The sequence below is a fragment of the Pelodiscus sinensis genome, chromosome 2, assembly GCF_049634645.1.
Source record: "Pelodiscus sinensis isolate JC-2024 chromosome 2, ASM4963464v1, whole genome shotgun sequence".
Lineage (NCBI taxonomy): Eukaryota > Metazoa > Chordata > Testudines > Trionychidae > Pelodiscus > Pelodiscus sinensis.
In genome coordinates, this window is record NC_134712.1 from 183,787,659 (window position 1) to 184,344,211 (window position 556,553).

General features: G+C 43.1%; 5 protein-coding genes, 4 long non-coding RNA genes and 1 other non-coding gene across 20 annotated transcripts; 6 read left to right on the forward strand and 4 right to left on the reverse strand.

The window, feature by feature from the left end:
- Nucleotides 1–5,541: 5,541 nt before the first annotated feature.
- Nucleotides 5,542–43,493, reverse strand: CMTM7 (CKLF like MARVEL transmembrane domain containing 7). The gene is made up of 5 exons (XM_075921972.1): nucleotides 43,014–43,493; nucleotides 14,426–14,599; nucleotides 9,812–9,910; nucleotides 8,676–8,757; nucleotides 5,542–8,377 (listed from the first exon to the last, which is right to left on the reverse strand). Exons 1-5 carry the CDS (start codon nucleotides 43,161–43,163, stop codon nucleotides 8,364–8,366), a joined length of 519 nt encoding a protein of 172 aa, XP_075778087.1. The 5' UTR covers nucleotides 43,164–43,493; the 3' UTR covers nucleotides 5,542–8,363.
- Nucleotides 43,494–52,440: 8,947 nt separating this feature from the next.
- CMTM8 (CKLF like MARVEL transmembrane domain containing 8) lies at nucleotides 52,441–94,802 on the reverse strand. The gene is made up of 4 exons (XM_006134298.4): nucleotides 94,403–94,802; nucleotides 62,345–62,518; nucleotides 56,230–56,346; nucleotides 52,441–53,031 (listed from the first exon to the last, which is right to left on the reverse strand). Exons 1-4 carry the CDS (start codon nucleotides 94,547–94,549, stop codon nucleotides 52,948–52,950), a joined length of 522 nt encoding a protein of 173 aa, XP_006134360.1. The 5' UTR covers nucleotides 94,550–94,802; the 3' UTR covers nucleotides 52,441–52,947.
- LOC112547622 (uncharacterized) lies at nucleotides 94,791–181,848 on the forward strand. Its single transcript, XR_012901935.1, has 8 exons — nucleotides 94,791–95,015; nucleotides 106,524–110,194; nucleotides 115,789–115,931; nucleotides 117,342–117,410; nucleotides 120,382–120,561; nucleotides 122,276–122,345; nucleotides 123,781–123,848; nucleotides 181,081–181,848. It is a non-coding gene; the product is annotated as an uncharacterized LOC112547622 (long non-coding RNA).
- Nucleotides 96,196–102,052, forward strand: LOC142827293 (uncharacterized). The gene is made up of 2 exons (XR_012901934.1): nucleotides 96,196–97,632; nucleotides 97,681–102,052. It is a non-coding gene; the product is annotated as an uncharacterized LOC142827293 (long non-coding RNA).
- Nucleotides 124,391–162,950, reverse strand: GPD1L (glycerol-3-phosphate dehydrogenase 1 like). The gene is made up of 8 exons (XM_075921973.1): nucleotides 162,683–162,950; nucleotides 154,902–155,079; nucleotides 152,908–153,048; nucleotides 147,878–148,016; nucleotides 146,015–146,127; nucleotides 134,287–134,520; nucleotides 133,437–133,543; nucleotides 124,391–128,505 (listed from the first exon to the last, which is right to left on the reverse strand). Exons 1-8 carry the CDS (start codon nucleotides 162,733–162,735, stop codon nucleotides 128,409–128,411), a joined length of 1,062 nt encoding a protein of 353 aa, XP_075778088.1. The 5' UTR covers nucleotides 162,736–162,950; the 3' UTR covers nucleotides 124,391–128,408.
- A 6,294-nt stretch (nucleotides 181,849–188,142) lies between the features above and the next one.
- Nucleotides 188,143–382,952, forward strand: OSBPL10 (oxysterol binding protein like 10). 3 transcript variants are annotated; one of them, XR_012901936.1, is made up of 14 exons: nucleotides 188,143–188,718; nucleotides 250,309–250,484; nucleotides 253,916–253,995; nucleotides 271,790–271,981; nucleotides 303,116–303,326; nucleotides 312,910–313,061; nucleotides 340,825–340,971; nucleotides 348,176–348,659; nucleotides 363,780–363,966; nucleotides 366,483–366,665; nucleotides 368,378–368,531; nucleotides 373,506–375,430; nucleotides 376,539–376,595; nucleotides 382,067–382,952. XR_012901936.1 is itself a non-coding variant. In XM_075921975.1 (12 exons), exons 1-12 carry the CDS (start codon nucleotides 188,408–188,410, stop codon nucleotides 373,548–373,550), a joined length of 2,322 nt encoding a protein of 773 aa, XP_075778090.1. In that variant the 5' UTR covers nucleotides 188,143–188,407; the 3' UTR covers nucleotides 373,551–376,301. The 3 variants fall into 3 exon arrangements, 2 of the variants coding, with proteins under 2 accessions (XP_075778090.1, XP_075778091.1); XM_075921975.1 differs by lacking the exons at nucleotides 376,539–376,595; nucleotides 382,067–382,952 and having other exon boundaries at nucleotides 373,506–376,301; XM_075921976.1 differs by lacking the exons at nucleotides 188,143–188,718; nucleotides 376,539–376,595; nucleotides 382,067–382,952 and adding an exon at nucleotides 231,921–232,039 and having other exon boundaries at nucleotides 373,506–376,301.
- Nucleotides 324,976–326,830, forward strand: LOC142827294 (uncharacterized). The gene is made up of 2 exons (XR_012901946.1): nucleotides 324,976–326,548; nucleotides 326,672–326,830. It is a non-coding gene; the product is annotated as an uncharacterized LOC142827294 (long non-coding RNA).
- Nucleotides 382,336–463,480, reverse strand: STT3B (STT3 oligosaccharyltransferase complex catalytic subunit B). The gene is made up of 16 exons (XM_075921974.1): nucleotides 462,905–463,480; nucleotides 438,120–438,228; nucleotides 434,484–434,771; nucleotides 430,262–430,327; nucleotides 424,709–424,808; nucleotides 406,168–406,266; nucleotides 404,881–405,027; nucleotides 401,249–401,297; nucleotides 397,120–397,274; nucleotides 395,707–395,918; nucleotides 393,158–393,345; nucleotides 392,071–392,242; nucleotides 389,023–389,196; nucleotides 388,022–388,135; nucleotides 386,270–386,482; nucleotides 382,336–383,973 (listed from the first exon to the last, which is right to left on the reverse strand). The coding sequence occupies exons 1-16, from the start codon at nucleotides 463,180–463,182 to the stop codon at nucleotides 383,893–383,895; spliced, it is 2,445 nt and encodes an 814-aa protein (XP_075778089.1). The 5' UTR covers nucleotides 463,183–463,480; the 3' UTR covers nucleotides 382,336–383,892.
- Nucleotides 463,481–463,605: 125 nt separating this feature from the next.
- Nucleotides 463,606–472,040, forward strand: LOC106732759 (uncharacterized). 9 transcript variants are annotated; one of them, XR_012901941.1, is made up of 5 exons: nucleotides 464,061–464,119; nucleotides 465,584–465,678; nucleotides 465,802–469,154; nucleotides 470,268–470,389; nucleotides 471,233–472,040. It is a non-coding gene; the product is annotated as an uncharacterized LOC106732759 (long non-coding RNA). The 9 variants fall into 9 exon arrangements; XR_012901945.1 differs by lacking the exons at nucleotides 464,061–464,119; nucleotides 465,584–465,678 and adding an exon at nucleotides 463,606–463,876 and having other exon boundaries at nucleotides 466,286–469,154; XR_012901939.1 differs by lacking the exon at nucleotides 465,584–465,678 and having other exon boundaries at nucleotides 464,024–464,895; nucleotides 466,286–469,154.
- Nucleotides 472,041–519,060: 47,020 nt separating this feature from the next.
- Nucleotides 519,061–519,132, forward strand: TRNAE-UUC (transfer RNA glutamic acid (anticodon UUC)). Its single transcript has one exon. It is a non-coding gene; the product is annotated as a tRNA-Glu (tRNA).
- The last annotated feature ends 37,421 nt before the right edge of the window (nucleotides 519,133–556,553 follow it).

Genomic DNA, 556,553 nt, shown 5'->3' on the forward strand with positions numbered 1-556,553 from the left:
CTTCCTCTAACACCGACTGCTTTATTCCTAGTGAATTCAAAGAAGCAATTTCTCTTCATCTTTTAGACTCACCAGACACACACATAGGTTTGTGTATTAATCTGGCAACACTTCTCAGTTATATTCTAGTTACCTGTGGCTGCCTGCTTCCTGGTAACCTACCAATGTACCCTCCGTAGATGAGGCTGGGCATAGCATTAGGGTAAGCCCTAGATTTCTTTAGATCCTTTCTATATCCTTCTGTTGATTACCAATTCCTTTCACCTCTGCGAACTTGGCACATCCTATTTTTCCCTGTTCCTAGCTGTATGCAATCTCTCCCACTTAAGCAGCTGGGGCTATGCTTTATTTTCTCACCTTCCAGGCAAGACTTGGTATGAATCTATCGTGGCTATATATACAGGAGGCAAATCTGGCCAGGACGTGGGAGATGAAGAGCAGCTCCAGGCACCATCAGCTGAATCCTGCAGCTGTTGGAGTAGATCAGACCAAAGATGAAGAAATAATTATGGTGACCAAGGTTGGAGGGTAAAAGAGCTGGTGTGGCTGTGAAAAAGCAGTCAGCTGTTTGGATCAGAGAAGCCTAAAGCCCTCAATATAGTGTACCTATAAAATTACTACTCCTTTTGACTAAATCCATCTCTTGGAAGGCCTATAGCCTTTAATATTTTGTCTTCCATTAATTTTCAAAAAATGTGCTTAAGTGTTTTATGAAGGAGCCTATGGAAGCTAGCGGCACAAATCCCCATCCATAAGATGTGTACTTCTAACTCATGGGTCTTTGACGCTCTTCATATACTTGTCCCTCGAACAAGTTGGGCTTTCTCAGACCAGCTTATTCAGAATCCAGTCAACGTGCTACTAAGATTACTTTCTTCTTCCTCAAAAGAGCTGGGCAGTTGTGTGCATGCTCCAAGAACCACAGGAGTTTGGGCTCTCCCATTTGAAGAGCATGTCAGCTTTAGGTCCCTTTTTATGCAGCTGCCTCTATTTTGCTAATAAACATTAGCAATTAAAGCAATTGCCATTTGGTGTTGAGAAAGTGAGCTAGTTTTAAGTGCCCTGTATTCTGGAATGATTCTTTTTTGGTATAACAGAGCCTTCTGCTTTGTGTAACTACCCACCTTCCAAATGTTTGAGATTGCATGTGTGGTCTGTCTTGCCCTGGATGCTGTCAGCCCAGGCTATGGTTTGCATGGGGTGCATTAAAATAGCTTGAAAGCTGCAACAGAAAAGTTTGCCCACAAGAGGGCAAAAGAAATCCATCACTGGCAGTTGCTTGGTATTAACAATTTTCAAAGTTCTCCCATACCCCCTTCCAGTTTCATGTTCTGGTTTAACCTCCCTTCTTTTGGTGAGTGTTGCTAACTGAGAATACTGTATAGTTTATTGGTTGCAAACTGATTTCAAACCTGCTGCTAACTTCCCAATCTGGCACCTACGCCTTTTGAAAAAGAAAGGAATAGATCAATTATTTTCCAAGAAGGGTTTTCAGGCTTGGTGGCGATGAGGCTTTTCATAATCTGCTAGGTGAAAAAATTCATTTTTTTTTTTTGTTTTTGTTACATTCAATGGGATCAACTTGGAGATAGGATCTCCCATAACTGTTACTGCATCTTCAGTGGCTCCTGCAGTTGAAACACAAAGATTAGCAGAGATGCAATGCACTACCTGACTTCTGTTTTTGACAGTGATACAGCGTTTGCCCTTTTCGCCTTGTGACTCAGAAAAAATGCCATGACCATTCAGCAGCCCTAATCACAGGGACAACTAGGTCATATGAACTAGCTGCTGCAGACAGGAAACAGGGCTTGTTCTGCAACAGAACACCACTTTTTTTTTTTTAATATAAGTTCCAGTATGAAGACTGGGGGAGGGGAGGAGGAACTTCCTTTTTGACCTACAAGGCCCAGAACTATGACACTGTTAGAGTAAATAGAAAATCAAATCCAATTTTTAGGGTATTTGCCACCTGCAAAAGGTCATTACTTAGCAATGACTCCTGTATTGTATCAAAGGTGTGTTCTGTATTGTGCAGCATTGCTGCAACTGTGGGCTGCTTAATTGCTGTGAAACCCCTCTCTCAAATGTACCTTAGAGTACCCGATTTGTAAGAGGATCTTAGATGGCTCAGTAGTATAGACAGCAGGGTCTGGCAGTTGGGTGTTTCACCAAACATTTAATAACTGGCTAGTAAGCAACCAGAGTGTCTCACCAGTTTCCCATTGTTTTTGGCATATATGCATCTGCACTTGTGCTTATTTAAACAGTCCAGGAAAGCACAGGCAGGACAGGAAATTTGCCATCAGTGTCTATTGTGCAGACAGGACCCAGGTGTGCTTTACCCCTGTATTTTCTCGTGCCATTCAGAATAAGGGGTTGGTTGCTAAAAACACCTGCATCCTGTCTGCACTCCAGCCTGCACTGTTGCTTTCACCTGTACTAATGCAAGAGTAAGATGGTCCAAAATTCTCAGTGCAAATAGAGCTTTGGAGTGTGTTTGAGCTGCAATTAAGTACCTGCCTTCTTAATTGCTTCACTGAGCCAGTGATGTACCAGTGTATACAGGAACAGGTCTGCATATCCTAGTCTGTTTGGGTTTGTATGAGGTTGTAGGACAGCAGAGAGAACACTTGTACTGGCTACCAGTTCCTACAATTCCTGGCACAGTTCCCTGTTGCAGTGGCTTATGGGAGATTTTAGAAAGCCTTTGGGGATCCCAAAGAGGAGGGGGTTGATTTCCTAGGTAGCTTTACTGGTTTCAGGTCATAACCAGCACATGGAAGCCAGAAATTTATTTCCATTTTTGTTTATAGTAATACAGTAGCAGGGAAGCAGCTGGAATTATATACACAAGTTGGAAGACAATGCATGATTGAAATTCAGTTAGAGATCAGCCATCGACCCCATGCACAGGCAATATTAAATGTCATTGACAATGCCAGATTTTAATAAAGCTCTGAATAAGGGGATAAAGAGGACCCAGAGATTTGGCTTTAGGGCCTGTGAGATTCATGTGGCTGAGCAGAGGACATAACACTGTGATTAAAAACAGCATACTTGGCTAATTTTATCTTTATATTCTGAGCAGTAGGCGTCTTGTTTAGTGAGACTTGAGTCAACAAAATAATGCTCTTATTTTAAGAGGGGTTTGGAACTAACTGTAAAGCCTTGTTTTTGCCTGTTGTGTAAGGAATATGAGCATAACTATCATTATGCAAGTATGAACGGAGTTCTTGCCACCACCATGCACTTTATAGCTTTAATTGCCACAACTTCAGCACTGTGCTTCTTTTGGTCATGGTTCATGAAGAAAGCCGTGCATGAGTAGAGCAGAGGTCTGTGAGGCCGCCTGGGGGACACAAGCAGGTTTCGGCATTAGACTTGCTGGAGCCTGGGGCAGAAAGCGGACACCCTACCACCTGGGACTAAAGCTGAAGCCTGAGCAACTTTGCTTCACAGCATAGGGCTGTGGGCAGTGATGCTAATAGCTATCCCTTAGTGCTTGCTCTGGTGCTTTTTTAAAAAATATATAAAAGTTGTGGCATAGTTGGGCTATGGAATTTGAGGGGTGAGGGAAGGTGCAGAAAGAAAGACTGAGAACCCCTGGAGTTGAGGACCAAGGCTAGTCGACACAGGAAAACTTACGTTGGCATAGCTACCTCTTGGTGTGAAAAAATCACATGACTGAGATGTAGCTTCGCCAACCTACCCCGTGCTGTAGAAAGTAGTAGGTGGCCAGAAGAATTTCTCTGCCAACCTGGCTGCCACGTCACGGAGAGGTGGATTTACATGCTGTGCTGTAGTGAGTGCCTGCACTACTGTTGCCAGTGTAGATTAGTGAACTAAAATCCTGTTTAACCACTCAAACAGGATCTTGTGGCCTCCCCACCTGTGGCATTGGGCCCAGCTGGGTTGGAACTGTACCCTGCTCATGGCATAATGCAATCAGGCTGGAGTGGCCCCTCCCCCCCTGCCCATGGAGGGTAGGAGGTTGCTCCAGCCAGACCGGTTAACCACTGACCTCCCTAGTGTAGATATAGCCTTAGAATGTCCCTTTGCTGGTTGCCAGAGCCTTTAGGCACACAATCTCCAATTACTGTTTGGTATGCTAAGCTGGTCTTGATCACTGATCCAGTGCTGTCCCATGTTGGTGATTTGGGAATGCAAGGCTCAAATAGGCCCTGCCCTCTAACTCTACATGAAAAGCCTCCCGGTTTATCTGTTTCATTGGTGCCAGGCTGTGTTGTAAGGCAGATAAAGTGAGGAGGGGGAAGGAGAGACCAGTCTGCAGAGACTACAGGTCCCAGCATTAATTACTTCAACTTCAGATCTGGGATTCAGTTGTTTTTGTAGACACTTCTATATTGAGGGCTGTCAGGGGGTTGCAATGCAATGCAGGCCCCATTTGGCCCATAAGTGGCACTGTGTTCAAAGCTGCCTTCGAGAGTCCCACCATTGCAGGCACTTTAAAAATCAGGGCTTAAAACAAAATGAAACATGCTGTAAACTGATGCATCCTAATGCAAGCCTGAGGAAGGCAGCATAACATTTTCCCCTTGGCTTTAGCAGAATGTAAACTCAGAAGGAAAGAGGATGTGAAATATGAAAGTAATGGACAAGAGCGGCTAAAACGAAGCACCTCTCCAGCTCCATCTTGTTGCTCCTGGAGGCATGCAACAACTTTATGGCTGGCAATATTTGCTAGCAACTTCATGATGGTAGTTATGAGAGTTGACAGCTAAAATAAGCCACCCGTTCCATGCTTACATTAGAATTCTGCAGTGACCAATGTGTTTCTGCATCTCCCTGAAACAACTACTGGGCTACGTCTACACTGGCATGATTTTCCGGAAATGCTTTTAACGGAAAAGTTTTTAGTTAAAAGCATTTTCGGAAAAGCGCGTCCAGATTGGCAAGACGCTTTTCCGCAAAAGCACTTTTTGCAGAAAAGCATCCGTGGCTAATCTAGATGCGCTTTTCCGCAAAAAAGCCCCGATCATCATTTTCACGATTGGGGCTTTTTTGCAGAAAACAAATCTCTGCTGTCTACACTGGCCCTTTTGCGCAAAAGTTTTTCGGAAAAAGACTTTTGCCCGAACGGGAGCAGCATAGTATTTTGGCAAAAGCACTGACAATCTTACATGAGCTCGTCAGTGCTTTTGCGGAAATTCAAGTGGTCAGTGTAGACAGCTGGCAAGTTTTTCCGCAAAAGCAGATGATTTTGTGGAAAAACTTGCCAGTCTAGACACAGCCCTGTTGTTTTGGGAATCCTCTTTCGAGTGCTCCTAGCCTCCTTCCATGCCAAGTGTACTTCATCGTGCTTTGCTTTTCCGAGGGGCATGTTACACCGAGCAAGCTGCTCCTTCCCACCGCCCGTCTTTGAAAAATGTTTCTCCATTGCTTTTTCAGCACATATGCAGCCAACCATTTGAAAGGTGAGCAATGGAAAACTGAACAATTTGAAAGCAATTAAAAGGAGAATTAAGTTGTCAAACTGCATAAGCATCCTCTCGCCACAAAAAGCTCATTCTTAAGCCATTATCTTCTGTAAGACAAATGTATTGTTCATTTTTAAACACTTGTATTCAATATTATACAGCAAATTCACAGCATTTTGCCTGTTCTGCATCCAGAGGCAAGGCAAAGAGGGAATTTCCATGAATTCTCTAGAAAACATTTCAGGCCACCACAGAGCGAGACTGAAACACTTTGACCTTTAGAGTGCAATGAACTCCTTATGGGGGATTTTTCCAACATGTAGAAGTGGCAGTGCGGGGTGGAGGAAGGAGGCTGGTGTGGGAGCCCCACCAATGCCAGTGTAACACAAGGGGCAGTGGCACAAGTGCAGTATGGAAGAAAGCTGCCTAGGAAAGAGGGATGGATGGAGAGCTGTGCAAACCAGCTGCGTGGGGAGAGATCCCAGCTTCCTCTTAGAATTTTTGGCCAACCACCACCTTCCCTGTTTGACTACTGCGGTCAGCAAGCTGCAGGGGTAGTTGTGCAGTTGGCTTTTTGGCCAACCACCACCTTCCCTGTTTGACTACTGCGGTCAGCAAGCTGCAGGGGTAGTTGTGCAGTTGGCTTTTTGGCCAACCACCACCTTCCCTGTTTGACTACTGCGGTCAGCAAGCTGCAGGGGTAGTTGTGCAGTTGGCTTTGCTGTATCAGAAATCCATTTCCATGTGGCTGTGTATGGAAAAGGGCCTGGGGAATGTCCGAGTAACAGAGGAGCATTCCCCTCAGAGGAGGGGAAGAGCAGAAGTCTAACACTACAATTACATACTCACCTCTTTAGCCTTGCTATGAACTTCTAGTGCCCTCATCCAAACCATGGTCAGTCACCAAGTTAGGTAAAATTACTCAGAGGGGCTTAGTCAGTGAGTGTGTGTCATGGCTCACTGCAACAGCCTTAGTGCTGGCATTTCAGCAGAGCAGGCAATGAGGCACAGAGAATTAACTCTTCTCAAACCTGCCTGGTCAGCGCTGAGATGTACTGGCAGGGCACAGTAAGGAAACATGCACCCCTTACTGCCTCTGGACTGTAGCTAACTAGGGGACTATGTTCTCTTGAGGCAGCATGATTCCTGAGTACTAAATTCACACAACTAAAAAAAGACATCTTTGCCCACAGTGACTAGAACACACACCAGCTACAGCTGCAAGGCACAAAGGCTATATAAGACCCCAGAGTGGGAAGTTGGTAAAAATCTGTAACATTTAAGGCACATCTATCTCTGGCTGTTTCATGAGTCATTGTTACACTGGAATAATTTTCTAATACAAATGTCAAGGTTAGGTCAGTCACCATTGCAGTTACAGACTCAAGGAGGTTGAGCGCTCTGCCACACTTCCCCTTTTCTTGAAAAGGGCTCAGGGAGTTCCTGACTCTGTGGAGCTGGATTGGGGCTGTGGTTCTCAACTGGTGGTCCACGGTGACTTTTTCAGTGGTCCACAGGAACATTGTCCAAAATCACAGCGTGAGCAGGCGCCACCATTAGGCTGTTTTACGCTGTGTTCACAAGCACGCAGTGAGTCATCCATAGGACACAACCATGTTGTATGGCCAGTAACTTCTGTCTGAGGCTCTTCGCGTCAGTGTCGCTGCCGTGCTGAGTAGTTGCTGGGTCATTCATCCTGTGCTACATGTGCTGGAGGTGGTCCAGGAAAATTTTTTGATTGGCCTGGTGGTCGGTGGACTGAAACGAGTTGAGAACCACTGCATTGGGGGAAAGGCAGGGCAGAGAAGCTCTAGATTAGCTCATCTACAGAACTGTTGGGGGAGTGAGGGGACAGCAAGAGGAAGAAAGTGCAGCATTTGGTTGCCTTAACCAGCAGCTTACCTCTTCCTGCACCAACACCCCACTTTAGGAGGAATCCAGGAAACGTCACACCACAGAGCATCCCTGAAAGCAATGTTCTAGCAGGGCAGCAGAGGTAAGGGGCATCCATACAGACTGCAGGTTAAGGTAAGAGGAGCCAGATGGTTCTGCTCTAGGCAAAATGCACATGTGCTTGGGCCCACACAATCTCCCTCATCCTTCCTCCCCTACTCAAGAATAATTTCTGAGAAATCTGCAACTTTCCCTCTTCATGAAGTTTTTGCCGTGGAGGGGAGAATGGAAATACACAAATACATATATATGAGGAGCAACACTACTATACATATGTTCTTGCAAACCTATTGGATAGTACTGAGAAGAGTTTTCTGGGGTTATGAATGACTATTAAAATGTAGAAGCAGAATTAATTTGGCATCTAGAAAACTCAGTTTACAGTTGAGTGTAGAAGGCAGCATTCACAGTGAGTTGTGTAAGAGACAGTCATGGAAAAAGTATTTTCTGATGCTGGCCAAACAGATGTAAAAATATCAAAGACAACAAAAGAGAAAGAAAAAGAGGATTTAAGACAGGTTTTCTAGGCACACTGGTGTGCAAGAGTTGCATTGTCAAAGGAATTATCCTTGAAATTAGTAATCAGGTGAATTTGTAGAATTTCTTTTACAAATGCATGGAGAAAATCAGAATTAATCTTTTCATCTTTAAAATTATAGAGATCCTAATTAAACAACTCTCCACAGGAGGCTTGAATATTCCCTTTGCATGTAAGAGGGAGCCACAAAGTAGCTGCCAAGATGGACAGGGCACTTCTCTAAAGTTTAGAAAAACAGTTTATCAATTAAACTGTTTTGATCCCAACTTCTTTGGTTCCAATATTGGTTGTTTCTCTCTTTGCATAATACGTTCAAGTAAATCTTCAAATAACACTGTATATAATCCAGTCACAGAATCTCCTCATGGCACATAGTGGACCCTCTTCTTCAATATCCTTTTAGAAAGGCACAAACATCTTGCAGTGGCCAGTCATACAGCTGCATCTTTAAAAAGGAAGTCAGAGTCAGTCTGGTTTGCCACAAGCAAATTCATTTATTTGATTAAAAAATATGCAGGAAGCCAACTGCAAACTCATTTTGTTGGGGTAACAGGAGGTGGAATGCTCACTGATTATGATACATGGGTTATTTTGTTATTGTTAGCTTTTAATAAGTTACTGTTGTCAATATATTCAGCTACAAGATTCAGAATGTTAATAAATTCCTCCATACAAACTCTACCATGGAAAACAAATATTCCATTTGTGAAGTATTCTGCCTAGTATTAACATTTGATACTTACCTGTTGACTGAGTAACACATGAGATCTTGTAGGATAACCATATGCTCAAAGCGCAAAGGAATGTAGCTAAGAAACCAAATATCTGTTAAAAGAAAGGGTATATGTGAAAAGAAAGTATGTTCATTTGTCTACACCGTAGAAAGTCCCATGCATTCCAATTCCATAATTGTTTATTCATTGATGGGGAAACTCACCCACTGTGGCATATGAATCACTTAAAACCACAAATTAGGGTTTATACAGGCTTTCAATGATATATAGATATTATGCAAGATCTCAGTATAAGGTTGAATTTCATCCTGTGCACCTGAAAGTGTGCTGAGCATCAGGTATTTAAGAACAGAAACAAACATCTCCTCCCCCCCCCCCTTCTTGCCTGTAGCTTGATTCATTTTTAAGGTTTTTAATAAATATGGGCAAATGTAAATAATTCACTCCAGGAAAAGCCGAGTTCAAGAGATGAGTTGTATATTCAGGCCCAGAGCCTCAACACATTCAGGAATGTCAATAACTCTGAGCATTGGTGCTGAAGAGGGGAGGCGCCCCTGACTATTCTTTACTCTTGCAGGAGTGAGTTTCACAGTCTAAACCCTGTTCCCATCAAAATGCAGTTTCCCATATACAGGAGCCCCCCTCAATCAGTCTCTGTAGAAATTCATGCCTGAGGAAGCAGAGATGACTTCAGAGGTAGCTAGTGGACTTTAGTTCTCAGGACACAAACCCTGAACTGGACTCTGTTAAGTGGGGAACAAATGCAAAGGGCATTGGGATGCTGAGCTCATGATAAGTTTTGTGGCTAAACTGACAAACCGCCATGTTTTGTAGTGAAGTTACTTCATCCTTCACCAAAAACAATCGGTTCTTTGTGTTTTGCAAGCAGCTAGAGCCTTGTGTTTTACCTCTTTTGACATGTCTAATCTCCACCTAGGTAGGGAACTGGAATCCCCCAGTAATTGCTTTCCTTTTGTGCAGTTATGGTATGTTAACTGAAGTCAGAAGCCAGTGCACCCACCGAGGCCAAACAAGATAGGATTGTAAAGAAATAAAGCTTCAAACAAATGTTCTAAGACACAGTAAATAGGAGAGTAACAAAGTCTCAGGATTAGTAAACATTGTAATCCAACAAACAGCCTTACCGCTCCAGCTATGAGTCCTGATAAATTGTAGCTGTTTGACACTGCCACAATACAGGCAATAAGAAGCAGGAGTGTGCCAAGTAAATAATGGAGAAGTTCCTGAAAATATAAACGGAGCACATTTTAGAAGGGAATCTTTTAAGGAAAGCATTTCAGTGAACCAAAATGCAGACAGATAAAAGGAAGGATGGATGTGGTGGCATGTTTCAGAGCAGCTCAGCTCGGGGAAGGAAGCAGAATTAATAGATTTCAGAATGTGGTTGGTGAGGTGTGTGATATTAAACAGAAAAACATGCTTCACTCCCCATACAGTAGGGTCTTTAACAGAGCTAAATTTTGCTTCATTTACTAGCAACTTACAGCAAACACAATGGGAACAATAACAGGGGCAACAAAACAGAAAATCCCCCCTCCCCAAAAAACAAGTTTCCTCATAGCTAATGTCAAGCCTCCAAGAATCTCTACAGTAAAGTGCACATTATGTGTGGCAGAAGAACAAATAAATACTGGAGCTGGATGAACCATTTATGACCACCCCTAAAACTCAGTTTTGTCAGAACTGACGCAACTTATAGGAAAATTTCAATGACATTTTATAGTGGAAAAAGTTAAAACAAATTGTTTCCACTTTCTCACTATGAATAATGTAAAAACATTTCATTTTGATAAAGTACAATGGTTTGTTTTCACTCTACTGTTTCAATTTTGTTTGGGCTTTTATATTCAATATTAATTTTATGGGGTTTACATTATTTTTTGAAATCATCTAAAGAAATAGAAATTAACAAAAAAGCTGTGATAATTTTGAACCTATAATTATATTACAATTTTCTTTGTTGCAAAATTTCAGCTTTTTGTTCCAATTTTAGAACAACACATTTTTTAAACTTAAAATTTGCCATAAAATGGAAATTCCAATTTCTCTTTACACTTCTCTCAAGCCACGAATATATGTGAAATCTGATTCATTTTACAAACACAGACAAAACCCTCCTTCCAGTTTCCTTTCTGTGTCAGTACTGCAAATTGTCATGCTGCTATTTGTGCCTTTTCCCCCCTTCCGTTATACCTTAGCTTCTTTGAACTCTTGATCACTATTCTTTCTGGTGATTGGTACATGTGCAACTGTATTCTGGAGGGAAATTCTTCATGTTTAAGAGTCTTTCCCTTCCTGGCTGAATCAACTAAATCATACTCAGGAAACTCTTGCCAATAAAATCTAATATGCTTTTCCCTAACAAACAATTTTTTAAACTCTAAACAAAAAGCTAAGACATAAAAAAATCATGCAGTTTTCTAATCAGTGATCTATATGCAATAGAACATGAGGCCTCAAGATAAGACCAAGTGACAATATTTGGATCAGGATTTCAAGCACTTCCCATGATGAAGTTTTAATACAGGAGTATGAAAAACAGGGGCCACTTGCAAGATAAATGTCAGTTTGGATTTTAAATTCCCATGTCATTTGGGGCTTTACAAATCCAGCATTTAGGCTATGTCTAGACTATATGCCTCTGTCGCCAGAGGCATGTAAATTAGACTACCCGACATAGTCAATGAAGCGGGGATTTAAATATCCCCGGCTTCATTCAAATAATAATGGCTGCCACGCTTTGCCAGCTCTGCTGATCATTGGCACAGCGCGCAAGTCAAGACGCGGATCGGTCAACAAGGGAAGCCTTTTTCGACTGCTCCCTTATGCCTCGTGAAACCTAGAGAGGTGGTGGAATCTCCAACCCTAGAGGTTTTTAAGTCTTGGCTTAATAAAGCCCTACCTGGGATGATTTAGTTGGGATTGATCCTGCCTTGGACAGGGCTGGACTTGATGACCTCCTGAGGTCTCTTCCAGATCTATGATTGTATGAATTTCAAAGTTTCCCGGCAGGCCTTTCTCCCTTTTAATTCTTTCTGAGACAAATTAATATGTCATCAGGCAAAAAAGTGTGTTGTGACAAGACTTAGGAACTCACATAAGGATGCAGGACTCATCTGTTGATTGACCTGCTAGTGGGACGTAGAGCCCTTTATAAAGCTGCTAAGCAAGTTCTGCTGACTCGCTGCAGTTTGTACGGTGTGTTAATTCCATCAGGATCTAAGGAGTGGACATGACCCTCTGCTGAGGGAAACCAAGAGATGAGAGACAGGAGCATCCTACAGGAAATCCCAGGAATGCCCAGACGCTGGGGTGGAGTAGGAGTGGAAAATTAAGGGCTATATTTAACTTGATACAGTATGTGTCGAGTATTTGGAACAGGGCGGCGTACATGTATTCTAATTCAGTGATGAGATAGAATAATTAGTTCCTAGTTACTTCCCCAATTTTCCTTTACTCTGTATCTTCTCCAGCTGCCAACATATGTGCAAAGAGGATTGCAAATGCTACCATTCTGATCTGGTTGCATTTTGCACTGATTTTCACAATCAGAGCAGCAGTAAAGAATGAGGCCTGTAACTGTCCAATGCAATGAATACAAAAGGAAAGATGCAACTGCCAGATGTAGTATATCTTTGAAAGCTAAGTAAGTTATATCAAAGCAGAAATGGTCTAAATACTTTGAAAAAAATATTGGACTTTTCTTACCTAGACTTTCTCCAGAAATTAACATAATAAGGATGCAAGATTCGTTTGTAATACCTATTAGACAGAATCAAAGGGCCAAATTCTCATATGGGGGAGCAGTAGATATGCATTTGACTTAGTGTTTCAGTGGATACACAATCTTTCAGGAGCTTTGACAATATTTAACAATAGAGCTAAGAATTTTTAATGGGATTGTTTTCACATGAGTATTATGTTGTTGTATGTAGTCACTCAATAATCACAGCTCTGGTTTTTAGATTTTGTGTTTCATTTGCATTTATATTTAATGTAGACTCCACTATATAATAAATGAAATCCTGGCATTTCACCAGCAATTCACTGTCACCAGTATTTATAATACAAGCTTACATCTTTCTTCTGTTAACCAAGTACAATATATCAGGTTATAATCAGAGAGCCCCAGACTCCAAAGTTCGGATCTGAATTTTGGCTATCTTGTAATATTTGGTCAGTTATAAAGGAAAATTCAGATTCAGATTTTCAGAAAAATGAGGATTTGCAGACATGAGGTTTGGAGGTGGCTCATGATTGCTACATACTGGCAACCTGTTCATTTGTTCTGCTATGTTTCATAAACACAGAAATTCCAGATAAAACTACGCAACAATTATGAATCTGCACCAATAACCAACACTATATTACTTTGGAGGAGGAAAAGAGTATAACATAACTTATCAAAAGTATGGAGGACTCTGAAGGAAAAAGAATGGTTAGGGGGAAATAAAGCAAATAAGGAAAACAGAAGAAAATAGCTAGTGAAAGGGAATGATGGCATATGAAATAATCCCACACAGTAGCTATATTTCTGATGCGAAGCTTTCCTTTTCCCACAGCTGCAAGACATGGTAAGTAGAGCTGGCCAGCTATTGTCACAACTCACAAGGTCATGGAATTTTTCATAAATATTTCAAATTTGATGGAAAAAGTTGGAAGAGATTTTCCTGAAAACTCCGCTTCCCCCCTCCCTCCCCATTATCGAACAGCTCTGCAGAGGAGGAGTTGCTACCACTTTCAGAATAAGGTGAAAGAACAGAAGTGTTTTTGACTAGCATGCAATCTATGTGGCAGAATGGTCAGATATGGTAGTAATTTGTGTGTGACCTAGGACAAGTCACTTAACCAGTTGGGATCTCGGCTTTTCTTTCTTTATAGTAGAGATAAAGAGGCTCACCCACCTTTTCAGAGGTCTGTGAATGAAGACGGCTATAGAATTGTATTAGGACGATGACTGTGGTGCACTGCGAGTGTGATTGGTCCCTCCAGTGCTTTAGCCCAACAGCAGAAAAAGCAATGCAGCTCAGCAGTTGGAAGCACAAGTAACAGGCCAGTAGTGAGGGAAGCTGCTGAAATAAACCTTGCCATGGAACAGGGAAGAACTGGAGATCAGCTCCAAAGACAACTCACGGTCCAGAAGAAGTTTTAAAACCAGAAACAAAGGCACAATAAACAAACAAACAAAACAAAACAAAGCCTCCCTATACACACACAGACAAAAAGATTTTTTTCCAGGGTATTTTAAAATGGGTCGTCTGAAGCTTCTTCCCACTAGGAAGTAAAGTTTGTTTATTCCACGAGATGGGCTTTACAGCTTCTGTATACAAGACAGCAGTTATACACGTTGTTACCCTGAACTCATCCTTAACTGGTGCTTGCCTCAGGGTCAATCTGCTCAATGCTGGCTTAACAGGAACACTGGACATGGAGAACTCTAGTTTTCTTTCATCTGCATCAAAGTAACTTTAAAGCCGTCAAATAAGTTAGTTCCAGTTTATACTGCTGTAAGGGAGAGCAGAATCAGACTCAAGGAATGTGTGAAAGTGCCAGCATGCACCAGTTCAGTAAGCAGACAGTAGGGATGAAGTCACTGGTCAAAGCACTCATGAAGGAGAAGAAGAGAGTTCCTGAGAAACAGAGAAAAAAAGCAGTGGCACCACAAGTAACTAGACAGAGCAACCACAGAGATTAGTGAATGAGAGGCGCGGGGGAACGATCCCACCTATGGCACTTACCGCAAGTGGCCAGTTAATACAAGTGAGCATTCTGTACACTCTGAAAAGGTAGACAAAATAGAAGATGAGAATCATAATGAAGTCACACATGGTGACTATTTCAAAGTAGCTGTATGCACTATAATTTGTCCATGCTGAATTCCTCACACAGATGAATCCAATCAGTAGTGATATCTGAAAGACAGAATAATACATTTTATTTTGCAACCCACAGGTGTTGTACAGAACATGAAGGGAAAATTCAGATAAACAGATCCTTCAAAAAACCTAAAGAGCACCTCTTAAAAATCAAGGAGGCAAAAGATAACTTAGGGTACGTCTAAACTACACGGCTCCATCGACGGAGCCATGATGATTTGTTTGTTCGGCAAAGGGAAATGAAGCCGCGATTTAAATAATCGAGGCTTCATTTACATTTAAATGGCTACCGCGCTGGGCCGACAAACAGCTGATCAGCTGTTTGTCGGCTCAGTGCGCTAGTCTGGACGCTCCCCTGCCGACATGAAAGCCCTTTATCGACCTCCCCGGTAAACCTCATCCTACGAGGCATAATGGGGATGCCGATAAAGGGCTTTCAGGTTGGCGCGGGAGCTGATCAGCTGTTTGTCGGCTCAGTGCGGCAGCCATTTAAATTTAAATCGCGGCTTCATTTCCCTTTGACGATCAGCCTAATCTACATGGCTCCATCGATGGAGCCATGTAGTTTAGACACACCCTTAGATGGGCTCAGAACAGACAGAGATAGAAAGAAGAAGTAATGAGCACAACACTAAGGGTATGTCTAGACTACAAGCCTTTTTCGAAAGAGATCGTCTAGACCGCTCCAAGTCTTTCGAAAAAATGAGCCATTTTTTCAAAAGAGCACCCAGGCAATCTGGAAGCTCTCTTTCGAAAAAGCCCTGTTTACGGTCAAGAATGCCTTTTTTCGAAAGAGCTCTTTCAAAAAAAGGCATTCTTCCTCATAAAAGTAGGCTTACCATTGTTGAAAAAAAAAAAAGACGTACTTTTGATTTAATTTTTAAAGAACGTAATAGCAGTCTAGACACAGGTGAAGTTTTTTTTAAAAAAGGCCACTTTTTAAAAAAAAAAAATCTGTAGTCTAGACATACCTTAAATATCTTCAGATAATTTTTAAGAGCACAGAGAGACAACTTGCAGAAGCAAGCATGTTCCACACTGGAACGCTAGTAAGAGTACTGCCACCAGCCAACCTGAAATGCAAGTGGGATCCCTAAGAGGTGGAGAGGTCTCAGAGTGTAGTGACTAATCAGAAAGAGCTCTCTAACACAGATAGGGTTGCCAGGTAGACCCTGCCAAAAAGCTGGACACACTTGGTCGTGGGCGAGAGGGGGGGCGCGGGGGGGGGGGCGGAGGTGGGCGGGGTGGGAAGCAGAGCTGGCAGATGGCGGGGGGGTCCGGGGGCCATGAGACTAGACAGGAGATGGGGGGGCAGGAAGCAGAGCTGGCCGGGGGGGGCTGGCCGGGAGGAAGGGAGGGTGGGGGCCGCAAGGCTGGATGGGAGGAGAGGGGGGGCCCGGAGGAAAGGGGTCGGGAAGCAGACCTGGCAGACCCCGCCTGGCTTCTGTTCGCAACCAGAGGCTCCCTTCAGTTGTGAGAAGAAGCTGGGCGGGAGAGGGAGGGGGTGGCTCGGAGTCCTGGCCCCCGCCCCACCACACCCGCCCCGGCTTTTGCACACGACCACAGGCTCCTAGCGTCAATCGTGGCCCTGCCTCCCAGTCGCTCCCCTGCCAGCGCCAGGCTTCAGTCCGGCGCCCAGCAGGGAATTCAGAAAATACCGGACATTGCACATGTCCCGTATTTTCTGAATTTTTCTACTGGACAGACGGTGCAAATACCGGACTGTCTGGTAGAAAACCGGACACCTGGCAACCCTAATACACATACAGGCTGCAACATTTTCAAAAAGTTCTCAGTGACTGGAGTGCCTAAGTCCAATTAGCTTTCATTGGATTTTATGCACTTACGTGCTTATGAAAATGTTACTTAGGGCCTAAACTGTTAAAGGCTTGTAAAAAATCAAGGCCCTGAGCCTGCAAGTACTCATAAGTATACTCTTATTCATGTGACCGCTCTCAGTGGGACTTCTCAGGTACATAATCTGAGGATCTGCCTCTAATATGGACAACTTAAAATCAATTTGCCTCACTGTTACTAGCCAAAGGAAATAATGCAGTATGAGGGTAATATGAAAAAAATATATAAAACGTAGAGGAATTCTATACTTTGTCCCATCACCTGTGAACTTCATATAATTGTCACATTATGTTAAAAACAGCAAATAGCTTGTTCTCACTGTGGTTTAATGTCACATGGAGAATTAAAAAGAACTTGATTTAAAAACAAAAAGAAGCAGGTATGGTAACTTGCCCACCTACTCCTATGGCTGGTTCTAGCCAAAGCAGACAAAAATATATGAGTTAAAAATAAAATATTGTTTTTTTAATTTAAATACAGATTTATTGTAAAAAATGCATCTATTTATAATTAAATTTGAAATTGAAAGCACACGTTAAGGCTAGGGATATGAAAGTGTAAACATGTACATGGTTAACTGATAAGCCTGGGTTCATCTGTTAACCTTTACAGTTACACACAGCCCCTGTATGAGAGGCAGCAGTGTGGCGGCAGGCAGGAGCTGGTATACACTTAAAAACTAGCTATGGCTTTAAAGCTGATACTGAGGCAGTGGGGTGGGGGTGGGAAGGGCAGGAGCTCCATGGGAGCCGCCCTCACTCCCGTCCGTGTTTAGACTCATAGACTTTAAGGTCAGAAGGGACCATTATGATCATCTAGTCTGACCCCCTGCACAGTGCAGGCCACAAAATCTCACCCACCCCTCCTAGAATAATCCTTTCACCTATATCTCAGAAATTGAAGCCTTCAAATACTTTGAAGACCCCAAGATGCAGAGAGTCCTCTAGCTGTGATCTGTACCCCATGCTACAAAGGAAGGCGAAAAACCTCTAGGGCCTCTGCCAATCTACCCTGGAGGAAAATTCCTTCCCGACCCCAAATATGGTGATCAGCTAAACCCTGAGCATGTGGGCAAGACTCATCAGCCAGACACCCAGAAAGTTCTCTATAGACACCCAGAAAGTTCTCTATAGTAACTCCTATCATCCCTCCATTGACCTATTTCCCACTGATAATGAATGGTCAATTAGTTACCAAGATCATGTTATCTCATCAAACCATCCCCTTCATAAACCCATCTAGTTTAATCTTGAAACCAGATAGGTCTTTTGCCCCCACTACTTCCCTTGGAAGGCCGCTCCAGAACTTCACTCCTCTAATGGTTAGAAACCTTCGTCTAATCTCAAGTCTAAACTTCCTACTAGCCACCCTATATCCATTTGTTCTTGTGTCCACATTGGTATTAAACTTAAATAATTCCTCTCCCTCCCTGGTATTTATCCCTCTAATATATTTAAAAAGTGCAATCATGTCCCCCCTCAGCCTTCTTTTGGTTAAAGTAAACAAGCCAAGCTCCTTGAGTCTCCTTTCATAAGACAGGTTTTCCATTCCTCGGTGTGGAGGGTTAGCCCCGCCCCTCCCTAGAACCCCTGCGTCTCCACAGGGATGGGGAAGCGGGGCCGACACCCCGCCGGGGTGAAAAGCCGTGCGGAGCCCCGGGCGGGGAGCAGGGACGCTCCAGAGAGGCCGCAACGCGGGGGAACACACCTGCGGGGACGGGAGTCCGGCCGGGATGGCGTCGGCCGTGATGTCACCGGCGCGACGCCCGGGGGTGTCGCCTGGTGATGACACTAGGGGAAGCGTCATCCCCCCGCGGCCGGCGGGAAATTTAAAATGGAACTCCGGGCCAGAGGAGGGGACGGCTCCCCGAAGAGTGGGAGCATCACAGCCAGGACCGGACAGACCCGACTACTGGAGACCCGGGGTGAGTCTTAACCCAGGGGCCCCAGACAAGCAGCAGCTCACTGCCGGGGAAGAAGTGGCCCAGGGCGGGGGCGTGGACCCCGAGAGCGGGGGAGTTTAGGGGTTTTCAACCCCCTCCGCTAGGCAGGAATGCGTGTCCTGACCTTAGGGCCCTGGGTCAGGGTCCGGAGCGAGGGTGGGCCGGACCCTCTTCCCCAGCAAGCAGGGGGCAACCGGGCGCATCATGAAAATTGTAAAAGCGCATGATTTAATAAACTAGAAGGCACCCAATATGCCAAAAGGGGGAGTTGTTTGGCAGTTGGGGGACGCGGACGCGGGTGGTCCCCTACACTCGGATCATCCTAGTGGCCCTTCTTTGTACCTGTTCCAGTTTGAATTCATCCTTCTTAAACATGGGAGACCAGAACTGCACCCAAATGGGGTCTCACCAATGCCTTGTATAATGGCACTAACATCTCCTTATCCCTACTGGAAATACCTCGCCTAATACATCCCAAGATCGTATTAGCCTTTTTCACGGCCATGTCACAATGGCGGCTCATAGTCATTCTATAATCAACCAGGACTCCGAGGTCCTTCTCCTCCTCCGTTACTTCCAACTGATGTGTCCCCAGCTTATAACTAAAATTCTTGTTATTAATCCCTAAATGCATAACCTTACACTTCTCACTATTAAATTTCATCCTATTGCTATCACTCCAATTTACAAGATCATCCAGATCTTCCTGTATGATATCCCGATCCTTTTCTGAATTGGCAATAGCTCCCAACTTTGTGTCATCCGCAAATTTTATTAGAACACTTCCACTTTTGGTGCCAAGATCAGCAATAAAAAGATTAAATAAAATTGGCCCCAAAACTGATCCCTGAGGAACTCCGCAAGTAACCTTCCTCCAACCTGACAGTTCACCTTTCAGTATGACCCACTGTAGTCTCCCCTTTAACCAGTTGCTTATCCACCTCTCAACTTTCATATTAATCCCTATCTTTTCCAATTTAACCAATAATTCCCTATGTGGTACTGTATCAAATGCATTACTAAAGTCGAGGTAGATTAGATCCACTGCATTTCCTTTATCTAAAAAATCTGTTACTTTCTCAAAAAATCAGAGGGGTAGCCGTGTTAGTCTGAATCTGCAAAAGCGACGAGGAGTCCTGTGGCACCTTCTAGACTAACTGAAGTGTAGGAGCATAAGCTTTCGTGGGCAAAGACCCACTTCGTCAGATGCATGTAGTGGAAATTTCCAGAGGCAGGAATAAATATGCAGGCCAGGATCAGGCTGGAGATGATGAGGTGATCCAATCAAGGAGGATGAGGCCCACTTCTAGCAGCTGATCTGGAGGTGTGAAAAACCTGTAGGGGAACACTTCAATCTTCCTGGACACACAATTGCAGATCTAAAAGTAGCCATCCTGCAGCAAAAAAACTTCAGGACCAGACTTCAAAGAGAAACTGCTGAGCTACAGTTCATCTTTAAGTTTGACACAATCAACTCTGGATTAAACAAAGACTGTGAATGGCTTGCTAACTACAAAAGCAGCTTCTGTTCCCTTGGAATTCACACCTCCAGATCAGCTGCTAGAAGTGGGCCTCATCCTCCTTGATTGGATCACCTCATCATCTCCAGCCTGATCCTGGCCTGCATATTTATTCCTGCCTCTGGAAATTTCCACTACATGCATCTGACGAAGTGGGTCTTTGCCCACGAAAGCTTATGCTCCTACACTTCAGTTAGTCTATAAGGTGCCACAGGACTCCTCGTCGCTTTCTCAAAAAAGGAGATCAGGTTGGTTTGGCATGATCTACCTTTTGTAAAACCATGTTGTAATTTGTCCCAATTGCCATTAGCCTCAATGTCTCTAACTACTTTCTTCTTCAAAAATTTTTCCAGGATCTTACATACTACAGATGTCAAACTAACAGACCTATAGTTACCCGGGTCGCTTTTTTTCCCCTTTCTTAAAAATCGGAACTATATTAGCAATTCTCCAGTCAAATGGTACAACCCCTGAGTTTAGAGATTTATTAAAAAATTTTGCTAATGGACTTGCAAGTTCATGTGCCAGTTCCTTTAATATTCTTGGATGAAGATTATCTGGGCCCCCAGATTTACTCCCATTAAGCTGTGCAAGTTTGGCTTTTACCTCGGAAATGGTAATATCTAGCTCCTTATCCTTAGTCCCATTTGTTAACTTACCATTATCCCTAAGCTCTTCATTAGCCTCATTAAAGACTGAAGCAAAGTATTTGTTCAAATATTGGGCCATTCCTAGATTATCCTTAACCTCCACTCCATCCTTAGTAATTAGCGGTCCTACTTTTTTTTTGTTTTTTTTCCTATTTATATGGCTATAAAACCTTTTACTATTGGTTTTAATTCCCTTTGCAAGGTCCAACTCTACCTGACTTTTAGCCTCTCACTTTATCCCTACATGCTCTAACCTCAATAGGGTAGCTTTCTTTACTGATCCCTCCCATTTTCCACTCCTTATATGCTTTCTGCTTTTTCTTAATCACCTCTCTGAGATGCTTGCTCATCCAGCTTGGTCTAACACACCTGCCTATAATTTTTTTCCCTTTTCTAGGGATACAGGCTTCTGACAGCTTCTGCAACTTTAACTTAAAATAATTCCAGGCCTCCTCCACTTTAAGATCCATAATTTCTTTAGTCCAATCAACTTCCCTAACGAATTTCCTTAATTTACTAAAGTTAGCCCTTTTGAAATCAAAAACCCTAGTCTCAGATTTATTTTTGTTTATCCTTCCATTTAATTTAAACTGAATTAGCTCATGATCACTCGAGCCAAGGTTGTCTCCTACAACCATTTAATCTATGAGGTCCTCGCTATTCACCAAAATCAAATCTAAAATAGCATCCCCCCCTTGTTGGTTCAGCAACTACTTGATGCAGGAATTCATCAGCTATCACATCTAGGAAAATCTGAGCCCTATTATTATTACTAGCACTTGTTCTCCAGTCTATATCTGGAAAGTTGAAATCTCCCATGATTACACAGTTTCCATGAGTATTTACTTCATTAAAAACATTAAAGAGGTCTCTATCCATATCCAAATTGGATCCTGGTGGTCTATAACACACCCCAAGCACTATCCCAGGGGAGGATCTGATAGTTTTCTTCCCCAATGTGATTTTTGCCCAAACGGACTCTGTCTTCTCCCTTCCATCACTTTTTATTTCTTTACAATCTACCTCATCTTTGATATACAATGCGACTCCACCACCTTTACCCTTATTTCTGTCTTTCCTAAACAGCACATACCCTTCAATACCTGTACTCCAGTCATGCCTAGTATTCCACCATGTTTCTGTTATTCCTATAATATCTGGTTTCACTTCCTGGACCAATAGCTCTAGTTCCTCCTTTTTGTTACCTAGGCTCCTCGCATTGGTGTACAAACATCTTAATTTTTGCTGTTTGGCCTCATTCACATTCAAATTTTCAGCGGTTACACATTTACTTAAATAAATGCATTTTAATATCCCTAGTTAAGGCCTAAGCTTATTAGCGTCTATTAAATTATTTAATTTAAATGAAATATAAAATAACAGTGAGTACTGCATATTTGCTGCCACGTTTAAAAGAAAATCATGCCACTGAGCTGGTGGAAGTCACTGGCTAAGAATCTGGAACCAGCATTTGTCCAAGTGCTAAGCCAGCTTTTGACAGCAGTTGTCTCTTCTGCAGACAGAATATTTTCTTATTTCAGTTTATTCAACTAGTTCAGTTCAATGATCAGTCTATTCAAAGTTAAGAAACCAACTGGGAGCTGAAGAAGCAAGGCAACCTGTTTTCCTCTTTGTGTCTATGAATAAAAACTAGATGTGAGAAGATCAGATTTACTAGTTTTAAAATCTTGAAGGATACAGTGACCAGAAATAATCAGTACAATTGAATAACTTCAGCTAATTTTTGTTAAAAATAACGTCATTCATTTTTGTTCATTTTTTTTTAATTGTATCCTTTGGTATATATGGTTGTGACAATTTTCTTCCACTATTTGATCTGAGGAAGTGGGTCTGGCCCACGAAAGATCATCACTTGATAAACCATCTAGTTAGTCTTTAAAGTGCTACATAATCCTGTTTTTTGTTTCAGCTAATACTGCTTTTGTTTTGCACACTACCATCCACATCCTAATGACCTAACCAACCAACCAAACAATGGGTACTTACAGAGGTGCAAATTGTTCTTATCAGCCTTTTGTAACTTGAACAATCTAATTCATTACTCCCCCCCCCCCCCTCCTTTTCCATCCCGCTTTCCCTTATTTATTCTTGGATCTGGATTTTTAATACTCCAGGCATCTGGAGAAGTGGGATGGACCCACAAAAGCTCATGATACCATCTACATCAGTAGTCACTCACCAGTAGATCAGGATCTACTGGTAGATCTTAGAGCCTCTGACAGGTGATCCTAACTGGTTTGGCCCTGTAGCTATCAAGTGCCAGCACTTCAGATGGTCCTCCTCCCACTGCTGCGTATCTCCCACCCTTTGCCTTGGAGCTGTTCCTACTTGCTGTGCTACCTACTGATGTCAAAGTGCCCCTTTCTCCCACTCTGTATGCTATCTCCACAGAGCAGAGATGGGGCACAAGAGGACTAGGGATAAAGAAAGTCTGCTGGCTGCTTTTGGGAGTGGTGCAGGGTTAGGGTAGGGGTGAGCCTGCCTTAGCCTCACTGTCCCATCACCAAGGAGTCACCTGAGGAAAGCAGTGCCCAGCTGGAGTCCACATGCTGTACCCTATCCAAGACATGAACTGCCTCCTGTACCTCAAGCCCCTGCTCTAGCCCTGAGCCCCCATGCATCCAACACCCTCCCAGGGTCTGCATCTAGAACCCCCTCCTGCAACCCAACTGCTTGCCTCAAGCTCAGCTCAGATCCCCTCACACTCTAAACCCTTTAACCCAAGGTCAGAACCTTAACCCCAACCCTCTGCCCCACCCTGATGAAAGTGAGTGACGATAGGGGATGGAGTGAGCGGGGGGGGGGGGGAGAGGCTCAGAGAGAGGCGGGGCAAGGAGCACAAAGGAGGTGGAGCATGGATATTTGGGTTTGAGGTAGATCTTGGCTTGCACTTAAATTGAAAAAGTGATCTTGTGCTAAAAAAGGTTGTAGATCACTGATCTACGTTTTGTTAGTCTTTAAACTGCTGCTAGACTATTTGTTGTTGTTTAAGTTTTTCCAGTTACAGACTGACTCGGCTACCCTTCTGAAGTTCGTAATAAATCAGTTAGTTTTAAACGCAAAAGATGTTTTGATAATATTTTTATCAATTTTTCTTATGTATCCAGCACATTTAAAGCAGATTTATTTAATAATAAAATAGAGTAAAAGCACTGTTTAGTTGCAAATCAACATGTTTTAATAGTTACTAAGCAATGACAATCAAGCTTTCTTTATTTTCCTAAAGTATCAATGCAACAGTCAATTAAAATAAATTATTTCAAACAAGATTTTCTGCTTGCTAATTTAAATCGCAATTCAAATTGGTGATTTAAATTGCTTTGATTTAAATCAATCCGCACTGCTCCTAGCTGAAAACCAACTAGAAATACATTATTGTTTTCCAAAGACCAGAAGTGAGTTTAAAGAGATTAATACACAAGAATGCAATACCATTTAAAAAAATAGCACAGAAATAGAGGAGTATAAGAACATCTAATATAGATTCTCTCACCTAAATAATTTTTTGTTTTGTAATTAAAATTCTCGTGGAAAAAACAATACACACCTTGAGGTGGCAGATTAATGTATTAACTGTTCTTAAATGGAAATTTTCATTATGTTTTCTAAGAATATCTGTTAACCTGAGAAATCACAATCTTGATAGATAAAACAGCCTTAAAAATCCCTAAAGTTCAAACAGACTGAATTTATTAAATATGTATACTTAATGTGCAAAAATGTGCCCTCACTTGTACCCCCAGAATCCCACGGAGCAGCACAGGAAAGCAGAATTTAGACCAATTTGTCAAAACAATTCTAACCATGACCATAACTCAACATATTCTTATTATAAACTTTGTGAGGGTTCATTTTGTAAGGCATTTTTGCTTTTTCAGTTCCTCTTAAGTCCATTAAGCGCAGTAAAATACTGATTCTACAAAGCAGTCAAGAGTTTTCAATTTAACACTACCTATTATTCTTTTCACTGTTGCACTATAATCCTTCACATTTCTATTGAATGGGTTCCTTTATCAGAATAATTTAACATGCTCAGGAGAAAACTGTACTTCGAAGGAAAGAGGGCACTAAGACTTCAACTTCTCATGAGCTGTCACCAAAATCTACACACTCTGCTAGACTTTCAAACAGCCAATGCAACACAAGTGGCAAGGCTGACAGATTGCATTAGAAAAAAAAGGGGGGGGCTTATACTTAAACACAGATTTGCCTGAGGAATCTAGTAACATAGTGAGACGTAATAGACAGTGGCTTCATGAGAAATTCTGGTGGCACTAAGGCAAGGAAATCTGTGAACCCGACTCTTGCAACTAAAAGGATGTTTCTGTGACCAGCCAAAGCTGAAAAAGAAATCCTTTACTCAAGTGTCATACAATACTTCATCCTGAGGCTCCATCTTATTGTACAAATCCAGAAAGAAGAGCTTATCAGGATCAATGTGGAATCCGTGTTTTCTCATCTTATACTTAGAAGACTGTAAGCTCCTTGGGCAGTGACTGTCTTTTGTATGCATATACAGCGCCTAGTGTAAGAGAGCTGGGGGTCTTTTAATGCTACCACAATACAAATAATGAGAGGCCCTGGGAGACACTATTCATTTAGCAGCGCTCAACCCCTATGGAGTTGAGGGTCCAATGCAATAATTTTATCTCCAAAACAAGAGACATAAAAATTGATGAAGAACCAGAAAGAGAAGAGTGAGGATTCCAAAGACTAAGACAACAAAATCTGCTCCTGCATCTCCGCCTCTCCCCCCGCCCCCCCATCTCCTTGCATTGTTGCCTCTGTAACAGAGGCAACATTGCGGGGGGTAGGAGAGGCTGTGTGTAACAGAGAAGGTTAACCGATGAGCCCAAGCTCATTGGTTAACCGTATACACCATCACATCCCTACTTTAGCGTGGGTGGAACATGGGATATGAAGTTCTTGCTTACCCATGCGGTCCCAGATTAGAACAGAATATAAGAAACAATTCATGGAAATTCTTTCGTTCTGGAGATGCCTTGTACTGTCCCTGAGAGCTGGGAGACAGTTTCCCCACCTGCTATACCAGAAGTATAAGAGAAGGGATCAGCCACCTTACATAAAGCTATAGCTGTATGATACAATATGTCAGTGGTTCCCAAACTGTGGGTCATGACATTCAAATGGTGTTGCAAGATCAGCAGATGGGGTCACCGCAATCCATAGTGTGCAGAAGATGCCATTTGTTCCACACAGCAAAATGTTTCATGTATAGTGCATACACATTCACGCTGTGCAGCGATACCATTTTAAGTAAAGTGGCACCTTACAATGCTCTTCTGGGGGGTGATGCTGCTCCATACCACCCCAAGAAAGGACTGTACTTAACAGGAACTTCTGAGCTCTACGTTAGCTTTTGTATTAGCAGTTTGCCTAACTCTGGCATTAATCTGTTACATGTGCAGGACAAAATGTGCATTTGATTTTTATGCTACAAACTGAACATCTGTGGGTGGTCTTGAATTTCATTAGAGGATCTGGATTGTCATAGAACAAATCCCAAAGAACAGTAATTTCCCATGTAGTATTGGGCTGTAAAATTCATTGTTGAAAAATTAAAAAAAGCTTTTGTTCAGCTAGCAGTCCCATTTAACATTCTCTTACTGCCTGCTAAAGAATTATAATTATTTTAACCATAGTGAGAAACAATTTTATAACCCAAGACTAAATCTGTGTATGTGCTTCCAATGATCTTTTTTCAATGTCCTGCTGTATTTGACACAATAAAAAAAGCTATGGCTCAAGTAATAAAAAGCACTGACATTTTACTCTGTTAGAACATCTGGAGGGAATTCAGCGGTTCTGCAGATATAGCCACTTGCAGTAATACAAACCTTGCATGGCCTGAGTGTCACTAATACTTAGTGTTCTGCTCTAAAGACTGGTCCCACACCTAGTTTTTCAGAACTTTAGAAACTGGGTTTCATGAATTAACCATAATGGGTTAGTTTTGTGGTTGAGGCTACCGGATTTGCTTTTGTTAGATCTTCTTTCCCTTTCTGGCTTCACTCTACTTTTTCCTGCTTTTCTTTCCCAAAATAGATTATGGTCTATCTTTTCCTATGTTGTCTTCAATGTCCATTTCCTCTTTCCTCTTCCTCATTACATTCTTTCCCTGCCTGGTCTTCTGTACTCCCTCCTTTATATTGGCTCTCTCTCATTTCGTTCCTGTTCCAATATTTCTTATGCACACATACACTCAATATGTCTCTTTTTAACAATGTATCTCCATCAGTTTAAGCTTAGTTGGCTGCTAAAGTTTCCCATTGAGGTCTGAGCCTACTAGTCCAAGAATGATTTAAAAAGGTGTGTGGGGGAGCTGATGTGACACTATCCACGGGCAATCTCCAGGTGAGAAACCAACCACCCACTAACCAGGATATGTTACCATCAACAGGTCTGTGCCGAGGTGAAACCTACATAACAGTGCCTTTCCATGCTTTATACACCATTGGTATTTCTACATTGCAGCTGTGAGCATGTCTCCCATGTGGGATAGACATATAGGCATGTGGTCTAAAAATAGCAGTACAGGTATTGTCACATGCATTCTGGCTGCTTGGTTCCAAGCTTGACAACTCACTGGAGCCACTACCTGTACTACAACAGTGCTGCTGCTATTTTTAGTATGGAAGGTCAGCAAAGCTAGCCGGAGAGTGTCTGCCTGAGTCAGGAGGCTTGTTCCCAGTTACAGTATAACAACATATGGAGATATACCATCTCATAGAGCTGTAAGGGAACTTGTGAGGTCATCTAGTCCAGTTCCCTGCCCTCACAGCAGGACCAAGTACCATCCCTGACAGATTTGCCCCACATCCCTACTTGGCCCCCCTCAAGGACTGAACTCACAATCCTGGGTTTAGCAGGCCAATGCTCAAACCACTGAGCTATACCTCCGCCACTGTAAGGTCAGTATAGACAGACCTTACACAGCAAAGGTGACACTTGTACATTTTGAATCACACTGCGCTGGAAAGAATGACATTATTTGTTTGAATGGCTTTCCAAACCAGAAAAATGTGCAGGGCTGAAAGCCAAGGATACAAACGTGGGTTGTGAGAGACTGGTTCGGTTATTCTGAACAACAAAGCTGACTTCTGTGTGATCTGTTTTTCCTTTGACCACACTATAAAACCGGAAACTTGAGAGGTAACAGCTGAGCTCCTGTTAGAAAGAAAGATAAAGAGCTCAACACATTTAAAGCTTCAGGAATGAGGTCTGGAAATGTTTTTGCCCTGCAGTCTATGATTCTATGAAGTGGTAAGTCTTTATTTGCCTATTAAGCCCTCAATCATTTAATCTAACCAGATTTCCTTCTTTCCCACCTGCATTTCTAAAAGGAGAATATTGGGCTGTGGATAAGAGATTTGTGTGTCTCACCTCCATTCCAAAAGTATTTATTGATGATTAAAACTGTTAGGGGAAAAAACTGAATGGATCTTATTCATATCCTTTGAAATTCAGATAAGATGACAACTGTATGTACTAGAGAGCAGTAATGCATCAAGTAAAACATTCTGCAACTGGAGTGAGTGCACAGTTTTATTATTTCCCCATGAGTTTCAAAACACTAAATTGAAATACATTTGATTTTAAACTTTTGTATAAATGACAATCAATCAGAAAGAAAAGTCTATTATTACTTTTGTAAACTATGGCAAAGTCCAAGACTGTGCAGCTGGAATTTAACACAGAAAGCTAAGATTAATAGGGGAGTGAAAGCAGAAGCAAACCCTCGGGGGGATTTCTAATTTATTTACAGGCTTCTTGTTAAATAGAAACAAAATATAAATAAAATAGTGCCTTCTCTGTTCTGGCTCCAGCCAGCAACCTGTTTTCTCCCCAAAAGTAGTTCAGTTTCTAAGGTTTGTTCTATATTACTGACTTATATTGGTTAGGGACCTGAAAAATCTGTATCTCTGAGCAATTATATTGGCCTTAGCTCCCGTATAAACAGCGCTATGTTGGTGGGAGAGCTTTTTCCATTGACATAGCCATAGTGTCTTAGGGAGGTGGATTAATGTAGCCAATTGGAGAGTTATCTTGGCTTAAATAGTCTTCATTAAACTACTACAACTGTGCTGATGCGGCATTTTAATGTAGGCACCCTTAGATCATAAGCCTAAATAGTCTTATCATAGCCTAATTAATGAGGGTTATGTCTACACCAGAGTAAAGTTGACAAGTTATACAGATGATCATAAATGGCTATAATTACATCACTTGTGCAAGTTCACACAATACTCCTTGTATGGGTGGAGCACATCCACAGTTCATGCTGTGTAGACCAAAGCAAAGCAGTGTATTGTGAGTAGCTGTCCCTCTGTGCAACTCTCTCTCCACCTTCTGCATCTAGGAGTTCTGGGAATGGATCACAGTGTATCATGGGTGCAGGATCATGATGCAGTTTTCTCCATCTTATCCTTCCATGGGCTTCAGACCATGCTGTTTCATACCGTTTTTCAATAGACGCTGTAAACTGTGTACCTGCCACCTATGTCTGAAAGCATGGATTTTGTGCAGTGCTTTTCAATCTTGCGATAGGCATTATGAACACAATGCAGCTGATCCTGCAGTATTTCATAAGCTGCAAACATGAACAAGAATCGGTGGTGCCTGCTCAGCAGTGTGCTACTGAAAAAAACAACTCCAGATAGCATTCATGGAGCAGTTGCACAGGGTGAACCATTGCAATTGGGCTTGGGAAACCTGCCCATGGGAAACAAGCACTGAGTTGTGGGATCACATCATTATGCAGGTCTGGGATGAAGAGCAGTGGATTCAGAACTTTTCGACAGCCACCTTCCTGCAACTGTGCGCTGAGCTTGCCCCGTGGCACAATGATGCCCAAGTAAGAGCCGCCCTCATGGGTGGAGAAGTGAATAGAGATTGCTATGTGGAAGTTATCAATTCCAGATTGGTACCAGTCAGTCACAAATCGGTTTAGAGTTGGGAAGTCCATGAAGGAGGTGCTGTCATGCATTAAGCAACTTTTCTGCAGGGCCTCCACTGCGTAGCTGCATAAGAGAATGGGAAGTAAACACAAACAGTGCTAGGGCCAGGAGCAGGCGGGCTAGAGCTGTCCCTGCCTGTGGCAGGGTTAAAGAGTTAAACCAAAAAAATGGGATTTTACATCCCTACTTCTACAATACAGCAAAACAAATGAAAGTTCTACTGCATGGCACCGTGCAGTATCAAATCAACATGAGTACTTACCAGAGCTCCCCTCTCCTGCAACAGGCACCCAAGAGCCAGATAGCTATGACTAGACAGACCTCTCCAGAGTCAAAAGAAGGTCCTGGCTTGTCACACTACTAGGCAGTCCTCTCTCCTGCCCCACATCTTCCTCCAGCTCTTACTTCCTCCTCCATCTCTTGCTCCTCAGGGTTGACTCTGCTGGCCACTGCCTCCAGCCCTGCCAAAGTATCTACAGGGCTCTTAGCAGTGGTGGTGGGGTTGTCGCCAAGAATAATGTATAGCTCCTTGTAGAAGCATGTTTTCAATTCCACACCAGAGTGACAGTTTGTCTTTCTTGTCTTCTGATACAACTGCCTCAGCTCCATCATCTTAGCATGGCACTGCTGCATGTCCCTTCTCTAACATGCCATGAGCAACCTGCCCATGGGTATCAAGGTCCGACAGTTGGAGAGGAGCTGAGACTGCACAGACTCCCCGGCACACAGACCTAGCATCCCTGACATGCCCCATGTTTGTTGGGGGAACCAGCATGGTCAGCTGGGAAGATTCGATGTGGGCTGCCCACACTGAGCAAACGGGAAGAGGCATTTCAGAAATTCCCAGGCCATGAAAAGGGGAGGAGCAGATACCTGTGTACCTGGCTACAATACAGCAGTTCAAACTGCTGACCAGAGCAGTCACGATGGGCGTTACAGGACATCTCCTTGAGGCCACTTAGTAAGAGATAAGCAAGAGCAATGTCTACACTGGCATTGCATCACTAACTTTGTTGCAAAAAGCTCTTTGTCACTCATCCAAGTGATTATAGTATGTCGACATAACAGGAGAGTTAAATTGGGAGGAGGAACATTGCAGTGTGTACAGCTTCACTATTTTGTTGACAAATGCTGATTTTTGTTGACAAAACCTGTAGTTGACAAAAACAATGCCAAAGGAGAGTCTACCTGACCTACTCTGAAATCCCTTGCAGGAAAAATTAAAACCACCACTCATTTAGTTTGGCAAGACATTCCCATCTAAAGGTATTAGTGTAGCAGATGCACCATGACTGCAAGGGGGCTCCACAACATGTGTAACCATATCTTATAAACCACAATCTATTCTTAGGGGCTGTGTGTACTGTATTGGAAAATCTGATCACCACACGGATATGAACAGAAGCACGAGAGTACAGATGATTTGGTAGAGTATGGCAACGAGTAGAGCACATGAAGCTGGGTATTATACCATCTAGTTCTGGTAAAGGCCCATCAGATTCATAAGACCAGTGTTTAATCACAACTAGAGAATGGTAAATAGGATTTGTCTTGATCTATGCTATCCCAAAGCCCTGGTCAGCATCACATCATCAAACTTGAACGCTCTTAGTCATAGTCTGATTATTATTTTTTAAACACAGATAAGCCTTTAGTGGATATATTCTCATCTTGAAGTGTTGTGTGTTCACCTTCTCATGTGCCCTTCATGTAACTTAGTTTCTTCAGAAATTTTTCCTTTACATATAGGGAGGGTTACTTTACACTAAATTCCTGTTGAGTCACAATTAGACCTGTGGGCTATTTTCAAGAGCGCAGCAAGCATGAAACCCAGTAAAGGATGTATCTGACACAATGTGTTTTATTTTATAGAAAGGATACAGGCTGATAAAGAACACAATTACTGGGATATGATTTTTCTAATCTTGTCTGACCGAAAGTACTGCTGGAGTCACCGAAGAGTAGGGCGTCCACCGACTCACTATTGCATAGAGATTCATAAAGGTCAAGCTTGTGGACCATGTAGCTGCCCTGCAGATTTCTGGCAGCGAGACTCCTCTGACAAATGCTGTGGATGTTGCCACTGCCCTGGTGGAATGCACCCTAGGTATAGTCTGAAGGGGTCTGTTGCGCATCCAGTGACACATGGTAATGCAAGAGACTATGATGTTGGGCAGACGTTGGGAAGACTATGCATTGCCCTTGGAGCGGTCCACTATGGCTATTAGACAGCTGGTCTTACGCCAGGTCCGTGTTCTGTCTATATAGAATGCTAACGCTCGATGTACGTTGAGGGTATAGAGTAGTGTCTCTCAAGTCGAAGCATGCGGCTTCCGGTAAAAGACGGGTAAAATGACAGGTTTGTTGATATGAAATTGTGTTGCGACCTTAGGGATAAAAGCTGGATGGGTACGTAATGTGACTGAGTCCTTGGTGAAAACAGTGAAGGGTGGCATTGCCATAAATGCTGCCAGTTCACTCACCCTACTAGCAAATGTAATTGCCGATAAGAATACTACCTTCATGTTGAGCATCAATAATGATATGGTGGCTAGTGGCTCAAAGGGTGGATATATTAACATGTCGAGGACCAAATCCAAGCTCCAAGCGGAGGGGAGGGGGGAGGAGATGGGTCTTCATGAGGGTTTAAGGTTAACTATTCCTTAAGCAGTCTTTTGGTCATGGGATGAGCAAAGATGGAATGGCCTTTGGTGGTGGCATGAAGGTGGTGATTGAGGAGAGATGAACTCTCAGCGTAGAGATCAAAAGACCCGCCTGGTGTAGGGAAAGGATATAATCAAGAATCTCATGCATTGGTGCCGAGTGTGGTTGGATGCCAGTTTTCTCACACCAAGCTATGAACCGCCTCCATTTTGCCAGGTAAGTCCTTCTTGCAGTTTGTCTTCTACTGTTCAACAGTACTGTCTTCACAGCCTCTGAACATGGTTGCTCTTCTACCCTAAACCAGCTATGAGCCATGCTGTCAGGTGGAGGGTCTCTGGTCTGGGGTGTAGCAGAGACCCCTGGTTCTGGGAGAGGTGGTCTGGAAGGAATGGCAAGAGATGTGGTGGTAACACGGACATCCTGTGGAGGAATGGGTACCACGGTTGTCTTGCCCAGACAGGTGCTAGGAGAATGACCAGGGCTGAGTCGTCTTTGATTTTTTGGATTATTCTCGGGATAAGTACCATTGGTGGGAACGCATATAGCAGAGGCGCTCTCCAATGGATTAACAGTGCATTTCCAAGGGAGCCTTTGCCCATGCCATCTTTGGAGCAGTAAAAGTGACACTTCTTGTTCTCGTAAGTGGCGAAGAGGTCTATTTGCAGTGATCCCCAAGCTCAGATGATGTTGTCCAAGACATTGGGATGAATTTCCCACTTGTGATCCTGAGGGAAAAATCTGCTTAGAGCATCCACCATGACATTGCTTGTGCCTGGTAAGTAGGATGCTACCAGAATGGTGCGGTTTCCTATGCACCAGTTCCATAAGCAGACTGCCTGTGCGCAAAGTAATCGGGATCATGCTCCTCCTTGTCAACTGACGTAACACATAGTTTCTAAGTTGTCTATAAGCACTTGGACGGTTGTACCAGTGATGTGTGTGCGGAAGTGTTTGCAAGCAAGGAATATGGCTTTTAGTTCTAGGAGGTTGATATGGGAAAGTGCCTCCGCCGCCGACCATCTGCCTTGCACGGACATGCCATTGATGTGTGCACCCCAGCCCAAAAGGGAGGCGTCTGTAGTCAACTGAATCGATGGCTGTTGACATTTGAATGGAACCCCTGCCAGCAGATTTCTGGGGTTCAATCACAAACCCAGGGATCTGCGAACTAAAGTAGTTGGGGTTATCACCTTGTGTGTGGAGTGCTTCGTTGGACTATACACTGATGCCAACCAGTGCTAGAGACAGCAAAAATGAAGTCTTGCATGTTGAATGGCCTCCATATGCCCCATGAGGCGGAGACAGGTAAGTACGGTAACTGTAAGGGTGTGGATGACTATCGTGGCTAGGTCGTGTATAATTTGGAAGCGCTCTTGAGGTAAATACACATGGGCACGGAATCTAGACGTGCACCTATGAAATTTATACTCTGAGTAGGATCTGGAGATGACTTTTACTCGTTGATTATGAGCCCAAGCAATAGAAATGTCTGCCTGGTTAGTGTCACCATGCGTAGAATCTCTTGTCTCGACCTGCCTTTTATAAGGCAGTCATCTAAGTATGGAAATATGATCATGTCTCTGCATCGAAGGTGAGCCGCTACTACTGAAAACACCCTGGGAGCCGATGCAGGTCCAAACAGTAGCACCGGGTATTGGAAATGATCGTCTCTGACAGTGAAACAGAGAAAACGTCTGTGAGCTGGATGTATCACTATATGAAAATACACGTCTTGCAAGTCGAGGGCTGCAAACCAATCATCCTTCTCTAGTGATGGTATTATCTTGGAAAGGGTCACCATCTTGAACCTTTGATGGTGGAAGTATTTGTTTAACTTCCTGAGGTCGAGGATGGGCCTCCATCCTCCGGTCTTTTTCTCCATGAGAAAATACCATGAATAGAACTCCCTTCCTCTGAACTGAGGAGGAACAGGCTCTATGGCCCCTATAGAGAGCAAACGCTGGGCCTCTTCTTTCAACTGGGTCTCGTGAGCTGAGTCCCTGAAAAGGAACGGGGTTGGTGGATTGTGGGTGGTATGGCAGTGAAAGGGATGGTGAGCCCGGATACCACCAATTGTAATACAATTGGACTGCTGGGTAATAGCCATTGATCTTGAAAAGGATGAAGTCGATGGTGAAAAAGGTTGTTCTGTCACTGTAAGGACTTGTTGCATGCCCTCGACTGAACCATCAAACTTGCTGTTTGGAATTTTGTTGATTGGTCATACGGAATGTTTGGGGCCATCTGCATTGCAGGCGTTGTCTTGGATGTGACTGGTGTACGGTTTGCTGCTGTTGTTGCTGTCTTTGATAGGGATAGTTGTACCTCTTCTGGTATGGATAGTGTCTCTTGCACCGAAAAGGGGTGTGTACATCCCTAGGGTGCGGAGCGTTTCAGGAAGCTTTTCTGGAGTGGATGGACTTCATCCGTCTTTTCCTCGAACAGCTTGTGTTTGTCAAAAGGGAGGTCTTTCACTTGTGTGTGAAGCTCCTTTGGAACTGCTGCGGAAGCAAGCCAAGATGAGCACCTCATCATTATTGCAGTTGCAGTGGTACAAGCTGCTGTGTCTGCCACATCCAAAGAGATCTGCAGACTCGCTCTTGATGCTGTAAAATCCTCTTGCACTAGGGACTTTAAGAGGGGGCATTTGCTTTCTGGCAGGTATGGAAGAAGCTGCGATATCTTTTCATAACTGTTGAAGTTGTGGTTTGATAGTAAGGTGGCATAATTAGAAATATATAGGAGAAGGGTTGCCGAGGAGTAAACTTTCCTGCTGAATATGTCTAGCTTTTTGACATCTGGTGTTGTCTTGTACTGCGGTGTCTTGGCCCATTGTTGTGCTGCATCTACCATCAGCGAGTTCGGCTGCGGATGGTTAAAGAGGAATTCTAGATTCTTGGAAGGGACAAAGTATTTCTTGTCCGCTCTCCTGCAGGTTGGTGGCACTAAAGCTGGTGTCTGCCAAATGATGTCTGCCGCTTCCATAATGGCTTCATCAATAGGGATGGCAACTTTTGCGCTCTGCCTTGGATGCAAATTCTTCAGCAGTCAATGCTGTTTCATTTGTGCTTCTGTTATCTGGATTTCTTGGGACTGGGCCACGCGTTTGAAGAGGTCTTGGAACTTCTTGAAATCATCTGGCAGAGACGTGTCCGGTGGGAAAACCATCTCCAGTGTCGAAGAGGTTGAACGGTCCAGAATTTGATTTTCAGTCTGTTGGTCATCCGCTTCAGACAACTGTCCCTCTTCCAGGTCTGACTGTTGCGTTGTGGCCCCCAGAGTGCGTATTGGAGAAGTCAGGCAACAGTCATAGTGCTGCTGTGGCGGAGACTGCCCCACCGATGCTGGATTATCACTTGAGTGTTGTTGGTGCATATGGTGATGGGAATGTGATGAGTACGGAGAAGGATGGCGATAGTCATAATATCGATTCGATGAATGAGGTGACGAGCACCTGGATGATCTATTACTGGTATGTCGGCTCTCGTGACTGACACATGGAGAATAGTGATAACGTGGTGACCGGCTATATAGTGAAGAGTAGGATCAGTGCCTGTAGTAGTCGTTGTAATGCGGGTGCCCATACGAGGAGTACCGTCGGTAACAGAACTGGTGTCTTGGCCTGTGGTGCCAGCAGGTACAGTGCAGGGGTGAGGCATACAGAGAAGGAGAAGGACCTGGTGAAAATCTTGAAGAAGGGGAGTCCCCTGTCTCTGTGTTTTAAGTAACGCCTTTGCTGGAGGCTCTGCATGAATAAACACCGGCTCTGGCTCCAGCTCCTGCTCCTGCTCCTGGTCTGGTGCAGGTGTGTCAGTCAGCTGCGGCACTGCTGTATATGCCGGCGCCGGAGCTGTTTGGAATTGGGAAGTACCATGTGGCACTGGCAATTGTGCTTGTTGTGATGCCAGTGCCGAAAGAGTTCCCTCCGGTGCCGCAGCTATCCCTGCAGTTGTCTGCTGCTCTAGCACCACTTGCTGCGTTAAATGGAGCATTGCCGGTGCCTTTGTAGTATGCGTGCTGCTTGCTGGTACCGAGGCTGCCTTCGGCAATGGTGCTTGTTGTGTTGCCAGTGCCGGGAGAGTTCCCTCCGGTGCCACTGCTGCCTGCGCAGTTCTCTGCTGTTGCGGTGCCACTTGTGAAGTTAAATGGTGCGGTGCCGGTGCCTTTGTAACACGGGCGCTGCTTGTCGGCACCGAGGCTGCTTTTGGTGCCGAATAGTATCTATCAGACGCCACAACCTTTTTCCCTTTAGTACCCGACCCAGGTGCTGAGGGTTGCGGGACAGAGCCAGAGGATCCTGGTTTATCTCCCACCGTTCTCTCAGTTGGGAGGGATCTGGCAGGGGAGATCTTTATTCTTGTCCACAATCAGTTCAGGGGAAGAAATTCTTCTCTTCTGGGTCTCCCCCTGCTGTTCAGCATTGGGATCCAGCGCCTTGTCCAGGAGGAGCATTGTGAGACGCATTTCCCTGTCTCGACAAGTGTGGGCTGTCATCTCTGAGCAGTACCCGCGCTTATGGGGAATGTGGTTCTCCCCTAAGCAGCGTGTACACGCCAAATGCCCATCTGAAACTGGCATGGGCTTGCTGCATTGGGCACGCTTTTTAAACCCTAGAGATCCAGGCATGACTGAGCTAACCCTCTTCTTAAAGAAAAAAAGCTTGTTTGTTAAACCACTGCTGTTGAGTTGTTAGTCAGTGACAGGCAGGAAGCCACGGCTCCCACAAAATGCTAACAAGAGTCTTTCCTGCTTTTTTGTTTTGCTTTGTTTTGTAGATAAGAGAAGAACAGTGAACAAACAAAGGGCTAATTATTTACAATTAACTAATTATAGGTTCCTTGAGGAGAAGAAGAACTACTGAGGGGATGAGAGAATGGAAGCTCCGTCTGTGTTCAGGGACGGTTGAGAGGAACTGACAGTAAGCCGGGTGTGCACGAAGATCAAAGAGCGCGAATGGCATGTGCTGCACACTGTGCAGGCACAACCCGGCTGAAAACAGCTATGCAAAGCCACCGGGCTGCAGCGCCGGAATGAGCCCGACACCATGAGTGGAGCACCCACGGGGACCACTCAAAGAAGAACCCTTAATCCTTGTGGAACAAAGTTTACAGGGACATCAAAATAGTGAGCCCATTACTTTGAAAGCTATTTTTAAATAACAGGCTTGTTTAAAAGATGTGGAATAGCTATTTCGGGATAAAGGAAGTCTCCTGAAATTGCACCGCTGTATACATGCACCCTAACTGTAAAAAAAGAGTAGTCTTGTGGCACCTTAGAGACTAACAAAAATATATAGTATCTTGAGTTTTTGTGGGTAAAACACACTTCAGCAGATGAGTTTGAATGGAAATAACAGAAACCAAGATGTAACAGCAGAAGTACCTGTCAATTATAGGACTGTGTTAATTAGGCTAATTAAGTGGACTGGATGTGTCCCATTCATAGCTTTTATGTGGAAATGCAGATGTTAAAGGTGGGGAAAACTGGCTTAGTAATGCACAGACCGGTCAATATCTATTCAAGCCCAGGGGAATAGTGTCAAATTTGTAGATGAATTCCAGTTCTGCAGACTCTCTCTGTAATTGGTTAGTGAAATTCCTTTGTAGAAGAATGGCAAAGAAGTTTCAATACAAGGATGCATGTCGGGATTCTTATACAGCAGTCTATAGCAGATACACATGACAACACTGATGACCAGGTCAGACATTAAAAAGAAAACATGGCTTTTAGGAATTGTTTGGTTTTCATTACAAAATTTGTCATTTCTTCCTCAAGCCCTTCTGCACCCTCTGGATGTCCATCCCTGGAGGTGAGGGTATAAAGGCATGCAGGAACGTCTCAACATTAAGCTGGACTGTTGTCATTCAGCAGAGGCCTCTCAGGGTCCAACCAGCAGGTCTACTGCTGATGTACAAGCTGTGCTCTGGATGCCCATCCTGGGCCACAGTGAACATAACATTAGCTGGCTTTAAAAGGGCCTAGGTTTCAAGCAGGGTGAGGTATTTGGCTCTCCTTGACTAGCATAGTGGAGTATGGGAGTGGCCTCACTCAGCCTGGAACAGAACTAAAATCAGTTAGCTATTTCAAGATGTCTATTTAGTCTTAATCTGAAAATGTAATTGTATTGTTTCCAAACCAAATCATTCTCTCTTATTGTCAGGGCTAATGGTTTGTTATGCAGTCATGGGGTGAGGTCACCTGAACTTACTGGAATTTTCTTAAGTTTACTCTGTAAACTTGTGACTTTTGCCTCCTCCAACACCCGACTCAGACTCTTTATATATAGTTTACAATTTCAAACCTCTGACAGCCATTAGTTCTATAGTAAACATGTTCCAGCTAGATCAAAAAGTTCTTTTATTCAAAAGTTAACTTAATTTAAGCATAACGATGCATGTAAGGTACATAGTCTTTCTGGCAAAACCTGTGAACTTATTGGCTTGTAGAAGACCTATGGATGGACACAACAATACCATAAGCAAAGTTAGAACTGTAGTATACCAAGGTTAATACAAACCTTGTTTAATCAACACACTGGTTTAATATCTCAATATTTTTGCACACTTTTATATCCCCACCACCACCTTCCTGTAGGCTACAGAGTACTGAACAACTTGCTGTGTGGCAAAGTCACTTGTATTTTGTTGGAAAGAATTAGAAAATTAATTTGAATCACCTTCAAGAACAGAAAAAACATGCACACCTCAAGGCCAAGTTTAAAAAATGTATATTGACTAGCTCTAAGTAAATCATTCAATGTAGCAATGTTTACTTCTGTGTGATTAAATGACTGGGATTTCCTTTTACTACTCATATGGAAAAACAGTATTTCCTACTTTTGCAGGGAAAGGTATGTCTGACTACAGCTTAAGAATTCAGTAAGCCAAATCAAACTAAAACAGGAAGCGTCGGAAGTGCATGCAAATCTCCTGGAAAATTTTGTAATTAGTTTATCATTTTAGCAGTTCCACTTGTGAGAGTACATACAATACTATAGCTAATTACTTCAGAGGAGAGAAAGAAAGAAATCATCCCGGGAACAAAGACAGTAAGGGATTTGATGATGTTACAGTCAGCAGCAAAGGAGGGAGCAGAATCCAGATCTCCTGACATCCCAAATGCTATGTCTTAACCAAAAGGCCCTTCCTTTTTCACTCTTCATTTAGGTGTTTTTCCATCTGTTCTTACTAGCCTTCCCTTTGTGACTTCCCCATATAATCAGAAACAACAACAAAATCATAAACCATCCTGATGGAAAGAAGAAAGAAGAGCCTAATAGGAGTATCCAAAAAGAATTCTATAGTCCTCTATTTTGAACTTGTTCACCGTAAAAACAACAAAGTGCTCAGATACTATGCTCCTCACCATATTCCCAATTCTGACATCTCTTTTTATTACTACATGAATAAACACACTTGTTCTTTCACTCTCTCACACACATATCCTCTTCTGTGCCTACAAATGAATGGTCATTGGATTCAGATATAGAAGGTTTCCATACTGCACTGACAAAAATACAGACACAAGGTTTCTGTCCAGAGGAGCTTACAATCTAACTTAATTTTCACTTACTGAAAATGTTATGACTATTAAATCTGGAAGAAGAAGGAAATTTCAAATTGTATTATATCTTGCACCCAAAAGCAAAAGGCTTGATCCTGCATGATGCTTGATAATGAGAATGAGGCAGGTAACTGCAGAAACAGAAAGGATCGTCTTATGGATAACATAGTTGGATGCTACCAGGGGAACTGGATTCTATCCCTCCCTCTGCCACAAAGTTCCTATGCATTTCTGGGCAAGTTGCTTATGCCTAGCTTTTCACAGGTGGTCACTAACTGCAAGCATCTCATTTCCTGATTGACTTAAAAAAAATTAATGTTCTCAAATAAATTATACAACCCCCTACTATTTTCAGAACACTTTATTGTAAAGCTATAAACTAGATTACTTATTAGAATTAGAGCATGTTTTGTTCACATTTCAAACATCAAGTACTCAACTGCTTTTGTCAAAACACAAAACTTGCAAACAACATAGCTACACAAACAGAAAAGCTAAGGTTTTTTTATTGTATTACTGCTTTTCCTTGGAGTTAAAAGGGAAGCTGTCAGGACATATTTTTAATTGGTTTTATTATTTTTTACCTCAGGATTGCTTATAAAACTCTTCTAAAACCTTGCAAAGGTAATTGTGTTCCCTATTGATTTTGTTCTTTTTCATTTACTAAACATTGATTTTTTTTCCTGGTTCAGATTGATCTGAAAATATCACTGTTTTTAGCTGAAGCATAACTTCAGTTTACAGCTGCTTATTCTACAACAGGTTTTGTCTGTTCCGCAGCAACATCCCTATCATGTGAATAGTAGTCTTGATTCTGGGCTGGAAAGAGAGTGGGTAGAAGTACTTGTATCCCTTTGATGGTACATAGTACTTTCTCTCCACTCCCTTAGCTATTGGGGGAAATGGAGGCTGGAGTCTGCCATCTGGAGAGATTGTTCTTCTCAACAGTCTATATTAAGAATGGAGCTATTCCCGAAGGCTCTTTGGGGGCTAGGATAGGGGTGTTAAATTTAGATTAATTAATTAATTGAATAGTTGATGGGATTTCCATCAACTATTCGATTAGTCTATAAGGGCATCTCTGCCTTTGAACCCACAGTGTTCTTGCTACAGTTCAAAAGCAGAAGCCTGGTCCCACGCGCCCTGCACTCCCTGCAGAGCCTGAGCCTTTGAAATGTACAGGAGCCCTGGTAGGGCAATTGTACATTTAAAAAACAGAAGCCCCTTGGGGAGCGCAGGGCACTGGCCCCATGCTCCCTGCGGGGCCTCAGCCTTTGAAATGTACAAGAGCCCATTGGGGCTCTTGTACATTTCAAAAGGAAGCCCTGCAGGGAGCATGGGCCAGCAGGGGACTCCTGCTAGCCCCTCACTTGCTGCAGTGCCTCAGCCTTCGAAAGTACTAGAGCCCCGCTCTCTTGTACATTTCAAAAGCAGAATGGCAGCAGAAGTGGCACAAGCAGAGTCTGCTTCTATGCTTGCTCGCACCATTTCCCATTGTGCCTCTACCCACCTTGCCCTCCATGGAGATCGTCTGAAGGAAACCAGCTTTTAAGCCTGCTCCCCCCAGCACTGGCTCCTGCTCCCTCTAATAGAGGCAGCAAGGGGCGCCGGGAAGAGACTAGTCACATTACTAGTCAACTAGTCACTTACATCCCTAGGCTAAGGTCCTAACCTTGGCCACCTCCTCTGCTTGAATGCCCATGTTACAGAGAATTCTATGGAGAATATCCTGGTGGACCCTATGATCTATAGGAGAGGCCCAGATGTGGATATCCCTTGTCCCTGGGCTCAAGCATGTCCACTGGTGACTACCCAGCAAAGTTTGCTCTGTGGGCACCTGCAGCCAACTGTGGTGGATGAGGGTCTTTATGAGCCAACCAGCATTCCTTCTAAGCTGTGTGGCCGCACAGCTTCACGGGTGATTAATCAGCCCTGCCCAGTCAGAGGCTCAGGGGTCCATGCAAGGAACAGATAGACTGAGTGGGGCTGATTAATCACCTGTGAAGCTGTGCTGCCATGCAGCTTAGAGGGAATGCTGGATCTGACCTGTCACTCATGCTAGGTGGCTTGAAAAGTGAGGCCGCCTGGGGGCAAGGAGTGGATGTGGGGCCTCTGGTGACTTGGAATGGTGCAAGCAAGAAGCAACTGATCTGGAGGCCATGGAAGATGCTCCCTGGGCCTAATGGTATGCCCAGAATGGCCAATGTAGTCCAATGTAGTCCAAGTGGCAGCCACTGCATCTGGCGGTCCGTCATATGCCTAGAGGTCCACCTGGTTCCTGTGGAAACAGATGGACTCCCCCTCAGATAGGGATGATGCCAAAGGTGAAGACCAGGGAGAAGACAAGGAGCTCTGAACCAGGGGCAAGTACTGAGAAGAGTAAGAATCGGACCAGTGCAGGGGGGAATGTGGTGAGGACCCTTGTCCACTATGAGACCTTGACTTATGAGGATGCGATGTTGATGCTGGTGAATGGTGCCCAACCTGGCTGCTAGGGAAAGCTTTCCAACTTCGGTGCATGTGACATACACACTTCAGTTGGAAATGCTATAAACAAGCACTCAGAGAACTGTTGTGCCCTCCCTCAGGCTTCTCTCCTCCAGACTAAACACACCCGCAGGAATTTCAATCTTGGGTCACACAGGTCATGTTTTCTAGACCTTTCATCGTGTTTTGTTGACTTTTCTCTGGCCTTTCTCCATGCTGGTCTCAGCTTTCCTGAAATATGCCCGTCCCCCCACTCGCCCCATGGAGAAAAGCTGCCAGAGGAGGCACTGCCAGGCCGGCGTAGAGCAGAGGAATGACTGTGTCTTACTGAGCACACACTCCTCCTACGACATTTCAGAACCAGCTTGGCTTTTTCTGCAACAGTGTCACGCTGTTGACTCAGTCTCCTCCGTAGCGTGTGGCCCGCAGTGACCCCCGGCCGCCTCGCCTCACGGCTCTGCCCTAGGCAGTCACTTCCCACTTCGCATGTGCGCAGTGCGGGGTACTCCGCGCTCATCCCCAGTCCCCGCCACGGCGCAAACCAGCCCCCCTCCCGCCGGGCTCAAGAAGAAACTTCCCCAGCGGAGCCCAGCCAGAGCCGCGCCGCGGCCGCTGGGCTCCGCACAGGCAGCAGGGGCCGCCGCTGCTCGCGGGAGAGGAGGGGGAGGGAACATGGCGCCTCCCTCGGGATGCTCCGAGAGGGCCGAGCCCGCCAGCTGGGTCCCTCCCGGGGGCTGCTCCGGGCCCCGCCAGCCCCTCGCTCCTTACCATCTGGGCGACCTTCAGGACGGCCGAGCAGGAGCGGGCGTAGCCGCCGTCCAGCAGCCCGGGCTCCGGCCCCAGGGGCGGCGGGCAGGCGGAGCTGCAGGCGCCCCCGCTGCTGGCTCCCGTCTGGATCACCCGGACCCCGTGAGACATCGCGCCCCGCTCCGTGCTGCTGCTGCTGCGGCGGCTCCTGGCTCCTTCCTCCTCGCCGCTAACCCAGGCGCCGGGGCTGGCCAGCCCCACAGAGGGCGGGGCGGAGCTGGCGGGGTCAGGCCCTGCTGCAGCCCGGGCGGGACCGGAGGCAGAGCAGCGCGTCCAGCCCCGGGGAGAGGGGGCTTTGCGCTAAGGGGGCGGGCGCAGCAGCAGCGCAGAGCCCGGCGGGGCAGGACGCGCAGACGGGGGCTAGGGTGGGATTTTCCAGAGAGAAGTTCGAGCCCTAAACAGGAGACAGGCACGCGGGCCGGACACTTGCTTGGCTTTCAACCCCCCCCTATAGCGCACAGAAGGCGGCGGGGGGGGGGGGGGACCCTGCATGATGCCACTCCCCCCTCCCCTCCCCGCAGGCTGCTCCTGTGACAATTACCTCAGGAACCGCCCTGGCCCTGGGACACTCTGCTGGGGCCTGAGTCGCTTGGGAAAGGCTCATGGGTGTGCCCGCCTGAGATTCAATGGACTGACCCCCAGATCGATGAGTGTGTGTGTTTTTCTGGGGGGGGGGGTAGACAATCCCATACAGTAAACGAGAACTGACTCCTTGCTGCATCTTGCCCTAGGTGTCTTAAGAACCTCAGAGGGATCTATAGATGCCTCCTTCTTGAGACATACACACTTGGGGGTCAAGGAGGGGAAAGAGGTGGAGGATGGGGAATATGTGAGAGGTGCAGGGGTCCAGTTCTGCCTGTTTGAGATGACCCTGCAGTCCAGTCCATCAGGGTGGTTGACCAGGGATGCAAGGAAGGAGCCTTGAGTCATTGTGTAAATGTTTCCTACTACAGTTACTGACTTTTCATTAATGTACTTATATTGGAAAAAAGGTAGCAGTACAACAAGAAGTAGAGTTATTATATGCTTTTCACTCCCCTGTACGGTTGGGTGGTGGTGGTGCACACAGTGAAGTAGTTTGTTTATGTATACAGGGAAGTCCCTTGAATCCCCTTGAGAGATTTCAATGAAACTTTCATGGAGGTACACTGCAATGCTCTCCCAAAGCTTTCTAGGGATGGCAGCTTTGTTTCTTCCTGAGTGGTAAGACACTTTTCCATGCTAGTGGCAAGAACCTCATTAAATACCATTGCAGTAAACAGCTTTGAGTCATAATTTGGGCCCAGGCAGTCTCAGGACACCACCAGAGACAGCTGTGAGACATCAGCTGTGCTTTCTTGCACCTGTTACTCTCAGGAGCTAAAATCACCAATCACCTGTGGAAAATGGAAATTGCGATTTACTCATGGGCTATGTCTACAATGGCAAGATTTTGCGCGAATACTTTTAACACAAGGGTTTTTGCATTAAAGTATTTGCACAAGAGAACGTCTACCCTAGCATGTGCCTTTGCGCAAGAGATGTGCTTTTGCACAAAAGCATCCGTGCCAGTGTAGACGCTGTCTTGCACAAGAAAGCTCCGATGGCCATTTTAGCCATCAGGCTTTCTTGCGCAAGAAATTAACGTTGCCTGTCTATACTGGCTTCTTGCGCAAGAACAGTTGCGCAAGAGGGCTTATCCCTGAGTGGCAGCGGCAGAGTATTTGCACAAGAAGCACTCATTTTATACATTAGAACGTCAGTGTTCTTGCGCAAGTACTCGCAGCCAGCGTAGACAGGTGGCAACTGATTTTGCGCAAAAGCAATCTTGCCAATGTAGACATAGCCATAGTGTCATGCAAGCAAGCAGTTGCCTCCTAATTTCCCTCACCTCTGATGGGCCATATTCAGTAGGGCTGTGAGTGATGCCCTACTGAAGCAGAAGTTATCTTTAAGCATGTCTTGTTTAAAACTATATGGAAGCAGGGGAAAGGCGTTCTGAACCTTAACTTTCACTTCCTTTCAGTCCTTTAGTTTAAACCAGTGGTCTCCAACCTTTTTACACCCAAGATCACTTTTTAAATGACAGACCAAGCCAAGATCTACCTGCCCCGCCCCTTCCTTGAAGGCCCGCCCTCTCTATTCTCCTCCTCTCCATCACTTGCTATCCCCAATCCTTATACTGCTGCTTTTTTTAAAATTCTTCTTTAGGAAGAGGTTTTTCCAACATTTGGCCTGTCTAGACTGAACCAAATGTCAGGGAAAAAAAACCTCCTTTTGGAAGCCACCTTATTCCTTGTGGAAAGAGGAATATAGGGGTGACCAAAAGAGCCTGTTTGCTCTTCCACTAAAAAAGCGGAACAAACGCATCCCTGGATGCAGAAGAGTTTTTCTGGGATATCTCCAGAATCCCGAAAAACTCCTGCAGTCTAGCTGGACCCTTGCTGTGTTGAGACAGGATGGGGGTGGGAATGAGGGATTTGGGTGTGGGAAGGGGTGAGAGGTGCAAGCTCTGGGAGGAAATCTGGATGCAGGAGGAGGAGAAGAAGGGGACACTGGCTCGGGGAGGGGACTCCAGGCTGGGCAGTGTTGGGATACTAAGCAAGCCACAAGCTTGCAGATGTGAGGGTGCAGGAATTTGGGTTGGGGTATGTGAGGGGCTGAGGGCAGGAGGTTCCAGTGTTTAATAGGCTCAGATCTAGGGTTTGTGGAAGGGGGAATGCAGGAGTGGTTGTGGCCAGATGGGGGGTTGGCCCCAATTGGGGGTTTGTTGGCCAGGCTTCATTTTTAAATAAAATACTATGTTAAACACAAAAAGTTTCTGCATTGTCTTTATGAGAATGGCAGGAAACCTGCCTTGAGTCAGGGGTTACTGACCCATAGAAAAGTCATTTGGGAGCAGGGGACACAGTACTGGGAAGGGGTGCTAGTGTGTTCTGCATCAGGGGACAGGGTGCTGGGAGGGACAGGTTTCTGCAGAGGGGAGCAGGGGGATAGTTTTCTGTAGTAGGAGAAGGAACTGGTGCCAGAAGGAACTGGTTTCTGCAGGGGGGGCAGGGTGCCAGGGAACAAGTTTCTGCAGAGGGGGGACAGGTTTCTGCAGCGGGGTGGGGGGGCAAGGGAGAGGGAACAGGGGGCCAGGAGGGCGGGGGACAAGTTTAGGGCAGAGGAGAGGGAACGAGGTTGGGGGCAGGGAGTTCCCTACACCAGCCACGGAGGGAAGCCTCCGACCCATGCTCCCTCCGGACTGACCGCAGGGCAGCTGGGCTAGAGCGAAGAGAAGCGGCTGCCTGGCCAGCTGGCCATGGTGCTCAGCCAGGGTGCACCAAGCTCCATGTGGGCAGGCGCAGAGAAGCCGCCAATCAGCTGGAGCGCGGGGCAGCCTCTTTCAGCTGAAAGCCACAGTCAGCTGGCTGGGGTGTTTCAGCCTTCCCGACCTCCCAGCTCCCACCATTCCTCGCAGATACTCACCTGTGTTGTTGCTCGGTGAGTAGTTGCTCCTCAAATGAGGAAATCTAATGTAAATGTACTGCGCAGGCACGCAGTTCAGAGAGGGCTCGAGCTACTCTTAGAGCCCCTGAGATCTACTGGTAGCTCGAGATCTACAAAGATAGCTTCTCCAATTATCACCTCTAATATCATTAGCTCACAGACATTTACCTTCCCCTCTCCCCATTCCCCTTCTGTTCTGAAATTTGATTTGTCCTTATCATATGTGTTCATTTTTTTTAAATTGTATCCTTTGGTATATATGGTTGTGACAATTTTCTTCCACTATTTGATCTGAGGAAGTGGGTCTGGCCCACGAAAGCTCATCACCTAATAAACCATCTTGTTAGTCTTTAAAGTGCTACATAGTCCTGTATTTTGTTCCCCAAATGGGGCGACAGTAAGAACAAACATAGCTTTAATATACACGGACCTGTGCTGTATGCATCACTAAAACGGATATGAACATTCTTTCCTGTTGTTAAGTTCTGTTCTATCAATTCATTAAGTTTTAGTGTGTTTGCTTTTAACTTGCACAGAATTCTTCTTTGCCCTGGTTTTGTCACTCGATAAAATTATATTGTTTGGAAAATAATTATTAGTTCCCACCATATGCTGCAAGGTGCCTCGTGGTAGTGAAAGCACTCACTTACTTATTATTGCACAAGGACAAATAGTATAATAGTAGGCATGCCTCTTCCTGCAGCTCACATTGGCTGGGAACAGCAAACCACACCCCTAAGAGCTGTGGGGCAGCCATACCTGTAGGTGGTCAATGTCAGCAAAATATCTCACGGCCTGCTAGATTACGGTGATGGTACAAGAGCCAAATGTTGCAGACCTCTGCGCTAGGGCAAGGTGGTTTGGTGCCACAATAGAGTTGTGTGCACCATCTATTGCCCCACTACAGTTCAAGAACCCCATTGCTGCAAATCTATTCACTTTTTTCCTACCCATTGCCAAGAATCACAGTCCTAGATAGCAGGAAATGATCAATGATCCTGCATACATGGATGACCGTGGCCCCTCAGTGGATTTTTCAACTCCAAATTGATTTCCTGCTGACTGGTACCAAACCAGTGATGCAAGTTTCCATAATGTGATTCCCACTAGCTTTTCCACTGTCAGTGCATCTCTCAATTTGATGTTCTGACATAGAGAGCTGGGGCAAGCTCAGTACACAAATCACATCCATAAACTCTGCAGCCACTGCTTATTATCCCACATCAGCATTACAGTGTGATCCCACCGATCAGTGCTCATTTCTCAGGTTCTGAAGCCGTGCTGCACCCATTCTATTCCACCATCACCACCTTTGAATTGGTTTTTGCATTATCCCACAACCCTCTGTCCACAAAATCAGCAGGCTCCCTACTGATCTGGTTCTTTTTGCAGCTCTGCAAATACTGGAGAGCATGTCCTGTGCCAGTAACACTCTTGACATTAGTGCATAGCAGTACAGATTCCAAGCTTCTGTCAGAGATGGACGACAGCACAACAGGAGCTTGTAGGGTTTTTTTAAAGGTGCAAAAATGGACTATGAGTGACATTATGGGATGAAGATAGTTGCTTGCTTGGAAGTTGACACCCTTGCTTCCAATCTCTCCTTCATGACTCCTTTCAGTCTCACCATACATAGCCAAAATCCCCAAAAATGTGCTGGGCAGTAGCAAGATGCATGTTGGGGTAGCTACCCATAATGCATTGTACTGTGCTTCCACACAAACTTTTCCACACAGTACTGGTGCAAGAAGCCAAATATGCATGCATAGAAATGATCTAACTGTGGCAACTTTATGCTGACATAACTTGGGTTGTCCAAAGTTTGTAGTGTAGACATAGCCTGAGAGATTAAGGGCCAATTTTACAACAGGGGGGCCAGTGATTTTGGCTGCATTTTTGGGGGAGAAGGATCCTACTGTGATGTGTAATTTAAAATTTCTGTTGAAATTAACATTAATAACTACATTTAATAGTTTCTGATTAATCAAAGAAATTGCACATGACGAACTGTATTATGGTGAAATGGTGTTCTTGAAGAAGGGACGTGCTCAATATTTTCATTTGAAACTTAATTTTAGATAATACTGTTAACTTCTCGTGGAAGACTTGCATTAAAAAAACTGCACTTTCTGATTCATGTATTGTTATTTACTAAAAAAAGTTTGGAAATGGAAGCATAAGTGTTAAATGGTGACACAAACTAATAAAATACAATGATTTGAACATTATAACACCCACACAGCTGCAATGAATTCATGCAGAACGTCTAGCAAAGCTCAAGAGGAAACTATACATTTCCTCATATTTAAAAATATGTGCTGTTTTTCTTTTTTGAATACATTTTCAATGTGATTCGTCACAATATGTTATCTGGTTTGAAAAGACATATACCCACAGAAAAGGAAACAGCCTGTCTCTTTGCATAGCACCGTGGTCCCCAACCCGGTGCCCGCGGGCGCCATGGCGCCCGCTGGGACCTTTATATGCGCCCGCTGAGCAATCTGGGCTGGCCCCGCCCCCAGGCGTGCGGCAGGTGCCAGCCCCGGGCGCATGGCCGGCCCCAGCCCTGGGTGCGCCGCGCGTGCCGGTGCTGACCCTGGCCCCGGCCTCCACACGTGCCCTTGCCGGCCCTGGCGCCGGCCTTGGCCCCGCCCCTGGCCCTGGCCCCGGGGGTGCCGCGCCGGCCCCGGCCCCAGCCCCCGGGGCGCCGCGTGGAACCTGGGCAGCCCCTGCCTGGGATCGCGGCACATGCCGGTGCCGACCTCGGGCGTGCGGCACATGCTTGGCCACGCCCCCAGTCACGTGGCCTGTGAGCGGTCCCGCCCCCATACGCGCAGCGTGTGAGCGGCCCAGGCACCAGGCAGCCCCAAAACATTGGGGACCACTGGCATAGCATATGCTGTTAGAACTCATGGAAAGAATCACTATAACTAGTACACTGGCTCTCTTTTTCTCATGATGTAATAAAGCTCTCACTCAAGATACTTCCTTGATTAGTTGTAGAGGAGAGGTTTAAATGGTTGCAAGAAAAAAACTTCACCCCATTAATGGGGCTCCAACATGAATCACTGCTTAAAGTCAAGAGTTTACATAATAGAAAAATATCCCTTGCACTCTGCTGACTAGAAAGAAGGAAAAGAATTTCTGTGCTGTATCCTGGAGAGGCAATAAACTCCCTCTATTCTACTGGCTGGTGGAGTCTGTTCGTGCCATTACGGGGGTGCAGGAGATGGGAAAACCCCAACACGCCGTCACAGCGCTGCCCAAGCGGTTGGGGCTGGCGTGGCGAGCACACAGAGTCCAGAATCTACACCAGGGAGTTTATTTTGAAATAACAAGTAGAGCATCCACACTACCAACTCCATTATTTCAAAATAAGGGGCTGGTTATTTTGAAATAATCATGTTTGCTTTCCATGAGGAATAATGCTTATTTCAAAATAGTGATAGTGTGGATGCTCCACTGTTGCTATTTTGAAATAACTATTCCCCAGAGTCATTCAAAGTAATTACTCCCCAGTGCTTCCTGGGGCTCTAAGTCGAGGTAGTGCAACCACATTAAGGGAGCAATTTTGAGGCTTTCCCATATTGTGGACACACTATTTAGAACTAGTTATTTTGGGAGAACTTATTTCAAAATAATACATTTTGAAATTTCCTAGTATAGACATGCCCATACAGTTGGGCTTAGATCTTGTAAATCCAGTGACAGAGAGAATTTCTATTACACTTTTATAGCAATTACTATTGATGGAAAAATCACTGGCAAGGTTTTGATTTTAGCTACATTTGAATGCATGTCTACAGGTTTTATCACTGGGTTCTTGGACAATTTTTATATATTTGATATTTATTCCACCATCAGAAGACTGTATAAAATTTTAATGACAAAAATCTTTCATCTGTGTATAGGTCAGCAACTGTGCTTTCTTCTTCATATTGTGACCACAGGAGCTGTTCAGTATTTAATCTTTACGGTACAAGCGAACATGGAATAAATGCAAGTATTTAAATATCTTGGCTTCCCTTACGTTGATGGATTTTGCTGTTCAGATACAACAGCTGTGTGATCAAGAACAGGATTCTTAGGCTATGTCTACACTGGAGGGTTCTTGCGCAAGAATGGCCGTACTAGCGCAAGAACCTGGACAGCGTCCACACTGCCCTCCTGCTCTTGCACAAAAAGATTTACAGTATGGCGTCAGAAGACGGGGCTTCTTGCGCAAGAGCTACGCTCTTTTCTAACAAGTGTAAGCGTAAGTGCAGTGTGGATGCGCAGCAGGGGTTTCTTGCGCAAGAAAGCCCTATGGCTAAAATGGCCATCAGAGCTTTCTTGAGCAAGAGAGCGTCCACACTGCCATGGATGCTCTTGCTCAAAAGCAGATGGCAGTGTGGACATGTTCTTGCACAAGAACCCACCAGTGTAGACATAGCCTTAGAGTGCAGATACACAGTATCTTGAAACGTGAGAAGGCACAATATTCATTTTAGTTCAGGGGAGAAAGATGTACGTCAAGAAATCTGAGGGATAAAAGAACAGAACCTGCTTGAACACAAATTATAATGAGTTGGTCAAAGATTTCATGACTTTAATTATACCTCTATATCTTCATTGGCTGGTGATGCTGCCCAAGGATGAGGCTTACACCCCCATCTATAAGTCCTCCTCCCAACCATATTTTTAGTAAATCTCAGGGACAGCTTGCAGGCTTCTGCAAATTTTCGTTTACTACCTATGACCTGTCTTAATTTTTATAGTCATCTTTTCAGTTTATGATAGAAATATATACTTCAATCAGGTAGAGATTTTCAAAGGCTGGAAGGGTCCAAAATTTTTGAAGTACAGGAGGAAGGATTTACCCTTTATGGTAGAACTAGATGTACAGGAATGGGGTGAATCAAGATATAGGGTGTCTCTATATAATGAATACTGCACCCGCATAGCTATGTTGGCAGAGGTATTTCTGTTAGCATGGAAACACCACTTCCACGAACAGTGTTAGCTAAAGTAACAAAAAGCAATTGGGGGAGTATTTTAGCATACCTGTTAATAATGAATCACTCTTTTGTAATTCTGTTCATGAATACAAAAAGGTATGTGAAAATGAGAGAGAAAAAATAAAGTTAATTTACAAATTAACATCTTGCAGATGGTGCTGGTAGGCAGAGGAAGGTTGGAGGGAATTTGTCATACTTACTACCGCCACTCTGGCAATTACCCCAAAGATAAAACTTTTATATTACTTATCACCATGTAGATGACACTGTGGTAGGTAGAATAGATTTATGTTCTATTCAGTACCTCATATTTGCGAATAAATGGCATCTTCAGTAAGGCCACATCTTAATTATACGGAAGCTCAACACCACTGTGGTCGATCTTCTGGGATTTAATTTAGCAGGGTTAGTGAAGACCTGCTAAATCGAACTCAGAGAGCGCCCCCATCAGTGCTGGGACATCTGCTCCTTATGAGGAGTAAGAAAAGCCAAAGGGGTGTTTGCTCCCCTCAACCTCTCACTGAGTGGACAGCGCGGAAACATGATTTAAGATATGTTGACTCCAGCTACATAATTAACATAGCTGGAGTTGTGCATCTCAATTTGACCTTCCGATGTAGTGTAGATCAGACCTACATGTTCTATAATATACTCAATATATTTAACTTAATTCAAGTAAAACACAAGAGATCTAGGTCAGTTGTTGCTTCTTGTTCTTGGACCAGTCAGGCTCATCAGCAAGGTAATGGGCTCAAGTTCTGGAAGCAACAGTCCATCAGGAGAACTTACGAGTTCAGTTAATTGCAGCCCTCCTCACTGGAGAGCAGAAAGGCAGAAATGGAATATGTAAATTAGGAAGATCAGAGTTTTACATAGCATCTGAATGACCCTGAATGAAAAAAGTCTGCCCACCTCCTCAAAATGTTTAATACATTCAATTTATTTAAATGGACAAAATCAGGTCTTTTATTTCAAAGCATTCTTGTGCTTAATTTTTCACGCACAGAAAAAAAACAGACTATCAAAATCCCATTGTTTTCAATTTTGTGGCATTTAAATCAGAAATTACAGCTGTAACATTTAAAAATAGTTACATTTGGAAAATTGGCACATCTGAAGTTTCATTACCTGCTTAATTACAATAGCTATATAATTTCTAAGAAAATCCACGTTAATTTTAAAAGATAAAAAAGTATTAATTTTTGCTACTTGTAATACTTTATCATACAATGCTGAGAAAATCTGTTAGTCATCACTAAAAGCAATAGTATATTATAAATAAGTATTCCTTTTAATTACACCTTAAATAATTTTCTAGTAAATTCTAATGAAAAAATAGTATACAAAACCCCAGCCTTTTGGTTACATAATACAATCTTCCTGAGATTTTATATACACAGTTTTTTTTTTTTTTTTTAAGAAAATATTTACTGTGAGGTCCGTGATCTCCACGATATAAAACTAAAATAGGCATTTCCTGCATAGCAGAAGGTAACCATAAAGGCGAAAAACTGTAAGAGAGGAAAGGGGAAAAAATTAGAAAAAAAATTAGAATATTTTCAGAGCACTTTCTTTATTAGTCAAGCCTTTTCATAAAACAAAATTGTTATATTCATAAAAATGGTGCTTATTTAGGACCTGATCCTGCCAACTTAACTCACAAAGAGAAGGACCTTGTTTTGTTATTCCAATGGGATCATACTGATGGAGGAAGACACTATTCAGAGTGAATAATCATGACTGAGTCAAGCTTTTACTGTTCTTTTCCCAGTTTCTTTCCCCCTCCTATTTTCCTTATGTATTACTCAAACAGCTGTGCATTAGCTATTCAATATTATTTTAATACCTCACAGCACCAATGGTAAGGCTTTTGTTATCAACAGAAGTTACTTTAAATAGATAGCTTATGTTAAGCAATGATGAATTGGGTTGCAAATTTAGGACCAAAAAGGGTTAATACCAACAATATATCATGTTCAATATGATGTCACGGACCTGATTTTCTTACTCTTACTACTACTGGAGCAAAGCACCACTGAACACAAGGTTAGAAAAATTATGGCTCAGATTAGATACCTGTGTAAGGATGGCAACAAGTTCATGACATCTATTGGTGAGTTGTGTTTAAATCAGGACCAAATTGTAGGAACTACTATAAGTATGGTTAATATACAACACCGTGAGAGTGTTGTTGCATTCTTAGTTTTGAGTCTTTCCTGAACCGCTTATGAAAAAAAATTGGAAAGCTTTCTTTTAGTTGAGAGAGGATGTTGGGTGGAGATGACTGTGTTATTACTGAATTCTCAAAAATCTCTTTTTAAGGAATAAGCAGCAGAGAGAGGATCCTTTCACAAGTTCTCAGAGTAGTAATCCAGGGTTAATAGTTAATTAAAAAAAATAAACACGCACTCTGTGCAAGTAGTACTAAAAGTATCAGAAGTTGTCCCATGACATCTCAAATGATCTGATTGATCTGCTGAGCATTAATGAACTTTTTAAAAACCTGAATCAGCACAAAAAAATTTATCGAAGCAAACAAGTTCCTGCCAGAAGCAACACCCGTTGAATGACAGACCTACAGTTACAAGCAGGCACATGAGCATGTAGTCAAATACATAGTTAACTGATGAGCCTGGGCTCAATGGTTAACCCTCTCAATTACATGCAGCCGCTCACTCCCCTGCGGCCTCTGTATCAGAGGCTGCAGGGGAGGGGGTGGGAACTGGTTTAAAAGCTGGCTCCCTTCCAAGCACGAAGCACCTCTGGAGCTGCATGCCCCCCTATGCTACTAACTCTCATAAAGAGGCATCAGCGCAGGGAAAAGGGGGCTCAGTTGGAGCTGGTACACACAGGGAATCGGCCAACTCCTGCCGAGCTGACTGCTCCCTCCACCTCCGACACAGAGGCAGTGGAGAGGAGGTGGAATGGGATCTGGTGCTTGCGCCTCCCCACCCTCCCATGTGTAAACATGTGTCTGATGACAATTTCAGCAGATACATGTGTACACAAATAAATGCATTTTAATATCCCTAGTTAAGAGGTGCCTAGAGGGGGGAAAAAACCCCAAACAACACCCTATTAAACAGCAAGTAAGTGAGAGGAAAGAGGTCCTTCACATGGGCGATAGGTGACATTTCCCCTTGTGGACACTAGGCCCCTACCCTGCCTCTTCTAGTTGTGGCCCTGCCCCCCACTTGCTGCTCTCAGCTCCCTCTGTGGCCCTGGCTGTGGCAGGGAGACTGAGACTTCAGTCAGGGGCACAGGTGAGGGCTGACTGCATGACCTGTCTTGGGCCACAGCAGAACTCTTGAACCTGGCTGGAGCTCCAAGTCTGGAGCCCCTTCCCCATTCCACACATGGTCTCACCTCATCCCACTCTACCTTGTCTCCCTGAGGCTCTGTCCACTGCTTGCTCCTTTCTACCCCTTGCCCTCTGCTGTGACTCCAAGAATGGAAAAGCTCTGAGCCCTGGCAGGGGAAGATTTTTTCCAGGGGGTCCTGGGTACATGTGCTGTGCAGTAATCTGCCACTGCCTTTCCTTCCCAGTAGTGCGAGTTTTGGGGAGAACTCCACCAGCCCCCATTATGTGCTGCTTGTGGTCCTCCAGTTCCAAGAGAACAAGAGAACTGATGTCAAAGTCTCTATTTTGATCACTGCATTTAAAAAAACAAAGTACGCAGACACACAATTCACACAGAAGATAGGAATTGCAAAAGCAGAACAGATTAGAGAGGCACCTGAAGCTATACTAATAACCTGCAAAGTAAGTGTAATCTGCAGCTGCTCCATGTAAAAGAACAAATGGTCTGGTAGCACTTTATAGACTAACAAAACATGTAGAAGGTATCATGAGCTTTCGTGGGCATAGCCCACTTCTTCAGATGAAGTGGCCCAAGGAGTCTACACAAACTATGTCAGGAAGGATACTATCAATTGACTTTGATTCTTATCTGCTTCATTTTAACTACCCAGTCTTCAGATACTTACCGATTCCCTCTAGCTCCCTGTCGCCACCCCCCATCTCCTCTCCACTTCTCCCCTATTTATTTTGGGTCTGCACATCCTAATCTCAAAACTCCCATCATCTGAAGAAGTGGGCTGGGCCCATTAAAAAATCATGATACCATTTGCATGTTTTGTTAGTCTATAAAGTGCTACAAGACTATTTGTTGTTTCTTCTGTACAGACTAACTTGGCTACCCCCCTGAAGCTTCTGACCATGTAAAAGAATTATGGTTGGGAACAACGTTCCTTCTGTGTATGGAATAACTTTTTATGTGCATGAGACGTGCGAATGCATGAGACCTTCTAAATCAACGGTTTTGGATTGCAATGATACTTGCAAGGCAATGATCTACAGTTTCAGAAAATAGCTAGTGATTTTAGGCACCTGAGAAATCACCTCGAAGAGAACTGATTTTCTGGAAGTGCTCAACGCCCTTCTCTCTGAAAAACAAGCCACTCGAAGGTATTTTTAAGATGGGTACCCTAAAACTGACGCATTCAAAAATCACTAGTCACTTATGAAAATTTAGAGCATTAATTAAATTACATATTATCTTCCTCTGAATTATGGTATATTATGCACCATCACAATGCAGACATGATATTCCCATTTCAGGTCACATTTTTGAAAATTACACTCTTGATGTGACATTGTCATGCACAGAATATATTAGTTTTTAATTAATTTAAAAAAATTAACTCACTGAAGACGCTGCCCAGCTGTTGTAATTGTGACTGTTCTCCTCGTTGGTAACTGATGATGCATCTACAATGGCAGCAATGAGGTACAAAACAAAGGCACTTCCATTAAAGCAGAGACCCTAGACCAGAACAGGGGGGAAAATAAGATTAAAACATTTGATATAAAGTACGTACTTCTACTTGCCACTCTCTACTACTAGAGGGAAAAATTCTCCTCTCAGTTATATCTAAAAACCCTACTAAATTCAGTGGGAATGCATAGATGGAACTGTGTGTAGAAGTTGGCCTCTCATGTAAACACCTCCAAGCTATGTAGTTGAAAATAATTCCCAGTTATGCTTACTATTGCTGTGATTAAAATAATCCAACATTTTTAGCAATAGTGTTATAATGGCAAGTGCAACTCACAAAAATATAGAAGGCATTTGAATGTAATATTAGTGGTTTCTCCGAACTGATCCCGAGAATGCACCCTACTCCCTTTGCCTTTTTGGACGTACATTTACATTTTAAGAAATCATTATGAATATTCTGGCCCCACAACTACAGCCTCAGATGTTCCCAGATACACCAGAACTGGTGTGGGCTCCCATGGTTAAGTGTTTGTCTGAGCACAATATTGCAGGGACACCCTGCACACTGTGGAGCCCAACTGTGTAAGTGTAAGGATACAGCCTTTTTCTGTAGCCATATCGTAAGGCCTTAAGCCTACAGTCTTCATCTACAGCCAGACTGAAAGAGCAGCTAGGAAGCTGGAAGTTATATCCTCATTCCATCTAAATTACATTAAAAAAGTGTAATACCAGGCTATAAAGAAGGGGACCCTGTCCTAATGGCACCCAATATCACCAGATAAAGGAACAGATCTTAAGATAGTTAAAGAAAACTTCATTTGATAGTATTTTGTTGGACAGGAAACTACTTATCAACAGTTGGGGTTGTGAAACCTAATTTCTTTATTTTTCTATCATTATGGTCCTCACTTCCCTACTGTTTGCTTGCATGAGCTCTGTCTGGCTCTTTAATTGGTTGTCTGCTAAATAATTAATTTTGCCAGGTGTAAATTAATAAAGTTGGTAGAGTATGAGTGGGTAGGTGATTCTGCTACAGTACGTTAGGACTGGTTAGTAAAATAATTAGTTAAGGTGTAGCTAAGCAGGACTCAATTTTCACTATAAAAACTGGGGTCCAAAAGGAAGTTCTTTGTGAACCAATTCCAGGACACAGCTGCAAGATCAGAGCAGCCAGACTCGGGCCATTGTGGGAGGGGTGTGGGGAAAGCAGCTAGCAGCCAGCAGAACTGTGCAATCCAGGGTAACCACCCCAAGGCTCATGTTTTGGGGCCCCCCCAGGGGACTAGTAGGACATCTGGTGGCAGCAGTAGGGGCCAGGTCCACCCTCACACTCACCAGACACAGCTTGGGGGAGGGAGTTTAGGATGGAACGCCACACTCTTCTCAGTGGCAGGAAGCAGAACGACATGGTTGGGAGCCAGGAGAGCAGAGTGGGGCTTGATTGCTCATGTGGAGTTGGAGGAATGGTCACCTGGCCAGTGCCCCCGTGTCCCTCTCCGGCAGTCACCACTGGCCAGACCTCAACTCCGTGTCAATAACACCATGCAGAAACTGGAGCCCCCCAGATGGGCCTCGTCCTGACTAACCATCAAGAAAAGCTCATCTTGTCCTATTGGGAACGGTGAGCATTGTATGCTTAGCATGTGCATTCTGTTACGGGGATTGCTAATAAATAAAGGTTAAATAGGATATTACAGTACAAGGCTCTTTCACTGGTAAAAGACCCTGCAAACTGCAGAGTGTACGATGAGGCCTGAGCCCTAGGAATGGGTAAGAGTGGGTGCTGTAGAGTATGTGAATAATAGAGAATTTTGTGCGGATTAGGGATGTAAAATTCCATTTAATTGATTAACTGGTTAAATAATGTTTAACTGGTTAACTGATTAAAGGGCAGCAGGCGTGGGCGGTGGTGCCGCTGGGCTGGAGTGATACCCCCACTTACTGCGCCTGGGCTGGAGCCAGTGGTCCCTGTAAGCTGAGCGCTTGGGTGGCCTGCTCAGCAGAGAATCAGGTGCCACAGCTTCTCACAGAGGACAGTATGTGTTTCTATTGGTGGTGCACATCTGCACATTACTCAGTGCACTTAACAAAATGTATTCTGCCCAAAGACAGAGAAACTTAGAAGGAATCTTGGCTGGAGCACACACACACACCCCTCGACTGGAGCAGCGCCTGGTCCATGGTTGGTGGGGAGTTGCTCCAGCCCCCACTGATTGAGATGTAATGGAGTTGCTACCCATGCTAGGGATGTGAATGGTTAACAGGTAAGCCTCACCCTAAATAGGTGAGACTTATTGATTCTTGTTAGAGGCTACTGAATTCACCAGCCATTGATCCTTGCAGAATCATAAAAGCTATTGCAGTCTCAGAAGTGCTGTGTAAGTCACAGCTGTAGAGCATCTGCTGCCATTCCATGGTATGATGGGAAAGAAGCACTCATCCACACACACACAAGCACATAGCCCAGCCTGGCCATTCACGTGAAGCCCTGCAGCCCAAGATTTAGGATTCAAATGTAATTTGTCAAGACAAAATTAAAATGTGCAAAACATGTAATCTTCTTTGTTTTCGTGCTGGTCTTATTCAGAGGCTTTCAACCTGTACTAATAAAGTATCAAGGTACGAATTTAATGACTGGATCCTCTGAGTCATCAGGCTCAGGTGGAATTTCATGAAGAGGCCCTTTATTTCCAAGTCTTCAAAAGACGGTCTGTTAGTTTTTTGTTTTTCCTCCAAAGAAACCCAATTATCCTAGAAAGCTGCAAATCCTTGCGATATCTTGTCATGCACAAAGGAAGGAAGAACATTATTTTTGTAAAGTGTTGCTTTGGGAGATAACATTGTGAGGAAGAATGGAGCCAAATGCAAGTTTACTTTGCCCCTATTACCAATGTATTATTCAAAACAAAGGGTTCGTGTTAAATTACCATCTGCTTCTTAAATCCAAATGTACTAATTTAAAGCCTTCCATTCATTATTCTTAATGAAAAATGTGCACACACACACATACTCTAAGGGCAGACAATTTTGGGACAGGTGACGTTAGGTTAATTTGCAGTAAAGTAAGTACATCTTATATGCAATAATTTATGAAGTAGGATAATAATAAAGTTTGGATGCTGCATTGAATAAATGTGTGTTTGGGCTAACAATTTCTGGAGTATAGGGAAAAACAAAAACCCACCTAATTTGAGAGATGCTAGCATCTGGTCCTGCTAAAGGGAAGCAACAGCAATTTATACTGGAAGCAGATCCAGTATTCTTCCTAGTCAACCACAAATTGGATGGGTCCAATTCATTCATAGGTCATAACACAAAACTCTTCTAGAAGCACTGTGTAAAATAACCTGAAATCCAAGCATTTGCAGTTTGGCATTCCTTCCTCTCCCTCCTTCCCCCTCTATTCTCTAAAGTTCTTCTATCACGGAGGCTGCCCTTTCAGTCTGCATCTAAACAATCTTATCTGTTAAGCAAGTTGAAAAAATTTAAACACTTGGCTCTATAAACAGGTGGAGACCATTTCAGATTTGTCAGGTTGTCTACCACCAAGATCACTTCCTTTGATCTGCAAGCTGCTACCTTGTCTGATTCTGTTGCTAATAAATACAATGAATGAAGGCAGTCACCAAAACAATTCAAATTGATGTTAGCGATCTTATTTTTTGACTACACGTCAAAGGTAATTACAAACAAACAAACATACAATCTCTGAACTCATCAAGGTACAGTACTGCAGTAAAATAATTTAACTTTTTTGCTACCTATGCTTATCAGGTAGTTGACTAGTCAACTAGTCGCTTACCCTTACCAAAATTAGGGATGTGTTATAATTGTAAAGGCATTTGCTACTCCTGAAACTTGAAAGTATAAAAGCTATTTGAACATAACCCTAGTTGTACAGACCAATACTGCTACAACAAGCTACTTCGCATGGCAACAAACAAGATTTTTTGCCCTGGCTTTCTAAAGAGTCAGAGTATTAATTAAAATATTGTGTGTCATGACTGTTAAAGTAATAAGAAGTTGTCACATGAAAGTAAAATATCCTTTATATTACAAAAAATGCTTTAAAACTGTTTAATGATCTTTAACATAAGAATGGCCATACTGGGTCAGACCAAAGGTCCATCTAGCCCAGTATGTTGTTTGCCAACAGGGACCAATGCCAGATGCCCCAGAGGGAGGAAACACAGCAGGTAATCATCACGCTCTCCTGTCTTCCATTTCCAGACAAAAATCTTTACGTTTAGAACCCTCCAAAAGCTATATAAAAATCATATATTAGACACACACCACAATAGAATTATACTAGGTCATGGATGAGTCATGGTGAGTAATAGGCTGGCTGGGGTAGCAAAAAGCTTCTAGGTTTTTGTTTTTTCATTAAAATTTTGACTAACAAATATACTGCCATACTGTGACTAAGATAAACTACTAATAGAAAGTATTTCATAAGAAGCTGAACTGGCATGCAATTTAAAATGTCTCACAAATCACAGCCGCACTATGTCCCCCTCTATTGGCTAGGTCATATACAGATTTATAAATCTACTATTGCCTCTGAGTAACTTGGTCCTAACTCAAGGGCTACGTCTACACTGGCCCCTTTTCCGGAAGGGGCATGTAAATTTCACTAGTCGTCGTAGGGAAATCCGCGGGGGATTTAAATATCCCCCGCGGCATTTAAATAAAAATGTCCGCCGCTTTTTTCCGGCTTTTAAAAAAGCCGGAAAAGAGCGTCTAGACTGGCCCCGATCCTCCGGAAAAAGTGCCCTTTTCCGGAGGCTCTTATTCTTACTTCAAAGTAAGAATAAGAGCCTCCGGAAAAGGGCACTTTTTCCGGAGGATCGGGGCCAGTCTAGACGCTCTTTTCCGGCTTTTTTAAAAGCCGGAAAAAAGCGGCGGACATTTTTATTTAAATGCCGCGGGGGATATTTAAATCCCCCGCGGATTTCCCTACGACAACTCGTGAAATTTACATGCCCCTTCCGGAAGAGGGGCCAGGGTAGACGTAGCCAAGCAGTACAGGCTCAGGCTTTCAGATGCAGGTTTAATCCCTATAAAAGATCCAAGAAAGAGCCTTTATTGCTATCCTCCTAGGGTTGCCAATTTTGGGTGGGAGTATTCCTGGAGGTATCATTACATGACAATCTTTAATCACTGCAGCGGGACAAAGAGCTACACTGTATTAAAGCAAGGGTTCTCAAACGTCACTACATCACCTCTTCTGATAATGAAAACTGATGGGGGGGAGGGGGGGCGAAGCTTGAATCCTGCTGTGCCAGGCAGGAGGAGGGGCAAAGCTTAAAGGATTCAGCTGAAGATGTAACCTGAAACTCACCAGTCAGGGCTGAAGCCCTCAAGCTCCGGATTCAGCTCTGGGTGGTGGGGCTTAGGCACTGACTTTGGCCCCAGGACCCAGCAAATCTAACATCAGCCCTGGTGACCCCATTAAAATGGGGTCATGACCTACTTTAGGGTCCTGATCCATAGTTTGAGAATCACTTTATTAGAGCACATGCCATGTGTACACATTTCCATATTCATTGTTGGAAAAAAATAAAGCATTGATGAACCAATGACCCAAATAAAAGTACAAAGGAAATGAGTTGATGGAACTGTAATGGTTAGGCAAAGAAAGCCTGACATTGTACTAAACTATATTGATATTCTGGCTAGCTAGTCCACATAATAAGAGTAGCAATGACTTCAGAGTGAATGAGCTCTCTCGTCTTTTGAGTAAGCAAGTTGGTAGTGCAGCTTAGGTATGGTAAGAAATGAAAATTAAAGGAAAAGGATCTCAGACGTATGCCTTACCTAGTCTGGATTTAGGAAGAGGGGCTGTGCAGTAGATCATGTGTTAGACAAATTATGTGACGGATAGTGTCAGGAAAATGGATAGATGTTAAAATACAAAAGAAAAAGGAATGTGAAAGCACATAGTTCTTTAGCCACAATTATAGGGGACATCAATGCCTGTCTCCCTCTGGTACTCAGTAAACATACAAAAAAAAGCACAGCAACAAAGATTCTGCATGCTTACCACTGTGGTCCATGGCACCTGGGGAATCCTAGTATAGGTCATAGTCAAGTAGATGATTAAAAAGAACACCGTAAGAACCCAGTAAAATACAGCTACAAACATCACCCAGCCAAAGGCAGGATACCGGAAATACTCTGTTCCAGCGATCAGTGTCCATACCAGCAACCCTAGCACCTGTAAAAAAATGTAGAGAGAAAAAAAAAATGTCATACAGGTTTAGAACAGGAACACACTCCCCCATCCACTTTCAGAAATGTAATTTTCAAGCCAAGTCAACACTGCACAGTGAAGAAGGCACTGACCTTCTCTTTTATGCAACAATAAAAAGTTAATTAAGAGATGAATTGGACTGGATGTTGTATAGTAGAAATATGGGCAAGCACCCTTTAAAGAAAGCATAAATTAATGTGATTTTGTAGCTATTTAAGAGACGGTTCATTTCTTTCTGAATTGCTCCTTTCAGTAAAATTGAAACACGGTGGTGGTGAGAGAGTGGGGAGGCAGAGAAATTGAACATAACTTAAGTTATTCCTGGCAATAATTAAAATAATGGAAAGGAGTAAAATTCTCATGTATTCTATGGACATGAAGAGATTAAAACCTGAGTAGACTGATGTGGGATATTAGCCAGAAGAGGGAAAATGAGACAGACATTCCTGCACAGAAAAATGGGTGACAGCATTACTGTGAATGTTAGTAACTGCATTTGAATATTAAGATTTTTCCCATTTATGCATTTTTGCAAGTTGCCCATAAATTATAATCTTAATTAGAGAAGAACATAATTGAATTTCTTCATAATAGCAAAAAGCAAAAAATTTACACAATCTAAAGAGAAACCAGGGCCAGAATCTGGACCTAAATTTCTTAATATTTAAACGAATTTTGATTTCTTCCTTCTTCCACACCAATAGTGCAAGTCACCTAGCGAGGAGTAACAGAACAAGATAATGGTTCTCTTGCCCATTGCATACTTACACAGTCAGGGAAAAATGCAAAAGAATCAAATAGTTATGCTATAGCTTCACTTCCATCAGTTTTGTTCCAGCTCCAGTGCTACTCAGGGGCTATGTTCCCACAGACTTCAATGGTGCATGACTTAAGTCCATAAATCACTAGTATTAAAATCTTTCAACATCATGTAGGTCATAAGGTAAAAGGCTAAATTTAAAAAAAAAGCCACTATAATTTACACTGCCCTGTTGACTTTCCAAACAGAGTCTTGCTCTGCTAGTTCTGAAAACATTAGAGGACTTGAGTTTATCCTTCAAATTGTCATCCAAGCTCACCCCTTCAGTCTGCCATCTTGTTTCTTTGTACAGGTTGAACCTCTCTAATCCAGCACTCTTGGGACCTGACTGGTGCCGAACCAGAGAATTTGCCAGACCACAGGAGGTCAATACTGTCTAGCAGCATTACCAACACTTCCGTGGCTTACTGGGCTTTTAGGGGTAAATTAGAGCTAAACAACAGCACAGAACACTGAGAGCCAGGACTGGGGGCTGTAAACAAACTTTATAGGACCATAGGAAAATTGGCCACAGCCATAATAAGTGGACATACAGCTAACTGAAATCATACCGGATTACGGATGTTGCCGGACCAGAGAGGTTCAACCTGTACTGTATTCTAATGTATATACACTAGGAATGTGAATGGTTAACTGGTGGGGGCTGGAGCAGTTCCTTGCCCACTGTGGGCAGGAGGCTGCTTCTGCTGCAGGCAAGGGGCATTCTGGCCCCGCCCGAGTAGCCCCTGTTTGCAGCAGGCCTGACACAGGCATGCCACAGGCAGGGGTGCTCCAGCCCAACCAGAGCAGCTCCTACTCGCTGCAGTGGGGTGGCTCCAGCTCGGTCCCCATCTCCCCTCCCCCCACACCTGTCCCTGTTCAATAAGTTAACCAGTTAAATTTAACTGGTTAAACTGGTTAGCTAATTAAATGGGATTTTATATCCCCAATATGCACAGTGTATTCTTGTTTGTTTTATGTCAATTTTTGAACTTGCTATTTGAAGAGATAAAAAGAATCCTGCTTGATATCAGTTGATTTCTCATTGACACTTTTAGATAAGTAGTCAGTCCTGGAATGTATGTCCAAGGATCCAACAACCTGTGATTAGCTTCACCTACCACTGGAGGTCAGCAATGCCCAACAAACATTCCAAGCAACATTAAGAGAACAATTACAGTTCTGCATCTATCTCCTTTTATAAAGGTTATCAGCTGAGTGTAAAGGTTTCAGGTAGTTCATTATATTTCTAGTTCTGACAACATTCTACAAGCAACAGCAACTCAGTTATCTAATGCCTCATGTTGCACAAACTACTGGCTGATTACATTAATACCAACAATCAAATGCTAATACAGCAACCACGTTAATAAAAACTGTTTAGTCAATTAAATACCATTATAAGGGTATCATACTTGCAATAAAAAATATGTTTTATACCTAGTCATCACTTTATTCCAAATGTATTACCTATAAGTTATATCAATAATAATTGGGATACAGGTTTTACAAGTAATTGTCTGAACCCTATGGGCCTAATTATTGGCAAATGCCAAGAAAAAAAAAAAAAAGACAGAGGGAGAGACAAAAAAAAAATCCTGATAAGAATACTTGCCAAAATTATTATTAGCAGCTTTTTAAATAGGCACTTTGGCATCCAAGAACAATTATGGTTCATAATCTAAATCATTTTCAGACATCACTGTGATCTGCAAAATGCCTCCTTAGCTACTGCCAAACCATAGTAGATGCCTCTGCTTCTGGGCATGCACACTGCTACCTCTGTCTAGGCACCTGAGCATCTATCTATTGCCTAAGCCCCAAAGCAATCCACAAGCCCAGAAAGACAGGCATTTGGCTATCTAAATCATGCACGGGGCCTGATCAGTTAGATGGCCTCTGATCACATCTACTAGATTCAGGCCCCTAAGGTCAGTTCACAACAAACACAGGGATGGGGGGGAAAGAGGAAGCAAGAGGATAACCTCCCTTATGATCTTTAGCCTAGTGGTTAGGGTATTTACCCAGTTCCTGGGGAGGCCCCTTGGCTCAACTGCCCAGCTGTCAGAGGAGGAGGAGGAATCAGATGAGCAAGTGAACCACTAGGCTATGGAATAGTCTGATGGGCTTCCCCCCCAATCTCTCCTGTTGAAGTTGTTCTATTTAATTACATAATTGAACAAACCTCGTTCAGATATCCACCAAAAAAGAATACTTTTTTCTAACAATATTTTCATACATATTGCTCACTTATCTCAGGAGTATGTGCATTTTAATATTTGTCTGGCATGCATTTCAAATAATGTATTTTGAATTTTTATTATTATTTTTTGATTGAAAAATTGCTTTACCACTGATGTGGTCTAAGTAGTAATTAAGAAGCAGAACAGATATTGTTCCTGGAAACTTGTAAGATATACACTCTAAAAGGTTATTTGTTCATATTCATCATAACTATAACAATTAATGTATTAAGAGTATATTTGACATTCAGTTGGATTAGGATACTGTTACTGTATGTTACAGGAACTAACAGACAAACAGTACAGGCAGTCCCCGGGTTACGTACAAGATAGGGACTATAGGTTTGTTCTTAAGTTGTATTTGTATGTAAGTCGGAACTGGCTCCAGATTCAGCTGCTGCCACTGAAACTGACACGGGGCTGACTACAGGAAGCCACAGGCAGAGTTGCTCTGCTCCCAGCTTCCTGGAATCAGCCTGATCAGTTTCAACAGCTGCTGAATCTGGAGCCTAGGACAGAACAGCTGGGGCGCTGCCCGGTAGGTTCCCACAGGACCAACCCCGGCAGCACCCCAGCTGTTCTACCCGAGGCGTCCCGCAACAAAAGCCTGGTCTGCTGGGGGGGGGGGGTGCACTAGCTGCGCCCCCTCCCCCCCAGCAGACCAGGGAGACCCGAGCAAAGCCGCCCAGGCGGCGGGACCCCCGCCGCCTGGGCGGCTTTGCTCCAGTCCCCCTGGTCTGCTGGGGGGGGGGGGGGGTCCAGCGGCTTTGCTGGAACCCCCCCCAGAAGACCAGGGAGACCAGGAGAAGCTTTTCTCGCCCCGGAGGACACGGGTGGCGACCCGCCGCCCGTGAGCTCTGGGGCGAGAAAAGCCCTGTTCGTAAGTGCGGATCCGACATCATAAGTCGGATCCGCGTAAGTTGGGGACTGCCTGTATTTCAGATGTCTAGATTAGAACTGAAAAAGTCAGACCATTTCATGGTCACTGACTCTCACTGGGAACCACGACTGTATTTGGTGAAATAATACAGCAAATGGGTAAATTGGTACTGTAAATTAGTTGAGTTAATATAGCAGTCAGCATTTAGCAAAACATCAAAGAAGTCAAAGCAACATGGATATCTAGGATAGAGAACAGAACAATTGCTTTCACTGTAGGGTTATCTTCATGTTGGGCTTAGCATGCTAAATTGTTAAGAGTTTCCGCAATGATGCAAGCCTACCTCATAATATTCTGTTTGTCCCTTACATTGTGGCATTTGTTCTTTCAGTGGCTGGTTAGAAACTGGCTGCACTCATGCAGCTGCTAAAGCAAAGAATACTTTGTTTCGTACTTCCTCATGCTCGCTAGATAACAAATCTTCGCTGTGGAGAACTGCACCAGCCTCAAAACCACATTTCACATACGTCAAGAATACAGAATGTCAACAAAAACTGATAGGTGCTTAATACCATAAAGCAGAAGATAGCAATCAAGCTACTTAGGAAACCTTTTCACATTGCTTAATTTAGTGTGTATGCAATAATACGGGACAGTATGCACTGCTTTGAATGCACTGTGAGACAGGAAGCTGAATACATACACAAATGCTATACATGAAAAGGACACAGCAAATTATGATCAATATTGACTAAAATATTTGTTTTTAATTTAGAAGTAAATAAGAATACAGAAAGCCAGGCTTATTTATAATTATATGGTAAATCTGGAATCTTGCAGCAAAAAGAAATCAGATAAAAGTTAGCAAGAGAAGGACAGAAGAAATTGATGCATATGTGAGGTAGTATAGAGAGCTTCTGGGCTGCAAAGGGTAAACACATTTGTGAATTTGCTCTTGTTTTGCCACAGTACACAGTGTATTACAGAGCAAAACTGCTACATCATAAGGATTGGTAGTTTTTCCTTGAAGTATATTAAGGTCTAGGATTTTAATTAGGATCTCAATGCTGTAATAATCTGGCAGTTCCTTAATTAGGTACTTCCATTACTTGAACTGTCACCTCGATCAATTGGCCCATCAGCCCTCACAGAGAGCACCAATCACAACATATATTGTTCTAGCCAGTCCTTCAGCCACCCACTGGCCAGGCTATTAGTGGTATTGGACACCATGTGCCAAAACCACCTGAATTCAAGCAATCTGCTAGCCTTAGCCTCTCAAGTAGCTGTGAATACTGGCATGCACCGCCACACCCGACCGTACAATATTAAACGTATGTGCATTAGCACATAATATATATTAAGTAATAGGCAGACACTATGTGACAAAGCCAACATTTTTAAACTCTGGTCCCTAAAATTAGACAGCTACATATCTATCCCCAAATCAGTGCCCCCTTTTTTTTTTTGTATCTGCAATGCCCACTGAAGTCAAGAGCTGAGATGCTCAGAACCTCAGGCTAGTGAGTATGTACATTTGGATTCACTTTTTAAATGAAAAGTTTTGCAGCACTATTGGTGTAATCAGCAGCTCATCATATGTCACGGGTGCTATCAAAGACAAAACAAATTATGACTAATCCTTGCTCTTTACAGCTATTCCGGATATACGCAACTGTTCTTTCTCTCTTAGCTGGACAAATTAAATAAAACAGCAAACTGTTACTAAAAAGCAAGAAGTGAATGACGTGAACGTACCACCTTCAAACTGCACTATGACACCCACATTACAAATGCTGTGGTTCTCCATATTAAAATTCATAATTTCCATTGTTTGTAGCGTTGTAGACATGAGAAAGACAAGGTAGCAGATGTAATCTCTTCTATTGGACCATACTTATGCTGGTGGAAGAGTTTTCATGACAGCTCCTGTGAAGCTCAAAACTTTTCCTTTCCATCAGCAGAAGTTGGTCTCATCCACCTTGTCTCTTCCACGAAAACTGATGTTATTTTCTTTTTGCCGTCACTTGTTGGCTCAGCAATATAATTTAAAATTGCTATTCAAACAAACAAAACCCAAAAAAACCCTCATCATAGAAGAGTCAATGGGGAAAGAGTCCAGGTTTCATAAGGTTTCATAGAATAAATAAATTTAAAAAAAAAAAGCGTGGCCAGGAACCATTCTTTCGGATTTTTGTGGCCCTATGCAGTACTGTTAAACTGGTGTCCCTCTGCCTGATGTCAGCCAGAGGGAGGGGGATGATTTTTCAGAGATGTGATTTTATAATTTTCAGTAACGCACTAATGACAAATTTTTAAAAATTAATTTAAAACTAAGGTCCTGTATTAACACAGTACATTCAGAAACTAACCGTATAGATGTGGGGTTGGCAAATGCCTGTTAAATGGCTTCATTACCACTTGAATGGCTCTTTCAAAGGTTCAGTGTTCTGCTAATAGGTCTGGCAGGCTTTTTCCGCTTTAAAGTTAACTAGATCCTCTCTGAGCAAGTGAAACCATAGAACAGGGATAGGAAGAGGCGAATGGGTGGATTTTAGGACCCAGTGATGCCCCAAATTTTCAGTTGCACTATGCAGCTGCATATTCTGCTTTGGTACAAGGACAGCCCAGAGTGTGGCACATTTGCCAGAAATCCACCCACAAAAAAATCAAAATATCTTTGTCCTGTCTTTTTCAAACAAGAGTGACACTTGGGTGGTGAAGAGAGGCAGCTATATGTAGGGGGTGCTAGATACTGTACAACAGGTTTTTTTCCCCCCTGCAAAGCCAAAACATAAGAAATTGGATGTATTTTCTTGTCAGAAACATATCTGAATTGCGTCTCCAGAGAGAGTTTTTAATCCAATTAGCCTATTGCAGTGGTCTTCAACTTTTTACAATCAAGATCACTTTTTAAATGTCAGGACAAGCCTGGATCTACCCCATCCTTTCCCTAAGACCCCACCCCTTTCTTGAGGCCCTGCCCACTCCAAACCTTTCAGCAGACTACCTGTTGAAAACTCACCATTAATTACATAAGTACACCCGAGCCATTTTGCTAGTGCTGCAGCTGGGGAGAACGGTTTAATTTAAATTATTAAACAGATTCAGTGTTTTAACTTTCGCATGCTAGTTTAACAAACTTCATTTTAAATAAAGTAAAATATTACATCAAACTCAAAAGGTTTCAATGTTTTCTTTATTTATGGCAGGTGTGGGGAACCTTTTCTGGGTAGGGGGTCACTGACCCACTGAAAATCAGTTGGGGACCACACAAAAGAGAAACAAAAAAACCTCCTCCAAAACCCCCCAACCCTCATGGATATGGCCCCAAATGAGTCACCTCATCCTTCTGGTACTCCAGCCCCCACGGGGTGAGGGGAAGGGACAGGGAGAACTAAGATTCAGGGCTTCCCATAGGCCAGATTTACTTTTCTGGGGTTCCAGAGTTAGTGGATTTTGTGGACACCCCTTAGGATCTGGAGCGTGAACAAAAATGAGGGGCTCAATGTGCAAGACAGGACTGCCACTGAGTGGGATAGGGATGCAGGATCTGGGTGGGAGGTGAGGTACAGGACAGGATGAGAATGGCAGGGTCTTGAAGAGTGTTTGGTGGCAGGAGAAGGGGTGGGAGTACGAGAGGGAGTTTGGAAGTGGACGGGAGTTGGGGGAGTAATGCAGAAAAGGTGAAAGGGTGAGAATGCAGCCGAATAGCTAACTGGGGAGGGAGGCGAAGAAGTGGAGAGTAAAGGAAAGTGCAGCTTCTGCAAAGTAAAATTATATCCCCCCCCCCAATCTTCCCTCTGCTCCAGCCTCACTTCTCTCAGCCCCATGATCTCTGTGCCTGATCCCCTGCATCGCCCCATGCCCCTCAGTGCAACCTCTGCCCCCTCCCACTCTTCCCCCGCAGCCTGATCCCCCGCATCACCATATGCCCCTCAGTGCAACCACTGCCCCCACATCCTTGTGCCCCCAGTGCACCCACAGGTACGGCAGCAGCACTGGGATTTGCAGCCTCCCAGGAGCAGCGTTGCAGTGCGGGGTGGGATGGGGGCAGAGTTTCATCCCTGCCCAGCCCAGCCCTTTGCCTGCAGGTAGGGGCTCTGGAGTTAGGGGTGGGGTTGGGGCAGGCAGAGCCCAGGGCTAGCTCCAGCCCAGCTGGGCACAGTGGGGCACTGGGAAAGGGGCTCCCCAACACTGCACACGGCCCACGGGGAACAGCGCGGCATAGCCTGGCCCCCGGCACACCATGTGTGCCAGCTGCCCAGCCCTGGTTCTGTGGAGCAGGCCCAGCCCCGCCACCTCCCAGAGCAGGAGACGGTCTGGGGACGCATGCATTTGCACACGTGTGTCTCTCCCCTCGCCCCCTCCTTGCAGCCAGCAAGTTAACAAATAGGGGCAGCTGCCTGGGTGGCAGCCCCGTTATTCCAACCCAGCTGGAGCGTGGCCCAGCTTGGGCAGGCTGACCAAAGAGAGGCAGCCGCCCGGCCAGCTGGGTGCAGCGATTGACTTCTAGGGGCATGGTGATCGATCAGTTGGTGACCACTGGCCTATTGGTATCCTATGTAACTAAAACAACCCCTCGTACATCCACTCTATAGGGAGCACAATCACTTATTTCTTAACGTATTTTTGGAACATTTTGGCATAGGAGTGAAAATGACCGTTTTTCCACTGTTAAAAAGACATTTCTTTTGAACACTAGAATTATTTTTATAGGCAATTCAGAGCCAATTCTTAGAATGTCTGCAAGGTACAAGTGGCAGTTTACACATATATATGAATGACTCCTACTGTGTGTAGACCACAAAATAGACAACAGAATAAAGCCATCTTCCCCCATGGCTTAGGCACCTAAGCCACCTAACTCCAGGAGACAGGTTCCTGTCTACAGATCGTTAAGCAGGGACAAGCACCTCCTACAACCCTTAGGTGCTTCCATGAGAGGATTAAGACTTAGGATATACCCCTTGGGCTGGCTTCTCCCATTTTTTAGCCTAGATGGCTCCTCACCTACAGTGCTGTTTTTTGTGGAGTGCATTTTAAGGCATCCTATCTCACCCCTTCAGCATAGAGAGCCTAGGCACCTAACTCAAGCTTTGTTCCTGTGATGTTCTAGGTGCCTGGAAGGTGCTGTGGAGGGAACAGATGCCTGCAGTGTGGGTCTCTTGATCGGCTACTTAGTAAGTTGTTTGTCCTTTTGGTGGAACTACCCTATAGAGAAGAATTATTAAGCAGGAAGTTACTCTCAATCCTATAGAGTATTTTAAGCAACCACACAAAGGACCATAAAAAGTCACTTGCGCCTTAAGATAAGATTTTTGGGGAACAGGAAGCTTGTCTTCCTCATGAGGCTTGATGCTCAAGATCTGTCAGTGCATGACCGGTCCCATCTGCTTCAGAAAAGTCTTCTTGTACCTCTATACCAAGTGCCTCCTCCCCTCCCTGTACGTTCACCTGAATGTCCTTGTTAAGCCACCATCTCTCCTTCTGCAACAGGCTCAGAAGCGGAGGAGATGGTAGCCCAGAGTTCTGGGAAATGGAGAACTGAGTATGAGGGGAAGGAGAAGAGCTGCTGCCCCTTCTCTGACTGGTCACTGACCACTTCAATCATTGCTTTTGACCCTATCCAGGGGCATAGGCAGCGAGTCATATGGGCTCGTGGTGCCCATGCTCCACCAATATTCAGAGCCGGGGGGGGGGGGGGCTCTGCTCCACCAACATGGAGCGAGGTCTCTCCCCTGGCTCTGCCTGGAGCGTGCCTCAGCCCCCACGGCTCAGGAGGCTGGGACTAGTGGGACCAGATGGCCTCCGCGCTGCGGGGAGGCTCCTTTGCCTCCGGGGAGGCGGGGGGTCGAGCCGCCGTGTGTGTGAGCCGCCCATAGGCAGGTCCGCCCCAAGCCACATACCTGCATACCTGGTGCAGGGGAGCACGTTGATGGTGATGCTGGAGCAGACTGACCTCTCGACAAGCCATGACCCTAGTGATTTCCCAGCCGCTTGGGGTTATCTGCCGCCTCTCATCTCCAGAAGACTATCAGTTCCCGGTCCTTTCTCCCCCAGAGAGGTTAGTCCCCCCGCCTCCCATTGCTGCCTCCTTTTATCCCCCATCTGATCCCCCACAGCTCCTCAGAAGGGATTATTCCCGAGATGTCCCTGCTCTGTGTTCTTCCTTTCCCAAGGAATTATCACCCCTCCCATCCCTGTTGCAATCCCCATTGAGAGGGGGGAGGGGAGGGTGCTGGTAGAAGAGGGTGGGTTGTAATAGCCACAGGGCTGTCACCCCACTAGGTTTTATATTCATACTACAGGCTGGGGGAGGAGTAGGGGGATATATGGCAGAGGTAGGGCTGCAGTGTGTGTACCAGGAGGACCCCAGTGTATGTGTATGGACTGATGCTGCAGTAACACGAATAAAATAAGTTTGTTTAATAATGTAGGAACAGGACAATCCTGTATGCGTGGCTTCCACTTGAGTCTGAGCACACATCTCTAAGCCCAGTTGTTGCTGTACATGGTGATCTTTGGATAGGAATTCCACTTTCCTCTCAGTTGTGTGGTTTTAGGGTCCAGGATTACATCTGTTAAATTTCCCTTGACTTTCCTCTGGGGGGGGATGGAATTGGAGAGAGGCTGATAGGCTATAAATAGATGTCTAGAGAAGGCTTTGAACAAATCTTGGTGTGTTAGTTATGAACACACAGTGTCAAACTGCTTGGTTGTCAGTAGTGTAATAATGTTTCTTTTTATTTCCCCTGTAGTGGTTGGTTTTTAACACGGCTACCAAGCTCTGTTTAGAAATGCCATAGAGGAACTTGATATTTTTGGTACCTGGTTTATGAATACAGTGTGCGTGCCTCAGCTTCCCCTATGCATTTCTTAAGTATCTAGGTGCAGGGATAAGGCTGTCTGATTGTTGTAGAGAGAATGGCTCACACTCTGTCTCCTGGCAACTGATGGCCTGGGCCCCTCTCCTGCAAGGTGCCAACTGAAGGTGTTGAACAAAAAGATCAAGTGGCCTCCTTGTCCAGAAATGAGACAAAGGCCACAGGAGGGGCCGGAGACAGTGTCAGACTAGAGCTGGCTGGGGAAACAGGGAGAGGCCCAGAACTTGGGTCTGGGCTCCCCACCCCCAAAGATGGACCTGACTGATGGGTCCTGTTTTCTGTACCTACAACAAGCTCTGTTTTAGACTGTGTTCCTTCTGTTTTACCAGCTGGCTGAGAGTCATGTCTGACTGCAGAGTTGGAGTACAGGGTCCTCTGGCTTCCCCAGGAGTCCTGCCTGGGCGGACTTGTTGTGGGAAGTGCACAGTGTGGCAGACTGCATCACAGTGGCCCTCCGGGGCTCTACAGCAATCACATACCCTTATCCCACCACCTGAACAGTAATAGCCACAGGGCTGTCACCGCCCTAGGTTTTGTATTCGTACTACAGGCTGAGGGAAATCTGGGCCGGGGGGAAGTAGGGGTATACATGGCAGAGGTAGGGCTGCAGTGTGTGCGCGCCAGGAGGAACAATCTAGCATCACCAAAACCTTAATGCTCTTGGTGCTGCTGGTGAGAGAGGAGACAGTTGTCTGGCATTATGCTCCATATATGCACACACATACCTTCTTTTTGGGGAGTCTCCTCTTTCATCCTTTATTTTTGGTTAGTGGCTCTAGAGAAAATACCTAGTCTTCAGTTCATAAAAATACCTATCAAATCCTGGCTTCATTTGCACTTTCGAAGTGCTTCATTTACATCCCTCTGCTGACAGAGGGATATAGTCTAGACCAGGGGTGTCCAAACTTTTTTCAAAGAGGGCCAGATTTGAAGAAGTGAACATGCGTGAGGGCCGTCCCCCGCACTCTCAGCCCCAAGGCGGAGGGCCCGCAGGGTCGGAGGCGGGCGGAGAGCGCAGGGCACGCCGGCCTCACGGCGGCCTGGGGGCAGGGCGAACCTGCAGCCGAGAGGGGAAGCGGGGCTGCGGACGTGCCCTACAGGGCAGGCTCTAGGACCGTGGAGGCCATGGGCAGCGGCGGCGCGGCCGGAAGCAGCACGCTGGGCGCGCCAGTTCAAAAGAGCGCCGGGGAGCCAGGAGAGGGGGAGGAAGCGGGGGCCGTATTAAATCGGAACACGGGCCGGAATTGGCCCGCGGGCCGGACTTTGGACATACCTGGTCTAGACGTAGCCAAAATGTGTAATGCTCTTCTTGTATTGGTCCACAATAGGAATGTTAAATTTTGATTAATCAGCTAATTGAGTAATCGATGGAATTTCTATCACTCAATTAGTCAATTATGGAGGGTGGGGCACTTGTGCCTCCGTCTTTTAAATGTAATGAGAGCCACCCATGAGGTTCTTACTACATTTAAAAGGCAGAGGTGCAGCAGTTGGGACCTGGTGTGAATGAGGACTGCTTCAGTCCCAATTCTCACCATTTCCCCCCTGTTGTGCCTCTGCCTCCTCTCCCCACCCCCGTTCCGCAGAGAGCGTGCTGGGGGGAACCCCCTCTTGCTGCTTCTATATCAGAGGCAGCAACGAGGGGAGGGGGGAAGCGACTAATTGAATAGTGACTCAACTACTCGATAAATCTAGGCTTATCAGGTAGTCAACTATTGCTTACACCCCTCATCCATGGAGAAGATAGCTGGAGCATTATCAGGGTCTAAGGTCACGTGATAGAGACTGTACTTGTGGAGATGAAAACCAGGGTTCACACACAAATTCTATGCATGTGGCTGTAGCACAGATTCACAGAGTTTCCAAGAGGCTCTCAGAAGTGTGTTGGCAGCAAATGCCCCCAACACTTCCAATGGAAAAACTGGATGGTTTTAAAAACTTTGTTAAAATAAATTAAAAATTACTGGCAGCAAACTGTGTGCAAAGCAGGTTCTAAATTGAGGAAAAGTTACAACTACAACTTACTCTCCTTGAAGGAAACAGGATGATAATATGCTTTTGATTGCATGTGGCTTTTACTGAACTCTGAATATTAGAAGTATTCAATTCCTGTTTGTTGAAGGAATAGGACACATTTTAGTAAATGTGTATAACTGAAAATAACTAAGTTACTAGATATGAGTCTAGTCCTGCCTATTTAGGTACTTACATATGTTCTTAAAACTGAAATATCTGAGCATTTTCTAAATATTTATGGATCTATTCCCTTGTTCTTGCCCCTTCTAATTATATCTGGCAATTGGCACTCATCCCCACTCCCTTCCTTGCTATAAAACTTATCTTTCCTTTTTTCCTACATTCATATTCAAGATATTAAATTCCTATTGGGATGTAAATCAAATTGCATTCTTAATTAAGTGGTGGAAATTGGTGTAGATTTTTAAGATTTTGTATATACACTTCAAGAAAAGCCGGCTCTCCCTACTCCCCATAAATATTCTGATAAATTGAGAAACAAAAGCAATAATATTTCCTCTCTCCCCCATTCAAACCTCTCCCTCTCCCCTACTATATTCTCCCAGCAATAAGCTATTTTGGATCTCTCTCTCTCTCTCTCATAGTTTTGCTGTTAAGTGTATATACACATTAATAGGAAATCTTTTTAAAAGAATTCCTAACAATGGTTGTTTGTGACTGAAGGCCTGGGCTTTATTTATGCAATTAACTTTGTTTAAACAATATCTAAAATTTTCTTGAAGAGAACAATACTGTATACAGCTGCTTTCTTAATAAAGTCACTGACTCTTTGTTATTTTTAAATCTTCACCTTCCTGTTAGGCCATGTAAATAGAGATGCCTATATTTAGCGGATATCAGTATTGTTTCATGCATCTCAAATGTTCTTAATATAGCAAAAACTTTACAAATATTTTATGGGAAAAACTATTCTTTCTACCTCTAAAAGCTACATATAACAATGAAAAATTAAAGCGCATAAATGCTAATCCTAAACCTATCGTATTCTGACTTTAAAACATGATTTACTTAGAATAAATAATTTGTTAATTTGCTTTTTAAAATGTCAAAGATCTTTTCATTTCCAGATCACTTATCTCTCTATCCTGATCTCTAGATAGACTTGCTGTCTGAGCAAAAGGAAATCACGGGACTGACTCCCTCCACCCTTCCAAAAAAAAAAGGGGGGGGGAGGAAGGGAACCCCTCAAATATATTTCCCCTTGTAAAAATAAACTAGCTTTAGATATAAGGAAGAGAACAAATGGGAAAGTGAGTCCAGATACGAGTCTAGTCCTTCCTATTTAGGCACTTTCATATGCCCTTAAAACTGAAATATCTGAGCATTTTCTAAATATTTATGGATTTATTATACCACCCCATGAGGATGAGATTAGGACAAGCATTAAATGCTTCCACTCAAACGTGACACCTTGCTCTTGATGCTTCCAGCTCAGGATTATAAATCTTTACTGCTACCACTTACATGCTGCAATTCACATGCCATAAAAATACATCACTGAAAAATTATTTGTCACCACCTGTAAAGATAGTTTTCATGAAGGAAAATGTTATGAGTTATTAAATGACAACGTAGGAAGGGTAGGAAAGCTGAACGACGAGGGCACCCTCGTTGATGCCAGTACTCTTACTCTTCGCAAGGAGTAAGGGAAGTCGATGGGAGCACAGTGGGATGACACCAAAGTTCGAATTAAGGTATGTCAACTCCAGCTATGCAATTAACATAACTGGAGTTATGTATTTTAATTTGAAATTATCCTCTAGCCCTGGTCAAAGCCAGGGAGTTATTTCAAAATAATCCCTCTTAGGTTGAAATAATAAGCAGAGCATCCACACTACCGAGCCCATTATTTCAAAATAACGGGCTGGTTATTTTGAAATCTGTACTCCTGCTTTCCTTGGGGAACACTAATTTCAAAATAGCGCATTAGTGTGCACGTTCCAGTGCTGCTATTTTGAAATAACTAATCTCCAGAGTAATTAGAACTAATTATTCCCCAGTGCTTCCTGGGGCTCTAAGTAGAGGTACTGCATCCACATTAACAGAGCTTGCCTCAGACTAATTCTGAGGCTTCCCCATACTGGAGACAAGCTATTTCAATTTTGTAAAATTGGGAGTTAAGTCAAATTTAGTTATTTCGAAATAGTTTCCTAGTGTAGACCTGGCCTAAGACAACTAGATAGTAGATTACTTTATATCCCAGGCAACCCTGGCTAGAGCAGCTAACTAGATACAAATGGACTGGAACTGACAATATTTTTATTCATGTACGTACAGATGAGAGAGAGAGAAAATTTCATTAGTCTCTTCCCTCGTTTCATCAGAATTTTGAAAAATTAAAATAAAGAGTTCAGTCATTGAAAAAACGCTCAGTAATTCAAAAAGTTTTACAGAAACTCATTAATGGTTGAAAATCAGTCAAGTTTTGATTTTTGACCAGCTCTAAATCGACCTTTCACTTTCAAAGGGAGTGAAGCACAGAAATAGAACTAGCCTCACAAAACATGGATTCTATACCAAAATCTGTCACAGACTTCATACATGACCTTAATCAAATCACCTAATTTGTCCAAACCTTGGTTTGTCATTTGTAAAATAGGAGTAATAGTATTTTTGTTTTATTTGATAGTCTAACGCACCAAAAAAATCCATAGTATTAGTAAATAACTCCTAAAATAAGTATCCAGTCTTGTCTGAAGTAGCCCTATGATATTAATAATAGAGATAAACATTTTTCACATATGGCTTAACCAGTGTTAGAACTTAGCCTTATTTAGACTGGGGCAGAAACTTCTTTTCCTGTGTATAGCACCTACAAACTCAAAGTGCTATTAAATAGTATTCTAAAAGTTAATTACACCTCATTTTTCAAAGTCTCCTCTCTCAAACCTTTTCCCTCTCATTCACCTCAAGTTTTGACTAAAATAGGAGCTTACATTAGACCAATTTTCCCAATTTTATTTGGCCACGGAACCCTTTTAAACTCAAAAGAATTTTGTGGAACCCCTAACAGTCTTAGGGTACGTCTAGACTACAGGGTTTTGTCAACAGATACTGTCGACAAAGCTTCTGTCGACAAAGAGCGTCTATACTACATTCAGTTCTGTCGACAAAGCAAGCTGCTTTGTCGACATGGCAGTGTAGACGCAAGGACGGTTCACATGCAATAACGCTTTCTGTCGACAGAAGGCATTATGCCTCGTGAAATGAGGTTTACCAGCGTCGACAGAACTCAGCGGTTATGTCGACAGAACTCAGCGGTAGCGTGGATGCAGGTATAGTTTTGTCCACAAAAGTCTACTTTTGTCGACAAAACCCTGTGTCTAGACACACCCTTATATATGGAGCTGAAAGAGTACACCACAAATAAGGATAATAATAAACAAATGCTAAACAAGGTCATGAGATCAACATTCAGTTTAATTGCACATATTTAAAAACAAAAATCACATTTAATGTGTACAAAAAATAAAGCTCAAAGCCAATATGCATTATATTGGCAGTTTTCAATGCAAAGCCTGGTTTTTCTCGACAAATTCACAGTTAAATTTTTAAATTCAAGAAATCATATGACTATACTGAAGTAAAGTATTCGTGAGAGCACTGCCTGCGCACTCCCATCCAAGCAACTGGTTTGACAGCTGAAGTTTCGACTTTGTCCAACGCGGCGCTAGCATATTCCTATTCAGTCACCCACATGATCCATGCTCCCTAACAGTGAGTACGGGGATTTACAGTGCTATATAACAGGCGATCACACCACTGACTGACTAGACACGCAGCACTGAGTAGTGACATCATCCCCCCACTCTCTGGCTAAGCTGGCATTACAGAGACATTTATCATGGCAAACACAAATGAAAATTGTTTTTAATAAAATTCATAAATGCTTAATTTTTTTTAAATCATAAAATGTTATTGTAATGGAATTTTCTTGCAGAATCCTTTCACTTCACAGAACCCCTGTAGGCTCTCAACACATCTCAGGATTTGACACAAAGAATGTTATTTATTTTCTTTCTTGAAATAAAAGTTAAACAATTATATTAGTAATTGGTATTATAAGTCCCTCTCAACCCCCGTTTGAATATTTCAACTACTTCAGACTCATTCAGTGTTCACTCTTGAATTCTGGTGTTTCCACTCAATGGAAAGGAGACAATCAAATCCATTAGATGTCTAACCAGTATTGTTATACATTTTAACTCAAGAATATTATTACAGGTAGCTTATGTTTGTTTCTTGTAATCTATTATTAATACCAAACAATAAAAATGTTATCTGAGGTTAATTCACATTACTAAAATTTCCCTGAAGTGCAGTTTATATGCCTAAGGGAATTCTGCATCACTGAGCATGTGCAGAATTCCTGTCCAGCGCAGATTTTTTTTCCCTGCACAGAAAATACTTTCTGCCCAAGAAGTGCTGCAGTTTCCCCTTTCACACACTAGAGGTTGCTGTGGCACCAGGACAGCAGTGACCAACCAGCAGTAATAGCAAGCATCCAGAAGCGTTCATCACAGTACGGTGCCCAAGACAGAACCAGGTTAGGGGGTATGGGATACAGGAAGGGGTGGGAGGGAATAGACAGAGCTTCTGGGGTGCTACATAGTCCTGCATTTTGCTTCTGCTGGGGTGGGTCACAATGGGGTACAGAAGGACTAGTGGGCGGCAGACTGAGGCAGGGGCTCAAGAGCTAATGGAGTGACAACACTGCACCAGGGGTTAAATGGGGGTGGGTGGGGGAGGAGCCACACGTGCCTGACTGAATGGAAGAAATTAAGGGCCAAAGTTTACCTGGGGGAGGCTCCCCAGTTCTTCAATTACCTTTTCCCATTCCCCCCTCTATTTCATTTCCCCCCCCCCCCCACGCATACCCAGCAGCCTTCCAGGTTCACACCCAGACTCCTCTCCTCTCAGTTCCTCCGTTACTGCGTCTGAGGGGTGCAGGAAATATGCTTCTGTATTGTAATTTAAATGAAATAATACACAAATACAGAACTTTGAGTAAGAAATCCATTTGTCCAAAATAAAATTTCCTGAAGCTTTTTTGGTCCGTATTATTACACGATTATATTGTGTTACTTTGACAAATACAATATTTTAAAATTCTGCATATTTTCTGCAGAATTTTTTGGCACAGAATTCCATCAGGAGTAAGTTTAGCTCTGAATATAAAAATGGTAGTTACAGGGTTTGACACTGAGACTATGAACCACTGCCATATCAAGTGTGTTCTGCTTACAAACTATATTTTTCTAAACTCATTTTGAGTTATGATATTATTTGTGTGTAGTTGGTCACACCCAAAAACATGCAACATTCATTCCAACCATCGAAAACATTTCCTCACCATTTATGATCTCTCCTACCAAATGTATAGGGCAAACACATTCGAAACAACCGTTGGGGAGGATTGTATTGGGAAGAAACTGTTGATTCATAAAAGCCAGACAAACAAGACGAATACCGATCACTAAACAACTACTCTTTCATGTTCTTCTCTCAAAGTGCATTTTTTAAATTTTGTATACAGATTGTGGACAAATCTTGGTCCCACTTTAAAAAAAAAAAAAAAGGAGATTTATATGGATATCATGAGAATCAAGATCTGATCTGTTATAATATCTTTGTAATGAATGCAATGCACATATAATTTATTAGAATGGGATTGTTTTCAATAACTGATCTAGACACTATCTTTAGTTATTTGGTCAACTTGTTTGTATGCACCATTTGAATAATGTTATAATAAAGAAAAACACCAAAACACCATGTTAAAGGAGTATTCTCTCTCATGCTGATCTTATTTTCCATTTAAATAAGGATTTGTAAAACATTGCTTCTGGGCATCTACATTAAAGTTGACAACATCCCCCTAAATCAATGGAAAATGCAGGTTTCTAACCTTTAAAATGAAAGTTATTTATCTAGTCAGATCAACTCAGAGCTTGACATTCCATTATCTAGATTGATAAGAACGTGAAAAATAAATGTAACCAAGCTCAAAGAATTCTGTTTCATTTAATACTTGTGCGCTCTACTGAATTTAACTCAGTCTGATGGGAGGCTTTTTTTAAAATACGCTTCACCTTTAACAGATTCTCTTGCCCTGCTTTCCCAAGGCAAATATTTGCCAGAAAGGTCTCTGTTACTGCATGAAAAGGCAGACCAATGTGTCTGCCTGACCAGACATACTGTACAAAAGACCTGTCTGGTAATGTTTTATGATTACCAAATTCTGGAAAGAAATCTCTAAAGAGCTTATTAAAACATTATATAGAACATTCTAAATGAAGTCTGGATAGATTATTTTCGTATGTAGAGACTTAATGATTCTTTGAAACAACATTTTTTTAAAAGTGGAAAAAAATCAAAGTATGATGAATAAAGTTTCCTCCTGGTAAAACTACTTTAACTACTGAAGAGTAACTGGGCATAAGCATAATATCTCTATTAAGAATAAGGCCCTGAATCCTGCAGAAATTTATGTATGTATTTACCTGCGTGCACCTGAGTTGTCTAAATGAATTGACTGGTATAGCCCAGATGCACAAAGCTATGTGTTTACGACAGATTGCTGCCCAGCTTTAGCATATCATAGAGGGAGAGAAATTATCAGGAATGATTAATTTAACAAAAAAATATATTGGATACCTTCTGCCTTGTATTAACATAGATGAGTTAGCAATAGGACTTAAAAAAGCTGTTTTATTATTCCCATCTTATGACTCAATTATGGATTTTCATACATTCATGTAGCATGTTTAATACTAGTTTTACACAATCAAATTCACTGTTTCAGTTGTCTATAGTCACATTCTGGCTTTGTACATTAACTTATCAAGCATCAGTCAGCAAAACTTGAACAACATTCTTAATTGTCTTCACGTGCATAAATTAAACTGGGTCTTTTAAATCAAAGGATGACTTTAATCTCTTCCTAGCCATCACCTTCTTGAATCAAACCCTATCAATGCAAACAAAAACAACCACAAAAAAAAAATCAATGTATCAGAACAGTGGCAACAAAAATACATTGTGTAGCCTGATAACCTGTTCCTGAGAGGAAAATGTGGAGAATCTATTATGTGCTTATTTGTACCATAATCTATTTCCAATACAATCCCATAGAGAAGAGGAGGTATTTTTCTTGAAGGTCAACTGGTAGGGATGTAAGCGACTAGTCGACTATTTGATGAACGTAAGCTTATTGATAGTTGAGTAGTGACTTGACTAGTCACTTACCACCCCCCTGCCCTTGCTGCCTCTATTAGAGTCACAAAGGAGGAGGGGTGTAGGAGCTGGAGCTTAAAAGCCAGCTCCCTCCAGCACCATCTCTGGGGGTGGGAGGAGGGACAGGGGTGCAGCAGTGAAACGTTGTGAGCAGGGACTGAAGCTCACACCAGTTCCCACTGTGGTGGCTCCAGCCTTTGAAATGTACAAAAGCCCCATGGGCTGAAGCCGCCACAGTGGGAACCGACACAAACAGGGGGCTACTTGAGTCCCCGCTGGCCCTGTGCTCCCTGTGGCATGTTCACAGAGGCAACGGGGGGGAGCGGGAGGGGAGAACAGGAGCCGGTTCCGGGAGGAGCCGGCTTAAAATGCAAAGCCGCAACGCAGGCATCTCCCGGAGCCAGCATGAGCCAGAATTACTCAGTCCCTGCTTGAGCTGGCTCCAGGAGCTACCTCCACTACAGCACTGCAGAGCAATCCTATTGACTAATTGTATCGTCAATACAAATTGTATTGACTATACGATTAGCAGGATAACCACATTTTAACCATCCTTAGTGGTCAGTTTGTTCACTGACATAAAAAGATTGACATTTGTCATTCAAAACCCAACATTTTAAAATACCAGACTCTCTTGCTTCTGTAATGATAGATAACCACTATTCTACACCTGCACCTAGTGAATGCACTATACACCAGAATCACACAATATGTTTGGAATTCCATTTATAAAGAACCTGATGGTGATCAAGATGGCTAAGGACTTATTTGCCAAACAGAAGTTCTTTAATAGTATAACCTCACCACAGTTTGATTATTTTAGGAGCTTGGAGATAAGGAAGGAAGGAGCCTTTGTAACAAAACCACAGTCCCTGGCTGACTTCACTCCCAGTTAGTGGCAGATTTTACAAAATGAGCTTATCCGACCTGCCAAATACATCAAGACTTAGAATCACAGAAGTGTAGGACTGGAAACAACAACAGAGGATTTTGTGGAAAAAAAATTGTATGTGATCATATAAATGAATATTGCATCATAACATACATACAAGGATACTGAATAAAGGTTGTACAAATAACCCTTAATTTTGGCATCTCTTAACTTTTGAATCCTTGACCTTGCAACTTTAAAAATGTTCTTTATAAATAGATGCATGTAGATTAGAATATATACGATCTTGATGCAGTGATTGTTACTTGTAGTGAAATGGTTACATGACCTTCGAACATTCAACCAACAACAGAACTAAAATATATTGTATTCAGTAAAATATTTGAAACAAAAAATACTGATGTCTTTTAGCAGCTGAATATCAAGCATATTGAAGACAATAGTGCATTTGTTTTTATGTTCTGTTTCTACAGCCGTGGTCATGGGCATCCAAGCGTAGATTCACCCTCACCTCTCCTGACCCTTGCTAGCAACTATGCTACAGAAGCTCTCACTAGTCTGAGACAGTAATTCAGAAATCCAAGACCGATCAAACAGTATCAGGAGATTTAACCAGCTCCTTCATTTCTGGAAGCAACATTTTGCCCTGTCCATTCTCCACTATCTTGCCCATACTTAAGTCACAAATACTTTGCAGCATGACACACAGCTCAGAGTCTGCAGTTTACTTTTTGCAGCACTGCAGTCTTGGGAACATCACTCACAGTAAAGAAATCTAAAAGGGATTCATTATTGAAATGTTTGTACAATACATGCATACAAACACACCACCACCACCACATCCTCTATTCTCTGGCTGTCTAGCCTCATGACTAAACAAACATATATACAGATTCTGGGCTGCAGAAATCCTGGTCTGGACAAAGCAGTCATGGAAAGGGATGTTGACTAACAAGGTAAGTCCTGTGTTCAGACATTTGGTGTGAAGCTGAGGTCCTTGATAAGGGTCTTTTTAAGCAGAGCATGTCAAGTCATCAGCTGAAACACAAACAGCCTCAGTTATACTTGTAGATGCTATTCATCCCAAATACACATTTCACTCCCAATAGTTCTATAGGATTTTTCAATACATATATTGTATTCGGGATGTGTAAACAGTTTTTTAGTCTAGTCCCCACTAGGGATGCGACAGTGCAAACGTGTACATAGTTAATTCTTCACAGTTACATGCAGGCTCCCAATACGCACAGGCTCCTGGGAGCTGGTGCGCAAGGGGAGCTAACTGCCACCCCATGTGTACTGTGTAACCGCTGAAATTTAATAGTGATGGAGATGCAGCCGTGTTAGTCTTAAACACAGTTACTTAAACACATTTTAACATCCCTAGTTCCCACGATGGCATTTTGTTAGTTTTAATCATACCAAGTTTATTATATCTTAGTTCCTTTCACTCGTAGGGCCTGATCCAACTCCTGTTGAAAGCAATGACCTCATTCTCCCATCACTCTATCTATATAAACCAAGAGTCGCTCTCCTGAAACTGCATCAGTCTTACACCTGTGTCACTCTGTTAAGCAATAAAAGAATCAGGGCCAATGACTCCAACAGGAGTTGGCTTCTACCCTTACTGAACAGTGCTGTTCTTTAGAATACATGATAGGTTATAAAATTTATTTGTTGTTTGACCTTACAAAGAGGGCTTGGTGCTCCTTCAGAGGCAGTTTCAAATGCTTTATTGGAATTAGAATAGGAACGAGTGTGGAAGAATCACATTGTAACACTGTACCTTGTTTTTCTTATACTTTTGGATAAAGCTAAAAGAAAAAAAATCCACAATCCTGATAACTAGATTTATAACTGGGTTACTCCCAGTGTTGAATGAGAATGCATGCTCACCTGCAGGGAAAAACATGCCAAGTGACAGGTCAGGATAATGAGTAGCAGCTTTTCAGTTATGGAGGTCTGAGTTCCTGTGAAGAATCTGTGTTTGTTTTGAAACTCTAATCTTTAAGAAGGGTCCCTTATTATGCCAGTAGCAAGAGTTCTTGCATGCGCAGCTTACTACTCAACCTTTTGCTACCCTTGCATGTGAGCAATATGTGCAGATTATGACTTCAGGAGAGAAATGGAGAACTCCTTCCCACTCTCACAGTGCAGGAAGGGACGTTCAACATAGAATGTGGTTTGCATTCACTGCTTTGCCAGAGTTGTATGTGGCCTAAAGCAAACCATTTAACTTATCTGTGCCTTGGTTTCCCCAGATGAGGTAGAGTAATGATGCTTCTATACTTCACAAAGTGCTGTGAGATCAGGACCGTGGACGGGGAAGGGGGCAGGGAGGGGCAGGGTGCAGGAGAGGAATGAGGTAGTTGCCCTGGGGCTTACCAATTTAAAAGGCCCTGGGCCCTTTAAAAATCACTGCCAGAGCCCCCAGTGGCACAAGCTGGGAAGTGCTGAAGGACTGGCTGGGGATGACCAGCTCTACCGCTTTTGGGTGCCCAGAGCCACCTCACCTTGCCAGGAGCATGGCAGTTCTTTGGCAGCTCTGTATAATGTTAATTCATTCATATGCCCCTATAGATGTGCAAGGAACTTTTATTAACAGACTTCATTTTTTAATTTTGATAGGTGAAGAAGGAAACATTTACAGTGATAAAAGAGAAAGGAAGACAGAGCAGGAGATGATGAAAAGGAGAGAGAGAGGGGCATGGAAGAAGCTGGACCAATAGAAAAGGAAGTCCAGGACTTTGTACTATTGTCTTAGCCCTATATTTACGTAACAGCAGTGTAAGGTATCTGTATATTTGTGTTGTAATTCTACCAATAACACCTGTCTCTTCACTAGCAGTCTAGTTTCAGTGAAATTTAAAAAACCCAACTCCATTGGAAAAGCTTTCACATCAGAAGAGCAGCACTCTAAAATAGCCTCTGATGTCATTCTCTCATACACCCAGCCACTGCACTGAACCAGAGGTGCAGGGGACAGGACCTACTACACAGGAACTGCTGGGAGCCAGGGAGGGCTATATGCATTAATTGTTCCCTAGCAGAGCACCACACTGGTATCAGCACTCCAGAAATGAACTGGAGTCCATCTGCCCAGTCTGCACCATAGAGTCTTCTTTTGGCCTTCTGAATGGACTACAAAAGTCCCCATCTCCAATTCCATATTTTAATTAGAATTAAAGCATTCAAAGCTTACTGCAGTGATTTCATCGCTCATCTCTAAAATAAGAAACAACAAGAATAATCTCAAAATGAACACTAAGAGGCATAGGAATTTTTATTAGACTCACCTCCCATCCAATGACTGAATTTATGTTTTTAAATACAGTTCTCATAACAAAGTAACAACATTTGAGACAAATTCTACCTTAAATGTTACTGGGAATTTCTCACATTCCTGAACTTTTGTGAAGTGTCTCCATTCATTCAAGTTCTGTTAGAAACAATAGTGGGATTGATGGGAGGTGTTCTGTTTGTGCTTGGGGCACATTCCACACACCACTTTTCAAACTTTTGTATTTTACTCACACATTCCTCTTGTTCCAAAGAAATACACTGATCTAGTGCAGGAAACTACAGACGGTTCAGGAAGCAGAGCCTTTTTAAACAATTATGTGATCCCAAAGGAAGACAGAAATTATATGTACATAGTTGCTGAAGTGGTGGTTAGTGGGCTGATGGAGTAACAGCCTAAAATGCAGTAAGGGTTGAAACCTGACTTCAATGGGGGTTTTGCCTGTTTAAGGACTGTGGGACTGGGCATAGAAATCATGCCATGCATTTTCTCATTTAGTGTGTATAAAAAAGAAACTCTGAAGTTACCAACTTCTCCAGAGGTAATTCGTTACATTTAGTAATAAGTGATTCATCTTGAGCATATATAACTCCATCCCTATTCAGCAAAGCACTTGCTTAACTTTAAGAACGTGCTGAGCAGAGTGGATTGTTTTAAATCAAGATGATTTAAATCACAAAAAAATTGATATAAATCAAGTTACCAAAAAAAGCTAAGACTCACTGTACTCGGAGTGCACTTAGTTTTGGAGTAAGTCCCATTGAACTCATTAGCACTTTTGTTTTCTCAACAACAAAAAATAGACTAGGGTTCCCTTAGAAAAACTGAGTTATGGTGAAGAAAAATAGGAAAAAAGACTTATAGTATCACCATTATGGTCTGTGGCCATAATGTTCCAAAATAAAGGGGCATGTATTATGTAATAAAAAAATAAGAAAATGACACTCAGTGGTAACTGACAACTTAGATTTTTCTTACTACAGCTTTCTGTACTATATAGATTCTAAACCTAGTTAACTAACTAAACAAGCCCTGAGGATTAGCTAAGCTAAACTTTTTTTCTAGCAACATCCAACACAGTTAAATAGCTTGGGAATGTACTTGTTGAATCACATATATACTAAGAGAGAGAGAGAGAGAGAGAGAGAGTCTTGAAGGATGCATTGCCAAGTGAATTATTTAAGTTACTAACCAGTTGATCCACTAATTCATATCTAGGGATGTAAGATGGAGTGGAATTGCATATTTGTGTAACTGCATGAAATCTTATCAATTGCTCGACTATTCAATAGTTCCCGGGGGAGGGGCCCGCAGCTAGTGCGCTCCTGGCTCCACTCCCAGGAAGCCCACTGCCATACCGCGCTGATACAGAGGCCACAGCAGCCCCTCTCTGTGAGGGTCCAAGTTCCCCCTGTCACCATCTGGGGAAGAGAGCAGTGGAGGCTGTTGCAAAGCTGAGTCTGTCTGCAGCCAACCCGGGCTCCCACAGACAAGGGCTGGTCCAGCAGCAGCCCCCACCCACAGGAGGTCCAAACTCCCCACAGACAGAGGCTGGTTCCCAGCAGCTGCAATCCCCGTCTGTGGAGGGTCGAAGCAGCCTCCTCTGCCCCAGTCCAGGGATGGGGGAGGGACAGGTGGAATTGCAGAGCTGGTGCTGGGGGGGGGAGGGGGGGAGGGAGGAGAGCGAACAGGTTTTTAAGCCAGTTCTCCTCAACAGCAGCTCTGGCCTGTCCCTGCATGTATCAGCTCCAGCCTGCCCCCCTCACACTGCTGCCTAATAGAGGCAGCAGTGTGGGGTGGGGAGATATTGTCTTAAACTCTGATAATTTATCTGTGTGATATGCAAAGCATAGGGCGAATGAAGAAATGCTGTGCTCAACAAAACATTTTAAAAAATGGATTCAAACTTTTGTTTCCACACTTGCCCAAGTAAAGGCTCTCACCCAATCATTTATGCCCATAGCTATCACTATTTTATTTATTTATTTCATCCCTCTTAGTACAAGCTAATTCACCAGAACAGTGCTAGAATTTGGCAAGACAGTGGACCTTTAAAGATGAATTCTAGTCAACTGAAGAGATTCTGCAGGGGTCAGCGTTATATAAATGCTTTCCCACAGCTCTGGATTTTTTTGTTCTAGTACTGTGATTAACCTCCAGTTTATCAAGAGAACCATGTGATACCTACTGAATCTAAGATTCACTACTACACCATCAGAATCAAAGATAATTCACTGGGAATCTTTCTGGATGATACCCCAGAGTCAGACATCTTAAATTTGGACAGGGATAAAAATTACCTAGTGACATAATTGGGCCAAATCATCATTTGCCCAGAAATGTAATCTAGAAACAAAATCTTGCTGAAAAACTGTTAATGAAAAACTCAGAGTCAGGATGTAGCTTCATAAGCACTACATAAGCCTTAAGACTGTTTGGGCATGATATACATGTGAAAAAAGTGAACAATTATCTTGGTCACACTATTAAAATCTTATATAAAGAATACCAACTCATTCATCAATTTGCAGCAGCATAACAGTCTCCTACATGCTTTAAGCTGTACTGTATTTGTTTAAAATAAATAGCCATTGTAAAGACTAAATGCACTAACACATTAAAAAAAAAACTGTATCCAGCAACGTGTTTCTGAGCAGCAACAACCTGGAGGAATCACTCTCATCATTCAAAGTAAATATTTGTATAACAATATGCTTAGCAACCAGAAAATTCTCCACTCTTGCAAAGTGTTCCATAACAGTTGGCTTGATTTAATACTGAGGAGGTACCTCCAAGTCATTGTTTCACTGATCCATAAAATTGATGAGCAGACAAATATGTCTAAGCCACCTTCTTGTCTTTTGAGAGGATATTTCTGTTCTGGACAACTCTGTAAGTGGTTATTCCTGCTTCTTTGAAAATGCAGCATGACATCTTGTGGTGGGGTTACACCAAAGCAGGTCCATTCAACATGTGGCCCGTTTGCAGCCCGTCGTGTGGTTTGGATTTACGTGGGGCTCAATACATGGCCCACAGGTAGGAGCCAAAACAAAAAAGTAGTCAATATGATGGTCTTCTGTTGATATGTGTTTTAGTAGTTAAATTCATGGACTGTCATTGCTCATTAAAAGTGCTGTCATATGGGTGGAAATTGGGTAAATATAGCATCTTATTAATATCAGCAGAACTGACTTAAATGGGGCCTGCGTGTTGTGTAGTCTTGCCTTAACCTTTGTATTCATGCCCATCAGTGTGAAAGAAGCTATTGGCATATATATTTGCATGTATATGCAACTACACTTAAGTTACGGCCCTCAGCATGTGCTGCGAATATCATTGTGGCCCCTGGAGCTTCCAAAGTTGAGTAGCCCTGCACTAAAGGAATGTCTGCCACTACCTTCTACTAAGATCTGGCTTCACCACAGCATCTGCGTTTGAGCACTAGGTACAGTTTCTCTTGAGTGAGTAGCTGGATGACAAAGCCACACTGAAGTGATTCTTACCCTCACTGTGCTGTAGTAATCTGTGTGTCAGCTATGACTTCATGGCAGCTATCCCATAGTTCTTTACTCTCTAGTAAGCCAAGCTGCTCTACAATTCTTTCCCAGGGAATTGTAGGAGAACCTGTCTGTCCTTCTGGCCACAAACGAGAGAGTTATGGGGAAGGGACTAGAGAGCTATCATCACTGGAGGGATTTAGCCTGTATCCAGATCAGCTGAATTTTAGTTTACTCAACAATGCCAGTGAGCCAAGGTTTAAAGCACCACTAAACTCAAGAGGAGAAAGTTAGGTGTGCGAATGCGAGGCAGGGTTGGTATGTAGGATGAACAAGACCAGTAGAAGCGGACTTGTGATTTGATGCTGTTTTTTAAAATATGGATCCTGTATTTAAAAACAGTCATGCCCAGTTACAAGGTGTTTCTTCTTTGGAGGGGACAGAAAGATGGGGTTGACCAAAATCTGAGGACACTATTTAACGTTTAAACAGCAAGCTCTATTTTTTTAAAATCATCCTTATTTCAGTGGTTTGTCTTTTTTAAAGTTATTGAGAAAGCAAATAAACCAACCTAGAAGAATTTCTATTTCAGTAGCTTTGACATAATTGGTGGAGATAAAAACCAGCAGTACTAGCTACAGCTCAGAATCAGTGTTCCCTGTAAGCCTCTGCAATTGCTCAGGGGAGATTCAAATGCCACCTAGCTGTTTAGCAGAGTGTCCACAGCTAGTTTTTTTGTTTCTACTGGTGGTGCATATTTGGACATGCCTCAGTGCACATAAAAGATATTCTGCACATGGATGGGAAAAAAAGGGTACAAGGATGAAGAGATTAGAGGGTACATTGCTCAGAACTCATCTGTAGTGGTCTTTAGTGACTATTTTTCAGGACGATGCATAATTTCTTCCTTCAGCAGACATGACCACAATCATAGACTGATGCAGAATAGCATTTACGCACATGCTTAACTTGTATACCAAACATAATTTTAAAATGTACAAATTAAAAAAGTCACAGATGATAAAAGTGTCACTAAAATAGTTTTTTAAATTCTTTTCCAGATTGCCATCTTTAAGCTCAGGGCAAAAACAGGTGTCACTAGACTCTATACAGAAAGACTATGCAAACCATTCTCAGACTTTAAGCAAAGACTAAGAAGCATGCTGCCACCCAGAAGTCTACTCAAGGCCCTGCCTGGGTGGAGCGTTCACACAGCTAAGTTTAACTACAAGCTCAGTCTCCAATGGAATTCATGCCATTGTACCTGTGCTAGACACTCTTCATACAGTACTTCCACAGGTTGTGTATCACATTGTACTGAGATTCCAATTAACCTATTCAGACTTCTTTTATCAGAGAAAGCATGAGTGTGGGCTTGAGAACCTTGCTGCAATACATTAAAAGGCAATGGGAAGGAGTGTTGCATTTCTTCTGAACACAAATACAGTGAACAGTAACTTGATTTTTTTTTTAAATTACCCAAACATTGATACTGGAATAATCCCAATATTTTAAAAAACCTTAAATGTGTTTACATTTCAGGTGCCTAAGAATTCTGGATTGTTCATTCAATCTCTAATAATTACAGCTTCACCCATGCAAGTACTTTGGTTGGTAGTAGAAGTTACTTCCTACTAATTCCTCATAGTAGGTAGTATCATGTAACATAATTCCTCTCCAGCTGTTACTGCCAGAGGTCCACTAAGGATCTGCACTGCACATAAGCCTGGAGTTTCTTCGGACTGGTTTGCTTTGATGATAATGGAGAGGGTATTACCACATTGCTAAAGAATCTTCGGCTGGCTCCCTATAGATTACATTAAAGATCTAGAGAATTCCAACAAACGTACCTGAGGAGACTATTGGGCGTCATGTGGAAGGACAGACAGACCAACATTAGTGTCCTCACAAAGGCTGATTCTTGCAGTATTGAGGCAATAATTGCCCATAGGCAGCTACTATGGTCTGGTCACGTGGTCAGGATGCCTAATGCACACTTGCCTAAACAGATTTTCTATGTCCTGCTGAAGACTGGGATGAGGTCTCATGGTGGGCAGAGGAAGTGCTACAGGGACATTCTTACAAAAACCTTGGTCAAGTGTGACATTGACACTGATACCGACCCTGGAAGAGGCAGGTGAAGGATCACCGTCAAGAACGGTGCCCAACACTCTGAAATCAAGCAACATCTCCACAAAGACGATCAGAGAGCCCAACGTAAGGAGTGTGTCCAGGCCTGTATTGGCACCCACTAGTGTCAGCACCGCTGGAGATAGAGACCTCATATGTAGCCACTGCCAGAGCATGTTCCTTGCCAGAACTGGCCTAATTTCTCATGTACATACTCATCGGTTATTGGCATCCAAGGGGAAATCTTACTCACTTTGAAAGATCAGAGAGAGAGACAAAGAGAGAGAGAGAACATTGCTGATTCCAGCTACTTAAATAATGTAGCTGGAATTGTGTACCTTAAGCCAACCTTTCCCCACAGTATAGACCTGGGGTAAGTTTCTTATAAGGGTGTTATGAGAGTTAATTCATAAATATTACCAGTGCACTGTATAAACATGTAAAACAAAATATTTGAAAAATTGCTCCTGATCAGCCAAGACTGTTTTTCCTCTACTACAGTGGTTCTCAAACTTTTTGGGCTACGAAGCCCTTCACATGTGTAAAAATTTATGCGGAGCCCCAGCAGTCCACTGATTGTATATGTTGTACCTATCGACATTTCCAGTTTGTCAACCTCGCGGAGCCCCTGGAGATGTCTCAGGCTCCGCAGAGCACAGTTTGAGAAACACTGCTCTACTATAAGAGTTGTTGATATCACAAACATTAAAACAGACAAAAGAGCACAGCCCCTGTTCTGTATATATGTTTATGCCATCAAGTTTTATGGGTCTTTACAAGACAAGGACTTGGCATTTATCATTTAAAACTATATTAATTTTGTTACCCAAGTCAAGTGTGCTCTGTTACTATTGAGATTTCAAGTAAAATATAACAAGAAATGAACTAGCAAGCACTCAAACCATTAGCCTTGCAAGAATTTTGATTGTAGTATAGTACAGGAAACATTGCAATTGTTGCTATCAATACATTGGGGATAAAAGTTAGGTGGAGCCAAAATTATCTTGCCTATTATGATTCTAAAGAGTAGATTTTGGGGACTAAGCTCTTGACAGTCCTATGGAGTCTAAAAATGGGAAATGTAATATAACTTGATAGAAAAGTTATTGTTTTGCAATTACTTGATTTAGACCCCACCACCTGATCTGTGTGGCTAGACCTTCACACTTACATTGTACTAAAGGGACATTAAAGCTCTTTGGCGATTATTCAAATTTAATTAACGCTGGACAAAAAATGATGTATAAGCTCTGATGCTGACATCACAGTGCTGTTACATTTTAGTCCAATACTCACAGGATATTATAATACAATTTTAATTAAATAGTTAATTGCAAATATGATCCAGCATTCACAAATCTTCAATGCATGATGATAAATAAATATTTAACATTACACGGAGCAAAACAGATGTAGCTGACTTTTCTGTATTAAAAACTATTATTTTTTGCATTGGTCTGCAAAAATGATTCAATCTCCAAGTTCCCTGAACCTGAAAGTTAACATATTTGAACAGAAAAACATAACGTTGTTTTAAAAAAAACAAACTCATTTTTGTGCCGGGGGTGAAAAGGCAGCATAGGCCGGGCTCCTGGAAAGAGCTCCACTCAGGCACATCATTGGGACAGACTGCACGGGGCTACCCTACTGTCTGCATGCTGGAGGGAGGTTTGTGCAGAGCCTGCTTTGCGGGACGAGATACTGACCCAGCTGTAAGGCTGAACTACAGTGCAAGGGGCGGACTGGCGCTACTCCAGATCACCCCACACCCGAGCTCACAATGCAAACCGGGGCGACCGCGCTACTTAACCGACCCCTGGAACCGGTTCCACCCCAGCGCCAGCCAGGCCGGCGCGGGAACGTTCCTAGGGCAGTGCGGGCAAAGAAGCCGGTCCCCGCGCGCAGCCCCCGGGAGAGACGCCGCAGAGGGCGGCCGGGCAACTCACGATCTCGGCCAGCATGAGGCCGCCGGGCGCGGTTCTCAGGAACTCCCTGTCGTAGGCGAGGGTGCTGCTGGCGCCGGCCGGCGGGAAGCCGGCGGTGAAGGAGCTGCGCGTTGTGGTGACCGTCCGGGAGCCCGGCGCTTGCTCCATCTCCAGCCGCCGCCGGAGCCCGGGCTGGCAGCTCCCCCCGGGGCGCGCTCAGGGCTCAGCCTCTGGCGAGCGGCACGCGAGCGCGGCTCTGTGCCTGTGCCGCCCCTGCCCTGCCCGGCGCACCGCGCCGCAGCCCCCTGCCGAGCGGCGTGGGGCGGAGCTGCGCACTCGAGGAACGGGGGGGCAACCTCTGGCTCCACGCGCCCTTCACTTCAAGGCTCGTAACCTTGGGGGAGGCGGCCAATCCGCCCGCTCCTGCCCTAGGAGCCCGCCCTGGCCGTGTGGGGAGCCGGCCGGCTTTGTGCAGAGCAGGTGCCGCGGAAACGCGCCTCGGCCCGTGTAAACGCGCGCGTTGCGGCGGGGCGCAGGCCAGGTGTGCTCCCCTCTATAGCCCCGCTGGCGGGCAGCCCCCTCCGTCGCGTGGCTGGGGCGCGCCCCCGGCCGGGGGTCAGGCCCATTTGCACAGGTGAGCCCCAGCCCCTGGTGGGTCCCCACGCTGGTTGGCATCCGCTCCGCGGTTCCGCAGGGAGCCACGCGGCTGCCGAAGCACGTGCCCGGGGCGCTCTGGAGGCGAGAAGCGTTTAATCTGCGTAGCGGCTGCTGCTGGCTGCTAGCAACAAAAGAGAAGGGAGGGGGGCAAAGGGGCGTTGGTGGGAGATTGCAAAACTCAGGAAGGGCGACGTTGGGATTCATCTCGGGCTTCTACACAGCGGCACAGGATCCGCCCCCTCCCCCGCAGGCCTGGCTCTGCGACTGCCCGGACACCAAGCGCCCCGACCCCCGCTCCCCACCAGCAGCAGCAACGGGGGAAGCCCCACAGCTTGACCCCACGGCCAGTTCCCGCGCTCCTCGGCAGCAGCGCCGCGGGGGGGACACAGCACAGCGTGGCCTCCCTACTCCGGTCTAGGAGCCTCCTCCCAGGCTCCGCCAAATAGAAGATTCTGATGGGTGTGCAAAGTTATGTCGAAGTTACTACATGTTTGCGGTCTCGATCGCCCTCTGCGGCGTCTTTCCAGCTGTGAATGTCAGAGTGGAAACACTACTGGGAAATGTTAGGTCATTATAAAACAAAATACAGGACTATGTAGCACTTTAAAGACTAACAAGATGGTTTATTAGCTGATGAGCTTTCGTGGGCCAGACCCACTTCCTCAGATCAAATAGTGGAAGAAAATAGTCTCAACCATATATACCAAAGGATACAATTAAAAAAAATGAACACATATGAAAAGGACAAATCACATTACAGAACAGAGGGGGGTTACAGGGGGGAAAAGGAAGGTAAATGCCTGTGAGTTAATGATATTAGAGGTGGGGAAGCGGAGATGTCTGTGAGTTAATGGTATTAGAGGTGATAACTGGGGAAGCTATCTTTGTAATGGGTAAGGTAGTTGGAGTCTTTGTTCAGCCCCCTGCGGAGAGTGTCGAATTTTTGTGAGTGACTCTACAAGACAGTTCCCTGCTATCCACTATCTAGTATTTGGCCAGTCTCCTGTTATCCAATAGTAATAATTAATAAATGAGTAAACACTCATTACAAGTCAATCAAGAGCTTCCTAAGTACACTGTCCTATTCAGAAAAAGAATCAGCATGTTGTATTTTATTTCCACTTTCAAGGATTCTTCAGTCATGGAAACGGTTATAAATAGTGTCGAAGCAAAAACACGCTCCTCTGTGTTTAGGCAGCTAACAAACAGCTTTATTAATTAATAAAGCACAGCATGAGCCAAACGTGGTCACAGCAGAGCTAGACCCAGTAAGGCTACTAATACAATCAATCCTAGTATCTTTATACCCTTAACCAAACAGTCTGACGTCAGGGCATCCAATTACAGAAATCCTCAATTAAATTTGGAAAAACAAAGCCTTATCAACAAGATGGCGGACAGGTGCGAGGGAGTACATCTCCTGTCCCAACCAGCCCAATTAACACATACCAATAGCCCATCCTGTAGGCCTCTTCTCACGGGGTGACAGAAAGTTCACTCTGGTCTACGTGCTTGAGAGAAAAGCTGAAATGGTTTCTGATATACAAGATGGCTTCTAGCTAAATATGAAAATGGTTTCTACAGCTTCTACAACTCCCCCCTTTTAGCCTTTTAAAGGCTAACCTTGAAACCATTTTATACCTCCATTTTCCATTAAAGTATTTATGTACATTTCTTGTTCCTTTCTCTGCTCATCCTATTTTAACATCATGAGTTCCACATTCCCTTTGGTAAGGGTCTATCTTGTGTTTTCTAGAATACAAGAAATACAGCATTTGATTAACAAGAAACAGCAATAAGCACAAAAGAATATAGCCAATACTAAAACTACTCTTTGCAAAATCCAAGTTCCCACATGTCCAAACCAGCCTCCCAACCAATTCCAGAGGGTCCAGTCTTCCCCCTGCCTTAGGCGTTTCACAGTTCTTTTAATTTCTGAGGCATCTTCCTTTACTTCTTTGCTGGTGTCAGAAATATACCCACAGCATTTTCTTCTTACTAAGGCACAAACCCCGCTCTTACTAGCTAGGACATAGTCTAGGGCCATTCGGTTTTGGCTTTTTCTCACCCTGGCTCCTGAACCGTTACATGTCCAGCAGTACTTTCCAATTGGGGTCAAGGCTAGGCGGATATACCCTGGGTTAGTAAACCCTTTATCCTGCCAAGTATCATTTGGCTTAGTTTACTAAACAGTGTGCCGTTTATTTGAGTGTTGTTTAGTGGGACTGGAATCATTGGGATGCCTCCTTCTGAATATACCGGACTGTGAGCACATATCCAGCAACCTGTAGAATTAAATTCTTGGGAAACTTGGTTCATTAAAAGCATAAACACATTTGAACCATATAGGTTATAACTACTAAATATTAAAAACAAGATTAAGCATAAACTCAACATGAATTGTTTGTCCAGCCTCATGCTGGCTGTTCTTCAGGACTTCGTAGTTTGCTTCACCTATCGCTGGCAGGTTCTTCTGGGCCGCAGCTGGTACCTTAGCCTTGGTCTCTCAGGCTCGTCTGCTTCTGGGCCTGGATTGCCGGTACCAAGCCTGTGCTGATCCTCGTCTACTTCTGGACCTGGGTTTCTGGTACCAGGTCTGTGGTGATTCTCATCTGCTTCTGGACCTGGGTCTCCGGTACCAGGTCTGCGGTGCTCCTTGTTGGGGACAACTTCTGTAGGGACTGGAACGGGTTTGCAGTGGGATGCGTGAATCCAGGTGGGCAATCCTTCGCACTTTACAGCAGTATGGGTGGTCAGAAGGATTTGGTAGGGACACTTTCACCTGGGTTCCAGAGCAGTCTTCCGCTGGTGAACTTTCACGCAAACCCAGTTTCTTGGTTGTAGTTTAAGGCACAGCTCAGTTGGGGCCTCCTGGAAGGCGTCCTTAACCTGTAAATGATAAGACTGTACACACCTCATAAGTTCCTGTCAACACTTGACTATGCTTCCTTTAACAAGTGTGGCATCAGCCAGGTTAATTTCTGGGCTGCTTAACAGTCTCATAGGTTGGCCACATGCAATTTCATGTGGGCTGAGTCCAGTTTTCTGATTAGGAGTGGCTCTCATGCTCATTAGGGCAATCGGGAGTGCTTCTACCCATGTTAATCCAGAGTTCTCACATATTTTAGCAAGTTTGTTCTTTAAAATCCTGTTTCATCTTTCTACTGCTTCTGCGCTCTCCAGGTGTCGTGCACAGTGCAGTGCTTGTCTGGTAGAGTAGTACTTTTCTAGTTTTTTTTGAACAATTTGCCCAGTAAAGTGGGTACCTTTATCACCGGAGATCACAAGGTGTATTCCCCATGATGGGATGTAATAATTTAGAAGTTTCTTAGCTACTGTGATGTCATCATGTTTCCTTCAGGGATAAGCTTCTACCCATCCCAAAAACAAGCAAACAATAACCAGCACATTATTCAAAAGATTGACATTTAAGCAATTGAATAAAGTCCATTTGTAAATTCAGAAATGGTCCCAAAGGCGGAGGTCTGGTTGCCGGAACTGTCTTTACAGGTTTACCCACGTTGTGGGCTTGGCAGACAGGGCAAGCCAGACAGTAATCTTTGGCTGCTTGGGAGAATTTGGGAGCAAACCAATTTGGTTTTAGGATTGCTACCATCCCCCCCTTTGCCAACGTGCGACAATCCAGGGAGCACGGGGGCAAGGTGAGGTAGCAAGACCACTGGGGCAACAATGTGGCCATCAGAGCTGCACCACAAGTGGTCTGGGCGCAAGGTGCACCCTGCCAGTCTCCACTCCTGCTTTTCTGATTCTGGGGCTTGGTTTCGCAGGAGGGCCAGTTCTGAAAGAGACGGCGTAGGAGCTGGCGATGGTAGGACAGAAGGGAAAAACAGCAGGTAGAGGAGCAGATTTCACTACATTCCAGACAGTACAAACTGCATAGCCTGCTATTAAAACTCTACTAAAATTATAAAAGCAAAAACCATTTATATAAAGCACAATGTTAAGATTATTTAAGGGACTTAAATTATTCTTTCATTAAAACAACAATATTGTACACACAACGTTTGAAATACATATATCACAATTAAGACACACACAAGACAAATCTGGACAGAACACAGAACACAAACTTATTATGTCATGACACGGAACCATGTTTTTTTTTTTTTTTTCCTTCGGTTAATTTTCATATGATATTAGCGCTTCTTGATGATCTGAAAGACAAAGAAAACATTTCTACCCACATTGGGGTGGTGCATTATATTTTAGAACACTTTTTCTTTACAGATTTTTGCTACTTTTTGATCAGCCTGCTGTTACCCAATGGTATGCTTTTATTTTGAACACTAGCTTCAGAGGGTTTGAGTAAATTACTTCATTGTTTAATTATTAAGTTAAAGGTGGCATGCCTCAGTTTCCCTCTTGTACTGCAGACCAGGCTTTTTTTTTTTTTTTTAACTGCCACAGAAACTCTTAGAACAAGGTGCTTGTTAGTTACTATTCCAGCAAGCAAAAGGTTTTCCTTTCCTGAAAAGAATCACATGCAATGTTACAGACTTACTTATGGGGGACAGTGCTCCCCCCCTTCCAGAACAGACAGGCAGTTTGCAGACACACACAACCTTGGATCTGAAAGCAAGCCAAAAGTGCTATCAGCTCAGCCTTGACCAGAAACACTGTGAAGTTTCTGGGCTTGGATTTTTTTAAACAATAATTAGGTTCCTTGGAAGACACATTTAACCCTTAGGGTGCAGGTTTTACAAATTTACAATGTATAGATTCTATTCTTTTATGCGGTTAACCAATTAAGTTTCAATAAAATTCCTTATTTTATCTTTAATAGATTTAACAAAGTGTCTGTAGCCAAATGTTTAACTTGACTGTTTCATTGCTAAGATGATTAGAAGAGGCTGCAAGAAACGAGTCATTTCTTAAAGCAGGTTTTTTTTGTTTTTTGTTTTCCCTCCCCCTTAGGATTTGGAGGAACACTTTCCTTAAACTGTTAAACTTATTTTAAACTTTGTGTTTTGCTTTGGATCGGGCAAGTTTGTTACAGGAGCCCGTGTTTTTAAAGGGAAGAGCTAATTCTTTTCAGTTATTTTTCATGTTTCCTCTCTACCTGTGTATGCGTTATAAAGAGGGATAGAGGGGTGATGTTGTGCCAAATTTTCCCCCTAAGCTTGGTTGATATGGGTGTGCCAACTGAGAATTTTATTTTCTTTTTTTTTTTCCACTTCTTATGTATTATTCTGGCACAGAGGTGCTGCAGCAACTTTTAAGTTACCTATCTTACTGCAGGGTGGATTTTTGCTTTTCTGAGCTTTACTTTCATCTCTCAGGGCTTTAATTTTTCTTCTTTTCAAATTTGTTAAATGCTTACAGGTCCTTGGACCATTATGCATGTACAAGTAGTATACAGGGGTGCCTTTTGACAGTGTGGGGGGGATGTTTAGACTAACCCCCACCTAAACTAACTTTACACACTCCAAAGAAAGGGTCTGCCGGGTCTAGAGTGTCAGACCTTAGCAGCTCATGAAATAAGGGGAGTCGTCACTCCCTCACATATCCGCTGAGTCTCGAGGTTCAGCTGACCCCCCCCCTTGCGTTCAGAGCTCCCTCGTGGGAGAGCCCTGGTGCAGCTGGGATCAGCTCAAGTCTCAGACCTATGCAACGGCATTCATTCTTCACTCATTACATTCATACTCATTTTCCACACACATTTTTTTTCTCCTTTTTTCACATTTTTCCTACAGTTTCCACATTTAGATGCATCTTTATTTATTGTCCAGTTCCCATGGGTTTCTATTAAGTGACGCTGCCCTAAGACACCCGGCACTTAATATCAGACTTCATTAGGATCCTATACCAGAAAACACTTATCATAAAGGCACTGGAATTCCTGTAGACTGACCTACCCCCATTTTCTGCGCGCGCTTAATTCTGTAAGACACCGAACCAAAGTCCGCCTGCTTACACCATATTCTGCAAGTCACCGAATCAGGATCCGCCTGCTCGCTCTGCGAGTCACCGAATCAGGATCCGCCTGCTCGCTCTGCGAGTCACCGAATCAGAATCCGCCTGCTTGCTCTGCAAGTCACCGAAACAGGATTCGCCTGCTTGCTCTGCGAGTCACTGAATCAGGATCCGCCTGCTCGCTCTGCGAGTCACCGAATCAAGAATTCACCTGCTCGCACTGGTCCCCCCCCTTTTTGTTGCGAAGCACTGGACTCAAGGTCCACCTGCCTCGCAGGGGTTTCCGGCACCTGCCCCAGCCCGGCAGAACACCACGTCCTGGCGCCTGGAGACAGCCTGGCGGAATGGGGCACTATGGCCTGGGGTTAGCCTCAGAGGTCAGTACTACGCCCACAAATAACAGAGAGAGACAACAAAGCTTCCCCACAGTTCCGTGTGCCGAGAGAGAGTAATGGCACCACACCAGCTTTTAGCGTCCGAACACAGAGGGTCCAGTGCATGGCTGCCTCACTAGAGACACCGGTGTGCCCTTTTGGAACTGTGACACATAAGACAGGCCTAATAGACAAAGACAGACACAGACAGACAAAAATGTTAGCCGCTCCACAAAATTGAATTCCGTAGCTCCCCTTACCCCGATGGCCGGCCGTCACTCCAAATCCCAAGCCCTCAACCAGGAGATTTCGTAACAGGTATCCCCTTTACCTTCTCTTGAGCGCTCTGAGAGGTTTGGAAGTGGAGTGCCGGTCCGTCCATACGGGCAAGTGGCGCGTTAGGAATCTCGGTGGGACCTCCAAATTGTCGAAGCAAAAACACGCTCCTCTGTGTTTAGGCAGCTAACAAACAGCTTTATTAATTAATAAAGCACAGCATGAGCCAAACGTGGTCACAGCAGAGCTAGACCCAGTAAGGCTACTAATACAATCAATCCTAGTATCTTTATACCCTTAACCAAACAGTCTGACGTCAGGGCATCCAATTACAGAAATCCTCAATTAAATTTGGAAAAACAAAGCCTTATCAACAAGATGGCGGACAGGTGCGAGGGAGTACATCTCCTGTCCCAACCAGCCCAATTAACACATACCAATAGCCCATCCTGTAGGCCTCTTCTCACGGGGTGACAGAAAGTTCACTCTGGTCTACGTGCTTGAGAGAAAAGCTGAAATGGTTTCTGATATACAAGATGGCTTCTAGCTAAATATGAAAATGGTTTCTACAGCTTCTACAATAGCAACTGCATTTAAATTTTAATCACTCCCAAAAGTGTCTAACCCCTCCTAACTCTGCACACCCAAATTTAAAAAATAATGTTAATCCCCTCCAAAAAACGTAAAATTTCCCTTCTGCTGTTTACTGATGCTACCCTACTAAGCCCAGTGATTTGATTTTTCAATACTATCTTTTAGTGAGGAGTAGAATTGCAAGGGGCAAAAGATGGTGGCACTATTCCAAGCTTTGACTAGTGACCACAATATAAGATCCACCCATATGAGTAGAGCAGATCATGCAGGCACGCACAATAGACTGGGTTGATGTTTAAAATAGGATCGGAATGCTATCTGAGCCTCTCTGGGCTCCTAGGCTACATCTACACTGGCATGATCTTGCGCAAGAACTCTTTTGTGGAAGAGTTCTTATGCAAAAGCTGTTCCAGAAGAGAGCGTCTACACTGGCATGTGCGTTTGCGCAAGAGATGTGCTTTTGCGCAAGAGCATCAATGCCAGTGTAGACGCTCTCTTGCGCAAGAAAGCTCTGATGGACATTTTAACCTTAGGGCTTTCTTGCGCAAGAAATTAATGGTGCCCGTCTACACTGGCCTCTTGAGCAAGAACAGTTGTGCAAGAGGGCTTATTCCTGAGCGGGAGCACCAGAGTTCTGGCGCAAGAAGCACTGATTTCATATATTAGAACATCAGTGTTCTTGTGCAAGAACTCGCGGCCAGTGTAGACACAGCCCAAGAGTTTGGCTCCTCCTCCTTCTACTGGCTTTGCTGGGTTCCTTTTTAATGTGGGGGAGGGGTTAGGGTGGCATCTACCAAATGAAGAGTGACCATGATATAAAGTATATCCAGTATATTCCTTGAATACTGGACACCTGGTAAAATTATTCGTATTCAAGCGAGTTCAGTGGCAATCAATCAGAGCTACACAGTACAGATGTTCAAATTAACAGCAAGATGACTAACCCCACCCCTGTTAAGAAAGAAATACTGCATAGCGGTTGGGCACCAGAGTGGGGCAGAGAACAAATGCAATGAATGGGGAAGGAGGTGGCGATGGGATGCTCCAAAGGCTGTGCAGATAAGCCATTTCCTGTCCTTAAGAATACTATATGATGTACCTGAAATCACCTGGGAGATGGGGATGTTTCATCCCCACTGCACATTATGGAAGCAGTGGGATTAGTCATCCATTCCTAGAGGTTTTTAAGTCCTGGCTTGACAAAGTGCTGGCTGGGATGATTTAGTTGGGGTTGGTCCTGCTTTGGGCAGGGGGTTGGACTCAATGACCTCCTAAGGTTTCGTCCAACCTTATTATTCTATGATTCATGCAGGTAGTTTGGCAGAGTGGTGGATTGAGGCTAGATCTTGGGTTTGGAGGCTGACCTCCTTCCTTTGTCCAAGCACCGTAACAATAGGAGCACCCCAGTCCCTGAGTCCTTTTGAAGAGTTCACTTTAAGATTTTCATGGGGAGAGGTGGCACACGCACATTCCCTACATCTCTCTCACCTGGGAATGGAAATGACTGACCAGTGCTCTCCAACCTGCATGCCTGGCTGGGCCCCTGGGAATGCGGAACTCTGTGTGCAGCCTGGGGCCAGTGGGAAGTCCCCCTGATTCCAGGTTGCACGAGGGTGCCAGCTTTGAAATGCAGCGGGGGGCTCTTGTGCATTTCAAAGCAGTAGCACAGCATGGAGCCTGTGGTCAGCGGGGGACTCAGCTGCGTTGCTGCTTTGAAATGCTACGCAGAGCTGGGGTCTGCTGGGGACTCCCCAACTGATCCCGGGCTCCAGCGCAGCATTGCCGCGGAACCCAGGATTAGCTAACTCTGGGCTCCACACACAGCGCCACACAGCTGAGCTGGGATTAGCTGTGCAGACCTCCTGCTTTCAAATACCCCTCTCTTCCACCCCTTTGCTGCTTCTATCTGATAGAGGCAACAAGGGAGGGAATCAACTAGTCGACTTGTCAACTGTCTGATAAGCATTTGCTTATCAGATAGTTGACTAGTCTTTAACATCCCTAGCTCCCACAGCGATGCTGTGGAGAATATGGCTACAGCCATTATTAAACATATGAGCAGAGGAGTAAGTAGGGCAGGGAGGTGAAACAGCATCAGTGAGACTGAGATTGGACATTATACCCTGATTTAGGGGCCTCATTTTTAACAAGGTGTTGAAAAATTGGAGATGGAACAGCAAAGAGCTCTGTGTTTTGAGGGCTGAAGAAAAATGCCTTCTTATGAGCTATTGAAAGGAGCCCAATCTGTTTCGCTTCTACAAAGGAAGGCAGTGAGATGACTTCATTAGGGTGTCTAAGTGCCTTCCTAGAAAGAAAATGTCAGGTATTAAAGGGCCATTTAATGTCACTGAAAAAGGCAGAACAAGACCAGTGGCTAGGAGGTGAAGACACACAAATTCGTATGAGAAATGAGGCACAAATATTTCATAGTGAGGATGATTCACCATTGGAACAAACTACCAAAGCAAGTGACAGATTCTTCATTTCTTGATGTCTTCTAACAAAGACTAGATGCCTTTTTGATATCTGCTTCAATCAAAACTTAGCTACTATGATAGACAGGAGGTCACTTTGACCCCCCATTAGCCACACCCCTGACCCGTTAGACACACCTCTGACCCCTGTTAACCACGCCCCTGGAGGTAACCCTCTCCAGGCAAGATGGGCACATGACCAAAAGTAAAAAGTGTTATGTGACCCCTGACCCAAGGACTTTTCCCACCATCCTCCTACCAATAGGGATTAGCTTGCCCCCCCATGCAACTATCCTACAATTGCATTAATCCAATGTGTGTGACATTAATGCGGGGGTGGAGAGGCTGTGGGGCGGGGAGTGTTCCCTCTAAGAGTTGAATCAGTGCAAAGGTGCACCCCTGGACATCCCATGAGCAGAATCAATTTTGTGTTGTGCACCAGTACTGAATTCGTGTGGCTTGTTTAGATGTGCCATTGTGGCACCCAAGTTATTAATAAATATCTACCTTTCTCCTCTGCTGCCATGTCTCCTCCCCTTGCTCCATCAACTCCCCTGGTACCTGCTGCTCCCCAACCCCTCACCCTCCTCTGCTGTCCTGACTCCTGCCCTTCTCACTGCCCTCAGCCTTCCTGAGACCTGCCCCTCCTCCACCAGCCCTTCTCTCCCCCCTGTGCCCACTCCTCCAGTAGCCCCACTCTGATCATGTGAGCTACCCCTCCTCATCCCTTCATCTAACACCTCCCTCGCCTCTCTCTTCTGGTGCTGGTCCCGCCCCTCCAGGTGTCTGCCCTTCTGCTTCACCCCCAGAATCCCTTGGCACCTGCACCTTCCCTTACCCCTGCACCCTCCTAGTGCCTCCCCTTTCCCTCACTGCCCCTGCCCCCTTTGCCCTTTTTTCCCTGATGCCCATCCCCTCACCACCCTCATGCCCCTGTGCCCTCGCACATTACTTGCTCCAACCCCACCTTCCTCATGCCCACCCCTTCTGTCAAGCCTTCTCCCAGCACCTCCCCCTGCAATCCCCAATGCCCTTACCCTCTCCTCTTCCAGCATCACCCTGTCCCCCCTCCCACTGACACCTCCCCTCCTGCCCTTCTCCTCATTGTCTCCACTTCCCCCCTAGCATTTGTGTCTCCTCTACCCTGTCCCTTTGGTGCCTTCCCCTTTCTTCCTCCTCCCCCCTCCCCCCACCACAAAAGCCCCTTCCTCTTATTTCCCCCCCCCCCTTACCTTCATCTTCTGCCTTACAGCTTGCAGGGCTGGAGTCAGAGCCAGCCCAAGCTGCAGGGCTGGGGAGGGGCACCCTCAGGGCACCGCGCGATGCTGCAGGGCCAGGCGCCGCGCAGTGCTACCGGGCCAGGCAGGGGCGCTCCCAGGTGCCTCAAGGGTGCCACGCCGTATGGCCGTGCTGGGCGGGGGCGCTCCCGGGCACCTCAGAGGTGCTGCACGGTGCTGCCGTGCTGGGTGGGGGCACTCCCGGGCGCCTTAAGGGCACCGCGCCATGCTGGGCAGCAGCATTCCCAGGCACCTCAGGGGCGCCACGCCGTGCTGCTGGGCTGCATGGTGCTGCCGGGCCAGGTTGGGCCCAGGGCGCAAAAATGGCTTGAGTTAGCTGGCCCGAGACATTAGGGTGTGCCTGGGCACACCCGGCACACCCCGTGCGCATGCCTATGCTGATCCCCTCTGCTGGTGGTCTGGGACATCTGCTGAGACCTCTCAGCTGTCCACTTCCCAGAGTCTTGATATTGACTGGCCAAGCAGAGGATGATTTGACAAGCAGAAGTTTTCCAAATTTCCACACTGTGACCCATGACTGTTCCTTTCTTTGCAGGCTTTGGAGATGGACTTGTCTGACCTCAGGCATGCTGAGCTGGGGAACCTATGGTCAGAGTCCCCAGATACAAATAGTTTCCAACACATCATGGAGATGAACATGGTCAAGATGGATAGGGGGCAGTTGTACCTTAGCGCTGGAGAGAACTGGAACAGAGATCCTGGAAATCCATTTTCTAGTCTGTCGTCCTAGCCTGCACCCAAGTGAGCTGCCTTGGTCAGGACGGTGCCATGTTGGGGCCTTCCTCCTTCAGGGACAGAAGAAGGAGCTAGAACTTTATATCAGGCCCCTGGATGGTTTTGGCAGTGAGAGCCTCAAATCCTCTACCCCTCACCCCTGGCATGAGATTCAGGACATGGTGCTCACAGAAGAGTCAGAGACTCCTTCCTAGAGAACCAGGTGGGCCTGAAGGGAATCAGCTCTTCTCTCCTAACAGCACTGAGATTAGCGGGGAGGAGGGAAATTGTCTTCACAGTCATTCCCTTCTTCTGACCAAGGGCTTTCAAGCCAGTGAGTGGGGGAAGGGGTCCGTCTCCATCCCAATGAGCTGTTCATGAATCTGGAGTTCAGAAAGGATGGGACCAGCCCAGACACTGAATATTGTCCCAGTCTAGAGAAACAAATCCTGACAATTCCCTTTCCAAACGCCATGATCAACGGATCAGATATTCCATCCTGAGCACAATGTCTCAGCCCCAGGGATAAGTTCATTTGCACAGCATATGCACCAGTCGTCTATTGAACCGGATCTGCCTCCTTTCCTCGTAGTGTGTCAACTTCTGCGTCAGATACAGAATGGCCCAGAACAGACCCAAGGCCGCAAGGAGGAGTTCCAAAGGGAGCCTGTCATGGGGTGTGTGTTCCCTCACACTCAGAAACCAAAGGGTTAATCCAGGCACTGCCAACAACTGCTGATTGGCAGGCTAACAGCAGCTGGGGGGGATCAAAGGTCTGGGAAGCAGAGTGGCAGGGCTGCTAAAGAGGAGTGAGCAGGCAGGTGACAGGAACTCCTGTCAGCAGAGTGCTAGAGAGCCATCCAGGTACAGCTCCCTTCCCCCTCCTCCAGCAAGGGGCTAAGAGGCCAATAGACCAAACCCCATGACGAGCCTGAGAACGGAGTGAATTTCCAGATTCATGGACATGAGGAGTGGACTGACAGCCCCACTGAGCTGTGTAAGCCGGAGGCACATCCTCCCCACATTTGTCCAGGGGATGCACCTTTGCACTGATTCAACACTTCCCAGAGCCAGACAGCTCCAACTTGGGTTGATGCTGAAGAAGGGTGCAGCAGGAGTCCTGGCTGCAGGAGAGATTCTGCCAGTAACAGCTGCCCCAGGCCTGAGAGCAGGGCCAGCCTTTGCCGGAGACTACAGACCCCTTTGCTCTAGCATCTGGAGGATCCTGGGTGGGGCTTGTGGCCATATGCCTAGTGGAGGGGACCCAGACCCCTTTTCCCTCTATTGAGGAGAGGGTAAAGACATGATAAGCCCTGAGCTCCCTTGAGCCATTCACAAGAACCAGAGGTGGCTGCAAACCTTTTGTTTTGTGGGGATGTTGGACTGTACATTGTGTTGCACTCTGTTTATCTGGAACTCGGTGAACCAGCTGGAGGGCCAAAGCCTCAGATCCCCATCACCAGCCTGGTTGATCCTGTGCTTCCTCTTATCCCCATTGGAACTGCTAGATGGGAGGCAGCCCCACGGGATCCTAGAGCTCCTCCACAAGACATGGGATGAGCCAGGCCCAGGAACAATCAATGTGGTACAATGGATGCTCTGTCAGAAAATTTGGAGCCCTTGCAGGCTTTGTTGCAGGAGAACCTGCCATAGTCCCAGAATCAAATGGGATGTGTATGTGATGTTGGAATGACAGGGTGAAATGCTGTTGTCTGTATTATGCTGATGGTCAGACTAGGTTATCACAATGGCCCTTCATGGGTTAAAGTCTCTGAATCGTAAGAAAATGATAGGTAAATTCCAAGGGCTCAAGAGGAATTGCAATAGCAAGGAAGCTGTGGAGACAATTTTCTGAGGGAGAATCATCTTCTGCAATGTGTTGTCCCAGACTGCCCTCCATCTTGGAAGCACAAGGAAATTATAAAAATTATGTGATATTTGTTTCCCCTGCCAGTTCTTGAAAAAGTTTTTATGTACCCACAACCCCTCCCATCCTACTCTCATAATTTAAACAAATGGTTCATATTTCTGAGAAAGCTATTCCTTACACTCCAATTTTTCTTTAGCATAACTTTCTGGCTTGCTAACTGGCCCTTTTAGTTTGTTCATTCCCTAAAAAATAGTGTCTCTTTTCTCCTTTTGGCTTCTGAGCTTTCCTTGTAAATCAGGATTCAGCTCAGCATCCCCTTTCCTAAATGTTAACACAAAGTAATTGCTATGCAAACAGGTATCATTGTCAGAATATGGTCAATACTATTTAATATGTATGAATTAAATAGAACCAAATCAAAATAACACAACAGGCCAAATAAAGCTCTGATAGGTAACCTAGTGGATGAGGGACATGGAAACAGAATATTCAAATAAGGGATGGATATATGTCTGCAAACAGATCAGTATAAGAATACTTCCATGAACACAAAGAACAACATGACCCTGTGATTGTATTTGTAAGATGTCTTTCCACTTGAAAGGATGCATTAAATAAATAAGTCAAATGCATCTCTAGTTAAAATATACATTTAACTCAAGTTTGATCAAAAGAGGGACACAAGTGTACTCTCATAAAATATATAAATGATGAAGTGCTTAAATGGTTACTGCATACATCCAGCACGTAACTTTGCAAACACCTACATTCAAAAGCAACCTGGAAAGTTTTTGCTACCTGCTAATAAATACACTAGTCCTGCAAAAACATGTGACACCTGAAGTGGTTCAAGAGGTTGAATTCTGCACCCTGATTTAATTGTCCCATCAGTTCATGTGATATGATTCACACAGATTTTATTGATTTATGTATTGATTATAATGAATTAACAGGGTAAGAATGAATAAGGATAAGTGTGGATGTGGTATGATTGTGGAATGGGTAGAAGAGGCTGAAGGTAAAGTGGCAAAACATCAGGAAACCCGATTGCATAAAGAGACTATGGGGGCAAACAACATGAGAAAAGCACGACTAAGGAGAGTGACTCTGTGATACCCAGAGAAAAGTCTTATGCAGCAGTTTCTCAGTGAATCATTGACAGAGCTACTGATTAGAAGTGTATAAGGGTCTTCTGAGCCAGGGCATCAGTAGAAATGAATCAACAGACGCTGAGGCAGCGTGTGCACGGCCAGATCTCCAGCCTCTTCCCTCTACTAACTTAACATCTTTGTCTGTTGATATATGTAGAGAATAAAACAAATATAAGGATACTACCAGGGGTGGACTGGCCCGGCAGGATACCAGGAATTTCCCGGTGGGCCGTCCTCCGAAGGGCCGGCTGGCGGCTGCTGGAGGAGGAGTGGGATTGTGACGGGATACCTTAGCCCCGCACTTTAAATTCTCCGGCGCCGGCCATGTACCTCCCGGCCCAGAGTTGCACTGCACAACCCAGCTCCAGGCCCGACAAGTGGTCTGGAGCCCCCGAAGCAGCTGGAGCCAGGGCTGCGGGGACTTCTGGGGCCCGATCACAGACTCCAGCGCCGCAAACTGGAAGGCAGAAGGTAGGGGAGGGGAAGGGGGAAAGATAGGAGGAAGGGGTGGGAGAGGAAGGGGCTTGTGCTGAGGGGAGGGGGCAGGTCAGGAGAAGAAAGGGGAAGGCACCAAGGGACAGGGTGCAGGAGAGACAAATGCCAGGGGTCCAAGTGGAGACAATGAGGAAAAGGGCAGGAGGGGAGGTGTCAGTGAGAGGGGGGACAGGGTTATGCTGGGAGAGGAGAGGGTAAGGACATTGGGATCGGGGGGGGGGGTGCTGGGAGAAGGCTTGAAATAAGGAGTGGGCATGAGGAAGACAGGGTTGGAACAAGTCGTGTGAGGGCACAGGGGCATGAGGGAAACCGGGGCAGAGGGTGGTGAGGGGGTGGGCATCAGGGAAAAAGAGGGCAAAAGGGGCAGGAGCAGTGAGGGAAGGGGGGGCACCAGGAGGATGCAGGGGCAAGGGAAGGTGCAGGTGCCAGAGGATTCTGGGGGTGAAGCAGAAGGGAAGACACCTGCAGGGGAGGTACCAGCACCAGAGGAGGGAGGCAGGGCAGGTGTGTAGAGGGAGGTGTTAGGAGAGGGGATGAGGAGGGTTAGCTCACATGATCAGAGTGGGGCTACTGGAGGAGTGGGCACAGGGGGGAGAGAAGGGCTGGAAGAGGGGGGCAGGTTGCAGGAGGGCTGAGGGCAGTGAGAAGGGCAGGAGTCAGGACAGCAGAGGGTGAGGTGGTTGGGGGGCAGCAGGTTCCAGGGGAGTTGATGGAGTAAGGGGAGAAGACATGGTAGCAGAGGGAAAAGGTAGATGTTTATGAGATATTTTGCCACAGTGGCACATCCAAAAAAGCCACATGAACTCAGTACTGGTGCACAACACAAAATTCATTCTGCTCATGGGAGGAAACTCTTAGAGGGAACACTTCCCTCAGCCTCTCCGCCCCCGAGTTAATGTCACACCCATTGGGTTCATGCAGTTGAAGGATAGTTGCGGGGGGGGGGGGGGGTTGATGGGAGCCAAACTAATCCCTATTGGTAGGAGGATGTTGGGAAAAGTCCTTAGAGAGGGATCACATGACACTTTTCACTTCTGGTCATGTGTCCATCTTGCCCCAAGAGTGTTACCTCCAGAGGCCTGGCTAATGGGAGTCACAGGGTGTGACTAATGGGGGTCAGGGGCATGGTTAATGGGTCAGGGGTGTGGCTAATGGGGGTCAAAGAGAAAACTTTAAAAAAATTCTTTGTGAAAAAGTGGGCCGTTCTCAACCCATTTCCTGGGCCTATTTTGGTTGCCAGTCCGCCTCTGGATACTACTTTCATTGTGCCCTCAATCCTTCAACTCTCCTCTATAAGTTCCCAGGAGTGGTCTGATCACCCACACCCAGAGGAACAAATTTGTAACACATGCAGGGAGCACACGAAAACCTGAATTGGAGTCTTAAGGACAAATACAGAAGGAAATTATTTTAAAATATTTAAATTTACAGCTGTAAATTATGTATTTGTAGGTGTACCTAGATATTCTGTGATTCAGTCTCTTAGCTCCATTAGACTGCTTTGAAAATCCCAGAGTTTCACTGTATTGTTTGGATGTTTTAAGCCCTTAAAATGTAAAACAGAAATGGAGTCCTGAATGCAAATCATGTCTGACAACAGTTGAGAAATACAGTTTCTGGCATCAACTTACGCACTTGTGGGTTGGGTTTGTTGGGAATAGGAGTTTACTCAGTGAAAGACTATCCCATAATAACTTGTCTGACATTGGACAGATACCAAAGGAATTTATCATAGTCACCTCATCTGTTAACCCAGCTGACAGTTTATTGAACTACATAGTAAAAAGGTTTCTATGCTACTTTAATGGGAGTGGGAAAACAGATAAGGGGCATGTATATCTCAAGAGAAGTGACGGCTATTGACAGGATTATCCAGGACTTCACTGGAGCAATGTAGATTTGCACCAGCTGAGGATCAGATTCTAAGAATAAAGAGGAAAATTCCACCCTATCACTCTAATTTTTTATATATGGGGCAAATTTAGTCCATAGTAATTTATGTAATGTCTGACTTGGATACGTGCATTAATTCTTGGGCCAGACAGGATCACTTTCCAGCAGTGGTTGCACCAGTGCCAAATACAGAGGTAAAATAAGCTCTCTAGTCCTACTTCAGATTCCCCTGTTTATGCATTCCTAGATGATCACATCTGCTCTTTTGGCCACCAAGTTACAGTGGGAGCTCATATTCAGCTTATTATCCATCATCAACCCCAAATCTTTTTCAGAGTCAATGCTTTCTGTCAGTCCCCGTAATACTCGAGGTTCGAAGGGATGCCGGAAAGGATGAGACCACAACTGGGGGTTTTAAAAAGCACAAACTGATTTTATTTTGATGACGCTAGACAATCATCAGAACAAAAACTAAACAGATTGCCAGACAACACAAAACAATTCCCTGAGGCTTTTCTAAATCACAATAATTCCCAATAACTGCCCAGGGGTTAGGAACAGTTGAATTAACACTGGTATTGTCCATAGGGCTGATTATTTACACAACTTTATACAAGGAAACAGTAAAAAACCTAAACCACAACTATTTATAAACTAACTTAGTAACTTTTTAGCCACTGTCACTTGACAAGCAATAAGGACAACTAAGAAATCAATTAGGATAGGGATGATGGTGGGGGGGGTGTTATACCAGTTCTGGAGACAGCAGGAACACAAGTACCGGTCACATGCTCATAAACTGTCTCCACTCGGGTCGACCAACTCGGAGTACACTCAGTAAGACTCGAGAGCGGGGGGTGCAAGGCGTCTGGGTGATCAGGCCAGGCGTTCACTTGATGCGAATCCCCAGTGAGAGAGGGGCTGCCTGCCTGTTTTATTGCCTGTGAACTTATCACCCCATAGGTTGGTTTTTGCTGCAGTGGGTGGAGTAGCAGGCCTGAGCACAAGTGAGCCCATTGGCTGATCTTTCACTGCAATGGGTGGAGCGAGCAGGGGAAGATTATTAATTTACATGCCCTTATATGGAAAACACTCCACCTCACAGACAGAGCCCCCTATACCAGCCTTAGAGGTATTACAGGCTATGGCTCCCTGCGACGGGCAGCCATTTCTGATGTTCTGTCTCGGACACTTCCCAGGATAGAATCCTCCATCCTGCAACAATTGCTTACATTCTTTGTTCCTAGATGTAAGCAAAGCTGGGCCAACAGCCAACGTGGACCTTGGGACAAGGTGTGGGGAGCTTAGCTTTGCAGTTCTGGAAGGGGCAGGGCCTCAGGCAGGGGCTAAGGTCAGCAAGTTCTCAGTGCCTTCTGAACCTCGGTGCACACACATACTCCACTAGCCCTCAGACCTGCTCCAGCAGCAATTCAAAGGGGTGTACCAGAAGTAGGGGCAGCTGGGAACCCCAGGATCATTTGAATTGCCAGACCCTGGGGCAAGAGCCCCTTTCACCTCTCCATCTGTGGGCTTGCATATACATTTAGTTGTATTAAAACACATAGGCTACATCTACACTGGCATGATCTTGCACCAGAACTCTTTTGCGGAAGAATTCTAGTGCAAAAACTCTTCCAGAAGAGAGTGTCTACATTGGCATGTGTTTTTGCGCAAGAGCATCCATGCCAGTGTAGATGCTCTCTTGCACAAGAAAGCTCCGATGGCCATTTTCACTATAGGGATTTCTTGAGCAAGAAATTCATGTTGCCTGTCTACACTGGCCTCTTGCGCAAGAACAGTTGCGCAAGAGGGCTTATTCCTGAGCGAGAGCGTCAGAGTTCTTGTGCAAGAAACACTGATTTCGTACATGAGTGTACTTGCAGAAGAACTCGCAGCCAGTGTAAACAGGCAGCAAGTTTTGGCGCAAAAGTGCCCGCTTTTGCGCAAGATCGCACCAATGTAGACACAGCTATATTGTTTGCTTGCACCCAGTTTACCAACTTTTGAGATGTGATTTAAAAAAAAAATGCAAAATATTTTTTTAAAGTTAGCTATTGAAGCTGGGTGAACAATTTACAAACACCGTCAGTGAATAATGATGTATGTGGTGAATTTTGTTGTACTTCTCTGAGTACAAGATTAGATAAATAATGTTTTGTTGTTTACCCAATTCAGTCTGAACTATTAGTTTGTGGTTAGATGCAGGTCATCCACCAAACTGCTGTTCTTTTTTATAATTATTTTATACTATTCTTATTTTGGTAAAGTGGTAATCAGAAAGATTCTATTTCTCAGATTATTAGTCACAGAGCATCAAATAATAAGAGGAAAATCAACATTAGCAAGGCTAATTTAACAGTAAACAAATGCTTCTTTAATTAGGCCTTAAATTAGGTCTGGTAGTCAACTTACCTCCCAACCCAGAAGCCTGTTTTGGCAGTTTCTGCCTGCGAACTCAGGAATATATTGAGAGGATGATGGAGCAATTTGCAAATAGGGAAGGTGAAGCATTAAAAAAAAAAGTATAACCATTGCTAATGTTTACAAGAAAAAACCCACAAGCTTTAATAAGTGATCCTCATGTATAACAACAGAAAGAATCAGGATGTTTGGAGCTAATGTTGTTTGAATGTCTTATCAGAAGGTGAAATATAGTTAAAGAAATTATCTATAGGTCAAATCCTCCAGGAAGAAGAATGTGCTAAATAAATTTAAAGAGACAGAACCAGACATGAGTGAGCCAGGAAGAGGAAGGGGTATGCAGAGAGCCTGTGCAGGCCTTTTGCCATGGAGTTATATTTTTTAGCTTTTCTCCTCACACAATCACAGAACGGGAGGCTGTGGGTGTGCTGGATGGATATAGGAAGTAAATCAGTTTTGCAGAAAGAAAAGCTCCAGCAGGTATAGGCAGAGAACGACAGGACAACGGGCTATAGCAACACTAGTCCAGCTGCTTAGGATCTTCCCCACTTGCCTCTGAGTTTTGGGGTGGGAGGAGAGTGGAGGATTCTGTCCTCCAAACCCTCACACTGAGGTATTTCTTGGGTATGCTTGGCCAGCACAGGGAGATTAGGATTTCTCGCTACCTCAGCAGTAAGCTTCAACTGGATGAGAGTGACACTGAAACACAAACTATGCCAGAAAAAGCCTGGAATTCATTATCATGAACTAATAATTCTGAATCAAAGCAAACACAATAAATCCCTCTGTGTTAATTCATAAAGAGCAAAACAAAACAGAAATTTTAATGAAATACTTGAAGCTCAGCTATTTCATGGCATCTGCCTGTAGTATTTCAATACATATTTATGAATCACCACAAACACCACAACAAAGACTACCATGCTTTTTTCCATTTAAAACTAATCTTTCAAAAAGTCCCTCTTTTAGATTCAAGAACTGTGGCTGGTTAGTGAAAGCAGGAATCCTGTACTAGAGAGAGATAAATCAGACTCTGACAAGCCTCAAGTGTTCAACTTGAAAATTAAGTATTTTTGCTGTTAAAGTGAAGTATGTGTGTACACACATTTCAAAAACCAAGTAAGATTTAGTTTGTAGGAAAGTACAGCCCAGGAGAATGAAGTCACTGTTTTCCATAGAATAGGTTTGGCACAGTCAACAGCCCTGCAGACTTCCTTATGTAGCCTGACTAACACGCTTTTGCTCCTGACATGCAGGGAGTGTAGCGAGGATAGTTTGGAATCCGTGCTTCTTCAACTCATGACCTCTCTGAATTGGTTTTGTGATATGGACATCTATCCAGGAAGAACTGGTCTGAGATCAGCCTGTTTCTCATAGCACCTCCAGTAGCCATTCGCAGGTAATGTACTACCAATGTACTACCAATCAGATGGTTCTGATTTTTAACAGGGTTACCAGATGGTTGAAACAAAAATACCAACCCCATCCCCACCCCCCCAAAAAAACCAAAAACAAACCCAACACTGGGAAAAAATTCTGTTGAAGGAGAAAAAAAAGGACTCCAAGACTTATTAAGAAAAAATAAAAATAAAACAGCATGTCCCCTTTAAGAGCTAGGAACAGGGGAATGCTTCCCCTTGATCAGCAGCCATTTTGTGCCAGCAGCCTTGTGGAACCAGGTAAGCATGGGGGCTGGGGTGGGGGGCTTAGGGTTTGGGGAACCAGGGGGATGCCGGGTGCTGAGTGTTTGTAGGTTTGCCAGGTGCCCGGCATTTTCGCCTCCTGGCCGGGGAGGAGGTGTCTGGTATTCTCTGAATTTTTTTTTTACCGGACAGGAGGTGAAAATATGGGACTGCCCGGGTGAATACCGGACACCTGGCAACCCTACTTTTTAAAGCTATTACCAGTCTTAGCCAGATTTATGCCAGTTATCTAGGCAGTGATTCTCAAGCTTCTCTGTATCAGGACTCTCCTCGTCCCATCAAACCAGGATTTAGTTGGGACCGTCCTCCCAAATACCAGTATGGGAAAAGCAGTCTGGTTGGTTGCAACCCCCTGGCATCTATTCATGAATCTGCCTCATATTGAGAACCCATGACCTAGATGTGAAATGCTCAGTCCTATCTACTCTGATGATTAGTCCAACTGAAGGTCTTTCTCATACTCGCCTTTTCATGGTATGCAACAATGTAGAATTCACATTACATATGACTGAATGGGGGCTTGTTTTTTACTCCCTATCATCAATACAGTCCTTTTACTACAGCTGGGTGCAGTGGGGGTGAAAAGGTCACAAATGCTGGCTTGGCACTAGTCAAGAGCTTCCCTCACCGTAGGAGAATTCTCAGCTCCTAAGAACCAGTTGCTTCCCAGCTCATTTGTGGCGCCAGAGCTATAAACACCAGCTTCCCCCCTAGCCAGCAAGTGCTTGACATCCTACCTGCCCAAGCACCCAACGCCACTCCCTCTTCTCCCAAGCTAGTACCACCTCTTCCTGCCCCCCCCTTCTCCACCCACCCATTCCCAAGCTCCTGCCCTGCCTTTTCCTGTTCTTGCTCCACTCCAGGCCCTGCCCCCACTCCACCTCTTCCCCAAACTACAATCCTTATCCCGCCTCACTTCTTCCTCCTCCTCCTCCCTTCCGGAGCCTCCAAAATATCCTGAGACAGCTGATTGTAGCTGGTGGTAAGGGCTGGGAGGGAAGTGAAGGAGTTGATGAACAGGGCCGCTGGGGGGTGAGAGGTGATGGTGGGAGAGGGAGGAACTTGGCTGCTGAGCACCTGCTAATTTTTCTCCATGGGCACTTCAGCACTAGAGCCCCCATGAAGTCAACAACTATGACCAGAGCAGCTCCAAAAGCTTGGTCTACACTAATGAGGTAAGTCAAGCTAAGTTATGTTATATAATTTATATAACTTAAGTTATTTAAGTTAACATATTATATTGACTTATAGTGGTGTCTACACCATGCCATGTCAATGGGAGATGCTCTCCTATCAACATAGCTTCCACTTCTCAGGTAGTGGAGTACTGAAGTCAACGGGAGAAAACCTTCTCCCATCAATTTATGTCTTGCTAAATCCATGCCTGCTTTGATTGCAGCAACGCCAATTTAGTCCACAGTGAAGAAAAGCCCAAAGGAGCCAAATGCACATCAAGTACTCTGTTGCTTGACTAAACATTCTTACCATCTAATCTTGACCAGAGGCAGCAACCATAGGAGCATTAGTGTAGATTAGAATACTAGTGGCCACTAGTGCCTTATTCCTCGATCAGGGTTTAAATTGCTATGATTACTAGTGGTTTATTGACGATAAGGCTCTCATTGGCAGAATAGCCACAATGGAAAAGGGCTAGATGGTGTTAGGGATGAGTATCGTCCCCTAAATCACAAAACCTGCTTCCTAGCTTCCGCCTGAGGTCCCACCAGTAACTGACCAGATGATCCACTATTAGTTATCTTAGACTGTAATTTTTGTCAAATCCAAGTATGGCTATAGCCAGACATCTAACAAACATGTTTCATCCATGAGATTGAAACTTCACCTCCATCCCAGAGAGTTTACAATTGCCTATAATCATCAGTCCATCTGGATTTGTATGCATGTCCAGTGCGTATTTCTGTAATCCCACGATCATGCTCTATAAAGTGACTGGAATGCATATTTTATATATATAACCTTGCTGGAGTGCCCCCCATGCTCATTTCCTTAATCTTATCACTTTCCATTGGTTACTTGGACTAGGATATGATAGAAAAAAAATAATCCAAAGTTCTTTCACTACATTTTTGTCTATAAAGTTTTCATGAATATTCTCATTCATCTGTGAACATTAACTCCATCTCCTCTACTTGCACCTTTATCTTTGTTGAAGGATAGCTTTGGAGTATATATCCAGGATAGGCTGTTATTGCAAGGTAGCCTATGACATAAGGTCACAAACCATAAGAGGCTAGCTTCTACCACTTTTGGACATGCAAGTTTAGTCTGTGTTCTTTTTACTCACTCAGACTCTCTTGCCACTAGCCAGTCAAAGCAATATATTGAATTATTTTTCCCCAGCATAAAATATGTTATTTTAGTGCATGTGAAAAATGTCAGAAGCTAAAGTCCTATTTACTTACAGCACATACAAAAGCAGTTCAACCTTCTCCACACTGATTTACCTGACATGCAGAGATTGCCTCTAGAGATGAGGAAGTGCATCACAGCAGGATCTTTGATTATATGCTTGTGCAGGGCCAAGTATACTGGGGCTCTGATACTGGGAGAGAAAATGACAATGTAGATGGGAGACACATGCAAGTCAACCATGGAGATTCAAATTTCAGATAGTCTTAGATTCTACATGGTTACCATGCCTACCAGGTGAATCAGGGACAACATAATCACCCAGATGCGAATATTGATGTTAACCTTTTTTCAGCTGTACAAATTTATACACTGGTAGTAAACCAGCTGCTATTCTATAGAAGAACACAGCCTAGGCTAAGTTCGGGCTGAAGCAACTCAATACAGAAAAGTAACGATTGGTTTTATTGCTACAACCACCAAGTTTGAGGGTGCTGAGAAAAACAACAGTGCAAAGCAGATGAGAGTCATTATCAAAGCTGCAAAACAGATGGCAGGCCCAGTTTTAAAATGTGGGCATCCTTTTATCTCTTTTGGACTAGGGACGTGAAGGACTAGTCGACTATCTGATAAGCAAATGCTTATTGGATAGTTGACAAGCTTGTCAACTAGTCGCTTCCCCCCCTTTGCTGCCTCTATCAGAAAGAGGCACCAAGGCGGGAGGGGGGGAGGAAGGAGGAGGTACTTCAATGTGGCAGCACCATGTGGAGCCTGGGGCCAGACCCCAGGCTCCATGAAGCACTGCCGCTTTGAAACGCAGCTGTGGGAGCCCAGTATCAGGCTCCTTCTGGCATTTCAAAGCAGCAATGCTGCATGGAGCCTGGAGTCAGCTAGGGATTCCCCCACTGACCCCGGGGTCCGTGTGGCACTCCCACTTTGAAAGGCCACGGGGAACCCAGCATCAGGCTCCTCCCAGTATTTCAAAGTGGCAGCACCGTGTGGAGCCTGGGATCAGTAGGGAGTCCCCAGCTGACCCGAGGCTCCACGTGGCACTTTCAACTTTAAAGTGTAGCAACAGCCCTAGGGCTGTTTCTACATGTCAAAGGCAGAGGCGCCCTATCAATTAGGGTGATATGCATCTACTATTCTATTAGTCAATTACCCGCAATTTAACATCCCTATTTTGGACAGGAAATCCAAATGCAACTACATTAAATATACCTAAGTATCAACAAGAACATCCAAATATACTGAAGTACCTCTTATATGAAAATTAAGTGTGTTCAAAGACAAGACAAATTCAAAGATGGCTCCATTTATGTCTACAGTACATAGCAGCCTACTCTGAATAGTCCGTTATAATACTTCCAATTGTCTTAAGTGCTTTTAAAATCAAATGTAATAGTAGTATATGTTACTTCATCTTTCTTTGTAAAAGAATGGGGCTTCAACTAAGAAATAATTTGCTCAATAAGGAAATTAAGATGTGGCATTGGGAAATAGACTGTTAAGGACTGAGCTATGATCTGAGGACTTACATATTTGGTGTCTGTACTTTGTTTGCCCCTGCCTTATAAATATCTTCATGTAAAAGCTTACATAGCAGACAGTGGCAGAATTATTTGTCCAAATTAGATCGGACTTGCATTCTAGTTCCTTCCACGCTTAAAAAAAACTCGGTCGGTCTTCTCCAGCTGAACCTATGAATTGTTTATGCTTAACAGGCATTGCAGACATTTGTAAACTGTTACATTGTCACTTAACACCTATTCTTAGGAGATATGCTGCCAGCTTTTCACTGTATGATGTCAGATTGTTAAAGCCACCCGAATACAAAGTGATCTTCAAGAAGCCATCTATTACCCAGAAAGCCTTAGGGGCATCATGCTACAAGGAGAAGGAAGAGATCAGACAATTTTTTAAAGCTGTTGATCTGGTTTGTTTTGGCAAAAGAAGGTAAGAAAGCCCAAGAACGACTCCCTTTAAAAAAGAACCTTCACTTGGACTTGATATATTTTATTCCCAGAAGAGAATGTGGGGTTTTACAGAGTTGTGGTAGTAGGGTGTGTGTGCTGAAGGTAGGAAGTTGGCACAACAGTTACCTGATTCATCTATAATAGTAGCAACACCCCTAAACAGGGCAATGGGAAAACTTTGCATTACTGGGAGAGAATGAAGATTGGTGCTTTACTGGGGGTTATGTATGCGAGCTTTGCCCTGGAAGAAATATGAAAAACTTTAAATTAACTTTACAATATTGCTAGTAGTTAAAAGACAGAGATCCTCCTGCTGGCCTCTGTGCACACTCACAAGCACAAACTATAGAATTTCTCAGGCAAATTATTTGCACATGTATACTATTAGATTTACTGACAAACCTGTACACAGAAAAAGGACCTTAAGGTAAAGACATTTTTTCACAAGTAATAGTGTGGAAAACGACCCGTGTAAAAATAGCACACACAAGCACCTGATGTGTAAAAATAGAGCCAGGTTGGAGTTACTTTGAAGTGCAGTGGAGGATTTGAAATCATTCTGTAGTGATCACAGGAGATGAAAATGCCAAAGTCTAAAAAGACCAGCATGGCTAAAACTGAGGAATTTAATATGACCTATAACAAACAGGTGATTAGCGCAATTTGAAACTTATATGTCCAAAACCAGGCTGTTCCTGTGCAGCAATAGCTAAAATAGAAGGAATCAGTGTCTTGGTTTGAATAATGAATTTACAACATCAACACTCTCAAAGCATTTTTCCCTTCCATAACTATTGTTGGTTGTGGATCTCATCAAGGAGGTAGTTTAAGACATATTTTATTCAGGATAGCAGTTATACTATGCAGTTATGAACAAGTTTTAATAAACTACTACATTGAAATAACTGTTTATATTAAGAATGCACAACACAAAACAATTTATTCTATTTCCAGTCATTTGTGTATATAAAACATTTGAAGTATGAAATCTTATTTGAACAACACTCATGCAGCTCAGAATGCTTTTACAATTAATTTTCACAACATTCCTCTGACGCAGGTATTATTCCCAATTTTAGAAATGGGAACAGAGATGTTAAAGCAGGAATTTCAAACATGCTCACTATTGGATCAATTATGCTCCCACTGAAATCAACAGGAATTTTAGAATTGACTTAAATAGGAGCAGACTTAAGCCAACCAAAATTGAGAGTTAAAGGCTAAGTCGGACTACAAAGAAAAGTTGGAAAAAGATGCGATCTGCAATTTGTGTATCTTTTTCTGACTTTTCTTTCAAAAGAGGCTTTTCCGAAATTTGACGTGTCTACACAGCGCCAAATTTTGGAAAAAACTGCTCTTTCGAACCATCCCTTCTTCCTCATAAAATAAAGTTTACAGGGATGGCGAAAGAACGTGTCCGCTTTTTCGGAAATTTCTGAAAAAGTGGACGTGTTCTTTGGGCGTGGCATTGCTTTTCTGAGATACCTTTGATATCCCGGTAAAGTGCTGCAGTCTAAACGTAGCCTAATGACTTGTTCAGGGTCTGGACAGCGAGAAAAAGTGAACAGGAATATAATTTAGGGTCGAGTCATCTGACTTCTAGACTATACAGCTTCTCATTTGCTTTATATAGAATTGAAGGCAGATGCTCATCCGATACATTTCTAGTTTGAATAATGTATCTTTGTTCTCAGAGTTTGAATATTCCCTCAACTAATGGCAAACCGTATGAGAAATTAAATAGATGGTCAGAAGACATGCCAAGTAAGTTAATTTTTCAATTTCTTCCAGCAGAAAACAAATGCTATAATATGATGTAGAGAATTTTTTTTATTTTCCATTAAAGACAAGCTGCAATATCTACGGACTTGGTTCACGATTGCCAACTAGAAATAAAATCCAAGATAGATAAATAATTCCTATCTGGCATATGCAAAGATGGGAATGCTATGAATAAGCAGCAGAACAGGAAAACTGAGGCTATTTTATTTGTCACGTATATTTGCATGAATTTTAGATCTGTAATTTGCATGACATGTCCTTGAGTGAGCACGTGGATCATGTACAGTGAGACAAATAAAAAGGTACCTGAGCCAGTTTCCAAGGGCTGATAAAACAAGCAGCAAAACACCCCAGTAGCCTCCAACCATGGAACTTAGCATTTATCAGAAAGAGATTTTATTAGTCTAATTTTCTGCTGTGGTTTCTGCCTTCCTATGTACTTAGCCTCCCTTTAATTAGGATGTCCATTGTATTTGGATTACATTTCCTGGATACTGTATATGGAACTTGGTAAAAGCAATTAGTCTTGGCATCCTTTCAAAAAACAAAAAAGCCATCACATTATTCCGAAACTTTGATGACAGTGCTAGCTCAGCACAATTGGACAGAAAATGGCCAGTGGTTTGATAGCAATGGGGCACAGTGGATAGAGCTCTGAAGTAAGACTCAGAAAACCAAGATTATATTTTCAGCTCTACCACTGGCCTGTGGGTGACAGTGGGCAAGTCCCTTTCCTTCTCTTCCTTAGTCTCCTCTACCGCATTTATAAAATGAAGATAATGATACTCACCTCCTTTGTTAAAATGCTTTGAGATCTATGGAGGAAAGATGCTACAAGGCTAAGCTATTATTCTGTTTGTGGAATAAATCTACATTCCTGGTAATCACAGTGTTTCCATTCATCATAGTGTAAACTGTCACTCTGAGGCTGGATCCAGAAAACTCCCAGGAGGGGCAACATTAAGTAGGAAATTCCATGAGTTTGTAAGGTTTAGTTCCTGACTTATCCCATCAAATAGTAGGGGATTGTCAACGCCTATGGGACCCTGTATTACAGAGCTGTCTAGAGATCAAGGAAAGACCCTGTGCCTACTCCCCTCTCATCACACAGGTGAAGACAATTTCACTAGGAACCATGCCATCTCCCTGCCTATAAGTGAGCCATCTCCAAATGGGAGAGAAAGTTCACAATAAACTGTGTCACAGTTAATGTGGCCAGGATCAGCATAAATTCTAATAGGATCTTCTCTCCCCCATACTGCAAAGGATGGTCACGGGATGGCAGCATAAGTACAACTGCTTTCCTGGTCCAAACACTTTATGGTAAGAAGGCATCAGCCAAGTAGTGTTTACAGGAAGGGCCTTTGTCAAAATAATTGACATCCCACTATAACAGCTATTTTCTTTTCATCTCCAGTACATTCATCCATTTTATGCTGCATGAGATGGTGGTGACTGTGCATCTCCCAGGCCTCAAGTAACACGGTAATATAGAATAATTCATTTGCACAAGGCAGCAAAGCGCTTAAAAGAAATATTAAAGAGAAAACATACAATCTGAAGAAGTGGGTTGTGCCCACAAAAGCTCATACCATCATATACATTTTTTGTTAGTCTCTAAGGTGCTGTAGGACCATTCATTAAGTTTTTTTGGTTATAGACTAACATGACTACCCCTCTGAAACTTTTGAATCTGCAACAGATCATGTAAAATTTTGTGCCACAGCAACCTCTAGTGGATGACACAGTAATTATATGAACTAAATACGATAATGCCATTCGTATCACAGAGAATATCTTGTTTTAGCGGATTGACCCAATTCAAGACTGTGCTGGCAAAATAATTTATAAATGAAAACCCTGATCCTTAGACAACAATTAGTAAAATACCATAGACCCTATTATGGCAGTCTCAGATATCTTCACTGATTACATTTTTAGTGACATCAGTTGCAATACATCAAGTGCATGAAGTCAATGCAAGTAAAAGTTTGATGATAAAATAATTAAACGCTAAAAACAAGTGATTCCAAGACAAAATATTTATTGTACTAAGTTTCCAAAGAGGTATCCATTTTCAGTCCTTAAACAATACAGTAGATATGCAATGGGCTAGTTAGATACTATTAGAAAACTGCATGTACTTCCCCTAGTGATTTTTGTTCGTAAGTTAGTAAAGAACGATACAAATATAGGACCTGATCCTGAAAAAAAAAAAAAAAAAAAAACTTACTATTGGACAGAGTGTTTTCAATGAGATTACGCCCACTAGCAAGTAAAAGAGTGTTTATTGACTGGGTCCTAATCATTTAGTGCTGGTATATATATATATATCAAAGTATCATAATTAGTAGTAAATATTAATGAAAATAACAAGCCAAAAGTTGAAGCAACAATAAAATATCAAGTAGAAATGGTGTTATAATAAACATCTTCAGAAATAAAAACAAAATAAATTCCTTAATTGTAGAGGGTTTGCGTTTTATTGGGAGAAAAAAAGTGAGCAGAGTTATAGATATGAGAAAATAATTCAATAAACAAACCTTTCTCTGGCTCTGTCACTGACTGGGTTTACATCAAAATCAACTCCTTGGCTATGTCTAGACTGGCATGATTTTCCGGAAATGCTTTTAATGGAAAAGTTTTCTGTTAAAAGCATATTCGGAAAAGCATGTCTAGATTGGCACGGACGCTTTTCTGCAAAAGCACTTTTTGCGGAAAAGCGTCCATGGCCAATCTAGACGTGCTTTTGCGCAAAAAAGCGCTGATAGCCATTTTCGCGATCGGGGCTTTTTTGCGCAAAACAAATCTCAGCTGTCTACACTGGCCCTTTTGCACAAAAGTTGTGTGCAAAAGGACTTTTGCCCGAACAGGAGCAGCATAGTATTTCTGCAAAAAGCACTGATTTCTTACAGTAGGATGTCACTATTTTTGCAGAAATTCAAGTGGCCAGCGTAGACAGCTGGCAAGTTTTTCCGGAAAAGCGGCTGATTTTCCAGAAAAACTGGCCAGTCTAGATACAGCCCTTATGTAGAAGAAAGAGCATGAACACAAACAAATAATAACCCCTCAGTCCTATACTATATATAATTAATCACTTTTAGCTTATATAGCCCTTTATGTATCTTACAAAACTGTATTATTTTACATACTATATGTAAAAATAAAATATAAGGCAAATCCATCAAACCTGGTGTTTTAATAGTATAATTTAGCATAAGTAAACCCATTTCAAGTTATGCTGTAATGGAGTGTATGCGTCATGTGTGCATTAATATATTAATGTTTCCATTAATTGTATTAATGTACTTTACATGGTCTGAACATGAATAATTTCTCATAGATCAGTTCCATTAGAGACTTTAATTTTCCAAATCCCACTGACACATGCATTTGAAACTAACCCCTGGCTATTTCTATTATTCAGCATCACGTTCAGAAAAATAAGGCAAAACATTCCCAGTAAAATGACCTTTTGTAGACATTCACATGTTCTTTTAAATATAATTTAAAACATAATTGTTAGTTTGGCATATGCAAAATGCTTTCCCTGTTCTGAAATATTTTTCTGTTTACATGAAGCTGCTTTGCTGCTCTCTTATTCCACAATAAAAAAAAAAATATCCAGAGCTATATAATGTGCTTTAAAGCAAGGGTGACTGGTACTCCTAGGCCTACAGTTCGACATCTTAAAGCTTCTAATTCAAAGCTCTTGGCTAGTTAAGGGTAGTGGTCAGTCCCCATCTTGCTCAAAGATTAGGACTGTGAATTCCAAATAGCCAGATACTTTTCTTATTAGCTCAGTAGTGACCTCTATCAATCTCTATACTAGTAGTTAGTGTTTCCTCTAAGTTGTGGGGCAGCACAGTTTCACAGGTGATTAATCAAGCCTGCCTAGTCAGCAGCTCAGAGGTCCATGCTGACAGACTGGATGGGCCTGATTAATCAACTGTGAAGCTGTGCTGCCACACAGCTTAGAGGGAACACTGCCAGTGATGGGCAATCTGCAGCCCATATGCAGCCCATCAGGTTGTGTGTGTGGCCCGAGGACATTTTGTTTACCATTGCCCATGTGCAGGGTTGTTAGATTCCGCTGGTTTCCGTGTCCGCAGTTTTTCTCCTAAAGTGACATGCATGTAAAGCAAAGGCACATTAAGTGAGGTGCATGCTGATTGCACACAACATTGACTGAGAGAGCCATGTACTCCTTCTGCATCCAACAATTACGCTGATACGGTTCAAGCGGCACACCCTGCAAATTCTAGGTACACAAGTGTAGTTAGCATAACTACCCTATCCCAGGAGACCATCTTGGTTATAACAGTCTTGTGGCCACTGAGATAAGGAGGCCATTCATATGGCCCACTCACCAGCCTAGTTTGCCCATCACTGCTCCAATACGAACCTTATTCCCCAGGTCTCACCTATGGGTTGTGCCTTCATGTGCTTAGCTGTACACCTGATCTTTAAGGCTAGATTCAATTTTTTCCTTTAATAGAATAAAATCATGGGCCAGAAAGATACATCCATCTCCTCCCCAAAAAGGTTCATAAAATGGAGATGTGCAATAGCAGCCTCAAATTAACATCCCCCATAATCTCCTTTAATCCATCCTTCCTTAAGATATCAGGGGGAGCCGAGAGGCAGCATGATCTCTGAGAAGCTTTTAGGCAGATTGGTTAGAAAGAGCTTGATCCAATCCCCATAGAAGTCTTTCAAATTAAAAAAAATGGGAACATTTTCAGTAGAAGCTGGATCGAGTCAAGAGACCAGCTGACACATCAGTCACTGGTAGGCACTGAAACGAATGCAATTAGCATAAAGGAGTACATTTCATTGGATAACAGACAACACAAACTTGAAACACTGGGGACTCCCTCAATGTGTGGTATGGAGCTATAGCGTACACTAGAATTGCATGGCAGTTGTGTGGTGGCTACCACAAAAATGGGCCTAAAACAAAATGAATGGAATCACAGGTACAGCACATGGATGAACCACAGGGCCTCAGTGCTAGTTGTCTATGCTGGTAAAATCCTCCCTGGTTGTCTTTCCTAACAGAATTCTAGAACAGCTTAATACCTGGAAACAGTGGGAGAAAGATATAAAACCAGAAATATAAAAAAATCAAGCAGAAAGGGATAAAAATGGAGGGAGAGGTAATATACTCTTTTTACAGGTTAGACTTAAAGAATTAAACACCCTTTAAAATAGATTTGAACTAGTCTGATATTTTGAGATGGTCTAAACATCATATGATATTGTTAAATACAGTTAGTAAAAATGCCATTCCACTACTCCCCTTCTTGAATGGCTGCTACAACTAGTTTTTCACTAATAGTGCTTAAACTAACGAATATCACCAAAAAGCATGCAAACATGTAGAAATCTGTGATGTGTATTACAGAATAAAATCAACTTCTGACAGACACAGTTTATGCTACTGGGGCTAATCAGGGCTCAAGCCAATTCCCAGTGAAGCCAATGGGATTCCTTCCATTGTGTCTAGCATGGACAGTGGGTGAAGGTAGGGCTGGGGGAGGCAAGCAACACTCTGCCCCCAGTACACCTACATTAGGTGTTCTGGGGACGGGGCCATGCCTGGCAATTTGGCAATACCTTCCCCTGCCTATGAACCTGCCCACCCCTGGTCTCTAGTGTGCACTGGATTGGGTCTTTAATATGAGAGGAATTTTAGAATGAAAGATTACTAAATATTGTTTGTCTTGTACTGTAGAAACACAAACAGAATGCAAACGTAGATAGAGATAGATAGATACAGACAAAGATAGATAGTGCAAGTTTTGAATTGTGTATCTTAAAAACATCTGCATTTTAGCTAGTAAAATGACAGCCACCAATCCAACACTACACTACCACTAAGTTGTGTAAAAAAAAAAAAACAACCTGTAGAAATTCATATACATTCATGTTGCTAAGGTTGCCTAATGTACAGATTCTTATGAAGCTTATTGTTACATCCACTTGAACCCAAATATGAATTTGAAAGGCAGAAGCTGCATTAGTACAATTGCACAATTCATTTCACATATGCTCTGGATGACTCTGAAGGCAGGATATCATGTCTTGGACAGGTTTCCCTTCATAGCAGATTTGATACACGGCAGTAAACAGTGGAAACCTAGAAAAAAAAGGAAAAAGCAACATAAGATTAGTCAATGTTTTGTTAGGTGGAGGAAAGAGTACCTGAGAATTTTTGATCTGAGGAAGTGGGTCTGGCCCACGAAAGCTCATCATCTAATAAACCATCTTGTTAGTCTTTAAAGTGCTACATTGTCCTGCATTTTGCTTCAGCTACCCCAGACTAACACGGCTACATTTCTATCACTGAGAATCAGTGTTTCTTTTAGAATTTACGGGGCACTTATATATATTCTACATATATCACCACAATGTAATACCTACATACATTTGTGAACTAAGTCAGGCCCTCAAAAGCCTACTCATAGTAAAGACATAATGGATCTTGCAACATCTGTTATGCCTAACCTGATAATTCACTTATTTCAGAATTTTTAAAAAAAATGCTTGCTGTCATCTTTTTGGCAATCATCTTATCACATGCTCAGTTACAAATAGAAAAGATCATAATTCTTTTTGAATAATGATCCAGTGTAAAAAAAGTATCACAATTTTTAAGAGTGCCTATTAAAAATCAGAGATCAAGATTTTCAATAGAAGAGCCTATAAAGTTAAGTATGGGTTTTAGGATCCTTAAAATAAATAAGTAAATAAAGGCTAGCTTCCCCCCCCCCCCCCTTTTTTTTAAAGTTTCCCATGTTTTCAAAAATAAAACTTCCATGGATGTTACAGACAAAAATTAAAGACTATGAAAACAAAGATTTAAAAAAAAATCTAAATTGATGTTTTGGATTCCATTTAGCATGAACATTCAGCAGAGTCAATTTCACTTTCTAGTTCTCAAACACAAGGCTGCAATGTTTTTGTAGGAATATAAAATCTTAAGTTTGACCTAAAATTGACATCATATCATCTGTTTCTGTGTGACCATTATTAGAGATAGACACAAGACATACTGTACCCATATTAAATAAAAATGTGCTTCAAATGGGCACAGATATTGTAGTGCTGGTTATCAGGACATTCAGAGAAGTCAGTTGATTTAAGATGGGATCATTGCTCCAAACAACATTTTAATATTAATATTTCTGTCAGCACAACTCAGAAGCTTTTTACTGAAAAAATGGCAATGTTTAAGTTAATGGTGACAACAATATGCATACTCTTGTGTGGGATGTGCATCTGGAAACATTAAAGGGGTTAGTTCTGCAACTACCCTTCAGATGAAGAGTTTTATAGCCAAATGACACTGTAAATATACAGGCTGATCCTGAACAGTACACCTCCATTGAGTACCACTGACTTTTATGTGCCTCCACATGACAAAGAGCCATGCATCTGCACTGAAGTTTGTAAGACTGGCACCTAAATTTTACCGTTACTAGGCCTTCATCCCAATTTTAAAAATAATAATTTTGAAATAAGCATCAGAATATACTACTAATATATAATTTTAAAGCAAGTCTTGAATGTTAGATTAAAAAGACAATGCTCTTAAAAAAGGATCATTCAGCATCCAATAGGTATAATGGTGAGAATAAGAATGGGGTTCATGTATAACCTGCTGGAAATAGTTGATTAACAGGCACAGTCCAAGAATACTGACTATTTGACACACAAGTGTCCAAGAATGGCAGTGTCATCCAGCAAAAATTTGCATAAGTTTTAAGGTGAAGGATAAAGCAGAGGAGTAAACATCAGCCTACTTAATGTCAGCTCAATCCAAAAAACTGCTGTGTTCAGCTCTGTACTTGACAAATGGAAAGGCAGAAAAATAAAAAGTTACTGGAAGACGTTTAAGAGAGCAATACAAGCAATGAGTATTGCAAACAATTGTTCTAAACACTTTCCCCAACTGGCTTAATTACTACTGTGCGTATATTGCAGAGATAGGACCTGTGTTTTGTTTCTACAGCAAACACTGAAACATAAGAAAGCAGATTGTCAAGGGGAAAAAAACCCTATTTTAAAAACTGCCAACATTATTTTTAAGAGGGACTGCCAATCAAGAGACAAATCTGTTCATTTTTGTGATTTTGTCTCATTTAAAAAAAAGGAAGAGATGACGAAAACACATTTCAAGTCTTACTAACTACAGACTACATATGGCTTTAGGAATCATGCACATGTAGAACCTCCTGAATTAATGACATCAGGACAACCTTTGTTTTGTATCAGGAAATGCAAAGTTGGTTGGTTCTATTTTACAACAAACAAGGAAAGAGAACCACAATATCAAAGCTAAACATGCATGCTTTTGACCCTTCCATGTGATGAAAGCAATCACTACATACAGCTGATCCGTCAAACTGAATCTTAGTAACAAAGCTCCCTTTCTTTGGAGATAAACAACAAATGTCACCAGCAAGAAAGTTGATGGATGGTCTGTTAACAGAGTTTATTAAGAAGTTCAGCTTTTTATATTTTATTTTATTGTTTAGTTCCAATTCTGCAGTAAGTGCTCATTTAGATCTAAGTTATACATGAAACAAGCTGATGCAACAGGCTTGACAAATAAGTCTCTTGTTTATTAGCTTTGCTGTAAGAATTATAATCTTAGACAGATGGAAATATTTCTTTTTTGCATTAGGGAGTTCATTCTTCATTACACTCTAATAACATATCAGTGAGAATTAATGTGTCATGTACTGAAGAGAACGTGAAACAAAGTCCCTAAACTGCTCCAGAAGTACATTAACCAATTTTGCAGATAGGCTGCCAAGGTAGTTGTGAATATGGATTCAATGGTGGAATTTTGCCTCAGAAGTTTTCAGTTCCTCTGTCATTTGGCAAACACCTAAAACAATATACCGTATATTCCGGCGTACAAGACGACCTCTGATGTTAAAAAACATCCCCCAAAAATCGGGGGTCGTCTTGTACGCCGGATGCCCCGCCGCCGGAGCCCCTCCGCGGCTTTGAAAGCCTCGGGGGAAGCCGGCGGCGGGGCATCCCAGGTGCGCATGGGCTGCCCCCCCACCGGAGCCCCTCCGTGGCTTTGAAAGCCTCGGGGCAAGCCGGCGGGGGGGCATCCCAGGCGCGCATGGGCTGCCCCCCTGCCGGAGCCCCTCCGCGGCTTTGAAAGCCTCGGGGGAAGCCGGCGGCGGGGCATCCCAGGCGCGCATGGGCTGCCCCCCCGCCGGAGCCCCTCCGTGGCTTTGAAAGCCTCGGGGGAAGCCGGCGGCGGGGCATCCCAGGCGCGCATGGGCTGCCCCCCCGCCGGAGCCCCTCCGCGGCTTTGAAAGCCTCGGGGGAAGCCGGCGGGGGGGCATCCCAGGCGCGCATGGGCTGCCCCCCCGCCGGAGCCCCTCCGCAGCGGCGCGGAGGGGCTCCGGCGGGGGGGCAGCCCATGCGCGCCTGGGATGCCCCCCCGCCGGCTTCCCCCGAGGCTTTCAAAGCCGCGGAGGGGCTCCGGCGGGGGGGCAGCCCATGCGCGCCTGGGATGCCCCCCCGCCGGCTTCCCCCGAGGCTTTCAAAGCCGCGGAGGGGCTCCGGCGGGGGGGGGGGGGCAGCCCAGGCGCTCCTGGCGGCTTTGCTCCCGGTGCCTCTGGTCTGCTGGGGACCATCTCCAGCAGACCAGGGACACCGGGAGCAAAGGAGGCGGAGGGGCGCTGGGGTATAAGATGAAACCCTATCTTTTAATTAAAAAGATAGGGGGTCGTCTTATACACCCAGTCGCCCTATACGCCGGAAAATACGGTACTAGATGATTTTGACTTCTGAAACTTATAAACACTGAGCTGCCATCCTTTATACAAGTCTTACAATTTTTGAATGTTATTTTATTTAAATGATTTGGAATAAGCACTATTAAGCTGTACAGCCAATGCAGGAACATTAGCATGGTTGCCTGAATAGGGTCAACCAGATATGCCCATGGTTGGGATGTGAATGACTAGTAAATGCTTATCAGATAGTCAACTAGTTGCTTCCCCGCCCCTAAGGCTATTGCTACACTTCAAAGGCAAAAGCGCTCTATTGACTAATCAAATAGTCGATGCAAAAATGCATCAACTATTCGATTATTCAATTACCCGATACTTAACATCCTCAGCGTATGGTACATTCCAGAGACTATAACCTGGACCAAGTATTTTTAAACAGATGCAACTTTTCTCTCATGGCCCAAACCTGAAAGGTGTTGAACACGATCAGTTCCTAATAAAATTGATGGTGGGAGGTGTAGGCACTCAGCATGCTATGAAACGTGCTGAACACCTCACAGGCTGAGGTTCTGAGCTCAGGAGTATCCTACACAACCCAGTCTGCCAATTTCAAAGAAATACCAAATTTGTCCTTATTTTTACTTTTATTAACCACAAATCATTTCTGAATTATAAGCAGCAGCAATTAATAGACTAATAGTTACCAGAACAATTATTGTAGGCAAGTCATCAAGAATGGCTATACAAAGAGCCAAAAAACCTAAATGCTTCCCTTATGAGAAACTCAAGATTATTCTAGGAAAAGATTAAAACAAAGCTAAAACTGGGCAAAGATTAATCAAATATACCACTATGCCTCATAGGCCATATCCCCTCAAGCACTTGCATGAATAGCCACATGCTCTTATCCACATTCTACCTCTGTGGCATGTTCTTCCACAGTGGTGGATTTAGGGCAGGGCGAGCAGGGCAGCTGCCCCGGGCTCCGCGCTTCCCGAGGCCCCGCGCATGCACCTTGGCATCACGGCGCATGCGCTGTGTCAAAGGGGGGGCCCCCTGCAAAATTTTGCTGCCCGGGGCCCCGCGGCGCTGCCCTGGGCCCAGCAGCACTCTCATCCGCCCCTGTTCTTCCACTAACTCCTGATTCCACAGAAGTCGAAGGGACTTCAAGGGATCTCCAACTTTTGCTTTTACACTCTTGAAACAGTCTTCATATGTTCAAAAAGTGAAAGTGTTAAAAAAAATGTAGGGCAAAAAAGAAAACCACCCCCTCTCCCAACAACGTGTCCCATGTCCTCTTACTTACTTATTCACCATTCCTTTCTGCTTCAGGATACGATAGACTTCTGCAGAAGTCTGTGGCCCCTGCAACTTCTGACCATTTAGCATTTCTTGCTCCAGTTCTTCAATTGACTTAATAGTATTTAAAAAAAAAAAAAAAAGTTAATCATAGCAAGGTTTTTACCAGCCTAAGACACCATTTTGAATACAAGGGAGGTTAAGCAGCCCTGGTAAGGGTCTTCTACTGTGCTGATTGATCCCACTACTTCAGTATGGAAAGACAGCTCCAAAAGTTTGCCCAAATGACGGTGGTAGAACTAACATCTTAAATGAAAAGTCACTCCACATGAGTATTAAGATGCATGAAGAAGTTTTGATGGGAAAAATTGGCTAATGTCATGGCAGGATCTTAACACTTCCTCCAAAAGCAGTTTATGGTTTTCATAACAGTATTTTCCTACATGCTTTGTGTAAACTCAACCTTTCCCCTATTCCCTACCTCCAGTTCGCCTTCTCTTTGGAACTGCCTCATTCATTCTAGTTTTGCAACACTGTCTCTATGGTAACACACTAAAGGACAAAAGGAGAGACAAGACTGTATGTTAACCCATTACAATATGACTAGGATAACTATTCTCTCTTTTTTCTTCCTCCCCTCCATTTTTTTTCTCCTTCTCCCTCCCTCCCTCCTTCCCTTTATTTATTCTTGGACCTGGACTTCCAACACTCCGGTCATCTGAAGAAGTGGGCTGTGCCCACGAAAGCTCATGATACCATCTGTACGTTTTGCTAGTCTTTAAGGTGCTACTAGACTATTCGTTGTTTTTTAAGTTTTTACAATCACACAGAGAAGACAACAGGCCTTGGTACAATACCTTCCCAGTTTTAACAAATGCTTCAGCCACCCTCCGATTGCGGCCACCATAACACGTTGTGATCAGATCAGCAACTCCACAACTCTCCAGGAAAGTGGCAGTAGACACTTGTCCCTTGCAAAAGATTTTTGCAAATGCAATCATCTCCATTAGGCCAAGTCGAATAACAGCAGCTTTGGTATTATCACCACAGCGAAGGCCATCACAAAATCCAGCTCCTACTGCCACAATGTTCTAATGAGAGCAGAGAAACAATAGAAGGCAAATCAGATACTGCTTAGAGAACCTCTGAAGTAACAAAGGAAGAGAATGCAAGTGTTCTGTTAAGAACTGCATATACAAATATCTGCTCAGTTGCATTAGCCAGGTGGCTGGATTAGAGATACAAAAGCATAACATGAATGCAACATTAAAGTTGAAAATATTCTAAAGGAAGTAAAACAAAACAAAACTAAGGAGCTAAATTCAGCCAAGCTAATGGATGGAAGTTTTGACCACACACTTATGCACCAGTCAAAATGGGTGAGGCTATTATAACTTTCACAGCTAGAGCAATCATTGTGTGCTAAGGTGCATGTGTGGTCATTCCATTCACGGGAGGTGATCTTCCTGCTGCTAGAGTCTGCTGGTATTTCACTGACAGGTGCTAGATCATCTTCTCCATTACGAGGAGACTCCAACCTGGTTATCAGCTAGTTCTACCAGTTTTTTGGGCAGAGCTGAGCCCTTTCACCTCCCCAGAAGCAGAAGCTGTGGCCACCCTGCATTGCCACAATCTGTCCCCCTTTCTGTCACCTTTTACATCCCTGCTCCCTAATACAAGCACAGACTGCTGTTCTGGCCAAACTAGAGATATTTTCTGGGGACATATGTTATGAATGCATTTCCCAGGTGAGCTGATTACTTCTGATTCTACTGTCTTTTTTGGAAGACCACAGCGAAGCTTAATGTAGAAGGAATCAGTATTACTTTATGATGTTTCTGCATGACATTCTTCTTCCAGAACAGTATGTTCAGTCCTGAAATGAATGAAACTTTCCTTTAGGCTTCAACTACCGGTTTGCTTGACAGAGTCTGTTTTCGAGACTGTATGTCAATGAATGAGGGAAAGTTTGCCTCCAATTTCTGTTATTTTGGCTTTGTTTACACTCCCTACTTCAAAGCTGCTTAGCCCATGTAACCCACAATTTCACCCAGAATGCTTAAATTGTTTGATTTGTCTTTGTCAGAGACAAGAGGAGAACTAATAGTACAGGCAGTCCCCGGGTTACATACAAGATAGGGACTGTAGGTTTGTTCTTAAGTTGAATCTGTATGTAAGTTGGAACTGGCGTCCAGATTCAGCCACTGCTGAAACTGACCGCCAGTTCTGACTTACATTCAGATTCAACTTAAGAACCCCAAGTCAGCTGCTTCTGAAACTGATCAGCGGCTGATTCCAGGAAGCCCGGGGCAGAGCAACTCTGCCTCGGGCTTCCTGTAGTCAGCGCTGGTCAGTTTCAGCAGCGGCTGACTTGGGGACGCCTGGGGCAGAGCAGCTGGGGTGCTGCTGGGTTGCTCCAGTAGCGCTGCTCCTCGGCGCTACTGGACCAACCCAGCGGCACCCCAGCTGCTCTGCCCCAGGCGTCCTGATTCAGCCGCTGCTGAAACTGACCAGCAGCGGCTGAATCAGGACGCCTGGGGCAGAGCAGCTGGGGTGCTGCCGGGTTGGTCCAGTAGTGCCCAGAGCGGTGCTGTGGGACAAACCGGCAGCGCCCCAGCTGCTCTGCCCCAGGGTCCACAACAAAAGGCTGGTCTGCTGGGGGGAGGGCACACTAGCTGCGCCCCCCCTACCCAGCAGACCAGGGACACGGGGAGCAAAGCCGCAGCGGCAGCGGGTTCCCGCAGCGCCCCCCCCCCCCCCGGCAGACCAGAGACACTGGGAGCAAAGCCGCAGCCGCGGTGTGGTCCCGCGCCTCTGAGGCTTTGCCAGAGCAAAGCCTCAGAAGCGCGGGAATCCGCCGCGGCTGCGGCTTTGCTCCCGGTGCCCCTGGTCTGCTGGAGACGGTCCCCAGCAGACCAGGGGCACCGGGAGCAGCTTTTCTCGCCCCGGAGGTCGAGGTGGCGGGACCGCTGCCTGCGAGCTCCGGGGCGAGAAAGCCCCGTTCGTAAGTGCGGATCCGACATAAGTCGGATCCGCGTAAGTCGGGGACTGCCTGTAGTGCTTTAAGCAGGCCATGACCAACATGATCAGGGAAAACAGTGTAAATGTTTTAATTCTGAAACCATCAGTTCGTTAGACCTTTTCTACAATGTCACCATTGCACATTCATACATGTAGCCTGCAAGTAATGAAGAAGTGACTGACACACACACAGCCTCATAATATAAGTATGTCATAATAGCCTCATATAACAAATCTCTGAGGGTACATCTACACTTGCCCCCTACTTCCAAGTAAGGAGGCAAATGAAGCATACCGAAGTTGCAAATCAAGCGTGGGATATTTAAATATCCCGCACTTGATTAGCATCTTCGCAGCTGGTCGCCATTTTAAAATGCCAGTCACCCGATGTAACTTGCCGCGTGTAGATGCGGTAGTCCGATTTAAAACCTTTCCTCAAATTAACTTGAGGAGTACCAGTTAATTAGATTTAAAACCCTTCCCTGGAATTAACTGATACTCCTCAAGTTAAATTTGAGGAAAGGTTTTAAATTGGACTACTGCGTCTACACGCGGCAAGTTACATCGGGCGACCGGCCGCGAATATGCTAATCAAGCGCAGGATATTTAAATCCCGCGCTTGATATGCAACTTCGGTATACTTCATTTGCCTCCCTACTTCGAAGTAGGGGGCAAGTGTAGACGTACCCTGAGCTACTGTTATGAAGTCACACGCTGAACTATGTATTTCCACTTCTCTTTGACCTTTCCTTAATGAAAGAAGATATGACAACTCTCTTAACATATATATGATAGGCAGCACAGATAACAATGCCTATAGTTAAATTTGCCCAACACACTGGATTATTTCTCTGTTTCCAATTGCTTTTATAACTTCAAACAAACAATATGTTCTGAAGTTTTCCATGTTATATGTCAGTCTTAGGCTCAATTTTTCAGGAAGCATCAGATAAATGATTCAGCTGCTTCTCAGAATAACGTTAAGAACAAAATGCATTATTCTGCACACATTTAACCTCTCCCTCCCCCGCTCAAACACACACCTGTTTTGTTAAGAAATTAGCGCTTTGAAACAAGGACCTGCAAATTGGCAGGGACTTTGTCTTGGTGCCAGGGCTGTGCTTTATGCTGTCACTCTGAAAATTTGCGAAAATATGGCAAATATATAAGCTTCTGAAAAATCTCAGTTCACGCATGCTCAGAATAGACTTAAGAGTTCAGCCACTAAATTCTCTAAAGAGTTCCTCAGAACTGAACAGTCTCCCTCCCCTCACATATCTTATACAACAACTGGACTGTGTATGCACCACCTCAACATCTGTCTTGAATGCAAATGGATGAAGAAGAAAAATTGGGGATAGGACCATAAGCAGAAACATTAAGCTTGGTTTCTTTTACAGTCAATGAAGAATGGACCATAAGAGGATGTGTATGAAAAAAGCTTGTTCAGGATTTTAAGTTAGGAAGTTTAAAAGCAGGTATCTTTTAAACACAATCAAGTATTTGTTTTTTTGTGATGATCTATTTGTTTTGGTAAAAGGTGCTACTGGAGCTTATGTCTAGCTCAGGAGCGCTCAAATTTTTCTTAGTGTACTGAAACAAGACCCAGGGAGTGTTTTGCAGACACCTCCTCTCCTACTGCAGAATACTCAGATGGCAACTGAAGCAAACAATACTGGGAAGCACTATGCATTTTGAGTTTGATTTATTTTAGCTGCTGGATATATAAAGGAGAAGCCCTCACCAGGGCAGCCAGGTGCTCCACAAATCACAATTAGACAACCTCCGGTCTAGCTTAAAAGGTTGGAGACCATTAGAAGATCAGTTAATGAATATCTGTGAAAGGCAGCAGAGACCTATTTTGAACACAAACGAGCAACAGACTGACACCATCTAGTACATGGTGCTTTTCATCAGTTGATCGCAAAAGCACTTTACAAAAGAAGGTCATCATCATCATCATCATACAAATGGGGAAACATAGGCCATGATGTCTCTCCTTAACTAATAACATCAAAGTTAACATACTTTCTCTTAGGGTGTGTTTGACACAGCAAAGTTATTTTCGAAATTGTTTTGAAATAATGGCTGGCTTATTTTAACTTCTGTAAACCACATTCTACGAAGAAGAACTCCTATTCTGAAATAGCTATTTCGAAATAAGGCGTATGTAGAAATAAGGCTTTCCCATAATAGCCCCTCATTAGGGCCATTCTAATTTATTCCGCCTGGGGCTTTAAATCGAGCTAGCACGTCTACATTAGGGAAACTTGTCTTGGTCTAATTTTGAGGCTTCCCTGCAGTGTAGACATGCTATTTTGAAATAAGCTATTTTGGAATCACTTATTCCAAAATAAGTGTGCAGTGTAGATGTAGCCTTACAGTCCTACCCTTACAGCTGAGATACTCCTTTACCTTTTGTTGCCATCAATAATTTTGTTCTCTATTGACAAGGTTTTATTGCATTACTTGACAGATGTAAGCTCCAGTACCATCTATTGCCTAGAATATTTAATATACATGACATTAATATACAGCAGCACAGATATCCTGAGCTCTATTACCATATCACTAAAGCCCTCTATATTTTCAGTTGCATGCACAGACATTGCATTTGCAGGAACTCATATTCATGCATAATAGAAATGTGCCTGTTTGCAAGTTCAAATGCCCAATTTACCTCTGCATATACCTGTTAGCACATACAGCTGTGGCGTTTTGGAGGCAGAGTGAATGCAATTCTATTTGGCCAGTCCACAGGCTGTTGCTTTCATGATTTAAAAATGTTGCCTTAATAATGACTTGAAAATAAGAGCAACTAAATGTCCCAAGCTAGCCAAGCTAAAAGGAGCTTTTGATACAGTAAATAACACTACAGAGAAGCTTTTTGTTTGGTCTTATTTCTTTTTTTAAAGATTACCCACGAGTGAGTGAGTCCCACCACATGATGACACTTCAGCATGTACCATGCTGTTACATGACAGCAGCTTCCGACAGCACTCCATTGGAGCATAGGGAGAGAATAAGAAACATACATATTTTTAAAACTGTAAAATATGGCAAGAAGGACTTACTAGAACTTTCCCATAACTCCCTGAGACCACATCTTCATTTGCTATGCTGTAGAGAGATCTTTTGGCATTTGATTTGGAGGGTTTAGTTAAGACTAGGGATGTAGACGAGTAGTCAACTACTCGCTTTCCTCCCTCTTGCTGCCTCTGTATGAGAGGCAGCACGGGGCAGGGGGGTGGGAGGGGCGGGAGAGGATCTGGTGCTGGAGGGAGCCACCTGCCCCTCTGCTGCCACCAAGCAGTCCCTGTTCATGGTGGCTGGGGCTGGCCATGGACAAGGGCTGCTGCCAGAGCAGTCCCTGCCCATGGCCAGCCTGGGCTGCTGCGAACAGAAACAGTGGTCCAGGAGCCACAAGCGCCGCACGCAGTTCTGCATTTGAAGTGTGGTAAGAACCGGGCGGCTTTCACTATAGCTAAAATGCAAAGCCACAGCTGGGATGGCTCAGTCCTGGCTTGAGCTGGTTCCAGGAGCTTCCTTGGCTGCGGCTGTGATGAGTGGCCCCCTTATCGACAAAGGGGCCTCCACAGGCTGGATCTGGCCTGCCAAGCCCTGACATTCTCCCGCTCTCAGGCCAATTGAGACCTGGGGACAGGGAGTGCACAAAGTCTCCTCCCCCCACCAGAGGTGCGTGGCATCAGAAGGAACCATTGGCTGTTTTAAAAATTAACTGCAATTTAACATCCTTACCAGATCCATGACAGAACTGCAGTTAGGGTTGCCACTATTCATTGGACATATTCCGGGAGGTTTCAGGACATGGCATAATCTTTAATTAAAGATTAATCTTTAATTCCTGGAGATTCAAGGGCAATCCTTGAGGGTTGGCAACCCTAACTGCAGCTCATATTACAGACACTCTGTAAGTTACGGTAAAGTTCCAGTGCTCTTAATCTTCCATATTTCCAAATATCTCCACCAGCCCATTGTCAGAGAAAAAACAGCAAGTGAAGTAGTTATTCAAAATGTGTCTCAACAGAAATGCAGCGGATGTTCTTTCATGATCACCCAGCTGTGATAGCCATTATCATAGTCTGCATTGAAATGTGCTTCAGAGCAATTTCAAATCTAAAATTATGAGTCAAAAATGCTGTGTTAAAAACTCTTATTTTCTGTGCTCCTTTCAATCTTTAGGCAATTATCCAGACCGAAATCATCCCTATTTGGAGGAGTTGCGGGGAGGGAAAAGGAATGAAACTAGTTCAGAGGCATATCTTATCATAATCTTCTACTGTATGCCAGTATATTCACAAACAAATCCAGAATATCAGAAAGAACTTGTTTTCACAAAAGTCTTAGTCTTAAACTATGATATAGAAACCAGAATCATATAATGTGGCTGCTGTAAGCACACTGCATACTCTGAAATAAATACTGTAGGTGCATTTTACGATTTCCTGCTCCAAAAGCAAGTACTGGGATGGAATACGTGCCTTCTACTGTATTTAAGAATGCAGCATACAGCAGCACTGCAGACCATTAAAACTGGCACTGCTGTAGAAATTGGAGGTCAGAATCTCTTTCAATGTACAGTAAGTTGTCTTCAGGAATTAGATAGCTTTGCTCCACCCCACACTTTTCAAACAGAAATTCTCTTTCTAATCAGAGAATTACATAGCTCTAGTTTTCAACAATTTACCATGAAGCAATTCTCAATCATATTGAAGAGACAGGAACATTTATGAACAGATTTTAAAAACTAGAACATATCTGTAATCTAAAGTATGTTTAAAAAAATAAAAGAAAAAGACAAACAGGTTTAATCATATTTTCAAAAACAAAACAAAAAAAAATGGTTAAATTACCACTAATAAAAATCTCTCAATTTTAAAGTAGCCTACCGTACATTTCACTACCTGTCATCCCCGCACCCTTTTTTTTGCTTGGTATAGGCAAGAAAAACTGACTAGAAACAAAGTAAACTGGCTAGTCAATTACATATTCAAGATCTTGATGCATTAGTACAAGATAGCAATATTTGGATTATGAACAGTACAAGAAAGTGTTTACATAGAGTGGGGACAAGTTTAGCACAAAACTTAAGATTTATAAAAAAAATGCTTTGACATGTCAAGAAAGAAAAAACATTTAAAATTTATAACCCCTACTGTAAAGACCTTTATTTTCCCATGAAAATGAAAAATTCCAAGGAGTCGGAAAAAAGAACAATTCATAAACACAAACATTGGTTTGTAATTTAAATGGTAATTTAGTAGATGAGAACTAGAAAGCAAAAGATGATTTATTTATTTCCACTGTACAAAATGGAAAGAACTTTACAGCACAAGTAAATAGTTTTAAAAATGCTTAATTTTAATAATGCAATGTATTTTATGACAGACATATAACAGATGGAAGTACTAGATAAATTTTGATTGGTTAAAAATTGTGGCTAAAAATACTTGGGGCAAATTTTCATTTGGTGTAGCTCCACTGATTTCAACATGCAGATTTATACCACCTGGAAATTTACATGAGATGGGTTAAAAAGCCATGGCCCAAACATTTATTAGCTGTAAACAACCATCTCTGAATTTTATTTATAGTTCCAGGAAACACTTCATCCTTGATTTTCTCAGAAGCTCTTCACAAGTGATTCTGAAAGTTGTTTTTGTTTGTTTAATTAGCGATATATGCTGTGATCATTGGGTTGGCTCCTCAGGGCAGAGTATTTTATCAATTCTTTTTTATGTTCTTTAAAGCAGGAATGGGGAACCTTTTTGGGTTGGGGCAGCTGACCCCACAAGGCAACTAGATTTTGTGTGCTCCAGCCCCATGGTGGGACGGGAAGGAGTGCCAGCACTCCTCAAAGGCTCCCCAATGCTGGGGATGGACGCAGTGGCTGAATCCAGGCAAGCCAGGGGCCACAGGTTCCCCCCACTCCTGCTTTAAAGGGTCTTTCACTGACTCTAAGACTCTTAAATACTGATTTTAGCTGGTGAGTAACAAAATCTAAAATTCACTCACAACAGTATTCACAAACAATAATTATTAAAAAGGGTAGATTAAGGAAATATGCACCTTTAAGCTTAGTTATCTAGATTCAGAAGAGAAACCGCCATAAATTCTTCAACACTTTACAGATAGATGCCTATGTCTATATTGATATGGACCTTCGCTCACTTACGTCCACTTCTAATTCTGCCTCCAAGAGTTTTAATATTCCCCAATAGTTTATCCTTCCAGAAATGTACAGGAATTAGAGCGGATGAGAAAAATGTCAAAACAAAATATCAACAAGCCAAAAAAGGGAACAATCTAAATTTTTTTCTGATCAACTAACAGGATTATATGAGGGATATAAAAAAAATCATGTTTAAAAAGTTAACCAGTTAAATGTTATGAACCTCCCAAGCCATGGGCTGCTTGGGCCAGGCCATGCTTTGCCACATGCGGGGACTACTCGGGTCAGGCCACGCTGTGGGTGGGGGACTGCTCCAGTCTGGGTGGGCCACTGGTTAACTAGTTACCCCAGTAAGCATGCTGGTAAGGCTGATGCTTTCTGATTAACGCTTTGCTTTCTGATTAACCTAGATTGTATACAAGGGTGTTTTCCTTGTGACTGTACATATTACCACTAAATCATCTTAAAGCAGTAGAGGAATACACTGGGCCAGATTCTAATCTCAATAATATCTGTATAAATCCAGAGAGTCACTGCAGTAAAGCCAGTGGAATAACTCCAGATTACACTAACATAATGGTGATCAGAAAGAACCTAGCCCACCAGTCCATCACAGGGCTCCTGCCAACTATATATTCTAAGCAGGACTTAAATATGACAATGTCATAGCAAAAATTATTTGAAAAATCAGGCTCCTTGTTGCTTACAAGTTCCCTGAACACAGGTTTAAGATTCCATAATTTCCCCCTCCATAATCTTAACCTGACTAACTCTGAACTAGGAACCAAAAAGAGCCCTTTGAATAAAAGGGAGTATTGCACATATTAATATTTAGTAATCATTACACAGCATTTGTACTGACTAGCAGTACGTATTACTCTATTATATTTGGAGTTTTAGTTTTTGTTTGTTATTTTCTGAAGTATCATGACTGTAGCTTTACTAGTACTTGACTGCATTCGATGAAATTGCTTCCCATTACAGAGAACATGAACTATTGCATTACTGGCCAGGGGCCCAAGCCATTAATAACCACCATATAATAATTTCCTGTAAATTAACCTGAAAATAAGAAGATCAATAGGAACCATTTTAAGTTACACTTCACTTCTATTGGTACAATTCAGTTACAAAAAAACAAAAGAAAAAACAGCTTTGTAGTTCTTTGAAAGAACAGAATAATATTTGTTTCACTGTTCAGCCATTCCCCACAGACCTTATCCAATACAAGTTTGGAGAATATATGCACAAGAGGTGTCTAGGACTATGTAGTTCAAAACACTGCACCAACATTCACTATTTGAGAAGGACACTCTGATAATGAAAAAAAAAATCTCACTTCTTGTCCAAAAAAATCTGTACCTCCTAAAACTGCAATCACCATCACAAATAACTACAGCATGAAAGAACTAAAAGACATTCTCCGTTGTTAGGTTTACTGTTTGTGCATATGGCAGCACTTGGTTGGTTGGTTGTTCACCTTCTTGTTTGCAAGGGTATTTGATCACAAAGTACAACAAAGGAAAGAAAATGCATTTTAAAGAGTAAGAAAATGGCAATATGATGCAGACTTAAGTTCAGTACCTGAAGCTACCTTGTTATGTAGATGTAGTTCTTGTGAAGTCACTGGCAACCTACCAGTTTACACCCATGGTGAAGCTTATCAAGGGAGATTAAAGCTCCATCTGAGCTTCTGAAACTACCTCTAATCTGAACTGTCATTCATGTTAAAATTCGACACTTGTCAACAAGGACTTAACAAGACTTTGAACTTTCTCACCCATTACCAAGACAGTTTCCCCAATTATCACCTGTAATACCATTAACTCACAAACATCACACTCTCCCTACCTTTAATATCAGCAATTCACAGACACTTACCTTCCTTCCTCCCCCTTCCCACCCCCCCGCATCCCCCTTCTGTTCTGCAATGTGATTTGTCCTTTTCATATTTGTTCATTTTTTTTAATTGTATCCTTTGGTATATATGGTTGTGACTACTTTCTTCCACTATTTGATCTGAGGAAGTGGGTCTGGCCCACGAAAGCTCATCATCTAATAAACCATCTTGTTAGTCTTTAAAGTGCTACATTGTCCTGCATTTTGCTTCAACTACCCCAGACTAACACGGCTACATTTCTATCACTACCTCTAATCTGACAGGGTGAAAATAGCAATTCACACGATTTCTCAGCAAGGGCATGACTTTATCACAGGGGTAGGCAAAGGGGCCTCCACAGGCTGAACCCGGTCCGTGGCCTCTCTGCCATTCCCCAACCGTGAGGCCAATCGAGACCTGGAGCCGGGGGAGCATGCAAAGTCGTCTCTCCACTGGGCGGCTAGAGAGAAATGCCAACTGTTTTAAAATAGCTGGTGATTTTCGGGGGAGGGGGGAAACATTTCATAAGCTCTCCCACTCCCAGGCCAATCAGGGTCAGACGTGAGGGAAGCACAAGAAATCTCCTGACTCTGCCCCTTCCTTCTGGGGCAACCCAGGGCCACTTCAGAAATTTATGAAGTGGCCCCCTTTAAAAATTATTGCTCACCCCTGCTTTATCAGAAGAAGCCAGAACTAGGTTCCATAAACAAACACAGGCATGAAAAGGAAATTCCAGGTCTAGGATTCATCCAGATTTTGCTACCTGGGCACAAGGTTTCTGCCATTCTCTCCAGGAGCTTTTATACCTCTTCACTGCAATATTTACTTAAGGGAAGAGGAATGTAAAGTTGGAGTTAACTACTATCCAGGCAGTGCCAAAACACAATGCTCCCTGCCTCTCTATTTTTCAAAGCCATTCCAGATGGCATAGTGGTGCCAAATATGCAGACAAGACATAACTTTGCTAAAACACCTGGTCTGAGATAAGTCTTTAAAAAGCTGTTTTAGGAGAGTTGTATACCATCTGTAGAGTTAACACAAAAGTGCCAATAGGAGCGGCTTCTATAAACAAATAAGACAAGGAGCAATGAAATTATGTGGTTGCCAGTACAACAAGGGTTAACTTCAGTTTCACATTCCTCCCCCCTCTGCTGTACACAGATCTCTCTCAGAAGCTGGAACGGATTTTAAAAATGTTTCATGAGTGAGATGCGTCATAGTTTGCATGAAGCCACAGAGCGCATAAGTGGCAGAGGTAGGAACAGATCTCAGGAAGTTTTGGTGCAGAGTTCTATACACTTATTACATGCCACTCTTAAATTTTACATCTAGTATTTGTTGAGTTTATGTTCCTTTATTTTAATTTTTTTAAGTATTTTTTATATTTGAGAGAGACATATACACACAGACAATCTTTTAGATGTAAATATTCTCTCCCTTCCACGCATCTCATTTCCCTAGTCATATAAAAATTACACATTGCTAATGGTACCTTAAGAGCACCACAAAGCTCAACAGTATCTGCATCATCTACTACAGTTATTCTGAAGTTTGGCGTCTGCAGGAGTTCTTTGAAGAGAAGGCCATTCTCCAGGATTTTACTGCCTGTTGAGGGGGAAAAAAGCAAGCAATGAATTATTTATTTATTTATTCTCCTGGCTTTTTAGAGCAAGGCAGAATACTTCAAAGCAGGAGTTAATGCTGCTAGAACAATCGCATTACTTCACCACCACCTCCTTTTTGTTCAAATCCATTTACCTTTTTTCTTATAACGTAAATAATTAAAAATAGCTAACTATTTGTCCAAGTTCTCTTCTCAGCGGCTGCAATTCTATGAAATACTTTAAGAACATGTCCATACCTACTGTTAAAAACAGTCATGAATACCCTAATACAACTCGCTAATGCTGTCCTAAAAAACAGGAATATGTCAACATTTTAAATTAAATTAAATTAACTATTTAAAATAATTAAATACAAGAAATGTTAATGTGACACTAAGATCACAAAGCTAACTGCACAAAGGTTAAAAAAAAAAGTTAATGTTCTAACGACATTAATTCGCTCAGATTTCATGCAGTTGTGTCTATTTGCATGCCTGTGAGACACTGATATTTATGAATAGATACACTCTCCAGCCTTAGAGGAGTGTACAGAGCTGTTAGGGAATGTCTACGCGGTACGCTTATTCTAAATTAAGATATTCCGAAATAGTTATTTTGAAATAGCATGTCTACATGACAGGGAAGCCTCAAAATTAGTCCGAGGCAGGCTTCCCTAATGCAGATGTGCTATCTCGATTTAGAACCCCAGGAGGCCCTGGTGAGGGGCTATTTCAAAATAGCAGCCGTAAAGCATCTACACACGCCTTATTTCGAAGTAGTTATTTTGGAATAGGCATTATTCCTCATGAAATAAGGTTTACAGATTTTTGAATAATTTCAAAATAATGGAATGCCTGTGTAGACGCTCACATTGTTATCTTGAAATAACTGAGCAATGTACATGCACCTTTAGTAGCTCCAATTGCAGGATAAAAGCTCACACCTACAGTTTGGAAGAATGTGTTACTATGAAAACGTATAAAGATTTGGTAATACACTCTAACCTCTAATCTGGCAACCCTGGGAACAGGATATGCCAGATTAAAGAATTTGCCGAGACAGGGAGGGCACTGCGGGGTCTGGGCATGAGGGGGACGGGAGTGAAGTGCTTACTTGACACCCCTCTCCAAAGGGCACATGTGGCTCTGCACTCCCTGCCTCTCCCTCCAGCCACTATAGAGCAGTGGGGTAAAGCCACAGAGGAAGTTGCTGTTTCCCCAGCTGGGGAGAGGGAAGGACAGTGTACACAGCAGTTTTCTCCTCCCCTTGCCAGGGTCTGTGCCATGGATGTCCCCAGACTAGGGACACCCAGATTATAGGGGTTCAGGTGTACCTTCAAGTTATAAAGATGGAAAGATAAATATTCACAAACTGCACCACCTGTTCTAAAAATAATCTAATTACTGGATATTAAACTGTGAAGCAAGTTATGTAGCAAAATACTCTGCACAGCAAGGGCACGACTACTTTATCAGCATTAAACAGTGTTATTGTTACTTGTGGGTTGGTAATTATTTAAATGTAAAAGTAGTAAGGGCCAGCTCTGAAGTCACAATCCTAATGAGGTGTCATACCTGCACTCCTGAATGCTACACTTGGAAGGGCGAGCATTGCAGAAAGTACAGTAATTAAAATATGAAAAGCTTAGCAGCTTCTGATAATGACTGATTAAAGCTGTTCAAATTATTCAATGTGGAATTTTGAGGATAGGTGTTTATACCTTAAAACACTATTATTACACAGAATCTTACCTATTGTGGTTTCACAGAACTTCTCTGCTGCTACCTCGTTGGCAATGTTTGCTCCCATCAGTACACTGATGTCTATTCCCATTTTCTCTCGAATAATGTCAGAAATCAATTTGAGTCCCTCTGGGCCTTCATCTATTCCCTGCAGCCAACATTGAAGCGAATTACTAAAATGGTATTAGACATAACAGACCAGACTGTGTCACAATTATCCTTATGGATACAATCAAGTTTATCCAGTTAGTGATAGAAGACAGTGGACTTGCTACATCTAAGACACATCTGGCTATACAGTCTTGCCACTACTGTGACCTCTAAAATTGCACCTAAAAATTACAAATTAAACTATCAAGGTCTAAAAGATGATGACAGGAGGATTTATTTGTGCTAAATAAAGTGCCATGAGTAGATCAATGCCAGAGGGTAGAAGAGAATTCAGCACTCTTTACTCCTTGTGTCTTTTTCAGGGAACTACAGAACCGCCTCTGTCCAAATCTATTTCTCCCATGGAACCAATATGAGGTGAATTAACTGTTCTTTCCCCACCCTGTAGAAACACAAGACTCAAAACTGTCCTGCTTCCTCCCAAACGTATAAATATTTAGGATGTTACACACACACACACACTTTTGTAAAGTCTTATTTTTAATGGTTTCTCATATCTAGCATGTAGACAATCACTTTAAACTACACCACAGATTTTTTTCAAGTATAAAAATGTATTGCTGAAAACCATTTAACTTTATATACGCCAAGAAGAAATTTCTGCTTGGCAGAGGTTTGCACTCCTAAGGCTCAAAAATATTTTATTTTTAAAAACATTGCATCCCTAAGAGACATATGTATTAAACCCACCAATTGAAAACACAAATCAATTTCATTCCCATGCCACTTAAAGTTCCCACTTAACATCTTTGTGGGGAGCATAATGTATAGTGATGAGGATCTGAAAACATACTCCTATATATGTTATTTAACTGCTCCAAAGATGTTTTTACAATCTATTTATTAGATGCTCCCTGACTAGGCAACTAACCAGCAGCTGCCATTCAGACTCTTTGGTCCATAAAAAGCATTTGGAACAACTTTCTAAATATGAATTTGTGCAGTTAAGTGAATAACCTGCACTGAAAGAGATCACACATGGCTGGGTACCTGACAGATAGAAAAAACTTTGGCTGAAATCAGAGAGAGGTGCACCTGCTTAAACTATGGAATAGTAAACCGATGTGGATCGGAGTTGAGACATTCCACAGTGTAGAGGTATGCCCATCTGGTGTAGAGCCAAAATAATGGCTCCCAACACAGGCCAGGGAACAGTCCCTATTTGTTGCAATGGTTACCAGAGGCAGCTAGACTGATTTCCTCTTATTCTTCAAACACAAATATTCACTGAGTTCCAGTTATTTGGTCTGTCATAATCAATGCAAGGCAACGTGATTACAGAAGCATCATGTAGGTTCTCTTTCAGCCAACTGGACCTTTATCATTCACCAATGGTCCAGTTTTATTTTCACATATTAGGTCAAATTTCAGGTCTGGCAGTTAAGCTTACACCTTTTATTTATAGAGTCAACTGCGTACAGAACACAGAGACAAAGGACCCCACCAATGCCATTTTACCTAGCCCTCTCTCAGAAAAGAGCTACCTTAAACACAGCATTTGTTCCCAGTGCCCCCTCCAAACATACTTGCGTAGATACAAGGAGAGAACACCTAATAAAAATCTGACTACAACTAAGTAGTGTGTCTAGTGGAGATGGTTAGGGATGTGTGTATACACATGCCCATGGCCCTGTCCACAGAATGGTTCGGGGGCAGCTCCTTGGGACCCATCCTTTGGGGGGGCTCCACAGCAGCTGCTCCACCCATCCTCCATTCTGATGGGAGCCCACAGGGCCCAGGGTGTCTTGGAGGATTACCGGAGGGCCTAGTGTGAGGTGGCAGCAGGAGTTTCCCCTCGCACTCGCTGTGGCAGCGGGTGCCAGAGCAATGTAGCAGTCTGCTCCACTGCCATCTCCCAGCCCATTCGGCTCTGCTTCACTGCAGAGGCAGCAGCGGCAAGTGGAGCGCCCCAGTCTGGCCCACTCCTCTCACCCAAGCAATGAAGGGCTCAGGGAGGTGCAGGGTGGCGCAGGCTGGGGCCATGGTGCTCTGCTTCCTGTTGCCGCAGCAGAGTGTAGCAAGGGCTGGGAGATGGTGGCAAATTGGAGCAGATTTCTGGGTTGCTCCAGCTTCTGCCATCGCGGTGAGTGCGGAGGGCGAAGGAGGCAACCCATGTTGTTGCAACACACCAGGCCCCCCGGGGTTGCGTAGCTCCAGTGAGGGGGCTTCAATTAATGGGTGGGTACAAGAGGGGCAAAGCAGGGGTGGAAAAAGACAAGGTGGGGTGGAGCAGGGGAAGACATACAGCAGGGTTGGAGCAGTGGCAGGAGATAGTGGGGTCTGGAGTTGGGGTTGCAGGATGACTCTGTGCACATGTATGTGTTTAGAAATAAAATGCGTTAGCTCCCCCATTACTTATGAAAGCTGAGATTCTATTCTCACATTCCCTTTTGTTTATGAGATCAGATCTCTGCCCCTTTATACAGGCTTACTGGTAGAAAGTGACAATTTGTGGTTTGTACACACTTGCATCAACATTTTAAAAAAAGTTTGCACTATTTTTCTCAAGAGAGCAACTACTGGACTTTAGATGCAGTTTAACAATGGGAAGTTGTCTGGTAACCAGTTCTGGCTCATGTAAAAGATGTCATTGCACTTTATATTAATTATTCAAACTAAGAATACACTAAATGTTTATGGAAAAATAGAAAAATATTTTCCCTTCCATAAATACTTTTTCCTTTGGATAGTTTTACCAGTGCATTAAATATTTATTATTTATATAAATATTGTCACTAATCATTAAGAATTTAAACTGCATTTTTGAAGGAATACAGATCTAGTTTCTGATCCAAATCAGATCTGTGTGTAGGATAGCAAGCCTTGTGGATAAGGGAGAAGCAGTGGACATGGTACTCCTAGACTTTAGTAAGGCATTTGACATGGTCTCGCATGACTTTCTTATCAATAAACAAGGGACATACAACCTAGATGGGGCTCCTATAAGGTGGGTGCATAAATGGCTGGATAACCATTCTCAGAGAGTAATTATTAATGGTTCACAATAATGCTGGAAGGGCATAACAAGCGGGGTTCTGCAGGGGTCTATTTTGGGACCATCAATGATGTAGATATTGGCATAGAGAGTACGATTATTAAGTTTGCAGATGATAAGAAGCTAGGAGGGGTTGCAAATGCCTTGGAGGATAGGGTCAAAATTCAAAATGATCGGGATAAACTGAAGAAATGGTCTGAGGTCAACTGGATGAAGTTTAATAAGGACAAATGCAAAGTACTCCATTTAGGAAGGAACAATCAATCAGTTTCACACACACAGAATGGGAAGTGATTGTCTAGGAAGGAGTACTGCTGAAAGGAATTTAGGGGTCTTAGTGGACCACAAGTTAAAATGAGTCAACAGTGAGACTGAAAAAAAAAAAAAGCAGCAAACGTGATTCTGGGATGTATTAAATGGAGTGTTGTGAGCAAGACATGAGAAATCATTCTTCTGCTCTACTCTGCACTGATTAGGCCTCAATTAGAGTACTGTGTCCAGTTCTGGGCACCACATTTCAAGAAGGATGTGGAGAAATTGTAGACAGTCTAGAGAAGAGCAACAAAAATGATTACATGTATAGAAACATGACCCATGAAGGAATACTGAAAGAATTGGGCTTATTTAGTTTGGCAAGGAGAAAACTGAGAGGGGACATGCTAGCTATTTTCAAGTTTCTAAAAGGGTGTTATAAGGAGGAGGGAGAAAAATTGTTCTCCTTGGCCTCTGAGGAAAGGACAGGAAACAGTGGGCTTAAATTGCAGTAACTGAGGTTTAGGTTGGATATTAAGAAAGTCTTCCTAACTGTCAGGGTAGTTAAACACTGGAATAAATTACCAAAGGGGAGATTGTGGAATCTCCATCACTGGAGATATTTAAGAGCAGGTCAGGGATGATCTAGACAGTGCTTGGCCCTGCCGTGAGGGCAGGGGATTGGACTCGATGACCTCTCGAGGTCCGTTCCAGTTCTAGTATTCTATGGAAGCCATAATAACTGGACTGAATTTATTTTAAGAAAAAAACACAACAAATGGTCTGGTAGCACTTTATAGACTAACAAAATATGTAGATGGTATCATGAGCTTTCGTGGGCACAACCCACTTCTTCAGATGACTGGCTGAATTCACATTGATAGGGCAGCACTGACAAAAACAAGATTCAATTGCTTTATCTAAATAAACTTGACTTGCTTTAGTTTAACAAATAAAAATTAAATATCTGGAGGGTGACCCTGTGCCAGGAATGAGAAGAGACACGGAAACTTGTGCTAAGAAAATAAAATGCCTCACCCTCAATCAAATGAAGAGCAAGAACACCTAAAGCTAAATACTCAAACAAAATGTCATTTAAAATAGTAACTCCCTTGCCTCCGGCTCTAAGACTATTCCCATATTAGAACTGGTTTACTTTTGGATGGCTCTGAACAGTTTGTCTTGTTGCAGCAAAATCATTGATGTGAACACGCGCACTGTCCTCTCAGTCACATGAGATTCTCTCGTCAGTTCAGCATGTGGGATGCGAATTAACAACTAGACTGTTATATTTGTGCTCTGCTCTCCAGCTAATGATGTGTCCTGAATCAGAGGGAAATATTCTGAAAAGCCTGGTGGTGCAAGACATTTTTAAGTTAATCTTGTGAGCGGTCTCACCTCTCCTTACTGAAAATGACAGAATAAAATTAAAACTATTGCATAATAATTCACTAGAGACTAGGGCTCAGATTCTGACTGTACATCCAAACAAGTCCTACTGAACAAATCAAGGAAAAATAAAAGCCTGGCTAGGACAGGGAAAGATTTTTCACCTCCAACTCTCATTTGAATGAGGAGTCCATTATATATTGGCAATATTAACACACTGCACTTGTTATACCTTGATGAGAGTTATCCCAACTGCTTTCTTTGGTACCCGTCCTGTGATGTCATCACAGATCTTATGAATAAACTGATGAGGAATGACAAAGACCAACAAGTCTGCATCTTGCACAGCTTCGTTAAGGTTTGGAATAGCAATCTGCACAATTATGGGAGAAAAAATGGGTTGAAACAAAAGAAATTTAAAAAAAACATTAATTCAATTTAAAAGTGCTCTAAAATAACCAATAAGAGTTTTCTGAGAATGATCATTTCTATTATGCTATATCAATAAAAGCAAAAAACTCTAACAAATTACAGGCCTACAAGTGTGAAAGTGTTAAGTGTTTTCAAGCCAACCCAAACCAAGAGATATTGGGCCACATTTTCAAAGGGGTCTTTCCCCACCTTCTAATGTTGTGGATATAATCAACTGCACAGGCAAATGAAAGCATTTAGATAGTTAACTACCAAATTTGCAGGAACAAATAATGTTCACACCCAGAAATCAGAGTTCAGATAGCTAACAAACATTCACAATCTAACCAACTGAAATGCAAAATTAGATGCTCTTTTTGATGGTCTCCTCCTTAGCTGCTGGTTTGGCAAAACAGTATGCATTTATATGACACTATTGTACTCAGGAGAATGAGGCCTGGTTTACACCTAAAACTTAGGTCAACCTAGCTACATTGCTCAGGATTATGAAAAAAAAAAAAAAATCACACTCCAAGAGATGTAGTTAAGCCAACAGAAGTCCCGTGTAGGGGTGTTAGCTACTGTATAATAGAACAGTCAACTCAACTCATGAATTCTTAGCAGTTATTCAACTATTCTATAGTCCCCAGAGGGGAGAAGCAGCAGTGCAGGGTGCCAGGTGGGAGCTGGTCTGCAAGGGGAGCCAGTTTAAAAACCAGCTCTGCTTGCAGCAACCCCTGTCTGCAGGAAGTCCAAGCATTCTGAGGACAGAGGCTGCTGGGAGGGGGGAAAAGGAGCAGGAGAGGCTGCTGCGATGTAGCCTCTGTTCATGGAAACCTCCCCTACCCTCCTCCAGTGCTGCTGCCTCTAACAGAGGCAGCAGCGCGGAGGAGGGGGGGGGGAGGCAGCACCATGAAGCTAGTGCTGGGGGAAACTGGCTTTTAAGATGGCTCTGCCCAGCACCAGCTCCTACTCCCCCCACCTTGGTGCCTCTGATACAGAGGCAGCAAGGAGGGAAGAAAAATGTATGTAGTTGACTAGATTAATTGATAAGCCTAAACTTAGCAGTTAATTGACTACTCGTTCACATCTTTAGTCCAGTGTAGACCTCTTCTTCCATTGACCTAACCACCACCACTCAAGGGGATGTATTTGTGACAGTGATGGAAAAAACCCCTTTCCCATCACTGTGGCAGGTGTTTACACTAAAACACTACAGCAATGCAGCTACAGCAGTGAAGCTGTGTCATTGTAGCACTAAATACAAGACATATCCTGTCAAAACCATGGGGTTTCCTATTCATTAATCAGTTCCTACTCCCACTTTGACCTCTTTCTGGGCCAGATTTGTGATTGCCTGCCACATTATGTTGCCCCCAACCATTTAGATTTGGCAGAATTGTACACTAGCGTGAATGAATACCCTGAAATTCAATGCAGCTTTCAGCACCCAACTATCCAGAGGGTCTGAAATCCCACCTCTCTTTCAAACTTGCCAGTCAGTTTTATTCCAGAATTTAGGCCAAATCTTTAAGGTAATTTTCATATAAGTTTACATAGAGAATAGCATATAGGTCCATAAAGTCAATAAAGAGACATATCTACTACCTGATTATGCTAGATATCAACTATCTTAAATAGTTCAGCTGTTTGGAACCCTTGATCATGCCCCCATGAACAACAAAATATTTGTAGTTTTGACAAAAAACCAAAAAAGTAAATTAAACTCCTACCTTAGGTTTAACTATAAGCAATTTTATACATACATACATACATACATGTATGTAGAGGCCAAGTTTAGCTTGCAAGTCTTACCACATTTTCTGGAAGCTTGTATCCAGGGAGATATTTTACATTTTCATGTTCATTATTTATGATATCTGTCAGTTTTCTTCCATTAATATTTTCTTCAAAGACCCACATTTTCACTGTGGAGGCAAACTTCTGCATATTTTTTACATTATTTCCTATTATTTTGGCAACTGCAGAGCCCCTGTAGAAATGAAAACAACAACAACAACAAAAAAGAAGGTGTTCTCAAATGATAGCAACTTTGTTCTGGGGGGGGGGGGGGGAAATCACTTAACTCACCCTTCTCCAATCTCCCGCCCCCCTCAAAAAAAAAGCCACCCAAGCAATTGGTCTAATAACTATTTAAAATTTTTGAACTAGTAAAACCAAACAAAAATTATTCATACATTTTGCTTCCACAAATACAATCATAAAAGAGCTTAGCAGATTGAAACATTTACTCATACTCCTTCGATTGCTTTTTCTGCTTATCAGACATGTAGGGGAAGTTCAATAATTTCATATGTGCAAATTCAAAAGGATTGTATTTTTCAATGCAACAGGAAGAAGCTACATGCAACTTCTAAATAACTGAAAAATTCAATTTAAAAAAGACATGTGAGACACCAAGTTTTGTAAAATCCTCTTGACAGTGATGAACAGATTTTCTTTGGCAGGAGGCCTGAGGCCATCAATTTCTGCAGAATCTCAATTTTTGTTTAAGATGGGAAGTGAAAGTTATAGCATCTATAGTGTGACAAATGCAAACTGATGCAGTGCCATCTTCCTGAGTTTGTAAATACTTTCATTGCTGCCAATATCTTTTTTCCCCTCCCAAACAGCAGCAGAATAAAATTAATAAGATTCTGGAGTCAAATTTACTGCCATTACTCAGATCGCTGGACAATAACAAAACTGCCCAAGAATTCCAATAGGTAGGGAAAGTTACAAGTTATAATAGTAGTCAGGTATGAGGACTATTTATGAGGGATAAGAGAGTAGATTCTCCCACTCCCAAACCCTTGTGATTTGTGTGCAAGTATGTGGATTTTTTTTAGGTTACTTATTACTATAATTGTTAATTTCCTCCATTCTCCCATTTGTCCTCACCTGCTCCATAGCTTAACAGGAGCATATCAAATGTAATCTGATGGATGCAAGAGGAGAGAAAACACTATACATTAAGAGGCAAAATACTGTTTTAACTTTATACGTTTAGCCATATGTAAGCCCCTAGCATGATTTCCAACAGTCAAGACTTATTATAGAGTATCTGCAATGAATTAGATTCATTCTAATAGAGCTTTTAATATAGCAGCAGGGGGTTGATCACAAGGCCTGAAACATAAGAAACATTTATAACATGCCACATAAAGGCTTTGAGTACTTATAACAATTCTTGTTGAATCAAATCATAAAAGTGTTATTTCTTTAAAAGGCTGCAAGAAAATGTTTTGTAATAAAGTACTTGTTTTGACACTGTATTTCACTTTCTTCAAAATTTCCTGAGCCCAGACAGGCCATGAACATGTTACCAAAACTATTATGTTGATTGTGAACAGAGCACTGCCTGCATGCTACATCCTGGAAAGCACTAGGCAAGCTATTGTGTTAACTCATTTCCTTTGTTTACAAAGTTAGAAAAGGGAGTGAAAATTAGCTTTAAAACCTTACATATAAAGACAGAGGCCTGAAAGATGAGAGTTCTGGGTTCTTTGCTTAGCTCTGTCAACAGCTGTTTGTTACTGTACACAATCTACCTGACCAATCTGTTTAAGTTTTTCTGTCTCTGCAATGGAAATAATAATATTTAACATATCACAAAGGCATGTTGTGTGTAAAGTGTTTTGAAAATCTTGGCTGGAAGGAGCTATAAATACACCAAGTTTTTTAAAATACTACACATTTAAATAAAGGCTCAAAATTCTCTCACCGCTCTTAATCTCCACTACATATTTTGCAAATATTGATAGGGAAATACAATGTTAATTCTAACTCAGCCTATATGCATGTGGTTTTTATTTTGGTTTGGGGTTTTTTGCACCATATGTAAGGAAGTGGAGGATTTTCTGGGTTTTTCCAAGGGCTTACATGCAGAGGGAATGGAACACAGTTTCCCTGTTTGTTACTGGTTTAATGAGGTGATGGAAGAAGGTATTTGTTGTTACAGAGGACCAGTGTGCTAAGTGGGGACAACCAACCAATGGCCTGGAGAATGAAGCCCCCAGCAACTGGTGACTGGGAGGCCCAGCTGGGATGGCACAACCTGTTCTGGCCAGTGGGATGACAATGAGTGCAGGGAGGACTCTGGTGACTTGACCAGCCAGTTGCAAATGATACATGAGAGAAGAGAGGCGGAGAAGAGAGAGGCCCACACAACCTTGCTTATCTAGGACAGAAGAAAAATGACAAGAGGTGGGGCTTAGTGACAGGGATGTCAGCTGCCCAGCTGAAAAGCACGGGGTTTCTGGACTTGGAAGAGAGGCCAGTCAGAGCCCATCTGAAGGCAGGAGAGACTTAGACGTTCTGTGCTGAGGAAGGTCAGGCCTGAGGGCCCTAAGAATTCCTATGCTGTGGTCAGATGCTCAATAAATCTTTCCATTTTACACTGCCTGAATCTCACTCCGACCTAGAGAACAGAGTTGCATTATTCTCTCTGGGTGTGGAGGCCTGGGGGTCCGGAGTGAGTGGAATTCCTGAAGGGGCCCTCGGCAAGATACAGGCTTAATCCTGAAGACAGAGCGGATGGCTGAGGAGGGTTCAGATACTGAAAGGAGTTCCCACCAAGAACCCTAAGCAGCCAACAGTGAGCACAGCCTAAAAGTCCATGACACCATGGACTGACTTATCTAATGTCTTTGCATCTGTACCGTGTGAAATGCTCACACCACAATTTCCTTTGTTGTTTATCAGTTAGGTGGTCTGGACTTTCCTTTTCCGACTAATAAAAATAAGTTGATCTTAGATTTCCTTTGTTCAGGAAAGTTTTAAAATTAGTCCTGCTTCCTATATCACTGTAATATTACAAGAACTGAACTAGGAGTTGGGCAAAGTTACAAGAATGACACCAGGAACCTAAATGCCATAAACAGAGTGAGATCGCAATTTCCCTACCTAGTTTAAATGTTGGGTAAAACAGCACATTCAGACTTCCTACAACTGAAGTTAATGGCAAAACTCCCATTACCTTTAATGGAAGCAAGATTGGAAACATTAGTCATTTGCCCAAGGTGACAAGTGAGCAGCAGATACGACAAAGTCACATTTAGAATCATAGAACATTAGAACCGGAAAGGAACTCGAGAGGTCATCAAATCCAGTGTCCCTTGCCCTCACAGCAGCACCAAGCACCATCTAGATCACCCCGATGTCTAACTAACTTGCTATTAAATATCTCCAATGATGGAGATTCCATAACCTCTCTCTAGGCAATTTATTCCTGTGTTTAATAAAGCCCTATTTTGAACTACCTGTTAAACCTCATTGCAGGAGGAATAACAGGTAGTTTGAAATAGGGCTTTATTTCGAACGCCCGTTTCACTGCCGCGTGTAGACGCAGGCAGTTATTCCGGGCTTGTAAATTTCAAAAAATAGCGCCTGGTCCGGAAGATGCAAATCAAGCGCGGGATATTTAAATCCTGGGCTTGATTTGCAATTCCGAATGCCTACATTTGCAGCGCTATTCTGAAATAGGCTGCAAGTGTAGACATACCCTTATAGTACCACATCTAGGTTGTATCATCATGTGGGACTGTATCAATTGATTTACTAAAGTCTAGGTATACCACATCTACCGCTTCCCCTTATCCACAAAGCTTGTTATCTTATCAAATAAAGTTATCAGATTGGTTTGACATGACTTGTTCTTTATAAATCCATGCTGGTGGTTACCTATCACTTTGTCTTCCGGATGTTTGCAGATGAATTCCTCGATTATTTCTTCCATTATTTTTCCTGGCATAAAAGTTGAGCTAATTGGTCTGTAGTTTCCTGGGTTGTTCTTATTTCCCTTTTTACAGATGGACATTCTATTTGCTCTTTTTCAGTCTGAAATTTCTCCCAACTTTCATGAGTTTTCAAAGATGCCAGCTAATGGCCCAGATATTTCCTCTATCAGTTCCTTGAGGATTTTAGGATGCATTTCATCTGGTCCTGGTGACTTAAAGACATCTAAATTCTCTAAGTAATTTTTAACTTGTTCTTTTTCTATTTTATTTAGCTTTTTATACTGAACAACATGTAGGAAGTCGAACTCCATCTACTTGCACTCACCTTCCCTGCTATTAAAATATTATTGATACAATATATTGTCCAGTGTCCGGTAATTCTTCTTTAAGATGCATTGGCAAAAAATTTGTAGGAAAACCAATATATAAAATAAATCTATATGTCACCATTTTGGGAGCTGAGCTGTTCAAAGTTAAAATCCTTCACGATACAAGGCAGCTGAAAATGTGCAGGACCTTTAACATCTAAATCAGCTCTGATATTAGCTGGCAGAAAGTGGGCATAAAACAGATGCCAGGTTAAAAATAAACTTTTCTGTACAGGCATTCCATTTAGGATAACTTACACAGAGACACAAAGCATAATGCCTTATTCTCTAATTTGTTACACCATTGACTTTCGGTGGAGCATCTGATGTAGAATTAGAGTAACAGAATGGTGGGAAACGGGGGGGAGGGGGCGGAGGAGATCAGTCTAATTTTAGGCAAAGTTTGTTGTTCCAACTAGGAATGTAAAAGAGTAGTCAATTAGTCAACTACCTGATAAGCCTAGTCTCTGTCAAAGGCAACAGGAGGGGGCAAACAGGAGCTGAGCCAGCTAACAGAGGCAGCAGTGCAGGGGAGGGGAATGGAGGCTGGTCCGGCAGCAGCCCCTGTCCACGGCGGGGTCCCAACTTCCCACTGTGACCCCGGTGCACAGGAGCTGCTGGACCTGATGCGAACCTGGACTAAGCAAACCCAGCTCAGTCCCTGTTTGCACTGGGTCCAAGAGCTACCCCTGCTGCAGCTCTGCAGTTTAAATGTAGTTGGAGCCAGGTTGCCTGCAAGCTGAGCTCTTACTACACTTAAACTGCAGAGCCACAGCAGGGATAGTTCCCTCTGAGTACTTTCCCTTATCGACTAATTGTGTACTCAATGCAAATTAGGGATGTAAGCAAAAGCTTATTGGATAGTTAATACACTAGTTGACTAGCCGCCCCCCTGTACTTGGTGTCTCCATCAGAAAGAGGCAGCAAGGAGGAGGGAAAAGGTGGGGTGCTTAAAAACCGGTTCCCTCCAGCTCCATGGGAGGGGGCAGTGGCACTGTTCCACCTTTGAAATGTACAAGAGTCCTCCCTGGGGCTCTTGTACATTTCAAAGTGGAAGCAGTGCATGGAGCCTGGGGCCGGCAGGGGACTCACTGGTTAAAAGACAGGAAACAAAGGGTAGGAATAAATGGTAAATTTTCAGAATGGAGACGGGTAACTAGTAGTGTCCCCCAAGGGTCAGTCCTGGGACCAATCCTTTTCAACTTATTCATAAATGATCTGGAGAAAGGGGTAAGCAGTGAGGTGGTAAAGTTTGCGGATGGTACCAAACTGTTTAGGATAGTCAAGACAGAAGCAGACTGTGAGGGACTCCAAAAAGATCTCACCAACCTGAGTGATTGGGCAACAAAATGGCAAATTAAATTTAATGTGGATAAGTGTAAAGTAATGCACATTGGGAAAAATAACCCCAACTATACGTACAGTATGATGGGCTAATTTGGCTACGACAAATCAGGAAAGAGATCTTGGAGTTATCGTGGATAGTTCTCTGAAAACTTCCACACAGTGTGCAGCGGTAGTCAAAAAGGCAAATAGGATGCTAGGAATTATTAAGAAAGGGATAGAAAATAAGACACAGAATATCTTACTGCCCCTGTATAAAACTATGGTACGCCCACATCTTGAATACTGTGTACAGATGTGGTCTCCTCACCTCAAAAAAGATATTTTGGCCTTGGAAAGGGTTCAGAAAAGGGCAACTAAAATGATTAGGGGTTTGGAACGGGTCCCATACGAGGAGAGGTTAAAGCGACTGGGACTTTTCAGTTTAGAAAAGAGGCGACTGAGGGGGGATATGATAGGGGTATATAAAATCATGAGTGGTGTGAAGAGGACAGATAAAGAAAAGTTATTTATTAGTTCCCATAATAGAAGAACTAGAGGACACCAAATGAAATTAATAGGTAGCTGGTTTAAAACTAATAAAAGAAAGTTCTTCTTCACACAGCGTGTAGACAACCTGTGGAACTCCTCGCCAGAGGAGGCTGTGAAGGCTAGGACTATAACAGAGTTTAAAGAGAAGCTAGATAATTTCATGGAGGTTAGGTCCATAAAAGGCTATTAGCCAGGGGATAGAAATGGTGTCCCTGGCCTCTGTTTGTCAGAGGCTGGAGAAGGATGGCAGGACACAGATCACTTGATCATTGTCTTCGGTCCACCCTCTGTGGGGCACCTGGTGCTGGCCACTGTCGGCAGACAAGCTACTGGGCTAGATGGACCTTTGGTCTGACCTAGTACGGCCGTTCTTATGTTCTTATATATTCTCAGAGTTTCAATCTCTGAAATGCTTGAAAAACCTGCTGGGGCTTTTGTACATTTCGAAGGTGGAATGTGCAGCACTTCCACCTTTGAAATGTAGTAACAGCCCAGCAGGCTCTTGCTACATTTCAAATCAAAAGCGCCCTTATCGACTGCTTGAATAGTCGATGGAAATTCCATCAACTATTCAATTAGTCGATTAATCTAATTTTAACACCCCTAATGCAAATTGGGTAATTGTGCAGTCAAAACAATTACCCGCCTTGTAACATCCTTAGTTCCAACCTTACAGGAAAAGCAATGTTTCCAGTTCTACCTCTTGAAAGTTAACAGAAGTAAAATACAGCCTTATTAAACTTAAACACACACATCCTAAAACACACTGTACAAAAACAAACGCAGCTTCCCGGAATTTCCACAAATTCACAACCTGACTCCGAGAAGCAATACGTGAAGTGGGCTTAACTGAAACTAGAGGTGAACAAAACAACTTCAGTCAGGCTCTGCACAAGTGGAACCTGATGGAAGGGGGGGTTCTGACCGGGCTGGAAGGGGAGCAGAGATTTTGGATATACGGTTCAGGTTTCTCTCTCACTGAACTTGATAATATTTCCACTAGGGATGTTAGGAAGCCTGTAATTTGGTAACCATATAGCCAAAATTTTTTGTGATTAAGTACAGCTCTACCTTAAGGAGCTTAGAAGGCAGCGCATAGTCGGGCTGGCTCAGTCCTGGCTTGCACCAGGTCCCAGCACCTATCCCTGCTGCAGCTCTGCATTTAAAGGCTCCTGAGAGCCAGCCCGCAGTCCCAACAGCTACCTCCTGGAGGCGCTGCATTTAAAGCACCTCCTCACACACTTGAAATGCAGCGCCACAGAGGGGGTGGGTGTAGCCGGTAGCATCAACTGACAGGCATCCATGTACCCATGAACTGTTTTACTGTGCAGTGGAAATTAGGGATGGAAGTGCCGTGCAGGCAACAGGGAAGAAGTCTGATTCTCCCCCGGCTTGCACCCGGCTGCCCTCCCTCGGCCCCAAAGGCGGCAGCGAGCGTAAGCCAACCAAGGGGAGACTCCGGCCCGGTGGCCTTGCCGCAGAGCGCCCTGAGGCGGGGAAACCCGCCGTCCCCACAGGGCTGGGTGGGGCTGCGCGCACAACCCTCCCCGCCCAGCCCCACGGGCCTCCCCCGCTCCCTGCAGCGAGCGCTCTCCCCCCGGGCAGCCGCACTCACCAGTTCCCCGAGCCCACGATGCAAACCCGCAGCGGCGGCGCGGCCAGAGCCATGGCAGGCGCTGCAGCAGCCGCCCCCCTTCCCCCCCACGCGCCGCGGAGCGGAGAGAAAGGCCCGCCCGCGCCGCCGCCCTCCGGAGCTCCCGCGCTGCCCCGCCCGCGGCGTGCTGGGAGCTGTAGTCCGGCGGCCCCGGGCGGGGGCGAAGCTGACTCGGCCCCTGGGCGCCGGCTGGGCTGGGATCCGCACCGGCCTCCTAGCGCCTCTCGTGCGGGCCCTGTGCCAAGCCTGGGCCGGGCATGCGCCCTCCTGGAGCTGCTGGGGGGCCAGAGGCTCCAGTTCTTCCTTGTTCCTCCCCCCGGGCAAGCAGGCATGATCTCGCCTCTGCTAGCCAAGCGGAGCTTGATGCGGGGAGGGGAGAGGAGGGGTCTCCTTTTTCAACCAGGGGGATAAGTCGCGCTGTTGGACAGAGGTGCACAGCTAGGGTGCGGTTTCTTGCCATTTTAACCAGAAAGGACACTCTCTCAATGACTTAACCACCTGCATTCTGCTACAAAGACCTTTTACATCTGCACTTGAAAGGGAATCCTCTGAACTGTCATTCATGTTAAAATTCGACACTCTCCCGGAAGGAATGAACAAATACGCAAATTATCTTACCCATTACCAAGATAGCTTCCCCAATTATCACCTCTAATACCATTAGCTCACAAACATCCCACTCTTCCCACCTCTAATATCATCAATTCACAGACACTTTCCTTCCTTCCTTCCTTCCTTCCCCCCCCCTGCATTCCCCCTCCTGTTCTGAAATATGATTTGTCCTTTTCATATGTGTTCATTTTTTGTAATTGTATCCTTTGGTATATATGGTTGTGACTAGTTTCTTCCACTATTTGATCTGAGGAAGTGGGTCTGGCCCACGAAAGCTCATCATCTAATAAACCATCTTGTTAGTCTTTAAAGTGCTACATTGTCCTGCATTTTGCTTCAGCTACCCCAGACTAACACGGCTACATTTCTATAACTAGGGTGCGGTGAGGTTATATGCATCTGGTGGGGTGGCAGCAGAGATCACCCCCCCACACACACTCACCACAAGAGTGGCACAGCCCAGTAGCCTGTCCATCCTGCCACACTGTCCTGGCCTGCTCTGCTCACCTTCTCCACAGTGGTGGGAAGTGGAGCACCCTGACCCCAGGGTACTCTGCTGCCCCCTGCCACAGAGAAGCAGGATGTACCTGGCTAGGGGAGTTTGGAGTGGCCACAGGAGTAGCAAGGGTGTTATGCGCCATGGGGCAAAGGCAAAATTTGTGCACCCCAACCCCTGGCCAGACCTCCCCCTTGCCTGTCCCGCTGCCATGTGGGGCTCCCTCCTGTGCAAAGAGCCATTCTGCTTCCAACCACTCTTGACGCTCCTTCTGGCTAATCGGCAGCTGTGGTTTCTCAGAGGGCCGGGCTACAGGCAAGGACCCAGATGCAGTGGCCCAATGGGCGGCACCTCAGACTAACTGGCGGCAAAAGAGATTGTGGGGGTTGTAGTCACAGACAGGACCTGTGCGCCAACTGCATATGCTCAGCCTGAACTCCCGGCCTGCCGGGCACTTCACGCTCAGTTTCAATTTCCTGCAGGTGCAGAAACAGCTGGCGCCCATGGAGTCCTAGGACTCCTAGTGCCATCCTTCCCTCCCCTGTTAAGTTGGCGCCTCTCTAGAATGGCACCTGGGGGGAGGGCAATTGCCCGCTCCCTGCCACACCACTAGGAGTGGCAGTGAAGGGTGAGTGCAATCCGTGCTGCTGGGCTGCATTGCTTGGGGAAAGGGTGAAGCCAGGCCAGTGATAGAGGGGGGTTGTCCTGAGTCCTGCATTCCTCTTGAGATGGCCTGGCTGCCATGATATATAATAGAGATGGCCAAAAAAAATTGCGTGTTAGGAGAGAGGGAGATAAGGAAAACGTGAACATTTTCAAATGTTTTCTCTGCTTTCCATAAAAGCCCAGCAAGTTTTTTTTAAAAAATCAGAATATGGGGAGCATTTTTTAACTGATTTGCTGGAAAACTACTTTTGTCAACATTAAGTAAAATTTTCCAACCAGCTGTATTAAATAACAACATTTGTAGATGCCAAAAATTGGCCCTCCCTCCTTCATACAGTGGCCAAAGTAGTTACTTCAGTAATGCTTTTCCAGGTCCTAGAAGAACCTTGCTAACAAGTAAAAGTTGCACTGGGTTAATTTAATTTAAAAAAAAAACAACAAAAAACTGACATAGTTAAACTAATAAATCCCTTTTGTGGACACTCTGTCTAAGACTGCCTTATTTTGGTTTAATTTAACCTCTTCCCAGCTTATTTAAGTTAACTGAAAAGATCCACTTCTAAACCAAATGGGAGTATCCACAAGGGATTTTACACCCCTTTGACTATATCTATTTGAAATCACCCTTTAAATTCCACTGGTGCAATTTTCTGGTGTGGAGAAATCCCTGGTTCTGCTAGCACTTTATTCACATGTGGGAGTATTTGCAGTATTTAGGCCTTTAAGAGCAGGGAGCCAACTTAAAGAATATTATAATGGAAGTATAGAATACTAGAACTGAAAGGGACCTTGAGAGATCGTTCAGACCCCTGCCCTCATGGCAGGACCAAGCACCATCTAAATCATCCCTGATAGATGTCTATCCACACTGCTCTTAAATATCTCCAGTGATGGAGATTCCATAACCCCCCTTAGGCAATTTATTCCAGTGTTTTTCCTAATGACATGAAGTTTTTCCTAATGTCCAACCTAAGCTTTTCTTGCTGCAATTTAAGCCCATTGCTTCTTGTCCTATCATCAGAGGCCAAGGAGAACAATTTTTCTCCCTCCTCCTTGTGACACCCTTTTAGATACTTGAAAACTGCTATCATGTCCCCTCTCAGTCTTTCATCTTTTTCCTCTTTATCTGACTTTTCTGATAAATCCTGTAGATTGTTTTAGGAACACATCTACTCTAATAGAGTTATATAAAAATAATGTACCCTAAAATGTACACAATTGAATAGTGAATGAGAGAAAAATTAATAAAGGGAAGTAGGTTTCTTAGAACCTTTTTAGAGAGCTCTACACCAGAGATAAAGTTATTAAAATCTGTGGAAGGGTTAAAAAAAGTGTTGAAAAAATAAATGTGTCACTTCTGTGGATTTTCCATAATGGAAGCAGTTTTGGAGCAGTACAGGACCACTGGTCTGGAGGATCTCACTGTAAATTAGCTGATTTCAGCTACCTTGTTCTTTCCCTAGATGAATCTTATAAATATTTCTGAAAGTTTGTTTGTCCTGAAAGATCTCCAAAACTGTAAGAGCTAGAAACACCAAATTTTGAATGGATACTACTGATTTCCTAACAAATAACTGGATTGGTTATATGTCAAAATTGGTTCCTCCAGAGTCCCAATTGGGCCACTAATTAGTTTTTAGTAGCGCCTGAACATAGGCATTTGCTGGACTCTTCTGTTAAGCATATCACAAACCGCAACTACGAGATCCTTTCCCTAAGATAACAGAAAAAGTACTAGCTATGTTAATTTCTTAAAATAATATACAAGAGAAAAGTATTTCCAATAAAATATGCTATGTTAATGTCGTTGATGTACTTCATTCATCACACCTTTTACTATATTTTCCCCAGGGGATGCCGGTTATTTCTGCTAGTATTTAATAAACAGTCTCTCTTCATATATATAATTTTAGAGTGCATCTGTCTGAGAGTCTGCCCTCATCCTGGAGCTGCTGGGCAGGGAGGGCAACACAGCCCCAGCTCTATGCCCCAGAGCCGCTGGCAGGGACCACCCCCAAAGAGCAGCAGTAGCTATGTTGGTGGGAGAGCACCTCATGCTGACATAGTGCCATATTGGTGCTTCTGTCGGTATAACTTACATTGCTCACAGGTGTGTTTTTGTTTTCCATACAACGGAAAGAGAGGGGTCTGACAGCAGGGACAGTTATGCTCCAGAATTATCATGGGGGTGGGGGCAAACAAGCGTGGGGGACCACAGAGGAGTGGCAGCACCTGTAACAGAGGGGCTGGCTGGGGGCAGAACTCTGCGTGTTGCCGGCCATGGGTAAATGCCCCTCTTGCCCTAAGCCAGAGGCCAAACCACTCCCTCCCTCGGCCCCAGTGCTGGACACTGGGGGGCTGGAGGGAGGAGCCCCACTGGTCAGTGGGTCCGCAGCTGGGTGGGCAGTGCAGTCTCAGCGGGCCCGGAGAGCAGGTGCTGGCCAGGTCTGGGCAGAGCAGTTACTGCTGCTACACCCATCCCACAGACACCTGATGGACAGCTCACTTCTGCCCTGAGGGCCCCCCCATGCTTCCCAACCCTCTGCCCTGACTCCTGCACCCCCAAAACCCCTGCTCAGACTCCTACACCCCCTATTTTGAGCCCCTCACATTTCCCAATCCCCTGCCCTGAGTTCTGCACCTCCCCACAAGGACCAGGTAATTCCTCTAGTTTTAATAATTTTTCCTATGTATAATATACAGACTTTTCTACTCTGAAAACACCAAAATAAAATTACACGAGAGAAAGATTTAAGGCCTAATTTTCAGAAGTGCTGACATCTTCCACAACTCCAACTTAGAGCAAAGGCAGCAGTAGGCGTTCACAGCATCTGAAGTCAGACCGTTCTTATGAAGCAGTTTTTCCATGAGAACTGGATCTGTGGACATTGTATGGAGTTCCACACTTGCTTGTATGTTGTATTCTAGTTTGACTGAATTTCATAGTACATTTTTAGACAGATCATGTACAATGAATGTGTCTGTCGGATTAAACTGAAAGACAAGTTAGGCGAGGTAGTATTTTTTAAGGGACCAACTTCTTTCTGCTGGTGAAATAGACAAATATGGCTGTATCAGCTCAAACATGTTGATACAAAAAATATATTACCTCATCCAGCATGTCATTCTAATATTGTGGGACCAACACAGTTGCACTAACACTGTATAGATTAAACCGAATCAGATACTTTGATGCATATATTTGGAATGCAAAGTGCAGGGATCAAAGACTATCTGTTGGTTTATTTTAAGAAAAATAAATTCATGTAATCATGCATGTATGCTGGGATATAATTAAGACAGCATGCCCAAGAAGAGTAAGAAATAATGAAAGAAAGGCACTCTGTTTTAAAATGGAAATGTAGAACTGAATATCTTGCCTTTTCATCTCAGCTAAACTGCAGGTAGGAATAGTTTTGTGAAACACAGTTTTAAGCATTGAACTCACATGTATGAACTTAATTTTCTGCACAGTGAAAATTAATTTTGAGTCTGGAACATTGACCCACATTCTTTTAGTAGATAGATGGATCATTCACCAATCTTAAGCCCATGTAGCCAGGGGCAGAATTAGACCAAATGACAGCTTTTTGAAATTGCTGATTTTTGTACTAAGATACTGGTCCTGATAATTTTGCTCATTTAAGCAGTTCCAAGGACTATTCACATGGGCAGAGTTTCACAGGATCAGGGGATAAGTCCTTAAAGTTGTAAACAACACAAGAATCTTTTAACACCCGCTCCCCTCCCCACAGGGTAGTTGTGTACAAAAGAGCAAGTGATTCAAAAATCATAAGACTGCTTGGAACTTAAAGAGGAAACACTTCCAGACCCTTTTAAAACAAAGGCAAACAACTTCTGTTGTTGAGTGGGACTATGTTAAAATCAGATAGGAGAAAAGAAAGGTTTAGCTACAGTACATTAAATAATATATGACAAGCAAAATTAATATTGCCCATTTAGTTCCAACATTACTAAATGTTATTTTAAAATTTGAGAAGATACCTACAACTCCAACACACACAAAATAAGCTACAGAGCATAGATTCACCTAGTAAGAGTTTGTGTTGGATTTATGAAAACAAAGTGATGATGTGAGATATTTAAAATGTTTGGAGTTCAGATGCAGATTAAACATTGAGCAGTTAGATAATTATCTGATGCTTACCTGTACTATAAGAATCTTGTGAGATCTTTTATCTAAAGCCCAGTTTCTTTCCCCCCCAAGCTACAGGCTCTTGCTTCACACTGCATACTGTATTTAATCTTGGGGATGAGATGGAGGGATAGCAAGGTTCCAATCTTCTCAGGCTTGTCTCTTTTTTGGAGGGTGGCCTGGACAGGTGGTCTGCTTCCTCCCTCTGATTTTATATAGCAGGACCTGGTCCAACTTCCTCCTGGCGATAGCCCATTCTGGTCTTACATCTTATTCTAAGAGGCATTCCAATATTATGTCCCTGAAAACATTGAGGCTACGTATTCACTGCAGGCTTCTTGTGAAAGAACTATTTTGCACAAGAATTCTTGCGCAAAAGGTCTTGCGCAAGAGCGCTTCCACACTGCCATGTGCTTTTGTGCAAGAGATGTGCTTTTGCACAAGAGCGTCCATGGCAGTGTGGATGCTCTCTTGCACAAAAAAGCTCTAATGGCCATTTTAGCCAAGGGGGTTTCTTGCGCAAGAAACCCCTGTTCCCGTCCACACTGCCCTCTTGCGCAAGAGGGCTTATTCCTTGTGGGGAGAGGATTAACTCTTGCGCAAGAAGCCCTCTCTTCTGATGCTTTACTGTAAATTTACTTGTGCAAGAACACGTGTGCAGTGTAGTCGCTCTGCATGTTTTTGTGCAAGAACGGTCATTCTTGCGCAAAAAGCCTGCAGTATAGACGTAGCCTGAGAGATTGTGAGATCCCAACCTGTGCAAGCTCCACCTCTTTCTGCACTAAAAACTGGTAATCTTACTAATTTCTCTCTATAGTATGTGTGATCTAACACTAGCATCAGTATTCCAAAATTTTGTTATCAACATTCCAATAAAGAATGGAATGCTCTGGAAGGCGTATTTGCTGTGGTTAGTTTTTGGCTCAGGAGGAAAGGATTTTGTTTATCATTATTATAAATTAAGAAAGTTCAACAAGGAGTTCCAACTATCTATTCTGTTATTCCACAGGAAGATCCACTTGAGATGAGTGTTTAGGCAGATAACCCTCCAAAACAATGATAGATGGAACATATTTGGCATCCATGGTTACAATGGCCGACTCAAGTAAATATTTTAGGTTAGATTATTCTCCACAAGCACCAGGGAAGAGTGACAGGCCAAGAGGAGCTGAGACAGCTTTCAAAGATGGAGTGGTTTCCCGACTAGTTGGGGTATGGCGCAGCCTCAGCAGGCTGAACGCCATGGTCAACTGGCTGCCCCTCTTTGATCCAGCCCTGATGGCCAGGGCATTCAGCCCTCCTATGTTGCCCCAGCAGTTCCCACCAAGGGGAACTGAAGATCGTCTTATGGCGACTCCGCAATCTACTGGTTAATCTTGATCTACTTGTTGGTGACCACGGCATTAAATGATATTAAGGATGGTAATAATTGTGATTTTGGGGAAAATAAAAGGAGTTAGTTGAGGTGAACTGGCGCTGCCATTGTTGAAGTCGAAACTTATTTCCGAGAAAATAAAACAAAAGGAAAAAAACAAAACACACAAAAGGGGAAAGAAAAGAACAAAGATAGAAAATGCAGCTTCTGTCACTGATGTTGCATCCACTTGCAATCTTACTGCTGGAAAAACACAGGCCCATCCAGCACATAGTCTTGTCTTAGCCATTTTGAGACCTGACAACTTGTATCATCATCAGGCTGCCAAGGGCATTGTTTTTATCTGCATCTCTGGTCACAAGCTTACTGCAGTGTTGTAAAACATGCAGTGTTGGCTGACCAAGCCAGATTCTTGTTGGACTGAAGACAAAAAGAGAGAGGAAATAAGGTGAGCGAAAAAGATGACACTAGAAAGCCAGTTACAAAGGCTCACATCCCGATGGTAGCCATGATGGTGATGCTCACCTCTTGACCTTCTTTCAGAGGGCCAGTGTGTCATGGGGCAGGTACGACCAGCCCCCCTGAGGCAGGGCATTGAGTCTATCAGGCTCCCCCAACATGTGCTCCACCCCATGGCTGTGTCTACGCTGGCATGAATTTCCGGAACTGCTTAAAACGGAATACTATTCCGTTTTTAGTTTTTCCGGAAAAGGAGCGTCTACATTGGCAGGCTGCTTTTCCAGAAAAGTCCTTTTTCCGGAAAAGCGTCCTGTGGCCAATGTAGACGTGCTTTTCTGGAAAAGAGCCCCGATCGCCATTTTTGCGATCGGGGCTTTTTTCCGGAAAAGACTACTGGGCTGTCTACACTGGCCCTTTTCCGAAACAGTGTTCCGGAATAAGGACTTATGCCCGAGCGGGAGCAGAATAGTTTTTCCGGAATAGTGGCTGATTTTGTACAGTAGAGCATCGTTGCTTTTCCGGAAATTCAAGGGCCGGTGTAGACAGCTCGCAGCTTATTCCGGAAAAGCGGCTGATTTTCCGGAATAAGTGGCCCAGTGTAGACACAGCCCATGAGTGTTACAATACAAGAGTCCGGCCTACTGGCCAAAATCAGTAGCCAACCCCTGTTCACAGGGCAGTAGGGCCCAGCAGCCTGAGTCAATAATAAGTCCCTGTTCACAGGGTAATAGGAGGACCTAGTGACCCAAATCAATAGCAACCCCTGGCTGTGAGGCAATAGGGCCTGGGGGCCTGTGTCAATGACAAACCCCTATTTGCAAGGCAGTAGGGCCCAGTGGCCCAAGTTTATAACAAGCCCCAGTTCACAGGGCAGTAAGGCAGGGCAGCCAAAGTCAGTTGTCACACCAGTAGCATTCCCTTGAGGTATAATGAGTGGGGTAGGGGAACCCAGGCTCTCGCTCTCTACCAGGTCCCTGTCAGTGGTGGGTGTGTGCCACCCTTAGCTCAGCAGAGAATCTGCCTGCAACACATTCAGCTCCCAGGGCTCCAACTCCCCACCATGGGCTACTTCCTACCCAGCTCATGGCAATCAGTATCTTCTCCACTTGCCTCCTCTGGACTGGGAGGTTCCCCAGCCAGTCTCTGCTGGCTGGCCTCTGCTGCAGCATCTTTCAGCTGTGGCAACAGGGGCGGCGGCAGCAGCAGCAGCTGCTCCTCCTCCTCCTCCTCTTTCCAACCTCTCACTGCAGCTCCTTCCTCTGTAGTGGTCAGCCCATGAAGCCATGACTGAGCTGCTCCACTAGCCTTTATACTGGTCCTCCAGTAGGAGCATGCCCAGCAGGGCTGTGGGGGTGGGGCTTTCTCAGCCAGATAGCCCCAGCCGACTGCTTCCAGCCCAGTGTAGCGTTGGTTCACCCCATCACACAGTAGCCTTTGCTAATTTTCACCCCACAAAGTCTCTTTCTGGGGACCCCAAAGGGAAGAGATGAGGAGAGTTGCCCATCTTCTCCTTTTGTTACCAATTAGACCTAGTTTCCAACACACCAATTTTGGTTTATTTATTTCCAGTCTCACACTTTTCTTGTTTACTTAGGCATGATCATAGAACACTCCTTGAATTATATCAATGGTCCTTTTTGCTTGGACTAATACAGTCTGTTTTGCACTGTTTTCCACCAGCATTTTTTATAAGTCACTGTGACACTTTATAAACTCTCACTTACAGTTGAGCTCACAATCAGGGTAAATTTGTAGGTTTAATTACTACAACACCTCTTAGGTTATAATGTTTGCTAGTCCATTCTAAGAAAACTGAGCCTGATAATGTCTTTCATGACTATGTTCAAATGTGTAAGATTGAAGCTACTTAAACTGTCTGGCTTAGACATGAAGAGGTAGCCGTGTTAGTCTGATCTTGGTAAAAACAAAAAAGCAGTCATGTAGCACTTTAAAGACTAACACAATAGTTTATTAGGTGATAAGCTTTCATGGGGCAGACCCACTTCTTCAGATCGTAGTCTGAAAAGCAGAACATGTGCATTATGCATTCAAATGCAACCACAGAAAATCCAATCATAAGCATTTTGATGAGTCTGAGCTTTTCAAAGTACATTTAAATTGATAACCAACATTACAGTAATTAACCACTGCATTGCCTGAGTAAATCAGCACATTCTCTTATAACCCTTTGGATTTTATAAGATATTGAATTAACTAAAAACAATAGAATTTAGCATTTCCTTCGAGATGGAAAAAAAAGTATATTGCTTTTTCAGGATACAATGCAGGGGAAAAATAGGTGTTCAATTTTAATAAAGGCTAAGGAAAAAACGAAACCTCCAAATCACAGTCAGATATAAGCAGTTGTTTCTCCATCAACTCCACAGGTAGGGTGTGTCTAGACTACAGGTTTTTTTTAAAGTGGCCTTTTTTCAAAAAAAACTTCCCCTGCGTCTGCCGCCGAGTTTTTGGAATTAAATCGAGAGCATGGCAGTTTTTTCGACTGTGGTAAACCTTATTTTATGAGGAAGAATGCCAACAGGGCTATTTTGAAAGAGCATCCAGATTGCCTGGGTGCTCTTTTGAAAAAGCAAGTCGCTTTTTCAAAAGAAGTTGTTGCAGTCTAGATGCTCTTTCGAAAGAGGCTTTTTTGAAAGAGGCTTGTAGTCTAGACATAGCTGTAGAGTTCTGGTTACGTCTGCTTCCCCCTTTCCCCTCCCTCCAAATTCTTTACAAACACAGAAACTAAAGATTTTCTTCTCTGGAAATCAACTCTATTTAAATATTTTAAGTGTCTGATTCACTGCCATGAAAAGGCTTTAACTGAATTTAAAATGTTTTAACTGAGTCATAGGTCAAGAATCGGGAAGACCGGCTATCATATTGCACTACAATCTTCAACGGCACTTTGAAAGGTTGAGTTCTGGGAGCTGGAGAAGTAGTTTTTCTTCTTTATCCTTCCTCATATTTCTTCAGCCACAAATTCATCAGGCTTACTTTGTGATGTTCTGTTGTCCATTAATAAAGTGTTGACAACTATATATGAAATATTACACTAATTGCTTTTAAAGTGCTATTGCATAAACACAATGTATTCTAATATAATGTTTAGCTCCTAATTCAAACTACTGTTATTCCTCCTGCAATATGTAAATCCCGGGCTTCATTTGCAAGTTTGAATGCCTACATTAGCCACCCTAGTTTGAACTGGGGCGGCAGTGTAGACATACCCTTAGGGATAAATTAGAGCTAAATAACAGCACAGAACACAGAGCCAGGACTGGTGGCTGTAAACAAACTTTGAGATTGCAGGAAACTTGGCCACACCCATGATAAGTGAACATCCATCTAACTAAAATCATGTCAGACTACAGATATTGCTGGTCCAGAGAGTGCCAAGACTAGAGAGATTCAACCTGTATAAACAAGAAAAACGGAAGTGGAACGTGGACTTGGCTTGACATAGGTAACTGGACATGGGCAAGGTCTCATTTCTAGGGAGACAGGATTAGGAAGGTAAATGGATCAGCAGGCTAGAAATAAAATGTCTGTACTAGCAAAAATAAGGGGGACCCCTGGCAGGCAAGTTCAAGATGGCACTGAAGTCATACCCAGCCATCCGTACCACCATCACCAGGCCCCCGCGAGAGGGTGAGTGCTGCCCAGGCTGTGGCTCCAGGGCTGGGCGGTGGCTGTGGGGAGAGGAACACATGTGGGGGTTCCACCTGCCCCAAAGCTGTGTTGGCCCCTGGGTCCCAGGCAGGAAGGCAAGACCAGACCTGAGATCACCCACCTTTCCAATTTCCCTGAAACCACCCCCCCCCCCAAGCTACCCTGACTCCAGCCTGTGCTCGTGACCCAGCATCATGCCCTCCCCAAGACTGGAGCCAGCACTGCTTCCTGTGTGGGGGAAGACCCAAGGCTCTGTGCCGCATCCAGCTTCCAGGAAAGTGCGTGTGTGCTGCTCTTCCCCTCCCCACAGGAAAAGCTGGAGCAGAACCCAGGGCAGGAGATCAAGTGGGGGTACGTAGTAAAGAAAGCCCCTCCCTGGAGGGTGGCATGGCCCAGGGCAGGAGGGTTAGATCTTGGCACACCACTTTGAAGAGGTCTGCTGACCCTTGGTACAAAATATATTATGTGTGCATGCTTCCTATGAACAGGTGTCATTTTCCTGCACAACATTATGGAAAAATAATCTCAACACACATGGGCTTCCTTTTACGTATGGGGAAAGTCCATTTCCTCTGCTTGCTTCCTTGATGTCTGTTTTAGCTGGCTTGATAGTCCAATTTCCTTTTGTAATGTTATTTAAGTTTCGCGTTGTCCCCAGATATTCTGCTAACCTCAGACTTATTTCTGTTTCACTGACCCACAAAACAATGTCTCTTGCCAAAGGCAGTATGTACTGAGTAAACTAGTTTGCTTTCCACAACAGTAAGAGAGGAAAGAAAATAAGTCGGTGGACCCAGGTTCTGTTTTGACTATAAACTTTTATAATAATTAGTTGCCAAAATTTTAACAAGTGTGTTTTATACACAGCATCTGAAGGCTGAGAGAGAGGTAGTTTCTGTCCATGAGTTCAAGAGCCTCCACCCACCAACAGCTGCTGAGAAGTGCATGCCTAAGTTTTGACCTGTGCACTGGGAGGAATGGCTGTTTGGGAGTGGATGTTAAGGCAAATTTGAGGGCGGCAACAGCCCCACACCCAGCACCACCTGTGTTGCTTTTGTTTTGACCAACCTGTTGCCTTCATCAGAACAGAGCTGGGTGTCACACCACAGACGGTTCACTGCTTCTTGGTTCTCTGCTTCTGCTCAAAGAATGGAGGAGTTCTTTTAAAAGTGAATAAGCCAATGAGGCCCCTTTCCCCCAAGAAATCAATGGGCAATAGACGCCTACAAACCTTGAGGGTCTGGACCTCAAAGATAGTTCCTCCATCACTGGAAAGAATGAGATTTTTGCTGTTAATTTAACAGGTGCAGGGTTTAGCTCTAGCTTGGCACACAGGAGAGCATCTTTCCATTATAAGATCAAATTGCAGTTTCTATCTACTATATATTTGAGAAAGTTTGTCTGTGTGACTGGCCTGGGTGACACAGGGCAGCATAAGGCTCTCCCCCCTCCTGGAGCTGAGAGTCATATGGAAGGAACAACCTGCAGTTTTAAGTGGTCTGGAGCTGCAGCAGGCAAAGAGTCCAGCCTACCTGGGGGTGCTGCAGGGCTGCTGGCCAGAAGATGCTTAGGTAAGTGCCTCCCAATCAAAGCCTGCCTCTGGCACTCCTGCTCCTCCTGCACTCCAATGCCCTCCCCCAGGTCACCACCCTCTGTATCTCCTGCCCCAGGTCACAATTCCCTCCCCTTCCATGCCCCTCCCCCAGCTCAGAATCCTCTCCTGCACCCATACTCCCTCCCGGACCCTGTACCCCATTCACCTGACCTAGGTCACACCCCCCTTCTTCACCCAAACTCCCCTTCAGACTTTGCCATCTCCTGCCTCCCAGTCTGTTATCCTGTGCACCCTTCTGCACCCAACCTCCATCCTAGATCCCACACCTCCTCCACAGAAAAGTACAGCCCTTGTCCACTTTCCAAAATCTTGGAGTGGCCCCTCACCAAAAATTTGTGCCCACCCCTGTCCGAAATGGTAAGAGCTAGGACCACCAAATTCAGTATACAACTTCCTTTTATGTAACTTAGAACAAGGTAGGGGTTTGGTTGTGCCAGGAAAATGGGATGTACCTGGAATGGATAGCTTCTCATAAAGCCATACAGGAAAGAGACAACCACCAGGCAGGTTAAAAGGACTGGCAGGGGGCACACGCCTCCTATCTGGGACTGCTCCAGCCCTGAGCCTCCCACCCCTCAGGGGCTGAAGCTCTCCCCCTTCTCCTCAATTTGTACAGGGACATTGCTGATTGTTCCCCTTTGGTGGGGAGGAAGGAGAAAGTGCATAGTTTGCTGCATTCCTCACTCTGGCTAGGGAGAGCAGGAGCAGACAGACTTGGACCTGTGCCAGCTAATGGATATGCACCCCTCCCCCAGCTGTGCCTGCTCAAGTGGCAGTGGCTATGGAGAGACACTTCTCACCTGCTTCCTAGCTGCTGCCCTAAGGGAAGGCTGGAGTAGTTCTCTCTTCCTAGGGTAGCCTGCATATTGAAGTCCTCATCCACAGTCCCACCCCAGAGCAGTGATTTAAATGAAGCATGCACATTTTCATTTTATTTTTCCAAAAATCGAATTGCATTAAGGACCCGAGCAACACTGGGTAAATCTTCTAGTTAATATATAAGTGCTATTTTGAAACCAAAAAGCAAATCAAAATTAAACTTTGCTAACATGGTATGTCTTATTTCCCTCACTGAAGACTATAATGATGTCATTTTTTACTTAATGGGTCTACATTGTAAAAATTTAGAACCAGGTATGATTTGGACTTACTGTTTAAGGAATGTTTGGATTCATGGTTTTTTGGTGTGCCTTCATAACCTCCCCTCCCAAAGAAACCCCCCACCTGTGCATTTTTCTATGTTCAAAACTTGAAAAGACAGGAAAAATTGCTCAAATTAAAAAAGCATGTATTTTTGATTATAGAAAGTTCCAGTCCCCTAAAGGAGTTTGAGAAAGGTATAAATGGCTGAAAGTGAGACTCATAATATGGAAAACCCATCTTCTACTTGATAGTATACTAGCTCCTAGAGTCCCTAACCAAGATCAGAGCTTCCACAGTGCTAGGTTGCAGTAACACAATAAAAGGTCCCAGCCTCAAAGAATTTACAGTGTTAACAGACGAGATACGAAGGAAGTATTCTATTTCAGATATAAAGAACTGAGGTGCAAAGGTTAAGTGACTTCCAGGTCACAGAGGCAGCATGTGACAGATTTGAGAACTGACCCCAGAACTCCTCAGTTCAAATCTAATGCCTTAATGATTAAGGTGGGAGGAAGGATGATTAGCATCAAACACAAAATTCCCCATATCTATAATCTGTTCCCCACGGCAGACTGTTGTGCCTGGACAGAGCTTCACTGACTTCAATAAAATTTGTATGTGGCAAGTCACTGGAATTATATCTTGTCTATTCAGTTTTTGATGGGATGGTATTTATTTTGATATCTCCATTCATGCTAAAATGTTGCCTATGAAATGGAAGTGGATTTGTTTAAAAACATCACTTTGAATGGCTGTGATCAGAAAGGACTGCAAAGCCATAAACAACTCAATGTAATTTTAAATCCCTCTCTGTTCAGAAATAACCATTGCCAATTTTGTACCTGGATGTTTCAAATTGAAGCTAGTGGTGTAAACAGAAAGGCCTACTTTTTCAAAATTAGAATTGTTAACCTAATCAGAATTCTCTTCCTCATTTTGAAGATAAAAAGTTATCTGCCTACGGTTCACCTTAAAATTATGTTAGGTATTTGTAAGAGTAATATAGACAATGCTGTCTGCTCAGCAACGTTGTCTGCTCAGCAAATGTTAAGGATCAATTTTATCATGAGCCAGAGAAACCCTAAGCTTTCAGTCAGCTTACACCAGATGCATATAGGTGGGAACTCAGGATGCAGGGGTGCCATCCAAATGTTCTATGCAGGCCCTAGCTGCTTGCACTGTACCTGGGGCTCTGCTTCCTGCCCCACCCCCAACCGTAGCCTTAGCCTCAGCCCCATTACTCTTGTCTGGGTTTACCCATTTAGGAGACATGGCCCTGCTGCTGGCCCAGCTCTGAGGGAGAGGGGACAGGGACAGAGATAAGGGGGCTGACTTTCAGCATCCCCACTATTAAAGTGTTCCAGCACCACTGACCAGATGATTCCCTTTGGTAGGGGACATTAGGGAGTGACTGAAACAAAGGGCTCATCCCCCAAATGATGGGGTGGGGAACCAGCAAAGTACAATAAAATAAAATAAAGCCAGAAAAATAAAACAAAGCAGAAAAAGTTTGGGACTTCTGAACTAGGGTTGCCAGATGGTTTAACCAAAAATAAGCCAACCCTCCCCTCTCCCCAGCATGACCCCTTTAAGACCTTTGGGTTGGGTTTTTTTTGCTGGCAGCCATCTTGTTTTCTTACTCTGTGCAGGAAGAGAGCTCCACTGCTGAACCAAGTAAGTGGGGAGCAGGAAGGGTTCTGGAGAGGCCCCGGGGGCTGGGGGGGGGGGGAATAAGAGCTAGAACCTTACATTTGACCCAGGAATCAGAAGTGAGAGTAGGGTACAGAATATTTGGCCACATGTTCTAATGAAGCCATGCTACCAGAAGATCTCTTACTATCCACTGCCTTTGGAATACTTCTTGGCCATCTATATGTGTTCCACATTATAGAGAGCAATTGCAGGAGTAGGAATCTGCTGAAGAGCTGTAGACTCTGTGGAAGAGAAATCATATCAGAACAGCCATTTGTGGTCAACACCCTTCCATATGATGAAGTCCAAATGATGCACCAATAGAGGGCATCGGAGATGGAAGGGGAGATTGAGCCACAGATCCTAAACCCTTTCTGTTTGTAGAAACAGCAAAGAGGATTCTCTGTCCATAGAGAGAGTTTTTATAGAAGTCAGATATTGATACTTTGATTTTGTATTAACACACACAGAAAACACCCCTCTTTTCTTCTCCATAATGGACATATCATTATAATCCACTTAAAGAAAGAATAGGGCTTGGAAGAGGTTCAGTAAATAGTGACAGATCATCATCAGATGTTGGCAATCAATATAGCTACATTGTTGTTACTAGGGATGTAAAATCCCATTTAATTAGTTAGCCCCGTATTTCTCAAACTGTGGGTCCCAACCATCCGTGGGGTAGCGATCAACTTACAGGGGGGTCACGAGCAACTTACAGGGGGTGACGGCATCACAAAGTTTGAGAACCCCTGAGTTAACCAGTTAAACATATTATTTAACCAGTTAACCGGTTAAAGGGGAGAGTAGGTGGAGGAGTCACTCCAGCCCGGCTGGAGCAGCCCCAAACCCCAGGCTCTGATTCAGGGACTTTTGAGCTACCAGTGGTCTGGCAACCAAGTCTACATAAAGCTGTTCTCCCTGGACCTCTTCCTCTCATATTCCTCTCCTCTGGGGTAAGCTTAGTTCAAAGGTTTCCCTGGTAGGGAAATCAAAAGCAAAATAGGTAAGAGGAGATTACCAAGGTCCACAGGATACTTCTCTCTCTGGTAGAGTCCTCCCTTCTAAGTCTATGTGTCCACTTAAGACAAAAGACCACACCCAGGTACAATTTTTACCCCCTTCTGTGCCTCTTGACTCCAGCGTGTTAGGCCAGGGCTGGTCCCTCAATTCCTAGGAAAGATTAATACGAGGTGGGCGTCCCCGTGGAACCTCGGGAGGTCAAACACCTAACCCGACCAGCAGATAGATGGTAGATTGACACTCAAAGTAAGTGTGCTGCTGGACCCATCTTTATACCCATAGGGGCCCATATCCTCTTTCTTATCTAAGATGCCAAATTGTGTTGGTCCGTTTTTGTGGCACCAGTTCTTAGGAGCAAGTTTCAACTTAATTTACACTTGCAAGAGAGATAACTAAATTGTGAGTACTGGACATTTTTTTTACTGGGCGAGAGATTCGCCCCCCCTCCCCCCCGTGGATGGCTGTGTGTTTGTATCAATATGGGTTTCAGTCAAGGGCACTCCTCGGCAGCCTCTTGGTCAGCAATTGGCGTATCTCTGTTTACAGCCATTCAGGGTCACAGCAGCCAGCATATCTGGGCCTTCTGTTCAAGGCTTTTACTGCTCTGTGTGCCCTGTATGCTCCAGGAAAGCAAAAATGTATATTACAGGGGGGTTCCTGTCTGGCTACACTCATAGGGTACGTCTAAACTACATGGCTCTGTCGACGGAGCCATGTAGATTTTTTTTTTGGCAAAGGGAAATGAAGCCGCGATTTAAATAATCGCGGCTTCATTTAAATTTACATGGCTGCCGCGCTGAGCTGACAAACAGCTGATGAGCTGTTTGTCGGCTCAGCGCGCTAGTCTGGACGCTCTCGTGTCGAAATGAAAGCCTTTTATCGACATCCCCAGTAAACCTCATCCTACGAGGCATAACGGGGATGTCGATAAAGGGCTTTCAGGTCGGCGTGGGAGCGTCCAGACTAGAGTGCTGAGCCGACAAACAGCTAATCAGCTGTTTGTCGGCTCAGCGCGGCAGCCATGTAAATTTAAATGAAGCCGCGATCATTTAAATCGCGGCTTCATTTCCCTTTGCCTACAACCCTCATCTACATGGCTCCATCGATGGAACCATGTAGTTTAGACACAGCCATAGAGTGCCCCTTTCAGCAACTGTACCAAAGCCTTAGGCTTCCTCTGCTCTGTAGGTTTCAGGTTTGCTCACCTCTGGCACCACCAGCCAAATGAGCTAATTCCCTGTCTTTTAATTTCTCCAGAGGATGGAGTATTTGCTGCAGGTGTGGATGGCTGGACCCAAAATAATCCTGTAAACTCTTGTTGCCTAGTGGGGGGTTGTACACCCCATCCCAAGGTTCTTACTTTGTTTCCCATGTAACACGGCCATTGTCTCACTGTCCTTTAGGATGAGAATTTACCTCTGTAGATGAACTAAATCTTGTTCTCTTTCAGGTGTCTACAGAAGAGTCCAAAGAACTAAAAATCCAAAATAAATATATCATTCATTCATCACCCTTGGAATCACCAGGTTTCCACCAGGATCCATGAATCTTTCAGCTCTACACCCTCCATCACCACCCTCCCTCAACCCATTAGAGAGCGGAGAGAAGTTTTCCACATGATACTAAAGGATCTAGTTTCTGGCTCCAGAGCCTGGCTAGTACCCATTCATTTCCTATGTCCTTTACATCTCATTGCTCTCCTGTTATGGAATTCTTCACCCTATTTAGGATCTCCTAACAATTTCACATAGTCACCTTCTAGATTCCCCTTCACCAACCATGCAGATTACCACACAGCTCTGTCCACTGACTAGCACCTATCAGGGAGACAATCCTTATTTCCGGCCCCTTCAAGGTTTCCACTAAAGCCCCATCAGCACTTTGGCACTCCCTCAGTTGAAGAGCCTCATAACAAATATGACTGCTTCTAAGTCTACCCTCAATATGAGGAAAGCAAGTTCATTTAAATCTATGCATAATTTCCCAGCCTTCCTTGTTGTAACACATGCCAATAGTTCCTCTGAGAACTACAACACCCAGAATATATTCATTTTGGACTGAAACAGTACCAGGACAGTATCAGGCCTGAGCTTATTGTTTAAAGGACTATATGCCCATTACACAAGACAGAAATACAGTTCCTGCCCTACAAGCTCACATTAATGTTCTGGTCCTGCAATCAAATCCATATGGGTGGACTTTAAGAAGTTCATGGGACTCTGAGGCTATGTCTACACTCGCGGCTTCTTGCGCGAGAAATATGCAAATGAGGCTAAGCATGGAATATTGCTAAGCCTCGTTTGCATATTTAATGAGCCACCATTTTTGCAGAAGAGGCTCTTGCACCAGAAGGAGCTGTCTACACTTCTTGCACAAGAAAAACCCTCTTGTGCAATGCCGTTATTCCTGAAAATAATCGGCATAGTGGCATTGCGCAAGAGGGTTTTTCTTCCACAAGAAGGGGCAGTGTAGACAGCTCCTGGCGCAAGAACCTCTTCTGCAAAAATGGCAGCTCATTAGGTATGCAAATGAGGCTTGGCGATATTGCATGCTTAGCCTCATTTGCATATTTCTCGTGCAAGAAGCCAAGTGTATACATAGCCCATATGTATATATATACGTATGCAAAGACTTATTGCTTTCAAGATATCCATTGAAAGCAAATTGTATGTTGTTTTGTGCGTGTGTATACATACACACACACAAAACAATCAACATAAAAGTAATTGGCTTCTTGCAGATACTTTGAAAGCAATAAGTCTTTGAAAGGAATTTCAATAGGAAGTGGTGTTGTTAGTTTGGTATTTTATATTATTTTCTAATATTAATACAAAGTTAGTGTATTCTTATAAGGTACTTAATAACTTCAGCATGCACAGCACTTCACAAGAGGGGCTCAGCACCATGCAAAAATTAGTCCATGGTTTGTGAGAGATTGTGCATTTCACCAGGATACTCCAGATTTAGATTGTAAAACAATTGTAAACTGTTTATATTTTGGATTATTATTATTTTTGAAATGTAATTTTATCCCGCTAAAACTACAATAAAAGGGTGAGTGGGTATGATAAACACCCACAAAAATTTATGAGATATTTAAATGTGACTGAGAGTGTCACATTTTCCTTATCTTTTTGTTCTCGCTGCCTTGAAGACTGGAAATTTATTGGAATGCCATAGTTAGCTCACCCAGCCATATCTTATTTTTCTTTTCTTGCTGCAGTATAATTTGTAGGCTTTATTAAGAAATAGCATGTAGATTTAGTTAGCTTCTCTTTTATATTTTTTAAGTGATATATGCCAGCTATGTATTTTGATAACTGTATTAATATAAAGAAAAACGAACACATACAAAAACTGAGTAATTCACAGCATAAATTACATGTGGCACACTAGCAGGTCACATTCCATCTCTTGCCTAGGCTGCAGGAATTAGCTAAGAACAGACAACCACATAGCTCAAGAATGGAGCAGGTCATCTGTCTGTTAGTTTTGTGCAAAATAAGTATTACTCTTATAAGAATGTATTTAGTGATTAGACTCTATGAAATGCTTGCAAATTTCTGAATGTATTAATCTCTCTTATAATTCCATACTATAAGCAGATATGCACATTTTTCTTTAGACCTGTGAAAATGTTCGCTCTGAACTTATAAACTCAGGCATAGGCATCATCCCTATCTCTCCAATCCAGAAGACTATCAAAATCAAAACAATGATCATCACTATACAAACGATTAATTAATGGTCCTATTGTACCTGGGAAATGCTATGTGCAAGAAAAAAAATTAAAAAACAATGAATAGTCCTGCAGTACCTTATGCTACATCTCTAGACTACCGGCTTCTTGCACAAGTATGCCATAAAGATCTTGTGCAAAAAGGCGGTATTGCGCAGAAAAAACCTGTCCACACTGCTTGTTTTTGTGCAAAAACCCCTTGCGCAAAAATGGCTTGAATAAATTATTCAAATGAAGCACAGCAAAATGCTAAGCCATGATTAATTTGCATAGGCAGTGTAGACAAAGCCTCTGTGTATGTTTGCCCCCTCCCTCTGATAATGTATGTACTGTGTATGAATATTTGTATTAAGCTATACACTCTATTGCAGTGGTCCCCAACGTTTTGGGGCTGCCAGGCGCCTGGAGGCGGGGCCGCTCACGCGCTGCGTGTGCAGGGGTGGGGCCGCTTACAGGCCACGTGACTGGGGGCGGGGTCAAGCATGCACCGCACGCCCGAGGCCGGCACCAGCATGTGCTGCGACCCCGGGCAGGGGCTGCCCAGGTGCCGCGCGGCCGGGGCCGGCATGCGCAGCGCACCCGGGGCCAAGGCCAGGGCCGGCACCAGCACGCGCAGCGCCCCTGGGGCCGGGGCCGGGGCTGGGGCTGGGGCCAAGGCCAGGGCCAGGGCCAGGGCCAGCACGGGCACGCGCGGTGCCCCCGGGGGCAGGGGTCAGGGCCGGCACCAGCACGCGCGGCGCGCCAGGGCCGGCACTGGCACACATGGCACCCCCGGGGGTGGGGGTCAGGGTCGGCACCGGCATGCACGGTGCGGCCGGGGCCAGGGCCAGGGCCGGCACCGGCATGCGCGGTGCACCCGGGGCCAGGGCCGGCCATGCTCCCGGGGCTGGCACCTGCCACATGCCCGGGGGCGGGGCCAGCCCAGATTGCTCCGCGGGCACACATAAATGGCCCGGCGGGTGCCATGGCGCCCACGGGCACTACGTTGGGGACCACTGCTCTATTGTAATTAACTCACTGCGTACTATTATGCTAAAACATATTCTATGTGTTTTTTTAACTTTGTATGTTCTCTGTGTTAAATACATGAAATGTAGTGCATAGATGAGCACAGAGTTCGCAGGAGTACTCATACAGTGTGAAGAGTAATACTTAAAGTGCAAGGTTAACACAGAGAATGTGTTTGTTTAAAGCAAAATGAGAATGTAGTAGAATAAAATAACACAATGTATCAGTTAACATAAATATTCACACTGTCCTTGCCAGTAAAAAAATTAACCATAGAGAGGGGTGATTTTACACCATCACCACTTGTTTTCCACTGTTTGCATGTAAATCTGTGCCCTGACTGGGTGACTCTATATACTGTTATATCATGTGCTGTGATAATTTATCCACTGTGTGTGAACATTTATATTAACGTGTGGTGTGCGCATGTGCACACATGAGGGTAGTGTATTAGCTATTCTGTTCTTGGTTATTTCAAGCAGAAAGGAAGGATAGTTCAATGGTTGGGCTCTGGCTTTGGACACTTGGGTTGAATTCTCTGCTCTGCCACAGACTTGCTGTGTGAGTTGGGCAAGTCATTTAATCTCCCCGTGCTCCAGTTTCCAATCTGGAAAGCAAAGCTAATAGTACTTTTCTACTTCACGGAGGACTTGTGCACAGATAAATACTTAAGCGATATAAATACATCTGTGCCCCCCTCAATTGGGTTGCTCTGCATAATTATTTGTACTTCTAACTGAAATTGGATATTGTTTCATTTATTTTATAAAAGTACATATAACTTCTATTAATTAGGATAAGTTGACTGGGGTACAAGCTGTTGACCGGTACAGCTTAATTAGTCTAAGATAACTGAGGTTGAGGGTTGGGCTGACTGACTGGTGGGGATGATTAAGAGAGGACATGACAATAAATTAGCAGTAAACTTCTGAAAGGATCTTGTAGATAGAAGATTCAAGTTGGGTTAAGAGAAGGAGGTAGCTTTGGAGGAAGACCTTGTGAGAGGCAATATGAAGTTGCCAGAAGGGGACTCATGGTTCTGCTCAGCACAGAGGGCTGGACTACATGATGTCTTGAGTCCTTTTCAGACCTATATTGCTATGGGCTTGTTTCCAAGACTGGGTGGATTGCTAAATCGACTGCTGGTCACGCTCCCATTTACTCTGGCACTCTACGGGAATGAGGCGAGTAAGGGGAGTCAATAGGAGAGTTTCTCCCATCAATAGTAAGTAGATGTAAGCTATGTCTACTTGAGTTACTACTAATGTAACTTAAACTGCATAGCTTAGATCAACTTGTCCACAGAGTGTAGACCTGCCCTAAATAAAGCCCTTTGCTGAAAGCAGGATGGCCAAGGGCGCAGGGGCTTGGATGATGCCAACAAGGAACATCATAAATGGACAGGAGGATGACCTCAATAGGGGCAGGAGGTGAGGCAACTGGTAGCCAACAAAGGAAGCCTAGTTATCCTCTCTACCTGCCCAACTCAAATTTAAAATAAAATATCTTCTTTCTCCACCACCGGTTGCTCTGTCATGTCTCATTCAGTGGTAGGGAGTTTTCCTCAACACCAAAAGAGACTTAATCTACACAGGGCCTGGCCCAGGAGGTAAGCAGTCTTCAGGTCCATAACTTAAGGCACAGCCCATGCTCACTTTACCCACTCGCTTCTCACATGATGCATCCAAGAGGAGTTTGAATAAGCCAGCACAGAACTCTAGCACCATGTCTACCTATGGGGGCCTCCTGCAGCCACATGTTATACAGCCTCTCAGAACTGGCCCAGACTTTACATGCTGATGTATGGTTGATGCAGTGTTTCACACAGCATTACCCACCACTGTACACTCAGACACAAAATATGACAGCCAGAGAGGAGTGCACAACATTGTATATTCCATGTTGATGCATGATTGCATTCTGTTGTTTTTTCACACGATCTGTCTAGCTTCACCTTTGCTGTAGCTTCTGAGTGGCTCATTTTTATTAATGAACATATTTTCTCTTTCACAACACCTAAGAGATAGGGAAAGATTACTGACCCCATTTACAGATGGGAAACTAAGGCATAGGAAGATTAAGTACTTTGCCCAACATCACATAGGGATTCTGTGACACAAGCAGGCATTGTACTCAGAACTCCTGTACCTGAAATACAAGGCCACTCCCACGGCAGGATTATCACTTGTTTTCATGTACTATGCACTCAGGACAGTGTACCCTGTACTATGCACTTGTGCTGATGCGGAACACTATCTGTTACACATTGATTGCTGTGTACAGTGTGTGTGTTGTGGATAGCCTGGTAGCTCTGGTGATTCGATCATCTCTCGTTATTTGTCCCCCCTCTCCTCGCCCTTTTCAGGTCCCTGCTCTTGACATGAAGAGACTGCTTGTTATTTGTATAGTTGTAACACCTAGGAGTCCAGTGGTGGAGCAAAACCCCAGGGTGCTCGGTGCTGTACTAATATAAAACAAAAAGAGAATCTCAACTGTCATTTCTTTTTAAATAAAAATGTGCTCATGGTTGTTGTATAGAAAAGGTTGACAACATGATCTAAGTGCACCCTATAACCTCAGAAACAAAAGCCAAAGTTATAATTGAAAACATCCCATTGAGTTAAAGCCAATCTCATGAATTTCGGAGGAGTGACAATATTTGACTCACGATTTCTTGAATGTTTGGAGATGGTAATACTACTTGGCTGTGTCTAGACTGGCCAGTTTTTCCAAAAAATCAGCCGCTTTTCCGAAAAAACTTGCCAGCTGTCTACACTGGTCGCTTGAATTTCCGCAAAAGCACTGACGATCTCATGTAAGATTGTCAGTGTTCTTGTGGAAATACTATGCTGCTCCCGTTCGGGCAAAAGTCCCTTTTGCGCAAAACTTTTGCGCAAAAGGGCCAGTGTAGACAGCTGAGATTTGTTTTCCGCAAAAAAGCCCCGATCACGAAAATGGCGATCGGGGCTTTTTTTGCGGAAAAGCGCATCTAGATTGGCACGGACGCTTTTCTGCAAAAAGTGCTTTTGCGGAAAAGCGTCCATGCCAATCTAGGCGCTCTGTTCCGAAAATGTTTTTAACGGAAAACTTTTCCGTTAAAAGCATTTCCGGAAAATCATGCCAGTCTAGACGTAGCCCTTATGTATATGTGCGTGGTGTACTCTTCTCCATGTGTTACATGTTGCCTTGTGGCAGATATTCTGAGTGGTGTGCACTCCTCACTGACTGTCATGTTCTGAGTGTACTATGGTGGGCAGTGTTGTGTGAAACACTGCATATTATGCACTCCTCCTGGCTTTTCTGCATGGTATACAGACGTTGTGTATTGCACACTATGTTGTGCTGTCCTTTCTGACTGTGGCGGTGTGTGTGTTACTGTGTATTACAAACTGTGCCAGGTAGGGATGTAAAATCCCCATTAATTGGTTAACCAGTTAAATGTAATGTTAGGGGGAGGGCAGAGAGGCCCGAGACCTATTGGTGGGGAGCCCGGCAGGGCTGGAGCAGCCCCCTGCCCAGGGCGAGTGGGCAGCTGTTCCAGCCCCAACCAGTTAACCAGAACAGGTAAGCATCAGCAATTAAAGGTGATGCTTACCAGTTAGCTGGTTAACCATTTCATGTTGTGTGTGTGGCTGTTAGCGTTGTGTGTGTGTTGGGGTGTACTGAATTGTACACCATGCTGAGCACTCCTCCTCCCCGGCTGTAACACTGTGTGCGCGTGTTGTGTGTTACACCCCGAGTTGTGCTCTCCCAGGCCTGGCGCGGGCTCTCCCCACAGGCCGGGCCAGCAGCCTCCCAAGCGGGCGCCAGGCAGGGCGGGGAGCGGGGGAGCTTCCCGCACCTCTCGGGGCTGGGGGCGGGTCTGCGGCCGCCGCCCCAGCTGGCTCTGGTGGTAACTGGCGGCGGGGGCGGGCTCGGCGGCTCTCCCCACTGGCCCGGCCCGGCCCTCGCGCGTGAGTCAGGCATTTCCCGGGGACTCGCAGCAGCAGCAGCGCGGCCGGGCGGGCTCGGACCCTGCCCCGCGGGCTCCATGGAGAAGGCGGCGCAGGGCGGCAGCAGCGGTGCGGATGGAGGCGGCAGCAACAGCAACAGCAGCAGCCGGAGCAGCAGCCGGCCCACGTCGGCGGGCTCGTCTCCCTGCTCCGCGGGCCGCGGGCTGCCGGGCCGGCCGGCGGCGGGGCGGCTGGAAGGCGGCGGGAGCAGCAGCAGCCCGGGCTCGGCAGCCGTGAGCCCGGGAGGAGGCGGAACGGGGCCGGCGCTGGGCAGCGGCTGCAGGAGGGAGCAGACGCTGGAGGGAGCGCTCAGCAAATACACCAACCTCCTGCAGGGCTGGCAGAGCAGGTAAGCCCGGCCCCGCGCGCGCCCTGGCCGCCCCAGCGCTCTGCGGGGCACGTGCCCCCTTCGCTGGCTGCCAGCCTCATTCCCCGGGTAGCCGGCGCTCCCACGCGCTGGTCCCCACGAGATGCTGCTCTGCGCAGCTGCTCGGGGTCCCCAGGCCAGTTAGGCCGGTCGTGGGCTGTGTGTGCAGCAGCCCAGCCACTTATTGTGGGGCAAACGCCTCTCGCTTTCAATGGGGCCTCATTATTTTCATTACTCTATCCATTTTATGGATCGTGCCCCTGGGCTGGTACATCTTCATGGTAGCAGTTTTGCAAGAGGGGTTTGATAGGGAGCCTGGTCTTTGAAGATATAATGTAAACATGTTTATGATACATGTTGTTTAGGGTTGCTCGGGAAGTTAGAGGGATGGAAGGAACAACTTTTTTGTGAATAGAGTGCTTGACATGTTTGATTCATCCTCCCTGTTCCCAATCTTCTTATTACTATACAACATCTTACTATCTATTTCGCCACCATATTACTTTTGACTTCCTTGTTCTGCAAAACTTAAAAAAAAATACAGAATAAAATATCCTGCCCCAGTGAAGAAACTAGCATTAAGTAGTAAATAGAAAAGTATTATTTTCTGGGGAGGTCATTTTACTGAAGGGGGCAATGGGACAATTCATAGGAAAAAATAAAAGTTTTAAGTTCATTATGACCTGATTTGACTTTTAGTTATGGACACCGAGATGAAGGTCCTAATCTTGCATTTCAGTGGGTATGGACAGATTGCTATGCAGGCACTGGGAATCTGCTGGTACTCAACATAGAACAAAATCAGGGCCTATATTGTTACAATGGGTTTGTGGAATTAATAGTGCTGTACGGGGTCTGTAGTTATGGAACTAGGAAGAGGAGATCTTCTATTATTATTATTATTTCACTTTTGGTTATCAAACTTCATTCTCTTCCTCTTGTTTTAAATTGCTAGATTTCTGTGCTTATGAAAGATTTTAGATTGGCAGCTGTGGATAGTGAGGATTTCTACCTATAGAACAGGGTAAACTTCTGTTCAGGACCTTTGTATCAGGCAACAATTTTCTATTATTGCTGACCTCGAGATGCCTAGCTAGTGGTAACAGAAGTGGAAGAAATAGTGCAGTTAAATGTTTCACAGTTTTAAAACTGTGTCAATTAGATGTGCTGTAAACAGAGTTAAATGAGATAGTAAAAAATGCTAATGTCTATGGTAGCATTATCATGTCCAGAGCTCCCAAAGATGCTGTCACTTATGGAGCTGAATCAGAGGTGCAAATGACAGGAAACTCTTTCCCTCTGTTCCTCTTCCAAACTGCCATTGTAGACTTAGTTATAACACTCCTCATCTCCAGGCTGCAGTGTGTGCATTGGTTCCCTTTTTACTATTGATTTGTTTAGAAAGTATTAATAGGTTTACAAATTCTTGCCATGTAAATATCAGAAACACAGGAATAATCATTACAACAGAGATCTTCTGTTTAAAGAGAGACATGGAAATATAGTGATCAGATCTCTGTTTAACAGGATATCACCATACTTCAGACTGAGCATCATGTTGTTTCTTGTGATTTTATTAAATTGTGTGAAATCTCTGATTACACATATTTAACAGATAGGCATGTTTACCAAATATTAATATTAAAAAAAATCAGACAGGTACACTGAGGTTTTTTGTGTGGGTAAATGTACTTTGAGTATTGAATAGAAGGTAATAAAATATCTAAGTAACTGTTTGTCCTCTGCTGGGTGCATTATTGGTGTGTTAATTTTTTCCATAACAGCCATCTCCCAGATTTTTTTTAACTTTTTCTCTGTGGATCTACAATTTTTTTCTTTTCCTATGAGAGATTATTAAACAAACAAATGAAAGATTAATAGCAGGGATGTTAAATGTCAATTAGGGCTGTCAATTGACCTGTATTAACACCTGCGATTAATGCAGGACAGGATGAATGCATTAATTTTTTTAAGGCGTTAATTGCAGGTGTTAATGCTGCGCTGCCCTTTTGAAGTGCTGTTCCGGCGCTTCAAAGGGGCAGCCCAAGCAGAGCCGGGGATCAGCTGGAGTCCCCAGCTGATCCCCGGCTCTGCTGTTGCAAAGCCCCTTTGAAGCACCAGAGCTGCATTTCAAAGGGGCTTTGCAGTATGGAGCCGGGGATCAGCTGGAGTCCACAGATTCCAAGCATCTAATGCGCTGCCCCATGGAAATGCTGCCACGGTGCTTCCAAGGGGCAGCGCTTTATGCAGCATTGCCCCGTTGAAATGCTGCCATGGCATTTCAAAGGGGAAGTGCACGCGATTAATTGCGTGATTAATCGTGATTACATTTTTTAAATAGCTTGACAGCCCTAATATCGATTAATTGAATAATCGATTAACCTCATGAGTTCTTATCGGTTAGTTGACTAGTCCATAATCCATGGGGGTGGGACTGGCAGCTTGTGCACTCTGGCTCCACTCACAGGGAGCCCCTTGCAACCACATGCTGCTGCCTCTGTATCAGAGACAGCAGTAAGGAGTGCTAGGCAGAAGCTGGTCTGTGAGGGGAGCTGACTTAAAACCAGCTACCTGCCACCCTGCACTGCTGCCTCTGATACACGGGCAGCAGCATGGGATGGCAGCAGCCCCTGTCCAGCGGGGGGTCTGAACTCCTGGACCTGGCGCAAGCCGGAACTGATTTGGGCTGCCTGCCTACCTAATATACTTTAAATGCAGATCCACAGCAGGGGTAGGTCCTGGACCCAGTGCAAGCTGGGACTGAGCTGGGCTGCTGCTAAAAAATGTACTGGCAAGGGGTGGGGAATGTGTGTAGTCTGTAACATTAACCTATACGCTTTTGCTTATCGGTTAATCAACCATAATATTACATCCCTAAGTAATACCTCAGGGTACGTCTACACTGCATCCCTAGTTCGGACTAGGGATGCAAATGAAGATGACCGAAGTAGTTAATGAAGCGGGGATTTAAATATCCCGCGCTTCATTAACATGATTTTGCCGGCGTGCTAGTTCGAATCACAGCTGATTCGAACCAGGAAGTGCATGCCAGGACGTGTTAGTTCGGACTAAAGTTGACTCCCTGAATGCACTGGCTCCCACAGAACTGCCTGCCCCCTGCACTGCTGCCTCTGATAGCAGCAGCACCGAGGGGCGGGGGGGGGGGGAGAGGAGAGGAAAGGTGACTCCATGGGAGCTGTTATGCACAGGGAGCTGGCTTGAAAGCCAGCTTCCCGTGTGCCCTAGCTCTCACCTTCCTCTCTCACCCACTGCGCTGCTGCTTCTCTATCAGAAGGGCTGGGTGGGGGACAGGTGGCTCCACAGGAGCCAGTGCTCATGAGGAGCCGGTTTAAAAGGTGGCTTCCTACAGGCACCAGCTCCCATCTCTCCACCCTTGCTGCTGCTGCTAAGCCAGGGCTTATCGGTTAATCGTGTAAACAGCTGTATGCTAACATCCCTAGTACTAGGGATGTTTAAATGCATTTATTTATGTAAGTGTGTAACAGCTGCAATTTTCCATGGCTACATGTTTATACGTCGGGGGATGGAGGGGGGAGAGCTGGGAGCTGTTTTTCAAGCTGTTTCTTTGTGAGCACCTGGCTTCTGTTCCTGCCTCTGTGAGAGGTATTGGAGGGGCGGGAGAGGGGAGGGAGGAGGAAGTGGCTCCACAGGAGCTGACATATGGGGAGCTGGCTTAAAAGCTGGCTCCTGCCTCCTCTGCTGCCTCTGATACAGAGTCAGTGGGAGTGGGGAGAGTGTGTGTAACTATGATGGTTAATTGGTGAGCCCAGGCTAATCAGTTAGCTGTGTACTTGGATACATATTCCTATCCCTAGTGTATACCAGTTGTGGACTAGGGCCCTGGAGACACAGTTTACCAAAACTATTGTTCAGTTTAACATGTCTGAAAAGGCGTCTACTCCAGATCCTGCAATGAGGAATCCGTGGTCTTCATGTCAAATGATCTTATCCACTAATTTATATAATCCTAAAACATGTAATGTTAAAGTCTACCGTATTAGGGATGTAATAGTGTAGTCGATTTAACTATAAGCAAATGCTTATCAGTTAATGTTATAGACTACATGCATTTCCCCCTCCCCCCCCCCCCCGCCCCGCATTGCCAGTAAATTTTTAGCAGGCTTGCCAGCAGCCTGGCTCAGTCCCAGCTTGTGCTGGGTCTGGGACCTACTCCTGCTGTGGCTCTGCATTAAAACTGTATTAGGAGATAGGCGGGCAGGCAGCCTGGCTCAGTTCTGGCTCATGCTGAGTCTGAGAGCTCATAACTCCACTCCAGACAGGGGCTTCTGCTGCCACCCTGTGCTGCTGCCTCTGTATCAGAGGCAGCAGTGCAGGGTGACAGGCAGGCGGTCTGTGAGGGAAGCTGGTTTTTAAACTGGCTGTCCTCGTGGACCAGCGCCTGCCTGGCACCCCACACTGCTACAGAGGAAGCAGCATGGAGTGGCAGGGGGCTCTTTGGAAGTGGGGCTGGAGTGCACTGGCTGCTGGCCCCACCCTGGGGACTATAGAATAGTTGAGTAACTGATAAGAATTCATGAGGTTAATCAACTATTCAATTAATTGATATTTATCATCACCATACCATATTATGCTCAAGTTGAAAAGCCTCTAGAGCAGGTATGGACAATAATTTTTGATCGGGGGCCACTCCAAGAGGTTGGAATTTGGTCAGGGGCTGCACACTTCCATGATATTAATGGAGGAAGTATGGGGTTTGGGATGGAGGTTGGGTGCAGAAGAGAGCTTGGGATAAGGGATTGGGGTGCAGGAGTGAGTATGGGGTCTGGGAGGGAGTTTGGGTGAAGGAGGTGGTTGTGACCTGAGGCAGTGGACTGAGGAGTACAGGTTTGGGTTGTGACCAAGGACAGGAAGGGGTTGTGACCTGGGGTGCAGGGGATGCCTGTGGAGGGATGGGGCAGGCAGGCTGGCTGCCTCAGAAACTTTCTGGCCTGCTGGCTGAGAGTCACCCAGGTAAGTTTCCTAGTCAGAGCCTTCCTCTGACACCCCAGACCTTCCTCCCCCAACCCTCTGCCTCCCCTCTCCTGCTCCTCTACCCCACATAACCCAAGCCCTCTGCCCCCCCACACCCATACCCCCTCCCAGATCCTGCATCCCAATCCTCTGCCCTCTCCTGCCCTAAGTCACATCCCAAACCCCTGCATCTTTTAAAATCTAAATGAAACAGAACTTCCTTTAGAATCATAGAATCATAGAATCATAGAATAATAGGACTGGAAGGGACCTCGAGAGGTCATCGAGTCCAGCCCCCCGCCCTCAAGGCAGGATCAAGCTCCGTCTACACCATCCCTGACAGATGTCTATCTAACCTGTTCTTAAATATCTCCAGAGAGGGAGATTCCACCACCTCCCTTGGCAATTTATTCCAATATTTGACCACCCTGACAGTTAGGAATTTTTTCCTAATGTCCAATCTAAACCTCCTCTGCTGCACTTTAAGCCCATTACTCCTTGTCCTGTCCTCAGAAACCAAGAGGAACAAATTTTCTCCTTCCTCCTTGTGACACCCTTTTAGATATTTGAAAACCGCTATCATGTCCCCCCTTAATCTTCTTTTTTCCAAACTAAACAAGCCCAGTTCATGAAGCCTGGCTTCATAGGTCATGTTCTCTAGACCTTTAATCATTCTTGTCGCTCTTCTCTGCACCCTTTCCAATTTCTCCACATCTTTCTTGAAATGTGGCGCCCAGAACTGGACACAGTACTCCAGCTGAGGCCTAACTAGTGCAGAATAGAGCGGCAGAATGACTTCACGAGTTTTGCTTACAACACACCTGTTGATACAACCTAGAATCATATTTGCTTTTTTTGCAACAGCATCACACTGTTGACTCATATTCAACTTGTGGTCCACTATGACCCCTAGATCCCTTTCCGCCATGCTCCTTCCTAGACAGTCGCTTCCCATCTTGTATGTATGGAACTGATTGTTCCTTCCTAAGTGGAGCACTTTGCATTTCTCTTTATTAAACCTCATCCTGTTTACCTCTGACCATTTCTCTAACTTGCTAAGGTCATTTTGAATTATGTTCCTATCCTCCAAAGAAGTCGCAACCCCACCCAGTTTGGTATCATCTGCAAACTTAATAAGAGTACTCTCTATCCCAATATCTACATCATTGATGAAGATATTGAATAGTACGGGTCCCAAAACAGACCCTTGAGGAACTCCACTTGTTATCCCTTTCCAGCAGGATTTAGAACCGTTAACAACAACTCTCTGACTACGGTTATCCAGCCAATTATGCACCCACCTTATCGTGGCCCTATCTAAGTTATATTTGCCTAGTTTATCAATAAGAATATCATGCGAGACCGTATCAAATGCCTTACTAAAGTCTAGGTATATGACATCCACCGCTTCTCCCTTATCCACAAGGCTCGTTATCTTATCAAAGAAAGCTATCAGATTAGTTTGGCATGACTTGTTCTTCACAAACCCATGCTGGCTATTCCCTATCACTTTATTACTTTCCAAGTGTTTGCATACGATTTCCTTAATTACCTGCTCCATTATCTTCCCTGGGACAGACGTTAAACTGACCGGTCTATAATTTCCTGGGTTGTTCTTATTCCCCTTTTTATAGATGGGCACAATATTTGCCCTTTTCCAGTCTTCTGGAATCTCCCCTGTCTGCCATGATTTTTCAAAGATCATAGCTAAAGGCTCAGATACCTCCTCTATCAGCTCCTTGAGTATCCTGGGATGCATTTCATCAGGACCTGGTGACTTGCTGACATCTAACTTTCCTAAGTGATTTTTAACTTGTTCTTTGTGTATCCTATCTTCTAAACTTACCCTCTCTCTGCTTGTATTCACTACGTTAGGCACACCTCCAGACTTCTCGGTGAAGACCGAAACAAAGAAGTCATTGAGCATCTCCGCCATTTCCAAGTTCCCTGTTACTGCTTCTCCCTCCTCGCTAAGCAGTGGGCCTACCCTGTCCTTGGTCTTCCTCTTGCTTTTAATGTATTTATAAAAGGTCTTCTTGTTTCCCTTTATGCCTGTAGCTAGTTTGATCTCATTTTGTGCCTTTGCCTTTCTAATCTTGCCCCTGCATTCCCGTGTTGCTTGCCTATATTCATCCTTTGTTAGTTGTCCTAGTTTCCATTTTTTATATGACTCCTTTTTTATTTTGAGATCATGCAAGATCTCCTTGTTAAGCCAAGCTGGTCTTTTGCCATATTTTCTATCTTTCCTACACAGCGGAATTGTTTGCTTTTGGGCCCTTAACAACGTCCCTTTGAAATACTTCCAACTCTCCTCAGTTGTTTTTCCCTTCAGTCTTGCTTCCCATGGGACCTTACCTACAAGTTCTCTGAGCTTATCAAAATCTGCCTTCCTGAAATCCATAACCTCAATTGTGCTGGTCTCCCTTCTGCCTTTCCTTAAGATCATGAACTCTATTATTTCGTGATCACTGTCCCCTATACTGTCTTCCACTTTCAAGTTCTCAACTAGTTCCTCCCTATTTGTTAAAACCAAATCCAGAACAGCTTCTCCTCTGGTAGCTTTTTCAACCTTCTGAAACAGAAAGTTGTCTCCAATGCAGTCCAGAAACTTATTGGATAGCCTGTGCCTCGCTGTGTTAGTTTCCCAACATATGTCTGGATAGTTGAAGTCCCCCATCACCACCAAATCTTGGGCTTTGGATAGTTTTGTTAATTGTTTAAAAAAGGCCTCATCCACCTCTTCCACCTGGCTAGGTGGCCTGTAGTAGACTCCTAGCATGATATCACCCTCGTTTTTTACCCCTTTTAGCTTAACCCAGAGACTCTCTACACAGCTATCTCCTACGTTCATCTCCACTTCAGTCCAAGTGTGTACATTTTTAATATACAAGGCAACCCCTCCTCCCTTTTTTCCCTGTCTGTCCTTCCTGAGCAAGCCATACCCTTCCATACCAATATTCCAATCATGCGTCCCATCCCACCAGGTTTCTGTAATACCAATGATATCATAGTTGTATTTATTGGTTAGCAATTCCAGTTCTTCCTGCTTATTACCCATACTTCTCGCATTTGTATATAGGCATCTAAGATACTGATTTGATCTTGCCTCCCTGTTGTGCCCTGACCCTCCTTTCTCCTTGCCATTATAGGCATGCAATTACTGTGAATCACATGTTCACTGATATTCTCTATACGTATATACCAAAGGCATTGCTATTTTAAACAGGTAAGGTACCTTACACAATTCATTGTTTGCTCTCTTTCAGTTGGTGTAGTACATATAAATTCATTTAAAAAAAAATCTTAACTTCCATTAACTGAAACAATTGGAAGTCTCAAGATGAGTTGATCCTCTTTGAGAAGTTACGTTATTTGGCATCCTGTTAAGTGAATCCTGTAAGAGTGTACTGGCTTGTACAGTAATTACTTGTTTAACATGTACCTACTTAACATGTTTTCACAATAGCACAATTTTTTTGGGGAACATTTTTCGAATAACAACCATCCCCAAAATAACACAAAAATAATCAAGTGGTGGACTACTTCGTGTGGCGGTGTAAGTTGGTGAAAACAGTGGCAGTATGCATGAGTGGATGAATACACATGGTCACTGCTCCTCCGCTCACTAACATGTTTATCTTTGTGTTTTAACAAACTGTGGTGACTTGTGTTTATAAGTGATGTAATAAACATTTTTTATGAGAATGATCCTGATTGTGAATGGAGCTCAATTAGCAAAAAGCTTAGAAAGTGCCATATCTTGCCATAAGCAACTTTACAATGAAAAACAAAAAGCAGCTCTCTATCAAAAGCTTTTTTCGTGTTCAACCTAAAAAAAATCAGCTGATGAACAAGATAGCCGTGTTCCATCTAATGTTGATGTTGACGACCCTGCATCAACAAAAAATTGACTTTGCCGCCGCCACCACCACCTGAAACACAACCCCCACTCTTTCCATTATTTTTAATGGGAAAATTGGCCCCGCATAGCATGTTTTTGCTTAGCATGAACATTTTCAGAAACGCATCTATTGTGTTCAATGAGGAATTACTGTATTTATAAAATATTCTTTTCACTGCAGTCTAAGAAATAGCCAAATCTGAAAATGAGGAAGGAAAACTCTTTAGACCATGCAGGATGAAAAGTTGCACTCAAGTTTTTTTTAACATTGGAAGAAGCACTTGAACAATAAATGAAAGAGGGATTCCTTAAAAACCTGTTCTGTTCTATCAGTAAAAATCTGGAATTACTCAACTGGAGTCATTAAATTATCTGGGTGTTCACTAGTGAGAAAGCAGAGAGCAAAGGAACCAAATTTGGCTTGAAGCATGGGCCCTATCATCATCAGACCCACATTGTGGGTGTCATGAAATGCAAAGGCATCTAAATGCCTCTAATCTTTCTGCTCTGTAATTGTGATAATGATATTTTCTAGAGTTAATGCACCATCATAAAATGTCTTTAGTTAGGTTTATTTGTTTTAGGTGTGTGTGGAAGAGTTTCAGTCCATATTTTACACAGGAGCTATGTGGATTTAATAGAGGAATATGTCCCCATAGAATTGTCATATGCCATGGCAGAGCCTGTTTTCAGTCAATTTGGTATTAATTAAAGTTTCCTTAACATGCTTAAAAACTTAAACAACAAATAGTTTGGTAGCACTCTAAAGACTAACAAAACATGTAGATGGCGTCATGAGCTTTCGTGGGTACAACCCATTTCTTTAGATGCCCAGAGATCCTGATCTTAAGTAGCTCAGTAAAAAATTCTAAACAAGTTCTGAACAAGGCTTGGGTCAAGTGGTAATTTCTTCCTGCTAAGTGCAAAAACAAAGTTTTTTCTCTCTCTCTCTCTCTTTTTCTTTTTTTTTTTTTAATGAAAATGTTTCTAGCCTTTTAAATCTGGAAGGTTGTGGTTGTGTTGTGTGGTGGTGGTGTGTTTTTGCAAACATGAACAAATCCCCACATGCTTTTGGCAGAGCTGACTTAGAAACAGGTGAATTCAGAGTTGTTGGATGGTGTTACTTCTAATTTTGTGTGGATGAAATACAATATGGTTTTCTGAGAGAAAACTAATGATACACTGAAAAAAGTGGTGTAGAGAATATTTGAGTTACAAAATAAAGTACTTGGAGCATTGATTTTATGTAGTGCCTTCCCCAAGAGAATTCGGAAGAATAAGAAACTGAATACAACCTAACTGTTCTGCAACCTTTTATTTTTCATGATCCTTCTCCTCTCGGGGTATCATTGTTGAGTTAGGCATGCTCATTCTGCAACAGAAGCACAGTATAAGGCTGTACTTTATTTTTATTTGCTCTCATACTTCCTCAGCTGGTGCTATGGTAGCACCCTGCTGATCTTGTTTAGGTTGAACTTAGCTGCATTAGATCAATATTCTAACGACCACCTTCCATCCATCCCCAGTTCCACTGACTTTAGAAAACTGGGGATTGATGGAAGGTGGAGGGAGTTTAGATTTTGCATACTCATTCTGCCTCCCTCCCCTGTTGTTGAAATCTTATTTTGATGAAGATTTTCTGACTTGCCTTTCCATGGTGTAGCGGAGTAGGCACTCTGGCCTCTACTGAAACCTCAAGGTAGCTGTTGTGCATCCCTTTCCTGAGAGCTTTTGGGGCTATCATAAGAGAGGTGCATATGAGCAGCTCAGCTTGAAAATTGAATGAGTCTGAGACAGTGCAGCTGGACATAGGAGATATGGCCCAACTCCCCTTTGAGTAGTACTAGCTTCTCAATATTGGAACCCAGAAGATAGTTACCAGCAGATGTGATTCGATGTGTGCCATGCGATTAGAATTTTGTCTGTATCCATCTGTGAGTAAAATGCCCGCCTGAGGAAAAACAGACTGATGACCAGGAAATAATTACTGTCATGCTTCTAAATGTACAGAACAATCAGGAGTAAGGAGGAACATGCATGTGTTTTATAGTGGGAACCTATAACACCTTTCAAGATTTCTTTATATAGACAACCCTGATATGTGATTGATCCTCTACCTACGGGTCACTTTTAGCAAGAAGGCTCCCTGAAGCAGGGAATATGTATCCTGCATCACTGTACAGTGCTGTGTGCAATGTTAAGGAAAAATAAAAGTAACTTGCAATATATCTTGCAGGACAGCTAAGAGTTAAGAGACTCTGAGACACTAACATCTGAATCCAGGTTAAACAGGCCACTGATATGGCCCACTCTCACAATAGCCAGAATACCAAGATTGTAGGGACTGTAGCTTGATCTTAGCTGGAGTGGCCTGGAGATTCCTTGTATTAAGGAACTGGAGATGGAATGGAGGAGAAAGGGAAAGGTGAAAGATAGAAACCTGCTGCCCTGCTTACATTTTAGAACCTTAATTATAATTTACACTTGTAACTGAGCAAGTCAATGCTCTTGCCGTACAAATGTGTTGAAAAGGTGAGAGGACTGAAATGCTGTTGTAACTTTTATTCACAAAATTATCCCTGTAAATAAAGCGGTTTGTTTTTCCAAGTCCCGGTTCATTTGTATATCCTACTACAGTATAACTCCATTAGTCCGGCATCCAATGCTCCGGGACTCCTGATGGTCCGGCACCATCAGGAACCCGGAAGTGCTGGGGCAGCCGGATAGGCTTCCCCCATTCAGCTGCTGCTGAAACTGACCAGCAGCATCAGTTTCACCAGCAGGCTGAATCCGGAAGCCTGGGGCAGAGCAGCTGGGGTGCTGCGGGGTTGGTCCAGTAGCGCTGCCCCTCGGTGCTGCGGGACCAACCCGGCAGGACCCCAGCTGCTCTGCCCCAGGGGTCCCCAAGTCAGCCGCTGCTGAAACCGATCAGCGGCTGATTCCAGGAAGCCCCGGGCAGAGCAGCTCTGCCCGGGGCTTCCTGGAATCAGCCGCTGATCGGTTTCAGCAGCGGCTGAATTGGGGATCCCTGGGGCAGAGCAGCTGGGGTCCTGCCAGATTGGTCCCGCAGCGCTATCCTTTGGTGCTGCGGGACCAACCCAGCAGCACTCCAGCTGCTCTGTCCCAGGCGACCCCAAGAACAGCTGGGGTGCTGCTGGGTTGGTCCCGCAGCCCCAAGGGGCAGCGCTACGGGACCAACCGGGCAGTACCCCAGCTGCTCTGTCCCAGGCGTCCCCAAGAGCAGCTGGGGTGCTGCTGGGTTGGTGCCGTAGCGCTGCCCCTCGGCGCTACGGGACCAACCTGCCAGCACCCCAGCTGCTCTATTGCAGGCATCCCCGATTCAGCTGCTGCTGAAACTGACCAGCAGCGGCTGAATTAGGGACGCCTGGGGCAGAGCTGGACTATCGTAAGGGGGGGCTATGAGGGGTCTGGGGTGGCATCCCCTCCCACCCCACTCCAGACCCCTCATAGCCCCCCCTTCTGATAGTCCAGCATATCTGATAATCCAGCACCCCCTGGGTCCTAAAGATGTCGGATTATCGGAAGTTTACTGTATATCATGTTGAATGGCTGGAAATTATAAAAAGCATTATGTTCCTACTAATGTTGAATGCATTTAAGAGAATTTTTACAAGATGGGCACATAATAAGTCAACATATGTTGTATGCTCTGCTGAAATATTGTCACAAGGCACAACTTTAAATTAGTCAAATTTGAAATTTAAATTGCCAAAATTTAACCTGAAAAATGTATATTTATATATATAATTAATAACTAACATACACCCCTGAACACTTTAAAAAAAAATCATGTCCAACAGTAAATTGATGTATTCCTTCAGCTAATTTCTTTACCTTTTGCTCTTGGAAATGTATTTGGAATTTTTCCTCAATAGATACAACACTCTAAGCTTAAATAATGTACTATATAACTTTTTTTTAGAAACTTTGAATCTATAATTTATGTTTTTAGATGGTAAACCTGCTTTTAAAAAATTGCACATCAAGTAAATGATGTTTCAGGAACACGGTCCAAAAAGAAAGTACACTTACTATGCATATAGATTTTTGACTGAAGCCTTTATTCTTCTGATAGCCTAAGGAGTGATGTACAGATATTCTGTTCTTTCTGGGACATCTTTGGTGGGAGAGTGGTGTCTCAACCACTCTAGGAAAAATTCTGCCTCCTGGGATGATTAGAAACCTATCTTATACCAATGAAATGTAGTTTTCAAAGTCAGTTTCCTTCGATGTACCTCTGAACTACGGATTTATCTCTTGCAAGCTCTTTTGAAATTGATAGGAAGGTGGCTTTGCAAAATCAATACTATTGTACTTCAGGGAGAGCATCTTTACTCAAGTCAGCTGTGTGGATTTCTATCACAAGTCAGCTGTGTGGATTCTTCCTCAAGCAATAGCATGTGACCAGGGGCAGCCCTAGACTAGCTGCCAGCATCTGGCACCCTAAGCGAACCATGCAATTGGAAGCCCCCCTCCTCCAACCCCAAGGGAAGATGGAGGCTGAGGTTTTTGGTTCTGTGGCTGGGGAGGGGGGGCTGGGGATGGAGTTCTGTGGCTGGGGACAGGGAGTGGGGAGAGGGAACAGGGTGCCAGTGGGAGGAGCGAGTCCCTTGCACCCGCCCCCCTCTAGGATCCCGCCCCCCCCCCAGAGGGAAGCCGACACGTGCCTCTCCCGGGGCGATCCCCCCTCCTGCGGTGCAGGGGAAGCCGGCGCGTGCCTCCCCCGGGGCCGACCCCCCTCTTCCCGTGGTGTGGGGAACCCCCGTGCGTCTCCTCCCCCGGGGCCGAACCGCTCCTCCTGCCGTGTGGAAAACCCCCATGCACCTCCTCTCCTAAGGCCGACCCCTCCTCCCGTGGCGCAGGGAACCCCTGCACGTGCCTCACCCAGGGCTGACCCTTCCCCTCCTGGGGCCAACTCCCCGTGTTCCTCCTCTGGGGCTGACTCACCCCTCCTGCTGCGCAGGGAAGCCGCCACGCTCCTCCTCCGGGGCCGAAGCCAGGAGTTACGGGAAGGAGAAGTGGCAGGGAATTTGGTGCCCCATTTAACTCGGCACCCTAGGCAGCTGCCGAGTTTTCCTATAGGCACGGACCACCCCTGAACATGACTGAAGCAGCTGAGTGGAATTAAAAGAGCAGTTTAGCAAATTAGAAGGCTAGCAAACAATTCCATCCATTTGTGTCTCATTCTTCAGTTGTGTTTATAAAAAAATGTTTAATAGAATACTACTTTGGCCTGAGAAAAAGGATGCTCTTGTGATTAAAGCATTTGTTTTTAGACTCTGGAGATCTGGGATGTTTCTTCCTGGGATGGTACTGGGTCTTGCCGTGAGGGCAGGGGACTGGACTCAATGACTTCTTGAGGTCCCTTCCAGGTCTAGTGTTCTAGGATTCTATGATTCCTGACTCTGACCCAAGCAGTCTGTGTCACTTTGGGCAAATAGCTTCTTTGTATCTTAATTCTCCATTTGTCACATGGGGGGATATCACTCTGCCTTTTTATTTTTTAATTTTTTAAGATAATTCATTAATGCATACGAGATATTTAGTTTGTATGTTGGTAGGAGCTGTAGAAAAATTAAATTTAGAACAAATAGGACCCAAACATGTCCATTCAGTCAATGCTTCTGGGATTTGAGTGCACGTTGGACCAGAGCAGTTTTGTTTGTGAGGGGGCAATATAATACACACAACGTACAGCAGCCTTCCTTCCATTGAGGTGTCATCCTGAGCTTCCAAATAGTGGGAAAAAAGTGGCAAATTCCCACAGTCAGCACTAACATTGAAGTCTCCTAGATTGAGTTTTTCCTCTGATTAGTTCTCTGTACTGTTTGCTGTTTCAGGAGTGATTCTGCTGGATACTACACCCTGTGGTGTGTGATCAGAGGGAACATACACATGCACTATTAGTTCATTAAAAATGTGATTACTTAGTGCTAGTATTATGAAATAGGACAAATGGCAGACACATAATTAAATTAATAAAATCAATTGGCCCTACACTGCAGAGTATGCATACACAACATACATAAAATACCGTTTAAAAAAGGTTTTGGTATAAAATCACTGTGGCAACTGTGTTTCTTTTCCCATTGTATGATCACATCTGGGATTCAGTTTATCCTGGGATAGGTCACCTTAAAAATCTCTAGCCTGTCCTCTAGTAATACATTTAGTAAAAGCTAATTTGGCTTGTGTATACAGAAACTGCTGCAATTGTCCATAAAGTCTTAAGTCTCAATGATAAAAAGAATATGATTCTAAAAAAATCCAAATATTGTAGTGAGTAATGAAAATGAAGGTATTGCACTTGTTAACCTTACTATTGTAGGTGAACGATATTAATGAATTCCCTTAACTTCCCTTTGAAAGGTTCTGATATTTATCTTAAGGTCTTGGGCATTTTATAGCTCTGCTAGTAAGAGATCTTAGTGTTTGTTGTGACGGAGCACTCAGAACCAACAGCTGAACCAGCACTCTGGTCACTAGAAAACCAGTTAGTTCCCCTGGAGAGGGCCTGAGAGAGGTAATTACTAGATCAGCATAGGCTGGGAAAAGCTAAGGAGCTAATAAGTCTAGTCTATTAACTGCTGGAGTAGAAAAAAGAAGCATAGGATTGAACTATGGGGAGGGGAGTGGGGAATGAGCAAGCACCAGGGAAAAGGTAAAGGAGATCTCTGTATGAAGAGATCTCTCCCTTCTTTTATGAATATATGACAGCTACTTCAAGGTGCAGTGAGAATTGTGAGCCTGGCATAGGCAGTAGGCTTCTGTAAGTAGGGTTGCCAGATGGTTTCAACAAAAATACCGGAGACACTTGACATTACATCACAATCTAGATTCCATCTTATTTAGAAAATACCGGATATTTATATTTTCTCAATTTGTTTCCCAAACAGAAAGCTCAAATACTGGACTGTCCGGTTCAAAACCGGACACCTGGTAACCCTATCTGTAAGAAATAGGGATATAAAATCCTGGTTAATCACTTAACCAGTTAAACATTACGTCGGCCTAACGTTAAACAGGTTAACCGACTAAAGTGAGATCCAGGCCGGAGACCAATTCAGCCTGGCTGGAGCAGTCCACAGACCATGGGACTCCCATCTGCAGCCCTGTGCACACTCCACAGGAGCAGCTTCTACTGGGCATCTGGGCTCCCTGTGGGCAGAGGCTGCTCTGGATGAGAGCAGCCCTTGTCTGTGGTGGGCCCCCTATGGGACTAGAGCAGCACCTGCCAGAAGCAGGCAGAAAGCTGCTCCAGCCCTTACCGGTTAACCAAAACTGGTAAGCACTGCCCATTAAGAGTGATACTTACTGATTAACAGGTTAACCTGTCACATCCCTGTGGTTGACTCTCGCATTTTGGTCCTGTGACGGCCCGTGTGGGTGCGAGCGCCCCCTTCCGGCGGGGGAAGGGGGGTTCAGCGGACCCGCCGTCTGGCTGTTTGAGTGCGATCACCCGGCCGGGAGTCCGGACCGGGGATCAGCGAACTCGGGGTTCCTTTTCCTCGGGGCTGGCCCGGGGTACCAGTCCGCCCGGGGTCCCGACGAGGGGACGGGGTCGCCTCCGGCGGCCTACCCGTAAGTCGGGTCCCCGTCGGGACAGTCAAAGTGCCGGGGTCCTTGCCCTTTTATCTAGTCACCCCAGCGGGGTTCGGTGGGTTGGGGTCTCGTGGTAGGGAGCGGGGGACGGGGGGGACCCGGGCCCGCCCTCTCCACCGGGTCCCAGCCCGGGGCCCTAAGTGGGGGGAGAACGAAGTAGACGTTCCTCCCACGACAGACGGGGTTTATCCCCGTAACGCGCCTGTCCACGGGCGCCAAAAGGCCCCCGCCCCGGGCTGCTTCCACTCCCCGCTCCCCTCCTCCCCGGCGGGGGGAGTCCCGCAGTCACTTACCCCGCCCGAGGCGCCGGTCTCGTCCTGCGGCCGTCTTGAGGGTTCAGGGTCGCTCCTTCGTCTCCTCCAGCGCGGGGGGGGTTCCCCTTGGCGGCTAGGTCGGCGGTGGTGGTGGCAGCTCGCCCGAGTGCCGCCTGTTCCTGCTCCGTCGGGCCGCTTTTCAAGCGGCCCGGGTGATGACGTCAGGGGCGCCCGGGCCGCCCCCCCGGCGCCCTGGCGTCCGTCGACGTCACGGCCGGGGCGTCCCGGCCTGACGCCGGTTCCGTGTGGCTCTGGCCGGGCGGAACGCGGGCGGACTCCTCGCCCCTCCGGGGGGGTTGTCCCTGACCCCTCCTTCCCCGCCGGGGGTTTAGCCGCCCCTCCCCCTGTGGGGTTTCTTCCCCGGACCGCTCTCCCCTGCTCTCCCGGCTGCCTGCTGGTCCGTCCGGCGGCCCCGGTTCTAGTGCGGACCGGCGGGGGTCCGTCACAGGTCCCTTTTGAAAGTAGCTGTGGGTGCAGGTTGGGACAAGGGGACCTAGGATCTATGGCTAGTGTCCTACTGACAGGAGGGAGTTCAAATGGCCTACATGGCTCTGAGTGACATGTGAGCACAGTGGTTAAGGTGACCATCCTGGATCAACTGAGTTTATCCACTGAAAAATACTAGCTAAAGTTTCAGGCTACTAGGTGGACTGTGGGGTTAAGGCCCCACCCTTTGCCCAGAAACTGATGTACCGAGAGACTTGCTGGTTGAGGCCAGATGGTGTCTGGGTATGGTGTTGGATGGGGGTTTGGCCAGGGGGCAGGAGCAGGGTGCTGTATAGTATCTGGCCAGGGTGCTGGTGGGGCCAGGGTGCTGGTGGGGCCCTGGCTGGGGGCAGGGTGCTGGTGGGAGTCTGGCCAGGGGAGAGGACAGAGACAGTTCAGCCAATACCTGGGGATCCAAGGGCTACGCGCCAGATCCAGCCTCTCAGGAAGCATGGGTGCTGCTCCTCCGCTCCCCAAAACAGCTGGCGCTGTTCCTGAGAAGTTGGATCTGGTGTGCAGCCATGGGACTAACTTCCCCATGCTGGCTGGCTTCCTGCCTTCCTGCAGCGGGGGCGGGGGGAAGAGGAGGGAGGAATCCCACAGCTGTGAGCCAAATCTGGCATCTCAAGAAGTGCGCGTGCTGCTCCTCCCCCCTACCTCACAACATCAGGCATGCTTCCTGAGAAGCTGGATCTGGCACGAAGCTGCAGGACTTCTCCTCCCTCCTCAGCTCCTCCCGGGGCACAGGAAGGCAGGCAGGCAGCACAGGGAACGAAGTCCTGCAGCTGCGCACCAGAGCCGGCGTCTCACGTCGGCTGTTGTGGGGAGGGAAGGAGCAGCGCGTGCTTCCTGAGACACCAGATCTGGCACACAGCTGTGGGCCTCTCCCCCCCCATCTCCCCACCACCACAGGAAACCGGTGCTACCTCCATTTTCACAGAAGATTGTAGTGCCAGCGTGGGCTCCTTGGGGGTCAGGTGGGGAATGAGGGGGGCCTGGGAACACCTCATGATTGACTGGTCATGCCCGCGCAATCATCCACTCGATTACGATTGACGGATTGGTGACCACGGCTGTAGTTCAATCTTGATTTTAAAATAAGAGGCCACACTTTGGTAAACTTTTCAAATGGTTAATTAACCTCTTTGTTTTACTATTATTATTATTATTATTATCTTTCCCATAAGTTTGTCTAGCTTCAACTTCCAACCCTGGGAACTTGTTTTACCTTTATCATCTAGATTAAAGACCACTCAACTGTCAAATTTCTGTTTCCACTATATGTATTTTATAAACTGTGATGAAATCACCCCTCAGCCTTCTCTTTAAGATAAACAGATTGAGGTCCTTGAGTCTTTCATTATAAAAGGCACATTTTCCAATCATGTAACCATTCTCATAGTCTTTCTCCATCTTATCAACATCCTTTAATTGTGTCTAGTTACAGTGTCCACGGTATTGCCATAGCAGTTGCGGCAGTGCCAGATACAGATGATCATTTCTCTACTTCTACTTGATAGCTCTGTGTATGCATCCAAGGGCTTCATTAAATCTTTTGTTTTTTGTTAATATCATCATCCACCAAGGCCTTTTCATAGTCATTGCTTTCCAGAAGGATTCAGGAAGGTCTGCCCTGGGGATGAATACTCCTTGCTGTAGCCAGAAATGATTCAGAAGGGGGCTTGAAATTCATTAGATCCTTACCCCCAGAGGCTAATATGAAAAGTGAGAACCCCTGAAATAGGGCTTAGAGATCGCACCTTAGAAATCCCAGTGCCTTCATTTTTTTCCTGATAGCTGGAGGAGGAGTGGTTTCTAATTTGCATGTTGCTTTTGGAAAGTAAGGCACGCTTTCTGTCACCACAATGTTCTGTGTCTGTTTTTGGCTAGCAGTCATAAAGTCTTGTGGCTGTTAGGTTTAAAAGATGTCAAACTTTGTGTGCCAGTTTTCAGGTGTGCATGAAAGTACGGGAAAGTTATTAGGGTGTGAGAGTATTTGGACAAGTGGATATGAGAACAGTGGGAAGAGGGAGAGAGTAGAGTGATGGGATAAATTAAAAAAAATAAGTGTGGTATTTAGAAATCTTGGGAGGATAAAGAAAGAAAGATAAAAGTGGAAGGGAAGAAAATCCAATAAAAGATGCAGAAATTATTAGTTACAGGAAAGGACAGAGAGAAAATGGAGTGAAGACACGATAAGACGGTTCAACAACAGCAAGAAAGAAGTTGGAAGCTATATTGTATCAACTGTCTATTTAATGTTACCATTTAAAATAGTGTATAAGAAACAGAACACAACTGTTATTTCTTTAAATTGCAGGAAATCTGGGGACATAGTTTATTTTTTGCCCTGTTGAGTGAGAATAACTCTTATGCTAGTAAATAATTGATCAATTTTACGAGCTCTGAAATATATTAGCTCGTCACCAGATTTACCTCTGCTTAAATTCCCCACACAAATGGCTATTGACTGAGAATGTAGTTGTATTGCTACTTTCCTATAACAGATCATTTGTGACTTGTAACATTTCAATGATGAGCTTTGATAGAAAAAATGGAGGACCTGGATTTTCACACATCAGATTGGTGATGTTTGGAAAAATTATTTAAGACTAGATAGATTCAGGCACTTAAAGCAGCAATTATTTACCCCACAAATCTCTTGGAAGTGGTGATAATTTTATAAATCAAACCAACCATGATCTTCAAGGTGGTGGTTGTAGAAGGATGTAAATGGAGGCTTTATTTATTTGTTGTGCTGATTGATGGGCTCTTAATTTGTTTATAGAAAAAAATCAGTATTTGAAGGATGGGATATTTTATCCTGAAGATAGTATGTAAATGCTTATCAACTACCAGGATGCAGGTAGTAAATTTGACACACCTGGTCCTTGCATCACAGAATTGTCTCTTCTGCCAGGAAGACAGGATTGGGAAACCTCAAGAAACCTCAGCTTCAACCTGTGCTTGACAGAAAAGGATCATTGCTACTGAGAACTGGAAAGCTCACACCACCATGAGGCAGCAGAGTAGAGAGGGAGACGGTCCTGTTTCTGCAAAGCTTTAATTGTGCTAGCGTTGAGAGGAAAAGAGAGAAGAAGAATCAGCGTGTGTTGACCAGATACTACAAATCTGGTTACTGTGGGGATGTATGGGGGAAAGTGGCAGCCTGTCGTCTGGCCCTGAAGAGGTAGCTCTTGTGGCAGTATCCATACGTGGGCTTGAGTTGCAGGAAGGCCCTGTGAGGGACCATGGTTTGCACCTCTGCAGCAGAAGACAGAATGTGGAGTAAGAGCCTCCCAGTGTCATGGAACATTCCCTAGGAGGTAGGGGGCTACTGTGTTGAAGGGCCATTTTCCTAGCTCTCCTGCAGGTCTACCTGGCTGCTTGTGTGCAGCCTCAGTGCTTTTCTGAGCTGTAGTCCCAGCTGGCCTGCTGGAGCTAGGGTTTGAAAGCCCCCCGGGACTGGTGGCTTGTGCTGAAATGGGGGTGGAGGGAGAGCAGTGAGCGACTGGGGGCTGGAGGAAAGTAGCAAAGCAGGGGCAGGGGGGAAAAAGGCAAACTGGGGGATCTGGTTTTCAGATATTAGAAAGTTGGCTACCCTATGCTGACTGTGCATTGATAGCAGGTGGGAATACTTTTTTGGGGAATCTTATCTGGGACTGTTGTGTAACACAAGTAACAAATAACTATAACCCTCCCACCCAATATGTTTTTGTTTTTGACCATTTGTCTTAAAAATAAATATTCTACAGATTTTAAAAGGACATTGTCAATTGAAATTCTAGTAAATAAAAACAAAATTGAAAATAGTTGTAGGTATTGTATAGGTCTCAAATCCTCTGTACTAGTCTTTGGTTGTTTTACAATAAAATGGACTGTACTGCTGTAAAGTACACACAGGAATACTCCTCACTATGCTTTTGGTCAATTATTCAAAGTGTTGGCAGAAATATTTTTTCTTCTGATTTCCTCTTCAGTTATAATAATCTTTTAAATATGCCAATTAACAATATTAGGTAAAGTTCTATTTTTTAAATAAATGCTTCTACCTGAATTTATTTTAAGCTGATTGTCTCTTTGTGTATCACAAAATCGTTTTCTGCTTTCAGTGCCTATATGTCTTCTCTTTGCTCAATCAGATTCCTTTTGGATACCCTAAAACTGTTTTTGTAAGTTCACTCTTTAGCCTCCTTGTTACAAATTACAGCTTCTTTGCAACAAAATCTGTTTGTATTCCAAAGCTTATATGATTTGAAGTCTGATGCAGTTCGTGTGTGTGTTCTAATACTCTTACCAAGGTATTATAAAATTTCAGTAAGTCACGGTATAGCTTATAAATTGTTTACAGAGGTAATAAATCATAAGGCCTAAAACATATAGGGATGATCGATGGAAATACATACATAATTTTGTTACTTATGTTTGTATACCTTAAAGGATTTATTAAGTTGATACTCAACACAATTAATAACAAGGGGGAAGGAATCCAAGCCGTAATAGGGAAAGAACAGATTAAAGAATGTATAGATCAGTTAGATATATTGAAGTCATCAGATCTTGATGATATTCATTCTAGGGTATTTAAGGACCTAGCTAAAGCAGTTTCAGAACTGTCAGTGAATATTTTTGAGAATTCATGTGGAATGAGTGAGGTTGCAGAAGATGGGACAACAGCAAACACAATACCTATGTTTAAAAAGGGGGAACAGAGGTGTTGGGGAGTTGTACTCCAGTAAGCCTAACTTGAATACCTGGAAAGATACTAGAACAAATTATTAAACAATCAATTTTTATGTTTTAGTAGGTAATACTCTTATAAGGAATAGCTAGCAGAGACTTGTCAAGAACAAATTATGCCAAGCCAGCGTAACTTCCTACTTCGACTAGGTTACTGGACTACTGGATAGTGGGGAAGCAGTAGTTGTGATATATCTTGATTTCAGTAAGGCTTTTGACAAGGTCCTACGCGACATTGTCCTAAACAAATTAGGGAAATATGTTCTAAATAATTGATTCTCAGCTTTTCCAAACTTAACAATTAGAGGCAGGCATGCCTTGGTCACAAAGCAATAAAATATCTAGTACCTATAAAAGAGCACCGGTCACAGTAATGCTCACCTCAAATCTGTGCCTCATGTTCTGAGCCAGCTGGCCAGAACTGCTGGTTTAGACTTGATATGCATTTCATGTATAAGAATTAGTAAATGTTGTAGGCCCAGTTATTACAAAAGGACCTTAAATTTACCCTAACTGTAAGCTCCTATGTAAAGATGAAGTATAAATTCATAAGAAGTCACAATAACATAGAACAACAGATACTCATGGGAAAAGCCACAAAAGTGAGAGTGTGAGAATCGGTCCAACCAACCAACCACCTATTGGTATAACTCAGGGCTTAAGATCATGTTTAGTGAAGAAGGAAATGCCTGGAACTGGAAATCAACGAATAAAAAATTGATGTATCAGAAACAGGCCTACTTGGTGGACAAAGTAATGAGAGGACAATGCTATTCCTCCCATTGCTCCTGTTTGGGGTAAGGATGTTAAGTAGCAGTTATTTGGGTAATCAAATAGTCAATGGAATTTCCATCGACTACTACATTAGTCGATAAGGAAGGGCAGTGTCAACACTGACTTCCGGCTCGTGCTGGCTTTCAGCACAACCTCCTGCTGCCACGTTGCATTTTTAAAGGGAAGCCGGCAGAAGTGAAAACTGGCTGAATCCCAGGTCTCAGCACTCGCGCCAGCTTCCCTTCAAAAATGCAGAGCGGCAGCGAGCGGCAGTGTGTGTTTGTGCTGAGACCCGGGACCAGGGATTCAGCCAGCTCTCTTGCTGGCTTCCCTTTAAAAATGTAGGGTCTTGGGGGGAATGAGTGAGTAGTCAGTAATGCTACCTGGTAAGCTCCTGATTATTGGGTAGTTGACTACTCCTCTACATCCTTAGTTTGGGGAGCCTCAAAGAAACTTTTTGGGGTAGAGTTTGCTACCATGATGCTGGCTAACTAAAAGGAGAAGGGAAAGGTGTGAACTTCGCCCTCATGGCTCCCATCCTCTGGGATCCTGGACCACTACCTTCCTACTTCAGAAAGATGTCCTGACTAGACAAGGCCAGAGAAGGGAGTCAGATGACATCACTACATTTACCAGCTTTGGCTAAATTCCAGCCAGAACCTGAGAGATGACACTTTCTCTCATCCCCTCTTTAAATCGTCTTTTCCTTCCCCATCTTATTTCTTCTCTTTTTTGAGACAGAAAAAAAGAGGAATAGCAATCTGGCTTATCCAACTAAGGGAGTATAGTTTGCAACAGTGCTGTGAACTTGTGAACAGAGAGACATATAAAAGCAAAGCCATTTAGGGTACGTCTAGACAACAGGCCTTTGTCGACAGAAGTTTTGTCAACAGCATCTGTCAACAAAGCTTCTGTTGACAAAGAGCATCTAGACTACATCCGGTTTTGTCGACAAGCCGCTTTGTCGACATGACAGTGTAGACAAAAAGGACAGTGTAGATGCAAGAATGCATTCCTTGTAGAATGAGATTTACAGCTGTCAACAAAACTGCTGAGTTCTGTTGACGTTATGTAGACAGAACTCAGCGGCAGTGTAGATGCAGGTATAGTTTTGTCGTCAAAAGTCCACTTTTGTCAACAAAACCCTGTAGTCTAGACACACCCTTAGAGTTTATACAGATTTGTCAGGTCTCAAAGTAGCTGAAAAGACCATGTATTGATGTAGCCCCTAAATTCAACATACTGTATATACTCGAGTATAAGTCGACCCGAATATAAGCCGAGGCACCTAATTTTACCCCCAAAAACTGGGAAAAAGTATTGACTCGAGTATAAGCCTAGGGTAGGAAATGAGGCAGCTACTGGTAAATGTAAAAAATGAAGATAGATACCGGGTCTAGCTACCGGGTCTAGCCCCGGAAGTCGGGGCGAAAGCTGCTCCGGTGCCCCTGGTCTGCTGGACGGTCCCCAGCAGACCACAGGCACCCAGATTGAAGCGGGGAACCGCCGCTGCTGCCGCTTCAATCTGGGTGCCTGTGGTCTGCTGGGGACCGTCCCCAGCAGACCACAGGCTCCTGGACTGAAGCCGCAGCCGCGGGGGAGGTCCCGCGCCTCTGAGGCTTTGCCAGAGCAAAGCCTCAGAGGCGCGGGGAACCGCCGCTGCTGCCGCTTCAATCTGGGTGCTGGACCGCTTCAATCTGGACCGTCCCCAGCAGACCACAGGCTCCCGGACTGAAGCCGCAGCCGCGGGGGGGGTCCCGTGCCTCTGAGGCTTTGCCCGCCTCAGTTCTCGAGATGCTGACTCGAGTATAAGCCGAGGGGGGCATTTTTCAGCACAAAAACTGTGCTGAAAAACTCGGCTTATACTCGAGTATATACGGTAACTGCAGAACTTGACAGCAGGGTATGCAAGTACTTATAAGATAGTAACAAACATTATTTAATACTAGTGTCCAGTATTCGTGCTTTAAGACAAAGGTGCAATGGTTTTTTTTTTTTAAAGAGAAAAATACAGAGAGTGTTACACATTATGTATCTAAATTACAAGTAAACGCTTAATGCATTTAAATGTTTTTAGAAAATAAATTAAGAGAAACAGGATTTATAGGGGTCCAAAACTTAACTTTTTTGTATGGGATCGTTGATTGCTATGAAACTTATTGATTTGCAAGATTTTGAGGAGAATATTGTTTCACTGGTTTAGGATCACAGTCTCGCTTTTTGGTGCTTTATTCACATTTCCCCATTTTCCCAGTATTAGTAATGCAGGGATTGAAAATATGTAATGCATAATGTTCCATCGTCCACCTATTTGCTACTAATCTCTCTTGGGTAGTGGTGTTTTCACTACCCCTCCCCCCCCTCAAAAGCAGCATACCTAACTTAGCCAACTTGTTGGAAAATCTTACTGGAGACAAGGTGCTGTAACACCTTATTCAAGTAGCTACATAGGAATAAACTTCAGGTGGGATTGCGGTGGATAAAGGGAGTGAGGAAGGGGAGTATGGGAGATAGAGCTGATCTCTACTAAGCACTTTCTTCCAAAGTCCTAAAGAGAGGCATTCTCACTGCCTTGATGTTTTTCTTTCCCCACACATTCTTTCTCCTGAATGCTGCTTTGTTGTGTTTGATGGTCTAAAGTAACAGAAGGACTTCATCGTATAATGTTTGTTTTTATGAATTTCTTTAATTTTTGGAATACATCAAGACCATCTGATTGTTTCTTCTTTCTCTGCTCATTACTAAACATCTTTGTAATCCTAGACAATTTTTAATTAGCAACAGACGAGAATACTAACTTATAAATGTACTTTGGCCAAGTAATCTATGCACTATTTCTGACAATCTGTGTATGTTTAAAAGCCCTCTCAATAACTAGTGTGACAATTGCTGTAGAATACTAGGAAAGCGATCATGTTCATGACGGGTGAGCAGCCAACTTGTCTCCTTAGCAACATGGTTGTCTAGACTTGGCACTTGTGAACTATGGTAAATCATTGTCATGTTAAGCCTTAAATATTTATATGCTAGTAGAACTTCTTTGCTTGCCTCCTAAAATGTCCATATTTGTGAACAAATTTTGAAGACTGACTTTTTAATCCAAATTCCAGTTGTTTCATTACTTAATCCAATGAATATTCCTATGTTTGCTATGCATGATTTACTAAGACATATTTTCTCCTGGTTAACTGTCATTCATTAATGTGGCTTCATTTAAATAACACTTACTCTTACAGAAATGGATCAAAGGCTAGTTTCCTTTTCCTTAGTGTTCAGATCAGTCTGTTGATAGGGTTTTTTTTTTTTAAATGAATTTGTTGGGCTGCAAACTTAAAGTACTTTTAAAGAAAAAATATTTTTTATCCATTTTCTTTTCTTCTTTTATCCCCTATTTGTAGAACAGAAGCCAGAACAGCTTCCATGCATTAAATACAGGCATTCCTGGTATCAGGAATTAATATTGCTCGGTAAACAGCATTCATTGCTTCTATAAAGCAGGCAAGGGGAAGACACTTATTGAGTTCTAAGGCATTCCATGAGAGAGAGCATTCAAAAGAGAGAGAATTTCTGTCACTGAAAACTCTGAATTAAAATGTTTACTTGGAAAGACACTTTCTCTTGGCTTCATCCCAAGATTTTATTGAAAGGTGGAAGAGGAGAGTAGAACATGTGGGACGAGAGTTGCCATCCAGTTGTCTCATTCTGTGAGAATTTGAAAATGTGAAAGAGCAGAATCAGCCTAAGCTCTTAAAAGTAACTGGTCGGAGTGACAGTGGTGGGTCTCATGTTTATCTTGGCGATTTCCTTGCCAGATGTGAGTAGTTTACAAGAGATGTTTTCTCTAACTGGGAGCCTTAAAAACTCAATCTTGACTCAGTCAAGCTAGTTTCTGTGCTACGTTGCACTTTTCCCAGTAATAACACCCCAGTAATAACATTTCTGCAGGCCAGGTCATACCTGCAAGTGACACTTTATGTAATGCCATTAATCCTCAGTGAATATACACAGGTGTAACTGATTATGATTTACAAAATAATTCTGTAGCTATGCAAAGGAATAGAAGCCAGAAAGCTCTTGCAAAGGCTACACAATTGAGAAAGCATTGATAAAAAATGACAATATTTTGTAAGCCAAAATAACCTGGAATATACTCAGAAAGCAAGTCTTAGGAAGAAGGGGCACATTTTACATAGTCACTACTTAGAACTGCACATCATTCTGTTCATTTTTGATGTTGCCTTGGATTAAAGGGGAAGGTTTGAAAGGACAGGAATAAGAATGAAAAATGTTGTGGGGCATTACTAAGTTTTAAAATTACTTTATATATGATAATGAAATTGCAAAGTATTTTGCACTTAAAAAGTGGGAAAATTTTAAAAATATGCATACATGTGAGACGCAGGACATGGGAGACAAAGGGGGAGCCCTGATGGTATAGGGAACAAAAGAGGGAGGAACAAGAAATGAAATCAGAGATATAAGGAGGGGTGAATTTGTGATGGGATGAATCACAGAAGTCCCTTTCAGTGGAGTGGAAATCCCAACCCTGTGCCTGGTTTGTGAGAGACCAGAGGATCTTGCTCAGCATAACAAGGTGGTTGGGAGCCCCCTGGTACAGGAAGTGAAGACTGGGTTTATTTCCCTCCCTTTTTGGGGAAAAGAAAGTTCCTTCTGTTACTATTCATAGGAGCCATCTGAAATGCTTCTTCAACCCTCTTTTTGAATAGAGCAGTAGTGATGCTTGATGCAAAGGTCTCTGGTAGTGTTATCTAAATATTTTAAGGCAGTGGTCCCCAACCTTTTGAGGTTGTCGGGCGCCAGGGGGCATGGCCGTTCGCCCGCTGGGCGCCAGGGGGCGGGGACACTTGCGCGCCCAGGGGCGGCCCCCCCCATAGCCACGCGCCCGGGGCCGGTGCCCCCTCCAAGCGCCGCGCGCCCGGGGCCGGCGCTTCCCCCCCTCCCGCAAGCGCCGCGCGCCCGGGGCCGGTGCTTCCTCCCCTCCCCCCGCAAGCGCCGCGCGCCCGGGGCTGGCGCTCACCGTGCGCCACGTGCCCGGGGCCAGGCCAGCCCCGAGCACCTGGCGGGCGCCTGCAAATGCTCCCGAGGGCGCCATGGCGCCTGCAGGCACCGTGTTGGGGACCACGGTTTTAAGGAATCCTCTGCAGTTGCTTTTTAGCAGTCCAGTATGTTACCAAGGCTTTCCCTCCTCCAAGAGTAGTTAACCTCTTTGGCTGAACCCATTCCACCAAGTTTACCTGCTACTTCTCACAATGAGTTGAAAATCCACGAGGGCTTTTTGTCAAATGTTGTAGTGCAGAAGGGGTTTAGAAACTAACAAATGTGATAAAGCAAAATATAAAAGTGTGAGCATTGCAAAACAGATATGATCTTCAAACACCCATTTCAGTTCAGAAGAATCAAACTCATTAAAGTACTAATTTTAAAAAAATCTTTGTGTGGTTTTTCCCCATGTGAAACTGTACAAGATTTAAAAAAAAAAAAAAAAGGGGGAGGAGGAGAGAGTAAACATTCTGGAAGGATTTAGCAGGAATGTTGTAGCAAGACACAAGAAGTAGTTTTTCCACTCTACTCCATGCTGATTAAACCTCAAATGGAGTACTGTGTCCAGTTTTGGGCACCATGTTTCAGGAAATATGTGGATAAATTGGAGAAAATCTAGAGATGAGCAACAAAAATAATTAAAAGTCTAGAAAACATGATCTATGAGGGAAGATTGGAAAAAAAAGGGAGTTGTTTAGATAGGAGAAGAGAAGATTGTGGGGACATAACAGTTTTCAAGTACATAAAGTATGTTACAAGAAGGAGGAAGATATTTTTTTTTCTTTCATATAGGACAAGTGGTAATGGGCTTAAGTTGCAGCAAGGGCAATTTAAGTTGGGCAGTAGGAAAGTATTCCTAAACGGAGAGAGTGGTTTAGCACTGGAATAAATTGTCTAGGGAGGTTGTAGAATCTGTGTCACTTGAGATTAAGGGCAGGTTAGACAAATCCCTGTCAGGGATGGCCCTGATAATACTTAGTCATGATTTGAGTGCAGGGGACTAGATTAAAAGGCCTCTTAGCAGGGGCGGCCCGAGGCGGGCTGCCGGCAGCTGGCACCTCAGGCGGAATGCATGATCGGCGCCCCCTCCTCCACAGCCCTCAATGGCGTGATGTCATCATTGGGCACCCCGTTTAACGCGGTGCCCTAGGCGACAGCCGAGTTGGCCTATACGCCAGCCCAAGGACTGAAGCCTTCACAATTCTGCCCCAGGCAATGGGGCTCAAAGTTTGGATTTGACTTCAGGTCCTAGCAAGTCTAACGGCAATCTTCATTACCCCACTAAAACAGGATTGCCACTCTCTCTGGTGTTGTATCCCACAGCTGGAGAACTGCTCATCTAATGCATAATGAAGAAGTATTTGCATGAGAGTGAGTGTCTTATATATAGGAAAAAGGTAGGAGTTAGTAGTTGAGGGTTTCATATTACTTTTACTGCCATTTCAATTCCTGTTTCTAGAAGGAGCTGATTTTGGATGGGCTAATCGCTAGAAGAAATTGGGCAGGGCTGAGATAATATGACAGCATTTATTGAGAGCCAGAGAGAGAAATGTAATAAAGCTTTGTTTTTTCACACAATCAGCACACAAAGGTGTGTGCTTTTCAAAGGTAAAGGTCTAACTCTAGCAATCCTTAGTTGGTGTAAATTGACATTGCTGGATTGACTTTAGGTGAGCTATGTCAATGTGTCCTATCCTGAGAACTATCACCTTTCTGTCTTCTGCCCTTACCTGCGACGTGTGGTGTATAATCAAGCGGTGTGCCAACCAGAAATATTTAACCTCCAAAAGCAGTGGTAAACAGTGCATGAGGATTTCTCAGAGGGCTTTATAGATGTAGGGGGGGGGGGGGGGGAAGGGAGCAGGAGTCCTATTGTTGTTGAGACTGTGGAGAGGAAGTGGTAGTACATTCTGAAGCTTATAAACCAGATTCTGCCCATTTGAGCAGCACCTCCTGAGAACTGCCAACACTTGTAGATACAGCATAATACTACTCCTAGAAGGATTTAATAAAAAATTACAAACAAATGGTTCATATAGAGAATCGCTTACCACAACATCGATTTCTCCAGTAATTAGAGGTCAGAGAAAAGTCAGAGAAGAGCTTTTTCAATTGCACTTAGAGGAAGAGTTAAAGTGCATTATAGGTACAGAGTAATTAGAGAGACATGAGTGGGATAGAGCAGTCTTGATTGCTTCCACTTCATTTCTTAAACAGACTTCTTCTAAGTGAAATAAAACACTTTATGACCTTTAATTGAGGGAATAAGACTGCAATGAGTTAATCTTCCTATCTCCTAAATTGCCTTTTTTATACTGTATTTTTTTTAATGATCATTGCATCTACAAAAACCTCATTAAGAATGTAAGGCAACCTGAATTAACACTTAATTTTGAGAACACTTAGAACAGGGGAATGTGGACAGGATAGATTGATTTAAATCAGCAAGCAGGAAACCTTAATTCACATAATTGATTTTAATCTTTTGCATTTGTACTTTAGTTCTTTTCCAATGAAAGATTACCAAACAAGGACAATAAACTATTTAAAAGGTGCTGATTTGCAGCTAAATAATTGATGCTTCTTTTTGCTAACCAGGAGGACATATTACTGTATATCCATACAATATACTTACATGAGTATGTAGCTTAACTTACACTTTTTCAGAGTCATTTTATATTATTTATTATACAAAATGATGAACAATGGATTTCTTATGTATTAGATTGTATACTTGTGATTTCTGTGAAGCTCTATTTAGAAAATTAAATTAAAATGCACAGAACATCATTTTGGTTTTTTTTTTTTAAAAGTTCATTTACTTTGTATGTGCTGGATACATAAGAAAAAATAGTTTATCCAAACATGTTTCACATTTAAAACTGTTCCTTTAAAGAAAAGAAGTATGTATTATTTATAGTTGGTGAATTGAACTGATTGTTTCTGCGCTTCTAAGACCTTAGTATGAGATTTTATACTCTGACCTAGTTTTACCAATGGATTGAAAGAGAGGAACCACTTTATTTTCTTTTTTAACTCCCATTCGTTTATCATGTAACTGAACTAGTGGAATAAACTGAAAGGAGAAAATATTTCCTGCACAAGCAGAAGAGGCTACTGGTTGTGGAAGGAGAGCAGTCACCAACAGTGCTGCCTAGTGGTCAGGCAGAAGCATGGCAGGCCATTTCCTCTTTGGAAATATAGTCCTGTCCTTCAGTGCCCTCCCATGGCGTTGCTAGTCCTGGCTTTTAGCACAGGGACACTGGGATCTGGACAAATGAACTGTCAGAGTGTTTCTCCCCTGCTGGGTTCTCCACAGAGGTGATGGCTTGTGTTATTGTCACTGTTTCTTGGAGTGGGTAGGGGAATTTGGGTCCATCCTTTCTATCGGCCTCTGGTCCAGGACTCATTGGTGAGCAACTACTCTGCACTGGAGAGCTAAGAAGCTTCCCCACTGGAGCTCCTAATAGCCAAAATCTTCTTTACTTTGCATTGTAAATCAGAGAATCTCGAAGTGGCTGACCTAAACAGTCAGTCACCTGCCTCTCCTTTATGGTTTTGCTCAGGTCTGCCTTACCAGATCTCAGAGAAGGTGCTCCTGAGCAGCAGCTGCTCCCTTTAACTGTTAGCTCCCCCTCCTCCATCTAACTTGTGCAGGTTTTGCAGGTGTGATTGTGTGGGGACACCTGGACCCAGACATGTTCCTTAACCTCCTGTTCCTCCAGTATAGATTTTCTGTACCTCATCATATGGTGTGCAGATCTTGTTGAGCAACAGATTCTGGTTCCAAGTGACTTCTACCAGATCGGTTGCTTGACTTAAAAAAACCCCAAACTTAGCAGCAAATATGTACCACTTGCTTAGTTTAAATACAAATAATTGGAATTTATATTTTTAAACGCCTCTTATTTTATCCACTCTGCAGTGATATGAATGTTTGGGGTGCTCAGTGGTGCGGCAGATATGCTGTGAGGTTTCATTATTAAAAACCTCTTTACTCTGTTCAATCTCAGATGTAAAGGAATATGCTCAGGTCACATTTCTCCCAACATTTGTTTGTAAAAACAGTTCTGTAAAACTTAACAATAGAAGTGCTTCTGCAAACTTTTTTTTTGTTAATGGAGAAAGTTAATCACACTTCTGTCTGAAAATTGTTTATTTAGTATACTAAGCTGATGTATGAATAGCTTACCTTATTTATATTTTTTTGCACACACTGATGTTGCTGAAAGCTTGTAGTATGAGTGGAGCTAAACTATTTTGCCACTAGGTCCATAACGTGGTTAGCTTTATTTTTTTTTCCCCACACAGAGGGCTTGGTGTTGGTAAGAGAGAAAAGAAATCAGGGTAATTATCACTATTTTATTGTTAGAAATGATTCTCTAATTCTTAAATATCGTGTCACCTTTATTTATTTATTTTCTTCTTTGGTATTAATGTCAAAATGCCTTTTTGTGCTACAGTTTTTAGATATCATATTACATGGAATAAAAAAATCCTCTCTGCTGCTTTAGTTGGGAGTGTAGATTGTTCTACTTAGTGATGGTAAATCTTAAGACATTCTGTATTTCTGGAAGATGTACATTCTCCCTATGTACTGGTTTATTAAAACGTTGAAGAATTTGAATTTCCTATGGCATTTAGCTTTTGTCTAAGGAATTTTCTTTCTACATTTCACTTTCCTAGTTCTATTTGTGTTGGAGGATTTTTTAAAATCTGAAATGTGAGAAAATTTGTGTTGCTGGGTCTTTTACTTAGGTGAATATATTTATAAAAGATAACAGAAATCATTCAGGGTAAAAAGTTATTAATCCTATTGATTGGAGTATATCTTTGAAAAGCACAGATCCCACTGTGGCAAGGAACTTCCTTAACATCCCCTTCAGTGTCTGGTTTAAATGCTCAACCAACCCATCTGTCTCAGTGGTACACTGAGGTCTGCAATTCCTGGATGACGAGCAGGGCACACACGTGGCAGAGCAGCTGGGATGTAAAATTGGTTCCCTGATCAGTCAGTAGCTCCTGGGGAAGCCCTACCCGAGGCTAACACTTTCACCAATTCAGAGGCAATAGTGTTTCGTAGTGGGATGGCCTCGGGAAAGCGGGTCATGTAGTTCGTGAGGACAAGCCAATTCTCCCTCCCTCCCCACAGAACTGGCTCCTGCTCCCCGCCTTGCTGCCTCTGACAGAGGTAGCAAGGGGCAGGGAAAGCGACTGGTCGAGGGACTAGTCGACTATCCGATAAGCTTTTATTTATTGGATAGTTGAGTTAGTCACAGATTCCTAACTTGAAGGTCTCTAGAAAGCCCTTGGGATTGCCATCCGGCCCCATCTTGGAGAGGCAGGTGGGCGCAGGAGATACTAGGGGGTCCCTGCCTGAACGTGGGGCTGGACTCCTGGATTGGGATCAGAGGGTTGCCAGTTGCTGGAAGCATTGTTGCTGGAGTTCCTGTTGCTGGCTTGTTAGCTGCTGCAGGAGCTTTTGTTGCTGTTCACCCATCTGTTGCATCAGCTGTTGCTGCTGCTGGTGTTGTACCCCCATCTGCTGCAGCATTTGTTGATGTTGCTGCTTTTGGCCAGGAATTTAAATTATTTGTCCAGATCCATCCCTGGCTCTCTCTCTGGCTCTATCCCTGGATCCATCCCTGGCTTTTTTTCCCTCTCTCTCTCTTTAAAATCTATCTATCTATATGACCTGGAAGTCTTTAAACCCCTTACTTCAGGGGTGGGGTCAGTGCCCACATTCTCCACCTTATGTAAGCCATCTTGCTTAGTCCTGGGGCTCAGGACTATGCTTGGGCCAGTAAATAAACCTGCGATGGTCCCTTTCAAGCTGCACCCTGAGTACACGGCAGGGCAAGCAAGTAAGTGCAGTTCAACAATTTAGGTAGAGCCAGGCCGTGGGGCAGGTAAACAAACAGCTGTTCACTTGCAGGAGAGGGGAGACTGCTGCCCAGGGTTGTTGCCCTAGGGACGTGGACAAACAATTAAATCAAAATGGCCGATGGAGTGGATATAAAACGGGGAGAGGGAGTCCCTACACAGAAGAGAGATCCGTCCTGAGAGCCGTATCTAATCACCGGTGGATCTTTAGCCACAAATCAGGCATACACAATCTAGGGCCAAACCATGTATTTTTGAGTAAATAATGGAACAGATATACAGTTAACAGTAATTTTCAACAAACCAACCCTCCCTAACCCGAAGAAAGGAGATAGGACAGTTCCCTAAATACATAAGGTATATACAAAGCCTGAGGCGATCGATGCCTGCGACCTTCAACCCTCGGGCTATTTGTAAGCCTCTGGGGAGGACAAGCAAGGGAGATCCCACGGTAGTGAGTCCTCTGTGAAGAGACGACCCCGATATGGATCCTCGATCTGGAAAGGAATTCCCGCTGGACACAGTCTGATCTGTCCTTCGACAACACCGTCTGCTCCAGTAGGTGAGTAATCCAATAAAGATGACAGGAAAAGAGTCCCAGTTCCAGTGACCAGTGCAGACAGGAAAACCTTGTGGGTATTTACCACACAAGGGTAGCACAGTTCAAAAGTCCAGGCCTCTGATTACATAGATGGTATCCAAGCTTCAGGCAAACAGTACAAGGAGCAACAAAAAAAACCAATCCAAGGCTGGGGAATATCCAAGGACCCAAGCCCCTGATACCTCAGGGCTCTTATTGGCCCAGAGGCAGGAAAAAATATGCTAATGAACTTAGGTAAGTATGCTAATGAACTTAGGGGTTGAGTGCAGCTTCCTAGGGGCTGTGTGCAGTGGTTTTGGTGCTGAGTGCACCAGATAGTAACGGGTGCGCAGCCTGCTTGAGAGGGGTGCACAAGGTAGTGCCGTGTGCAAATCAACAGTTTGAGCGGGAAAAACCTCCATCACGTAGAGAAAAGAAACTGTCTCTTTCAAAATGGAGCCCACTGAACTAAACTATAATACAGCCCCCTTTTCTAGGGTAACAGGGTGTAGGCCCTCCCTACTCCAATGTGTCCTGGCCCAGGACTGCCTGCCACTGGAGTCAGCGGGGATCCAGCTCACAACACACCGACTCACTTGAATATAATGGGATCAGCTTGATTGTCCTCTACTTCCCAGGGCCACTTCCAAACTCCCCCTTGGAGTATACCTGGCGTTGCAGCAGGTTCTTGAGTTCTGAACCCTGGGGCATGGTCAACAGGGTTTCCTCATCGGTCTGGGGGCCTGGTGGTCCGGGCCAGTCCTGGCCTCTGTAGAGTCCTCAATGGCCTCCCAGCTCAGGAGCTTAGGGCAGGCCTCTGCTTCCCGTAGCAGTTGGGGCCCTATTGAGCTCCTGGGCTGAGCTTTTATACGATTCACCCCGCCCCTTGGCTTTTGGGGAGTTAAAGGGGCAGGGCACGGCTTAGCCCACCCAGGCTCAGAGAGGGGTTCTCCATGCTTACTACAGTGCCCAGAGGGAATGAAGAAAACAGGTACTAATCAAGTGAGCCATCTTCTGTTGCCCATTTCCTGCTACAGACAGACTAGAACAGGGGTGGGCAATTTACGGCCCACCGGCCACATCTGTCAGCTATTTTAATCCAGCCCTTGTGCTCCTGCTAGGGAGTGGGGTTATGGGCTTGCCCTGCTCTGTGCACTCCATGGCTCTGCACCGCTCTCAGAAGCAGCAGCGTGTCCCCATTTCTGCTCCTATGCATAGGGGCAGCTAAGGGGTTCTGTGTACTGCCCCTGCCCCATATGCCACTCCCACTGCTCCCATTGGCTGGGAACTGCAGCCAATGGGAGCTGTGTGGGCAATACCTGTGGACAGGGCAGTGTGCAGAGCCACTTGCCAGTGCCTTGGTGTAGGAGCTAGTAAGGACCACCTGGGACTTACAACCAAGGCCCTCATACCCTCCTGCACCCTAACCCAATTTTGTGAGCATTCATGATCCTCCATACAATTTCCATACTCTGATATTGTCCAGATAGAGGCAATATGGTATTTTCTATCTTCTTATCTATCCCTTTCTTAATGATTCCCAACATTCTGTTCACTCTTTTGACTACCACTGCACAGTGAGTGGATGCTTTCAGAAAATTATCCACAATGGTTCCAAGATCTCTTTCCTGAGAGGTAACAGCTAATTTAGATGCCTTCATTTTGTATGTATAGTTGGAGTTATGTTTTCAAAGGTGCTTATTTTGCATCACTGACATTATACATTTAAAAGTGAGTTTTGTTGTTTAATACACCCCATTGGTTTTAAATACTATTATATATGGCTCTAATGACCAATCCAGTAAGATGTTACAAGGAATTTGACCAACGTTTTGTAGTATATCTTTGGAAGACTCATGTAAAATAAGGTTTTTGACAATTGGAGACTGGAAGCTTGTATAGTAAATAGACACTAAATGTGTATCCCCTGCTGGCTTTTGACAGGATTGGTGCTGACAAGGTGGTTGAGGGGTGTACCTCCCACAGTGTTTAAGAACATAAGAATGGCCAAACAGGGTCAGACCAAAGGTCCATCTAACCCAGTATCCTGTCTGCCGACAGTGGCCAATGCCAGATGCCCCAGAGGGAGCGAACAGAAACAGGTAATCATCAGGTGATCCCTTTCCTGTCATCCATTTCCAGCCCCCGACAAACAGAGGCTAGGGATAACATTCTTATCCATTCTGGCTAATAAGTATTGATGGACCTAACATCCATGAATGTATCTAGTTCTTTCTTAAACCCTGTTAAAGTCCTCATCTTCATAACCTCCTCTGGCAAAGAGTTCCACAGGTTGACTGTGCACTGCATGAAGAAAAAACTTTGTTTTGTTTGTTTTAAATCTGCTACCTTGTGCTCTTTGGCTTATTATCAATTATTCAATCTGAGAAAAGTAGTGAGTATTGGGGAAGTGCTGTGTTGGAGAAATCTATGTGAAATCTTATTTTCCAGCAGATCAGGATAGCTGAAAGCTCGTAACAGGCAGCAAGTAAGCTACTATTTATCTATCAGACAAACTTTTGAGCTGCACTTACAAACCATGGATGTAGTAACTGGTGCTTGCAATCTCAGGATGAAATGCTGTTTGGAAATATTCTCTGGAATGCAAGCCTTTGGAAGGAGAAATAACTATCGAACCCATCCCCCAACCTGAAGCAAATATCTACCAGCATCCACACCATGCACCAAACACTTAGCCAGGAACCTATCCCTGCAGCAAACCCCATTGCCAGCTCTGTCCACATATCTATGCAAGCAACACCATCACACGTCCTAACCACATAAGTCACATCGTTAGGGGGTCATCCACCTACACATTCATTAATGTGATGCATGCCAGCAATGCCCCTCTGCCATACTGGACAGTCTTTACACCAAAGGATAAATGGACACAAATCAGACATCAGGAATGGTAACACACATAAGCCTGTGGGGGAGCACTTTAACCTCCCTGGACCTTCAGTAATAGATTTGAAAATAGCCATTCTTCTGTAAAACAGTTTCAAAAACTGGTTACAAAGGAAGACATCTGAACTGGAATTCATGTGGGAATTCAACTCCTATCAATTTAGGACTGAATAAGGACCTCAACTGGTTAACTCATTACAAAGGCAATTTCTCCTCTCTGAATATTCACATCTTTACACCAAATGCTAAGTGTGCCCCATTTCTATCCTCACTTGATGAGCTTCATTAACACAAGCAACTTCTTCCGTGTGTGTGTGTGTGTGTGTGTGTGTGTGTGTGTGTGTATATATATATATATGCACACACACTTCTGCTTCTGTAACTTCCACTCTAATTAATCTGATGAAGTGGGTTTTAACTACAAAAGCTTATATCCTAATAAATCTGTTAGCCTCTATGGTGCCACAGGACCCTTCATTGTTTTTCTAGAGTAATCCTTTTCCTCTGTAAAATTCCTCCTATTCCAGTAGTGTGATTTGACCATTTCTATACTACATTGTACATTAGAAAAAGTGCAGTGGCTAGCCCTGAAATGTAGCATGGGGTATTACTTCTGTCCAGTGATAATAACCGAGAAATTGAGACATCAGAGCAATTTATTTCTGTTCAGTTTCAGATCAGATATGTTAGTCATTTGAAGTCATTGATTTTAAAGTGTTGATCAGCAGTTTGTTCTTGGCAGAGGGAAATAACCAGACATTTACAGCCACAATCCTTTCATTTACACCTGTTACTGATAGTTCAGGTAATGAGAATTGGCATTAGTCTCCTGGTTTTTTTCTTTCCCTCTTTCCCACCTTGGCCAGTTATGTTTGCACAATAAGCCTTTGAGATGTTTGGATAAAAACTTTTCACAAAAGATAACCATTATGTAAATAGATGGTTTTTAGTAGAGTTACTAAACAGACTACAGCTGTTGCAGTAGAAGTGAAATTTGTATGGCAATTTATGTATGTGTAACTATAAGTAGTTTTATCTAAAAGATGCATAATTTAGAGAGAAAATGCTATAGTTGGACATCTGTAAACATCATTTATCTTATTGACTGAAGAGGTTTTAAAAATATATCTAAGGATGCATGAGCTGCTTCCCTTTAATTGATTTTTCCTTAATGGGGTAGCTTTGAAATGGAACTGTTGAAAGTAGAATGCCCCAGAACAGTTATCAGCTAGTGAGTCTACCTTTCCTCCGAATGGACACCCAGGAAAATGCATAAAAGGGATAATATCTTAGCCAGAAAAGGTACTCGTTTGATACTAGTGGAAGTATTCTTGAAAGTCTCGAATATTCTCCTTGGCATGCTAGACTAAATATAATTTTCTGAAAGACTTTTAAAGTAGAATATTTTGTTACTTGACTGCATCTTATCTGCTTTACATTTAATCCTATGAAAGTAAGCTCTCTTTGAGAACCATATATCAGTTCCTTGTATAAAAATGTAATTGGAGAGAGAGGAATACATAATATTGCAGTCTGTAAAATCACAGAACAAGAATGGAAGAACTCAGTACGCTGACATGTTTTAGTACACAGTAGCTAGCAAATTAAGTGTCCTGTCACCTCTATCCTTTTCAGTAGGTGCCTTACAATAATAATGCCAATGTTTTTATGTATAGTTTCAAGTGTTCAAAGTGTTTTACACAACTGCCAATCAGTGTGATAAGCATGTATATGTTGATGTTTAAGTTAAGCTAATATACACTGTTCGGGAGCCTTTCTGAAGCTGTTCTCTTACACTTATTATCCCAGTTTTCAGAAAAAGAATAATAAATCTAGCTATTTGTGAAGAAATGCTGAGGACACTTTTTTTTTTTTTTAAGATTAACTGATGCAGAGTTCTACTTGAGTCTGCAAACGGCCAAGGACATTAGTTTGAAGAGGCAAGCTGCCCCATTTATCTCAATGACGGTTTAGTTCAAATGCCCAGTGGTGATTATTTAAATGACACTATTTTTAATTATTTTATTCCTTATGTAGGAAAAGAGAGGGAGGGGATCCGAGATCTTTACAATCTATACCTGGTTGTCTCATTTTAGTGCCAAAAGTGAATGGCATTTGGATATTTGTTCCCTTTGTACCTAAAAGCCCATGATGCATGTTGGAGCCAGTGGCATATTCAGGCACCACTGAGATGGAACCAAGCTAAAGGAACTAGTAGAGTTCAGAGAACAAAAAAATCATATGTTAAACATCTGTGAAATGTACGGTGAGCAGCAGCTCAGTTTGGAAACTAGTGGGCAGAGCTTGGAACAGTATCATCACAATTTCCCCCCATTCTGTGTGTGTGGGGGGGGGGGAGGAGGGAAAGATTACATAGTTTATATAGCCAGATAGGCTGTGAATTGATTATACTTGTTTGTTTAGCAGAAAAACTATTGCTAATGCCAATTCTGAGTTTTAAATGGAAGTCTATTTTGAGAAGAATGTTCCACATTTTTATTGAAGGTTAATTAAAAAAAAAAAGATGTCCTTGTGATGATTTGCTCAGTGGTTTGAAATGTTAAAAGAGTGTAATAAGAGAGCTGTATGTGGAGGGCATTTAATTATAGATTGAACTTTCTGGTCCGCGATTCTCTAGTCCTGCAACATCTGGTCCAGCAGGACCATGGATATTGCTGGACCAGAGAGCCCCAGTGGCTGAGAGTCGGGCTGCCGGAATGGCGGCTGGGCCAGTAGCAGTCAGATGGAGGTGCAGAGCCCTAAGGGAAACTTTGGTGCTACAATCTAGCCCTAGAGACTACAACTCCCATGATGCCTTGAAAAAAGGAGAGAAACTGGCTCTCTTCCAGGCTGTGCAGGGAGGAGAGAATTGGGTGACTCCAATTTGGAAAGAGGAGCCAGATTGCTGTTGTGGAGCCTGTACCAGCTCCTGAACTGGTAATAGAAGCTAGAGCCTGCTGCTGAGAGCCTACTGGGGCTTTGATCTAGCAGGCTGATTCAGGAAGTGTTGGTAATTGCTCAGCTTACAGGGAACACTGGTGAAGGTGATAAGACAAAAACTGCAATTTATATTTCTGTTTGTGACACACTTGAGGAGATACTTTTCCTTTTTAAACCTTTGTTGGAAGAGCTAGGTAGTATTTCTTTGCCTTGCAGGCCTATCTGCACTTTGGCAGAAGGTGTGACTGCCACTTTGAGCATCAATGAGAGGGTTCAGCGAAGGGAGTAGAGTGGGTTGGCAGAATGCATTGTCCATGACTGATTGTGCTATGCAAGAGCGAGTCTGCCAGCAGCAAATGATCCTGTTTGAATGCTTCATGGGCATCATGACAAGCAGGTGCCAGAACAACTAGGCCAGAACATTGACCCATGTTTAAGTCCAGCCTCCTCCTGTAGCCACAAATTCTCCTTCCTGATACCATATTGGCAATCCACTCCTAGTGAGCACCTTGTCTTAGTTTTGCACCATGACCTTGGAATGATGCTGGGTGTTCCCTTTAGATTTTTGCATCAGATTCAGGTCCCTGCCTACTCTGAATTGGACTGAATTTATTTCACACAGATAACTCAAAAGTACAGAGGGTAGTAACTTTTGATCACTACCAATCTAGGCCTGTTTTAAACCAGCAGCATAGAGATGAATAATTCATGTATCCCACTATCCATGTTGGTGGCGTAGCCAGAAGGGGACACTTGGGTGGGCCCCGACTTCTGATGGGTGGGTAATAATGGCAGGTAGGGGAGGAGGTCAGGAGAGATTGGTCTGCCTCCCACCAATCAGCCTGGGAGAAGATGGGATTGACATACTGGCGCTCCTCCTGGGGATCGGGATTGAGCAGCAGAGACTTGGCTCCCTGTGTTTGCCTGGTGCTCCTGCTGAGGAGTGGGGTGGGGGCTTACGAGCCCCATGCACCAATGCCACTCTCCAGCAAGTGTGCCAGGCGGGAGGGAGCAGGACAAATCTCTGACCAGGTTCCACAGCTAGAGCACAGGAAGGGAAGAGCGGGGGACAAGCCCTGCACCTGGACTTCAGCAGGAGCTGGACAAGCCCCTGCATCCTGACCCTGCTCCTTGGCAAGAGTGCCCGACTGCCTGAGCAGGGCAGGAACAAAGCTGAAATGAGAGTAGGGGTGGGCCTTGATCACAAGGGGGCAGAGAGGGGAATGGCCCACTCAGGCCCACCTGTGGCTAAGCCGCTGATCCATGTATTCCATGAGACTCCGAGGCCCATGAACTTGAGCTGTTAAAAATGCACTGAAAGCTAGTTGTGTGCTGTGCATGTGAACTTGATTCAAGGAACCTGTACACTACCATAAATGCAGAGGACTGGACTTTGATGACCGCCTGAGGTTTCTTTCAGTTCGATGATTCTACGAGAACCCATTGCATTTAAAAAAAAATGCAGCCAGTTCTAACTACTCAGATATTTGATAGAATTCATGGGGCACTACCACCACTTTCTGACCATAAAAATTACTACATGCCCCCTAGAGTGGGGGGACTGAAGCCTGAGCCCACCCAAGGAATCCACCCTGGGGGAAGCCCAAGTGCCTCAGCTATTCTGAGTTTGGGCTTCAGATTCAGCCCCAGCTAGTGGGCTTGGCTTTTGGCTCTAGGCCCCGGCAAGTCTAACACCAGCTCTGGCAAACCCATTAAAATGGGATTGAGAGCCACTTTGAGGTCCTGACCCGTAGTATGAGAATTGGTGGGGTAGATCACGATCAGTGAAACATGGAATAAATCCTCCCCCTCCTTTTATTTGTGTTGCAGTAGCTCCAGAAGGCCCTAATCAGGAAATGGCCCTTTTCTGCCCAGTGCTTTGCAATCACACAGACATGCCCTCTGTCTTTGAGATGCTTTATTCAAATGTTCAGTGATGACGCCTGATTGTTATCTCCAGTCAAAGTGTCTAAAATTTGACTTCTTAGAGATGAGATATGTGGGGTATTGTTTTTAAGCTGTGTTCTAAACTGTGTGTATATTTTGTAATAATTTTGAAGAAATGAAGTTGGAGTCCTTGGTTCATGAGGTGGTTTGTTGTGAGGTAGTTTTAGATGTGAAGTCTGAATACGAAGCCTATAAAATTTTACAGATTTCATTGTGGAAAGTGACATTTTCATTACACTTTTGTGAAAGACTGACTGTCTCTGTAAAGCCTTCAATTCATAGTATAGTGTTTTTGTTACAGAAAAGAATAGACTTGATCAGTTGCAGGCTTGCTGCTTGAATTTGACAGCAAGGTGTTCTGTATTCCAGCTGTGCTGCTTTCTTTGGCCTTTAAATGAGAAAGTATTGCAATGGATTTTCTCTTATTTCCCCCTAAGATAACCACCATTGAAGACTTCTGATGGCACTGACTACAATGACTTTTGTGATATTTTCACAGGTTTCAGTAATACTTATGGCCAGCAGCTGGTCTGAAAATTGCTTGTTTGAGTGAACTTATCTGCTTGAGAGTGAAGAAATATTGGCTCTAATAGATGTAAAGGATTTGTCATGTTAACTACCATACTACTAAAAGTCAATTTCCTTATCTCTTAATAAAATCTACTTAAACAGTTGTTTCCACTGCTGTTTTAAAGAATGTCCATGGAAGTGTTTTTGGTTAAGTGAAGGGAGAGACCTTATTCTCAGCTGTATGTCATTTGTTTGTCTACTCAGTAATAAGGTCTGAAGACTGCATTCAGTTAATTCAGAAGTGTCTGGGAGTGTTGTGGGTATCTGTGGGCAGAACTGTATTGGTGAAAGCAGGAAAAACCTGATTTTCACTAATGTTGTGATTATGATTATATATTATATTATGAATATATAGGTTCCAGGTACGGGGGTGAGACTGTGACCTCACAAAGGCCTGTGGCTAGGGAACAGAGTCATGCTGGATACAAGGATGAAGCAGTAATCTCAGGGCTGGTGCTTAAAGTTAGAGGGCAGGAGAGTTTCCACTTTGCCACACCAAATGGACATTCAGTGGTCCTGATTTCAGTGGAAATGAAACTGCTGGAAGCCTCTTGCACCCCTGGGTTTGGTCAGCTGCCTCCTGAGGTAGCTGCTTCACTCTGTTCTTCCAGTTGGATCTCAATTCTGAGGATAGGCTGACTAGCTGGGGAGGGGGTAAGGAGGCTGGATAAGTGTACAGTTTTACTCATACAAGCAGTGAAATGTGTGACCTTTTAGATACTGTTCTTAAGTTATGTAAAACCCGTATTTTCAAAGTTTAAATGGGAGTCTTCTGAGGGGGGTATACCCAACCTTTTGAGGCTCCCTGCTGGAGGCCTCATGGCCATGCCACACCCTACCCCTAAAAGGGACACAGTAATGGCTGCTACCTATAGTGTCCCTGGGCTGGTACCTGGAATAGTGGGTGGGCCCAGGACCCTCCCACCCCCATTAGCCACTGGGGAGAAGTGGCGTGGACATTGAGGCACCGTAGAGGGGGAACTGAATTTCAGTGGCCCACCTGGAAAGCTGCAGCCAGAGTTGCCCAAGAGCAGTGACTGGCAACCTAGGCTAGTGAGTGAGCCACAGGAGTGGCCCTCCTCCAGCTCAGTCGGCCACAAGCTTGTCCTAACAGACAGTCGCTAGGGATAGGGTAACTTTGGTAACTGCGCTTGTGTCACTAGAATTGGCGGGATGTGCTAACTGAACCGTAGCAGCGCTTTGGTTGGATGCAGAAGTACACACAGCTCTCGCAGTCAATCTTGTGTGCTATAAGCACACACATCACTTCATGTGCCCTTCCTTTGTGTGTTTGTGTCACTTTTTAGTGATGCCAGCACGGAAAAAAAGCTATGTAGACCGAAACCAGCGGAATCTGGCAATCCTGTGCATGGGAAACAGTAAACAAAGTGTCCACAGACCACACATAGAACCCTGATAGGCTACATATGGTCCACAGGCCACAGATTGCCTACCACTGCCCAAGAGGGTAAAGATGATATCCCAGGTGAGGGAGCTCTGCTCTGCCCTACAATAGAGACAAACTGAGGGTGCGTGAGGGCAGGCACATGCATTTGGCCAAGAAGATGCTCACGAGAGATGGCACTGTATATGAAAAAGTAAATCTGAAGAGGTGTTTGATGTGGTGTGTCACTAATTCTGTGGCCTTGTCTATGTTAGAAAGGGTTTGCAGGTATAACAGCTGGTGTAACAGCAAACCCTTTCTAACATAGACAAGGCCACAGAAATCAATGACTGTGACGGACCGGGCCGTGTCTGGGCACAGCTTAGGGCGTCCGCTCAGGGCGAATTGCTCAAATCCGGGGCTCTTTACAGTCCCCCTGACTGGCGACCTCTCCACACAGGCCACAAACCAGTCTCACAGAGCGCTTCAGCTGCCTGCCTGAAGCCTCCCGAGCAAAACCCCTCTGACACCCCAGCAATATCCGTGCCCCAGATGGCCCCGGGCCTCATACACAGGTGGGGGGTCCTAGCACCCAATCCCACCTACTCCGAACAAGTTCTGTCCGGTTCCAAGAAACCAGCCACAGATCCCTGGTCAATTTACCCTCTGGACCTTACCCACAAATCACGCTGGGCCAATCCTTTAGCATCTATATCTAAAGGTTTATTATCACAAGAAAGAAAAGCCTGAGAGTAAGGTTATTAAAGTACAGTACGTTACATGCACCGAATCTCCCAGTTCTTGGTGCAGGCTCTAGCAGAGATGTTGCAGCTGCTGGTTTAAAAGTCCTTATTGCACATCCTACGATCAGGATGGGTTCACAGGTCTTCCGGGCTCTTCAATCCCTGCAGTGCTGCCTCTGGGATGAAGTGCTGAGCTGAGAACAAAATGGCATCGACCACATGGCCTCTTTATACTCCTTCCTGGCCTCTTCTAGTCTGCAGCAAGTCACCTGGTCAGAGGCCAATCTCTATATTTCCTGCTGGCTGCCCTCAGGTGACAAATCCCATTCTTTGGGTGTGTCCATAGCCTATTGAGAGCCATTGTTCCACAGGGCTTTGCTACTCAGCCTGTCCATAGCCATGCTTAACCACATTCACAGAAATATTCAGCTTCCACACAGATTACAGATTCCTACCTACACACACAGACATTATACACTCACATAAATAGCGTACATAAGACCAACAAACAATAATCTCCCATTCAATACCCCACATGGCTCCCCCCACACCAATTTCTGGGGCCAACACCCTCACCTAGGGGTGCAGCAGCGATCTGGCTGCTTCCCTCCAATTCAGCAACGTGACACCCCCAACGCAAAATTGATGCAGGAAGTGATGCCAGTAACATCACTGAGGGCATCACAGGCCTCCCCCGTCAAAATGGTGGTGTGCCTCAGTTTCCTTCTTACACAGGACCTTCTGGCTGGAACCCTTTTTGTCCTGTAAGAAGTTCCAAAACCAGTTACAAGTGTTAACCATGAAAGAGCAACATTACAATGTTCCCTTACATACCGTCTGTCGTTTGGTACATCTCCAGACAGATTACATGGTATTTTCATAAGCTCATGCACACTGTATACCGTTACAATTCTCTGCAACAATAATACATTGGTTACAAGAATTAACATCAGTAACAAAAACAATCCTATATCAGGTGTATATTGACATTCCCCATCATGCCCCTTCTCTGGCCCCACACCATTGCAGTTTTTTCCCTTCAGGTTCAACCTGCAAATCTTCTTTGTCAAAGCAAGTCCTGACCCTCCCCCTTGTCCTCTGGGCTCCAGGCCTGAAACCTCTGGCCAGACCAAGACAAAGGGCTGGCTGGGTGTGACTCCCTGGCTCACAATGGCCCTGGAATTTTCCCCTTTCCCCCACTCAGTGGGGTAACAGCAGTAAGCTGTAGACTCCCAAGTCTCTCCTCTGTCCATCTCCAACCTCTGGTTCCACATGGAACCAGATATCCACCTCCCTGATTGAGTATGAGTGTCCACAGTGTCCAGAGATGGGAGCGTAACTGCCATCTCCTGCATCCTAGGGAGAGTGACCACACAGCTGTTCTGCTCTGCATACTTAGCTACCCAGCCCTTCTCCTGAATCTGAGACACTAACTTCCCACTCTCCTCATTCACCTGGGAACAATCCTGTCCCACACACACTGACTTCCCAGCAAGCTGGTCACACACAGTCACTGGGTTAGCAGCCTGCTCCAGTTCTCTGGATGTTCTTGCCTCATCTGGAACAACCCTCAGTCCCTCCGAGACCTCTCCACCACCATCCACACTGGGTTTCCCTAAACCCAAGTCAGTGGAGTCACTGTTAACAGACAAGTTCTGTCTGTCAGGCACCAAAACAAGTGCCTCACACAAGAAGCTGCTGCCTTTTACAGGCAGAGCTTTCTCCTGAATGCCTTCTCCAAGCCAGGCATTCTCACCTCTCTCAGTCACAGCAAACTGCTTGCTACAAGCACTGCCAGGACTCTCCTCCCTATGAGCTTCCTTAAGCAGCAGTTCACCCTTCCCTGACTCTGCAGTAGCATTGCCCTGCTGAGCCCCAACCAATTCCTCCTGCACTTCCCTTACTCCCTGAGTCATCTCTGGCCCCTCAGGTGGATTCACAGATAATCCCCTCTCAGGCACATAGACAGACTCACAAGAGACAGGGTCAGAGGCATCTTCACTCCCTGTGCAGCTCTCTAGATGGCTGTAAACGTCCACACCATCATTAGGCACCAGAGTTAACACACCCTCATTCTCTCCTTGTGCCCGAGCTAAGGGGTCTCCCTGCTCCCACCGAGTAGCTCCCCCCTCTGCCAGCAACACAGCAGCATCAGGCACAATATCAGGGTCACCACTGTCTGATCTCTGGGGTTCTGGTAAAACACTGACTGTCTCTACCTGAGTCACCTCATCCCTCTCCCCAGCAGACACAAACCTTGGGCCACCCCCTTCCTGGGCCTTAGCCATATCCAGACCCAACTCTGGGACAACAACACTGCTCTCAGCCTTCACAGGCTGTGGAGCATCTTCCTCAGACAAAGGAAGAAACTCTTCCCCACACACAGACAGACAACCAGAGACAGTTTCTCCCTTGTCCCCACACTCCTGGCTAATTTCAGGCATACAGCTAGCCACGGGGACAGATTCCTTTACTGCCCCACTGCTACTTCCACCAGCCAAATTGCCAGCTTGCACACACTGTGCTTCACACGACTCAATTTCAGCTTGTGCAGGTTCAATTCCACAAACCTCACCAGCCACCAACACCTCAACTAAAACTTCACTCTGGCCAGCCACTCCAGGCTGCCCCCGAGAAACATTTCCCTGACTTCTGGGCTCTTCCTGCCCTGGTTCTGATTCCAGCCTCACCTCTGAGGCATCAGACGGGCCCTCACCCACAGGCTCACATATAGAGACACTTTCCCCTCGGTTACAGGGAGACTGACCAGCTCCAGGAAACTTTTCATACCCACATGCACCCCCTTCCCAAACCTCCCTGTTAGCTACAGGTAACACAAAAGGTTTGCATTCACACATGCTTTGGGGTTGGGTCATCACATCAGCTGGGCAAAATACGTCTGCCATATCATAAGCACACCGCATACCCACAGAGTTACACATTGAACCTTCAGGAGGATACAGTCTCTCTTGTTCTTTTAGTCTCTTAAGCTGGAGGTCAAGTCTAGCATTTTCCTCCTTGGCTAGGGCCATCTTCTTTGCATGCTCTACCTCTTCCCTCTGCTGTCTCTCAGCATATTCTGCCTTTTTCTCCTCAAGTTCTGCTTTTCTCATCTCAAGTTCCCGATCCAGCTCCTTCTGTCTCTTAGCAATTTCTTCATCTGCCTTCTGCCTTCTTTCAGCAGCTTCCTTGGCTTGCTTCTGATCCCTTTCATCCACATCTCTGGTTAGTAACAACACTACCAGATCTAGTTTAGAGGCCCTTTTCCTAAAGGCAATGCCTCTCCCCAAGCACAAATCCTTCAGAGCACTTTTGCTCAGACTCTCATATAATTCCGGGATCATCGCAGCGGCTCTTTAATCAACCAAACTCTCAACACCAAAAATCAAATTTAGACAGCGTGGGGTCCTGATCCCAAAGCTCAATTGACCAAGATCTGTGGATCCTGCCGACTACGCCACTGTGACGGACCGGGCCGTGTCTGGGCACAGCTTAGGGCGTCCGCTCAGGGCGAATTGCTCAAATCCGGGGCTCTTTACAGTCCCCCTGACTGGCGACCTCTCCACACAGGCCACAAACCAGTCTCACAGAGCGCTTCAGCTGCCTGCCTGAAGCCTCCCGAGCAAAACCCCTCTGACACCCCAGCAATATCCGTGCCCCAGATGGCCCCGGGCCTCATACACAGGTGGGGGGTCCTAGCACCCAATCCCACCTACTCCGAACAAGTTCTGTCCGGTTCCAAGAAACCAGCCACAGATCCCTGGTCAATTTACCCTCTGGACCTTACCCACAAATCACGCTGGGCCAATCCTTTAGCATCTATATCTAAAGGTTTATTATCACAAGAAAGAAAAGCCTGAGAGTAAGGTTATTAAAGTACAGTACGTTACATGCACCGAATCTCCCAGTTCTTGGTGCAGGCTCTAGCAGAGATGTTGCAGCTGCTGGTTTAAAAGTCCTTATTGCACATCCTACGATCAGGATGGGTTCACAGGTCTTCCGGGCTCTTCAATCCCTGCAGTGCTGCCTCTGGGATGAAGTGCTGAGCTGAGAACAAAATGGCATCGACCACATGGCCTCTTTATACTCCTTCCTGGCCTCTTCTAGTCTGCAGCAAGTCACCTGGTCAGAGGCCAATCTCTATATTTCCTGCTGGCTGCCCTCAGGTGACAAATCCCATTCTTTGGGTGTGTCCATAGCCTATTGAGAGCCATTGTTCCACAGGGCTTTGCTACTCAGCCTGTCCATAGCCATGCTTAACCACATTCACAGAAATATTCAGCTTCCACACAGATTACAGATTCCTACCTACACACACAGACATTATACACTCACATAAATAGCGTACATAAGACCAACAAACAATAATCTCCCATTCAATACCCCACATGGCTCCCCCCACACCAATTTCTGGGGCCAACACCCTCACCTAGGGGTGCAGCAGCGATCTGGCTGCTTCCCTCCAATTCAGCAACGTGACAATGACACACACTGATTACTCCTAGAATAGACATGGCCTAAGCTGATAAAGTTCTTTTGCTGATATAGTGTATACCAGTTCCTCAAGTGAAATAAGCTGTACCAGCAAAAGAATTTTTGTTGTTGATATACAGTAGACTTCCGATAATCCAGAACCCATGGAACCTAGGTGGTGCCGGATTATCAGATATGCTGGACTATCAGGAGGTACTATAAACTGGTTATATATATATATATATACTGTATACATTATATACTGTATATAAAGTGTTCTTAACCCTTTTTATTGTACATACTGTATACAGTATACTGTAATGTTTTAGTTTTTTTAAGCCTTTTTTATCCTTTTTGCTCAGTTCAGCTGCTGCCGCTGTTACCTTGTGGCTCATTTTTTGCCGAAGCTCACTCACTAGGCTCTTGCAATTTTGATGCTGGACTATCAGGAGTGCCGGACTATTGGATACCGGACTATTGGAGTTTTACTGTAATTGCATTTACATTAGGGCCTGCCACAGCATAGCTATAACAATATACAAAAATTATACCCTGACCAATATGATTCTTCTGGTGTAAGTTCTAAATGTAAACCAAGCATACGTTTAAATACAGGCAGTCTCCGAGTTACGCGGATCCGACTTATGTCGGATCCGCAATTACGAACGGGGATTTTTCTCGCCCCGGAGTACTGGAGCGGCGGGACGCCTCGTCCCACCGCCCGCCTCCTCTGGGGCGAGAAAAGCTGCTCCCCATCTCCCTGGTCTGCTGGGGGAGCCAGCAGACCAGGGAGACGGGGAGCAAAGCGGCGGAGGACCCGGGGCCGGACCCGCGGCCGCTTCCAGATCAGCTGGAAGCGCCGCGGGTCCGGCCGGGTCCTCCACGGCTTTGCTCAGCGTCTCCCTGGTCTGCAGACCAGGGAGACGCTGAGCAAAGTGGCGGAGGACCTGGGGCCAGACCCGCGGCGCTTCCAGCTGATCTGGAAGCGGCCGCGGGTCCGGCCCCAGGTCCTCCGTCGCTTTGCTCAGCGTCTCCCTGGTCTGCTGGGGGGGGACGCAGCTAGTGCCCCCCCCCCAGCAGACCAGGGAGACGTGGAGCAAAGCCCGGGGCCTGTGGTAGAGCAGGTGGGGCGTTGCCGGTTGGTCCCGCAGCACCGCTCCTTGGCGCTACTGGACCAACCCGGCAGCACCCCAGCTGCTCTGCCCCAGGAGTCCTGATTCAGCCGCTGCTGATCAGTTTCAGCAGCGGCTGAATCAGGACGTCTGGGGCAGAGCAGCTGGAGTGCTGCTGGGTTGGTCCAGTAGTGCCGAGGAGCGGCCACGCTACTGGACCAACCCAGCAGCACCCCAGCTGCTCTGCCCCAGGCATCCCCAAGTTAGCCGCTGCTGAAACTGACCAGCGGTTGACTACAGGAAGCCCGAGGCAGAGTTGCTCTGCCCCGGGCTTCCTGGAATCAGCTGCTGATCAGTTTCAGCAGCAGCTGACTTGGGGACGCCTGGAGTTCTTAAGTTGAGTCTGTATGTAAGTCAGAACTGGTGTCCAGATTCAGCCGCTGTTGAAACTGATCAGTTTCAGCAGCAGCTGAATCTGGATGCCAGTTCCGACTTACATACAGATTCAACTTAAGAACAAACCTACAGTCCCTATCTTGTACGTAACCCGGGGACTGCCTGTACTTAATAAAAAAAAACAAAAACCCCCAAAACCCCCAAACCTAACTTTTTTTTTTTTTTTTTAAACACATCTGATCTTCTCCAGCCTATCTTGTAAAAGTGATGTCTTGGGGAGAAGAAAAAAGGATTTTTAAGTAACTGCTGAATTTCTAGCATAATTTACAGGTCGCGTTGGACAATACACTAGGCCAATGTGACAGTTTTTATAGAAATGTGAGAGGTACTGCTTACCAGAGTTGTCTGGCAAATGCTGGTGGGCGCAATTCTGTTCTGAAGGCTCGTCTATGACTACTGAGAGAAGGCTTGACTTGTTGAACGTACGTTAGTAGTCTGAACAAATTTTACTTTTCTGGTAAAGCAAAACTAAAAGTAAGAGTCTTCTGCAGTATATTCTGCCAGTGACTTGGAAAATCTTTTCAAACAATTTTCAAAACAGATTTCAAACAAAGAGGAGTTAGGTAGAGGAATCAACCAAACATCAACAGAGAAAATGAGTAGTCCTGTGGCACCTAGGAGACTAACAAAATATATGCATGCAGTATCTTGAGCTTTCGTGGGCAAAACCCACTTCTTCAGATGATCTGGTGGGTTTGCCCATGAAAGCTCATGATACTGTATATATTTTTGTTAGTCTCTAAGGTGCCAAAGGACTACTTGTTATTAAAGCTACGGCCATCTCTTCAAGACTTATCAATAGAGAAGAAAGCAGCTGGAAATAGCAGTGTGTCAAAAGAGCTGCCATTTCCTGTTATAACGATGTGTAAGGTATTGCCTCAGTTGAGAAATAGTAAATGAGTTAAGAGGATACCAAATGATTAGAATGTAGTAATTATTTTGAGAATCTTGAAGTAATTAATAAATAGCTCGTTTTGATCACTGATGTCAACATTGTATAACTCTGCTCTTCCAATGGGTTAAATATTTGACAGACTGGGGAATTGCTATGATCCAAAACTTGGATGTGAATGAATTTGTCCTCTGGCAAGAAAAATGTCTAAGGGTATGTCTAGACTACAAGCCTCTTTAGAAAGAGAGCATCTAGACTGCAACCACTTCTTTCGAAAAAGCGAGCCGCTATTTCGAAAGAGAGCACCCAAGCAGTCTGGATGCTCTCTTTTGAAAAAGCCCTGTTTGCATTCAAGAACGCCTTTTTTCGAAAGAGCACTTTCGAAAAAAGGCGTTCTTTCTCGTAAAATGAAGTTTACTACAGTTGAAAAAGCTGCCATGTTCTTTTGATTTAATTTCAAAAGAACGTGGCGGCAGTCTAGACGCAGGGGAAGTTTTTTTTTTTTAAAAAGGCCACTTTTTTCGAAAACACCCTGTAGACTAGACACACCCTTAGACTGATGAGATATCTAAGTAGTGTAGTTCCATTAGAAATTATATAAAACCTGGGGATAACTCTCCTAATAAGCCATAACATCTAGAAACATTTTTCCAATTAAACCATTTAATTTTGAAGTTCAGGTTGAACCTCTCTAGTCCAGAACACTCTGGTCTGGACACATTCATCATCCGGAATGATTTTAGTTAGCTGGATGCCCACTTTTCTTGGGTGTGGCCATGTTTCCTGTAGTCCCATAAAGTTTTGCAGCCACCAGTCTTAGCTCTCAGTGTTCTGTGTTGTTCTTGAGCTCTAATTTACCCTTAAATGTCCCCTAACATCCCAGCAAGCAGTGGAAATGTTGGTAATGCTGCTAGACAATATTGACCTACTGTGGTCTGTAAAATTCTCTGGTTCAGAGCCAGTCAGGTCCTGAGGATGCTGAATTAGAGTGGTTCAACCTATATATAAATATTTAAATAATCCTGAGAATACTGCAGACACAGCAATAAAATATCAAAGTATTAAGTCCACAAAATTTATATGAAAGGATTGGCTGTAGTTTGAATGACTGAGCCTTTTTAAATTTTACTTTTCCTTCAAATAGAATGAAATCTGACCATATTTCATACTGCATAGTATTTATTTGCTTTGAATACTGTTACGAAGAATGTAGGCAACAGATAGACATCAAGCATATGAGAGTAAATGGAGAGGACGAGTTGTTATATTAATTACTGAAATTATTCTGAGATAAAGCAGAAGAGTTTGGAATAAAATATGTAAGGTATGTTATTTGTCTGATTCAATAGTATTGATGAGTAAACATTTTTTTTTCATTGAAGGCAGAGTGCTACTCTGTTTTGTCTGTTTTGGACCTGGCTGAAGTATTTAAACAGTTGTTAAACAGTTATGGATGGTGACACATCCTGTCATACCTAACTGCAGTTTGGACCTCCCTGGTCCGGCACCCTCGGGGCCTGAATGGTCCTGAAGGAGCGATTTTTGCTGGACCAGAGGAGGTCATTTTTGCCCCCCAGCCCAGCTCCATTCCTGCCCTGGCGGGCTCCGCACATGTGACCAGCCCTGCTGCCCCACCTCGACAGCCCATGGTCCTGCTGCTGGGGCTCTCGGCTTTACCATGCCAAACTATTGCCCTGCCACCAGCGCTCCCGGCCCTGCCAGTTCACAGTCCAGCTGCTGGAACTCTTTCTGTCCCTCCCATGGAGCCCTGCCGTGGGAGTCCATATGGAGCTGGTGGCAGGGTGGCCAGAACATCAGCAGGCTCTGGTGGGGCAGTACCGTCCCTGCTGCTGGGGTTCCTGGCTCCGCCAGCCCTTCTGTGGCAGCCCCGCAGAATTGCCACCGGGGCTCCTGACCCCACTTCAGCAGACCGCTGACCCACCAGAGCCTGCCACCAGCTCAGATGGACTCCCATGGCAGGGCTCCCAGCCACTGGCCTCACTTCAGCTCCTGCTCCTGCCTCTGTTCCTCAACCGGGGGTCTCTGGTCTAGCAACGTCTGTGATCCTGCTAGAACATGGATGTTGCTGGACCTGGTTGAGATAGATTCAACCCCTAGTAGTAATGTACAGTGGGGTTTGCTTTTTATGCATTATATAATTTAGGTTAAATGACATTGATCATTTTGATCCTGAAAACAGATTCATATAGGATCAAGATAGCTCACAGACATCTACCTTTCCCCACCTCTAATATCATTAGCTCACAGACATCTACCTTTCCCCACCTCTAATATCATTAGCTCACAGACATCTACCTTCCTCCTCCCCTCCCCCCCGTATCCCCCTTCTGTTCTGAAATGTGATTTGTCCTTTTCATATGTGTTCATTTTTTTTAATTGTATCCTTTGTTATACATGGTTGTGACTATTTTTTTCCACTATTTGATCTGAGGAAGTGGGTCTGGCCCACGAAAGCTCATCACCTAATAAACCATCTTGTTAGTCTTTAAAGTGCTACATAGTCCTGTATTTTGTTTTAGGCAGACTCTCTTTGATGAATGTTTAGAACACATTCCATTCTATATGACTGTGTTGTTAATCGAGAGGCATTTGTTAATGGTATTATTGTTAAGGTAATGTTTACTGTGTAACACTGTGTGTTTGCTTATGTTGTAAATATTTAGTATTATGTAACTTTCCCTGTTTTTCCCACCAGTACAGTTTCTGAAGGATAGGGTAATTCTTCATAAATACTGATTTTTAAAACTAAATATAGAAATCTAGAGTCTTGTATCATTTTTGGATAAATATACATTGTGTAAAGAATGAAAATAAAATATAAAGGGAGAAAAGTCTCAATATTAAATAGATGTAAAGAAGTCGGCACCAAAATTCTCTTTGTATATATTGTAATATTCTGATTCTAATAACTTATTTCTAGAACTCAAAAAGAAAAGATTTTTCCCATATGCTTTTTTTAAGAATTTCTCAAAATGTATGTGATAAGTGGCAATTCTCCTTCTCTATTTAACAGGTAAATTCCTAAAATTACTCCATTGGGCAAAAATTAGAGAAAAAATAACTTTAACCTTTCAGTTTTGTTTACGTTGTGGATTTTACAATGTTTTATTAACATTTTCCCTGTTTCCTATGTGGTTGACAAGTCAGCTCTCCCTCATTTCTGTAAAATTTTCACATTGCAACAAGGAAGAGGAGAAAAATGTTCTAAAAGTAGGAAAAGAGGATGCAAAATCGCAGAGGCTGATAGGATGGCTCATGTCCTAGCCTAATGCATGCAAATAATTGTATCTTTCCTTTTGAAATTAAGTATATTTTAGTCTGATGATCTGGTTGTATCTCAAATCTACTGCAAACTTTACGCTATGAAACCTCTTGTCGAAATGGGATATGAAGTATATTGCTCTTTTTTACTATGTTTTGGTTTTTTTTCTTACTGAAAGTTAAGTAGTATTGATTTATTTAAAGTAGCTTGAAATTTCTGGTTGTTGCTTTGGGATAAGTGTTAAGCTTCTTTGAGGGAAGAAATACACAAAGCTCTTTACTTGACTAAATGGGGTGGAAGCTATAGAGCTATGGTGTCCAACCAGTTCTGAAGCAGTAGCCACTAGAGTGGCTACTGCTACAGTGAACTACCCATGCTCAACCAACCAAATAGCCACTAGTGACTAGTGTGTTGGACACCACGGCTGTAGAGGATGGAAAGTTGCATGTTCCAAAACCCTATACGACCTTTACTTATAGAGATGCAAAACAATAGTGTCAGGGTTGTGGCTCAACTTTCCAAAGGAGCCCATGTTAGTTAAATGCCCAGCTTTTATTGAATGAAGTTTGGCACTTGACTTGTGTGGGCTCCTTTGGGAAGCCTAGCCTAAATGTTAACATTTTACTATAAGCATGTGAACTGATAACATGAAGTTTATAAAACTGTTTTTGGCCTGTGAAAATGGTAGAATGCTTGGTCACTGCCTTACAAATGCAAATGGATTAAAATGTCAGATCAAAGCCCTTCTTAATAATAATTTGTTTCCCCGACCCCTCCTTCTTTTCCTAGTGCAATGAATAGATAATTTCAGTAGGCTGTTTAAAATAGTGTTCTTTGATAGATTTAGCATATTTGTCAGTTGTTTTCTTTGTAATTTTGTAGATCTTGGGGGCCCCGGTCAGCAATGAGGATTCCATTATGCAACCATACAAACAAGTGACAAACAGTCTTTGCCCCAGCGAGCTCAGAATTGTACGTTTATGACCAGATGTGCTAGAGAGATGCAACAGCCAAATGGTGGTGGATGTAGGGATTCAGCTCGCCACCTCCTAGTCATTATCTCAGTGGCTAGGGTTTAGGGATGTAAGCGACTAGTCGAGTAGTCGACTACTGGATAAGCATATGCTTATCAGGTAGTCGAGTCATTACTCCACTGGTCAATTCTCCTCCTTGCTGCCTTTCTCAGAGGCAGCTGGGGGACCAGGCGCCAGTGCTGTGGTAGCTGGCTTAAAAGGTGGCTGCCCCCAGAAGTGTTCCCTCTAAGCTGAGCATCAGCCCTGCCTAGTCAGTCAGATCCCTGCATGGAGCTTTGAGCCTCTGACTGGGCAGGGCTGATTAATCACCTATGAAGCTGTGCTGTCATGCAGTTTAGAGGGAACACTGCCCCCCAGCACTCTCTCCGCTGGTCGGGCAGGGCAGGGGAGGCAGAGGAAATTCCATCCACTGCTTGATTAGCTTATTAATCAAAATGTCACAATCCCTAGTAGGGTTTTCTGTAAGTTGAGGAATTTGAAGGGAAGTGAAAGTAATGGTTTTATGATTTGGTGATAGGGAGTTTTTCCTGTAACAGGAAGCACAGAGGCACGTGTTGAAGGAAATGGGTGATTAAGGTTGGGGGTCTTTAATGGAGCAAAAGTGAGGCTAATGGTGCAGTAAAGTAGGTTTTTTTTTTTAAAGTGTGTTTAAAGCATGAAGGACCTTAAAGGTGAGGGCAAGATCCCTTGTGTTTTGATGGGAATTAAGTGGTTAGAATGAACTTGGAAAACTGTCCTACTAGTAGCTTTGAGTGGGCGTGACCAGCCAGAGATTGTAGCAGTTGTGCCAGAGAGGTGAAGTTGGTTAGTTGAAATGTGTGATAAAGACTTGGACAAGAACTTTGAAAGCCTAGATGGACAGGGCAAGAAGCAGTGGCAAAATTTAGACACAGTTTGGATAAGTGGGTCCAGAGGTAGAGCTGAGTCAAAGATGACATATGTCACTGCCATATGATTCTGTGCACAGCAATATGCAACTGTATGTTTGTTCTCTATTCCCAGATTAAATGTGCTGTCCAGAAGGACAACAAATGCTTGCTTTACTGCCATTACCCACATGATTTTATTAGGTGCTATAAAAGGACACCTGGATCTGAGTAAGGTCTTCTGTCTTGTCAGCTGTGCTTAATAGACCATTTTTCCTGAAATAGGACAGAATTTTCAACTACCTTGGCAAAGGTTATACATTATTGAAGAGCTGGTTCAGCGTGCATGATTTAAAGATGGAAATACACATCAAGATTTTGACAGTTCTAAAATGGATTAGTAGAAATGCTTTTTACTTCCAGCTCTGAGTGTTGGGCTCTAGTAAGTCAATCTGAGATGGAAGATTAAAGTGGAAGCATTTTCATTTTACATTTAAAATAAGTATAAATTGGCTATTTAATCACCTCATCTGTACAAGCAGCAGTCAGTTTGTCCCCATTTGTGTGGCAAATACTGTAATCTTAGCAATTGACTTATTATACATTGGCCCGTATAATCAGTGTGTGGATCGAAGGGAGGTTGTCTAATATGTTAGGGAGGCAGAGAATTAAGTGGAGAGAAGGTAGAGAGCTGCAGTTTCAAACTTTAAGCTGAAGTGCACTATTGTTGATCTATAAACTACTATGGATTAAAATGTCAGTGCTTTTCGTACTGGCTTATGCAACTTCTACTGAAAGTTTAGTGGGAGAAGTTTCTGTGATTTTTGCACATATTTCCTGTAAATGTAGTCTCCATCTGTTTGCTGCACAAGTCATTCCTCTGTTCTCTCTAAAGTTTCCCTTAAAATCTGGTGAGGCAGGGTGGAGACAAGGTGATGAAAATCATATACTAGATGTTTTGTAACTAGATGTTTATCAGATTTAGTAGGTAATGCTTTTGGAGTATTGTGTGACATCCCCATCAATAATTGATTATTTCACCAGTCGTCTTAACATACAAGCATCAAATAAAGTGCTTACCTTGGTTAATATTACTTTAAGCCAGGGGTTCCCAAACTTTTTGACACGGGGACCAGTAAATCCATTCACGAACTTTTGGAGGACCGGTAATGTTCATTTGCCCGTTTGCATATTCTTTAATCAAATGATGAATATTCAAATAAGTTGTTTCTGGTCCTCCCAAAACCCCCAATGCCAGCTTTAGCAAAACTTTTGATATGGTCACCCACAATATTCTTGCCAGCAAGCTAAGGAATATGGATTGGATAAATGGACTGTAAGACAAACAGAAAGCTGGTTAGACCAGGGTTTCCCAAACTTTTTACTTTAGTTGGAACCCTTTTTTTTCAGTACTGCTTTTTGCAGCCCAAAAGTATAAACACGTAAAAAACAAACTGAGAAAATACCAGACATATATCATGTCTGGCATTTTCTCATTAGGTAAGTTGTATTATTACTAGATGTATCAGTTTGTAGTTTTGAACTGCCTGGCTGGTAAACGTGCTCAGGCTGCACGAGTGTGTCTACCAGCCAGACAGTTCGCAACTACTCGAGGTGGGGTGTGTGTGGGGGGGAACAATAGAATCCCCAGGCCGGACTAACTCATGCTTTGTGCTTTGCGGGGGGGAGGGGAGAACAGAGGCAGCGCCCCAAAGCTCATTCCAAGTCCCTTCTGCCATGTATATTGGCCAAACTGGACAGTCTATACAGGAAAGAATTAATGGACACCAATCAGATATCCAGAAACGTAACACACAGAAACCTGGCGAGGAACATTTTAAATTTGCTCGGCCACTCATTAATGGATCTTAAAGTCACTGTACTGTTTCAGGCCAATTCCACAAGCCAAATACACAGGGAAGCCTTGGAACTTAACTTTACTTACAGGTTTGATTCCTATTGCAAAGGTATGAATAAAGACATTGGGTAGATGGTCTGCTGCATTCCACACCCTAATGACATAAAAAAACCCCAAACAATGTGTAATTAAGAACAATTTGCAACTTCTCTATCAGCTTCATGTAGCTTGGAGACTCTAATTGACTATTTCTTGCCTTTTATTTTCTTCTCTCCTCCCCCCTCTCCTATTTATTTCGAAACTGAAGAAGTAGGTTGTGCCCATGAAAGCTCATGATACCATCTACATGTTTTGTTAGTCTTTAAGGTGCTGAAAGATTATTCATTGTTTTTACAGTTACAGATTAACTCAGCTACCTCTCTGAACTTTTTCATTTGGTCATACAAGATTTTTCTTTCTTTTCACTCTGATTTCATCCTTTATATCATCGTGACTCTGAATCAATCACTGTTATCCAGATAGATTTTTCACTGGGACTGACACCTGCTTGTCATCTGGACAGATGGGTTTCCCTTGCTGTTGGAACTTGATTGGTAGAGTGACAGATTTGCTGACTTGAAGATACCACTTTTTGCCCTCCACCAACTGCAGTCCTACAAACTGGCTTCTATACTTGCTATTTTAATTTCTAATGGGAACTGGATGCCTGTGTCCCTTAGGCCAGCTTTGAAAATCCCAGCCATAATAGGATTTATATGAGATTTTTTTCCCCTTTATATTTTAGAATATCTTATTCTTTTCAACCCTGTGCAAAGCTTTTGTATTTCGTTGTTTTAAAAAGCTAGTGAGAGAAATGAGGTGGTTGTATGTGCATTTATAATTAGGCAAATAAGGCCACCCTTTCACATAACGTGATAGTGGATTTAGAGGCTGCAGAGGTGTCCCTGGGTATTACGATGCAGAGTTGTTGACTCGAGTCCCACGACTTGAACTTGAGTCTGACTTAAGTCGCCTAGGTGATTCGACTTGAGACTCGACTTGGGTTCATTGTTTGTGACTTTAGACTCGACTTGAGACTTGCTAATTTTGTTAAATCGACTTGGTGAAAAAATTCTCTGAAAATGCCGATATTGATGGCTTGTACAAAAGTGACTTGACGTTTTTTAAATTAAGACTTGAGACTCAACTTGGGACTTGACTCGAAAGTGACTTTAGGGATTCGAGACTCGACTTGACATTTGAACTGTAGTGATTGGACTTGACAATGACGACTTGAAGACGACACTGTTATGATGTCATAAAAGTAGTAAGTGATTTGCTGGGCATGGGGGTGTCAGCCGCCGGTCAGGGCTCCCTATATCTGTCCCTTAAGACCGGCTGCAGTTCTTTTAAATTGTGTCTGGTTCTGTTACAGCAACTGAAGGAGTCAGGTTAAAACTTAAACAGTTACAGGTTTATTTGAGGAAGCTTATAAATCATATGGTTGCAATGGCTATTGTTCTATTTCTTAACTACTAGCAAAATATAGATCTTAAAAAAATGGTTACAAAGAAGATAAAGATAGAAAAATAGAAATAATGGTACCAAGTAACAGCTTACTCTTTCTATGTGTACACTTAAGACAGAGGACCACATCCAGGTACAATTTTTACCCCCTTCTGTGCCTCTCGACTCCAGCATGTCAGGCCAGGGCCGGTCCCTCAATTCCTAGGAAAGACGAAAATACGAGGTGGGCGTCCCCATAGAACCTCGGGAGGTCAAACACCTAACCCGACCAGCAGGTAGAGGGTAGAATGACACTCAAAGTGAGTGTGTGCTGGACCTATCTTATACACCCATGGGGTCACGTATTTCTCTTTCTAGTCTGTCATGCCAAATGGGGCTGGTCTGTCTTTTGTGAGACCAGTTCTTACAAGGGAGTTGTGAACTTAATTTACACTTGTAAGAGAGATAACTAAATTGGAATTACTGGGGATTCTTTTCTCAGTGGGAAATTCCTCTTCCAGGGACTGTGTGTGTGTTCGAATCAACATAGGTGCCAGCCGGGCACTCTCGCATATCCTGATCTCTCATCAAAGCAGATCAAAGCTTAATGGCTATGCTGATTGCCTTAATCGCTTTCTCTCTCCACATATCTGTTTTTTTCAGCTTCTCAGGATCAGATGAGCCAGCATAGACTATGCTGATTTTACTGCTCCTTCTCTGTCCTGTATGCTTCAGAGAGGCAAATAAGATGGATGAGATGGGGTGTTGGTCTGTCTGGCTACAGGGGGCTTCTTACAGACCCAGTAATGACAGGCTTAAAATGTCATAGTTACCTATCTTCCCATTTTGGGGACTGAGAGCTATTTGACAGAGCACAACATTTGGGATATTTCAATAAGATGTGTGTGTGTGTGTGTGTGTGTGTGTGTGTGTGTGTGTGTGTGTGTGTGTGTGTGTGTGTGTGTGTGTGTGTGTGTGTGTGTGTGTGCGCGCACGCGTGCTGGTGACTTTCTTTAAAGAACACCGTCAATAAGAAACATCTTTTCCCATGTCCATTTATTGAATCTGAGCGCTTCTGTATTATCACCAAATTGAAATAAAGGTATTGTTTGATAAATTTATCCTAAAGTGTACAGATGCTATAGAACAGAAAATTCTTTAACATTTGTGCAATTTTTAAATTAGATGCAACCCAGGTTTGCTTTTCAGTGGCTGTATGAAAAACAGTTTTGAAAAACAAATTATACAGCTGTGGTTTCTTTCAACAGGTACTTTGTGTTGGATTTTGAGACTGGGATTCTGCAGTATTTTGTGAATGAACAAAGTAAAAATCAGAAGCCACGAGGAGCCCTGTCTTTAGCTGGAGCTATTATCTCTCTCAGTGATGAAGTGCCGCACATGTTGGTAGTATACTTTGCTAATGGAGAGATGTATAAACTGAGAGGTATAGTAATCTTTTAGATGTTTTTTAAATATGCTTGTAAGACTAGTTTTTTCCATCCATTTCTGTAAATTGTTTCTTTACTTTTCCAACTGTGACAAAAATGAAATTGAATTTACAGTAAACTTCTGATAATCCGGCACCTTTAGGACCCAGGGGGTGCCAGATTATCAGATTTGCCGGACTATCGGAAGGGGGGGCTATGAGGGGTCGGGGGTGGGGTGGGGTGGATACCACCCCGAACCCTTCATAGGCCCCCCCTTTCGATAGTCTGGCTCTGCCCCAGGTGTCCCTGATTCAGCCGCTGCTGGTCAGTTTCAGAGCAGCTGGAGTGCTGCCGGGTTGGTCTGGTAGCGCCGACACTTGGCGCGGCAAGACCAACCCGGCAGCACCCCAGATGCTCTTGGGGACGCCTGGGGCAGAGCAGCTGGGGTGCTGCCGGGTTGGTCCCGCAGCGCCACTCCTCGGCGCTACTAGACCAACCCGGCAGCCCCCCAGCTGCTCTGCCCCAGGTGTCCCCAAGTCAGCCGCTGCTGATACTGATCAGCGGCTGACTCCAGGAAGTCCGAGGCAGAGTTGCTCTGCCCCGGGCTTCCTGGAGTCAGCCGCTGGTCAGTTTCAACAGCGGCTGAATCCAGATGCCTGGGGCAGAGCAGCTGGGGCGCTGTCGGGTTGGTCTGGTAGCGCCAACCCTTGGTGCTGCAAAACCAACCCGGCAGCACTCCAGCTGCTCTGTCCCAGGTGTCCCCAAGTCAGCCGCTGCTGAAACTGATCAGGGGCAGCTCTGCCTCGGGCTTCCTGGAGACAGCCGCTGGTCAGTTTTAGCAGCAGCTGAATCGGGGAACCTGTGGGCAGAGCAGCTCCAATGGTCCGGCTGCCCAGAGCACTTCCAGGTTCCTGATGGTGCCGGACCATCAGGAGTACCGGACCATCAGATTCTGGACCATTGGAGTTTTACTGTATTTTGATTATGGTCATCTTGCTGCATGCTAAACAATATAGGGGAAAATAACCTGCAATTTAGTATATTTCCAAAGGAAATCATACACTCTACTGTTATGTGTTACGACTATGATATATGCATGGTGTAGTATTCTTGGTTGGTTTGATGTATGGCAATTCTCAGTCCAATATACTTGTATTTAAAATAAAATGTGGTAACAATGAGCCTAGATTTAACAATTTAACCACCAAGTAGCTAGCCATAATATTATAGAATCTTCTGAAATGCAAACAGAAACCTTATTGAAGATACGTAGATTGGAACTCAGAATTTAAATTGCATAGACGTTTGGACATGAAGAAGAGCAGTAAAAGGAAGTTTCTGTCAATGAAACATTAGTTTTTTTGAACAGTTAAGTTTAATGAATTCATAACTTCTGCAATGCTCTGCCTACTGAGTGAGCTTTACAAGATTATATACAACAGCATGCTGCTTATACTTGAATTGTTTTATTGGCAAAATTGTTGATGAGAAACTTAAAATATTCTTTTCTGTTTCTTTATCATTAAAATTAATTTGATAATTTGAATTGCCATTACAAACTGCAGGAGCTCAGATTATAGTTTTGTATTTGTGTTCTTAATGTTTATACTGCATTTAATGGTGAACTCAAAGTGGTTTGCTAATAAGAATTTTTAGTAGTTGATATATCGTAACAATTATACATTTAATACACTGTAGCTCTTACAGAATTCATACTGATATAAATTATAAACACTATTTTCCAATAATTTCAAAGGTGGTATTCAAAGGGGAGAAAAATTGAGCTTGTGCCCTTTTTTTTGTTTCTTTTCAATGTATCCAGGCAGCACATTGGGGCTTTTTCCAGAGATTTTTAGTCACATTTTCATTTATTCTACTTTTTACCCATGTAGTCCAACTGTTGCAGACCCTAGTGAGAATACAGCTATGCTGGTTTCTTTCAGTATATGTATTCCAATTCTCTTATGGAAATAGCTGTGCCAGTATATAGCACCTTTACACAGATATAACTGCATCTATACTACGGGAGGATCGTACTAGGGTAGTTTAAAGTGGTCCAGCTTTCCAGTATAAAAACCCTCTTAAAAAAACAACCAAACAAAGCACATCTCCCCTCTAAACCCATTCATTTTAATTTTTTAGGCTTCTTTTATACATCATAAAGGAGGAGGAAAAAAGGGCAACTTTTTAAGGTCCCAAAAGAACCTGCCAAAGTATATTCTACACAGCTAATTATTTAATTGCATGCATTGAAAAACAAGTACAGGTTGGACCTCTGTGGTTCAGCAGCTTTGGGACTTGACCTGTCCCAGATGTGGGATTTTGCTGGACCAGGGGTGGTTATTTCTGGCCCTCCTGCTGCCAGCCCCCTCCAGCCCTGGCCCAACTGATGCTCTCTCCTCTCTCTGGCCCCACTGTGCTGTCTGCCCCTGCTACCCTACCAAGCAGCCCCACCACCTCGGCTCGCTGGGCTCCTGCTGCCTCTGCTTTCCGGGCTCCCACTGCCATGCCAGGCAGTTCCACCGCCTGTGCATGTACCAGACTCCTGCTGCAGCACCCGGCCTCCCTGCAGCCTTCGCGCACTGGGCTCTGTGTTGTGTTGTGCAGTCCTGATGCCTCTTCATGTAGGGTTCCTGCTGCAGAGATTGGCTCCTGCTGCCGCTCCAGGCAGTCCTGCTGCCCTGCTGGGGAGCCTTGCTGCCCTGCCGGATTGCAGGGGTCTCTGGCACTAGCCCTCCACTGGGACTCTCTGGTCCTGCCGAATCACGGATGTTGCTGGACCAGAGTCCCAGTTAAGAGAGTTTCAACCTGTATGTATCTTATTCCATCTTTTCCACTGCTAAATAAAAATAATTAAATCGATTATTTTAGCAAAATGCAGGAGAATGTAGCACTTTAAAGACTAACAAGATGGTTTATTAGATGATGAGCTTTCGTGGGCCAGACCCACTTCCTTGATCTGAGGAAGTGGGTCTGGCCCACGAAAGCTCATCATCTAATAAACCATCTTGTTAGTCTTTAAAGTGCTACATTGTCCTGCATTTTGCTTCAACTACCCCAGACTAACACGGCTACATTTCTATGATTATTTTAGATCATCTTTATTTGGGAGCAGATATTAGAAAAATCTCATTCACAAAGTAATTATATTTTAATAAATAAGAGTTTTCACTACACCATATTGATGAATACTGTGGGGAAAAAAGTTGTTTCTCTTCTTTGTTCAGTCACGGTATGGCTTAATCCTTGTCTCTGGGAAAATTTTACTGATTTAAATGAATTGGTTTAGATTAATGCATTTTTATAAGGCTTTATGTGCAATAAATAGACTTTTAATTTCACTTAGGTACGATACTTTCCCACACTTGATAACAGTTTAAAACATTCCCTTTTCTGTAATGTCAGTTGGCTTATATGCAATCCCTGCACTCTTTTGTTTCTGTTCTAGCTGCGGATGCAAAGGAAAAACAATACTGGGTGACTCAGCTCCGATCCTGTGCCAAATACCACACGGAAGGTAATTCTAAGGTAAATAATAATGGGAAATAAATAGCATTTTTTAATATAACTGGAGTAAGGGATGAATAGTATAATATGGAAATTAATGAATTTAATAACAGCAGTCGTATTCTATTTGTGTACCATTTTTTTACATTTCTCTCAAAGCTGTCCATAAATAACACATGCTAGTGGTGTCTATTTTGCCTGTGTTTCAGCTTTAAGATGAAGTAGTGGGAGGTAGAGAGGGAGGTAGATTGACTAGACAGTGGAATTTAGAGATTTCTAAAGGAAATAAAAGTAGGAAGATAATTGCTTTATATCTTTTGGTGAATGTATGTCACTTCAGAGATCTGAGCATGTTCATAAAATCCTAGAACTGGAAGGGACTTCAAGAGGTTATTGAGTCTAGTCGCCTGCCCTCACAGCAGCACCAAGCACTGTCTAGATCACCCCTGATAGATGTCTGTCCAACCGGCTCTTAAATATCTACAGTGATGGAGATTCCACAACCTCCCTGGGCAGTTTATTCCAGTGTTTAACCACCCTGACAATTAGGAAGCTTTTCCTAATGTCCAACCTAAACCTCTCTTGCTGCAATTTAAGCCCATTGCTTCTTGTCCTGTCATCAGAGGCCAAGAAGAACAATTTTTCTCCCTCTTCCTTGTAACACCCTTTTAGTTACTTGAAAACTGCTAACATGTCCCCTCCCAGTCTTGTCTTTTCTAAACTAAACAAGCCCAGTTCCTTCAGCCTTCCCTCATAGCTCATGATATTTAGACCTTTAATGATTTTTGTTATTCTTCTCTGGACATTCTTCAATTTCTCCACATCTTTCTTGAAATGTGTGCCCAGAACTGGACACAATACTCCAATTGGGGCCTAATCAGTTCAGAGTAGAGCAGAAGAATAACTTCTCGTGTCTTGCTCACAACACTCCTGTTAATGCATCCCGGAATCATGTTTGCTTTTTTTGCAACCGTGTCACACTGTTGACTTGTTTTTAACTTGTGGTCTACTATGACCTCTAAATCTCTTTCAGCAGTACTTCTTCCTCGACAATCACGTCCCATTCTGTATGTGTGAAACTAATTGTTCCTTCCTAATTGGAGTACTTTGCATTTGTCCTTCATCCTGTTTACCTCAGACTATTTAGTATGTCCAGATAATTTTGAAGTTTGACCCTATCCTCCAAAGCACTTGCAACCCCTCCCAGCTCAGTATCATCTGCAAACTTAATAATTGTACTCTCTATGTTGTTTTCTAAATCATTGATGAAGATATTGAACAGAACTGGTCCCAAAACAGACCCCTGCGTAGCCCTACTTGTTATGCCCTTCCAGCATGATTGTGAACCATTAATAACTACTCTCTGAGGACGGTTATCCAGCCAGTTATGCACCCACCTTATAGAAGCCCCATCTAAGTTTTTCCCTAATTAATTGATAAGAAGGTCATGCGGGACTGTATCAAATGCCTTACTAAATCTAGCTATACAATGTCCACTGCTTCTCCCTTATCTGCAAGGCTTCTTATCCTATCAAAGAAAGCAGTGAGATTAGTTTGACATGATTTATTCTTTACAAATCCATGCAGACTCTTACCTATCACCTTATTTTCTTCCAGATGTTTTCAGATGGATTCCTTGATAATGCAGAAATTAATCTTCCCTAGCTCAGAAGTTAAACTGACTGGTCTGTAGTTTCCTGGGTTATTCATAGTTCCCTTTTTATAAGTGGGCACTATATTTGCCCTTTTCCAGGCTTCTAGAATGTCTCCTGATGTTCATGATTTTTCAAAGATGATAGCTAAATGCTTAGGTACCTCCTCTATCAGCTTCTTGAGCATTTCCTCAGGCCTTGGTGACTTGCAGACATCCAACTTTTCTGAATAATTTTTAACTTGTTCTTTTTTTATTTTAACTTCTAAACCTACCTCATTTTCACTAGCATTCATTATGTTAGGCATCCATCTTCTTGACAAAAATGAAAGAAAGAAGTCATTAAGCACCTCTGCCATTTTCAAGTTTCTTCTTATTGTTTCTCCCGCTTCACTTAGCAATGGCCTATGCTGTCCATGGTCTTACTTTTGCTTCTCGTATATTTGTAGAATGTTGTCTTGTTACCCTTTATGTCTCTAGCTAGATTTAGCTTATTTTGTGCCTTTGCCCATGCATACCTACGTTGTTTGGTTGTATTCATCCTTTGTAATTTGACTAGCTTCCACTTTTTATATGACTCTTTTGATTTTTAGATCCTATAACATCTCCTGGTTGATTCAAGATGGTCTCCTGCCATACTTTGTTACTAAACAGCTGAAATAATAAAGGTTTAATAGGCTAAGAAAGTAGCTGGGAAATTAATCCATATGTAGACTTGGGCTTAAAAATGCTTTTACAAAGAGGGACTTGGTTTGGAGGCTGGGATATATGGAGTCCATCTTCTGTCACTGATTGAAATCTGGACTGTCTGTGACCCAAGTTAACAGTTTGATGAACTATGTGTTCATCTACACTAGATTTTCAAATTTGAGATAACTGATAGCTAACAAGTTAATCAGCAAACTCATTTATATACATTATTCTGGACACTGTACAAATGTCTGTCCATTTGCATTAGGTAAAGGGTAGACAATTTGTGTTGTGGAACAAATGTTTGTGAAATGCCAAGGCTAGGATTTGTTGGCTAACCTGAGTTTTTTAGCAGTCCGCTAACTTTAGTTAAAGGTTCTGGTGTAAGGATGCCCTTTGTGAAGTGAGTCAGTAATCTCATCTCAGTTGTTAACAGTGGACACTTTCTCAGCATCTTCAAAGATTCTTTGCTGACTTCAAATACTTAAGTTTTCAATAAATTGATTTTACATTGTTTTTGAAATGTAGGCTTTTTCATTTGCATCTTCAAATGGATAAATCCTGATCTTATTTAAATTCTCCACTATTTTTTTCAAACGGGCTCTTGTAGTGCTGTAAATAAATCTTGTTCTTTTAAAAAACCTCTGCTGTTGGTTGGTGAAAATGCAAAATTGAAACTGAGCTGCATAAAATTGGTAACATACAGATAAAAAAGATATTGAATATTTAGATTAAAATTTTGTGGCAAGGTGAAATGGATGTCACTGCATTTTAAACACACAATAACATTAGTGAACAGACCAAAAAGGATTGTAACTAAAATATAGCTCAATATTAAAAATTCAGAAAGAAACAAAGAGAGGCTTCTTGGCTCCCAGCAGTAATACATGAATATTTATGTCTGAAGACATATAGGCTTGTTTATAACTCATATAAACTCAGGAAATTGCTTATTTTTCTAGAAAAACACAGAGTTCGGAGAAGGGGGAATCTGAAACTGTTCAAAGCACATCTAAAGAGAGTTGTCTGGTCACTACCTTCCTTTCCTGTTCACGATGGTCATGGGCCACCTCCCTGTTGTTGCTAATCAAATAACACCCCTCCTATATCTGCAGCAATTGTTTACGTGGGAAAGTACATTAGTTTCCTAATTTTACTTCAGTTTCTTTTGAGTGCAGTATAGCAGCTGAAGAAATAGAGGAGAGTAGCACTATGTGGCCAGTAGGCATTCCATAGACAGCTACTGGTTTGTGGACCACAGTTCAGGAAACACTTATTTAGGGACTATAGATGTTAGATTATGATACTGTGGTGTATTATTCTGCCTATTAGTATTTCTAATAGGTTTGCTTTGCAAATCTTTAAGCTGTGGAAGGAGCTAGTGTATGTTACCTTCTTTTCTTTATGTTAAATGGGAAATAATCAATCAGGAAATGTCATGCAATCTCTTTTAAATTGCTCTGTAAGGCTCATTCATTTTTGCCTGATGCAGCTCTGGTTTAAGGAAAGGAGAAGAAATAACAGATATACATTTTCCTTTTAAACACCACACCAAAATTGTAATTCGCAGCAGGATGCTTGTTAATAGCCATCCCCTGCAGCGTGCTCATGCACAGGCAATAGAGGAATGCATGACAGGCTTGCATATGTATAAAGTCAGTGTCTACTAATAGTAAGTTTTGGTTTGGGTACATAGCTGATGCTGGGCTATTAAAAAATATGTAACTTAAGAGACATTAGTCAACTTAGTGAGGCTTGTCCTCTTAACTTTGCAGTGATGACAAATCTTTACTCGAGTAGTGCTCCAAACACATCTCCCGTCCACGTATACACACTTGTAATTAAGTGCGGTGGTGATTTAACTCCAGATAGCTGGTCCATTGGGTGTGCAGGCTAAAATTTAAGTTAGTAGCTGAGATGTTCAAACATGGCTACTCTGTACTGTGGATGCAGGTTAGCTCCATATAAGTATCACTAGTCCTCTTATACCTTCCTTTCCCTCTGCGAGAGAGAGATTTGCTGGTGCTAAACTTGGTGTCAGTCCCTTGTCACCCCAGTCTGTTAGCCACCCAAACAATCTGCTCAGCTCTGCCAGCCTTTATTGCCTCAATGCAGTGCCCAGTCTCTCTCACTGGACACTCATAGGCCATGTCTCTACTTGCTATACCAGAGATCGATCTTCTGGTGTTCGATTTAGAGGGTCTAGTAAAGACCCACTAAATCGAGTGCTGAGGGCTCCCCTGGTTTGTGTCAGTATTCCTTGCAGTCATGAGGAGTAAGGGAAACTGATAGGAGTGTGACGATCGCATCAAGCTCAGCTTAAGGTACGTCGACTTCAGCTACGTTATTTACGTAGCTGGAGTTGCAGCTCTTTAAGCTGACTTTCCGGGTCTAGTATAGACCTGGCCATAGTAATGATTAAGACTTTTGTCTCCAAAGACTCTTGCATACCGCTGGAAGGTTACAACTCAGGATCGGGTCCTTTCAGAAAACATCACACTCTGACGTACAGGTTGGACTTCCTTGGTCTGACACCCTCAGGACCTGACCAGTCCCAGACAAGGAAGCTTGCTGGATCAAGGGAGGAGAGGGAAAACCTCCCTGTTGGGCTCCTCTCCCTGGCCACTGGGCTCTGTTGCCCGCAGCCCTGTGGGCTCTGGCAACTTCACCAACTCTGCAGGCTCTGCTGCCCTGCTGGCCCCACGGACTTTGGTGATTCTGCCAGCCTATGAGCTCCATGGCTCTGCTGGCTGGCTCTGTTTCCAGCCATTGGCAACCTGTACCACTGGAGCGCTCTGGTCGTACAACATCCGTGGTTAGATGTTGCTGGACCAGAGTGTCCCAGGTCACAGAGGTTCAACCTGCATTTGTTTTCACTACACAGGTTGTCCCTCCTTAGTTGGGCAATGCTGGGACCTGACCGGTTTCAAATGACAGACTTTTCCAGATCAGGGGAGGTGTCCCCTGCCACTGGACCCGACAGGCTGACCCTCTGCCTCTGGCTCCCTCTATTCCCTTCATTTCCTCCGCCAGGCTGTCTGCCCTTCTGCTGCTGGCCCCCCAGCCCTGGGCTGTCATGGGTGTCTGGGGTTCTCCAGTCTCTGGCCCCATGCTGCCACTGTTCCCTGGCCCTGCACTGCTGCGGGTGGCCAGGTTACCGCAGCTCTGAGCTGCTATGTGCTGCCAGGGTTCCCTGGCCCCATGCTGCTGCGGGTGGCTGGGATTCTCCAGCCCTTGCTGCTGCACTGCCATGGTTTCCTGGCCCTATGCTGCCACGGGCAGCCAGATTTCCCCTGCTTCATGCTGCTGGGGGCTGCCAGGGTTTTCCAGCCCCATGCTGCTGCAGGCGGCCAAGCTATTTCTTCTTCTGGCCCCATGATGCCGCAGGCTGCTGGGGTTCTCCAGCCCATCCCCAAAACTTTTGTGGGGTTCAGGTCCCACTGCCCTTGGCTGGACTGCTGGCCCTCCTACCATTAGGTTCCCGAGCTCTCTGGTTTAGGTGCATTTGTGGCCCTGCCAGATGTTGCCGGATTGGAAAGTACTGGTTTTAAGAGGTTCAAACTGTAACTAGAAGTTTATTAACACACAAGATTCACAGATTCAAGTGAGTTTTTTTTTTTTTTTTTTTCAGAAAGAAAACAGAAGTGCATTCCATTTTTGTTTTATTTGTAAGCATTTCTAAGAGACTCATTCTGGCTTTGACAGGCTACACTCCTTTTAGAGAGTTTCTTCCCCTCAGAGACCTTTTGCAGGGCTTGCTGATTTTCAGTCAAAGTAGGATTCACATTTTTCATATCCACTTCTCTCTGTAAAGGGTGTTCATCAGTGAAATGAATAACAAAAGGGGATTATTGTGGTCCAGCAAACATTTCAGATGTATCCTTTTGAAGAGTACCTGCAGATCAGACTCTCCTCTTCTGCTGCTTGTTCCCAGGTGCTGGTGCCATGCTGCTATTACAACCCCTACTTGTTAACTTGTTTTTCCTGTTCACTTCACTTGCAAATGTAACTCCCATTGTATTTGGCTTCACAATGGTTAAATTACATTAGAGACCGAGATAGTTGAATAGCAGAAGACCTCTTTGCCTTTTCTGTCTTGTCAGAACTTTACAACATATTGGCAAGTATCCATACTTCTTCCTGCAGTGTTAATACATAAATTTCACAGTGATGGTAATGATGAGTGTCTCATTGGCTTTCATTTGATATCTCACATGGAATGCTTTATAGAGAAATACTGCGACAGTGATATGTTAGGTGGTGTGTGTTTGTCAGGCCTGATAAGATTTGCTGTCGAAGGGTGCAGCTACACAGCATCCTAAACTTGAAATACGATACACAATTTGCGCTATGCAAATTGTGTATCTTATTTCGATTCTATTTCGAAATAGATTATTTTGAAATTTGGCACCTCTACACAGTTCCAAATTTTGAAATAACACACTATTTTGAGACATTCCTTAACCCTCATGGAACGAGGGTTACAGGGATGCTGAAATAGCATGCCCATTATTTTGAAAAATATTTAGAAATAATGAGCAGCTTGTTAAGATGAGGAATAGTTATTTTGGAGTATCTCTGGTATCCCGAAATAGCTGTGCAGTGTAGATGTACCCATAAAGTAGTGAGTCACCAATAGTTCTCTGTTTCAAAATTCCATAAATTAAAAACACAGAATAATATTAAAAGTTGCCTGTAGATATAAATAACCCTTCCACAACTGGAAGGAGACTTGAACATACAGAAATAAATCAATGACAGAAAATTCTCTTAAGAAATAGGTATTAAATTAGCAAACTCTTTTAATCATAGAATTGTGGGACTGGAAGGGGCCTCAAGAGGTCATTTAATCCAATCCCCAACACTCAAGACCATTCCTGACAGATGTTTATTTGAAATCTCCCGTAATGGAGATTCCACAAACTCCCTAATCAATGAATTCGAGTGCTTAATTACTCGGACGGAGTTTTTTTGAATGTTCAACCTCAACTGCCCTTGATTTATATTTTAAGCCCATTGCTTCTTGTCATGTCCTGAGAAGTTAAGGAGAACAATTTTTCTCCCTCCTCCTTGTATCAGCTAGCGATGTAAAATCCTGCTTTAAAAGGTAGCAGGTTAGACGTTAAGTTTAACCGGTTAACTGAGATCCTGTGGGCGGGGAGGTTGCTCCAGCCCTGTTAATTACTTATTTAGTAAATATCACCCTTTAATTCATAGTATTAACCTTTTGAAAACTGTTATCGTGTCTCTTCAGTCTTTCCTTCTCCAGACTAACCAAACACAATCTTTTCAGTTTTCCCTCATTGGTCTCTTTCTATACTTTTAGTCATTTTTGTTGCTTTGCTCTGGATTTTCTCCAGTTGTCCCCATCTTTCCAGAACTGGGGACACAACTCCAGGTGAGCCTTATCAGTGTGAAGTAGAGTGGAAGAATTACTTCTTGTATCTGTTTTGCAACACTTCTGCTAATACATCATTAAACTATGGGTACATCTAGACTACAAGCCTCTTTTGAAAGAGAGCGTCTAGACTACAAGCAGATTTTTTGAAAAAGCGAGCCACTTTTTCGAAAGAGAGTCTAGATGCTCTCTTTAGAAAAAGCACAGTTTGCATTCAATAGCGCCATTTTTTTAAAGAGTTCTTTTGAAAAATGCGTTATTCCTTGTAAAATTAGGTTTACCACTGTGGAAAAAACTGCCGCATTCTTTCGATTTACTTTCGAAAGAAGGCAGCTGCAGTCTAGACGCAGGTGAAGTTTTTTTGAAAAAAGGCTACTTGTAGTCTATGCCCACCTTATGTTTGCTGCTTTTTTTTTTTCTTCAATAGTGTTGACTCATATTTAGCTTGTGATTCACTGGAGACCCAGATGCTTTTCTGTAGTACCCCCTCCTAGTTATTCATTTCTTATTTTGTGTGTGTGCAACTGATTGTTCTTTCCTATAGAACTGATTGTTTCTTCCTTTGCATTTGTTCATAATGCATTTTATCCTGTTTACCTCAGATCATTTATCTAGTTTTTCCAGATAATTTTGAATTTTAATCCTATCCTCCAAAGCACTTGCCACACCTCCCAGTTTGGTATTGTCTGTAGACCTTATGAGTGTACTTTTTATGCCATCATCTAAATAATTGATGAAGATATTGAACAGAACAGGACTTGTGGGATTCTGCTTGATATGCTCTTCCAGCTTGACTGTGAACCACTGATCTTTCTCGGAACAGTTTCCCAACCCCTTATCACCTGCCAAATAGTAGCTCCATCTAGGTACATTTTCCTAATCTGTTTATGAGCAGGTCATGCGAGACTGGATCAAAAGCCTTACTAAAGTCAAGATACATCACATCTATCGCTTCCCTTTATACTCTCGTGGCTTGTTAATGTTAGCGAGGGCATGTTTAAAGTCCATATTTCCTCTCTGTGCCCTGATCTGTTGGTAAGAAAGTGTTAATCAATCGTAGGCATTGTATTGTCTCTAGTTTGTATTGCGGCTCCATCAGAACCCCCCATGATAAGCAAAATGTAGCAAGAAAGTGAATTTAGTTGAGGGGATGTGCAAAATGTATGGTTTGGGGAATTTAGTAGATTCCATTCTTCTCTTAGTCGATATAGAACCAGTGCTTGTGGGAGGGAGGAAAAGTTGTTTACATGAGATTGGCATTGGGTATTTCACATATTTTAAGCTACAAAGAAAGCTTTTACTCCTTATCTTGCCTAATGTGCAACTGAACCAACTGTTGCCCAGCTAAACCTCACCTAATGAATTTCAAACTGAAAATGATATTTTTCATTTCTCTTAAAGTATTCCATAGTGCTACTGTGTGCTGTTGAACAGCTCTGATACTCTACTCCAGAAGTAGCTGTCTTTGGGTGGTGGATTAAGTGATTCTTGTATGCTTTTTATAGCACTTTGAGATCATTTGAAATGAAAAGCCCTACATAAATGTAAAATAACTATTGACACCTATTTCTTGCAGTGGTTGTCATGTTTGGTAGTAAGGTTGTGAATGGTTAACCAGTTTAATTGTTAATCATCACCCTTACCAGGTGATGCTTACTAGTTATGGTTAACTGGCGGGAGCTGCTCTGGCCTAGCGGGACCCACCACAAGCGGGGGATGTTCAGCCCTGCCAGAGCAGCCCCTGTCCGTGACAGACCCAGCCTGACTCAAGCAGCGTACAGCTCCCATTTGAGTGGTTATCTGGTTAAACATAATGTTTAACTGTTTAAGTGATTAAATGTGATTTTTGTATCCCTGTTTGGTGGCAAACTTTGCTATTTCTTGAAAGCATCAGCACCTAAATTGTGACACCGGTAGTGTGCAGTTCTCTTGAATTCTGGATGATGGTTGAGACAATGCAAGTAATGTTGCAGATTGCACAAAAAGAAACATTTTTCGGTAATGTAGTCCTGAAGTGACATGCTACTTGCAACCAGTGAACGAACTCTTTTTAAGTAAAATCAGTACCTATGCAAGAACTTTTCTGTAACATCTGCCCCTGGAAAGTTATGGGGGATGGGACACTGAAATATCTGTACTGGAGTCTTAAAACAATTAGTCTTAATGATGCAGCTGGTATTAACAATGATCTTCAAGCACATTACAAGACTCATATTTTTTTCCCAGAAACTTGAAAATGGATGGGAATTGTTTGAGGAGGAAGAACTGCTTAAATGCCATGTTTAGGACATATTTTTAAGTTGTCAAAGCATATGCATGGTGCCTTTTTAGAGTTTTTATTAATCTAAATATGTACAGTTGGCGAAGACAGTTCAGCTGAACTCTAATCAAGTTAAAAATGTTGAGTCCATTTTTGTTAATTTGTTAATCTTTATCAGTGGCAGTTTTGATCTGATGAGACATTTTGACAGGTATCTCTCTTGTGTGGTGAAATTTTACAAGTTACTAACATTTTACACGTTACTAAAATCTTCAGCAATCCCCTGAGGAATAATACAAGTAAGATGACGATAAGACTAGAGCCACATGAAAGATAATTTAGATGCAGTAACTATTTCATAAAACTGAATAATAAATTCCAATTCCTTTTTATAATTTTATTTTTATACTGTTTTTGATCACTCTTCACTTCAAAGTGCTTCTGCAGAGAACTTAAAAAAAGTTCAGAATCGCAACTTCTTTAATCTTGTGGGTAGGCATTTGCTTTTGGATAAATAATCACTTTCATTGGGATAAATCTGGTGTGTTAGAATTCCTCATAGGGCTGAATTTGCCATACACAAATAAAGGTTTGATAGTTTTGTGAACTGCAGTCTAGTTTAATAAAGAGAAAACATCTGCTTAACTAGTCATAACACACCCCATTATTGAAAATTAAAAGCTGTCTGTGTAGTTCAGATCTACAAGTGCATACTGCCTGAGCACACTGAAAGTACCAGGCAGTCATCCTGGCAAACTTTTTTTTTTCTGCCTCCTGCCAAACTACAGATCCTGAGATGCCTCAATATGACTGAACTAGCTATTTCAGAATGCCAAATTTTAGTGGGAAACTGCTCCTCTAACCTCCTAATGCATTGCTGTTGAAGCAATCATCTAGACTATACCAAAATGAGAGAGAGACTGGGAGAATCTAGAGAACCAAGCCTGTGAGGATCTTCATTATCTCATCAACAGACACAGGGAGCTAGTCATTGCAATCCAAGGCCATGTCTTCACTACTCACTGATTGACGGCAGTGATCGATCCAAAGGGATTCGATATATTGTCTAGTATAATTTTCCACTGAGTGCTCTCCCATTGACTCTGGTACTCCACCAAATGAGAAGAGTAAGAGAAGTCGATGGGAGAACATCAGCTGTTGACTTGCCATAGTAAACGTACTTAGATCTGTTTACCGTAGTATATCAGCTTCAGCTATGTTATTCATGTTGCTGAAATTGTGTAACTTAGGTCAATGGTCCGTAGTAGTATAGACAAGGCCTTAGGCTCATGAAGACATCTGCTTTTCTTCCCTACATGTGAAATAGGGTTGCAGGGTTTTCTGTAGGAAAGCCGCTATTACTTTACAGTGCTTGGGAATAATCAGTATCATCACTTCTTCCAAAGGCCTTTTTTTCCCCTTGCTATTTCGCTGTCCTATACTAGTTGCCTTTTCCCCTCCAACTATAATAATCTCAAGCTGTGCTGACTAGTGAATATACCAAGGGTAGGAACACAAGAAGGTCTGTGGCAACCTGGGCCCAATTTAATTTACATAAGAACCATGGAAGAAAATCTGAATATTATCCTCCATGTATAAATATTTCCACAATATGTGCTTGTGTTGGCACGACTTGTACAATTAGAGGAGATCCTCTTTCATGGTTTTTTTTGTATTTTGTTCATGTTGTCAAAACGTTGTTGGTTTTTTTTAGCTTTCTGCTCTCAAGAACAGAGTAAACAAATTAAGTAATGTATGTCTCTTGTACTTTGGGCTCAGTAGAGAGCGTTGTGAGGTTATCAAACAAAAAATAGAAGTTACTCATTGAAAATGGTACCAGTGACAAACCCTACTTAAGATATAGTTTAGTGTAAGTCTGTTGAAATTTAGTGTTGAGCTACCATTGTACACTACAATCACATTTTTTTTCCTGAGATTCTTTTTGGTTTCCCAACAACTTGGCCTCATAGAGTCATAGAAACATATAGCTGGCAGGGACTATGAAAAGTTATCCAATTCAGCTCCTTGTGCTGCGGTATAACCAAATAAACCTATTCATCCTTGAATAGTGTTTGTTGAACTTGTTCTTAAGCAGTTCCTAATCATCATCCAGCCAGACATTTCCTAGGCTTAGCTCTGCATGTAAAACTAACTTGAGTTTAAAAGCCAATTTCTCCCTTTCTCATTAATAGCAAATGATCAAAAGCTTTAAGGCTACAGTAACTAGATCGCAGAGACCAGGATTTTCATCACAAGGGATTGATGTTTCATTTATTTTCTCTCACATTTTAAAAAATAAAATGTAATTGTCTTTTTAAACATTTTTTTGTATCATTTAGAAAAATATGATTGGGTATGAAAAATGGTACCACATTCTTTACCATCTATAGTGTGCTTAATTTGAGATACTGGATAGGTACTGTAGTATGTCATGGTGGTAATTTTTATTGTTTTAAATAAACACACATGCTGTGAAACTGCTGTGTTAGCCACACGTAGAGAGACATTAATGTCAGAAGTAGGAGGTCTCTAGAAAGAGAGAGGAAAGAAAACACAGTTAATAAAGTAGAATGTGTGTCTGCCTGTCCGTCGCTGTTTGAAGATTAGAGAAGAAGACTAGCAAGGTTAGGGCTAAGTCTGCACTACAGAATATTGGCAGAGTTGCCAGTTAAGAATGCAGTTATTTGAGACTGTCATAGATGGAAAATGAAGAACGTTTTGCTGAACTCACTGTCCTATGAAGTTTTGACACTGGTAGTACACTATTTCCGCAAAAGCAAAGACCTAAACTGATACGGAGATCAAATGATAGCTTCACTCAAAAACTGCCATGTTGCCATCAGTAATCACTGGAGAAGATCACTGCTGGATACCAGGGTGTATACTAGTGTTCCGTGTAAGCTGTGCACTTGTGTGGACGTGCAGAAGAGATTCCAGTGCCGACCAGCTGATTAGCAGAGTGCTCACAGCTAGGCTTGTGTTTCTCCTGGTGGTGCACATGGTTGGAAAAAGATTAGAGGGGTCATTGGTGCATACAAGTGCTGATCTCAGAAGTGAGTGCAGTCTTGTTTAGGTGAGTCCAATAAAACCAAAAAAGGTAACACTACGCATGGCAGAGAGCTAGTAGACTCAGCAGTATAGGTGTATTTCAAGCTGCAACTTAGCAACAAATTTGAATAGTTAAAGACACAAAAAACAAGGGCAGTTTTCCCAAGAAGCAAGTGTGGAAATAGCCAGGGCTTTAGTGGAGATGATGAGATCAAATGAAGAAGAATGGTTCCAACCAAATAAGTGGCGTGTACTGAAGAGAGGAAATAGTAAAAGGTGAATATTCAGTAAGAGAGCCGTTCTGCAGCAAGACTATGCAGACAACGATGAGGAAGTTAGAAGAGATAGGATGGAATAGATGGAAAATAAAGCAGGAGAAGCTGAGGTGGCATACAAAGAGAGGATTCTAAAAAAAGTGTGTTTTCTAATAGTGATAGAGGTGAGCCTAGGTGTCTTGTTCCCAGGGAATAAAATGTTTTGGGGAAGGCAAATTCTCTGGCCGTTGATTTGTTGCCTGCTGAAAATTGGCACCAAAGATGATGACCATCCTGATGGATCAGCCGCTGCAAAGGTGTGCCCAGTGTAGTGACTTGGTTCCATCCCTCTTTCTCCTAACTGGTGGCAGTTCTGCTTCTTTACTTCCACACTGGTGGAAATTATAGTGAAGAAGAACATGGGCGGGCCTCTTTCATAGCCTGCTCTTGTTGCCAATCTATGTGTTAGTCATCGGGTTGGAGCATAGTGAAACTTCTTGTGTCCCATTCACAGATCAAATGTACTCCTCTCGAGAATGTGCCAGGGAGCAGACATCCTCCATTTGCTACACAATTGGTATCTCAGTGGTGCTGTGAAGGTCTGAATTGAAAGGGTGTTTTGTGACTGCAGTACAGGGTAGATGGTTAACTTTTCAGTTGGAAGGCTGACAGTCTCCAAAATCCTTCCATTAGCAAGGCTTCATTCCTTCCTGAGCTTCACCAGGTCTCCTCTTGCATTCTGGATAAACAGACAACAGAGAGATCTTCCAGGATGCTAGAAGGCCATTTTACTGGGTATTTACTAGCTCCTAGACAATAACTGCTTTCTTTGAGTAAGAGTAGTTAAACATTTTAGCTCCCCATGTCAGCCACTGGCTCCTCTGCAAAGCATGAATTTAGGTTTGAAGACTTTGCATATTTCTTCATTGGAACTAATTTCCTCTGTTGCTTTTGTTGATCTGTGGAAGCCAGTCAAATAGTAGCGTTTTCAAGTATACGCTGTAGCTAATTAAAAGATTGTTATAGATTTGGAAGTCCTCAGGCTGATGAGGCTGAGAAGAAGTTATTATTTGGCTAACTTGTGGTGTGAGATAAGGACTGTTTGGTTGACACCTTTTCTATTGCAGCAGTAGGAGCTACTTTTCCATTATTTACTGGTGTAACATGCATTCTGCACAAATGATGCATTTCTCTTTTAAAATAGAACCTGAGTTTGTTCTAATGGCCTTTTGGCAAATTACTAAATTTTGTGAACAAATGATTGGCACAATGTATGGCTTGAAAGGCTGCACAGGCCAAAATACACTGAAACACTTCAGTGGATACAACATATCAAATAAATAGTATTTGATATGAATGTACCTTGAACATGCTGATCATTGTACAATCCAAGGATTTACATATTGTTGAAGCAGTTGTTGCCAGTTTTCAAGTTTATGAATAACCAAACTGAAAATTAGAAAGAACTAAATTCAGTAAATACCTCTACCATTTGTTCATTTGAGGTTCTGCGAGTAGTATATTGAAAAATCGTGGTGTCAAATCACCCAGTCTTTTGCCTACTAAAACTGAGAGAGAAAAAAGTTTGAATACAGAGCTGTCTTGTTTCCAAATTGTTTAACTCAGTCAATGAAACATTTAAAGTACCCTTTAATAAACTGGATTTTTTTGTAATAGAAACAGCACTTCATGTGTACAGAGGAAAAAAATTGACTTGTATCTGTGAAGGAGATGATAATCAGCCATAAACAGATAAAAGAATCCATTTCAGAGATTAGTTTGATTTAAGAAAAAAAACACATTAAAATTACTGTCTAAAATAAACACAGTTGTGCATTTTTGGTAAATGGAGAAAAATACTTCCAACTTCCTTGCCGGGGGGTCTTCTGGGTGAAAGATGCAAGCACTTTAGCGTATAGTTAAGAGTGTATTGTTCTACACTTAAAATGTTTTATGGTTTGAAGATCTTTTTTATGGCTTGTGTTAAGCTTTTTCATTTTGTAAATAGACAAAATGCTAGAAAAAATACTAATCTTAAACTAAATCTAAATTACCTAAATGTCTCAGAAATAATTTGAGACTATAAAAACAAGATGATCACAAGTTACCAATTACTCTGTTGTTTTAGTTTCACAGTTGAATGTTAGAGCTACTGTAAGTGAAGTCTTGTGATGGTATGATGTTTATAATCCCCTGCAGAGATAGCGAGGGCAGACTGAGTGAGTTGCTTCTTCCCTAACCTGCTTGGCATCCCGTATGTCTGCACAGCATTTTGGAGTGAGCTTGCTCTCTTGGTCTTGCAGGGCTCTCACTAGTGCTTTTACAATAGCTGTGTAGAGAGTGCTTGGAAGCTGTGACTTGGGGTCTGAAACTCACGGGAGAGGTGGGCTTCAGATCTTGTTCTGAAGACTATCCTGTCAGCAGGCTTCTCCTTTCCCCCATTTCCCATTTGCCATTGAATGTGAATGTCAAAGAGGATCTTTTCCCCAGGTGTTTGTTTTTATGGGTCCTGTGATGACTGGAGAGTTTGATTCTTGAGCTACAGGCTCGTTGGCAGACGTTGCAGGTGGTACAGAAAGTCAGGGTTGGGCTGTGATTGCTGTGTGACAATTACCTTTTTTTTTTTTTTTTTTTTTTTTTATCCTGGCATTTTTCTGTGACCAGATCTTTGGATGCATTATGTCAGCATTTTAAAAAGAAAAATCCATATTGTATGTTTATTGTACTGGAAGTGTGTAAATGTTCTGATGTACTAAGGTACAGCCTATTTCAGTAACTCTTATAATAAGAGGGAAGGCTCAAGTTATCTGAGGTAAAAAAAATCTAGATTCTCCAGTGTTGTAAATATTTTCAGTTGTAATTGTATCTAAATAATGCCTTATAATCAAGGATAACTTAAACCTCTTAATTTAGTCCAAGTCCTGTTTAACACTAAAGGAATACACCAGCAATGATGGTTTGTTTCATGGATCCTTATAATTGCAGTTGGTCCTGGTAGTCATGATAGGTAAACTCTGCACTGAGCCATGTTTGCAGGATCAAGTCATGACTTCTGAACCATGTTTGTGTATGATGAGAATCCATATTAAAACAGATCTATATTCTCTGTGTTTTGTTACTGCCATTGCTCTCTCTGCACTGCTCCCATTGACTGCAGTGTATGTACTGTGCCTGTAGGACTTATAACAACAGGTTCTGACATACTAGGTGTCTCAATATTTTGGCCGTGTGTAGAGGTAATTGCTCACCCACAACAGGTAACTATGTTCCCTCTTTTCCCCTTTTTACATCTGTAGATGTGCGTTCTGACATTAAGGCCTCAATCCAGCAAACACTTAAGCATATGCTCAGTTGTAAGCATGTGAGTAATCCCACAGACATAAATGAAACTGCTCTAGTGCTTGGTCTTAAGCACGTTTGAGTACTCTGCTGGATTTGGGACTTCAGAAAAAATGAAATAAAATTTCATTGTCACAGTTTCAGAGGAAGGGCACTTATATTCTCCCAGGCTCTCTGCCCATCCCCAGCATCCCTGGTCCCCACTGCTTCACTTGGACTTTTACCCCTGACACCTACTGCTTATCCTCCCCCCCCATTGCCCCAAGCTCCTCTTTGCAGCCTTGCATGACCCTAGGGGTTCCACAATTGAGTCTGCTGCCACCCTGATCTGATTTTCCCTGCTCTGGGTGCTATTTAGCAGGAGTGCACAGTGTCAGTGCCTTTCCCAGGCACATCCCCCTTAGCTGCACTCAGCCTCACTCCCACCTCAGCAGAAATATGGGGGGGACGTGTGGTCCTGCATGTCTCCCCCTTCAAGTCACCTATGATTAATACAGCAAGAGCTAGGAGAGTGTCAGACTATAGGCACTCCTAAAAACCCACTTGATAACTTTTCTATCCTTCCCCTCTGGTTGTGTCCTTACCCACTCCCCCCAAAATCTCTTGATGCTTTCAAAGCATGCTTCTGCTTTGCATTTTAATTTAACCTGGGGTATGTATGGGCCTTACAATGGCAGCTGCTTTGAAAATTAATGCCAAGAAAGTTTCAGAAACTAATCAAGGGAGAGCACTAACATTAACTAAATTCCTTTTTGTATAGTCAGCAGCATACTTCATGATTTACATGTCAGTGAATGTATAAAATCTAGTTGCATCAGCATAACTGAGATTCTTTTGTGCCTAGGAAAGCAGATTATCCTCTTTAAAAGGTTTGTGTGTTTGTCTGCAAAGACACTCACAGCCTATTAATATATAGCAGTGTTTGGAAATCACCTGCCAGAGCTAGAGAGGCCAACTTCAGAAAACAGTAGGTAGTAAGGGACTTCTGTACTATCAGGGTGGTACTATCTTTGCCATAATTTCACCAAATAAGCATGTTTTGTCATCAGTAAGACTTGAGTGCCTATAGTTCTCCAGGTTCAGTTTTATATGGAGAAGTATAAAACCTTTTGGTCATATGTTATCTACTCCTGCTGTCGTCATACTTCCTTATAACATCCTGTTGCTTATTCTAGAGCACTCCCTCTTCACGAAACAGAAGCTTGTCTCTGCTTCCTCTTGGGATGAATAATTCTGCATCTCCTGGTAGTCAAAAACATCAGAGTCAAAGTGGACCAACTGTTGTTACCGTTACACATCACAAATCGCCTGCAGCAGCCCGGAGAGCCAAGAGTCAGTATTCTGGTCAACTTCATGAAGTCAGAGAGGTAGGTGTTATGTGGTGTTTCCTTGTGGGCATGGGAGCTCCAAATACCCTATTGTTCTTATTATTTTGAGTACATATGCTGTCTTAGAAGAATTTGTAATGGTTTAAATAAAATTAACCTCATTTTTATCCTATAGTGTAGTAAAAATGGATATACAGCCTGTCTTAATGGATATTTGTATAGCTTTACATTAAATTTCTATAAGTACATAGTTTACCCTTTTATTGTTAAAAATAGGATTTTGATAAGCTAATTACATAACTACTAGGTATTTTAGCCAATTAAAAATACTCCAATCATGTGGTTAAGAACTAAGTAGACTTTCCCTGAGTTGTAGTGGGTAGGAAACCTGTTGAGGATTACTGATTTTGAAAATTTGCAAGTAACCAAACATCTCATTAAAAGCATGAAAAATTGAAATTCTATATGTTAACAAGTTATTTCATTTGATAACATTTCATAATATACCAGTAAACATATTATTTGTTTTATCACATTTTGTAATATTGGATACAATTTTGTGGTTGTTCTTTCAAAAGTTTACAGCGGAACACTGTTTTAATACAGCTTTGAAACGTTAACATGCGGAAGAAAAATGCTGCTTTTAACCGTCTCTCTATATAAAAAAGTTTTTCCTGCTGGGAGCTACAGAATGATGCCATCATGTCAACAGGCTTGGGGGGAGGGGCGGTAGATGAGACTGAGAGATTTTCCCCAGTGACGCTGCGACGCTGGGGGAAGAAGCAGCGATGAGGCAGGCCCCTGGCTCCGTTTGGGGTGGCCCGTTACAATGAGCATTGACTGGAGTGTGTGGTGCTCCGCTGCTGGGGGAGTCGAGGTGAGCTCAGAGTACTGCAGAGAGGAGGGGAAGGCCCAGCTACAGCCTGTGCTATCAGCGTGTGCAGCGTGGAAAAGTCCTGAGCATGGGTCAGTGGTCGCACCACAAGGGCTCTTTGCATGCCACCCACCTCCCTTGCAGGCGAAGCCGAAGTGGAGGAAGCCCTGGGGCAGCATGGTCTGCACTGGAGCGGCTCCGGGGGGGGGAGGGAGGCGAGTGTAGTGGCAGGATGCAGCAAGCTCCCTCCTCACTCTGCTGGCGGCTTCCCCGCTCCTGCCGCTCTGTGCAGCAGGTAAGAGGTTCTGGCACCACTGTCGTGCTTCCCCCTAATGTGGGGTGGGCACAGTCGCTATTTGCGGGCTGGCAGCTGCCCAGGCAGGATGCTGGGGGCGGGGGGCGGGGGGCAGATGTTGGGTGCAGGGTAGCTGTTCAAAACCCCCCTTTCCCGACTCCTGTGGCCAGAGAGAGGCAAGTGGGGGGTGCTTCTGGGGCCAGGCATGGGAAGGGGCTGGTGCAGCGCAGGGGATGGGGAGTGTAGTAGGGACTGGGCAGGCATGGAATGGGGCTGGCAGGGTGCAGCAAGTGGGGGGTGCTGCAGGGCCCAGGCACAGGGAGGGATAGGGGATGGAGCAGTTGGGGGTGTTCCAGGGGCTGGGCTTGGGGAGGGGCTGGGAAGGGACAGAGTGCCCTCCCCATGCCTGACCCCTGCAGCGCCCCCCTGTCCGCTGTGTCCCGACAACCTCTCCTTGTGCCTGGCCCTTGCAGAGTCCTACCACCTGCTGTGCCATGCCAGCCTCTCCTAGTGCCTACCTGTGCCTCCTGCCTGCTACATTGTCTTTCCCTCCCTGTATCCACCCCAGTCTCTGCAGAACACTCAGCCTGCTGCATCCTGAATACCTATCCTTGTGTCCAGCCCATTCAGCACCTCTCTACTCTCTGCCCCTCGCTAGCCTCTCCCTGTGCCCAGGCCCTGCAGCGCCCCCGACTGCTCCATCCTCTGCCCCTTCCCTTGCCCAGCCTTTTCAGAGCCCTGCCCCCCTCACTCCCCTCTCTCTGACCGCAGGAGGGAAGGCAGGGCTTTGCACAGCTACCCTGCACCCAACGTCCCCTCCTCCCCGCAGTAGCATCCCACCCGGACTGCAGCCAGCCAGCAAATAACAATCATGCTCACCCTGCGTCAGGGAGGAAGCACGATGGTAATACCCGAACACCACAGAATTCACCATGACCTTCATATGTCTTTCATCTTGCTTTCTGTTTTGTTGTTGACATCTGAATTTCTTTCTTCTTCAGTGATGCCTTTCTGTTTTTCTTCGTAAGAAAGAAACTGCAGCCTAAACACTTTAAAACATTCTTTTATTGCTGTGGATTTAAAGCAGCTAGTCATTTGTCTTTAAGGGTTTTAACTTCTGAAGGCTGCTTTTAAGATAATATTTCTGTAACATTTTGCAAATTAAAGAACATCGTTATTGGAGTTTGAAAAACAATTCTTAATGCCTGCTCATCAAAGGACTCAGCCTACTAGTCTTGATGAAGAATATGACTATTATTGCTATTTGTATTGCTGCAGCAATGAGAAGTCAGGGTCCTGCTGTGCTCTGAACTGTACAAACAAGTAGCAGGCAATCCCTGCTCCCAAAAGTTTACAATCTGAACAGATTAATTACACGCTGCCACGTATGCATAAAGCCACGTGTATTCAGTTTTCATTGGCATACCTTTTTGCCATGCAGTAGATCAGCTCTTTTCCCCCATCAGTTCTAGCCTCTCCGACCATAAAAATATATTCCCTCTCAAATGGATAAATTAGTTCTGCTTCTCTGCTGCTGCCTTCATCCTTCTTGCTTTCCCAGGTTCTCAAGATATCTTCTGCCTCCTCTTACATTGGGGCTATTTACTAATCTTTTTAGAGTCTAATGCTGTGCCCATCAAATGCCTCCCTGAATTAGGAAATTGAACAAAAACAAATGTAGTTCCTCTTGTGTTACTGGTGGATGTTTTTTCTTGTTTTAAATAAGTTAATGGTCTATTTTGTAGTCTTAAGGAAGACAAAGTCAGAGAATTGTTCCCAGAAGCAACATTTGCTGCACTGCTCCTGGAAAATGATGGGAAAGCAGTCTGTTTCTGCACATTTAAAATAAGAATTCAAAATACCATTAATACACTTTTATATAGTGCTATTAATTTACACAGCACTTCAAAAAGTGCATGTGAGCTACCCAGACAGTGTGATGGGGCATATGTCTCTTCCCTACCATGAGTCTAATTAATGGTCTCTACTTGCCTATGATGTAGTCTTAAGATCAGCTGAACCAAGGCCCTTCTGCTAGCACAGAGCTGTGACTACTGGTTAGATCTTTGTTTAGATTTTTCATACTTTATTTGAATTGTGGCATGTAACTATGTAGGGGGACATGACAAGTGAGCTCCTATGTTATGGTTCTGGATAATACTTTGCCCAAAGTTATTCTCTGATTTCGTACTGCATTATTAAGATGCCATTCAATATTTGTTCCTAGTAGTATGCGCCTGCTGTTCTTCTATAATCTTTGTGCATTCAGGGTCAATAAAATTAATGATTTGAAAATCAGAATAATAATTTGACATTTAAATAAGATTTTTTTGTTATTTAAATTGAGAAGTTTTTGCTTTTTAAAATTAATCGATTTAAAATTAATTGCATTTAATACAAAATGTGTTAAGGCCTAACTCATTACAATACCTTAACACAGTTAAGTAAAAAAATAAATATGCTTTTTGAGTTCAGTTCAATTGCAGTTATATCCTAATGCAGCGTCACACAAATCATGAGCAAAAAGTCAGTTTAATAAATAAACAATATTTTACTTGCCATTTTCTAGCGTACTGAAGCATACAATTAATAAGCTATACAATAAAGCTATATAATTGCTTAAATAACTTGTATAATTATAGGCAGCAAAAAGATGTATCAAATCTAGCATATAAGCTTTATTGGATTACATTTTAGTGGGTGTATGTACCAGTGAGAGTCCATCATTCTAGAGAAAATAACTGCAGTACAAATTGAAATGTTTATTTAAAATTATCTAAATTGAAGCTTTAAATTTAGTGATTTAAATCATGACTTAAAATGCTTTGATTTAAATCAAGCTAACCTGCTGGATATAACATATTTGGAGAACTTCAACACATCAGGATCGATCACAGTAAGAGTGGCATCTTCTCCCATACCTTCGGCCCAACCAACTCAGCACGTGCCATTTTTTAAAAAGAGGAAAAATAGCTTGATCTAATTATTATTAAATTCTTTGCTAATCAGTCCAACTCCTCAAATTACAGTAGAACCCCAGAGTTATAAATGCCGTGAGAATGAGTTGCTCATAACTCTGAAATGTTTGTAACTCTGAACAAAACAGTATGGTAGTCCTCTCAAAAATGTACAGTTTAACATTGACTTCATAGAGGTTTGAAACTTTATTGTGCACAAGAAAAAATGCTGCTTTTACCATCTTAGTTAAACAAAAGAAGCACAGAAGCCATTTCTTTAAACATTACTGTGCTTTTTTTTTCCTCCCACGGGAGTCTCTGCTGCTGCCTGAGTCTTTACTTCCAGTTCCAAATGAGGTGTGTGGCTGGCTGATCAGGTTGTAATTTGAGGCTGCATCTAGACTGGCAAGTTTTTCCGCAAAAGCGGCTGCTTTTGGGCAAAAACATGCCATCTGTCTACACTGGCCGTTTGATTTTGTGCAAAAGCACTGATGTTCTACTGTCCGAAATCAGTGCTTCTTGCGCAAATGCTTTGATGTTCCTGTTTGGGCAAAAGTCCTTTTCCAGAAATGTTTTTGCGCAAGAAGGCCAGTGAAGACAGCTAAAAACTGTTTTGTGCAAAAAAGCCCCGATGGCGAAAATGGCGATCAGAGCTTTCTTGTGCAAAACCGCGTCTAGATTGGCACGGATGCTTTTCTGCAAAAAGTGTTTTTGCGGAAAAGCGTCCGTGCCAATCTAGACGCTCTTTTCCGCAAATGCTTTTAACCGAAAAACTTTTCCGTTAAAAGCATTTGCAGAAAATCATGCCAGTCTAGACGCAGCCCTAGTGTTTGTATCACTGAGGTTCTACTTCATACATGGAATAAACCCAGCTCCATTGAATGTGAGACTTTGCTTTGATGCCCATGTCAAGATTGCATTTTGGTAACCTGAAAAAAAGAGAGCAAAGCTTCTAGTGTTCTGGAAACAAGCACAGAGCTTTTGCATTACCATGAAGATTTTTTTACATTTTAAATTAATGCTCAGACTGCTTTCTGTTTCAATGCTGAATTAGAAAGGAGGCCAGGACTAATGTTATTGTCATTATAAATTAGAATATGGGTTAGAAAGATATTATTCTTTAAATGATATTTTTACAAATGTGTATGTATTAACTTGGTGCCAATAGCTCAGTCAGTCTGTATGGATTTACTGTTATGTCAAAATTAAAATTCACTGTATATTGATGATCAAACGGAGTTCTTGCTTTTTATGCAGAATTATTCTATTTCCAGCTGCTTTAATAGTAAATTATTGTTTATATTAAACATTTCATCCAATTAATTTTAGTAACTTGTGTGTTTTATAACAAATATAGGTTGAACCTCTCTAGTCTGGCGCACTCTGGTCCAGCATAATTTTAGTTAGCTGGATATCTACTTATCCTAGGTGTGGCCAAGTTTCCTGCAGTCCCATAAAGTTTCTTTACAGTTGTTGAGTGCTAATTTACCCCTGAATGTCCTCTTAAGAGCCTAGAAAGCAGTGGAAGTGTTGGTAATGCTGCTAGACAAATCAACCTCCTGTGATTCCACAAATTCTCTGGTTCTGCTCCAGTCAGGTCCTGAGGGTGCTGGACTAGAGAGGTTGGACCTTTATATAATATGTAAATTGTATTTCTGGAAATAGTTTGAATTTGAACTATTTATGTATTAGCCTTTGACAATTTGATTTAAAATGCTTACATTTACAGTGTTTGCTAAACTACAAGCAGAATGGTTAGCTAGGATGTATAGTCTTCTGATTTCTGTTAGACTTAACACTCATTGAACTAAATGAAATCAATGTGCTTCCTTTGGTTCAGAAGCTGAAGAGCTTCATCAATATCAGTGCCACCATTAGTAATAGAACCAGTGGGAATCTTAAATTTCCCTAGTATAGATACTTCCTTAGAGTAATGGTATGAAACCAAAAGTTTTAAAAAAATAAAATAAGACTTTTTCATGAGGGATTTTCAATAATTGAAACGGAGTAGTTCTGGATTAAAAACATGTAACAGTAGACCCTATAACATACTCTTTGTATTGCTCTTCTATTGTGTTTTGTATATTTTACATTCAAATAAAGTTTATAGTTCACCTAGTTATATGTCTTTACAATATGTGAATGAAACTTAAAAAAATCCTGTGTCTTAAAGGGCACAGATATTCTGTGTGTTTATTGGTCAGTATTAGATTTTATTATTGCATTTTTATGTAGACAGTTCAATAGAGCTACTTTTGAATAGTGCTTTTGCTTCCACTGTATTATGTTAATTTGAACATTTACTTTTAATTGAATATGTGAACGAATTATTCTGTATGGATGATTGTTTTTGTTCTTATGTTTTTTTAGACTAATCCTTAATCATTAGCTAGAAAGCTTCCACGAGTTTTTCCTGCATGGTTTAATGAAAAAAATTCCAAGTAATTCCCCCTTCCATACTTCTAAATAAAATAGCAAAATGAGCAGGTTTAGGATAATTTTCTGACAGAGTAATTTTAAGCAATTACATCTACCACCCTTCCCTCTCCACAGGTGATAATGAGTCATGTTTTGTCATAGATGTTGCCTTTGTTAGATCAAAGCAGAAAGAGAAGTATTGTAAATGACTGAAGCTGGATGGAAGAATGTAATTTCTGAAAGCAGTTTTATCTCTCCCCCCCTCTTCCCCAAGTTGCATTCTGAGCAGAGAATTTAGTTTAAAGTAGGGTTGGAAAAATAACTTTGCAACTAACCTTATTGCAGCAATTTTATTTGATATTCTTTTCAAGTTACTGGATTTAAACTAGTGATAGAAATGTAGCCGTGTTAGTCTGGGGTAGTTGAAGCAAAATGCAGGACAATGTAGCACTTTAAAGACTAACAAGATGGTTTATTAGATGATGAGCTTTCGTGGGCCAGACCCACTATTTGATCTGAGGAAGTGGGTCTGGCCCACGAAAGCTCATCATCTAATAAACCATCTTGTTAGTCTTTAAAGTGCTACATTGTCCTGCATTTGGATTTAAACTGGTTCAGATAAAATAAGACCATGAGTCTTTGTCTTCAAATTTGCTTTTCTCAGTTTTGCAAAATTTTGATAGAATTCTTATTGTTGTTTTCATTTTTGTCAGGATTGGAAATGCTGAAATCCAAAGGAGAGGCTAATCTAATGGTACTACTACTGAACCAAGAAGTACTGCAGTTTTAGCAAAAGAGAGAGCTGCTTGTTGTTTGGCATGGCTTCAGTCTGAAATATTATTAAGCATACAAGTGTTTGCATATGCATTGGTATCTATATACAGAAATATAAAAATACGGAATTTCATTTCCAGACTTGGACATTGTACTTTTCACTGTTGATAGACAGCACGAAGAACGCATTTTATCCATAATACTAGTAAGCTCAGTTTAAGAAGATAGCCATACAGTATAAGTTGATCGGGTTCATTTGTAGATAGGTATCATTTTCTGTGTAGAGCTGTAATCTCTGATTTTCTGTCAGAGTTTACATTTTGATTTTTTGGTGAGTGGGAAGATGAAAATTAGGCTTGTGGTAAGAAATGATCTTAGACAAAGCATGTAAATACAGGAAATTATTGGGTTTTCGAAAACTCTTCTTTTTTCTGTTTTTAAATTAATGTACCCAAGTGGTTGTCAGCAGATTTAGAAGGTACAGTAGCAATGGAAGAAGCTTTTGGTCCCGGTGACAGCTGCTGCATTTAAAAACAGGCATCATGCTCCCATCCAGATAGCCCCATTCCAAACTAACTAGGGAAATCTTGTTTCTGTGTACTGATGGGTCCTGATGACAGTCATGTAGTCCAGTGGTCCCCAACCTTTCAAGGTTGTCGGGCGCCAGGGGGCGTGGCCGTTCGCCCGCCGGGCGCCAGGGGGCGGGGACACTTGCGCCCCGGGGGCGGCCCCCCCCATAGCTGCATGCCCGGGGCCGGCGCTCCCCCCGCCAAGCGCTGCGCGCCCGGGGCCGGCGCTCCCCCCGCCATGCGCCCGGTGCCAGGCCAGCCCTGAGCACCTGGCGGGCGCATGGAAATGCCCCCGCGGGCGCCATGGCGCCCGCGGGCACCGTGTTGGGGACCACGGATGTAGTCAGTTACTGATCTTTGAGCATCCATCCTCTTGGATGAAAAGTGACACTACGTGAAGGAATATTGTGGAAAATGGGAAGAAGGATGAGGAAAGAAAGTGGAAGGGATCTAGGATAAAGTACAAAACCAAGTGCTTTGGTTAGTCATATTGTTATGTGACTAAGGAAAATCATGTGAGCATTTTTTAATACTCTTGTTTCAGGGCTGGCCCCTTTGCCCAGTCTACCTGTGACAAGCTCCATTAAAGAGAACGAGCCAGACCTTGTCCATGTGGGGGTAGTTAACTGCCTGAGTAGCTGGAAGGGAGTTAAGTAAAGAACACCTGGCTTCTAAGGCAAAAGGAAGCTTCAGAGGAAGGGGAACTTCCAGGAGGGCTGGACTAAGCAGAAGTAGTGCTTCTCTAAAGCCTGGAGATTGAGTCAGGTAGAAGCTGGGCTCCTAAGGCAGTGAGAGAAGGGTTTGCAGAGGACTCCTGGAAGAGGGTCCTGGAAGGGACCCTTGCCAAGAAGGGGAAAGATTACAGAACTTTCCAGACTGCAGAGAAACCTGAGGTCTTACAACAGAAGCAGCAGCTGCAGGATACCAGACTTTTGTTTTGGGACAAGTTTTACTTGGGCTCTGAGGTAAGCACCGGTAAACCATTTTTCAAGTGTTCCTTTCTAAAGACGTTGTTGAGAGGGGGAGACACTGATGTAGGGCTTTTGGCTTCTTTTTGACTAGGCTGTTCAACTGACCTCATTGCTAATCAATGAGGGGGAAACTCAGGCAGGCCATATCAGAGCCACGCTCAGTCACTAGGGTTGCCAGGTAGACCCTGCCAAAAAAACGGACACACTTGGTCATGGTCGGGGGGGGGGGGGAGCGTCTGGGGGCCATGGGGCTAGACGGGAGATGGGGGGGCGGGAAGCAGAGCTGGAGGGAGGTGTCTGGGGGCCACAGTCTGGCTGGGAGGAAAGGGAGGCGGGGGCCGCAGGGCTGGACAGGAGGAAAGGAGGGCCTGGAGGAAGGGGGAACGGGAAGCAGACCTGGCGGAGGGGGGAGAGGGAATGGGGAGTAGCCCCTGGCCACAGCCAGAGTCCTTTGGGCTGTGCCTCGGCAGGCACTCCCTTTAGTTGCGAGCAGAAGCTAGGCGGGGGCGGGGCTGGGAGTCACTCCCCCCCCCCCCCCCCCCACCTGGCTTCTGCTTGCAACCAGAGGCTCCCAGCTGGGAGGCGGGGCCGCGATCGGTGCTGGGATCCTCTGGTCGCGTGCAGAAGCTGGGCAGGGAGAGTGGCTGGGAATCCCGGCCCCCGCCCCACCCCACCCAACCCGGCTTTGGAACGCGACCACAGGCTCCTAGCGCCAATCGTGGCCCTGCCTCCCAGTCACTTCCCTGCCCCCGCAAGGCTTCAGTCCGGCGCCCAGCCAGGAATTCAGAAAATACCGGACATTGCACACGTCCGGTATCTTCTGAATTTTTCTACCGGACTGACAGTGCAAATACCGTACTGTCCGGTAGAAACCCGGACACCTGGCAACCCTGTACAGTCACTAGAAAGTGTGTGGGAAACAGGGATGTCCCTTTGTCAACAAAGTGGTGGTTCTTTGCACAATGAATGACTTAATGGAATGTCAGAAATTTTTATTTTAAAAAAATCTTGTCAGGGAGAGTAGAGAATAGAGATCTTCTGTCTATAAGATGAGCAGCCATTAAAGTTTTCTGAACTATAATCCCTAAAAGATTGGCATCCTGGCTTTTAGAGAGTGTAAGTTTTATTATGCTTTTATAATTCATTCTGTTTAAATAATTATTAAAGTGACATTTGTCTTCATGCATGATTAATTTTTATGGTAAATGCCACTGTTTCTTAGAATATACAGACTATCGATTTTCACACAGTGGGTGTTTTTTAAAAGGTTTAGCTTTGGTGATGAAATCATACTGCTCACAACTAAACTATAGGTTGAACCTCTGTGGTCTGGGACTCTCTGATCCAGCAACATCCGTGATCCAACAAAAACCGAGATGTTATTGGACCAGAGAGCCCCAGCAGTAGAGCTTACTGATAGCTGGACGGGCAGCAGTGCCCCTGGGGCTACAGGAGCCCGTGGGGCTGGCAGGGCAGCAAAGTCTTTGGGACTGCCGGAGCCTGGTGGGACAGGGAAGTTGGTGGAGCAGTTGGGGCAGCAGAGCCTGGGGGCTGCTGGAGCTGGCGGATCCTGGTGGGGCAGCGAAGTCGGAGCCTGGTGGAGCTGACGGGTTGGCAGGGCTGGGGGGTGCCAGAGCCCAGTGGGGCAGCAAAGCCTGCAGGGCCAGTAGGGCATCAAAACCGGCAGGGGCCAGTGAAGTCCAGCTGTTCGGGGGAGAGCCCAGCTGGGAGTCTAGTGCTTCCCTTCCTCCCCCTAGTCTGGCAAACTCCCTTGTCTGGGATAGGTCAGGTACAAGGTTACCTCTACAACAGCACGGCCTGCAGTTGCTTAATCAGACCTGCTCGGCTCTGTACACAGAGCTGAGTGGCTGGGGGAGAGGCACTTCCCCCTCAGTGACTGTAGCAGCTCCCTGCTGAGGACAGAGAAGCAAGTATCTCCCAGTGGTAGGGATGTTTGGGAGCGATTTCCTGCTCTGTCCTTACTTGGGAGCTGCTGCTGTTTCTGAGGGAGAAGTGCCCCTCTCCCAGCCAGGCAGCTCGGTGCTCATAGTCCTGAGCCCCTTGTTGCGCGGGGCTGATTAAGCAGCTACGGGATCGTGCTGCCGCACAACTTAGCGGGAACCTTGGTTGGGTCCTGAGTGTGCTGGGCCAGGGAGGTCCAACTTGGACATAAATGTGTCCCCTAGTTCTAATTCACTAAGAAAATTATTTCATGCAGCTTCTGACCCTAAAGAGCTGTCCTTATTTCAGGCATAATCTTAAAGAGTTTGTCACTGACTTGTACTCTTTGTATCCTATGTGCCCTGCCATTTCCAGGCCAGCTGAAGACAAGGCTGATGGCTTCCCATTGCTTAAATAGACTTTTCCCCATGGCAGGGGAGAATCTTTTGTTTTACATCACCCCCTTCCGTGGAAATTGTAACAGGTTCAAGATGGGTCCCAGTACCAGGTGGTAAGATCAAATGTCTTCCTAGTCCAATCACCTTTGGACTTACAGGACAAACAAGGCTGTTTACAAGTTCTTAAGTTGATCCCGAAGTTAAGGCTTCTGGGGAATCAGTAATGGCTCCCACTAGCATATTTAAAACTATAAACAGTCTCATTCTTCATATTTCAAACTTCATGTACAAGAATGATGCATCAGAGTAGGATAAAGAGATTGAGCAGATTGTAACATTGAAATTGATAGGTTGATGAGGTATTTTTGTCTAAAGTATCTTCCAGTTATGCATATTTATATTCATAAGACAATTTTCATAAAGCATGGGGGGACCGTCACAACATTTGTTATCTTCATCGCTCAAACTTTAAACATGCATATTAGTAAAAGGCTGTATGCTTTGCTGCTTAATGTTAAATATGTTTTATAATGTGAATGCAGAGAAGTACTATTGAATGAAACTTTAAAGGCATACATTAAAAGTTGGTAAATTCAAGACTGAATTTTCACACAGTGTGCAGGTTAGACTGTGGAACTCATTGTCACGAGGTCATTGAAATGGAGAATTTATCAAGATTTAAAGAGAGTTTGGACACTTAATATGGAGAATAAGAGAACCCAAGGTTGTTTTATAATTAAAATACTTTTGGAAGGGATATTAAATCTCATGCTTTTGTATTTAAATTAATTTCTAATTTTCAAAGATTAGGATGAGACTTAATCTGGGTCCTAGATTATCTGAGAGCTGCCTACAGTGGGGTTGTTGCTTCTGTTTCTGAAGCACCTGTCATTGGCCACTGTCAGAGAAAAGATACAGTTACTGGACTAGTATGTTAATTTAAACATGTATTTTTAATTAAATATATGAACAAATTATTCTGTACAGATGATTGGTTTTGGTTTTATGGTTTTTTTAGACTAATCCTTAATCATCAGCTAGAAAGCATCCATGAGTTTTTCAGCATGGTTTAATGGCTTCAATCTGGCAAACAGTCAGAAGTGAATTTGAAATGTGGGTGTCTTTCAAAGCAAGATTTGGTTTTAAAGCTGTGTTTCATATTGGGGGAAGGTATAGCTCAGTGGTTTGAGCATTGGCCTGCTAAATATAGGGTTGAGAGTTCAATTCTTCAGGTGGCCATTTAGGGATCTGGGGCAAATCCCTAAATGGTATTTGGCCATACCATGAGGGCAGGGGACTGGTCTCAATGACCTCTCAAGGTCCCTTCCAGTTCTATGAGAGAGGTATATATTCAGTTTCCTCTTTGATCTTTAGATCACATACAGGCAGTCCCCGAGTTACGCGGATCCGACTTATGTCGGATCCGCACTTACGAACGGGACTTTCTCGCCCCGGAGCTCGCAGGCAGCGGGACCGCCCAGAGCGCAGCGGTCCTGCCACCTCGACCTCCGGGGTGAGAAAAGCTGCTCCGGGTGCCCCTGGTCTGCTGGGGACCGTCTCCGGCAGACCAGGGACACCTGGAGCAAAGCCGGGGAGGTGGAGAGGTCCCGCGCCTCTGAGGCCTTGCTCTGGCAAAGCCTCAGAGGTGCGGGACTCCGCCACCGCTGCGGCTTTGCTCCCCGTGTCCCTGGTCTGCTGGGGGGGGGGGGCGCAGCTAGTGCGCCCCCTCCCCCCCAGCAGACCAGGCTTTTGTTGTGGACCCTGGGGTAGAGCAGCTGGAGTGCTGCCAGGTTGGTCCTGCAGGGACCTACCTGGCAGCCCAGCTGTTCTGTCCCAGGCTCAAGATTCAGCCACTGTTGAAACTGATCAGTGGCTGATTCCAGGAAGCTGGGGGCAGAGCAATTCTGCCTCCAGCTTCCTGTAGTCAGCCCCTGGTCAGTTTCAGCAGCAGCGGCTGAATCTGGAGCCAGTTCCGACTTACATACAAATTCAACTTAAGAACAAACCTATAGTCCCTATGTTGTATGTAACCCGGGGACTGCCTGTACTCAAATTGAGTCTAGATCAGTAGTGACTAAAAGTTGTTACCATTTGGTGACTGATAGCTGTGAAAGGAGTTCAGTCTGAATCCAGTTCCTTGTGGACTATTACCTAGATTGTAAAACACAGGTACAGCAGAAATTAACTGGCACCTTTTTATGGCAACTTCAGCAGAAAGGCTTACTGAATTACCTATGAAAACTCACCTGTATCCTCAACTTGAGAGGTCGTTTCTCCCTGTCAACGTAGGCACACAGTGGTTTGGGGAACCTTGCATTGCTGCTGCTAATAATGCCATGCCTCTTTTGAGCACAGATAGAGGATTTTTGTCTCCAGAATTGTCAGTCTTGCATATTTCATGATTACTAAATTCATATTTGTAGACAAAAATGAAACTCACTGTTAACTACAGTGTTGTGCATCATTATGTATATTTAAAATGGTTAAATGGGGTATCCATGCTTCTAATAATTCTTGTTTGTCATTCCTTGGGCTTCCTTTTTAGCTGTAATGTTTTTGAGGGCTTAAACTAAACATAGATCACATCTTGTTTCAGAACATGTTTCATGTATCATTTTGGATTACTGCATAAATATTAATTTACTATGGAATGTAGATACAGAGAGGGAGAGATGAGGTTGCTATAGGAACCTTGTGACACATGGAGTGCTGTAACAATTTGTATAGTAGGGGTGCTGAGAGCCATTGAAACAAACGGTAAACCCTGAATATAATGGAAACTACTTCAAACAAAGGGTTTTGGCAGCACTTCTAATTCCAACACTGATGGTAATTCTCTACTGGCTTCAGTGGAGTTACACTAGCAGAGAATTTGGCCCCTTATATCTAAATTTCCTGACTCAGCATTTAAAACATTGATCACACCAGTGATGATTACTCCCATTATCACCTTTTTTTTAAACCAGTGCCTTTTAAAAGCATTCAAGCATGTATGCAGAAGTGACAGCTGTAATCTTCAAAAGCATTTAAGTATGCAATATCAATAGAATAAATTAGGATTTTTTTTCAATGAAACGTCTCTTGGGTTACATGAGAACTAAATGAGATTATTTCCTAACATTAGTTTTCCCTCATAAGTTAGAGATAGATAGGAATACAGTGAAAGAGTTTGTTAATAAGCTTAAATATTACAATAAGTTAAAGATGGGATTTTCAAAGGAGGCTAAGATAATTGAATTTCACTAGGAGTTTGGTGCCTAACCTCCTTTGTTGTCTTCAAAGCCCTCACCTGAAACTTTTCATAAGTGACTATAACTAAACTATTTCAAGTGGAGTGAAATAACATGAAATAGTGTTCGATACCCGTCTACATATTAATCATTTTCCAGTCTCAACTGTAAAAAGAAAATCAGGGAGGACACTCTCAAAGTCCTCATACTTATTAAAAATACATATGCATATCAATTTGTTACACTGTAGCAGTGAAGTACTATATAGAAAACACATTCCTAGGAATCTTTTATCTGCGGCTTAGTAACCTATTTCATGGCCCTTTACTGGTGGCCTTAATTTCCACACTGATGTCTAGAAGGCTGGATAATGCAGCAACTTCTTCAGAGCAAACAGAACTTTGACAAAACACATTAACACTCCACTGCCACTTATGTTTTTTTTTCCAGTCGGGATTTGTGGCCTTGGAGGTGCCTGTACTGCACCGTTTTGTTAGCTTGAAAATCTGAGCTCATATACTGTTTTTATTAAATGAAGGTGAGGATAGTTCTGAATGTGCCTTCTGCTCAGAGATGCCATTTTAATTCAAAGCGGGGGCAACTGAATTTCAAGTGTTAACTACTGTATAAGGATTTAAATTTTGGTAAACATACATGTCCTTATAGAATAAACTGCACAAAGAGGGAAAACTTTATGGTTGTTGTTTAGTTTGCCATATTTTACCTGTTTATCATTCAATTTACATGGTTATAAATGTTTCAACACAGGTTTCAGAGAAGTGACTGTTAGTCCATTTCAGCAACAGACTCCTACACTCTGAAATCTTCAAGTCCTTGGGTAATTCCCAAGGGACTATATGTCAAAATACATGGTTCAAGTAAACATTTCAGTTGCACAATAACTAGGATATACCTAGTGAATGAGATATATTGAATAAAAGATATTATGACCCATTCTCTAGAGGGTTTATGTTCTGGCTCAGACCTCTCTTTGTTGTTTGGATTTGGGGATCTGAATAGGTATTAAGGACTTGTATTTAGAGCACTATAGCTTTGAACTAGATTTCCTTCCTGTCACTTGCATGGTTGATGTAAAATCATGGTTTTGACAAGATAGAAGTGGTTAATCCTTGGTTGAGGACTACGGTAACTAAGTATTTAATCCTTGCCAATGATCTATCTTGATATCTGGCTATCTTCCTGTTACATGTTTGACACACTTTTTAGTCTTTTTGCAGTTGAGATGACTTCCCTAGTTGTTCCTCTGTAATTGTTTTTGATTGTCCTTCTTTCTCCCAGCTTCCTGTGTAGTTGGATGCCCTGGAATGTATTGCTCCTTACCCCTGCAAGCACATTGGCATGGTTGCTCATACTTTCCCAGAATGCGCTGATACTGCTGTAGTTGGATAATTTGGGAGGTATATACCAGGGCTACTCAACACGCAGCCCGTTTGTTTGCGGTCCACAATGCAGTTTGGGTTTATGTGGGGCTCACTCAAAACATGGCCCATGGGTGGGATCCTTTGAACATGGCCTCCACTGGGAACACGCTCCACACCTATGAGTCAATATAATGGTCTTGTGTTGATATGCATTTTAGTAGATAAATTCCAGGACTGTCATTGCTCATTAAAAGTGCTGTCATATAAGTGGAAATCAGGTAAATATTGCATTTTATTAATATCAGAGGAACTGACTAAAATGGGGTCTGTGTGTTGTGTAGTCTTGCCTTAATCTTTGTATTCATGCCCATCAGTGTGAAAGCTATATGTGTATATTTGCATATATATTTGCGTGTATATGCAACCACACGTAAGCTGTGGCCCTCTACGTGTGCTGTGAGAATCACTGTGACCCTTGGGGCTTCCAGAGTTGGGTTGGCCTGGCATAGACTCTCAAACACTGACATCTGTGGATTTTGTGTGGAAAAAGTGCTATGTAGATCCAATTAAACTGTGTACATAATGGCTGCGTCAGATGAGTGTCATAAATTGACTGTAGAAACATGGTTGTATTTGTAGGCTTGCTTAAATGCACTGAAGTTAATGGAGCTATATCAGCTTATACTATTTGAATGTCTGATGCTTAAAACCCACCTACTGGACTCGTTCAAACCTTTGATTATTATTCTTGCTTCTTACTCTTCCTTTTGATCCTACTTCAGCTACGTCTTAGTTAAAGGTGTCTTAATGAGCGTACATTCCATATACAAATTGTATTGTAATACACTTTGCGTTGTTCATGGGAAAGTTAAGTAACCCATGCTTTAATTTAGCTTGCTTTCAGCCAATTTAATACAAGACAACTCTTTCATATCTTGGATTTGATTTCAGCCTTCTGCTTTTATGGCAGTTAATTTGTACACTGAGTCTCTCTCTGTTTTGCTAGACCGATTCTTTGTGACCTCTGGGGACCAACAGAGATTACTTTTAAAGGAAGTCTGGAAATCAGTTTACAAAAAGCAGAACTTTTGGTGTGCATTTTGCTCATGATTGTCACAAAGGGTACATCTACACAGCAATATTATTTTGAAATAACTAGCGTTATTTCAAAATAACTTAGTCTGTATCTACACAGCAGACAGTTATTTTGAAATAATGTCGAAATACTGTCAAGTTGGTAGGGTTACCAGATGGCTTCAAAAAAAATACTGGACATACTTGATCTCAGTTGGGGCGGGGTTGGGGACCGGCTGGGAGGCAAGCGGGGCTGGCCAGGGGGGGGCAGCGGGGGAGATCTGGGTGTGGGGGGAGACTGGCAGGCAGGAATCAGGGCTGGCCGGGGGAGATCAGGAGGAGGTGGGGGAGAACCAGCCGGCGGGAAGCAGGGCTGGCTGGGGTGGGGAGGAGCGGGATGGACCCGGGCGCACGCAGATTCCGGGGTGCTGCCTGTTCCACACATGGTCCCGGCAAAGCACGAGTGAGTCCATCCCCGGGGATTCCATCCCGCTATGACCCTGGCCCCCTCCCTCGCATAGTTATGTACTGCCTGGCTGGTAGACACGCACACACAGCGTGAGCGTGTCTACCAGCCAGGCAGTACGCAACTACGTACTGATACTCCTAATAATAATACAACTTACCTAATTAGAAAATACGGACATTTTATATGTCTGGTATTTTCTCAATTTATTTCCCAGACCGAACCCTCAAATACCGGACTGTCTGGTTCAAAACCGGACACCTGGCAACCCTACAAGCTGGAGGACTTCTTACTCTGACTCCTGTAACCCTCATTGTATGAGGAGTAAGGGAAGTTGGAGAAAGAGTGCACTTATTTTGAAATAAGTGCTGTGTAGATGCTCCCAATTTTGAAATAAGCTATTACGTAATTGACATAGCTCAATTTGTGTAGCTTATTTTGAGTTATGCCCTGCTGTGTAGACACACCCAAAAAGACTCAAGTGTATATTAAACCATGTTCTACCTTTAAACTACCTTTTTAAACAGGAATTTCTTGAGTGTATTTGAAGTCTTTTTTAAATGTTTCTTTTCAGAAATGCTAGCAGGATTTTACTATTAAAAATATCCTTAATAACAGAGTTCGAGTAGGGTTAAAGATACTTGAAAACTTAAGCATTTTGTCCTTTTTTCTTCTTCTTCAATTTAACCGTAATAAACCATGGAATGATTTCATGCAGGACAATTTATGTGCCTCAGAGACTTGGTGAGCTCTGATGGCTATCAGGTGGGAAATTATTCTGAATAAACTAAAGATTCTCATAGTATCAATTGTGCCTCTAAAAGGAAGTTCTAAAAGTAGAAATATTTAATACTTATTTCAGATCTTTTGTGTTAATAATGAGAAAAGTGCCCACCAAAGTTCTCCTTTTGTACAGTAGTTTCCAGACTTTCTTTAATTTTGAATGTGACACTTTAGTATTTAACTTCATCTTAAAATTGTAATTTTATTTTACCTCAGTATTGGAGAACACTAGATATATCTCAAAAAGCTTTCCAGACTAAGACACAGAAATAAATATATTTACAGAATTGCATATATATGTTTGTGTGTATGCATTCACATAAAAATACTTTTTAAGAAAGCCAAATGTCCTAGGGTGTAGAAATGCACAGTTAAGGTATCCAATCAACTTTGACTTTGCCCTCTAGTGATGCCAGATAATAACCACATCATTACTAAGAAAGCATTTTAGTTTTCTGGTACCTGATTAAACAGGGTTTTTTTTTAAGATGCTTTATTCATGGTTCCCCTCCCTCCACCTATGGTCACAGCAGCATAGAGTTGAGGTTGTTTGAAAGTGCACTCTTAAACTGTCCCTTCCTTAGTATATTCAGACAGTCTTTTTAAAAATCTGGATAAATGCATCTTTGTGAATTAAAATCAGAAAAAGAAAAACATACTGTTGATTAAATACTAAATAAATATTGTTCAGCAGTTTAATTGCTCAGCATTTTTTCTCTTCTGAAGTCTGCTGATTTTACTATTGTAAGCATGGTAGATGGAATTTGTTAATTTTCATGGAGCACCCCAAGGATAAACCCGTGTAATTTGATTGGTAATTTTAACTTGGTAACTAGCAACCTGTAGGCATGCTTCTGAATGCTTTGAAGAATTTAGATACTTTTCTTAATTGCTTAAGATCAAAATATGCTTTCCAGTTATATGTGATAGCCAGAAGCTTCAGAAAAAGTCCCGCTGAACTATAGGAAAACTGCAGTAATCAAGAAAGTAATATAAAATCCATCAGGAAGCAGCATTTAACTATTAGAATGATACTTTGAACTGCATAATTCAAGGTAATCTGTAGTATAAAAGCAGCACAAAGAATAATTTACCACAGAAGCTTTTGAAAAGCCCAATTGAACATCCAAATCATTACATTCTGTGGGTTAGATTGCGATGTCATATCTGCTGACAGGCTTGTTGACAGCCATTTGCCATCTAAGATTTTCCTTGTCTCCAGGGTTCTCTCCTCTGCCTCTCCAATTTGATTTCTGCCTTACTTGAAGCAACACACAGAGAGGTGACCTTTGCAGACACTGTGCTTTTGCTTCTCTTGCATGATCTGCCCTCACGCTAGTGGAATGCCTAGAGAAGGCTCAGACTAAGGAAAAACACCAATTGTGCTTCTATTTATGGACCAGAAAAATCTTAAGGAGTCTGACTAGGACACACATCTGCCTCCACATTAGGGAGACACCATTGCCAAGGTGATCTCTGGGATTGTGTGAAATACATGCTTGCATAAGGTATTGTGACAGTGTACACACGTACATGGTTACACGCAACTCTCTCCCTCCCACTGCTTCTGTATAAAAGACAGCTGTGTGGGGTGGTTGGCTCCCCACCCGTACTGATTTCTGCAGACATGCTTCTATCTCATAGCTGGCTTCTTGCCACCTCACATGAAATTTCCAGTGGTTCTACGTTTACATAAATACACGCTTTTAAACATCCCTAGCATGAAGAAAAGAGCTCACCTGTGAGGAAAACTGGTATCTCCAAGGCAGTTACTGTGACTCATCCCATGCCCTTTCCCTTGGATCCTGTTTAAGTGTATCAACAAACAATCTGCTTGCCAGATCTTATCAATAGGCTTGAACCTTTGCTCAGTAGAAGTTAACCAAAAATCCCTTTGAGTGGCTTCCCAGGAGTTTTCTCATGGTCTGTTTATGCTTTTTGCAGATTCTGAGGGAGAATAAAGCCATCTTTTATTAAGAAAACCACTTAAATATATGTCCTTCACTTTCCTTCTTGAGCTTTAGTCACTGCCCCAGTAGACCTTGGGTTAGATCCAGAGAAAGGAACTGTGAATTCCATGTCAGACTTCATCTCAGGAGGGCTGCAAATGCCAGTAGCAGCATCTCTTTGGCCATGAAATCAGACATCCTTCAAAAGAAGCCAGATGTGTTGGTTTCCCTCTTTCTCCTGAGGGTGGGGGAGGGGAGATATTAATCAAGATGAGTTCACTTCTCAGTCTGGAAAGTCAGAGATTACCTGCACCTTTCCTGATGCCAAGCCACTGTTTGCTGAATCTGCTGAGGAGTCATATGCTCTCCTATACAATTTTGGAGGTATGGGGCTCTTGTTCCCTAAATAGATTCCTAAAATACAGTCTTCTTCAAAGACAGATACCCAAGGAGTTCAACAGCAAAAAGATTTCCTAGGAAGCAAAATACAGATTGTTAGAATTGGTTGTCTAGAGTGCTGCACAATTTTTAGTTAATTATCTTAGGTATCCAAGTCAGCAATTTGCTAGTATGTGGTTACAGCAAGGCAAGAATTTGTGGTGTTCCTTCCTCAGAAAGTTTTGACATACTGTATGGAGTCATTTCTGCCACTGGTGTATAAGATTGGGCATAATATACAGACTTCTTCAAGCCTCCAATAATGCACCCATGCCCAAGAAAATTTAAAACTTAATTGCTTTGGCCTAATTCTTGAAAGAGCATCCTGGAGGTTTTGGGTATCACTGGTAAGGATTCAAACCTGGCTGCACGCTCAAAAATTAAGATACCTCTTTGCTTTATATATGTATAGGTATGATTTCCCCCCCCCCCCCTCCTAAATTTTGTAGGGCAAGATGTGTTGCTGCTGGATGACCCAGAGTCCTAGTTATTTCAGATATTCTGCAGGAGGGCTTGGGCAAAGGCCTACCCCCATCTCTCTCAGAATTGAAGCTTAGGTGCAAAATGCCTAAGAAATCAGGTAAAACTAGGGGAAGAAGATGGGTTCCTCTCCCCTGCTGGCATTGCTCCTTTAAAGCCTCACTGACCTTTCTCCAGAGTCTACTCAAGTCCCTGGATTCTGAACTTGGTCCATTGTAAGTTATCTAACTCTTGATAAGAATAGTCACATAAGGGCAGGCCAAAGGTCCCTCTAGCCCTGTATCCTGTCTTCTGTTCATTCTCTTTGTGGCACCTGGCATTGGCCACGATCAGAACAAGTAATCATCAAATGATCTAACACCTGTTGCCCATTCCAAGCTTCTGGCAAACAGAGGCTAGGGACAAAATCCCTACCCATCTTGGCTAATAGCTATTGATGAATCTATCCTCTATGAACTTACCTAGTTCTTTTTTGAACCCTGATATAGTCTTGGTCTTTACAACATCCTCTGGCAAGGAGTTCCACAGTTTGACTGTATATTGTGTGAAGAAATATTTCCTGTTTGTTTAAATCTGCTGCCTATTAATTTCGTTTGGTGATCCCTAGTTCTTGTAATATAGGAAAGGAATGAACTATTCTTCCTTATTGAACTATTCTTCCTTATTCAGTTTCTTCAGACAAGTCATGATTTTAGAGACTTTTATCATATCCCCCTTTAGTCTTCTCTTTTCAAAGCTGAAAAGCCTAATCTTATTTATCTGTCCTTGTATGGAAGCCAATTCATACCCCGAATGATTTTGTTGCCCTTTTGTAAACCTTTTTCAATTCCAATTTATATATGCCCTTCTCTGAACTTTTTCTAATGCCAGTATATCTTTTTTGAGATGGGAAGACCACATCTGAATGCAGTATTCAAGATCTGAGTGTACCATGGATTTATATAGAGGCAATAAGAAATTTGCTGTTTTATTTTCAATCCCTTTCTTAATGATTCCCAACATTCTGTTAGGGTTTTTTGACTGCTGCTGCACATTGAATGGATGATTTCAGAGAACTGTTCATTATGACTCTAAGATCTTTTTCTTGGGTCGTAACAGCTAATTAGATCCCATCATTTTATATTCATAGTTGGAATTATGTTTCAATGTGTAAGCATTTTCCCTTGCATACAGCTGATCTCTCTTTATCACAGCTCAGGTGGGTCTGGCTTATTTCTCATTCCTGCTTTTAGTCTTCTCACTCTGTGTCTATGAGGGTGCGTCTAGACATCTGTGCTATTTCAGGATATTTCCGGTATTCCGCAGTTGCTATTCCACATCTTTTAAACAAGTCCATTATTTGAAAATAGCTTTCAAAATAACGGGCTCACTATTCCAATGTCCCTGTAAACCTCATTCCATGAGGATTAAGGGACATTTCCAAATAGTGCTCTATTTCGAAATGCCAAATTTCTAAGTAAGCTATTTTGAACTACACTTGAAATAAGCTATGCAACTTGCATAGCTCAAATTGTGTCACTTATTTCGAGCTATGGGTACCGCGTAGACCTCACCCTCAGTCAGTCCTCTTCCTCTGTCTGCTTTTCACTGACATCCGGGTTAAACTCTTTCCACTACCTCCCCTCAGAAAGCTCTCTCCCTTTAGCATGGAGTAGCTTTTTTTCTGGTCAGGGTCTTTTGACTTCAAGTTTAGCCCAGGGAAGAGAAAACATTCTAGTCAGGTGGGTAAATTCTCCCACCAGTTGATACCAGTGTGTAGTTATCCTTGACTCCTTTGAAGGTGCATACCTGAAGCCACCTTACTACTTCTGTTGGTTTACCTTTCCTGCTTGTGTTTGTTTAAAAAAAAAAAAAAAAAAAAAAACACCAACTCTGTATCCTCCTTTAACTTAACACAATGGGTTCAGGTAGGCAGCAATTACAAAATCAAACAGAGAGACAGTCACACATCATATTCATAGGAAATACAGACGTTTTTCCAGTTCATTATAGGAACATCTTTCTGAGGAATTTGTTCCAATTCTAAAGCCATGAAGGGGAGAAAAATGCCATTCTTTGCACCTCAGGCCCTCAGAACATATTGAAATCAGAATTCTTTAGCAGAATGGATTCTCTTTTCATTCTTAAGGGTTCAAGGAAATGCTTCATTTGGCTGTGATAGATCCAAACACCTTGAAGTGGTGCTTTAGTCTATACAAAGGGCTTCCAGGCCAGAGAATCTCCCTACCTAGTGAGATTTGGTGCACTCTCCACTAAAGCTATGGCCACTCCTAGCATTGAATATGCAGGTCATTGGCCTTTTACTGCATGTCTAAAGCTTTGTTTCCATGAGAAACTCAGTCTTTGGGGGCAGAAGGTAAAGGGATGGAGGCTTCCATTTCCCTATGTCCCTTTCACTGTCTCCCTCTTTTAATTTAGTCTTGAGTCTCTTGTTCTTTGCCTTACTGGGTGCTTTTTCATAGATTATGCTTCTACAGAGTCCACTGATTACCGGGCTGAGCCAGAGAGGGAGAGAAATCACCTGATAATTTTGCTTTTGATAGCTCAGTTGAGACAGACTGAAAAATCTGTGCTCCCTAGCTTGTGAAGCCCGGGCTCCAGCAGAACTTGGAGTATCTAGATAGGGAGGATAAGCATTTTTTTTTCCCAGAGAGGAAGGACTCAAGCTGTGGACTCAAGCCCAAGAAAGGAAACATACTGCATTGCGACTGGTTCTCATCCTGACTGTCAGAGCAAGTAAAAGGGAAGAATCCAGTGTTTGTGCTGTCACTTTCTGTGGTTCTGCAAATTAGCTCCCAAGGGAAAATATAAGTTGCCTTTTAAAAGCATTATTGGTAACCAATGCTTTGTGAGGCCTTATTACCTGTTCTATAACTGTTTCAATTTTACTATTCATCACTTGCCTTTTTAAAATAATTGAAGTCACAAAGGCTGCTACTTTGAGTTGGTGTAATGGTGGTGAATAATAACGTGTTGTTCCTCTGTAATGAAAATAACTCAATAGCTAAGAAAAGGCAATTGATGTGAAAGTCATTCTCTTTATGGTTTGGTCTTTCTAAAATGTTTTCAAATTATTGTTTAATCTCGTTGGCTCTTTTTATTGTTTTAATATTTTTTTCATCCACGTAGTGATGTTCATAAATTCTACAGGGAGTGTTCAGCCTGCTTGCAGCGTTGGGGATAGAACTCAGACCTGCCAGTCAGATATACCCCCTCCTGCTTTAAATTTATCAGTCTTGTTGCAGACAAGGTGAACAGACTCCTCGACTGCAGGGCTTTAGGAGAAATTAGTCAGGTGACATCCTGGTTTTCCCTGGTGTTCCTTCATAACGCACTTCAAAGCTGATGTGCAGAATGCCATTTTATGTGATGATGATGTTGAATGCTGTAATGCCTCAGGCAATCAAGAAATGACCTCTGTGCATAGCTATTTTAGTTTCACTTATATGCTAAGCTATAATTTTGCCTGCTTTTCTGCATGCTGCTGATAAAACCTCATTGTAAGATCTACTGAGGTTACTGTGCAGAAGAAAAGGAAAACGTTATGTGCTTATCTGAAAATTTCCTTTATGTAAGCAGAAAGGCCCACAGAGCTGAGTGACCTTGGAAAGGATTAAGGGATCGCTGTTCAGAAGTCAAGTGAATAACACATTTCTCATACTTTGCAATAGAAGATATTGGTAATTTTAAGTGACGAATGCTTTACTCGTTTTCATCATAGTTGTGTGGTTATTTCAGTTTGGCTGGCTTTGCAGTGGTATATCTATGTGCCAGTGACTGACAGGGCTGAGTTCTGCATCTGCTAAGTGTGGAAGCAGGCTAAGGCCAAGTATGTGACATACCTTTCTTTACATAGAAAGATCTGTATCTGTCAGGTACACAGGTATACCTTTCCTTTTCTCAAGACTTAGTTGCCAAGATCTGTCAGAGTTTAAGGCAAGAAGGCTACAGCACATATTCAATTTTTCTGTATATTACTGGCCTCCAACACCACCCAGTACCCTCAAGCTAAATGCAACAATCGAAATTAAGCCATAAGTGATGTATCAAAACAAATAAGCAGAAAAAAACCCTTCTGGGTGGGAATTATTAACCTGAGTGAATTCATAACCGGTGGGTCAGATGAATTTCTGATGTCAATAGAGTTATACTAGCTATGTATTTTTTTTTTTCTGTGCATGGTGGTTTTTTACTTTTTAAAACATCGAGCTTTTATCTCTGTTGGCCAGATTCAGATCAAGAGCACATAATGAGACGCTTCGCTTCCCAAGATGGAGTTAGAGTTACAGGGATTGTATTTACTTTACTTTGTATGGACAGTTTCCCCTTCCCATGCTGCATGCTTCTGTGAGTTTTCTTACAGCATCTTGGATTCTTACAAAATACTGTTGCTATGATACATGCTTGTTTACCTGAAATGTGAACAGAATCCTCTGAGTATAACATGGTGGTTGTGTTGGACTCGCTAGCCCAGGATTCAAAAGTCCTCAAGTTATTTCCAAAGCTCGGTCTCTCGCATGTGTTCTATCCCTCATTCTCTTTCTATAAAACTTAAAAAACAACAAATAGTCTGGCAGCACTTTAAAGACTAACAAAATATGTCGATGGTATCATGAGCTTTCGTGGGCACAGCCCACTTCTTCAGGTGACCGGAGTGTTGGATGTCCCACTCCGGTCATCTGAAGAAGTGAGCTGTGCCCAGGAAAGCTCATGATACCATCGACATATTTTGTTAGTCTTTAAAGTGTTGCCAGACTATTTGTTGTTTTTTAAGTTTTTCCTGTTACAGACTAACTCTGCTACCCCCTGAAGCTTTTGATAAAGTTAGTAAAGGACTAGAAAAAACTTGGTAAAGGATTTGTGGAAGATGCTGTAGCGTCCAGATCTAATCTAAATGCTTCACTTAAAAATAACAAAGTTAGAAAGGGAGTAGTTGATTCCTATAAAGATATGACTTTTACAGAAAAAACAATTGTGTTGAGAATGAATTGGGCAAGACTCAAGTAGAGCTAGCTTGGCACTCTCCTTGGTACCTAGAGCTTTGGGATGGGACTGATTAGGCAATGAAGTAAACCACGACCCTTTTTTACATTACCATTTTAATTATTAAAGCTTTCTTGACTGTTATTTTTGTAGCTTTGGCCTCTCCATATGGTTATACAGGTTGAACCTCTCTAGTCTGGCACAACTTGGGACCTGATGAGTGCTGAACCAGAGAACCAGAGAATTTGCCAAACCATGGGAGGTCACTGTTGTAGTGAGTGGGTCTCTTTATTTTTATTTCACTGAGGCTATACTGATGTATGGCTGTACTGATTAGTGATGTTAAATAGCGTTTTATTAGCTAATCGAGTAGTTGATGGAATTTCCATTGACTAGTTGATGGCGGGTGGGAAGCACTCGCTACTCCTGCTGAGTCTCTGCAGTTTAAATGTTGTAGGAGCCAGGTGTGCAGGCAGTCTAGTTCCTACTACATTTAAACTATAGAGCCACGGTGGGCTTAGCTCCCAAGGCTCACGTGAGTGGGGACTTAGCAGTCTCAGCTTGTGCCAGCTCCGGGACTGCTGCGCCTCTGCTTTTTAAATGTAGTAAGAGCTTCCTGGCTCTTATCCAGGCAGCTCTTACTGCATTTAAACCACAGAGGCACAGTGGGGGACCCTGCATGCCCGTCTCCTACTACATTTAAGCTACAGAGCCACCGCTGGGGTAGCAAGTTCCCTTATTGACTAATAAAATAGTCTATGGAAATTCTATCTATTACTCGATTAGCTAATTTAATGCTGTAATTTGCAACGGGGCAGTATGATCAAGTGAAGTTTAAATTTTTGTATTATAATTTCACTTAGATTTCTTAAATATTGAGTCTAAGCCTACAATTATCTTATTAATTTAACTGTGTTCACGTGAGATGTATTTAAGGCATTAATGCCTTTTCATTGATGGTTTGCACAATGAAGTAATATATTAATTACATTATTCTTAGATATGTCACTTGTTTAATACAATAACTTATCTGAAAAGTGCTGAATAAAAGCACTTGAATCCTTTGAGGGTTTCAGAGCATGTCTCTAGGAAGGTGGCATTTTAGCAAGAAAATGTACATTTTTATCATTTGTTTTTTCTAGGAGTCTAGCTGCCTTATTGTAACCAGTTACAAGCTCAGTGTTTGGTACTGCTCGTATTAGGATAGTATATTGAGGCCCAATCAAGATTACTACTTATCTGTAGTAGGGTAGAGCCTAGTGACCCACTGTGTTAGATCCTGTATGAACACAGAGCAGAACAGCAACTGCTCTGAAAAGTTTGTAATCTGATACATTTGAAATTAGTTATATAAAAAGTATATCTTGTATCTAGTGCAAGTGTATGACTTTATGACATCATGGTTAAATCTGATCAATAAACTGAATTATAGAAGCAGTACTAGTGATATGGTGTATTGTACTGTAACTGTTATCAGCATTACTAGGTCTCTAAACTCCTGCCAGATGTTAATCTAGCTGGAGTGGGTACGTTTTGATTTGTTTATTTCTCTGATTTTAAAGTTTATTCCGTTATACTCTGTGTACACGTACTAAATAGTCTTACACGGATTATTAAATAGCATTTTACTTTTAAGGGGTTTCAATGACGGATTTAGTAAGATACATTTTTAAAAAACAGGAAAGGGCAAAATAGTATTTACTGCATGTGGAATATTGTGCATGTTTTATTTTAAAATGCAATCTGAAATTTCTTATATGATCTGAGAAATAGATGTTCTTTGTAGTCCTGGAATTTTCAACATTAGGATCTGACATAGCTCCCCAGGTGTGTCTACCTGTATATCTTTATACAGAGGTAGTAGACAGAGGAAGTAACTAGAGATGGGTACAAATTATTGTAGAGGGAGTTGGAGGGTGACTAGAGTTATAGATATGTGATTTGTACTTTCAGCTTGGCAGATGAGTTCTAGTGGAAGAGAACTGGAGACTGGTATATCCTGTAACTCCCACAGAGTCCCAGTGGGAGGTACCAGGCATGCTGGAGATGTTACTCTTCTGATTAGCTGTCAACACTGCTGGGGTTGAAATGTCTGTTTTGGCCAACTAAAGGGAGTTTATATTCTAGCTCTAGGTATGTTCAGTTCTCAAGTGAAATTGGTATCTCTTGTTTACCCAATTATATAGCAGTGTTTTAGTGGATAATGTTTCCATTCATTTTGTTAATATTTTTAAAAATTGGTGTGACTAAATCCTTTGGTACGTTTTGTCATTCAGGGTGTGTCTAGACTACATGCCTCCTTCGACGGAGGCATGTAGATTAGCCAGATCGGAAGAGGGAAATGAAGCCGCGATTAAAATAATCGCGGCTTCATTTAAATTTAAATGGCTGCCCCGATCTGCCGATCAGCTGTTTGTCGGCAGATCGGGGGAGTCTGGACGCGATGCCCCGACAAAGAAGCCTTTCTTCATCGACACAGGTAAACCTGGTTTCACGAGGCTTACCTGTGTCGATGAAGAAAGGCTTCTTTGTCGGGGCATCGCGTCCAGACTCCCCCGATCTGCCGACAAACAGCTGATCGGCAGATCGGGGCAGCCATTTAAATTTAAATGAAGCCGCGATTATTTTAATCGCAGCTTCATTTCCCTCTTCCGATCTGGCTAATCTACATGCCTCCGTCGAAGGAGGCATGTAGTCTAGACACACCCTCAGTGAGAGTTTACTCGAACCACAAATAAGTATACCCTACAATGAGTGTGTTTAGTTGAACTTGTCTGCTTTCTGAAATATGTTACATCGAAGAAAGAGGCACAAGAACAAGTCTTAGTCAAATTTTGCCTTGCAGAAGTAAGAAAAGATTGTGTAGGTGGTAGCCTAACAAATTAACAAAGACATCTTTCTGCAGCCATTTGTAAGTGATATACCTATTGATGGCACCAGCAAAATGACATGGTCTTCACACCATCCCTCTGTGTTGAGGAATAAAGTCTGGCTCTCTCTTGATAACATGGTAGGATCTGAGAGCTTCACAATGAAAAACATCTTGAGCCAAATTCAGCCCAGGGATAAGTGGGCTCAGCTTTCATTTATTTCCAAGGCATTTACACCTGTGTACACCAATGCTCCATTTGGTCTTTCATTTTTGGAAAGGCAGGTGATAGAAACGTGACCTATTGTAGTTATGTGCTATGCCCCCTACCACTTAGAGAAGGGGTAGGAAAACTTTTTTGGGTCAGAGGCCACTGATCCACAGAAAAATCAGTCGGGGGCCACTCTCTCAAGTGAGAAGCAAAAAACCAAACCAAAAAAACCCCACAGCCCTCACTGATCTGGCTCCCAAGTGAGAAGGAGGAAAAAAAACCCTCACAGAAGTGGCCTCCAACTGGGAAGTAGGGAAAAAGACACCTCAGTCCCCTCAAGCTCCAGTATCATGGTGGGGGGAACGTAGGAGGGGAGGTGCTGAGTCTCAGGGCTTAAGATCAGGGCTGGATTAGCTTTTCTGGCAAGCCAGAGCTAGTGGATTTTGTGGCGCCCCTGTAGGTTCTGGGATGGAGCCAAAATGAGGGGTTCAGAGTGTGAGAGTGGGCTGGGGGTGAGGGTGTGGGGTTTGCATGAGTGATAGGGTGCAGGAGCAGGCTTGGGGTGACTGTGTGGGATCTGGGCAGAAGGGGAGGGTGCAGGAGCACTCTTGTGGTTAGGGGTATGGGGCCTAGAAGGGAAGAAGGGTGCAGCAGCAGACTGGGGTAGAGGTGCGAGGGTCTGGGAAGAAGGTTGACAGGAGGAAAGTGAGCACGGGGGAGTGAGGTCTGGGCGGGAGGGAGGATGGGTGCAGGAATAGGGGTGTGTGTGCAAATTCTGGGCTGTAGGGAGGGTGCAGGGTCTGGGTGGGGAAGTGCAGAAGGGGGCAGGAGATTGGGGTGCCATCCGGGGGGCACAGGTGGCTCCGAAGCGCTCCCTACAGGCACCATCCCTCCGTCACGCTCATTGACTGCGATTCCGATCCAATGGGAGTAACGGGAGGGAGGTGATGACTGCAGGGAGAGCTTTCTTGCAGCGTGCAAAGCTGAACAGAGCTGCTTCTTCTCCAGCGCCAGGCAGAGCTTGTAGGCCCAAACCAGCCCACAGTTTGCTTTGGTAAGCTCAGGGATCTCCTTTCCCTCCAGCTGTGCAAGCAGGCCAGCTCTGGTGCTCCAGATATAGTGTCCCTGTATGGCTGGAGCTGGAGCTGGAGCACTAGCGCCAGCTTGTGCTGCTGCAGGGAAGGTAGAGAGAGTCTCTAATCTTGTGGGCCAGATTAAGGCAAGCCATGGGCCAGATCCTGCCCGTAGGTCGTAAGTTCCCTACCACTGACTTAGAGGCTCAAATGCATTAAGGATTTTCCCTCTCTCAGCCATAAGAAGGAGTTCTGAAAGTTGCTTTATCCTTTTTCGATAATACATGTAGTAGTACTGTAGCTCACACCATTTTCTCATCTACTGACTTTTATATGTGTGTCCTACATACCTTTTCATTTTCTTCTAGATGCTCCATATTTAGAAATAGTTGATCTGTATCTCTATAAAATGTGGGGTTTCAGATATTACAATGATGGGTGCCTCATGAATGCATCATAATATGGTATCTGGTCCAAACCACTTTCGGTGTTGAAAAACCAAATTTTCACTGATTTGGGTTTTTTTTTTTTTTTTTGTTCATGGCTGAGCATTTTATGAATGGAAGAAGAGAAGACAGGAGGTGGTTCTTAGGTTTGACTGGGTTTTCAGATTATATCCAAGGAAAAGGAATCCAAAGCTTGAATGAATAGAGGACTAGTAGATAGCACTGGATCATTTTTATATAGTTGCTTCTGAAAATATAAACCATGATTCATATCTGAAATCTAGGATGCCAACAATTTTTTTAGTGAAATTTTGCCCTAACATACTGAAGTAGGTTTTTTTGAGTGACATTATCATCTAATCATACAAATGCTTAATTTTTTAAATTATAAATCTAAAATTCTCATTCTTTCTGTGAGACTAAGTTCTTCTCACAGATATTTGTATGAATGTCTGGAATTCTATTGACTAACACTTAAATACAGATATGTCAAATTGTGCAGGTGTCAATATCATTTTCTATCTGTGATGAAGGCTTTTCTTGTGACCACGTGGCTTTTTTTTTTTTTTTTTTTTTTTTTAAACCCTTATAGATCATGAGCCAAGTGGAGGGACAACAGAAAAATCTCGTGCAAGCCATTGAATCCCTTCCAGGCTCTGGGCCTCTTTCTGCCTTGGATCAGGACTTGCTGCTTTTAAAAGCTACCTCTGCTGCCACCCTGAGCTGCCTTGGAGAATGCCTGAATTTATTACAGCAGAGTATGCATCAGGCGGGCCAACACAATAATAGGACACTATCTTCAGGTGAGCACAAGGTGTCATTTTCTTAGTCTCTGTTGTCATATTTAGTTATGATCCTCAGACAGGCAGGATGGATTTTTTTCCTTGGAGCAAGGAATCAGGATCAATACTAAATAGCTTCTTTGGAGCAAGGAACCAACATTTCTTTCTGTTCCAAAATATTGTAGAACCCATTAAAATCAGAAGAAAGGAGCAAAAGAGTTGCTGCTAAGTATCTTCTGCATACACCGTTTTTTGGGGAGAGCTATTACCATCTACTTGTTCATAAGCCAAATTTTTTTTTAGTTACAAAAAATCATACTGTAGAGATCAGGGGTCAGCTTATGAATGAGTCATTGTGTGTGACATTTTTTTCCACTGAGGGGAGGGGTCGGCAAACTTCATTTTCCAGCCCAACAGGGTAAACCGCTGGCGCACCGGGATGTTTTATGTATGTGGAGTCAACAGGAGGGGCGGGAAGCAGCAGCCAGCACGTCCCTTGGCCCACACTGCTTCCTTAGCTTCCATTGGCTGGGAACAGTGAACAGTGCTGCTCTCATTGACCCAGAATGGCAAATGGCAGCAATTGGGAGCTGGCAGACTCCTTGCCTGCACATGCTCCAAGTACACAAACGTCCTGGTGTGGCAGTGGTTTGCCCTGCTGGACTAGGAACTGACCATACTGTGGACTCTGCTGTATTCTAAAAGTTGGAGTCAGAAGAAACACACAAAAGTTTTAGTAGATTTATATTAATGCAATCTAACAAAAAACCTGCTGTAATAACTGAAAAAATATGTATTCACATGCCTTCAAATTACAATCCATGTTTTAATGTCTCATATCACTTTAGTGCACTTATTTAAAGTCTTAAAACCCTTCAAACTCTGAATCAGTCTTCAATTCCCCAAACAGTTCATTGAACTTAGTTTCAGACATAGCTGCTCCTGCATTGTCATTTTAGACGTCAGCCATGTTTTCCTCAGACTCCTGCCTTTTGTCAGCTTCGTCCAGGTAGACCACATTTTGCATAGCCTGTCTTTAAAGGGGTTTGTTCAGGCAGACATCAAGCGGTTGTAGAACACAAGTTAAGCCTCCAGGTATTACTGCAAAAATAGTTTTAATTTTCTGGCCTCATGTTTTACCTCATCCATCCAGTGTGCCCTGAACATGTCCTGAACAAGCAAAGAAGGTTTCTTGAGAAGTGCTCCTGGTCTCTTATTGCACACGTTTTCCAGCCATTCAATAGTCCCAATTTCACCCATCCTTCCCTTTTCATGTGAACGCATAATGACACCCCCACGAAATGTCGTGGTTTTAGGCTAGGTTTTTCTTTTGAAAATAACAACAGGGTGGAGCTTTGAGCCATTGACCAAACATGATAAAACCACTGTAAAATTGATTTTTTTATGGCCAGTGGTTTCAATTAAAACTGTTTTTTCCCATCGACACCAGTGACCTTTCTGTTGCTCAGGAGATCAAATGTCATTGGTATTTCATCCATATTTCCTATTTGTGACTTCTGAAATGCATATTCCTTTCGATGTTTTATAATAAATCTTTGGAAGGATTCAACTTTTTCTTCAAGGTCTCTTGGCAGCTTTTGCGCTATCTTTGTTCGCTGCCAAAGACAGAGACCATGACGGTTCATGAAGCAAGTACACCAGCCCGTTGATGCAACAAACACTGATGGCTTTTCTCACATATATTTTTTCTTTTGACATTTGCAAAGCACACAAACGAGTTCTAGTGACAAGGCACCCATTTTGTCGATCTTCAACAACCCAATAATTGAGATCTTTCTCACCCTAGGAAATGAAACTCAGAAAAATGTTGGACATTTTTTCTTGCTTCTCGGCATGTCTTTTAGTGTTGCTTTATTTTTTCACAATTATCTTATTTGCTTCTCATGAATGCAGAATTCCCAAGCTGTAGCACAATTAATGTTTGCTTCAGCATATTTAACAACTTGAAATTTAAACGTTGCATCATAAGCAGACTATTTTCTGTTTATTTCACAGTTGTTGATTTTAAATTCTAGGATGAAAACCTTAGGAAACAATTTATAGATTTTTGTAGAACTTTTTAGAGGAATGTCACCTGCTTTTATCACTGTCAAGTTATAATTGTTTGTTTGTTTCGAAGAAGCCCTGCAGATTGGCATGTCTGGGGTGATATCAGGCTATTTAAATGTTGTTACAGATTTCGATTCTGCACATTATATTTTCAGATTGCCTAGAGACTTAGGAGGTCCTGTGGTCAACATGCAGGAAGAGCTCAAATTACTCAATAGTAGACTGACACCAGTACCACACTACTATCATTCATTGTATTTTTTTATTGTCTTGTACAGTCTAGCACGTTGTGAAATAGAAGGGTCAAATTTCATGTGGATACAATTTCAATAAAAATAAAATCTTAGCACTTTTTTTTCTAAAGAAGCAAGTTCTGAACTGTGTCTACAACAGGGGTCAGCAAAATTTAGCTCCCAGCCTGTTGGGGTAAGCTGTTGGCATGCTGGGAGATTTGTTTGCTTGCAGAGTCTGAGGGATATACTGGCTGCAGGCATGAAGCCTCTCAGCTCCCATTGGCGGGGAACAGCAAACAGCAGCCAATGGGAACTGAGAGGCTCCATACCTGCAACCAGCACGTCCCTCCACCCATTCTGCTTTCCATGGCTCCCATTGACTACTTTTCCTGGCCAATGGGAGCTGTGGGAAGCAGAGTGGGGCTAAGGAATATGCTGACTGCAGACATGGAGCCTCTCAGCTCCCATTGGCTAGGAACAGCGAACAGCAGCCAATGGGAGCTTAAAGGCTCCATGCTAGCAGCCAGCACGTCCCTCAGCCTGTGCTGATGCTGACCCTAATCTTACCCCCACCTTCCCTTTAGTTATCCTCTTGCTCCTTCCCTTCCCTTTCGCCATTTTGACACCTGCACCTACCAGGCGGGGCAGCATGGTGCGTGGCTGCCCTGTGTGCCAGTGCTTGGAGTCAGGGCTGAGATGCTATTTTTAGGTTCCAGTCCTGTGTCACCCTGATAAATCCATCTTACTCTGCATAAAAGTTTTATACGAAGCAAGCTCATAAGTTGTTTACCATCTTTATCAATGGAAGAGAGAGATGCACCGCTGTCCTCCCAGGTAACAATTATTTACACTGGGTTTAATGATAAAGTGGTTTTATTAAATATAAAATGTAGGATTTGAGTGTTTGCAAGTGTTAACAGATCAAAAGAAGTTATTAAGCAAAATTAAAACAAACATGGCAGCTCAGCTTACTACTCTTAAGAAGCTTGTAACATGCAATTTCTTTCACTGACAGTAGTTTTAATTTTTTTCTCAGTTAGGCAGTCTCCTAGCTTGATCTCAGCCCTTCCCCCCCATGTTCAATTTTAGATGTTTCTGGTGGTCACCTGATTGGTAAGCAAGGGGTTGGTGTTTGGCAAACCATTGTTTGGTTCTCTGCCTATAAATAGGCAGATTTTGCCTAAGGAGGGAATCCTTTTGTTCAGTTTCAGTCCTTTACCAACCTCATGGAAAAGTACCACATCCAAAATGAGTTCCAACAGTAGGTGAGATGGCCACATGGCAGGACCAAACATAGTCCAGGCATACAGGAAAAGCAAGAATATTCATAGATCATTGTACCGGACCATTATGTTATATAATGGCCTCCTTTAGCCCATCTAGATATATAAGCAGGTTTACACTTCATTCTTCTAACTATATAGGAATGATACATGCACACCAATAGAATACACACAATCGGGGGATTATAGGTTATCCAATGACAGGTTAAATGGCACATTTTGCAAAAAGCATATTCAAGTTAGAACTATTCATATTCAAAAACATATTTCTATACAGAATACGGAGGTGCAATATCATGGTGGGCTACTGAACAAAACCGATGCCAGGTTATGCAACACAATTGCCTGAAGGAACCTGTGGCTAAAAGCCATGATTACTGATTTCTCCTCTTGATTTAATTTTATGCAGGCCTCCTTTGATAGGCTTGTCATTTCTGGGGGAGACATTGGAGTAAGCTGTTCAGGATTCATCAGAGCTGAATAAATGCATACCTAATGCCTCTAAGTAATCCTCTAGCCAGTTCAAATTCAGAGATTTTAATTTTATATTGTTCAGACAGGTTTTGGTTACTGCAGGAGACTGACAGGTTGTCCTCTCCTAAAATTAGGAGGTAAAAATAATTATTCCTGCTAGCTTAACCACCATTACTATCCTGTAGGACAGGGGTGGGGAATCTTTTTCTGGGTTGGGGGCTGTGGACCCACAGAAAAATCAGTAGGGGGTCCACACAAATAAGAAGCAAAAAAAAAAAAAAAAAGACAAACTCTTACTGACGTGGCTCCTAAAGAGAAAGACACTCTCCACATTCCCCTTGTGCACCAGAACCTAGTGGGTGGGTCCTGGCTAGTAGATTTTGTGTGCTCCAGTACCGTAGCCTTGGAGGCCTGACCCAGGCAAGCCAGGGGCCACCTTCGGCCCCTGAGCCTGAGGTTCCCCTCCCCTGCTGTAGGAGGATGGCTGAAACAGTTCTTTCATCATCTCTGGAAACAAATGGGCACGGGAAATAATTTAGAAAGACGACCTTAGAGAATTTTTAGAATTTCTTCTATACCGACTTCATTTGTATTATGTTGGAGAAAATACATCAATCTTCAAAGCAATTAATGGATCAAGCCCCAGCTAGGTGAAAGGTTGAATTTTTTGGCTTTTTAATTGCTGAGACACTTTTGCTTCTCTGGGACAAGATCACGAAATCTGTGACAAAAGGCATGAGAGCTGAAGACAAAGCAGTCTCAGTCAAGGGATCTGGCATGACCGAGACCAAGTAGCTGAACTGCAAAAATAAAAGATTTTTATTCCATTTTATCCATGATCAGTATATACTGTATTGTACAGCACTAAGAGCTCATGGACCAGAAGGGCTGTACTAGTGGAAGAGTCGACCAAGTTCACAGTCCATTTTGATCAGTTTCATGTCAAGAGGGCTTTTAAAATTAGCTCCATGTTTTCAGCTGTTTACACCTGACATTTCACAGTGGTGTAACTTTGGAGGTCCCAATCCAAAAGGTATTCTAAGTCCATCTGATTTTCCCCTCCCATCTCTTCCCCAGAGTTATCATGCAAGGAAAGGACAAGTTCTGTCCCTCCTCAGCCCAACCGGGACTTGTAGTTAGGAGCTAGCAGCTCTCAGCTTCTCCCAGCAGCAAGAGGGAAGTCGTATTTCATGGGAAAGGTGTTATTTCATGGTTTGTAATGCGTTTTTCATGGCTGTGGAATTGGTAGGGTCCTAATCATTAGTCATCAGTAACACGTCTGACTGCTAGGAGCGCAGATGATGGGATATTTTATTTGGGAGGTGTGGCAAGTAAAGAGGAGATGTGGTGTTGTATCCTCCAATTTTAAACAGAATTGTTAAAGTATCTGAAATAAATGTTGAAGAGTTCACTTTGAAATGATCTGATTTTATTATGGTTTCTAATGAGCTCTGAATATTCTTAAGCACCTCGCTTTGCTTGCTTTGTGGAAGCAGGATGTGATATTATTTAGGCAGAAGCTTCCATTTACCACTTGTAACATAGGGCTAGGGAAGAATCTCACTGCTCCAAAGTAAGATCTGGCAGATTAAAGAAGAATGCTTCTGGGGCTCTGAAGTGCATCACAAGAAAATTTCTAGTACAAGCCATAGATCTTTTTTTTTTTTTTTTTTTTTAAAATTACAAAAACTTTTTATTTACTAATTTTTTTTTTAGCTTTCTAATCTATTATGACTAATCACTGCCGTTTTCTTTTGAGAGGTGTGCCAATGAGAGATTTCATTGCTGCTTTTTCTGGGATGCTGCATGTCCAGCTGCTCTGTTAAGTAGTCAGACTTCAAGCAGATGGAATACAGCCAATTGATTTTTTTCTTGTCTGAAGAAACAGATTCTTGTCTTGTCTGGGAAACAGATGTGCTTTGCCCTTTTGGTCCTTGGCTTCTGGCATCCTGATATTGCTGGTTGGATCAGAACTTTGTTCTATAGGGTTTCACAGCAATTTTGAAAATATTGATTAAGCTGACAAGGGCTGTTTTTCTCTGGTGGTCATGGTTGCTCTTCAGACAGATGGGGAGAAATACACTTGCATAGTTCCCATAGATTTTATTTTAGGAAAAGAATTTAAGACCTTGGAAAGAAGAAGGGGAGCAAATGGTGAGTTCTGTCCTGATACCAGGTGTCTTTATATTGAAGTAAAAAAGATGGAATTAAAAAATAAAGTAGTCTTTATGTATAACATATCCATGAAATATTTGTTTGCATAGACTAGTTCTGCAATTCTGATCCAAACTGCAGAAGGGCATTTTAATTTAAAAAAATCCCTCAGTACTTTGTAAATAAAGTGGTCATTAGCATTGTACATACTATGCAAATAGGAGAAGGAAAGTAGCTAGGCAAAGGGTTTGATTGGCCAATTTATTTTTTCTTTTGCCACATCCCACATTTAGGAAAGGATCCGACAGTTCTGTTATATTCTTTATTATTTTTTGTTATCTAACAATGAGCTGTTCATATGGCAGGGAGAAAGGGGGTAACACATATATACATTATTAGTCACTACCTCCTAACGAAAATAGATGTGCACACATGGCACATCAATTACACAAAATTAGTCTTGTGTGGCCTGTCAAAAAAATGTAACTATTTTGAGTTCCTTATAACTTTGTGTTTATTTTAGAACAAAATTTCAAGTCTTTTTCACAAAGACTTTGTTAAATCTTGGCTAAATTGCTCAGGTTCATAGTCTTTTTTTCTCTCTGAGAGCTGTACTATTACTAAGGGAGATGGTTAAAAGAAGAGACTTATTGCTCTAGCCAGATTTATTCCTTCAAGAGGACCTGACAACTTCTTAGTTGTGAACCTTTTTCATTCAGTTCTGTCTTTCAGATCTGAAGGCGTGCATCCTTTACAGAGCCCTGTTGATGTTGGGCAGGTCTCCTGGGCCCTTCAGTGGTGTTCTTTTAGTCTGTCAAAGCTCACTTTGGAGCAGTGGGATTGTCCCTTTCTTTGTCTCCACACCACTTAAAGTGTGAGCCGAAATAGGATCACAAACTGAACTCTGATCTGTAGTGGCATCTGATCCTTTACGAAGCTGCCAGATACCGCTCAGGACAGCTGCACAGAAAAAGGCTCTGCCTGCCTACTTTGTTTCATTTCTATAACTTAACTTTTTTTTTCATTATGTTAGGTTATTGGTCTGTTGCTCAATCCCCAACAGAACCAATGGACTGTTTTTTGTCTGGTCCCCATCTTACAAGGAGGTAAAACTCCCACCAAGTATAATTCGTAGTGAGATCATTGAGCTGCATAAGCCTGTGCCAAAGTGCAGTCCCTAGGGAAGGCCCAGTAATGTAGCAATAGCAATAAAGAGCATTATTCTTGCCCTGGACCAAGGAGGATATTATTTTATTGTGTGTATTTAGAATAAAACCCAAGGAGGCTTTTGACATTTACGTGTAAAGAGATTTGAAAACCAGTTCATGCTTAATTTGGCAGTTGAAACCTGGGTTAGTTTTTGGCTTTCTTCTGCAATAGATGACATCACAAATACATAATGTGAGCAAGGAGACATGTATGGCTTTGTGAGGTCACTGAAATGTTGCTGGGGAAATATGGAAACTTTATAGTCATACTTGGCAAGTAAGTGCAAGAGAAATTGCTTTTAAAATGTTTTGTATTGGTCTATACTGTACAATATACCTTTTGGAAACTTTTTAAAGTTTTAGGTATATATTCTAGTACTGAGTTGAACCTTAAATCAGATGCAACAGTTTTTCATTGCCAAAGTTTAAAAAAAAAATAAAACCTCACATCCCCAAAACAAAAGAGAATAGCTCTTAGTTTTGAATATATTATATGTACTAAGAACAAGATGCATCATTAACATAACTTTCACTGTCATAATTATAAGTGTGTGCAGTCAAGAGAAAAACAGAACTAAAGCCTTGCTCGGAATAAATCTTTGTGTAATTAGGTTAGAGCCTTTTTTGGGTCAGAACCTTTTTTGGGTCGTGGGCTGCTGACCCCAGCTCCAGACACATGAACACGCACACCCACCACGGAGAGGGGATTAACATCAAGGAGACCACGTTTGCTGAAAAATCAGGGGCCACATACAAGTGAGAAGCAAAACATCCCCCCCAAAACCCTCACTGATGTGGCCCCCTGACTGAGAAGGAGAAAGACACTCCCCACATTTCCCTCCCATGCCAGAGCATAAGGGGGCCCAGCCTAGTGGATTTTCTGTGCTCTAGCCCTGCGATGCGGCAGCCGGGGCGTGCCAGCATAGGCTTGTAGTGTTGGGGGGCCCCTGAGCCTCGTCCAGTCCTAGGGCCTGAGGTTCCTCACCCTTGTGTTAGAGTGTGGAGGAGATAACTGCTAGGTTGTTATAGAAGCTTCATATCCGCATCAAAATTTATTTCTGCATTTACACAGCTTTTTAAGATTTTTTTTTTTCAAAAAGATTCCTAGGAACCTGGAGTTCTCTACCTTCCAGGAAACTCTGTTATCCCTAAAGGTTGGATTGAATCAGAGAGTTGAAATAGCCCCAGCATGCAGGGATGTGCTGAGGGGGACTTATGGTCGAGACTCATCTTTTAGTTTGTCTTTCTAGTGTGAATGCATTCTAACCCAGGTCTTGATAGATGTGTGAAAATATTTTCCCAGCCAATGTAGAAAGATCTCTAACAGTACAGGGAGGGAAAAAATGATATATAGTGGGCTAAAAAAGTGGCCTCAGACAGGAGAAGTGGGGAAAAAAGTCATGGATCCAGCCTGAACTCATCTATGGGTGAATAATCAAGCATTCCCCTTATTGTGATACTGCTGATGTGGAAAGATAAAATGAGTTGAGAAACACTTATTTTTGCTAATGTTTCTAGTACGAAGGAAAAATCGACATGTATCAGAATCAGGAATATTTATTTCAGGGTCATTAGATTTTTAAATAATATTGGCATGGGCATCTATTGACAGTTTTTAATTTTTATTAGGAAAGTTGTACTAAATTGCACATTATTTTCATATATAATGTGTGACCTTAACTAAGCCATATTTGATAATTAGAGCATGAAGTATAATGTGGACCTTTATTATAACTGCGTAATTTTTGTGTCGTTGTGATGATTAGGCATAATGTAAGTTGCAGCATCACAATTATGGGGAAGAGTAGAAAACAAAATGAGCTTCATAAATATTTTCTGAAGGTAAAAATCAAAATCCCATGAATTTCCTGTTACTATATTAATTATGCCATATTGATTCCTGGTTTGAATAGCTTTTGTAATTTTATTGGTAAATGTTAGCCATCCACTTAAAAAATGAAATTTATTGCAAATAAATTGTTGCTAAATGCAGGATATAAGGATCTTTCTGTTACCATGGCAAAGGTGTTTAGCGTGCATGCATACATGTGAATGGGCAGGAAGGGCGTGGGGAGATGACTGTAACTACAAGTAGCAATTCATATACAGTATTAGGGCATTGAGATTAAAATCCTCTCTAGAACATGAGTCTTTGTGGCTTAACTCTGTTTTTCTGTTTCAGAAAACATCCTGGGATGGCATGGGCCAAAGTCACATTCCGCAGAACTGAAAAACGGTGCCCTCAGCTCTTTATCATCTGCTAGTGCCAATATAACATGGGCGATAGTACCAAGTGCATCTGAAGATGGGCAAACACTACAGCCAAATACTGAGGTAAACACTAGATGTGTATATATATTATTTTTTAATATAGGTTGGAAAGCCTCTACTGTGATTGTAGCATGCCAGTTCTTGCCAAATTGTGTTTAATAGATATTTTATTCAAATCAGACTGCTCCTTTTTTACTTTTTAAATCTTTTTTTAAAATGATTTTAATTAGTAAGTAAAGTTAAACAGCTAAGATGTATGGATGGAGTATGTTGAAAATGCAATATAAAATCCTAGACAGATATATTTATTATGGCACTTGCTGTGTGTGTTTACTGCATGTGTAGGATTACTTCAGATAATGTTAGGAATTGGTGAGCCTGGAGCTGTTTTAATTTCCAGTGGAAGAATTATAATGAGTTCATTATAGTGATCCTCTTCATGACATTATTTGAAGTAGTTGCTGTGTATGTGGTATAAACACTTCATGGAACTCCTTATTCACACTAACATTACACCTGACAACAGTTTGCTAGATGTCTGCATCAATGATTTGTAGATTTAAAACTGTTCAGTATTTGGTTTCTCTGAATTGGCAGGTATTAGTGTGATCTATTAGGTAGTCATTGCTATAGAAGAGTGTATCATGATAGGATTTTGCATATTATCTAATAGCAGCATTTAGTACCCAGGCATGTGATATACTCACCTGTAAACTTATTTCTAGCTTTAGTATAGTTTTAGTATTGCTATGTTTGTGTGGCTGTCACCTTGGAATGGAAATCCACCTTAATTCCAATTGAAAACTGTCCTTCAGATAAAGGGACCAATCTTGGTAAGTGAAGTCGAGAGTACTCTGCACATGAAAAGATTGATTACAAAAACATTTTCAGGAGTGCTTGAACAGAAGATAACAATTTACTGATGGAGCATTTGCTTGTCAAGTTTGTCCTATGATTTATATAAAAATGTGTTCTTGCTCTTTAGAGTGAGAGCCTTATGAAGTACTTGACAGAGGGATTTCTTACATCCATAATGATGTACCGCATAAAGACACTGGTTACACCTCAAGCATACATTGTAATTCATTTTCCGATGCAGAACTTGAAAATGAGCGAACAGTGCTTCGGTTTTTGACATAAAGATTGAAATGCTCCTTCGCTCTCATTTTGCCTAATCTGTAAGAAGTTATGATCGTTTCAGGGGAATTATACAATTACATTCTTTAAAGTGGGATTATCCACAGCCTTCACAATTTTTTTAATGTTGAATGTATCCTGTTCAAAATGATGCGACTACTAATTTCTTAGATATTCTTGGAATTTAGTATAGTAATGCGGTTTTGTTTTTTTAACTTTGTACGCGTATTCCTGTAAAATATGTTAACAAAAGTAAAGGCTAAAATACTGGTAAAATCTCAACCTCTCTGTTGGATAATCAATTCACCACCACCATTACCCCCCAAGAGACTGTGCTTAATCTTATTCACAGCTTGTACATTGCATAATCCTTCATTTTGGCCTCTCTGCTCTATTGTTTAAGAATCAGCAGTGTTTGGAAATTGCAAGACTATTGCTTGCTTGAAATGCTGGGACAGTGTGATGTACTACAGTAATTTTACATATTGTGATATATGTGCATAAATCTGTCACAAGAACACACTTCCTATATGCTTGTGATACATTTTCAATTCCAAAAGCAAAATGAACAAGCTATGGTAAGTCAAGGGATCGTGAAGTACGTATTTCTACTTATCCAGACAGCTGCAAGGTTTAACTGTTGGTTTTGCAGCCTTGACAGTTTCTTTAAATATATGTCTCCTATCTCAGTCCAGACACTGAGTTACATTAGCAGATTGAGACAGAAGGCTTTTCAATTTTGCAGTTGTCATTCCAGTTATAAAAGCAAGAGCTAGATTGACATTCCACTTGCTTTCTGGCTCCAGTAGCTAGAAAGTAAACTAAATTCCATTTTGATTTGATTTGTATGAATGGACCATCTGTTCTGGGCTGTGAGTTTGGTTTGATATCTCTAGTTGCTGTGTGATCTTTTGGTTCTCCAAATGCAAATGGTTGTCCTGATTCACTGAAGAGCTCTGTGATAGGTTTTTTATTTTTTTGGTAACTTTTTTCCCAGACTGCATAGTTGGAGGACGATTGTGAGCAAAATCTACCCCAAGTGACACACTTGCATCAACGTGGCGGCTGTTGCCCTGTGGGATTCTCTTGAGGGAGAGCATATGGGGAAACTCTTGTGTGGGATAGCCCTGTTTTCTGCAACAGGCTCCATATCAGTGCTATTGGGGGAGGGACCCAAGCAGTTTGCTATTCCAATCAGCCCTCCCCAGAGCATTGTCTATTTCAAGGATAGCATGGCTGAGTGCTGAAGGACTCTTGATGGCATCGAGGCATTGGTATCTTATGTGCCTCTCTTGCTCCCCACCATAGGCATACTTTACAAACTAATTTTCTGCTGTTCTCTGACTCTGACTCATCCATTAGTGACACAATATTTTCAGCATTCTTCTACCATACCGAATTTAGCATAATTTAAAATGGCGTTGGCTAAAACTGAATTGCTAGTTTACTGTAAAGTTTCTCTCTGCCTTTCCTCAATAGGAGGGTAAGGGAAGGATTGGAAGAGAACTATGTACTTCAGATTATATCCAGCAGTAAGGTTAATGGACTCTAGATGGGGTAGGCAACCTATGGCTCAGTAGGACACCAAATATGATCCTCTTGACATATTTAGCTGGAGCTGGAGCTGGAGCTGGAGCTAGGCCACAGTGGGGCTTTTACTGGGGACAGGGTCATAACGCAGCCCCAGGAGCAGTTGCCCCAAGGCCCCGGTTCTGCCACACAGCTCTGCCCTGGGAGCAGCCAGGTAGCCACTACATGGCCCTGGCCCCAGCTTCAACTCTTCCCCAGGGCTGGAGCTGCAGGCAGCGTGGGCCGCGTGATGGCTGTCTGGCTGTCCCAGAGTTGGGGCCAATGCTGCATTGTAGCTGCTCCCACAGTTGCCTGGCTAACAAGGTCACAGTAGGGGCTCAGCCCCTATCTGGCCACATCCTGTCCCCTGCACTGATCCTGCGTTAGACCCTGTGGTCAGGCCCCCGTCTGGCTGCAGGAGGGTCTGGCAGCGGTGGTGGCACCCCCTCCTTCTGCAGCATAGGTGGGAGGGGAGGGGAGACCATGATCCAGCTGTGGTGATCCTGGCTTGGCCCTTCGTCCAGCCACTGCTCTCCAGGTGCAGTAATCCAGACCTGTCCAGGTAATGTAATCTGGCCTCGGGCTCCCCCACGTACTCTATTTCCCACACACAGCACCCTACCCTGCCTCCCACACACTCCAACCCCGTTGACCTGAGCCCCTTGTACACCACCAACCCAGAGTCCTGAACCCCCACAACCTCAGCCCCCTACAATAACATTGACAGAAGACATCCTGAATGTGTGCACAGAACTAGATTTGATCAGTTATTATGTAAACTTCAAAGAAAAGTGCAAGAAGATGCAGCAGCAGAAGTCCCATTAAATAAAGTCTGTGAGTGCAGTGTTTCATTCATGCTATATTTAACCATCATGTCACTTATCAATAATAACGTATATTTTCAGTCATGCAAATGAGCATTTTTATACGGCTCTTTGTTGACCACTTGTTCTGAATTTTGAAGTAATTCGGCTTTTTGGTTTGAAAAGGTTGCTGATGCCTGCTTTAGGGCTACGTCTACGCTATGAGTTTTCTCGGCAAAAATATGCTAATGTGGGACTCATTAGCATGAGTCGCGATCTCATTTGCATATTTTCTGCTGATCCGTTTTTACGCTGGGGTTTTTGTGCAAATATAAGCAGTGTGAATGTTTTCTTTTTGCACTGAAAACCCTTTTTCCACAAAATCCTTATGCCCCAAAAAAGGAGATATACCGATCTTGCAGAAAAAGGGTTTTTTGCGCAAAAAGAAGCAGTGTGAACGTTTTCTTTTTGTGCAAAAACCCCTTTTTCTGCAAGATCCTTATGCCCCATAAAAGGAAGTATACCGATCTTGCGGAAAAAGGGGATTTTGCGCAAAAAGAAAATGTCCACATTACTTGTTTTTGTGCAAAACCTAGTGCAAAAATATGCAAATGAGATCATGACTCATGCAGATGAGTCCCTCATTAGCATATTTTTTGCTGAGAAAACTCATAGTATAGGTGTAGCCTAGATGAACATTTGATGAATATTCACTTTTGTTAGAAATTGTATAATATATTTTTCAGATAAGTAAATGGCAATTCCTTTCAGGTAAGTATATTATTTACAAGGGTCGGGGCAAGTGTTGCCATAAGTATTCCTTGCTCCTTGATAAACTATAAATTGTTGCATTGGGCTTTTGACTTATTCAGTATCGAGAACGGTGATAAGAATAGTTGTCAAACTAGAAATTTCTTACTAGAGGAGTGAAACTTCTGGCCAATTTTATCCTTCAAGCCTATTTACCATTCTGTCTTTTCATAGCCCTTCCATCTTCAGCCTGCACACAACAATTTCACCTGGATTGAGAAAATGATGATATATATAATTTTTCAAGGAAAAATAATTACTCTGTACTTTTTGGTTTCTTGCTTCCCTCTTCCTTCCCCCACATTTTTATTATAATGTCTTCCATGGCAGCTGACGACAAAGTGAATTTTAAGCCACTGCAGCTTGAATATGGATATCAATAAATAGCTGATAGTACATGCTGAGCATTAATAATCTGACCTAAGGAGTAAAGAAATTATGGATTGCAGTTTATCACTTACAGATTCTTCAATGGGTTGTTATTGCCCCAAATCCCACCTGACTCTGCCTAAGGGATTTTATACCTGTGGGATGAAACCAAATAATGGCTAAGGTATCTCATTCCCCTCACTAGTTTCCAATTAATAGACTCCATATGGATGACATTCTTCCTCTCTCCCTGGTCCCCATTTTGTTTTGATATATTTTAAAAAAGGCCTGTGTGCTGCATTTATTATTCATTCATAAAACACATTGGTAAAGAGAATGGGAGGAATGTTGCTGTTTTGTCCACCAGGTGTAGCTAAATGTCATGTGGCGTTTTGGATTCTGTAACAGGGTGATAAAATGCAGCCACAGCTGTAAGTAATGATCTCAGGGCAACATTTTGCAAGAAGTTTTAGCCATGCTGATATCTAAGTTCTAACTATCAGAGCCCCTTTTCCATCTAGTTATAAACCAAAGTGTCTGTTTTTGGACACATAAACTAAGATTAAAGGCTGAGCATATAGCATGGTGTACAGGCAGTCCCCGGGTTACGTACAAGATAGGGACTGTAGGTTTGTTCTTAAGTTGAATCTGTATGTAAGTCGGAACTGGCGTCCAGATTCAGCTGCTGCTGAAACTGACCAGCGGCTGACTACAGGAAGCCCGAGGCAGAGTTGCTCTGTCCCGGGTTTCCTGGAATCAGCCTCTGATCAGTTTCAACAGGCTGAATCTGGATGCCAGTTCCGATTTACATACAGATTCTACTTAAGAACCCCAGGCGTCCCCAAGTCAGCTGCTGCTGAAACTGATCAGTGGCTGATTCCAGGAAGCCCGGGGCACAGCAACTCTGCCTCGGGCTTCCTGTAGTTAGCGCTGGTCAGTTTCAGCAGCGGCTGACTTGGGGACGCCTGGGGCAAAGCAGCTAGGGTGCAACTTGGGGACTGCCTGTATACGGCTTTTGAGACTTTCCCTGTGCATTTCCGCATATTAAGATATTTCAGCAGCTGAATTTGGTCTGTGGCATGGGGGTGCTTCTAGTTTAAAGAGGCTGAGATTTTAACAAAACATTTTAATTATTTTGTTTACTTTCCACTTGAAGTAATAACCCCTTGTAAGTTTGAAAATAGCATCTTTCACTCCTGTCTTTTTATCTCCTCACCTGGCAGATGTTTTTCCTGCTTATTCTCCCATAATGCAGCATCTAAAGGCATCCATGCTGTGATTTTTTTTTAAAGCTTTTGCTATCTACATAATCACGGATGTCTTCAATAATAGGAGTCCAACACTAAATACAGTAATACTCCAGTTGTCCGGCATCCAGTGGTCCAGCACTCCTGCTAGTCTGGTACCACCTGGAACCTGGAAGTGCTCCAGGCAGCCGGACAATTGGAGCTGCTCTGCCCCGAGCTTCCTGGAGTCAGCTGCTGGTCAGTTTCAGCAGCGGCTGACTTGGGGAAGTCTGGGGCAGAGCAGCTGGGGTGCTGCCGGGTTGGTCCCGCGGCGCCCCCCCCCCCCCAACCCTCCCACCCCACTCCAAACCCCTCATAGTCCCCACTTCTGATAGTCTGGCATATTTGATAATCCAGCACCCCCTGGGTCCTAAAGGTGCCGGATTATCGGACGTTTACTGTAGAAGGGTTAACATTGCATTCCCTATGCTGACTGGAGCGGTCTTTGCTGTAGCAGAGCAGAAATACTGTAAGGGCTTTGTAAAGATTGCTTATTGTATTTTGGCAATCTTTGAAACTCTTGGCAATGAAGTCTAGATAAATATACTAAATATTTAAAATCCAAAGGACTTTTCACACTAAAGCACGTTTAAGTAAGTAATATTTTGCCCTAACCTATTCTGTGCTCTTTCATTTTCATTTGAATAGTGGCCAACAATATGAAAGCAAGTGATGGGGATGCTGGCATTGACAGAGCAGGGATGGAGGCGGTAGGGTGCTCGGGGAAGAGACGGGGCAGCGACAGAAGTGAAGTCACTTGGACTTAATGGAATTCTGGCTGCTGCTTGTTTTTCAGTTTATAAGAAGCTAAGCTTGGAGTAGGGTTAATTTTTTCATGGGAGGGAGAGGTTGTAGAGAGTTGGTTTGGTGGGTAGGGAAAGGGGAAGCAGTTGATACTGCATCTGTAACTCTGGATATGGTGGGGAAAGTTTCATTAAGCAAGAAACTTTACATTGTTTCCTAAAAGTGGTCACATTCTGGCTTAATCTAAGGTCACCTTAAAGCTGGATCACCTCAACTCAGAATGCGTTGTCCTCCGCTCCCACATGCTTTATTCTGGGCTTTGTTTTCTCCCAGAGTAGCATGGTTGCCTTGTTGGCTCGTAGATGTAGCTGCATTTAATGTGTCTGGGACCTTATTTATTTGCTGCTTTGAAGACAAGGAGTAAGGCAAAGGAGAAAATGGGGCGCAGGCTGAAGCATGGAAGTTGTGTGGGATAGGAGGGTAGAGGATAGGCTTGAGCATGGCCAGCCAATGCAATTTTAAAATGGCCTGAACTCTGACTACACTAATGCTTAAAAATGTGAGTGTTAAAATGTATTGGGTCCATTTTAAAAGCACATTTTCTATTTTCCTACTCTAGACACAGCCTTATAACAGTGTTGGTGACATCAGTAGAGATGCAGTTGGGTGTCACCAGTGAGTGTATTGATGATGCTGGAATCCTTAATTTATCATCTAGCCAAAGGGTCTCATATAGATATTGAAGAGAATGGGGTGGCACAGAATCCTTGGGAATCCACAGGTGTCGTTTGAGGGAGGTTGATTTCTCTTTAAGCTCCTTCTTCTGAAGGAACAAAAAATTTCTTTATGTACTAGAGATCAGAGTCTCTAAAGGCATGATTAGTCTAGTAATTGGTGTTACTTTAATCCCTGTCAGAATAGACACATCTCTGCATTCTGACATCCCTTTGACGCTGATTCCTCTTTCAGTGTTACTGTGTTATTAAAATTAATTCATTTCTTCTCTGACCATACTTCAAGTTTTGTTAAAGAGTTCTGTGCCTTTTATGATCATTTGCATGCCCAAGAGGAGGGGAGAGAGTTTTGTGGAACTTAGTTGGCTGAGCTGTCTCCCTTCCACACTGAACCGGGATTAGGGTTGTGGTGCCCGGGTGGGAGATGCTGCTGCAAATGGTAGGTGCCCCCTCAGCAGGTTAGAATAAGCACACCACTGAACCAAGAGTTTATATCCATGCTTGCACATCTTCTGTCCTGCATATTACTGTGATGGAAATCTGGGATCGTCATTGGCAGATGCACGGATTCTAGCAATGTGCTAAGCAGCTGGGGGGGGGGGGGGGGGAGGAGGAGGAGAGGACAGACAGAGAGAGAGACTCTACTCCCAGCTCCAGAGTCCTTTTTTGACTGGGCATTCCTGTTGAAAACTGGACATCTGGCAACCTTATTTATGCCTCTAGATCCCAGTAGGAATGGTCCCATTGACTGCTGTCATGTGCTTGTCTTTGTTTCTTCCTGCACCCCCAACCCTCCCCTATATCTTGTGTACAGCAACATTTGTCCCTAAGATAAGTTAGGGAATGTCTAGATTACATGTCTCTGCCGACAGAGGCATGTAAAATAGGCTACCCGACAGAGTCAATGAAGCAGGGATTTAAATATCCCCAGCTTCATTAAAATAAAAATGGCAGCCACGCTGTGCCGGCTCAGCTGATCGTCAGCACAGCGCGCAAGTCAAGACACGGATCGGTCGACAGGGAACGCCTTTGTCATCCGCTCCTGTAAACCTCGTTTCACGAGGCATAAGGGAGCAGTTGACACAGGCGTTCTCTGTTGACTGATTTTTATTTTAACGTATCTGGGGATATTTAAATTCCCGCTTCATTGACTGTCGGGTAGCCTATTTTACATGCCTCTGTCAGCAGAGGCATGTAATCTAGACGTACCCTTATTGTCCATATTTAGATATCTTTCTGTTGCTGGTCTGAGGTTTTAGCATTAATCACTTCTCTCTGTCAAACCAGGTTTTTATTGTGACTGTGACTGAGTGTATGTGATCAGTGCTTTCAGCCATAAGAGGTGGCTGGCCCCTGTGCATGGTATTACCGTTCTGCATGTCATACTCCTTTTTTATAGGTGTCAACGTCTCTTTTATCTGATCAGTGTGTAACCTCTTCTGTACAGGCACTCTCTGTTACTCTGTGTTTGTGTAGTGCCTAGCACAGCAGGGCTTCAGTCTCCACTGGGTCTTCCGGCGCTAGTGTAGTACAGATAATAGATTAAAACAATATTAAAACTGTGGTTCCATATGTCTGTTAGCCACTAATCAAGATGCAAGAAATAAAGATGAAGGACAGATATGTTCTGTTAAACTAAAACCTTGTTTTAAGTGATGGATTTGCCTGAGGCTCTGGAATGCTTCTCAGTGTTTTGCACTGGGCATAAATCTTTGTATTTGATACTCTGGATGAGCTAAACAATTAATACCTGGTGCTAACAAGAAGTCCAGTAATGGAATGAGAACAGAAGGTTTGTGAGGAACATGTGCTGTCTTTCAGAAAGAGGTGCTTTCCTCTCTCCTGCACAGATGCTGGAGGATTTCTTAATGCTCTCTGCTTTTTCCATTATACATGAGCAAATCCTTTTTGTGCTACATAGTGCAGAAAATGCCACTAGCCTGTAATATGCAATAATGACTTGTATGGCCAAATTAATCTGTGGACAAAGATTTTACTAGTTAATCCTTTTGCTACCAGACCATCCCAAAAATGACATCTGAGATAATCGGAAATTCCCAGGTAAGTATACTTAAGGATTAAATGTACAATTACACTAAAAGTAGAATTAAATGACAGTAAACTGCTGCTGAGAGAAAATGATTTACACTAATCTAACTAATCAGTTAGAGCTCTCAAAACAAAATCCCTAGCAAACCTGTTCATGTAATTTTTTTTAACTGAGAGTAAATTTAAGCCAAAGGCTTTGAATTGTATTTGGTGCCTCTAAATTCTGTGTCTGACATAAGCAGATCTCAGTGGTAACAGTTGACAGGACAAGGAGCAATGGGTCTTAAGTTGCAGGGGGTGGGGGAACAGCTAAGTTGGGTATCAGGAAAATCTTTTTCACTAGGAGACTGGTGAAGCACTGAAAGGGGTTACCTATGGTGGAATCTCCATACCTAGAGGCTTTAAAGCCCTGGCTGGGATGATTTAATTGGGATTGGTCCTGCTTTTTAGCAAGGGGTTGGACTCAATGATCTCGTCCAACCCTATGATTCTCTGATATTTAATGAGGATAATATCTTTAGTAATGATGAAGGCTATGAAGTTTCATTAAAATATCTGAACCCAATTTTGAAGAAATACCCATCCCCAAATGCCATAATTGCAAGTGAAATTCAGTCAGTTCAAGAAGTAACAGAACACAAAGAATGCAAAGGAGTTATGCCATATAGAATACCTTAACTGGACAGTAATGTTTGAAAAATAAAACACATTGAGCAAAAGATAACAAAAAAACTCAACATTATCTGCTTTATTTCAATGTTGTATGTTGACTGACTTGATTTATGTTTTGTGCTATCATCCATGTTCCTCTGTGTATTAGGCAGCACTGGTAGCATTGCTATTAAGATTTCCCATGACTTCCCATTATAAGTCTCTCTCCAGTTTTTCATAACTTTCCCAAACTTTACTAGTTTAGGCTGAAATTTTTCATGCCAGATGTCTGCCTCACAATGTGTTTGTGTAGTGGTGGGGTTTTTTTAATTTCATCCAGAAGAATTCAGATGTTTGTGAGAGTGAAGCTAAGAAAAATATGTTGTTTTGTCTGTTACAAAGCTCAGGTGACTTTTTTTTTTGAAAAACTCTAACTGGGCATAGTGTTTGGGATTTGGGGGTGGTGATGAGAGTCTGGAAACGTGAGACTAGGACAGTTTAGGCAAGGAGACTGGGATGAGAAATGTGAGAAGCAGAGATTCTGGTGAGGTGAGGAGAACAGACATGAGGAAAAGACCAATGGCACCAATCGAGGGGGCAAAGTGGAGAAGTCCCAGCAGTCCTGGGACCACAGAGTTTTTTCACTTAAAATTCTAAAGACCTTGTGAGGGGAGGAAAGCATGATCTGGCCAGCAGTGTGGTCATAACACCATTGAAATGTTGACCTTGCTGGCCCTCCGTAAGAATGAATGGGCAGCCGGGCTAAATTTGAGTAAGGGGCATTGTGACCTGGTGCATGGGGTCACAATGCCATTCAAATTTGGCCTGGCCATTTCTCCATCCAGATGGAGTGGTGGCCAGACCACATGGTATTGCAGCCTGAGGTACGTATGAGGAATCTTTTCCTATAGGGCAGGAGTCTGGTGAGAACTCTCATGAACTGTATGGGTAAGAGAGACGGGAGAGTCCCCAAGATGAGGGAGACCCAGGTCTGTACCCTGCAGTGGGAGGAGAGGGGATGAGAAGGAGTCACTGCTGGGAGTGGGGACAGGGCAGACAAAGACGGGAATTTCCCTCAGACCTCCCAAGAAATATCTGAATTGGTGCTATTGAAAGAAACTGGACTTGGAAAGGGGGAGGTTGGAGGGTAAGGGTGAGTGAGGTCACATTCTAAGAGAATGGGCAAAAGAATCTGCCTACTAAATCTCTTCCAGAGCAGTGTTCCCTCTAATTTTTTCCACCCCCGAGCAGAATTAATTTTATGTGCACCAATGTAGACGTGTTGTGTGACACATCACCTTCATATTGTTGTGTATACACTACATTCATGTGACAGGTTGGGCCAAGGGGTTCAGAGTATGGAATAGGCTCAGGCCTAGTCTGGAGGGTTGAGGTGAAGGAGTGTGAGGGCTCCAGACGGGGATAAAGGCTATAGCAGGGGTGGGCAAAAGTTATTCAACAGTCTGGATCCGGCCCGCCTAGGACTTTGATCAGACCTGCGCTGCTGTTCCAGGCCCCATCCCCAGCGCATTGCTGGGGAACCAGAACCACATGAGCCCTTTCGACTGCTTTTCTTCAAAGGGCTTGCACCTTCCCCGTGCCTGTCAGGCAACGCGTCGCCTGGGAGCCACGGGGAAGGCGCAAGCCCTTTAAATAGAAGCAGTTGAAAGGGCTCGCTGCTCCTGGCCTCGCTGCTAGCAGGTTGCCTGGGAACTGGGGAAATGGGAGCCCTTTTAACTGCTTCTATTGAAAGAGCTTGTGCCATCCTTGGGGCTGTTGCTTGCCAGCCATCGGTAAGGCACAAGCCCTTTCAATAGAAGCAGTTGAAAGGGCTCCCATGTCCCCGGTTGCTAGGCAACATGTTTGCAGCGAGGCTGGGAGCAGCGAGCCATTTAAATAGCAGCAATTAGAAGGGTTTGCAGATCCCATCTCCAGCTAATGTGATGCCTGGGAGCTGCAGGGGAAACAGGAGCCCTTTCATCTCCTGCTATTTAAAGGCCCCGCCCCTTCTGCCCGAGGCCCAGCCCCTTCCGGGGTGGCCTGTGACCACTTCAAAAACTTTTGAAGTGGTCTCCTGGGCTACAGGCTGTGGGCTGGGGCTGAGTTCAGAGAAGTTTGGCATGAAGGAGGGTGCTTTGGGGCTACTACAAAGAGAGGGGATTCCCACCAGCTCTCTATCCAGGTGGGGTGGGGAATGGCACCTCTCCTACACTGGCAGAATTGGATTGGAACAGGGGCCAAACCACCAGTGCCAGATGGAGGGCAAAGCTGGGACAAGATAGGTTATGTGGCCAGATGGAAGCGGGGCCCAGATGGGGGGGGGGGGGGGGATGCTGTGGCTGGATTGGGGCCAAGCCCACTGCACCCCCTCCTGGCAGCCTCAGCTGCAGTTGTTTAGAGGCCAGGCTTGCTTGAGATTGGGGATGCTCCCCCTCAGCTTCCATGACTTTCTTGAGCGCCTGTGTGGTGCTAAATAGGCAGCTGTGTGGCCATGAAGCTTACAGGAAACTTAGTTCCAGAATCTTATCCTAGATCCAAGATTCATGAATTTAATTCCACCACTTTGAGCAAATATCCATGAAATTAGTTGATTGGCAAAGAGTCCCGTTCCTCTGAGCACTAGGTTCTATAGAGGATAACAACCTACTACTGTTGTCACCCCATTAGGTCAAATTGTAGTGGTGTGTGTGTAGGATCTAAGGGATCCAACCTTGCCAATGACGAATTTGGTGTCAATGTTTCTTTTGTTGTCTTATCTATAAGCATTATGATACAGTTTTAAATTACAAGATCACATCCTATTTTTTTTGTTGGGGGTGAATCAGGGTTGTGTACTGAAGGAGGCTGCTGTCTGTGAGAGCCATGCCTCATTTGTTGCAGAGGTTGGGAAGTGAATAGTGAATGAGGTAGGCGATTGAAGGAAAAGAAAGGATGGTCTTATGGTTAAGGCAGTTGAATACTGCACTGGAGAACTGGACTTCATCACTGCCTCAGCTACTGAGCTACAGTGGGATGCTTGAGCAAGTAAAGTCAACCAAGTAAACCAAGCCTTTTATAAGTGGCCGCTAACTGTATTCTCATTTTCTGCTTGCTTGACTGGAGACACTAGGGTATGAGCTGCAGAACTGGCTGAGCACTCGGAGCTGCAGCTGAACTTAATGGGAGCTGATCTGTGAACACATAAAGTGCTATAACATTCTAAGAACTCTGAAAAAACAGGTCTTTGATGTCTCATCTTGAATTAGTGGGTTTGCCAAATTAGCACTGCACTCTGCTGCGCCAGCATGAGAGGAACATGTCCAGGGAGACCAGATGGACCCCAAGCTGGTGTCGGGAATCCCAGACTATAGATTCAGCGGGCTCTGGCCACAATTTGAATGGTCCTGGATGCTAAATGGGTCAGTTGTGGCCATGCTCCTGGTACTCTCCCTCTCTCCCCCAGCTGCCAAATTTTGTGCAGCTCCTTGTGTGACATTTCTCTTGGATGAGTCACTGATTTTTCCTCTTCTCCCTCTTCTCAGGCAGTGGTAGGGGTGTAAGTGCATGGCATAAATTCACCCTGTATCAGAGGAGACAGGTGCTTTCCCATCATCCTCACCAAGGAGCCCCACTTCTCACGGATCAATGTTCATTTTTTTCTGTGTTGAATGAATGGTGGTTTGAATAAAGTTTAAAACCTTTGGGTGTATTTCTTCCCTCTTCTTCTTACATTCAGTGCACTGCGTCATTGCATATTTTGTCCCTCCTCATTCATTTCATCCCCTGCCTGTATTATTGTCTTTCCTCCACAATTCATACACCGCTTCACTCGAGTACGCTTCTCTGGGAAGCTAACATTTTGCAAATAGCTTCCCTGGGAAGCTAACATTGCAAATAGACCTTCCCATCAAAAAATTGCAGACAAAGAAGGTGGGCCATGGAGTTCCAAAAGGAAAAGGCTGGTTTTTTTTCTATTAACGGCTCTGTTTTTGTTTAAATTGTAGGGAAGACTACATTTTGGTGAGTTACATTTTATGAATTGAAAGTTGAACAGCAAGAGCAAGACTTGATGGCATTGCTGAAAATGATGTTAGTGGTATAATGTTAGCTGGAAGAAATCAGGCTTAGGAAGCATGGAGTTGATTGTCACATTGGCTAAGGGATTACTACAAACAAAAGATCGTGCCTCACCTATTTTGTCCGATTGGATAAGGAATCCTTTCTAGGCAGCATGGAGGGGAGGAGGAGGAAGATGTGGAGATGCAAGAAGAAGGGAGAAACAAATTGTTCATGAAGGATGGGGGAGTGTCAGTGCAGCATACAAGAGAGTAAAGCTATTTTTTTAAAAAAAGATTATAGTTTTATTTAAAACAAGTTAAAAAATATTTCATCCAAAATGGGAAATATTTTGTATTAAACCTCTCTATTCTAATAAATCCAGGCTGAAAAATATTGCTAATAGACTTAAAAAAGGTATCTGACAATTCCTGATCCAAAGAGCTTAATTTAGAAGAGACAATAAGAAGTGCCTGCTGCCTATTACTGATGGTTATCCAGATGTAAAGTTAAAGGGAAAACCATAGTGTTCCCTTAAAATAAAATGGGTTCCACTGCTCAAGCCTGTTGTTGAAAGCTGTAATGGCTGCTGTGTTCACTTGCACGGGTCTCCTCGTCGCCTAGTTTAGTATAAAGCACTTTGTGAACCTTCACTGTAAAAGGCTCGGAATAGATCCAATTTCTATTGTACTCACTCTTTCTCAAGACCATATCACACTGTCAGTATCAAAGATAGTTGTTTCAGTTCAGTTCCTATTTTTACATCTATGGTATTACAGACGGGACAAACTTGCTATTTTAAAGCACTTTCTAGAATTATAACCGGCCACCTGTGAAGGTGCCTTTGCAGCTTTAAACGTAACCTAGAAAGGGTAGAAATCTTTTCTTGGCTCTTTATGAAGTTCTTTATTTCTATTGTTTGTGGGTAATGAAAACTCTGGTGGCAGTAGTTTGAGACTAGCTCAAGGAAGTGCACCCTTGAAACAAATGATTGCTCGCTCTGGAGTCTGAGCAAGGTACTGTTTTCTTCATTAGTGTTCCTCAGGTTTAAAAAAAAGAGCTTTGGGTATTCTGTCACTGAAAAGGGCTAATTCAGGTAAGACATGGATGGCTTTTATGCTGCCTTTGTTACACTGATATACTATATGGCTGTGTCTACATTGGCATCCCTTTCCGGAAAAGGGATGCTAATGAGACACATCGCAATTGCAAATCCGCGGGGGATTTAAATATCCCCCGCGGCATTTGCATTTACATGGCTGCCGCTTTTTTCCGGCTTGAAAGTAGGTGTAAGAGATCCTCCGGAAAAGGGCTTATTTTCCAGAGAATCACGTCTAGACTGGCGCTTTTCTCCGGCTTATCCCCAAGCCGGAAAAAAGCGGCAGCCATGTAAATGCAAATGCCGCGGGGGGATTTGCAATTGCGATGTGTCTCATTAGCATCCCTTTTCCGGAAAGGGATGCCAATGTAGACACAGCCTATTTGTTTAGATATTGTCTGAGTAACTCTTTTCCATTTCCAAGAATGCCAGCTGCTGCTTTTTATGGGCATCTACTTTTAAAAAGTAGATTCTCAAAGCAGATCACATTTAGAAGATGAATTGTTTTCTTTGCTAGTGGCTGTGTCATCTTAGAAAATATATTTTCACAAAATATGTGTTACATGCTAGTTTATTAATTTTCTTGTTTATCTAGATTAGCATAAAATATACTCATGATAAACAATATGTGGTCCTCTCTAAGGGTTTTCTTTCTTTAATGTAGGACAAGCCTGGAGGGCTTTTTGCTTTGATCATGGTTCTTCTAATATCTTTGCTGCTGCTGCATTTTTACTCCTTGTTTGACGGCAACTTCGCTTAAAAATGTGTGTATTGAGTTCTTAAGGGCATACAATACAGAGCACAGACACGCATTTTTTGTATACAGTACTAGCATTTAAATTAAGCAGTACCATAATTTTATATCCTCTGCTTTTTCAGATACTAATGGCAAAGAAGCTGTGAAGTGTAGAAGATTATACAGGGTGTGAAAGTATACATACTGATGCTGGGTAAAAAGAAAATAGAATTAACAGGTTAACTAAGTAAGGATACACACAGTTGAAACGGATCAGACTTACTTTAGCTGAAGACTTGTGAGATTAGGATTGTGCACTGTATACTTTTTGCAACTCCACCTTTATAGAAATAACAGCAACACAAAATGCAGTACTGTAGTGATGGAAAGGGAATTCTGGCAGAAGCTCTGGGCAAGAGTGAGGCCTGGATAACAGCTGATAGAAGTCTAACCCACACAAGTCTTAGATAACCTTGGCAGCCTAAGGGAAGTGGCCAGAGTGAACCTTTCATCGGATCAGCCCTCTTGATTGAGAGAATACACCTGCTCTTTTCAGTTCAGATTTCCAATTTGAGGGTCTTGCCAGATCCTTGGCAGCTTGAGGATGTATGCCGGATAGCAGATGTGATCAAGACTGGTTTCACTTGTGCTTGATGAGAAAGGTGTGACCTGCTCAAAGACCACACTGCTGCTCCCCTTGTGTTTATCAATTTTGAGATTAGACTATTGTAATACACTGGGATGGGGTGAACACTGCCCCAGACCTTGTAGCGCTTGTTTGGAGGATCCCAAGGCGTGTGCGGCAGGAAGCAATGCCACCTGTCACTCCAAGAGTATGTCTAGACTACATGGCTCCATCGACGGAGCCATGTAGATGAGTTTACTAGACATAGGAAAATGAAGCGGTGATTTAAATAATTGCCGCTTCATTTACATCAAAATGACTGCCGCGCTGTGCCGATCAGCTGTTTGGCGGCACAGCGGGGCAGACTGGATGTGCCGCGGTCAACAATGGAAGCCTTTGTCGACCACTCCGGTAAACCTCATTCCACGAGGCATAACGGAGCGGTTGACACAGACTTCCGTTGTCGACCGTGGCGCGTCCAGACTGCCCCGCTGATACTGTGCCACCAAACAGCTGATCGGCACAGCGCGGTGGTCATTTTCATGTAAATGAAGTGGCGATTATTTAAATCACTGCTTCATTTTCCTATGTCTAGTAAACTCATCTACATGGCTCTATCGACAGAGCCATGTAGTCTAGACATACCCCAAGAGTCCTATGGGCATGGATTCCCCCTTCCCAGGCTCCTGGCATTTTTGGGAGATGGGGCAGATAGCAGCTGGAATCCCTGATCTGCTGATCCATCTGGGGAGACATCCACTTCTCACTGCACTCTTCTGGCACGAGGCTTTCCCCACTTCCATGGTGGTGTTGTCTCAGTATGCTCTCCCCTTAGAATAGAAGCAGCCTCCCCTCCCCCTTTACAGGCCCATTGGTGCCTCTCTGGAGGTGGTGGTCAGTGTTCCCTCTAAGATTTTCTGTCTGTGAGTGGAGTGAGTTTTGTCTTGTGCACCAGTATTGAGGTCATGTGCGCTATTGGCACCCACTGTTTACTTGCGCGCACATACACATACGTATATGTTATGGAAGAAAGAATATTAAAACTGCTCTTTCCCAGTCACAAAGAATAAAAAAAGCTATTAAATCAGAACTGTCACCCACACATCCTTATTAGGGAGAGAGAGAGCTCAGTGGTTTGAGCATTGGCCTGCTAAACCCAGCGTTGTGAGTTCCCTCCTTGAGGGGGCCATTTAGGGATTTGGGGCAAATCTGTCAGGGATGGTACTTGGTCCTGCTGTGAGAGCAGGGGACTGAACTGAATAACCTCTCAAGGTCCCTTCCAGTTCTATGAGATGGTATATCTCCATTTATTATTATTATTATTACTAAGGCTGACCCTATGTGCCAAAGTACTGTATCCTGCCATCAGTTACAGATAAGGTTAAAAGCCCCCCTGCCCTCCCACACACCTGCAAAGTTTGAAGAATAAGCTGTTTTTCTTAAGGACCTGTGCTGTGCTGCTGCACAACACCAGTAATAAATGGTGGCAGAAATGGTTTTCTTGGCAAAGAGCAACTGCTGCTGTTCTCAAGGTGAGCAGAAATGAAAACGTACATTGTTACCTCCTAGAGCCTAATACTCTAACTCTCATTAGTGACTTAATTTCCTGCAACTGACTGAATTTTCATACCATTGTATTTCTTGCAAACAAAAATTCCAGTTTCAAGTTTTTCAATTACTGCTCCTAATGCCTGCTATTCTCCGGTTATGACAGTGACAAATCAAGCAGCCACGAGGTTCCAGCCCCTGCTTCTTGAACAGCTGCCACCCCCAGCCATGGGGCCACCCAAGCGGCCACCGCCTCCAACCATGCGGCTCTGGTCCTGGCCAGGGCTGCTGCAGCAGCTGCTGCCTCCAACCACGTGGCCCTGCCAGCTGGGCTGCGTCCTGTCCCCCGTAGCTGGAGCTGGGGTTGGTGAGGCTGAGACAACCTCACTTCGCGTGCCCCGGCTTCAGCTGGAGCAAAGTGGCAGCTGCACGCGGCCTGTTCTGGTGAGGCTGTCCCAGCTGGCCACCCCCACTCACCTTGCGCACCACCTGCCCAACCTCTCAGCCACCTGAGTTGCCAGCTCCCTGACCTCTCAGCCTGCTCACCTTGCGCGCCCTGGCTCCAGCCCTGAGCACAAGGGCAGCTAGCTGCATGCTACCGCTGCCACCACCACTCCTCTTCTGTTCCAGCAGGAAGGTGAGTGCTACTGAAAATGAGGTGGGCGGACCTTAAATTCTTACAGTGCGGTGGTGCAGATTCGCAGCTTACAGGGAACTCGGGTGGTGGTGGGTGATCCCCTGCTGGGATCTGAATGGCTGAATTGTGGAAGGGCTGGGAGGAATGAGTGGGGACAGCCACTATTGAAGGGAAGAGTTACAGAGAGTGGGGAAAGGAGGGAGGCATATTTGGCTGTGCATTGAAAACACACAAAACTATAAGCTTGTGCAGAATGTGGTTGCCTGCCACAGCAATGGTGCTTCATGTCAAGAGAACATTATACCAGTGCTCTGTAGTCTGCCCTAGCTGCCTATTGAATTGGGGTGAAGAACTTTAATTTATAAAGTTCTAAATAGTGTAGAATTTCACTTTCTCAGGAATAGCATCTTTCCTTATGTGCTACCATCAGCAGAGGCTTTTGAATATACAGGTGATGTTTGAACAGGGGGCTGGCAGCTAGCTGTTTGCTTTCTGTGAGGAGTCTGGACTCAAGTTTACACTCTTCCCTCAGTCCATCAGAGTCCAGATTTGACCAGCAGGGTACTTGGAAAGGTCCATCTCTTTTCACATGGCTATTGTTAGAGATTATTTTTGATTAAATGGGAGAAGAGTATGGTATTGATCAGGATATAGAACAAGTTGGCATGGAAGGATGGAAATACACAAATCTTATTGAGGATTTTTGTGTCCTTTGAATTTGTAAAAAGTCCCTAGGATCGTGAATAATTTCTTCTACAAAGAAAATTGAAATAACTACTGTATGTGTGAATTCCCACAAAACTTTCTTTGAAGAGTTGCACAGAGGACATCAGATTACATTGAAGCGTGAAAGTTATACCACTTATTTTTCATACCAGACATATATCGCACATTCTCCATCCCTCGCAAGAATCACAACTAATCCTTGTTGAATCCTTTCCCGCACCAATTCTGTCATCACTCTTGTGTTACTATGTGTTCTTAACTCTGACCTGAAGTGACTACATTCAGTAAAGCCACATTGTCAGTGCAGTTAAGAAAAGCTTACGCTTCTGTACTTTTTCTATATATACAAGACTTGAGTTCTAAGAGCTGTCAATGGTGCATGTTTCATGAATACTTAATTTCCCTATTTAAAGTGAAAGTCAGAAAACATGTTCATTAACACTTTCATTAATATCTAGATATTGTAAATCCAACTTTGCTGTTTTGCCTTTTAGTGGTAAGTAGCCTTCTTTTGCAGGAAAGGAAAGGAACAGATTGGAAATTAACATATCACCAAAGGATATATGTAATTTTTCTTTGAATGCCTAAATGCAAAACTTGGGTCATATGAAGAAGTGGGCTGTGTCCACAAAAGCTCATGATACCATCTACATGTTTTGTTAGTTTATCAAGTGCTACTAGACCATTTGTTGTTTTTTAAGTTTATTAATATATACATGTCAGGCTGCCTTCATGGCTAGAAATACTAAAATTTAGAGCTTTGGTATTAAACTACTATTTTAAAGTATGGGCTGCTCCTTAAAATTAAAATCCACAAAGAGATTTTATAAAAAATATAACTTTATGTAAGACTTTATAATTTTAGCAAAATTATAAAACATGGATATTTTAAGTTCAAGATTTAAAAATTCATAGGGTTATTTTCTTAAAAATGTATTGGGTTGTCTTGAAGCCCTCAAATTACCAAATGGGAATTATAAACTTAGCAGGAAAGAACATTCTAGACATGTCATAAGCATTTCATTTATATGGAAATTTTCTCAAATGTTGGAATATCCATGTAGAAGAATAAAAAATGAAACTATCATCTGTATTTGTATGGAAATGGACTGAAAGAAATATATTAATGACTGAAATTTCTCCCAAAGGACCATCTGAAAAAAATAAAAACCCAAACTTTTTGGTTGGTGAGAATTGTCACCATATATTTCATGATTAATTCATGCTTTCAAAATTAACTTAGAGTTACGGTTTTAGTTTTATGGGGAAAAATGCTAGATGGTTAGAAATTTGGTAAAGGATATTATTTAAATAGGAAATATTTGTATTTGGAAAAGTCACATTTATCTTAATTGAATAAAAACAATGAATTACAAGAAGTTAAAAACCTATATTTTCAGGAATTTCAATAGTTTGAATTAGACTTCATGTACATTTTCATATGCTCAGATTGGACTTGATTCTCCTTATGCCTGTGTGATCCTTGTGGGTCTTACTTCCAGTTTACTTTGGTAAAAGAGTAAAATCAAACTCTTGGTGTTTAACCAAGACTCTAATTAGAGATTTCATGCCTCCATTCTTTAAAAAAAAATAAAGTTACTATTTATATTTACCATTTCCTTCAGTCTAATTATCTTATCAGTTGCTTAGCTCAGGTTTAATTTTTACTCACATATAGCAAGCCTAGCACGTTATGAGTAAACACCAGGAAAAAAAACCCCTCTTAACACCAATTTTTCTAATCAGTTTTGAAAAATTATCTTTCTGCTGAAAAATTTCTCCCTTATTGGGTATAGCAAATGACATATGCAAAGTGTGTGTATGGGGGGGAGGGAGGGCTGTGATGATACGGAAATCAGCCCTTGGATATCACTGGAGATTTAATTGTATCAGTCGAAACACCTATCTTACTCCATTGCCTCCTTTTGGAAACCTTTTTATCATGAAGGCAGGATGTGAAAACTTGGCTCTAGCCCTGTAGTCTCCCCAAGCCCTTGATGGCAAAAATTCCTGAGTCCTATTTGCAAAAGCAACTTGGACACTTGAGAGCCAATGTCTCATTGAATGTGTGTGAGCAAGTCGCTGTTGAAAGTGGGATTCAGGCTCCTAAATAACTTAGACACTTTTGAAAAATTTACCCCCAGTCTAGTCTTTTCTTCTTGCCTTCCATGGCAGATCAGAAGGTTACCAAGGAGAGGAGCCCAGCAGGACTGTAGTGAGATGAAGGTCGGTGTTGAAGCTTGGAGTAATTGGACTGAGTTCCCTGTAGCACTTTTCTTCCAGCTCCTTCCCTTTCTTCTTTCCCCTAATCTGCTGTCGTTGCTTTTAGAAGAGTATTATGTTTCATTTTATTTGAAATTCTGTTGAGATGAAAGAGGCTTATGCGAGAGAGACTCATTATGTCCCACAAGACTCTGCTCACCAATGTGTGAATAAGCTGAAACTTGTGTATCTGCTAAAGGGCAAAAGCACTTTCAGAGAAGGAGACAGGCTGGATAAACATTGACAACTTTGTAAAAATCAATCAGATTTTTTGTGTGTTGAAATGCAGGTTTATTTTTGAAAAATAATCCTATTTAAAATTGTCTGACAAGAACAACCTATGCGATAGCCTTAAGTTGGTATAATTATTTCAACCATTTAAATTATATACAGAAAATTAGATGAAGCAGTATACAGGCAGTCCCCGAGTTATGCGGATCCGACTTATGTCAGATCCGCAGTTACGAAAAGGGTTTGAAAGTAGGAATAAGAACAGGGTTCCTGAAAGTAGGAATAAGAGATCCTCCGGAAAAGGGCTTTATTCCGGAGGATCGCGCCAGTCTAGACGCTTTTTTCCGGCTTTTCCCCAAGCCGGAAAAAAAGCAGCGGTCATGTTTATTTAAATCCCGCGGGGGATATTTAAATCCCCCGCGGATTTCCCTATTCTGACTTACCTGCTTTGCATGCCTCTTCCGGAATTAGGGACCAGTCTAGACATAGCCATAGAGTTTAGATTGACTTATTATACAGCTTATATTTCGGTCAGTTTTATGCAAAACATGCTCTAATAAACTTTTTCTTGTGCATTTAGTTCATGTGGTAATTGTATTTAATTTAAAATGTCTGGTTGTCTGCATTTTTTATTGATTTGAATTTATCTTCAAATAGAACTGGACATAAATCACAAGTAAAAATCATCATCTATTCCTCTTAAAATCAGGAATAAGGGATCTTTCGGAAAAGGCTTTATTTTCCGAAAGATCCCCGTCTAGACTGGCGCTTTTTGCCGGCAAAGCCCCGAGCCGGAAAAAAGCGGCAACCATGTTTATGCAAATGAAGCGGGGAAGATTTAAATCCCCGCTTCATTTGCAATTGCGCTGTGTCTAATCTGCATCCCTTTTCCGCAAAAGGGGTGCAGTCTAGACACAGACATAGTGTATCCCTCTGGTTTAACAAAAAGAAGCACGAAAGTCAGTGTGAAGAGTATATTTCGTTACAAATCAACATGCTTTAATGATTACCAGTCAATGAGAATCAGTCTTTCTTTAGGAAAACTAAAATGTACAAATACAAAATGTGATTTAAAATCAATTATTTAAATCAAGGTTTTCTGTTTTGCTGATTAAATCATGATTAAAATTAATGATTTAAATTGTTTCTATTCTGGTAGGAGAGTTGTACTGCATGGATGACGGTGGTGATAATACTTCTGGCTCTTGGATGGGTTTGAGGTGTGGGAGTATCTTAATAGTCAGGTTTTATTTTTAATTTTGAGAGGTAATTTTAGTTTGTGATCGGTCTTTCTGGATTTTTTTTCTTTACTGAACACTGACAAGCTAGTTCTTACATTGATCCTAGTAAACAAGGTATATCTGAGACACTAATGATAGGCTAGGTCACACTGCTCACTGTCAACAAGGGTACGATGCGTTGATGGATATTATCTCATCAGGAACATGCTGTAGTTGGTAATTAATATGATTAAATGATTGGAAGGTGTAAATACGGACAAGAAAAGAAGCTGACAAGTCATTCATAGAGGTGCATATGCAATTAATGACAATCCTACGGAGAAGTAATTGTTCATTGTTAATAGATATGTCTAAAGGTGCTGTTAATGTTACTTACTATAAAAAAAAGAATCTAATTCTAGCTCTGACAGTGGTGACAAATGTATGAGACTAATTTCTCAGCTAATGTAAACTGGCATAGCTCTGTGGACTTCCAGCCAAGAATCTGGCCTGTGAGTTTTAATCTCTGTCATATATGCAAATGATGAATGATGCTGGCAAAGCTCTATTGTGAGCAGAACGAATTTCAGATGTGCAGTGTCAGTCAAAAAGGCAAACAGAATGTTAGGAATCATTAAAAAAGGGATAGAGAAAAATATCGAGAGTATCTTACTGCCTCTGTGTAAATCAATGATATGCTTACATCTTGAATGCTATGTATAGAAGTGGTCACCTCATCTCAAAAAAGACATCTTAGAATTGGAAAAAATTCAGAAAAGAGCAGCAAAAATTATTAGGGATTTGGAATGGCTGCCATATGAAGAGAGATTAAAAAGATGGAGACTTTTCAGCTTAGAAAAGAAAAGACTAAGGGGGATATGATATAAATTCATGAATAGTTTGGAGAAAGTGAATACAAAAATGTTATTTACTTATTCCCATTACATAATAACTAGTGGGTCACCAAATGAAATTAATAGGAAGCAGGTTTAAAACGAACAAAAGGAAGTATTTCTGGACACTACACTCAATCAACCTTTGGAACTCCTTGCCGGTGGTGAAATTTTTGTATGTTCAAGATACTTAATAGAGAATTCACCTATTCTTGGGTAACAGTATTTAAAGGATATGGCTTATTGCTCTGAAGAGGACTGCAGTTCATTTTCTGTAGTGAAAATGGCAGGTGCCTGGCTGGGTTTTTAAACTTCATTGGCAAAGACGGGAAAGGAGTAGAAAACTAAAATAGTTCCATGACTGCATTACTCTGCACCCTGGATTAAAAACCTAATTTTTGACACATTTTAATTTTAGGGCAGTTTACAAAGTTAGAGGCTCTTCATCTTTAATGAAAACTGTAGCCTGTCTCAGTAAATGTGATGTGAGGAGGAGCTGGAACAAGGGATTTGGCAGCACTCCCTTGCTTGAAGTGGTTTCCATCATATGTAGGGTTTATAGTTTTGTTCAGTGGCTTTCATCACTCTTACTATAAATATTGTTCTAATGCCACAGAGGAGGGATTCATATTATAAAAAAGAAGTAGGCAAATGATAATTTTTTAAAATATTAAACAAACTACACTTGTTTCACATGACATTGAAAATTGTATCGATTAGAGATTGTACCTTACAAATAGGGATTCAAAATCATGTTTAAAATGTTAACTGGTTAAACTACATGTTTTAACTGGTGTGCTGTGGCATGCTGCAGGTTGGGACTGCTCCAGCCTGGTGTGGCGGTGGTTAACCATTTACCCCAGTAAGGATGCCAGTAAGGCATTGCTTACTGGTTAACCTGTTATCTCTTTGCATACCTACTTGCAAAATCACCCTTTAAAGTGTAAAATCCCAGGTTCAAAAATTTACTCATTCAACTTAACAGTGATGTTAAAAAACAAAAATAAAATAATACTTGTTCATTAAAAAAATTACCCTGAGTAGGGAAATATAATTTTACAGTGTTGTACCATTGCACTGAACTAGAACAATTGCCAGTTGATAATTAATTAGTAACATTTTAAAATGTATGGAGAATGGAAATTTGAAAACTGTATACCTGGCAGAATATGTAATTTTCAAAAGGAAAATAAAATATGCAGTATATTCTGTCAGTAAATTAATATCTTGCCCAGTTTTAGTTAGTAATTTTTCATTAAATATTGAGGTTGCATGTCTGTCAGTATTCTATAAACTGAAAGTGTAGTTACATTTTTGTTTTTTTGGTGACTCTTGAGAGCTTGTTACCTGCTAGTCTGTCAAATGAAATATGTGTAGATTGCTGGTGCTAGGCTGTCCGCCCAGGTATGCTTGGGGAAACTTTGAAAAATACAAGTAGAAAACTGCTTACTGGGATAGCCTTCCAGCAGCAGCAATTGCATTTTTCCCGTGGGAGCTATTTGCCATTAAGCCCACAGATCTCTGTCATGTGACTAGAAATGCAGGCAGCAGATTGACATCAGCGCGCTCTCAAACTCTGTTGAAATTAAAAAAGGGAGGGGGGGAGGACAGTAAGGGAGGAGAAGGGGAGGTTCTGTTGCCTGTTCTTAGTAGTACTAATTCCATCTCTAACTTGCTTACTATTAACCGAGCTAACAGCAGGAGCAGCAGTACTGTGATAACAGTAGCACAGTACTCTTGATGAGGTCAAGCTGGATGAAAGGCAAGCCTGCTATAGAAACGTCTACTGTAAGTTCTGAAGATCCCTCCCAACAGTCCCTTCAATTGAAATTCAGTATGTACATAACAGCGTAGGGCCGCAGCATTATGCATCTACCTTCTGATTATGGAATTAGATCATGTATAGTAAGTGTTGCCAGGTTAGGTGCTAACATACTGACACTGAACTGGTCAATCGTGCTTTAACTGTAGTAATGGGGGGTTATGTTATACTTTTTTATGAGTTGAGAAAAATGGCTGTTTTGCCCTTTCGGAAGCCTCCACAGTTGTTAGTTACAGTTCATCAGCTTTGGAGTTAAAATAGTGTTTTCTAGATGGAGTAGTTACAAGAATCTTCTTAAACGCTCTGTGTTCTGTTTTACCAGATGAAATTAACATAGGTCATCTGAGTTCAGTGATTTTCTAGTAGTGGTTTATTTTGGAGGATAGTTGAATGCTAAACAAACATGCATTCAATTTAAAAAAAAACTGATCAAATGCATGGAAACATCTATAGTGACTAGTCAGGAGAATATTGATAAATATGACCCACTTTGTGTATGTAATATTGTTAGCTACCTGAGGGTTTTTTGGCTTTAACGTGATCATAGTCTGTCTTCCTAGCAAATTGTTTTAAAATCCAATTCTGTGTACAATAAAAGAAAAGCAGAATGTTAGCTTTTTCTCTTTTGCTTGGAATGTTTAGCCTTTACTGTAAAAATCATCACAACCTATCTTTCGTAATTCCTTAAAATTATTAATCAATTTTTATAACAGAGCAACTGTCAATGCAACAGTGATATTCTTTTCTTACATATATATGAGAAAGCTACGCACAAGAGCTAGCAGTAAAGAACCATTGGTATTGCCTCAAGAAATATGAACAACTGTCTTGTAAATTTTTCAGCACTACAAACAAAAAAGGAACAATCATGTAAAAGCAAACCCAAATAATTCATATCCTGGCCCTGAAGCTTGTTAGATTCTGGCTCTGATGAACCACCAAAAGGAGTGCAATTCATATTAGAAGAATTGATTTAAATAATTACCACCTAGACATAATTTATTAATATATTATAATTTAAGAGGCAAGACAGTGTTCTGTTCTGTTGCTGAATTTACTATATGCTCTCCTGCTCCACCTTCCCCACACATTCTGAACACTTTGGAGGGAAGTGGCATGATTTTTCTGTTTGTATTAATACTTAACTGGTATGTCTGTAAAATGGGCAGGTATACTGTTTCTCCTCTGTCTTAAACACACACAAGCTGAATGTTAAAACACTAGGCCATAAATTCATAGCACTACAACAATCAGAAAAATGCACTTTAATGTATATATCTCTAGTTAGGATATTATTTTAGACTCCAATTTACCTCCATTATAGCAAAGTTCTTGACTATGATGGTCAAAGTAGCATTGCTAAGCATTTTATTAAAAATTTATTTGGTCCATGATTTCCAGAGTTGAGCAATTGGGATGAATGAGTGAAAACATGTGAAATTATTTCTTAATAGTAGGATTTGTTAAGGTATTTATTTACATGAGTGATTTATCAAATTGAGCTCTCTTGAAGGATACTGATTCTCAACCATGTTTTTTGTTTAATAGATAAAGAAAGAAGAAACTTCTGGAGGGGGAGGCATTTTGTTTTGTATACCTGTATCAAAACCTTGCACAATGTACCTCTGTTATACTTATATTACACAATAATGTATAAATTAATATTTGCTAAGGATCACCATTGTTGCCATTGAAATACCAAAGTTGTGATCCAGCCTCAAGTGGATTTTTGTAAAGGAGCCTCCTGCGTGCTCTGAGCTTATCCCCATTTTTAAACATGCATAAGGACCTGACATGTATTGCTACTTGTTTATCCAGTTGGTAATTGTTTTCATTTTAGCATTCGACTCCTGAGTTGATCTTGATTGAAGATGAGATGACAGATACCGAAGATAATGAAGAGGAGGATTTAGGAGTCATGGAAGATCAGCGTAGCATAATTCTTCATCTCATCTCACAGCTCAAACTTGGCATGGATCTAACCAGGGTATGTGCACTGTATCTATATCTAATATATAAAGGCGAATGTTTGTATGTTTGTGCGCCAATAACTTGGACACTATAAGAGCTACAGCGACAAACTTTGCATGGGATAACCTTTTATTCAGGAGAAGGTTTTAAGGTACTCTGGGAGCGAAGAGATGAGAGATGGATGCCTCTCCCCGGGACTGCACAGAGCTTGGCAGTGTGGGGAGAAGCTGCTTCCCGGGGGAAGCGGTGGGGACAGTCACTCATTAAGGCCAGCGGAGGGACAAGGAAGCGGAGGGCGGGCTCGGGTGCTGGCAGCAGGCACGCAGCTCTCTTCCCCCTCCCTCCCTTCAGGCTTCTCACCTCAGTTATTTCAATGGTCCAAAGCAATGCTGGGTAACTCCAGCTAGTACATATATATTTTAGTTGCTCATTCTTTCTTTGTCTTCCTCCAAATGGATATTCTTTCAGATCCTTATCTATTTTGCAAACTCTGAAGCAATAGTTTTCATAGATTTGCTTCTTTTCAAAAGTGTGGTCTCACCCTGGGGAAGTATGGAGGGAGATGGACTTTCTTAGGCAGGCTTTTCATGTCAAATGACAACCGCAGGAGCTGCAGAAAAGGAAGGGGAGGAAAATGTATGTATGTTAGTCAGTGATGGAAGACCTGTGCAGATGTATTAGACTCTTCAAAACGCGATCTCACATTCTATTTGTGTCAGTGACAGTTTAATCCCAGTGAATCTGGAGTTATGGTATAATATTTCCACGGGGCAGCTCATAGTTTCATTTGACCAGATCTTTTAGTAGCATTATATTCATCGGGAGCAGAATAGCGTGCATGATAAAATGTCTGTCTTGTTCTTTTAAACAGTTATTTTGTAAACATACACATCCTTAACTTTGTTCATAGCTGCTGGAATGAAGGGTGTTAGGGAGGCAGTAACACCTGCTGGTTTGAAGTAGTTTTGGAACCCCCACCATAAAAATTGTTCCAGCCCCTATGACTTGTATTGATGTGAGTAGACTCATTGTACTTGGTGTAATTGCTCATGTGAGTAAAGTTGCTCACATGCAAAACTGTATGCTAGGTCAGGGCCCTTATCTCCTTTTCTTACTGTTCATTCAGGGCAAAATCCTGCACTTTGTACATTCAAACCAGCCATGAAAACAATGGATTTGTGCAAGAAATGCAGGATTGAGCCCATAGTCAGTTTCATTTCACCTGTATTAGAAAGAAAAAGTGGATGTTAAAGGCTTTTAATTTAAGGAACAAGGAACATGGGTCAAACTAGTACTTTATCACATACCTTGGGCTCACATGAAAACTTCAGGCAATTTACTATAACAAAATTATAGCCGCTCAGGACAAAATTATTCTTCGTGTTACAGTTCTATTACAAAAGATCACACTAGGTGTACTCCTTTGTTCTGAAACCATTCAAATTTTATGTAGTTGGAGAAGAGGTGTCACATGAGAGATTTCCTGTAAGCCACTGTGGAGTTGGAAAATATGTAAGTAGTTTGAAACTGAGAGCTTCCTTCTGTTAATAATTTTGTATTCCACTCTCTAGTGATTTTATCTCTTGTGGATACAGATGCGTCAAGATGGTTTTTTGTCCTAATATAATGGAGTACTCATACAGAAAACTGTGTGTGTGTGTATACAGATGCTTCAAGATGGTTTTTTGTCCTAATATAATGGAGTACTCATACAGAAAACTGTGTGTGTGTGTGTGTGAGAGAGAGAGAGAGAGAGAGAGAAAAGTGTGTGTGTGTGTGTGTGTGTGTGTGTGTGTGTGTGTGAAAAATAAGTACCATGAATTTATTCTGACTTGTTTCCTCTACACATAAAAGCGGTATGGGAAGATCAGAGAGTTGTGTCCATATGGTAGAGTAACTATGCAAGACAGTGCTTCTCAAGGGCATATGGATATACAAAAAAGCTTAGATTTGTTTTCCTTTTGATCTTAGAATCAGATTTTTATTAATGTACATTTTATTTTTGCTGAGATGAAGGATTTGCCTCTCATAATTTACTCACGTCTATACCTCCTTCTCCTAAAATCTTTGAAATAAGAATACAAAATACCGTGAAAAAGACAACTTGAAGGTTGAACAGTCCTTTAATCCATTGCAAAAATATCAGATACCCATACTGCAAGTAATGTTTTATTCTGAGTGTTTTATTATAGGCCTTCACCATTAACATCTTCTGTTTGTAAACAGTTTTCTCCTTTTGGTAGCTTATGTGACTTTTATTACCTCACAAAACACCTACGGTGCAGTAAAAATATTTCAGTCTAATATATCAAACTAGCTCTAAGATACTTAGAGATGAAGACTGGTAATTTCTCTTTAAATTTCCAGGCCCTTCTTGTCTGTGTGTATGCTAACACAACCCTCCCTCCTCTTCCAAATACAAAATAGTATTAGCCTCAATTTAATAATCCTCACACTATGTTAAAGTAGGGTGTCCAGATGTCGCGTTTTTAAAGGGACAGTTCCATATTTAAGACCTCCTGCAAGTGTCCTGACTTTTTCTTAAACATGGGCAAATTGTCCCATATATTTGTCTTCCCCCTCAGTACTGCCGGTAGATCCTGCTGTGTGCTGGCTCTTGTCCAGCGGGGCTTTACACCCATCCTGCTTCTGGCCAGTACTGACTTTGTGCTGCAGTAGCTCTGGGTATGCTCCAAAGCTTGTCTCACCCGCAGAAGTTAGTCCAATAAAAGATATTACCCCACTGGGCTGGTCTGTTTAAATTAAGATTTTCTGCTTGCTGATTTTAAAATTGTTGTCTGGATTTAAATCAATCTACCCTGCCTCCTTCTGACTCCCCAGCAAGCACTGGAAAAGGAAATAGATACTTTTGGTCCTAAGAAGCCATACGCCTAGTTTTTCCAATTGGAACTTGGATCTAGTTTCAGTTTTCAGCAAAGCCTTTAAAGCATCATGAGCACAGCTACTCTGAAATTATATTAAGTGTAGATTGATTCATAAGATCCTGTAGAGCAGCGATGGGCAACCTGTGGCCTGCGGATCACATGCAGCCCATCAGGGTTCTGTGTGTGACCCATAAGACATTTTGTTTACTATTGACCATGTGCAAGGTTGCCAGATGCTGCTGATTCCATCTGCGTAGTTTTTTTCCTACTGGTATTACCACTCCCTCCCTCCGCTCCCCCCCCCACACACACGGTGTGTGCTGATTGCACACAACACTGACTGAGAGAGTCGCGTACACCGTCTGCATCCAGTCAAAGTGCTGCTGTACTTGGATTGCAAAAATCTAGGTACGCAAGTGTAGTTAGTAAAACTACCCTATCCCAGGAGACCATCTTGGTTACAACAGTCTTGCAACCCATTGAGATGGAGGGCCACTCCTATAGCCCACTCACTAGCCTAGATTGCCCATAGCTGCTGTAGAGGCAGATTGTAATAATCTCCTGAGTTAATCCTCTCTCCTCAGTCCCAAGGAGGAAAGCAGAACATCTATTAGGCTGTGTCTACACTACATGCCTCTGTCGGCAGAGGCATGTAGATTAGGGTTGTAGGCAAAGGTAAATGAAGCCGTGATTTAAATGATCGCGGCTTCATTTACATTTACATGGCTGCCGCGCTGAGCTGACAAACAGCTGATCAGCTGTTTGTCGGCTCGCCGCTAGTCTGGACGTTCCCCCTGTCGCCATCAAAGCCCTTTGTTGGCAGCCCCGTTATTCCTCGTGGAATGAGGTTTACCGGGGCTGCTGACAAAGGGCTTTGATGTCGACAGGGGGAACGTCCAGACTAGCGGCGAGCCGACAAACAGCTGATCAGCTGTTTGTCGGCTCAGCGCGGCAGCCATGTAAATGTAAATGAAGCCGCGATCATTTAAATCGCGGCTTCATTTACCTTTGCTGAATAAACAAATCTACATGCTTCTGCCGACAGAGGCATGTAGTGTAGACGTACCCTTAGACTGCTATCTCATAGCTGTGAAACCTCAAGAAGTGCAGTTCCTCTAGCGCTTTGACTAGCGGGTTCTTTAATGCAAATGACTTACACTGCCCAAGCATGTGTTCCACAAAGGTACGCATTCTGTTTAAACATGTTTGCAAGTTTTTTCTTTGTCAGTGTTGAAAGCGAAGGAAGAGACAGCTGCTTTGCCCTTTATTCAGATGCAAAAATTTCTGGAGGGCCATGGACTGTTCCATTATTAGTGTAAATATTCTCATTCCTAAATCAGATTTCTGGGCAGCGAGTTGTGTTGGGCTGTGGAATTGTGTTGTATCATGCAAGCAAGGTAGTAACAAACTTCAACAGGCCTTTATTTACCAAAGGTGAAACCTCTTTACAAAGCTGCTGCTGCTCCCCTCTGTAGCTCTCACTCAGGCCTGGCCCATCTCCTCCCCCCTCCTTCCTGTTTCCTGTGCTTCCAGATTCCCAGCACCCAGTGCTCCCACTTCTAATAATTACAAGCAGCATCTAAAACACCACAAATTGTCTCCCAGGGAAGAGGAGAAAATAGTGTTGCTTTTGTTAGATGGGTTAGGTAGAATGTTCCTGCTTTGGCAAGGAGATGTGGTAGTTTTTCCATCTCTCCTATATGTTTCTGTGGAAAAACAACATAAACTGTTTAAGTTCTCAGACTTCACTGCACTGACACACCACTCAGACAACAAAAATTACCTCACGATCCTGGAGGGAGGCCCAAAGCCTGAGCCTACTTGACATCCACTGCACTGGGTGGTGGTGGGGAGCAAAGTCCGAGCCTGGGTCTGGGGAGGACAAAAGCTGAAGTCCCTGGGTCACTGCCCTAGGCAGGAGGCCTATAACATGGCCTCTGCCACCCAGGGCTGAAGCCTTTGGGCTTTGGGCCCAGGCAGTGGGGTTTTGACTTTGGCCCCATGTATCAACAAGTCAAAGGCAGCCCTGATGAACTCATTAAAATGGAGTTGTGACCCACTTTGAGGTCCTGACTCACAGTTTGAAAACCACTGGTTTAATTTCCCAAAATGAGAGTCAACTCCAAAAACTGACCAGATTACTTTGGACTGTTGTATTAGTGCAGGGGTGGCCAACCTTAACCTGAGAAGGAGCCAGAATTTACCAGAGTATTTGACAATAAATATTTGGGCTGACAGTGAATTTTAAAAAAATGTTTATTTTTCAGTCTTGGAAGCCAGTTTTGATATTATTTGTGATCATCTTCTCCCACAGCTCTTCAAAGCTGGGATGAAACTTAAAAAGCAACGAAAAATCCACCACTGCTGTTTTGTTTTCATTATTGAATTATTTTGTGTAGCTAACCCAATACAATATAGGGTGTGGATCATGCAGCTGCAGCAGCGCTGCATGCCAGGATCCAAACACATGCAGTCGGTTGCAGGATCGGGCCCCAAGACTAGTGGGAAATGTATTGCTGATACAGTCCCAAGTGATGTAGAGACCCAGGGGAAAATATGTACCATTAGTTCTGCACGATATATTTAAAACAGCCAAAAATGATGAAAGGATCCATAACAGATACGGTACCGTTCACAATATTAATACGCTAGCAGAACCATTTAAATCATTTCAGCTGTTTCCATTCTTCTTGGCGATGAACAGTAACATCGCCAAGAACAGTAATATCAGTCTCTACCTGCCTGAACAGTAGCCATTCTGATTCCTGTATGAAATATTAAGCTGCTGTTACAGGTGCATATGACACGATGGGTTTGAGTCATTGAGAGAATCCAGTCAAAGAAATATTTGTGGGTTAATTGTAATTATACAATTTTGATGGAGATCAATATGTGACAGTTTCCATGATCTTTACTCACTAAAAACTGTACATTAGTCCCGTGAGGGGAGAGGCAAGATGCCTGGCATTTGAAATATGGTGATGGTGCCACTCTGCTTGATTCTTGGAGCAGGGTGGAAAGATGAACTGAAAAGAGGCGATTGATAGGGAAAGGAAGGAGCTCACAGGAAAGGACAGTTAAAAATGTATTTTGTTAGGATGAGTGTAGAAAGAAGGTCATTGAATGTATTTACTTGGGAGTGTTCCAAAGAATAATCAATACTCATCCTGCAGTTAGCAAATTGCCTGTGGCTCCAAACATATTCCCTGTCAGTGACAATAGATAGTGTGAAAATGTCTGTGTGAGTGACAAGGACAGATTTAGCACTTCCAATTCACTTCAAGCCATGCAGATCAGTGGTTCTCCACCAGGATCCAGGGCCCCCTGGACGGGGGTGAGGGGAACGCAAGCAGGTTTCAAGGTATCTGCCAAGCAGGGCCAGCATTAGGCTTGCTGGGGCCCAGAGCAGAAAACTGAAGACCAGGGCCCTGAGTCCCATGTCCCAGAGCTGAAGCCTGAGTGAGCAATGTAGCTTTGTGCAGGTCCCTGTGGTCTAGGGCACTGCTACCCGCTAAGGCTGGAGCTGACTTTTCTATGTCGAAAACCAGTTATTGTGGCATAAGTGGGCCATGGAGTTTTTATAGCCTGTTGTGGGGGTGGGGGGCTCAGAAAGAAAAAGGTTGAGAACTCCTTTGGTAGATAATATATCATGTCTCCCCCCGTTAATTGTAATTCCTCACTAGTTTTGCTCCTATGTGGAGGAGAAAGATATTATTCTGTGTTGCACAGAGACCTCTGTTCTGTCAGTACATCATAATAGTTTTCAGTAAAGCTACTATTAACAAAACAATATTATTCTTGCAACCAATGTTAATTAGATTTTATGTTCTCACAAATCATTTAAAAGCAGGGCACATTTATTTATATAAGCATCCGCTGAAACAGTTGGCTGGGAATCTGGGAAGTCTGATTTTTTTTTTTTTCTTTTTGAGGTTTAATAGCAAGTCAACTCAGATTTGTATGGTATTAGAACTGAGTTAACTTCCATCAGACTGTTTTCACATTCTCAAACAATGAAGCCTCCTAAGAAAAGTGAATTGTTAGCTGAGCAGAGAGAAAGTGGGGGGAAAATCTGTGCAGTTGGAATAGCAGATCCATGTCTCTTGGTCTGCCATTGAGAACCATAATGAAGCAGAAAGCAGCTATCAAGACTGCTAATTTTTCTTTAATTCATTATTTATACTGTATACCAAGAGAAATTGCTCTCTGGCAGAGATGGGGATACCGGCTATCATGAAGCTTGGCTCAGCTAATATTGTAGCTCTCTTCACTATTTACTCTCCCTGTAGCATAATCATGAGGAATCATGTCTGCTTTTGTCTGCCTTGAATACAGGTTGTGCTTCCAACATTTATTTTGGAGAAGAGATCCCTGTTGGAGATGTATGCAAATTTCATGGCCCATCCAGACCTGTTTTTGTCAATTGCAGCTGGAGCCACTCCGGAGGAAAGAATTATTTGCTTTGTGGAGTATTATCTAACTGCCTTTCATGAAGGCCGAAAGGGAGCAGTTGCCAAGAAACCCTATAACCCAATAATTGGTGAATCATTTCATTGCTCATGGGATGTGCCTAACGACAAAGTGAAATCATTCAGAACTAACAGTGCCTCTGTCATTTCTAAGGACCAAACCAAGGAATTAGGCCAGGACCAATCAGTGTGCTACAAACTGAGGTTTGTAGCTGAACAAGTATCCCATCACCCACCAGTATCTTGCTTTTACTGTGAATGCAAGGAGAAGGGAATGTGTGTGAACACCCATGTATGGACCAAAAGCAAGTTCTTGGGAATGTCAATAGGTGTTTCTATGGTAGGTGAAGGTAAGAAATATGCTTTGCTTTATTTTGGGGGGAAATTGTTAGTGTTAACATCCCATAAAAAATCATAGATGAAGCTTTGTTTTGTTTTTCTGTTTAACTCCAGTAAGGTTAAAAAAGTCATGGATCTTAATCTTGCTGTTTATTGCTTTCATTAACTTTAAAATTAAAATAATATACAGTAACTTGTTTGAGAATATTCCGATTTTATTCACTTTTAGTATATGTATACCTCGTGTAATGTGTGCCTTTAATTGAACAGGTCTCACAAAAATACAGTGTAGAAATTTAATCATATTACACTTACTAATATATGACAGCTTTTATGTATTACAGTACCTAGCATTAACAATTATATCACATCTAAACAAATAATCTTCTGTAGTGTTAATATCTAATTCACTATGGGAAACTCCTGTAAATTATTGTCAGAAGAATACAGAATAATTGTAGATTTTCAGTTAAGCCTTTTCATATGTTTTTACAAGGCTCCTTTTAGATTAAGAAATACATTTTTAAGTAAGTCTTGCTGTAATGACTGAAAATGTACAATCACCCAGTAATTCATACAGATGAGGCCAGCATCATGTTTTATTATTGGTTTGCAATATTTTCCTGTTCAGTAATAATAATTTTGACCAATGGATTTAATAAATATAGAAAACATCAAATTATAATTTATTCATGTATGCTCTGGACTGACAAGCACTGATTGTATCATCATTAGTAATGTGGAGTTTAGTCCTAAATGTCTATGATTCTGTGCATTTAAACCAAAAAGCATGTATTGGAACATCTTTGTGAATCCTGTTGCTCTTCAGGAGTATTCTATCTATACAGCACCTAGCATAATGGGATCCTGGATCACAGATAGAGATACTAGGCACTTTTGTCTGCATGTATTTTCTAGTGTTTTGTCCCAGATAACCAAAATTATGGTCTTAATTAACTTCCAAGCAGAGGGATAAGGAGAACTAATAACAAATAATTGTTTTTCTCATCTCTGCCTTAGGTAAGTATTGCTGGAATATTAAAAAATGTACTCACAAGGTAGATGCAGGTAGTGATTCACTTTGGTATGTGATTATCCAAAGGAATTATTATCTAGTGAATTCACAGCTACAAAGGAGTAGCAAAGCTAAATAAAGAACAAAATCAAATAACAGTAAAATAGTATTATAACCTCTTTCCTAATGTTAATACTTTTCAGTAATTCTGTTATTACATAATGGAACAGTCTTGAAACAGATGTTACTGCTTTTAAGAGTCTTAAATGCTAAATCCTGCAATAATACTTCTGTTTCACTTGTTTTGCCTGTTCCAGGCAGTGTGATACATCAGACACATTTTCTTTTTACTTTGCAATGTGCAGATTAATGGGAGTCAGGAAGTGGGTCCCAGAGAAGCTAAGGAGCTAGGTTTCTAATAGCTCAGTAATGGAGTGACGTAGGGTGGGAGCCGTGTACTCTCTAATTTTTCCCACCCCTGAGCAGAATGAATTTTTTATGTGTATACCAATAGGAAGGCGACTTGTGACACATCAACTTCATATTGGTGTACATAATAAAATTAACATGGCGGGGGGGCAAAGGGGTTTGTAGTGTGGGAAGAGGCGCAGGCCTGGTTGGGGTGCAAGGTTGTGTGGGTTCGGGGGGGGCAGGGATGAGGAACTCGGGGCTAGGACAGAGGGTTGAGTGGGAAGAATGCGAGGGCTCCAGCTTGGGGTGATGGCTGTGGGCTGGGGCTGGGTTCGGAAGGGGTTTCGGGTGAAGGATGGTGCTCTGGGTCTACTGCAAGGAGAGAGGACTCTCCCCAGCATTTTCTCCTTGTAGTAGCACCTGGGTATGTGGGAACACCAGGGGCCAGATGGGAGGTGGCCCAGGCTAGATGGGGGCAGTGGCCGGGTCGCTGGGGCCGCATAGGGGATGGGGATGGAGTTGGATGCCAACATGGGGCTGGGGCCGAGGCTGCCACGGCCTGGCCTTGATTTTATAATATATATATATATATATATATATATATGTGTGTTAACCGTATAACTGATAAAAATTCTGAAATTCTGTCAATTACATGGTTAACCATAGGGCTTGGCTGCTGGCTTCTGGTCCACAGCATGGTAGGCCCAGCCTGTCTGGAACAGCCCCCTGCCCATGGTACACCACACCAAAGGTGAGAGACTGATCTGGTCCAGCTAGGTGCCACTGGGGCATCACCCTGTAAGGGTAACTGATTAACCGGTTACCTATTCATATCCTTAGTTTCCAAGGCAGGAACCAGGTTGCGACTGGATTGCCCATGCCAGGACCCAGGTTGGAGCCAATCTGCCTACCTGGCTGGAGGGTGGGCGTTGCATTACCAGACAACTGTCTTTTGGCTTGAAATATTCCTTATTTGCTTTGGTATTTTAGAGAATACGCCATGCACTGCAACATGGAACTGCTCTGCAAGATATTGCTGAGTGTTCTGGTTACCATAGGTGGATCGCTTCTGCCCTTTCTTTTCCTTGCTTTTTCTTTCCCATTTTTCTTCTATCTTTCTTTTTTCCATGTTGTACCTGCCACTTTCTCTCTGTTGTTGCCAATTTCTTCTTCCAGCTATACCTCAATATTTGTATATATTCATTAACAGATGTTTTTGAAAATTAAGGAGTGTAAGGGAGCTTGGAGGAGCATTTGTCCTTGAATTTGTGCTAGGTAGGCTGTTAGGAGTTAAATATGTTATTGGATAGGTAATTTTTCCTGTATTTGCAATAAGGTCTCAGGTGTGACCTATATCTGTAGTTTGAATAGTTCTAAGTTAATACACAAGTTTCTCCACAGTTACTGACTATATACATTCAGGGAATTCTTTTTTTTTTTTTTTTGGGGGGGGGGGGCGAGGAAATATGAAAAGCATCTGCTTCAGAGAGTGTATTTGATGTTGTAGTAATTTTATTATATTGAAGATACAGACAGTTGTACAGTACATAGCAAACATCATTTTGCTATATTTAACAGAATGATTATTTTTCACTCTGTAACTATTATGTCCAGTGTGTTGAAGAACACCTAAAACCAAGATGTATTTAACAGCCTTGTTTGCAAGCATGTAGTGACTATTTTTGTTGGTGATTGCTGAGCATGGAATGAGATCTGTTACATTGCTGTTACCTCTTTGCATGGTGTATAATGAATTCTTGGAACTAGATTGTGTCAGGAACACATTGGTAATATTGCCATGGTTATTGTGAAACCTCTTCTTTGCAGCTTACCACAATATTGTTGTGGAGGGCGAGAGTGTTTTGTTACTTTTTAAAACAAAAATAAGTCTGTGTTAAAGAACAATAATATGGGAATACAGGCACTTATATGAATTTGGATAATTGTGGGGTTTAATGACATAAGATCCCTTCATGTGAATGCTGTAGATCAGTATTTTGACTCTACAGCAGCCTATCTGGAGATGACAAAGGCCATCCAGTGTTGTGTTGATGGGTTTGTTTAGTTTCTGTGTTCCATGGAAATATCAACAAGATGAGCTGGACACATGGAGTGATAGAAATCAGCATGCAAATCCTTGTGCACAGTTGCTTTCTGTGCTATCTCATCAGCTCTGAATGTGATTTGTAAGTCAAATGAGTTATCTCCGTTTTCACTTAGAGCAGGGGTGAGGAACCTTTTTTGGGTCGGGGTCACTGACTGACAGAAAAATCAGTCTGGGGCTGCACACAAGTGAGAAGCAAAAAAACCCCAAAACCCCAAAACAAATCCTCACTGATGTGGCCCCCAACTGAGAAGGAGAAAGACACTCCCTACATTCTCATTGCACACCACAGCCTAAGGGGGCCCCGGCTAGCAGATTTTCATAGAATCATAGAATAATAGGACTGGAAGGGACCTCGAGAGGTCATCGAGTCCAGCCCCCCGCCCTCAAGGCAGGATCAAGCTCCGTCTACACCATCCCTGACAGATGTCTTTCTAACCTGTTCTTAAATATCTCCAGAGAGGGAGATTCCACCACCTCCCTTGGCAATTTATTCCAATATTTGACCACCCTGACAGTTAGGAATTTTTTCCTAATGTCCAATCTAAACCTCCCCTGCTGCACTTTAAGCCCATTACTCCTTGTCCTGTCCTCAGAAACCAAGAGGAACAAATTTTCGCCTTCCTCCTTGTGACACCCTTTTAGATATTTGAAAACCGCTATCATGTCCCCCCTTAATCTTCTTTTTTCCAAACTAAACAAGCCCAGTTCATGAAGCCTGGCTTCATAGGTCATGTTCTCTAAACCTTTAATCATTCTTGTCGCTCTTCTCTTTACCCTTTCCAATTTCTCCACATCTTTCTTGAAATGTGGTGCCCAGAACTGGACACAGTATTCCAGCTGAGGCCTAACTAGTGCAGAGTAGAGCGGCAGAATGACTTCACGAGTTTTGCTTACAACACACCTGTTGATACAACCTAGAATCATATTTGCTTTTTTTGCAACAGCATCACACTGATGTGTGCTCCAGTCCCACAGGGCTCCCCAATACTGGTGGAAAGCCCCAAGCCTTGGTGGCCTCAGGCCTGAGGTTCTCCACCCCTGCCTTAGAGGGTGCTTTACCTGTTGAAACCACTCTACAGAGCAGACAGTTAGCAGTTTCCTTACCTAAAAGGCCACTCTGATTGAGAGTAGCAGAGGTGCATTACAGATAAAACTTAATGTTTCCACAATGCCAAGTTCAAGTTAATGATAACTAACGTTTTAATGGAAAGAAAAAAAAGGATGTGATGAAATAGAATGGCATTCAGATTTAAATTCACCAGGGACGGGGAAGCAAAAGTAACCATTTCTTACGTTATACAGTTTTATATGTTGCAAAGAGCCATTAAACAGATGCTTTGGTGGGAAGAAAATCTTACAATAATTTAGTGAAAAGGCAATGTTTAATACATGTCTAGTATAGAACCACTGAAGTTCCTTTCATCCTGGGATATATTGTTTTGTTGCAAGGCACAAAATTCATGAAGATGCAGTAGTCATAGCCTTGTGAATTAGTTTTATTGGTTAATTTTAGAAATAATATACTGTATAGCTGAAACTTTTGTTGTGGGTTGCTTGTTTATTTGTTTTACATTATCAGATGGCTGCTAATTTTAAAAAAGACGGTGTGTATATTTTCAGGTGATACTTTAAAAATTAAAAAGAATCTTTAAAGTTTGATTTGATATATGAGCTGCTACACCTATTTCTGAGGGAATGCATCTTTTATAGTATAGCGGTTTTTATAGTTAAATGTTTCAGACAGCTGAAGTTAGTTTAAAATTAGTAGGTTAGCAGAAGTAGTAATTTTGTATTTACAGTATATTTTATCCAAGGATTTCAAAGCTCGTTCCTTTTCCCATCTAGCCCAGTATATCCTGTCTTCTGGAACTGGGCACAAGCAAGTTTTTCAAAGGGAAGAAACAGAACGGGGCAATTTTTGAGTGATCTATTCCCTGTCATCCAGTCTCTGCTTCTGGCAGTCAGAGTCTTAGGGACCCCTGGATAAGGAGTTGTTTCCTCCATTCACTTATCTAATTCTTTCTTGAACCCAATTATATTTTTACCCTTCACAATGAGTTCCACAGGTTGACTGTGTGTTGGGTAAAGAAGTACTTTCATATGTTTGTTTTAAATTTGTTGCCCATTAATTTCATCAGGTGACCCATAATTCTTGTGTGTTATAAAAGGATGAGTAATACCATTTTACTCATTTTCTCCATATCATGATCTTATAGACCTCTCTCATATCTCTGTGTAGTTGTCTCTGTTCTACATTGAACAATCCCACTCTTGTTCATCTCTCCTCATATGGAAGCAGTTCTATACCCTCATAACTTTGTTGCCCTTCTCTGTGCTTTTTCCAACTTTAATACACTTTACATAGAGCGCCTCAATGATTGTCAAAAAATTGAGCGCAAACAATGTAAACACTCATGAGCCCATAGGAGTGAGATTGTACGGTGCTGCTATTTCATTATTCCCCTTTGTGAATCATTGTAGCTGTTGATGTACAACAGCCACATGTGCCTTAATCAGAACAAGCATTTAGTCCCTGTCCAATAGCTGTGATGAGTAACACAGATGAAGTGTGAGGAGCCTGTTACATTAGGAAACTGCTGCAGGGAATTGATGACCCTTGAATGATGTGTTGTCTATATTGATCCCTGAACAATCAGAGGAAAGCATTAAATTGCACGTCTCTTCTGTAGTTAATTATTTCACTATTGACCTAGCATCTCCTCCGTGTTTTTGATCAATGCATGTTGCAGGAAAATCAGATGAAAAAGTACAGCATCAGTAGGGGATTGGCAGGAGCGGGACTCAAGGACTGAAAGGGACCTCACAAGGTTATGTAGTCCACCCCATACTGAGGGCCAAGCCTATATAGACTATCTCTGACAGGTGTTTGTCTAACTTTTTAAAACTTCCAGTGATGGGGGATTCCATGACTTCCCTTGGAGCTCTATTTCAGTAGTTAACTCTCCTTATGATAATGTTAGATCTTAGAGGAAAAAACAATAAGTCTACCTTGGTATAGATTATGGTGATTGCTTCTTGTCCGATCTTTGGTAGACATGACAAACAGTTGTTCACTGTCCTCTTTATAGTGACCTTGAATGTATTTTGTATGTTTTTCCAGCCTTTCCTCCTAAGTTAGGTTTTTTAAATTTTCATAATTTTTTAGCTCTTGTCTGGATTCTTTCCACTTTATCCTCATGTTTCCTAAAGTGTACCAACCCAAACTGGACAGGGTACTCCAGTAGAAGCCTCACTAGTTCAAGTAGAAAGGGACAGTTGCCTCTTGTCTTACATAAAACAGTCCTGTTAATACATCTCAAATTGATATTTGCCTCTTTTTGCCCTACTTCACGTTGGTGACTCATATTCAGCTTGTGATTCAGTATACTCCCAAGATCCTATTCAGCAGTACTACCATCTAGCTAATTATTACCCATTTTGCATTTGTGCACTGAATTTTTACTTCCTAGGTATGGAAGTGAATGGTTAACGGGTAAACCTCACCCTTACAGAGTGAGGCTTACCAGTTCCGGTTTACTGGTAGGGGCTAGAGCAACTTCCTACCTGCTGCAGGTAGGGGCCTGTTCTAGGGGCCCACCACAGGCAGAGGCTGCTCCAGCTGTCCTTGCCTGGAATAGGGAGAGGGACTCCAGTCAGCCCCCCTTTAATTAGTAAACATTATTAAACAGAGTATTTTACATCCCTATTCCTATATGAAGTACTTTTCACTTACCTTTATTGAATTTCATCTAGTCAATTTCAGACCAATTCTGCAATTAGTTAGTCATTTTGAATTCTAATCCTGTCTTTTAAAGGAATTGAAAACCCATTCTCTCCATCTTGGTGTCATCTGCAGATTTTAAAAGTATACTGTCCACTCCATATCTAAGTCATTAGTGAAAATATCAATAAGATTGACTCCTGTGCAATCCCAACCGATATGTCCTCCTTCCCATTTGACAGTGAACTGTTGATAACCACTGAGAATGCTTTTTTTATTTTTTGTAGTTATGCACTTTGTAGTTATTTCATCTGAACCACATTTCCCTAGATTTTTATCAGACAAAAATATATAGTATCCAGGTCGCTTGCACTTCCTTCCTATCCTACTTTTCTGCTCTTGCAGTTGATGGACTAATTAGCTCTTTCATGCTTTCCAGCCCAACTTGATTTAGTAAATAGCTACTTCTTCCTTCAATTAGGCTGGCTCTCTCCAGGGGAACTAAGTGTATATACAGTGACCAGAGTGCTGGTTCAGCTGCTGGTCCTCAGTACTCTATCACACTCCTTTTTCAAGGATGTCATTTGTGCTGCATGGAGATGTTAGGTAAATGCACTTGCTACTGGCTGTGGGTGCTCTGCTAATCAGCTGGGAGGCACCTGCATCTCTCCTGGGTGGCTGCCCAAATGCACGGCTTACAGGGAACACTGATCATAGTTACACGCTGTACTTCGCATAATCTCTGTGAATCTCAGGTGAAATGTTTGTTCTGGGGTGGAGTGCTGAGGCAGAGTGGCTTCCTGCTGAGTTTGAGCAGGCAGACAATAGGGCTGTCCAAGCAGCCCAGAGGGCAGAAGTTTGAACCAGGGAGGCTTTGAGGCAGCACTTTGACAATGAACAGGAATAAAATAATTCTGTATCAGAGGTGCTTCAATTTGACATTGCCTCCTAAGAAAACTACATGCAATGGTGGCTTTTGAGGCTAAATATCACAAAGAAAATTATTAAAATGCCTGTGCATGTATTGGTAGTGCCTACAATTTGAATTTTGTAATGAACAAAATAAAGATGATTTAGCATTATAAAACCTTGCCTTTACTGAACAAGAAATAGCCCACTGAAACACACCAACACAGAGATACTTGCTGGGAAAGGAGGAACTCTAAAAGGGCAGACCATCACAACTATGTGTAGGTCCAACTATCACTGTAAAAGTTGTCCGAGGCAGTGGAGGAAAGGGAAAACCGAGGAGTCCCAGAAAGCGGCATGTCCTGGTGGAACAAGGGAGAGAGCATGGTAAAGGGTTGTGAATGTGCTGCATTGGAGGTCGAGCCTGCTCAGTCTGCAGCATTATTAAGGTCTTGAGCATCTCCATTACTTTAACCATCCATTCAATTGCATTTTTAACAAATGCATGATTGTCTTTTCTGTCCTGCCTTTTGGTGTCCCAGCATACTGTGTGTTCCCTTTTCTCTGAAACATATCTTCACTGCTGCATCCTGGGCGCTTTCTTGTCTGCTAAAGATGGCCAGGGTGTGTGTATATTGTGACCAAAACTGATCCTTTTTCTTGATGAAAGTCACAGACACACTCACCATTTTGTTGACAAAGGCAATTTTTGGTGACAAAAACTTGGTAGTGTAGAGTCTCAGTTTTTATCATTTTTATCATTTCCAGGAACCTCGTATCACTCAGGTAATAGCTCTGGAGACAGATGCCTGGCTCAATGCCAACAGAAACTCCTGAAGTTTGCATGTGATCTCCCAGACTTTCATTTTTGGCCTCTCATTAGCCCAGGGTTATTGGTAATGGATGATTATGTCAGCACCCGGGAAATATTCCCATATACTGATCTGGGATTATTTAATTTGGATTATAAAATAGTTGCACACACAGAAGGCTTGTAATACCATGATGACTAAAAATGTTATCATTTCCCTAGAAAAGAGTTGTCCCCAGACAATCTTTCATCTGAGACTTCACATTGATGCTGCGTAACTAAAATCTTCCCTGCAGAAAAGAGGGCAGTTAGGATGCATTCCCCAGATCTTGAGTTACATTCCTCCTTTGATCAGAGTTTGTGTCACACTTTTTCTGTATAGGGAGATCCCAGAGACCATCCTATGCAAGAGGAAACTGCATGAGTTCAGATCGAAATTGTGGAACCATTCTCAGGAAACACTGAACCATGAGCATTGTGTATTTGTATTCCCATGTTGAAATCCTGCCAATGGAACAATTGCACTGATGAAGGCTGTAGAGCCAAGGTTTAGTGGATCCTGCTGTTAGAAAAGAAATTGATATACATCCGTTTAATGCTGTTAACTTTGCATTTCTTCTTTTGTGATATGTTCCATGATTCCCTATTGGGACAAATGCAAAGGAGATTTACGGTAACATTTTCAAAAGGGACTTAGCTATTTTTGAAAATTTTACCTTTAGACTCCATTGATAGTTCTTGTAAGAACTGTTCTTATAAGTGGCTTCAGGTTTGTATTTCCCAAACTTCTGGAGTTTCTTTAAAACAAGTAGAAGGGAACAGAAATCAAAGCTGGGGTATAACTGTATTGGCTGCATTAATACTTCTGACACTAATAAATACCTCAGTCTCTTTTCCCCGTCAGCGTTGTTAACCAGTGTCAGGCCTTGTTTACACTGCCGAGTGGATTGACCCAGTAGTGATCAATCCACCAGGGGTTGATGTAGTGGGGTCTAATGAAGATCAGCTAAATCGACAACCGATCACTCTGCCGTCTACTCCAATACTCCACCAGAATGAGCTGAGTTAGGAAAAATTCTCCCATCAACTCCCCTATCGAACCAGCACAGTGCAGACCCCGGGGTGAGTAGATCTATGCTACGCTGATTTGAGTTACTCTGCTAATGTAACTCCAATTGTGTAGCTTAGATCAACTTGTCCCCATAGAATGAAGTAGCTGCGTTAAGAAGTGACATACTAACATGATATGGAGAGAGCTAGCTAATCTCTGCTCATGAAATTGCTAGTCTTATAAATTATTTTTAATTTTAGCTCTTCACCGATGGTGTTTTCTAGCATAGATACCACTGTGGATACTGGCATCTGGAACTGATGGATGGTACTAAAAATTCTTAATGTAAATTCTTAAGAATTGAATTCAGTCTACAATGGAGGAAATAGCCTTGAAGCAGAACTGTAAATGAATAATCCTAAAGAAAATTGTACTTGTGTTCAGCACAGCAGTCAGAAAGTGCAAATATAGAGAGGCCCTTGCCAGAATGGATGAACTGTAAAATTCATATAATTCTGCAAGGGAATTATAAAACAGGCACTAATTTGGGCACTCGGACCATTTATTGTTCTGCATGAATACAGTACAGGCAGTCCCCGGGTTACATGGATCCGACTTACATCGGATCCCTACTTACAAACGGGGTGAGGCAACCCCGCACTAGCTGCTTCCCCCCAGCAGACCAGGGAGATGCAAAGCTAGAGTCCCCCCTCCCCCCCCAGCAGACCAGGGAGACGCGGAGCGGCTTTTCTCAGCAGACACCTCAGCTTGAGAATAAAGGACTGAGGGAAGTGAGGTGTGGGAGAATAAAACTGAGCTCTGGAGAAATGTTTGGCTAGAGTTTCCCCTACAATATGTACCAGTTCCGACTTACATACAAATTCAACTTAAGAACAAACCTACAGTCCCTATCTTGTACGTAACCCGGGGACTGCCTGTATGTGTTTTGAGGGATTTATGCCAAAAATTAGTAGGTAAGAGCAAAATTTAACCTATCATGTTTTTTTCCTTATTAGTTTGCAAAGTTGTAATTTCAAAAAGGTCTCTTGGGTAGTGTGAAAAGGGGCTGAAGTGAAAAAGGGCTGAAGTAAGAGATCTCTTAAAATCCATCAGTGACAATATTATTTTATTTTAAAATGGCAGTAACTAATTAACATCAAAGTTTTGGGACAGGACACAATTTCAGTTTCAAACTTCTATAGGTCTGTTCTGCACAGTGTGATGATCTTTGCTAGTTGGTGGGGCTCGGATTGAACCTAAATGAGAAGAAAAGCATTGTAAACGAAGCCACGTGATGGTATAAGGTGCGGGAAGAGAGAAAGAAGCTAAGATCCAGGCTACATCTACAGTACAGCAAAAAGTCAATGTGAGCTATGCAGCTCCACACATAACTCCATGAATAACATGACTGGAAATGATGTATCTTAAATTGAGTTGCTGCGGGGTCTACACCACAGGGGGTCTAACTCTTCTCAGTTGCGGTAGAGTAACATGGTCTATCAGAGAGCGATCTCCAGTCCATTCGGCAAGTTTTCATTAGATCCGTTAAATCGACTGCTGGTGGATCAGTCTCAGAGTGCTGATCCAGGCTGTAATGTACATATAGCCCTGTATCTCCAAAGGTTTTTAAGTGTCTAATTCCAGTGGGAGTTAGGTTCCTAAATATCTTTGAGGATCTGGGTCTAAATTGCCAGTATTGGACATTTAGGGGGACAGAAAATAACTGAAATACTATCACCTGTTGTATATGAGGCTCCAGTAAACAAAATACTGTAACTGGTTCACCCTGAAACAGTTTCTCCAGTTAAGCAGAAGTGGTGAAACCGAATGGAAAGCCAGTCGGGAATCTTACAAGCAGGGAAAATTATGGAAGATACATTGTGTGGATTAAAAATTAAAATTATATTAGGTCTGTGTAAAATTTAAGCTTCTTAGAGTGAAATATGAAAGTTCTCTGTGCTTTAATGCTGATTTATTGGCTGTACATTGGTTTCTGTTTATGCAGCACCTCAGCTGTGTAACTCTTCAGCAATACTACTGTCACTAATAGAAGGTAGAATAATGCAATCTGCAATTAAATGGTGTACTTTCAGTGGGGTGGGGATGATTTCTTCTTATGTAAACTTCCCTTGAGTCATTCTGAGCAGAGTGTGCATGTCAGCTTTGTTGTAATGTTTTGGAATCGCGTGTTCCTGCAAACACAGAAACAATGGATCGTATGTCAACACAGCAGAGAAAAACTCGCTGCTGTTGCATGCTAGCAAGCTCCGGCTATGGGGCTGCTTCATTGCTCTGTAGACTGCCAGGATAGGGGCGGAGCTTAAGCTCTGGCACCCTCCCACCCTGCAGGATCCTAGACCCAGGCTCCAGCCTCAGAAGTCTACACAATAATCATGAAACAGCCACTCAGCCAGAGCTGGAGCCAGCTGGGACATGCCAGCTGTGAGTTTTTCTTTGCTGTGTAAACTTTCCCACACAGAGCTTGCTTGTTAAGTTTGTTCCATAAGGTTACTATTGATGTGTGGTGGTGCTGAGACCACAGCATGCAAAGTAGAAATTTTTGGCTCTCCAGTGCAAAGGGTTAAAAACAGTTTATCGTATCCCTCTCCTGTGCTTGTGCTGTGGCCTACCACGACATTTGAATCAAACTGACTTAGGGAAATAGTGGTGTTGGCAGGCTGAGTGTAGAGGAGTAACAAGAGCAGCTCCAGAAAGCTGTGATGGTTTGCTTTCATCCTTCCAGGAATATTTCCAGTCTTGAAGTGACTAATCTACTTATTGTGTCTAGCCCTATCTTTATTTAAATAATGCTATAGCAGAACTCCTTTCTTTGAACTCTGAATCACTTAGGTTTGTCTTTGCATCCTGTACTGAGAACACATTTTTATTGGCAAAAGTGAAATACTAATTTATTTCACATGTTGTGATCTTTTTTCCCAATACTTAATCTCTGTGGCAAACCATTTTGGCTCCTAGGAAGCTATTAAAATGAAAAATCAAGGAAACATTCAAATGAAAATTGGTAGAACTAACTTTATTTTTGATACGAGTAGTCTTTTGTCACCTTAGAAACGAACAAAAGTATATATACAGTAGACTTCCGATAATCCAGCACCTTTGGGACCTAGGTGGTGCCGGATTATCAGATATGCCGGAGCATCAGGAGGTACTGCATACTCCCAACCATCCTCCCTCCTCCCCCCAACCTTATGTTTGGGTACTGGAGCCGCCAGTACAGACGCGCGTCTCCCTCCAGGCACTGGGGCACATGCGCTGAGCAGCCGGCTTTTCAATCAGCTGGCCGGGATGCCGTGCGTAACTCAATCTCCCTCCTCTTCCCTCAATCTCCTTCCTCCCCTTCCCCGGAGCCAAACACTTCTCCTCCCTGCTGTAACCCACATGAGAGCGGCTGACTCGAGCGGTTCTGAGTTCTATCCCGGTTCCGTCAGGAGCGCTTGCCATTTTGATGACAATCAAAGGACTATCGGGAGTGCCAGACAATTGGGTGCCGGACTTTTGGAGTTTTACTGTGGTATGATGAGCTTTCATGGGCAAAACCCGCTTCCTCGGATGAACTTATCTGAAGAAAGGGGTTTTGCCCACGAAAGCTCATGGGACTATATATATTTTTGTTAGTCTCTAAGGTGCTACAGGAGTACTCATTGTTTTTAAAATTACAGACTTAACACGGCTATCTCTTGAGAATTTTGTGTGTGATGACTGATCTTTCCTAAGCTGAATTGGTCAGGGTATTTGGTGAGACAAGGTGGATATGATAATATCTTTTACAGGACCAAATGTATTTGGTGTGGCAAAATTAATGTAGAGCATGCAGCATGTATTTGCAGTGTTCATTTTCTTATTTGTACTTTACAAATATCCTTTGTTTTGAAAACCCACCCGTAGTTATGATGGGACAGAACGACTTGTTTACGCTAACAGGGCTGCAACTGTGCAGGGCTAAGTGAAGATGCTACCCACGCTGATGGAAGAGGTTCTCCTGTGAGTGTAGCTACTCCACAGTGTAGCTGTGTTTGTGAGAGAAGCCCTCCAGTCAATATAGTGCTCTCTATATAGGGTGTCCCACAGGTATAACTGTTGCTCAGTGGTGTGGAAAATCCCCACCCCTGTGCAATATAGTTATACTGATATAAGCTGGTAGTGCGGACCAAGTCTCAGACGCAGAGATCCTCTGAATAAGCAAGGAGCAGCAGCTTCCTTAGTTAGCAGTGAAGATTTCCCTCACCCTGCTGCTGCTAGCCTCTTGTTAGAGCCAGATAGATTCAAAATACTACTCCAGCTGTGTCACATACACATCACATATGCAGCAAAGAGCAGAGCAAACTAGTGCAGTGGAGATGGACTCAGGGGGCAGCAGGAGACCTGAAGGGCATTATATTGCACTCAAGCTTCTCCTGGGGAGAGGCTGAGAGGCACCCGTGGCAGTTGCTCGGTTATGTCATTTAATGCGCTGCTGGAAGGCACTGAGATGCTACAGCAATGGGGGAAGCACAAGAACCGATACAAAGTAGAATTGATTCAAAGGGGAGAGCAGAGCTGAGAGAGCTGACAGACAGGGGCAGTGGCGGTGAGCGTGTGCCATAAGTGGGCTAGTGTGGATTCTGTTACTAGCTGCAGGACCTAGAAAGACTGCCTGGGAGAATCTTTTATATTGAGGGAGATGACATCCTTCCCCTGGACCACTTTCCTCAGGGCTCTTTGTTTCAAAAGGGCGGTTTTTGATGGGGATAGAAGGAGCTACACAAGTATTTCAGACTTCCTGAGTTGGCTTTTATGAAATTTATTTTCATTGGTCTTACATCCTTGTATACCTATTTTTTTTGGTAAACAACCTACGTTCTCAGCAGACACAGTTATCCCGTATCGTTTTGAAGGATGACTTGGTTAGAATTCAGAACTGAAGCAAGACCTACTTATGTTTGAGCAGATTTCTTCTGAGGGAGGTTTCCTGGTGGAGACACTGACTTCATGGTGAGGGTCTCCAATTACTCTGTGGATTTCCTTTTGCTCGTAATAACCGGCCAGTGGCTGCATGTCCTCATCAGTACATTAGTGTCATTTCACTTTCCAACCTTTCTCTCTTAGGTGTTCTTTACTTAATGGAACATGAGGAAGAGTACGTGTTCACGCTGCCGAGTGCCTATGCACGCTCAATACTTACCATTCCATGGGTGGAGCTTGGAGGTAAAGTCAGTATTAACTGTGCCAAGACTGGCTATTCTGCTACTGTCACATTCCACACCAAGCCTTTCTATGGAGGAAAAGTTCACAGGTATTCAAATGGCTGACTGGTTGGCTGCTTCCTTTTGTATGTCAGAGTGTACAGTACTTGGAAACCTTTTCAGTTTTCTATATTTATTACTGTAAAGTTGTGCATGTGTTGTCAGTGCATGTGTAAGAAATATGCAAAAACCAAGTTGAAATTATAATGTGTTTTATCATATGTTTAAAAAAATAAAACAAACCTTCCTACACCGTGTTCCAGAACATGCTCCTTCAGCTGGTTCTCAAATCAGTTCACTAACAGCCAAGTTGTCCCCTATCCTATAAGAGCTTTTCCATTTAAAATAAATAGTTTAAAATGTGATTTGTAGCTTTGAAAAATATATATAGAGAGAGATGCTTGAAATCTGGGATGTGCCACTTTGGTATGTAACAATATTAAGGTTCTGGGGTTTCAAATTTTTGAGCTTTAATATTTGGGTATATTTTAGCACAATGTTAAGTATCTTGTCAGTCCACTATATCAAACAAATTCTGAGTTAGCTTTGAAAATCCAGACTGATGCTTATTTTTAACTCAGGCCACAGCTAAGCCAGGGACAGAAAGAAAACATGCTAGGAAATATGCTAGAATATGCCTGTGTGCGGTACATTTGTGCTGACACATTCTGGCTATAGCTGGAATGTATCAGCCCTGATGTACCACACTCAGGCTGCTCTTGCTTTCTTTGAAGAAACAAAGTCCAATACCTGTTTTTACTTTACACTTATCTGTTTACAATTGAATTTTAAAATTGCTTGGGCGCTCAGACTTTAAGTTTTTTTTTTTTTTCAGGGATAACAGCATCGCTCAAGAGGGTTTTTCTTGCGCAAGAAGGGGCAGTGTAGACAGCTCCTTCTGGTGCAAGAGCCTCTTCTGCAAAATGGCGAGGAGTCCTGTGGCACCTTATAGACTAACTGAAGTGTGGTGCCACAGGACTCCTTGCCGCTTTTGCAGATTCAGACTAACACGGCTACCCCTCTGATACTTCTGCAAAATGGCGGCTCATTAGGTATGCAAATGAAGCTCGGCGATATTCCACACTTTGCCTCATTTGCATATTTCTCGCTCAAGAAGCTGCGAGTGTAGACATAGCCCAAGTTGTAGAGTGTTCACCATTTGCATTAGTTTAAATCTGCAAAATGACCCATGCTGCAGAAGAAGGCAACACTCCCCCCTCCCCGCCTCAGCATCTCTGCCAGTTTGACCCAGGGGAAAAATTCCTTCCTGATCCCAAATATGGTAATCAAACACAGAGCATGTGGGTCAGATCCACCAGCCAGGTACCTGGAAATGAATTATCTATAGCAGGGGCAGGCAAAATATGGCCCATGGTCTGGATTGAGCCCAACAAACTGCTGGATCCAGTCCGCCACCTTCCCACAGCCTAGTGGGAGCCTCAGGTAGGCTCCCCGGCTGTGGGAGCCACATGCATCTCTGTATGCTGCACATTCCCGGGGGGAGACTCCACCACGTGCTGCCCTTGCCCCCAGCACAGTCTCGCAGTTTCCCTTGGCCTGAAACTGGCCAATGTGAGCTGCCTGATGGGCACTGGGAAGAGATGCACGTGCTCCCCTGCAGCCAGTTGCTTTCAAAGGCGGATAGGGGTGTGGCAAGCAGGGAGCCTACTCAAGGCTTTCAGTGGGCTGTTAGCCAGGAGCTGCCTAAGGTAAATACCTCCCAGCCAGAGCCTGCACCTATCCCAGGTCACAAACTACACCGCTGCATCCCCTCCTGTATCCCTGGTCACAACTCCTTTTCATACCCTGTGCCCCTCTTATACTCCTCCCCCGGATCAAAATCCTCTCCTGCATCCTTAGCTCCTCCTGGACTCTGCACCCCTTCCTGCACCCCAATTCCCTACCCTAAGTTCCTTTCTGCACCCAACCTCCATTCCAGACCCTGCACTTTCTCCATTAATATCATTGAAGAATGCAGCCTGCTCTATAGTCACTCAGAGCCCTCCCCATCTAGTGGCCCGTCACCAGCCGTTAGAGAAATGCTGCTAGCTGTTGCAGATGAGCTATGTGCCATTGTAGACCATCTCATCATACCCCTGCATGAACTTATTAACTTCTGTCTTGAAGCCAGTTAGATTTGTTGCCCTACTACACACCTTGGAAGGCTGTTCCAGAGCATCACTCCTCTGATGGTTAGAAACCTTCATCTGATTTCAAACCTAAGCTTGTTGATAGCCAGTTTCTGTCCATTTGTTTTTGTGACCACATTGATGTTGAATTTAAATAACTCCTCTCCCTCTGATATATTTATAGAGAGCAGTCATCTCTCCCCTCAGCCGCCTTTTGGCTAGGTAGCTAAACAAGCTAAGGCCCCTGAGTTTCCTCTCATAAGGTTGTTTTTCCATTCCTCGGATCATTCTACTTGCCTTTATGTGCATCTGTTCCAGTTTTAATGTAATGGATTATAGTCCTTTTAATGTGTTGGCATAAAGATAAACCTATATATTTGGTGACTTGTATTTCTGAGACTTGTATATATTACTGGTGCATTTGTTATTGGAATTAGGGTTACAGCAGAAGTGAAACACAATCCCACCAATACCATCGTGTGTAAGGCACAAGGAGAGTGGAATGGCACACTGGAATTTACATATAGCAATGGAGAAACCAAAGTGATTGACACCACCAAACTGCCTGTTATGCGAAAAAAGATCAGACCAATAGCAAAACAAGGTCCATTTGAATCAAGGTAAGGTTATGGGCATCATAGAAGTCTGTTTATGAAGATTGGACAAAAACTTAATACAGAAGCAGCTTTTGTATATTATGTGTGATCCTGTAAAGCTTTTGCTTTGGGTAGCGTAAATTCTCGTAGACAGTGAGTAGTGAAAGCTGCATACGCAGACTTTTCAGAACAACTTTTGATACCAAAAAATGCAATAGAATTGCTCTTCAGTTACTAAAAGAAAAGATACTAATATGGATTTTGTAAAGTTTCAAAATAAAAGGCAATCTGTGCAGTTTTTATGTCTGCTTCCTTGTGAGTAGTTGCTGAATTGTCATTTCTACATTTTGAATTTCATGTTTATTCCTCACAGCTGTATATTAGACTTAATGTGATCATAACATAAAAATACTTTAAAAAGTTGTCATGCACCCACACCTTTCACTTGACTTTGACACACTATATCAGAGAACTTGTATTAGAATTTACTGTAAATATTTGTTTATATATTTGTCACTAAAAGATGAATATTTTATGGAATCCTATTATTGCCATTTGAGAGAATCTTGAAGAGCATTGATGAATGAAACTTCACCTTGTAATGTAGGAATACATTCTATCATTTTTACAAATGAGTGTAGTTTATCGGATGAGGTGTGCTAGCTAACAGACATGCTCCTTCTCACATAAATGCCTTTTTATTGCTGAATCCCAACCAGAAAAAAAAAGAATGTGAATAAGGAAGCCAGCAGTTGCTTCTCTTTTATTTTTGACACTAGCAGATGAACTGTAAATATTCAGTCCCTGTCTTAATACTCACAGTTTAATACATTTTAAATAATGGCTTGTTTAAACACAACTGAAAATTACACGTTACAAAAGTTATGCTCATAAGCAAAAGAACGTGAGTGTTTTGACAGCTTTTGGTCCATATTTCTGCATGTGTCAAAATGTTACTACTTGTACCCTTGAATTTGGGTTCCATGCTGGCCAGACACACAGTTTGTGTGCACACTCTGTCAAGTAGATAAGGATGAAATTTGGTTCTAAATTGAACATTATAGTAACCTGGTATAAGGACTGTCATTAGCGTTTTATTTTCTTATGTTGTTTTAATATACTACTTTGTAGTTCAGAAGTAGAATCTTTTAAAGTAACAGATGCAAAAAGACTGGTGTGCTTCCTTTGCTAATTATCACACAGGTTAAACATTGCACAGTATCTTCATTAATGAGCTACACACAGGTCTAGACACAAAGCAGTTATAAAACACAAATCATGTTGGTTTGAAGATGTAGGACAAAGTTTTCAAGAGCTGACAGCTCCCATTCAGGCATCTAAATGGTGAAGCTAGATATTGAGTGCTGAATACATTTGAAAATCAGATCCACAGTTTAATAAGTGAGGTGAGAGAATCCACACTTGCTAAAAAAGGAGAAATTCTAGGAAAAATTCATGCATTTGTTTAGCTTTAATAAAACAAATAGACGTGTTTAAACCATGACTGAAGTAAAGTAGTTAACATTACCTTCAAAATATAATGAAAACGATTTAAAACATGGTTGTTTAAAGACTGTCTGTGGTGGCACGTGTACCAGATAATGAACACTATCATTGTATGAAAGAAGTGGCAGGTTTACCCTACACTTGTATATTCCTCTTTACAAGACACTTTACTGTTGCTAAGGGGTTCTCATTTTATTTTGTCTGTTTATTATCTGTGCTCCATCACTCAGGCATCTTTGGCAACATGTCACCAACTCCTTGAAAGAAGGCAACATCGATGCAGCAACAGAGCACAAGCACCGCCTTGAGGAGAGGCAGCGAGCAGAGGAGCGGCAACGTGTGGCTATTAATACCCCATGGCAACCAAAATATTTTACCAAGGAGGTAATGTGAATCACTCCAAAGCATTTCTTTGTTGCTTTAATATAAGAATGTAGTGGAGTCCCCCCAGTATGGCGAGGGATGTATGTGTGCATTAAAACCAGCTTTTAATTTGTACCATTGTGGTGGTTAATAAATCTCTTTGATCTTTCTACATTTTGGCTCCTAAAATATAATCAGATTCTTATTTTAGATTTTGAAACCTTTTTTTTTTAATGCTGACTTTCACCTGCCTTCAGCTAAATGTATTGTGTCTGAATTTTTATAAATTTGGTCCCTGTGGTTATCCATATTATTGGCCATTTAAAAAACATCTTGATGCTCAGCAGTGACTGATAGGTCAGAAAGAACCATCGTAATTATCTAGTCCGACCTCCTGCACATTTCAGGCCATAGAACCTCACACACTTGCTCCTGTGATAGACACCTATCTGCTGGCTGAGTTACCAGCGTTCTCAGATCATGATTTAAATACTTCAGTTTACAAAGAATTCATCAAGTTACAAAGAATCTACCATTTACAAGCCAATTTTCCCTCATTCCATATTTGTGCATTTAGTTTTGCTTCCCTAAGTGTTGGATTTTACATTTGTCTTTATTTAATTTCATTTTATTGTCTATTGTCCAGTTCTCCAATTTATTAAGATCTGTCTAAATTTTACATCTATCCTCCAATGTGTTGATTTCAAAGGACACTACTAAATAATATTATTAGATACATACATGAACAAAATATGTTGGGGAAGAATTAGCAGGGCTTTTATAATGGGAAATCATGCCTCACCAATCTATTAGGATTCTTGTGGATTTCTATAAGATGTGGATGAGGGTGATTCATTGAAAGTGCCCATTGAATATAGTGTACTTGGACTTTCAGAAATGCTACGACAAAATCCCTTTCCAATGGCTTTTTATGCAAAGAAAGCAGTCACGGGACAAAAGGGAAGGTGTATTCTTGGCTCAGTAATGGGTTAAAAATAGGAAACAAAATAGTTTTCACAGTAGAGAGGTAAATTATGGGGTCCCCTAAGAATTTGTACTGGGACTAGTGATGTTCAGCATATTCACAAATGATCTAGAAACAGGAGAAAACAGTGAGATGTCAAAGTTTGCAGGTTGTACAAAATTACTCAAGCTAGTTAAGTCCAAAGCTGACTGCAAAGAGTTACAAAAGGGTCTCACAAAACTGGGCGCCTTGTCAACAAAATGGCAGATGAAATTCAGTGTTGATAAATGCAAAAGAATGCACATTGGAAAACATAAACCCAAGTGTACATATAAAATGATGGGATCTAGATTAGCTGCTGTTCTTCCAGTGCTTACTCATGTTGATTCCATTCTATGTGGCCATCAGAAGTTTTTGCCTTAGCGGTACCCTTAGGGCTGGTTGTGGTATCTTTGGTAAGTGCTGCTTTCTTGCCGCGGCATATCAGGTGCTGCCAACCCCGCTCCTTCTCATTTCCTTCTTATGGCCTGTGGTGGTCAGTGGAAGCTCCTTTCTTTCTTAGCAAGAGCTCGTGGCTTCTCCTTTTTGAACTTAGGGCCTTCCTGCATAGTTTGCATTTGATAGTGTTTAAGTAGTTAAGGGTTAGTTAGTTATTAGCTAGGGTCTCAGCAGGGACTTTGCCCCAGGGAAGGCATGTACCAGTCTCCTGGTTTAAACCATGCTCAGATTGCAGAGACTGTGACCCCATAGCAGCTGCCTTAAGTGTTTTAGGGAGTCACATGCTGAGCGGTGCCAGATCTGCAAAAAGTTTTGGCCCCACACCCAGAAAATGGGATCGACACCTAAGGGCTCTCCTGATGGAGTCTCCCCTCCACCCAACTTCTGAGCTGTCCAAGCAGGTCACATGTAGCACTGGGGCCTCCATGTGCAGCCCACTGCTGGCAACCAGCTCTTCTTGGCTCCATTCACCATTGCTGGTACCAAAGAAGAAAGAGAAGACATACTCCCCAGCATGGACAAGAAAGTGCGGGGTCATCTACCAAGAGACGTGGGCCTGGCTGCCAGGCTACTCTAGAGCTACATCTTCATACCTCTTCAATTGAAGCTCCCAGCCCCTTTACAGGTCCACCACTGACAACTGGGAGCAGAATGGGATCCATGCGCCTGCCTGCACTGGTTCGAACTAATGTTACTCCTCATTTGAAAAATTGAGGCATAATGTTAGTTTGAACCAAGGGGTTTGATTCGAACTAACGCAGCCCGGAGCGCACTTTCACTTTCGAATCAGCTGGCGTTCAGAATAGCATGCGGCAGAGATTATGCTAATGGAGCACGGGATATTTAAATCCCGGCTTCATTGACTATTTCAAATGCCTACATTTGCATCCCTAGTTCGAACTAGGGTGCAAGTGTAGACATACCCTTAGAGACTACTAAAAATATATAAATAGTATCATGATCTTTTGTGGGTACAACCCACTTCTTTAGCCAAGGGTGGTGTTAATATTCTTTTTTATTTCATATTAAATAATTATAAGCATATTAACCCTTGTTTTAATGTATTTTCTTTCACACCTATGCACTATTTAGAATATACATTTATATCTGTGGTTTTTGTTTGTACTGGTGGGTGCACATCCACCCACTGCCTCAGTATTAGTGGTGCACATAAGAAATTTCAACCCATGCAAAAGAAAATTCAACCCACCCAAGGATGGAAAAATCGTAGAGGGAACACTGGACCTGGCTGGTCCCAGATGAGGGATTTTGCTGGACCAGGGGAGGTCATTTCTGGCCCCCCTGCCGCCAGCCCTCCCACCCCCCAAGTTCTGGCCTCCCAGCTGGCTCTCGAACTGCTGCCTGCATGCTGCTCTGCCAACTCCTTCCCCTTCTGTGCAGCTGCAAACCAGGGAGTTCTGCCCCACCAGGCAGCTGCATGCCGCTGCTCTGACTGCTGCTCCAGGCCCCGCTGGGCTACTGCTGCTGCTGTGGCTCTCAGCCCTGCTGCTATTTATTGGGTGGCCCCACCGGCAACTCACTGCGGGAAGCCTGCTGGCCTACCGGCCCACAGGGCTCCCTGCTACTGGCCCTGCTACTCCCTGCAACATCCATGTGAGACCAGAGTGTCCCGGTTTAGAGAGTTTCAATCTGTAGTACCATTGAACTCACTGGGACTATTCATGTACATTGCATGATGGGGATAGTAAGAAGTAATTCACAATTAAGCCCTTTAGATCTTGGGTGTTAGGATTCCACTGTCCCCATCAGCAACAGTGCCTGGATGCTCTGGTTACTTTAAAAATAAAACTGTTTAAGACAAAAGTAAGGCAATTGAGAAGAAAATCAGTGTTACTAATACAAGTTACAGTTTATTAAATATTAAAAAATGGTGCTGTTTTTTTACTCTATTCATGTTGGATGATGAACTAGATTGGTCACTTTCATTTTCTGGTTCTGCTGTTCTAGTCCTAAGTGACTGTTTGGGTTTCCGAAGGTGCAAAGAAATATTTACCTTTTTAAAGAAGTGGAAGAAAATATCATGTTAATCTATCTTCTTTCATCTTACTGGTTACTGATATGTTTAATATTTTTGTGTGTACAAACTTTAAAATAGACATCTAAGATACTTCGGGGGGGGGGGGGTTTCTGAATAGTTGGATCCATAGGCTTTTAGTATTAGGAAACTATACTCAGAAGTGTATGGATAAAAAAAATCCCGATCTTGAGCATAGTATAAACAAGTGTGTATTGAAATATTTGACTCTATTTGCTACATGTTAACCCTTATCATTATAGTTCTCATTTACAGCTCCCTTTAGTGATGGTGGAAGTTTTTCTGTAGAAGGAGGGTAGGATATGATCTAATCAGGCCCTTTTGTGTGGAAGTTGCAGGAAGATTTTTTTTTTTTTACACATGTCTAGGAATACTCCTGGCAGCACTGATTCTTTTTATGGAATGGAAATTAGTAAACATATTTTCTTCCCTTTGGAGATACAGAATATGATAAAATGCAAAGTAGTATTTATTTTCAAAACAACTTGTTTCAGTGAACACTGTCAAGTTTTTTTGAACTTAGAAAAATTAAAAATATTGCAATTTTTGGTAGAGTATCATTTAGTTAGCACAACTCTTAGAAACAAAATTCTTGTCAAATACCTTATAAAGGTTTTTATACTTCTCCCCACTGATACAGGTTGCACCGCCAAAAATCGACACTCTCTGAACTGGCAACATCCGTGGTCTGGTAGGACCACGGAAGATACTGGACCAGAGAGCCTGGGCACCAAATGGCAGGAGGGCTGGGATCAGAGTACTGTGGCAGGCCCCAGCAACTTGTGGCAGGGCTGGGGTTGGGCCCCTGTGGCAGCCCCCAGCAGCATGGGCCTGGAGTCCCTGGCAGTGTGGGGCCAGGCTGGAACCTCCAGCAGTCACAATCAGCATGGGCCCGGGACCAGAGTCCTAGGTTGCCTGACATAACATGTGGCTGGGGCCAGAGTCCCAGGCAGCCCTCAACAGCACAGGGCTGGAGCCTGCGGCAGCCTGGTCATGCTGGGAAGCTGGCAGCAGCTCAGTGAGCAGTCCAGCCAGGCTAGCGGGGAGTGGGGGAGCCAGAGACAGGGTGCCTGCCAGGGCGGTCACAAGCTGCAGGCAGGCTTGAGGGCCAGTGGCAGGGGACCTCTCCATGTGGCAAATTCTGGCAGTCCCAAAGGAAGGTCTCAAGGGTACCAAACCAGGGAGGTCTAACCTGTGATTATTAGGACGCTTTCAACACAGAAAATCTCACTCTGCACATGCATTGCTGTTGTATAAAATATAGTGAAAGCCTTTTTCACTAATACTATTCCGTATTAGTAGTCTTATATATTATTTGTAATTGTAGCATGTACAAGGTTTTTAGACAGCCATATGATTTATTTTTTGTAGTTGACAGTATTCCTATAGCTTCTACAGAATCTATTTTCATAGTGTGTTGTATATATTTTTAAAAATTGAAAGGTTCATTTGTAAAATCTCCCTCATTTTCTTACAGGGTGATGGTTGGATATACATCAATCCCCTCTGGAAATCCAATTGACAAGAGAGTGCACTGGTGTCTCGTAACAAAACCCATCTTAGAGGCATTAAAATGATGCAGTATATAACCTTCAGGTGTCATTGAATAAGTTCTGTTATGATGAGATACAAATAAGAAGCTATATACTGTGAATGAAACAGCTACAAGCTCAAGTTTATTCAACAGCCATTTTTTGTGTGTACATACATACACACGTACTATGTATCGATAAATGTGTATATATATATATATATATGTAAACATGTTATACACATACTATCAGTGATTAGGGACCTGATCCTTTAAACATTTTGTGCACAAAACTTCTACTGAAGGAATGAGAGTTCTGTGTATGGGATCAGGCCCTATGTTGGTAATTAAGAATACTTTTTTATTAGTACAGTTTGAGGTTTTGTATTTTTCACTTTGCCAAAAACATTTTGCACTTATAAAATGTGACTTGTCACTGGCAGTGATTCATAGTTTAAATGGTGGTAAAATGGTTCACTTTGTGACCTAAGCAAGATACATTGATAACATTCTTTGGGATATTGGTTTAAGAGCATGTTTTGTGTCTTTGTGACTCATTTATAAGCATGGATTTCTTGCCATCTTATAAAAAGTAGCAATACCTTTGCAAGAACCTTGTCTGTACTAATCCATTGTTCTCCTTTTTTTGTTTGTATTCCAAAGAGCTGCATAATTTTTTGTGAGGCCATTTGTCACTCTCTATGCCATGGGAAAGTGGATCTCTCTGCGAAACACCTGGCGCTGGTTTTGCTAGGGAATGCAGATGTCCTTGGGTGAACTAGCTTTACAACCCATCAGTCTTGTGTTATAGCTTTGAGCATTCCTGTATTTTTGGTGGTTTTTTTTAAGGCCCAACTTATTGCTAGTTGACATTTTTCTTATAACAGCTCAGAAAATGCTCTATTTTACATCAGCTATTATTTAGTAACTTACTACTTGATGGTGGAATAAGGACTTTAGTAATTAAAAAAAAATACTGGCGGCAGTAATTCATTTTGTAATGTAAAAATCTATAGCTTGATTTTTACTTTATAAGTAAATCACCCATGAGATGAAGAAGGTGAATATCTAAAAACATACATATTACTGTTTAGCTGCATTTCAGTTAAAGTGAGAGGTGTCAATTTTCAAGAGAAATATAGTATCTGACAAATATGTAAAAGATAGTAAACTGACTTCTGCTCAGTGCTTAACTTACTTTTACAGTGACTCTTATATACGCCATTATATTTCCAATATATTGTAGCATGAATGCCTAACTTTCTCTAGTACTGGCTAATTTTGTGCCTTTTGTCTGCTTTCTTAATACACCTGCTCATGCTTTGTAGATACTTGGCAAATATATTTAGGTTGAAGAATTGCTCATTTGTTCATGTGTGTCTACATTTTATTTTAGTTATTTTGGTAGATATTGAGGTTACTTGGATAAATCAGAAAATTATACTCAGGTGTATATGTAATTGAATGCACCATTAATTAACTTGGAATTGGTCTTTATTTAAGAGAGATCTGAAGCTCATTAAATTGAAAGATCTATTAGTGTGTAGCCACCTTCCTCTCTTAAAGCCACACTATCTGTCTTGTACTGTATATACTTTTCTCTGCACATAAAAATCTAGGTTTTTTTTAAATGTTTTGAAACCTATTTTAAAGAAATATAGATTGTACAGGATCAGTTTTAATGTACAGAAATATTGTTTGTAAGGAAAGCTTTATTTTTAGGTAGACACTTTTCTGTAATTATGCCCGAATGATGCCCTATGATAAGAGATGAACTTACAGGTAACTTCAGGAGAATTCATACACTTTGTGGTCTGCAGGAACTCATTTATATTGCTTGGATTCACTCCTATTTTAAAGAGGCTAGTCTGGTAAGTAACTGGAAACATTAATTAAAATGTGATTACATTATGAAGCAGGCTAAAATGCAGATTTAAACATAATTGGAGTATACCCTTTCAAAACTGTAGCTTTAATTCTCACACACCAAAGAACTTGGCCATGCACTGATTACAAAGAGCAATTGGAGACCTCAAACAATTGTCAGGGGAGGACTTGGACCTATCCTCAGCTTTCACAGTAAGAGTGTAGCTCTTACATTAAGGTGAAGTTTAAATAATGTTGGACTTCTAATTTATTAGGGGTGTCTTTTCTCCATATTTATTTGTTACCGCATGGTGAAATCATTCTATTTGTGTGCCGATAAAACTTCTGAATTTTTTTAATGCTGCAAAGAACTCCTAATGCCAATACCACTGTCTGTTTTCCAAAATAAATCCTGTGAAGCAAGCACAGGACTCGTTTGAAATATGAGTCAAAAACAGATTTCAAAAATAAACTCAAGAAGTGTCTTCACTTTACTTTATTTTTTCTGATTAATTAATATACTATGTATTATATGATGATAGGACAGTATTTTGAATATTAAGCAGTAACAAGCCTTATTCTATAGGTTATTCCAATGTCTGTCTTGCACCTGCAAGTGAATATTTTTTGAGTAGCTGGTGTATACTTTGAAATGTAATGTGACTCTTGATGCATTTCCGATCTTTTTTTTGTGTGCACACACGTAGAACCTATGCAATCTTTTCTTCCTTATAGTAGAACTGTTCACCAAAAAAAAAGTTTATCATTACGATTTTAAATACACTGGCAGTCACTTCTGATTAGCCTTCCTTTCACAATTTATGTGAATTAAAATTACATAAACTTGACATCACTGTCAATAAATGATTATTTCAGTTTGTGGTTTGGCTGATGTCTCTTTCCATTGAACTATTTACTTAAAATGGCACCATTTGCTCAAGGGTCTGTAGATGTATAATTATTCTTTACCACATTCAGTTGTATATGTGATCTGCTTCCACATTTCTGAACTTTGAAAATGATGCATTTGACTCTTGTTTTTTTGATAACTATGCACGATACCAAACAGGGAACATTTTATTTTAAATTAATTTTAAACAATTGGCTTGCTAGATGTGCGGGAAGAGGTGACAGGTAGTGGCAGCGTGAGACAGCACCACCTAACTGCAGGTAAGGATGTGGTGAGAAAAGTGCAGAGTTGCCTTAAGTGATGATGCTCTTGCAGTGGGCTATATTACAAGTGTATCTGTCTGTAAAAGATCCTTGCCATTACTAATTCCTGTTCCTCCCATGAAATTTGATGATTTCCTATAGATAACATTCAAAGAGAGATCATAATGGGAATCATGCCCTTCTATTACATATGGATGTTTTCCCAAAAAATATGAATTCAGCACTTAAAATTTGGGCCTAAACTATGGAGTGAGCCTCAAATGTTGTATGATTTAAAAATGTAAAGGGGAGAATTAATTTACAAAATCTAACTTTTTTTTTTAGTTTCACTGAAGAGGTTTAGATTTGAAATAGTATTCCATTGTTGAAAATTCACACACCACAGTCTTGTGCTAATACATGAGAACCAGAAAGACATTGGCTAATAGGACCCATCAGCACTTATTGCAGTTTGCTACCCTTCTCAGCACATGGCTTCATGTCTATGAAGATGATGGACATGTCTCAGACAAACTTGGTACTGATGTACTGTATATATCTGGGAGCTTTTGGTACTATAGATCTACTGTTGAGCCCTGATCTTAGACAAAATCTGATGAAGCTGATACCTCCTCTGACGGCACTACCATCATCTGTATTTATTCAAGTCTCTGTAAGATGAACAACAGGGACTAGCAGGACTAACATAAATGAGCTGGAGAAATTTTGTGGGAAGATGTATGTCTTGATGACCCTTAGTCCTCTTATTTTTTAGGTTATCTTGGGTCTCTGATATCTCACTTTGGGTCTGAACATGGCCATCAGCTTGGTCTGTTTAGGAGAAGTTATACCTCTTCTATTTGCACCAGATCTTATAGTAGACTATATGTTCATAAGCCTTTCAGCTAAAATTTGCTCATAGAGCTAGTAATGAATCACAGTACAAAGTATTGCCTTTTTGGACTGATAGTGGTAGTGGATGTTTTTAAAATGGCAAAATTCAGGTGCCTGAATTGAGGCAAAGCCCTATTTAGGCACTTTGATGGTGACAATCAGGCCACTTTTTGTATTAGTATGTAAGAGGCTAGTTCTATTAGAATTATTTAGAAATCCATATTAAAATTACCCTGAGTCACAGAACATGGAAATCCTTTCAAAACTGAGTTATTTTACACCAAGGAGCTCATATGTGGTCCATGGTGATGCTTGTCCTTAAGTATGTTCCCTACTAATGCTGAAATTCCATTTCAGTCAACTGATTAATATTTTAACCAGATACTGTATGGTGCATACCTGAGGCTATAACAAGCACTTGATCTGCTTTATATAAAAATTGCCAACATTCCCAATCTTGCGTGTTAATGGCCTCACTCAATCCTGGTATAACTCTTAGGTCTTAAAAAATTAATTTACTCATAAGGGTAGAGCATGAGCCAAGGCCCGTTCTGTCTGATGCTGTCCAGATCAATACTATACACAATGTTCCAGTCAATCTCTGCTGGACTACATGCATCAAAAGAAATCCCTGTCCAGGGTACTGCTGCCACTCCAAATCTTTGCACAATGTATTAGTCTCTCACACGTGCCTGGATAAATGACTTTGCAAATGCTGATGCAGTATGGGCTCCTCTATGTCTTTGCCTGCAGCGCATTGGCTCCTTGTGGGTACCTAAGTGCTTAAAAAAAAAAAAAGCATACCCCGTGCCTCATTTTTCTGGGACTTGTTTTGTATATTTGTGCCTGTGTTTTAATTGCTACCTCAGCTACTGTGCTTCAATACTTCTGAAGTCTCTCTCTTTTCTGGTGGCTAAAATGTTTCTGTGCCTTGCACCTTTTAGATCTTTCAACACCTGTATTTCCAGTGAAGGAAAAAAACGGGTGCCTTTTAAACCTTTTCTTCAGTCACATTTGAAATGCGCAAGCGGGCCACTTCACTGATTCAAACCATCTTAGTGAGACTGAAGAGATGGATGCTATTCACTGCTTCTAACTTTTGCATTTACTGCATTAGGTAGGGGGTAAAGATGTTACAATTAAGTTATTTTAGTAATCAAGTAGTCAAAATGATCAATTACTCAATAGGGGAAGACAGCCTGGCTCAGTTCTAGCTCATGCTGAGTCAAGGACAAAACCCCACTGTGACTTTGCAATTTAAAAGGCAGCAGGAGCCAGGGGCTAGGTCGCCCAGCTCCTACTGCCTTTAAATGGCAGCGCTGCAGGGGGTTTTGGTCCTGGCATGAGCCGGGACGGAGTTGGCCTGCCTCCCCAGCCAGCAGCAGCAGCTCCTGTCTGCAGGAGCTTCCAACTCCCTGCTAGAACTGCCCCTGGAGCAGCCTCCTCTGCCTTCTCTCCCCTTCCTTTCAGCTGCTATCTTTTCAGAAGCAGCAGCTACAGGAGGGCAGCAGAGATGGTGCTGGTGGGGGGAGGGGAGGAGAAACCAGCTTTTAAGCCAGCTGCCCCCCCCTTGCTGCCTCTGATAAAGGCAGCAAAAAAGGGTGGAGGGAAGGAGGGAGAAATGCAAGTAGTGGACTCCACTACCTGATAAGCCAAGGCTTATTGGGTAGTTGACTAGTCTCTTAAATTCGCTAGTAGGGAGCACCAAAATTGCTTGTGGATGTCACACTATGCCCAGGAGACAGCTAGGAAAGCACCACATTGGAGCTGCCTATAAGTTAAGCTTGAAGCTAAGGAGAATGTTTCAGAAAGTAAAACTTCCAAGAATAAGCTTCAGAGGGGTAGCTGTTTTAGTTTGGATCTGCAAAAGCAACAAGGAGTCCTGTGGCACCTTGTAGACTAACAGATGTATTGGAGCATAAGCTTTTGTGAGCAATCTCATGTAAGATTGTCAGTGCTTTTGCCGAAATACTATGCTGCTCCCATTCGGGCAAAAGTCTTTTTCCGAAAAACTTTTGCGCAAAAGGGCCAGTGTAGACAGATATTTTCCACAAAAAAGCCCCAATCGCGAAAATGGCGATCGGGGCTATTTTGCAGAAAAACGCGTCTAGATTGGCCACGGATGCTTTTCCGCAAAAGCACTTTTTGCGGAAAAGCGTCCGTGGCCAATCTAGACGTGCTTTTTCCGAAAATGCTTTTAATGGAAAACTTTTCCGTTAAAAGCATTTCCGGAAAATCATGCCAGTGTAGACGTAGCCCAGAAGAGGAGTTTTTGTAGTTGGCTAGCTATTCAGTCTTTGTTAATCCTAGGCTTCTGGTGTCAAATTTGCAGAGGAAATGGAGCTCAGCAGTTTCTCTTTGAAGTCTGGTCTTGAAGTTTTTCTGCTGCAGGATGGCTACCTTTAAATCCACTTGTGTGTTCAGTGAGATTGACGTGGTCTCCTACAGGTTTTTGTATATTGCCATTCCTAATATCTGATGTGTGTCCATTTATTCTTTTATGGAGGTAGTGTCCAGGTTGGCCGATGTATTTAGCAGAGGAGCATTGCTGGCACGTGATGGCTTATATTACATCTCTTCCAGGTCAGCTGCTAGAAGTGGGCCTCACCCTCCCTGACTGAATTAACCTTGTTATCTCTAGCCTTATTCAGGCCTGAATATTTATACCTGTTTCTGGTCCTTTTTTTTTGGGGGGGGGAGGTGGGTGTTCAGTATTTTTGGTTAAATCATCTGGTAGTCCTAATAGCAGCTCATCCATAGGGACAGGGCCTCTCTAAACAGCAACTAAACTTTGCCTGCCACATGATTGAAATTGAACACAATCCAACAGAGTAGCAGGGAACAGGAGGCAAGGGAGGGAGTGAGTAATTGGCTTGGGGGAGAGTGCTATATGCTGGAGGGGAGAGGGGCAGAAACCAAGCAGTTGTTTCAATCCTCCTGGGCTAGGGGGTGGAGAGGGGTGTGTGTGTGTGTGTGAAGGGGTTGACTGCATGGGGTAGGTGGGGGAAAGAAGGGGTAGGCAAGTGCTGACACCTGTGCAGTGAGGTGGAGGTAGCTGGGGGGGGGGGGGTCTGGCTCACTGCAGTCCGGTTTGGGGGGAGGGGGGAGAGAATGCCTGGTGTGTGCACACTAGGACATTTGCATGATAAAAATAATCTTCTCTTTCTTATCTTCAACAATTTCAGAGGGGAAACTGTTAGGCTATAGCTGAAAAAATATAAAAAACAGCAAAATAGTCCTAAAATGCTGCAGGACTATTTGTTGTTTTTGAATTTTTAACAATTTTTTGGAGTGTTGCAGATATGGTGAACTTAAGGATTTTCTAAAAATCCTGTGTTACTAATAAAGACATGGGAAATTGTATTGTATTAAGGCAAGATCTTTGCTATGTGGTAGAGTTCTGGCTTTGTAAGTTACAAGTAGCAAGTACCAGGTATGATGCTAGTTGTTTTGTAGGATGAAACCTTATTTGCAAGCTCTTTGAAACATGTAAATGTCTAAACGCCTGAAGCTATGTGTTAATTTCTGTGACTTCTTCTCTGCCTCCAGTGGAAGAAAGCTAATTTCCTACCTTTGTAGTCATTAAGGTTGTGTCTAGACTACAGGACTTTGTTGACAAAACTATACCTGTTTACAGTACCACTAAGTTCTGTCAACATAACGTCGACAGAACTTGGCAGTTTTGTCAATGGTGGCAAACCTCATTGTATGAGGAATAATAACGCCTTTTGTCAGAGTTCTGTCGACGGAAGGTGTTATTGCGTCTACACTGTCATGTCGACAAAGCCACCGGATGCAGTCTAGATGCCTTGTCAACAGTATGTCAACAAAAGCCTGCAGTATAGATGTACCCTAAGTGTACCATAACAGCTAGTCACAGGTGTCTTGTTCTAATATTTTATTCCACACATATGGACTGCTTAAAATATATGTGGTATGCATGTTTTATTTGTAGTGGTGGTGTACACTAACCCACTACCTTAATAATGGTGGTACATAAGGAAAATGTTAGAGGGAACACTGCTCAAGAGGTTACATCATCAGAACCAACACGCTGCTTGTCTTACACTAAGGCTTATTCTTGTAAATTTTACCTTTTGAATCACTGTCCTTCATTTCAAACTCAACTTACAAATCTCTAATATGCTGTTTTCCTTCATTAAGTGATATTCAGAAGCAATTTTTAGTAAACAGTGGGCAACAGCCAATAACTGAAGTGGGTCAAGGACCCTTTTTTCCCAGCAAGCATAGGAAATCAAATTGATTTTCGAGCAATTTGTGTAATCATTACACTAGTAGCTAATGAGGACTTCCGTTGTAGAACCAACTGAAGCATTTTTCCTACACTGTTTTCTTGTTGCCCCATCATATGGGTGCTGAGTGTTTTCAGAAAGCCTTTAATTCTGTAGCTAACACTGCTTAATTCCAATTCTTAGAGTTTTGGTGGAGATTAATCATTTAGAATTAGCCCTCAGTATAAAAGATCTTCACTGCTATTGAAGGAAGTGAGTAAGGAGGCAATATAGTTAAATGCAACCATGTTGTGGTTTGTAGTGCCATGGCTTGTATTCAGCTATGCTATCACTTCCTTCAAGGGTAAACATTCTTTGAAGAACAGCAAGCTCAATTATAAATGTTAGGGAGCGAAGAGCAAAAAACATGGTATTTTCAAGCAAGCAAAATTACAGGTAAGTCATTTTCCCTTACCTTATCAACCAGCATACGGCCGACTCGCTGCTGGTGCTTACTATTGATTCATTTATAATCTTCTATAATTATGATAGTGTCTGATCATTAATGTTCACTAATGGCAGTATGAGGTTAAGAAACTAAGTTTGTTTAAAGAGCAAAAATAACAGACACCTTAACACAAAACTTGAGTTAACTTTATTTCCCCCTTTAGCCAACAATGGGTCTGCATTGAGCTTTAAAGCAACAAAGTAAAACGAAATCTCAAAAAGGCTAAGGGTCAAATCCAGAATTTTTAGTTTTGTGAAAATGTTGCAGCTGTAGTACTTGGTCTGTAAAAACCATTAAGATCAAAATGAATTTATAAATCAAAAAATAATCTACATCTTGGGAAAAATCAGCAGTAACATTCTCACTGAATATTGTAAATTTACATTTTCCTCATGAAAGGTACATACTATTCTGCATTTTACACCAATACTGGTGTAATCTAGATTTGTTTATATAAAAAGGCGTTTTATCCTGTGTCAGGAAAACAAACAGCAAAAACCCTCTTTCACTTTATTAAAAGAACTAAAGAAAATTTTCAAGTCTGTATAAAGTTTCCTATAGCTGGAAAGTGAACATGTTCAATCTCCATTTATATTTTAGTGCATTTAATTTGACAATTGTCACTTAAAAATATAAAAGAAAGCAAATAGCACTAAAGTTTAGCACAGAAGTTTCATCAACTGATTAAGCACTCTAAATAAAAATGCAGAGGAAAAAACACAATCCTTCTCCCCCCCCCCCCCCCAAAAAAAAAAAAACCCCTCACCTGCCTCCATAAAAAAAAGGCAGGGTATGGTTTATAAACCCTCTACCTTTCCTACTAGCCACCAAAAGGGGATTTTGTATACTTGTCAACCTTTTTTTTAAATTAAAAAGTCTCCCATTTGTTTTACCATGTAAACATTTCACTAAACTAGTTTAACTTTATTTCTGAAACACCAGCTGCTATGGTGCTCAGTAGCATTCATTAACATTGCTTCAGATTTTCAGAAGGATATAAATTTAGCCCTTATATCTACATTATTACAAGATCTGTGCTGTGTAAAGCAGCAATACTGCAATTTTATTTTAAACAGCATCATCCAATTATTGTAATATGTCCAATTATCTGAAAATGTAGCTTGCTTTTTACAGTCCAGATGAAAACATATACCAATAGAAAAGTGAACCCATGGAAATAAATACTAGAAAGGAGAGTACTTTGTTTTCTAAGTGGAATTACAAAGATCTTCATAGTCTCAATTGTTTAAAAAATTAACAGGTTGGAAAAACTAGTCACTTTACAGACTTTACCATTCCAGTTTACATATTGCTTATTCAGCTGAAGTTTAAAAAAAAAAACCTGACAAGTATGCATGTGCCAAGGACCAAATTAGAGGGTTCTTTGGTGCAATCAGTCCAAATTCTCAACAGATTTGAAGGATAATATGTACCAATAAAAAAAAAATCTGCTGCTAGACTTGGACAGCAGCTCTGTCTTGCTTCACATTACAAATCTAAAACAGCTGTTCTCAACAAGCCAACATTTTTTAAATCAGACATTGCCTGAAAATTTTGTACAATAATCTGGACCAATGATGGTTCTGTCCCCTCATGTTGCTGTGAAACATGACTTGAGCTAAAGGCAAAGACTGGTTATCTCAAGGACAACTGCTTCGTATTAGCAATCAGAACAGTGTATTTAAACTGTCTTCCTGTTGGGTCTCTTGCCTTTCTTTAAAATTAGTTTATTCTTAATGTAGCCCCGCTTCCTTTTGGCAGTCTAAAAAGAAAAACAGAATACAACGCATTAGTTATAGTGCTCTAGTACTTACACTGTCATGCTGTGCTTTTTCAATGTTTGATCTTTAGATTTTTTTTTTAAGTAAATTTAGCTAGTGGGCCTATACTACTTCATATTGTCCTTTTATTTTTTTAAACTGTTAAACAAATGGCAGGATACTATCTTAATAAAACCCAACATCCTCCCCATTTCATACAGTTTTATGAAAACCACTAATTGCATAGCCCTATCTCCATAGCTGTGCTGATGTCAATAAGAACAAAGATTCTACTCAAATTGATTAGGGACACAAGCAGCAAAAGTGATATATAGAACAGTGAATAATGTTAGTCTCAAACTTGAAAATGTAAAATTTCCAGAACAGAGCACTCAGTAATAACCTTGTCATCCTCTTGACAATGAAAATGTTAAGTACATTACCCACATATTATATAGAGCACAATAATGTATCTCCTATATTACTGATGTACCATATCAAAGCAAATATTACATGAACAATTAAGAGCAGGGTAAGGGATTTCTAGCTTTTGTCCCCCACAATAAATTTTGGCACCTGAGTTGGGCTTTACGATATTACAGGAGCAAAGAATGATTTCAATTTTTTATTTGATGTCCCTAATTTTAGATTGAGAAGACACTTTATTTTAAAGACTAATGTAGTTAGGTTTTTTTTTTTAAAGATACAAAGACTAACAATGCCTACCCCGCAGACTTTAAGAGTTAATTTTACTGTATCAGGTAGTTCAATTTATGGGATAGAATAAACAGCCAAACTCTGTATTTAGTTTGCCACAGAGAATAAAAATACAAACTACAGCTTCTCCTGCCCATTTTACATGCAATTTGCTTGTCAGACTCCCCTCCAGGCCTCTCAAAGGAAACAGAAAACTACATCCTATTAAGAAGCTGGAAGGCAGAGCTATAGATTATAACATTTACAGGGCCCCTTTCATTTTTACCAACTGATATGACAAATATACATATAAATAAATCTACTACATAGTATGAAATATGTTGAATTTATAGGAATTTATGTGGACAAATTTTGGAAGTTGGCCAGGAAGTTACAGCTCTGTTTTAGGGTTTATCTGAAGACACCCAATATATTGTGCTGCCCCTAGCAACCTGTTGGTTCACTGATAATTAATGGAGACATTTCCACAGCATGTAGAATTTATATGTCTCATTCAAATGCTGACCACACTTTTATCCTGTCAAAGCTTGAAAGCAAATGGGTTGCTCAGAGCTTAAAGGAATACAGCTGACAGAAGCATGGTTAGATTTATTAACAAGGGGAATTCAGAAGCTGTTAGACAAGAACAGTGTCAAATTTCAGGTGTGTAGAATGGGAATTTATTTAAGGTTTTAACTGAAAAACCACTGTCGATAAGGCTAATTCATGTTTAGCATTAATTATGACTTCAACTCTAAAGGCAAGTTACCAATTAACATTACAAGTGAAATGGTTCAAAACAGAACCTACATTCTACTTGGACTATGCCAACAAATCATGTTATAGACACTGGTAAAATCTGTTCAAACACTTTGTAATGATAAAGTATCCTTAATAATATGTTATGCTCTAATACTATCATTCAGTTGACAAGATTTGGGTCTCCTACTTGGGCTAAACCACTGCAATTTAAAGAAATAATCACAGGACTATCAGCTGCTTTGAAAGATTTTTCTTTTCCTTCCATTTCCCCTCAAACACACCACTATAACAGACAAACAACACACACAGACCAAATGTGAAGTGTGTTTTTTTTTTAAAAGGAACATTTTAAGTGAGATGATTTCAAAAGAGTAAGAAGCCAGACACTTAAGTTCCATCAACAAAGAGTTCAGATTTAATTTATTTCATACAAAAATGTCATTTTGAAACTCGTAGGCATCACTATTTACAAACAGGTTCAAAAAGCAACTTTCACATTACTTTTTACTTGGTGAACTAGTTACTGAAACAGGACTGATGTACTTTGGAGAGTATACTTCAATTTACATAAAGCTGTTAGCCAGTGACAAAACCAATTGCTAGTTAGCAACACTGTCTAAAAAAATATCTAGCCTTGTGTCTTCACATGCTCACAGGTTCAGCAGACAATATATTAACAATTACCACCAGCAGGCAGGTCTGATATCGGAGACTAATATGAACTGTATTTATAAAAAGATATGGCTAGCTGAAATATGTAATTTACCAGCTATATGTGATTTATTGTTTAAAAACAAAACAGTTTGTTGCCTCTTTTGAGTTACTTCACTGGGAACCCACCTTCTTTGACAAATACTTCTGTTTTGGTAAAATGTTGGTTACTCTAGGTTTGTGGTCCAATGTCTCTCTGTTGTCTAATTCTTTCACTTTGTATATTCTTACAAGCCAATGCTCTGATGTAAATGCTTCTTCCAAATGTTTGAATTTTATGTCTTTGTTGCCAATCTCAGCATTGCGTGTGCGATCAAATCCTGGTGGTGTCCGAAAATCCAGCTATAAAGTTAATGTTACATATCAGTTTAAAAAAAAAACACACATGAAATGAGTCACTGCTAACCAAGCTGTGCACCACCCATAACCATTCACTCTGCTAGACAAACTGCTTTAATGGGTAAAAACTGAAGAGTCTATTTTCTGTGCAATGTCATTACTGCTCACAAAAATCTTGAATCAAGAGAGTTTGTTAGAACTCAGTTCTGTTTCCTGTCCAGATCAAATGATTTGATACCTCTTCAGCATAGGATCCAAGTCACCTGTATCAGTGATGAGTCTTAAATCCTTCTTCAGAAAGGAAACAAGAACTATGACAGGAGAGCATGAATGGCCAAAGTGCAAGAGCCTGTGGTGCCCTGTGAATACATGTTTTCTCTCTGCCCTCTCTACAATGAAAATGATGCATGGAAGAATACAAAATGACATGCCAAAGTCAGTTCTGAAGCTGAATATGTGTAAAAGGCCCAGTGACCTCAGAGTTGTACCACTTACATGAATGAGGGCCCTTACATTCCTGATACACAGCACTCCAAAAAGAGAAGAGAAAGGCGAATAGAATGTTTTATGAATTTAGTGCAAGTGGCAGATGGGAAAAATAGAAAAGGAAAGCATGAATGACTAACTAAAGCTTGATTGGAAAAGATTTTAAGCACAGTTCCACACCAATGAAAAATTAAGTCCTCAAAAAAAAAAAAAAAAAAGAAATGAATACAAAGCAGCAGCAAAAGGTCTAAGAATAAAGTCTGGAGAACAGCACTAGTATTGCTAGATCAAAAAAAATTATGACCAGGATACTAAGATAAATGTTTTGCAAAAGGATGACATTAGCACTGATTCACATCACTTTTCTAGCAGAATGAAAGCTAACATTCAATAAAAAAACCAAATATCAAGGTGACAGTTTTCTTGGCCTTGTGTCAAATTCAAAACTATTTAGCAATAGCATAACCTCTTCTCCAAGATGTTTGCATTCTCAAGCAATTACTTTTCCTCTGAAGTGACTCGATTCCATATTTCAAATGACCTGTGCCATATGCGATAAGGAATCTCAGTGAACATTTATCATCAAAATTAAATGGCAGATTTTTATACTTTCAGAGATAATAGTGAAAACCACCCTCTTTACAAACTTGATGTGATCTCATCTCCTAAGGAAATGTATTCTCTAGTGGTGGAAACTACAGACTAACTATCAAAGGCATGCATCTGATGTAGGCATTCATTTTAGTCCAACTAAATGATTCTGAAAAGCAGTTCTTCAACTTTCTACCCAACCTAGCAGACAGTTTATAAGTGTCAAACACAACAAACTAGCAAGAGTTCTTTCTAAAATCAACTGTTTTCAGTATTATTTAGAATTGTAGAGAGATAGCAAAATCCCTTGGACCTAGGATGTCTCAGACACTATTGGGTTCTCATAAGTATGGATAAATGATGGGCTGGTGCTGACAGTCAAGCAAGCAAACTACAGATATCTGACAAGAACTGAAAAAGTCTTGCAATTTGTAATTAAGTGGAAAGCTTCCAGGTGCCACTAACCTGCATTTCTCCAAATCTGTAATAGGACATTTTATACATGAGGCAGTTCAGCAATGTTGGAGAACCTGCTTTGTCTACGCGAAATTCTCCCTGTGGGGTGAAGTAGTCACTTTCCTAAAAAGAGAACACACACACAAAGAAGTCTTATTATTTCTTCTACAAGGGTCAGACTAATGGGATTTGATAAAATGTGTAAACTCTCTTCTGAATTTTAAATATACATATTCATGAAGCTGACTAATAGAAAGTGATACTCAACCTTAACTATGGCACAATAAGCTGTGTATCTAAAATCCCGGTCATTGTGTACCATCGTCAGTTTTACTGAACAATTTTACCCCTTAGCTGACATGTGCTTGCTATCCATTTATTGTATGTAGATGTACACGACGGTTTTTACAAGTATTTCTACAGTAAACAGTTTGTAGAATGCCAATATTCTGATCTATTCATTAAAATAAGGTGTATAATTTAGTTGAGCATCTACCACAATCATTTTATTTACCTCAACTAATAATAATTATTCTGGAACAACAACAAGGTGGGTGGTTATTGTGATATAAGCACACTTCAAATCACACATTTCAACATTTAGGAAATAGAATTATTGATTACATAAAAAAAGCTAAACAAAAGGCCTGCCGTTACTGTCCTTGGACAAGGGTTTGAATTTTAACCCCTCACTTTACAACCTTTTAACATTTCCTTTTGTCTACTAAAGACTGTTGCTTTTCTTCTCCTGCACTATTCAAGTCTGCAAAGCTTGCATCTTGATTTAGAAAGTGCGGATATTCCCTAACCTACTTTTTACTCTATTAGTCCAGTTTAGCTGCAGTAGAAATTCATTTCCTGGAATGATAGCATAAAAATTAACACACTAGTTCCTTAACTGTAACTTAATGTTCGGAACACCTGTTGGTGGTTTGTTACCAAAAAATTGATCCAACAATTATCTGACAGGGCACATTATTCCTAGATCTGTTGTTTACCTTTCAACTTACCCGGATATCTTTGGGATGTTCTCCCTCTGCTATTCTCACCATCCACAAGAACTTGTTGATATCATCACCAGAGTAGCCAATCACACCTCCAAAAATAATTAAAACATAATCCACATCCAGACTCCTCATGATTTCATATGCTGCTGTCTCATTTGATGACATTGCTTTTCCCACCTATAATATTACAAGAACAAATATCTTAGTATCTGCATAATTACTTACCAGCAACTTAGAGGGCCAGAGCCTCAGCTGATGTAAATAGTTGTAGCTCTACTGAAGTCAATGGTGCTACACCACTGAGGCTCTAGTCAAAAACACCTGCATTTACCATTCCCAGACCTTGTTCATCTCATTCTGTATAAAGAGAGCCCATTACTCCTCCATTTATTTGCAAAAGGAAGAATCCAATTCCCATGAAAACTATTTTATTCTTCACAGGAAAGACTGGTGCCTCATCAACTGAGCTTTACAGTATATATGACAGTTATACAACTCTCTCACCTATTGCTTCTTCAAACTAGAATTGAATGCTCAACAGATGTCTAAATAACCAAAGGACAAATGTTGTGGAGGGAGGCGAAAGGAAAGTGCGTGTGTCTCTCTCTCACACCCCTCAGTTCTGCCCCATTAAAATTACAGGGTAGAAACATTTAGGTTAACCCTTCTTACCCCCATCAAGACAAGCTTTTAAAGATCAAACACTACAGATTAACCTCATGTCCAAAATCTTATATTTGGTGAAGAAAATAAAGTGCATTCAAGCTCTCATAACAGTTATTTTTCCAGCATTTAAAAAAAAAACCTGCCATACTCAACATTTACTGTTGAGCTCTCTAAATGTAAAGCATAGCTATACATTACTACTCTGTTTTATGTGCAAATTCCTTATCTAAATGTATATTTTAGAGCTTTATGCATCTGTGTCCATCTATCTGCAACTCCTCCTAAACAGTAACAACTAGGACCCACCAAATTTGATATGCAACCTCCTCTTATCCTAACTAAAGTCAAGGTCAGGGTTTGGTTGTACTAGGAAAACAATGTGCCTGGAATTAGATTGTTTTTCACAACACGGAAAGGAAGGGGCTACTTGCAGGAAGTGATACTAAATGATCATCACTGGGGGCAGCAAGTACAAGGGATAGCTCTCCTGCAGCATAACTGGAGGGCAGTCGCATCAGGAAGGGAGTAGTTAGCTGGGAACTGGGCTGGTTAGCTGGGAACTGGGCTTGCTATCTTGCCAGCTACTGGTTCAGGGAAATATCCACCCTTCCAAACCCCTTCCTCTCTGCCCTGGCACTCGATGGCCAGGAGCTGGGGGTAGGGAAGGAAACCATGCCCCCTCTCCTAGGAGCACCACCACGCTCCCCAGTGCACCCTGTCCCTGGGCTGGGGAGCACCATCAGGAGACCTGCACCCCTTTCCCTACCCCCAGACTGAAGCTGGGCAATGCTGGGTAAGTCTTCTAGTTTTAAAATAAAAATTTAAAGAATGTTATGATTGGAAAGTCAACCACTTAAAAGCTAGGAAATGCCAGACTTAAGGTGACCCATGCAATGTTAATTTGCCTTATTGATGTGTATGCATCATGATACTATCTTTAATTATAGATATACACTTTTTTTTCCTCCACAGGACTCCTCATTCAGTGATTTGGCAGTTATCCAGTGTGTGGACCGAAGCCTTCTACCTCTCTCTACCCTTCCCCTCTGCAATCATTCAAACTCTGTACTGAATACAAAATGTTTAATTTCCACATGGGGGTTTCTATTGTGCTCTCACCATAGTTATCTGAGTTCTTCACAAAAAAATGAATGTTTTCACAACACCTTTGTGAAGTTGGACAGTATTATCTCCATTTTACAGGGGGGAACTGAGGCACAGAGAGATTACAGCCAAAGATTAGTACCACACAGTATAAAAGCGTGTTATATAGAGTAAGAACTGGCTAAACTGACAGATCTCAAACAGTCATCAATGAGGAATCATATAATGGGGATGTTTCTAATAATCTTCACAGGGATTGGTACTAGGTCTGATGCTATATTCAACATTTTCATCAACAATCTGTGGTAAATATCAAAATCACGGCTGATAAAATTTGTGAATTATAAAAACTAGCAGAATGATAAAGAATGCGGAAGATATTATAGTCATATGAAATGATACGGATTGCTTGGTAAAATGTGTTTTAATACAGTCAAATGCAAAACTTAGACATCTAATAGTAAAAAATGCAGGCTATACCTACAGAATGGAGGGCTATATTTTGGAAAGCAGTGACTTCGAAAAGGATCTGCCAATCTGGCCCAAGCTGTGTCTCACTGAGTATCCAGAAAATGAGTAGTCACATCTCAACACTTTTATTCAGCAACATGTCCTGCTTCACACAGACTATGATGGAGACAAGGATCGAATCCAATTTTCTAAATGGCAGACAACTTCCCTAACCATCAGACCATACTTCCTTCTCCTACAATTCCCTGCCTCATTCACTCCACCCCAACTACTGCAATAAATGTCTGTTGGTTTACTGTCTCAGCCCCCTTCATTATATAATGCTAATACACTCTTGTATCTGTCATTATTCTATGCACTAAATAAAGCAGAAGCCCTAGGTGAAAAAATAGCATGTGATCGTTTAATTAAAGTTTGTATCATAATGCGTGGCATTGGATCTGGAAAATCTGAGCCTAAACAGTTAAAAGTGAAAATAAGGTCTTAGAATGGGAAATGTTAGGCAACCTTAACTATGGGCAGTGCTATGCCCCCTACCACCTATAATACAGAGGGTTTAACATTCTACTAATCTGAGACATAAGCAATTTATATTGTATTAAAAACATTCTAAAGCTTTAATTTGGAAAGCAATCTTACAAACTCAAGTTCTAACATACACCAAGCCTTTGTGCTCCATTCATCCCCTATTTCTATAGCAATGCTCTTAAAGCAACACTATGCATAAATAACTTACAAATTGTTTTTAGAACAACCGTCAACTATTTTGATGTTTTTTTACCTCTGAATATATAAAACTACCTTCCTTACCAGGGCTATGTGGCTATTGTTCCATGTATTGTTATCAACTAAAGTAGTCCGATTGGCCATTCCTGCTATCTGATAGCCATAGTCCCACCAAGACATTACTCGGGCATGTTCATCTGTATTTTGTCTTAGCCAGTAGTATGCTTCTCTGAAATCATCCAGGATGTTCCGAGTGCTGAAACAGAAGCACTAATTTAGCCTACATTCAAACTAACATCAGAATTAATTTCAGCACTATGTGGCTACTGCTTTTTGGAGATATTGTATGTCATTCCAAATCTATGCTCAAAACAATCTGTGTATACATTAAGGATGTTAATATGCATTTAACTGTATAACTGCTGAAAATTTCAGCAGTTACACAGTTACATGCAGAGGGGCAGGTAGCTCCCCGCACAAACTGGCTCCTGCTTCCCTTCTCCACCCACTGCACTGCTACCTCTTATACAGAGGCAGCAGCACAAGGGGGGCAGAAGGCTCCCCAGGAGCCACTACACACAAGGAGCCAGCTTTTAAGGTGTCTCAGGCTACTCTTAAGCCAGCTCTCTTGTGTATACTTGAGAGCTTGCATGTAACCATGAAGGTTAACAGATGAACCCAGGCTCATTGTTTAACCATGTGTACTGTTACACTTTCATATACAATTCTTCTGAAGTAAGTTTGTGAAGACAAGCATTCAGAGACTAATAACTTGATGACAGCTGACTAGTCAGAAAACAAAACTTCTGAAGAGCTGACAATTATATTTTGAATGGTATATTCAAGTTCAGCATTTATACTTGGATGAATTTATGCATCTTTTAATTATCCATGAACACAAGCTATCTTAATTTTAAAACAATTTGTAAAATTTAAATATTTTGATTATTTTAACCTCTAAATACATAAAACAGTTTATCACTTTTTTTTAGGAGGGTGGGGGGGGAAGGGAAGATTAGAAATTGGATATTTAGATTACAGAGTTAGAATGAGGGGATCTAAAAGAGAAGGCAAAACAAGTTGGAGATACCAATCCCAAGAGCCCATAAAGTTACTTATTTAAAAAAAATGGCCTTTAAAAATTGCTTTAAAATATGCAGTACTTTCTTACCCATCATGATTGTATGAAGCCAGAACAACACTAGGGCTGGAATATGCATTGCTAGTCACCCACGTGCAGTGAACAGCAAACATCATCAATAACATCAGCATCAACATAGTAACAATACTCTTGATATTGGGACCTAGTCCTTCTTCCGTTTTCTCCTGTTCAGATACGTGTTTCCTCACTTTACCTGCCTGAAACAAAAATGAACTGTTATAGAAGCTTTAATATAAAATAATTTTTTTCTGGCCATGGTAGTGGACCCGATAGCTCTCTCTACATCATTGCTAACTCACAGTATCAATGAAGTTGTTCTCTAAACATGAATATGTACAGGGAAATTTTTACTTCCAGCACCATGTAAAATAAGATTCTTCATTGAAAATCTTCATTGAAAATCTTCTCTAACAGAATAAAATGCTCACATCAGATGAATGCATAAGTTTGCTAAGAGGACAGCTGAGTGTGAAAATAGGCCCTGTATAGTTGAGAAGAGCTACAAAAACAAAACTTGCCATTGTTAAGTGTAGGCAGATATTCCTTTTCACAGTATTTTGGTTTGTTTTACAATCCTTGCAGAGAATAGCATGGGTTTCTGAATTGTGCCTCAAAAACAAGAACTCCTCTGCTATGATTTATAGATGTGAAAAAAGGAAAAAAAATGGCGTAGATTTTTTTGGGGGTGGGATGAGGGAAAGAAGTGATGTATCTGCTGCAAGGAAAAAAGGTAAAGGAAAGGTAACCAAATATCCTGTGTTACTTAGGACAAACTTCATTTGTAAGTAACTCCTATGAGGAAAATAGTTCTGGGAGATTAGATAAGGGTGCTCAACTATGGTGTGATTCTCACACTTTTTTTCTGATCAAACAATTATGCATTGTCATTATGAATAGCAATGAATTGCCACTGGGCCAGGGGAAGACACTGAAAATGACTCTATAGTTTGGTGATTAGGCACTCACTTAAGATGTGGAAGACCCATATGCAAGGCCCTCCCTCCCATGGTTTTGTATACCCATGGAGGAACAGCTTCAACAAGAAAGAATGAGAGATCCTAATAAATCTGAGCTAACTCTGATTTCAAAGACCACTGAAGTCAGTGGAAAGACTTGAACTGAGTATCCCAAATCCCAGGTGAATACTTTAACCAATAGGCTGAACATTTTCAGGTGCGTCACCACTGTCACACCTTCTCCTCTTACAGCCATTTGGTAAATGGCAACTAAGACCTGAAAATATTTTTGGCCAAAACAATTAAATTCATGTCAAATTTGTACTAGCCCGGAAACAGATGTGCGTTTCTTCATAGCTGAGGCTCCAAATGTAGTCCAAATTAGGACATGTTACCCAGAGACAACGAAGACAGGTATGGCCATCAATAAGCCCATGTAAAACAATTACAGCTCCTAGTAGTTAGACACAGTTAAAGACATCATATTATGGCCATCACTGTGCCACTGGAGTAGTGATGGATCTGTCAGGACTCTCAGTTTACAAATTATCCTGGTATTAGGTAGGCATATACCATCAGAGAGGAATCTCCCTCTCTGGAGATATTTAAGAACAGGTTGGATAGACATCTGTCAGGGATGGTGTAGACGGAGCTTGGTCCTGCCTTGAGGGCGGGGGGCTGGACTTGATGACCTCTTGAGGTCCCTTCCAGTCCTATTATTCTATCAACACTTGTAAAATCAACTCATCTAATTCTTCTAAATGCTTTTCTCTACCAACAAGCAGATTTCTAGTCTTATAAAGTTTGAGCTTCAGCCATTCTGCACTTAGTTTCTTGGGCAGGCAGGGGGAGAGTAATGATACCACAGAATTTAGTTTTGCTGTAAAGGAGATTCAATCCCTGATCCAAAACCAACTGATTTCCCAATTTGTAAGGGAACATTGCTATCTGTTCCCCTTCATCGGGGAGCAAGGGAAAGCGCACAGTTTGTTGCATTCTTCACTTTGGCTGGGGAGTGCAAGGGGGCAGACAAACCTGCACCTGACCCAGCCAGGGGACATTCACCCTTCCCCTGGCTGTGCCCACTGGAGCTGCAGTGATCATGGAGAGATGCATCTCACCTGGCCCCAAGCTGCTGCAATGAGAGGGTAGGGATCATCCTGCATAATGAACCCCTCACTCCTAGCTCCACCCCAAAGCAATGATTTAAATGAAGCATGTACATTTTCATTTTATTTTCCAAAAAACGAAAAGCAAGTTAAGGACCCAAGCAACACCAGGTAAATCTTCTAGTAAAATATTTGAAATTGAACATTTAAGACTAGAATCCAGCAAAAGCATGTCAAGCATCTTGTTTAAAGTAATAATGCTTCAGATGTGTACAGGATTTTTCACCCAGGAATCAACAGTCCCATGAGGGGCCATATCCATTTCATCATACCGTATCACATTCTAGCAATCCTTGCTTTAAGAGGAAAAACGCAGCCTGTCAAAGCTGCAAAGTTGAAGTTATCTATTTCAAATGATACTGCCCCCTTGTTATGAAGGCCAACCTGTAATGCTTAAAGAGATCAATAATGGCTCAGAATCTCTTCTGCTTACCTTGTCATACAGGTTGCCTGGATTTCTTTTGTCATCCTCATCACTGCTGTCTTCTATTGGTGGATTTTCCCTCTTCATATCATCACCCAAATAGTGCTCAAACACATTGGAGAAAGCAATTGCTGACAGCATACAGACTACTGGAGTCAAAGTCAACATCAGACGAACCATCACACCAGCAAAGTAAACAGCACTGATTGCATACAGAGCAACTGTAGAGACAAAAGTCCATTAATGATATTTACAAAATAAACATTTGGCTATCCTTAGAAGAAATCATAATGATAATCATAATGGCATTAAATTAGCCTCAGAAATAAAGATAACATCCCCTTGAAGGGATTGACAGCATATTGGTATATAATATATGTTTATAGCAGATATCTATTTACAATAATTACCAAGCACTCACTGAATAGTTTACAAAGACTGTTACTTACATCCACATATACCCTTTTAAACTCCATAACAGGTATTAAATATCTAGCTTTTCAGCTTTTGGTGACTATAAAACCCAATTCTGATATTCATTAACATCTTATGTATCTCACAAAAAATATACTCTAAATGACAGTGTAGTAGAATGGGTTTAAATTGGATATTTTACTGAAAGAAAAATAAGGTTGTTCGTAAGGAATTATATAAAAAATGGTGTAAATGTAAGCCATTGGCATGTGTAATCCATGAGATTTTGAAAATTTACAGGGAGTTGTCTACATTGCAATTCCAAGCACATACCTATGACCACTAGGGTTTGCTAGCAGTATTGTAATGTAAATTCCTCCTTCTGCCCCAACAGAACAAAGTTAGCAACATTCTATATTTCTATAATAGCAAGAAAAGAAAAAAGTGTCCATGTACACTGAGTGGGGAAACTGTTACAGCAATAAACATTTAGATATTGTTGCTAGGATAATTTCAACCATGTGGACTACATCATACATTTTAACAATTTATCGTTTACGTAAAATAGTCCAATAACTTCACTAGTTTAATTTGGAAATATTGATATTTACTAAGGAATTATATGATTTGTGTTTTAGCTAAAAGTGAGGCTCCTCACACTTGCAATCTGGCCCCCTTCCATGCTAGATCAAAACTGGAGCAGCATTATAATTGGTCCTGAAAGCCCCCCGTTTTGGCTGGTACATATACCATATTAAGAAATTTAATATTTCAGTCCTACCTCTTGGAAATTATGTTATGGTCTGCAGTAAGTAAAACTGTTATAAAGTGTGTTCAACACTACTTGGTGATAGCAAGCTTTATAGCTGGGTCTTTAACCTTCACAGTTGTTGAAGCCTTTTTCTACTACAAAATGCATAATCAACTTTATTATGGTACGCAAAGCACACCAAACAAAACAGAGCTTGAACAAAGATTCTAGAAAATAATTTTTGAATATTTTCTTACCAAAGACTCTTTCATCATTGATGTTTTTGATGCAGAACCACAGCCCTGCTGGGAAAGTACACACGAGAATATGCAGATCAAAAAAGAAGGAAACCCATGTTGTAGGCTGATGCTCAGACACAGAGGCAATGATCGGGATATGAATTTTCGCATACCTTGTTTAAAAAAAATTCAATTCAAATTATTTTGAAATGATGAAGTTGCCAAAATTCCATAAATCAGAGTTTTTAAAGCAAATTTAAAGTTTTAACCATTTTTAAATTAAAATTTTATTCAGCAGAAATTTTAGGTCCCTTTTCAACATATAATATGGTCCTATGGAGAGAGAGACAATATCAAGGAGTAGTTCTGTGGTATTAAAATGTTTTGTTCGGTCCCCTGGCTAACTGCTAAATTCAATTCAATAGATTCATTTTTAATTTTGGAAATTCTTTAATACATCTGATTAACTGATTTACTTGCAACATGTCCCTCAAATTCTTGATGATGGGTTCAATGAACTCTCCTCCTTCCCATTTTCTCCGTGTCTCAAGTTATGTTAGCTACCAAGATCATGCAGTTGCTGGGGCCCCCATATCCATTTGGGCACTGAACCTCTGGCCTCATCTACACTTAGAAATTACATATATTAAATACTCCATACAGATTAGGTCAAAATGTATGAACTGTTTCATTCTAGGGTGAAACATTACCAGATGACATGATATCTGTCTACAAAGACAAGTCATGTTTAATACTGTGTTAATGTGTTCTGTGTGATTTTCTAATGTGTGCTACCCTGTGATTTGATCATGCTAATTGAAGCCATATTGAATACATACAGCCATCATGAATTAGTAAATTAAAACACCAATAGTTAAGGCTTAATTGGGACAAAGAGGGCTTTTGGAGGCAAAGTCAAATACTAGCTGCAAGCTTGTCATTTCTGCTAATCAGAATGAGAGGAGGAAAGAAGAGTCAACAAATTATGAGACAAAGAAAATAAGTGGACAGAAAGTTTGACATAGAAGCTTCTTAGAAATGTGTTATTGATAGGTAGTTGATTGACTTTAGCAGAAATGATGACCCAGCAGAAGTCACTATAAGCTAGGGTGGGGAACCTATGGCTTGTGGATAGTATCTGGCCCCCGGCTTACTTGGATCTACAGGCAGTCCCCGGGTTACGTACAAGATAGGGACAGTAGGTTGTTCTTAAGTTGAATCTGTATGTAAGTCGGAACTAGCGTCCAGATTCAGACACTGCTGAAACTGACCGCCAGTTCTGACTTACATACAGAATCAACTTAAGAACCCCAGGCGTCCCCAAGTCAGCTGCTGCTGAAACTGATCAGCAGCTGATTCCAGGAAGCCCGGGGCAGAGCAACTCTGCCTGGGGCTTCCTGGCTGGTCAGTTTCAGCAGAAGCTGACTTGGGGACACCTGGGGCAGAGCAGCTGGGGTGCTGCTGGGTTGCTCCAGTAGCGCCGCTCCTTGGTGCTACTGGACCAACCCAGCAGCACCCCATCTGCTCTGCCCCAGGCGTCCTGATTCAGCCGCTGCTGAAACTGACCAGCAGCGGCTGAATCAGGACCTGGGGCAGAGCAGCTGGGGTGCTGCCGAGTTGGTCCAGTAGTGCCCAGAGCGGGCGCTGCAGGACCAATCGGCAGCGCCCCACCTCTCTGCCCCAGAGTCCAAAACAAAAGCCTGGTCTGCTGGGGGGGGGAGCACACTAGCTGCGCCCCCCCCCCCCCAGCAGACCAGGGACACGGGGAGCAGAGCCGCAGCGGGGTGCCGTGCCTCTGAGGCTTTGCCAAAGCAAAGCCTCAGAGGCGCGGGGCCGCAGCCGCGGGGGGGGGAGGGGACGCCTTTTGCTCTGGCAAAGCCTCAGAAGCCCGGGAACCCGCCCGGTGCCCCTGGTCTGCTGGAGACGGTCTCCAGCAGACCAGGGGCACCGAGCAGCTTACGAACGGAGCTCTCGCCCCGACCTCCGGGGCGAGAAAGCCCCGTTCGTAAGTGCGGATCCGACGTAAGTCGGATCCGCGTAAGTCGGGGACTGCCTGTATCTAATGGCAAGGCTTTGGATTCTGGCCCACAGTGGGGTGAACTGGTCCTTGTACTCCAGCCCCTCTGCAAGTCTCCAAGACTCAGTGCCCTTCTCCTGGGCTGGAGCATAAGTGCCAGTATGCCCCACTGCTAGGGGAAACATTAAGCATTGTGCCTCCCTGATCCCCCTCCCCCTAGTTGGGGAAAGCCCAGAGCTTTTTGGGAGCAAGATCAGTGAGGGGTTTTTTTTGGGGGGGAGGGGTGAGGAGGGGAGGAAGGAGTATGCTTCAGGTTAGTAAGTTTTGGGGTTTTTTGCTTCTAACTTGTGGGTGATTTTTCTGGGGCCCCGATTGAAAAATATGTTTCCCACCCCCCCTACTATAAGATATTTGTTTTCTAAAAATTAGTTATAAAAATACTAGATAATACTGTACTTAACTTCAGAGAACTGTGCTAATCCTGAGACATTTTCTGGATACCATCCTCCCCGACAGGAAAGCAACCAGCCATCAGTGACCTGCTGCTAATTATGTAATCCCATCTCAGTTTGTGGGTAATTTGGGATGTCCCCTAATTGTATTGCTTAAATCTAAACCCGCCCCTATAGTTTTAGCTAAGCCCATGGTATCCAACATGCTAGCCCAGTGTTTCTTAAACTGTGTTCCACAGCACACCTTTGTGCCGTGGAGAACAACAGAGTTCAAAATGGCCACACTTAAAGGGGCAGGTGATTTTTTTTTCTCAATAACTTTTCCCCACCTTTTTTCTTCCCTCCCTCCCTCCTTGGTGTTCCTCATAAAAAAATAATAACTGTTTGGTGTTTCTCCGTCTTAAAGTTTAAGAAACACTGCGCTAGTCACATGTGGCTATTTGGCCAATTGAGCATAGCTAGCTCTCTATAGCAGTAGCCACTCTAGCGGCTACTGCTTCAGAACTGGTTGACACCATAGAGCTAAGCACACGGTTATTAATATCAGTCAGAAGTGCTGTGTTCCCTCCGATTTATTTCTGACACTGCTTGGAGTGAAACAGTTCAGTTACTACTGCTTTATGTTCTGAAAGCCCTGGGTAATTTGTTTATAAAGTATTTTTTCATAAGTTTTACTCATATTTGCCACTGTTTTAAAGGACTGCAATTATTCCATATAACATTTTCAAGGATTTTTTTTTCAAAAATAATTTAAAATACTCACATGTGCACAAACAGAATTATTCACACAGACAGACATTTGCATAAACAAAAACAGACGTGTGTGAGATAACGGTCACTAAGATTTACATTTTGGGCAAAGTGTGCTAAATCTGTACATACTGCATAGATGTAACTTATAAGATCCTCTTTTTTTAAAAAAAAAATCCTCAAACATTAATGGACTATTTTTAATATCACCATCTGTTACAAGTAACTGTCATAAACTTCAGTTGGGATTGATTCCCCCCAAAGAGTTCCACAGAAGTAATCCTGATAGCTACCATATGTTACCATCCACATATCTACTAAGGATGTTAGTGTAGTTGTTTACACAATTAACCGATAGGCATGGGCTCATCGGTTAATCCTAATAGCTACACACACCTCCCTAACCTTGCAGCCTCTGATACAGATGCAGCAGCGTGTACGGTGTGTGTGGGAGTTGGGAGACTGTGCACATGGGAAGCCGACTTTCGAGCTGGCTCTCTGCACATACCAGCTCCCCAGAGCCACATGCCCTCCATCCCTCACTATCAGAGGCAGTAGGGGACGGGGCAGCAAGTGGGAGCTGGTGCTTGCGGGGAGCCAGTTTAAAAGCCAGCTCCCTGTGAGCATAAACTCCCGCCACTCCACCCACTCCCGAGTGTAAACGTGTAAGCACTAAAAAATTCAGCAGTTCCACATTTACAAAAAAAAAATATCTCTATTTAACATCCTATTCTCAACTGACAATAAGGAAAATATTCAACAAAATGTCAATTATTGGAACAATATTGGTCACAGTATCAAGACAGGTTATGTAAATGCTCTCACCAAACACTTTTGTAGAAAATGTATATATGAGCTTTTACTGATGGAGAGAGACAGAACATACACAGCAGGATAAATAATGCACAGGTCCTCAATCTCTACTTACCCAGTGTCCCACAGTGAATAAAACCTGCCACTCCATGGAGCGATGTAACCTGAAAAAGTCACAGAAAAGCTGCTCTACTTACATATTTAATTGTAATGATGTGGCTATTTCTTCAGAAGTCTGCAAGCATATATTTTACACTGAATGTTTAAAAAGTTTCACATATTTAAAAATGTTCATGAAAATCCATAAAAATCTATAGAATTACTTCAGCGTGAAATAGACTTGCTATGCTATACGGTCTATATGGATAACTATCAATGCTCCTAAGGAGCTAGGAATTTTCAGCCTTACAGAAATTACACTATACTGTACAACAGGGGTAGGCAATAATTTTTGCTGGGGAGGGGGGGCACTCCAAGATTTTGGAAAGTGGTCAAAGGCCGCACTCTTCCAGGATATTAATTGAGGAATTCCGGGGTCTGGGATGAAAGTTGGGTGCAGAAGGGAAGATGGGGTAAGGGACTGGGGTGCAAGAGGAAGAATGAGGTCTGGGAGGGAGTATGGGTAAAGGAAACAGTTGTGACCTAGGGCAGGGGACTGGGATGCAGGATTATGGGATGTGATTTAGGGTAGGAGGGAATTGTGATCTGGGCAGTGAACTGGGTGCCAGATTTGGGAGGAGGTCTGGGTGCAGGAGGGGGCAGAGTGTTTGGGTATGTGAAGGGGGGGCAGAGGGTTGGGGAAGGGAGGGGCTGGGGTGCCCGAGGCAGGCTTTGGCTAGGAGGTGCTTACCAGTAGAAACCTAATGCAGACCATCTGCTGCAGGCTGCTTACTGCTCCAAGTGGCTCTGCTGTGGGCATGAGGGGAAGAGAGAGGGGGACAAGGAGGAAGGGAGCAGGCTTCCTACACTGCCCCTGCTCCCAGCCAAAAATTATCAGCTCCTATTGGTCAGAAACTGAGACTGGCCAATGGGAGCTAGGAAATTTTGCTGGGGGTGTGGAGGACAGCATGAGAAGTCTCCCTCCCCAGCTGTACAGAATGGAGAACAGCTGGCTTTTTAAAGTCTGAGCTGTTCTCTGCCTAAGGGTTCTGGTAAGGCCTCCCGTGACACAGGGATATTACACTAAATTATATTATGGTCACTATTTCCAAGTGGTCCAGCTATTGTCAACACCTCTTGGACCAGATCCTGCACTCCACTTAGGACTAAATCAAGAATTGCCTCTCCTCTTGTGGGTTCCAGAATCAGATGTTCCAAGCAATAGTCATTCAGGGTGTCAAGAAACTTTCTCTCTGCATCCTGTGCCAATGTGATATGTAGCCAGGCAATATGGAGATAGTTGAAATCCCCCATTATTATTGAGGTTTTTAATTTTTATAGCCTCTCTAATCTCCCTTAGCATTTCACTGTCACCATCACCATCATAGTCAGATGGTTAGTAATATATCCCTACTGCTATATTAATATTATTAGAGCATGGTATTACTACCCATAAAGATTCTATGGAACAGTTTGGTTCATTTAAGATTTTTACTTTATTTGATGCTATGCTTTATTTCATATATAGTGCCACTCCCCAACCAACACCACCTGTTCTGTCATTCAGATATGTTTTGTACCCTGGTATTATTGTGTCCCTCACTGATTATCCTCATTCCAAGATTCTGTGATGCCTATTTTATAATATCCTCATTTAATACACAGCACTGAAGTTCATCCATCATATTATTTAGACTTCTAGTATTTGTATATAAGCACTTTAAAAACTTGCCACTATTTAGCTGTCTGCTATTACAGTACATGATCTGATTGAATGGGACTCATTGGACTGTTTCTCATCAGATCCTACCCATACTGTATCATCTTCCATCCTCTCCGCTTTTCTAGGAAATGTAATAAGTGCCAACGATCCATTTCCATTTTGGTTTAGGTGGAGTCCATCCTTTCTGTATAGGCTCCCTCTTACCCCAAAGTTTCCCCAGTCCCTAATAAATCTAAGTCCCTCCTCCCTACATTGTTTTATTGGGGTATTGTTTTAAAATCAGGAGGGTTTGGTTTTAGTTTAAACAACCTTAAAGAGTGTTTAGTGTATCTAGCCTCCTTCAAACTCCTCCCTCACTCTCTTGTCAAACTGTTAGCTACTCTAGTTTGCCCTACAATTTTTTTTTAATTTTAAAACATCAGAGGTCAAATTTTGTCATTGTATATCAACCAGAAAATTCACTGAAGTAGGTGGGAGCAGCTTACATGTATCTGAAGTCAAATCACAATCCAGGAAGTTGTAGAAACATCTGATAACTATAGTAATATAGCTATAGCAATATAGCTATATATATTTGTTAACTTTAATTCAACAGCAAAATAAAAAAATGCTTACACAACTTTAAACACTAAAGTCAATAGCATTTTTAAACTATATTCTAAACTCATACAGAAGTTTAAGAGAAGTCTGCATGACCATATTTTGAAGATCTGTACAACAGCTTGTGAGCCACATTGCTTGTGGGTGGAGCTTATTTTGTAGACAGGGCTTAGAACAGAACCATTACCATTCCCTTCTGACTTCTAGATATTATCAAGTGTATCCTGATTTTTCACAATTTGAACTGTATAGTACATGATATCTCTTCCACTCCCTCCCCCCAATCCTATTTTATCTGTTCCTTTTCATTAACTAAGATTATGCACAACAATTTACAAAGGCAAGGGGCAATTCACTGTAGAAAACTACTGGTTTCTAGATTTTGACTTCTTACATATATCTGAACTTCTATCTTCAGTGCACTATGAAGTACAAAACACGTAGGCTTCACAGAACATAGGCGCTTGCCTCATTACATGCCATCTTTGAGGCATGTGACAGAAATGACAAGGTAAGTACTTTTTAAAAACAAAGAGACATGTCTAGACTGTATGCTTAACAGATTTCCACTGACCAATTAATTTCATTATACTGATATTCTCTTTAGGCTTTAGTTATCTATTTTAGGTTCAAATATGACTGAGGTCAGAAGTGAATTTGATGGTCTTGTCCTAGCTTACATCAGACATTTGGTCACATCACAAAATATCCTGTCCAGGAGGCCCAAACATGGAACAAAAGTCTCACAGGATAGGCCTAAAAGTGCAGTGGATGGACTCAATTAACTAGCTCACATAGGCTGTCTACACATTGGCATGATTTTGCGCAAAGGCAGCCACTTTTGCGCAAAAACATGCTGCCTGTGTACACTGGCGGGGAGTTCTTGCGCAAGAACACTGACATTCTAATGTGTAAAATCAGTGCTTCCTGCGCAAGAGCTATGATGTTCCCGCTCAGGAAAAAGCCCTCTTGCACAACTGTTCTTGTGCAAGAGGCCAGTGTAGACAGGCAACATGAATTTCTTGCGCAAGAAACCCGATGGCTAAAATGGCCATTGGAACTTTCTTGAGCAAGAGAGCGTCTACACTGGCACGGATATTTTTGCACAAAAGCACATGCCAGTGTAGACGCTCTCTTGCGCAAATACTTTAACGCAAAAACTCTTGCGTTAAAAGTATTTGCGCAAAATTTTGCCAGTGTAGACAGCCAGTATGTTTAGTTTTTACTAAGACAAGAATTATTCCTATCCACACTAAGTTAAAAGCATTCATCATTTTTATTTTCACTTTGAAGTATGCACTCTGTTCTTATCTTAGGTCTCTTACCTGTATATGTCAAATAGATGACACTCAGGAAGACAACACCAGCAGCTAGTGACACACCCAAGAAGAACAAGGTCTGGAATTCTTGCTTTGTTAGTTTGTCTCTCAAATACTGCAAAAAGGCATAGGCTTGCAGGAGTGCAAAAACACCTGGTTAAAGAAAGAGGAAAAGTCTTGTTGAAATTCTCCAATAGAATAAGTAATAGCCGACATAGCTGTGGAATCCTTTGCCCAAGGCTATGCCTACACTAGCACTTTTACTGGTAAAACTTTTTTTGGTCATGGGTGTAACCCCCACTAAAAATAACTTAGGTTTCACTGAAAAAAAGTGCTGTTGTGGACAGTGCTATGTCAGCAGGAGACTCACGCCTGTCAGTATATAGGGGCTATATAGGAGACCTTAAAGTGGCACAGCTGCAGTGGTACAGCCATGGAGCTGTAAGGTCTGCACTGTAGACACAATCTATGTTGAAGTCCAGGAAATGCATTTTATGGACATTTAAGAAGTCTTCTGCAATGTCTACCCTTCTGGCCATGAGCCAATTAACACCTATGCTAATTTGATACGTTTTCCCCATGACTAATTTTCAAGTTAGATCACTTAGGTATCTTTAAAGAGTTAAAAGTGCTGCTGTTGATCAAAGGAAGGTATTCCCCACTAGTGAGGAGTCAAGAGCTATTACTTTCCATAAGATCCCCAGTTTGCACTTGCACCAATGATCCACTCTGGAAAAAAAAAAATCTAACAGGTCTCATAAAATGAAAACCCTAGAGGGTATGCATCTTGGCACAAATGAAAGTACATTTTCATATGAGAGGAGCTGAATGAAAAATTTCAACTATGACTACTAAAAATGTAAAAATCTTTAACCGATGAGGTTTCACACTAAACTATTTCAGAAATTTTATTTCAAATGTATAATTTCAGCTGTTCAGTAGAAAAATATATTTCACCTATCAAGCACACCACTGATTTTGATACTTAAAAAAGCTGTATTATCCACTGAAAGTTCAGTGGATCTAGTAGTAAATACATGACTGTCAGACTGAGAAATGATCTAGTTCAATACTGAAAAGACTTTACAGCCTCTAGTAATGCACACAAAAAGGCATAATTTAACAATTAAAAAGGCATCTTGCCTGTTTACTAAATTGTAACATTTTCCACCCTTACCAATTTAACTATAATTCAAGGTAGCTGAACAGCAACTTTTTTAAAACTACAAATGTATGGGATTCTTTTGTGCATGAAATGTTTTGGAAATAGTAAAGGAGTTTTAGTTTTCCTACCTGCAGCAGCCATGTGCTCACTTGTTCTAATTGGCTGAAAGCCCACAAAAGGTATCTGCATGGATAATATTAAGCCCACAATGTAGAAAGTGCTATATGCTGTAGAAAAGAAAAGAGGGAGAGCATGAATTACTACATAATACATCTCAAAAAACAATTGTAGTGTCCTTTTTATTTTCACCTGTAATGATGCCTAACATAGCAGAACTACATAATCTCTAGATATTGAAATCTGAGCAAATTTCACAACAGTAATACACACATTAACAATGGTTCTGAAAAAAGGAACTAACTGCACCATTGTGTTCTTGCAAAGCATGATAGAGTGAATTTTTTTCCTTCAGTTTTGAGAGGTAAATGAAATCTACCATCCAACTACCCAAAATATGCTGTAATCTTCTTCTTGTCTGCCCCGCCCCGCAACAAAGTATCTATACCTACAGGATAAGTGGCATTAGAAGCAACAGAATATAGAGAACTGAAGAAATTGTGACCATTTAGAGAGGGGACAAATGAAATATACATAAGAATCAAAGGCAAATATACTTATTTGTCTCTCTCCTAATACAAGATCAAGGAGACATTCAATTAACTTGAAAAGCAACCAAATAAAGTACACTAAACCCCTCAGACAGTGCACTATTTATAAGCTTTGAAATTCATTAAACAGCAAAGGATTAGAAGTTCAGAATTCAGTAGGATTGCGAGGGAAAGGGGGAATTAGAATTTACATGGACAAAGAACATCTAGTATAAAATTAGAACCATTTTATTTTTTTCACGGGACTTCATGCCATCATGCTTCAGGACATGAACCATCCACTGACTAAAGCAGCCGTGGCCAACCTGCAGCTCACGAGCCGCACGTGGCTCTTTCTGCCCAAAAGTCCGGCTCACGAAACAGCTTCTGCGCCCCCCCACCAATGGCCCCCATGTCCTTACCAAGTCAGAGCTGCAGGGTTTTAAAAATGGCACCCAAGATGGTGGCCATCTTAAAGGGGCAGCCTCCTTTTGATTTGATTTTATTTTTTTTTTGCTCGACAATTCTGTTCTGGATTGTTTTGTTTGTTTGTTTTTCTTGACAATTCTGGTGAGGCTCTTCACATTTTTTCTGCAGCTGTTTTGGTTCTCTTTGTTAAATTGGTTGACCACCCCTAGACTAAAGAGATCTGGGAAAAGCATTTCATTATGAGCTAATTATTTCATTACTGTATACTACAAGGCTTCTTACACATTTCCCTGTAGCCTGTGGTACTGGCCAATATCAAAACATAACACTGAACTAGTTGGATTACTGGCCAAATGTGATGTGGCAATTTCTAAGGCCTTCTCCATACTCTGAAATGAAGTCGAATTTATTAAAGGTCAATTTTTTGCACCCTATTTTGTAAAATGTAAGGTGCAAATCCCCACTGTGCACAAGAATTCAATGTAGTTTGAAGCAGTGTGTCCCTAGTAGAGTGACTACTATCTACTTTGACAGCAATGCACAGCGGGTAGCTATCTCACAGAACGGCAAAGACTTTTCGCACTCTTTTTTCCCCTGGCTATCCACGGAGATGCCATAGCAGGGTAAGCATAAAACCCACCGTGGAACCTGTTCAGAAGCAAAGTATTATGGCAGTCATAGTAACCATGATGCGCCTTTTGCTGGAGAATATCCAGAGAACATCCAGGGTCTGCAGAATGAGTAAGAATCTTGTGAGGTCATGAACATCGTCTTCTGCAAAACACTGAGTTGGGTGACTAGCAAATGCTGCCAGCATTTGATCCTCTTGACACAGTGGAACACCAGTTCTGGTGCTGAGAGACAAGCACAAACTGCTGGGACCACCTAGTGATGCGGCTATGGGACGATCAGCAGTGGCTGCCAAACTTTCACATGCATAAGGCCACTTTCATGGAAGTTTGTCAATTATTTCCCCCTTGCGTTGAAGTGCAAGAAATACTAGAATGAGACCCCGCTCTGACAGTTTTGAAGCAAGTGGCAATAGTTCTGTGGACGCTTGCAACACTACCTTTCAGTCAGAGCTCATTTTGGAGTGGGGAAGTCTACAGTGGGGGGGCTGTTGTAATCCAAGTTGCCAAGACCATCAATACCCTTCTCCTAAAAAGGGTAATGACTCTGGGAAATATGAAGGATGTAGTGGAGGTCACTTCTTCCCCTCACGTTCTAGCCCCTTCTGGGAGAGGAGGGAATGTGGTTCTGCAAAGGATGGAGTGGGTAACTGTGCATGTGTCTGTCTTAGAAGGCTACCATACGGGGCATCACATCTGCCATGACTGTCAAGACTCTCCTGGTTCTTCACTTTGCGTTCCCTGCAAGCTCTCTTGTCCTCAAAGTCCACTGGCATCTCCTACAGCAGCATATTCTGCCACTCACTTAATTGCTCCCTGTCCAAGTGGGGTGGATTGCATTTGCTCCTTGAACACGTCATCCCTAGTACGTTTTTGTCTTTGGATTTGTGCTAGCCAGACAGCTGGCAGAGCTGGGTCAGTGTGCAACATGCACGCTGCTGCAACCACTGTAATGAAGAGAGAAGGGCAGACTTTCCAAAAGATAAATTGCAGCACATGAAACCCAATTTGTCTGTCTTAAGACAGTAGGGATGTGTTATGTACAAGGCCACTTATGCTTTTAAGTGCACTCTGTGGCATGTACACCACGAGGATTTTAGGGAAGCAGCTGAACTTAGTATGGTAGCAGGCATGGTAAGGGACAGGCCGGAGCTCAAGCCTTTGGAGGAAAGGGGTCCAGGAGTGTCAGAAAGGCAGGACACCGGGAGTTTTACGGAAATGTGCAGGGAGGATTTTTACTCTGTCTCCAGACACATTAACAAGCTGTTCTGGGGAAACCCCCATTGTATAGGTACAGTGGCCACCACAGATCACACCCATTTGCCTTAACCCACTTGTAGTACGATAAAAAATGTGAACTTGCCAGAAGTGCCCTTCCTGCTGTCAGCGTCTGGCAGCAGGACATCCTGGGAGGAGGAGATTTTCTCCAAAATTATAAACAGGTCCTGACTATTGGGGAGATTGATTGTCCCTCATTTGCTGGCCTCTCTCCTCTTCCTCCATGCTGCTGCCCAAGGCTGCCAAATAAATGCCTTGGGAAGAATCCATGGACTAGCTACAGAAGCTGGTTGGATCACCCTGGGATCACATGCAGCTGCTCACAGAAGTGGCATTAACCCAGATCATCCAATTGCCTCCTTTATCTTCAGGAATGACTGCCTCAGCTTCTTTATTTTCATGTGGCACTGCTGGGTGTCCCTGGCATATTCTTTTCCTCCATGCCCTTGGTGATCTTGGCATAGATAACTGCATTTCTTTGCTGGTTTATAATTCTGAGAGAGCAGATTCCTCTCTCCACATAGCAAGGAGTTTCAGGTTCTCCTGCACGCTCCATGTTGGTGTTCGTTTGCAACCCACGACATTCATGGTCAGGTGTGCTGCTGCTCACCACCATGGCCACACAAGAAATACAATTTCAATTTTCCCAGGGCTTTTCTTGTTCACCTGGATAACAGCAGCATTGAAAGTTTTGGCCAGAGGGGTCACAGCATGGGCACTGTGGGACACCTCCAGGACACCAAGAACATCTACTTTCACAGTGTTGCATCTGCATTACCCTAAAGTCAACCATGCAAGGTCAAATTTAGTGTTACTCTCCGTGAAAAGCAGAATTATCAAAATCAACCTCAACGGCTCTTAAAGTTGACAGAATGGGCTTGGTGGTGCAGAATCATTGTTTAGAAAACTGACAATGTGGCTAAATTCAACCAAAAGTCCTATTGTAGACTAGGCCTAAGGAGGATTGGTTTTATGTTCCTGCTTTTAAGAGCCTACTGGAATGTGAAAAGGTTATGGATTTTACGATCCCAGTAAATGGCATTCAATGTAGATGTCCTAAGTCTACTGTAATATGAAAAAGCAGGATCATAGAGCTTTTGTTTACAGCAGCCTAAACTTCACAGAAATAATATAAGCTATTATGTGACTGCAGAAGAATTAGCACAACAGGGCTTCAATCTTAATTGGGCTCTCCAGATGATCCATTAATACAAATACCATTGCCATCAGAAATGAAACAGATCAAAAGTATCAGAATAAAAAGTAGTGATTAAAATCCCATTCCTTCATCTGACACTGCTCCTTCTGCTCACCCTACCCCCGCCCCACCAACACAACTTTAGTATCTCAGCTTTTAAATAGATGTGGACAATAGTGTTTAGAATTAGGCTACCAAAAACGGTCTCTTGGCCAACTCAGAGTTAAGATTACATTTCAACAAAAATCTAAACGTATTAACTTTCCTTACCTTGTCAATTAAAAAAACCCACTTTTTATTTTTAGGAGCTTATGTTTGACACAATTCTGTACTATATATTTTTTTTTAATTTCTGCTGCTGCCTGTTGTATATTTCCAATTCCAAATAAGGTCTATGGTTGATAGACCAGTGTTCATACCTCAAAATGAGAAATGACTGCCTGGGAAGGTGTTCCGTGGAAAAGGGATATTGGGATTATAGCAGATCACAAGCTAAATATGAATCAAATGTGTAACAAACAAATCCCAAACCTTATTGGATGTATTAGCAGTAATTCTTGCACTCTACTCTGTGCTGGTAAGACCTCAACTGTGCCCAGTTCAGTGGTTCTCAAACTTTTTGGCCGGTGGCCCACCTGGCTCTCTGCAAATCTTTCTGTCGCCCACCAGTTGCTAATGGAAACTTGCTGTTAAATTACATAATTATACCCGAGCCATTTTGCTAGTGCTGAAGCTAGGGCAAACAATTTAATTTAACCAGTAAGAAAGGAAATATTAACTTATTCAACAGACTAAACACTTTAACTTTGTCATGTTAATCAAATTTCATTTTAATAAAGTCAAATATTAATTTATGTCCAACAGGTTCCCATGTTTTCTTTATTTAAGGCAGGAGTGGGGTGCCTTTTTTGGGTCAGGGGCCACTGACCCACAGAAAAATCAGTTGGGGTCCACACAAGCGAGAAGCAAAAACACACCAACAAACCTCCAACCCTCACTGATGTTGCCCCAAACTGAGACACCTCACTCCTCTGGTGGTCCTCTAAGCCAACTGGGGGAAGGGGAGGTACAGGGAGGACAGATTCAAGGCTTTCCATAGGCCAGATTTACTCTTCTGGGGTTCCAGGGTTAGAAGATTTTCTGTACCTCCCTCCTATGTTCTAGGGTTGGGATAAAAATGGGGGGGGGGGGGGGGGTTTCAGTGTGCAGGAAAGGACTGCCAGTGAGAGTAACAGAGGTGAAAAGTCTGGGCAGGAGGCAAGGTGCAAAAAGGGAGGGAGCGTGCAATGTCTGAATGGGAGGTAGAGTACAGGAGCAAGCTGGGAGTAGGATATCTGACCAGGGGAAAGAGCAAAGGAAAGTGCAATTTGTGGCCAGGAGGGAGGGTGCAGAAGCGGGCTGGGGAAAGGATGCAGGAGAAGGCTAGGGGTGCTGGGTCTCAGTGGGGAGGAGGAGTGTGTGAAGGGGCTGGAGGTATGGGGCTCTGGGCATGAGGGCGTGGGGCACTTACATTTGCCTTCATGTACCAGGCAGGTCCCAGGAATGGACTCCCACTGCTCCCATTGGCTGGATTCTGGCCAATGGGAGCAGTGGGGAAATCTCCAGGCAGCATGTCCATATGCTGCTGTTCCCTCATCTAGGGGAGAGGGGAGCACTCCTTTCCCGTGAGCCAGATTGCACTGAGCGCCTCAGGGCTCGCTCTCTCTCCCCTCCACCAGTGGGAAGGCATCACCAGCGCTCCAACCTTGTGGGAGGTGGGGGGGAAAGGACATGGCTGGAACACCAGCACAGGCTCCCTACTGCAAGGGGAAGGAGGGGTGCTGAGCTTGAGCCACGGACCACCTAGAAGGCAGATGCAGACCACCACAGTTTGAAAACCACTAGTCCAGTTCCTGATGCCACATTTCAAGAAGTGTGGACAAATTGGAAAAAGTCCAGAAGAGAGCAAGAAAAGTCATTACAGGTTTAGAAAATATGGCATATAAAGACAGACCTGAAAAAAAGGGTTGTTTAGTCCGGAGAAGTGACAGAGAGGACATAAAAGTTCTCAAGTATATGAAAGGTTGTTATAAAAAGGAGTAAATAACTGTTCTTGTTAACCTCTGAAGATAGGACAAGAAACTGCATCACAGGTAGTTTAGGCTGGACATTAAGAAAAATTTTCCAGTGTTAAGCACTGGAGCAAATTGCTTGGGAGGCTGTGGAATCTCCATCACTAGACATTTTTTAAGAACAGGTTAAACACCTGTCAAGAATGGTCTAGTAATTGTGTAGTCCTGCCTTGAGTGCAGGGGGACTGAACTAGATGACATCTCAAAGCCCTTTGCAGTCTTACACTTCTATAAATCTGTGTGAATATCCATAGATAGAGAACAAATATTTCCCATTAAATTAATTCCTCTCCTTCTCAAAATTATTGAACATATTTCAGTTTTAAGGTGTCCATAACTAAGCACAGCAAAGTACAGTTTTACTGAAGTCTTATGAAAATGGACATATGACTTATTTCATTGGCTTCTCGTAGTAATATCTTTGGATATGCAGCATAAATTTGCAGAGATTAGAAGCTCACAGCCAATTTGTTAATTGTGTCAAAATTTCTACAGATTGAACCTGTCTAATCCGGCACACTCTGATCCGCAACATTCATGTTCTGGCATGATTTTAGTTAGCCAGATGGCCCCATAAAGTTTGTTCCCTTCTACTTACACCAGGGCAGCTAAAGGCCCCATATTGTATGTCTTCAGTAATTTCCAATTTCACAATAGCGTGTCCAGGAATTTTTCTGCAGCAATCAGATTACTAGAGATTTGTTTATTTTTTCTCATCCTTAGCTGAAGTATTCTGCGACTATCATCTTCATTATAAGCTTGTACCTCACTGGCTTGGTAAATCCTGGATACATGCCATTGCTCTATCTTCTTCCTTTTCTATCTCATGTAAGACTGCACCTATAGCATCAACCTTCCATTTGTGAGACTTCACATCAAGTTTCAGTTATATTCATTTAACAGTTCTTGTCATCAGTATCACTTTTAGCTCAACTTGCTTCTCCCATCCTCAAGTATACAGATGTTTAAATATATTCTCTCTTTCTGGGACATTTCCACCATTTATCATCAAAATTGGAAGTACCTGACACTAGTCAGTGAAAGCTCTCTTTTCCTAGTTGAAACAAAAGACAGAACTATGCAGCACTTTAAAGACTAACAAGATGGTTTATTAGGTGATGAGCTTTCGAGGGCCAGACCCACTTCCTCAGATTAAATTGTGGAAGAAAATTGGCATGACCATATATACCAAAGGGATACAATCAAAAAAGTGAACACATATAAAAGGACACTTTTTCTGATTGTATCCCAGTTCTGAACCCTGGAAGTTGGCATCTTAAGGAAAATGGTAAACTAGCCATCTAGCTGTTCAGAGAATAGTCCATAAAGCATTGCTCTCCACTACTGGACACTAATGTTACTTTGCATCAAGGGATGTCCAATACAATTTGCTGCTACAGTCCAGGCTTCAATTCTCTAGTCATTCCTGAAGTAATCAAACACTGCTTGTATCATCTGACCCAGGATAGCTTACAGTAAGTTGAAGCTTCCATGCAATTTTCAAGATAGACTTTAACCTTCTCATCATTTCTTCCTCTGGCGACTTAGGGGGCAGCACTCTGGCTATCACGTCTACAAATACTCTGCACCACATTCTTCACTACGGTCCCAATCCTGTAATGAGTTCCTCAAGGACTGATCCCTAAGTCCACAAAAAGTTCGAATGAGTTAAATGAGGTTCCAGCTATACAAAGCTCAACAGGATCAGGTTCTATATTTAGTACCGGTACTTCTGTAGCTCCTAGGAGCCTCCATCAATAAGGACCCCATTGTATAAATGCACTGGACAGAAAAGTAGCTAAATAACTAGACGCAACAATCAAGATGACTTGCAATGTTTTTGTTTCTAGTGGCTTCCTTTTAGCATCAGGACGCCCTCCCCCCCCACCTTAGCTCCCACAGCGCCTATTGTAAATTAGGGTTCAAATTACGATGCCCACCGCCTTGCGACGCTTCCTCAGGAACCAATCGCATCGCAAGGGGCCGCCTGTATGCTTTTCAGCCCTTCGCCTGGCTACTATCTCCTATGTCAAGGGAATATAATTTTGTTCTACAATACTTAATTTTCAAGGAACGGTTATAAATCATTCCTAACACCATGAAAATGTGGCAACACTGCCATCCTGTGGAATCAGAGAAACTGGCGTTCATCAGTGCATTTCACATTTGTGTGTTGAACTACCTTAATAAACCTGCTCCTATACTATTGTTATATTTTCTATGTAATGATTTATTCTTTTATTCACCTCCCCACAACTCCCCGCAAAAAGTTTGGGACAGGCAGAAAATGACCACCACAGTCAGAGTCTCCCCTTCCCTGGTGTGCATGTGAATTCTTGAAACAGAAAAAGAAAACCTGATGCACTGTGTATCATGAACTATTTTGATACTCTAGGTCACACTATTAAAATTCCTCCAAATCCCTTCATGTTTTGAGGATCCTATACTCAATTTTTAATCCCAACTGTATTCCATGTTTGAGGTTCCATAATGGACGTACCACACACTCCTGTTTAATGTTGGATGTGACAGTTAACTTGAATAAAATATCCCCTCTCTGAAACAGATACCAGGGACGTAAAATTCTGATCAATTTACTAATCGAATAGTCAACACAATTTGCATTAACTATTTGATTAGTTGATAGGGGCGCCTCTGCCTTTGAAGTGCAGCAAAGGCTCCAGGGCTTTGCTACACTTCAAAGGCAAAAGTGCTGTGGGAAGCACAGGACCAGCAGGTGACTCACGAGTCCCCAGATGACTTTGGGCTGAATGTGGCATTTCAAAGCAGCAGACCCTAGGCTCCATGCAGCCACTTTGAAGCGCACCCTCCCCCCTCCACCTTGCTGCCTTTTTCTGATAAAGGCAGCAAGGGAGGGTGGGGGAAGTGACTAGTCATTCACATCTCTAATAGATAAAGGGTTCTCCATATGGCTACCAGTTCCTTTCTGTCTAGGAGAGAAAAAAACAGCAAGGCTTCTTATTCAATTATGTGACTTCATTAGAAATTTACACCAAAGTTTAAGAAGAACATTTTTTCAAAGCCCTGAAGTTCATAGATCTTAAGGTCAAAAGGGACCATATTTTCAACCTGTAGTCTAACATGCTAACTCATAATGTCCTACTAGTGTGTATGTTCTTTGTAAAAACAAGGAATCATATAATCTAATCCAATGGATTTTAAAAATAAATTAGATCACCACAGAAAAAAAAGTCTATTTACTGAGAATAAAACACTTTCACAAAACAAGCTTTGGTCCAGTTTTAGTTGCTCAGCACTGCATTACATTGTGAGAGAATAACCTCCTGGTGACTAAACCAGTGCTGATTTCTGCAACCAAATCTATGCAATTTCATACAATTATTCACTTTCATTAAAGAGCATTCTAGACCTGTACATATTAACAACTCAGTCCTAAGGCAAAAAAGAACTTACAAACTAAGGTCAAAACACTGATAGGTTTAAGACTATCTTTGTTTTTAAAAATATGCTGCTCTTCAAATTATAAAGTGCTAGTATGGAAACCAAGAAATAGGTAGTTTTAAAGAAATTTCCCCTGTATTTAAGCCTTGAATAACTGTGTTTGGGTTTATTAAATAAAGTTGCAAAAAAGCATTCAGAAGGTGAATACAGAATCGCGTCGTGAAAAAAATCACAAGTTAACTGAGGTAGCAAAATTACAGACCCTCACAGTTGCTCCTATCCCCCACTCTGAGTCCCCCCCTGTATCCTAAATCCCTCATTCACACCCCCAGTCCAGAACCTGTACCCCCTACCGCATCCCAATCCTGAAGCCTAATCCCGCCCTCAAACTTATGTCCCCAAACCCTTATCCTCAGGCTCACCCCAGAGATCTCACACAATCCTGTACTCCCAACCTCCTCATTCAGAATCCTGTGGCCGAACTCCCCATCCTGGAGCCCCCTCCTGCAGTTGAAATCCCTCAATCCCAGTCCCACTCCAGAGCTCACACAAACTACTTACCTCAGTCCAGAGGTCCCCCTGCACCCAGAGCCCCCATTTAGAGACCTCATCCAAAAAGCCCTTGGCCCCATCCCCACAATGCATTGTCTCTGTACAGAATGACTTATGTAATGTAATATATCACCTCCATATTGGTGCACAAAGAAAATCTTTCTGCACATAGACCAACCAGAAGGAACACTGCCCCACCCCCAGCACCTGCAGCCAGCTAAGAAGTTGCTGTCTTCCTCCAAGCCTCTGAAGCTACTGGCCTGCCCAAGCTATATCTCCTTCCCTATCCTATGGGGTCAGCTGAGGAGCTGGCAATAACCTTGCTTGTCTCAGCCCAGCTCCCTTTATCCTGGAAAAAGACTCACATGCCTTCAGACAGAGCCAGGCTGCGAACTACAGCCACCACATGCTGGGAAACCAGCTGAACAAGCTTCTGGCCAAACAGTTAGTACGTGGCTTCACACCCTAATTGGCCAGATGAGGAGAGCCAATTGGCTGAAGCAGTTGAAAACAGCTGACTAGGTTGCCCATGCAGTTAACTGGATGTCAACAGCTGATTTCCCCCAGGTGGATCCCCCTCATCCAGCAGTTGCTAAACTGAGCAAGGTGGAGGGAAGGGACCTTGTTCCTTGCCATTTGCATTGGACGGGTCCCATGTGGTCGGGTCTTGCAATTCAGTATTGGACACAGCACTGAGGCCCAGTCCCTGCTCCAAGGGAGATAGTAGAGGACTAAGTTCCATCCAAGCTGTGTGGCTGCACAGCTACCTAAGAACCCCCGTGCTGAGACTCAGAGCTGCCACACAGAGTGCCATATCTACCCGCTGGCCCCAGCACAGAAATGTCACAGCTGGAGGAGTGACACCCCTTCCCTGGCCATGGTAGGTCAGTGCTGGGGCTGGTGGGGGAAAAGAACATCTCCCCTGGCCGCAGTGCCCAACCCAGACCCGCCCCAGGGTCTCCTACCTGGCCCCCACTCAATCTAGTCCAGACCTATTCTGCTTGGGGGACACCCGCTCCTTCCCTGGCTGTGCTCACGGGAGCGTCAGCATCCATGGATAGGCACCTCTCACCTGGGCTCAAACTGCTGCAGTGAAAGCTGGGGGTAGTCCTCTCCCCCAGAGTAGCTTGCACCCTGAACCCTTCATCTCCAGCCAAAGCCTGCACCTCCAACCAAAGCCTTCATCCCAGACCCTTGCCACACACTGTCCATGTGCAGTATGACTTGTTGTACAATATGGAGGTTGTGTAACACAGAAGTTCTGCATATGGACATAAAAGATTTGAGGGAATGCTGGAAGGAGTGGGGAGAGAGGACTCTTGACTCTGATACAACGGTGTATTACCTCCTGGACTATGGACTTCTCCTTGGTGCTGTGGTGGTCCTTGCATCTGGTACAGCAAGTGGCAACTTCTGAATGGCAGGGAATAGCAGTACTGACAGATACAGCAACTGCTTCAAATGTCCCCAGTGTGGAGGATAATGCCAGGGCTGTCAAACTCCCGTGGCTCTCTTGGTGAAGAGTCCAAAGATGCCAGACTCAATGGGGCCCTTCCCAAGGCAAGAGTCAACAGTATTGTATACACCACTGGTGTGTCTGTGTGGCCCAGTCTGGGCCACATCTGTCAGCATCTCTCTGCCCCTCAGACCTTGAAGTCGAGACACTCCTCCGGTCAGTTTTCCTCTCCTCTCAGCACCGTCAATGTAAAGCCATTGCCAAGTGTACTGTGCCAAAGTCGCCTTCCTTGGCACCAGAGATTAGTGATGGTGCTGGTAGTCCCAGGCCTTCCTCGGCACCAGAGAAGTGGAATGGCACTACATCACCCTTAGAAACACGAGTGCACTTCTGATGCCAAAATCCTTGGTGCCAAGTCAATGTGAGTTGGCTCCAAAGGTGGACGAAGTGCTGCCTCCATAAGGAGGAACCTGTGTCTAGTGTCACCATCCATAGTTGTGGGCCTAAAGCCCTTGCAAATCCTTCAACACTTCTGATCACATGTCTTCCCCCAGACACTTGAGGAAGCTGAAGTATGTGTCACTAACTGGCACTAGCTTATGGCACAATGCACCAGCTTGAACATAGGGACTGACGAACAGCTAACCCCACTAAGCAAGGTTCACAACCAACCAACCAAAACTCTAGAAAAAAAGAACTATTTACAAATACAGTCCACTGAGAAATACTTGCAGGAAAATGCAAAAGTGAGCGGCAGTTTGTGACAGTCATAGGCAGTAAACAAACGATGGGGCAGGAAGGCCATATATACCTGCACTATGAGGGTGCAAAGCCAGGATGCACCAGAGCTGATAGAACAAATATCACTGAGGAAAAAGCTTTTCCTGGCATTGGTCAAAGAACCATCTTTTTATCAGTATGCAAACAGTGGCGGGGGGAGGGGGGGGGGGGGGAGAGAGAAGAGAATCATTACACGTTTTCCATATTTGATCACGGTACTGCCAAAAAACCTAACAAAGGCTTTACTTACAGGCATATTAATTTAATTACAAATACAGCATTTAGAACATAGTAGTCCAGGCGGTTTCCTCATATTATTCTATAGGTTTTGGTTTTTTTTTAAAAAACCATTACTGCAATGCCACAAAATGCATGTCAATCCATAAAATGAATTTTACATGCACCATGATAATTGTGAGTTAAAAAGTAATGTTTGCATTCCAATGAATATTCAAATTGCAAGATATAGTCAACCCCCCCAATCTTCAGGGCTCGACAAATTATGTAATCTACTCGCCCATTGGCGAGCTCTACCAATCTTCATGTGCATTCCATTAGGTTACTTTGGGCCTCTAAGCACCTCAGAATTTCAGAGGTTTTCTCCTTTTCCCTCGCCCTCTCCCCAAGCCAATGGAGATCCTGGGATAGCAAAGGAGATGTAGTAAGTCACATCAGTACTGGGCAAATTAGTTGAAACTATAGTAAAGAATAAAATTGTTAGACACACAGATGAACATAATTTGTTGGGGAAAAGTCAACATGATTTCTGTAAATGGAAACCATGCTTTACTAATCTACTAGAGTTCTCTAAGGGGGTCAACATGTGGACAAGAGGGATCCAGTAGATATAGTATACTTAGATTTCCAAAAAGCCTTTGACAAGGTCCCTCACCAAAAGCTAAAGTAAGTTGTCATGGGATAAGAGGGAAAGTCCTTTCATGGGTTGATAACTGGTTAAAGGACGGGAAACAAAAGATAGGAATAAATGGTAAGTTTTCAGAATGGAGAGGTAACTAGTGGTGTCCCCCAAGGGTCCGTCCTGAGACCAATCCTATTCAACCTATTTATAAATGATTTGGAGAAAGGAGCAAATATTGAGGTGGCAAAATTTGCAGATGATACTAACCTGCTCAAGATAGTTAAGAACAGAGCAGACCGTGAAGAGCTTCAAAAAGATCTCAACAAATTAAGTTGCTGGGCAACAAAACAGCAAATGAAATGTAATGTTGATAAATGTAAAGTAATGCACATTGGAAAAAATAATCCCAACTACACATGCAAAATGGAGACTAATTTAGTTATAACAACTCAAGAGAGATCTTGGAGTCATTGTGGATAGTTCTCTGAAGACATCCACTTAATGTGTAGCAGCAGTCAAAAAAGCAAATAGAATGTTAAGAATCATTAAAAAAGGGATAGAGAATAAGATACTGAGTATCTTATTGCCTCTATATAAATCCATGCTATGTCTATATCCTGAATACTATGTACAGACGTGGTTGCTTCATTTAAAAAAATTATATTGCATTGGAAAAGGTTCAGAAAAGGGCAACAAAAATTATTAGGGATTTGGAACGGGTACCATATGAAGACAGATTAAAAGACTTTTCAGCTTAGAAAAGAGGAGACTAAGGGTGAGATATGACAGAGGTCTATTAAAATCATGACCAATCTGGAGAAAGTGAATAAGAAAAAGTTAATTTACTTGTTCCCATAACAGAAGAACTAGGGGTCACCAAATGAAATCAATGGGTAACAAGTTTAACACACACAGAAGGAAGTCCCCCCCCCCCCCCCAGCCAACATGTGAAACTCCTTTCCAGAGAAGGCTGTGAAGACCAGGACTTTAACAGGGTTCAAGAAAGAACTAGATAAATTCATGGAGGTTAGGTCCATCAATGGCTATTAGCCAAGATGGGTAGGAATGGTGTCACTAGACTCTGTCAGAGGCTGGAAATGGGTGACAGGAAAGGGATTACTTGATTCCCTGTTCTGCTCACTCTCTCTGGGGCATCTGGCATTGGCCACTGTCAGAAGACAGGATACTGGACTAGATGGACCTTTGGTCTAACTCAGTATGGCCGTTCTTATTGTTGCATCTGTCAACCACAGGACTGGAGACTTGGGAAACATGGTGGAGAAAGTGGAGGAATATTGCTAGACCAGGGTTGGGCAAATTCTCTGGCCTGAGAGCCACATTTGGGTAGGAAAATTGTATGGCGAAGCATGAATGTAGGGCTGGGCAGCAGTATTCCATGTAAGCTGAGTGCCTGGACAGCCAGCAGGAAAAATTCAAATGCCACCCATATCGTTAGCAGAGTGCCCACAGACAGCAGCATGTTTTTCTGCTGATGGTGCATATCTACACATGCCTTGGTGCACATAAAATTTTCTGCACAAGGATGGAAAATGTTAGAGGGAATCTTGCTGTGCAGAGGTTTGGGGAGGGGTGCAGGCTCCAGCCTGGTGCTGCTTATCTTGAGTGGCTCCAGGGTGGCAACGCAGCAGGGCTAATGCCTAAACCTTGGCAATCCCTGACTGATTATCAGACACTTGAGTCTGTTGGCAGACTCAAGCATACATTAAAATAGCCCTCAGTTTAGTTTAATTTGCATCTCGCAGCAGACACACCTCAGTGTCAGAAAGATATAAAGATGGATTACTACTTTTCAGTCACAACTCAGGTATTTTACATCAGCATTTTCAAATGCTTAAAAAAATTAGTGATAAATAGTGCACTTATAGGAGTCTGACTTCCTCTCATCCACATGGTCTTTTTCTCTAGAATCCTCAAGGGTACCCACAATAGGCAGAAAAAGTGACATGTAACTCATGCTAAGTATAGCTTTTCTTGGTTACACATTGTCAAAAAGTAGAAGGAGAAGGGAGAAAAGGAAGTTACTCACCCTGTGCACTAACAACTGTTCTTCCAAGTGTGTCCGTCCCATGGGTGCTCCACATAAGGTGATGTGTTATCCCCGGAGCAAGCCACAGAATTGGAGCTTTTTCATAGCAGTTAACTGGGCTGCACGTACGCAGCGGTCGGGCTGTGCTGCTGGTGGTTAGATGCTTTGCACATGGCCCGAGTCCCCCCTTCAGTTCCTCGTCTACTGCAGAGCAATTGGACTCCAGGGAGCAGGGAATAAGGAAGGGTCATGGAGAACCCACAGGAACACACACCTCAAAGAATAGTTGTTACTGCAGGAGTACTGCAGGGCTACTCAACTTTGGAAGCTCCATGGGCCACAAAGATACTCTCAGCACATGCCGAGGGCAGCAACTGAAGTGTGGTTGCATATACATACAAATGTATATGCAAATAGCTTCTTTCACACTGATGGGCATGAATACAAAGATTAAGGCAAGACTACAAATCACACAGGCCCCATTTAAGTCAGTTCTGCTGATATTAATAAAATGCAATATTTACCCAATTTCCACCTATATGACAACACTTTTAATGAGCAATGATAGCCCAGGAATTTAACTACAAAAACACATCAACAGAAGACCATTATATTGACTACTTTTTTGTTTTGGATCCCACCTGCGGGCCATGTGTTGAGCCCCGTGTAAACCCAAACTGCAATGTGGGCCGCAAACGGGTCAGGTCGCAGGCCGTATGTTGAGTAGCTCTGCTCTAGATCATAGCAAAACCTGCAATACTATACAGCTTTTCTGTAGTTAAAAACCATGCCCCAAGGTGGAGGAAAATTGATTTCATTTTTTAAAAATTACTTTGGTTTTAGAATTTTAATTAAAAGCATTTTTTAAAAACAAACCAATATAAAAGCCTAATCTAATAAATCACTTATATTAAGTACAAATATTCAAGCAGAAAACATATGCTGTTCAATTTTTAAAAGCCACTGACTTTATAAAGGCACCTGGAATCAATTTGTTGAAGTGCTAAACCAGCTTTTGATAGCAGTAGCATCTTCTGCAGATGCAGAGAGAATATTTTCATTTCAAATTTTATTCAACTAGAGTTCAGTAATTAGTTTTTCATTCCAAGTTGAGAGACAGATTTGGAGCTGTAAAAAAAAAGCAGGAAAGCTGGTTTCCCCTCTTCAAATCTATGAGTAGAAATGTGGTGACAAGGGGAGGAGATATACCAGTTCAAAAATTCTAAAGGACGTGGTGACAAAAAACAATGAGTTCAATCCGCTAACAAATATTACTAACTCTCTTTAATGAATCATCTAGTTTTAAATGCAAAACATGATAAAATGCTGTTTGTGCATTTAATTAAATTCCAAGTTTTATCCAAATGCAGCTTGACACAAACCAAATGTAAAAATAAATCTAGTAAAAAGAAAATTGTGGCTGATTCATTTTAGCATTATAAAAATATGTAAAAAGTAATAAGCCGAATAAATATACATTAAGCTTAACTGCTTAAATGTGTACAAACGTAGTGTATCCTCCTAGCTAGCAAAAAATACTACCTAATTACAACCGCTAATGAGAACCCATTATCTAAATCAAGATTTCCTGCTTGGTGATTTAAATCTATTTTGATTTAAATCAATCCATCCACCTAAATCTATGAATATAACAGCATAAAGAAATTCAAGACATACCGGACATACAATTATGTTTTTAATTCTTCACTAAAATGTATTGATTTCCATGCTGGTAGCAAAGAGTGTGCAAAGAAACTGTACACAGGAAGAATCCCTGGACTGTAGCATATAAGCCTACAATCTTCTGGCTAAATTTTAAAGCTCTTGAAGAGTTTTAAAACACCATATAAATGCCAAGCAGACCAATTACTCTCTGAACACTATTCACACATGCTTGAAAGTGTTGAAAAGTGTCTCCTCTCAATCCAGTGTTTTTTGAAGGATTCCTTTGGATTGACTGACTCTAAACCAGGGGCAGTGGGATACAGAGAAAAGGGCAAACAAGGAGGAGCTACAGACCCCACAAAGGAAATATTGGAGGGATCAACATTTCTGAACCTCCAAGGTTTTCCGGAACCAGTTCGGCTCAATCCCCATGCACGATAACAAAAGAGTGAGGGAGAAAAAACAGAAGAATGGGACCTGGAAGCAGGTCTAGAGAGGCCGCCGAGGATAGCGCATGAGATCAGGTTGGCTGCTGAGAAGCAGGTAGGACTCCCGGCCTACGTAAGTCCTGTTTTCCCTGGGGAGGCTGGAAGAAGACTAGGTGACCAGCATTTGGGTAGGGGGCCACCAATATACCAGATACTTGGGGGAAGTGAGGGATGGGGTGTATGTGGAGCACATCAGTCAGTGGGCAAGGAAGTGCCATAGGAATGGCAGTAGGAACTACCAGAATACTCTTTTCCCCCAGTCATATCAGTTCCCCTTTCCCTCCCTCTACCCATCCAACTCATAGAAAGCTTCGACCCCTCATCTCCATGCTATACTGCTCTTTAGATGTTACATTTGCACATAAACTAAAATTATCCATGGTCCTAGGAGACATTAGAAACCTTCAACTAAGAATGCACTTTAAAAAAATAACATCTATATGAAGTCTGTATATGGGGGACAGCTTTATTTTGTAATACATCCATTTCAATTCCTTTTCAATTTTTGGTGCCCAATTTTAGCCACCCTAAAGGTCCTGATTTTCAGAGTAGATGATCAATATTGAAGATTAGGCCCCTTTCAAGTTGCACAGTTAAAAAACAGTCACCTTCGAAAGTTCTGGCAATACACAATATTTTATTGAATCAGACAATGGAGTTTTCACTTTTTTTTTGCTGGATAGCTTTAATAAAGCTGCAATTAAGTGATACAGATTGAACAGACATACAACACCTGTGTACTAAAAGACTCTAAAAATATTAAATAACTCAGTGAAAGTTTAGTGATTTTCCTCTTCCCAAATGGAGTACTAAAGGGAATAAAAGCTAACAAAGAAAAAAACCCACACCTGACAGCCTTGAAACAGGAACTAAATATGTATAACATCCTCAGCCTGTTTAATGTCGTAAACAACAAGCTAATGGGCATACAGCACACAACCAATATAATAAGACTCGATATGAAATTTTTAGTTTCCTACTTAGCATCAAATGCATTAAGATAAATTTTACATTGCTGTATTTAATGCTTGTGAACCAGAATGGATTGTTAATAAGAATGGAACAGAAATCACTTCTCAAATGATTTTAGAGAAGCAGAACACTCACCTATGTAGACCCTCCTGCTGTATCTCTGCATCAACAGCAGCACAAACACATGCAGTGGAATAAGATTGATGATAAAAACATAACCACCCCATGCAGAGACCTATGAGAAATAAAACTGTAAATTAGGTTAATTATAACTTAAGAGCTGTAAACAGATTCCATTTATGAACTACTACCTATTAGTAGTATCATTACATTCCTAACAATTCTTCTTTATTCCGATACAGGCTTTGTATGAGACTTGTAAGATGACAACTGTGGTAGGGTAGAGAGAAAATGTGTGCATTACTCAAGATCATAATAAGCATAAAGTTGTTCGCAGGAGCTGGTGGCAAAGCTTTCAATCAGCTTGCCCTTCTAAAGTTTGCTAAAAGCTCAAATCTGCTACTTAAGAAAGAGCTCAAGATGTGTACCTTTGTCCAGTCTTCCCAAAACTAATAAAATCCTAGATTCTTAGTGGAGTTGTAAAGCCACTGACAGCAATCTTAATCTGCATGCTTTCCTGCCTCGATCCAAAACTTCATATTTAAAAAAAAAAGGTCATCACTATGGAAAGGCTTACAAAGCTGTATCAAATACATGCAAATAATAATTGAGCTTGAGAGCAAGAATTATAGCTACTTTAAGACAATTCTTTGGGCCATATTAACACTGAGCTAGTCATTATATAAACTTTAATTAAGATAAATACAGGAGGCCTCCAACTTGCGATGCGATTGGTTCTGGAGGAAGCACCACAAGTCAGGGGCATCGTAACTTGAACCCGCATTTATGGTAGACGCCGTGCGCCGTCATAAATGCGGACCGAGGACATAAGTCGGAGGTTTCTGGCCCGTTCCGCATTTACAAAAATGGTTATAAGTGCGGGGGGTACATTTATGTCCAGTCCTAAATACTAATCTAGGACAAAGTGCATATAAAGAGCTTGATTAAAACCTTAGCAGCAACTAAAAGTATCATTAATTCTCCTACAGAAGGAACAGCTATATTGCAAATAATCTCCACAAGGGATAATACAAATGAAGGAATTTTATTTTTACTGTTAATCTTAAATCCTGGCCAAATTTTAAACATTAACTTGTTGACTATGTCTCTTAAAACAAATGAAAAACATGTAATATACCCTCTAGTACAACTATGGCATTTGTAACCAACATTTTACAGTCTTTTTTGAAACAGTGTATCTCAAATATCAGACATACAAATCATGTGACATTCATGGATAGATACAGCCAGAGATTCTGCTACCCCTAATCAAAGTGTCTTATTTTACACACAGTACCTTTTTCCCCCCATAATATGTGTGTGATACAGAGATGCTACAAAACAAGTAACAGTGGAAGAATCTTATCCCACATGATTTCTAGCTATAACAATTTATTACCAATTCTTGTGTTATTTGGATGAATTTTGTAAAGCAATAATTTAAAAGATATAATCTATCAGAATACGTGGGTATAGCAAAAATACTATACTAGCTTAACAAACCCAGGCCTAATCTGTATCTGATTTTACATCAAATGAACATATGTAATAATACATCTGTATCTATCTATGGTTTCACAATCAGCCTACCATAAATTGTGATATATTTGACAGTTTGTCTGTTCATTCAAAAACTCCTCCAAAACACTAAGAGCTAGGACCACTGGATTCCATATACAGCTTCCACTTGTCATAACTTGAAGCAAAGTAAGGGTTTGGTTGTGACAAGGAAACGGCATGTGCCTGAAATGGGATTGCTTCTCATAAAAGTATACAGAAGAGATTCAATCACCAGACAGGCAAAAGGGGCTGCCTGTAGGAGCACCCCACCACCCCCATTGTGAGCCTCCCCCCCAGACACTCTTTAGGAAGGGTGGGGGCCAAAGGGTCCCCTCCAATTTGTACAGGGACATTGTTGGCTGGTCCCCTAACTCTAAGTTAGGTGGACAATAACAGTTGCTGCAGTTCCCAGCATGCCCTGAGTGAAGGAGAGGGCAGCACACAAATACGGTCATGCAAACCTTTGACCAGGCATTAGGGACGTTCAAGTGTAACCGTTTAAATGGTAACCAATAATCATCAACTTATTGGCTTCCATTATGGTTATGTGCCAGTTCTCTGGAAGAAGGGCTAGCAAAGGCTGGCTACCCTGCTTCTAGGGAGCTGACTTTGCTGTGGGCTCTGCAGTATAAAGCTAATATATAAACTTTATACTGATTGGCCTGAGGGTGGCGGAGCGTGCCAAGCCTCTTCCAGGGCATAGGTGCCTAGTGGGAAGGGGGGTGGGGGGGGGGGGAAGAGGCAAAGGGCGCCCCCACACCCCAGACCAATCATGGTCTGGGGGGAGGGGTAGCCATACCCCTTCCCTTTTAGGCCCCGCCCCTTCACGGGTGTGCCAGGGCTACTTCAAAATTTCTGAAGTGGCACCTGGGCAAAAATTATTGCCCAACACTGCCCTAGATACCGTAGTCACACACAAATCCCAATCACCATCCTTTTGTGATTTGAGAACTCTTTAGCTTAAGATGCAAGCTCCTCTTGCCAGACACTCTTTTGTTAAGCTGCAGGTACTATGCAATACAGGCAGTCCCTGGGTTACGTACAAGATAGGGACTATAGGTTTGTTCTTAAGTTGAATTTGTACGTAACTTGGAACTGGCTCCAGATTCAGCCACTGCTGCTGAAACTGACCAGGGGCTGACTAGAGGAAGCCCGAGGCAGAGTTGCTCTGCCCCCAGCTTCCTGGAATCAGCCACTTATCAGTTTCAACAGCGGCTGAATCTGGAGCCTGGGATAGATCATCTGGGGCGCTGCCGGGTAGGTCCCCCCAGGACCAACCCGGCAGCACCCCAGATGATCTATCCCAGGCGTCCACAACAAAAGCCTGGTCTGCTGGGGAAGGTGGGGCCGCACTAGGTGCACCCCGAGCAAAGCCTTGGAGGCGGGGACCCCGCCGCCTCCGCGGCTTTGCTCCGGTGTCCCTGGTCTGCTCGGGGTGTCCCTTGTCTGGTGGGAGGGGTCCCCAGCAGACCAGGGACACCCCGAGCAAAGCCGCAGAGGCGGCGGGGTCCCACGCCTCTGCGGCTTTGCTGTGGAGCAAAGCCTTGGAGGCGCGGGACCCCACCGCCTCTGCGGCTTTGCTCGGAGTGTCCCTGGTCTGCTGGGGACCCCCCCAGCAGACCAGGGACACCCGGAGCAGCTTTTCTCGCCCTGGAGGACGCGGTGGCGGGACCACTGTGCGTCTGGGTGGTCCCGCCGCCCACGAGTTCCGGGGCGAGAAAAGCCCCGTTCGTAAGTGTGGATCCGACGTAACTCAGGGACTGCCTGTACTTCCAGTTCTACATAAACAAGTCCTTCTTTTACTCCAGTAGGCGCCCATTCCCACTTTAATGTCTGTAGGAATTTATCTTCTCCAAAAACCCTTCCCACTACAAAAATCAATTCAACCCATTTCTAAAAAAATCAGTTTTTCCTACAAAGTAACTGCTGTCTTTTTTACTGACAGACTCTCTCCTAACAGCCCCTCTCCCCACTAAGGATGTTAAATGCAATTATTGGGCTAATCATATAGTAGATACAATTTGTATCAACTATATGATTAGTCGATAAGTGCCTCTGCAGAGCTGCAGCGGGGGGTAACTCCAGAGGAGCCAACTCAAGCCGGGGCTGAGCAACCCTGGATCGTGCTGGTTCCACAGCCATCCATGCTGCGGCTCTGTATTTTAAACGTACTAAGAGCCATTGGGCTCTTACTACATTTTAAATGTAGTGGCGCAGTGATCAGCGTGAGCTGGGACTGCTTGATTCTGCCTTGCACTGAGTCCAGCAGTCCCTTTTTGTGGTGGCCAACCCTGGCCGCTGTGAACAGGAGTTCCTTGGAGGCAACAGCCCTTGTCCATAGGGAGTGGAGGGGAGGGGGTGGGGGGCTCTCCATTGGGCACCTTGCAGCAGGGTGGGGTTGGCGGCACCTTAGAGACAGTGCTGGGGGGAGTTTGATTAAGCCAGCTCCCTTCAGCAGCAGCTCCAGTCTCTTTTTGCTGCCTCTCAGAGGCAGGGGAGGGATTGGAAGGGGGAGTGCTGCAGAGAGCAGAGTGAACAGGGACTGCTTGAGTCCCTGCTCACCCTGTGCTCCCTGCTGCACTTCTGCTTTTGAAATGTATAAGAGACCCGCAGGAGAAGCAGAAGCACCCGCAGTGGAAACCAGTGCGAGTGGGGACTAAAGCAGTCCCAGCTCACGCCGTTTCCCGCTGTGCCTCTGTTGTCCCTGCTCCCTGCAGAGATGGTGCTGGGGGCGGGGAAAGAACAGGCTTTACCAGTTCCCTCTAAAACAGGCTCCTGCTCCCTCCCCGCTTGCTGCCTCTCTCTGACAGAGGCAGCAAACAGGGGAGGGGGAAGCAACTAGTCGAGTTGACTACCCAATAACATTTGCTTATCGGATAGTCAACTAGTTGCTTACATCCCTATCTCCCACATCTTGCAGAAATTCCCATTTTCATGGGTTCTAAGACCTCTTCCAGTAAACAGCTCACTGAATTTCACCCAATAATTCTTGCACTAAACCAACAACTTGTACAGGTTGGACCTCCCTGGTCTGGCACTTTCGGGATCTGACCAGCCCTGTACAAGAAAATTTGCAGGACCAGGGGAGGTCCCCTGCAACCAGCCCTCCAAGCCTGCCGCCCGATTAGTGCTGTCTGCTTACTGCCACTCCAGATGGCACCCTACCTCCATTTCCTCCCCCACTACCACCAGCCCAGCCCAGACCCAGGGCTCAAACCTGGGCTGGGCTAGCAGTGAGGGTGAAAGATGATGGAGAAAGGGCTCCAGTCCCGCAGCTACTGGGCTGCCAGTCCTCCTGCCATTAGGCTCCTGGGCTCTCTGATCCAGGAGCATCCATGGTCCTGGACCACAGAATACCAGTTTTTGGAGGTGCATCCTGTAGTTGAATTAGAGCATTTCTTTTAGATTCAGTCTTAATTTAAAGACTTCAATAGTAAGCTGTGCTAGGCTAATGGCTAATTATTCTTTCAAAATTTGTACCTTATTTCCTATTTTAATTTTTTCTAGGTTTAACTTCCAGCCATTACATCCTGGTACACGTCTTTGCTACATCAAATAATCTTCTAGTATGAGTTACTTTCTCCCAGTATACAAACTTCTATGTGGTGATCAAGTCACCTAGAACTTCTTTAGATAGACGTAGCCCCACGTTTGTTGAGGCCATCCACCCAATATCCACCAATTCACTCTGAATAAGATCATTTCTTCTATTGTCAAATTGTCTCCACCTATTTTGAGCCTCCACCAATATCATCACCAGAGGAATCGGTATGCATGCTAATCCAGAAGTCCTAGCATATACATACAAGGGAAAAACTTATTTCCCAGAGCAAATAAATCTTTACAAAAAGTTCTGAGCAGAAAAAAGAAACATCTGCCCACTTCTTTGAGTTAATTAGTCCAGCAGAAGCAGCTGTCAGTTTAAAAACATAACAAAAGCAAAACCTGTATCCTCTCAACTGGACTGAGCAGAAACAGCTTAGTTTACATACAAATAAAAAGGCTTACCATATAAAAGTAAGATAGACAGCAGCATATTGTCCAAAAGACTGACCCAGTTTTCACAGACTTCACCTTTAAAAAAAAAAATCAAGTATTTAAGAATTACAAGTTGTAGTATTAAACAAAGTTAAAAACAGCAGCACAAAATTCTGTCAACTCACACCAAAAAAATGCATATTTTTAATAAAGACATGGATCAAAGCAAAATGACACTCTCAATCAGTTTGTTTTAGGAACTTAATTGCCTAGCTTCAAAATTCATGGAAGTAATTTGGAAAATAAAGCAACAGTGCAATTTGGTTCACCTGCATAGGGCCAATCAACTATAAGAGCCTACGTCCAACTTTTAATTCAAATCGGCGTTGTGCTGTGACACACTAGATTAGTGGTTCTAAACTAGTTTACCATTGTGGACTGCATATACCGCACAGTATGTGTTATGTGGGCTGTGGCCACACTATATACATGCTACCTGTATGGCCCTGAGGATATCACACAGGTCTCAGCTGTGTGCTGACTGAGGCAATAAGCAGCTTGTGAGCTGCAGATTGAGAAGCACTGAACTAGATGTTTCAATCTCTGAGATGAATAGTAGTTGCAGCATCTTCGTGCTACTTGAAGATTGGTGTAAATATGAATCCTTCAGATTATGACCATCGTAACTCTCACCATGGCTGCCTTGTATCATATTATGAGGTAAGAATGTAAGTGTATAGTCGATTAATTGATTAACCTCTAAACCTAGGCTTATCAGTTAATTCGAATGACTACATGCACAGCCCTTCCCCACCCCGCTGCCTCTATATCAGAGGCAGCAATACAGGGGGCAGGCGGAAGCCGGTGCTCCACAGAGCCACCTGTCCCTCCCCACCCATGCTGCTGCCTCTGTATCAGAGGCAGTAGCACCCGGGAGAGGAGGGAGAGGGGGAAGAAGAAGGGTAGGGAGACAAGGGAGGCTGCCATGGAACAGCCTCTGTCTGCAGGGAGCTCAGCCCCGTGGACAGGGGCTGCCATATCAGATACAGTGGCAACAGTGCAGGGCTGCAGGTAGGAGCTGGTCTGCATAGGGAGCTGATTTTTAAACCAGTTCCCCATGTAGAGAGACTCCGCCTGCTACTCTGAGCTGCTGCCTCTGATACAGAGGTAACAACGCAGAGTGGCATCAGGCTCCCTGGGAATGAGACCGGAACCGGGAGCACCCTGATTTTTTGCAGCTATAGGATTACTAAAACAAACATTATCTAACATCCTTATATGAGGGTGAGTGCTTTTCTATTCTGAAAATATAACTTTGAAAACCCACATAGGGCTAGTGGGAACATGCAGGTATCACTGAGGGCATGAGCTGAAGACAATGGAGTTCCACAGGTGTTGAGAGTATGATCTGACTTGCAGATAATGTGTTATATGGAAAAAAACATTTGACAGAGAGAGCCCATGACAGTTTTTGGGGCTGTCAAAAAATATTCATTAGTACAATATAAATTTTAAATCTACAGTAATTACTAGCAGACCTTCTTTCAGGGGAAGTACGAAGGCTCTGGATCCTTTTAGAACTTAAGCCTCAGTTGTATACTACTACTGCTTTACCAGTCCAGCAGTCTATTATTTTCTGTGAAAACTAACTACAGGTTTTTCAATGCATCCAAATTTAAGTGTGTCAGCATTCTGTGTATTTTCATTTTGATGAATTATTACACTGCTGAGGGTGCTGGGGAAAGCAGGTAGTTTTGACAGAAGATAAGGAATAACTGGGGTTTTGGCTCATGAAAACAGAATAAATGTTTTTATGTTTTAGTACTTCACCTCCTCTTACCTCTCCCTTGTGATACTAATAGAGATTAACAAAGTTTGGGGACAGATGAGTAAACAACTTGTTTCTTACCCCAGCAATGATTAGAAGCAAGTAAGTCCTCACTGCAATCTACCACAATATTTAATACTTCAACAACAAAAATAAGTCAGTCTACTAATTGTACTAAGATCATCAGATATGACTTAAAGCTTCTCTATTTGGGGAAATTTTATATCATAGCTATAGCAGAGTAATTATTCCACAACAGTTATGCAGGTATAAGCTGCCATGTGGACACTATTCAAGATTAGGGATGTTAAATAGTGGCTAGTAAGCTAATCAAGTAGTTTATGGAAATTCCGTTAACTACTCAATTAGTCAATAAGGGCATTCACTGTGGCTCTGCCTTATAAATGTAATAAGAGCCACTAGGCTCTTACTACATTGAAAGGCAGAGCCATAGCTGCATGGGACTAAGCATGCACCGGGACTGCTCAGTCTCCGCTCGCACTGCTTCCCCCACTGCACCTCTGCCTCCTCTGGCCTCCCATGGAGACAAGGCTGGGGGGAAACCGGCTTTTAAGCCAGCTCCCCCCAGCACAAGCTCCCCCTCCTATCTGCCTCTGATAGAGGCAGCAAGGAGGGGAGGGGAGGGGAGAGCAACTAGTAGAGTAGCAGCTCGACTACCCGATAAGCCTAGGTTTAGTGGGTAGTCGACTAGTCACTTAAATCCCTATTCAAGAATAAAAAGAATTATATTTCTTGAAATTAAATTAATTATTCTGACTTAAGTATAGCAGAATAATTATTTTGTTATAACTGCATGGGGAAATTCTACTATGTAGACGTCTTAATTGTTGACATTTACATTGTAATTAGACTTCAAAACTATATACAATCAATTTCTCTCATGGAATTACTTTTCTGGCTGTCCACAGACTCAGGTAGACATTACTGCTACCAATTTCTACCCAGCTGATGTTTTGAAAGTTGATAAGGAAAAGAGATAAAGAGGGTGGGTGGGGGTGTGTGTGTGTATAAAAAAATACACATACACACAAGTTTATGCAGACACGACAGGATTACACAGAGACCTCAGTTAAACGTGATTTACTATTAACTTGAAAAGAACTGGGACATGGTGTGGTTATTTTATTCTATGTACATCTAATCAACCATGAAAAGAAAAAATGTACAACTGCAAATTTGTTTTGGACTGGGTTATCAGATACTGATTAACAACAGATCGGCCAACTGTTGTTGAATTGAAGGTCTAGGAAAATGCACAACTTTGTCTACTTTTCCCAACACAATGCAGTCCAGTTTTCAAATACTTCACAACTAGAAAAATGAGTATAATAAGGGACTTTTAAAAGAAGCAGACAGCCTACTATAACAGAAACATTGGGGGAAATACATGAAAAAACTAATTTTCTCCAGCTGTAAACATTTACTTGTTAACAACAACAATAGGAATTTTTTATTGCCATTCTGCTACTGCATGGGTCAGTCAAGATAAGTTCAGAAGCAGAAAATGATTTACAGGTACAAGCTATGTTTCTATATTCCCTGACACCAACTTGTCAGGGAGGGGGATGTCTCTAATCTCTATTTTACATAAACAGAAATATAACCAACATAAAGCTGCACTAGATATATGCAATATTATAACAAATTACTTCCTTTAGGGTGCATCTGCCAAAAACTGCATCCTAGGAAGCTAATGAGTCAGACTTGGAGAAGGACAAGCAATAAGGGCCATGCTGAGGTTTGACTTGGGTGTGCTGAAATGCTTGCTACTCTGAAATCTGTTTTTTAGCCTCTAGCCCAGTGTCTCTTAAACAGTGTGCCATGGCACACCAGTGTGCCACGAGGCAGTCAGAGGTGTGTCACGGAGAACAACAGAGTTCAAAATGGCCACCCTTAAAGGCCATTCCCCTAATGAGGATCCTGTTTGTCTGGCTCTGCCCCTCATTGCCTAATTTGTGTTCAATTGTATTTGCTGTGCAGAACTTCTCAGATTACTTATAATGGGTCAGAAAAACCAGGTGGCTTAATCCTGCCTATTCCTCTTACATTCAATCTGTGCTAACAAGCAGACTGTTTGAAATTGCTACCTTAATTATATGTTCATCACTTCACATGTAGCCGCAGAACAGAATACAAGAAAACCATGGATTGCCCTTTACTATAAGGGAACATCTCTTGTAAAGTGGCAGGAGAGCCTGAGTAACAACAGTATGGCAGATATTCATGTGTTACTTTTGGGTGCCTGTCCAATCTTTTTCTATACCTATTCTATAAGGCAATGAGAATTACAGAAGGAACAAAAACAGTCTAAGGATCCAAGATTGGGTCCTAAGGCAATGACCAGGAGCAAGGTCAGGAGAACAGGATTTTTTTTTTAAATATAAAATCTAAGCAATTACTTACCCACAAATAGTACGTGAACTGCAGTGCAAAAATAGCTATGCCTTCATTGTCAAAGGATCCTGCCACTGATCGAGATATGTAACCTGGCACTATAGCAATAAAACACGCAGCTAGAAGCCCAGCTCCCTGGTTCCATAGTTCTCTTGTAAGCAGAAAAGTAGAAATAGATGTAAGGCCGCTAAAAACTGGTGCTAGGAACACACATACATCTCTTATATGGACTGTTATGTTTAGCATATTTAAAATCCAATATATAAGGCCTGCTGTCACCATCAATCCTGGATAGACCTAGAAGAAAAAAAGAATGAAAATGAAATTATATTAGGATTGCAGAAAGGTTTGACTAAACATATTTGCATACAACTTTTAGCAAAAGTTACTTTATTTCTTAGATGAAGTCAGACAATATGTAAAGAAAAATGAAATTACTCTAACATTGCTTTGAACATATTTGATACCACAGCTCAAAACAGTTCACAGCACTTCAAATTATAGCAAATGATGTTGGCAACATGTGCAAGAAATCATTTTTTCTAAATAATGGATGAAGCAACACATACACGTTCAAATTTACATAAGAACGGTCATACTGGGTCACACCAAAACATATATCTAGCCCAGTATCCTGTCTGTCAACAGGGGCCAATACCAGATGCCCCAAGGAAGGGAACCCAACAGATAATCCTCACATGATCCCTCTCCTGTCACCCATTTCCAGACAAACAGAGGCTAGGGACACCATTCCTACCAATCCTGGCTAATAGATTCATGGAGGTTAGGTCCATCAATGGCTACCTAGCTCTTTTTTGAACCCTGTTAAAGTCCTGGTCTTCACAATCTCCTCCACAGAAAAGTGCAGCTCTTCACCACTTTCCAAAATCTTGGAGTGCCCCCACCACCATCAACAATTATTGCCCCTTAGATGGATACTTTTAAAATATATAATCCGTGAAAAGTAGTGTAGTCAATTAACCAATAAGCAAGACTATACACAATCCACCCCACCCCCACCAGTAATTTTTTTAGCAGGTTGGCCACTAGCCCAGCTCAGGGACCTACCCCTGCAGTGGCTCTGCATTTAAAGTGTATTAGGAGCCAAACAGGCAGGCAGCCCAGCTCAGTTCTAGTTTGTACCCACTAGCCCCAGACAGGATCTGCTGACAACCCATGCTACTGCCTCTATCAGAGGCAGCAGCGCAAGTCGACAGGCAGACAGTTTGCGAGGGGAGCTGTTTTTCAAACCGGGTCCCCTTGCAAGCCAGCTCCTGCCTGGCACTCTGCCATAGGTGGTAGGGGGCTCCTCAGGAGTGGGGCCAGAGCACACTGGCTGCTGGCCCCACACCCGGGAACTACAGAATAGTCAAGTAACCATTTAGAATTCATTTAACATCTACTACATTTAACATCCCTGTGACTAAAAAACATTAAAAAACTTCATATGCCTGAATGCCCTGCAAAAATATAACACATTTCTGCTGAATTAAACTTTAACATTGGTATTCCCCCAAGACCATTTCAGAGGCGAGAGACTGGGATGTTGAACAAAAACTAAATATGTTAAAAGAACTTCAAATATTACAGGACTTTAGATGAAATTATATATTTTTTGTTATAATCTACTTTGATAAGGATTTCAAAAAGTTATATAGAACAGGTTTATTAAAATGCTGTTTAAAATTGCAATCACTTGATTTATTGCATAACACTTAAAATACATTAATAATATTTATTCTCTTAATACTGAAGCAAAGGTGCTTCTATGGGTTTTCAGCACACTTGTTTGTCATTAGAACTCTTCACACCTTTCTAATGTCAGTCTTATGTAAATCAATGACATTCCAATCTACCACATTTTGATGTCATTTAATTTTCTCCTCTATCTTTCCTGTTTATCACTTTGCACTCAAATTAATTCTCATTTATTTTTATATTCCTTTAGAAAAATCTTTATATCCCCCACTATTTTTAAATCCAAAAAGAGCATTTGCCCAATGCAGTCCAACATAATTTTCTATAGACTCAGAAATATACATATTAAAAAAAAAATCTAAACCTTGGCGATAAACATGAAAAAAGCCAAGCATTTCTCTCTGCTTCAACTGAAAAATGTATAGTGATCCATAACATTGGAGAGGTAGGTGTCTAATGATACATTCTACAAGACAACAAGATTGAGAACAAGTCATAATAGTCTCAATTACTGTTACCAAAAGTTGACATGTAAGCATTCAGGTTTGACTATCAGTAGGATAGTAATTTGTCTGAAGCAGAGGTATAAAGCTGACATTTCATTACACATGAACCTCCATACTCCAGGTGTCCCTAATCCATACAGACTCTGGCAGGCAAAGGAGAAAGTGGTGCTGCTGCTCCTCCTCCTCCACAGCTGGGTAGGGTTGCCAGATGGTCTCCCAAAAAACACCAAACACACAGGCAAAAACATCTGTCCACCAAAAAAACAACCCACCCACACCGAACACACATCCTGTGTGGCTACTACCAAGAGCCACCAAGCTGGGAACAAAGGGGGAGTCAGCAGAACCTACTCTGCAAAGCAGTTGCCTGCTACCCAAAGCAGAGAGAGAGGTAGACCCCAGGGCAACACAATGGCAGGGCGGAGCAACCATGGGGAAGGTGACTCCCCCATAGCCAGGTCTTTGGGTGTCCCAGTAGGAAGAAGCAGAATTTCCACCCCAGTCAGTTTTGGCTGAGAGCCCATGGAAGGTGCCTAAACGCAACTACAAAGCACCTGGAGGCTTCTCTCCTGGACTAGTGCCACAGCATGCTTAAACAGCCCACAGGAGCAGGGACAGGGCTTCTCCTCCTCCCCAAAGCATCACTCCTCAGACACAATCAGTTGAGAGCACCCAGCACCAATTGCGCCCCCGCCTCCCAACCACTCCCCCACCCAGCTTCTGCAGACAACCAGAGGCTTCCAGTGCTGATCACGGTCCCGCCTCCCAGCCTGGGACTCCCTCTGGCTACATGCAGAAGCCAGAGGCACTGGGAGCCCGTGGTTGCATGCAGAAGCTGGGCAGGGGGGAGTGGCTGGGAGTCCCAGCCCCTGCCCACCGCCCCCGCCAGACTTTTGCACACTAGCATAGGCTCCCAGAGCTGATCGTGGCCCCGCCTCCCAGGTACTCCCCCCGCCCTCACCAGTCTTCCGTCCAGCGCCCAGCTGGAAAAACAGAAAATACTGGACGTTGCACATATCCGGTATTTTCTGAATATTTTTTTAACCAGACAGAGGGCACAAAAACCAGACTTCCCAGTAGAATACTGGACACCTGGCAACCCTACAGCTGGGGGAAAAACAACCCAGCAACCAACCTGCTTTCCCTGAGGCTTTTCCCCACCAGGGAGTACAGAGTCATGTGTGTCCCCAGAGCAGGTGCGAGGTGAGCACTCTACTCCTATCTCCCTCCTGCCTTCCTGGCCTGGCAAATTCTTTTAATTTGGCATACCCTGTTTCAAAGCGTTGCAGGATTAAATAAGAGGTTAAAATGTATTAGTATCTGAAAATCTCTGTATAGCTATTATGGCATTTAAAAGCACATTACATTGTTTCTCCTTTAACCCATGGAGTTATCCTTCTGAATTTTTAAGTCACCACGAAGTAATCACTCATATACTTACAGTTCCACCTACTATTCTTCCCAGTGGATACCATGCTCTTTCATCAAACCAATTTAAAAATTCATAAAACCCATGGGATGCAAGATGATGTGTTGATCTATAGTTAAACCTTTAAAAAAAGAGAGAGAGAAATTTAGATTATATTAAATTAAATTTCAATTATTCCATAGCAACAACTTCTAGTCTCTCCTCTTTCCATAAACTAGAAAATAGTAATTATAAATCAACATCTGGGTCAAGTGTCAAGACTTAAGTGTAAAAGAAATAAATACAACGTTCAATTTTGGACAAATAAAGTTTGGAGTCAAGCTAACCAAAGTTAATTCTCTCTTTTATCTACTATAACATTGCTTGCAGACTTAAAACTTGGAGTTTATAGACACCATGCAAGACATGTCCCTCCCTTTTAAAAGCTTTTGCTGATATCTGGCAAATATTATTCTTTCATTTTCAACTTTCCCTCTAATCTCCGTATCATGCCAGTAATCAAATATTTAAATGCAACAAATCAACAGATTATCCATTAGAGTCAGACCATTTAGGATACTGACAAAAATCAGTTTCTGATTGTGGCCAAATTTGTCAAGTCCTTCAATCTTAAGTATATCTTCGGCACTTATTCTACTGCCAATTTTCAATTTACAGGATAAAGATGAAGTAACATGGCAAAATAGGCAAAATCAGCACCAACACTACTCTGCACATAATCAGTGCATAATGTTGCTATCCATTGGACCAGAAGTTATCAAAATGTTGGCTAAACAAAAGAATTCTAATGCATTAAATTAAAGTTAAATGTACAATTTTACAACAGCACACTCTTCGTCAATACATGACATAATGGAGCAAATACTCAAAAAATCAAGCTGTAAGCATCTAAAAGAAAATAAGATGTTAAGTAACAGTCGACATGGATTTGCCAAGAAGAAATTATGTCAGCCCAATCTACTATCCTTCTTTGACAGCTTTGTGGGTAAAGGAGAAGTAGAAGACATGATATAGACATTACTAAGGTTTTTTACACTGCCACACAAGACTGCCGCATAAACAAGCTATGACAGGGATGGGCAAAATATGGCCCATGGGCTGAATCTGGAGCCGGCAGTTCAGTGGAAGTCTTGAGCAGGCCCCCTGCCTTTTGCACCTCACGTGCCACTTAAAGCAGTTGGTTGTGGAGACCATGTATTCGCTGCACGCCACACACTGGAGGGCCAGAGAAGCTCCATGTGCTGCTTCCACCCCTAGCACAAACTCACACTCCCATTTGCTAGAAACCGCAGAGGGGTCTGATCTTGGGGAAGTGGAGGAACACAGTTTTTGGTTTTTTCACACTTGACAGTAAGCTTCAATTTGTGGATGAACAGGTAAATTTGTAAAGTCTATGCAAAGGTGTTAGGGTACTCTATAGCTACATAGTCAGGGTATTGGAAGGGTAAGTTGAATCATGTCTCATAAGTCTCCTATATATTGCATTCTACAGTATCTCAGAAATAAACTAGTACTTTTGAGTAATTTTTAATTAATCCTAACACAGGCATGGACAAAATAAGGCCCATAGGCCAAATGTGGCTTGCCAAACATTTGGATCAGGTCAACCACAGCTCAGTGAGGCCATCAGGCAAGCTCCCTTTCTATCACAGCCCACACACGTGTATCTGTGTGGTGTGCCCGAGGGCGGAAGGGGATCTGCACTCGGGATTTGAAATGTTAACCGGTTATCTGGTTAGCATCATCCTAAATGGGTAATGCTTACCTTGTTCTGGTTACCCAGTGGGGGCTGGGGTAGCTCCACACCTGCTGCTGGCAGGGGACTACTCTGTGGATGGGTTGCTCCAGCAGGTGCTGGGAGCAGGAGCCCAGTGGGCTGAGGTCTGTTCCAGCCGGACTGGAGAAGTGCCGAGACCAGATCCCACTTTTAGTTGGTTGTCCAGTTACACATTAGGTCAACCTAACAACTTAACCACTTAACTGCTGAACCAGGATTTTACATCCCTGTTCGCCACACACTGCCCCCCATCCTTAGCACAATCTTTGCAGCTCCCTTTGGCTGAAAAACAGTCAATTGCAGCTTGCAGGGGCAGTGCTTACAAGTGTGCACAGCATGCCACCTAGAGACACATGCTGACCCCAGCAGTCAAATGCATTGACCTTCCTACAGCCCAATCCTCTGGAGGGATGTAAAAACCGCTCAGAATAGTTAACTGATGAAACAAATGGTTTAACTGGATAACCACTGGCTGTGGATGGCAACTGCTCCAGGCCTGCGGTGGCCCTGTCAGCTGGTCTGCTGTTGTGGAAGGTGGGGAGTGAAGAGAAGATTCCGGATCCCAGTTAGCCAGTAAGCATACCAGTAAGGCATATGCTTATAAGTTAACTGGTTACCGAGCTAACCTTTGACATCCCTAATCCCCTGTCCCAAATCACAATCCCAACTTCTTCACCCAAACTCCCTCCCAGACCTCAAACTCCCAATCCTGCACCTCAATCCCCTACACTTAAGCTCCCTTCTGCACCCAGCCTCCATCCCCGACCCCACAGTCCCCTCTATTAATAGAATAGAAAAGTGAGGCCTGTGACAACTTACCAAATTCTTGGTATATGCACCTACCTGCTGGATATTACAGTGCATATTAAGTTCTATCTACACAACTTTTAACTGTAATATGGCTATGAGACTACCATGCTATAACTTTGTACCCTGATGTAATTTTAGATGTATTCTAGCTGAGGCTATAAATTTAAGGCTAGTAGTTATAAACATACTTTAAATTAAATATAAAAAAATACAGCAAAACAATGAGGTGAAGCAGCAGAACAGCTGTACAACCCATCACAGTAATTGGATTTTTGTAGTGACATGAATTTTGATAAGACTTATAACATAAGAATTGGTAAATGTAGGTACCTGATTAGCATTGTCATTAATATACTGGAAAATATCAATACTCATTTTCTCTTGGCTAGCTTTCTAATTTTAGCTTTGATTTTTATTCAACCCTGAAAGTTGTTCTTCCATGACACAGGGTGACACCATAAGATGACTGGGTAACACCATCACTGTAATTGACTGTTATATCCAGCAATTCTGTGCCAAATTAATTACTGCTCTTTTTATAAGCAGACATCTTTGGCTTTGACAATTAGTACTAAGATCTATAGTTCCTTGACAAAAACACTGTTTAAAAGGAATACTTAAAAGATATTTTGCTTACTCTATTAGTAAAACATACAAACAAAAACACCAGGACAGTAGCGCAACAACCTAATTTGGAGATTAACACCTCTAGAGGTGAACAGAAGTGATCATTACAGAATGTATTTGACCTTTTCAATACAAGTGATTAGAGTGTGAAAAACTTACAGTAACTTTTTCTAGACTAGGGACCTGAACATGTAGCCAATTAACTGGTTACTTGGGAGCAGCCCCTCACCAGCAGCCTGATTAATTAACCGGTTAACAGATTAATCAGGACTTTACATCTCTATTCTAGACAGGGAACTAAATATATCATAAAAATAGATACAAAATACAGGCTAAGTGAAAAGAAGCCCCACTAGCAATAGCCTAATAAATCTAGTTCCCATCATTAATAGCATGAAATGGATAAGATTCCTGACAAGGTCATTAAAGTTCAGAGATGTCAATAGCAGCAGTGAACCTAATCAAAATCTTGTTAATTTCACTCTTCCCCTAAAACTTTTAGCAGCAGCAGGGACACCGCATCGTTATGCCTGCAGACTCAGGAAAATTACCTATAGTTTACACAGCTCATAATTCCAATCATTGCAATTGTTAAAGCTGGATTTTTTTAAAGCAAATTTAGATTTTGCAGAATTGATGGTCTAAGATGACTTCAAGACAAGCAGGATTTTAAGCCCATCTCATAAAAATGCTCAGTTCCAAAAGATTAAATATGACTGGTATTATCTACTTGTATACAAATTGTTCAACAAAACATTAATGATGAAAATTTAATTAAGAGCAGATGTTATAGAATGCAGTTATGTACATCTTTAACATTGCATCTGAGTTAAAAACTGTTAAATGTACGTTGTATACACACTTTTAATGTGGTTTAGATGTGTTACCTTATATAAAATTCAGATTCTGAGTGTATTTAAAATAGCAAGTCTATCACTCCATTAGCATTTTGCATCCTCAGTTCTTTCCATTTTACACATGATTACAAAGAAGGCCTGGAAAATTTATAATACTTACTCTAGCCAGGACACTAAACCAAACATAAAAGTACAGAAGATGCAAAATACAGGGGGAAAGGAAGAGCAGCATGCTATCTATCTATCTCTTGGATCTAGCAAAGGGTAACAGAGTAACAGTTGCAAGGGCATGAAGAACTCTAACTTCTTGATGCATTCATTTAAGATTCTGAAGGTCCAGTATTAGCCTGAGACCTGCTATTGTTTTGGGAATTAGGAACCATTAGGGTATGTCTACACTTGCTCCCTATCTCAAGATAGGGATGAAATGTAGTGTACCGAAATTGATAATGAAGTGCAGGATTTAATATCCCGTGCTTAATTAGCATAATCGCATCCAGCCGCCATTTTGAAATTGCATTACTGCGAAATAAAACACCCCGTTGTAGCAGCATTATTTCAAGAGAAAATCCTTCTCTTGAAATAACTGTTAAACCTTCATATTTACATTCACCTTGACATTCACATTCATCTTCACATTCACAAAGGAACACCTGACAGCACACTGATCAAACCTGAAGGGGTGGGGAACCTCTCCACCCTTTATTATACCCCTGATATGCAGTAACAGGGAGCAGGGTGTGATCACCCCATGGGTCCTGCTAGGGAAAATTCTTTGAGACCAGTGCACAAGATGCATACAAACCTATTATAATGGAAATCTGCTATCACTTGAGAAAGCCATGGAAGCACACTAGGAATAGTGCACTTTATTTTTCTTCAGTTTATCCAAGAGCAGCTTTCAGAGTTGAAGCTGTTGAGATAGCAATACAACTAAAGCTAGAAGCAATAGCAGAGTAAAGCCAAGAGATGGCCTCTTGCATAAACCCAGTTTCCAAGGAGCTAGGCAGGAGGGTCTGAAACTGCCACTCAGCATCTCATCCTGAAACAACCAAAAGTCTCAGGTCTCCTCCTGCCCAGAACACCAGTGGATTCTGTAACATAAATGAAGCTAACATCTCTTCAGTTTCCTTTTCTCCCTGCCTCCCCATTGCATCTAGGCATCTTGCTTTCCCCCCCAACTCTGTTAGTGAATGCTAAAGTTTGATTCAAAGCATTCCATATGATTACAAATCAATAACTTATTTATATTTATGCTTCACTAGATTAACCCAGTGTTGCTTGGGTCCTTAACTCAAATAAGTTTTATTTTTCTTCATTTAAATCATTGCACTGGGGTGGAACTGGGGAGTAGGGATATAAAAATCACTTTTAATTGATTAACTTTTTTATTGTTTAACCAGTTAACTGATTAAAGGGGAGGGTGGATGGGGAAGGATCAGAGCACCTCATCATTCCCCAGCAGGGCTAGAGCAGCTCCTACCTGCAGGGCAAGGTGCATGGTCCCTTCTGCCCTAGGCAACCCCCAAGAAGTCGCCAGTGGTCATCCCCCACCTGCTGCCCTGAGCCCCTCTTCACTCCAGAACTGTCACTCGTGTATCTTCCCATGCCCCTGGCCTCTTGTCCTAAGCTCCTCAAGGACCTGACCTGAGTCCTACAGCCCCAGTCTCCCCTTCCCCAAAGAACCCCAGACAATGCTGGGTAAGTCTTCTAGCTAGAGAATATATATCTGCATAGCCACATTTTATGAATTTAAAATTTTTATAAGCCATTAAAATTCAAACTAGTTTTTATCATTCAATCCACTGAAAACCTGACTTTATATTATAAATTTAAAAAACAAAACAAAGCACAAATGAGAGAACATATAATCTTCAACTTGACTCTTTACACAGGGAACTATAACTTTCAAGAACTGAAACCCAATAAAAATAACCCCCCTGAAATTGATGCATTTTTGTCATTTTTTACGTGTAAGGAAAAAAAAGATGAAAGAATAAAAAATTAAAAGGAAAACTTTCACATTTCTAAATATTTCCTATCTTTATTTTGATTTTCTTTATAATTACTTAATGCTACTGGAAATCTGATAAAGGATTTTTTGTAAGCCCTTTGGATTTTCTTCTAAAAAATTACTACTTTGAAGAAAAGTATCAGTCAGTCTTCCTTGAGCTACAAATATTATGTCACTGCAGTCTTTCCAAAAAAGGAGCTCTGACAGTTATTAGTCAAAAATTAGTTTTGTCTCTATCCTATAAAGTCATTCTGATTTCAGGCACCAAAGTCACTAATCTGCTAGGAATGACTTACTGCCAGCTGTTACCACCTCTTAAAAAAATTTAATGCCTCTTTAAAATATTTTTAACAGAACTTTATCAAAGATACTGGGTACACTTAAGTAACACCATCAAGTTGACTAACTACACCACTCAAATTCAGGAAATTTGCAATTGCAGGAAAGGATGGAAGGCATAGTCCAAGTGATAGTAACATTTGACATGGGAAATTTATTCACTTGGGAAAAACTTGGTTGAATTCCCTCCTCAACTCCAACAATGCTGGAATTATCAGCACACTAATATTATGTCACCAGTGACCAGGAACGAAGAAGGCAAAGAAGAGTACATTTAAAACCTGACCTCACCTGCCATAGTGTTTCTGCTTTTGAATTATCAGTAAGAAAAAGAGCATAAAGTGAGAGCAGCAGAAAGGAAGAAGGAACTCAGATCAGTTCTTCTCCAGTGAGTAAAATTTACCTTAAGCAAAATGCAGGACAATGTAGCACTTTAAAGACTAACAAGATGGTTTATTAGATGATGAGCTTTCGTGGGCCAGACCCACTTCCTCAGATCAAATAGTGGAAGATCTGAGGAAGTGGGTCTGGCCCACGAAAGCTCATCATCTAATAAACCATCTTGTTAGTCTTTAAAGTGCTACATTGTCCTGCATTTTGCTTCAGCTACCCCAGACTAACACGGCTACATTTCTATCACTAAAATTTACCTTGTTATTCATCCCCCCTCTTCTTCCCTCCTATAGGACTAGCTGGCAGAGATGCTAAGCGCTGTTTATAGCAAGAAGATAAACTTATTTGAAAGGTATTTGCTGTCCAAAATCCACCTTTGCAAAAGAACTGAAGTCTACCATCAAAGACTAACAAAAAAGTATTTAAGCCCAGGTGGCAGCCTCCTCTACCAACAAAGCTGAAAGGCTTCCCTGGAATGCATTTTACCAGTAATATCCTTATTTACCTGTTAAGTCAAGTTAGCTTCCATGCATTGGAAGGCATCAATATTTAAATGTGTAGGTCAAAAAAGTTAGGTAACTGCAGAAATTTCATTAAAAATCCATCTTTCAAAATAACTAACATTTTCTATTGTTCTCAATGGGACTAAGGCCACGGGCTGCCTTAAAACAAAATGCTCAGTCTTGATTACTCTTGGGGGAATTCTGAGCCAAAATAATAAAAATTCTGTGCACTAGTATATCTGTAACGATACAGAAAAATACAAAGATTAAGAAATTTTTGACAAACATTTCTTACTAGACTTAATACAGGAGTATGAACAATAATTCATTCAAACTACAATAGAGACACATACTTCCTGAACCCCTCAGAAACAGTGCAAAGGCATGGCGAAGTCAGGAGTAATGGAGGACCTGAGGGAAAGGAGAGGAGCCAGGGAGACAAACTGAAATGTGGTTTGGTTGAGTGAGACATATCAAAGGTTGATGGTGTGGCTATTAGTAAGGATGTAAAAAGTTAACAGGTGATACTTATTTGTTCTGGTTAGCTGGTGGGGGCTGGAGCAGCTCCACACCTGCTGTGGGCAGAAGGCTGCTTCAGCCCCATAGGGCTCACCATGGACAAGGGCGTTCCATCCCAGCTGGAGCAGCCCCTGCCCATAGGGGAGAGCCACTCAAGCCAGTTAGCCAATTAAATGGGATTTTAAGTTCCTAGTTGTTAGGGAGCTTCCCCCAGGAAGACTCTGGCTGACACTGTCTCATTGAATGGAAGAGACGCTCACTCCCCATCCCTGCAACACCCTCTGCCTATGGCCATCAATTCTGGCTGAATGCTACCACCCCCTACCTCCTGAACCCACTGCTTTGTGTGTTACAGACAAAACTGATCTTTGAATCAATTACTAATAACTGTCAGAGTTCCTCCACTTTGAACGCCAGTCTGTGATCTCTCCTCCCAGCAGCCCCACATGGCCCTCCCTCTCAGCCTCCTAACCCTGCTCCACCAGAGGCTGCTGTGACAAAAGCAGCCAGTTGATAGCTAATAGTGTTAGTTAGCTGGCTGCTCTGGAGTGACAATTGATTCTGGCGGGAGAAAGAAAACTGCAGCACTTCTATGGCAGAATGTATTTTCTGTGGCATGGAATTCCCCCAGAACTACTCTATGTACACATTTCATGTTTCCCTGAAGATCTTTCTGTAACACACCTTTGGAGAGAAGCCAGAAGAGTGTAACAAGAATGAGTACCTCACTGTAATACAGGGCATGGCTCATGCTGCAGAATTTACCACATTGAGACCACTGTTCCCTCTAAACTGTAGCCAGCACAGCTTCACAGATGATTAACCAGCCCCACTCAGTCAGAGGCTTGGGGCTGAGATTAGTCACCTGTGAAGCTGTGCTGCCACACAGTTTAGAGGGAACACTGAGACCTGCCTGTAAAGCCATTTTAGTGACTAACTTGTCTTCCTCTATTAAAGACTGGAACTCCTGTTTCACCTTATCTGAAAGCTTGCCTTTGAAATCAAACTGTATCCCAACAGGGTGAAATCATAATACGGGAGACCCTCACAATTTGCAAATTGCGATTCGCTGTTCAGCATAGTCACAGGAAGGTCTCCTACCCACCCTAAGTGGACAGTGGGGGCCAGCAGCTGCCTGGAGCTCCATGGCTCCCAATTCCTGTGGTGAGTTCAGAAGCGATGGCTCCCAGTATTCGTGAATTTCACCATTTGCCAGGAATGCATCCACCACGAATAGTGAGGGTTTACTCTATCCTCACAAAGCTTGATGGTTTGCAATACAAATTTGCAATACACCTGTGGAATAAAGCTTCCTCCCATACAAGTCTAGCTTCTTGTTTTCTTTAATGGAGGAGGAGGGCTGAAGCCTGGTGTCCATCTTTTTCACTGGCTGCTGCCACAAGGAAGCATTGAGTAGGATGTTACATAAGTGTTTGAACCTCTACAAGACCATATAGTACTATTTCTCATCTCCTTTTGAAGTGACACACAGAAATGGGGGGTCTGCCAACGGGCCTTGATAGGCTATTATAGTTGGAGTTGCAGACATTAGAGTATCCACCTACTCATGTGATTTTTCCTGGACCTGCCCTGGAAGGGAATATTAGGACCACAGCCATCCTCCTCAACAGCTCCTGATGAGTTTGAAATCATCTGAAGGCTCTGCTACAATTGCCTCATTCAGGGATGAGGAAGAGCATGCTAATAGTATTGGGAGCTTGTTCATTTCTTGCTCCTCATGCAGATGTTCATGAGAAGGATCCTGATTTGGCCTGGTGTCGGGCTAAGCTCCAACATAAAATAATGTTCATTGGATGAAGTGCTGTTATCAACCAATTCACAAGGTTTTAATATATGAAAGAATACATCTCACATCAGCTATATTTCAGTTCCTAAAGTTTTTAAAATGTTTCATTAGCAAGCTTGCAACTAATAAAAATGGAAGATATTCCTCTCAAAGACAAGTGATTAAAGCAAGTTAATATAGATACTTGTTTCTTGAACAATGCTAACTGAACATTCAATGTGTATAGTACATAATCACATACTAACCTACCCATAAAAAAAAAAGTTAAATAACTTTCAAGGGACAACTAAAGTATCAACTAGAAAATAATGGACCTCAGCAAAATTTGAAAAAAAAAAACCAAAAAAACAAAAAACAACAACATTTACCAGGGATGTTAACATGTATCTGTGAACACTAACAACTGATAAGCCTGAGCTTTATTGGTTAACCCTCATGGTTACACATGCTGCCCCACCTCTGTATCAGAGTGGGAGGTGGGAGCCGGCTCCTAAAAAGCCTCCTTCCTTCTTCCATTGTCTCCCAGAGAGAGTAGATCAGAAAGACAAGTAGGAGCTGGTGCTCGGTGGGGGGAGGGGGAGACACAGCTTAAACTTTGTGACAGTCTTGGTGGCAATCACCAGTGAATAGGCCAAATCATACAACATACTGGTAACCAAAAATCACTGTTTTCTCTTCAAGCACTGCAGTATAAGAAGGGGACATCAAGAGGCCCCAGTACATAGTTGCCTGAAGTCAGGTACATTCTCCCGGTGCCCGCTGCTTTGGTCTCATACTCAGAGGCATTCACCTCATGTAATAAGCTGGATTTCAGTACCACCAAAATCAACTAGCCAAAATTTGGCAGAGCCCTCAGCTCCAATGATGATGGGAGGCCTTCAAAGGGAAAGCTGACCCATTTAGTTTAATGAGGATAGTGTGGGAAAACCTAATATGAGGCCCATTACAGGTTTCATCATTATTAAGTTTACTCTTCAAAGTACTCTGGCATAGTCTCATAAGAGTTTCCTTGAAGGCTATGCCAGCTTTTTTTTCAGTGCAGAGATGGTGCAGGCATCCTTGGCACATCACAGTAATACAAGGCAGAAGACAATATGGCCAACCATCCTAGATAAAGTTTTGCTGAATTAACATGTTTAAAGCTGCTGTGCAGCCCCTCTTTCTTGATCTAAGACATCTTGGGGGGAGGAAGGGGGACAGACAGGAAAGGGATGTGCTCAGAACAGTGCAGGCTGACAATCTGCCATCTGAACCCAAGAACATGGTGCAAGTGTCACTGAGCTGAGACATTCTGAGCATACAGAATAATACTGTGCTGAAGCACAGAAGTATCAGCATGTCACTGAAGCGTTCCAAAAAGGCTATCCTAATGTAGACACAGCAAAAGTGCTAGTACACTGAAACAAGGATGAATTTTGTGTGTGGCTTTCCATTAAAACTGCTCAAAATTAATGCTATGTTACAGTTTTCCCCTGAGCAACAGATAGAGCTCAGCCTTCTTTACCAAAGATAAAAATGAAAATTCATTTTTATTGCTTTGAAATTAAATAACCAACTCAAACTGAAAGAACAATGTCAACCACTGAAGAGGTTTAGCAAGAGCAGAAAAGTGAGGCTATCACAAAAGTTCTCAGAAAACCCAAAAGTCACCAGCAATTAAGTTACAACACTGCAAATACTCAATGGAATTCCTTTACTCTCAATCTTCATTTTCCGTGTGGCAACTGAAAGATTAAAAGTTAAGGTAAAATGGAACACGAAACATATAGCATCTTTTCCAAACTACCTGAAACATTAGACACAGATGAACTGTGCTAGTGGTTAATGTAACATATGACAGAGTACCCTAAGATTAAACTTGTTGAACATTTTCAGTTTTGACACTTGTTCCACAGTTTAGCAGACCAACGCCAACCATTAGCTGACCATCTCAAAAAAAAAAAAAAAAACACCCCAATAAAATTGGACCAGAGCACCCTCGGACCAGAGGGTTGGCCGTGGCAATCCCAAGGTAGAGGAGCCACAGCTACTGCAGCAGCCCCAACACCTGGAGTTGGGAAGCTATGGCAGCCACAGGATAATGGAGCCCAGCAGCCCTGGAGAGCAGAGTCCCAGTGGCCGCAGAACCCCTGGCACTCTGAAGCTGTGGCAGTGTTGGTGCTAGAAAGCTGCGGCAGCTCCAGTGACCCGAGGGCTGCAGAGCCACAGAGGCCCTGGGACAGCGGAGTCCTAGTGGTCCCTGGGCATTGGAGCTGCAGCAGCCCTGGGGTGAGTGCAGCATGATGGCCCCAGGGCAACAGAGCTGCAGTGGCGAGGACTGGCCAGCGGAGCTGGGAGCCAGCCTGGGGGCAAAGAAGCTCCATTAGGTCTGCTGACAGCCCAGAGTCCCACCAGCAAAGGGATCAAACTGACCTCCCCGAGTCCATAAACTTTGTCATTTGGGACCAGTCAGGTCCCAAGGGTGCCAGACCAGAGAGGACAAACCTGAATTTCACTTTTTGAATGGGAAAAAAATAGCTATAAAATGAAAGTCTTGGAGGGGTAGCCATGTTAAGCTGTAACTTTAAAAACAACAAATAGTCCTATGGCACCTTAGAGACAAACAAAACTATATATATTTACACAGGTTGGACCTCCCTGGTCTGGTGCCCTCAGGATCTGACCAGTCGCAGATGAGGGACTTTTCCCGACCAGAGGAGGTCATTTCTGGACTAACTGCCACCAGCCCTGGCCTGACTGCTAGCCTCCCAGCTGGCTTTCTCCTCCCTTGCTGGCCTCCCAGCTGGCTCTCCACCCCCCTTGCTGGCTTGTGCCAGTGTGCAATGGGCTCCAGCTGCTGCACTCAGCAGACCTGCCTCCTCTGTGTGCACCAGGCTCCAACTGTCATTCCCAGAAACGCCACTGCCTCTGTGTGCACTGGGCTCTTGCTGCCTTTCTGGGCAGCCCCACTAGCCTGCAGGGCTCCCAGGTGCTAGCTCTCCACCAGGACTCTCTGGTCATGAAGGACCACAGATGTTGCCGGACCAGAGTGTCCCAGTTAAGAGAGTTTCAACCTGTAGTATCATGAGCTTTCGTGGGCAAAACCCAGTTCGTCAGATGAGCTTGAGTGGAAGAGTTCCACTCAAGCTCATCTGAGGAAGTAGGCTTTGCCTATAAGATGAAGACAGTCCAATGTTAATAAAAAATAAAATACTTTAAAATCTCTTTAAATATATGAGAATTATAAATATCATTAAAGTCGCAATACTGTCAGGACGGAATATTAAAATTTTTCCCCAATAGTATTTAAAAATAAACTTGAATATGCATTGAATTATATGTTGAAACACTACATTTTAGAACAGATGTGACACAAAGGAAGCAAGTTCAAGGTATACCATAAGACTAAAGAAAGAAAACTGAAAGAGTAAGGGTAAAAGGAATTGTATCGAGTGATATTACTGATGGTTTGTCCTAAATACAGAAAACTTCCGATAATCCGGCACCTTTAGGACCCAGGGGGTGCCAGATTATCAGATATGCCGGACTATCAGAAGGGGGGGCTATGAGGGGTCTGGAGTTGGGTGAGGGGGGATGCCACCCCAGGCCCCTCATAGCCCCCCCTTTCAGCCGCTGCTCGTCAGTTTCAGCAGCAGCTGAATCGGGGACGCCTGCAGCAGAGCAGATGGAGTGCTGCCTGGTTGGTCCAGTAGCACCGACCCTTGGAGCGGCGAGACCAACCCGGCAGCACCCCAGCTGCTCTTGGGGACAGCTGGGGCAGAGTATCTGGGGTGCTGCCGGGTTGGTCCCACAGCGCCGCTCCTTGGCGCTACTGGACCAACCTGGCAGCACCCCAGCTGCTCTGCCCAGGTGTCCCCAAGTCAGCCCCTGCTGATACTGATCAGCGGCTGACGTCAGGAAGCTGGGGCAGAGCAGCTCTGCCCCGGGCTTCCTGGAGTCAGCCGCTGGTCAGTTTCAGCAGCGGCTGAATCGGGGACAGCTGGGGTGCTGCCGGATTGGTCCTGCAGTCCCGAGGGGCAGCTCTACGGGACCTACCTGGCAGAACTTCAGCTACTTTCCCCCGGCTTCCCTGATTCAGCTGCTGGTCAGTTTTAGCAGCAGCTGAATCGGGGAAGCTGGGGGCAGAGCATCCGGGGACCATCAGGAGTACCGGACCATCAGAGTTTTACTGTACTCCAATTTAACACCCTCCAGGTCAGGCAACATGAAATGTTATTTTTCCAACTGGTTGGTATGCATATAAATGTTCCATCCAATATGCAGCTTTCCCCAGTTAGTCACATTCATCCTTGAAGAATTATGCTTCTCAACATCTGAGTTTTCACACTATCTGGCAATCTTTGGGACAGGATGATCAGAATCTGAAAAGCCTCCATAAACTCATGCCCCAGACAAAAACATGTTTTTCAGGGCAAGAAGTAACAGTTACATAGTGTTTACTGTGTATATACACATCAAAGGAATGCAAAGATTGTAAATCAAGCACTCAAAATATAAGAAATGCCAGAATTAAGATTACCTGTACAATTAATCACCATGCCATTTTTTCCCCCACAAGATCCCTTCCCCATTTGTCATACAGCTTAGATGGATCCCAATGAATGAAACAGGGGAATAGTTAGAAAGGTTGCTGTTTACATAACCCATCTCATGTATTGCAGAAGATGGAAGGCATATAGCAAACAAGGCCAGGGAATAGCACTAAAAGAAAGGGGGCACGTGATAGAGAGGAAAAAAAGAATAAGAATGTTAGCATGTACAAACCCAGGAGCTTCAACAGTACAACATAACAAAACTAATCACTTGAACTGAAGTAGTAACTCCATTAGCTGACAAGAGAAGGACTTATCTTGCAATCACAACAGGGGAACATATCACGCAGAAGCAGCCGATTTTCAGCCAGAATACCCAAACATGTAGATTTGGCAGACTATCTTAAAATCAAGGTGGCATACTGGATAGAAATTTGGGTCGCCTGTATTTAGAATCTAGAGCTTTTTCTCAGCTCTGCTACGGCTGACCTTGAGGACACACACAATCATCCTTTCTGCAAAATAGAGGAAAGATACTTTCATCTTTACTCGGGTATAGTGTAAGAATGTTAAGGACTAGTCGACTATCAAATAGTCGAGTCAACTAGTTGATTGCCCTCCCCCCTCTACCTCTATAAGATAGAGGAAGAAAAGGGGCAGGGGGGAGGGGAAGGAAGAGGAGGTACTTCAAAGCGGCAGCACCACATGGAGCCCAGGTTCAGCTCTATGCAGCACTGTCCATTTGAAACACCACCGCAGCATCAACTGGGAGTCCCCAGCTGACCCGGGCTCCACATGGCATTTCAAAGCAGCAGCACAGCATAGAGCCCAGAGTAGTCCCCCGCTGAGCCCAAGCTCCATGAGGGCGCTTCTGTTTTGAAATGTATAAGAGCTCCTGCTGAGGACTCTTGTACATTTCAAAGCTGGCACTACAGCATATGTTAAATTTATTTTTCTAATAGTCTAACAAATGAAATGGTTGAATTCCATTTGACCAGACCTACTCACTGCATTTCGAGATATTCTTTCCCTTCCTGACTATATTCCATAACAGATTATGGGCTGTCTTTTTCAGGAATTGTACCCAGCATCAGTTTGCGCTCTCATCCCTTCATTTTTTTCTTCTTTCCCTACAGTGTATTTTCTACCTCATCCCTGTATTTTATTTCTCTTTACTTCCCATACTCATTCCATGCAGTCTCTGTACACAGCATGCACATACTGTATTTCTCTTTAACTTATCCAACAAGCTCCCACCTCCACACCCTTCTGAAGAACCCCAAACAAAGGAGTTCTGTGAAGTTTCCAAGCACTAATAACTAGCAGACAAAACCTATCAGCTGCCAACAGATAAAGATTGGAAACAAGAGACATTATCCAGAGACAATATAGAGGTGAAAAGCCAGCGAAGCTTCTGGGAACGGGGAGGGTGTTTGGAATAGGGATGTGAATGATTAACTGGTGGGGACTGCTCCAGTCCTGTGGGACCCTCCCCAGTACATCATGGGCAGGGGCACTCCAGCCTGGCCAGAGCAGCCCCCGCTCCCACCACTTTAATCGGTTAACTGGTTAAACAAAGTTTAACCGGTTAACTAATTAAATGGCATTTTACATCCCTAGTTTGGAATCTTATTTGGATGGTATCATTGGATCCCTGGTCAAGGATTCCAGTTTTGCATATCATAGGTCTCAAACAAACTCCCATACATTCCTTCTATTTCTCCTTCCTATACCAGTGTCTCTTGGACTACATTCTCCTGGCTCTTGCAAGGCTCTTAGCTCCAGTACTCTTTCTGGGTTGTCCTCCACCCATTAATAATTTCCATATTTGTTTCTGCTGCTGTTTATAGTTTTTGTGAACAGCAGCAGAGACAGAGAGATCTTTGGGAAGGTCTACACTACAAGCGTTTCAGCTGCAGGTACTTTGCTGTAAAGCAGGTGCTTGCTATATAGAGTATTTTTCATCACTTTAGTAAATCCACTCTCCAAGAGGTGATAGTTATGACAATGGAAAAATTCTTCTCCAATTATGTCTGCACTGATGTTAGATCAGCTTAATTACATCTTTCATAGGTGTGAAAAATTCACCCCCCAAGTGACATAGGTAGGTGTGCAGACCGGGCCTACTTCACATCTTCTTGATTGGTACAGTATTAAAGACAATCTTCTAAAACTAAAAAATGTGTAGCCCTTCAAGCTACAAACCAGTAAGTAGCTTCAATCCATAGCAAAAGGTTAAGTAAGTGTAGCAAAACTGAACAAGGCCTCCCCCTAGGTACGTATGCCAGTGCTCCAGAATCTGTACTAGTTACGTATTGGTCTCTAGGTGAAGTTTAAGGTGTTTGTTATTACCATTAAATAGCCTGGGATTAGCTACTTGAAAGATCGCTTCTTACTCTGTGCCTTATTGAGACAGATCAAGTCAATAAAGGTATCCAAGCTAAATTTCCTTCATTTTAAAACAGAGGTGGCACCTAACAGCATTTTCTGTGAGGGCTCCAAGACTGTGGAATTTATTCCTCTTGGTCTGAAATAGCTCAACTTTGATGACCATCTTGGCATTCCCTGAAAGCATCCATTTGACAGTTGTTTAAGAATGCTGAATATATGCTACCCCCAAAATAAAGTGGAAAAGCATTTCTGGGGGTGTTCAGCTGGCTGAGTTCCTGCTGAAATGGTTACTTGACTACTGCTGGGGTTTCATCATATTTGTTGCATTGCTAATAATTTGCTAGAGCACTTATAGTTTTGAATCTGTGTCTTATTTTACATCTAAATAAATAACAGAAAAATGAAATATTAAAAGAAAACCACACTTGTAAAGAGGCTCATAAAGCTATTAGCTATAAATCAATATGGATTTAAAAATATTTCTTACCATAAAAATCTTTATTTTAACAGACGTAAAAAACTTTTGCATAAAGATAATGCAGTAAGTTAGGTTCTGCAAGGTATTGGCTACAGTGTCTCAATTTAACTGGCCTGGAACTATGAACTGTTGCATGGACCAAAAACTATCATAAGGACTGTTAAAGAAGGGAAATGTTAGTAACAGTATGTTAAAGGAGAGGGGAAACATCTCCTAGGGTTTCAGTCTTGTGTTTGTTACAATCATTAATTACCTGGAAGAATGAACCCTAACACTTTTGAAATCCACAGATGAAATTAAACTGCAAAGAGTTATAAAAAACAGCAAGGCACAGAAATGCTACTACAAGATGTCCTAAAATAGAAGTATGAACAAAAACAACAGTTCTACCATTTTGCAGAAGTGGCAAACAGCACCAATTTGACATCAAATATATAAGCTGCTAAATGAAATCCCAATCTTACACATGACTTTTACAAAATAGACCTTGGTGGCTGTGCAGGGCTGAGAGTTTAATGGGACACTACCCACACAAAGGCTGTTGCAGGAATGGGGCCCAAAGGATTACATAAGGGTAAGGGTGGAAAACCATTTTTGGGTTAGGGGCCAATGACCCACAAAAAAAACAGCTGGATACAGCCCCAGACTGTAGGTTCCCTGCTCCTGCATAAAAGGCATAAAATGATTTACTTTGGAGGAAAAAATGAAGAGCTAAATATCTGCATGTTTAACTCAGAAAAAGTACAACCAATCTCCCCCCCCACACACACATCCAGCGTTCAATATGCCTGTACTTGAAAAATAAAAAGGAAAGGAGGCAGCTCTCCATATCACAACCAACAAAAATTCTCAACCGTAAGAAACTATATGGCATTGTAGCTGTGCACTATAACCCTGTTGTGCAGTCACAGACTATGCAACAGAAGGGGTGTTTCCCATCGTTTTAAGATCTCCCCTTCTCCAAGTGACAGATAGCTAAGTCAACAGAACCATTCTTTCACTGACCTAGCTACATCTACACCAGGGTTAGCTGGTATAGCTATACCTCTTTTCACACTTCTGAGCAACATTATGTTAACTTGAGTTTTAAATGTTGGCCAGATCTCAGATAATACTCAATTCTCCTCATAGTCTTACAAATACCAGCCCACAGCTTCCCCTCTTGGTTAGGCGATAAACAAGGGAGAAAACATTAACAACATATAAACAGGTAAAGAAAGTTATTTAGACTGATTCAAAGCACTGAAACCAAGCTTGATCCAAAAAACAGGGGTGGGGTAGGAATGCCACAGAGCAGCTGTTCCACCGATGAAAACCAGGAGCATTTCCTACTGAGAAATCCAGCTCAATGACACCAGCCACTAGGAAGGAGACCAGTACTAAGATTTTTACCTAGATGTGATTCCTGGACTCTGTTTATGAATTCTTTATAACCTGACTTTGACTAACAGGAGTTTTACAAATCTGATTTCTACTCCTAACTATTCAAACAGAGGAGCAACTTTGCCTCCTTCTGTCTCCTTGCACCAAGACAGCTGCAATATAGAAAGGGCTCCACGCCTCTACCTTTCTTCTAGGTCTTCCATAGTGTTGATTCTTTTCCCCACTAAATAGCTTTAGTGCAGTGGTGGGCAACCTGTGGCCTAAGGGATGTAACTGAAGCACTTCAAAAGTGGAAATGAAGCCTGGATTTAAATATCCCACACTTTATTTGCGTAATCACATAATGGCGCTCTTTCGAAAAAGCTCTATTTCGAAATTGAAACCGCAGTCTAGATGCGGTTCTTTTGAAAACAGGGTGCTTTTTCAAAAGATCCTGTAAACCTGAGGTATTACAGGATCTTTTGAAAAAGCGCCCCATTTTCAAAAGAACCGCATCTAGACTGCGGTTTCAATTTCGAAATAGAGCTTTTTCAAAAGAGAGCCATTACGTGATTATGCAAATGAAGCGCAGGATATTTAAATCCCAGCTTCATTTGCACTTTCAAAGTGCTTCATTTACATCCTTCTGCCGACAGAGGGATGTAGTCTAGACACACTCAAGGATTCTGTGTGTGAACCGCAAGACATTTTGTTTGCTCTTGCTCATGTGCAGGGTCGCCAAATTCTGCTTGTTTCCAGACATGCCTTTTTCATACCCATACAATTAAAGTGACATGCAGGTAAAGCAAGAGCCTGTTGAAGTGAGGCGATTGACTGTAAAAGCAAAGTGTTCCTTCTACATCCTATCAAAGCACTACTACGGTTCAAAGGCACCATGCCCTGCAAGTTTGTTAGCAAAATTACCTTAACCCAGGAGATCATCTTGATTACGACAGTATTGTGGCCCATTGAGATGGAGGGCAACTCATGTGGCCCACTCACTAGCCTAGGTTACCCCATTGCTGCTCCAGTGCAGTGGTCCCCAACGCGGTGCCCGCGGCGCCATGGGGAACATGCCGGCGCCGGGTGCAAGGGCATCCCCGTCCCCTGGCATGCCCCCGGATGCACCGCCCCACCCCCGGGCACCTGGCACGTGAGTGGCCCCAACCCCCGGGAGCCTCTAAAGGTTGGGGACCACTGCTCTAGTGCCTACTGTTACACTTCTGGCATGCAGCATCATTACATGAACATAATTTTTTATATTTTTACTGCTATCCCCAGACTTGGAGCATGACCACTGGATTCTATTAACCTGATTCTATAGATCAGTGGTCAGCAATGTGTGGCGCACGTGCCATAAGTGGCACGCGAGCCAATTTTGAGTGGCATATGCAATCCACAGTGGGAACTCAGTTCCCCCACCCCCAATCTTCCCACGACAATGTGGAGCCCACACAGCCATGAGAGTTGGAGCACCAGCTCCAGCTTCGGGGCACATGGGGGGGGGGGGAGAGGAGAAGGTGAAGAAAGCCCCAACCAGACCCGGCACCCCACTCATGTCCCTCAGAACCATCCAGTTCCCCACCCACCTCCACCAGGCAGCACAGGGACCCCAAGCAGAGCCAGGACAGCCCTCCCGCCATGGGATTGAGGCCCCGGCCCTGCATGTGCCCCCCTGCTGCTCCATCCACCCCAATGGCATGCGGCAGGGGCTGGGGGAGAAAGAAGCAATGGAGTGGAAGAGTCCGCCCTGGTGCCCCCAAGAGCCGCCCCGGCTTCCCACCCGCTTCCACCTAGAGGCACAGGGAGCCCATGAAGAGCCACAGGACTTGACTCCTCACGTGCACCGCTGTAGCGCCCCCTGTCCCAGCCCCGCTGGCATGCAGGAACTCACAGGAAGGAAAGGCAGAACAGGCTTCTCTGTCCCTGGGGCCTAGACAGGATTGTCCCCGAGCAGCTGCCACTGCACAAGAGGGTGCCAAGGACTGGGGGGTGATGAGGCAGCGTATGTGTGTGTGTGGGGGGGCGCTAGGTGAGAAGGAAGCACTGGGGTGGAGGAGTCCATCCCTACTACTCCTGAGAGCTGCCCTGGCTCCCCCCAGCCACTGATGGCAGAGCCCCCTCACAGAGCCACCCCCCCCCCATCATGAGAGGGGTGGGAAAGTGAGGGCCAGGGTAAGGGAAGCAGGGGCTGGGGTGAGGAGGTAATGGGGGAATTGGGAACTGGAGTGTGATGGGATCAGGCTCAGATCACAGGATCTGGGGGCACGTGGTAAAGCACCTCTCCACAGGCAAGGCTGTGCAAGGAGCAGACCCCAGGGACTGCCCACAGCTTGACCCATGCCGGGGAGCGGGGGGCACACAGATGTACAGAGCCCAAGCCCTGGACTGATGCAAGGCGACAGCAGGCCTGGCCTACTCTCAAGGTGGACAAGGAAGCCCAGGTCAGTCCACTGCTCTGAAGTCACCCTCTGCTCTAACAAAGTAGACACCCTCCCCAGCTGGGGACAGAACGCGAACCCTTTTAGCAACACATCAGGGAACTGAGGTCCGCGTCAACCCACAGTTCTTCCTGAAACTCAGTGAACAACTGCGCAGTGCTGCTTTTACACAGCTCCACCCCAGAGGTGGCTGCATCTCAGCACTGAGCAGGGCCAGCTGCTTTTCTGCCCCAGGTGAGAGATCCCTGTATAACCAGCCCTAGTGTCAATTCTGCAGAATTCCTGGCTGTCTCGTAGCCTGTGAAGGGTCCCTGAGAGAGTCCTGCAGTGGTGGGACACAGGGAGACATCTCTGGCAAGGTAAATTAACTAGATGGTCATGAGAATGGGGAGCCCTGGAGCTGCTTTCTGGCCAGGAGGAAGCTGAGCTCCCTCCCCATCCCACTGAGGGAACGGCAGCACAGTGATGTGCTGTCCAGAGGCCTTCCCTGCTACAATGGGGCACGAAGCCAGATAAATATCCCTCCTCATGCCCAGACCCCTGCATCCCAATCACCCTCACTCACTCCCCTCCGCCCACCAAGACCCCACACCCCCACCTTGCTCCTGTAGCATCCCTCCTGGGCACACTGCACTCTCCCTTGCTCTTGCTCCTCCCCCCTGGCCAGACACCTTACTCCCAGCCTGCTTCTGCATCCTAGCTCTCACTCAGACCTTGCACCCTCACTTCCTCTTGCACCCCCCTTCTGCCCAGACCCTGCACCCCCATCCCTATCCCACTCGCTGGCAGCCCAGTCCCATACACTGAACCCATCACTTTTGTCCGCACCCCAGAGCCTAAAGGAGGCCACAAAATCCACTAACTCTGGAACACAAAAAAAGCAAGTCTGGCCTATGGGAAGCTCTGAACTTCAGTCCTCCCTGTTACTCCTATGGCATTCCATCCCCCTGAGGGAAAGGGAGGTGTCTCAGTTGGGGGCTACATCAGTGGGGGGGGCAGAGGCTTTTGGAGGAATTTTTTTTCCCTTCTCACCTTTTGTGGTCCCCAACTGATTTTCTGTGGGTCAGTACCTCTGACCCCCCAAAAAAGTTCCCCACCTCTGCCATAAATAAAGAAGATATTAAAACTCTTTGTGGGCATAAATATTTATCAAACTTCATTTTAAATAAAGTAAAACTAACATGAAAAAGTTAAACACTTAATCTGTTTAATAATTTAAATGAAACCATTCTTTTTAGCTGCAGCACTAGCAAAATGGCTCGGGCGTAATTATGTAATTAACAGTGAGCTTCCATTAGCAACTGGTGATCCATAGAAATGTTTTCATTGAGACAGGTGGTCCACAGACCAGAAAGTTTGAGAACCACTACTCTAGAATATAAGTGCTGTCAGGGCTGTGCCTCCAGGGGTGGGAGGCAGTGGAGGCTGCTATGGGGAGAGGAAAACACATGTGTGGGGGGTCCCCCTGCTCCAAAGCCACGTTGGCCCATGGGTGCCTGTGTCCCTGGCAGGAAGACAAGGGCACGATGGACCAGACCCCCATAGGATCTCACCCCCAGCAAGGCTGGACCCTCCTGGGGCCAGTTACCCCCCAGCCATCCTGACCCCAGCCTGTCCTGGTAATATAGCATTGTGCCCCTGCAAGACTGGAGCCAGCCCCTGCTTCCTGGGGGGGGGGGGGGGGGGGGTGGAGGAGCCCCGAGGCTTCATACCACATCTGGCTTTCGCGGAAGCACACACACATGCTGCTCCTCCTCTCTCTCTGCGGGAAAAGCTGGAGTGGAGTCCAGGACAGGAAACCAAGTGGGGCAAACAGTGGAGAGAACCTCCCTTCTCCGCCCAGTCCCCTAAGAGCAGCATGACCCAGGGCAGGAGGGTTAAATCTTGGCAAACTGCTTCAGAAAGGTGGCTGACTCCTGCTATAGAGGATTGGCAAAGCTACATAATATGAAGCTGTTTGCAAATTCAGGAAGGTAACTGCATCTATTTACAAGCAGAATGTTTCTTATGGCAGCAAAGGTGTTAGAAAATTAATTTGTGTTTTATCTTTCTGAGTTGATGCTATGTCACCTAACTCACTACAGCATGATTTCATTCACCAAATGAGCCTTGATAAAGAAGAAGAATGAGAAAAAATTAGGGCATAATTTAGGCACTATACCAGGAAAAAATTCTTGACAGCAAAAACTATAACAGTTTAGAATAGTTATTCCCTTTACCTAAACTTAGAACAGAAAAGCATTCAAAAAATGTATAGGAGACGATTCCTGAAGTAATAGGAACAAATTTAACAAATCCCATAGTCTCCAATTTATATTTCTTCAGATTAGCATTTTAATTTTACTTATTTACTTTTTCATAATAAAATACGCTTATGGACAAAACTGTGTACCCTCTACTTTTGCAGTACAGGAATAATATTAAAATAAATTAATACCATGCTTAAAGCCATGTATGAGTTCATGGTGTTTTTTATTTCACTAGACACAAACTTTGCCTCAAATACCATAATTTACAAGCTAAATAAGAAATACAAATTGCACAAGCTGTATAATGAAGTGTTCAAATTGAACATACTATATATGTTAGTAAAGCATTAATTCTTCTAGATTGTGTAAAGACAAAAATATAAATGCTAAGTACTAAATAAACACTGAAATAATCAACCATAAGACACCTCAGACCTAAATGAACAATGCAAAAATATCTTAAAGACCTAAATATGGGGTGCCTTCCTTAAAGTGGTCTCAACTATCACAAGAAAAATACTTCAATGACACACATTCCAAAACATTTCCTCACACTCCTGCTTTTTTTTTTTTTGGCTATAACCACAACACTTGCTGCAAGGACTAGAACTGAAACCAGGGCAGCATTTCTTGTCCTTTTGAATACTGTAATATGGTTCCATTCCCTCCAATATGTAAGAATCCAGCTTATATACAAAAGAAACCAATATTTAGAAAAAGATACTGTATCTGGGAAACAGCAAAAGACCTTATGCTAAAAAAAGGCTCTCTGAAATATCTGGCACTAATTCAGTTTTACCAATGCAGTCCTTTTCCCTGGCCTTGGCCATAAAGGAATAATAATTAAACAATACTATTAAGTACTACCACACATCTGGAGACAACAATGTGACAGTAAGACTTACTATGAAATTTTAGTTCCTTTTTGGTTCATCTTCAAATCGCCCTGATTTAGATGAAGATTCCTCAGAAGAAGTGGGCTGTACCCACGAAAGCTCGTGATACCATCTCCATTTTTTGTTACTTTCCAAGATGCTGCAGAACTACTAGCTGTTTTTTTCCCCCAGTCACAGACTAACACAACTACTCCCTCTGAAACTTTTGAGCACTGATTTATTTTACCTTTCATAGCGATCTGAGTTTTTCTACTCAACAGCCCACTTCGCTGCTGTAGCCACAACTTTCCGGACACCTCCCTTGCCTCCGAAAACTGAATTTCGTAACCACTCTCCCAGCTGCAACGTGCAAAATTCAACTCCAAGGGTGAAGCAGAGGCAGGAGGAAGACACAGCGATGAGGCGGCTTCATTTCCCCCGCTGTCTTCCGATCGCACCGCTCTCCCCGTGCTCCACAAAGCGCCCGCACGCTGGCTGCGCATTCCCGCTCCCATGCCCTACCTTCGGGTCCCGCTCAGGCTGCCTGCGCCCCCTCCTTGGGCCCTCTGCGCCTCGCGTGCCCTAGCACCTGGTGCCCCTTCGCTCCTCGCCCTGCCGCGTCCTCTCCCGGCTCCGCCGCAGCTCCCGCCCCCGGCAGCGGCAGGAACAGGCGCAGCTGCATTTGGCCAAGGGGGCGAGCGGTGCCCGGCCGGGTTGGGCCGTTTGCAGGAGCGCCGGGCACGGGAGGGGACGCCGCGCTCGGCAGCGGCGGGCTCCGCCAGGCTCACCCCGCCCCCCGTCCGGGCCGGCGGCGGCGACTCACCACGGGTCGAACTCGTGGATGATGCTCTCGAAGCGGATGACGGCGAAGAGCCGGGAGCTGAAGCCGGCCAGCCAGGCCAGGAAGAGGATGGTGAAGGAGAGCAGCGACTGCCAGCCCGCCGGCTGCGACAGCCCCCCCGACAGGCCACCCACCGGGGGGCCGCCGGCAGCCGCCGCGGAGGAGCCGCCGCCCGCCCCGGGCCGGCTGTTGCCCAGCGCCGAGGAGCCGGCGGAGTTGGCGGGTTTGTGCCTGTGGTCGGGGGCCGAGTGCTCCGCCATGTTGTACCCCGGGCTGCTCGCAGTCTCTCCGCCTACCGCGCGGGCGGGGGGGGGGAGGGGAGCGGGGCAGAGAGGAGGCGGAGGGAGGGTCCGCCCGCTCCCTGAGCGCTACGGCGGGGGCTGCGGCTGCCTCACTGGCTGCCCCCGGCCGCCTCGCCGAGCCGGGATCTGCCTCCGGGCGCAGCCGTCAACATCCCAGGGCGGCGCGAGGCAGAGAGCGCGAGCGCGGCCGGGGCGGCAGCAGCGCGCGCGAGCTGGAGGGCAAGGAGCGGAAAGGCGGGGCCACGGCCAGAGAGAGGGGGCGGGCAGAAGGGGGGGGGGGAGGAGTCGGCGAGGAGGAGCGCGAGAGAGGCTGCGCACGAATGGATGGGGAAGGGAGACCGCGAAGCGGGGGAGTGCCGCGCGCGAGGCGAGAGAAAACCGTACCGGGGGGGAGGGGGAGGGAGAGGAAGAGAATGACGTGGGAAAGGATGAGACGCAGCTGAGGCACTAGAGGATCCAGGCCTGAAGCCGCGGGCGAATCAGAAGAGGCGCGAGGATAAATGAATGAACGTCTCTCTGTCCCCGCCCACCTCAAGATAGAGGGCGGAGCTAGCAGAGGGGCGGGGGTATAGAGGGAGGGAAAGACTGGAGGAGGAGGAGCCAATCTCTGCTTTGCCCTCTCAATCAGGCACAACCTGTCACAGAGCGACAGGTACTTCCACAGGGCGGGGTCAGACCCGTTGTCTAAGCCAATCAGAGTAGGCGTGGCGGGGAGGAGGGAAAGCAGCGGCTTTAACCAACAGCTACCCATGAAAAAGGGGCCGTGCGAAGTGGAAGCATGTGATTGGCGGTTGTTTCCACCAATTAAATTAAGTGGAGAGGGGTGGCGGCGACGTCATTTATCGGTCGCGTGACAGTAATGAGGCAGTTAGGGGCTAGGAGAGGCTGGTTACTGGTAATTTTGTGCTGGGAGCTACCGGCTTTTTGTTGGCAGTTCGCGTTGCGGCTGGGGGCGCGGCTTGTTCCGAGGATCGGCGGAGCGTGGCATGCTGGGAGTTGTAGTCTCGGTCTGGCGGAGCGTTGAGCCGCTTGTCTGGGTTCGCGCAGCCCGGCTATAGGCTGCGAGTGCTGAGGAGGCGCGCGTCGTAGGGCGAAGCTGATGCAACCTGGTGCTTGCCCGAGGGGGCCTCAGCACGGCAGGAGCAGCCAGGAGTTGTTTCCCCTTATGTGTGAGGCCAGGGCCTGGCCCTCAGAGCAGCGTGTCCCCTGGGGCTAGGATGCTGCTAGCCCGCCTGCCTCTGTGGCTGCAGAGAGGGGGCGCTTGGGGCTTAGGCTTCTGCCTCTCTCCACCCCAGTTGGCAGCTGGCTGGGGTGTGCTGCCAGTCACTGACCCAAGCTGCAAATCCTGTGTATAATGGAAACGTCTTCAAGCCAAGGCGTGTGGCAACTTGGTTCCTAGCGCCTGCGCAAATGGCAGCTGGGATACATATTATGCCCTGATTTCCTCTGGCAGGAGGGTTGCAGAGGGAGGTAACTCCAGGCCTGGTTTAGTCCCAGCCTCACCTGCTTGGAGATTTGTTCTACTGTGTGTAGGCTTTTAAACTGTGCTGTGCTCTGCCAGCTCCTGGCTGGGTGCCTTCCAGCAGTGTATTCAGTAACCTGATCAGTCTGTCACGTGTTCTTTATCCTTCCCTGAGGGGAGGAGGAAATGCATTGGCAGTTCCTGCTGTGGTAGGTTTGGGGCTGGTTGCAGAGGGTGGGGGAATCTGCTCAAACATTAGTAATAGAAATATAGCTGTGTTAGTCTGGTGTAGCTGAAGTAAAATGCAGGACTATGTAGCACCTTAAAGACTAACAATGGTTTATTAGATGATGCGCTTTCGTGGGCCAGACCCACTTCCTCAGATCAAATCATTTGATCTGAGGAAGTGGGTCTGGCCCACAAAGCGCATCATCTAATAAACCATCTTGTTAGTCTTTAAGGTGCTACATAGTCCTGCATTTTGCTCAAACATTGTAATGAGTGGCTAGCTATCGTGACTTACTAAATATTGTAAGACTAGCATCTTTCTTGAAGCCGTGTAACTGTTCATAAGTTGAGCTTTCTTTCTTTCTTCCTTTTTTTTAAGTGTGTAGAGGAGACAAGTTAGGAGGTGAATTTTAAAGAAAATGTTTATTATTAAATTTTCACTGACTTTGGGGGCCTGACTCATGACTTTTTGCACATGTGAGATTACCAAGTATGTAGTTTGCAGCAGTATTGGCACTCCTGTTGGGAGCTTAATCAAGGAAATGAAAACAGAGGGAGATCCTCCATTCTTTGTGATGTGTAGTTTGAAAGTAGAAACCTGGGAAAACATGTGGTGCTTTTGCACAGCTGACTACTTGTGCCGCTAACTCACTGTGTGGTCTTGCTTAGGTATAATTTTCCAAAATGGTCACTCAGGGTTTTGGTGCCTCAATTTTGAGCATTCAGCTTGAGGCACAAAAGGTCTGATTTTTCAGAAGTAATGAGTAAGTACTTGCAGCTTCCATTTCAGTTACTATTTATGTTCGGCACTTCTGAAAATAAGGCTCTAGCTGTTTCAAGTTGCATGCTCAAAATTAGTTCTTTCCTTCTGTGTCTCATTTCCCTAGATGTTAAGAGAAGAATGATTTCCTTTGTCTATAATTTGAGCTCTTTAGCTGAAAAAATGCTATATAAGTGAAAGGCAATATTGTTGTCCAGGAAGAACTTTTGATTACCTTTTCCTCAATATTTGAGTTATTTTATTGTGGCGCTTGGTAGCAGTAAATAAGCTGACCATAATACAGTAAGTAGCACCCAAATCTTGTTCTCATCAGAACATGAGAATTTATTACATTTGTTTAACAAAACAAAAATTACTACTGTAAAAGTACCACAAATATAGAAGTTATTAATATACATTTTATAAGAGACGTCCTCCCCTCCCTTTTTGCAGGATTGTATGTACAGACACAAGACCCCACTCATACAGATCTCGCTGCAGTTCAGCCATAGTTATTTTACTGTTTTGTGTATGATGCTTATGTAGCACAAATAAGTAGCTAATCTGTTTAACTTCTTCATCTCCATGTCTTGTCTTTTGATGGTTTTCAGTGCCAGGTGCCCGTGAGGGAATGAACAGATCAAGAAATCATCAAGAGATCCAACCCCTGTTGTCTATGCCTAGCTTCTGACAAACAGCGGCTACAGATACTGTGCCTGCCCATGCTTGCTAATAGCGCAGCTTGCTTCAGAAGAGTTCGTTTTGTTTTTTTTCCCCAAAACTACTTTAAAATTAGCCCTGTGCAGATCCTGTGCTTGTGGGGAGCCTGCCTAAGCCAGTTCCTCACTGGCACGGCTCTCACTCCATCTTGCTGCCCGGGCTTATTGATTAATTGTATAGTTGACTACATGTTGACATCCCTAGCTCTCTCCCAGATTTTTTTTTTTTTTAACAAGCTGACCAATTGGCAGTTCAAGTGAGGGTTTGGTTTAAAGGAATCATGGTGGTGTGTACAGGAGGTCTTTCTTGGCTCAGCTACTCCTGCCTCTCCCACCTCTGGAGATTCCTGGAAAGGATTCCATACACAGAAATCAGTCTGGAAACATATACAGAGTATGAGAAACTTGGTTTACAGAGGTTTTTGTATTTTCATTATTTTGATTAAGCATTTTTTAAATTAGAACAGTTAAATTAATACAAATCATAATGTGGACACAACTTTACTAGAATAACTTATCCCTCTAAACTGATCGGAATAGCGTGTTCATAGATTTGTATTAACTGCAGTCTTGTTAGCTATATCAGTATAGTTAGGGCTGTATAATTCTTGTATGAAGATAAGTCTAAAGAACATGATTCCTTTGAATGAGAATGATGACACAAAGTAGATCAGTGGTGGGTAACCTGTGGCCAACTGGGTTTCTACTTGTGCCTGCGTGTTCCTTCTCCTATGCCTATTGCACACTGGGATGCTGCAGTCCTGCACTTCCTCCTCCTCACTCCCAGCACTTTGAGAGCACCAGGAATCTGCTGACTTGTGCTCTGTTTCTCTTTCCCCACCTCTCCCCCCCACTAGAACACCACAATCAGCTGTTCTTGGCTGCTCTAGCTCTGGGAGGGAGAGGGAGGAGCTGTCCACCCTGCACCTCCCCCACCCCCCAGCTGCTACTGCTGCCAGAGAGTGGAGGGAGGGGGCCCACACTGAGCTGAAGACTCCTGCTGCAGGCACTGGCCCTTCTGCCAGATGATGGCTGGCCCCTTCTGCCTTTGGGGTGGTGGGAGCACATGAAGGTGCACGTGCCTGCATCCCCCACACACATCGCCTGTTCTTGAGGATATCTAGTCCAGTTTCCTGCACTAAGGACTAAATATTATCTAGGCTATCCGTGACAGGTGTTTGTCTAACCTATTTATTCCAGTGCTGGCCAGGCCAGGCCTGTAGATGGGGGAGGAGTATGAGCAATTGTCCAGGGACCAGAGGCAGCACAATGGGGATTCTGGCTTTCTGCCTTCCTTGGCAATTGCTCCACATGGCTCCTGGAAGCAACAGGTACATCTCTTCAGCCCATGGAAGGAGTGGAGGGGCAGTGTTCCCTATAAACTGTGTTCCCTATAAGCTATAACCGCCTCCTGCACCTCAGCCTCTTGCCATAGCCTGGAGTTCACACCCAAACTCTCCCAGAGCTTGCACCCCTCCTACATCCAGCCCCCCTACCCCAGCCTGATGAAAAAGGGAGAGGGAGAGGTAAGTCATGCAGGGAAGGGGGATGGAGTGCATGGGAGTGGGGAGCTCTCAGAGAAGGGGCATACCCTCAGGCGTGGGGAAAGGGGTTGTAAGTTTGGACAGTTGGCAACCCCTGACTGTGCTGGAAGAATGTGCCCAGCAACACAGCCAGCAGCATGCTGGGCATCAGCCAACACAGACCCACCCAAATGTCAACTGGACTGCTTCCACATGAGTGCAACTTCTGTGAGCGTGTGAGCTCATTGACTGTTTTGCCCTGGTGCCCAGTATTCCTAATAGTGTGTCTGACACTGACAAAGTTTTTTCCTAACATCTTACCTAAGCCTCTCTTGCTGCAATTTTAACCCACCATTTCTTGTCCTATCTTCAGAGGTTAAGAAGAGCAGCAGTTTTTCTCCCTCCTCCTTGTAACAACAGTTTCCAGATGTAAAAGTTTATCATGTACCCTACTGGTATTCTCTTTTCCAGACTAAACAAACCCAATGTTTTCAATCTTCCCTCATAGGTCATGTTTTATAGACCTTTAATCATTTTTGTTGATGTTCTCTGGACCTTTTCCAATTTGTCCATATCTTTCCTGAAATGTAGCACCCAAAACTGGACACAATACAGCAGTGAAGCCTAATCAACACAGAGTAGAGTAGAAGAATTACTTCTAGTGTATTACAACACTCCTGCTAATACATCCCTGAATGTGTTTGGGTTTTTTGCAGCAGTGTTACACTATATAGCTTGTGGTCCACTCTGCATTAGGATCTATGCCATGAGTGCTCGTAGTGCCTATTGGCCGCAGTGGACTAATCCCAGTCAGTGAGACTTGCGAAAAGTGGTGTAGACTGGGACACTGTTTCCCATAGCTCCCAGTGTCTGGGAATGGCTATTCATGGCCAATTGGACCTACAAGTGGCCATACTTATGTATGTGTTGGTAAATAAAGTGCCAGTAGCCTGCCAGGGGCTAATCCTGGAGAACTGCATCCTGCCCGCGGGCCACTTATTGCCCACCCCGGTCTATGCTTGACATCCCTTTGTGCAGTACTCCTTCCTAGACAGTCATTTAGTATGTGTGCAATTGATTTGTTCCTTCCTAAGTGGAGTACATTGTATTTTTCCTTATTGGATTTCATCCTGTTTACTTCAGACCATTTCTCCAGTTTATTCAGATGATTTTGAATGATGATCCTGTCCTCCAAAGCACTTGCAGCCCCTCCCAGCTTGGTGTTGTCTGCAAACTTTGTAAGTGTACTCTCTATGCCATTATCTAAATAATGGATGAAGAACAGAATTGGATCCAGAATTGATCCTTGCAGGGCCCTACTTATTTTGTCCTTCCAGTGTGACTGTAAATCATTAATAACTACTGCCTGGGAATGGTTTTCCAACCAGTTATGCACCCATCTTATAGTAGCTCCATCTAGGTTGTATTTCCCTGGTTTGTTTTTTGAAGGTCATGCGAGACAGTATAAAAAATATTAACTCCTTACTAAAATCAAGATATAGCTACTGCATCTACTCCAATACGCAACGCTTGTTACCCTATCAAAGAACACAATTTGTTCTTGACAAATCCATGCTGGCTGTTACTCTGTCCTCTAGATAAGTGGTTTCCAACCTGTGGTCCACGATGGTACTGCAGGGCGTCCATGGAAAGTTTAAAAATAAGGATTGGGCCCACTGTCATGGGCCCGATCCTTACTTTTCTTTTCCTTTTCCTTTTCTCCCCCACCCCCTTAGGGAGCGGGAGGGTCCATCAAATTTTAATATATTGAAAAGTGGTCCATGTGCTTGAAAAGGCTGGGAACTACTGTTCTAGATGTTTGCAAATTGATTGCTTAATTACTGCTCCATTATCTTTCTGGTACAGAAGTTATTCCTGGTTATTTTTATTTCCATTTTTTTGATGGGCACTAGATTCAATTCTTCTGGAATCTCTCCCAGAACATGTTGCAATTGGTATCATGGCAGAGTTGTTAAAGTTGGAGAATTTCGTAGGTTGTGTTTCGGTAAATAGTCAGGAAAATGTAAAATCAACTCATTCTTCAGCTGATCAACAGTGCATCTTTGATATTGATGTTATGGATGACATAATGGCAAACAAAATTCATCTTGGAGAAAGCAGACGAGCAGGTTTCTTTTTGCATTTAAATTGATCACAAAAGGAAAAAATTAAATTGGGCTGTTTAGAGTAGAAGGTGCTGTAGTCTAGTCTGCTATATAGTCAAGGAGAAGTATTGGCTTGACCTGGACTAGCTGGATACTTTTATACAAATGCCCAAATTCCTATTGTCCTGTAAGAAAAACCTTTAGTACTCTTAACTTTATAATCTTATACTTTGACATATTTTTCAGGTGACTAGAGCAACTGATGTAACAGTACATTGTATGAAGAAAACAATGATAGCGTACTGAATACTATGGTGCTTATAAATGAACTTAGGAAAAATGGGATTTCTGCCAAGGTGAAGAGCTCAGTTAAGTAACTACATAAGATTATATATATATTTTTAAATGCATAGCACTATCTAAATCACAACAAAAGTACAAAACTTGAATTTCCCAGGGAAAATAGTAAGTACTTTACTTTAATCATAATTTGGTTGTCCTTGTCCCTAAAGGCTTTGGAAATGGGTTATTGCAAAATGTTCAGATTGTTTAATGTTGTTAGGACAGGATTCTTCAAGGTGACCAGCTTGTACAAATATGTAAATTCCATTTACTTTACCATTCATCTCCTTGATAGGGATATTTAGTAGATATTGCGAATGTGTAGCATGTAAATACATTCTTGTCAGTTGTATTTATTAAGTCTTTTTAAGTCATGGTTCCCTCCTAGACTCCCATTCATGCACCATGCTATGACATCAAAGCTGCCGACGAATTCTGGAGGATTAAGACAGCCTATAGGGAAATGGAGTACAATTTTTTTTTTAATACAGGGTTCTGAAAATGCTCAGTTGCAATTAATATTTGTTTTGCCACAAATGTCAATGGGAGCAGGACCAGGCCTTTGGTGCAGGAGTTATACCATGCTCCAGTGTTTCTGTGATAGCTGTGATAATATAGCAAAGTGTATGCTGGGGTTTCAGAGGAACAGTGCCTGGCATCTTTTGGGTTCTTGAAAAAGGGGGTGGGGAGGCAATTGAAGGCATGATCCAAAGCGTGGTGAAGTCGGTGGGAGTCTTTCCATTGACTTTAATGGGCTTTGGATCAAGCCTTCAGTTGGTTAGGGGGTAGAAGCACATTCAGTCTCTACATGTAAGTGATAAGTCTATTCCTCACAATTGTTGATGTTAATGAATTTATTTTTGTTTCAGGTCATCTTTAAAATATGGACATATTTGATCAAAGTCCAACAATTCTGAATTATTTTGGCTGATAAATTTTGGCAAGTTGTTTAGCTGAAGAAAATACTACCATAGTAATATTGTTGTTGTCTTTAGTGCATTAACAAAGTCATGTGGAAAAATTCTGAAGTTAACGTAGTGTAATATCAGCAAAGAATTCCACATGCTTGAAACATTATCTTTCCAAACTCTATGCAGCTTTGTCCTTATGCATGGTGTAGCCTAAATATACCTAGCCTATTGTGTTCAGAATATTTGTTACCAATAACTCAGACTATATAGTGTCATCTTTATTTGTATTTTCGAAGTTCCTTTCTAATATATTACCAAGCAACTGCTACACAGAATGAATCAACTAACTGCATCAGAATTGCAAAAGAATTTGTGATGTTTGTTGTGGAGTATACCTAGAAAGAACCACAATGTAATACAAAGCCAGAGTTTCTGGGTACTTGGAGGATGGTGTAATTTCATCCTGTTGCCATAAATAGATTTCAAGTGTCATTCTTGAATTCAGCAATGACATTAAATTGTTGATGTGAATTTTGTAGACACTGCAACAGCATCAACTGATTTTAAGGACTCTTAGCACAAAGACTGAGTTACATCATGAAAGTTACTAAGAACTGTGTACTGGCTCAATCTGCTCATGGAGTGATGGTGGCATGTGGCTCTAAAATATTCTGTAATGCCTGATGATTCCTCAATTTATAGGCGTTATCTTATATAAAGGACTAAAAAATTACATCTATTCTACATAAACCTGCTGGTATCTCAACTTTTATTGTTGTAAATTATTTATCTCCGAGAAATTGAATCTTTCTTATAAAATGTCTTGCTGTGGGAAAGTTAATCCATAATTTTAAAGCTTGCTGCTATATCTGTCACTTTCTTCCTTGAGGATTTCTGTACTTGAACCTTCAGAGACTGAGATACATACCCACAATAAATAAAAACAATGAGATATCTGTCGCACTTTAAAGAATAACAAATGTATTAGGGCATAGGCATATATTAGTGCTGAAGGCCACAGAAGCTTATGCCTTAATACATTTGTTATTCTTTAAAGCTATGTCTACACTACAGTGCTATTTTGGGATTCCAGAGGTAGCCCAAAATAGCTATTCCGCGTCTCTTAAGTATGCACGTTATTTTGAAATATAACGGGGTCGCTATTCCAATGTCTGTGTAACTTATTGTGGAATGAGGTTAAGGGACATTTTGGAATAGCGAATTTATTTCAAAATAAGTACTGTATAGACCATACTGAATTTCGAATAACCGACGCAATTTGCATAGCTTATTTCGAGCTACAGGTGCACTGTAGACACACCCTAAGGTGCCATAGGACTCTTTGCTGTTTTTGCTGAAACAGACTAATCCAGCTAATTCTCTGATGCCAATAAATGTTAACTACTGTAAATTAGCGTATATAACCCACGTCTATGTATAATACACACTCATATATTACCTGCAGTTTTTCTTTCATATGTTTAAAAAAAAAATCCTAGATTACCTGCAGATGTACATAACCCACAGGTAATGAACCTCAACTGAGGCCGCTGAGCAATAAGTATTACCCTATTACCAGTATATAAGCCCTACGAACCACACTGTTTTAAAACCTCTTCATTTTATAACAAAGTATTTTTAAGGATGCCTAAGCGCAAATCATATACATCCGATTTTAAATTATTTGTTCCGACATATGCAAAAGAAAATGGCAGTAGCGCAGCAGGGAGAAAATTTTCCATCAACGAAAAGTCTGTTCGGGAGTGGAGAAAAGAAGAAGCAGAGATTGAGAAATTAAATCCTCAGAAAAGAGCACACTGAGGAAAGAAAACCAAGTGGCCGAAACTAGAAGAAAACCTGGTGAAGTGGGTTCTTGCACGGAGAGAGAGCCAACGTGTGGTATCATGTTGGTCTTGTCGTCTTTAAATTTGAGTAAAAATCAGCTTGTATAAGACGCAGACATGTATACCCTGCGGGGGGTGGGGAGGGCGGGTTGTAAAAACATGTATAACCCACAGGTTATATTCACTAATTCACAGTACTTTTTAAACAGTTTTTGAAGCTTCATCTAATACCTCAGTTCAGTTCACCAAATTGCCTCGTTCCCAAAAGAAAACTGCCACAATTTGAGGAGACAGAAAAGGTTATGCTTTTTCTGGTGTGGCTTATGATTATAACTGGGTTCTCAGAACTACCCAGGAAGTGTCCTATATTGTGTAGGTTAAAGCAGATTGATGCGATTGGATCCAATGTCATAAGAGGCTTTTGTAACTTTTCACAGAAAAGGCTTGTACTTGACAGGTTTCTAACTGTGTTGAGAACAATATCTAGAAAAGGTAATGAGAGTCACAGGGAACAAAATGTAATCACAAGTACTAATTTTAACTTGATTGAAACAAAATTCCAATTCCGTATTTAATTGTCATTATAAAAGAGACTTACATCAAGTGACTTATTTCCACTTTAATTTCCAAGTCAACTACTAGTCTGTTGAGATGCCTGGACTTGAGCATTTGCATTATATCTTTTTGCTGACTAGCAAGAGCGTGTTACTTTACCTGATCTTTTGGCTTTAAGCACACTGTTCTTGTTTATATAACATTTAGAGTGTGCTTAGTGTTCTACAGGCTGATCAGGCTCTGTTCCTGCCCCTAAAAGCTTATAGTCTATAAACTTACACTTGCACTACTGTCCCTTCCTAGAGTAGGCAGTTGACTAATATCAAGAATAAATTCAGGAATCGGTAGGCTAATTGATCGCTTTCCTTTTGAGAATATTCTCCACAGTCTTGATGTATGAGGTTCCAAACAATTAGTCAGTGGTACTAATAAAAGCATTAGCAACTTTGCCATTACGAATTTGCTAGTCTGTGTCCTTTGCATCTCCTTGCTATGACTTACCTTTTAAGCTAAGACATACTCTGTGGATTTTATGGCAGACAGCAAATATGGCTTGTGTGAAAATCTTAAGACATTTTTAAATCTGGGCTATTATTACTGATATTTGAATTATGCATGCCTTTGTTTTCCTGTTTTTGAAATGTGTACCTGAGTCTAAGGACTAATTAACATCATTTGACTATACCTTTTTGCTCTCCATTAATTCAGACTGTGTCAGGGCATGTTGAGAATTTGTGTTCAAACACTGTTGTAACCATATTCAGAGCTTTTGGTCAAGCTGAGGAGAAAGCAGCATCATTCCAGTTGTCTAACTCTTGTATTGTGGAGTGAAGTCCTGCTATCGCAAATTCTCCCATAGATGCATTCACTAATGGTCCTCGCATCCAGATATCATGAAAGCTGTGAATACTGAATATGCGAGCTGTGAGGTCTTTTACTGAATTCTTTATTTTAGCGGAGAGAGTTACACTATGGTAGATCAGCAAAATCCCATAGAGTATTATTAGCACTTGCTGCCAGCATAATACAACTACCTCCTGGAATATGATAAAGACTGCTAAAAATTCTGACAATGTCAAACCCTGAGTGATTTGAGAAATGCAGTGCAGAATCATATTAACTTATGATTTCAGGGAATTTTCTCTATCTCTGTCACACATTAGGAGAGCTTTAGGAAAATGCAGATCTTCAGATTACCAGGAGGTTTAAAATGTGATTTCCTTGGCGACCATATTCTCAAATTATCCTTTTATTTTTGTAGCCAACTTTGTGATACTTAATCTCTTGACAAAAAATCAGACCACCTCAACTTCCTAGGAGCAGATACCAAAAATCCCCAGAGTTGTATGTACTAAGCTTACTTCCTCCACAGAACAGGAGTCAATGAATTACATAACTTACTTGATTCTTATTGGCCTGGAAATTGAGTGCCTGTGGTTGTGGGATCTTAGTGTGGCAATCACACAAACTTATGCTATGACTCCAAGTTCACTTTGAAACCCACTCTCTTCTTATCCCTACCCACTACCTTGTATTACTGATTAGGAAATCACCCCACAGCATTTTAATAGGTTAACCAGAGATAGCAGGACTTTGGTGAGATGAACCCTATGTAAATTACACCACCTATTGCTTATATAAGAGACTAAATGTGTAGATGCTTTATGACAGTGGTCCCCAACCTTTAGAGGCTCCCGGTTGCCCGGGGGGGGGGCCACTCACGCGCCCGGAGGCGGGACCGTGCATCCTGGGGCATGCCGGGGGTGGGGATGCCCTTGCATCCGACGCCAGCATGTGGTCGGGGCCGCCCAAGCACCTTGTGCCATGGGCCTGGGGCCGGCACTGGCGCCACGTGCCTGCATGTGCCCCGGGGCTGGGGCTGCCCGAGCACCGCGCACCAGGCACCGGTGCGTGTCGCACGCCTGGGGCTGGCGCCTCCAGTGTGCCTGGGGCGGGGCTGGCCCAGGTTGTCGGCGGGCGTGAACAAATGCCCCGGCAGGCGCCATGGTGCCCATGGGCACTGCGTTGGGGACCACTGCTTTATGATCTTACACTTGATAAATATTTAAATTGGCTGGAACTGCATTCTGGCCTTTGTGTGTTTATTCAAGAATAGAAGTGAGGTATTTGCCTACTTTGATCAGTTTAAGTATTCACTATTCTCCCTGAAGATTTGAGAAGTGTTCTTGAGTTAGAAATGAGACCCTAATAATGGTGGTTGGGGTGCTGGATATTCAAAACTAGTGCACAGTTTATGTATCACAAAAATATGCACCCCATATGTACTTAACCATCTAATGAATGTTTGGGGAAAAAAATCATTTCCTAGTTCTAACACTCCGTACACTTTTAACTGACAGAATTCTCTCTCTTTGTGACAAGGATTGTTCTGAACTGGTTCATTGTCCAAAGACATGCTGAATCCCTTGGTTCAGCTTGGGATCTTCTAGGTACCATGATGTCCATTGAACCGTCCCGGGTCCCAATTATGGGACTGTCCCTCTGGCAGGGGCGGCCCTAGACTAGCTGCCAGCAACTGGCGCCCTACGCAAACCATGCAATCGGTGCCCCCACCTCCAAACCCCTCAATGATATTGCACCATTATTTGGTGCCCCATTTAACTTGGTGCCCTAGGCGACCGCCTACTTTGCCTAAATGGACGGGCTGCCCTTGCCCTCTGGTTACACTACTGTGCTGGTATTTTGGCTGGGTGAGATAAAATGTAGTGGCATTTATACCCATGTTATGAACTCATCTTTTCCCCTTTCATCTTGACGCTGGAGTGCATCTTACCTTTGGAGCAGAGAGCTTGTGTTGTTGACCGATTTGAAAGCCAGTGGAATTTATTGGGCTTCAAAGGACTCTGAAGAGGAATGCTTTCTTACTGACACGTCACTGGTTTAATTGGAGATTCTAATGAGCTTCTGTCCCTGACCATAAATACCAAAGGGCTCCTAAATGTCCTCTATTTCAGGTGCATCCCTGTGTAGTAGATTCTCATGGTATCTTGATAACCTGCAGCAAATGAAGCAGGAAGGAATAAAACTATAATGAAAATCTTGCTTAGGATAGAATCTTTGAAAATCTTATGCTGTGCCTGTGGAGGAGTTGAAGACAATTTTGATTTTTACCATAAAATATATAAATTACTATTGATAGTGCTTAACCATCTGATCAGTCTAGGCTATTTGCATCCAGTAACAGAGTTAAGCATTTCTTGCTATGAGGCATTTTTAAATTCTTTTGTGCATAAGATTGCTTGGATTCAAGATGAGCTGTCACCTGAAGATAGAACAGATAAAAAAATCCACCTATAATCTGCAAGGTAGCTTAATGTAACATTAAAAAGGCTCAAAGGGATGAAGAATTGTCACCACAGACACCTAACATTAAGAACAATGGTTGCTGCCAGCAGGGGCAGTCCATGAGTCTAGGCGAGCTAGGCAGCTGCCTAGGGCGCCGCTGGCCCGGGTGCCCAATGATGTCGTCACGGCCATTGACAGCTGTGCAGGCAGGCGTGCCGATAGCGCTGCCCCACCTAGGGCACCAGCTGCTGCAGCCAGCCTCGGGCCGCTCCTGGCTGCCAGCTGTCATTACTCTTTACTAACTGGTAGATTCTCCAAGCCTCCATGGGTTTCTCCCCCTTTGATTGGTCAACAGCCCCAGGACATCCTAGGTTTCTTATAGGAGTTCTGGAGAAGCTAGGGACCTCAAAGAGAAAACTTAGTCTAATATGGCCTTCAGCTGTGCAAGCAGTTTAAAAAGTTCAGAGCTATCACTCTCAAGAACCTACAGGAAGCCCAACAATGTCAGTGATGTATAACTGTCCAGCCCAGTTATGAGAATTCAGTCTGGGGGACCAAGTTCTTCTGCTGTTTCTGAGCATATAGTTCATGGGCAGTAGTAGTCAAAGGCCAGGGCAGACTAAGCCTCTCTGGACCCAGGCTGTGATCATACCTATGTTCAGCCAGAAGGCCCCATCCTCCCTCTGCTCTACCCAGAAATCCTCGTGGGTTCGGCATAATAGAAAAGAGGGCTCTAAAAGGGAAGAAAGACTAGGAGGCTGTGTCTACACTGGCATGAATTTCTGGAACTGCTTAAAATGGAATACTATTCTGTTTTCAGTTTTTCCGGAAAAGGAGCGTCTACATTGGCAGGCTGCTTTTCTGGAAAAGCCCTTTTTCCGGAAAAGCGTCTGTGGCCAATGTAGACGTGCTTTTCCGAAAAAGAGCCCCGATCGCCATTTTCGCAATTGGGGCTTTTTTCCGGAAAAGACTACTGGGCTGTCTACACTGGACCTTTTCCGGAACAGTGTTCTGGAATAAGGACTTATGCCCGAGTGGGAGCAGAATAGTTTTTCTGGAATAGCGGCTGATTTTGTACAGTAGAGCGTTGTTGCTTTTCCGGAAATTCAAGGGCCAGTGTAGACAGCTCGCAGCTTATTCCGGAAAAGCGGCTGATTTTCTGGAATAAGTGGCCCAGTGTAGACACAGCCGGAATGTCCTAGTCACCAGACTGTAAAGAGTGTCTCCTGGAGCTCTAGAGTTGTGGTTTCCGACCTGTGGTCATAGATCCCTGATGGTCCGTGACAGTATTGCAGAGGGTCCGCGGATAGTTTAAAGGTAAGGATAGGCCCAATCCTTACTTTTAATTTTCTTTTTCTCCCCTAGGGCTCCGTGCCTGGCCCAGGGTGGAGTGCCGGGGCAAGAGCTGCCTTCAAGGGTGGCATTTTGGGACAGTAGGGGGAGCAGCAGCCATGCGCTCTGGGACGCGGCTTGCTTTTCCTCTTGTTCCTGGACATTAAGGGAGTGAGGGGAAAGTGCTTGTATTCCATGCATGCCTCTCATGTGTGAGAGGCTTTCATGGAATGCAAGCACTTTCCCCTCACTCCTTTAGCATCCGGGTAATGGGTTGAAAAGCAAGCCGTGTCCCGGAGCACCCAGCTGCTCACCCTCTGCCGTCCTGAAATTCTGCCTTTGTGCCGTATCCTCTTTGGATGGGCAGGAGATGGAGGGGGCAGGAGCTGAGGAAGCAGCGTGGTCCCAGTGAGGAGTCTGAAATTTTAATAAATTGAAAAGTGGTCCATATGCTTGAAAAGGTTGGGAACCACTGCTCTAGAGTGAATTCCTATGTAGGAGACCTTCTCTCCAATCCTGAGGAGCATACAGTGGACTCCCAGGATAAGACAGACAAAAGCTGAGCCTGTCACAGATTATCTTGGGATTGGATTGCTGCTAGCACTGCAGAGTTGCCCCATCCTACCCCCTTTTTCTGAGACCTCAGGGAGAGAATATCTATGAAGTCATGGGATGTTTGTGACTTCCATTTTGATCCCCCAACAGGAGAGACTTAAGGAGGCAATAGTACAAAAGTAGGGCTAGTGTTGCTACCAGAGTTTTTAATTGGGCACAGTCAGCTTCCTGAAGTAGGAACCATCAAGGACCCAGTTACAGCCAGCTTTTTTTTTTTCTAAAAAAGAAGCAATGGTTAAATGTTTGCTCAAGAAACTGTCTTTTGTCATAGACAATCTTTCTAATACTGTAGTTGTACTGTTTCAGATTTCCCATTTTTCAGATATATTAGCAAAATGCTGGTTGTAAAGTGAAGTTTCACCCCAGACCTATGTCACTGGACCCAATTTGAGTTTTGGCCTGACTATAGTACAAAAATTGAACGTAGGATCAGCTTCTGGTAGTGGATGAAAACAGGGTGTCCATACTGAATCTGTGTGTTGGGAGTTTGTTTGGGAGTTAGACATGTTTTAGGGGACTCACTTGTCTAAGATATACTTTGGCATGCTTTCCTTGATAGTTGTGTTTGTAGTTGTTGTAATGCACCAACGTTCTGATATATCATACCACATAGCACTTAAACATGTGAGTAATCCCACTACAGTGCTTAAAGTTAAGCTCATGCTGAAATGTTCTGATGGGTCAGGACCATAACGAATTTTATGAGCACAAAGGAAAATGTGTCTAAATATTGATTATTCATATGTCTAACTGAATATACAATGATATCTGTTCATATCATGCTTAGTATTACCTGATAGGTCTTTTAAGAAAGTTCTACTCTGCAGCTATTCATGTACTCAAAAGTGTGTAAAGGGCATTTCCTGAAACAGAGAAACTTCTTGTAGTTCCATTAGATAATGTTGCCTTGCCAAATAGACATTCTTATTTTATTTAGCATTTGTATAGTGTTAAGCTTTTAAAAGGTCCTTTGTAGTTCTTTCACTCCAAAAGGCAGATTGTGCACCTTCCTGTACAGATGTGCAAGTAGGGCAAGAGTGTAAGGAGCCTCCTGGACTCCCCTTGCCTCCCAGTACAGACACTGGGCACAATGCTAGTCCCTGTGCTATGGGGGGCTTTTTTCTCTCTGCAAAATAGAATTAATTCCCATTTCAGTCCATAGGAGTTGTGTCACTTACAGTAGGAAGAATCTACATTGTGAGCACAAGGATTTCCCAGGTCGGGTGGTGGTGCCTGGTTACCTAAGATGGATGCATGGGGAAAGATTGAGTTTCTGGCTACCCACAAAGCTGTACAGTACTGTGGTGATTGGGAGTACATATTGTACCCTTTCAAAAGATGTCATAATGGCCACAATACACTTGCATTCTTGGAGACATTGTGTCCTGTCTTGAGCACAATGTTTCTTGGAGTTATCATTGGGACAGTGTACCTATTCATCCTCAACCAGGCTGGTAACTTTACAGCCACGTTTTGGTCCTAAATTTAAATTGTGTGTGTGTGTGTGTGTGTGTGTGTGTATATATATATATATATAATATATAATAAAAAAAGGTGTTGGACTAGAGTCCAAATGTAAATGTCATAAAGCATACTGGTTAAAAGTATATGTATGAAACGGTTTGTGAAATGGTATTTAAATCTGAATAATTGATTTTATTTTGTTGCAGTTTTAGAACCATTAGTTGACTTGTCAGATTATTCATTCTTATCACTGGTATAATGAAGCAAAGAGTTTTCCAAAGCCGCTGCTATCAAGGAATGCTTATAAACAAGTCATTGGTCTCGATTGTGTACTTCATGACTCATAGAACTTGGAGATAGAAAAGACCTATGAAGTCATGTAGTCCATCTCCCCGCCGCTGTAGAATAATTCCCTATGGTATATTTTATAGTCCTTTAGCTAATGTAGTTTTAAACATCTCAAGTAATGAGAATTTGACCACTTCCCTCGAAACTATTGGACAGTGCAGTAAAAATTATCTTCACGATATTTTCCCTAATATTTAGCATACATTTATAAAAAAGTAAAAAAGACATCACCAACCTGAAACCTAGGCTGTTTTTAAAAAATGAGTTAAATGTCTTTGCAAGTGCTACATCTGTCAAAGTCCCCTTGCCAATTTTTGTGGTTTTACAGTCTTATTCCCTATATTAAAAAAAAATGTTTTGCTCTCCCCTATTAAAGATCCACACAAGGAACAGTCAGTATCAGTGCTAGTCCACTGGAAGCCCTAAGCACGAATACTTTTGCCCTCTTCCCACCATCAAATACTAGAAAAAGCAAGTTCTTTTAATAGAAAGTGAATAGGGCGCCCCCTCGAGCTGATTGGGGCCTTAAACAATTGCTCAGTCTGCTTCTGACTAGCACCAGCTCTGGGAACAGGGGAAACTGACTATCCTGGGGAAGACTGTGAAAATGACATTTGGAAACAAAAAAGTAAGTGCCCTAAGTAAATACATATATATAAGGGGGGAGGAGAATGGAGATTATTTCCCTCCCTCTCATCTCTTTATGCTACGGCCATTTTAAGTTCTACTTGTAGCAACAATAGCTAAACACAACCTGATATTTTTTTAAAGTTGACATCTTTAATTACATCATCTTAGTCCTACTCCTACATATCTTTGTACTGCTGTAAAAACTAGTAGTCCTGTAGCACTTTAGAGATTAAAACAAAACAAAAAAATCTAATATATAAAGGAGAATGTTTTTATGTTTGTGCTCTAATAACTTGGACACTATAAGACCTACCGCAACCAAACTTTCCATGGGATAACCTTTCCACAAGGAGAAGGTTTTAAGGTACTGTGGGAGGGAAGAGATGAGAGACCAACACCTCTCCCCGGGGCTGCACAGAGCTTGGCAGTGGGGGGAGAAGCTGCTTCCCTGATATTGCTGGAAGCATATGGAGGCCCCTCTTCAATCCTGCAATTGTCTCGGGGCCCCGTGGCTGACCAATGGGTGGGCGGGTTGCCGCCAGGGCTCACTCTAGGCAAAGGGGGTGGGGCTGCTGTTACTGCTCAGCTGCCGCTTTGAAAAAATGTCCAGAAGGAGGCGCATCGGGGACCTGGAGGTGAGCGCAGGGGTGACATGAATGGCCCATCAGAAAAAGCTGAGAGGCTCCTCAGAGAGTACATCTGCAATGGGGACTGTCTGACCCCACATCACAACAAGGATCTTTTAATACAGGGCTGGGCAAAATATGTCCCAGGGGCCGGATCCAGCCCACCAAGCCACTTGATCTGGCCCACAGATGCAGCAGGGAGCCTCAGGCAGACTCCTCCCCCCATACACACACTGGGTGCCGCAGCTGTTTCTCTTTCTCAGCTATGAGCCTGAGGAGGGGGGAGTGGTGCTTCATGGACTGCTCCCACCCCCTGCACAATCCCATTGGTCAAGGTGTGAAGCACCCTGGCCTCCCAAACTCTAAGTCACTAACTCACATGGCCCCTGCAGCCTGTGTGGTGGGTGGAGCAGGCAGGGAAACTGCTTGAGAACCCTGCTGGGCTGTTGGCAGAGAGTCACCCAGGTAGGTCTCCCAGTCAGAGCCTTCCTCTGGCACTCCAGCCTCTCTCTCCCCCAACTCTCTGCCCCCCACTCCTGCCCCCTTTTCCCACATAACCCAAACCCTCTGCCCCCCTCCTGTACCCATACCTCTTCCCAGAACCTGCACCCCAATCCTCTCCCCCAGGTAACAGCCTCCTCCTGCCATAGGTCACAACCTAAACCCCTGCACCCCAGTCTCCAGGTGACAACCGCCTCCTTCACCCAAACTCCCTCCCAGACCACACACTCTCTCCTGCACCCAATTCCCTTACCCTAAGCTCTCTTCTGCACCCAGCCTCCATCCCAGATTCCACACCACCTACATTAATATCATGGAAGAGTGCGGACCTCGACCACTTACCAGAATCTTGGTAGTGGCCCCCCCATAAAAAATTATTGCCCACCCCTGTTCTAACAGCTGGAAAAATATATAAAAGGGGGACAGTAACGTCATCATTTGGCTTGTCTCCTCCACTGTCTGAACACCTGGAAGATTGTCTGGAAATTTTTGAATTAGGAGTTTGGTCCCAGGGTAGGAAGGAGTGAGTATAGTCTTAGTATTGAATAACTGAGGTTCTAGTAACATCTTAGGGTGAAGGACTGATTCAAATCTTGCTTAGTTTGTAAAATGTCAAAGTTAGTCTGTTTCTTTTTATTTCTTAGGTAAGCAACTTTTATCCTTATGCCTGCTACTTATAGTCACATACAATTCTTCTTTCTGTAGTAAATCAGTTTTGTGATTTACTTAAAACAGTGTGTTTTGATTGAAGTGCTTGTGGGAGCTCAGCTCAGATTACAAAGGCTGGTGCATGTCCATCTTGAAGTGGCAATCTTATTAATGAGCTAGCACTGTTCAAGGAAATCTTGAGCAATGTAAAATGGTGTTTTGGGGGGTGAAAGACTGGGAGCTGAGGTGACTTTCTAGTTCCTCTCTCTCAGAGATTCATGAGTGGCCCAGGGAGTGTTCATGCAATTTAGCTAGGTATGGGGCTCTACATGTTGATGGCTGAGGAACTGCAGTATCTTGAGGCATATTGCTGCTTATCAGTGCCACAGCTTTGTGAGAACTGAGCGGGAGCACCAGTCCTGCAGTCCCAGGTTGTATTCCTTGGATCCTGTCACAATTATCCTAAACAGTTCTCCTTCCATTGGATGGATACCCTGGAAGTGCTTATGTTGCCTGGGAGTGAAGTACAATAGAATTTATGTGGGTAAGGCTCACCAATCTGACTAGAAGGTTCTAGATTTCATCCTCCTTCCTCCAGGTCTCAAAAGTTGAGAATTATGAAGCTGTATGTTTGGAGATGCATCTGGGGGTCCACAACAGCAGCCATGCTCACTGAGGATAGTACAGGCAGTCCCCGACTTACGCGGATCCGACTTACGTCGGATCCGCACTTACGAACGGGGCTTTCTCGCCCCGGAAGTTGGGGTGAGAAAGCCCCGTTCGTAAGCTGCTCCGGTGCCCCTGGTCTGCTGGAGACCGTCTCCAGCAGACCAGGGGCACCGGGCGGGTTCCCGCGCCTCTGAGGCTTTGCCAAAGCAAAGCCTCAGAGGCGCGGGGAACCGCCGCTGCTGCCGCTTCAATCTGGGTGCCTGTGGTCTGCTGGGGACCGTCCCCAGCAGACCACAGGCTCCCGGACTGAAGCGGCAGCAGCGGCGGTTCCCCGCGCCTCTGAGGCTTCGCTCTGGCAAAGCCTCAGAGGCGCGGGACCCCCCCGCGGCTGCGGCTTCAGTCCGGGAGCCTGTGGTCTGCTGGGGACGGTCCCCAGCAGACCACAGGCACCCAGATTGAAGCGGCAGCAGCGGCGGTTCCCCGCGCCTCTGAGGCTTTGCTCTGGCAAAGCCTCAGAGGCGCGGGACCCCCCCGCGGCTGCGGCTTCAGTCTGGGAGCCTGTGGTCTGCTGGACCAACCCGGCAGCACCCCAGCTGCTCTGCCCCAGGTCCTGATTCAGCCGCTGCTGGTCAGTTTCAGCAGCGGCTGAATCAGGACTCCTGGGGCAGAGCAGATGGGGTGCTGCTAGGTTGGTCCAGTAGCACCCAGGAGCGGCGCTACTGGAGCAACCCAGCAGCACCCCAGCTGCTCTGCCCCAGGCGTCCCCAAGTCAGCTTCTGCTGAAACTGACCAGCGCTGACTACAGGAAGTCCCAGGCAGAGTTGCTCTGCCCCGGGCTTCCTGGAATCAGCTGCTGATCAGTTTCAGCAGCAGCTGACTTGGGGACGCCTGGGGTTCTTAAGTTGATTCTGTATGTAAGTCAGAACTGGCGGTCAGTTTCAGCAGTGTCTGAATCTGGACGCCAGTTCCGACTTACATACAGATTCAACTTAAGAACAAACCTACAGTCCCTATCTTGTACGTAACCCGGGGACTGCCTGTACCAAATTAAAACCATTTTTTATTGTAATAGGCATTAAGATGGCAAACAAAACAAAACAAAGCATCCAGCACTGTTTATGCAGATTGATTCAATCACCTTTGAAGGTAGCATTAACAAAATCTGGCTATGTAAATTGCACTTATCTAAGTATACAGATAGTTACCATACTCACATATCCTTCTCCCAGAAGATCAAGCGTGAAAGGACCAGCCTCCCTCTGCCTGTTGGACTTTGGTGCAAAGTGAAGTATGGAAAATGTATAAGAGGAGCAACTTAGATGCAAAGTAAAGTAAAAGCTTGAACATGAAAAGACAAGATATTTAATTAGGAAGAAGAGAGAGCTTGTGCTTGAGCCCCAAGCTTTCTTATGCCCATGGCTTTTATCAATCTTCTTGTATCATTACCACCCAGCCATTAATAATCATAAGCAGATTTCTGCACCCTGAGATTTTGTGGGTATACATGCTTGATTTAATGGTGATATTGGGACATCTTTTGAATATGTATGAATAAGATCATTTGATGCTTCTTTGGACTCATTCCCGGATGTGGGGAAAAAGCAAGAACCTGCGGTTAGGTTCAAGAAGGCCTGTTTCCTTATTCAAAACATTGGTTGCTGGATCTTGCAGTTTTGGACCTATTTTAGGGCTCACGAAGCACTGAGTCACATACCCTATCTATGTACTGACCCAACTGAAGACTTCGCCACAATTTTTCACAATTTCTAAAGAGATATTAAGGTTATTCAGTTTAATTCCAAAAAAGAAATATTAACCCGTACTTATCACACTATACTACTGCAGAAATATTAACCCGTACTTATCACACTACACTACTGCAGAAATATTAACCCGTACTTATCACACTACACTACTGCAAAAGCCAACTCATCCAAGATAAGTCAAGTCCTGCAGGCCTTGCATTACTGGCATCACTAAAAATCATGTAAAAGGGATAGGCTAGGAAAAGATGTAGGTTGGCAGGCTACACTTCTCATGCACTAAAGGAGTTCTCATTTAGACAAGCTGTACATGTTCTACTTTTTTATGTGAAAGGTCAAATATAAAGGAATATACAAAAGTTGCAGGACTCTAAACATCCTATTTTATTCTGCTTCTGGCTTTTATTAAACTGTTGTTCCTGCTCAAAGGTACAAGAGCAATCATTACTAGTGGCTCTAGAGTATATTTCAGCTCATCTACTTGTCCATAAATGCTATTATCCATCTCCTCTCAGCGGGAAAGATAGGAGATAATGATTTGCAGTGTCCTCTTACGACTATATGCATTAGAAAAATGATTACTACTAATCTCTGAAACAAAAACAAATCAGTTTAATTAAACAAGCACCAAACAATAGATCAAATATGTATATTTCCTCCTGCCCTCATCTTTTGTTGGTTGTTTTTTAAACAGGCATTAAATGTATTATCCCCTTTCTTTGTCTCCACACTCTACCCAAAGTTTCACAAGATAAAGGAATAACTTATGGGCTAAGATCTCAAAATTGTCTTTTAGGGGGGGCCTGAACAGCTACCCTGTGTTTAAAGCAGGGGTGGGCAACCAGGGCCTTTGGCAAGTCGGCAGATTCTTTATTTACCCATGCACCTGCAGGTACATAAAGTGTGTGGCAGCCCACCGAAGGTTAACCCTGGGGAGCCATGTCTGGCCCGTGGGCTGCTTATTGCCTACTCCTGGTTTAAACAGTGTGGTGGCAAGGTGAAGATTAAATAATTAATGATACAGGGTTTCACCACCAGGGTAGCTAATAGCATTTTATTTCTCTCCACAGGAGATTCATAAATGACCAAGGATTATCAGAGCAATGAACATAGGCAAATCAAACTTCTTGCAGAGAAATCAACCCCACGGTGGCCTGAAGCCATTTCACATCAAAACAATTAGAGCCACTTATTACAGATTCTTGTTCTGTGAGTTGGGGCTATTGGAAATACGTGCTTTCCTGATGTGCTCTAGCCCCAATTCTGCAAAGCACTTAAGTATGTGAGCAATCTCATCCCTATTTAGCAAAGCACATAAGTACGTCCCATTTGCTTCAGTATTATTTATATTATGGTAGCACATAGGAGCTCCAATAATGGACCAGGATCTCATAATGCTAGGCATGTACAAATGCATAACAAAAAGGCAGTCCCTAATCTGCAGATCTTGCAATCTAATTAATCGGTAGGGCTTAGACTAGAAGGATGATCATCCTACAATTCAAGAATTCCTAATGTAGAGCAATAGTATATTAGCTGAGTTTGCTTAAGTAGGTTGTTGAATACAGATGGCCTTAAGCATGTGGTTTAGTGATATATAATTTTTAAATCAGGACGTTGAGTGGTGCCTTTTGAGTTAAAAGTGAATGTTGACACTCTGTAAAATTAAATACATATGTAAGTGTTTACAGGTCAGGGCAAACATCTTAAATTATAAAATTTTCCAGTTGAAAATACAATTGATATTGTTTGACAGCCAATAACAAATCAAAGTCTGGATGCCTTGACCTTTGAACAGCTGAAAATCCTAACATCCCAGGATAATTGAAAAAACTGCTTTCCTCATTTAAAAATCTACCTGCATGTTATGATTCTGTAAATAATTGAAAAGTCAAAATTAAATCCATTTACCCCTGAGTTTTACAACTGGCATGCTTTCTTCTCCTTTACTACTCTTATTTTATTCTCTTGCCCTTCCAAAGAAGTTCAGTGCTGGCTTAAATTCAGTATTTTGTTTATTCATGTAACCCCTATTTTTTAAGTCAGTTTGTTTTGTGCTATCAAGGACAAGCTACAATTCCTTTCCATGGAGAATGCTGATAACGTAATTGAAGAAATTTCAGGAATGAATAATCATATTGCTGGTGTTTTAATTCCCTAATAGAAAAAGATAAGCGGTCAAATTCATCCCTGGTAGAACTCCATTGCAGCCCCAACTGTCTGGTTCTATTTCTCCTTTAATGATTATGCTAGCATAAACACTGTCATATACATCCTGATTAATGGCACTAATAAGACTTCATCATTAGCCTCCAATAGAAGATTCCCCTTCCTTTTACTCTAAGTAAGGGAAAACATGTCAATCTTCATCACCTTAATTTTTGACCTGACCTATCGTATTTTATTTCTGTAACTTCTGTAATTTCTGTAAAACATCAGAAAATATTATCTAAAAATAATAATAAAGCATGCATGTCTGGTATTTTAGGTGGGGAAAAGCACAGCCTCCCCAAACCACCAGCTTAGCCCCACCCACACTCCACCCCCCAGAACACCTGTTGTAGGTGTTCTGGGGACAGCAACCCTCTGCCCCCAAAGCATGCCTTTCCTGTGCTCCAAGACCAGGGAGGCTTGGACCCCACATCGTCTTCCCTCCATGTGCTCCAGAAATTGGGGATGCATGCCGCCCTCCCTCCCCCCCCCCATGCTCTGGGGCCAGGGAGGCTGGAGCCATGTGTCCTCCCTGCCTATGCTCTGGGGACAAGGAGGCTTGGGCCTTCCACCTTCCCTGTGCTCCGGGTAGGGTTGCCAGATGGTCTCCCAAAAAATACCAGACACCCTGGTATTTTTTGGTCAAGCAACCCCCCCCAAAAAAGGAACGTGGGATAAGCTGCAATTGCAACCCTGCCTCCCAGCTGAGACTCTCAGGCTGGAAGGCAGGGCCACGATCGGCACTGGGAGCCTGTGACTGCGCAGAAGCCTGGTGGGGGCGGACTCCCAGCCACTTCCCCTCGCCCCGCCAGGCTTCTGCTCAATCACAGGCTCCTAGTGCCGATCATGGCCCCACCTTCCAGCTGCTCCCCCCCGCCCACACCAGGCTTCCGTCCGGTGCACAGCCAGAAATATCTGAGAATACTGGACATTGCACATGTCTGGTATTCTCTGATTTTTTTTTACTTGACAAAGCGCAAATACCGGACAGTCCGGTAGAATTCCGGACACCTGGCAACCCCAGCTCTGGGGCCAGAGAGGCTGGGGCATGTGTGCCCACCAGCTCTCCTCCCCTCTCCCTAGCGGTGGAGGATGTGTGTGCACAGTGCACTGCCCCGCCTCCCCATGTTGGGGTGTGTCAGGGAGGTGGCTTGGCTTCCGTGAGGATGGGTCCTCAGTGGAAGGGGTGGGGCAGAGGGCTTGCCTCACTCAGATCTACTGCCCATGATAAAAATAGATATGAAGGGTGGATGGCTTAAAATTAGATGTAACATCTTTGTAGATATGTGCGTTCAAGAGTGAGGTGATATTTCAATTCCTACATAACTACTTAATAAAGGTGCTGGTTTCCTTGATAACTAGTACAGTATCTAGTCACAAGAATGGAGCTGACAGGCAGAGTGGAAGATAAGTCCCTATGTGTGATTATAACCATAAACTGCACCAGGTTTAAAAATGAATGATAAAAAGACAGTTATATGTACACATATGGGGAGGCGGAGAGGTGGAGCAAGAAAACTTGAGGCAATCTATGAAGTGCCAGTTCATGAAATTCAAATCTCTATGGATTTGTCTACACTGTACCCTTACCTTGAAATCTGTTTCGAAATAACAGGCTGCTTTAAAGATGTGGAATAGCTATTTTGGGATACTTCCAGTATCCCAAAATAGCTCTGCAGTGTAGACTAGTATCAGATTAGCATATTATTATGTGTACACCTAATAAAGGAAAAAGGAAGAAAAGGCTAGTATCCGTGAATAGCGATGTAGTATCCTTAGTACACCTAACCTGGGTATATGTAACAGTGATTTATTCTAACATTTGTTCAGAGAGTAACTTCATACAAACAAATGCAAATCATGCTTGACCTACATCTAGATTGTAATGGTGAGAATCCTACAATTCAAAAATTCCTAAAGAACAGCAATAGTATATTAGCTGAATTTGCCATAACTCCTCAGCTATTTAGAAGCATAATCTAACTCAAATGTCTGCTGCAATATATATCCATACTTTCTTCAACATCAAGAAATGGACAAGGGGATCTTGTGCCTTTTCTAAAGCTAAAAGATCGCTAATGACTTCAACCCTCTGAGGGTTTCCAAGCACCTTGCCAACAATAGGGTTGGTTAAAATTGCCCTCCATAATTGCCAAACTGTAGATCAGAATTTTGGATTTAACATCTCCTAAAGTGGTCAGGACTCCCTAAAATCTAAGGTATAAAATTAGTTGATCAACAATTACAGAATTAACTCCTTTCAGTCAAGAAGTGGGAAAGAAGCCTGTCTTAGTTGTCTGTTTCCAATTCCTGGTTTTCAGAGTGCAAATCTGTAGCCATTGTGATCATGACTACAGGCAGTCCCCGGGTTACGTACAAGATAGGGACTGTAGGTTTGTTCTTAAGTTGAATCTGTATGTAAGTCGGAACTGGCGTCAGCCGCTGCTGAAACTGATCAGTTTCAACCGCGGCTGAATCTGGACGCCAGTTCTGATTTACATACAGATTCAACTTAAGAAACCCAGGCGTCCCCAAGTCAGCTGCTGCTGAAACTGATCAGTGGCTGATTCCAGGAAGCCTGGGGCAGAGCAACTCTGCCTCAGGCTTCCTGTAGTCAGCTGCTGGTCAGTTTCAGCAGCGGCTGACTTGGGGACGCCTGGGGCAGAGCAGCTGGGGTGCTGCTGGGTTGCTCCAGTAGCGCGGCTCCTCGGCGCTACTGGAGCAACCCAGCAACACCCCAGCTGCTCTGCCTCAGGCGTCCTGATTCAGCCGCTGCTGAAACTGACCAGCAGCGGCTGAATAAGGACTCCTGGGGCAGAGCAGCTGGGGTGCTGCCGGGTTGGTCTGGAGCAGCGCTGCGGGACCAACCCGGCAGCCCCCAGCTGCTCTACCCCAGGGGTAGGCAAGAAAAGCCTGGTCTGCTGGGGGGGGCACTAGCTGCACCCCTCTCCCCCAGCAGACCAGGGAGACGGGGGTGGGGACGCCCAAGTCCTCCACGGCTTTGCTCCGTCTCCCTGGTCTGCTGACCTGGGAGACACAGAGCAAAGCCGCAGAGCACGCGGGCAGCGGGAGAGTCCAGGCGCGCCGCGCTGTCCCACTACTGGCGTGCTCCAAGGCTTTGCTCCCCATCTCCCTGGTCTGCTGGTCAGACCAGGGAGACGGGGAGCAAAGCCTTGGAGCACACCCGCAGCGGGACAGCCCGGGCGCGCTTGAGCTGTCCCCCTGCGGGCGTGCTCCGCAGCTTTGCTCCCCGTCTCCCTGGTCTGCAGGGAGATGGGGAGCAAAGCCTTGGAGCACGCTTGCAGCGGGACAGCCCAGGCTGCAGCTTTGCAAAGCCGTGTCCTCCGGGGCGAGAAAACCCGCGTTCGTAACTGCGGATTCGACATAAGTCGGATCCGCGTAAGTCGGGGACTGCCTGTACTTGCCTTTGTGGGTAAAAAGCCCATTTCAATTATTTCTTAAAAAATATTTCACTGTTAATTTTCTGTTCATCTTCTTTACACAGCATGTTGCATTTAAAATCTTAGCCCCACAGGTGTGTTTTAGCTCTGGAAAATCCTTGACACCTCTCTGTGAAGGATGGAATCATTCATTCAGATACTGTACATACAACCTTCTAAGGGTATGTTTACTCTGCAGAGTTTTTCCGGATAAACTACCGTTTTTCTGGAAAAGCTTCACTTACGTCCACACTGCAATCATATTCTTTTTTAAAAAAATTGAAAGAACAGAGGGGTTTTTCTGACATTAGTAAACCTCTTTCTATGAGGAAGACGCCTTTTTCTGAAAGAACTCTTTTGGAAAAAAGCGTGTGTGGATGGGGAAAAGGGAGTTCTTTCAAAAGAAGAGGAAATAGGAAAAAGCACAGGTGCCCTGGTGGCCACTTCATTCATAGTAATCACAGTTTAAATGTCAAATAGTGTCCATTCAGTGTGGATGCTATCTTTCAAAAAAGCAGATCACTTTTTCGATGCGCTTTAGCTGTGTAGACGCTCTCTTTCAGAAGAAGTTTTTTCGGAAGATCTCTTCTGGAAAAGCTTCTTCTAAAAGAAGCCTGCAGTCTAGACATAGCCTAATTTGGAAAACATCCAACTCCTAATCTACATTGCAGCTGTGAAGATCTAGTTCTTGACTATTAAAGTTTCACAAACAGGTTATTTCTATTGGTATCATTAGTAGGCTCCTCTCCTCCCCCTTCCTCATCAATTAGGCAATACTAAATATTATCAGACCTCCATCTAACAAGGCTAGAACGTTTTTAAACCATTCTGCAAGTAATCTCTAGCTTTCTGCCTTCATACCTTTGTTGAAAGGTGACCTTTCAAATTTGTATCCCCTAAAATAGCATGATATAATTGGAAAGAATGGGGATTTCAGATGTTTTTTTCTATGGGGAGAGGGTTTAAATTCCAGATTAAGGCTCACACACGCCTGACAAAAGAGGCTGCTTGGGAGAGGTAAAGAATCAGCATATTTCCCAACAGACTAGTTCTATGCCTGGGCAGAGTAGATATTAGAGGTGCTATTGGACCTCATTACAAAGTGACTTTCTACTACCACTACGGGGCCTACAACTTGAATTGAAGTGGCAAAATGTGAGCTAAGCCAGGGGCTGGCAACCTTTTAGAAGTGGCGTGCCAAGATTTAATTTATTCACTTCTATTTATAGATCTGTGTGCCGTGGGGGTGCAGGCTGGGTACAGTGACCATATTTTCTGAACCAGCTGCAGCTAGGGAGACTGGTTTAATTTAAATGATTAAACAGATTAAGCATTTTAACTTTCTCATGTTAGTTTATCAAACTTCATTTTCAATAAAGTAAAATATTAATTTATATCCAAAACAAAAGGTTTCAATGTTTTCTTTCTGGCAGGGATGAGGAACCTTCTTTGGGTTGGGGGTCACTGACTCACAGAAAAATAAGTTGGGGACCACACAAGGGAGAAGCAAAAAAAACTCAAAGCCCTCCAACTTTCACTGATGTGTCCCCCAACTGAGACACCTCACTCCTCTGGTGCTCCAGCCCCACCGGGTGAGGGAAAGGGACAGGGAGGACTGAGGACTTAGGTTCAGGGATTCCCAGAGGCTAGATTTATTTTTCTGAGGTGCTGGAATTACTGAATTTTATGGTCCCCCTTAGGCTCTGGGGTAGGGACAAAAATGAGGGATTCAGTGTGTGAGACAGGGCTGCCAGTGAGTGGGATAGGGATGGGGTGCAGGATCTGGGTGGGAGGTGGGGTGCAGAATGGGGAGAGGTTGCAAGGACTGAATGGGAGGTAGGGTGCAGAAACAGGCTGGGTGTAGGGTGTCTGGCTATGGAGAGGGACCAGGAGCAAGGGAGGGTGCAGTGTGTCATGGCTCCTTCCCCACTCTGGCATGATAAATGCAGAAGTGGGGGCCAGCAAGTGTACCCCAAAGCCTTATCTACCAGGCTTTGGTATAAAACTTCCCCCAAGATCTTAAAAACCTAGATCTTGGGAATAAAACTTCCGCTGCCACCACCCAAATGTTGCTAAAGAAACCAGGGGAAAGATCATTTGGGAAATCTCACCCCTAAAATAAAAATCAGGACACACTATTAACCACTGCCAGGTTAATAAAAGAAAAGAAAGAACTTTTATTATTACAAAAATATTCCTGTTGCAAACATAATGACTAGATAGGGAGGTAACAAAATATACTCATGGAGAAACTCCATGGGCCTAGAACTAAGGGTGTGTCTAGACTACCTAGTTTTGTCGACAAAAGTGGACTTTTGTCGACAAAACTATACCAGCGTCTACACTACCGCTGAGTTCTGTCGACATAACGTCGACAGAACTCAGCAGTTTTGTCGACGCTGGTATACCTCATTTTACGAGGCATAACACCTTCTGTCGACAGAACTCTGTCGACAGAAGGTGTTATTGCCTGTAACATTGCGTCCAGACTACGGAGTTCTGTCGACAAAGCAGCTTGCTTTGTCGACAGAACTCAATGTGTCTGGACGCTCTTTGTCGACGGAAGTTTTGTCGACAGTATCTGTCGACAAAACTTCTGTCGACAAAACGCGGTAGTCTAGACATACCCTAAGTTACAAAGAAAAGCCAAAACATCTTTTAAACAGTGCCAGATCTCAGATCCCATACCCAACCCTTAAAACAATAAAGCCTAACGAAACTACCTAAACTTTACCCTACTTACAGAAAATGAAGAATGGTGTCTTGGAGAGAGAGAGACATGCTTGTCCCTCTCTGTAGCTGCAGAGAACTCTCTCCGAGAGACAAAAGGAGAAAGGAAAAAAACTCAAATTCCTTTGTCCCAGTTTGAAAAGTCCCACCTACATTCCTATTGGTCACTCCACCTGGCTAGGTGTAGTTAACCCCTTAATCCCCAGGCTGCTGGCTAACCCTCATAATCATGACACAGTGTTTGGCCAGGAGAGAGGGTGCAGGAGCAAGGGAGGGTGTGGGGTCTTCGCAGGGGAAGGGGAGTGAGTAAGGGGGATTGAGGTGTGTGGGTCTCAGCATGAGGGGGGATGCTTGCCTTGCTTTGCGCCCCCTTGCAGTGGGGAAAGCCTCCAGACAGCGTGCTGCCATTTACCCAGTGGAGTGGGAAGGGGGAGGGAGCTCAGCTCTCCATGCAGCAGGGATCCTGGTACAGTGGGGGGTGATGAAGAAACCCTAACCTTCCTCACCAGACCAGGCTCGCTGCCGCTCCCATAGCAGAGTGCGAAGGGACAGGGGGAGAGAGAGTGGCAGCGCATGGAGCGCATCTGCTGAGCCCGAATGCACTCTGCCCCGTTGTGCTCCAGCCAGGTTCTGCGCAGCCCCTGCTGGAGCTGAAGCGACAGCTCCAAGGCGCGGAGGTCTAGGAGTGGCTCTGCCGGGTTTTACCTTGGCCCTCCCAGCAGTGGCAGCCGCTTTATCAACAAGTGGCCTGGAGGAGGAGGAGGAGGTGGTGTGGCCAGACCAGAGCCCCCATACCCCCGATGTAGTCCTGCAGGAGAGAGAGGGGGCCATGCAGCTCACGGTGGTGGGGCAGTGTGTGGCAGAGTGCCACGTGCCAGCCCGGGTGCTAACCCACAAAGCTCCATTGGGAGGGAGGAGGAGGCTGCTGTGTCACACGAGGAGCAATGGCAATTAAAATTGGGACAGTCCCGTATGGTCGGCATGTGGATTCAGTGGGGAGGCTCGTGTGCCAGTGAAAATTGGCTGGTGTGCCACTTGTAGCACATGTGCTATAGGTTGCTGACCCCTGAGCTAAGCTTTGAGCGCTCTAATTCTTCTTTTGGTTTTGAGCTCAGCTGGACAAAAGAAAGATTTGGGGTATGTCTACATTGCATTCCTCCTTCAAGAGAGGAATGCAAATGCAGATGAACGAAATTGCAAATGAAGCGCGGATTTGAATTTCCCGCGCTTCATTTGCATAATTGCATCCGGGCGCTGTTTCGAAATGCCCTATTTTGGAAAAAGAAACGCAGTCTAGATGTGGTTATTTTGAAAGAAAACCCTTCTTTCGAAATAACCCTTACTCCTTATAAAATGAGGTTAAAGGTTTATTTCAAAAGAAGGGTTTTCTTTTGAAATAACTGCGTCTAGACTGCGTTTCTTTTTTCGAAATAGGGCATTTCGAAACAGCGCCTGGACGCGATTATGCAAATGAAGTGCGGGAAATTGAAATCCATGCTTCATTTGCAATTTCATTCATCTGCATTTGCATTCCTAAAGAGGAATGCAATGTAGACATACCCAAAGAGATAGGAGTGAGCAGCATGCTAAACATCAGAACCTAGACTTACTTGCTTACTAATTCTTTCAAAGTCCTTATCTACATGTGAACAAGATACAATCTGGTGGAACTCTGTGTGAGTGCTATTAGGCTGATGAGCAATTGCTCAAAAAGACCTTCTGGGAACATTAATAAAGGAAGGAATGGAGCCACTCCAAAACAGTCTTGCAAATGCCTGCTACTGTCCTGAGGAGATTAAAAAACACCACATGATCAAGTGCCTAAGAAGTTGGCTGATTGATATAGCAATATGAGCATGGGTTCCCAAACTGTAACTATCCATTGGGAAACCATCAGTCCATACCATTGTTACTGTTTCTTTGTTGTACCTAGATCTGTATCCATATTGACCAAAGTCTAGAAGTTTTGAGATTTTGTCAGTACAACTTACTCTACAACTTTAACCATAAATGGAAAATTAGATACTGGCTGATCATTGGATGGATTGTCAAAAGCATTGGTCTCTAGACCCTCTGGAAGCACTCTGTCTTAATTAAGCTTAAACAATGGTAAACAGGGTCTGAATGAATGCTTCCCTGACAGCTAGCTGGGAGGGGGAGAGACTTGGATGTGTTTGTGTAAATGCAATTTGCTCCTGCAGTATTTGCTAAATATTCAGCAAATGGGGCAGTGTTTAGCTCATTGTAGTCAAGTTGGTTGGTGTTGGATCACAAATCATGTTAGTGCTGAATGCAGAGGTAGTGAAATATAGTTACCAATGTTGCAATGATTGTGGAAATACAGAGAAGCAGGACTGTGCTTAACCCATCCTAAATAAGGGGGAGCACTTTAGTTGAAAGAACTTTGTTAAGGCAGGGGCTTGAATGTCAGAGCCTTGTGAAAGTAAGAAGGATGGGAATAAATATGCTGGTCAGGAGTACTCCCTCCCCAGGAGTACTCCCTAGACTGGTTTGACCTATTCTTCCCCACTGTTCAAAAAACAGAACTAAATAGGTTTCATTAGGTGCCTCTTTTGGTATATTAACTGTAGCTAGATCAGACTTGAAACCAGTTGTGATAGAACTAACTGTGTTTCTGCCCTGCCTGCAAAGAGCTAAAATCACTAACAGCTGAAATCACTTGAGATGGGGCAGTGTTTCTGCGAAAAAGCAGAAAACTACTAAGAGATTGATGTGCACAGGTCACGGGAGAGAAGTGGATGGCAGTGGATAGTGACTGACAGTGAGTAAGGTAGTGGAGGAGTGGTGTGATGACAGCAATGAACAGGCCACTGGTGAGCAGCCGGCAGAGTAAGATGCCTCTTTATCTCACAAGCAGGGTGGAAAGTGAATTCTGCAGACACATCTCCAAACTCTTCATTTGTAATGACCAATGACAGCAACTGTGAGTGGGGTGCAGAGAAGGTTTGGGCAGGTGAAAGGTACTTTTAGATTACTGGACTTAAGAACCTGAGGGGAACCTATCTAATCAACTTGGGGTGGGCTTTTTACTCCTGGTTTATGTTTGTGAAACCTGTTTGCAGTGTTTTCGCAAATTAATTCCGAGTTACTTACCTCCTTTTATTAAAAGTCTTTTGTAAACTCAGACTCTGTGCTTGTAAGTGGGGAACTATTGGGTAGTGTGTAATTTTACTGGATAGAGGCTCAAGCCTGTTGTCTGTGTTCTGCCTAGGAAATATCCCCTTGATCAGGGGTAGGGAACCTTTTTTGGGTTGGGGGGCTGCTGACCCACAGAAAAATCAGCCAGGGGCCTCACAAAAGTGAGAAGCAAAAAAACCCAACCAAACCCTCACTGACATGGCCTCAACTGAGAAGGAGAAAGACATTCCTCACGTTCCCCTCACACACCAGAGCTTACGGGGGCCTAGGCTAGTAGATTTTGTGTGCTCCAGACCCATGGGGGTACAGTGGGAGCTGAAGTGCCAGCACAGGCTCCCCAATACTGGGGAGGGAGCCCTGGGGGCTGAATTCAGACAATCTGGGTCCTGCATCCAGCTCCTGGGCCTTAGGTTCCCCACACCTGTCCTAGAGATTGAATGCAACCATGGTAACTGCTGGCTCCACCTGGCAGAAGGGTTACAGAATGTACCATCAAAACATGTCCTCAGGCCTGACAAGGTGGGTGCATCACACTGATTAATTCATGACAAAGGCAAAACGTCTAATTACTAAACCTCCTGTCTTAGCCTGTTCACTAGATCAAGAACACAGCTCTGTGATTGGAGCCGTCAACTTCCAGGGGTAGTCCCATGATTAAAATACAATCCTGAAATAATTCAGGGGATTTAAAAGCAACACAAACCACTGGTCTAAACAGTAGTTCAGGATGAAAAGTGAAGAGCACTTTACCCATCTGAAACTCCAATTTGCATTGCACTTGGGTAATTACAGGGTGAATTTTAGCCAGACAAAAGGAACACTGAGGACTGAGCAGTTCAGAGCAGCTTATGTAATTTCACTGAGTCTTAGTATAATGGGGCCTTGCTCCTTGAGAGATGTTAATGGATTCTACTACAATACAGATAATAATAATTGAGGTTAACAACTCTGCCTCTTGTGGAAAGTATCATAAGCTTTTGAACAATCACCGCAGATAGTTAGGTTCTTGATTTTTACATCCCATTCAAAAGAGGGCACCTTCACTGACTAAGTATCTTCTTACTTTGTTATCAGGAATTGTTGCTGTACTGGACCTAAGAAAAGTGTACAATCACTATCAATACCTCCTGCAATATATACATTTCTTAAAAGGTCTCCTATCCAAGGACTTAATAGACCCTCAAATCTTCTTAGCTTATGAGATATGATGAGATCACAACCTGAGGAGGTCTGGATGGAAAATTAGAACCACTGAACAAAGAAAATGCTGAAATTTCATCCTCTGTAGGATTTCCACTTTCATTAGCCTGATTGAAAGCAGCATTTCACTAAATGTAAAACTGCAGCAAAAGCTCAGCACAGATAGTGCATTTAATGTATGCTCTGAGCAACGAAGCTGAAACTATTTTCAAGTAATTTTCTTCAGAGTTGGATTCAGCCATCCTAGAAGTCTTAATAACATTTAACTTTTCTTTATTTGAGCAGCACTTGGTACCACTGCCAGTGCAGGCCCATGACAAAATGATGCCATTATTTCATGTAGCATGATGTGACCTATTATCATGTAGCAATATAGTATCACAATATGATGCCATCACATCCACCTCAAATATGGGGTGGGTTTTTTTTTTCAGTTCTATAGTTGTATGAAAGACTGTCAATCCTTATCAGAGACTCTTAAGGGTATGCCTATGCTTGGAGCTGGCGATATGATTCCCAGCACAAGGAGACATACTGGTGCTGGCTCTGATTTGAGATCACATGTGAAGAAAGAGTATAGCTGCAGCAGCAGGATGGGCTAGCTGCCCTGACTTTTTGCCCATCTGAGATCACTGACATTTACTTGCCTGATTGTGTGCCCCTGCAGCTGTGCCATTGTTAGCATGGCAGCTTGATGAAAGCTAGCATGAGTGTATCTCCTCAAGCTCGGATTCAAACCCCCCTATTCCCAGTTCCTAGAGTAGACATAGCCTGATAGCATGTCTACACTGCATTCAGAAGTGTGACTGCAGCATGTGTAAACATGTTCAAGCTCGTTTTGGTCTTGCTAGTTCCAATAACAATAGCAGTGAAGTTGTGGCAGAATGTGAAGCAGCTGGGGCTAGCTGTTGTAATACAGACTCTGGGGGGGAGGGAGGGAAGGCTGGTGTAGTCTGTGCTGCCATTTATGCTGCCACAGCATCACAGCTATTGTTGGAGCAAGCTAGCTTAACCCTAGAGCATGCATGCCTGCAAGGGTTGCAGTCAGACCTCTCACTGAAGTACAGAGCTAGCCTAATTTTTGTATCCATTTTCATCCTTACTATGTTCTAGTTAAGGACAGAATTATATTTAAGGTCAACAAATGTGGAAGTATTCTTCTCCAAAAGGGGAAGATACGGGTGTTGTGTGTTTACATGCAGAGACAGGCACCTGGAACAAGAAAAAAGTGCAAGTGGGAGATGCTAAAAAGAGGTATGACAAAATTGCACCTGTTTTTATTTCTAAATCATAGAATCATAGGACTGGAAGGGACCACGAGAGGTCATCGAGTCCAGCCCCCTGCCCTCAAGGCAGGACCAAGCTCTGTCTACACCATCCCCGACAGATGTCTATCTAAACTGTTCTTAAATATCTCCAGAGAGGGAGATTCCACCACCTCCCTTGGCAATTTATTCCAATATTTGACCACCCTGACAGTTAGGAATTTTTTCCTAATGTCCAATCTAAACCTCCCTTGCTGCACTTTAAGCCCATTACTCCTTGTCCTGTCCTCAGAAACCAAGAGGAACAAATTTTCTCCTTCCTCCTTGTGACACCCTTTTAGATATTTGAAAACCGCTATCATGTCCCCCCTTAATTTTCTTTTTTCCAAACTAAACAAGCCCAGTTCATGAAGCCTGGCTTCATGTTCTCTAGACCTTTAATCATTCTTGTCGCTCTTCTCTGTACCCTTTCCAATTTCTTCACATCTTTCTTGAAATGGGGTGCCCAGAACTGGACACAGTACTCCAGCTGAGGCCTAACTAGTGCAGAGTAGAGCGGCAGAATGACTTAACGAGTTTGGCTTACAACACACCTATTGATACAACCTAGAATCATATTTGCTTTTTTTGCAACAGCATCACACTGTTGACTCATATTCAACTTGTGGTCCACTATGACCCCTAGATCCCTTTCCGCCATGCTCCTTCCTAGACAGTCGCTTCCCATCTTGTATGTATGGAACTGATTGTTCCTTCCTAAGTGGAGCACTTTGCATTTCTCTTTATTATACTTCATCCTGTTTACCTCTGACCATTTCTCTAACTTGCTAAGGTCATTTTAAATTATGTCCCTATCCTCCAAAGAAGTTGCAACCCCACCCAGTTTGGTATCATCTGCAAACTTAATAAGCGTACTCTCTATCCCAATATCTACATCATTGATGAAGATATTGAACAGTACGGGTCCCAAAACAGACCCTTGTGGAACTCCACTTGTTATCCCTTTCCAGCAGGATTTAGCACCGTTAACAACAACTCTCTGACTACGGTTATCCAGCCAATTATGCACCCACCTTATCGTGGCCCTATCTAAATTATATTTGCCTAGTTTATCAATAAGAATATCATGCGAGACCGTATCAAATGCCTTACTAAAGTCTAGGTATATGACATCCACCGCTTCTCCCTTATCCACAAGGCTCGTTATCCTATCAGATATATAGAAGTATGATGCCATGTTATACTGTGTGACTGACACTGAGCAACACCTTTGGCCTTAATTTTGGCCAAAGTAAAGTTGTTTCCTATTTACTGTCTCCATTTTAAATGCCACCTGTGGTAGCCTGTAACCAGGTTTGATCAGATAAACTTTATCTGTTTGGTATTGGGGGTCCTAGGCTCTGAATAGGGATTCTAGGTGCTAATAAGTAATAATAATGACTTGTTAATCAGTACTTCTGCTCAGAGAAAATTAATTTTCAGAAATGTGTTCTAGAAAAGTTTCTTTGGGATTAAGTCTACAACTGGGATAAAAATAGATCTCATTAGAACAGGTGATTTTGGCTTTACGTCTTATCTGCTTGTCTTCGTAATTGCAGTATGACTGACCTGATTCTCCATTGTCTGCCACAGAGGTGGGCAAATACCATCCCACAGATGAGATCTGGTTCCCTCAGGTTAGACCAGTAGACCTCTGCTGCAATTTTTTACCTGTGCCTCCGCAGGTCTGGGCGATTGCAGCTCCCATGAGCTGTGGATCACCTTTCCTGGCCAGTGGGAGCTACGGGAAGCAGTGTCTCGGTCAGTGACACTTCCTGCAGTTCCCATTGGCCGGGAATGGTGATCCATGGCCAGTGGGAGCTGCAATTGCCTGTACCTGTGGAAGCGCAGGAAAATATGTCAGTGATGACTCACCAGGGACAAACCCAGGTGAATAGCCATTGTTTTATTGCCCAATCCTGGCGTGGCATCTTGTACTGCCATTTATACCCATGCAAGTGGGTGTAAAATGCTGCCATTCTGGTGGGGTAGCACTTTACATCCTTTTGCCACTCTCTTTGCACAGGGGTAAATGATTAGACAAAATACAAGGTAGTGGAAATCAGGCCTGGTGGGATTAAATTTTCTATGAAAACAGACATGTTTTCTTATTCTTGATGGATTATATTTAACATGAAAACATAAAGGGTGACTAAAACTTTGAGTCATGGAACCTTATTTCCCCCAAAGTATTTTCTAACCCAGGAGTTCTTAGCCTGGGGGTTATAATCATCAAGCTCATCATGTCAGGATATTGCAGCTACTCTGCCTTTCCCACATTGCTAAATGGGAGGAGGATCAGAGCAGAGTGGAATCCCATTAAGGAAAAAGTTGAAATCCACTGATCTTGTATTTTTTCTTTTCTAAGATGCAATGAGGCTTTCACATGTACTCTGTGGCTAGGATTAAGAGTCTTAGAAATAAGTTTGCCTTTTAGCACAGTACATCATCAAACAGCAGGATTATCTGAAAATTATTTTGTTCAACTTCCTACTAGCTTTTTATATGGTTTGGTGATACAAAGGATATAGTAACCAAAAAAATTCAATTATACTAGACAGTCTGGCATAAAAAATATAATCAAAGAGTCTTTTGGGAGCCTATGCTCAAACCAGGCATCAAATGATACTAATGAGCATTGGATAATGGCTTCCTGTCTCATAAACTCTGGATACTTATGGTTCACAGAAATTCTGCTCCAAATGAGCAGCCATTCAGACAATGGGTCACTTTCCCATGTTTACAATGATGGTTAATCTGGGAGGGGTGAAATTCTAATGGAGTGGAATCTGACCCCAAGGATCTCAGAATGCTATGTAACGGAGAGTAGATCTTTGGGGTGACAGATGTAATCATTGTTTCCATGAGACTTAATTGTTGAGGAGTGTGATAGTTCACTGCTGGGGGTGATTTGGATTTGTAAATTATTAAAGCTGTAGATTCAGTGGCTGAAACAGAATTTCTCAGATAATTGTTGGAGTTGTGTCAATGCAGTGTCTTGTATAAACTCCATATGGTGGATTATAGATTGTTAGCAAGAGATAAAAAGCTAAGGTGCTGCTCAGAACAAAAACTTGGCATTTTGATATAATGAGTAGGACAGCACATCATTTTTTCTTGAGTTACTGGAAAATCGCAAGAGCAACACGATGATCTACAAAGCCTGAGTTAGTAGCCAAAGCCAAGGATTCTCAGCCTTTTCCTTTCTGAGGTTTCCCCCATATGCTGTTAAAATTCCACAGTCCACTGTGCCAGAACTCCCTTTCTGCATATGCAGTAGATTAAAAGCCAGAACTGGTGTTATGGGGTAGCAAACAGGACAATTGTGTAGGGCCCCACACTACTGGGGGCCTGCAAAGCGAAGTTGCCCAGGCTTCAACTTTTAGCCCCAGGCAGCGGGGCTCAAACTTCAGCTTTCAGCACTGGGCCCCAGAAAGTCTAATGCTGACCCTGCTCGCTGGCTTATTTTGGCAGGCCACCTGAAATCTGCTCATGGCCGCTGGGGGTCTTGGACTCCTGGCTAAGAACTGCTGCCCTAAAGCTACTAAAAAATGAATGGGGAGAGATAGGCACCTTAGAATGTGGTCCACAAAGCTGGCAAGCTAAGTGGGGAGCTGCTTAAGCTAACCAATGGGAGATGCCAAAAAGAGATGTTATAAGCCTGGCCACTCTCACATAGGCACTTACCTGTAGGTTGCAGGGAGGCACCTATCTCTGCTAGAGATCAGAGATTACCAGCTGTCTAATCACACAGACCCAAATACTCTATTTTCACCCCCTGCCCTGGCCCTTCTTCGAGGCCTCACCCTGCTCACTCTATCCCTCCCTCCCTCCATCATTCACTCTCCCTCACTCTCACTAGGCTGGACAGGGAATTGGGGTGCACGGGGGTGTATACATTCCGTGAGGGAGTTTTTGGATCAGAAGGGGGCTCAGGGCTGGGGCAGGAAGTTAGGGTGCAGGAGAGGGTGAGGGGTGCAAGCTCCAGCGGAATGGTGCTTAACTTGGGCAGTTCCTGGTCAGTGGCACGGTGAGGTTAAGGCAGGCTCCCTGCCTGCCTTGGCCCTGCACCAATCCTGGAAGCAGCTGGCACATTCCTGATACCCCCTAGAGAGGACAGGTGGTTCTGTCGCTGGCCCTGTCTGCAGATACCTCCCCACAGCTCTTATGGGCTGCTGTTCCTGGCCAAATGGAAGCTGCAAAGTTGGTGCCCGGGGCAGAGTCAGCATGTGGAGACCTCCTAATCTGGGCCTCAGGGACATGCCAGCTGCTTCCAGGAGTGACACAGAGCGGGGTAAACAGGGAACCTGCTTTAGCCCCAGCCCACTGCGTCACCTGACTTTTAGCAGCTGAAAACTTCCTGGATTGGCTGTAGCAGCCTCTGGGAGATAGATTCTTAGAGACTCTCTGTGAAACCAGGGGGGTTGGCAATGTTATAGAGATCAGCAAGCTGAGCGGAAGATAAGCGTTCCTCTGCCTACCCGCAATGGGGCCCAATCCAGGAGTGTTCTCAGAGGCCATCCAGCTCCACACAGATCAGTCAGAGGGAATGGGGAAAGGGGGGGGGAAGGAGGAGGCAGCCTTCCTTTAGCTAGAGTTTAGGGTACTCATCCTGGGAGTGGGAGATCTGCAGGCTAAGTCCTTCTGTCTGATGAGGAGAAGAGAAGTGAACCAAGGTCTCCCACCTTTCAGGGCTCTAGATTCATTCATGCTTTCTCTAGTCCAATTAATATTTAATTTATTCAATTGAAGTTGAAAAACATCAAAAGGAGAGACTGAGGGAGACCTATATCTGAGCACTTACCTGAGAGATAAGAGCACTTATCTCACTGAGTGATGGGAGATCACTGTTAAGAAGCCTTTTCATCAGGCACACATGGGGGGGTGGGGGGAATGGAGTGGGGGGAGTTAAACAAGGGGTCTTCGATATCTTTGGTAAGTCCTATAACCTTTAGCTTTTATAAGGGAGGTGGTCCCTTTCTCCCCAGATGACTGACATGCAGTAGGTAGCCTCTGAACATGCCTATTTGATTGGGCCCCACATGTGACTTAGGTAGGGGAGTGCCTCTTTTCTCTCCAGTTCATGCTCTGAGGCTTAGATGGGAGGTAGGCATCTGCATAAGGTAGTAGGGATGTCAATGTGTAGACAACTACACGACCAACCAATAAGCCTGGGTTTACCAGTTAATCCTGTTGACTACACACAAACACTGATACAGAGGCTGCATGGGGCGGGGAGGAGGGGAGCTGGTGCCCTCAATTCTCGTGCTGCTGCCTCTGATAGAGAGGCAGCAGAATGGACTGCGAGTGGGGGCAGGCAGGAGTCGATACACATGGGGAGCCAGCTTTTAAGCTGGATCTGTGTGTGCCAGCTCTGTGGCCCTGCCTCTCCCCACCACTGCCTCGTATAGAGGCAGTGGTGGGGCAGGCAGGAGCTGGTGCTGGGGGGAGCTGGCTCTGTGATGCTGCCTGCTCCACCACTGCTCTAGGGAAAAGGGGGCAGGGGAAGCTGCCACGAAGCAGTCTCTGTCCACGGTGAGTCTGGGATTGCTATGGACTGAGGCTGTTCCACGGCAGCAGCTCCTGTCCGAAGGGGGTCCCATGGACAGGGGCTTCAGCCATGGAGCAGCTTCTCTCCGCAGGGAGCTCAGACTCCCTGCAGACTGGGGCTGCTGCCACCCTGTGCTGCTACCTCTGATAGAGAGGCAGCAGCGTAGGATGGCAGGGAACTCCCCAGGAGTGGGGCCCGGAGCGCACTGGCTGATGGCCTCACCTCTGGGAACTATCAAATAGTCACGTACCTGCTAAAATGTGATGCGGTTACTCGACTATTCAGTTACTTGCTATCTAGCATCCCTTTGAGGCAATATTCTCTATTCTCAGAAAGAAAAAGCTTAAGGAAATTTTACTGCAAAAACATAGGTGCTGAGTAAGTTTATACCCCTCCAGGGTTAGGTAGCAGATAAATGGGGGAGGGAGGAGGGTGCTTGTGGATCACAGTGGTACTTAAAAATGGGGCTTGGGTGCCTAAGTACCTTTGTGGATCCAAGTTAAACTGTTTAGTATACAGAAATGGTTCTTAACCTTTTCTACACTTAAATCTTTCTCTCATCTAGATGGGATCTAACCAAATATCTGTAGTCATGACCTTCTGATACTGAAGTTGAGAGAAATCATAGGTAAAAGAATTACATTTTGCCAATCTAAATTTAATTGATGTTTCAGTTGAATTCTTCTTCACTTCCTGCCCTAGAAAAATGTAGTGTAGTGTAGTGTTGCTGATCACTGTAAAAATAGCTGCCACATTCCATGTGTGACTGCATTTCAGTGTGGTGAAGCAATCCTTATAATACTGTTGTCTCTTTCTGAATGAAAGGCACTACAGAAATGCAAAATACTGTATGGCTACGTCTATAAGGGCAGCTTCTTGTGCAAGAACTGTTTTGCGGAAGAGTTCTTGCGCAAAATGTCTTCTACAAGAGTGCATCTACACTGGCATGTGCTTTTGTGCAAGAGCATCCATGGCAGCATGGACGCTCTCTTGCGCAAGAAAGCTCTGATGGCCATTTTAACCATAGGGGCTTCTTGTGCAAGAAATTCATGTTGCCTGTCTACACTGCCCTCTTGTGGAAGAGCTCTTGTGCAAGAGGGCTTATTCCTCGTGGGGAGGGGAATAACTCTTCTGGAAGAAGCCCTGTTTTACAACGCTATACTGTAAATTTACTTGCACAAGAACGCACATACAGTATAGATAGCAGGCAAGTGTTTGCACAAGAATAGCTGTTCTTGCACAAGAAGCTGCTAGTGTAGACATAGCCTATAAGTATTGTTACTTAAAGCACTTTGAAATATGAGCACTGTAGAGCAGCTAGATTTAAAAAAGTCCTTTTTAAAGTAGTATTTGTCATTCTGTTATATAATACACTTGGCAGTGTTTGTCAACGAAGGAAGCTGATATGTTAATGGAATACAATCTTTCTTAGGTATTAAATAGATAACATTGTTTCAAATCTCTTTGCCCTTCTTGCAACTGATTCCATATTTTCTTCTTTTAATTGATGGCATTTTTCATTATTATTCTCTTTTATTCACCATCATGCTGATAGTATTGTGGCACCTTATTCCATTCCTGTCTTTAAACAGATGCCTCCTGTTTTGCTGTGTTCAGAAGAATATAGAAGGACTTTAACTTAGTGTGTCATATAGATTACATGTTGACAAGAATAATTGTATTTACACGGGTTTTTTTGTTACGCTTACCCACATTTTTACTAAAACCTTTGTGTTTTTAAAAAAACCTGGTGATAGGAATTGAGGGAATTCTGTACGAGTGTCTTGTTACATAAAATTGTTTCTAGAATGCAGACAAGAAGCAGAACATGAGATGGGTGATGGTTTGAAAAACAGAATCTTCCCTGGTGTGGATTGTTAGCAGTACTGGTTTCTTTACTTCTTTGTGTTAATCCTTCGTCTAAGATGTCTCTTGAAGTAGAGATATTACTCAAATGGCCAATGGGCCTTTTCAGATGCCTTACCATCTCCAAAGATAACAGAGTGGGAAGCAGGATAGAGGACAGAGCAAATCATAGACTGAGTCGCTTAAAAAAAATTGAGACACGCACGCATTAGAAACCTTCTGGAACTTATGTGCAGAGAATGCAACATTTTTTTATTTCTGATATTATTGTTTGAATTACAGTAGCACCTAGAGATGCCAGTATGTTGGATGTTGTACAAACACATATTAGAAGACTGTCTCTGCCTCAAAGAGCTAATAGTTAGAGGGCCTCATCCTGCAATGAGCACCACATAGGCAGACCTCTGAGTCCATGTGGAGCTTATTGCAGGATCAAGGCCAAACTGAAGACAGAGAGCTGGAGGGGATGAGGAAGGGAGGGTGACGATAACAGTGACTGAAACATGGTTACATACTGGCTATGGAACAATTAGCTGGTTTCAAGGCAAGATACTTCTGATTTCTTTTAAAATCTCAATAAGCCTCACTGGCCACTCATCTAGGTATTATCAGTTGGCAATTTATTGCTGGCATCATGGTAGAAGAGTACAAACCAACCACACCTCCTTTAATGTCCTCATTAGTTTCTTAATTATCTTGATTTCTTGGGTCTTTAATTTCTTCTGACATCCTGTTTTAGCTGTTCGTTCTGTAACATTATAGCTCTACTTTTTGCTCTTGCCCTTTTGTTCAGTCTAGTGGTGCTCAGCAAAACCCTTGCCCTTGTGGTACTGTTAACATTAGAGACTGACTTCCAAAAACCCAATATGTTAAAACCACTCAGTCTGTTCCAAATGAGCTCAACTCATTTATAATTTAGAAATCAATTTCCTGATATTGCTATGAACATTACAGAAAAAAAAGCTGTATCTGGAAACCTGATAGATGTCAACATCTATGGGAAATGAAGTACTCTCCATAGCATATAGGGATGTCGGTTATAATTACATAGCAAGCCATACTTAAAACAAGTCATGATCCATCATGCCTGACAAAATCATCATACTCAATTATTGAGATAGCACAACCATGTTCTGAATAATTTTTGATTTTTTTAAAGAAAGAATACAATTTTTTTTGTTCTCATTTTATGAATTGTGCGTACAAGAAGATATCCTCATTAGCATAGTGTTAAACGGCCAAGTTATCACCGGATTTAATTCTTCAGTTTGTTATTTTCTGACTGACTTTTAAAAGGGAAGTGGGGAGACGTGTTTTCTCTTCTTGCTCCAACACCTGTGAAGGGCTAAATACAGTAGAAAAACATGATATTTCTGCTGTGTAGCTGGGACAGGCCATTGAGAGTCTGTACAAGTGAATTTGTAGCAACCCTAATGTCACACAGCTAAGTTCTGTGGTGATCTATTTTGCAGGGAGCGAGAAGTGTAGGAGAGTGAGTGGAGTTTATGGGTTAGGTGAGAATAGCCAGCAGGTCCATTTACTGTACATTTCCACTGTCCTCAAACTATGTAAATTGGGGTTAAAATAGAGCGCCATGGCTGTTACTAAAACCTGTGTGCTGGGATAATGGCTGCAGGCTAGCTGCACTGGTGGCCCATGCCTTGCCTACTGGGTTTTGAGAGTGTTCCCCATATGCTCCCCAAGACAAAATATAGGAGTTTTTCGTAGGGTCTAAGAATTTCATCCTGGTAAAATTACATAGCATTCCAAATTGGTATAAGTAGAGATGTCCTGAAAATGGCCGAGTACTGTTTTTTAAACAAGGTAAAGCGTGTATCAAAGCTTTAAACTCTTAATTCAGTGTCCTAGTTGGTTCTTACAAACTGAAATCTCTTAAATTCCCTAACTAGTAAACTTTATTAAATTTCCCTCACTGAAATGGCTAACATGTATGTACATGCTGGGGATGCATGAGTAAAATAAATCTTTAATTTATTCAGAAGTGAGAGAGGTAGATCCATGGTCAGTTACAATGCACACACTTTCGGCCTCCCAGACAATATACAACTCGGCTACGTCTACACTGGCCCCTTTTCCGGAAGGGGCATGTAAATTTCACGAGTCGTCGTAGGGAAATCCGCGGGGGATTTAAATATCTCCCGCGGCATTTAAATAAAAATGTCCGCCGCTTTTTTCCGGCTTTTAAAAAAGCCAGAAAAGAGCGTCTAGACTGGCCCCGATCCTCCGGAAAAAGCGCCCTTTTCCGGAGGCTCTTATTCCTGCTTCAAAGTAGGCTCTTATTCCTACTTCAAAGGGCGCTTTTTCCGGAGGATCGGGGCCAGTCTAGACGCTCTTTTCCGGCTTTTTTAAAAGCCGGAAAAAAGCGGCGGACATTTTTATTTAAATGCCGCGGGGGATATTTAAATCCCCCGCGGATTTCCCTACGACGACTCGTGAAATTTACATGCCCCTTCCGGAAAAGGGGCCAGTGTAGACGTAGCCCTCTTGTACTTCAGCAACACAGCTTTCTTTTGGTAAGTATCTCTTTAACTGAATGCACTCTTTCAGTCAGGGGAACTCATCTTGCAGAAGATACTGAGATATTTATATCAATAATGTTATCCTTCGAGCTTAAAAGCCTTTACAATGTGTTTATGGTTGGTACCTGTGGAATGTGTATCTCTAGTGAATATTGTCTGAACACACTACCATTAATGTTCTTCATAAGAACACCGAGGAAATATTTTCCAGTAATTATTGTTGATTCAGAGTCTAGAAGTAGTTTGATGGAAATTGCTATTTTGGCTGCTTCTAGCCAATAAATTAAAGTTCCAGAAAAATGTTGGAAAATAGAAACGGCAAGCTGGAAGTTGTATTTGGCTGTCTTTTCTTGTGACTTCAGGTGATCCGAGTGGATTTCAGTTGAGGGCATAAAGGCAATGAGATGAATGAAAGGTTTTTCTTAGAAGCAGTTATTCATCCATTAATTAACTCAGGAAATCTTTTAAATTCTAATCTTCTTGTTTCAGCTATAGACAATTAGAATGTGACACACACACAGTTAAAATTTCACCCTGAAATATATGCTATGATACAGTATGTGAACATCCATCTGCTTTCTGAAGTGAACAGATGTGTGGCCACTTTTACTGCAGGGTACAATATGTTCATTATTTTACATTCTTTCTACAGAAAACTGAAATGCGCCTGTTATATATGAATTCATTTTTTCAAAATTAAGACATAGCACATTTGTCTGAATGAAAAGCATCTGAAATAAAGGAAGTGACGGAAATTTTGTTAAAGTGGTATAATATTTATTTTGTAGTTAGTCATGTTCTTGGATATATAGGTATTTAATAATTTTTAAATGTCAAAATAATGTTACAACAACAACAACAACAAAAGACTTTTAGCATGAAGGTTGAAGTGTCATTCTTTTCCCTCCTCAGGTTGCCTATTCATTAGAAGATTTGTTTTTAAAATCTATTAGTGAACATCTCAACTAATATTTTCAAATCCTGATGTATTCAGGACAAGTTGTAGAGGTGAATTCTATGGGACAGCATAAGGTTCCTTTCTTCCAGCTAATACATGTTAAAATACAATTTGCCATGTTTATGTTAGAGTTTTAAAATGTTAGTTAAAATACTGTAAAACAGACCAATTTAGACAGTTCCATAGGGGTCTTTGGTTATAGGTGAATTTGCATCTACTAGGACTTTCTCTGTTCTATTAACTTCAGATTTTTCTAGGGTGAAATTTGGCTTCTATTCTAAGATGAGAGGTACAAGACTATTTTAGGGTGCAAGAAATGGTAATTATGTACTCAATTACATTTGTATATACAAAACAGGTATGTGCAGTGTAAGTGGGCAGCCTTGAAAACGTGGCCCTTATTCCTAAAGATGGGAGTCAAAATTTAAGAGCCCCTTTGGACAAGACTTTTCTTTAAATGCAGATTGTGTCATATTTAAAAGCATCATAGGCTATGTTTACAATACAAAGAAAAGTCGGAAAAAGATTCGCAACTTGAGGTTTGCAATTTGCGTATCTTTTCCCACTTTTCTTCCAAAACAGGCTTTTCTGACATTTGGCCCATCTACACAGGGCCAAATGTTGGGAAAAAAACCTCTTTCAGAACATCCCTTCTTCCTCATGAGGTTTAGAGGGATGCCGACAAAACACGTCCGCTTTTCCGATGCGGCAGAGCTTTTCCAGGATACCTCCAGAAAAGGTATCCCAGGAAAGCTCTGTAGTCTAGACGTACCCATATATAAAACCAAGCTGGAAAAAACAGATTTTTTTGAAAAAGCAGCTGCCACCAAAACTGAGAAGCACTCCATAGTCAAATTCTCCAGCTCCTGCCAAGTCAGGTATGATTCTCTGGGCTTGAAACATATACATAAGGATAACTAAGAAAACTGTTGAAGATTAGTCAGAAATGGAGAATTTAGAAACCTCTAAGAATGTCTTTAAGAAATGTGAGACTCTTGCTGAATAGTTTGGAGGGACAGTTATAAGGTGCCAGTATGGGACCGATCAGGTGGAGGATGATAATTTAGGACTTTATTTAATTTGGTTTATATTAGAGTCTCTATCCCAAGGAACTTTCCAGGTCTATACTAAGACTGGGATTATTTAACATATTGTGATCTTGAAGATGATGCATCAACATTTTGAATGATGCAAAATTATTTAGGTTGTCAAGTTTAGAGAAGAATATAAGCAGTTTCAGAAGGACCAAAGACAACAATGCAATGTGAGGTAATGTGAGAAATGTGAGATAGATGAAATACAATTCAGGTAAATGCAAAATAATGCTGATGAGTTCCAATAATTTCATCCATTCATACATACTAAGGGTATATCCGCACTTTGAGCTAGGGTTGTAATTTTGAGTTGAAGGAGATATCTGTGCTAGCTCTGATTGTGCGAGAAATAGAGTGCTGCAGTGGGGAGAGAAGGAGGGGGGAGAGGACAAGCAGTGGGAGGGGCTAGCTGCTCAAGCATGTACCTAGCTTCTGAGAGAGGCTGGCACACGACTGGGCTTGCTGCTATGTCAGAAGAAAGCAAAAAAACAAATAAACCTATATCTCAGTTCAATACTGGCTGAACATTCATCTGTCAAAGTGACAGGAGAATAACAGCTACAAGAAAGGGACAGAGCATAGTAGTGAAAATATTATACATCTATTATATGAATGGATGGTATCCCTTCATCTTGAATACTATGTTCATTTCTAGTCATGCTATCTCAGTTAGGATATGGATGACATGGAAGAGCCCAGACATGGCAATGTAAATTATTAGAGGCATGCAAAGACTTCCATATATGGTGAGATTAAAAGACAAGGATATTTACAGTGGTTGAGAGGCAAATAAGAGGTGAAGGGAATGGGTTAGAGGAAACCAGAAAGATGCTCAGATTTAACTGTGTCTCAGAATACAAAAAAAAGGACATAAAGTGAAATCAAAATGCCTTATTTTTACAGAATGTGGCACTCACTGTTTCAATACTTTATTGAGGCAAAGAGTTTATAGACTTAATCAAAAGACTAGACTTAGACATTTCTAACTAAGATAATTATTTATGGCCCCCATTACCATAGGTTCTGAATACCATTAATGTATTTATACTCACAACACCTTTGTGTGGTAGGAAATTAGTGTTATCTCCATTTCACAGATGGAGAACTGAGGCACGGAGAGAATAGAATTGTCTCTATACATTTTTTTGTGAATCTCCTACCCTGGATCAACAGACTCAGGCTAGCAGTGTTCTAAACAGCACTGTGTAGACAGCACTTAGAAGGTACAACTTGGCCTGGAGCTCTGATTCTGAAAGCTAGGGTGGGGGAAAGATACAAGAAAGAATGCTCCACTGGAACATTCAAATTTCCATTTCTATGTCTAATGCAATCAAAGCACATAAGATTGCATCTGTTGATTTCTGATAACAGAGTCTGCTTCTCTCCAATAATGTGTCTAACATAAGAATTCATCTTCATTTCCATCCAGGAGATATGCAAAAGTCTATGTCGGCACCCTTTGCCAAAGGCGTCAATTTTCTTCTTGTCAGCAGCATTCATTTTCCATCACTTGTATCCGTCAGTCACCGTTGATAAAGCTAAGCTTTCAGTGAGTCAAACCTTTGTACATTTTGAGATGCCATTGTTTGTCATGGAGGTGGGATGCAATCCCGACCCACAAGGGGCAATGTTCCCTCTAATCTTTTTGCATCCATTTGTGGAATAAATGTTTATGTGCTCTGAGGCATGTGTGAATGCCCCACCAGTAGAAATAAAAAAATTTAGCTGTGAGTGCTCTGCTAATCAGTAGGGTGACATTTGACTCTCTCCTGAACAGCTGCATAAGTGCACAGCTTATAAGGAACACTGGTAAGGGATTGTGTCACCATTTTCCCTAGAATCTTCAGTGCCTTAAACTGTTTTGGTGCTGATGTTCCCAGACTGGGGTGTGCACAGGTATCCGACAAGCATGAAGGTCATACTCCAAGTGTCTGTGTGTTAGAGAACCCTGGTTCAGAAGCCTGACTACAGCCCCACTCTGGCTTTCACCAGACTTGTAGGGTCACCTCACACGCCCAGTCCTAAATTTCCCACAAATTATGAGCTCTGCAGTGTCCAGCTTTCTACTGGAGAATTCAGAGACATAATAAGGTTGGTTTGTTTCTTTAAAGAAACAAAAGCCACATCCCATCTTATTAACATAACTGGGGTAAATAAACTCTTCCATTCAAGGACAGCACTGAGCTGGATTACAGTAACAAAACAAAACAGAGTTAACGCTAGGATATGGGATAAGTGATGCCATGTAAAAGAAATGAAGTTCCAAATGGTTACAAACAAATAAAAGTGAAAACATGCACCTAAGCTGCAGGGAAGTTGCCAGTGCTTTGGAGGATAGAGCTAGAATTCAGAAGGATTTTGATAAATTGAAGAAGTAGCTACAGACAACAAAATTACATTCAATAAAGGCAATTGTAAGGTGCTGCACTTAGGAAAGAGAAACCAAATCCATAAATACAGAATGTGGTGCTTTCCCCAGCTTAATTTTCATACTACTACATACCGCTTCTCTCCCAGGAATGAGGGCCTTGGCTCCATAGTCTCCTTTTTATCATCCTATATTGTGAGTAGTTCTAATGAGGCATATAGATAGACAGAGTAATCTCTCCTGATTCACCTTCAATGAGAATTTTGTCATCATGATCTTTTATTCTGTTCAATTTGAGGGAAAATTTTCTGGTAGCAAGTCTAAGCACTGGGAATATACTTTTTGTATTATTACTCTTTTCTGGCTCTCATGCTCACATTTTGTTCTGATATATTTACTCTTATCTTGTCTAATTTGTCTTTGGATCTGTCTTCTAAGTTCCTTGTACTCTCTTCTACATTCCTCAGTCTTTGAGCCATTCTTTTTCACTATTTGTAATTGTTCCACCAGCTCAAATACCTTCTCAATGTGCCATAGTGCAATCTGAGGCTGACTTTTTGGAGTGTGTACTCTGGCAGCATTTTGCATAAAAGTGTTAATTGTATTACAACATTCTTCTGGGTTGTTCTGCTTTTTCACATATGACAAAGCCTGAAATCCATTCTGAACAGAAGTCATGTAGTTCTTGTTTATTCCAGACACATCTTAATGCAGTGGACCTGCCCAATGTCTTAACTTTCTTAACTTTTTGTTTGAGGTTATCAGTTGATGGTCTAGTAGGTGGCATCTGCCTCTTGCAAGTGCTCCATTGGCTAAATATATGTCACGGCAGACAGGAGAAATTTCAGAAGACTGGAAAAGAGAAAATTTAGTGCTCATCTATAAAAAAGGAAATGAGGACAACCCGGAAAACTATAGTTCAGACAGCTAATTTCTGTACCAGGCTCACTGTCAGCACAAAGAACTTTGCTAACCAGGGGCTCAACTTTCAGAGCTCTATGAAAGAGAGAGGGTGAGGGAAAGTTATTCTCGTCAGGAGACTGCATAGCCTCCCTTGCCTGGATTGGTGTGCCTTGTTCCCCTTTCCCTCACTGTGCAAAGAACAGAAGTAAATAGGCATCATCAAGAGCCTTTCTTATGTTAATTGTATTAGAGTTGTGTTTCTTCTATCCTGTTTAGTTGAAATCACTGGGAGCTGAAGTAATTTGAGGCCAATGGGCAGAAGTCACAACCAAGACGTGGATGGCAGCAGATGGTGACTGAGAATTAGCAGGGCAGCGACAGAAAGATGCGATAAGAGACCAGCAGAATGAGTGGTCAGCAAGGTGGCAGCGGAGAGGTGTAATAAGCAGCCAGCAGTGCAGTGGCAGAGCGGTGAATGGCCAACTGCAGTGGCAGAGAGCAGTGAGCAGGCAGATGGCGAATGACCAGTGGAGTCAGTGAATAAGAGGCTTCTTTACTTCCCTCCACTCAGGATGGGAGGTAAACTATGCACCTCTGAACTCTGGGTCTGCTATGACCAAGGGCAGTAACTGTGAGTAGGGTGCAGTGAAGAATTGGGCATGTGAAAGGGACATTTCAGGCCCGAACACTGGAATTCTAGGGTGTGTGTGGTTTTTTTGTAAACGTGAACCACAAGGGTGTGAATGCTTGGTACTGAGACTCTGGGGTAACACGGGCCTGCATTTAGATTGCTGGATTTAATAACCTGAGAGGAAAAGGACATTGCTAAACCTCTCTGGGGTGTTACTTGTACTTAGGCTTTTGTTTATGAATTTTGTGATGTTTTCCCAAATTAATGCAACATTACTTCCCTCCCTTTTATTAAACGTTTCTTTTCTATGCTCAGACTCTTTTCTTGACTTTGGCTAAATTAGTTGAATACTACTTAGAACTTGGTTTCAGCCAATTGCCAGGTAGGTTGCTTTTTGTCTGATCTCACCTCTTTGACCTTCTGGCTTGATTGGTCCTACCAATTGTTAGAGCTCCCAATAGCACAGTTCTGTGTTATTGGAACTCAAAAGCAGGGCTGGACCGAGCCATTCTGGTGCCCCCGGCAGACAGTTTAATTGTGCCCTGGGTTGGGGGAGGGCACATGCGCGGCCCCGGCCCTGTGCCGGCGAGTGGGGAAGGGCACATGCGCGGCCCTGCCCCCGCCCGGCATGTGTGGGAGGGTGCGTGGAGCTGGTGGCAGCAGGACACATGTGCCCGGCCCGGCTCAGCCCGGCTACCGCCGCTGGCATACAGCCCGGAACCACTCGGGGCAGGCTGAGCCTGGCTGTGCAGGGCCCCGTGGCTGCGGGGGGAAGGGCACTGCAGGCTGGTGCTGCAGGGGTTAACGCGGCCGCCGCCCCGGGCGGCCACTGTAGGGTGGCTGCTGGGAGCTGCTGCAGCCCGCGATCCGGGAGTCGGGCGTGCGGCGCCTGATGGCCATCAGGCGCCTCCCCATAGGTTGGTGCCCCAGACAGCTGCCCAGCTAGCCCATGCCTTAATCCAGCCCTGCTCAGAAGACTTCCCACCACATTAAGATGCAGTCCCCAGTTATGCTGAGATAAAAACGTTTAATGGACATAAACCAACCTCTAACATTCTGAAGTTAGGAAGAAGCTCTGCACATAATCATGTTATTGCACAATTGTCTATTAGGGAAGTGAGTTTACGCCTTTCCCTATAGGATAAAGTTGTGGCTATTGTAGAAGACAGGATACTAGATTGGATGGACTATTGGTTTGATATGGTTTGACAATTCTTAGGTGAGATGTAAGGCTCTAAAGAATTTATCAAGGAGGAATCGGAGGAGTCAGTGAACTCAGGATTAAAACTTTGTGTTCAGACTATAATTGATGCTATTAGTTTTATTGAAGATACATGGCTTGTCTTTATGGTCAGAACGTGAATTTTGTATTTATCTTACATTTTACTTTTTGCTTACCCCTAGAAATTATAGATGTGGGGCTGTCAAAAGTCTTGGAAAGTATTACATTTCTCTAATACTTCAGTGTAAAATATTCTTTCTTTTTGCAATTATGTTATGATGTGGTGATGGATAATTACTTTGCAGGAAAACAATAAATATACTGCTATGCGCTTGAGTTACTGTTTCTTTCTTTGGAGTATAGAACACTTTTCTAAAATGACATGAATGATAAACTATGCATAAACATTTGTTCTTTTTTCCTCATTTAATTTTTCTTCTGAATATCACTGCATAATCTATGATCTGCATAAAGTTGTAAATATGATTTTAATACTTCGTTGAAGAACCTATTAAAATTTCAGAGCTATTTGGACTCTTTTTCCCCCCTTCTACTTCAGAGGTGGCCAAATGAGGCCCACACCTTGTGGAAGAGAGGCATATGGAGATCTCACCAGGCAGTGCTCCATACCAATTTGCACAAAGGCTGTTTGAATCAACATATAGTGTTGCATGTCAGGATCTCTAGTCTCCTAAAAACACACATCTATATTAAAGATGGCTGCAGTGTACTCCTTTTAAGTAAATTAGGCTTGGGTCTGGTCAAATTGCTAATGGATCTCTCAGCTGGTCAAAATTTGGACACCTGGTTCATGGCAAAAGAACTATAAAATGAAGTAAATTTACATAAATTGAGAAATTTATTTCCTGGATTTTGTCAGTTTATTCTGGGTTCATAAATTTACTTTTTGGGTGTCAATTTATTTTTTCTCTAATGATTCAATCAATTCAGGATTTTTACTCTTGTGTTTCATCCTCCAGTGCAAATCAGTGAAACTCTCTTAGCTCTTGAGATTTTTGACCATCTGAGGATCTGCAGGATGACTTGAGGGCTTTGTCCTACTAAGCATTCTCTAACCTCAGGTATCTCAGGCCCAAGAACATTTTAGCCCTGGTCTAGCTGTTATTGCTGCAGTTCATGTTTTTGTCATTATTTCCTTGATTCCCAGTCAGCCTCATTAATCTGAGGCATCCTCTTCCCTTCAGCTCTTGGTATCACTTGCACTGAAATATTAATTTAGCCTTTCTAAGACTTGCCTGAGGTACTAGCTGTTCAGCAAGTGGGCTTTCTTCTTTGTGGCTCCTGCCTAAGGCTTGGATGTTAGCAATTTCCAGAGCTAGCACTCCTGGGAGCTTGTCTTCCTACCGGTCCCTGTCACCGAGTTAAAGTTTCCCAATGCTCTTTTCAGTTATTCAACCTAAGCCTTCAGTGGCTGCTGATAATCTTTGTGTTGGGATTTTCTTTTTTATTTCTCTCCTACAGATTCTTTGACTGCTGAACTTGATGTGTTGATAACAGCTACTTTGTGCAAAGTGACAATGACTTAGCTGTGTGGCTCTGTTGAGCCAAGACTTTTATCAGGATGGACTTTTGCCTGAGTGAACCTGATCTAGTGTGTGAAGCCGGTCCACAGACACTCCACTGCCTCAGCCCTTCAGTGCAACCAGCACCTCCACTCCTTGGGTGTCCTGAATAACTTTGTGCACAAATGCCTGAGCTCATGGGCACCTTGAGAGATGTGATGCACCCATACCTCCATTTTCTTGACACGCTGGTGCTTCCTTCTCCTCCTCCAAACACAAACACCCCAGTGATAGTAGACAGACAGCTCAGCTAACAAGCACCTCAAGCGTTTTGTGCACCAGTTCCTTCATTGCTTCCTCCACATGCCAATGCTTCCTCCACCTCAGCATCCAGGTGCCACATCTCGGCAGTACCTTGAGTAACAGGGGTACACCAGCACCTCACTAGTGCCCACACACCTGCATCTTTACTGCCTCAGGGCTCGACTACCCCACACTGTAGGTTGAAATAAGATATGCAATCTGAGCTACGCAAATTGCATATATTATTTTGATCTTATTTCAGAATAGCTTATTACGTAATTTGGTGCTATTTACACAGCGCCAAATTTCAAAATAACCCACTCATCCAATATGTCCCTTACTCCTCGTGGAATAAGGTTTACAGGGACATTAGACTAATGAGCCAATTATATTTCGAATTAACGGACTTGCTGTGAAGATGTGGGATAGCTATTTCAGGATACTCCAGTATCCTGAAATAGCGTTGCAGTGGAGTACTTGATTCCCTGGTGGTCTAGTGGCTAGGATTCAGCACTTTCACTGCTGCAGCCTGGGTTCATTTCCCAGTCAGGGAAGCCAGCCTGAGTTTCAGGGGGAGGGATAGCTCAGTGGTTTGAGCATTCACTAGCTAAACCCAGGGTGGTGAGTTCAATCCTTGGGGAGGCTATTTAGGAATCTGGGGAAAAATCTGTCAGGGGTAGTACTTGGTCTTCCTGTGAAGGCAGGGGACTGAACTCAATGACCTTTCAAGGTCCCTTCCATCTCTAAGAGATAGGTATCTCTGTTCATTTTTTTAAAATTTTATTTTACTGACCCTAGTGATGCACAAGCATTCCCACTGGCTAATGTTGCTGCTTATGGGCAGCTAGAACATTTCATTAGCCTCAGCTGCCCTTAGCTTTACATAGGAAAGTGAGAGACTATGAGAATAACTGATCTTTTGGGACTGAAAATTTTAAAAATTTGTGTTGCATCACTCAGATTTAATGTAATTTTATTTTTTCACTGGTGAACCGAATGTCAAATTTGTGTTGAATTCAGCATGAGTTTGCTAAATGTTTCTGTAGATCTGAATCTGCATTTTTTATTAAAGAAGCATCCTCCAGAAATGTTCTGCTTGCTCTACTCCTATGGAGGCATCAGTGCCTCAAGAGTTGTGGCACATAATATAATGTGGATCTGGCTAATGGAGTTATCAGGATAGGATGGATCCAGTTCTTAGAGCACCAATGTGTCTGCTGGTACACAGGTCAGTCCTCGGGGAATTTTGCAATTTTACTATGGCTCCAAATGCAACAATTGCAGAATTACCTCAGGACTAACAGGTGCTCCACCTCCTCGATCCTTTGATGCAATCAGTGCCTCTATTTTGGAGTTGGTTTTGTGTTTCTCAGCAAATGCATACCGTGGAAAGTATATTATACTCAACATCTCAAGTAATATTTTTAGTAAAATGCTTCAGGATACTTTACAAAAAGTACTGGCTGAAGCACACAAGCAAGATAAACATCTCAACCACATTTCAGAGATCTTTTTCAAAATAGCAAACATTCTCACACCACAGTAATGACTAATCTCTTGATAAATTTCCTGTTTTTTACACTGAAAACTAATTGGTGTTAAATAAGGGGATAGCCTATCTGTCTGGAAGCCTCTATGCTTCTCTGTTTTATATATGGAGGGAAAAATGAAAGAAATGTGCCTTTAAGATACATTTTAATTCTGTAAATATTATTCTCAAATTAGGGCCCAATCCTGGATCGTTTACTGAAGTGATTAATTAATGTGGTACTTATACAAGTAAGTGGTGCAAAATTAGAGCACTGCACTGTAAAGCTGCATGATAAACCCTGAAAATTTGGGAATTTCTAATAGCAACAGGGGGCCAAACCTCCAGGATTGTCCTGGAATCTCCAGGAATTAAGGTTTAATCTTTAAAGATAATATCATGTGATGAAACCTCCAGGAATTCATCCAACAAAGCTAGAAACCCTGAATAGCAATGCCGACAAATCTTTAACTACAACACTGCTACCAGACACCACATAGCTGTCACAGAAGTCGATTATAATATATACATGTAGTTATGTGTGATGGCTTAATATAGTATATCATTATTATGGAAGAGGTATTTGAATCCAATTTTCAAGTTTAAAATTTTGACCTAGAATTGCAGCAAGAGATCAGCAAAGCCAAAATAGCTATTTTGTTTACTAAAAATGCACTCAATTTGGCAAACTTTTAGAGGACCTACTCTAAACACACACTCCAGAGGTCTACACTATGCCAGAAATTCGACTTAAGATACATAACTCCATCTAAGAGAATTGCGCAGCTAGAGTTGATGTACCTTAAACTGAATCTGGGGTGGCCCCATTGTGGGAGGTCGATGGGAGAAAATTTTCTGTAAACTTCCCTTACTCCTCACAACTCCAAGAAGTACTGTGGTCAACGGGTGTGCTCTCCGTGTTCGCTTTAGTAGGTCCTTACTCCGGAAGATCAACTTCTGCAGTGCTGATCTTCCCAGAAGTAGGGCTGGATTACCCAATAGGCAGACTAAGCATGTGCTTAGGGCACCAGCAAAGCAAGGGCACCCCCCCCCCCAAAAAAAAAGATTTTATGGTATAGTATTGTTTTTAATTTGAATTACTTATGTGGGGGGCACCATAATCTTTTCAGTGCTTAAGGCCTCTAAAGGTCTTAATCCGGCCCTGCCCAGAAGTATAGACCAGGTGTATATTGTGAAGAAATTGAGAACTATGACTTTTAGTGACTATTTAGTAGCATAACATTTTGTACGGTGAATATATTTTTAATCCAGTTTACTTATAAATGTACTAATGTGGTACTGAGAGGCAACAGAAGAATGCATTGGGAGTCTCAGAAGCTGCTGTTCCATACACAAAGTGGGATTTTTTATTGTATTCAGCATAGGCCAAACTAGTTCCATTGAAGTCAATGGGAATTTTATTATTGACTAGGCAGTGGTTTTCAATCTACGGGTTGTGACCCAGTACTCTGTCATGGACTGTCAGGCACTGGGTCTTGTTGCTGCTGGGGAATCAGGTGACCAGTGAGGGTGCTAAGGCAGGCTACCTGCCTGTCCTAGTACTGCAGACTGTGCTGCAACTCAGAAGAGGCCAGCAGCAGGCTCTGCGGGGAGAGGGGTGGCAAAACACATAGGACTCCACACACTGTCCCTGCCCCAAGCTCTAGCTCCACACTCCCATTGGCTGGGAACCTGCTGCTGGCTGCTTCTGGGGCGCAGCATGGTTTGCGGTACCAGGAGAGGCAGGAAGCCTGCCTTAGTACCCTCCGCTGCACCACTAAGTGGGAGTTGCTCAAGGTAAGTCCCTCCTGCCCCAACCATGACCCCCCCCCCCAAAGCTGGAGCCCCTTCTTACAACCAAATATCTCATCCTCAGCCTCATCCAGGAATCTACACTCTAGTCAAATTATATTGGGTCACGGGCATCAACAAATTTCTTCAACTAGGTCATGAGAAAAAAAGTTTGAAAACCACTGGGATTCCTTTTGTGACTTGCTCAAGATCAGACTTTCCACTTTGAGTAACTGGAAGTGTATTAATTTCTGTGAGACCTGAGGAAGTAGAACACCTGGTTAGTTCTTGTAGTAGAAATTGCCTGTTTTAGTCCCTCTCTAGTATAAAAACGGTTTTCTATTTCCTTTTTTTCTCATTTGGCAGTTTTCTAATAAATTCATTGTGTTTTTCAAGGCGCAGAAAATGTAACTTATGTTCCATTTGCAGCGACGGACAATTTTATGAAGTGTAGTATATCTGCTTCAACATTGTAGGCTGATAAAAAGGATAACTATGAAATCATGGTGCATGTTACATTTAAATCAGCTCAAAATATGGAAAAAGCTTTGTCAAAAATGGACAGTTTTTTGGACTGTCTTAATATATTGGAATTGTGTGTACAAACTCTCTAGACAATTATTGCCACTGTGAGCAAATCCAGATTACTGAAATTACAAATGTCTTGCTGAGGTACATGAGAAAAACTTTTTGTTGTTGGAAACAGTGGTTTAATATGATTGTCCTTGATAATATTCAACTGAGAAGGAAAAATGAGAATTCAGAACTGTGCTAAAATATAAACTGTGATTCGTTAGTTTTTCTAAATACATGTGGGAACAGCTTCAGTTTATTATACTTTAAAAATGTATCTCATATATTGAGTTTCTTAGATGGAAATTTGCTCCTTTTGTACAGGCATTCTTTTTTGAGAGAGAGAGAGAGAAAAGTAACTAGTACTGCCAATAGACTTATTGGAATCTCTTAAGGAAGACTCTCCATTTGCAAATTTTGGATACGCTGCTAAAGTTTATTTTTTTTGTGACCTTAGGAATTACATATTAAAATTATTTAATTATTTTCATAATTAAATTGTCAGGTGGTACAAAAATTGTTGCTTCTGGATTTAGTGCAATCTATACAAGCTCATGTCCAGTGTGGAACCCTGACTCAGTGGGCACTGTAGGCACCTGATGATAAATACATAATAAAATAAGACATGGATCCTCTTGTTCTCCATTTTCTGAATAAATAAGGTGTGATGTGTGGGCGTGTGTGTGTGTGTGTGTGTGTGTGTGTGTGTTTTGGAAGTCCTTATAAATCCCACTGAAGTACTTTGGTCATTACTCTTTTTGGTCTAAAAGTCTCAAAGTGGTAGCCATCTTAGTCTGTAACTGAAAAACTTAAAAAACAACAAATAGTTCTGCAGCACCTTAGAGACTAAAGAAAGATGGTTTCATGAGCTTTCATGGGCACAACCCACTTCTTCAGATGAATGGAGTAAGAGGTCCAGGGTACAAATAAATAGCAGAGAAAGAGAGGAGATAGTGGATACAACTATACATCCACCAATGTGATCTATGCCATCAAGTGCCAGCAATGCCCCTCTGCCATGCATATTGGCCAAACTGGACAGTCTCTACAACAAAGGATTAATGGACACAAATCAGATATTTGAAATGGTAACACACAGAAACCTGTGGGGGGAACACTTTAATTTTCACCATGTTGTACATTTCATCCTGATATTTAACTAGCATATTGGCTCTAGTAGATTTGTAATTTCTTTTTGTCTGCCAGATTATTAAGGCATACAGTATATTATTTTATTATGTTTCTGTTCAAAATCAAATCTAAGAAATAGGTACAAGTCTTAGAGAAACATTTCCCTATTTCTTTTTTTATGTCCGAGGGAAAGAATGGATCAGTAAGTAAGCATACATGTTCTGTGTTTTCTTCTTGGCTCTTCTGTGATCACTCAGGTGACCTTGGAGAAATTAGTTATGCCTCTCTAGGCCTCAGTGTCCCCATCTCTAAAAAGAGGATGATGTTGTTTTCTACTTTTCAGAGAAACTGTGAATCTTAACTCAGTAATATAGGTATAGCACTTCATGGTCTGTAAATAAAAGTTTACCAAAGTTCAAACTAGTTTATTTTATTATCTCATCTCTTAACTGTATAACAGTATTACTTTTTACTCTTTGAAAAGTGGATTTCATTGGAAGATGATTTCATAATAGTTTCCTGTGATATTGCTGATCTGGGAATTAGAATACTCAAGGCATTTTTTTCTAAGAAGGAAATATGAAGTGGTTTTAGAAGAGCTATTAAAATAGTTTGGATGTTTATCATAATAAAGTGAGCAAGTTAGCAACAACATTTCAATATTTGAATTAGAAGCTCCTTTTAAAGCAGAGAAACTGTGCCTAGGAAAAATGGATAATTTTTTTGCAATATTGTATCTGTATGACTTCCATTTTATCTGTATGGTTCCCACTGGCTCTAATTGTAGCCATGTTACTAAGCCTTCCAAGCTGCTCTGGAAACAAAGGGGTTATTTTGTAGGTCCAGTGTTACAGTATCAGAAGAAAAATAGACTTTGATTTAATCAGTGCATATTAGAGATAGGGTTACCAGCTCCGTCTGTTACTAAGATTGTTCAATACTTCCCATCATAAAACATTATTATCCGTTGTCTGTAATTTTGCTAGTTTTTACTAAATTTCCATACCAGTTGTTTGCCTCCAGCAGATTTTTTTAAAGAGTTTCAGGCCAAACATTCCAGCTATATCTGAGAAAAAAAAATCTAAGGAACTATACATTGGTTTGCCAAAATTCTTGAGACGCCTTTGAAATGCTATGAACCACTATACTTAGAAGCAATAAAAATAGTCAGGGTGGTGGACTGTGTGTTAGAGATGTGCCTTTAGCTTGGTGGTAGTGAAAAGATACAGGCAATATACCTGTGTTGTGAGTGCCTGACACTTCCTCCCCAAGACAGCTAACACTCTTCTCCTGGCTCTGGTTCCTTGTTTGATGACTGCAGCCTTCTTTCTCTGAGGGCATGTCTACACTAGGAAACGATTTCAAGATAACTACATTTGACATCATAACTCCTGATTTAACAAAATTGAAATAGCATTTCCCCACTACGGGGAAGCATCAAAATTAGTCAGAATTATTTCAAAATAGCATTTCCACAATGACTGGAGCCTCCCTCAGACTTAGAGCCCCCAGAAGCACTCTGGGGAGGGCACCAGTAGGGCGGAAACTTCCTGTGGTTGCTTGGTCAGGCAAGCTATGACGAGTGTTTTCAGAGGCTCCTCTTTATGGCCACGTCTCACATGCCACTCCTCCTCTGCCTTCCCCTATGTGGGACTCAAAACCAATGCAGTGTTCTCTGGTTGCTCTTGTGGATGCCACAGCACTCACACCATGGAACCAGAGCTGCTGCAAAGCAGTACTAGGCTCATGGTCCTCGTGCTGTGCCTCATGGCACAGCTCGTCCAGACTGCCCACATGCTGCTCTAGCAGGTCAAGGACCAGCATGGACTACAGGCCCTCATCACCCATATCCTGGTGCTCCTGCTGCTGTGAATGCCCCTCAATCCTCTGGACACTATGGAACACTGCTTCTGGTGGCAAGAGACCTGTTTGGACTGGTGGGACCACATCATCTTGCAGCTATGAGATGACCAGCAGTAGCTGCAGAACTTCTGCATGTGGCAGGCCCCTTTCCTCGAGCTCCGCAAGTGGCTCACTCCTGCCCTCAGGTGACAGAACAACTGCATGAGACTCGCCATCCTGGTGCAGAAACGTGTGGCCATGGCCCTGTGGAAGCTCGCCACTCTGGACAGCTACTGCTCTGTCACAAGGGATACTTCACCAACATCAACATCAGGTGGTTGGGAAAGGTGCACGATGCCTGCATCTTCCAGAATTCCTGCCTGTTCTGAAAGATACACAGCGGCACTTTTTCCCCCTATCGCATCAGCAGAGTTGGGAAGATGCACATGCCAATTGTGATCCTGGGCAATGCAGCCTATCCCTTGCTCTCCTAGATCATGAAGCCCTACACAGGCAGCCTGGACCACACCAAGGTGCACTTAAACACCAGACTGAGCAGATGCCGCATAGTTGTGGAGTGTGTGTTCAGCCATTTAAAAGGAAGGTTCAGGAGTCTCCTCACCTGTCTGGACCTCAGTGAGCGCAACATCCCCTTCATGATTGTGACCTGCTGTGCGCTCCACAACCAGTGTGAAAGCAAGGGGGAGACTTTTCTAACAGGTAGCGGTGCGGAGGCTGAACGGCTGGCCAGGGCATACGAGCAGCCAGACACCAGTGCTATCAGGAGAGCACATCAAAGGTCTGTACACATCAGGGAGGCCTTGAGAGAGAGTTTTGTCCTAGGCCAGCTGTGAGACTCTTCCCCTGTGCCTCGCCACAAGAGGTCCCTGCATTCCCTGTGTGTGCCTTTCCTTCTCCATCCCTCCCACCTTCCTCCCTCCCCTACAGAGCAAATAGTAAAGCCTTCTTCATTGCAAAAACATGATTGTTTATTGGAGGGGGATATACAACAGGGGAGAAATTGGGGAAAGAACTTGGAATGCGGGAGGAGGAGAGCTCAGGGATGAGGTAGGACTGGTGTCTACCTCCTATTGGTCGGGAGGCTTTGGCTGCCCAAGAGGTCCCACTGCCATGTGTTTTGGGGCCCTGACGGCCCTTGGGGGGCTAGGAGGAGAATCTGGGGGCAGGGGGCGGGAAGGTGGCTGATGGCCTGCTCCATGCACAAGGCCACGTGATCCATCTCTGCACCTGTCCAGGCCAGAGCACTCCTGCATCCCTGTCCAGTGGCAGTCGAGGGAGCAGCAGGAGTGCTGGCAGCCATGGGAGGCTCTGAGGGATCATTGTGGTCAGTTATGGCTCCCTCGCTTGCTGCTCTGTCACACATGGGCTTTCATAGCTCGCCACATGAGACAAACCCTTTTTCTCCTGCCTGGAGTTTAAAGCTCTGCAGGAGAAGGGGAGCAGTGGAGATGCCAGGTGTGACCAGAGTGGTCAGAACTGCAGCTAAGAGAGGGCTCTGGAGGCCAATTATTTTGAATTAGCAGCAGCAGAGCGTCCACATTAATGCTATTTCAAAATAACTATTTTGAAATCAGTGTTATTCTCTGAGGAAAGCAGGAGTACAGATTTTGAAATAGCCAGCCCATTATTTCAAAACAATGGGCTTGGTAGTATGGACACTCCACTTATTAATTCAACATGAGAGGGGTTATTTTGAAATAACTCCCTAGTGTAGACCAGGGCTGTGTGTCTTCTTTGACATCTACATTGTTCCCCTTAAGAGTGTCCTAAACATGGCCACTAAAATTCATCATCTTCACCTACTGATCTGATTGTCTCTCTCCTCCCCTTTAAATTTTTCATCTTCTCATTTTCTTTTGCAGCAATTTAAACACTTTGTCTTTAAAGGCCAATGTAACTGCTTTGGCCAACATCTTTGCCTTTGCTGGATATGTAAATTCCATCTTAAGGAGATATACCTGTGCTAGGGTATTAAAAATTGAACATGGCTATGGTAGAACAATCAGCAGAAGGCCAGCAATTGAGGAGCTAGGCATCCTAAGTATGTACTAGTCCAAGTTGCTCGATGCCTAAACCCCATCCACTGATTCTCCTGTGAAGACTACACTCTGTTTTATTGACTTATGTCGCTATCCCTCATTCTCTATGTTGCTATTGATTTCCATTGATTTGTTTTCAACACTTCCCCTGCCTGTGGGACACCCTTGCTATTCTAATCAGCAACTTACCACACTCTCTTTCCATTCAGGTCCCTTCCAGAGATTTCCTTCTTTCAGAATGCCTACAAGAAATAAATCAATACAAATATTAATATATAATACAAATAAAAGAATTCTAGTCACTCATTCTTTTGGGCTCCCCAGCACATTCTGTCCAAACTGGTGTAAATCACTGGAGTTGCATCATTTTACTGATTGGATGATCTGACTCCCAAGTCTTGCTTAGAAGGCATGCCTTTGAGGCATCAAACATGTTGGTGAGTTAGCAAATAACAATCATAAATTAAAGCAAAACTGGGGAAAAGTGTGCTTTCTGTCAAACTTCAACATATGAGGTTTAAAATATTCATTGAGATTCAAAATGTCTTGAGACAGTATTTTATTTTATATACACTGTACTACTCAGTGGTACATTTTCAGCAGTTTATCAGAGGTTTCAGTAACAAGGTTTCCATGTACCTGGAAGTAATGCTGTCAAATCTCAAATATCACAGTGTAAATTTACTTTTATATATGACATAGCAAATATAATAAAAATGTTTCCCGATAATGTACGAGGCGAGTGTCAGAGTCTGATGCATTCTTCCATATTCTACAAGAATTCTAATATATAAACATTTTTGTGGAAAAGATAACACAAATGTGAAAATAATTGAAAATTGAAATACAAATGGCAAATACAAAACTGGTATAATTGGACCTTTATGACCTTTTACAATATTATGTGGAACTGTGACAAGACTGCAGTTATTAAGAAATGGACCACAGTAGAAATATTTCTGTCAGAAGAATGTACTAGACTTACAAGAAATATGAATTGAGAATCTCTAATGATGGAAATAGAATGAATTTATAAAAGAACATTTGGACACTTCTAGTATCTGGGCACAGTTAAGCATAAATCTATGGTTAATACTAAGCAATATTCTCAAATTATTATGAAAGTAGAGCACCAAAAAAAATCTAACATTGTAGATAACAGAATTTATTCCTAAGTACTTTTTGATGTATAATTAGGTAGATAGTTATATTTTTTTCTTTGAAGGTTCTTAAGATATGTTATCTTGCACTCCAACTGACTTCATAAAGATTATTATACTGAATGGAATTATGTAGCACAGAGCGGGTTTTACTATGCTAAAATAGTGTTCTAAACTAAGCTCCATGCTATTCACAATTTTAAACTGACCAATTCATGCAAAAAATGTGAGAGAAATGTAAGAAAAAGAAATTAGTGTTCATGAGTGATGCCACATTAAAATGCTGGAAACTGGTCCTCTAGTCTCAGAAGAAGTTCCAGCACAATCTTCCCCCAAAATAGGCATCCTCTATTTACCTGGCAGAAGCCCTAACAGGGTTGAGAGGGTAAATCAGTCTCTGTGCCTTTGTCTCTTGTGCTGACTGTGGCATGGTGGTCTGTTCACTAGGAATACACACCAACGAAACTGAACTCACTTCCCACAGGTCCAACAGGTATCGGTTGGTACCTGTTTTCCAACTCTGACTTGATTAGAAGCAGTGACCTAAAGATGAACAGCTTACCAGTCAGCTCTCAGAAGAGCTTTTTCTGATTTTTAATGTGTTGCTGAATGTGCCTCTATCATGACTAATATGTGGAGGTGATAGCTATGTAACACATTGGAAATTCATGAGTTACATTTTCTTTTTCACATACCTTTAGCTGACTCACCAGCCCTCTGCTCGCTAATGCATCTCCCCTGGGACTCATTCTAACATTAAAATGTGGTGAGCTCCTAGCAGCTCTCATTGACTTCATTGGAAGCTGTTCGGTGCTCAGCACTTTGAAAATCAGGCCATTTGTTTCAGTGTCTAAATATAGATTTAGGAGGCTAATTCTAGGCATCCATTTTTTTTCAAATATCCTGGCCATTTTTTCTAAGATCAGTACATTTAAGAAAATTAGAGCAAGCAGTTCTCTGAGAACCTAGGTTAGTATTCTCTAAAACCTTTTAAAAAGTAAAAAAAGAAGATACAATCACCATAGGCTTGGTTTGCTCTTCTGTACAGCTTGTTCATAGTGATTAAAACTGTGAGTTTTTATCTTGGTATAAATTCCTGCCATAAAGTGTTCATGTAGCTGACATGCAGTGTTTGAAGTTTTCTTATGAATGGATTTGGATCAGTTTCAGTGGCAATAATTGTATTGGACAGTGTACAGTATGGAACTAAATGTCCAAAGGTAGTCAAGTAAATCAAGTCAGCCGAAGGTTTCAATTCACTGTAATTTTTGCTGCTTTGATTTGAGTAGGCATTGTACTATATATTCTTTTGTTTGTTTTAGGTTTGATATTCACCTGCTTCTTTCTTCTTTTCTTCTCTCCCTCCCCTTTACTTTCCTTCCCACTCGCCGACTAAATTCTTTTTTGACTTTTTAGAATTCAGTGAAGGCAGAAATGACTGACTAGAGGGGGAAAAATTCCCCCATACCACAGAATCAGAAAGTGAAATTATACAGTTGTGACAAACCTTTCTAGTTTGCAGCCAAAGTGAAATGCCAAACACAGACATTCTAGCAACCGTTTCAGTGTCTTAGGTTAGTAACACAATGACTCTGCAACATTAAACATTACTATTATTTAATATGTTTATTCCAGTAGCATCTAAGGGCCTGCCAAGAGCAAGGCCAGATTGTGGCAAACACAATACAGATAGATAGTGGATGGTCCCTCCCTCAAGAGCATACAGTCTAAATCAGGGCTACTCAACTTTGGAAGCCCCAGGGGCCACAATGATACAGCACATGCCGAAAGATACAATTTAAGTGTGGTTGCATACACATACAAATATATATGCAAATAGCTTCTTTCACACTGACGGGCATGAATACAAAGATTAAGCCATGGTGCCAGACCCAAACGTGGTCAGTGTGAGCCAGTCAGCACCTCTCAGGCTCTGCCCACAAGGCTAAGCAGCCAGCAGTTCCCACAATGCCCCGGTGCTCCTGGCACCTCCTCCCTAGGGGCTAGAAACACCGACACCCTGTATCCGTCTGTTGCAGCCAGCCCATCCACTTGCATCTTTCAGTGCTCACCCCGCCTGGGAGATGCCTCACCATTGTAGAGCGTGTTCCCAGTGGAGGCCATGTTCAAAGGATCCCATCCGCAGGCCACTTGCTGAGCCCCGCGTAAACCCCAACTGCATTGCAGGCTGCAAACAAATGGGCTGCGGGGTGCATGTGGCCTGTGGGCTGCGTGTTGAGTAGCCCTGGCCTAAATTCACCAAAACCACAAAGGCTGGGGGAATGCTATCGAAGACACAAGGGCTACGTCTAGACTGGCATGATTTTCCGCAAATGCTTTTAATGGAAAAGTTTTTCCGTTAAAAGCATTTGTGGAAAAGAGTGTCTAGATTGGCACGGACGCTTTTCTGCAAAAGCACTTTTTGTGGAAAAGCGTCCGTGCCAATCTAGACGTGGTTTTGCAGCTGCTTTTGCGGAAAAACTTGCCAGTCTAGATGCAGCCAAGCAGAGCGAACATTGTGATAGCAACACTGTTTGTACCATTGCATTTCTGGGCCCCAGGCAGGTGAGTTTAGTTAGGAGGGGATCAGCGAAATGGAAAGAAAAAGGAAGATGCTGGAGAAGGCAGGGGAGAAGAGGACAAAATGGGCAAGTGTGGACAGAGGCTGCAGTGAAGAAACTGTGAGGGAGGGAGAGGGAGGAGATAGCTGGAGGCGGAGATAGCTCTGCTAGTGGCATTGTGCATTATTAGAACCTGTGCCAGTATTTAACATCAATTATCCTCCACAAGAGCTGAGAAAAGTCTCTCTCAGAATCCACCACTCAGTGTCTCTGATGAAACCACTGCACCATCTGTAACCAAATTGAGATGAAGAAGGGGCTGTCAAGGTGAGTTGGTTAGACCTTTATACAAATTTGAGATTTGGAGGAAGCTAGCTGTGGAGGAAAAAAGCAGTGGATATTACTGAAATTCCATGCCTTGCTCCTGGCTTACCTCATATCTCCAGCTCTTGCTCTGGTCACACAAAGGCTGCAGCAAGAAGGTCCTGCTTGCTTTGTCTCTTCAGTTCAAAATGCCAGATTCTGTTTTCATTGGTGCTCCTGGCCAACACTTCCTGGAGACTCTCTAAGACCCATTGTCTCTGGGTTTAACCCTTACAGGCAATTTAGTTAACTGAATGGCTGGGATGTCCAGAAAAAGGTAGTACTTCTCCCATGCACCACAGGGACAATGATACTTACCTCTGTTCCCTGCTTTGAGAGCTACTGACAAAAAGCGCTATGTGGAATTATTTCTTCACAAAATGCCTGATTCTGTTAACATTTCATGAAAGGCATCGAGCCTCTTAGCCTCTTACTGGCTTTAAGTGGATTTTAGGGTGTGCTCACTACCTGATAGGATTGGGTCCAAACAATGCAGTATTTTCCAGAACAGTAGTTTCCCCCTAATTTGGAAGTGTATTACATTTTCTACTTCCCTATTACATGGGGATTGTATTTTGGGAATCTTTAGACAGACTAACAATAGAGCATTTTGAATTAGCTCTGCCCTAAACTTTAAAGAAATAGGGTGCATCTACATTGCACCCTTATCTCAAAACAAGCTACACAATTTGAACTATGCAAATTGCGTAGCTTATTTCGACTTAATTTCAAAATAGAACACTGATCCAAAACGTCCCTTAATCCTTGTGAAATGAGGCTTACAGGGACGTTTGAATAGCGAGCTCAGTATATTTTGAAATAATAGGCTTACTCAAAAGATGCGGAATAGCGACAGTATTTTGGGATACTTCGAGTATCCTGAAATAACTCCGCAGTGTAGACGTAGCCCAAATTAGAGTGCAGCTGAGCCAGTTACTAATGTTAAATTGTGTATGACTCCTCCTTGTTTGGGGGATAAATTACCCTGGAATCCCATGCATAATAGCCAATTCTGACTGCAGCAGCATTCACTCAGGAGTGGGGAGCTGATGAACAGCAGGACTCTTTTCAGCTGCATTCTGCCAGCAAGTGCTTATCCTCCCAGCAGCTGTGCTTCCTGCTGCTCAGGCCAATAGGAATTTTATAGGCCAGTTTTCTCTTCACTTGCAGGAATCATCTAATACAGGTAAACTGACATGGCCAACAGAGGGAAGCAGGGACAAAGGGTTACCCTGGGGTCTTGCGATTCAAAAGGGCCCAGGGCTTCTGACAGAGCCACTGCTGCTATGGGTGGCTGGAGCTCTGATCCCTTTAAATTCCAGTTGAAGTGCCGTACAGCCCCGCTTCTTCTGCCCGAGGCCCTGCTCCTTCTGAAAGTGTGAAGCACCCCTTCCCCTACTTTGCCCACTTTACCCTGCTGTCAGTTCCCCTGTGATCAAAGTGTTAACCATTGTCAGGTGTTCAGGCACCAAGCACAGCTTTGCTGGGTTGAGAGCTCTTAACATTTTCCTGCCTCGAACACCCTCACACAAACATATGGAAATCTGAGTATACACGTGCAGTACAGCACTGTATTTTAAGGCTTGCTATGCTGTTAACATTACCATAATGTAAGGCTACTGTTACATTAATCTTGCACTCCACTTACGCAAATTACATACTCTTTCACCACATGAAATGCTTTAATGAGCAATGCAGCTAATTACTCAGTGACAACTCAGGTGCTCAGCCAACAGAGTTTCCCAGGTAGCTAAGGTAATTTGCTAATTATAGTATAGAGAAGGTTGTTTCATTCCCTTGTACCCTAAGGTACAGAACATAGTTCATGCACAGAATTGTTTTATTAGTTACTTACAAAAATTGTTAGCTTGCTTTTATTTAAAGTTGTGAGGCAAATTGCCAAAGGTAGAAAACCAAAGAACTCCAGAAACACACATTGTGTAGTTAGAGCAAGCAAGCCAACTGAGAAAGGCACTAATCTGATGAGCTAGCAATGTTATAATGTGTTGATTTAGGTCAGCTGTTGTGGAGAGAGTCAGATCAAAAGCCTGCCCCCTTTTGCTTTCTTTTGTATTCTGCTGCAACCGATTTCATTAGTCACTTGTCCCTTCTTTCAAGGATTCATGGGCATTTAACTGAAATGATTATTTTGTATGGTTTCTTCAAGGGGTGGGGGCTGAATTGTTCTAGGTGTGTCAATTATATTTGTGTAATCACCTCTCTGCTTACCAGTCTAAATACTGAAAGCCATCAATGCTAGAATCACTGCTGCTTGATGAAGCTGCAACCTCTGTTCTAGGGAGTTCTTATTTTATACTTCAACCAAGAGTTATTTCAGAAGGTTTCCAGAATGATTTCTCTAGGCAACAAATTCATGGCTACATGTCATGGGAATATGCAGCAAGCAAGAGAGGCAAAGAGGAGGGCTGCACAGAAGTTTGTGGGGCCCCAGGGCAAAATCTGAAACCAAGGCCCTGCCACACTTTCACAAAAACACCTCCCAGGAGACCAGAGGCCCTGGAGGCAGGGGGAGTGAGTGCTGGAGAGTAAGCCTGCCTAGCAATCACTTTTGAAAGGCAGATCATGTCCCAGTGGGGTTGGCTTAGTTCTCCACTTTAGGTGTTGTGGCTTGGCATGTGGGGTTGCAGCAGCACTCAGGTTTGGCCCAGCCTCCTCTTTGTTATGGCCACATCAAATCTGAGCGAGTAGCAGTATGATCCTGTGTGCCAGGTTATAGTGCTATTCAGTCCAATGCCGTTGGTTTAGGGACCCACTCAAATGGACTGGGGGCGGGTGGGCGGACTGAGGCAAACTGCCTCTTCCACCTTGCCCCAATCTTTCCAGGGTGGCCTTGGCAATCAGAGCAAACCCTGAGCCATCTGATATGAGGCAATGACATGGTTGTGGTCCTGGAAGAAATAAATAGAGGATGTGAAATGTTTCTATGTAACCCACATGACTCTAAAATTGAGACATTAACTTGTTGGGAAGAGGGATAAAATGAGAAGTTGAAATGTTGAGTGTAGGAGCTTCCCAAGACACGATGTGGTCAGGCTGGAAACATTCTCAGCCCTGAGGTATGGCTGCCTCATGTGTAGTACGTACAGGTTCTTCCTTGATTCACACAGGAGATTGATTTGCTCTTGTACCTCAGACTTGCAAACTGATCCAGCAGGGTGCACCTGTGTGGTGCCCTGTTCATTACAGTGGGGCTCCACTGTGGTGCTATGCTCTGTCCAGGTGGATCAGTCCATGAAACAAGGGCCACGAGATCAGCTGGGGAAGGGAATTTCAATTCTGGCTTTATTTAAATAGACCTTGATGGGGTTGGAAGCTTGACATTTCAAAATGATAATTCTGATTTTGTGACTGGTTTATGGAATGGTTGTGGGCCAAACTCAGTTAGGTTAGTTCAGTTCCAGGGCTGAGGGTTGCATCTCAGGCTGATCTTCACAATAATTCAGTGCTTTCAAAATAGACTGGATCCAGATTTATAACAGTGCAGCAATCAAGACACAGAGAGAGAAAGAGAGAGAGAGATTTTTCTCCCTCTTTGTTTGTGAAGTAAATTGTCATATAAGGAACCTAGGGCTCAGATATACTATGATTCGTATTTGAGAAAGAACACATGTATTATCTGTTCTGGAAACATTTTGTTTTTAAATCTTGTAAAGTCATGTGTTTTGTGAATCTTAGAATTAAAGAGGCTCTAAACGGTGCAATACAAAAAAAATTGCAGGTAGCAATGTCCTTTTGTAGCTTGAAACAACTTTCCTTTTAATTAAGTGTGTGTAGCAGGAGAGGCATACTCAGTTGCATATAATGTATGTTTTCCCTTAGATTTACCAAGAGCTTAAAATCAAACTGGTAGTTCACTGAAAAGAAATCACTGCAATACATGGGTATATACCTAGTATCAGGCTATGTCTAGACTACATTCTATTTTCAAAAGAGGATATGCAAATTCTGTGGGAATTTGCATATCTTCTTCTGAGCTCACTTTCGAAAGAGGATCTTTCAAAAGTGAAAGTAGTTTTTTTGAAAAAAAAACCCTTTTTTTGAAAAAAAACGCTCTTCCTTAAAAAACGAGGTTTACACGTTTTTTCGAAAAAGGTTTTTTTTCCAAATAAACTGCATCCAGACTACTTTCACTTTCAAAAGATCCTCTTTTGAAAGTGAGATTGGAAGAAGTTATGCAAATGCGTGCTGAATTTGCATATCTTCTTTCGAAAAAAACGAATTTTAGATGTACCCTTAGTTATTCCCAAGAGTGCCAATGCCTGATAGTGTCTTGGAAACTATTTAAGATAATCTGAGCTATAGGATGAGATTATTAAGGCAAAGAGGAACTATACATTATTTGGTTTGGAGTTGGCATATGGAGGCATTTCTTTAGAGAAATGTCCCATTCACAGATTTAACCCTAGTTTGATTTAAAAGTCTCAGAGGGGTAGCCATGTTGGTCTGTAACAACGAGTAGTCCTTGGTACCTTGGAGTCTATATGAGAGTCCTGTCAATGATTGCTTGTGATGACTCTGAGCAAGAAGGAAATGTCATACAGAGACAAGTTCCTCTTGTAGCAGTGATGCTAGGGCCGAGACTGTCACAGAGAAACCTTGCCTACTCAAGAAAATGTTAAATTTTCCTTTGTTGCTAATATTGGGTTGCTGGAAGCTTTCTTAGTGATGCCAGAGCCTTGGTGTATTCAGGGCTTTGGCTACGGACGCTATTTCAGCACTGTGTTAATTAGCCTTTCTTCCAACTGAGGTTAGGTGACTATGTGGAAAACTATGTCTGCAGCTGGTAGGCAGTCTACATGAGGGCTCCTAAGAATGGTGGGAAACTTGTCAAACATTTTCCTATTATAGATGAGGCTAAAGCTGCTAATACAGCTCTCACATTTGGCTTTGATAATTCTAGTAGTGAGAGCTGACCAACTTTTTGTGCATATCAGAAGGGCCCAGATGAGCCAGTTAATGCCTTACACACTAGTGTGGACTTAAGCACTTTGTAGGCAAACCCTAAATTTCTGTGATGTCTTATTTGTCCCAGTCATGATCAAAGCTGTGAGGGTGACTCTGTTTAGGCATTTGTTGTTTTGAACACATCTCTGACTTTCCTGTCTAAGAATAAAATGTGTGTGTTTAAGAAATTCCTTTGCAAAGCCGTGCTCTTTACAAGGTTGCCAATGTTCCCCACTGGATGGACCTGATGCCATTCACAGCAATAGCATCCATTAGGAAAGCTGGCAATCCTAGTTTCTTAATATAAATGCTGCGTGGTCCCTGAAGGGTTAAACCGCAAGCCACAGGTAAGTAGGACTTTGGGAGAATATGCAAAGCAGCTGGAGAGGCTTGAAAGCTCTTAACACTGATCTTGGGGCCTAAAGCAATTGGAGCATGGGATCTCACATCTCAGGGAAAGGTTTCAGACAAGAGGTTGTCATGTGGGAGTATCTTGGCCCAAGGAACAATGTCTGGACTCTGGCTTGGAAGCACATGGGATCCAAAGGGTGGCTTTAACTACTGCACACTGGAGACCAATTGCTAGGGGGCTGAGCCAGGACTGTGACAAATTATTGTTTTTCACGAGAAATTTCCAAAAACATTAATTGAAAAAAATCTTCCGTGAAAGTGTTTAATTTTTTCATGAAAATCAGAAGCCCAAAATGAAAACATTTCAGGTTTCATAACAGCAAAACAAATTTAGCTTTTGTGTGTTATGCATTTCACCCCCATTTCCTCTCTTCCCCCTTTTTCATAGTTGCAAAAGGAAGAAATGGCTGGAGGAAGCAATATCTGAAAAATGTTTCCAACAAGAATTGTCAGCCAGCTCTATTTCCCCTATCCTTTTTTATGCACTTTTTTTCTCCTATTACCCAGAATAGCACTCTACCCATGAACATAGACTCCACCATCTATAAGTCAGTTCATTCCCAACGGTGGGGTTTTTTGACTGAGAACAGCACATAGTAAGGGCACCGTACAATGCTAGAAGCTAATATTTGTGTAAGGGGGTTCCATTCAGTAGAGATTCTGATAAGCCTGGAAAAGTAAGATTTCATGGTAGGTTTTTAAAGACAAGGCTCTTTATAAGTGCTTATTCTGCATTTTCCAACCATTTCTTATTTAAAGTTTTACTTATTAAATTGTTAGTTTAAATAAAGCCATCCCCCTTTCTGTGATTAGTCTGTGTTTTTGACTCTTTGCTTACATTAGTTTCAGTGGGTCATTGGTTTTCCCTATATAAATTTCATGGCGTGTGTACCCAATTGGAAGCAGTGTTTCATCTAATATCTGGTAATGGACTTCTCTTCCTAGAGGAAACACTATTAGAATATAGATAACAATTTCCTAACTCAAGAACTATTGCATCCAGCTCTGGGGAATTCTATATTAGACCTTGTATTGACAGATAAACACTACTGAACTCTTTGAAAGCATGTGTGACACAGAACCTGCAAATAGCTCCTGCATCTAGGCAAACGTCTGCATTTGCAAAGGTGGAGGGGGGGGACGGCACAGTAGCATAGCAGCAGGGCAGGGGCTCACACAGTAACCATGTTTTTTTCATCCCCCCTTTTGCCAGGAAAGTGCAACTGTCCCTTCCTACAGGAGTGGGAAGGGATCCAAGAGTGGTGGCAAGGGCCCACACAGTGAGTATGTATTTGGCACTCTCTGTTTGCCATGAGAGTGCAACTTTCCCTTCCCACAGGAGCCTGTGGTGGGGAGGTGGTCTGGGTGTGGCAGCAGGACAGGGACTTAAATCATGCTTTGTTGGGGATGAGCAAAAGGAGTTGTACTGCTTCAGTGGCATCAGTTAATAGCTTTTCCTGCTTCATCCAGGTTGCCATGCACAATATTAGTCTTCTCTGAACCACACAGAGTGATAGGGAGTGGATGCTGACTGAATGTGGCCAGAAACCTGGACCTTCTGATGCAATGATGCCAGACCATTTACTGCTGGCTTGGCCTGGGAAGGTGCCCTACCATAGAGAATGGAATAATACAGGCCTCCCCAGAAACCTAGTGAGAAGGATGAAAGAGTTCCTCTATGAGAGCTTCATGCAGAAGTGCAGGGAAGATTCCCACTCTGTCTCCAGACACATTAACAAACTGTTCCTGGGAGCCACTGGCTGTGTAGGCAGAGTGGCCACCATAAATCAAACCCAATTTCCTTAACCCACTTGTAGCATCTTAAAAAATGTGAACTCACCAGAAGTGCCTTCTCCTCCATCAGGGTCTGGCAAAGAGATGTCCTGAGAAGAGGGGATTGACTCCAAAGTCATAATAGAGCCTAGCTGTTGGTGAAATCAGATGCTCTGCTTGTTTGCTGACCATTCTCCTCCTCCTCTTCCTCTTCCTCATCCTCACTGTCCACCCCACTGTTGCCTGAGGCTGCCTGAGGAGTCTCTTGGGAGGAATCCACAGACTGGCCAGGGAAGCTGGTTGAGTTTCCCTCTAGGTTAACATGCTACTGCTCATAGAAGTGCATGTTTGTGGCGCTGACCTAGACCATCCATTTGCCTCTCTTGTCTTCTGGTACAACTGCCTGATCTTGATTTTCATGCGGCACTGCTGGGTGTGCCTGGAGTTTCCTTTTTCTTCCATGATTTGTGCAATCTTGGCATAGATATCAATGTTTCTTTTGCTGCTTTGCAGTTCTGTCTGCACAGATTCCTCTTCTCACACAGCAAAGAGGTCCAGGATCTCCTGCATGCTCCATTCGTGATCTGGTGTGGTACTGAGGTGTACTACCTGCTATGAGGTCTGCTCACCATGCTGGCCAAACAGACAACGATATTCAAACTTTCCCGGGCCTTTTCCTGTGCACCTTGAGAGCAGCAGAGTTGAAAGTCCTGGCCAAAACACTCACATTGGGGCACCTCCTGGAGGCCAAGAATGTTGACTTTCATAGTGCAGTGTCTGCACTACTTGCAAATCAATCATGCAAGATCTAATTTACTGTTACTCCTCATGAAAAGCAGGAGTAGCAAAATCAACTTTAACAGCCCCTAAAGTCAGTGGAATGGGCTGGCTAGTTTGGACTCATTGTTTAGAACATTGACCTAATGTGGCCAAGTTTCACCTAATCTCCTACTGTAGACCAGGCCTCACTCATTCACTCTCGATGTTTGAAAAGTCCCATTTCACAAAACAATTGTAAGACAAATCAGTGGGGAGAGAGAATTTAAATAGAGAAAATGAATGACAATTGGGCATTGTTTAAGAACATTTTACTAGATGACCCTAAAGCTACCTACACTTCTGTATAGCATTTAAATTGGAACTGCACAATATTTTGATTAAAAAACTAGAATATAAAATTAGTATGGCAGACATTAAATTGATTAAAAACTTGCTGACAGGTCATGGAAAATGGGGACCATCATTGTTGAGAAGGTATGTTTCTAGTGTGGCCCTCCAGGTTCGTGGCCCTATACAATTTAACATTTTTATCTCTGTCCTGAAAGAAAACAAAATCATCACTGAGAAAGTTTGCAGATGACACAAAGATTGGGTGATGAGTGAGAAATAACGAAGAGGACAGGACACTGAAACAGAGCAATCTGGATTGCTTGATAAACTGGGTTCAAGCAAACCATAAAACCAACGTTTTTAATATCACCAAATGTAAAGTTACATACCTACAAGCAAAAAATGTAAGCCCTACTTATAGGGAACTCTATGATGGGGTGGGGGTTTCTCTGGGGAAGCAGTGACTTTGAAAAATCTTGGTAGTGTAGGCAGATACAAGCAGACAAACAAGAATTCCCAGTGTGATGCTGTCATAAATAGGAGCTGTTAAGGAGAATCTGACTTACCTGAAGAGTGAGGAAAGGGTTAAGCAACTGGAGATGCACCTAGGGAAGGGGTTTGAGCAATCAGCCAATAAAAATGCAGATAGGAATTTCAACCCGGGACAGAGGGGTTTTTCTTTCTTCTTTGTTTTGAGATCAGAGCAGTTTCTCTCAGATATTTAGGGAGATGGAAGATGCTTTCTCTCTCCAAGAATGGACTTCTTGAAATGTGTAAGTAGGGAAAAGTTTAGCTAGTCCGTCAAGGTTTATTGTTTTTCTTGTTTTGGGGGTTTGGAAATCATGTCTGAGCTAGCTAATTGTTTTTCTTTTTTGTAACTAAGGATTACAGTCCAGGGACTTTCCCTGAGTCTATGTCATTTCATGGCTATTTACCACCTAGTCCAGTGTTTCCCACTTGGTGCTCCGGGGAACCTTGGGGATCCATGAAGCGAAAGCAAGGGTTCCGCAAAGAGCCGGCACTCCCCCGCCCTATGAGCATGACAGAGCCATGGCGAGGGCTTTTTTTTTTTCTTTTGCTCAACGAACCGCGGCAGGGACCTTTTTTTTTTTTTTTAAAGGCAACTCTAGGGGTTCCGTGGCCAAATAAAATTGGGAAACACTGACCTAGTCAATTTACTATGCTTGCAATAGTAGTTTGTTTTGATAATAAAAGTTTTCCTTTTGTTTTGATTAACCAGTATTGGTTGACTGTTGTGTCCTTAGGGTTACATGCCTAGTTACTCAGGCAGAGTCCATTGTTCTCTGCGGATTCCCTCTGTTTGTTTTCCCAACTCCAGGCAAAATGGAGATTGGGGCAAGGAGGAAAGCTTTGCCTTAGGGAGAGGATTTCCAAGTGATCTCTTCCCTGGAAAAGGGTTTATTTTATATCTTTTTAAGTACACTTGGATGGTGGCAGTGAATTTTTATTTATCTTTTTTTCTTGGATCTCAGGGAGACTGAGACCGGATAAGCTTGTCTCTGGGAGTGTCAGAGACAGGTTTTACAGGGTTTATTCTGCTAGCAGCCCCCCATCTCTGCATGCAGAGTGTCAGGTTGGGGGATTGAGCTGCGACACATGCTGTGGCCAAAAAGGCTAATGTGAGCTCTGAATGTAAATACAAGGGAATTTGAATAGGCGTAGGGGCCTCTGAATTTGGCATTTAGGAAATTGCTACTGGAATACTGTGTCCAGCTCTGGTGCGCACAATTCAAGAAGAATTGTTGCTAAATTGTAGAGGGATTGGAGAAGAGGCATGAAAATGATCAAAGAATTAGAAAGCCTGCCATATAGTGATAGACTCAAGGAGCTCAAGCTACTCATTTTAACAAAGAGAAAGTGAAGGTTGACTTGATCACAATCTATAAATACCTGCCTGGAGAACAAATATTTGATGGTGGACTCTTCAGTCTATCAGACAAAAGTATAACATGATCCAATGGCTGTAAATTGAAGTGAGTCAAAATCAGGCTAGAGATAAGGTATGCATTTTTAACTGGCAGGGTAATTAAGCATTGGAACAATTTACCAAGGGTCACGGTGGATTCTCCATCACTGGCAATTTTTAACTCAAGATGGGATTTTTTGTTGTTGTTTAAAGCCATGCTCTAATTCGAACAGCAGTTAATTCAGTAAAGTTCCATGGCCTGTGCTAGGCAGAAGATCAGTCAGTGTGATCAAAGTGATCCCGTGTAGCCTTATAATTTGTGAAAGCTCCAGTAAACCCAAGTCTCCTGCATGCCTGTGGACTGCTGCCTATAAGATGGAAAAATTTCTGAAAGGGAGGTATTAAAATATTGCACTACATTGAATATGATGCACTCTACCATACTCAGAGTCCTCTGTGATGAATATGATTGAAGTAGTAATATCTGGTTTTAGTGACAAGTAGCTATTGGGATCAGGGTTCTGTTATATGTTAATTATTTGGCTATTGTCAAGTAAACCTGATTCCTAACACTTTTTTTAGGGCTCTGACATTAGACATCATCCTCTTCATACTGCCTCATGTACAGCAAAAATAATTAGTTGTAAAATGCATTCTGAACAAACAATGGGAAAGAAAAAGAAAATATATTTAATATTTTTAACTCCACACACTTTTGGGTTTCTCAGCATGTCTTATGTGTTTTGGTTGCAGCCTTTTTCGGGCAGGGCATCTTTCTGAACAGCATTATGCACATCACTGATCTGTAATGTTTTTGGATTCTAATTCATGTCTGCAGTGTAATGTCTATCTTTAGAAGCTAATTTATATGTTGTAATAGTGCTGCTGGTAAAAGTTGGTCCCCAGACTCCTATAGCATTTTCAAGGCTTATTTCTTTCTTTGCTTTTGTTTAATACCGATGACACATCCCTTAAGGATAAAAGGCATTTTAATAACCCTCTTCTAGCAGCAAGGAATTTTGGCACCTGCTTCAACGTTGATAGCAGAGAGCATCTGTACCATTTGCTGTGATCGTGCAGTGAGAGAGTTGACTTCATTTCTACAGCAAAGTTATGTCTATAATTTCCCTTGATTGCAGTCTAGGTTCATTTAATTTGTGCTCAAGGGCCCTTCCAATAAAGTGATTTCTACTGGATGAAATATCTCGCTATAGCCTAGAGGCCAAAATGTAACTTACTCTAGTATTTCTAATGAATACCACATATCTGCTATATTCAGGATGTGCTAGGAGTCCATTTTGGATATTGTAAAAAATGGTAAGAGCTGGGTAGCAACTTGAAAATGTATTTATGGAAATCTTCCCATCAGGCATAAGAGGTCTCCTAGCACTTGGAACATGAAAGCTCAAAGATTTTCCTTGTTGTTTTCTTAGTCCTCCTTTGAATAAAAATTCTTTTATTAGATTAGGATCACCTGCAGATGTAAATACCCTGGTAGCCCCACTGAGGGACTGCAGTGTTTTGTTATAGATTGGGGAAAGATTAAGACTGAAAAATATTACTGTGGAAAGGAGAGGCATTTGTTGGCTCTTACAAAATGCAACTTTCTCAGCAGGGGTTAGGTAAAAATAAACTCTAGAAAGAAAAGAAAAATTTACCAGCACTGAACCAAAAGAGCAGGAGAACATGGACAAAGGTTATTTCCAGGGGGAATTTGAACACTTCTGAGAGTCCTGATACACACACACACACACACACACTCAAAGGCCACCCACTGCACTATCATAATTTTTTTCTCTTCCTCTCATCCTTTGCTTATTGCTTCTAATTAAAACTAGACTGTGTATGTATTTATAAAATAAATAAAATGACTGTGAATGCAAGGACAGGTTATATGGAGGTAGTGACATGCTTTTTGATGGGGGAAGGGACAGCTAGGGTACATAAGCGTAAGTTATACTGTCTGCTGAAGTGGTTCTTGGAAACAGTTTGACATCTCTTATATGCCCTTCATGGGAGTTAGAGACAGTCTGGCTTAGTCTACACTGCAGGGTTTTTGCTAAAGAAGCCTTTTGTGCAAGAGCTTTTGTGCAAAAACGTCTTGCACAAGAGCACCTCCAGACCGCAAATTGCACCGCAAAAGTGATGTGCTTTTGCGCAAGAGTGTGTCCATACTGCATGGACACTCTTGCGCTAGAAAGCTCTGATGGCCATTCACAGAATGACCATCAGAGCACCCGTGCTTTTTCCCATAGGGGTTTCTTGCGCAAAAACCCTTCCGGAGTAGCCACACCTGACTTTTTGCGCAAGAGGTGTAGCGCAAAAAGGAGTTATTCCTCATGGAGAGAGGAATAACTCTACTGGCAAAAGCCCTCTGTTCTGTCAATTTTCTTGCAAAAAATGCGCTTGAGGGTGGATGCTCTGCCATTTTTTGCACAAAAATGGCCATTTTTACGCAAAACCTTGTAGTGTAGACATAGCCTCTGAGTAGAAACACTGCTGGTTAGAGAACTTGGATACAGAGAACAGCTGACACCATCAGCATCACACAGAATGGAGCTGGCACCCTTCAACACAGGAAGGATAAAGGGGGCCCTGAAGGTAGGGAGGTTGGGGGGGGAGGCTCCTCCAGTTGCACAGTGGATAAGATACCTGCCTCCAGAGCCAGAGGTCAAAAGTTCAAGCTCCCCTTCCACCCCCAGTCCCACTGGGCATGCCCACACAGCAGTGTGGACATCCCAGAGGGGTTTCTTGCACAAGAAACCCCTATGGGAAAAAGCACAGGTGCTGTGATGGCCATTCTGTGAATGACCATCAGAGCTTTCTTGCACAGGAGCATCCATGGTGTGGACACTCCCTTGCGCAAAAGCACATGGCTTTTGCTATGTGCTTTGAGATGTGGAAATGCTCTTGCGCCAGAAGTTTTTGCGCAAAAACTCTTGCGCAAAAGACTTCTTGTGCAAGAAGCATGTAGTGTAGATGTAGCCACAATGAATAAGGTTAATACAACTCCTCCTGAAAGTTCCAGATCAATTGAAATGCTATCTTATGCCACCTAGTGAAATTGGCAATGCCCTCTTCCCCGAGAGCGTTTACTAAATTTATTTTGGTTCTGGACATCCAACACTCTGGTAATCTGAAAAAGTGGGATGTGCCCACAAAAGCTTATGATATCATCTACATGTTTTTAATCTTTAAAGTGCTACCAGACTATTTGTTGTTTTTAAAGTTTATCCTAAATTTAATAATGATCCATTCATCTTAGCTGTGTGTTAATTCGATAAACAACATGGCTACGTCTAGACTGGCATGATTTTCTGGAAATGCTTTGAACGGAAAAGTTTTCCATTAAAAGCATTTTCGGAAAACAGCATCTAGATTGGCACTTTCTGCGGAAAAGCATCCATGCCAATTTAGATGCGCTTTTGTGCAAAAAAGCCCCAATCACCATTTTCGCAAAGCAAATCTGAGCTGTCTACTCTGGCCCTTTTGTGCAAAAGGACTTTTGCCCGAACAGGAGCAGCATAGTATTTCTGCAAGTACACTGACAATCTTACATGAGATAGTCAGTGCTTTTGCGGAAATTCAAGCGGCCAGTGTAGACAGCTGGCAAGTTTTTCCGGAAAAACAGCTGATTTTCCGGAAAAACTGGCCAGTCTAGACACAGCCTACGTGTATATTATGTGTGAAAGTTCAATGACTTGAAAAGAAAATCTATGTGGGGGAGGGAAGAGTTTGCATTTATTTATTTATCATATATATAGTAGCCCATTGTCTGTGCATCTGTAACGCTGACGTACACGGCCACACCCCCTGGCTGTGTACATCAGCGCCCTGCCCCCCTTCCCCTCCCTCTGTGGCGCACTGTGCTGCTCAGCTGGGTCCCATGGATGCGGAGTGTGGACCCCAAACGGCTGCTTGCTGCTGCTTGCTCCCTCGCCGGGGCCTAGCTGAGCGCTCCCAGCTTAGTGCGCCACGGAGAGAGGAGAAGGGGGCGGGGCTGGCCAGAAGGGGGGCAGGAAGCAGAGCTGGGGGGGGGGAATTGGGGGCTGTGGGAATGGAGGGGAGAATGGGGGGGCCTGGAGGAAGGGAGGCAGGAAGCAGCGCTGGCAGGGGAGGGAGTGCAGCCACTGGCCACAGCCAGAGTCCTTCCGGCCGTGCCCCCAGCAGGCGCTCCCTTTACTTGCCAGCAGAAGCCTGGCGGGCGCAGGGCTGGGAGCCACTCCCCTCACCTGGCTTCTGCTCGCAACCAGAGGCTCCCAGCTGGGAGACGGGCCACGACTGGCTTTGGGAGCCCTCTGGTTCCGTGCATAAGCCACTCCGCCCCACCCGGCTTTTGCACACAACCACAGGGCTCCCAAAGCCAATCGCACTCCACATCCCAGTCGTTCTCCCGCCCCCGCCAGGCTTCCCTCCAGCACCCAGCCGGAAATTCACAAAATACCGGACATTGCACATATCCAGCATTTTCTGAATTTTTCTACTGGACAGATGGTGCAAATACCAGAAAACCAGACACCTGGCAATCCTAGCCCCGGCAGGAGCGCCGCTCAGCTGGGCTCCAGGCGACAAGTGGCCATTTGGGGTCCACGCTCCCCATGCATGGGGAGCGCAGACCTCAAATGGCCGCTTGCTGCCACTTGTTCCCCCGCCATGGGTCAGCTGAGTGGCACTGGCACTGCGCCGCTCAGCTGAGCCCTGGTGGGACAGGAAGGGGCCAGGGCACTGATGTACACGGCCACGGGGGTGGGGCCATGTATGTCACTGCCCCCTCTTCCTCCTCCCGCCGTTGCACTGAGTGGTGTGCCCCTTACCCGGGCCACTGTGGGAGAGGGAAAGAGGGGGCGGTGACGTAGACAGCCCCGCCCCCTGGCCGTGTACGTGACTGCCCCGCCCCTCCTCCACCATGGAGGCCCGGCTGAGCACGCAACACTCAGCTGAGCCGCCACGGAGGGAGGGGAAGGGGGCGGAGCAGCGACGTACATGGCCGGGGGCAGGGCCGTGTACGTCACCGACCCCCTTCCCCTCCCTCTGTGGCACTCAGCTGAGTGCTGCGCCCCTCAGCCAGGCTACCGGAGGAGCCAGCAGCGCACGGGGCCGTTTGGGCTCCCCCACGGTGGGAGGGGAAAGGAGGGCAGTGCCATACATGGCCCCACCCCCTGGCCGTGTACATCATCACCTCGCTCCCCTCCCTCGCGGCAGCCCAGTTGAGCAGGCAACACTCAGCCAAGTGCCACGGCAGGAGGGAAGGGGAAGGGGGGCGTGGAGAGATGGGGGGGGGGAGAGAGAGGCAGGAGGAGGAGGAGAAGAGAAAGAGAGAGTGAGAGGCAGGAGGGAAAGAAAGAAAGAAAGAAAGAAAGAAAGAAAGAAACGGAGAGAGAGGCAGGAGGCGGAGGAGAGCTGGGAGAAAGGGGGGTAGGCAGTAGGAGGGGGGGGGAGAGAGACAGAGAGACATGGAGCAAGACCGCTCAGGAGAGAAGACCTGAAAATCCCGTTTTATGACGGGCTAATTGGCTAATTGTTTTTTAATAGGATGGATAAAAATCTACTTCTAGAATTTCTGAAACTTGTATAATTTGTCAAGCTTATTATCATGTTTACCTGCATTCATATGAATTCATCTGGAATATTAAGTTTCAAAATGCATTTCCTTTTTTCTCTTTCTTTTGCAAAACAGGAAAGATAGGTATCCGGAATACATTAAATTAATAGTTGAAAAACTGCCAAAATGTAGGCTAAGAAGTTCTCAATTAGATGTATATGTACACAGAGAGCTGTTCCAGGGGGAACATCAACTCTTCTAGATATTTGCCTAGTTTTACAACAGGCTACATAAAAAACACTACCACTAATACTTAGTCAATACAAACTAAGATTTCATACAGACAATGTCTTGTTTATACTGCTCTCTATACTATATCAATATTTCTCAACCTGGAGGTGGTCACAATTTATTTTATAATTATAGGGTAAAATGAGGAAGTCAGCAGTTTTTCAGTAATAATGGGCTGTGATATTTTTGTAATTTTATATCTGATTTTGTAAGCAAGTAGCTTTTAAGTGAGATGAAAGTTGGGGATACACAAGGCAAATCAAATTCCTGACAATTAGATTTCCAGTAGGAAAGTGCACTGTGCTACATTCATTTTAAAAAAAGTTTTCAGAGATGATCCAGTAGAACTGCAAAACAGATTTTTTTCTCGTCTTAAATTGGCATGTAAGTAATAACAAGTTGAATGTTTTTACAAAGTTAAAATTGCTCTTGTGAGGACTGTAAACTGGTTTCTTGCTCCAGCTGGGTTCTGTGGTTGATGTGACATCACTAATAATATTGTATGCTGCCAGTGTGAGACATTATTTAGAGCAAACCCAGGCCTCTAATGCAGGGTCTGATGTCATAAAACATAGGGCCTGATCTAGGACCTGATCTAAAATCCATGGACATTGACTTCACTGGCTTTGGGTCAGAACCCCACTGGGATGAGAGGCTGTTATTTACTGATTTTTCTAATGTTTATCAATGGGGCAGCTAACAGTTTTTGTTAATAGTGTTCCAAACGTCTCTTATTAGAGCAGGGGTGGGCAATAATTTTTCATGGGGAGTCCACTCCAAGAATTTGGAAAGTGGTCAATGGCCACACTCTTCCCTATGAATGGAGGAGGTGTGGGGCCTGGGATGGAGGTTGGGTGCAGAAGGGAGCTTGAGGTAAGGGACTGGGATGTTGGAGGGGGTGTGAAATATAGGAGGGAATTTGGGTGAAGGAGGAGGTTGTGACCTGGAGCAAGGGACTGGGGTCCAGGGCTTGGGAAGGGATATGGGTGCAGGAGAGGGGCAGAGGGTTTGGATTATATTGGATAGTGGGCACAGGCGGGGGGAAAGAGGGGCTGGAATGCCCGAGGCGGGCTCTTGCCAGAAGAAGCTTCCCTGGGCAACTCCCAGCCAGCAGCCCAGCAAGTTCCCGGACATCCAGGCTCCAGGAGGCTGCTCAGAGCAGCAGCTGCGGGGTCATGTGGAACCACGAACAGCTGTAAGCGGGGGTAGGCGGGAGTACTGTTCTTCAAACAGGCAGCAGAACTGTGCTGGGGGCAGGAACAATGCAGAAAGCCCCCTCCCCCCAGGCTTGCAACTGTTCACAGACAAACAGGGCCCTGTAGCAGGCTGCTCTGAACAGCCTGTGGGGGTAGGGCAGGCAGGGAGCCTGACTGAGGCTCCCACTGTGCTCGCGGTCCAGATCCAGTGGTTTGGCCTCACTTAGAACCCCTTAAAATGTCTTCACAATCCAGATAGTCAAAACATTTCCCCTTTGGGGAGCCAATTTCTGTTGTGTGCAAAGTATTTCAAAAGAGAACTCAAGCTACCCCTCTTCTCTGAGGGTCTGTCTTCCCCTCTGAGTTCAAACACTCTTCTCTTCCAGTTCCACGCTGGGCGGCACAGTCCTTCCTCGCTAAGGATCTATCTTAAACAGCTCTCCAAGTACCTGTTGCCTGAAGTGTGGCCTTCTCCACAGACCTTCCCTGTTGGTCTATCTTATTCACTGACTCAGGGCTTGCAGTAGTGTTCACACTCCCTGCAATTTCTATAGATCTCTGACAATAACCTCACTTTGTCATCCCTTTTATAAGACACAGGAACCTTCCGTTAAACTCTATTGGGCAGGATTTAATCAGACCAGGTGCACTGGACCCTGCTTCCTCTTTGGGCCAATCACTCTGTGACAGGACCCCAGAAGATATACATCGCTGGGACTTATCTAACACATAGTTACATAGATGTGTCCAGTGTCCAGAGATGTGATTTTAAAATTGATTTAATTAAGAAACTATACATGGAGATAAATCCGGCTTATAGTGCTGTGTCTTAAAATGATTAGGAAGTAGTTGGAACTAAACCAACATAAGCTGCTCTCAAACAAAACTAAGGGTATGTCTAAACTACATGCTTCTGTCGGCAGAGGCATGTAGATTTGTTTGTTCAGCAACGGCAAATGAAGCCGCGATTTAAATGATCGCGGCTTCATTTACATTTACATGGCTGCCGCGCTGAGCCGACAAACAGCTGATCAGCTGTTTGTCGGCTCGCGCGCTAGTCTGGACATTCCCCCTGTCGACATCAAAGCCCTTTGTCTGCAGCCCCGGTAAACCTCATTCCACGAGCAATAACGGGGCTGCCGACAAAGGGCTTTGATGTCGACAGTGGGAACGTCCAGACTAGCGGCGAGCCGACAAACAGCTGATCAGCTGTTTGTCGGCTCAGCGCGGCAGCCATGTAAATGTAAATGAAGCCGCGACCATTTAAATCGCGGCTTCATTTGCCTTTGCTGAACAAACAAATCTACATGCCTCTGCCGACAGAGGCATGTAGTCTAGACACAGCCTATGTGTTGAAAGAGACTTTGTTCCAGTGTAACTAAATTGGTTAGCTCTTGTACCTTATTTGAGGAAATAAGGGTGTTTTCACAAAGACATAATTTCCTCAATGAACAAAAATATTAATTAGACTGAAATTAAAGAGATGTAAACAAAAATCAAAGCGTTTTAAATAAACTGATTAAAAGTCTCATCTGCTTTCAGTTACCCATGTTCAAACTGTGTAAGTGGATGTAGTTTCCATTGCCATCAAAGAGAGTTGCATTTGTTCATTCAAAGGGCATATTTTATTTCAGTGGGCCAAAATTAGCCCCAAGTAAACATATCTTATTCCAATTGGAGTCTATGGAGTTATAAAAGTCTGTTCCTTTTCCTTGTAGTCTCTCCTTTCTTTTCCCCAACTTTCTGTCCCATTGGTATATAATTCTACTCATTTTGTATACTTAGAGAAAGTAAAAAAAAGTACTAGTTATGCTACTTTACTATTTACACTTGTTTTCTTGCATTAGACGCAATATACATCACTGCTGAATTTGGCAGCTAGGGATAGGTTTCCCTTGCAGTTATGCCCTTACATTTTTTACCAACTCAATAGGATTATATGGATGAAACTAAGTATAGAATTTGGCCCAAGGCTGCTGTATATCATTTTTATAAGACAAATAACTCTTCTCTTCTGCCCCCAAATTCCATTAAAAGAAAAAGCAGTTAACAAAAAGTGGCAGGAAACTCCCACAAACTTGTGTCCTGGGACAGCTTGAGCTGGAATATCAAACCTCATTGTGTTTGTTGATATTGCAAAGGATTGAAAAAAAAAATCAAAGTGCAAGTTTTAGATGCTCTAGACATGACTATATACATGCTGGATAATTATTCAGCCATGGGAGCTGAGTCACTAACTTCTAGACTTCAAGTGTTATATTGGCAGAGTCAGGCTGCCTTCCAAGGTGTGCAGTCCAAGGAAAGGCGAGGTTTTCCATTCCACATCATAAAGCAAGGAATAACATCCTGCTGGTGGAGAGTTTTCTTTTGTAGCTGTTGATCACTGGCTTTAGAACACAGGAGGCCTGCCCAAACGTAAGAGATTTTTAAAGTGGCATCAGCATATAAGTAGAATACTCTTAGATTTAGGATGCATGTGTCAGAGAAGCATGGGGATATGGAAATACCACCATCTATGAGTGGTTAGCACATTTGATTCACTGAAGTCTCTTTTTTAGTACAGAGTTCCCCTGCTGCTAGGGTAAGACAAGCCTACTATATGCTGACAAAAATCAGGAGTTTAAAAAATAAAAGCCCCTGCTGGAGTCGGCAGAGAATCAAATTCGGTCAGTTGATACACAGCTGACTGACTTGTTGTGTGAAAGCACAATCGGGAGAAAGCTTAGCAGCACAGAAAATCTGATATCTGAGTACACTGAAGACCTGAGCAACCAAAGTCTTTGAAGGAAGAAACCTCATGATAGCTCACAAATAATGAAAAATAGTACTGATCTCTATCCATGGGCTAACTGTTTGGTGCCCTATCTCCAGTTGAGAGGTGCCAAATTGAAGCTGGTCACAGAGATGAGCCTACTGCTAGAAAGCAGCCAGGGAGCAGATGGTCAGGTGGGAGCCGACTTGATTTCCCATCTAACATCTCAGCTCTTCAAGGTGAAGCATCAAGAGACAGCAGAAATGGGAGAGGAAATTTACTGCTGCAGATTGGAGTCATAGCTTCAGTTATGTCAATAAGGGTACGTCTAAACTACATGGCTCCGTCGACGGAGCCATGTAGATTTGTTGTTTTAGCAAAGGCAAATGAAGCTGCGATTTAAATGATCGCGGCTTCATTTAAATTTACATGGCTGCCGCGCTGAGCCGACAAACAGCTGATCAGCTGTTTGTCGGCTCAGCGCGCTAGTCTGGACGTTCCCCCTGTCGACATCAAAGCCCTTTGTCGGCAGCCCCGGTAAACCTCATCCCAGGAGGAATACCGGGGCTGCCGACAAAGGGCTTTGATGTCGGCAGGGGAGCGTCCAGACTAGCATGCTGAGTGGACAAACAGCTGATCAGCTGTTTGTCGGCTCAGCGCGGCAGCCATGTAAATTTAAATGAAGCTGCGATCATTTAAATCGCGGCTTCATTTGCCTTTGCCTATGTGTCTAATCTACATGCCTCTGACGACAGAGGCATGTAGTCTAGACACAGCCTAGGAGTATATAGAAATGCAGTGCTTGTTTCCAAATAAATATGTTTTGCCTGCAAATGATTATAAGTTTTTTACTGTTTGGATTTGAGGCCTGTGACACGACAGTGTGTGTGTGTGTGTGTGGGGGGGGGGGGTAGGAGGAGGCTGTGGAGCAAGGTTGTGATAGACTCTTGGGAGGGTTTAGGTTAATTGATGTTTGTCCCAATAAAACCTGTAGTCTTGGTAAATGTCTGTTGTTAGAGACACTGAATGAAATGTCTCCCCTTTTATTCAGTGTTTTGTATTGATGACTGTTATACAGTACAGGGACTGACATACAAAGGTTTGAAGGGGGGTCTGAATGATTAATTTAATGTAAGTCAAATTCAGTGGCACTACTGTGAGAATGAAAGTGAGCAGAATTTGGTACTTAGTTAAGTATCCTGACTCCACGGCTGCTATTAGCTAATGCAGTAGAAGAATATTAAACTGAAAACAGAAATGTCTGCCTGATACCAGTGTTACACTCTGGGCCAGTCATTCTTGCTAGTGTAACTATATGCTATGTTTGACAGGGTGTACAGACCTCATGCAGATGAGTTAGGCACCATCGAGGCCCCATGTGCAGGGCTAGCCCTGTCCTTCCAACCCAGTCAATCACATATGGAAGCCTTTAAAAAGGAGAAAACAGCAGTCGGGGGGGAGAGCTTACCTGGAGCAGGAAACTGATGGAGTGACTTCTGAAGCCACAATGGATATGTCTACACAGCAAAGGAAAACCCATGGAGTGTTCTTGTCAGCTGACTAGGGCAGGGCTTTCCATAGGGGGAGAATGAGGTGTGGGGCCCAGGGCAGCGTCCCTGCTCCAGGCCCTGCCTCGCCTTTGCTTCAGCCAAATCCTTCCTGCCCCTGCTACTGCCCCCACCAAAAGCCCCCTTCCCTGAGCAGCAGTAGCTGGGAGATTACCAGGGGTGCCTGGTTCAGGGCAGCAGCAGGGGTACCCCTACCCCCACTCAGCATAGTAGCAGGAGCCCAAGTGACCCAGCAGCCTGTTCCGCTCTGCCCACCGCCCTCCCTCAGCCAGCTGTGCTCCGCTTGATCATCCATAGCAGCCCTGGGCCCCATTCATAGAATGGTTGAGGTGACAGCTGAAGGGCCCCCAAAGGGCACGGCCTGGGGCAGCCACCTTAAACCTTCCTATAGCCAGGATGGCTCTGGACTTGGGCTTGTGGAGATCGGGCTGTGGGATGGTGTCACTGATGTGTAGCGTGCCAGGCTCAGGCTGCAGCTTGAGCCCTGGGATCTTCACATCTTGCCTGAGGCTGAAGTCTACCTGGCAGCAGGAGTTGACCGACAGTGGCTCTCCGTGGTTCTTCTTGGCTGTGTAGACACACCCATGGAGAACAACCAGATCTTCACCCTGACCCTACTTCTCCCAGGGGAAGCCTGGCTGAGTGAGCCCAATTCAAAAGCCCAGTGAAAGGGATGCCTTGAAAACCACTACACACACACTATGCTGCTAGTGGTATTGTTGCCGTTTCCCCCTTATAGGGCCTTGGGAAGAATTCATGCTTTCCTTTTGATCCCCCATCAAAAAGGACTTAAAAAGCCTGCAAAGCCTTTGTAAGAAGTAAGAAACTTGGGCCTGTGCATGAGCCGTTGAGTGTAAATAATTGGGCATGGCCAGGGTCCTCCACCACCTGAGAGAAAAACTGAAGAGGAATCCTTTACACTATCACTTTCTCCTCTGATCTAAGAAGCCAGTGTACTCCAGTGCACCGCTCTGGTAAGAGCAGCCAGGGCAACCCCCCTGCTGCCCTGCACAAGGCACTCTTCCAGCCCAGCTCAGCTCCCTCCCAGGACTTCCTGCAGGCTGCCCCACAAAGCAGCAGTCAACTAAGCAGGTGAAAGAGACTGGCTGGGGATACATCCCCCACACTGGTTCAGGACTGCCCCAGCCCTCTCCAGCACCATTTGGGAGGCGGCTGAAGTCCCCACGCACCCCCAGGATTCATATGACCATGCTGCTGGCTGTTCCCTTTCCTGTCAGAGAGAGAGAGAGAGAGGAAAGTGCACAATCTGCTGCATTCCTCTCCCTCTGGCTGGGGAGTTCAGGGGACAGATGAGCTGCTCATACTCCCTGACAAGGACAGCAAGGAGAAGAGCAAGCAGCCCGGGAATGAATCTTGTGTGTGTGTGTGTGTGTGTGTGTGTGTAAGACTTCATGCCCCTGTTCTCCCTGCACATGCTCATACACACACACCAAACCCCTCTTGCATCTACACCCCAACTCTCTGCCCTGAGCCCCTCCTCACCCCCAACCTTACCTCTTGTACCCCCACACCCACAGCCCCCTGCTTGGAGCCCTAAGCCCCTTCCCAGGCCTGACTCCTGTACCCCCACATCACCACCCTCTTCCCTGAGCCCCCACCCTGACACTGCCCAACCCCTGCCTTGAGCCCCCCACACTCCTCCCCACATTTAAATTTCTTACAGGTACTGTCCTAGCACAATCCTCCCCAACCTCTTGCTCTGAGGGTTCCCCCTAGAGAGGGTTGCAATACAATAGTACAGTACGAAATTTAACTTACTTTAAACCCTGCCTTAGATGCACACAAATAACCCCTCATCTCTTCCCAGTCAGTCATGTAGGGGGCCATGTCAAACTTTCTAGGGGAATGCAGTGAGTCTTCTGGTAATTCAGTAATTTGGTGGCCAAATTTGAGCAAGTGTTGTTGTTGGCAGGTCCATGGAGTCACAACATCGTTCAAATTTGTTTCTTTTGTAAACTAAGCTAGAATTAAAGTTTTGTGGCTATAAAATATAGAGGGTGTGTGTGTGTATATATATATATATATATATATATATATATATATATATATATAAAGTGGTGGTATAAATAAGTGGTGAGGTGTTTTTCTTCCTGTTCATATTCTGGCCAGTATCTGAACCAGAAGAGCCAAACTACTTTGAGAAAAGCTGTCTCATACGATACCTAGACAAACCAGAAATAAAAGTTCTGCAAGAAAATATCTGCTCACAAGATTCCCAGATGAATTTTGCAGTAGTGCTCTCTCATGATTGTAAGGGGTAAGTGTAGTCCAAGAAAAAAATGCTAAGGTCAGGAATGATTTAAGAAAGGTTGACAAATTGTGATTTAGTGTGTGATTTTTTTTCAAATCCACTGAAGTGTTTCTCCCACCTTAATTTTAATTGAAATACATAAATTATTGAGGACTGTCTGTCTGTAAAGGTCAAATTCTTAAAAGCATTGATTTCACTGGGATCTGTGGGCATCTGAGAGACAAATTTGGGCCTCTCTCAGGTTAAGTTGACATCAGTGGCTCCCAAAGTTTCCGAAATACTATATCTCTTTCTGGTGTCTGATTTGTCTCGAATACCCCCAAATTTCACCTCACTTAAAAACTACTTGCTTAGAAAATCAGACATAAAAATACCACAGTGTCAGAGCACAGTAGGACTGAAAAAATGCTGACTTTTTTATTTTTACCATATAATTATAAAATAAATCAATTGGAATATAAACATTATACTTACATTTCAGCATATATCTAGTGCAGTATAAATAAGTCATAGTCTATATGAACACTTGGTTTTTACTGATTTGCTAGTGCTTTTATGTGCTTGTTGTTAAACTTGACAAATACTTAGGTGAGTTGATGTACACCCTGGAAGACCTCCATGGACTCCCAGGCTTTGTTTACACTGCTGGTTTTGCTGGCAGTGAGTATGCAAGTGAGTTGCGGATTAGCAAATCACCTCACCTCATTTTCATAATTTATGTAAGACAGTTTTGCGGGGGAAAAAAGTAGTGTGGATGGGGTTTTTTTGCACAAAACCCCTGTGTGACAGGGTCTGCCCACCCCGCACTGAACAGGAGGGAAGCAAGCACGCCTATTGAGTGGAATATGCCTCTTCCCCGTGGCCCTGCTGGGCATGCTCCCAGGAGGAAACCTAGGTATAAAAGCCCGCAAAGCAGTTCAGTCTGGGCAGACCTCCGGAGCGGAAGGAGCTGTTGCACAAGCACCGGATCTGCAGCCATAGCCATGGCAGCTGGAGCAAGAGCCGCCGGGCCAGCAGCCCCCACTACTACCATCCCCAGGCCGGGCGCGTCCACAATGTCAGCTACACCGTACAGTCCACCTATCCGCTGCCGCTGCACCAGCTGTGGATACACCAGATGCCGTGCCTGCCAGTGTCACTGTCGCAGACCCTCATCTCC

What these genes read in the sequence shown, in the direction of transcription:
- GPD1L (XM_075921973.1), bottom strand. Translation starts at nt 162,735, where the DNA reads ATGGCTCTGGCCGCGCCGCCGCTGCGGGTTTGCATCGTGGGCTCGGGG. An exon ending in CATTTGTTAAAACTGGGAAG is followed by an intron (nt 133,544 to 134,286) that starts GTATTGTACCAA and finishes AATACTATTAAG; the next exon opens with TCAATTGAAGAACTGGAGCA. An exon ending in CAGAAAGGAATGGTGAATAA is followed by an intron (nt 128,506 to 133,436) that starts GTAAGTAAGAGG and finishes TTTTTTTTCTAG; the next exon opens with GTTTCCACTGTTTACTGCCG.
- CMTM7 (XM_075921972.1), bottom strand. Translation starts at nt 43,163, where the DNA reads ATGTCTCACGGGGTCCGGGTGATCCAGACGGGAGCCAGCAGCGGGGGC. An exon ending in GTATTAACTGGCCACTTGCG is followed by an intron (nt 9,911 to 14,425) that starts GTAAGTGCCATA and finishes TTATATTTTCAG; the next exon opens with GAACTTCTCCATTATTTACT. An exon ending in CAGGACTCATAGCTGGAGCG is followed by an intron (nt 8,758 to 9,811) that starts GTAAGGCTGTTT and finishes TTCTTTTAACAG; the next exon opens with ATATTTGGTTTCTTAGCTAC.
- OSBPL10 (XM_075921975.1), top strand. Translation starts at nt 188,408, where the DNA reads ATGGAGAAGGCGGCGCAGGGCGGCAGCAGCGGTGCGGATGGAGGCGGC. An exon ending in CACTACAGCCAAATACTGAG is followed by an intron (nt 313,062 to 340,824) that starts GTAAACACTAGA and finishes TTTTCATTTTAG; the next exon opens with CATTCGACTCCTGAGTTGAT. An exon ending in CAAGGTCCATTTGAATCAAG is followed by an intron (nt 366,666 to 368,377) that starts GTAAGGTTATGG and finishes TCCATCACTCAG; the next exon opens with GCATCTTTGGCAACATGTCA.
- STT3B (XM_075921974.1), bottom strand. Translation starts at nt 463,182, where the DNA reads ATGGCGGAGCACTCGGCCCCCGACCACAGGCACAAACCCGCCAACTCC. An exon ending in ATCCACGAGTTCGACCCGTG is followed by an intron (nt 438,229 to 462,904) that starts GTGAGTCGCCGC and finishes CTTTTTTTAAAG; the next exon opens with GTTTAACTATAGATCAACAC. An exon ending in TGAGCACATGGCTGCTGCAG is followed by an intron (nt 405,028 to 406,167) that starts GTAGGAAAACTA and finishes TTCTTTAACCAG; the next exon opens with GTGTTTTTGCACTCCTGCAA.
- CMTM8 (XM_006134298.4), bottom strand. Translation starts at nt 94,549, where the DNA reads ATGGAGCAAGCGCCGGGCTCCCGGACGGTCACCACAACGCGCAGCTCC. An exon ending in GCCTCATGCTGGCCGAGATC is followed by an intron (nt 62,519 to 94,402) that starts GTGAGTTGCCCG and finishes ATTTTTTTACAG; the next exon opens with GTGCTAGGGTTGCTGGTATG. An exon ending in AGGTGCCATGGACCACAGTG is followed by an intron (nt 56,347 to 62,344) that starts GTAAGCATGCAG and finishes GTTCTGGTCTAG; the next exon opens with GGTCTCTGCTTTAATGGAAG.